At 44.0% G+C, this 502,062-nt stretch overlaps 1 protein-coding gene across 5 annotated transcripts; it reads right to left on the bottom strand.

Moving 5' to 3' along the window:
• Window positions 1–92,930: 92,930 nt before the first annotated feature.
• CHST11 (carbohydrate sulfotransferase 11) lies at window positions 92,931–382,206 on the bottom strand. 5 transcript variants are annotated; one of them, XM_077265663.1, is made up of 6 exons: window positions 381,730–382,206; window positions 239,056–239,141; window positions 95,736–98,215; window positions 94,619–94,835; window positions 94,005–94,158; window positions 92,931–93,960 (listed from the first exon to the last, which is right to left on the bottom strand). In XM_077265663.1, exons 1-3 carry the CDS (start codon window positions 381,935–381,937, stop codon window positions 97,361–97,363), a joined length of 1,149 nt encoding a protein of 382 aa, XP_077121778.1. In that variant the 5' UTR covers window positions 381,938–382,206; the 3' UTR covers window positions 92,931–93,960; window positions 94,005–94,158; window positions 94,619–94,835; window positions 95,736–97,360. The 5 variants fall into 5 exon arrangements, with proteins under 5 accessions (XP_077121778.1, XP_077121780.1, XP_077121776.1 ...); XM_077265665.1 differs by having other exon boundaries at window positions 381,745–382,193; XM_077265661.1 differs by having other exon boundaries at window positions 92,931–94,070; window positions 94,575–94,835.
• Window positions 382,207–502,062: the final 119,856 nt, after the last annotated feature.

Genomic DNA, 502,062 nt, shown 5'->3' with positions numbered 1-502,062 from the left:
GAGGGACAGAAGAAGTAAAGACGGTTTGAGATTGGATGGCTGAGAGTGCCTCAAGAGCCTTCGCTTTTGTTCCACTGGTTCCCCTCTTAGCCTCTTAACCCCCAAATGTGGTTTGCATGTTAATGATCAAGCCTATTTTTACAATTCTGACCACTGTCTCTTTATGAGGTAATAACTCTGGAACGCTTCAACAGATCTTGGCGATTCTGAGAATATGTTTTCGTGACATATTGTATTTCACATTAGTGGTAACATTCTTTGATATAACTTACATTTATTTGTGTAAAAAATTGAAATTTGGCAAAAATTTGAAAAATTTAGAAATGTTCAAACTTTGAATTTTTATGCCCTTAAAATAGAGAAATATGTCACACAAAATAGTTAATAAATAACATTTCCCACATGTCTACTTTACATCAGCACAATTTTGGAACCAAAATTTTTTTTCTTAGGAAGTTATAAGGGTTAAAAGTTTAACAGCAATTTCTCATTTTTACAACACGATTTTTTGGGGGAGACCACCTCACATTTGAAGTCACTTTGAGGGGTCCATATGATAGAAAATACCCAAAAGTGACACCATTCTATAAACTTCACCCCTCAAGGTGCTCAAAACCACATTCAAGATGTTTATTAACCCTTCAGGGGCTTCACAGGAATTTTTTGAATGTTTAAAAAAAATGAACATTTAACATTTTTTCACAAAAAATTTAAATCACACCAAATGTTTTTATTTTACCAGGAGAAACCGGAGAAATTGAACCCCAAATATTGTTGTGCAATTTGATACTCAATATGTTCAGGTAAACCACTGTTTGGGCGCATGGCAGAGCTTGGAAGGGAAGGAGCGCCGTCTGACTTTTCAATGCAAAATTGGCTGGAATTGAGATCGGATGCCATGTCGTGTTTGGAGAGACCCTGATGTGCCTAAACAGTGGAAACCCCCCACAAGTGACACCATTTAGGAAACTAGACCCCAAAAGGAACTTATCCAGATGTTTGGTGAGCACTTTGAACCCCAATTGCGTAAAAATAAAAAATCATAGTTTTTCCACAAAAGTGATCTTTTTTCCCCAAATTTTTTATTTTACCAAGGGTAATATGAGAAATTGGACACCAAAAGTTATTTTGCAATTTTTACTGAGTACACTGATACCCCATATGTAGGGGTAAACCACTGTTTGGGTGCATGGCAGAGCTCAGAAGGGAAGGAGCGCCAGGTTTTACTGTTATGGTTTGCAGGTGCCATGAGCCACTGAAAGAGCCCATTAGGTGCCAAAACAGAAGAACCCCCCATAAGTGACACCATTTTACGAACTACACCTCTAAATGAATTCATCTAGGATGCAGTCATCATATTGACACCATGGGTGTGTCACAGAATTTTATACCATTGCGCAGTGAAGACAAAATAACTGCATTTTTACCACCAAAATTTTGTTTTAGCCCAAGATTTTACATTTTCACACAAGAAGTGGGTGAAAATGGCACCAACATTTGTCCCACAATTTCTACTGAACGTGGCAATACCCCATATGTACTGCACTGTGTGAAGAGACTCGGGAGGAACGGAGCGCTATTTGCCTATTCAAGTGAAAGGGTCTGTGCACATGTCAGGGTGTTTCCACAGACCGTGTGTCAGTGGGCAAAACACGCTGACATGTCCAGTTTTTAATGTCAGCACGGGCCATAAAATGTCCCGCACATAACATAACACACATGGATGTCATCCTTGTGACATGCATCTGCACCGGGGAAGAAGCGCTACAGTGAGCGCTGTTCCCCGGCGCTGGGTGCTGAACAAGGCTCTCCTCGTTCTTCTCTGTTCTGCTAGCGATCAGCACGAGCAGGGGTGAATGATGAGAGTTACATATAAATAATAAAAGAGACAACAGGCGGCGGCAGATGAGTCCCATCAGCCTACCCCTGCTGCTGCTAATAACAGTGACAGCAGGAGTGGCGGATGGGAGTATTCTAACTATAGGATTAGTAATGGATAGGTGTCTTATAGATGCTTCTCCATTACTAAGCCATGGGCTTGATGTCACCAGTGACATCAACCCCACAGCTATTAACCCACTTGCCACTGCTACATGGCAAGTGGGAAAAGACAGGCAAAGCGCCAGAATTGGCGCATCTAATAGATGTGCCTTTTCTGGGCAGCTGCGGGCTGCTTTTTTTAGGCTGGGGGGTCAACATCCATGGCCCCTTACCAGCCTGAGAATACCAGCTATGAGCTTTAGCCAGGCTTGTTGTCAAAAATGGGGGGACCCCACGCCATTTTTTTAAATTATTTAAATAATTTAAAAATATGGCATGGGAACCCCTCTATTCTTGAAATCCAACCTTGCTGAAGCTGACAACTGAGGGTTGCAGCCCCCAGCTGTGAGTTTTGTCTGGCTGGTTATCAAAAATAGGGGGGAACCCATGCTATTTTTTTTTAATTACCGTATTTATTTACAGCGCAGGTGCGGCAGATGAATACTCCCATCTGCCGCTCTTGCGGTCACTGTTATTAGCAGTAGCAGGGGTAGGCTGATGGGTGTACTAGTCCCATCAGCCACCGCCTGCTGTCTCTTTTAATACTTAAATGTAACTCTCATCATTCTACCCTGCTCGCGCCAATCGCCGGCAGAGCAGGGGAGAATGATGTGAGCTGTGTTCAGCACCTGTCGCCAGGGAACAGTGCTTACTGTAATGCTTCTTCCCTGGCGCCCTTCCTTGCAGTACTGATGCGGCACATGCATGCCACACATGTGCCGCAAGTATTACACACGGACACTGAGATCTCTGGTGCCGGAAATATCACGACATGTGAAAGAGACCTTATAGCGGGTTTTTATGTTTGGCTGCTGTCACACACTAAAAGACGTTTTTTATTGCAAAAAATTGTTCTTGCATTGCCATATTTTGAGAGCTATCATTTTTTCATATTTCGGCTGACAGTCATGTGAGGTCTCGTTTTTTGCAGGACGAGTTGACGTTTTTATTGGTACCATTTTCGGGCACATGACATTTTTTGATCGCGTTCTATTCCAATTTTTGGGAGGCAGAATGAACAAAAAACAGCAATTCATGAATTTCTTTTTTGAGGGGGGGCGTTTATACCATTCCATGTGTGGTAAAATTGATAAGGCAGTTTTATTCTTCAGGTTAGTACGATTACAGCGATACCTCATTTATATCTTTTTTTATGTTTTGGCGCTTTTATACAATAAAAACTATTTTATATAAAAAATAATTATTTTTGCATCCCTTTATTCTAAGAGCTATAACTTTTTTATTTCTCCGCTGATGGAGCTGTATGGGGGCTTGTTTTTTGAGGGACAAGATGATGTTTTCAGCGGTACCATGTTTATTTATATGTCTTTTAAATCGCGTGTTATTCCACTTTTTGTTCTGCGGTATGATGATAAAGCATTTTGTTTTGCCTTGTTTTTTATGGTGTTCACTAAAAGAGTTAACTAGTGGTATAGTTTTATAGTGGTATAGTTTCCTAGCTCTGGTGACCCAGATATCGTCATGACAACATTGGGTTGCCATGGCAACATTGAGACCCCGCATCACGCCACAGGGTCTCTGATGCAAAGGCAGAGGGGCTCTCAGCCCTACCGCGGGCTTCCGGAATGCTGCGATCGTGTTCGATCGCAGAATTTCTGGGGTTAAAGTGCTGGGAGCCAGCTGTCAGAATCAACTGACACCCTGAGACGCACTATTCCATCCGTGGTCAAATTGGCCCAAGTCACATGGACGGAATAGTACGTCTGATGTCAGAAAGGGGTTAATCGTGGCCCCAGTTCCGACAAACAAGAAAATAGAAACGTAGTACAATTCATTATCCATACCTGGAGTATTCAGGCGTGGTTGCCTGATTTGAACAATAATTTTTTCTTAAAGGTGAACTCAGTTTGGGCCCAAGGGACCCTTAGGCAATGGCAATGGGGAGGAATCTCAAGACAAAGGGATTGGGATTGCCGGTAACAAGCCTTTCAGTGGACTGCCAGCTCGATCCAAGACCATACTAACAGCTTTTAATCAGGGCCTGGGTGATATTTGTATGCCGCTTCTGTGGTTGTACTGTGTCCCATTCTTTATTGTTGAAATTTTGAATAAGATTCTGTGGGGGTACTCTACCTCATGCTCAATGGGTAATATTTGTAAGCTGCTTCTGTGGGGATACTCTGCCCCATGCTCTGTGGGTGACATTTGTAAGCTGCTTCTGTGGGGGTACTATGCCCCATTCTCTGTGGGTGAGATTTTTAATACGATTCTATGGGGGTACTCTGCACCATGCTCTGTGGGTGAAATTTTTAACTGGACCGCCGGTAGCAAGCCTCGACGAGGATCGCCAGCTTGATCCAAAATCATTCTACCAGCTTTTCATCGGTAGCTGCTGTAATGTGCACTATTTGGAGCTCTAATTTTGGAGCCATGGAGGTACTCTGTCCAATGCTATGTGGGTGAAAATTTTAATAAGATTCTGAGGGGGTACTCTGCCTCATGCTCTGTGGGTGAAATTTGTAAGCTGCTTCTGTAGGGGGTACTGTGCACCACGCTTTGTGGTTGAACTTTTAATACGATTCTGTGGGGGTACTGTGCCCCATGCTCTGTGGGTTAAATTTTTAACTGGACTGGTAGTGGCAAGCTTCAGTCTCTCTGGGGCCACTGTTAAATTTTGTATGTTATTCATTTACTCCCTATTTTATCATGATTGCTATGGTGACAGAACTTGTTTAAGTGATATCTCTATCCACATTTGTTTGCAGGGCAATTGTCCTGCTCGTACCCACATTTGTTCCCTTTTACAGCACTGAAGTTCGGGTCCTCATTGACTTATATGAGGTTCAGGATCAAGTTTGGGTCTTTTTTTTTTTTAAATACGTCCGGCCGAACCTGTCAAAGTCGAACATCTACAGGTCGGCTCATCTCTACAGTATTACTATTTACTTATTTAATTACTACAGAGTATATTTTCATTTTGTTTGTTTTTTTCATGTTTATTGATCCTGTCATTTCCAAAATTCAACAACTTTTCCTTCTGCATGTTTCAGTTACAACGTCAATTTAAAAAAAGTTGAGATGCTGTGTAAAATGTAAAGAAAACAAGAATGCAATTATTGGGAAAGCTCTTATAGCCATATTTTATTCATGGAAAAATGTTTAACTTTCACCATCTAATATGTTATTTATTTCATTTGAAAAAAATAACTAATTTAGAAATGGATGGAAGCAACACATCTAAAAAAAGGTTGAGACGGCCATGTCTACCATTGTGTAGTATCCCCTCTTCTTCTTACAACCATCTATAAATATCTGGGATATGAGGAATGAGGAAACCAGTTGCTGGAGTTTTTGGAGAGGAATGTTGTCCTACTCTTGTCTGATGTAGGATTCTAGCAAAATAAAAAAAAAATAAGCAAGAGCATAATTTGGTATGCGAGCAATACGTAAGAGCACATTCACACTGTGGCCATTTCACAGACAAAAGCTAGTAAAAAAACAAAAGGAGCATATACCCTGTAGTAAGTAAATAGTAATAGTACATGTAAATAACATAGAGTACTTAGTAAATATATTGTGGTGGTACAGCTTTTATGGTTTTTTTATTAAAATAGTGTTAACCAAGTACCATATTTTATTTACACAGATGGCTATAAGAGTTTTTCCAATCATTGCATTCTTGCTTTCTTTATATCTTACACATCGTTCCAACTGTTTTTAAAATTGGGGTTGTAATTGCAACACTCAGAAAGAAAAATTGTGGAATTTTGGATATAACAAGAACAATAGACAATGCTGATGATTTGCTCATGATTTTAGAATGATAAAAATAGAGAAACCTTTTTTTCAGTATCAAGTAATCATCAACATTAACAGAAATAAACACTTGAAATAGATCACTCTGTTTGTAATGACTCTATATAAAATATATGAATTTCACTTTTTGTATTGAAGAACTGAAATAAATTAACTTTTTGATGATATTCTAATTTTGTGAGAAGCACCTGTATCTTTGTAGATATAAAGCGATTAGTACATAATATTACCTGTATTGACACTGAATCAGTTCCAAATGTTGGTGAATGCCTGAAACGCTTCTCTCCATCGCTTCTTTGAGGGACACCAAATATTTTATGGCCAGATGAGACCAACACTGAGATTTTTTACAGCAATGCTTTGTTTAAATTAAGCTCATACATTAAAACATGAAAAAGTCCAGTCGGAGGTGAATACTTTATTTTTATAGGCACTTTATTTGGCTTCACTGATATAATATAGACCTATAATGAAAAATCTAGCCATTGCAATATTAATCTAATATCCAAAAGTAGAGATAAAATTAAGGAGCACAATGGTGCCATTAATTATAAGTTTATTATGACAGGCATTATGTTATGGAAATTCTCACATCATGACCCACATGAGGTGTGCTTTAAAATACCTTCCCTGCTAGGTAGAGTTTTGTTCCTGCACACACAAAATACCAGGCAGATGATTAGCTTAGTAATTTAATACTGTTTGTCCTTCTGCAGCTTCAAAGACGTAGCAGACAGAGCGAGGGGTCCTGTCTAGTTACTCGCTGGAGTAAATCATTCGGCAGATGTTGGTGAATCACCGACCTGAACATCATATCTGAGTACGTCTGTGGGGCATAGTCGTCGCGGCCATGTAATGACTAATGTTTTGACAATGGAAGTATAGATAGCATGTGGGGAAAATCTGTAGATTATAAACCCCTTGAGGCTGTTATTGCTGTATTCACATTTTCCTACATTGTGACCTCACATGTTCATACTAGAGTTCCGCCAGAGATGAGCAAGTGCTTCATATTGCTGGAAAACCGCCAGGATAAAATGCTGACATAATAAAGGCATTCTGGCTGTGTCATCCCGTAAGAGCAGCTTAAAAAGTAAATTAAAACGGATTGACTCTTTATTCTAAAATAAATGTTATGGCTATTTCAGTCTGAAATAGACACATATTATAGGAAAAATATATGAAGTACTTCCATACAACCGAAAGACTGAAATTGTATGGTAATGGACCATTAACATAATTGCTTAAAGAGTTGCCCCCATCTCTGCTTTTCATGGCTGGGAAGGTAAGAACTGCTGTTGAGCATTGGCCACTAGATGCAGGGCTACTCTACACTGTTTGTATACCTCCCGATTGGGAGTCAAGGAAACCATGATGAAGCTGTGATGTTGGTGAAGCTCCTCAATTGTGGGAACATTGGCAGCTCGCTGTGCTACAGTGCTTCTGTAACCCCCATTCATATCAATGGGAGGTACACAAATAGCACAGCACAGCTATACTGGGTTGTTTCCACAGCCCGGTCTCTTGTGCCCGACACCTAAATGCAATTATTACCTTCTCGGCCATGAAAGCCAGAGATGGGAATAACCCTTTAAAATAAAACATTACAATCACAAAACAATTACCAATAAAATGATCATTAACGTGACTAATAACTTATGCAAACATAAAAATGTTTGTTTGAACAATGTAATATGCAAATATGAATCCTCTGATTGATAGATATTAGGCACTATTGAAAAGATCTTACAAACGTTGATGAATTTAGAACAATTTTTTAGATATTATGGGTAAATGCACCGTATATACTCGAGTATAAGCTGACCCGAGTATAAGTTGACCCCCCCTAATTTTGCCACAAAAAACTAGGAAAACTTAATGACTCGAGTATAAGCCTAGGGTGGGAAATGCAGCAGCTACCGGTAAATGTCAAAAATAAAAATAGATACCAATAAAAGTAAAATTAATTGAGACATCAGTAGTTTAAGTGTTTTTGAATATCCATATTGAATCAGGAGCCCCATATAATGCTCCATACAAAATACGCCCCATATAATGCTCCATACAGTGTATGATGGGCTCCATAAGATGCTCCATATTAAAATATGCCCCATATAATGCTGCACAAATGTTGATTATGGCCCCATAAGATGCTCCATGCAGACATTTGCCCCATACAGTGCTTTACAAATGCTGATTATGGCCCCATAAGATGCTCCATACAGACATTTGCCCCATACAGTGCTGCACAAATGCTGATTATGGCCCCATAAGATGCTCCATACAGACATTTGCCCCATACAGTGCTGCACAAATGCTGATTATGGCTCCATAAGATGCTCCATACAGACATTTGCCCCATACAATGCTGCATAAATGCGGATTATGGCCCCATAAGATGCTCCATACAGATATTTGCCCCATATAATGCTGCACATGGCCTCATACAGATATTTGCCCAATATAATGCTGCACATGGCCCCATAAGATGCTCCATACAGATATTTGCCCCATATAACCATATAATGCTACACATGGCACCATAAGATGCTCCATACAAAAATTTTCCCTATATAATGCTGCACATGGCCCCATAAGATGTTCCATACAGATATTTGCCCCATATAATGCTGCACATGGCCCCATAAGATGCTCCATACAGATTTTTGCCCCATATAATGCTGCACATGGCCCTATAAGATGCTCCATACAGACATTTGCCCCATATAATGCTGCACATGGCCCCATAAGATGCTCCATACAGACATTTGCCCCATATAATCCTGCACATGGACCCATAAGATGCTCCATACAGATATTTGCCCCATATGCTGTTGCTGCGATTAAAAAAATAAAAAAATCACATACCTCTCAGACCCCCGGCACTTGCTATACTCACCTTTCCCGTTCCACGGCCGACTGCTGCTGTGTCTTCCCCGTCCTCAGCACTGATGTTCAGGCAGAGGGCGGCGCACACTAATCACCTCATCGTGCCCTCTGACCTGAGCGTCAGTGCAGAGGACGCAGAAGACACAGCGACACCGATGGTGGAACGGGGAACAGGTGAATATAGCGCACTGCCCCGCCATACTCGCCTGCTTTTGGCGTGGTCCCTGCGCATCTATTCCCTGGCGCCGGCAGCTTCTTCCTGTAGTGAGCGGTCACACAGTACCGCTCATTACAGTAATGAATATGCGGCTCCACCCCATGTGACCGCTCACTACAGGAAGAAGCTGTCAGCGCTGGAGAACCAGGGACCGCACCAGGAGCAGGTGAGTATTATTATTAGACAGCTGCCGCTCCCCCTCCCCTACTGACCCCTGTGTATGACTTGAGTATAAGCTGAGAGGGGCAATTTCAGTCTAAAAAAAAATGGGCTGAAATTCTTGGCTTATACTCGAGTATATACGGTACATTTGTAATAGCCAATAGGTCTCTTGTAGTGTCCATAATGGAGATCGCTTACTCAAATATCTGCTTGTGTAAAGGTAATTTAGTACTTGTGCTCACCTTTAAAGGGGTTCTCTGGGAATAAGAAAAAAAATAGCTAGAGGAAATATTGTTATAAATGAATTCGTAAATAGTTTTAATTAACAAATCACACTGTTCTACATATTTTCAAAAGTTGTCAGGCTCAGATATGAAATAAGCAATTTCTTAATAACTTTAACCTCCTGCACTGAAATCAGACAATTACTTTTTTTTAGCTGGCTTTTGTTTCTATGATATCAAAGAGTTTTCCTTTTGCTGATATATATAATTAATGCATAAAAGTTTAGTACTTTGAAACATCAATATTTTTGCAAATATAAATATGCAGAATATTTTTTAGGCTAATTTTCTGTAATTTATTTAGAGGAAATTTAGCAACAATTCAAGTAACTAAAATACAGTATGTCCAAACACTATTGTGAATTACAAAGTTACAGAAACTGAACTACAAAATTTGGTTCTGATTCAGTGACAACTCTTTTTTTTGCTTGTCTCTTGTACCCCTGCACTGTATTATCTCTTACAACTGTTCAACGGTAATATGCAAGCATTGATGGATTCTATTTTCTTTATATCTTCTCTCCATAGTCAAAATATCTTGGTGAAATCTCACACCGTGCTCTTCGCTCACTGCTCCGCTGTTTGGTGGAAAGTCTAGATGCAAATGTAAGAAATCAGTCTTTAAGGACATGTTACTGTAAAGTGCTACAGAGCTATAGTCGCGACCGAGCTTCTGTCCGGTTGTGCTTTGGCACTTTATAGACAAGGGATGTTCCAGTTCCAGTGTGCTGTACGGTGTGGGGTGCATCACACTTACTTGTAGGCTGCAGGCCTCTGCTGGCTCCAGCCTTCCATCCTCAGGAGCCGCCACACAATGCATCGGACATCAGGTTCTTTGCAACAGTCAAACTTTTAGTAAGAGTCCAATTTCATCAAGTGGATATGGGTGGGACATGGCGCAGCAATTCGCAGTTCCTTCTTTCTTAGTACAACTCCTCTTCTGTTCTGCCACATGTTCATTCTGACTACCCCCAAGCTCGCCGACTCCATCACCCTCAGGGATTCACTGTCCACTCTGGCAGTGCACCTGGAACCATCCACCTGCCCCCCATGAAACTCCATGTCCACTGACCTCGTAATGTGAGAAGGCCAGGTTCACTCCATAGTACCTGGCTTGAGCCGTAGGCTCCAGACATTGTTGGAATGTTTTTCAGGGATCTCCATTTAGCTACACACTGCCCTGAGCATTTGGCCCATGCTGCCCCTAGTAACCCACCATAACACCTGAACCTAAATTCTCCTTCACACTTCACTGGCTGACACTGAACTCTCTCTAAGGGTACCGTCACACAGTGCCATTTTGATCGCTACGACGGCACGATCCGTGACGTCGCAGCGATCGCATGATTATCGCTCCAGCGTCGTAGACTGCGGTCACACGTTGCAATCACGGCGCTGGAGCGATGCCGAAGTCCCCGGGTAACCAGGGTAAACATCGGGTTACTAAGCGCAGGGCCGCGCTTAGTAACCCGATGTTTACCCTGGTTACCAGCGTAAACGTAAAAAAAAAAAACAACAGTACATACTTACATTCCGGTGTCTGTCCTCCGGCGTCTCAGCTTCTCTGCACTGTGTAAGCACAGCGGCCGGAAAGCACAGCGGTGACGTCAGACGTCACCGCTGTGCTCACTTTCTGGCTGGCCGGCGCTCACAGTGCAGAGAAGCTGAGACGCCGGAGGACAGACACCGGAATGTGAGTATGTACTGTTTGTTTTTTTTACGTTTACGCTGGTAACCACGGTAAACATCGGGTTACTAAGCGCGGCCCTGCGCTTAGTTACCCGATGTTTACCCTGGTTACAAGCGAACACATCGCTGGATCGCTGTCACACACAACGATCCAGCGATGTCAGCGGGTGATCAAGCGACGAAAGAAAGTTCCAAACGATCTGCTACGACGTACGATTCTCAGCAGGGTCCCTGATCGCTGCTGAGTGTCAGACACTGCGATATCGTATGGATATCGCTGGAACGTCACGAATCGTACCGTCGTAGCGATCAAAGTGTGACTGTGTGACGGTACCCTAACCAGGTAGTGCCTCCCTTCTTATACGCACTAGTGCCCTCCCACTGGGCTAACCCTAACCTTAGCCATTTCCTATCTACATTCTAACCTGTTCTATATTCTATGCTGTCCTAAGCTTGTGTTATCCTTATGCTTAGTTCGCATTATGCTCTAACACTTTATATACTGAACATCAGCATAATACATTACATTAGACACATGTTGCTTTCACATATAAAACCACACAACGGTATTCACATAGTGTGTCTGTTGTCGTCAGGGACAGAAACATTGTAAGACAGTCCACATCCCTACATTATAGCCATGAACCTCATATGTTTTGAGGAAATTTTCCACCATAGTTACCTGCTCTTGAGTTTCCCCAAAAATTAGTTACCACTAATGTGAATGCTGAATGTTGGTCATAGTTCAGGCTCCTCAACAGCTGTTTCATGTTGTCATAGGTTTCTTTCATATGGCTTACATAACCAACTGGAATTGACGTTAGTGCATTGCAATTATGCAGCAAAATGCTTTTATACTTGTTTTGAACGAGTCGATGAAGAGAGCATGCCACAAGATTTCCATCCATGAAGAAGTATTGGACAAGCTCTTTATCACGGTTGCAGAAATAAGAAATCCGAACATTGCTCACTAGGAGATTCCACTGTTGTGGCCTGGAACATAAGTGCTCACCCTTACTCTTGGGCATATCCAAACTTTGTGTTATAAGGTGTGGTACAGGTGAGATTGCTGACAGAAAGTCTAGATCTTGAAAGGAATATGCTTCATGACACTCAGTGCCCTCTTCTTCTTCACTTGACTCGACTGAAAATGTGTCTGGTGCTTTTGGCCGTTTTTCTGTATGTGGTACTGGACATATTGCACATGGAATGTTTGGATACTGTTAAGTCCACTTCTTCCTTGAAAAGCCGGTGAACTATTCTTGATTATGCCAAACAGACGATTCCTTTGTTCAGTAAAGGTACCGTCACATTAAGCGACGCTGCAGCGATATCGACAACGATACCGATCGCTGCAGCGTCACTGTGTGGTCGCTGGAGAGCTGTCACACAGACAGCTCTCCAGCGACCAACGATGCCGAAGTCCCCGGGTAACCAGGGTAAACATCAGGTTACTAAGCGCAGGGCCGCGCTTAGTAACCCGATGTTTACCCTGGTTACCAGTGTAAAGTAAAAAAAAAAAAACACTACATACTTACATTGCCGTGTCTGTCACGTCCCTCGCCTTCAGCTTCCCTGCACTGTGTAAGCGCCGGCCCTAAGCACAGCGGTAACGTTCAGTTCACATTCAGTGCAGGAAGCTCTGAGCAGCAGCGCGGACGCCGGGGGACGTGACAGACATCAGAGGGTGAGTATGTAGTGTTTTTTTTACTTTTACAATGGTAACCAGGGTAAATATCGGGTTACTAAGCGCAGCCCTGCGCTTAGTAACCCGATATTTACCCTGGTTACCATTGTAAAACATTGCTGGCATCGTTGCTTTTGCTGTCAAACACGACGATACACGCCGATCTGAAGACCAAATAAAGTTCTGGACTTTCAGCAACGACCAGCGATATCACAGCGGGATCCAGATCGCTGCTGCGTGTCAAACACAACGATATCGCTATCCAGGACGCTGCAACGTCACGGATCGTTGTCGTTCTCGTTGCAAAGTCGTTTAGTGTGAAGGTACCTTAAGTCAAGGGACATGAGCCATTGTTTCATGTGAGATTGTCTGGTGCCCATTTTTGTATGCTAACTTGTGGAATGCCTGCTGTTTACAGATGCATCAGCCCCATGCGGTGTACTAGTCTGCATCATTTGGAGAACAATTATGCAGTCTAATTGAACTAATGAACAATTAGGGATTATCTCCCCCAATCCTGTGGTATACAAAGCACTGAAATAGGAACTGGGGGATAAAAAAAGAGGCTGCTCCTGTCACCGATGTGATTCTATGGGACTTCAGCCTAGGGCCATAGTTTCAGCTGGTGGATTACAGAACTGCTCCACTGTCCAACACTGAGCCCACAAATTTGTTTCGATAAGCCAGGTTGGGACAATTCGGTCACCTGGCCACATACCTCGCTGTGCTTGGTCAGCTTCCTAAGCTTACCGCTACTTTCTCTCAGTGGGTGCCCAAAAAATCCAGGGTGCTTTTGGTTGTGGTAAATGGCCCTGTATGCCCCAAAGTCACGAAGGTGCACCAGCGGAAAAGTGAGACTCTAATTTGCACGATTTTGTGTCATTGCTGGGATTGTAATATATCCTGTAAACTATTGGTGACCCAATAAATTTTTACCGAAGTGTGGCACCCTCACCCTGTTTTGTCTGAGTAGTGTTCTGCCCACGGGGAAGAAATATGGGTACTCAGTAGGATGAGCCCCGCACCCCTGTGGTGTTTCAAAAGACAGGCAAGTCAGTGGACGAGAGCCCCTACTAACCCTTGTGTCTCCATAGGGGGTACCATGCAGAAATAGCAATTACTAGTGTAGTGTGATCGGTTAGCTCTCACCAGATCATTGGGACTGCTAAGGGCATAGTGTGGCACTTATTACTACTCATGGACAGACCATGAGGCAGAGCAGTCAGACATTCAGGGGTCAGTACCAAGAAAGCACATAGAAAACCAAGGGAAAAGACAAAGGCTTAAGTCAGGTCACGGTCCAAGGTCAACATACCAGGAGTTAGCAGATAAAGGCAAAAGCACAAGACAAAGGGAAAGTCAGAACACCGTCCAAGGGTCAGACAGAGGAATCAGGCAAACACTCACCAGGAAGCACATTGGGTAGGGACCAGAGGCAAACACCTGAGTTAAATAGCATGGGAAGTCTGCAGAACAGAAAACACCTGAAGAAGGTCCCACACCTCCCAGTCACTGATTGGATAGCTGAGCTGCCAATCAAAGCATTGTCCGCTCAGCACGCATATCACAAGATTCGACAGCGGAGCTGTTAATCAAAACACTGACAACTCAGCATGACCCAGTTTCCACAAGACAGCAAAATAATCACTCACTGAGCGGAGGAATTGTGACAATACCCCCTCTTCTGGGGGGCCACCAGACCCTCAGGTTTCCTAGGAAACCTGCAATGGAAAACCCTGACCAGATGATTGGCGTTTACAGCTCAAGCAGAGACACAGGATCTCTTCTCCGATCCATAACCTCTCCAATGAATGAGGTACTGGAGGAAATTGCGGACTTTACGAGAATCAACATTCTATTACACTTCAAACTCCGAACTGTCATTAACAGAAAGCGGCAGAGGTGGAGATGACATAGACAAAACCGAATGGAACATCTCATTTAACAGTGATTTATTAAGTATATCTGGAAAGCGAAAAGATGGTGAGAGTTTTAATCTAAAAGCCACCAGTTTAACTACCGCTAAAATCTCATATGGACCAATAAACTTAGGACCTAACTTCGCTGATGACACTTTCAATGTAACATTTTCATAAGATACCCAGACCTTATCACCAACCTTGAATATGGGTCCTTTGAATGTTTCCCATTCACCTTCTGCTTCTCGTGAGGCTGATCCACCCCAATATTCTTTTGAACCTCTCCAGACATCCCCAAGTTTCTGTATGGCAACCCCTACTCCAGGACAGCCTGAACTCATCCTCGAGAATTCACCAAAATGATTATGAAAAACCATAATTACAAAAAAAACAAGATGTTCCAGTAGACTGGTTAACCCAACTGTTAAAGCAGAACTCAGCAAGAGGTAAGAATGAGGACCAGTCTTCCTGCTGAGCCACATCAAAACGCTTTGGAATTTGTTCCAAAGAGTGATTTCTCCTCTCTGTCTGACTGTTGGTTTCAGAATGGTATTCAGAGGAAAATGACAATTCAATCCCCAATATCTTATAAAACGCTCTTCAGAATTTGGAGACAAACTGCACCCCCTATCAGATACAATGTTCAAAGGAATGCCATGCAACCTCACCACATGAGTGCTAAATATGTAAAGCTATGCCACTAGACAAAGGCAAGTCAGAAATGAAATCCATGCGCAAATGAGTCCACGATCTTTCTGAAATAGTCAGCAGAGCCAATTCTCCGGCCATTTATGACAAACTTTAGAGTGTGCACAAACCATACAAGTGGATACAAAAGCATAAATATCGTTAAGCATGGATGGCCAGCAAAAGAGTCTACATGTAACTGCAGCAGTGACCCCAGTTGACCACTCAAGATGGAGTCATGAAACTCTTGCATCAGTCGTAATCTTAGATACACGGGCACAAATAATTTAGACACAGTAGCGGAAGGAGCCAACAACTGGATTTTGCGAATCTCAGCCTCCAATTCTGAGGACACCTTAGAAATTACCCTACCCTGAAGAAGGATGTTCTGGAGGAGAAACTGAATCATGACTGCATGACAAAGTGTCAGCCCTAACATTCTTAGACCCCAAACTAAACGTGATGGAAAAATTTAAACTAGTAAAAAATAAAGACCACCTGGCATGCCTCAGGGTTAAACATTTAGCAGATTCAACATGAGCTACATTTTTATGATCCATCACAACCGTGACCTGATGAATAGCTCCCTCCAAAAAATGTCTGCATTCTTCCAAAGCTAACTTGACAGCTCGCAATTTCCAGCATCCTAATTTCTCTCAGCAGATGAAAAGTTTCTAGAAAAAATGCGCATGGCCTTAAGATAGTCAGTGTCTTGGGACTTTGAGACAAAGCAGCCCACACACCAACCTCTGAGGCATCTACCTCTACGATAAACAGTTTCTGAAGATCGGCTTGAATCAAAACAGGAACAGTACATGAAGCACTCTTTTACTTCATTAAAGGCTACAATAGCATCCAACAGCCAAACCTTAAGATCTGCCCATTTACATGTGAGATGGGTAAGAGGGTTAACGATCAGCGAAAAACCTCTAATAAATTTTGTATAGTAATTGGAGAATCCTAAAAAATGCTGTAGTGCTTTAAGGTTGCCAGGCTAAACCAAATCAATTATAGCCTGCACCTTACTGTGATCCATCTTAAACCCTTCAGCAGGTACAATGAACCCCTGAAACGATATATCTTGAACAGAGAATTTCCCTGAGTTTTTGTAAAACATAATAACTGTTCAAAGTGTGAAGTCAAGTCAGATGAAAAAAATTAGAATGTCATCAACGTATACCAAAATAAACCTTCCAATAATATCAGAAAAAATATAATTCATAAAGTTTTCAAAGACAGCAGGTTCATTGGTTAAACTAAAATGCATGACCAGATTCTCAAATGGACCCTCGAACATTAAAAAGCTGTCTTCCACTCCTCACCCACCCACATGCGTATCAGATTATAAGTAGAGTTTAGCGAATTTGCTCGAATCCCTGCTTATTCGGTAAGCTATAGCGCTTACTGAGTAAGCAGCAGAGGGAACCCGGTTTCCTGTACTCTCCACAGGCTCTCCATGCATGTGAGGTGACTGTCACACAGCCACGACACATGCAGCTGCGGAGCCGAACAGCTGATCAGCCTGAGCGATCCAGGAAGCTGGGTACCCTCTGCAGTTTATTCGGTAAGCGCTATAGCTTGCCGAATAAGCAAGGACCCGAGCAAATTCGCTCAACTCTAATTATAAGCCCCTCTAAGATCAAGTTTAGAAAACCATTTAACTAACCCCGACAAGGAGATTCCAGTGGTACTGGGTCTGTTTGAAAAGTTTGGGACTTTATCAAATTTTAAAATCAATTTAGACAAATCGGAAGCGTTGAGCATAAATGTAGATCAAAATATCATTCGGGGCATTAAATCCAAACTACCAATAAAATGGAACTCGAAGTTCATTAGATATTTAGGAATAAAATTAAGTCCTCATTGGCACTCACTGTTTTCACTTAATTATACCCCACTACTTAACAATACCTTAGAATTAATGAGGTCATGGAGTGCCCCTTATGTCTCGTGGATAGGCAGAAAAAATCTTTTGAAGGGCTTTATTCTTCCCAAATTTAGTTATATCTCTAGAATGTTGCCAATAAATGTCCCTGCGGCGTTTTTCTCGAGAATCCGTTCGATTTTCGGGAGATATATCTGGAGGGGTTCTAGACCCAGGCTCAATTATGCAACACTTTCACTTCCCAAATCTAGGGGTGGCATGGGGGCCCCGGACCCTCAAAAATATCACAACGCGGCAACATTATCCTTAATGGTGGATTGGGGAAGAAGAGATGCCCAGAAACTCTGGACACAAATTGCGGACACCACAATCCCAGTCCCTCTGCATGTTGTAATGCATGCTTCCAAAGAGTTTATCAATGGACTAAAAGTCCAAAATGCAATATCCAAAAATATTATCAGAACATGGTTAAGACACTCACAATCGCTAATGCCTCTGCCGTCCCCACTGATCAGAGTAACTGATCTACCAGAGCTCCACATGAAAGACTTACCAATTAGAAATTTAGACCCTCTACACAAGATTAGAGACAATTTGGAATGTATAATGGTGGATGGCACTGTACTCCCACTCCTGGAACTTCAAACAAAATTCCCCCAACTCCATTTAAATTTCCTTCATCACAAAAGGCTTAAAAATGCAATAAACTGTTACCTTAGAGTAGGACACCTTCATAGAGAACTAACAATGTTTGAGAAACTTTTAGTTCATAAGAACCCACCAAAGGGCGTCCTGACCAAAATATATCAGACCATTGTGATTAACAATATACCACTTAAACGAGCTTACATACATAGCTGGGAAAATGACCTTGATATTGAGTTTCAGGACTGGGAGGTAGATCAAATTTACAAAAATTCGCATGGCCCATCTAGTTGTATAAGAGTACAGGAAAATTCGTATAAAATAGTCACTAGATGGTACACTACCCCAACTCTATCTCATCTTTGGTATCCTAACTCCTCACCAACCTGTTGGAGATGTACTCAAGACGTTGGTACTTTTTTGCATATGTGGTGGTCTTGTGAAATACTACAAACTTTTTGGAAAGAAGTATTGAAACATATAACTAAAATATGCAAATTACTACAGCCACCCTCCCTGACACTCATCTTTTTAAACTGGAAGGGGGACAACTCGAAATATAAAAATAAATCCCTGTTGGCTTTCCTCCTATCAGCAGCTAAGCTTCTTATCCCAGTCCACTGGTTGACTAAAAACTGCCCGAGCATTTCAGATTGGGTTAACAAGGTGGACCAGTTATATTATATAAAAGAAATTTCTGCTTTCACTTTTTTCTCACAAGAGAAATTTTACATAACATGGGCCCCCTGGAAATCTTTCAGATCTAGTGATGAGTATTTGGCTCTCATTAATAATTAGAAATCTCTTTAGAGGTTTGGATCTCTACCTAATCCAGAAAGGAACGTGTCGATGTCCCCCCCCTCTAAATCCCTTGCACCTATTTTACGATAAGCCGAACCCTCCCCTTCTAGGGAAGCTATCCCTTACCCCCTTTCTCCTCTTTCTTCTTTCTTTCTATTTACAATATGTGTGTATTGGTTAAATGTCGCATTAATGTGGAGTTCTTTTCAGGTCCTGATCTAGCCTTCGGGAGGTCACAAGACTTCAAGTCTGCTCTCTTAATGATTGCATCTTACTGTAATCTTTTGTTTATCCACATGTTAATCACTACTGTTTCATGTTATTATTGAACTGGACTTCCCGAGGTTGGGTTTAATATCATACTGATATATATCAAATCCACATGTTACCTATTATCTATTAGTTATTTGTGTAAAACTAATAAAAAGAAATTTAAAACAAAACAAAGAAAACCATTTAGCCCCAGTCAGCTGATTGTATAGGTCAGTAATGAGTGGAAGTGGGTATTTTTAACAGTAATTTTGTTTAGTTCATGGAATTCAAGGCAAGGGCGGAGTCTCCCATCTTTTTTTCACAAACAAGAAACCAGCGGCTACAGTTGAGGAGGAAGTACAGATATGACCCTTCAGTAAACTTTCATTTACATATTCTTTCATAGTGGTCCATTCAGGTCCTGACAAATTGTACAGGCGAGTTTTAGGAAATTTTGTGTCAGGAATAAGATTAATAGCACAATCATAAGGATGATGGGGGGGAATATTTCTGCCTATTCCGAGAACATATCTCCAAAGTCTTTCAGCTACGCCTGCAGACCCTCCACACTAGCAGAGCACATTTGTACAGAACAAAGACATTTCTTATGGTAGTTAGAAGTCCACTTAACAATATCCTTCTGAAATCAATCAATAACAGGATTATGAATTTGCAACCATGGAAACCCCCGCACCAACCCAGCAAGTAAATTATCCAAAACATAACAGGAGATGACTCAGTTCTGGAATAACTGTATCTTGTCAAGGGCAATAATCTGAATGTTTTTTCCAGTCTAACTGTCCCTAATCCTAATTTAACCCCTTTCTGACATTGGGCATAATAGTATGCCTGCATAAGAATCCCTCCCTTTGATGTGGGCTCCGGCGCTGAGCCCACATCTTTCCCAGCACGTCAGCTGTTTTGAACAGCTGACATGTGCCTCTAACAGCCGCGGGTGGAATCGCGATCCACCTGCAGCTGTTAACCTGTCAAATGCCGCTGTCAATCTCTGACAGCGGCATTTAACAAACACTTACTGGTAGAGCACTGGAAATCCCACCCATCGGTTACCCCGTCACGTGATCGCGGGATAACCAGACGTCTCCATCAGAGCCGATCAGAGAACTGCAGCTTCTAGTCTCCCATTAAGGCATGCAAAAAGTAAAAAAAAGTTTCTACTATATGTATATATATATATATATATATATATATATATATATATATATATATATATATATATACTGCTCAAAAAAATAAAGGGAACACTTAAACAACAGAATGTATCTCCAAGTAAATCAAACTTCTGTGAAATCAAACTGTCCACTTAGGACGCAACACTGTTTGACAATTAATTTCACATGCTATTGTGAAAATGGAATAGACAACAGCTGGAAATTATTGGCAATTATCAAGGCACACTCAATAAAGGCGTGGTTTTGCAGGTGGGGACCACAGACCACATCTCAGTACCAATGCTTTCTGGCTGATGTTTTCATCACTTTTGAATGTTGGTTGTGCTTTCACACTCATGGTAGCATGAAATGGACTCTACAACCCACACAAGTGGCTCAGGTAGTGCAGCTCATCCAGGATTACACATCAAAGCGACCTGTGGCAAGAAGGTTTGATGTGTCTGTCAGCGTAGTGTCCAGAGGCTGGAGGCGCTATCAGGAGACAGGTCAGTACACCAGGAGACGTGGAGGGAGCCATAGGAGGGCAACAAACGAGCAGCAGGACCGCTTCCTCAGCCTTTGTGCAAGAAGGAACAGGAGGAGCACTGCCAGAGCCCTGATAAATGACCTCCAGCAGGCCACAAATGTGCATGTGTCTGCACAAATGGTTAGAAACCAACTCCATGAGGATGGTTTGATTGCACAACGTCCACAGATGGGGGTTGTGCTCACAGCCCAACATCGTGCAGGATGATTGGTATTTGCCACAGAACACCAGGATTGGCAAATTCACCACTGGTGCCCTGTGCTCTTCACAGATGAAAGCAGGTTCACACTGAGCACATGTGACAGACGTGACAGAGTCTGGAGATGCCGCGGAGAGCGATCTGCTGCCTGCAACATCCTTCAGCATGACCAGTTTGGCAGTGGATCAGAAAAGGTGTGGGGTGGCATTTCTTTGGAGGGTCGCACAGCCCTCCATGTGCTCGCCAGAGGTAGCCTGACTGCCATTAGGTACCGAGATGAGATCCTCAGACCCCTTGTGAGACCATATGCTGGTGCGGTTGGCCCTGTGTTCCTTCAAATGCAGGACAATGCCAGACCTCATGTGGCTGGAGTGTGTCAGCAGTTAGTGCAAGATGAAGGCATTGAAGCTATGGACTTGACCGCCCATTCCCCAGACCTGAATGCGATTGAACACATCTGGGACATCATGTCTTGCACCATCCACCAACGTCACATTGCACCACAGAGTGTCCAGGAGAGTTGGCGGATGCTTTAGTCCAGGTCTGGGAGGAGATCCCTCAGGAGACCATCCACTGCCTCAACAGGAGCATGCCGAGGCATTGTAGGGAGGTCATACAGGCACATGGAGGCAACACACACACAACTGAACATTATTTCCTTGTCTTGAGGCATTTCCACTGAAGTTGGATCAGCCTGTAATTTGATTTTCCACTTTGATTTTGAGTATCATTCCAAATCCAGACCTCCATGGGATATTCATTTTGATTTACATTGATCATTTTTATGTCTTATTGTTCTCAACATATTCAACTATGTAATGAATAAAGATTTGCAACTGAAATATTTCATTCAGTGATATCTAGGATGTGGTATTGTGTTCCCTTTATTTTTTTGAGCAGTGTGTGTGTGTATTGTTTTTAGGGGTGTTGATTTAGTGTAACAGGGCTGGGGGAGATTTACTGTGTATGGGGGTATTTACTGTGTATGGGGATATATACTGTGTGGGGGAGATTTAGTATAGGGTTGTGAAAGATATACTCTGGGAGTATTTACTGGTTATGGGGGTATTTACTGTGTTGAGGGAAATTTACTGTGTGTAGAAGATTTAGTGTAACGGGGAGATTTACTGTATGTGGGGGTATTTACTGTGTGGAGGTGAGATTTACTGCATGTGGGGGGTATTTACTATGTGTGGGGGTATTCACTCTGTGTAGGGTGTAATGCAGCGGGGTTGGTGCAGTGTGACAGACAGGCAGTGACCCAGGAAAGTTCAAACAGAAGTCTCTTTTAATAGTCCGTGTACTCACAAAAAAAGAAAGTAATTAGGATCCTCCTTATCACAGCCAGCAAACAACATAGTCCGTAAGTGGGACCAGTTACTGTGGGCGACTGCACTGCCGTGTACGCTGAGAGGTGCCAGGCTTTTTGGCTCCGCTTGGCTCTGTGTTGCCTCACACAGTTTGAGCTCTGCAGAGCCTCCTGCTTTGTATGCTTGCAAAACCAGAACTGACACACCCAACCCTCTGCTGCAGGGGTTGTTACAAGGAACCCGTGGCCGTAGGCCACATGGAAAGCCCGGCTGGGGAGGAAAATGAAAGCCCATGGCATGTTTTCTTAAATCTCCCTTGGATATAGCTTGCCCAAGACCAACACTTAATTTTATTTTGCATTGTAATCACAGCTATGCCTGTGACTGTGATGCACTCCCGTGGCCTCAATACACTTCTGTGCACATCCTGGGGGACACATAGCAACCCTTGCATATAACATCTGTCAATTCCTCACAAGTGGTATTTACTGTGGGGTAGATTTAATGTAATGGGGCTGGGGGAGATTTAGTGTGTTTAGAAGGGTAGGTTTACTGTGGTGGGGGAGATTTACTGTATGTGTGTGGGAGATTTACTATAACGGCGTGATGATTTGAGTAGCATGGAGCCGAGTGTCATTACTAGCATATCGCATCCTATGCCATACGCAGGTGTGATTCCAGCCTTAGTGTACAAATCACATATGTGCTTGAGGATGGGAGGAGGGGGCGCCAAACTGAATTATTGCCCCGTGTGCCAAAAAAACCTAGATACACCTCTTAACTACTAACAATGCAATAATAATGATTATGGAATAATAAAGATGCAATTTATCTATAAGCCTACAGAAAAGTTTTAATAAGTAAATACAACCTCCTCTGGAACTTTGAAACTGTGAAAAAATCACAGCATGCTCTGATTTCACTCTGATATCGGATGATTGCAAAAACAAAATCAGATGAAAAATCAGACCTTTTTTAAAAACACTCATGTGACCCTAGCCTTATAATGATATTTCCTTTACTTCTTTTTTTTCTGTTCTTGGAGAATGTCTTTTTAAAGGTGTAGTGCAGCGGTACCCACGCTGTGCAGTGATGAGGCAGTGACCCAGCAAAGTTCAAAACAAAAGTCTCTTTAATGCTCAACTCACAGCAATACACAGCACATGATATCCTCCAGATCAAAACCGGGAACCATATCCTCCTGTTTGCAGCCAATAAACATGCCAGTCCAACTCTGAGACCGGTTGCCATGGGTGACTGCACTGCCGTGTACACTGTGGGTGCCAGGACTCTCAGCTCCCTTGGTTGTTTGGCTCCATTTGCCTGTGTTGCCTCACACAGGTGGAGCTTTGCAGAACCTTCTGCTCTGCACTCTTGCAAACACCAGATTGACACTGACACTGACCCTGTCACACCCAAACCCTTTACTGCAGGGTTTTTAACTGGAATCTGAGGCCTCAATACACCTCCATGCGCATCCTGGTGGGGATGAACACACAGTGACCCTCATATGTAACACCATTCAAAGCCTCACAAAGGGTTTCAACACCTTTCTAATGATTTGCATTGCTCAGATAAACTAAAATTTGCTCATTCATTTTTATAGTCTAAATTTGGTTACAGACCTGAAACAAACTCTGTGTAATCTTAGCAAATAGATAAATGGCTGCACTCAATTTTACTGTGCTAAAGCAAGGAAATGTGCGATACATGAAATGTGAATAGCATAATGGCTTGTGAAATCTATGAAAAAACACATGAGATGCTTAGCACAAGATTTGGCCAAAAATTGTGAGCCCATCCACCAAACGTCAAGGTAATCTCAGATCGGATGGGTACCTGACCTGTCTGCCTAGTGTGAACACTTACCTATGGCTAATAACATGGTAAAGCCTGCATTTATAGGAAGGTCAGAACCAACTGTGTTTGGATGTAATTAAAATCACAGCATGGTGAAGGGCGGGGCGTTCAAGTCAGAAAAAACAGGACATAGTAAATAAAGGAAAACTGACTGAAGAGCAATCTAGTCTGAACTGGTGCATAACCAAAAAAGACATTAGCACAATAAAATTGAGTGCAGCCATTTATCTATTTGCTATATGTCTTTTTTGGTTATGCACCAGTTCAGACTAAATTGCTACCAGGTATCGCAAACCATACACCACACTTCACACTCCAGACCACCAGGGGGAGCCTTGCTCCTATCTACTAGGGCACTCCTCACAGAAGGGTAAAACTGGTGGGCTGGATAGAAAGTGAGTAAGAAGCTGGCTGGGCTTTGCCCAGGCAACACCTGTCAGGCAGACGGGGAAAGGAGGAACATCGGAGCTGCAGACAGAGGGTCCCTGACAGGGGTGGGATCCAGTCAGAGGCCTAGCTAGACAGAAAGACATGGAGCTGCGCCTGCCCCACGTGCGGCAGCATCCTAAGAAAGGACACGAAGAGAACTGTGTTGTAGAGGGTGAGAAACTAAGTCATAGACAAGGAGAAAACACCAGAAGGAGTTCTGCCCTGTAAAGGCTGCCTCCTTCTGAGGCGCGAAGCCAGTGGCCGGAACACCGAGGGAGCAACTGTCTCCAAGCCTTGCTCCAGAGACCGGCAGGACAGTCAATTCCAAGTTGGCTGCCCGACCTTAATACCTAGGAAGACACGGTGGCAACTTGTGGGGGTCGGGGCGTCTCTAGGTTCCATATAAACAAGCCTCAGGCCATCAGTCATACGGGTTTGTCCTATCCATACCATCTGGGGGACAGAGAGGAAGAAATAACATCTAGAACATCTACAACAGTTGTGAGGACCTTACCGAGAAGCTCAGCAGGGAGGTACTACAACACACAGGCGCTAGAGGAAGGCTACTGATTTCCACCTGGATAGGGGACTCTGGATTTGCCTTCAGACCGGCTGGACTCCTCCTACCTCCTACCCTGTGGTCCGTACCCTGGACTGTGGATGCTGAAGCCTCCAGTAAAGGTAAAGCGACTGCAACCTTGTGTCCTCGTTCTTCACTGCGCCTCACATCATCCACCATCACCACCTACACTTCTGGGAAGCCCTGAGGATACACTTCACCTGTGGGAAGGTATACCATCTAGCTGCCATAACATCACCCCAGTGGACCCCTCACCGCAGCGTCGGTCACCCTGACCGAATACCACAGGTGGCGTCACGAACTACCCCTTTAAAGACCTTTTCCAAAACCATAAAAATTATTCCTTTTGTTGGACGTCCCTCAAAGGGCCACGGACCGGGTCGGGCCACCGTGACATCCCCCGAATCGAAGGACCCGGTGCCGAGTACCCCATTGCCCTACTACGTGGGGGCGATCCACACACTCCACGCTACACACTGTATGTTACATTCAATCTCCATATTACACACACTGTAAGTTATGTATACATGCACACTCCATGCTACACACTGTATGTTGCATGCAATCTCCATATTACACACACTGTAAGTTATGTATATGCAGCGCCCCAGGGTCCTGGTTGTTGCAGTAATGTCATTTTCCTCTAGGGGAGAGTGATATTATGTTTGGAGGCAAAAGGAGGACAACTGCATCCAGGTATCACAAACATGCAACACATTTCACACTCCAGGCCACCAGGGGGAGCTCTGCTCCTATGTATTAGGTCACTCCTCACATTGGTTAAACTGGTGACCTGTAGGCAACGTTAGTTAGTTGCTGGCTGAGCTCTGCTCAGGTAGTTGGTCCCTGACAGGGGTGGGGTCCTTATAATAGATGAATGTGGATAAAATCCGCGCTGCTATGACAAATAATGGATCCAGATATAGTTGTAAGGTGTTCTGGTGGTTTATTCAACGCGTTTCGAAGCTCATGGCTTCTTCTTCAGGAAGTTTCCACACTTCCTGAAGAAGAAGCCATGAGCTTCGAAACGCGTTGAATAAACCACCCGAACACCTTACAACTATATCTGGATCCATTATTTGTCATAGCAGTGCGGATTTAATCCACATTCATCTATTATAATGTCTCTAAGAGGTCGCAGCGCCAACCTGTGGATCTGCAGCAGCTGACAAACTACACGCCTTTACTTTGTACCACCAGGTGAGCAGTTCTCTCATATTTGATTAGAAGCAATGCTGAGGATAAGACCCTATTTGCGCTTTTTTTGTCTCTTATTTTTCTATACTAGGGGTGGGATCCTGTCAGAGATCTAGGAAGAAGGACACGGAGCTGTGCCTGCCCTAAGTGCGGCAGCTTCTAGGAAGAGACACTGAAGGAGAACTGTATTGCAGAAAGTGTGAGAAGAAGTCATAGCAAAGGAGTGGATACCAGAAGGGGATCAGCCCTACACAGGCTGCCTCCTTCTGAGGCGCAGAATCCCGGTAGCCGGAACACCGAGGGAGCAATGAGCCTTTATGCCTTGCTCCAGAGACCAGCAGGACAGCTAATTTCATGTTTCCTGTCCGCCCTACACCCAGGAGGCAAGGTGGCACTTAGAGGCCACCGGTCATACGGGTTTGTCCTATCCTATCCGGGGGACAGAGAGATAGAGACATAACATCTACAACATCTGGGACCTTATGAGAAGCTTAGCAGTAAGGGACTACAACACCACGGCGCTAGAGGAAAGCTACTGATTTCCACCTGGACAAGGGGACTCTGGACTTGCCTCCAAACCGGCCGGACTCTGCCTACCCTGTGGTCTGGTGCTCTGGACTGTGGATGCTGAAGCCATCAGTAAAGGTAAAGAGACTGCAACCTTGTGTCCTCGTTCTTCACTGCGCCTTTCACCATCCACCATCTACACACCGGGAAGCCCTGGGGATACACTTCACCTGTGGGAAGGTATAACATCTAGCTGCCATAACATCACCCCAGCAGACCCCTTAAAGCAGCGTCGGTCACCCTGACCGAATACCACAGGTGGCGTCATGAACACTTCCCCTTTAAAGACCTTTCCCTTTTACACGGATATCCCTAGGGCCATGGACCGGGTCAGCCACCGTGACATCCCCCTGTGAACCGAAGGACCGGGTACCGAGTACCCCGCTGCCCTTGGTGGTGCTCCATATACATGCACACTCCATGATGCACACTGTATGTTACATACAATCTCCATATTACACACACTGTAAGTTATATATACATGCACACTCCCAGGGCCGTGTTTGCCACTAGGCACTTTAGGGCACGTGCCTAGGGCGGGACGATGCGGGGGGCGGCACCTGAGCAGGGGTTTTTTTTTTTTATAAAGTCCGTTCCGGGGTCACCTTAACCCGAACCCCCCACCCGCCCGCTTGCCTGCCTCCTTGCCCCCCTTGAAGACATCAGTATGAATCATACTCACCTACCCCAGCGATGTCTGGTCTGGTCTCAGCGACGGCAGCTCGTCCTGTGTGAGCAGTCATGTGGTACCGCTCATTAAGGTGATGAATATGGATGCATATTCATGACCTTTATGAGCGGTACCATGTGACCGCTCACACAGGACGAGGGTGCTGCACCAGGACAGAGGTGGAGGATTCCGTTCTGCGCGGTGAGTATGATGACAGCCAGGGAGGATGGAGGAGGATGAAGGAGGACCATGGATGGGGAGCCGAGCCATACAAGATGGAAGTGGCGGGGAGCCGATGAGCCATGCATGGAGGGGGCCTGGGGGGAGAGATGACGAGCCATGCAAGATGGGAGCCGATGAGCCATGCATACAGGGGGGTGGGAGATGAGCCAGAGCCACCCATGCATACAGGGAGGGATAGATGAGCCACGCATACAGGGGGATGGGAGATGAGCCAGAGCCACCCATGCATACAGGGAGGGGGAGATGAGCCACGCATACAGGGGGGGTGGGAGATGAGCCAGAGCCACCAATGTATACAGGGAGGGGTAGATGAGCCACGCATACAGGGGGGATGGGAGATGAGCCAGAGCCACCCATGCATACAGGAGGGGGGAGTTGGGAGAGATGAGCCATGCATGATGGGAGCGGGGAGCTGATGAGCCATGCATACAGGGAGGAGGGGGAGATGAGCCGTGCATACAGGATGGGAGGGGGGGTGGGCCATTATACAGTATGCATGGAGCATCATATATGGCCATTATACAGTATTAAGCATCATGTGTGGTCATTATACAGTATGGAGCATCATGTAGAGCCATTATACAGTATGGAGCATCATGTGTGGCCATTATACAGTATGGAGCATCATGTGTGGCCATTATACAGTATGGAGCACTGTGTGGCCATATTTTTTTGTTTATAATTATTGTGTGATCAGCAGTGCTAAACAGCTGTGGTTGGGACGTGGATATGGGTGTGACTAGTTGTGAAATGGGTGTGGTCAGAGGCGTGGCCTAAAATTTGCCACGGCGCACATAGCGCGCCACAAACTTTATCCCTCTTACACCTCCTTTAAAAGTTGGGAGGTATGTTACTGCATTTGCCGAATCACAGCAAGTGCCACGAATGTCCACAAATCCCATAGGGAATGAATGAGGCCAAAACGCAGTGTTGCTGTAAGTGATCCATTGCGCGGCAGATGCGGAAAAGCTGCCGGATCTGCTGCAAAAGGCGACTTTCACATCAGCGATTTTTGCCAAAAGTCACTGCCGATAGTGTCATACTCACCAAAGGGGGAGGCAGCACTAAAGTGCCTAGGGCAGCAGAAACTCTAAATACGGCCCTGCACACTCCATGCTACACACTGCATATTACACAGGAATGCACTGCATATTACACACAAACACTATGCTACCATACTGTATGTTACACATACACTCTCAATGCTATATACTGTTTGTTACACATTGCATGTTGCACACACAGTGTAAAAGACATACCAGCTCTCTCCTGATATCCAGTTTCTCAATTCTCTTGCATGGTCAAGGCTTTTGGCACATGACCATGATGCCACCAAAGATCCTTCTACATTTCTCACCTTGGAAATGGCACTGATAGTGCAGGACTAGCATCATCAGAGCAGCTTCTGTCTTGTAAAGGCAATGTATGAATGCAAGAAATGTATGAATAAATTGACAACTGCACACACTACTATTCCCCTTGTCAGAAGGATCTGTTTCTACACTAATGCTGTCAGTTGCGACTGTAAATTGTTATTTTGTATAGAGATAATCTCAACACAACCAAGTTACTAAACTATTTATAAGTTTCTTGTAACGATAACAGGGGACTAAGCCAATGTATATTAGAAAAAATGTTCCAGAATTGTTGTGTCATGGGAATGCAATTATTTACTAAAACAGGCATGTCTGAAAATGTGACAGATCCTCTCTTCTGTAGAAGTTAGATGTTAAAATAACTTGATATCTGGATTTGTAAAGATAACTAGATGGGTATTTCCTGAAGGAACTACAGATAGTGCTTTGGAATGGTGCCCGGGCTGCCCCTGCAAGACTTTCACACTTGGGTGCCCCTCAGGCGGTCCGATTTGGTGGGTTGGGTCAATCTGGGTCTGATTTTGTGGGCGGGGTAAATCTAGGTCCGATTCGGTGGGCGGGGTCACTTTTGGTCCGATTCTGTGGGCGCGGCCACTCTGGGTCCGATTCGGTGGGCGGAGCCACTCTGGGTCCGATTTGGTGGGCGGGGCACCTTAGGGACCAATTTGGTGGGTGGGGTCACTCGGTCCGATTTGGTGGGCTGGGCACCTCAGGGTCTGATTTGGTGGGCTGGGCACCTCAGGGTCCGATTTGGTGGGTGGGGTCACTCTGGGTCCGATTTGGTGGGCGGGGTCACTCTGGGCCCGATTTGGTGGAAGGGGTCACTCTGGGTCCGATTTGGTGGAAGGGGTCACTCTGGGTCCGATTTGGTGGAAGGGGTCACTCTGGGTCCGATTTGGTGGGCGGAGCCACTCTGGGTCCGATTTGGTGGGCGGGGTCACTCTGGGTCTGATTTAGGGGGCGGGGTCACTCTGGGTCCGATTTGGTGGGCCGGGCCCCTCGGGGTCCGATTTGGTGGGCCGGGCCTCTCGGGTTCCGAATTGGTGAGCGGGGTAATCTACTATCTAATTATCTAAGGGCACTTCCGTCTTTCTGTCTCACAACACCGCTACGTCATCATCTCGTGAGACCGCAATGCACTCTTGGGACCGGAGCGCGCAACAAGCATCGGGTACCGGCCACTCCAGGTGCAACAAGCATCGTGTACCGGCCGCTCTAGGAGGTGCAACAACCATCAGATACCGGCCGCTCCAGGAGGTGAGTATGTAACTTTTTTATTTTAATTCTTTTTTTTTTTTAACAGGGATATGCAGTATACTATGTGACTGGACAATATACTACGTGACTGGGCAGTATAACTACGTGGCTCTGCGCTGTATACTGCGTGGCTCTGTGCTGTATACTGCGTGGCTCTGCGCTGTATACTACGCGGCTCTGCGCTGTATACTACGCGGCTCTGCGCTGTATACTGCGTGGCTCTGCGCTGTGTACTGCGCGGCTCTGCGCTGTGTACTGCACGGCTCTGCGCTGTGTACTGCGCGGCTCTGCACTGTGTACTGCGCGTTCTGCGCTGTATACTGCGCGGCTCTGCGCTGTATACTGCGCAGCTCTGCGCTTTGTACTGCGCGGCTCTGCGCTATATACTGCGTGGCTCTTCGCTGTATACTACGCGGCTCTGCGCTGTGTACTGCGCGGCTCTGCGCTGTGTACTGCGCGTGTCCGTGCTGTGTACTGCGCGTGTCTGCGCTGTATACTGCGGGGCTCTGCGCTGTATACTACGCGGCTCAGCGCTGTATACTGCGCGGCTCTGCGCTGCATACTGCGTGGCTCTACGCTGCGTACTGCGCGGCTCTGCGCTGTGTACTGCGCGGCTCTGCGCTGTGTACTGCGCGTCTCTGCGCTGTGTACTGCGCGGCTCTGCGCTGTGTACTGCGCGGCTCTGCGCTTTATACTGTGCGGCTCTGCGCTCTGTACTGCGCGGCTCTGCGCTGTGTACTGCGCAGCTCTGCGCTGTATACTGCGTGGCTCTGCGCTGTGTACTGCGCGGCTCTGCGCTGTGTACTGCGCGGCTCTGCGCTGTGTACTGCGCGGCTCTGCGCTGTGTACTGCGCGGCTCTGCGCTGTGTACTGCGCGGCTCTGCGCTGTGTACTGCGCGGCTCTGCGCTGTGTACTGCACGGCTCTGCGCGGTATACTGCGCGGCTCTGCGCTTTATACTGTGCGGCTCTGCGCTCTGTACTGCACGGCTCTGCGCTGTCTACTGCGCGGCTCTGCGCTGTGTACTGCTCGGCTCTGCGCTGTGTACTGCGCGGCTCTCCGCTTTATACTGCGCGGCTCTGCGCTTTATACTGCGCGGCTTTGCGCTGTGTACTGCATGGCTCTGCGCTGTGTACTGCGCGGCTCTGCGCTGTGTACTGCACGGCTCTGCGCTGTGTACTGCACGGCTCTGCGCTTTATACTGCGCGGCTCTGCGCTGTGTACTGCACGGCTCTGCGCTGTGTACTGCGCGGCTCTGCGCTGTGTACTGCACGGCTCTGCGCTTTATACTGCGCGGCTCTGCGCTGTGTACTGCACGGCTCTGCGCTGTGTACTGCGCGGCTCTGCGCTGTGTACTGCGCGGCTCTGCGCTTTATACTGCGCGGCTCTGCGCTTTATACTGCGCGGCTCTGCGCTGTGTACTGCGCGGCTCTGCGCTGTGTACTGCGCGGCTCTGCGCTGTGTACTGCACGGCTCTGCGCTTTATACTGCGCGGCTCTGCGCTGTGTACTGCACGGCTCTGCGCTGTGTACTGCGCGGCTCTGCGCTGTGTACTGCACGGCTCTGCGCTTTAAACTGCGCGGCTCTGCGCTGTGTACTGCACGGCTCTGCGCTGTGTACTGCGCGGCTCTGCGCTGTGTACTGCGCGGCTCTGCGCTTTATACTGCGCGGCTCTGCGCTGTGTACTGCACGGCTCTGCGCTGTGTACTGCGCGGCTCTGCGCTGTGTACTGCACGGCTCTGCGCTTTATACTGCGCGGCTCTGCGCTGTGTACTGCACGGCTCTGCGCTGTGTACTGCGCGGCTCTGCGCTGTGTACTGCACGGCTCTGCGCTTTATACTGCGCGGCTCTGCGCTGTGTACTGCACGGCTCTGCGCTGTGTACTGCGCGGCTCTGCGCTGTGTACTGCGCGGCTCTGCGCTTTATACTGCGCGGCTCTGCGCTGTGTACTGCGCGGCTCTGCACTGTGTACTGCGCGGCTCTGCGCTGTGTACTGCACGGCTCTGCACTGTATACTGCGTGGCTGTGCAATATACTACGTGGACATGCATATTCTAGAATACCCGATGAGTTAGAATCGGGCCACAGTCTAATAATCATAAGACTACGGATAGTGGTTTGGAATTGTGCTGTACTGTCACTTTAAGAGCTGATATTATCTGACAAAACTTGTGACCTGGTGAGCTGATGTAGAGTTCATAGGCGTTGGCATAGTAACTGTGTCTGACTGCGCATATCAATGAGCTAATCAGCCAGGTGGCAGTTATTTTTAGAAATTGCCTCAGAAACCAGCCCATTATAAACGTATAGGAAAATTTCTCCATTGAAACGCATTGAAAGACTTTTTTCAAACACAAATTGCGCAAAAACTACAAATCCGATCGACACGAAAAATACTTAGCACACCTCTCAGGAACGCTGGCTTCGAAATGACACCTCACTGGAGTCTGTGAGTTTAGCGGTTCGGGCCGCATTACGTGCGGACTGAATAATAAGAATAAGAAGAAGTTTACCACGGTGGAATAACAGTATAGTGCTTTGTTCCAAAGCACTATAATAAAAATTAGTGATAAGCGAATATACTCATTACTCGAGATTTCCCGAGCATGCTCGGGTGTCCTCCAAGTATTTTTTAGTGCTCGGAGATTTAGTTTTCTTTGCCGCAGCTGAATGATTTAAAGCTACTAGCCTGCTTGATTACATGTGGGGGTTGCCTAGCAGCCAGGCAACCCCCACATGTACTTATGCTGGCTAACAGATGTAAATCATTCAGCTGAGATGATGAAAACTAAATGTCCGAGCACTAAAAAATACTCGGAGGACACCCGAGCGTGCCTGAGAAATCTCGAGTAACGAGTATATTCGCTCATCACTAATAAAAATGCATTATGGGAATGATTTTGCTGCTCTTTCTGATCAGTCTAAATCCCACAGAAACATAACTGAGAAAACAGAACTCCACTTTCGATATACCAAGCGTTTTGAGTAAATGCTACTCAGAGATGAGCAAATATATTTGTAGGACCCACTCCGCCAGCGACATGAATATTCCAACCGGACGGGAGCACTGGGAACTGTCTCCTACCTGCCAGCATCCCAGGCTCCTCTTTTGATTACTCAGTCTAGCATGATATTATCGTTGCGGCATGACACGACATTTCAGAAAATCGAACACGGATCTGGGGATGACGGCAAGGAAGAGATGGTACACTTGGCTCCCTTTCAGCGAAAACAGAATACTGACTAGGATGCTGGACTAGAATTATGCAAATTTATTCACTGAATAAAAACTGAAAAATCTAATAAAAGAAACCCAGGACCATACAATATTTAACAAAAAAAAACTATACAGAAATCAATGTGTAAATCATACATCCAAGTGCACATTTGCCCTTAATCCTTATAACTGTGGCCATGAATTATTTGTATATGCTTTGTCTTTTACGAAACCTTCAACCTAGTATACTTTTTCATTAATTTTTATTAATCAGAGAATACATACGTTTTATTGTTTACTCTATTAATGAAGCAGTCCAATCAAAATATTTATCATCTTAATGTATTTAAATTATCATATTATAAAGCACTGAGTACTTGCAATTGCTCATTTTGCCTATCTACCCAGCAAATTCTTCTCTTTTCTCAGCTCTATATAGAAACAGGGAGTCTCTTTTTCTTGCATTAATCATTCTTCTCTCCAATTCCTGACCCAGCTGACTATTACAATCTCATGACTCATGCAGGGAAAATTGACCTCCTGTTTCTACATAGAGATTAGAAGGATTCAGCTAGTGAGTTTTTAATCATATATCATAGACCAAATGGAAACAGAAGAATTCACCAAGAGGCTGGTTTTACACTTGCCATGTTTTTTTGGCCTCTTTTTGCGGCCTCGATGCATTTCTATGGGGCCGCAAAAATGGGCCTCAAAAATTCGTAGGAGTGCCATACGCCGTAAGGCCGTGAGGGCCGTATTTATGGCCGTGAAAAAATATCGAGCTTGCTCGATATATTTCACGGCTTACGGACACAGCCTCCATTGAAAATCAATGGGGCCGCAAAAACAACGGAAGCTTGTTTTTGCAGTGCACCGTGAATACCGTTTTTGCAGAATGCAATACTTTTTCCATAGTATTAGAAACCAGAAAAATGTCGATCCGCAAGTCTTTTGCGGCCCATTATTGTGGCAGACCGTGAAAATTGTGGCAATAAGGCCCACATAAAAGGGCAGCAAAAATCACGGCAAGTATAAAAGAAGCCTTAGGTTACAATAGCGCTATACATGATAATGCCACAATGTCCCAAAATTGTGACATGATATTTTTAGTACTTTGAAATTTGATAAAAAATATTCTACTCAGTATTGGCCTTGCACTTTGTAGCCAATCTTCTACTGTACACTTTCTGCAAAGGGACCTTTACTACTGCACAGACCATCTGAACTGAAGACAGCCAGTTATATGGCAAGAAAATCTAAGCAGATTGATAAACACCTTTTCTTAGAAAAGTTTTAGCTAAACTTGAAATATAATAATTAAAAATCAGGTTTGCTGTAAATGCAGTCCAGTGGCTAGTCCTAATTAGTGACTGACACATAGAAGTGAAACATTGTGCAATATGAGTACATGGGGCCCATTGCAGTCCAATAATTCATCTCACCTTTATATGTCTGTGACAGAAGCTGTTTGAAGCTCTGGAGGGGGGGGGGGGGGGGTTGGTCCCCTTATATCTTGTGACCATGTACATGTTGATTCAGACTATCTCAGTATGCCTTTTTACATATGAACGGCCATCAAATATTGAGTAGTACCACCCATTGGACTTTAAAGACCAAGATGATCAGGGATTTAATTTAATAATTTCAATCTCTTCTCACAAAGCTTATTATCAGTCAGCTCTACTCATCGGCCAGATAACATGCAGCACATAAATCCAACAGCATTTTCAATCTAACAGGTTCGCTTTGAAGAAAATACACTGGCACGTAACAAAAATAAGGCTATGTAGACATTTGAAGCCAATTCTCTTTATTGCACCTTTGCATTTAAACTACATCTATGGGTACCTATGAATACAGAACTCCAACAGGCCCTTTGTAGCCTGATGATTATTATTATTATTATTTATTATTACAAAGCCATTTATTTCATGGCGCTTTACATGTGAAAGGGGTATACATAATATCCTGATCATTCAATCATACGCCAATCTGTCACCTTATTTTTCTAACTTACACATAATGGTAATTACGAGGACATCTGCAATGCAGCCAAGATTTGAAGTATATATATAGATTTACACTTGGAGTGAATAGCTTTGTGGTTGCTGAGGCAGGAACCATGTCTGCACGTCATCAGACTATGACAAAACCTACTTGTGGCATGGTGGTTACCAAATGTTCATAGAGGAAGATTTCCTAATAAACAGATGTAGCTTTGCGTTTTAGGTCACAAGATGCTTGCAACTGTTGACATCTTTACCAATTAAGTCCAAGCACTGTTCTGGTGACCTTGAGGAATCTGAATGATGTTTTTTTCAGAACTGTGAGTCATGTCTTCTGAAAACATCAGAAGTTTCTTGGATTCCATCCCACATAATGCCTGAAATGTGTCATCCTTTATAATACAGACCCAAGCTGATGAAGGATATGTAATGAGTACTTTCAGGGCATATGCCCCTCGTCCAAACAATGTCCTTAATAAACAGATGGCCACAAGTCCGATAATTTGGTTATTTTACAAACCACTTCCAACATTTTTTCAGGTTGCTATATATTATGCCACTGCTTGTATTTGCTCACATATCAATGTTACACGCACAAGCTTTACATTGGGACAGTAATTATCAGTCTATAATATTTATTCATATGAAACCTACAAGAGAAAAAAAATTAGGAAAACCCTGCTGTAACTAAGTAAAAAGCAATAAGTGCATATAAAAAACAGAGTTTTTAGTAATACTGTTTTTGATCAAAAATAGCATAAAAGCCATCCCACCACGTCAAGGTAACTCGGATTGGGACAGTCCTACACTGTCTAATATTAAAAACCTTACCATGTGTCAATGTTGACCTCAGTGTGAATAAGGGCAGACAAAAAGGATCGGCACAACTCTCTGTTATTTATATGTACTTTTTGCTTTTTACTTAGTTACAGCAGGGTTTTTGCTCATTATTTTTCTCTTGTAGGTTTTATATGTTTCATGGCCAATGTGAACATGCGTTTATGTGCTGCATGTGTACGAACTTCAGTCAAGCTCAATTTTTGTGTTTTTTCTATAATATTTATTCAGCCAAATCAAGAAATAAAATATATATTACTAGCTATTGAACCCGTTCTACGCCTGGGTGGCGAGCATTTATATTGATATATGGTCTCCATCCTGGTATGTGCTGCTCCCATCTTGCTCCCCCATCCTGTCATATGCTGCTCCATCCTGCACCCCTATCCTGTCATGTGTGCGCCCCCATTCTGTCATGTGCTGCTCCCATCCTGCTCCCCCATTCTGTCATGTGCTGCTCCCATCCTGCGCCCCCATCCTGTCATGTGCTGCTCCATCCTGCGTCCCCATCCTGTCATGTACTCCCATCCTGCACCCCCATCTTGTCATGTGCTCCCATCCTGCACCCCCATCCTGTCATGTGTGCGCCCCCATTCTGTCATGTACTGCTCCCATCCTGCACCCCCATTCTTTCATGTGCTGTTCCCATCGTGCACAACCATTCTGTCATGTGCTGTTCCCATCCTGCGCCCCCATTCTGTCATGTGGTGCTCCCATCCTGCGCAACCATTCTGTCATGTGCTGCTCCCATCCTGTGCCCCCATTCTGTTGTAATGTGCTGCTCCCATTCTGCCTGTTCCTGTTTCCATTCTGCCATATGTTGCTCACATCTTTCTCTCTCCAGCTCTACTGCCCAAGTGCGGCTGTGCTGAGTGCGGGCGGCTGTGCTGAGTGCGGGCGGCTGTGCTGAGTGCGGGCGGCTGTGCTGAGTGCGGGCGGCTGTGCTGAGTGAGGGCGGCTGTGCTGAGTGTGGGCGGCTGTGCTGAGTGCGGGCGGCTGTGCTGAGTACGGGCGGCTGTGCTGAGTGCGGGCGGCTGTGCTGAGTGCGGGCGGCTGTGCTGAGTGCGGGCGGCTGTGCTGAGTGCGGGCGGCTGTGCTGAGTGCGGGCGGCTGTGCTGAGTGCGGGCAGCTGTGCGTGGCTGTGTTGAGTGCGGGCGGCTGTGCGTGGCTGTGGTGAGTGCGGGCGGCTGTGCGTGGCTGTGGTGAGTGCGGGCGGCTGTGCGTGGCTGTGCTGAGTGCGGGCGGCTGTGCGTGGCTGTGCTGAGTGCGGGCGGCTGTGCGTGGCTGTGCTGAGTGCGGGCGGCTGTGCGTGGCTGTGCTGAGTGCGGGCGGCTGTGCGTGGCTGTGCTGAGTGCGGCGGCTGTGCGTGGCTGTGCTGAGTGCGGCGGCTGTGCGTGTCTGTGCTGAGTGCGGCGGCTGTGCGTGGCTGTGCTGAGTGCGGCGGCTGTGCGTGGCTGTGCTGAGTGCGGCGGCTGTGCGTGGCTGTGCTGAGTGCGGGCAGCTGTGCTGAGTGCGGGTGGCTGTGCGTGGCTGTGCTGAGTGCGGGCGGCTGTGCGTGGCTGTGCTGAGTGCGGGCGGCTGTGCGTGGCTGTGCTGAGTGCGGGCGGCTGTGTGTGGCTGTGCTGAGTGCGGGCGGCTGTGCGTGGCTGTGCTGAGTGCGGGTGGCTGTGGGTGGCTGTGCTGAGTGCGGGCAGCTGTGCTGAGTGCGGGTGGCTGTGCGTGGCTGTGCTGAGTGTGGGCGGCTGTGCGTGGCTGTGCTGAGTGTGGCGGCTGTGCGTGGCTGTGCTGAGTGCGGCGGCTGTGCGTGGCTGTGCTGAGTGCGGGCAGCTGTGCTGAGTGCGGGTGGCTGTGCGTGGCTGTGCTGAGTGCGGGTGGCTGTGCGTGGCTGTGCTGAGTGCGGGCGGCTGTGCGTGGCTGTGCTGAGTGCGGGCGGCTGTGCGTGGCTGTGCTGAGTGCGGGCGGCTGTGCGTGGCTGTGCTGAGTGCGGGTGGCTGTGGGTGGCTGTGCTGAGTGCGGGCAGCTGTGCTGAGTGCGGGTGGCTGTGCGTAGCTGTGCTGAGTGCGGGCGGCTGTGCGTGGCTGTGCTGAGTGCGGGCGGCTGTGCGTGGCTGTGCTGAGTGTGGCGGCTGTGCGTGGCTGTGCTGAGTGCGGGTGGCTGTGCGTGGCTGTGCTGAGTGCGGGGGGCTGTGCGTGGCTGTGCTGAGTGCGGCGGCTGTGCGTGGCTGTGCTGAGTGCGGCGGCTGTGCGTGGCTGTGCTGAGTGCGGCGGCTGTGCGTGGCTGTGCTGAGTGTGGCGGCTGTGCGTGGCTGTGCTGAGTGCGGGTGGCTGTGCTGAGTGCGGGTGGCTGTGCGTGGCTGTGCTGAGTGCGGGTGGCTGTGCTGAGTGCGGGCGGCTGTGCGTGGCTGTGCTGAGTGTGGCGGCTGTGCGTGGCTGTGCTGAGTGCGGGTGGCTGTGCGTGGCTGTGCTGAGTGCGGGCGGCTGTGCGTGGCTGTGCTGAGTGCGGGTGGCTGTGCGTGGCTGTGCTGAGTGCGGGCGGCTGTGCGTGGCTGTGCTGAGTGCGGCGGCTGTGCGTGGCTGTGCTGAGTGCGGGCGGCTGTGCGTGGCTGTGCTGAGTGCGGGCGGCTGTGCGTGGCTGTGCTGAGTGCGGGTGGCTGTGCGTGGCTGTGCTGAGTGCGGGTGCCTGTGCTGAGTGCGGGTGCCTGTGCTGAGTGCGGGTGGCTATGCTGAGTGCGGGTGGCTGTGCTGAGTGCGGGTGCCTGTGCTGAGTGCAGGCGACTGTGCCGAGTGCGGGCGGCTGTGCGTGGCTGTGCTGAGTGCGAGCGGCTGTACTTACTGCTTGAGTGCGGCGCTGGCTATAATAGATGCAGCACCCCTACAGCCAGCACAGCGAAGGCTGACTCCGCCCACTCGTGTCACTGGTCACATGCTAGTGGTGACATCATCGAAGGTCCTGGAGCTCCGCTGGGCTCTACATCTACACTGACTGGAGCTGCAGAGCACGGAGCCCCCATGGCCGGTATATTAGGGGGGATACGCGGTTGTGTGGAGCCCCCATGGCCGCTATATTATGGGGGATACGCGGGTGTGTGGAGCCCCCATGGCCGGTATATTGGGGGGGGATAAGTAAGTTCGGCTGCGTCACTCTGGTCCAGACTGCGCAGGCGCGGTGCGTCGCGCTTGCGCAGTTTATAAAGGCTTCGGACAGAGTGACGCTCCCACCGTTATATTATAGATTAGTTTCATTTTGTTCCCTGGTAAAATTATCAGGGGAAATTTACTAAGAAAAATTAACCAAAATCCTCATTTAAATTGAGCCAAAAGCTGGTGTAAATATTGTGCGCCAAATTAATTCTGCTTTAACACTAGAAAAGTGGCTAAAAATGCTTTGAAAAGTCGCAACATTTTTGTGCAAGGTCTGGCTGCGCATAAACATAGCAATTTTTTGCATTTTCATGTCATTTTTACCAATTAAATGCGCTGAGCTGGGGTGGGATGAGGCGTGGCAACACCCCACTCAAACAATTTATGACACAAATTTTACCCCAGCAAAAGTAAGATTTGTGGTGAGCTGCACATGGAGACCCACGCCAGTTTGATCCTCACTTGATTAATTAACAGACATGCACATCTTATTGAATCAGACTCTTCACACACCACCCCCTCATCAAGATAGGCGTGAAAATTAAGTCTTGATGAATTGAGGCCTTTGTTCTTAGTTTGCAAAAGTAGTAAATTATATATACATATAAAAAAGCCTATATAAATTTGGTATCACTGTAATCATTTGACCACAAGAGTAAAGCTGTCTTAAAAATTTGACTGCGCAGGAAACTGTGTACAAAACAAAAATCCTAAAATGCTGTTTTCTGGTGATATAATCCTGATAGTGGTTCTAGTGCTGTATTCCTGTACTAGTGGCGGTTCTGGTGATATATTAATTTACTAATGGTAGTTCTGGTTATGTATGCATTTACTGATGGTTGCTCAGGTGATGTAGGCACATACTGATGGTGGTTTTGATGATGAATTCATGTATTGATGATGGGTCTGGTGATGTATTCCTGCACTGATGGTGCTTTTGGTGGTGTATTAATTTACTGATGGTAGTCCTGATTATGTATTCCTGTACTGATGGTGGTTCTAGTGCTGTATTACTGTACTGATGGTGGTTCTGGTGATATAATAGATAGTGATAGATAAATAGATGTAGATAGACAGACATGTAATTGCACAACCCCCAACCCCGACATATTGCACCCTAAGGCGTTCATTGGAAAGCTTTTTATGATTAAATAAATGGAAAAAAAACGACATAGGGTCCCCCCATTTTTTGTAACCAGAAAAGGTAAAGCAAAGATCTGTTATTATCAGGCTGGGATGATCCCTGTTATTGGGGCCTTCCCACCCTAAAATTACCAGTTCGTAGTTGCTGCAGAAGTGGAGCATCACACGAGATGCTCAAATTCTAGTGCTTTGTGTTGGCTCTTTCTAATTGCCCTGGTGCGGTGGCAATTGGGGTCATGGTGCTTGGGGTTAATGTCACTTGCAAATTGTCCCAAAACCCGCTGACATCAAGCCCTGGTGTTAGTAATGGAGAGGGGTCTATCAGACACCTCCATTGCTAACCCAGTAATGAAAAAAACACAGAAAAATACTTTATTGAAATAAATAAATAAACTGAGGAACCAGGAACGTCTGAAGAGAAGTGACCAACATTCAGATTTGCACTTACGGTGAGCGCTTATGACAGCTTCCGGGCTGGCGATGCCATGGAGACGCGTCTCTGCTGGCGCTGGCTCTGCTCTTCCATCCTGATGCATCAGATGGGGGCGTGGACTAGCGTCACATGATGCCGATTAGCAGTGACGTCACGCCGATTCGCCAGCGGAAGTGCCAGAATCCAGCCGCTGCCACCACTGATTAAACACTGGTATATAAGAACCACATGCTAGCACTCAGGACATACACTCCCCTAAGAAAAAGCTAAACGTGAAACGCGCTTCGGGGTTCCCTTGCCACCGCAAGGCTGTACACCAGGTCAGTTCACCTCAACTATACTTGTCTGTATTATTGCCTTTTTTCTGCACTTGTCTGCATTATAATCTCTCAGTTTGCAACCATATACCTGGTGCTACAACACATATCCCATATGTAAGGTGTTTCACCTACTATTTATATATACAGTGTGGGCCATTTATATGGATACACCTAAATAAAATGGGAATGGTTGGTGATATCAACTTCTTGTTTGTGGCACATTAGTATATGGGAGGGGAAAACTTTTCAAGATGGGTGGTGACCATGGCGGCCATTTTGAAGTTGGCCATTTTGGATCCAACTTTATTTTTTCAATGGGAAGAGGGTTATGTGACACATTAAGCTTATTGAGAATTTCACAAGAAAAACAATGGTGTGCTTGGTTTTAACGTAACTTTATTGTTTCATGAGTTATTTACAAGTTTATGACCACTTATAAAATGTGTTAAAAGTGCTGCCATTGTGTTGGATTGTCAATGCAACCCTCTTCTCCCACTCTTGACACACTCCTAGCAACACTGCAGAAGAAAATCTAGCACAGGCTTCCAGTATCCGTTGTTTCAGATGCTGCACATCTCATATCTTCACAGCATAGATAACTGCCTTCAGGTGACCCCAAAGATAAAAGTCTAAGGGGATCAGATCGGGAGACCTTGGTGCCCATTCAACTGGTCCACGACGACCAATCCACTTTCCAGGAAATTTTTCATGTAGGAATGCTTGGACCTGACACCCATAATGTGGTGGTGCACCATCTTGGGTGTCAGGTGCAATTGTGATTCAAAGATCTCTGATTCACCAAGTAATCGACTGTGCCATTGATCCAAACGCTACATATAATTATCTCCCTTTCTATAGAAGGCCAAATGATATCCGTGATTAACTGTGATTAACGCATTATTATTACTATTGGCCCCCCAACCTTAAAACAGTAGCTCGCAGCTGCCCAGAAAAGGCGCATCTATTAGATGCCCCAATTCTGGAGCTTTGCCCTGTTCTTCCCACTGCCCTGTGGCATTGGCACATGGGGTAATAAGGGGTTAATGTCACCTTGCTATTGTAAGGTGACATTAAGCCGGCTTACTAATGGAGAGGTGTCAATAAGACACCTATCCATTACTAATCCCACAAAACACACACATTAAGAATAAAGAATCTTAATGAAAGAAACACACAGGTTTCATTACCTTTATTTTACACTCAATCCAACCGAAGCCCTCGTTCTCCCGTAAAAAATTCCCCCCTCAAAAAAAGCAACAATATCCCATACCTGTCCACCATACAGTCAAGCCACACGCTGTAAATCCGTCTCAAGGGGTTAAATACATTTACAACCGGGAGCACTGCTAATGCGACCGCTCCCAACTGTAAACGACTGGGGAATGAATGAAATGCAGGGGGCGGAGCTTCGGTGACTAGCGGTGCCGTCACCGAAGCTGCGCCCCCTGGCGGCATGAATTCATATGAACTCTGTAGTATGGGAAAATATTCATAAACTTTCCCAGGCTGAAGAGTTAATTTGAACTCTTAAGCTCTTAAAAAGAGAGAGGGGTGCATGATGACCCTCTAAATATTTGGAGCGATGGCTGCATGATGACCATGTAAAAATTTGAGGCGAGAGCTGCATAATCACCCTCTAAAAATTTGGAGAAAAGACTGCATGACTGGCGCATTTTAAATTAAACATATAATATATGCCTTCAAACTTTCTGGTATTAATAGGGAAAAGAAAATATGTAGCCCTGAAAAGGACTGTTGTTTTTATCAATAAATAAACCAGGCAATAAACCCTGCCTATATTCCTCTAGTCCAAAACTATCCCTCCTCCACCAGCTATCCCTACACTGATTGCAGGTAACAGTGGTTTTACTGCAAAGGACAGTATGTAGCCCTGAAAAGGATGTTTGTTTTAATGGTGCAGCAGCAGTATAGAAGTACTCTAATGGCAATTAAACACTGCCTATATACCAGATCTAATCTAAGCTCTGCCTCCTATATAAGACTAGATGATGCAATGCGGTGGGCCAATCACATTAATGTCAGAAGCCAACATGGCTACGGCATTACCATGTATTGCAGGCAATCCCTGCATGTTTATTGGCTGTCTAAGGCTGCTTTCACACTAGCGTCGGTACGGGGCCGTCGCGCTGCATCGGCCCGACGTACCGACTCATACTGTGCAAAAAATGCCCGACGTGGGCAGCGGAAGCAGTCTTAGGATGCTTCCGCTCCCCCATTGCAAGGTCCGGGAAGGAGGGGGCGGAGTTTCGGCCGCGCATGCGCGGTCGAAAATGGGGGTCTCGACGCACAAAAAACGTTACATGTAACTTTTTTTGTGGCGGCGGTCCGCCATAACACGACGCAACGTCGCACGACGGTTGCGATGTGTGGCACTGCATCGCAATGTGTCGCTAATAAAAGTCTATGGAGAAAAAACGCATCCTGCAGACAACTTTGCAGGATGCATATTTTCTCCACAATGATGCATTGCGACGTGCAGTGCACGACGCTAGTGTGAAAGTAGCCTAACAGCTACGAGACATTCGGGGCTGAGACTTGAGCACCGGTGATACGCAGTGACAAGCACACTCACTCATCACTAAAATCAATTCAAATGAATTTACATGTGAGAACCATTTAAAAAGAGAAAATAAGATGTTTAGGATGCAAAAAAACACACACAGGGCACAATATAAAACTTTTGTTTTTGTTAAAATAAATAAAAAAATGTAAATAATAGATGGTAGTGTGATGCATAGAGTACATCGATATACCACACCATGTATATATAAAAACCATAGAAAGTAAACAGGGTGTGTGCAAATAATGCTCCAAGGAGTGACAGTATGGGAGTCTCACAAAGGGAGAACGAAGGCCAGTCTCACACGTCCAGATAATTCCGGTATCGGAAAAATCGGTACCTGAGTTATCCGTGTCCGTGTGTCCGTGTGCTCACGTGGCACATCAGTGTGGCACACATGCGGCAGCCGTGTGCCGCCAGTGTGCTGACTGGTTACCACACGGACCATGCAGGAGACAGCGGTAGAGATAAGCGCTGTCCCCTGCATCTGGTGCTGAAGCCGGAATTCATTCCTTCTTCCCAGCAGCGTTCGGTGGAGAGAAGGTATGAAAAATCATTGTTTTTTGTTTTTTTGTGTTTAAAATAAAGATCCTTGTCACCACCCCCCTCCCACCCCCTGTGCGCCCGCCCGCTGGAAATAAAATACTCACCCAGCTCCCTCGATGCTTCCTCTCAGTACCGCAGCTTCTTCCTTTATGAGCGGTCACGTGGTACCGCTCATTACAGTGATGAATATGCGGCTCCACCCCTATGGGAGATGGAGCCGCATATTCATCACTGTAATGAGCGGTACCACGTGACCGCTCATACAGGACAAGCTGCGGCGCTGAGAGGAAGCATCGAGGGAGCCGGGTGAGTATTTTATTTCCAGCGGGCGGGCGCACAGGGGGTGGGAGGTGGGTGGTGACAAGGATCTTTATTTTAAACACAAAAAAAACAAAAAAACAATGATTTTTCATTCCTTCTCTCCAGCAAACGCTGCTGGAGAGAAGAAATGAATGTCGGCTTCAGCACCACAAGCTGGGGGGATAGCACTTACTGTAGCGCTGTCTCCTGCACGGCACACGGACAGCACACGGACAGCATCCGTGTGCGGTACATGTTTTACACGGACCCATTGACTTTAATGGGTCCGTGTGATACGTGCGCTCCCACGAACACTGACATGTCTCTGTGTTTTTCAAACGGACACACGGTCCGTGAAAACACGCTGACGTGTGCAGAGACACATTGATTTTAATGTGTCTACGTAAGTCAATGTCTTCGGTACGTGAGAAAACTGTCACCACACGTACCAGAGCCACTGACGTGTGAAACAGGCCTAAGCCAGTGCAAACAAATGAGCCGACCAAGGTACAAAATCAAATAAGTACACCACATATCCATATTATGTTTAATACAAAAACAATGCAAGAGAATAGTTACCCATATGAATGTGCTCAGGGATGCCAAGAGAGCATTTCATTTTTCTCACATATTGACAATGAGGCCAAATAGATTATTTTTATCTACAGTGGGTTCGGAAAGTATTCATAGCCCTTTAAATTTTTAATTCTTTATTTCATTGCAGCCATTTGGTAAATTCAAAAAACTTAATTTTTTTTCTCATTAACCCCTTCACCCCCAAGGGTGGTTTGCACGTTAATGACCAGGCCAATTTTTACAATTCTGACCACTGTCCCTTTATGAGGTTATAACTCTGGAACTCTTCAACGGATCTTGGCGATTCTGACACTGTTTTCTCGTGACATATTGTACTTCATGATAGTGGTAAAATTTATTCGATATAACTTGCGTTTATTTGTGAAAAAAATTGAAATTTGGCGAAAATTTTGAAAATTTCGCAATTTTCCAACTTTGAATTTTTATGCCCTTAAGTCACAGAGATATGTCACGCAAAATACTTAATAAGTAACATTCCCCACATGTCTACTTTACATCAGCACAATTTTGGAAACAAATTTTTTTTTTGTTAGGGAGTTATAAGGGTTAAAAGTTGACCAGAAATTTCTCATTTTTACAACACCATTTTTTTTTTAGGGACCGCATCTCATTTGAAGTCATTTTGAGGGGTCAATATGATAGAAAATAACCAAGTGTGACACCATTCTAAAAACTGCACCCCTCAAGGTGCTCAAAACCACATTCAAGAAGTCTATTAACCCTTCAGGTGGTTCACAGGAATTTTTTGAATTTTTAAATAAAAATGAACATTTAACTTTTTTTCACACAAAATTTATTTCAGCTCCAATTTGTTTTATTTTACCAAGGGTAACAGGAGAAAATGGACCCCAAAAGTTGTTGTACAATTTGTCCTGAGTACGCTGATACCCAATATGTGGGAGTAAACCACTGTTTGGGCGCATGGCAGAGCTCGGAAGGAAAGGAGCGCCATTTTACTTTTCAATGCAAAATTGACTGGAATTGAGATGGGACGCCATGTTGCGTTTGGAGAGCCCCTGATGTGCCTAAACATTGAAACCCCCCATAAGTGACACCATTTTGGAAAGTAGACCCCCTAAGGAACTTATCTAGATGTGTGGTGAGCACTTTGACCCACCAAGTGCTTCACAGAAGTTTATAATGCAGAGCCGTAAAAATAAAAAATCATATTTTTCACAAAAGTGATCTTTTTGCCACCAATTTTTTATTTTCCCAAGGGTAAGAGAAGAAATTAGACCACAAAAGTTGTTGTGCAATTTGTCCTGAGTACGACGATACCCCATATGTGGGGGTAAACCACTGTTTGGGCGCACAGCAGAGCTCGGAAGGGAAGGAGTGCCATTTTACTTTTCAATGCAAAATTGACTGGAATTAAGATGGGACGCCATGTTGCGTTTGGAGAGCCCCTGATGTGCCTATACATTGAAACCCCCCACAAGTGACACCATTTTGGAAAGTAGACCCCCTAAGGAACTTATCTAGATGTGTTTTGAGAGCTTTGAACCCCCAAGTTACATAGTTACATAGTTATTAAGGTTGAAGGAAGACTGTAAGTCCATCTAGTTCAACCCATAGCCTAACCTAACATGCCCTAACATGTTGATCCAGGGGAAGGCAAAAAAAACCCATGTGGCAAAGAGTAACTCCACCATGGGGAAAAAAATTCCTTCCCGACTCCACATACGGCAATCAGACTAGTTCCCTGGATCAACGCCTTATCAAGGAATCTAGTGTATATACCCTGTAACATTATACTTTTCCAGAAAGGTATCCAGTCCCCTCTTAAATTTAATTAATGAATCACTCATTACAACATCATACGGCAGAGAGTTCCATAGTCTCACTGCTCTTACAGTAAAGAATCCGCGTCTGTTATTATGCTTAAACCTTCTTTCCTCCAGACGTAGAGGATGCCCCCTTGTCCCTGTCTCAGGTCTATGATTAAAAAGATCATCAGAAAGGTCTCTGTACTGTCCCCTCATATATTTATACATTAAAATAAGATCACCCCTTAGTCTTCGTTTTTCCAAACTAAATAGCCCCAAGTGTAATAACCTATCTTGGTATTGCAGACCCCCCAGTCCTCTAATAACCTTGGTCGCTCTTCTCTGCACCCGCTCCAGTTCAGCTATGTCTTTCTTATACACCGGAGAACTGTGCACAGTATTCTAAGTGTGGTCGAACTAGTGACTTGTATAGAGGTAAAATTATGTTCTCCTCATGAGCATCTATGCCTCTTTTAATACATCCCATTATTTTATTTGCCTTTGTAGCAGCTGCCTGACACTGGCCACTGAATATGAGTTTGTCATCCACCCATACACCCAGGTCTTTTTCATTGACGGTTTTGCCCAGAGTTTTAGAATTAAGCACATAGTTATACATCTTATTACTTCTACCCAAGTGCATGACCTTACAATTATCCCCATTAAAGCTCATTTGCCATTTATCAGCCCAAGCTTCTAGTTTACATAAATCATCCTGTAATATAAAATTGTCCTCCCCTGTATTGATTACCCTGCAGAGTTTAGTGTCATCTGCAAATATTGAAATTCTACTCTGAATGCCCCCTACAAGGTCATTAATAAATATGTTAAAAAGAAGAGGGCCCAATACTGACCCCTGTGGTACCCCACTGCTAACCGTGATCCAGTCCGAGTGTGCTCCATTAATAACCACCCTTTGTTTCCTATCCCTGAGCCAGCTCTCAACCCACTTACACATATTTTCCCCTATCCCCATTACTCTCATTTTATGTAACAACCTTTTGTGTGGCACCGTATCAAAAGCTTTGGAAAAGTCCATATATACTACGTCCACTGGGTTCCCTTGGTCCAGTCCGGAACTTACCTCTTCATAGAAGCTGATCAAATTAGTCTGACATGAACGGTCCCTAGTAAACCCGTGCTGATACTGGGTCATGAGGTTATTCCTCTTCAGACACTCCAGCATAGCATCCCTTAGAATGCCCTCCAGGATTTTACCCACAGTAGAGGTTAAGCTTACTGGCCTATAATTACCGAGTTCAGTTTTTGCCCCTTTTTTGAATATTGGCACCACATTTGCTATACGCCAGTCCTGTGGTACAGACCCTGTTATTATGGACTCTTTAAAGATTAAAAATAATGGTCTATCAATGACTGTACTTAGTTCCTGCAGTACTCGGGGGTGTATCCCATCCGGGCCCGGAGATTTGTCAATTTTAGTTATTTTTAGACGCCGCTGTACTTCCTGCTGGGTTAAGCAGGTGACATTTAATGGGGAATTTTTATCACTAGTCATTTTGTCTGCCATGGGATTTTCTTTTGTAAATACTGATGAAAAAAAGTCATTTAGCATATTGGCTTTTTCCTCATCCTCATCCACCATTTCACCCAGACTATTTTTAAGGGGGCCAACACTGTCATTTTTTAGTTTCTTACTATTTATATAGTTAAAGAATATTTTGGGATTATTTTTACTCTCTCTGGCAATGAGTCTCTCTGTCTCAATCTTTGCTGCCTTGATTTGCTTTTTACAGAATTTATTTAATTTTCTGTATTTATTTAATGCCTCCTCACTACCTACTTCCTTTAATTCTCTAAATGCTTTCTTTTTGTCACTTATTGCACCCCTTACAGCTTTATTTAGCCATATTGGTTTCCTCCTATTTCTAGTATGTTTATTCCCATACAGTATATACTGTGCACAGGTCCTATCCAGGATGCTAATAAATGTCTCCCATTTTCTTTGTGTATTTTTGTGTCTCAGGATATCGTCCCAGTTAATTGCACCAAGATCCTCTCTCATCCGTTGGAAATTTGCCCTCCTGAAGTTTAGTGTCCTTGTCACCCCCCTACTACCCATCTTATTAAAGGTTACATGAAAACTTATTATTTTGTGATCACTATTCCCCAAGTGACCCCCAACCCTTATATTTGATATGCGGTCTGGCCTGTTGGTTAATATTAGGTCTAGCAGTGCCCCCCTCCTTGTTGGGTCCTGAACCAGTTGTGAAAGGTAATTGTCTCTCATAGTTGTCAAAAACCGATTACCTTTGCTGGAACTGCAGGTTTCTGTTCCCTAATCTATTTCAGGGTAGTTGAAGTCCCCCATAATAATGACTTCTCCTTGAGTCGCAGCTTCATCTATCGCAGCTTCATCTATTTGCTTTACGAGGATATTCTCCATTGCTTCCATTAGTTTTGGAGATTTATAACAAACCCCTATCAGTAATTTATTATTTTTTCCCCCTCCCCTTATCACCACCCACAGGGACTCTACATTTTCATTAAATTCACCTCTATTATCACGCAGGATGGGTTTTAAGGAAGATTTTACATACAGACACACCCCACCCCCTCGCTTATCTGTACGGTCATTTCTGAACAGGCTATAGCCCTGCAAGTTAACAGCCCAGTCATGGCTCTCATCCAGCCACGTCTCAGATATCCCCACCATGTCATAATTATGCTCCAACAACATTAGTTCTAATTCATCCATTTTGTTGGCGAGGCTTCTGGCATTAGTATACATGCACTTGATGTTACTCTCTGTACCTCTATTCTTTCTTAAATTACTAACTGTTCTAACCCCACCCCCCATGCCACCGCCAACCCTAACTTCCTTATTTGTGCCCAGGTCTCTATCTCCACTATCTTCCCCTCCTATAAAATGAATACCCTCCCCCCCAATCCCTAGTTTAAACACTCCTCCAACCTTCTAACCATTTTCTCCCCCAGCACAGCTGCACCTTCCCCATTGAGGTGCAGCCCGTCCCTAGCGTAGAGCCTGTAGCCCACTGAGAAGTCGGCCCAGTTCTGCAGGAACCCAAACCCCTCCTTCCTACACCAATTCTTGAGCCACTTATTAACCTCCCTAATCTCCCGTTGCCTCTCTGGCGTGGCACGTGGTACAGGCAGTATTTCAGAAAATACCACGTTGGAGGTCCTTGCTTTCAGCTTGCAGCCTAATTCCCTGAAATCATCTTTAAGGACCTTCCACCTACCTCTAACTTTGTCATTTGTGCCAATGTGCACCATGACCGCTGGTTCCTCGCCAGCCCCTCCCAGTAATCTGTCCACCCGATCAGCGATGTGTCGGACTCGAGCGCCAGGTAGGCAGCACACCGTCCGACGATCCCTGTCTTTGTGACAGATTGCCCTATCTGTTCCCCTAATAATTGAGTCCCCCACTACCAGCACCTGTCTGGGCTGCCCTGCTCTCCTTTTTCCCTCCTTACTGGAGCAGTCACTCCTCCGGCTTTCAGAGGACATGCCTGGCTGCAGCAGTGCTACCCCTGTACTGGCACCCCCCTCATCTGCCAACTTAGCAAACTTATTGGGGTGTGCCAGATCAGGACTAGCCTCTTCCCTCTACCCCGCCTTCTATCTGTCACCCAGCTAACTGCCACACTGTCCTGCAGCTCCATCCTACCATCCCCCTCCTCATCTATCCCATTGAGCGTCTGCTCTGTGAGCAGAAGACTCCTCTCCATATTGTCTATGGATCTCAGTGTTGCCAGCTGCACATTTAGATCCAGTATCTGGGTTTCCAAATGCACAATGTGCTCACATCTCGCACAGCAGTATGCACCCTCGACTGGCTGATCAAGGACTGCATACATGTGGCAAGATGTACACTGGATGGCATTAACAATTGTGGAGCACATTTCCTAATGGGGATTGCACCACACAGAAACGTTAATTAAAAATAAATACAAAGTATTAATTAAACCAAAAAAAAAAAAAACAGAAGCAATTCCTCCCTTGGAAACTCCCTGATTCCAAAGTCACTGAATCACAAGTCACACACTTACCGCCGTTCACACTTACGCTCAAGTCACACTCGGCTCGTTCACACTCGCTGTGCTGAAGATTTATAGATTTTTTTTTTTCTCTCTCTATCTCCCCTCAACAGCAATCCACCTTGCTGTTCCGATGCACTTCCAAAAAGGACTTGAGCCCCAAACAGCTGCCCCTTATATCCCCTTAATTATGAGCCCCCACCCTAAATTAACTCCTTATGAATATAGCTACTCCCAATTCAGCAACTCACACCAATTCACACAGGTATTTGTTAAAGGCTTTCCAAATACCTCTTCACTGAATCACAAGTCACACACTTACCGCCGTTCACACTTACGCTCAGGTCACACTCAGCTCGTTCACACTCGCTGTGCTGAAGATTTATAGATTTTTTTTTTTTCTCTCTCTATCTCCCCCGTCAACAGCAATCCACCTTGCTGTTCCGATGCACTTCCAAAAAGTTTATAACGCAGAGCCGTGAAAATAAAAATTCTTTTTTTTTTTCAAAAAAATTATTTTTTAGCCCCCTGTTTTGTATTTTCACAAGGGTAACAGGATAAATTGGGCACGAAAAGTTGTTGTCCAATTTGTCCTGAGTACGCTGATACCCCATATGTGGGGGGGAACCACTGTTTGGGCGCCTGGCAGAGCTCGGAAGGGAAGGAGCGCCATTTGGAATGCAGACTTAGATGGATTGGTCTGCAGGCGTCACGTTGCATTTTCACAGCCCCTGATGTACCCAAACAGTACAAACCCCCCATAAGTGACCCCATATTGGAAACTAGACCTCCCAAGGAACTTATCTAGATGTGTTGTGAGAACTTTGAACCCCCAAGTGATTCACTACAGTTTATAACGCAGAGCCGTAAAAATAAATTTTTTTTTTTTTTCCACAAAAATGATTTTTAGCCCCCAGTTTTGTATTTTCACAAGGGTAACAGGATAAATTGGACACCAAAAGTTGTTGTCCAATTTATCCTCAGTACACTGATACCCCATATGTGAGGGGGAACCACTGTTTGGGCGCATGGCAGAGCTCGGAAGGGAAGGAGCGCCATTTGGAATGCAGACTTAGATGGATTGGTCTGCAGGCGTCACGTTGCATTTGCAGAGCCCCTGATGTACCCAAACAGTAGAAACCCCCCACAAGTGACCCCATATTGGAAACTAGACCTCCTACGGAACTTATCTAGATGTGTTGCGAGAACTTTGAACCCCCAAGTGTTTCACTACAGTTTACAACGCAGAGCCGTGAAAATAAAAAATCTTTTTTTTTTCCCACAAAAATTATTTTTAGGATAACAAGAGAACTTCGACCCCAAAAGTTGTTGTCCAATTTGTCCCGAGTACTCTGATACCCCATATGTTGGGGTAAACCCCTGTTTGGGCGCACGGGAGAGCTCGGAAGGGAAGGAGCACTGTTTTACTTTTTTAACGCAGAATTAGCTGGAATTGAGATCGGACGCCATGTCGCCTTTGGAGAGCCCCTGGTGTGCCTAAACAGTGGAAACCCCCCAATTCTACCTGAAACCCTAAACCAAACACACCCCTAACCCTAATCCCAACGGTAACCATAACCACACCCCTAACCCTGACACACCCCTAACTCTAATCCCAACCCTAATCCCAACCATAAATGTAATCCAAACCCTAACCCTAAATTTAGCCCCAACCCTAACCCTTACTTTAGCCCCAACCCTAACCCTAACTTTAGCCCCAACCCTAGCCCCAACCCTAGCCCTAACCCTAGCTCTAACCCTAACCCTAGCCCTAACCCTAGCCCTAACCCTAGCTCTAACCCTAACCCTAGCCCTAACCCTAACCCTAACCCTAGCCCTAATGGGAAAATGGAAATAAATACATTTTTTAAATTTTTTTATTTTTCACTAAAGGGGTGATGAAGGGGGGTTTGATTTACTTTTATAGCGGGTTTTATAGCGGATTTTTATGATTGGCAGCCGTCACACACTGAAAGACGCTTTTTATTGCAAAAAATATTTTTTGCGTTACCACATTTTGAGACCTATAATTTTTCCATATTTTGGTCCACAGAGTTATGTGAGGTCATGTTTTTTGCGGGACGAGTTAACGTTTTTATTGGTAACATTTTCGGACACGTGACAGTTTTTGATCACTTTTTATTTCGATTTTTGTGAGGCAGAATTACCAAAAACCAGCTATTCATGAATTTCTTTTGGGGGAGGCGTTTATACCGTTCCACGTTTGGTAAAATTGATAAAGGAGTTTTATTCTTCGGGTCAGTACGATTACAGCGATATCTCATTTATATCATTTTTTAATGTTTTGGCGCTTTTATACGATAAAAGCTATTTTATAGAAAAAATAATTATTTTGGCATCGCTTTATTCTGAGAACTATAACTTTTTTATTTTTTTGCTTATGATGCTGTATGGCGGCTCGTTTTTTGCAGGACAAGATGACGTTTTCAGCGGTACCATGCTTATTTATATCCGTATTTTTGATCGCATGTTATTCCACTTTTTGTTCGGCGGTATGATAATAAAGCGTTGTTTTTTGGTTCGTTTTTTTTTTTTTCTTACGGTGTTCACTGAAGGGGTTAACTAGTGGGACAGTTTTATAGGTTGGGTCATTATGGACGCGGCGATACTAAATATGTGTACTTTTATTGGTTTTTTTTGTTTTTTTTAGATAAAGAAATGTATTTATGGGAACAATATTTATTTTTTTTTTCTTTATTTAGGATTTTTTTTTTTTTTTTTACACTTGTGGAAATTTTTTTTTTTACTTTTTTACTTTGTCCCAGGGGGGGACATCACAGATCGCCCATCTGACAGTTTGCACAGCACTCTGTCAGATGGGCGATCTTACTTTCATCGGAGCAGGCTGCTCTGCAGCCGGCTCCGGACCCTGACCCGGAAGTACCTGCAGGACCCAGATGCAGTCCCGCGGCCATTTTGGATCCGGGGACTGCAGGGAGAAGACGCTCGGTACAAGGTGAGTACATCACCTTGTACCGATCGTCTCAGGGAAGCCCGCAGGGAGCCCTCTCCCTGCGCGATGCTTCCTTGTACCGCCGGTACACCGCGATCATGTTTGATCACGGTGTGCCGGGGGTTAATGTGCCGGGGGCGGTCCGTGACCGCTCCTGGCACATAGTGCCTGATGTCAGCTGCGATAGGCAGCTGACACCCGGCCGCGATCGGCCGCGCTCCCCCTGTGAGCGCGGCCGATCGCATATGACGTACTATCCCGTCGGTGGTCATACGGGCCCACCCCACCTCGACGGGATAGTACGTCAGATGTCAGAAAGGGGTTAATGTACACTCTGCAACCCATCTTGACTGAAAAAGAATCCCTGAAATGTAGAATTTTTTGTAAATTTATTAAAAAAGAAAAACTGAAATATCACATGGTCATAAGTATTCAGACCCTTTCCTCAGTATTGAGTAGAAGCACCTTTTGAGCTAGTACAGCCATGAGTCTTCTTGGGAATGATGCAACAAGTTTTTCACATTTGGGGATCCTCTGCCATTCTCCCTTGCACATCCTCTCCAGTACCGTCAGGTAGGATGGTGAACATTGGTGGACAGCCATTTTCAGGTCTCTCCAGAGATGCTCAATTGGGTTTAGGTCAGGGCTCTGGCTGGGCCAGTCAAGAATGGTCACATAGTTGTTCTGAAGCCACTCCTTTCTTATTTTAGCTGAGTGCTTAGTCATTGTCTTGTTGGAAGGTGAACTTTCCGTACCGACTGTATCTCTATAGTATTCACTGCTGTCTAAAAATTCGTGCAAAAAACGCAAGTGAAAAAGCAACAAAAATGCAGCAAATCCGCAATCATTTTTAGACCTGCGTTTTTATAGCATTATTGACTGACTTCATTGAAGTCAATGAATGATAAAAAGCTGCAAAAAATGCTGAAAGAATTGACTTGCTGTAAATTAATTTCTGCACCAAATCTGCAAGTCACAAATAAGCAGCGTGGCCATGAGACTATAGGATTCTCATTTTGCTGGAACTAGGAAACCCTTCAGGTTTTGTGGCAAAAATACATGTGCACACACCCTTAAATGTTGATGTACAAATACAAATGCCACATGGATGTCCACAGTCATAATATACAAACACAGAGATGGCACATTGAAGAAAATTGTTCTAGCATTGGACGATTTGTTATATGACGATAATCTCTGTAAAGCACTGTGGAACTAATGGCGCTATCCAAGTGAGTAAAATAAATGAAAATAAATATGCTCGTCTAACCCTGACCTAATAAATAATAGTCAAAATAAATATAAATTGAGTACGTTCGAAACATGTTGTAAAATCTAACTTTTATAAACTGACCTAGATGCAGATTGCTTTCCTATGATACCGTGGAATTTTACTTTGAATGCTGTTGATTTTCCTGATTAAATTACACCATTGAGCAATTGGATACATTTTCCAGCTTGTTATAAAAATTTTAATTTTATTTTCTTTTAAAATGAACTGGGATGTCTCTGATGTAATATAACATTTCCCTCAGCCTACTGTGGACTCCTTAGTCATCTATCTTGTTGATGGCATGCTTTGTGAAAATTGATAGAAGCTTCTGGGGGCCACCTCTGTGCTTTGTTTGACCTACATAATAGTCAGAACGCACGCTTCTTTAAATTGCTATTTAAACCTAGAATTCTTGGTCCCCTTTCAACCATCCAGTATTTTTTAGCATGTATGTCCCATCTTATTGAGCATGTTAAGTATCTCGTATAATGGAGATACAGTGGGGCAAAAAAGTATTTAGTCATTCAGCAATAGTGCAAGTTCCACCACTTAAAAAGATGAGAGGCGTCTGTAATTTACATCATAGGTAGACCTCAACTATGGGAGACAAACTGAGAAAAAAAAATCCAGAAAATCACATTGTCTGTTTTTTTATCATTTTATTTGCATATTATGGTGGAAAATAAGTATTTGGTCAGAAACAAAATTTCATCTCAGTACTTTGTAATGTATCCTTTGTTGGCAATGACAGAGGTCAAACGTTTTCTGTAAGTCTTCACAAGGTTGCCACACACTGTTGTTGGTATGTTGGCCCATTCCTCCATGCAGATCTCCTCTAGAGCAGTGATGTTTTTGGCTTTTCGCTTGGCAACACGGACTTTCAACTCCCTCCAAAGGTTTTCTATAGGGTTGAGATCTGGAGACTGGCTAGGCCACTCCAGGACCTTGAAATGCTTCTTACGAAGCCACTCCTTCGTTGCCCTGGCGGTGTGCTTTGGATCATTGTCATGTTGAAAGACCCAGCCACGTTTCATCTTCAATGCCCTTGCTGATGGAAGGAGGTTTGCACTCAAAATCTCACGATACATAGCCCCATTCATTCTTTCATGTACCCGGATCAGTCGTCCTGGCCCCTTTGCAGAGAAACAGCCCCAAAGCATGATGTTTCCACCACCATGCTTTACAGTAGGTATGGTGTTTGATGGATGCAACTCAGTATTCTTTTTCCTCCAAACACGACAAGTTGTGTTTCTACCAAACAGTTCCAGTTTGGTTTCATCAGACCATAGGACATTCTCCCAAAACTCCTCTGGATCATCCAAATGCTCTCTAGCAAACTTCAGACGGGCCCGGACATGTACTGGCTTAAGCAGTGGGACACGTCTGGCACTGCAGGATCTGAGTCCATGGTGGCGTAGTGTGTTACTTATGGTAGGCCTTGTTACATTGGTCCCAGCTCTCTGCAGTTCATTCACTAGGTCCCCCCGTGTGGTTCTGGGATTTTTGCTCACCGTTCTTGTGATCATTCTGACCCCACGGGGTGGGATTTTGCGTGGAGCCCCAGATCGAGGGAGATTATCAGTGGTCTTGAATGTCTTCCATTTTCTAATTATTGCTCCCACTGTTGATTTCTTCACTCCAAGCTGGTTGGCTATTGCAGATTCAGTCATCCCAGCCTGGTGCAGGGCTACAATTTTGTTTCTGGTGTCCTTTGACAGCTCTTTGGTCTTCACCATAGTGGAGTTTGGAGTCAGACTGTTTGAGAGTGTGCACAGGTGTCTTTTTATACTGATAACAAGTTTAAACAGGTGCCATTACTACAGGTAATGAGTGGAGGAAAGAGGAGACTCTTAAAGAAGAAGTTACAGGTCTGTGAGAGCCAGAAATCTTGATTGTTTGTTTCTGACCAAATACTTATTTTCCACCATAATATGCAAATAAAATGATAAAAAAACAGACAATGTGATTTTCTGGATTTTTTTTTCTCAGTTTGTCTCCCATAGTTGAGGTCTACCTATGATGTAAATTACAGACGCCTCTCATCTTTTTAAGTGGTGGAACTTGCACTATTGCTGAATGACTAAATACTTTTTTGCCCCACTGTAAATGGAGATTCCCTCACTATGTTGGTGCCTGACAGTGACAACTGGGAAATAATGTTTGACATCCAACTTGGAAGATTATTTTGACTGGTATTGAGCAAGGTAATGCTGTGCACAGTCCTTTACAAGTGGAGCTTAGCCCCCTGTGAGCAGCCGCAACAGGGATAATTGCATTACATGCTTGCTGTAATAAATCACATTTTGGAAGTACAGTTTATTTTATAATGTCCATTATTTAGTGGTTATTTTGTGAAACCCAAACAATTTCCTGCAGGCTACAATGGTAGTATTTTTTTTATTTTTTTACACCTTAGAATAGCTTATTTCAGACATTCGGCACCCTGATGACGACTACATTATAACATGGTCTACAGAGCTCTGGTGTCTCCAATACAGCACATATTAAAATACACTGTGTGCAGAGCAGAATTATTAGGCTAGTGAGTTTTTTGACCAGATTATCACTTTAGGCCGCTTTCACATGTCCGTTTATTTCCAGTACTGGAAAAACTAGTACCGGAGATATCCGTGTCCATGTGTGTAATACTTGCGGCACACATGTGGCAACCGTGTGCCGCTCGTGTGCCGCATCAGTACCACATGGACGGCCGCTGGGGAAGAAGCGCTACTGTAAGTGCTATTCCCCGGCGGCAGGTGCTGAAGACGGCTCTCATCATTCTCCCCTGAGCTTCCGGAGATCGGCACGGGCAGAGGAGAATGATGAGAGTTATATTAAAGTCTGAGCGATGACAGCAGGTGGGGGGCTTTTGGGACTCTTAGTCCCATCATCCGACACCTGCTGCTGCTAATAACAGTGACAGCAGGAGCAAATGGTCAGTGTATTCCTCAGCCGCCGCCTGCGATATAACGAAATAAATGAATGAAAAACCCAGCGTGGGTTCCCCCCTATTTTCTTGAGCCAACCAGGCAAAACTCACAGCTGGGGCTGCAACCCTCAGCTGTCCGCTTCAGCAAGGTTGGTTATCAAGAACAGAGGGGTCCCCAAGCTGTTTTTTTAAATTCAAGAATAAAAAACGTATATACACTGGCGCTTATTCACCTGGAAGGATGAGGTAGGAAGCCACGGAAGCTGCAGGTGGTTAAAACAGGTTCTGTGCAAAACTCTATTAAAAATTAAACCAGTTGATTAATAATACTATTAACCACCGCAAGTGTTGAGCGATACCGTCCGATACTTGAAAGTATCGGTATCGGAAAGTATCGGCCGATACCGGCAAAGTATCGGATCTAATCTGATACCGATACCCGATACCAATACAAGTCAATGGGACTCAAGTATCGGACGGTATCCCTGATGGTTCCCAGGGTCTGAAGGAGAGGAAACTCTCCTTCAGGCCCTGGGATCCATATTAATGTGTAAAAGAAAGAATTAAAATAAAAAATATTGCTATACTCACCTCTCCGACGCAGCCTGGACCTTACCGAGGGAACCGGCAGCGTTCTTTGCTTAAAATGCGCGCGTTTACTGCCTTCCGTGACGTCACGGCTTGTGATTGGTCGCGTGCTGCCCATGTGGCCGCGACGCGACCAATCACAGCAAGCCGTGACGTAATTTTCAGGTCCTGAATGCCTAATTCTAGGCATTCAGGATTTGAAAATTACGTTACGGCTTGTGATTGGTCGCGTCGCGGTCACATGGGCGACGCGACCAATCACAAGCCGTGACGTCACGGGAGGCAGGAAACGCACGCATTTTAATATGACGTCACGGCTTGTGATTGGTTGCGTGCCGCCCATGTGACCGCGACGCGACCAATCACAGCAAGCCGTGACGTAATTTCAGGTCCTGAATGCCTAATTCTGCATTCAGGACCTGAAAATTACGTCACGGCTTGCTGTGATTGGTCGCGTCGCGGCCACATGGGCGGCACGCGACCAATCACAAGCCGTGACGTCACGGAAGGCAGTAAACGCGCGCATTTTAAGCAAAGAACGCTGCCGGTTCCCTCGGTAAGGTCCAGGCTGCGTCGGAGAGGTGAGTATAGCAATATTTTTTATTTTAATTCTTTCTTTTACACATTAATGTTGTTTCGATACCGATACCCGATACCACAAAAGTATCGGATCTCGGTATCGGAATTCCGATACCCGCAAGTATCGGCCGATACCCGATACTTGCGGTATCGGAATGCTCAACACTAACCACCGCGCTAAACCGAAACTGGAATATCAATGTACTTACTTTTGATATGGCTATTACTATGTTGTCTGGGGTCCCTTGTGAGTGAAGGGTTACACCTGGTTACAGTGGTTTGCTGAAAGGTAAAGTGTACAGCAGAGTGATATATTATTTGATTTGGACCGTACAAATGAATTTATCAAAAGTGTTGGTTACATACACTTACTCTTTTTATGAGGCTGTATAGGTTGCACCTGTGGTGTTTAACCCCACATTGAAACACCACAGGTGCAACCTATACAGCCTCATAAAAAGAGTAAGTGTATGTAACCAACACTTTTGATAAATTCATTTGTACGGTCCAAATCAAATAATATATCACTCTGCTGTACACTTTACCTTTCAGCAAACCACTGTAACCAGGTGTAACCCTTCACTCACAAGGGACCCCAGACAACATAGTAATAGCCATATCAAAAGTAAGTACATTGATATTCCAGTTTCGGTTTAGCGCGGTGGTTAATAGTATTATTAATCAACTGTTTTTTTTAATTATTTAAATAAATAATTAAAAAAATGGCATGGGGTCTCTGCCATCTTTGACAACCAGCCTTGCTAAAGCTCACAGCTGGTGGATGGTATTCTAAGGCTGGTAAAGGGCCATTGATATAGGCCCCCAGCCTAAAAACAGCAGCCCACAGCTGCCCAGAAAAGGCACATCTATTAGATGCGCCAATTCTGGTGCTTTGCCCTGCTCTTCCACTTGCACTGTAGCAGTGGGGTTAATATTTGTGGGGTTAATGTCACCTTTGTATAGTCAGGTGATATCAAGCCCACGGCTTAGTAATGGAGAGATGTCTATAAGGCTAGGTTCACATTGCGTTAGGGCAATCCGTTAAGCGCATAGCGCTAGCGGATTGCGCTAACGAAATGTTTCTTTAGGGTTCGCGTTCATCGTTCCCGCTAGCGCAGATCCCCGATCTGCGCTAGCAAGGACCGGACCTCAGACGCACTTCGGATGCTGCAAGCAGCGTCCAAGGTCCGTCACAAGAGAACGGCACATCGCTAGCGTGTGCCGAAAATGGCATGCGCTAGCGATGCGCTACAGAGACAAATCACATTGCTGTCAATGGGTGCGCTAACGGACCCGTTGCACGGCGTTAATTGCGACAATTTCGCCGTGCAACGCAGTCCGTTAGCGTTAACCCATTAACGCAATGTGAACCTAGCCTAAGACACCTCTCCATTACTAATCCTATAGTTATATCTAATATATAAAGCTGAATGTGTGTATGTGTGTATGTGTGTATGTCCGGGATTGGCATCTGAACCGTCGCAGCTACAGCCACAAAATTTTGCTCAGTCACACGTCTGGACCCCGAGAGCGTCATAGGCTATGTTGTGAGGTGAAATTTTAACCCCGCGCTTTCCAATTCACCAAACAATTTTGCCCCTATCTACATAATGGGGAAAAAGTGAAAGGAAAAGTGTTGGAGGCGTCGCAGCTACAGGCACAAAATTTTGCACAGTCACACGTCTGGACCCCGAGAGCGTCAAAGCTATGTTGTGAGGTGAAATTTTAACCCCGCGCTTTCCAATTCACCAAACAATTTTGCCCCTATCTACATAATGGGGAAAAAATGAAAGGAAAAGTGTTGGAGGCAAATTAACAGCTGCCAGATGTGAACAAGGGGGACTTAAAGAATGACAGCGATGGCGCCAAAGAGTATATACTGTACAGTTGCTAAGGTGGGGCCCCAACATGGGATAATCACCACACCGCCACGGGGATATGAACACACACACAAAATGCGCCATACACTACCACGTGCTTGAACACATATACCACCCTCAGCACACATTTCACCACACATACACCAACCTCGCCACATAAAAGTCGAAACACAAAATTCGCCGCTCAAAACTCGCCATGCGCAAAACTCTCCACATGCAAAACTCGCCACACGTGCAAAACTCACCTCATGGAAAACTCGCCACACGCAAAACTTGCACACGCAGAAAAATTGTCACATGCACAAAAGTTGCAACACATGCAAAAGTTGCCTCACACAAAACTTGCACATACTCAAAAGGCACCACACAAAACTCGCCACGTGCAAAACTCGCCATGCGCAAAACTTGCTGCACACAACTTGCTACACTAACCTGTCACATGCAACTCGACACACAAAAAGTTGCTACACGCATGTCGCCACACAAAACTCATCTCACAAAAGTCGCTACATGCATGTCGCCACACGCAACTCAACACACACAACTTGACACACGAAACTCGCCCTAAAACACACACAAGTCTGGTATTATCCTCCAAAAATAAAAATCTGATTAATAAGCAGACAAACTACAAGAGCAACAAATGGACCATATAGGAATCCGGCAGCTGTCAGTCACATGACCAGTCTATTATGTGTATGTGTGAGCTAATATATACTGCCAGGGGGTGGGCTTACTGTTGGCTGGGGATTTATCAGGCTGCCAATTTAGCTTACAAATACTGAGGTAAAAATACTGATCAAATAACGTGTGAACGAGGTCTAATACAGGAGGAGATGACATACAGATATATACTATATACAGGAGGAGATGACACACAGGTATATACTATTTACAGGGGAGATGACACACAGGTATATACTATATACAGGAGGAGATGACACACAGGTATATACTATATACAGGAGAGATGACACACAGGTATATACTATATAGAGGAGGAGATGACATACAGGTACATACTACATACAGGAGGAGATGACATACAGGTATATACTATATACAGGAGGAGATGACACACAGGTACATACTATATACAGGAGCAGATTACCTACAGGTATATAGTATATACAGGAGGAGATGACATACAGGTATATTCTATGTATAGGAGGAGATGACATACAGGTATATACTATATACAGGAGGAGATGACACACAGATATATACTATATATAGGTGAGATGACACACAGGTATATACTATATACAGGAGATTACATACAGGTATATCTAATATATAAAGCTGAATGTGTGTATGTATGTATGTATGTCCGGGATTGGCATCTGCACCGTCGCAGCTACAGCCACAAAATTTTGCACAGTCACACGTCTGGACCCCGAGAGCGTCATAGGCTATGTTGTGAGGTGAAATTTTGACCCCGCGCGTTCCAATTCACCAAACAATTTTGCCCCTATCTACATAATGGGGAAAAAGTGAAGGGAAAAGTGTTGGAGGAAAATTGACAGCTGCCAGATGTGAACAATGGGGACTTAAAGAATGAGAGCGATGGCGCCAAAGAGTATATACCATACAGTTGCTAAGGTGGGGCCCCGACATGGGATACTCACCACACACGGGGATATGAACACAAACACAAAATGCGCCACACACTACCACGTGCTTGAACACATATACGACCCTCAGCACACATTTCACCACACACACACACCAACCTCGTCACATAAAAGTCGAAACACAAAAGTCACCACTCAAAACTCGCTACATGCAAAACTCGCCACACGTGCAAAACTCACCTTATGGAAAACTCACCTCATGCAAAACTTGCACACACAGAAAAATTGCCACATGTACAAAAGTTGCAACACATGCAAAAGTTGCCTCACACAAAACTTGCACATACTCAAAACGCACCACACATAAAACTCGCCACGCGCAAAACTCGCCATGCACAAATCTTGCTGCACACAACTTGCTACACTAACCTGTCACATGCAACTCGACACACAAATAGTTGCTACACGCATGTCGCCACACAAAACTCATCTCACAAAAGTCGCTACATGCATGTCGCCACACGCAACTCAACACACACAACTTGACACATGAAACTCGCCCTAAAACACACACAAGTCTGGTATTGTCCTTCAAAAATAAAAATCTGATTAATAAGCAGACAAACTACAAGAGCAACAAATGTACCATATAGGAATCCGGCAGCTGTCAGTCACATGACCTGTCTATTATGTGTATGTGTGAGCTAATACATACTGCCAGGGGGGAGGGCTTCCTGTTGGCTGGGGATTTATCAGGCTGCCAATAGCAGCCAATCACAGCTCAGCTTCTATTTTGCTACAGTTAATTAATCTGAGCTCTGATTGGTTAATATAGGCAACAAAGACATTCTCAGTATAACAAAGCTAATATATGTTGTGAAATTCTTCTATTAGCTTAGTTTTTGCCTTTTAATAATTACATTTCTATCTATTTGTTTTGTGGTTTTTGTGTGCAGAATAAATTTTTGTTAACACATTCTATTTTGCTAACAGCAGTCATTAACCCGAGCGAAGCCGGGTAGTACAGCTAGTATTAAATAAAGACACAGCCAGAATAAAATCCTTTAATTGAAAAAATGACACAGACTCCTTTAATAATCTCAATTAACCCCTTAATGACAGAGCCAATTTGCAGCTTAATGACCAGGCCAATTTTTACAACTCTGACCACTGTCACTTTGAGGTGATAACTCTGGAACGGTTTAATAGATCCTGCTGATTCTGAGACTGCTTTTGTGTCATACTGTACTTCTTGATAGTGTTAAAATTTCTTCGATATTACTTACGTTTATTTATAAAAAAAACGGAAAAATTTCGAAAAATTTTACAATTTTCGAATTTTTTATTTTTATGCCCTTAAATCAGAGAGATATGTCACACAAAATACTTAAGAAATAACATTTCCCCCTTGTCTACTTTACATCAGCACCATCTTGGAAACAACATTTTTTTGTTAGGAAGTTATAAGGGTTAAAAGTTGACCAGCGATTTCTCATTTTTACAACAAAATTTACAAAACCATGTTTTTTAGGGACCATCTCACATTTAAAGTCACTTTGAGGGGACAGGGACAGGAAATACCCAAAAGTGACACCATTCTAAAAACTTCACTTCTCAAGGTGCTCAAAACCACATTCAAGAAGTTTATTAACCCTATATGTGCTTCACAGGAACTGAAGCAATGTGGAAGGAAAACATTAACATTTAACTTTTTTTTTACAAACATTTTACTTCAGAACCAATTTTTTTTATTTTCACATGTGTAAAAAGAGAAAATGAACCACAAAATGTATTGTGCAATTTCTCCTTAATACGCCGATACCCCATAAGTGGGGGTAAACCACTGTTCTGGAGCACGGCAGAGCTTAGAAGGGAAGGAGCGCTATTTAACTTTTTCAATGCAGAATTTTCTGTAATTGAGATCGGACGCCATGTCGCTTGTGGAGAGCCCCTAAATAGTGGAAACCACCCACAAGTGATACCATTTTGGAAACTAGACCCCTAAAGGAACTTATCAAGATGTGTGGTGAGCACTTTGAACCCCCAAGTGCTTCACAAAAGTTTATAACGTAGAGCTGTGAAAATAAAAAAACATATTTTTTCCACAAAAATGATCTTTTTGCCCCTCAAATTTTTATTTTCACAAGGGTAACATTAGACCCTTAAAGTTGTTATGCAGTTTGTCCTGAATACACCAATACCCCGTATGTGGGGTAAACCACTGTTTGGCCGCACGGCAGAGCTCGGAAAGGAAGGAGCGCCATTTGACTTTTTCAATGCAGAATTCGCTGGAATTGAGATCGGTCGCCATGTCGCATTTGGAGAGCCCCTGATGTGCCTAAACATTCAAACCCCCCCCACAAGTGACAACATTTTGGAAACTAGACCCCTTAAAGAACTTATCTAGATGTGTGGTGAGCACTTTGACCCCCAACTGCTTCACAGAAGTTTATAACACAGAGCCGTGAAAATAAAAAAATAATTTTTTTCTTCAAAAATGATTTTTTAGCCCGCAATTTTTTATTTTCACAAGGGTAACAGGAGAAAATGGACCACAAAAGTTGTTGTGCAATTTGTCATTAGTACGCTGATACCCCATATGTGGGGGGACCACTGTTTTGGCAAATGGCAGAGATCAGAAGGGAAGGAGCACCGTTTTGGAATGCAGACTTTGCTAGAATGGTCTGCGGGCATCATGTTGCGTTTGCAGAGCCCTTGATGTGCTTAAACAGTAGAAACCCCCCACAAGTGACCCCATTTTGGAAACTAGACCCCCCAAGGAACGTAGCTAGCTGTGTTTTGCGAACTTTGAACCCCCAAGAATTTCACTAAAGTTTATAACGCAGAGCTGTGAAAATAAAAAATCTTTTTTTTCTACAAAAATGATTTTTTAGCCTAGAAATTTTTTATTTTCACAAGGGTAACAGGAGAGTTAGACCCTAAAAATTGTTGTTCAATTTGTCCTGAGTATGCTGGTACTCAATATGTGGGAGAAAACTACTGTTTGGGCACACATGCAACACATTCCGAATCCAGGCCAGAAGGGGGAGCTCTGAACCCGGATCCAGGGGAGCTTCCCTCAGATAGATATATCCTGGTCTGGAGGAGGAGTTAGTGAGTTGAAGTGAGTTGTTCACAGACAGTGGAAGAGAGAGGAGTGTGAACAAAGAGTGGGGCCATGCAGCCACGTGTGAGCTGCAGCTCCAGGAACAGAAGATAACCTGAAGGGTTGGCATGAAGTGAGCATCTGAGGAAAGAAGCAAAGGAGAAGGAAAAGGCTTAGAGGGGAACTGTGACCAGGCACCCTCTGAGCCGAAGCGCAGGAACCGGGCACCGGGAGCCCGAGGTTGTGTTGAACTCTAGGTCGCACAGCAGAACTGGATGGTAAAGGACTTTATGTAATTTGCCTGCACCCACACCTGAAGGTGCAGCTGTACACATAGAGCCCAGGTCATGATAGAGACCCTATAAAAAGGCTCCCACTGCCCACCATACAGTTAACTGTCCCAGGACAGGAGAGAGAGGACTTCATCGGGGAGCCAGAGGTAGCAAGGACCTTGCATACGAGTGCGAGCAGGAAGGCTTATGCACCTTACCTGGGAAAGGGATCCAACATTGCCTCCAGGCCGGCCGGAGCACATCACCACCTGTTGCTGGTACGCTGGACTGTGGCCTGATTCAACCAGTAAACCAGGTAAAGACGTTACAACTCTGTGTCCTCTATTTATTACCGGCACCACACCATCCCTGCCCAGCACAACGGGAGCCCTGGGGGACCCAGCTTCACCTGTGGGAAGCTATACTATCTTGCTGCCATACCACCACCCCAGAGGACCCCTTTAAGCACTGTCGGTCACCTCTGACAGAGAACCACAGGTGGCGTCACAAACTTTTATTGCTTTATAACTCCCTTTAAAAAACTATCCCTTTTACTTGGGCGCCCAGGGCCACAGACCTGGTCGCAGCCACCGTGACATCCCCTTTAAGTACCGGACCTGGTACCGAGTACCCCACAGCCCTGGCGGGCAACTCAACTTGGCGTCATGAACAGGATGGACCGACCCATTGAAATAGGTCATGTGCACCATGGATTTTATTGGACTGTGTAATGGCCGCCATTATTGCACCAAGAGGAGGATAATGAACAGTAGAAGATGTATGGCCATGGGTGGAGTACAAGAACCGGCGCAAAAGCTGGGCCCGCCCACTATAGATACTGTAATGCCAAAAGAACATGTCCGTCAGGAGGACGGAGCAGCCCCCCCCAGGAGATGGCCAGCATGAAAGTGGAGCAGAGACCACCCACGAAGTAAAAAAAAGGAGGAAGGCACGGGAAAGTGGAGAGCAGCCGGGACCTGCCGACACCAGAGAGGATGTCCCCGGTCAGCCACAAGAAACCCCGGACCTGATGACCACCTTGGATCCTGAGCTCCTTGATGCAGAGATTGAGGAGCTGGCCCGACAACTCCTGCGGACCCAGATGACAGTGGTGGCTGCATGGAAGGAGTCCCTGAACCAGAGGAAGACGACCGCTGTTGTGAATTCTGCTCTTGGGCTCCCTCCGGTGGTTGTTGGTGGTAGTGCAGTTGTCTTGGGGTTGTAATCTAGGGCAGGTGTTTCTGCTGATTGCAGCTCTACTAGGTATTTAGGTGTGCAGGATCCATGAGTCCTTGCCAGTTGTCCATTGTTCTTGGAGGGATTGCATCTCTCTCTGGTTCCTCATGCCCTGTTGCCAATTCAGCTAAGATAAGTGTCTAGTTTTTTGTCTCTGTGCACACATGCAGTGTGCTTTGCAATTCAGTGCAATTCATTGTGTTTTTGTCCAGCTTAGACTTTGTTTGGATTTTTCAGTCATGCTGGATTCTCAGGAGATGCAGATATACTTTCTATGTCTTTAGTTAGATGTAGAATATTTGTATTATCTGCTGTGGATATTTTTAGGATTTTAATACTGACCGCTTAGAATTCTGTCCTATCCTTTTCTATTTAGCTAGAAGTGCCTCTTTTGCTAAATCCTGTTTTTCTGCCTGCGTGTGTCTTTCCTCTTATACTCACAGTCAATATTTGTGGGGAGCTGCCTATCCTTTGGGGTTCTGCTCTGAGGCAAGATAGAATTCCCATTTCCATCTATAGGGGTATTTAGTCCTCCGGCTGTGTCGAGGTGTCTAGGACGTGTTAGGTATACCCACGGCTACTTCTAGTTGCGGTGTCAGTTTAGGGTTTGCGGTCAGTACAGGTACCACCTACTCCTGAAAAAGTCTCTCATGCGGCTCCAAGGTCACCGGATCATAACAGACCGCACAGCAACAAAACATACCACCAGTGCTTACAACCCCAGTGGAGCCAGAAAGAGCGGCACTGCTGAAAAAGATGGCGGTGCCGACGAAAGACTCGGAGCCCGCACCCTTGACCCCAGCGGAGCCGGAAAGTGAGACGCTGCTGGAGAAGACAACATTGCAGAAATCTACCCTGCGACCAGCGCTCCTGACCCCAGTGGGGGCAGAAAAGGACACCAGCACCAGAGACACAGGTATGCAAACCTCCCCAGTAGCTGAGGAAACCCAGGTGGGACTCCTAGCACCCCCGCCAACTTAACGCCTGGCCAGGTAGTTACCACTACAGTAACCTGGGACCGCATGACAGATCAATGGAATGCACTGACACGCTAGTACCTGAACCCTTGCCCCTGATAGCGTGCAGACAAAAAGAAACCAAACGCTGGAGGCACCCTAAAACTGACCTTATGGGATTCCCAGTAGAGGTTCAAGCAGCAGGCAATAGTGTAAAAATGATAGAAAAAGAGGAGTACTGTAGACAACAAATGCTAAAACTTGCCGCAGAAGAAAAGGAGCTTTGAGCTAAGTGGGAAGCAATGGAGGAAAGAAACATATTAGCTAAAGCCCAGACCCACAAAATTAAACCTGCAGATAGAGGACAAATACGATCAGGAACTGTGGTTTCATTTAACCTGGACAGAGGATGGGGATTCATAAAAGAACATGGTGAAACAGCTGAACTGTTTGTAAACCGCAGAGACGTGGAGTCACATCTCTTAAAGGGACACCCTGACCGTGACCTATACCCAGGAGACAAAGTGACCTTTACCCGGCACCATGGTGAAAGGGGATATTATGCCCTACATGTTAACGATGCCCAGGACAATGTACCAATACCCATGTAGCCACTGAAAGTGGAGTGCATAACCAGGCTACACAAACCCCTGTTGATGGACTGTTTTCAGCAGAGTCACCAGTTGTGACATATACCAAAGGACTTCCCCAGTCAGTAAGCAGTGGACACCAGGACCCGCCCTGGAAAATAAAATAATGAGACATTTACCTGCTTGAAAATATTGTTGATTATGTTTTGATTATGTTTTAATTGATGTGTCTTACAGTTTAAAAAGACAGTATGGTAATGAACTGTGCTTACCTGAGAACTTTCCCCTGTAAATAGTTGGCACCTCTTTAGGTGCCCCTTATTGGTTTTACCACGCGTCGGCAGCGTGTGTAGATCCCGTTTACCTTGTTTGCTTTTACAGACTGAAGAAAAAACGGCTGCCGCGGCTGAAGACCAGGTCTGCCTTGAGCCCGCCCAAGCCAACATTGGGGGTTTATGATGGGCCCCCCGCATTATTGTTGTTATTGGCGCACAAGGACACCCTTATATTATAATGTTTGCACTTGATTTGTAAAATGTGTGCACTTATGCAAATTTCTTGCTATGTAACGTTCAAGAACCGTACCTCCCATAAAGGGAAGCCTAAGTTTTGCCCGTTAAACTTGTTGACATGCATGTCTAAAATTGTTTACATCTTAACCTGTACTGTTTATGTTTTCTTTTCCGTGTCCAGGACTACTGGAGTTAACGGGGGGAGTGTAACACCCCAGGTAACCGGTTGTTACAGTGATGTCAACTTCCCTTCGGGGAGGGTGATGTCATGCTTGGAGGCAAGGAGGATTTAATTTACCAGGTAAGCACCTACATGCAACACATTCCGAATCCAGGCCAGAAGGGGGAGCTCTGAACCCAGATTCAGGGGAGCTTCCCTCAGATAGATATATCCTTGTCTGGAGGAGGAGTTAGTGAGTTGAAGTGAGTTGTTCAGAGACAGTGGAAGAGAGAGGAGTGTGAGCAGAGAGTGGGGCAGTGCAGCCACGTGTGAGCTTGTAAATAAGTTACAACTCTGTATCCTCTATTTATTGCTGGCACCACACCATCCCTACCCAGCACACTGAGAGCCCTGGGGGACCCAGCTTCACCTGTGGGAATCGATACCATCTTGCTGCCGTACCATCACCCCCACAAGACCCCTTTAAACAGCATCGGGCACCTCTGACCGAGAATCACAGGTGGCGTCACAAACTTTTATTGCCTTACAACTCCCTTTAAAAACTATCCCTTTTACTTGGCTGCCCAAGGCCATGGACCGGTTTGCAGCCACCGTGACATCCCCTTTAAGTTCTGGACCCAGTACCGAGTACCCCACAGCCCTGGCAGGCGACTCACCATGACTGCTCAATTTTGACAGAGAAAAAAGCAGATCTCTCTGATGTGAAAACAAGCAACTTTGTAATATTTCTTGTGTACTACTGATTTAGAAAAAAATTATTAAAACAATGGTTACTCTTTAAAGATGAAAGCATAATGACTTGGGCCACCTTCCTCACCTGAAATGTCAGAACTGTGATTTTGTGCTTTTTTAATTGGTTATTATTCGTTATTATTCTCACTTAAACAGATGAAAATAAACAGCTTAGATGGAGAATTTATGTTTTCCATTGAGTTGCATAATAATTTTGCTCACCAGTTGCCCAATAATTCTGCACGCCTAGATATTTTCCTAAGAAACACAAAACCTCACCTTTTCTTTCACAAATATTCAAGTTTATTAAACTTACGGACTGACTGACGGTCTGTAGTTGTTCATTAATAAAATAAATAATAAAAAATAAAAATTGTGTAATAACTATGCACACAGTGTACATGGACCTGTTTAGCGCAGGTTAAAGTTCACACTTATTGTAATGGTCCCAGCAAGAAGAGTCCCCTCTTTTGTTTTTTACAGCCAGCATTTTTTTAACTACTGGATCAACTATGAATCAGGCAGATGAATTATTTGCTTATTACAAAATGTAAAATGTACATGTATCCTGGGGGGTTAAAATACACACAAAAGAAAAGCTTATGGGCTGGAGAAGAATTTTGGACTTCAACAGTATCTAATAAATTGATGATGTATGGACATGTACAAAAGATCTTCATCAGAAATGTTGTGATTATTTTTAGACTTCATTTATATGGTTGTATGAATGGTCTTAGTAAATACTGTAGATTTTAAACCACTGGAAGGCAGAATGGAAAAGTTTGGAAAATAATTCCCTGCTTTTGATCTGATGGGGTTCTAATTTTGAAAACTTGTGACATCTACATGGGCAGTTTGTATGGACTTTTGTATTAACCCTAAGCATATATTTGGTCTTTAAAAAGTCCTATTACAACTATAATTAGTGTCCTTAGTGCAGATTCAGCACATGAACCTACAATGTTGTAGCAAACTAAACTTAGATTACAATAGATTTATATGAGGATATAAATTTGGTATAATAGAACATTGGAGGGTCCGAGTTTTGTGACTGTAATAAAAGAGTCTAATATGTGTGGATCTAAAGCATCTAAACTCCTAGGAGACCTCATGTCTTAAGGCAAACTATTAATCATCAATTTGCAGAGAAATAGTAATGTAAAACTGTTCACATCAGAGTGAGACTTCTATCTCACATGCAGTACTGTGCATAACTTATCAGCAGGTATGGAAAAATACTACGAACTAAGAATGCTTTAAAAAATAGAAGGGGTAGTAGTTTATTTATTAAAATAATGCAAAGTGATTAAACAAAAGAGAAATCTAAATGAAATCAATATTTGGGATGACCAATTTGTGCTTTAAAAACAACATCAATTATTGTATGCTTGTAAACCATTTTTGAAATGATTTGTTGCAAACACCTAGGAGAACTAACTCGGCATGGTGGTGGTTCCAAACACCTAGGAGATCTAAGGCTGGTTTCACACTAGCGTTTCTGTGCACAGCGTAGGCCTGCGTATTTCTTTCCTTAAGATATACATGCGTCCTGCGTACCTATATTTAACATTGTGTACGCAGGGACATGCATTGTATGCGGATGCGTCCACGTGCGTCGTTTTGATGTTGCGTTTGGCGGGCACGTGAAAACGATGCACGGGGACGCATTCACATACAACGCATGTCCCTGTGTACACAATGTTAAATATAGGTACGCAACATGCATACGGATCTATGTGGATCTTAAGGAAAGAAGTACGCAGGCCTACGCTGCGCACAGAAACGCTAGTGTGAAACCGATGCCAATCTTGGCGATGATGCCAATCTTGCCTTGCGCAGGCGTGTACTATGGAGGACAGAGAATGAACTTCAATCCAATATTGCAGCCAGTATGCAGCCAGCGGGTAAGGAAAGGGCGAATCAAACAGCCGAAAACCCCGCCTCTATGGCTGAAAATTGTTCCCTCCAAATTCAGGTGACAGAGTCCCTTTAAGATTAATAGGGGTGCCCAAACTTTTTCATATAACTGTATCAAAGTAATGGGAGTTAGGAGCTGTGTAACTATGTATCATAGTTTCCATTATATAAATCTAATACCAAATTTTTTTTTTATTTGTTCAACCTCGTGTGTGAGCATTTTGTACTATGAATTGTTCCACTAGGTTTCTATTCACACTGCCTATATGGGTTTCATTATGACAGGATTCATGACGACTGGCAGATGTGATTGTAGGATAATGGGTATAAGAAGCATTAAAAAATCAATGCAACTGAATACTGGCCCCTAATATGGTATCTTGTACAATACATGGCTCCCACTTTTTATTGTGGTACATGCTTTGAAAAATGAGCTCAGAATCATGTATAGAATAATAGAAGGTGATACCGTGTTTCCCCGAAAGTAAGACAGTGTCCTACATTCTTTTACCACTCAAAAGTCCCACTATGTCTTACTTTCGGGGTATGTCTTACATTGGGAAAAAAATGTTGTTTTTTGTTTTTACCATGAGGGCACTGAGGCTGCGTGTTTTTGTATCGTATGTTGCCCATGGTCCTGATGGACAACATTACTGCTGCTCCCGCGGCCTCCACATCCCTCCGCTCATTCCGCTCCAGATCCGTCTGCATCCTGCTCTAAAGGTACCGTCACATTTAGCGACGCTGCAGCGATCTAGACAACGATGCCGATCGCTGCAGCGTCGCTGTGTGGTCGCTGGAGAGCTGTCACACAGACAGCTCTCCAGCGACCAACTACGGTATGCGAAGTCCCCGGGTAACCAGGGTAAACATCGGGTCACTAAGCGCAGGGCCGCGCTTAGTAACCCGATGTTTACCCTGGTTACCAGTGTAAATGTAAAAAAAAAAAAAAAAACATACTCACATTCCGGTGCCTGTTGCGTCCCCCGGCGTCTGCTTCCCTGCACTCCTCCTGCATCCTGTGTAAGCTCCGGCCGTAAAGCAGAGCGGTGATGTCACCGCTCTGCTTTACGGCCGGCCGGCGCTGACACAGGATGCAGGAGGAGTGCAGGGAAGCAGACGCCGGGGGACGCAACAGGCACCGGAATGTGAGTGTTTTTTTTTTTTTTTTTAACATTTACACTGGTAACCAGGGTAAACATCGGGTTACTAAGCGCGGCCCTGCGCTTAGTAACCCGATGTTTACCCTGGTTACCAGTGAAGACATCGCTGAATCGTCCGCATCCCGCATCCGTCCGTATCCCGCAGTTAATGTAGCAAAAGGTACCGGTACTACCGGTATGGCTTATATTTTTCCAACGCACAGTTTACTATGTCTTACTTTCGGGGTGCGTCTTACATTAGCCGACCCTGCTAAAACCCCCACTACGTCTTACTATCGGGGGTGTCTTACTATCGGGGAAACACGGTATCAGTGATGGTGGCATTGTTGAGATATTACTGGGTGACAGCAGTGAGATATTTGGACAATTTTGCACCTAAGGCCTCATCTAAGATATCTATGAATCATGTATATGTTTTAGCCATGATTTCCTTGGATAGACCACATATCCATTATAGTCTACAGGCTATCCATGTTTTTGCTGCCCATGAGAGGAGCCCCAATAGGATAGGTCCCAGCAACGAGAATCGCCTTGTCGTGGCTGAAGGGTTCACATGAATTGGCCAATTTATGCGCTAATTATTCTCAATTTTTCTTATTTTCTAGAGCAGTAATAAAATTGAGATTTCAGATTTTTCATGTTTTCATGCTATAGTGCTACTTTATTTGTTGGTGATATATGGAGATGGCTACTCTTAATAAGCACCTTGACACACCTGATTTCTGTTTGGAACTGACTGTCAGTTTTCACACATCTTTTTTTGCAGGCTGAGTAGTCCACAAAAAATCACAGTGATGTCCGTTTTTTGATCCGAGTCATAAATCAAACTAGCTTACACAAATCTATGGGTCTGTGAAAATCACAGACGGCACATGGATGATATCAGCGCACAGTACGTGTGCTGTCCGTGACTAACATCGCAATGGATAGGAGAAGATTTGTTATTTATTTATGCACTTATGATAGTAAAATGGAGTCTGATGAGCAATAATGAAAATCAGATTTTAAATATTGATTAATAACAGTCAGTAATTTAATGTGTGATAAAAGTGACAGATTCTATACTTGATAACCAGCCTTGCTAAAGCTGACAGCTGAGGGTTGCAGCCCCAAGCTGTGAGTTTTGTCTGGCTGGTTATAGAAAATACAGGGGAAATCATGCTGTTTTTCTAATTTATTTATATATAGTGCAGGCAGCGGCTGATGAACACCCCAATCAGCCGCTCCTGCTGTCACTGTTATTAGCAGCAGCAGGGATAGCCGTTCAACACCCAGCACCAGGGCAGGGAACAGCACTTACTGTAACGCTTCTTACCTGGCGTTGATGCATGTCACATGGATGACATCCATGTGTGTTATGTGTATGCACATGTGCGGGATGTTTTGTGGCCTGTGCTGACATTAAAAAAGCACGTCAGATTGTTTTGCCCACGGACACACGGTCCGTGGAAACACACTGACGTGCACAAACCCATTCTTGAATAGGCAAATAGAGCTCCATTCCTCCCGAGTCTCTCCATATGGCTAAGTAGTACTGTACAGCCACATATGGGGTATTGCCATGTTAGAAATTGTGGGACAAATTTTGGTGCCATTTTTACCCACTTCTTGTGTGAAAATGTAAAATCTGGGGCTAAAACTAAATTTTGGTGTAAAAAATGTAATTATTTTGTCTTCACTGCGCAATGGTATAAAATTCTGTGACACACCCATAGTTGTCAAAATGATCAGCACCCTTAGATGAATTCATTGAGAGGTGAAGTTCGTAAAATGGGGTCACTTATGGGGGGTTCTGCTGGTTTGGCACCTCATGGGCTATCCCAGTGGGTCATGGCACCTGCAAACCATAACAGTAAAATCTGGCGCTTCTTGCCTTCTGAGCTTTGCACTGTGCCTGAAAATTTTTTTCTGATTACATGTAGGGTATTTGCACACTCAGGAAAAAATTGACCGGTTTGTGTTTTAAAAAATTCCTATTAGCCCTTAGAAAAATTAAAAACTTGGGGCTAAAACAATATTTTAGTGGTAAAAATGTAATTCATTCTTTCTTCACCGCTCAGTGGTATAAAATACTGAGAGGCGCATATGGTGTTAATATGATCACCACACCCCTAGATGAATTCATTGGGGAGTGTAGTTTGTAAAATAAGTTCATATATAGGGGATTTCTGTTGTTCTGGCACCTCAGGAGCTCTGCCACTGTGACATAGCACCCTCAAACCATTCCAGCAAAATCTGAACTCCCATATGGCGCCTCTTCCCTTCTGAGCTTTATACTGTGCCTCAAAAGCAGTATTCCCCTACATATGGGGTATCGAAGTACTCAAGAGAAATTGCACAACAACTTTTGGGGTCCAATTTCTCCTGTTACCATTGGGAAAATAAAAAATTGGGGAGGAAAAATTATTTTTGTGGAAAAAAATATGATTTTTATTTTTACGGCTCTAGGTTATAAACTTCTGTGAAGCACTTGGGGGTTGAAAGTACTCACCACACATCTAGATAAGTTCATTGGGGGTCTACTTTCCAAAATGGTGTCACTTGTGGAGGTTTCCACTGTTTAGGCACATCAGGGGCTCTGCAAACGCAACATGGCGTCCGATCTCAATTCCAGCCAATTTTGCATTGAAAAGTCAAATGGCGCTCCGTCCCTTCTGACCTCTGCCATGTGCCCAAACAGTGGTTTACCTGCACATATCGGGTATGAACGTACTCAGGATGAATCGCACAATTTTGGAGTCCAATTTTTCCTATTACCCTTGGTAAAATTAAAAAAAAAATGGATCTGAAGTAAATTTTTTGTGAAAAAAAGTTTAATGTACATTTTTTTTTAAACATTCCAAAAATTCATGTGAAGCACCTGAAGGGTTAATAAACTTGTTTAACCCCTTTACCCCCAAGGGTGGTTTGTATATTAATGACTGGGCTAATTTTTACAATTCTGACCACTGTCCCTTTATGAGGTTATAACTCTGGAACGATTCAACGGATCCCGGTAATTTTGACACTGTTATCTAGTGACGTATTGTACTTCATGATAGTGGTAAAATTTCTTTGATATTACCTTTATTTGTGAAAAAAACGGCGAAATTTTGAAAGTTTAGCAATTTTCCAATTTTGAATTTTCATGCCCTTAAATCACAGAGATATGTCACACAAAATACTTAATTAGTAACATTTCCCACTTGTCTACTTTACATCAGCACACTTTTGGAACCAACATTTTTTTTGTTAGGGAGTTATAAGGGTTAAAAGTTGACTAGCGATTTCTACTTTTTACAACACCATTGTTTTTTAGGGACCACATCACATTTGAAGTCACTTTGAGGGGTCTATGTGATAGAAAATACCAAAAAGTGACACCATTCTAAAAACTGCACCCCTCAAGGGGCTCAAAACAACATTAACCCCTTTCTGACATCTGACGTACTATCCCGTCGAGGTGACCCAGGCCCGTATGAGCATCGAGGGGATAGTACGTCATATGCGATCAGCCGCGCTCAGGGGGGGGAGCACGGCCGAGTGTCAGCTGATTATCACAGCTGACATCTAGCACTATGTGACTTTTAACCCTTATAACTTCCTAACAAAAAAAAAATTGGTTCAAAAAATTGTGCTGATGTAAAGTAGACATGTGGAAAATGTTACTTATTAAGTATTGTGTGTGACATACAGCTCTGGCAAAAATTTAGCGACCACTGCAAAATGTTCAGTTTGTCTGATTTTTCTCTTTAGGCCGGAGGCACACTAGTGTATGGCCTCCGATGCGAGAGCATCGGATGCGATATGCTAATGACCCTCAGCTAGTGGTCTGTTGCGAATGGGAGCCGAGTGTCTTGTGTCTGTGCTCTGAGCCTCTCACACAGAGAGAATTGCAGTACAGCTGCAGAGGAGGCAGAGAAATGTATTACTCCATCTCCTCCATTGCCGGGGTCAGCGTATATTGCACATCACTCGGATTGTCTCCCTCACACCTATAGACACTCGGCCAAGTGTCGGTGACAATCGCAGCATGCTGCGATTTCACTTGTACGTTGAAAACGGCCGAGAAAAAACAAAAAAAGCTGATGTGAGCTGCCCCATAGATGAATACTGGTCCGAGTGCTAAGTGATGTTTTATCGCATAACACTCGTCTGTATTTGAGTCACCCCCTGGGCAGTGGGGTACTCGGCACTGGGTCCGGTCTTAAAGGGGATGTCACGGTGGCTGCGACCCGGACTATGGCCTTGGGCGCCCAATTAAAGGGAAAGTCTTTTAGGGGTTTTATGAATAAAGTTCGTGATGCCACCTGTGGAATTCGGTCAGTAGGGACCGACGCTGCTTAAAGGGGTCCTCTGGGGTGATAGTATAACTTCCCACAGGTGAAGTAGGTCCCCAGGGCTCCCAGTGTATGGTGAAGATGGTGAGTGGTGCGATGAAGAATGAGGACACAGGTTTGCAATGTCTTTACCTGGTTTACTGTAGGCTTGAGGCAACCGCAGTCCAGGGCACCAGACAACAGGTATTGGCAGGGTTCGGCCAGCTTGGAAGCGAATCCAGAGTCTCCCTTACCAGGTGGAGATTAAAGCCTTCCTCCAAGTGCGATGGTGTTGTAGTCCCTTACTGCCTAAGGCTTCTAATAAGGTCTTCACAGTTCCTCTCTGTCCCCATAAAGGTTAGGACACACCCTGTATGACAGGTGAACTGGGCCTTTTTACAGGGTCTCTATCATGACCCGGGCCCTATAGATATCACTGTGTCTCCTGGGTATCAATGCGGACAGGTGATGTACAATCAGCTATGTCACTATAGACTTCAGCACGGCCACGGTCTTCCGGCTACCGGAATCTTCACTAGCCAGGGAGGTAGCCACTTCTCAGCTCTGCTCTTCTGGTGTTATTCTCTTGTGCCTTCTCTCTCCTGCACTCTTCCTACAAGCTGTTCGTTCTTTCTAGTTTTCTCAATCCTGGAGTTGCAGCACCTCAGGCTGCACAGCTCCAAACCTTTCTCTGCCTCAGACTGCTCCAGTCTGCTTTCAGGCACTCACTGCTCACTAACTTCCCCTCCAGTCAGAATATATATGAGCAGCTCCGCTTAATCCGGGTTCAGAGCTCCCCCTTCTGGCCTTGAGTATGAACGTGTTGTATGTAGTGTTTACCTGGTGAAAGATATTCTTCATCGCTTCCAAGCGCGACACCACTCTCCTCGTGAGGAAAGCAATGCCACTGTGACGGCCAGGACCCTGGGGTATCACATATTCATCGCTAGTGTGACCCCAGCATTATAGGTATATTTTTTAAGTAAAATGTAAATTGTTCATTTATTCAATAAACTTCTGACTTCTGACAACATGTCTCTGAATTTCCTAGCAATAGTTTTTGTATTTCTTTTCTGACAAAGAAAAATGGGTCAAAATTTAAAAAACCCCAGTGCTTTCAGACCTCAAATAATGCAAAGAAATCAAGTTCATAATCATTTAGAAACAACAATACTAATGTTTTAACTCAGGAAGAGTTCAGAAATCAATATTTTGTGGAATAACCATGATTTTTAATCACAGCTTTCATGCGTGCATGCTTTCCACCAGTCTTTCATACTGATTCTGGCGCAAAAATTTAAGCAGTTCTTCTTTGTTTGATGGCTTGTGACTATCCATCATCCTCTTGATTACATTCCAGAGGTTTTCAATGGGGTTCAGGTCTGGAGATTGGGCTGCCCATGACATGACTAGTATTGTTGCTATAGACTAGTATTGGGGTTATTAACTAGCATTATTGTCATTAACTAGTATTGGGGTTATCAGCTTTTACATTTTTACCTTTTCACCAGTATTTGCAAACAAGTAAATCTGGAAAAACATGAAAGGAGGAATTTGTTTATTGTCCATTGCCAGTCAAGCAGCGATATCTCCAGACCTGCTCCTCTTTCTTACTTTCACTTGTCCCAGTTTCTCATTTCTTGATTACTTCCTAGATTGTGGATGAAGAAGTTGTCATATTCTACATATTCTCGTATATGAATTATGATTAGTAGTTTGCAGTTTAAGGAATAAGTTGTACCTATTACCTAAATGAATAATGAAATACTGCACGCAAATGGTATATATAATAAGACAGTATAAAATGTCAAATTTTTCATCTTTGGGTGTATTTTAACCCTTTAACGACCAGGGGTATTTTTGATTTTGCATTTTTTGCTCCTCTTCTTCCCAGAGCCATAACTTTTTTATTTTTAGTCAAAATGGCTGTGTGAGGGCTTGTTTTTTGCAGGACGAGTTGTACTTTTGAACGATACCATTGGTTTTTCTATATCATGCACTTGAAAACTGGAAAAAAAATCCAAGTGATAAAAAATTGCAAAAAAGTGCAATCCCACAGTTTTTTTTAACCATGTTCACTAAATGCTAAAAGTAGCATGCCATAATGATTATCCAGGTCATTACGAGTTCATAGACACCAAATAATGTCTAGGTTATTTTTACTTAAGTAGTAAAAAAAAATTCCAAAGTTTGTAAAAAAAAAAAAATGCCATTTTCCGATACCCGAAGCGTCTTCATTTTTCATGATCTCGGGTTAGGTGAGGGCTTATTTTTGTGTGCTGAGCTGACATTTTTAATGATACCATTTTGGTGCAGATACGATCTTTTGATCGCCGTTATTGCATTCTAATGCAATGTTGCAGCGACAAAAAAAAATGTAATTCTGGGGGTTTTACTTTTTTTGGGCGATTCTGAACATGGTGATACTAAATATGTGTATGTTTGAGTTTATTTTTGTTTTATTTTGAATGGGGCGAAAGGGGGGTGATTTGAACTTTTAAATTTTTTAAATATTTTTTAAAACTTTTTTTTTACTTTTAGCATGCTTCAATGGTCTCCATGGGAGACTAGAAGCTGCCATAATCCGATTAGCTCTGCTACATATACAGGCCATGATCAGATCACCTGTATGTAGCAGAAATGCTCACTTGCTATGAGCGCTGACCACCTGGTGGCGCTCATAGCAATCCGGCGCTCATAGCAATCCGGCAGTGACAACCATAAAGGTCTGCTGGAGACCTCTGGTTGTTATGCCAACTCATCGGTGACCCGCGATCTCGTGATGGGGTCACCGATGGGCGGTATTTCCGACATGCTTGCTAGAAGCGCGAGTTAAATGCCGCCATCAGAGATAGACAGCGGCATTTAACTAGTAAACAGCCGCGAGTGGATCGCGATTCCACTCGCGGCTGTTAGAGGCACATGTCAGCTGTTCAAAACAGATGTGGGCTCAGCGCCGGAGCCCACATCAAAAGGAGGGAGTTGGAAAGGGGCTAAGTAGTAGAACTTTGCTCTTTACCCATTTAAAAAAAAACATATTGACATAATATAAAGGGAAATCACTTGACTGGACAAGATGCTTCTCTGTTCATTATCAGTTTCTCATAGAGGGTCTGTGGTGGGATCATAGACTGAATTCTCTTAATGGTGTCTAGGCTGCAGTCCGTATACTCCAGCACCATTTGATGACATGCACAGTGCTGACAAGACTGCAATATTAAAAGTGGGGGGACTAGGGAGAGAAGTCTGTTTTTCCACTGACTCGCCATGCGGTTCTCTCCCTACCTGCTACATTGTGGCCAGCCAGAGGCCGACTTGCACACGTTAGTACTGCTATCTACAGTTATATGAAAAAGTTTGGGCACCCCTATTAATCTTAAGCTTAATGTTTTATAAAAATTGTTTTTTGTAACAGCTATTTCAGTTTCATATATCTAATAACTGTTGGACACAGTAATGTTTCTGCCTTGAAATGAGGTTTATTGTACTAACAGAAAATGTGCAATCTGCTTTCAAACAAAATTTGACAGGTGCATAAGTATGGGCACCCTTATCATTTTCTTGTTTTAAATACTCCTACCTACTTTTTACTGACTTACTAAAGCACTTTTTTTCTTTTCTAACCTCATTGAGCTTTGAACTTCATAGCCAGGTGTATGCAATCATGAGAAAAGCTACTTAAAGTGGCCACTTGCAAGTTGTTCTCCTGTTTGAATCTCCTCTGAAGAGTGGCATCATGGGCTCCTCAAAACAACTGTCAAATGATCTGAAAACAAAGATTATTCAACATAGTTGTTCAGGGGAAGGATACAAAAAGCTGTCTCAGAGATTTAACCTGTCAATTTCCACTGTGAGGAACATAGTAAGGAAATGGAAGAACACAGGTACAGTTCTTGTTAAGGCCAGAAGTGGCAGGCCAAGAAAAACATCAGAAAGGCAGAGAAGAAGAATGGTGAGATCAGTCAAGGACAATCCTCAGACCACCTCCAGAGAGCTGCAGCATCAACTTGCTGCAGATGGTGTCACTGTGCATCGGTCAACTATACAACGCACTTTGCACAAGAAGAAGCTGTATGGGAGAGTGATGTGAAAGAAGCCGTTTCTGCAAGCACGCCACAAACAGAGTCGGCTGAGGTATGCAAAAGCACATTTGGAGAAGCCAATTTCTTTTTGGAAGAAGGTCCTGTGGACTGATGAAACCAAGATTGAGTTGTTTGGTCATACAAAAAGGCGTTATGCATGGCGGCCAAAAAACACAGCATTCCAAGAAAAACACTTGCTACCCACAGTAAAATTTGGTGGAGGTTCCTTCATGCTTTGGGGCTGTGTGGCCAATGCTGGCACCGGGAATCTTGTTAAAGTTGAGGGACGCATGGATTCCTCTCAGTATGAGCAGATTCTTGACAATAATGTTCATGAATCAGTGACAAAGTTGAAGTTACGCAGGGGATGGATCTTTCAGCAAGACAATGATTCAAAACACCGCTCCAAATCTACTCAGGCATTCATGCAGAGGAACAATTACACTGTTCTGGAATGGCCATCCCAGTCCCTAGACCTGAATATCATTGAACATCTGTGGGATCATTTGAAGAGGGCTGTCCATGCTCGGCGACCATCAAACTTAACTGAACTGGAATTGTTTTGTAAAGAGGAATGGTTAAAAATACCTTCATCCAGGAACTCATTAAAAGCTACAGGAAGCGACTAGAGGCTGTTATTTTTGCAAAAGGAGGATCTACTAAATATTAATGTCACTTTTCTGGTGAGGTGCCCATACTTATGCACCTGTCAAATTTTGTTTGAATGCAGATTGCACATTTTCTGTTAGTACAATAAACCTCATTTCAAGGCAGAAACATTACTGTGTCCAACAGTTATTAGATATATGAAACTGAAATAGCTGTTGCAAAAAAAACAATTTTTATACAACATTAAGCTTAAGATTAATAGGGGTGCCCAAACTTTTTTCATATAACTGTATTTGAGATCCATTTTATGGTCTGAGTTCATATTAATCTGACTTAAATATTAGGGTCTAAATGAATTAACTTTTCTTTTTTACAGGATTCTGAAATCTTTTATAATGATCACATTTTGGAGTCTTAAGGTACCTTCACACGAAGCGACGCTGCAGCGATAGCGACAACGATGCCGATCGCTGCAGCGTCGCTGTTTGATCGCTGGAGAGCTGTCACACAGACCGCTCTCCAGCGACCAACGATGCCGAGGTCCCCGGGTAACCAGGGTAAACATCGGGTTGCTAAGCGCAGGGCTGCGCTTAGTAACCCGATGTTTACCCTGGTTACCAGCGTAAAAGTAAAAAAAACAAACAGTACATGCTCACCTGCGCGTCCCCCAGCGTCTGCTTCCTGACACTGACTGAGCTCCGGCCCTAACAGCAGGGCGGTGACGTCACCGCTGTGCTTTCACTTTCACTTTAGGGCCGGCGCTCAGTAAGTGTCAGGAAGCAGACGCTGGGGGACGCGCAGGTGAGCATGTACTGTTTGTTTTTTTTACTTTTACGCTGGTAACCAGGGTAAACATCGGGTTACTAAGCGCGGCCCTGCGCTTGGTAACCCGATGTTTACCCTGGTTACCAGTGTAAAACATCGCTGGTATCGTTGCTTTTGCTTTCAAACACAACGATACACAGCGATCGGACGACCAAATAAAGTTCTGGACTTTATTCAGCGACCAGCGACATCACAGCAGGATCCTGATCGCTGCTGCGTGTCAAACGAAACGATATCGCTAGCCAGGACGCTGCAACGTCACGGATCGCTAGCGATGTCGTTTCGTGTGAAGGTACCTTAAGGAAGAGATCATGTGCACCACTCATATGTCGGTTATATGTCTGTAAACATTTAGAGCTATTTACAATTTTGAGACAGTGTTGGTTTAGGTCTTAAAGGTCACATGTCCAGTAATCATCTGATAGAACAGATCCAGCAGAAGTCCATTGACAAAAAAGTTGTGCAGTTAAACCAACTGAAAAAACGGTTTTCAAATGAATCCGTTTATTTTTTAAACAATGAAGTGTATGAAAACCAATCTGATAAGTGGTCATTTGTTTTTCTTCCATTTGAAAAGGATCCATTTTTTGCTTACTGGATCATTTTCAAATGAATGATTACTTGAAAGTTTACATGTAGTGTAGTATATTTATTCTATTTTTCCACCTCCAGTAAGCAAAAAATGGATCCTTTCAAATCTGAGAAAAACAGATGGCTATTTAACAGATCCGTTTTTCATTGAATTCAAAGTTAAAAAAATGGATCCAGTTGAAATCTGTTTTTTTTTTTCAGGTAGACAAAAAAGTGTCAGCACAATTGTTTTGTCAATGATTTGCTGCTGGATCCATTCTAACAGATGATTTCAGGACTTGTGAACATGGCATTAGGCTGCTTTTTAATTCAAAATTTCAGCTGTGTTTTACAGTACCAGCAAAGTCTATGGGATTTCAGAAATCTCACGCACACAGCTTGGTTATATTTTCCTAAACACTGGAACACTACTGCCTTTTTGAAAACTGCAGCATGTCACTTCTTTCAGCTTTTTTTCCACCCTTTGGAAACAATGGGTGAGTGCAAAAAACGCAGGTATCAGATTTTGCTGTGTTTTGGTGCAAAAACCTTAAGGGTACGTGCAAATGTTGAGGATCTGCTTCAGTTTTGACGCTGTGCACTTATGCAGCATCAAAAACGCAGTGGCCAGATGTTACAGCAAGTGGATGGGATTTCTAGAAATTCCATGTCCACTGTACGTCCAGCGGAACACCCACGGAAACTGACATGCAGCGCGTCTTTCTGATCCACAGAATGTCAATTTCTCTTGCGGGTAAAAAACACAATTTTTGTGCCAAAACCTAATGAAGTAGAATCAGATTTTTTTTTGCACCAAACTTTATTTGCATGCACAAGAAACAATTGTACCCTGACACAAATGCAGGAAAAACGCAGCAAAAACTAAGCAGAACCTGCTTTTTTTGCAGCCAGTTTCCTACTGCCAAGGGAGCAGATTTTGCTTGTGGGAAAAAAACGCAACATGTGAATATAGCCATTGGTGGTTTCGAGATCACAAGATTACAGAAGAACCATTATTAACTGTTCATCAACACACATTGCCCAGTGGAAAAGATGCCTGGATTCTGCACTTTTCCCGCAATTCTTCAGATCAGTGTAGTTTGCAGAGTTCGTTTTTAATTTGTGCTTAAAAACTGCAGCCATTACTCCATGTCATTTTTGTCTGGAATATCTAAAGTAATTAAATAGCAGAAAGCTTCATTTGCATTCATTTGGTAGCAGTTTCCACATTCAGCAGATAGAGAACTTTTGTACTTAATTTAGAGAAGCACCAGTCATCAATAATTCACATTTGTTTCATCAAACAGGAAACTCAGGGAAATAAATTAGCGGAGGATTCTTTCTGCTCCAATGCATTTCACCAACATCAAGAAGAAAACTGAGCATTTGTTCTGTTTGTTTGAGGTGGGAAACTAACTTTTCACTTTAAAGTAAAATCTTCTCTTCTTTAACTCTGAATATTCAATGCAAAGAAATAGAGTTAGAAAGTCCCATACAAGCCTGAATCGGCCGGCTTTGATAAAGATACACACGTCTCCCCCTTAAAAGCAGTTATGAGCGTTTGCCATTCTCCAGTTTTTGCCACTTTACACCATGTTACACTAAATGTGTTCCGATTCTTGGGGCATCAGACTTTTATGGAACTTTGATGACCTAGCCTAATGACAATCCATTAAAGCAATGAATAATCTGGGAGATGGGTGGAATTTAACCCCTGACATCCCAATCGATCGGCATGATTAAAGGAAATTGGTACTCACTCAAGGCTACTGCAGCTATGTCCATGGAAGAATGGCTAAGCCTCATGCTGCAGCATAAATTATACAGCTAAACAGGTCTGATGAGGACTGAGCTACAGGACTGATGAGGGCTGAACTACAGGACCGATGAGGGCTGAGCTACAGGACCGATGAGGGCTGAGCTACAGGACCGATGAGGGCTGAGCTACAGGACCGATGAGGGCTGAACTACAGGACCGATGAGGGCTGAGCTACATGACTGATGAGGGCTGAGCTACAGGACCGATGAGGGCTGAACTACAGGACCGATGAGGGCTGAGCTACAGGACCGATGAGGGCTGAGCTACAGGACCGATGAGGGCTGAGCTACAGGACCGATGAGAGGTGAACTACAGGACAGATGAGGGCTGAGCTACAGGACCGATGAGGGCTGAGCTACAGGACCGATGAGAGCTGAGCTACAGGACCGATGAGGGCTGAGCTACAGGACAGATGAGGGCTGAGCTACAGGACCGATGAGGACTGAGCTACAGGACTGATGAGGGCTGTGCTACAGGAACGATGAGGCTGAACTACAGGACCGATGAGAGCTGAACTATAGGACTGATGAGGGCTGAGCTACAGGACCAGGCACAACTTGTATGACATTACATTGCTATGGGATTAGAGTGAAAGGCTCGCCGCTACCTCTTCAGTCTGTTATTCCTGAAAGACAGACTGCCATGTATTATGTTAATGACCTAGTCCATCAATATAAAATCTTGGAAAAACCTGTATAAGCAAAAGAAGTATGAATATTATACTTGAAACAAGGTCAAAGTCTCAGTCATAGAAATGGTCAATGAGAAGCTAAGCTCGCCATGCATGACCGGTTCTAGACATATTGTCCCCGAGAGTGTACTTTAATCCATAGACTTTGACAAACCTCACTGTCCGTGTAACCCATCATTGCAATCATTTAGTCTTATTTCTTTTAAACTACCCCTGATCAGTTAATTCTCCTTTTTTTTTCTCTTATTCTTCCAAGAGGCATAACTTTTTAATTGTTTCATTTTTATAGAGGGTTTCTTTTTTGTGAGAGGAGTTACAGTTTTGAATGACTATTATTTTTACCATACAATGAGGTGAAAAAGTTTCAAACGCCAAAAAAAACACGTGATTGTTTCTGCATGTTCCAAGATCTGTAACATTTTCATTTTTGGGTTTTTTTTGTGCTCTAGGCTGATACCATTTTGAGGTAGATCTGACATTTTGATTGTTTCTTATTGCATTTTTTTGCAGTGATTAAACAACTACAATTCTGGCACTTACTAATCAGGTTAATTAACTTTTATTAACGAAATGATACCAAATATATGGATTTTGATTTCTTTATTTCTAATACAGTAAAACGTGTGGGATTACAGTGTATACACACATTTTTAAAAACTTTCTGTTACAAACTTTTAAAATAATTTTCCTGTGCGTCTTATTCTAGAAGCCATCTTCAAGTCCCAATGATGACCAGTTCTTCGTCTGATACAAAGAAATTAGCAAATGATACACTTTTTACTTAAAAGGAAATTGTAATGACTAGAAGCACGATCTGTAAATATAGGGTTAATCTGCCGGTTAATAACATTAAAATAAAATTATTATTATTATTGCCTTATTGGAGCAGCGGCTACAGGGAGAAAATCATCTGATATCCTCTCTGCAGCCCCTCACTTCCAATCATCGGGGCGGTGCAGGGAGCAGATAGAGTCACCGATTACTGATCAGTGAGCGTGGCTGTAATCACTCCCTCTTCAGCACTTTGATTGACAGCTCCTCTGCAGACAACTATGTGTTAAGTAATTAGTCACTGATCACTATACAGTGAGAGCGGCTATTATAACAGCCCCATGCATCGACCCTATGACTGGAAATGAGCTCCTACAGGGATGATACAAGTTTATTTTCTCCCTGTACCCACGGCTCCAGTAAGGTAGTATAGCATGATTTTAATTTGCATGCAGACTAACCCAATATCTGCAGGTAAATAGCGTTTCTGGACAAGGCAGATTCCCTTCAAATTCTTACCCAATAGGATGTCCTCAGTCATATTATGAGTGGTCTCATCTAAATGAAAACATTCAGAGTATGAGCAGTAAAGAAAACATACTATCAAGACGACAGAATATATTTTCCCAAAGTTAAGTAGGATTTTGTACAAAACAGGTTACTTTCATGTACTTGTTCTAAAACTAATCTGGGCTTGTCTCATTCAGAAATGCTATTACTTCAATGTTCCTTGAGGCTGAAATATCACTTTTTCTGGTATTGCATCATGCTAATGTTTATCTCGTTTATCTTCTTTATTGTGATTTGCAAATTGAATTGACACGTATTTGCTAGACAACTATACATAATAAATATCTTCTCGAATGATCAGAGTCAGTCAATGGTCTTCTATACAATATATTTCTATTTGGAATAGCTTTAGTGATATTCATTTGAAAGACCTCTATTGGTGTCCATTTTATACAAGCACCACATATTCAGCTCTACCTTGTGAATGTGATTACTTTTTTTCTGATGGTATCTCACCAGCTATGAGCCAACTATTTCTTATATGACAGATCTTTAAGTTCCACCCTGTCTTGCTTCTAGATTTTAATCAAATCAACAAATGTCCAATAATACCTAGTGTACTTCATCAAACTGTAACCATATATCCCACATCAATCCATGTATGGGACAAAGAAGAGATCCCAATCATATATAGAACAAATTCAAGTTTTTATTAATCAAGCCATAAAGACAATACACAACCATAAAAAAAAATTAAAAAAGCAAAATGCTGTCTAGGGGACGCCAAAGTATTCCCCACACACACAGGAATCAGCAAAAAATACAAACAATTCCTTATATCCACAAATAGATGGTATGTAATATTATTTAGAATTTAATACATAATTATGCATATAACAAACCTTGATGAAAATTGTAACCCTCCAAAATAAATCAGAAAAAATACAAACAATTCTCTGTATCCATAAATTGATAATATATGGGGTTCTTTAGGTTTAACACGTAATTAAGCCAATATTTATAGAAATTACAATCCTTCAGGTACCAAACAGAGATATACTGCCTGCCTACTCCAACCATATGATCAGGCTCAAAGTGCCAAAAGAAAATCTATTAGCAACCCTATATCCAAGTATCAATCTAAATAACCAGAGACGTGGGGGATGTATCTCTATGGATAATTACATAGTCCCCATGAAATGCACATGCCAATTGCTTTACCTCGTACTTAGTAATGATAATAATATAAAGGAATATGGCAGAATATGAAGGGTCAATAGTTATCAGTGGTGTGGATGGTCCTGGCGTCCCCTCACCCTGACGCGAGTTTCACCGCCTGCTTCTTCCAGGGGCGTGCTAAGGTGAGGGGCGGCCGTGTCTTGATATGAACGCCAGCCTATCAGCGGTGTCTGGCGCCGGTCAGCTGATACGGCACATTGCACATCTCCCCACCTCCTCTGTCAAACTTCCTAACAACGCCCCCGGAAGAAGCAGGTGGTGAAACGCGCGTCGGGGTGAGGGGATGCCAGGACCATCCACACCACTGGTAACTATTGACCCTTAATATAAAGGAATATGGCAGAATATGAAGGGTCAATAGTTATCAGTGGTGTGGATGGTCCTGGCGTCCCCTCACCCCGGCTGGCGTTCATATAAAGACACGCCGCCCCTCACCTTAGCACGCCCCTGGAAGAAGCAGGCGGTGAAACTCGCATCAGGGTGAGGGGACGCCAGGACCATCCACACCACTGATAACTATTGACCCTTCATATTCTGCCATATTCCTTTATATTATTATTATTACTAAGTACGAGGTAAAGCAATTGGCATGTGCATTCCATGGGGACTATGTAATTATCCATAGAGATACATCCCCCACATCTCTGGTTATTTAGATTGATACTTGGATATAGGGTTGCTAATAGATTTTCTTTTGGCACTTTGAGCCTGATCATATGGTTGGAGTAGGCAGGCAGTATATCTCTGTTTGGTACCTGAAGGATTGTAATTTCTATAAATATTGGTTTAATTACCTGTTAAACCTAAAGAACCCCATATACTATCAATTTATGGATACAGAGAATTGTTTGTATTTTTTCTGATTTATTTTGGAGGGTTACAATTTCCATCAAGGTCTGTTATATGCATAATTATGTATTAAATTCTAAATAATATTACATACCATCTACTTGTAGATATAAGGAATTGTTTGTATTTTTTGCTGATTCCTGTGGGTGTGGGGAATACTTTGGCGTCCCCTAGATGGCATTTTGCTTTTTTAATTGTTTTTCTTTTATGTTTGTGTATTGTCTTTATGGCTTGATTAATAAAAACTTGAATTTGTTCTATATATGATTGGGATCTCTTCTTTGTCCCATACATGGATTGATGTGAGATATGTGGTTCTAGATTTTAATGTTGGAAACATGCAAAGTAACTCATACCAGTCAAACGAGAGATGCATTTGTAGACTGCACCAATGTGGCTTTTTTGCCCATCAGTACAGCGCAAGGTAGCAAGGTTGGCTGAATGGCAGTTAGAAACAGATCAGGAAGGGGCTTTATCAGCTGTCATAAAAGTGACCAAACTATGTATGGATACTTATTTTCACTCTAATGCTTTATATGATAAATATAAAAAGTTACTTATATAAGCCAAACCAGAAATCCATCTGTAGACAGCACTGTTTCAAGGTTTTTTGCTCCTCATCATGATATGATTGGATTCAGCTCATGGGAAATATCAGGATTCATTGAAGAAACCCAACTATGTATGGAGACTTATTTCTTTTAGCCAACTAGTTCCCGATCTGTAATGATGGTTCGGCTGTTATGAGTTATACTACCGTTCAAAAGTTTAGGGTCACCCAGACAATTTTGTGTTTTCCATGAAAACTCATACTTTTATTAATCAAATGAGTTGCCAAATGAATTAAAAATCTAGTCCAGACATTGACAAGATTCGAAAAAAAGATTTTTATTTGAAATAATAATTTTCTCCTTCAAACTTTGCTTTAGACAAATAATGCTCCCTTTGCAGCAATTACAGCATTGCAGACCTTTGGCATTTAGCAGTTAATTTGCTGAGGCAATCTGAAGAAATTTCACACCATGCTCCCAGAAGCGCCTCCCACAGGTTGGTTTGGCTTGATGGGCACTTTTTGCGTACCATACGGTCAAGCTGCTCCTACAACAGCTCAATGGGGTTGAGATCTGGTGACTGCCCTGGCCACTCCATTATAGATAGAATACCAGCTGCCTGCTTCTTCCTTAAATATTTCTTGCATAATTTGGAGGTGCGCTTTGGGTTATTGTCCTGTTGTAGGATGAAATTGGCTCCAATCAAGCGCTGTCCACAGAGTATGGCATGGCATTGCAAAATGGAGTGATACCCTTTCTTATTCAAAATTCATTTTACCTTGTACAAATCTCCCACTTTACCAGCACCAAAGCAACCCCAGACCATCACATTACCTCCACCATGCTTGACAGATGGTGTCAGGCACTCTTCCAGCGTCTTTTCTGTTGTGCTGCATCTCACAAATGTTCTTCTGTGTGGTCCAAACACCTCAAACTTGGATTTGTCTGTCCATAACACTTTTTTCCAATCTTCCTCTGACCAATGTCTGTATTCTTTTGCCCATATTAATCTTTTCCTTTTATTAGCCAGTCTCAGATATGGCTTTTTCTTTGCCACTCTGCCCTGAAGGCCAGCATCCCAGAGTTGCCTCTTCACTGTAGATGTTGACACTGGCGTTTGCATGTACTATTTAATGAAGCTGCCAGTTGAGGACTTGGGAAGCATCGATTTTTCAAACTACAGACTCTAACGTACTTGTCTTGTTGGTCAGTTGGGCAGCGGGGCCTCCCACTTCTCCGTCTACTCTGGCGAGAGCCTGTTTGTGCTCTACTCTGAAGGGAGTAGTACACACCGTTGTAGGAAATCTTCAGTTTCTTGGCAATTTCTCACATGAAATAGCCTTCATTTCTAAGAACAAGAACAGACTGTCGAGTTTCACATGAAAGTTCTTTTTTTCTGGCCATTTTGAGAGTTTAATGGAATCAACAAATGTAATGCTCCAGATTTTCAACTAGCTCAAAGGAAGGTCAGGTTTATAGGTTCTCTAATCAGCCAAACTGTTTTCAGCTGTGCTAACATACTTGCACAAGGGTTTTCAAGGGTATTATAACCATGCATTAGCCTTCTTACACAGTTAGCAAACACAAAGTACCATAAGTACACTGGCGTGATAGCTGTTGGAAATGGGCCTCTATACACCTATGAAGATATTACATTACAAACCAGACGTTTGCAGCTAGAATAGTCATTTACCACATTAACAATGTATAGAGTGTATTCTGAATCATTTAATGTTAGCTTCAAAGGAAAACACTGTGCTTTTCTTTCAAAAATAAGGAAATTTCTAAGTGACCCTAAACTTTTGAACGGCAGTGTACATTGCATATATTTTCTCATAGAGGATAGCCTTGAAAATAAGTCTCCATAGTTGGGTGTCTTCAATGAGAACTACTCCAAGTAAGCATGTTTGCAACACAAATTAGGCATAATAGAGTGAGATAGTCAAAATGAACCTGAGCAATGTAAAATCCACAAAACCAATCGAAGACAGCGCTGATCAGAAAGTTTCATATGAACGTCCTTTATTCCTCCACAGCAACATTGTGACCTTTATGATCTTTTCAAAAAGTTGCTGTTGTCATTGCTATATGGAGGAAGAAAGGACTTTCATATGAAACCTCCTGATGTGCGTTGTCTTTGATTGGTTCAATGAACAACAGTCTCCCCTCTTGAAATGATAGAAACTAAAATTTGGAAGAAAAGTACATTATTCTTTATCTTATTTTGCTCCTTTCCCCATAATACAGCCTTAGAACAGAGGATTCATCTATTTGTTGCACTTACCAGCTTATTAATATGGTCTCTTGCTCATAGGATCGAATATAGAAGAATGTATGCAATTCCCGTTTTGTCTTCATTAAGGTCGTCCACCTTTCTGTGTGTTATTAATGACCACAGTTGCAGCTCACTGCATAAGTATTGAATTTATTTTGATCAATAATTTGTACAATTTAATACATCATTAATAAATTATCTTTTGGCCATTCCAGTAGATTACAGTTTTATTTTTTAACCATTTACAGCTTGAGGTGCATGCAAAACATCGCTCTGCAAAGTGATGCACGAACCTGAAGCAGGGACAAACTTTAAAGAACATTATGTACAAAAAGACAACAGCACATCCTCTCCGGAGAGGGAACACACAACAAATTCAATGTATTATTATCAACTCTATCACAACAATGGTTTTGGTAAAGACCTATAAATATGGAAACGCACAAGGGGTATGAATAAGCAAAAGAAATAAGTATTTACTGACCAGCAGGAAGACAAAAACGCAAAGCCTTAAGGGACAGAACGCAAAGCCTGAAGGGACAGAACGCAAATCCTGAAGGGTCAGAAAGCAAAGCCTAAAGAGACAGATCACAAAGCCTGAAGGGCAGAACGCAAAGCCTGAAGGGACAGAACTCAAAGCCTGAAGGGACAGACCTCAAAGCCTGAAGGGACAGAACGCAAATCCTGAAGGGTCAGAACGCAAAGCCTGAAGGGACAGAAAGCAAAGCCTAAAGAGACAGAACGCAAAGCCTGAAGGCAGAACGCAAAGCCTGAAGGGACAGAACTCAAAGCCTGAAGGGACAGAACGCAGAGCCTGAAGGGACAGAACGCAAAGCCTGAAGGGACAGAACGCAGAGCCTGAAGGGACAGAACGCAAAGCCTAAAGAGACAGAACGCAAAGCCTGAAGGCAGAACGCAAAGCCTGACGGGACAGAACGCAAAGCCTGAAGGGACAGAACGCAGAGCCTGAAGGGACAGAACGCAAAGCCTGAAGGGACAGAACGCAGAGCCTGAAGGGACAGAACGCAGAGCCTGAAGGGACAGAACGCAAAGCCTGAAGGGACAGAACGCAGAGCCTGAAGGGACAGAACGCAAAGCCTGAAGGGACAGAACGCAGAGCCTGAAGGGACAGAACGCAGAGCCTGAAGGGACAGAACGCAAAGCCTGAAGGGACAGAACGCAGAGCCTGAAGGGACAGAACGCAGAGCCTGAAGGGACAGAACGCAAAGCCTGAAGGGACAGAACGCAGAGCCTGAAGGGACAGAACGCAAAGCCTAAAGGGACAGATCGCAAAGCCTAAAGGGACAGAACGCAGAGCCTGAAGGGACAGAACGCAAAGCCTAAAGGGACAGATCGCAAAGCCTAAAGGGACAGATCGCAAAGCCTGAAGGGACAGAACGCAAAGCCTAAAGGGACAGAACGCAAAGCCTGAAGGGACAGAACGCAAAGCCTAAAGGGACAGATCGCAAAGCCTGAAGGGACAGAACGCAAAGCCTAAAGGGACAGATCGCAAAGCCTGAAGGGACAGAACGCAGAGCCTGAAGGGACAGAACGCAAAGCCTGAAGGGACAGAACGCAGAGCCTGAAGGGACAGAAAGCAAAGCCTAAAGAGACAGAACGCAAAGCCTGAAGGCAGAACGCAAAGCCTGACGGGACAGAACGCAAAGCCTGAAGGGACAGAACGCAGAGCCTGAAGGGACAGAACGCAAAGCCTGAAGGGACAGAACGCAGAGCCTGAAGGGACAGAACGCAAAGCCTGAAGGGACAGAAAGCAAAGCCTAAAGGGACAGAACGCAAAGCCTGAAGGGACAGAAAGCAAAGCCTAAAGGGGCAGAACGTAAAGCCTAAAGAGACAGAATGCAGGCTGTCTCTTTGTATGGACTGCCATAGATTATAGTGTTCTATAGCAAAAAAAACATGATGAGCTTTTTAAGGCTCATTCCATTGAGCTAGTGCTGTGCCTTTATTACATCCACTGTAGAATAAGTTGAATATTCTGGGTCAATACTATCACCAGCGTGCAACCAGTGCAATATACACTCACCGGCCACTTTATTAGGTACACCATGCTAGTAACGGGTTGGACCCCCTTTTGCCTTCAGAACTGCCTCAATTCTTCGTGGCATAGATTCAACAAGGTGCTGGAAGCATTCCTCAGAGATTTTGGTCCATATTGACATGATGGCATCACACAGTTGCCGCAGATTTGTCGGCTGCACATCCCAAAGATGCTCCATACAAGGCAGGATGGATCCATGCTTTCATGTTGTTTACGCCAAATTCTGACCCTACCATCCGAATGTCGCAGCAGAAATCGAGACTCATCAGACCAAGCAACGTTTTTCCAATCTTCTACTGTCCAATTTCGATGAGCTTGTACAAATTGTAGCCTCAGTTTCCTGTTCTTAGCTGAAAGGAGTGGTACCCGGTGTGGTCTTCTGCTGCTGTTGCCCATCTGCCTCAAAGTTCGACGCACTGTGCGTTCAGAGATGCTCTTAGGCCTACCTTGGTTGTAACGGGTGGCGATTTGAGTCACTGTTGCCTTTCTATCAGCTCGAACCAGTCTGCCCATTCTCCTCTGACCTCTGGCATCAACAAGGCATTTCCGCCCACAGAACTGCCGCTCACTGGATTTTTTTTCTTTTTCGGACCATTCTCTGTAAACCCTAGAGATGGTTGTGCGTGAAAATCCCAGTAGATCAGCAGTTTCTGAAATACTCAGACCAGCCCTTCTGGCACCAACAACCATGCCACGTTCAAAGGCACTCAAATCACCTTTCTTCCCCATACTGATGCTCGGTTTGAACTGCAGGAGATTGTCTTGACCATGTCTACATGCCTAAATGCACTGAGTTGCCGCCATGTGATTGGCTGATTAGAAATTAAGTGTTAACAAGAAGTTGGACAGGTGTACCTAATAAAGTGGCCGGTGAGTGTACATGAAAGTGAACTGTATTAGATTGGAGTTGGAATTTGGACAGTTTATATGGTGAGCTAATAAGTAAAGTAGAATATAAAACCATAAAGGCTTATTGTAATCCTACATTGTACGAATAACCGAATAGTCAAAAATGTTTTCTATGGTGGGAAACAACCATTTCTAATGCTGGTTAGCACTTTCCATAGTAACATAGACTAGATTCTATTGGTAAAGTCACCAGCCTGCCAAATTCCTCATTTGCTCACAAACTGACAAAGTCCAGGACACTTTAACAGAAGCTTAAAAATACAAGTAGAAAGAAAACTCATGTATTAACATGCTCCTCTCCAAACACAAATACAGTTTATTCAATGGAAAATCTACCACTATTTATACTCCATAACACATTGTACTAAAATAAGGGATGCAATTATTAACAACCAAAAAACAAAAATGTTCCTACGTTTCCAGGAAAAAAATAGGGAACTGCAGTAGAATCTACAGCTCAAGTAGAGGTTAAAAAAGAGATGATTTTACAAAGCAAATGAAGGCATTTAATATGGCGCACAACTGTACTTCCTTCATAAACTACAGATTCCAGATACCCAGGTTCCTTGGTTATAATCCGTTTTTCCTACAGGGGTTCAGCCTAAAGTGTTCCTGATGAATGAGAATATATTCTACTGTGAGGATACATTACTGCGCAATGAATAAAGCTATATAGTAGTATGCAGCACCTGACAAAAAAAGCCAAATTGCACTGAAAATGATCACATTTTGCATAATGTCTGAGGCAGATAGAACCAAAAGCCAATGCATATGTCTGAATGGACAACGAATGTGTTCACTTTAAATGGATGAGGTTACAGTACTATACAGGATGGTGGAAACACTGTTTATTCCGAGTCCAGAATTCTTCATAGCTACGTGCTGCATCTACCAAATAAGCAGAGGCGTTGGGGGTCTGGCGTAGATTAACAAGAAGGTGCCTATACACAACACTGAAATGACATTTTGTAGTATTCTTCACAGTATGTCTGAACTAATGCATTACCCCTCTTTTATTAAAATAAAAGACATCTATATATATTCTCAAGTAGAAAAATCCTAACAGCGATGGGTTTCGGCTTTTAAAAAAGGTCACATCATTTAGGTGACACTGGTAATTTATTTATTTACTAACAGAGGAGCAAGGGTTTCAACAATAAATGCTAGTTACTTAATATTTGGCTCTTAGAATATGTACATATATACATATATATGTATATACACACACACAAATATCTCTACATATAGATATTCTATAAAGAATAAAAAATATCTATATATAAAGACACACACAGTAGACTTAAACAGACCAAGAGACATTGTTTAAATAACTATAAATAATTTATAGACAATTTACATACAGAATGAAGGCGCCATGGATATTGAGAACAGCATAGGAGCTTGCGTGTCTTCAGGCTAGCTTAGATTCCGTTTACCATAAACAGCGAGTTGTCTTTCCTTATGAAGAAATTGAGTTATTATGCTGGTACTGCTCGCAGTACAAATGAGATACCCGGGGCCTCCCCAATCCCACTTCTGCCTTCCGATAATTTACAAAATGTCCCTCAACGCACGCAGTGACAAACAGACATCCTCTCATTCTAGTTTCAGGTAGGCAGGAGTGGAGTAGTTGAACATTAAGTAATCAAGTTTGTATACTTCATATAGTTGCGTTTGGTGCTCTGAGCTGATGTTTTGGAAAAATTCGGCTGTCATTTCATCAGTAGTTCTGGTAGACTTCGGAAAGGTGGGGAATTTTAAGTAGTTGCCCACCCCTGCCAGCTGTAAGACATAATTGGAGTCCTCCTCTAAGGTTTCATATTTTCCTATGAGATCATAATGAATATGGCAGGGGTGGCATAGAGAAAAAACGGTTTGCCAGTGTTCATTGAATGGCTCTTCTCTTTGGGTGTGTGGGTCAATAAGATACGAGACAAACTCCTCAAACTTTACATCGTTGCCATTACGCAGGGCTTCCTGGGTGGCATTTTTACGTTGCCGTCTTACTATTTTGGTTCCATAGCGCTTGTGGAACGAGGTGTTGTATTTTTGGGTAAATTTGTTTCTGTAGGCCGAAACCAGTCTCTCAAATGGTTCCCGGACAAACAGGAACTTCATGAAATTTTTTAAGCGATGGTTAATCTCTGTAATGCTGTATTGGTTGAGGGTCTTCAGATTGGATGAAACATGGGCTACATTGGCTGGAATTTCCATTGGGTCGCTATATTTACCTCTTCCTGTAAGGACCATCATCACTCTCTTCCAATTAGTACACGCCACTTTCGGGACATAGCAATAGATCATTTCATGGTATTCGTCTACCACTAAATGTTTCAAGTCATTGGGAGTCAACATTCGACGTTTCTTGCTTGATACATTATTTGCCCGACAAACGTCTGTAACCTGATCCCGTCTCATCTGGTGCAAAAGGACATTACTGGAAACATCCACCTGTAGGGGAACAGAAAAATACAGTCTTGGTTATACTTCACAAAGTAGTACAGCGTCACTGGAACGTTGAATCACTACAGAAATATTTGAAGCATAACACCTATGTCTACGACAGGAACTTATAGAGTGGTACATAACACTAGAGCACCAAAGAAAAAGTTACTGTGTCGTATTCTGCCTTACTAGCTCCCATACTAGCTGTAGCAGAGCACTGTATATTAAAAAGAACCCACAACCAAGGCAAAAGGGAACAGATTTTTCTAATTTTATGCCTGCTGCTCCTGAGTATTCCATATTTATTTTTTTTTTAATTTGACATATGGTTCCAGACATAAATTGCCTTTTTATGTTAGTTTTAAGATCTTTACCAAGGAGGCGTTGTTCACAGGGTACTTTAGCGCAGCCTAAAGACATGCCCCCAGAGAATGCTGTAAGTTCCGCCCCATTGGTAAATCTGTGCATGTAACGTAGGGTGACTGTATTATTATACTCCCCTACCACCGCTGTCTCCGGAATCCAGTGTCGTTCTGCCCCTCTCCTCAGTGACATCAGTGGAATCCCAGTTAGTCGTCGTCTTACTTTATGCTGTATGCATACGCCTGTTTTACAATATAAGCCTATGAATCCTCATTCTGATGCTCTTTACGTTCATACCGTTAATGCCACTTCTGGGTATTGCAGTGCAGCGTGACCCGGAGGGTCTGCCCAGCAGTGACGTCACTGAGGAGTGGAGCAGAACGGTGTTGGATCCCGGAGAAAGCGGCTTCAGGCGAGTATATTAATATAGAAACTCTACATTTAACACACATACACAGGTTTAATAAAAAATATATCTATGGGAATGTCTCCAACAAAGATTAACCACTGAAACAATAGATGGAAGCATGTGTAGTATGAGCAGGATTTATAAAAAAATTATATTATATATGTATACCCATACTAGAATACAACGTTTATTGTAGGGTACACAGGGTACAAATCCTTATACTGAGTGTGCTTCACTGTTAATATGAAAGACAAGTCCTCAGTGAAAACTTAACACTGGAGACCTGGTGGAATAAAGATATGATCTTGATCACAATATTTAATAAGCAAGGGATTTTACAACCTGTGGGTGGCCCATGATGCCATCCTGTGCGCCTCCCGCCATTTCTGACTCGTCTGTATTCACCGCTGATCTAATTTTTTTTCCCTGAAACGTGTTTCCAGTAATGGATTACGGTGTGTGCAGGCCAATCTTTATCTATTTTCTCAGTTATAGTTCACATATATTACACATTTACAAAGCAGGAGAATATAGATCATTAGCGGCCAGGAGCAGGATGGTACGCAGAACGCAGAACAGCCAGCGATTCTTGCGTTGTGCGTAGCATTTTCTAGTAGCCTTAGCTGCAGGGCTGCGCTCCTGCTCACTAGATGACAGGTTATCTTGCTAGAGCACATGTATATGATAAGCCACTCACTGAATACTGAATACGTTTAGATCCCCTGGGACAATAGCGGGCTATAGTCTGTGGTAATCTCCTTTTTGACCACCTTATTGCTATAGGATAAATTTAATGCATCCAACTCCTAATCCGGAATTAAGGACTCCCCTTGTGAAAACCTTGATAAAACATACTGAATCACAGACTTTGTAATTTGTCTTGCGAATGGTAACGCTGACTATACCGCCAGTATAACACACAGTGCATTCTCTATGAATATCATTCATTCAGCTCCTGGGTGGGATGCCCATGTGGATGACATTACAGACGGCCACCAGCTGAGAATGGGACTAATGACAGGACATTAACACCTTGGACCATGAAGGATTTCTACAGGATCACGCAGGTAATGATGCAGACTAAAGAAGCATTTACATTACAATGTAGTCGTGAATCGTTCTCGGCTATGCATCGTCCCGTGTAAACAGGACTTGTGCTGCCGAGAACTATGACAGCCTACGCCATTATAGGATCTAACATGGCCTCTGTGCTTCTCACAGTAGCTGATGTACAGTGCGGATCAAAAGTCTGAGACACTCCCTCACACTAATGACAGATGGCAATGAGGGGTATAGAAATGAATGTTATATAACTAAAATCAGAAAGGTAAAACTTGATGGATATGTGCTTTTCACCGTAAGTAACTATGTACGTGACTATGAATGGTTGTTTTTGGCTTTTATCCTAAGTCGTGTGACAAGGATTATTAAATGGTCGATACTGACTTCTGGAATTGCTACTTCCTATAGGGGGCACTAGAGTTCTAGTCCTCTTCCTCTCTGATATACTATGACATTGTGGTGTTAAAATTTAAAGCACCACTCCAGAGGTTTTCTTATTGAAACAACGGAGTGGTGTCATTAACGTAAGTTCCCTGCCCCTAGTGTTATACTTACCAACTGCTGCCTTCATTTGTTCTTGGTGGCACTCCGATCGTCCTCTGCAGTTTGTGACCTGCCGGATCACTCCGGTGTTTGCTGGGTGAGGCAGAAGTCACTTCTCAATGTAAGTTTATGAGAGCCAGAATCAAGCTTTGATAGACTTAGATTGAGATCTTGTGACCATGACCTCTGACTTCTGTCCAGTCGGAAGTTGTGATCACAAGATGGTGGCTAGGGATCGGAGCGCCGCCAGGAGCTGAAGACGGCAGCTGGTATACTACTAATGGCAGGAAACTTACATTTGTGCCATCATTCCAGCACTGAAATAAAACGCTGGAGTGGTGCTTTAAGGTGAACATTTCTTTTTCTTTTACCTACTGGCTGTCCATTTATTAAGGCTGATTACTCAACCAAGTAAATTTCAAGAAGTGCCTTTCTCTGGAGCTTTGTTAAGCAGAATCTAAATAATATGTAAGAACGAGATGCTGGGAAGTGCACGGTAAGGGACTTTTGACACAAAGGGCATATTACTGGGAAACATAAAGAAGAGGAAGCACTTACATCTTAAGATACAAACATTTCTGTCACCAATCTGTAGCTGACATTTTATGCTATTAAGTAGTGTACTGAGTGGAAACAATTTCCCACAACACTGCCAATTTACTTCTCTCCCCTGCTGAAACACACAATACGGTAGACGGGTGGAGTTCAGCGGTAGTTTTCAGTTTTACACATAAGTTGGAGATCCAGCTAAGACTGGCAGAAGTGTTATAAATATACTGAAATTGGTTTGAAATTGGTTCAGGATTGTTAACCGTAAGTTGCAACTGCAATTTCCTCTAGTAATCTTCTGCTATAAGCAGGTGGACTCACATATATATCCCCAAAAAGTCTTGTGTAGACGAACGTATTATCGGTCCAACAAAACACCTGATCACACCGGACCAATTTTATGCTTTGGAGCTGTCCGTGCACATGTCCCATTTTTTTCCTTTTACAGAGCAGGTCTGGGAGAAAAAAAATCAAAGCAGGCCAGAGTCTGATCTGATATTTCGATTGCACTTGGCCATGGCAAAGAGTCTGTGGAAAACATCAGACTGCACTTTGATGACATATGAGTGCAGTTTAGTTTCTATTTCTGACAGAATGGAGAACATGGTGAAATGTTATATCTCCATCTTCTCATCATCCAAGAGAATCGGATCACACAATGCTCACAGTCTGATCATAGTCTGAACAGAGTGTGATTTGAATAATCGATCAGATAAGAGAATTTTCACTCCTGCAGACAGAAATGAATTCGCTCATCAGAGAGAGTCGAGTCAATTATGCAAATCACAGGTTGATCAAACTCAGATCAGAGTGTGAGCATAGTGTGATCCAATTCTCTTGGATTAGGAGAAGATAGAGAAAACATTTTTCCATCTTCTCCATTCTGTGAGCTCATGCAAATCATAGTGCACACAGATGTCATCAGAGTGTTTCCATGGACTCACTCAATAATTGGATCAAACTTTGGCATGCAATGATTTTTTTCCTCTGACCGGTTTGGTCCGAGGAAAAAATATGACGTACACGGCCCCATTACATAACATTGGTCCGAGTACGATCTGATGTTTTCTCGGTTCGCTCTTGGACCGAAAATACACTCATAAGTCCGTGCTCAGACTTTGACACCAAAGTGGTCAAATTAGGACACTAATGTCACAGTCTCCTGTTGGCATTTCTAGGCCTTCAATGTGAATTTTAGACTAGAATTCAGTACTCTATGGAGAATCATCTTCCCCACTGTGTTGCTGTCAGTACGCTTCCATGTCAATGTCATTTATGGACTGTATTAGCTCCTTAAAGAAATTACAACAGATCCTTTTGAAGAAGAACAAGACAAAATCTGATTAAAGGAAAAGTGATTTAAAAAAGTGTATGGAAACATCTGTGAAAAATAGCAGAATTTACAGTTTTCCCAACCTAATATATGTGCTGGCCTGCAAAGGACTGAAAATGAGAAAAGAAAACTGGTCCGGGTGGTGAGGTGGCTTCAGGCAGTACACGTCAGCAGGGCGACGGGGTCACATTGTTAAACCCCTTGTCACTATAGGAGGTTGAGTTTTTGGAACTTCTCCTGCAATCTAATTGACAGCCATCAACCTCCAGCTTACAGTGCTATCAGGTGCCAAATCTGCTACCCACAGGTAAATCTCTATAATAAGCCTCAAGGCCTTTTCTTCTAGCTGTTTGAACACAGCATGGCCAAGTAATCATTGTAAACTTGTCAGCTTTTCTAACATGAAAAATGGACACATACAACTAAAAGGCCCAAACACCTTTCAATTATTTCTGCACCACCGGATTTTTTCAGAACATATGCATGGGGTCATTAGGCATTTGTGTAACCCTTCTTTTCCTCAGTAACAGAGTTATTAAAAAATCATGTGGTTTTGGGAGGGAGAAGTGATTAAAATGGTAATAAAATACCTGTGGTGTGGATTCCAAAAATAGAAAGCAATCTGTCTGTAATTATGAAGGTCAGGGTTAGAAGGGCCTTGTTGTCTTCTATGGCTGGAGATGTGGAGTGAGCAACCTTTATTCAGGGCTCTAATACCTAAGGAGCAATTTGAGAGGAACAAACCCGCAATTTGAAAAGAACAAACCCTCTACCTTCCAAATCAAGTAGTACCACTTCATATGTACCAACGACATGTTACATATTTGAAGCCGTAAAATTACTCAATTCTCTGATCCATATCATAAATACTATTACTACCAGGATTAGATTCTGTTAGAAAAGAATATGTACACTTTTGCAACCATTTTGATTGCTTCAACTCATTTAAAATAAAATAATAAAAAACATAATAAACTTTGATTATAGCCGTGACGGTCATGCCTGAAGAATTAAGCAACACACTGTGGTTTTATAGTCTGTAACGTAGACACACAGGCCTGCATAGGAGTTGTAAAGTCAAAATGATAGATGTTTCATCAACACTATTTGCAAAGTAAATCCATTTCTTATGCATTGGAGAAATAACAAAAGTGGCTGCAAAAGTGCACATAGCATGTAAAGGGTTATCATCATCATCTTATAAAGTGATGGCATGGCCTTAGGATATACTTATCGCTCTATGATCCGTGAGGTTTCAACATCAAGGACCTACTTTGATCCTGAAAATGAACAGGGCACATTGCTTATTCAGTACCCTAACAGTCTCTATCTCCAAAGCAATGCTTTGGGACACTCTGTGCAAAGGGTCTTGCAACAGGGAGTATGGGAAAGCCCCTTCATTCTTAGCCTTGCTTGGGGCTACAGAGGTTGGACCCCCAACAATCATGGAGTTTATATCCTAACAATATCCCATCACTTTATGGGATAAAAATACCTAGTTAACATAAACGTTCAGTCCCGGAATCCTGCATGTGACTTCTGCCAACAGAAGAGTAACCATCATTAAGCACCACAGTCTCCATCTTCTCTCAGCCACAGATTTCCTGCTCCTCTTTGCATGAGCATTTGTTTGTCAGGAAAACTGACACTCCCTCCTGATTGGCCATGTAGTCAAGACTTCACTTGATTTCTCTTGCTTTAGCCAATTTAGTGTAGTCTTGTTCTTACTCTGACCATGGCTTTCTTAAAAAATGTGTCATCCATCACCTCCTTTGGAATCAGTCACCTCATACCTTTCATCTTTAAGTTCAAATCTTTTGCCTGTTCTCTGACTATGTTCTACTTACATCCATTGGCTTATTGCATCTTGACCATTTCTAGGTGACAATTTTTGACTATGTTCCTAAATAAGCTACAATCTCTCCCTTCTGTTGCTGTAATGGAGTGACTATTTTGGGTAGATACCTCTTTGTGGAGGCTAAGGATGAAGAACTGGGATTCCTTAGAATCTGCTCCCAGTCTAGCTAGGGCCAAAATGATTGTGGCTAAGAGGATCCACTTCTTTAGGGCTCATTCCCACTTGCGATGAAATTGGACAAATGCAATCCGATCAAAAATCAGATTGCATTCGGACCAATGTTATTCCATTATTGTGTGTTTATCTGCATTTTTTTTCAGCTCGGATCAGATGACAATCGGACTGGGAAAAACTTGCAGCATGCTGCGATTGTAATCGGAAATCAGATCGCATCCCACAATAGAAGTCAATGGGTGTGAGAGAAAAATCACACAGCACTCAAACCATGCGAGTGCTGTCCGAATTTTACACATCGATCTCCATGGAAAAGCCGGCAATTCATGTGCCGCGTACAGTAAAATCACACTGACAGGTTAGAATAGAATACATATATACACATAGAATACATAGATATATAGATGTCAGTGACACACACATATATGTATACTGTATATATTACATAGATAGAAGAAAAGCCAGCAATTCAGAAGCTGCGTAGTGTAAGATCACATCAGGAGCCGACAGGATGAGATGGATTACATTACAGTAAATACATATAGAATAGATATATAGATGTCAGTGAAATATACAATTAGCGCAGTGTGTGTGCAGCTTACTGTACATGTATTTAATTATTAAAAGATTATTTTTCTGAAAAAAATGGTGTGGGCTCCAGCGTAATTTTCTTAACCAGCAGAGAGAAAACCGACGGCTGGGGGCAGATGTTTATAGCCTGGGAAGGGGTTAATTCCCATGGAGCTTCCCAGGCTATTAATATCAGCTCACAGCTGTATACTTAGCCTTTACTGGCTATTAAAATGGCGTACCCCCAAAAAAGTATATTGGTAAGTTTTATTAATTTACATTTGAAATCTACCAAAGGATGTTTCTGTTGTTGGACAACCCCAGTAATAACAGTACGTTGTAAGCATCAACGCTCAAAATTAAAGTCAGGAATGCACAATTCTGCTTGCTTTGTATGGAATAAGGGATCAAGCTGGAGATAATTTTTCTTACTTCTGAGTTTTCCATTTTAATACATTTTAAATGACTATATACATACACCCTCATATAAATATCATTTTAGGACTCTAACTCCCATTAATGAAATTGATGGCATATGCTGGAATCAATAGTCCTAGAATACGTTGAAGGTTTGAAAAATAAAAAATAAGGGACATTACTGTGATTATGACTTACATGTTGGCTCATTCTTTAAGCAGCGGCATAAATCAGCATTTTAATTAAGGGGTATGTCATAAAGAAAAATGGCAGACACAAATAAAGCTGTCTATCCTGCAAATATTGTCACCAAGATTCATAGAGGTCAAATCTAGCTCAAGTAATCTGTGCTGCTAAATCTGAAAGTCAGCCAGAGATTACGTGAAATTGTGCCAACCAGGAGACATGGAACAGGTGGAGGAAGATCTACAAAGGTGAAAGTGATTTAAACTTAGATTTTGTGAGTCACATGGAGTAAAATTGTATGGAAGCATTGCATCATATTCTTTATAACGTAGGTATATTTTTGATGCATACATTCATTACATTATGAAATTTATGGAGCCCCTGAGACAACAGGGCACGGAGTCAATACTACTTGTAGACCCTAGGATAAAAAAAAATGAGCAAATAACCTGCAGTAAGCAGATTGATAAATAGTAATAGTACATGTTAATAGCATAGGGGACTTAGTTGACACCATTTTGATCAAACAATTGTAAATGCCACCATACTGTGAGAAGGTGTACCCCAATAAGTATGGTCCCTAACTCTTGTAGTTCAACTCACTACTTGCCAGCAAGTCTCAAAATAGACTGGGAGTAGAGCAAGACCCAGACCTGACTGTTTAAACACCTACCCATGGAAAGCTATATATACACAATGCATAGTTCAAAAAGGAGGAGCCATGCCCCTATATATACAAAGTTCAAAAAACTAAAGCAATGCCAAAGACATGATGCAGAACACACTTTGGTTGAGTATTTTGTACATATAGGGGCATGAACAGCCATTTTTGGGCTGTGCATTTTGTTAATATAGCTTCCACTGGTGGGTGCTGAAACAGGTCTGGGTTCTCCTCTGTCCCTATCTATTTTGAGGCTTGCAGGCACATAGCGAGGTGAGCTACAAGAGTTAGGGCCATCTGGATTGGGTACACCTTGTCATGGTAGGATGGCTTTTACACTCTTTTGATCAAAATATAATGACATCCGTGATATTATCCATTTACTTGCTGAATGACTTTACACATGTATTACCAAGTCTGTAGGGAGAACATGTACTGAACATATATCAACAAGACCAGCCTAATAAACAGTCATATTTCCTATCGTCAGTTTAAATAAAATGTATAGAAAAGGGGAATTGGCTTATAGTGAGTAAAATTGATCCAAAATGTTGGTACAAAATATTGATCTAAACTAGTATACCCAAACAGAGGTCGTGTGAGGAAGAAAACACATTAGATATAAGCGAATCTTTTGAAATTAGAATTCGCCAGCTTTGCTAAATATATCCCCCCCCTAAAAAAAAGGATTTGCAGTGAATCGATTCACCATGATTTGCAGGCATTGCCCTGAAATGACATGAGGTCTCCTTCAGTGTTTTATGGCTTTCTCTCCAACTCAATTGCCGAGTTTGGACATCCTTACACTATCCAGATTCGCTATAAAATGGCTGCTATTTCTGTTCATTTTATAGGCTATGACAGTCCTTCATTGTCTCTGCTATACCAGGTAATATATTAGCAGTAAGGCTTTATGAGGAAGCTTTCTTGAATGCACCCAAAGTCATGTGAACTTTCTCTGGCTGATGTAATCTTCTGCAATGTGTAAAATGGCGAAAGCCATTTTGGGTGATTTGTGAGAAGTGAATATAGTTCAAATTGGCCACATTGTGCGAAATACCATTCAACACAATAACAATTATCTCATCTCTAAAATCATCCACTATGCCAAACAAGATGCACCAAATTTATCAGACAGACAGAACGATAAACCTTGCGCATCTTCTCCCTGCCCGGTCAAGTTTTACGCTGTCAGTAATAATAAATGTACCCAAATATGTTATAAATAAAAATCTAAAAATTGATGCAGCATAATCTGGACTTTGCGCCAATGTGTTCTAATTCATTTGGATGTTGTGCTTGCTACATTTGATTTATCAGCTACACTTCACCCAATGAAGTATAAGCTGCTTTCACAGGCTAGTCAGTCGAAGCAATTAATGATTCCTCGATGTAGAAAATTTACAACTATGACTTCCATCAATTTTGTTTCTGAGCCATAAATCCTTCAGAGCAGAGGAAAGTGATTAATATTTACAGTAAAAAATAACAGGACTTCCAATTTAAGACTATATCTAGTAGCAATTTTACAGCCTGTAAAGCTGCATTCACACATCCATGTGAATGCCGGTGTGCTGCCCAATTATTTATTGGACAGCACACAGACCCACTGAGTACATCCTACTCTAATCCTCAACATCAGATCAGAATAGGACATGCTCTGAGTTTCACCCATCTCATTCTTGGATCTATCATTTTACGGATGTGTGACTAGATCTGTGGGACTATATGAGCCGAGTGCTGTCTAATAAGATATCTGACAGCACTCAGACAGGTTACACGGATGTGTGAATGCACCCCAGTAGTCAAACATTTTTTTTTTTTTTAACTTCTCATCTCCTATTGATAAACAACAACAACAACAATCCCTAGATCTTGATCTAAATCCTGTAAAATGACGGATGGTTAACAGAATTCCACTGAAGAATTTATATTAATATTTTAATTTAAATGTAGATAGAGACCTGTCAATCAACTAGAGAGGTGTAGAGAGAAGCCGACCAGGGACAGCACCTAAAAAGTCTCATCTTTCCCTATTGATCTTTAAAGGGAATCTGTCACCCTTTTGAGTTTCTATGGGCACTGTCTTCAATTTTGATGTGCACAGATGCTGGAGAGTCACTGTAATTGTGTGTCCCAGTGATCTCCAGCGCACAGTAAAGTTGAACTCTCCACACTGCAAAGCAGAGACGGCAGGTAGAAAGCACAGGTGCGGGATTTCCGGCCGTGCACGTGACGTCAAAGGGACACTGAAGGGAAAGGGAGAAGAAATCTTGTATAATGAAGAGATGAGGCAATCTTATCTTCTGGGCAGCGTACGCCACACAGCCTGGAAGGTCAAAGCTATAAAAGATGATTTTTACTCAACACGGCTACGTTCACACATTGCATTTTTGCAGCTTTTTTTATTACATGTTTAACCCCTTCATGACACAGCCTATTTTGGCCTTAATGACCTGGCCGTTTTTTGCAATTCTGACCAGTGTCCCTTTATGAGGTAATAACTCAGAAACGCTTCAACAGATCCTAGCGATTCTGAGATTGTTTTTTCGTGACATATTGGGCTTCATGTTAGTGGTAAATTTAGGTCGATAATTTCTGAGTTTATTTGTGAAAAAAACTGAAATTTGGTGAAAATTTTGAAAATTTTGCAATTTTCACATTTTGAATTTTTATTCTGTTAAATGAGAGAGTTATGTGACACAAAATAGTTAATAAATAACATTTCCCACATGTCTACTTTACATCAGCACAATTTTGGAAACAAATTTTTTTTTTGCTAGGAAGTTATAAGGGTTAAAATTTGACCACTGATTTCTCATTTTTACAACAAAATTTACAAAACCATTTTTTTTAGGGACCACCTCACATTTGAAGTCATTTTGAGGATTCTATATGGCTGAAAATACCCAAAAGTGACACCGTTCTAAAAACTGCACCCCTCAAGGTGCTCAAAACCACATTCAAGAAATTTATTAACCCTTCAGGTGTTTCACAGCAGCAGAAGCAACATGGAAGTAAAAAATGAACATTTAACTTTTTAGTCACAAAAATGATCTTTTAGCAACAATTTTTTTATTTTCCCAAGGGTAAAAGGAGAAACTGGACCACGAACGTTGTTGTCCAATTTGTCCTGAGTACGCTGATACCTCATATGTGGGGGTAAACCACTGTTTGGGCGCACGGCAGGGCTCGGAAGGGAAGGAGCGCCATTTGACTTTTTCAATGAAAAATTGGCTCCAATCTTTAGCGGACACCATGTCACGTTTGGAGAGCCCCCGTGTGCCTAAACATTGGAGCTCCCCTACAAGTGACCCCATTTTGGAAACTAGACCCCCCAAGGAACTTATCGAGATGCATAGTGAGCACTTAAAACCCCCAGGTGCTTCACAGAAGTTTATAACGCAGAGCCGCGAAAATAAAAAATAATTTTTCTTTCCTCAAAAATGATTTTTAGTCCGGAACTTTTTATTTTCCCAAGGGTAATAGGAGAAATTGGACCCCAAATGTTGTTGTCCAGTTTGTCCTGAGTACGATGATACCCCATATGTGGGGGTAAACCACTGTTTGGGCGCACGGCAGGGCTCGGAAGGGAAGGCACATCATTTGGCTTTTTGAATGGAAAATTAGCTCCAATCATTAGCGGACACCATGTCGCGTTTGGAGAGCCCCTGTGTGCCTAAACATTGGAGCTCCCCCACAAGTGACACCATTTTGGAAACTAGACCTCACAAGGAACTAATCTAGATGTGTGGTGAGCACTTTGAACCCCCAAGTGCTTCACAGAAGTTTATAACGCAGAGCCATGAAAATAAAAAATAATTTTTCTTTTCTCAAAAATGATTTTTTAGCCCACAATTTTTTATTTTCCCAAGGGTAACAGGAGAAATTGGACCCCAAAAGTTGTTGTCCAGTTTCTCCTGAGTACGCTGATACCCCATATGTGGGGGTAAACCACTGTTTTGGCACACGTCGGGGTTCGGAAGGGAAGTAGTGACGTTTTGAAATGCAGACTTTGATGGAATGCTCTGCGGGCGTCAGGTTGCGTTTGCAGAGCCCCTGATGTGCCTAAACAGTAAGAACTCCCCACAAGTGACCCCATTTTGGAAACTAGACCCCCAAGGGAACTTATCTAGATGTGTGGTGAGCACTTTGAACCCCCAAGTGCTTCACAGAAGTTTATAACGCAGAGCCGTGAAAATAATAAATGTGTTTCCTTTCCTCAAAAATATTTTTTTAGCCCAGAATTTTTTTATTTTCTCAAGGGTAACAGGAGAAATTTGACCCCAAAAGTTGTTGTCCAGTTTCTCCTGAGTACGCTGATACCCCATATGTGGGGGTAAACCACTGTTTGGACGCACGTCAGGGCTCGGAAGGGAAGTAGTGACATTTGAAATGCAGACTTTGATGGAATGGTCTGCGGGCGTCACGTTGCATTTGCAGAGCTCCTGATGTGCCTAAACAGTAGAAACCCCCCACAAGTGACCCCATTTTGGAAACTAGACCCCCCAAGGAACTTATCTAGATGTGTGGTGAGCACGTTCAAGCCCCAAGTGCTTCACAGAAGTTTACAACGCAGAGCCGTGAAAATAAAAAATAATTTTTCTTTCCTCAAAAAAGATGTTTTCGTAAGCAATTTTTTATTTTCACAAGGGTAACAGGAGAAATTGGACCCCAATGTTTGTTGCCCAGTTTGTTGTGAGTATGCTGGTACCCCATATGTGGGGGTAAACCACTGTTTGGGCGCATGTCAGGGCTCGGAAGAGAAGTAGTGACATTTGAAATGCAGACTTTGATGGAATGGTCTGCGGGCGTCACTTGCATTTGCAGAGCCCCTGATGTGCCTAAACAGTAGAAACATCACACAAGTGACCTCATTTTGGAAACTACACCCCCCAAGGAACTTATCTAGATGTGTGGTGAGCACTTTCAACCCCCAAGTGCTTCACAGAAGTTTATAACGCAGAGCCGTGAAAATAAAAAATAATTGTTCTTTCCTCAAAAATTATGTTTTAGCAAGTAATTTTTTATTTTTGCAAGGGTAACAGGAGAAATCGGACCCCAACAGTTGTTGCCCAGTTTGTCCTGAGTACGCTGGTACCCCATATGTGGGGGTAAACCACTGTTTGGGCGCACGTCGGGGCTTGGAAGGGAGGGAGCACCATTTGACTTTTTGAACGCAAGATTGGCTGGAATCAATGGTGGCGCCATGTTGCGTTTGGAGACCCCTGATGTGCCTAAACAGTGGAAACCCCTCAATTCTAACTCACTAACCCCAACACACCCCTAACCCTAATCCCAACTGTAGCCATAACCCTAATCACAACCCTAACCCCAACACACCCCTAACCACAACCCTAACCCCAACAAACCCGTAACCCTAATCCCAACCCTAACCCTAATCCTAACCCTAATCCCAACCCTAACCCTAATCCCAACCCTAACCACAACTGTAACCCCAACACACCCCTAACCCTATCCGTAACCCTAACCACAAGCCTAATCTTAACCCTATTTCTAACCCTAGCCCTAATTCCAACCCTAACTCTAATTCCAACCCTAACCCTAAGGCTATGTGCCCACGTTGCGGATTCGTGTGAGATTTTTCCGCACGATTTTTGAAAAATCTGCAGGTAAAAGGCACTGCGTTTTACCTGCGGATTTACAGCGGATTTCCAGTGTTTTTTTGTGCGGATTTCACCTGCGGATTCCTATTGAGGAACAGGTGTAAAACGCTGCAGAATCCGCACAAAGAATTGACATGCTGCAGAAAATACAACGCAGCGTTTCCGCACGGAATTTTCTGCACCATGGGCACAGCGGATTTGGTTTTCCATAGGTGTACATGGTACTGTAAACCTGATGGAAAACTGCTACAAATTCGCAGCGGCCAATCCGCTGCGGATCCGCGGCCAATCCGCTGCGGATCCGCGGCCAATCCGCTGCGGATCCGCAGCCAAATCCGCACTGTGTGCACATGCCCTAACCCTACCCCTAACCCTACCCCTACCCCTAGTTCTAACCCTAGTTCTAACCCTAACCCTAGTGGAAAAAGAAAAAAAAATATTTTCTTTTTTTTATTATTGTCCCTACCTTTGGGGGTGATAAAGGGGGGGGGGGGTCATTTACTATTTTTTTTATTTTGATCACTGTGATCAAACTATACCTGGAACGAATCTTTTGGAAGATGGCGGCGCCCATGGAGAAGACGGATGGACACCGGGAGCCTCGGTAAGTATAAGGGGGTGGAGATCGGGGCACGGGGGGGGCGTCAGAGCACGGGGGGGTGGCATAGGAGCACGGGGGGAGCGGACAGGAGGACAGGGGAGCGGAGCACAAGACGAAGGGGAGCGGACCACAGATCGGTGGCTTGGGGGGGCGATCGGTGGGGTGGGGGGGGGGGTCACATGAGTGTTTCCAGCCATGGCCGATGATATTGCAGCATCGGCCATGGCTGGATTGTAATATTTCACCAGTTTTTTAGGTGAAATATTACAAATCGCTCTGATTGGCAGTTTCACTTTCAACAGCCAATCAGAGCGATCGTAGCTGAAATTGGAGTTAACCCTTTCACCCGATCTGCAGGGACGCGATCATTCCATGACGCCACATAGGCGTCATGGGTCGGATTGGCACAGGTTTTCATGACGCATACGTGGCGTCATGGGTCGGGAAGGGGTTAAACTGCTTACAAAAAGCAGGTTTTACTAAGTTTTTATTGCGCTTTCTATTCTTTTACTGCGGTTTTGTCAGGGTATGTTTGTCTCCTGTGCATGTTGATAAAGTTTAGTGCATAAAAAAAATAATCTGATTCAACTTCGTCAGGTTTAGGGATAAAAAACGCAGTTAAACCTGATACCTGCGTTTTTGCAACTTTTTTTGCACTACCCATTTGTAACAGCGTGTCCCTCCCCCGGCCTGTGTCCCTGGACTGCAATGTATTCAGGCCTGAGTCAACAACCAGTGGTGGAGTCTGTCTTTGTTCTCCTCAGCATAGAATTTATCCAATACAAGCGTGTAGCTTCTGGAAACTTCTGAAGTTAGCCACATTGTAAAAAGTAAGTGAGAGCCCTCCCCCATGGAGGGGTGGATCCCAGGACACAGAACAATAGACACATTGTTTGGCCCAAGCAGTTGGGTGTTGACGGGCCAGGGGCTAGGATCTTATGCTGAGGCGAGGGACTAGGATCTTATGCTGAGGTGAGATCCTGGTGCCCGTGTGTGGAGGGTTAACAGCTGCCACGTGGAATGGTGTTATGTCCCTCATCTGTTGGATCCATTGAACTCATCCCAGGATTATTTCTGCCTTTTCCCTGGCGTCGGATTACCGGATGGCACCCCCAAAACTGTTCCCCTCTTGGCGTGAACTCACTGTGGACTCTAAGAAATGCTACTGATATTTTATGTTCTATGCTCCCTGTCTCAATCCCGTTGGATTGATCATCATCCTGATGTCCCTTCATGCTCTGTCGCACACACCGTCACAAACTGGTTGGCAGTAAAAAAGAAGGAAAGACGCAAAGCATTCTAGCTTGGGATGTGCTGACTGAACGTGAAAATATTCCACTGACCGTAATCTAGAGGATAAACAGTCGCACTCAGAGTCACATATAATTTGCAAAAAAAGGATTTATTTCAATCACCAGATAAAGAAAATTGCGTCACCGCAGTAGAGAAATGCAAACTATTCCATAAGGTATGGAATAGTTTGCATTTGACTACTTCCACTATTTGGTCCACCTGCTGTATCAGCAGGTTTCTACACTCGTCCCTCTTTTCTCTGCTCAAATTATTTGGCTAAACTTTATATGTATGTAATTTTGTTTAATAAATGATTACTTGGTTTTTATGCTACCTCTTGGTGTTCATTGTACTTCATGGTGCTCTGTGTTTTCAGCGTGTGAACAGAGCCTAAGGCAACATCCAGGAGGCATGACTAATTTCAGCTGTATACAACCTATATGCCCAAATTAATAACTCAAAAACTCAAAAGGGTGACAGATTTCCTATAAACTACTGTATGTTTATTCTGAAATGCCAGATCTACCAGGCTGTGATTCCTGCTGCCCATGGTTTTGGCAGCATGAATCGATTTACAGCTTCTCTTAAAGGGAACCTGTCACCCCGTTTTTTCCATATGAGATAAAAATACTGTTAAATAGGGCCTGAGCTGTGCATTACAATAGTGTATTTTGTGGACCCCGATTCCCCACCTATGCTGCCGAAATACGTTACCAAAGTAGCCGTTTTCGCCTGTCAATCAGGCTGGTCTGGTCAGATGGGCGTGGTGTCTTCCCCCAGATCTTGCTTATTTTTCCGTTGGTGGCGTAGTGGTTTGCGCATGCCCAAGTCCAGAATCCACTGCACAGGGGAGGGAAAAGAGCGCGATCTGCGCTATTCCCCTGGTGATCGGTGGGGGCGGCCATCTTCCTGTGGCCGCGCGTGCGCAGATGGAGCGCTCTGCTGCCCGGGGCTTCAGGAAAATGGCCGCGGGATGCCGCGCGTGCGCAGATGGAGATCGCGGCGGCCATTTTCCTGAAGCAGAGTTCGCATCTCGGCTTCAATCAGATGCTGGTGCAGATTCTCTTATGAGATTTAAATGGCAGACATCCAGAAACACAGGTTTTTATATGCATAATCGCTTCCATACCGTATGTCTGCAATGCAGTGTATGATTATACATAAAGTCAGATTGAGCGCTGATTAAGATTTCTTGCTACAAACTTTCTTAATTGTGGCTTTTATAAACTATATGAAATCGATTGTGATATGATATGCTCGAACATCTCCACTGGAAAGAGGATGTTTTTCATAAAGTAATCAGGATAAAACAATTCTCCATGAAAACTTCCAGTTTTGAGAAACATACACAAAAAAGGGTTTCATATTATATGCAATGTACGTATTAAAGGATATCTTGGGGCTGTATGTAAAGAAGGGAGACATGAAACAATGGTGTCACAAACTCAGTATGTGCTCACGATGAACAATGTAGTGATCATGAGAGCATAAACTCCTATTATCTTATCCAACATTTCTGACAATGCTTAGACGATTGGCCACTGGGAACTGAGAATTATCTGATTGAAATTGTCGTAAGAGAGTTTTCTCATCTTTCATTTCAATCAACACGGACATGGTGGTGGAATATATGACAGTCAAATGATGACTTTAAAGACAATCACAGTAATAATGAACACATCAAAATGAGAACAAGAAGGCGATAGTAACAATATGTAACAAGACTGAAAAAAGGGATTTGCAGTATGTAGTATGTCTTTCCTGCAGCCCTGTTAAAAAAGGGAGCAGCAATGAGACGGCGCTGTTGTGGCAAGGGCTTTAAAAAGTGTAAAAAAAAAAAAGATCAATATAGATAAATGTAAGATTACGGACTTGGTTTGAGGAAATACAAAGTATAATTATGTACTAAACTAGATGGTGGCACGATTCGAACGCATCGGGTATTCTAGAATATGTATGTATGTACTTCGCGCTTAGCACAGCCCACGCAGTATATAACACAGCCCACGCAGTATATAACACAGCCCACGCAGTATATAACACAGCCCACGCAGTATATAACACAGTCCACGCAGTATATAACACAGGCCACGCAGTATATAACACAGCCCACATAGTATATAACAGCCCAAGCAGTATATAACACAACCCACGCAGTATATAACACTGCCCACATAGTATATAGCAGCCACGCAGTATATAACACAGCCCACACAGTATATAACACAGCCCATAGTATATAACACTGCCCACGTAGTATATAGCAGCCACGCAGTATATAACACAGCCCATGCAGTATATAACACAGCCCACATAGTGTATAACACAGCCCACATAGTGTATAACACAGCCCATGCTGTGTGTGTTATTGCTATTGAGCTCCATTCATTTCAAGGGCACCGAGCTTCAATACCGATCACAAGCGATGCACACGTCTGGCACTGTGTTTGAAAGAAAACATCCATGATTTTTTTATTCTGAACTACTCCGCTAACACCTACATCTAGAACACATGTACTTGGTCTTTATGGCTTTCAAGCTCCACGTCTAAACAAGAATGTTTCCATTCACTGACAGTAAGCAAAGAGGATCTCTCCCTTCTGGATCATGGGGGAGTCCTGAGTGTGGGACCATCTCGCTGTAAAGTCCTTACCTCTAATAGGAAATATGGATGGGATTTTCTAAGACAACCCTTTTTAAGCATATTTTATTTCAGTGGGAAATTAAAATAATTTCTGCATTTTTGTAACAGCTAATTTGGAAATGTAAGTTGCATGACATAGTAAGCATGCAATGAAATATCTACGTGCCATGTGTATTTTTTTACATCAATACCAGTGACATCTGCAGAACTATAATAAGACACTGTGATTGCCAAGTAGGAAAAGCACCAGGTTTCCCTGCCGTTTTCTGATGTGATGATACTTTGTGCCGCTCACAGCATTATGTACATGTGAATGTAAAATATCTATGGCTGGGGTAAAAGCAATCTGTCATCTGCAGCTCATTTACCCCCCGTGGTGGCTGCCCTCTGTTCCATGTTAAATCCTCTGGGCTGTCTCAATTGATTGCTCATAGATTCTCGTCCCAATGCTTCAATTAATAATGTAATACACTGCACATGACATGACCCCATGAGTCCTTTCTGCAATTGGAAGGTTACGCATATATTGTAGTTTCCATTTATTTTATATATAAATTGAGTTAAGCAATTAGCCTCTAGAGATTGATAATATAGTATGACAAAATATGTTTTATAAATCAGAAACATACATAGAATGAAGATTTTCGAATTAGAAACATTTTAATAAAAGAAATTTAAGGGTTTGTTTGTACCAAGCTTGTACGTTGTAGGACAAGAGATAACTTGATCGCTGGAGGTCTGACAGATTGGCACATGACTAATCCCCATCGGAATTGAGAAGAGGTAGAGGTGCGCGTACTCAACATTTACTCTTTTTGGACAAGGTTCTGCAGAACCCCGTCCTCTGGATCATTGGGGGGTCACAGTGGTGAGAAACCTAGAGACCAATAAATTGCCCTCCGTCTTTAAAGTCCTTTATGAGTTTTTTAATCTACTGTTAGTTTTGTTCTCAATTTTAACATGTGGTATGAACCAGTGGAAAGAGGGGGCAACTTGTCATGGGTTAAGAATACAGCAATATCTTGAGACATCTGAAAGTAGCAATGCTAAAAATTGGGCTATGAGGCCTCCCATCCTATATGTAAAAATACTGAATAATGTAGGTTGTGAAACACAAAAAAGCACAATATACCAAGTTGTCATATACTTTTCAAGAAGTTGTCTTTTGCGCTGTTCTGTAGTACCCGGTAGCAGCAACTACACATTGACGGGAGCTGTGCACTGCCGCCTGTTCGTAGTGTGTTTACATCTGGTTGGTAAAGATAGATGTCAGGGGTACAAATGTTCGGATACCAGCTATCAAATACAGGTGCTTTTCACAAAATTAGAATATCATCAAAAAGTTAATTTATTTCAGTTCTTCAATACAAAAAGTGAAACTCATATATTCTATAGAGTCATTTCAAACTGAGTGATCTATTTCAAGTGTTTATTTCTGTTAATGTTAATGATTATGGCTTACAGCCAATGAAAACCCAAAAGTCATTATCTCAGTAAATTAGAATACTGTATAACAACAGCTTGAAAATGATTTTAAGATCTGAAATGTTGGCCTACTGAAATGTATGTTCAGTAAATGCACTCAATACTAGGTCAGGGCTACTTTTGATTCAATTATTGCATCGATGCCGCTTGGTGTGGAGGCGATCAGCCTGTGGCACTGCTGAGGTGCTATGGAAGCCCAAGTTGCTTTGATAGCAGCCTTCAGCTCGTCTGCATTGTTGGGTCTGGTGTCTTTCATCTTCCTCTTGATAATAGATTCTCTATGGGGTTAAGGTCAGAGGAATTTGCTGGCCAATCAAGCACAGTGATACTGTTGTTTTTAAACCAGGTATTGGTACTTTTCGCAGTGTGGACAAGTGCCAAGTCCTGCTGGAGAATGAAATTTCCATCTTCAAAAAGCTTGTTGACAGAGGGTAGCATGAAGCACTCTAAAATTTCCTGGTAGACGGCTGCACTGACTTTGGTCTTGATAAAACACAGTGGACCTACACCAGCAAATGACATGGCTCCCTAAACCATCACTGATTGTGGAAATTTCACACTAAACCTCAAAATGCTAAATTTACCTTCATCTGAAAACAACACCATGGACCACTGAGCAAGCAGTTTTTTTTCTCTTGGTCCAGGTAAGACGCTTCTCGCGTTGTCTATTAGTCATGAGTGGTTTGATACAAGGAATGCAACACTTGTAGCCCATGTCGTGGATACGTCTGTGTGTGGTGGCTCATGAAGCAATGATTCCAGCAGCAGTCCACTCCTTGTGAATCTTCCCCAAATTTTTGAATATCCTTTTCTTAACAGTCCTCTCAAGGGTGCGGTTATCCCGGTTGCTTGTGCACCTTTTTCTACCACACTATTTCCTTCCACTCAACTTTCCAGTAATATGCTTGGATACAGAACCCTGTGAACAGCCAGCTTCTTTAGCAATGACCTTTTGTCGAGTGTGTCAATGACTGCCTTCTGGACATCTGTCAAGTCAGCAGCCTTCCCCATGATTGTGGAGTGAGTCTACTGAAACAGACTAAGGGACCTTTTTAAACCTTTAGGAAATATTCGGAGGTGTTTTTTACTAATTATTGTAATTTACTGAGATAATGACTTTTGGGTTTTCACTGGCTGCAACTATAATCATCAACATAAACAGAAATGAACACTTGAAATAGATCACGCTGTTTGTAATGGCTCTATATACCGTAACATATGAGTTTCACTTTTTGTATTGAAGAACTGAAATAAATACTTTTTAAGGATATTCTACTTTTATGAGAAGCACCTGTACATATGTAGGTAATGAAGAAACCGTGGTACTGAATACCAATGTGTCATAGAGAAAAATTTCAAAATCCATAATGACATCTCTGGAGAGGGGACAAATCACCCTCACATTGAACATATGGGATGTTATAACTGGGGAAGTGAGATAGAGCTGGCACTTCAACCTCCGTTGAAGTATGACCTTCTGCCGTGAACAGGTAATTACAACAGGGAATCTGCTGAGAGCCAGCCACAAAGTCTAGGATTCGTATACTCAGAGGCAGTGAAGTACACTTCCTGAGGTAAGAGCTACCTCTGTTGAAAGGAATTATCTCAGACACTCTGGAGCCAGTGGTCAGTGATGAATATTGGAATATGCATCGACCCAATATTTATATGAGATATATTTTTGGCATCTTGGCAAAGTGATGAATATAACGCATTCACTTATGTCACTGTAAGGAAGGCCAAACACCTCCAACTTAATATAGGTCAGATGGACGTTGCTATACATGCAATGTTTCATCTCTATAAAAAGATAAAATTGTGATAGGAAACATAAGAATATCTCCCACCTGGGACCTCCAGGGGAGAAGATATCCTGAAAGTTGGGGATCTTAATCTCCTGAAGGCATAGCACATCACATGACCAGCCCATATGAGCTCACCAAGGGGAGGTATGTGGGCTTAACCTTGATCTAATAAAAATCAGAGTTTGTGTTTTTGTCATTTGTCAGTTCTGAAAGACACAGTGCTCTGTGGTTCTGTATTGTTGCTCTAAAGAGTGCTTTACTCGGTAAGCTCTGAGCCATTTCCATAACAGGTTTAGTACTTTTTCTTTTGTTAACCCTTTTATTTGATGTGATTGTATATATCGTATATTGTATTGTTTTGCTCCCATTTTGCACCATCCTTTGTATATTGTTTTTAAAAACACTGCAACATTTTTCAGATTAAACATATAAAATTGAATAGCTTTGTTTCTCTTGCTCTGTAATCCACATCCCTGAAGCAATATGCTATCTCAACGGATGTCCAATCGGCCTGTATAAACAATTGGTGGTGGCCCGATTCTAACACAAAGGGTATTCTGGAATATGCATGTCCCCGTAGTATACCTTTATGACATCATCGTCGCCTTGGCAACCATTATGACATCTACGTCGATACTGTGCCCGTCGCTGATTGGTCAAGGCCTGGCGGCCTCGACCAATCAGAGACACGGGATTTCCAGGACAGACAGACAGAAAGACAGACAGACAGACAGACAGACGGAAAAACCCTTAGACAATTATATATATAGATTGGTGGTGGCAGCTTGTTCCTTTTGCTATTGTGGAGTTGGCAGTGACCATACCGGGGTGTATGTATATATATGTATATTCCATGCGTTGGAATCACAGTGAATGTATATTATATACACCTCTGAGTTCTCTAATAACTGGTGTAGGAGGGAAGACAGCCGTGTCCCCGTCCATCACTCATCAGTCAGGTGCGTAATTATCATGACGTTTGGAGGCGGCGGAGTTGCGTCCCCTGACACAACGTATTCCGTAGATCTTGCATGTTGTAGAAGGAAATTTGATCAGGTTCATTATTATCTGGAACATCCTCTATCTTTCTTGAATTTTAGAAAGAAAGACAGAACAGTTTTTTTTCTGCAATCTTTATTTAAAGGAAACCCCAGAATAGCGGACTGCCTAACATATAATTATTTGTCCCTTCTGTTTCCTACCCATGTCCTAAATATGTGCGGGCTGTTGCTCAGCAACACTTCCAGATCTACACACTTATTGGGATGTTGAAATATGACCCACATTCAGATTAAGCGTTAGTGGCAGACATTAATAGATGCTGCTAAGACTTCTGCTCAAGCGCAAGAATCAGAGTAAGTAACCTTAATTAGGTGTCTGTTTTTCACGTACGTTTTCAGTGTTTTTCATGGATAGAACTTGTATTCGTCATAGTCTATGATGCTGTTCACATGTCTGTTTTTTTCCTAAAGGAATAAAATAATAAGACGTTTCTGTTTTTGATCAAATTTTATCAAAATGAGCACACTGATTTAAATTGTTCTAATTTTTTCACATCCGCGAAAAAACAATGACGTCTGATATTCTATGGGGTTGAACAAGAAGTTGCTGACATGCTCTAAACTCCTAAATAAAGGAAAATCTGTTTTCTCCAAAGGTAAAAATCATTTTCATATGGCTCTATGCATGTAATTCATACCAATAGATGAGATCCCCAAGTTTGTACGGGTGTCCTCTGAATACTTCAGTTTCCTCCCACACTCCAAAGACATACTGATAGGGAATTTAGATTGCTAGCGCTAGTAGGTACAGTGATGATATTGTCTGTAAAACGCTGCAGAACATGATGATGCTATATGAGCGAGTTAAATAAATACATAAATTCAATAGGCACTGAGCTACAGGTCTGCATCAGTCACTGTAAGTCATCTGTAGAAGAGTAACGTGTCTGAACCCCACAGATCTGATATTTATGTCCTATTCTTAGGAATAGATCATCAATATCCTAAGGCTAGACAAACCTTTTCATGATAAGGGCAAATTGTACAGTCCCCTTTACTACGTCTAAAATGTCATGCACAAAGGAATGTCATATGCACAGACCTGTATGATAGCAAATTAAGACCTCTAGAAATGCTAAATGGACTCAGTAAATTCTATTTGTGCCCTATTAAAGATTAATTCCCAAAATCTATAGTCTGGCCTTATGAAAAAAAACAGTGTCAACTAACATTTCATCAATAAGAGAAGCCTCATCATGGCAGATTCACTGTGCTTGTGCATAAAGATAAATAATTTTTTTGTGTGATTTTATGCAAAATACAGAACAATAAATAATGATGAAAATGCTGAAAAGAAATATAGCCATATAGGATGAAGACAATACAAGGTTGGCAGGTTGAATGTTGCTCAGCTGGGGGTCCTAACTACTAGAGATGTGCGAACCCGAACAATAAAGCTCTGCATCCGTACCAAACACCTACTGCTTGGGCATGGACACCGAACATGGACTTCATTAGGAAGTCCGTGTAACTGTTCAGGTTTGGCTGTCAGAACACAGGGTGTTTGTCGCGCTGTCATGTGCATCTATAAGACACTTATTCGTTACTAATCCTATAGTTATATGGTAAATAAAGACACAGCCAGAATAAAGTATTTTATGAGAAATAAAACAAAACACATTTTTACTTTTTTATTTAAAAATAACAAACACAGTTTTACTCACCTAACGCCTAATTCCACTGAATCCCTTGTCACCTGTAATAAAACAAAAATAAAAACAACAATATCCCTCACTTCTCTGTTGTTCTGTCCCAAGCCATAATCCATGTCTGGGGGATAAACAGTTTTCAACCTGCACAGTGCCAAGATGTGACCGTCCAGGCTGAGAACCACTGGTGACTGAACTGCTACGAGCGAAGCCTCACTGACTAGCAGTGACGTCATCGAGGTTACTGCCGTCACTGAGGCTACGTTCCCAGATTTTCCCACCGATCAGAAGCGATGTTTGCTGCGCTGTTATGCACATGACAGCGTGGAAAAACTGGATGTTCGGCCCCCCATTCAAGTGAATGGAGTCCAGGTTCGGGTACTGTACTGGTACCCGAACCCAAATATTTTTTAACTGTTAGGCCAAATGCGTTGGACCCTAACAGCCAGGTGTCCACTCATCTCTACTAACTACCCAATAACCAGTAAGTGCACCTCCACTGAACACCTTTGGCAGCACTCATCTCAGGAGAAAAGTAACTCTGAGTATATTATATCATTCTTGACATAGCTACAGTATGTTGTTACAATAGCATGCAATTTTTTCCAGTAACATGACTAGAAAAAAAAAGCTTTTAACAAATCAGTTGAGTGCATTTATGTCTGGTTCGCTAGTACTCGAGGAGGATTGGGTCAATGAAGCTTCCAGTAACTCTCTTATAGCAGTCAGATTTACATTATATTAGTTGATGAAGCACTTGTAAAAATGAAGAGCAATTTCTGACCTATTCCTATGTGAAGGCTAATCCTGAAGCCAGTATTTAGTTTAGTTCAATGGGTTAACAATGAAAAAAAAAACCATTTAGCAGTTCCTGTAAATGGGAGCCACAACCTGATGGTCAATACCAGTGTCTTACTAGGAACAGCTTCAGAACCTTTGGACATCTGTAATATAGTGGTTTTCAACTCATTAAAAATATGAAAAAGTATATATTTTGGACTACACTTTAACATTTCTACTAAATAAAGGACAGTTTTTTGCGTAAGGCTGAAATATTCAGTAATTAATTCACAGTCTCATTTGTGCCCAACTTGTGTTGAGCACACTTCCACAGATAAGAGCTGTTTACTTCTAAGTCCATAGGTTTATCATCAACAGCAGATAGGTTTAGCCAACCATATCCTCCTTAATCCTACTAATCTTCCTGTCTGCTGTAAATACGGAGCTGTTAAGCACAATATGAATTATGTTTTGTTTAATCCAGAGGAAATGATAGATTAGCCTTTACCTAACAGAAAATGGGCAAACTTTAAAGAGACGTGCTTAAAGCAAAGCTCAGACTTGGAGTTACTCATGTTCCCACCACCCCATGTTTTTAGGAAAAGTTAAATTACTTTGCTTGAAAATGCATAGAAGAAAATGATAAAGAATCAGAATACCAAAAGCCTGCCTAGCTTTCATCTTCAGTTGCAAATAATTTTTTCAAATAACATTAAATGAAAGGCATGGATTGCCAAAAAATATGCATGACTGTTCTTTCACCTTAAGGTCAAATGATCAGGCTGAAGATATCATATTGAGGACATATTATGAAAAGACGTAAAGTGAACCTGACATCTGATACATGCTGCCTAAACCGTGTACAGCATGTATTAGACACTGGCTGTGCGATTTCAGCAAAGTATGTTTGACTCGTTTCATTGAAAAACATACTTTAATAGTTGCCTGGACCAAGCCGCGTTATAGACTAGTCTGACAGGTTGGTCCCCATCGACTTCTCTCTGCCCGCCCGCTGACAATGACTGATAGGTCTCTCTGTTGTGATTTTGCTTTTTGCTCCCTCTAGTGGTCATTAGTGATTTGACTCTGGAGCTTCTGTCTTTTCCTATATCCTCACCTGGGCCGTTAGTTCAGGGGTGTTGCTATATAAGCTCCCTGGACCTTCAGTTCAATGCCTGGCATCGTTGAAATCAGAGCTAATCTGTTGTGCTCTTGTCCTATGATCCGGGTTCCTGTATTTCAAGCTAAGTCTGCTTCCTTGCTTTTTGCTTTTGTTTTGTTTGGTATTTTTGTCCAGCTTGTTCCAATCTGTATCCTGACCTTTGCTGGAAGCTCTAGGGGGCTGGTGTTCTCCCCCCGGACCGTTAGACGGTTCGGGGGTTCTTGAATCTCCAGCGTGGATTTTTATAGGGTTTTTGTTGACCAGATAAGTTATCTTGCTATACTCTGCTATTAGTAAGCTGGCCTCTCTTTGCTGAACCTGGTTCATTTCTGTGTTTGTCATTTCCTCTTACCTCACCGTTATTATTTGTGGGGGACTTGTATCTTGCTTTGGGGTCCCTTTCTCTGGAGGCAAGAGAGGTCTTTGTTTTCTTCTCCTAGGGGTAGTTAGATTCTCCGGCTGGCGCGAGTCATCTAGCGATCACCGTAGGCATGATCCCCGGCTACTTCTAGTGTTGGCGTTAGGAGTAGCTATTTGGTCAACCCAGTTACCACAGCCCTATGAGCTGGATTTTTGAATCTCGCAGACTTACACGTTCCTCTGAGACCCTGTCCACTGGGGTCATAACAGTATGCCAGGACAGTATTAAATGTTTAATGCATTGCAGAAGTGGGATTATAAGAAAGAAAATTTTGAGTTTTTTTTTTCCCTCTCTCATTTTTTTTTTTTTTTCTTTTCCCCTTTACCTCAGAGTGGCTTAAGCTTGCTGCAGACATGAATGTCCAGACCTTGATTACAAGTGTGGACCAGCTTGCCGCTCGTGTGCAGGGTATACAAGATTATGTTACCAGAAATCCTAGGTCTGAACCCAAGATTCCGATTCCTGAACTGTTTTCAGGAGACCGATTTAAGTTTAGGAATTTCAGGAATAATTGTAAATTGTTTTTGTCCCTGAAACCTTGTTCGTCTGGAGACTCTGCTCAACAAGTAAAAATTGTTATTTCATTCTTACGGGGTGACCCTCAAGATTGGGCTTTTTCGTTGGCGCCAGGAGATCCGGCATTGGCTGATATTGATGCGTTTTTTCTGGCGCTCGGTTTACTTTATGAGGAACCCAATCTTGAGATTCAGGCAGAGAAAGCCTTGCTGGCTATGTCTCAGGGCCAGGACGAGGCTGAGGTGTATTGCCAAAAATTTCGGAAATGGTCCGTGCTGACACATTGGAACGAGTGTGCACTGGCCGCTAATTTTAGAAATGGCCTTTCTGAGGCCATTAAGAATGTTATGGTGGGTTTTCCCATTCCCACAGGTCTGAATGATACCATGTCCCTGGCTATTCAAATTGACCGGCGGTTGCGGGAGCGCAAAACCGCAAATTCCCTCATGTTGTTGTCTGAACAGACACCTGATGTGATGCAATGTGATAGAAAAACCGCAAATTCCCTCATGGTGTTGTCTGAACGGACACCTGATTTGATGCAATGTGATAGAATCCTGACTAGAAATGAGAGGAAAATTCATAGACGCCGGAATGGCTTGTGCTACTACTGTGGTGATTCTACACATGTTATCTCAGCATGCTCTAAACGTATATCTAAGGTTGTTAGTCCTGTCACCGTTGGTAATTTGCATCCTAAGTTTATTCTGTCTGTAACTTTGATTTGCTCACTGTCATCTTATCCTGTCATGGCGTTTGTAGATTCAGGTGCTGCCCTGAGTCTTATGGATCTCTCATTTGCTAAGCGCTGTGGTTTTATTCTGGAACCATTAGAAAATCCTATCCCTCTTAGGGGTATTGATGCTACGCCATTAGCAGAAAATAAACCGCAGTATTGGACACAGGTTATCATGTGCATGACTCCTGAACACCGCGAGGTGATACGTTTTCTCGTTCTACATAAAATGCATGATTTGGTTGTTTTGGGGCTGCCATGGTTACAGACCCATAATCCAGTCCTTGACTGGAAGGCTATGTCAGTGTCTAGTTGGGGCTGCCGTGGTATTCATGAGGATTCCCTGCCTGTGTCTATTGCTTCTTCTACGCCTTCGGAAGTTCCTGAGTATTTGTCTGATTATCAGGATGTCTTTAGCGAGTCCAGGTCCAGTGCATTGCCTCCTCATAGGGAATGTGACTGTGCAATAGATTTGATTCCAGGCAGTAAATTTCCTAAGGGAAGACTGTTTAATCTGTCGATACCTGAACATACCGCTATGCGTTCATATATCAAGGAGTCTCTGGAGAAAGGACACATCCGTCCGTCTTCTTCCCCTCTTGGTGCGGGATTCTTTTTTGTGGCTAAAAAGGACGGATCTTTGAGGCCTTGTATTGACTATCGGCTTTTAAATAAGATCACTGTCAAATTTCAGTATCCTTTGCCGCTGTTGTCTGACTTGTTTGCCCGGATTAAAGGTGCCAAGTGGTTTACCAAGATAGACCTTCGTGGTGCGTACAACCTTGTGCGCATTAAGCAAGGGGATGAATGGAAAACCGCATTCAATACGCCCGAAGGTCATTTTGAGTACTTGGTGATGCCTTTTGGGCTCTCTAATGCCCCTTCAGTTTTTCAGTCCTTTATGCATGACATTTTCCGGAACTATCTGGATAAATTTTTGATCGTTTATCTGGATGATATTCTGGTTTTTTCTGATAATTGGGACTCGCATGTGGAGCAGGTCAGGATGGTCTTTAAAATTTTGCGTGAAAATTCTTTGTTTGTCAAGGGCTCAAAGTGTCTTTTTGGTGTACAGAAGGTTCCCTTTTTGGGGTTCATTTTTTCCCCTTCTGCTGTGGAGATGGACCCAGTCAAGGTCCGAGCTATTCTTGATTGGACTCAGCCCTCGTCAGTTAAGAGTCTTCAGAAGTTCTTGGGTTTCGCTAACTTCTACCGTCGTTTTATCGCTAACTTTTCTAGCATTGTGAAACCTTTGACGGATATGACCAAGAAGGGCTCCGATGTGGTTAATTGGGCTCCTGCTGCCGTGGAGGCTTTCCAGGAGTTGAAACGTCGGTTTACTTCGGCGCCTGTTTTGTGCCAGCCTGATGTCTCGCTTCCCTTTCAGGTTGAGGTGGATGCTTCAGAGATTGGAGCAGGGGCCGTTTTGTCGCAGAGAGGCCCTGGTTGCTCTGTTATGAGACCTTGCGCCTTTTTCTCTAGGAAGTTTTCGCCTGCGGAGCGAAATTATGATGTGGGCAATCGGGAGTTGTTGGCCATGAAATGGGCATTTGAGGAGTGGCGTCATTGGCTCGAGGGTGCTAAGCATCGTGTGGTGGTCTTGACTGATCACAAAAATCTGATGTATCTCGAGTCTGCTAAACGCCTGAATCCTAGACAGGCCCGCTGGTCATTGTTTTTCTCCCGTTTTGACTTTGTTGTCTCGTATTTACCAGGTTCAAAAAATGTGAAGGCCGATGCTCTTTCCAGGAGCTTTGTGCCTGATGCTCCTGGAGTCGCTGAACCTGTTGGTATTCTTAAGGATAGTATTATCTTGTCAGCTATTTCTCCAGATCTGCGACGTGTGTTGCAGAGATTTCAGGCTGATAGGCCTGATTCTTGTCCACCTGACAGACTGTTTGTGCCTGATAAGTGGACCAGCAGAGTCATTTCCGAGGTTCATTCCTCGGTGTTGGCAGGTCACCCAGGAATTTTTGGCACCAGAGATCTGGTGGCCAGATCCTTTTGGTGGCCTTCCTTGTCTAGGGATGTGCGGTCATTTGTACAGTCCTGTGGGACTTGTGCTCGAGCTAAGCCTTGCTGTTCTCGTGCCAGCGGGTTGCTCTTGCCCTTGCCTGTCCCTAAGAGACCTTGGACACATATCTCCATGGATTTCATTTCTGATCTTCCGGTGTCTCAAGGCATGTCTGTTATCTGGGTGATATGTGATCGCTTCTCCAAGATGGTCCATTTGGTTCCTTTGCCTAAGCTGCCTTCCTCTTCCGATCTGGTTCCTGTGTTTTTCCAGAACGTGGTTCGTTTGCACGGCATCCCTGAGAATATTGTGTCAGACAGACGATCCCAGTTCGTTTCCAGATTCTGGCGATCCTTTTGTAGTAGGATGGGCATTGACTTGTCGTTTTCGTCTGCTTTCCATCCTCAGACTAATGGACAGACGGAGCGAACTAATCAGACTTTGGTGGCTTATTTGAGGTGTTTTGTCTCTGCTGATCAGGACGATTGGGTGACCTTCTTGCCGTTGGCTGAGTTTGCCCTTAATAATCGGGCTAGTTCCGCCACCTTGGTTTCGCCATTTTTCTGCAACTCTGGTTTCCACCCTCGTTTTTCTTCGGGTCATGTGGAACCTTCTGACTGTCCTGGGGTGGATTCTGTGGTGGATAGGTTGCAGCGGATCTGGAATCTTGTGGTGGACAACTTGAAGTTGTCACAGGAGAGGGCTCAGCGCTTTGCCAACCGCCGCCGCGGTGTGGGTCCCCGACTACGTGTTGGGGATTTGGTGTGGCTTTCTTCCCGCTTTGTTCCTATGAAGGTTTCCTCTCCCAAATTTAAACCTCGTTTTATTGGTCCTTACAAGATATTGGAAATCCTTAATCCTGTATCCTTTCGCCTGGATCTTCCTGTGTCGTTTGCTATCCACAACGTGTTTCATAGGTCCTTGTTGCGGCGGTACGTTGTGCCTGTGGTTCCTTCTGCTGAGCCTCCTGCTCCGGTGTTGGTTGAGGGCGAGTTGGAGTACGTGGTGGAGAAGATCTTGGATTCTCGTCTCTCCAGGCGGAGGCTTCAGTACCTGGTCAAGTGGAAGGGCTATGGTCAGGAAGATAATTCCTGGGTGGTCGCCTCTGATGTTCATGCGGCCGATTTAGTTCGTGCCTTTCACGCCGCTCGTCCTGATCGCCCTGGTGGTCGTGGTGAGGGTTCGGTGACCCCTCACTAAGGGGGGGGTACTGTTGTGATTTTGCTTTTTGCTCCCTCTAGTGGTCATTAGTGATTTGACTCTGGAGCTTCTGTCTTTTCCTATATCCTCACCTGGGCCGTTAGTTCAGGGGCGTTGCTATATAAGCTCCCTGGACCTTCAGTTCAATGCCTGGCATCGTTGAAATCAGAGCTAATCTGTTGTGCTCTTGTCCTATGATCCGGGTTCCTGTATTTCAAGCTAAGTCTGCTTCCTTGCTTTTTGCTTTTGTTTTGTTTGGTATTTTTGTCCAGCTTGTTCCAATCTGTATCCTGACCTTTGCTGGAAGCTCTGGGGGGCTGGTGTTCTCCCCCCGGACCGTTAGACGGTTCGGGGGTTCTTGAATCTCCAGCGTGGATTTTTATAGGGTTTTTGTTGACCAGATAAGTTATCTTGCTATATTCTGCTATTAGTAAGCTGGCCTCTCTTTGCTGAACCTGGTTCATTTCTGTGTTTGTCATTTCCTCTTACCTCACCGTTATTATTTGTGGGGGGCTTGTATCTTGCTTTGGGGTCCCTTTCTCTGGAGGCAAGAGAGGTCTTTGTTTTCTTCTCCTAGGGGTAGTTAGATTCTCCGGCTGGCGCGAGTCATCTAGCGATCACCGTAGGCATGATCCCTGGCTACTTCTAGTGTTGGCGTTAGGAGTAGCTATTTGGTCAACCCAGTTACCACAGCCCTATGAGCTGGATTTTTGAATCTCGCAGACTTACACGTTCCTCTGAGACCCTGTCCACTGGGGTCATAACATCTCTCCCTATACGTGCACGTAGGCAGACACCTGTCAATCCTGGGCAGTGAGCAGAGAGAAGCTTCCAGGTATCCATCTGTCCAACTAGCGTTGTCTCGGCTATTAAAGTATGTATTACTCAGAAACTTTGCAGTGTTTCAGAGTCAAACATATTTTGCTGAGATTGCATAGCCATTGTTTGATAGATGCAAATCAGCCAGCATGTATCAGCTGTCAGGTTCCATTTAGAGAGGATTAGGGTAATCAGGTGCAATATGATTGGATATTGTCAGAAAAATTAATGAGTCACCAATCAAATGGAAACTTTCACATTTCACAATTACTAACCAACTAGGATATCACTATTCCAGAAAAAAGAATAATATAAAGCATAAAGAAAACAATATTCTTGGAGTATAAAACTATAATGAAACCTATATGAGACAACCACTCAAAATTGCATTGAATAATAGTCTTCTTAAAAAAGTTGTCCAGTACACATGTATTATGATGGAGCTGAGGATATGTCAAAGAAGCTGTGGAGTAATTTTAGAGTATAGTGGTTCTTCTCAAAGAGATGGTCTTCTGGACACGTTCAGCTGCAATTTCTAGAAATAAACTTTTCTTAGCTATCAACAACAAGGGCATGTATGTCTACACTAATTCTGGTTTTATATAAACAAGAGAAGACAGACCAGGTCTATATAGACAGGGATCACCACACTAAATAATACAAAAAACACAGCTTTATTCAAAACAACAATACATGTAGCAAACCACAAATGCTTTTAAAAACATTTAAAAAGGCATAACATTGCCATGTATACAAGCCCACAATAAGGCAAGTAACCCGCACTGAATTCTCAATATATACACATATAGGGATATACAGAATTAAATATACACATGAAGAGGCTATTTCAATGTAATCATTCCCATATGGACAGCATAGTCATACATCATAACTAACCAATTTGCACAGACCTTGCTATATAACTTTCCAAAAAGGATCTATAAGAAGTAGAAAGAGAGTATACATAGATGGATCAACAGGGTCTGACCCCCTCATAAAGAGGGATAATATAGTTGCATGATACGATAAATAAAAAAATAGAAAAACCACCTATGCATATTATACACCAAAATGTGGTGCATGAATACTGGGAACTAAATACATCCAGAAACTCACAGAGAGCAAAGCCACTAGTTGATCCGTATCCTTAAAATGACCAATAGTATAGTAGCCTGGAATATTCACGTGCAATGTACCGTTAAGCAGAGTCCCAGTGCGGGCTACCTAAAAGACCCAACGCGTGTCGCCACCAAGCGGTGGCTTCGTCAGGGGTATTGTATGGGTGCAGGGTCTGCTACTTAAGTATAAGAGGATATAATCGCAGGTTACCTTGATCAGCTGTGTCGCTAGTGCACCGCACACATGGAGCTTACAGCCGCGGCCATTACAGTTAGCCCTTAGTTCCAGAGCGCATGCTCCGGCGTCTCATGGGCGTCAACACAGTGACGTCACATTGCTAGGGATACCAGACGCTGTGTGTTTGGATGCGATCCAAACTGAGGGAATCCCTGCTAGTGCTCTAAGGCACATGATCAAGGAGCTCTTAGGATATGTAGGTCTTCAATTACCAAGGTTACCCAATAGCTTACAATAATTGCGCGCAAACAGCACAATACAAAACCTAGTAATAATATACCCAGAAGAGGCGGAATAAGTATGATAGTGTTGGTTTATAAATAGTGCCGCAAAAAAAGGTATATTAGCATAACGTTACTGGTGACACCAAATGCTTTGTGAAAAGGCTGGTACGCCATAAGTAAAGCAGAAGTCCAAAATTTGGGCTCCCACACACATATTTACAACATCCCTAAAAAAGGATTTTACATGGGTTTACTATGTTCAAGGATGGACATGTGCGCAGTACATACCCAAAAACCAGGTCGTGTGATTGTGTAACCAGACCCCAGTGCATACCAATAGTGGCACACAATGGGAATAGTGGCACACACTAATGATAAGGCATGTATAAACCAAATTATGACTATGCATTATGGTATAAAAATCAGAAACAATATCGCAAGCGCAATGAGCACATTTTTCGGACCACTGACGCAAGATGTACACCAATATAGAAACAGCTAAGAGGAGGACACCTACGCAATCTGGACAGCAAAAATCATTGTCCAGGTTTTAAAGCGCATCGTACAAATTCCCCTCAGCTGTAAAGCATCATATTTCCAAGGGTTTAAAAAAATAAAAAATATAAATATATATGTGCGTACTGCGACGGGGACGTGTGTATAATACATAACCAAACTCCCTGATAGTAGGACAAATGTCCGGTCATAGGGTCACACTGATAGTAGAGCCGAGTTGTACTCCAAGTGTGCAGATGAAATAACGTCCACAAGTATAGTTATAAATATATATAGTCCAATACAGTATAGGATAAAGATGGTATCAAAATAGCACTGACGCACTAGGAGGCATGATAATAAGGACAGCCACATACTAGGTTTGTAAACGGTATGCATATTATTAATAAAGATATTACTGCTTTATCAACAATAAGTAGAGGGCTGCCAAAAGAGGTGCATCTAAATTGTAAATAATAAATCTATACTACATACAACTATTATGATTCAGGAACCCTATTTAACCCTACCAGGCAGATCCCAACGGTGACCCCTGCAGAAGGAATTTAGAGATACACCAAAACGTGAGTCAAAAAATCCTAAAACAGAATTCCATGTTGTAGCACATGACCAAAAGCGCTCAATTCACTAAGGAGTAATACCAAATTAGCACAAATCTGTCCAGAGGTGTAACAAAACAATGTTTTTGAAAATATTGAATATAGCAGATTTCAAAATTCAATATTAAAGAAGAATATGCTGTCAATATGGGAGAAGGAAACACAAATTTATTAACCCTTTAGGCCACAGACCCAGAGTGGGTTACATACAAAAATATATAGTTCAAGAGTATATATTATTAGTCCAAATGGGAAATACACAAGACCCTTTATCTATAAAACCCAGTAAACAAGAGGTCTTCGTTTAGGCCCTGGGGCGTTAAACAGTTCAATTCGAAAATCCATCTGGACTCCCGTCTCAACAGCTCCGAGGTGATGTCCCCACCTCTAATGCTCGATTGAACTCCTTCCAATCCCATTATCTTGGTGCCTGTCCACTGGGAGTTGTGAACCGCCAGGTAGTGTGAGGCAACAGATGAGATAGTCTTGCCCTTTGCTCTGTCTTTTGCAGCCGTGATGATATTCGAAAAATGCTGTTGGGTACGTCTCTTTAATTCCTGCGTAGTTTGACCGACATAGATTTTGAGGCAGGGGCATATCAAAGCATATATCAGATTGCGGGATTTGCAATTAAAGTAATCCTTGGTGGAAATCTGTAGGGATAAAGAAGACAAAACGGATACATCACCTAAAGTAAACGGACAAATATTGCAATTCCCACACGGGAAAGTGCCATTCAAAGTGACCCCCCTGTTTAATCTCTTGGTAGGGCGCTGAAAATGGCTGTGGCTCAGGCGATCCTTTAAATTCCTGGCCCTCCTAGCTACCAAACTTGGCTGGGTGGCGATATGGGGATGAAGCCTTGATTCGCTTTGTAAAATACCCCAATACCTGGACAAAATCTGTCTCACATCCTGCCACTGATTGTTGTAAGCTGTGATAATGCCAAGTGGTTTTTCAGGAGCTTTTGTCCTGGGCTGTAAGAGGCACTCCCTGCTACTATCTCTAGCTACCCCAAAGGCCCGTGAGATTACCTTTTGTGGGTAGCCTCTTTCCCGGAATCGCGAAGTGAGTTCCCGAGAATGTTCCAAGAAATCCTCCTGCTGACTACAATTTCTTCTCACCCTATAAAATTGGCCTTTTGGGATTCCTTTCTTCAGGTGGTAGGGGTGAAAACTGGTGAAGTGTAATAGGCTATTTGAAGCCGTAGGTTTCCTGTACAACGATGTCACAATCCTGTTTCCACTGATATGAAGTTTCAAGTCCAGAAATTCAATCTCCGTCTGTGAATATTGCGAAGTCAATCGAATGTTCCATGGATTGTCATTAAGAATCCCAATAAAGCTTTGACAATCCTCCAGGGTGCCTGTCCAGAGAAATACAACATCATCGATATAACGTTGCCATTTGATAACATGTTTCAAGTAACCCTCCAGACAGTACACCCTGGTGACCTCCCACCACCCTAAGAAAAGGTTGGCGTATGCGGGGGCACATCTGGCCCCCATGGCAGTACCCCTCACTTGCCTGTAAAAGACACGGTCAAAAATGAAGAAATTTTTCTCCAATATGAATAATAGTAAGTCCAACAGGAAGGAGTCGTGCCTTCTATCACCAGTGGAATTTTGGTCCAAAAAGAATGATACCGCTCGTATGCCCAGTTCATGACTTATACAGGTGTAGAGAGATTCTACGTCGAGGGTCACCAACCAAGTTCCGGGGGGAACCTCGAAATCCTGAAGTTGGGAAATGAGAAAGGTAGAGTCTCTCACATACGACTGTAAGGTTAGCACAAGTGGCTGGAGGAAAAAATCTACATATATACAAGGTCGCTCCAGCAGCCCCCCTATCCCCGACACAATGGGCCTACCTGGAGGAACCTGTAGTGACTTGTGCACCTTTGGGAGCATATAGAAAGTCGGAGTCCTCGGATGGCGATTTTTCAGAAATTCCCTCTCACGCTTAGTGATAATGTTATATGAGAATGCGGTATCCAAGAGTTGATTCAATTTCACTTGAAAAATACCTGTGGGATCAGAGGGGAGAATCTGGTAGCAATCTTTGTTATGTAATTGACGAATAGCCTCTTGTGTGTACAAATCAACCGGCCAAATAACCAGATTTCCCCCCTTATCCGCTTCACGGATGACAAACTCCCTATTAGACCCAAGTCTCGTTATAATGGAATGTTCTTCCTTGCTTAGGTTTCTACCCCTATTGGGATCAAGTTTTAGCTGGTGAATCTCTCTACATACGGCGTCAAAAAAACACTGTACTGCTGGGCAGAGCGTAAAAGGAGGAGTAGCTTGGGAGGGTAGTCTCCCTGTAAATTTCCGTCTTAGTTGACCATCCTCACCTTCTTCAAGTAGATCCAATAGATCCCTCAGTGTTGCTCTATCAGAAGGGGGGAGTCATCAATAGCAGATGGTCGATGAAAAAGTATTTTAAAGGTTAACTGCCTACAAAAAAGGTAAACATCTTTGATGAATGTAAATTTATCCAATCCGCTAGTTGGACAGAAGGACAAACCCTTCTCCAGAACCAAAATCTCACGATCAGAAAGAACATAATTTGACAAATTCAATATTTGTAACTTACCAGCAGTAGGAGAGTGCAAAGGCATGGTTTCCGGTATTATCGTCTCCTGTTCTGCCGTGTCTCTCGTTTGTAGCGTGGAGACCACGCCTTGTAGTTCCTTGTTCGCTTCTTTTGGATGCCATCTTCTCCTCCGACCCCTCCTGTGGCGCCTTCGGAGTCGCTCGGTTCCGTAGATAAAAAATCATCACTTGATAGTGCTTCAAAGGTTTTCTGGTTTTATGCACCCAGGGCTGTCACCAGGAATTTCAGGGTCCCATACAGGCAAAATTTTCGGGCCCCCTTGAGACTCTTCTGAGGCTCCAACCCCACCCTGCAAACCTTCCACAGTCTCACTGCCCCCTCCACTTTTGCACCACATCCTCAGCAATCACACGTTAACAGTTCCCACCGAACACTATATCACATACATAGCCATCAGCTTTGTTTTGGCCAAAATAATTTTTAAAGCCACCCCAACGACAAGGTAGACTCTTCTGGCAGGGCCTTACTCTACTCTACCCTATTAAACATTTGCTAAAATACCCAATACTCTTTTCAGGTATATTTTTATTTATATTTCTTTAGGGGAATGTGTCACATACATTTTTTTTTAAATGACCAATAATACCAAATACAAGAGACAAATTTTGTCACAGCATGGCTAGACCACATATTGCCACCACATAGTTACCGAATAATACTACATACAAGGGACAAATACCATCACGCCATGGCTGAACCCCATATTGCCACCACATAGTTACCGAATAATACCACATACAAGGAACAAATACTGTCACACCATGACCAGATCACATATTACCACCACATTGTGTTCGAATAATACCACATACAAGAAACAAATACCGTCACACCATGACCATACCACATATTACCATCACATAGTGACTGAATAGTAACACATACAAGGAACAAATAGCGTCATACCATGACCAGACCATATATTACCAACACATAGTGATTGAATAGTTCAATACTGATCATTAATTAAAAAACTCACGATAATAATATAGTATAGTGTCAGTGTACAGGTAATAGTGACTCACCAGTGACATTATACAAAGGAGCTCTGTATATACTATATAGCATATAGTATAAGTGTACAAGTAATACACTGACTTACCAGTGACATCTCTAGTTGAAGATACTAGTGACATCTCTATTTGAAGATACTCATCTTCTCTTTGCTTCTTCATCCAGTGCAGACAGCCACCAATTCTTCCAGCTAGAACTCACCTCTGCAGAAAAAAACAGTTATCTAGCGCTCATTCCCCAACATCTATACTACTCCAGATGAAGAAATAAAGCAACAGTATTGCACTACGCAGTAACAGGACCTCCCACTAAAAACATGAAAAAAGAAATACATCACAGCACTAATAATATCCCTTAATCAGCCCTTGCAGTAATAATGTCTGTTGTGAATTCCGTTCTCGGGCTCCCTCCTGTGGTCATGAGCGGTATTGTGTGAGTTTGTTCTGGGGCTCCCTCTGGTGGCCTTTAGCGAAATGGTTGGTCTTGGCTGGGCTCAGCATCTTCATTTCCTGCTATGCTGAGGCCTATTTAATTCACCTGGCCCTTCATTTGTTGCCTGCTGTCGGTGTATTCAGTCCTGTTTCTGAGAGCTCCTGAATATTCCTTGTGACCAGTCTCCTGCTGGAGAAGTTAAGTTTGTTTGTTCATTTTGCTCATTATTTCCTTGAAAACGTTTCTCTGTATATGATGAGTTCAGTCCAGCTTGCTTATATGTGATCTTGCACTTGCTGGTTAGTTCTGGGGTGCAGAGTGCGCCCCTCACATCGTGAGTCGGTGTGGGGGTTCTTGTATTCTCTGCGTGGTTTATTTTTGTTAGTTTTTGTACTGACCGCACAGACTCCTATCTATTTTCAGTCTATCTAGTGTTAGCGGGCCTCATTTGCTAAACCTGTTTCATTTCTACGTTTGTCTTTTCCCCTTAACTCACCGTTATTATTTGTGGGGGGCTGACTATAACTTTGGGGTTATTTCTCTGAGGCAAGTGAGGTCTTTGCTTTCTCTCAAGGGGTAGTCAGTTTCTCAGGCTGTGAACGTGGCGTCTAGGATTTTAGGAACGCTCCACGGCTGCCTTTAGTGTTTGTGGATAGGATCAGGATTGCGGTCAGTATAGCTTCCACCTCCCCAGAACTGGTCCTATATTCTGGTCACATGTGTCAGGTCAGTTTTGAGATCCTACCACCGGATCATAACAGTACAGCAGGCCCGAAAGTGTTAATGCAGCAGAAGAGGGAGAAGAGAAATCCTGAAGTCATTTTTTTTTTTCCTCTGCACTGTGTTTTGCCTCTCCCCTCCCCTTAATCTTTGGGTGGTTCTGAATTCAGTTGCAGATATGGACATTCAGAGTCTGTCTTCTAGTGTGGATTATCTCACTATCTCACTGCAAGGGTGCAGGGCATTCAGGATTATGTAGTCCGCAGTCCTATGTCAGAGCCTAAAATACCAATTCCTGAACTGTTCTCCGGAGATAGATCTAGGTTTTTGAACTTTAAGAATAATTGTAAGTTATTCCTTTCTCTGAGACCTCGCTTCTCAGGTGACTCTGTTCAGCAAGTTAAAATTATTATTTCTTTGTTACGTGGTGACCCTCAAGATTGGGCATTCTCTCTGGTGCCAGGAGATCCTGCATTGCTAAATGTGGATGCGTTTTTTCTGGCGCTAGGAGTGCTTTATGAGGAACCAAATCTGGTAGACCAAGCAGAGAAGGTTTTGCTGGCTCTCTCTCAGGGTCAAGATGAAGCAGAGGTTTACTGCCAGAAGTTTAGGAAGTGGTCTGTGCTCACTCAATGGAATGAGTGCTGTTGTGAATTTACCTTTTGGCTCCCTCTAGTGGCTACTAGTGATTTTACTCTGGGTATGTCTATCATCCCTTGTATGCTCACCTGGGTCGTTAGGTCAGGGGTGTTGCTATATAAGCTCCCTGGACCTTCAGTTCAATGCCTGGCAACGTTGATATCAGAGCTAATCTGTAGTGCTCTTGTCTACTGATCCTGGTTCCTGCTTGATTAAGCTATGTCTGCTTTCTTGCTTTTTGCTATTTGTTTTTGTTTGCATTTTTGTCCAGCTTGTACATAATCTGTATCCTATCCTTGCTGGAAGCTCTAGGGAGGCTGGAGTTCTCCCCCCGGGCCGTTAGACGGTTCGGGGGTTCTTGAATCTCCAGTGTGGATTTTTTAGGGTTTTTGTTGACCATATAAGTTATCTTACTACATTCTGCTATTAGTAAGTGGGCCTCTCTTTGCTAAACCTAGTTCATCTCTGTGTTTGTCATTTCCTCTTACCTCACCGTTATTATTTGTGGGGGGCTTGTATCCTGCTTTTGGGGTCTATTCTCTGGAGGCAAGAGAGGTCTTTGTTTTCCTCTTCTAGGGGTAGTTAGACCTCCGGCTGGCGCGAGACATCTAGCGACCAACGTAGGCATGTTCCCCGGCTACTTCTAGTGTTGGCGTTAGGAGTAGATATATGGTCAACCCAGTTACCACTGCCCTATGAGCTGGATTTTTGTACTTTGCAGACTTGCTGATATCTCTGAGACCCTCGCCATTGGGGTCATAACAGAGTGCGCCCTGGCGGCGATTTTCAGAAAGGGTCTTTCTGAAGCCCTTAAAGATGTTATGGTGGGGTTCCCCACGCCTGCGGGTCTGAATGAGTCAATTTCTTTGGCCATTCAGATTGATCGGCGTTTGCGGGAACGCAAACCTGTGCACAATCTGGCGGTATTTTCTGAGCAGAAACCTGAGCCTATGCAATGCGACAGGATTCTGACCAGAGTTGAATGGCAAAACCACAGACGTCAGAATGGGTTGTGCTTTTACTGTGGTGATTCAACTCATGTTATCTCAGCATGCTCTAAACGCACAAAAAGCTTCGCCAAGTCTGTCACCATTGGTACTGTACAACCTAAATTCATTTTGTCTGTTACTTTGATTTGCTCTCTGTCATCCTACTCAGTTATGGCTTTTGTGGATTCAGGTGCCGCCCTGAATTTGATGGATTTGTCATTTGCCAGGCGCTGTGGTTTTATCTTGGAGCCTTTACAATTCCCTATTCCACTAAGGGGAATTGATGCTACGCCATTGGCCAAGAATAAACCTTAGTATTGGACTCAAGTGACCATGTGCATGGCTCCTGCACATCAGGAGGTGATTCGCTTTCTTGTGCTACATAATTTGCATGATGTTGTCGTGTTGGGTCTGCCATGGCTGCAGGCTCATAATCCAGTCCTGGATTGGAAAGAAATGTCTGTGTCAAGTTGGGGTTGCCAGGGAATTCATGGCGATGCCCCTTTGGTGTCGATTGCTTCTTCTACTCCTTCTGGGGTCCCTGAATTTTTGTCGGACTACCAGGATGTATTTGATGAGCCCAAATCCAGTGCCCTACCTCCTCATAGGGATTGTGATTGTGCTATAAATTTGATTCCTGGTAGTAAGTTCCCTAAGGGACGACTTTTTAATTTATCTGTGCCAGAACATGCCGCTATGCGGAGTTATATAAAGGAGTCCTTGGAGAAGGGGCATATTCGCCCGTCCTCGTCCCCTTTGGGTGCGGGGTTCTTTTTTGTGGCCAAGAAGGATGGTTCTCTGAGACCCTGTATAGATTATCGCCTTCTGAATAACATCACGGTCAAATTTCAGTACCCCTTGCCACTGTTGTCCGATCTGTTTGCCCGGATTAGGGGGGCCAGTTGGTTCACCAAGATAGATCTTCGAGGAGCGTATAATCTTGTGCGCATAAAGCAGGGCGATGAATGGAAAACAGCATTTAATACTCCCGAAGGCCATTTTGAGTACTTGGTGATGCCTTTTGGGCTTTCTAATGCCCCCTCTGTGTTTCAGTCCTTCATGCACGACATCTTCCGAGAGTATCTGGATAGATATATGATTGTGTACCTGGATGATATTTTGGTCTTTTCTGATGATTGGGAGTCTCATGTGAAGCAGGTCAGGATGGTATTTCAGGTCCTGCGTGCCAATGCCTTGTTTGTGAAGGGCTCTAAATGTCTCTTCGGAGTCCAGAAAATTTCCTTTTTGGGCTTTATTTTTTCTCCTTCTACTATTGAGATGGATCCAGTCAAGGTCCAGGCTATTCATGACTGGACTCAACCTACATCTGTGAAGAGTCTTCAGAAGTTCTTGGGTTTTGCTAATTTTTACCGTCGCTTCATCACTAATTTTTCTGGCGTGGTTAAGCCTTTGACTGATTTGACCAAGAAGGGTTCTGATGTGACGAATTGGTCTCCTGCGGCCGTGGAGGCCTTTCAGGAGCTGAAACGTCGGTTTTCTTCGGCTCCTGTCTTGCGCCAGCCCGATGTCTCTCTTCCCTTTCAGGTCGAGGTTGATGCTTCTGAGATTGGAGCAGGGGCTGTCTTGTCGCAGAGAAGCTCTGATGGCTGTGTGATGAGACCATGTGCTTTCTTTTCAAGAAAGCTTTCGCCTGCCGAGCGGAATTATGATGTTGGTAATCGTGAGTTGTTGGCAATGAAGTGGGCATTTGAGGAGTGGCGACATTGGCTTGAGGGAGCCAAGCATCGTGTGGTGGTCTTGACTGATCACAAGAATTTGACTTATCTCGAGTCTGCCAAACGGTTGAATCCGAGACAGGCTCGTTGGTCGCTGTTTTTCTCTCGTTTCAATTTCGTGGTTTCATATCTTCCAGGTTCGAAAAACGTGAAGGCTGATGCCCTTTCTAGGAGTTTTGTACCTGACTCCCCGGAAGTTTCTGAGCCGACTGGTGTCCTCAAGGAGGGGGTGATTTTGTCTGCCATCTCTCCTGATCTGCGACGGGTGTTGCAGGAGTTTCAGGCCAATAGACCTGACCGTTGTCCACCGGAGAGACTGTTTGTCCCGGACAGATGGACCAGTAGAGTTATTTCCGAGGTTCATTCTTCAGTGTTGGCGGGTCATCCTGGGATTTTTGGTACCAGGGATTTGGTGGCGAGGTCCTTTTGGTGGCCTTCCTTGTCGCGGGATGTGCGTTCCTTTGTGCAGTCCTGTGGGATTTGTGCTCGGGCCAAGCCTTGCTGTTCTCGTGCCAGTGGATTGCTTTTGCCTTTGCCTGTCCCGAAGAGGCCTTGAACGCATATTTCCATGGATTTTATTTCGGATCTTCCTGTCTCTCAGAGGATCTCTGTCATCTGGGTGGTTTGTGATCGTTTTTCTAAAATGGTCCATTTGGTACCCTTGCCTAAGCTGCCTTCCTCCTCCGATTTGGTGCCACTGTTTTTTCAGAATGTGGTTCGTTTACATGGTATTCCGGAGAACATTGTGTCTGACAGAGGATCCCAGTTTGTGTCCAGATTTTGGCGATCCTTTTGTGCTAAGATGGGCATTGAATTGTCTTTTTCGTCGGCCTTCCATCCTCAGACGAATGGCCAAACCGAACGAACTAATCAGACCTTGGAAACTTATTTGAGATGTTTTGTTTCTGCTGATCAGGATGATTGGGTGACTTTTCTGCCATTGGCTGAGTTCGCCCTCAATAATCGGGCTAGTTCTGCTACTTTGGTTTCACCGTTCTTTTGCAATTCTGGTTTTCATCCTCGGTTTTCCTCGGGTCAGGTTGAGCCCTCTGACTGTCCTGGGGTGGATTCTGTGGTGGATATGTTGCAGCAGATTTGGAACCATGTGGTGGACAATTTGACGTTGTCCCAGGAGAAAGCTCAGCGCTTTGCTAACCGCCGTCGCTGTGTGGGTCCCCGACTTCGTGTGGGGGATTTGGTATGGTTGTCTTCTCGTTATGTCCCGATGAAGGTTTCCTCTCCTAAGTTCAAGCCTCGTTTCATCGGTCCTTATAAGATTTTGGAAATCCTCAACCCTGTGTCATTTCGTTTGGACCTCCCAACATCGTTTGCCATTCATAATGTATTCCATAGGTCTTTGTTGCGGAGATACGTGGTGCCTGTGGTCCCTTCTGTTGATCCTCCTGCTCCGGTCTTGGTCGAGGGAGAGTTGGAGTATGTGGTAGAGAAGATCTTGGATTCTCGTATTTCGAGACAGAAGCTTCAGTACTTAGTTAAATGGAAGGGCTATGGTCAGGAGGATAATTCCTGGGTTGTCGCCTCCGATGTCCATGCGGCCGATTTGGTTCGTGCCTTTCATTCGGCTCGTCCTGATCGGCCTGGGAGCTCTGGTGAGGGTTCGGTGACCCCTTCTCAAGGGGGGGGTACTGTTGTGAATTCCGTTCTCGGGCTCCCTCCTGTGGTCATGAGCTGTATTGTGTGAGTTTGTTCTGGAGCTCCCTCTGGTGGCCTTTAGCGATATGGTTGGTCTTGGCTGGGCTCAGCATCTTCATTTCCTGCTATGCTGAGGCCTATTTAATTCACCTGGCCCTTCATTTGTTGCCTGCTGTCGGTGTATTCAGTCCTGTTTCTGAGAGCTCCTGAATATTCCTTGTGACCAGTCTCCTGCTGGAGAAGTTAAGTTTGTTTGTTCATTTTGCTCATTATTTCCTTGAAAACGTTTCTCTGTATATGATGAGTTCAGTCCAGCTTGCTTATATGTGATCTTGCGCTTGCTGGTTAGTTCTGGGGTGCAGAGTGCGCCCCTCACATCGTGAGTCGGTGTGGGGGTTCTTGTATTCTCTGCGTGGTTTATAGACTCCTATCTATTTTCAGTCTATCTAGTGTTAGCGGGCCTCATTTGCTAAACCTGTTTCATTTCTACGTTTGTCTTTTCCCCTTAACTCACCGTTATTATTTGTGGGGGGCTGACTAAATCTTTGGGGTTATTTCTCTGAGGCAAGTGAGGTCTTTGCTTTCTCTCTAGGGGTAGTCAGTTTCTCAGGCTGTGAACGTGGCGTCTAGGATTTTAGGAACGCTCCACGGCTGCCTTTAGTGTTTGTGGATAGGATCAGGATTGCGGTCAGTATAGCTTCCACCTCCCCAGAACTGGTCCTATATTCTGGTCACATGTGTCAGGTCAGTTTTGAGATCCTACCACCGGATCATAACAAATGTCCTACATCTTGGCACCTTCCTGTAATAATATCCCCCATCCACGCCCTCATGTGTCTAATTTCTGGCCCCATGTGTCTCCATCCTGCTCCCACATGTCCTCTCATCATGGCCCCATGTGTCTCCTTCCTGTTCCCATATGTCTCCATCCTGTCCCCATATAGGTCCTTTCATTCTGGCCCCATATATCTTCATCCTGCCCTCCATATGTTCTCCCATCATGGCACCATATGTCTCCATCTTGCCCCCCCATTTGTCCTCTTATCCTGGCCCCATATGTCTCCAACCAACCCCCCATATGTCTCCATCCTGCTCCCCCCATATGTCTCCATCCTGCCCCCCCCCATATTGCAGATTTCAATGCAAAGAAAGTTTCTCCTTACCTCAGTCCAGCGGCACCCTCTTCCTTAACCATTTGAGGCGTGGATGCGCCGGTGCATAACAGTGACGTCATACGCTGGTGACATGAGCGCCAACATCAGCTACTGGCTTCTGATTGGCTGGCGGTTCCTATTGCAGTGTAGCGTGACGCACATTCAGTTACTGAGTGACTGGCCTAATCCTGCCTCTGGTCCAGGCCCCCCCGCTCTCCTCATCAAGCCTCTTACGCCAGTAAGGGTAGTAATACTCTGACGATGGCCCTGTATGTACCTGTTCTCTTTAACTCCCCAAACAGCAATAGCATTGTAACAAAAAGTCTTGCTATTCATGAAATTGCTTTCCTTTTAGGAAAACTTCAAGACTATGTATTTGAAACCTCCCACCGCTTCTAACAACTATAAAAGTCTGTAATAGACTTCTGCAGCACATACAGTATTGGAGAATACATCACATGTAAGTGCTTACACCCATTACAATAGATTACAGCCTTATTTCAGCAGATGAAATGGAACTGCCTTTACTGTATCACCCCAAACACAAGAGAAAAGCAGAAAAGGCACGCTAAATCATCCACGATTCAGGTAAACAAGTGATAGGAATACTTGTATAGAGTCCTTCTCTCATAATAACAGGATTTTGGATAAAGCCTCTACGCTATGGAGGTAACACTGGACTCTGGGTAGACACATTTGATAGCAAGAACAGTAAAGAAGACAATTCCGATGTGGAAAATGCAGTTTGATGTACATGTGTATATTGGAGACCTGCTTATACAATAATTCTCAACTACTATTCTTATCGTAAAAGGGGATCTAGAGGCACGAGCAGTTATCAAACAGTACTTGTCAAAGGAGCACCTACATAAGGTATTATACGTCTTTTACATAACAGAACAGGGCAGTGTAGAAGGACTCACAGTTCAACTGACTTCTATCACAAAGTCCCAAGTCCCTACATTAGACCACCCTTTTGAGTGCCATTAAGATGACAGTCACTGGCAGAAAAACGTAAATATGGGCCAACATTTCATCTTTTTATCTGCCTCATTTAAGTGAACAGTTACACACAGAAGCACATTTGAATACCTTTTTTTGTATATAAATGTAACCCATGATGTAACATTAGCATGAGCTCAATAGCATATTGATTGGAAAGCCCCTCATACACCGACCAAGGTCATTCGGACCCCCACTATACCATATCGATAGGCATGGACTAAAGTCTAATATGTATGTGAGCAATGGTCAAGTTATTATCGGGGACATATTGATCATGTCTGATTTCAGAGTGCTGATCATATTCTCTCCTTGAGACAGTGCTCTTACAGAGAACACGGGAGTGCTTGGCCAAATGTGCGCTCCTGTGTATGGGAGAGATGGCTCCAGGTCAAACAATTTAAAAGATGTCTAATGTACATAGTTCTCTTTTAAAGGGAATCTTTCAGCAGGTTTTTGCTATTTCCTCTGACAGGAGCATGATATAGGAAAGAGACCCTCAAAGAACATAGTCTATTGACAGTGAGCTGCTTATCAAAGGAGGGGGTGGAGTCTGACCAGTGCTCACATGGACAGCTAGTAACAGAAATGATAATGTGCTAGTGATAACACATTCACTTTAAGTAACCAGCACATAGCTGGATAATATATAAGTGACACTTTGCTGAATTCTCTTTTAACCTTTACTTCAGGCTGTCGTAAGAATATAATGCAAAAACCTGCTGACGGATTCCTTTTAAGCCATCATAATGTAAAATGTTGTGCCACATTTTGCAGATAAAGGTCTTCCAAACATATATTATAACCCTTTACTAAGACTGTATGTAATATAAGTTTCTAAAACAAATCAAAGTATTCTAGAAACTAGCAGTAATGAATATGTACATGAGTATGCATTTTATATGGCCACTAAGAGCACCTAATAAGTTGATTGAAAAGTTCCTATTTTTATAGCATTTCAATAATGCCTGTGTGCTGTATCCAATCGTCCAGCACCATAAATCACATAGACAGGCCACACACAGGGAGGGCAGGATAATATTCTAAGACCTTGACTATGGCAGTACTGACCTTGCTGCTCGATTGAACTGCTATAGTTGTCAATGGAAATTACAGATTGTGACGCCACCGGCTCCATAGCCGAAAGCATCAGAGACCACAATACAAATGGCTTCTTTTGTTTTGGCTCTGATATGCTGCTGTTTTTTCTGCTTCAACTGAGATCCATATACTACAATGATTAATCTGTCACATTTCCCAGGAAGGGTCGCTGCTGCGCTTATTCAATGACATATTACATGACTAATAAAGAAAGTATTTTCAAATAACGTTCTAGACTAATCTGGAAGTAAACATTTACGGTTGCATATAACGTAGCCTTCTTGGAATACTTACATATAGTATAAATATAAGTATTGGCTAGGCTACAAGTAGTCGGTTAGTTTTACTGCAGGGCAGCAGGTGGCACCAGTCTTCTGTACCATGTCCACATTTTTGCAATGTGTCATTTTCCCTGCAGCGTAGTGTGTGTCGGGATGGATACACAATCAAGTTATAGTAAAATAGATCAAAATAGCATCAGCAACACATTATCGGCATTTGCTGTCTTGGATTTCTCGGTCAAACCAAGGTTTTCCGTAAAGATTTTTGGGTGAATTCTTCAAAGCTGTGCTCCACTTTAATGGAAGCCATCATTACAAATTTTTAAAACCTTGCTATAAAATCTGATTTGTGAGCGATACATTAGTGCAAAGAACGTAGCACAACCCAATGTAAGCCTCCACTCCACACAAACCTATTTGTTACAACGCGCCTTCCGCTAAGTGATGTTTGTGTTTCTCTACTGTAGAAATCTGAATTTCCATTTGCTCAGCAATTCAGGCTATTCACCTTACATTACTCTGGTTTCTGAGATCACTATTATGGCTACAATCTGATTTTTGTATAAACAATTATTGAAGCAAATTCTAAAATTAGCAAAAGCTGAATTGACAAAGCCAGCCCTGATCTAGCAATAGTATCGCTGTGCTTTCCTATGTTTTTTGCTTAGTTTGTGTAAATCAATTTATATGGTGGTAGAAATGATGACATGAGAGTTCTGAGCTACGGCATAGCCTCAAACTATTAATGCAGTGTGCAGTTTATATGCTTTAAAGGTGTAGTAGAGCAAAACCCAGAAAGTAAATGAAAATTGAACAAACTTTTTTGGCCTGGAGATGGGTCTGACCTTTATGTTCCCATATATATTAGACTAACGTTGGCCAAATCCACCGATATCGACGAATTTAGCCTAAAGTCTCATGTGTATAGGAGCCCCCTCACAGATAATTATAAAGGAGGTAAGGACCCAGCATGTCTGATTTTGTACTGCTGATCCTGTAGTTCACCATAAGATAAGCCACCGCCAGAGACATCTGGCATTGACTCTTAGAAAACACAACAATGCTCGGCAGAGCAAGCGCTTCTGTATATGGGAGAGTTGGGCAAGATGGTTGCTGGTCAAAAGATCGGTCAAACCATTGTTCAGCTGACAACTATCTAAAGTGTACGGGGGCTTTAGAAGCGCAGAAAGAAATCACAAGGCTCCATGACAAAAGTTATGCAACTCTACAAATAGAGCTTTACCCGATTTGTATGCAATTGCTTGAATATGTTGCTCAACCGGAAAACAATATTTTTTCACTCCATTTGTAGCAGATGGTAGCCCTCAAATTCCCCTGTTAATTTGTGGGCATGATCCCATTTCATTTTAGAGTCATGTTTGTGTGCCCTTGAAGTGCCCCATACTTGTTTGTGCCTGTTTAGACCTCGTGTTGTAAAAGGCTGGCACACCATGCTAATATCACCGGGCATCTAACAGTTTCCTGGCCACCAGCTTACAGGAGGAGGGCATCTGATGGTAAGTGTTTTTACACATAGTGTCGTGACAGAACTCTAGTTGGCAGGGTGCAGGTCAGGTGTTAATCTCAGAAGTAGTGTATTCTGACAGCCACAAAAACCTGTATTTTACGCACGCAAAACAGGTATGAGCACAGCCACCAAGGTTCTGTATCACAACACCATGGTTCTGTAGGTAGAAGCAAAGAGACAGAGAACCTAAGTGGAGTAGTGTAGAATCATCTACTGGAGCAGAAATTCAGTTATTGAAAAGATTAGTCACATAGAGACAGAGACCAAGAGATCTACGTGTTGTCCCCATGAAATAAGCAGGTCAGTCTTGGTAGGGAGAGACAGACTTTGGGAGCCATTGCTGGATCAGTACGGGCTGTGCACTGGCAGACACAGACAGAAGAGGGTCCTTGTGCAAGAACAATATATGGGCCATTTGCAGTCCAATATCTCCTCATAATGAACAATTCTACCTGCTTTGGAGGTGGATGTGGTCCCTTTACCTCTTGGGCCCCTTTGTGGTGGTACACGTCGCACCAATGATATGTCCGCCCCTGGGGCAGGGCATAAGCCAATCAAGATGTAGAGAGTGAACAGTGAAATCCATGTTACTTTCAGGTCTGTGGTCTGCCTTTATCGTGATTGACTACTGTTAACCCTATCCTTTACAGTTTATGACATAATCAGCATCTGCATGGAGTCAGAGGAAACAATCTATTCCCATTAGTTTTCTTGTTTGCCGGTGTAAAGAATAGAATGAGAAAATCAATTTACCCGTTGTTCTCTTTAATTCACCAAAAGCAAATCTAAATCTTGGCTAATTGTTCTGCCAATTCATCCTCATGTCTGGCATATCAGCAACCCCAAATTGGACAAATATATTTGTGTATGTCTAGTCACCAGCCATCCTGTATTTCAATGATGAAATACTCTCACAATAGGAAATACAGAGCATAGAAGCAAATTATGGCCGGGCTATTCATTTTACTATTTTATGTCTATGATGGGGATTGTGAACAAAAAAAGTGAAAGGCAGAAAGATGCTAAAAAGCAAATACAGTATGTCATATTGTAGAGGTATAAATAAGCTCATCTTGGGGCGAGAATATATACATTTTCCTTTTTTGAAATGTTTTATACTGAACGTTATAAGTGCAAAGCTGTTTATCCACCATGCCACCTATGGGACCTGACATCTTTACCAAAAAGGACCACTTTGCAAACACTTTAAAGGGGTTGTCCAGGGCTTACATATTGATGACCTAGAGATAGATCCCAGAGAAGCTTTGCTCACTTGTATATTTAATAATGCATTTTTCCTGAGCTCACTGGAATTCACTACCACAATAATAATAATATGCAGTTAGACCAGAGTAATAGAGTAATATGATGATGCACATGTATTGGATTTCCTTCACAACTAAGAGCAGGGAGAAAAGGAAAACTTGGAATAAAATTAGGCTTTGCACCCCATCACAGATACACTTAGCCTATGGCCTCATGGTAAATAATGATTCGTTCTGAGAAATGCATTCTGCTCAGAATTTCTAATATTTGTCTCAAGAAATCAGCATGCTAATCCAGTGCTTGCTGACAGTTTTTATAAACCCAAGTTCCTCTATCTCCTAGTGCCTTGAAATGATTATGAATAAGAGCATTCTAATGCCAGCTTGTGCGGGTGCTACATGGCTAGTGAACATTTATCTTTATTCAATTATTTATAAACTAACAGCGGTGTGCCTATGTTTTAAACTTTATTGAAAACATCAATAAGAAAACAATAAATTTAGCAGAGTAGCACAATTGTGGACCACATAATAGAGAAGCATAATTCAATCACGTTATTAGTATTGAATCAGAAAACTGTCTAGGAAATAGTGTAAATTATAGAAGACACTAAAAACAAAGCCCAGATAGCTTAATGTGCATGCTGTATAGCGCAGCTTAATAGTACTAACTATATAGAAAAATTTGTGTACAAGAAGATGGCTAAAAGGTAACTTACATATCCTAAAGACTGGTGTGGTGTGTGGTTCTGGCACCCCGACGTATGTTTCACCTTTGCTTCATCAGGGGGCCTCACGCTTTGTTTCAATGTTAATAATGCCATTTAATTCAATTATGCTTATGTATTAGGTGGTCCACAGTTGCACTACTCTGTTAAATTGATATTGTTTTTACATTGATGTTTTCAACATTTTTAGAGACTACAGGGACCCAGATGTTCGTCTGTTGGTATTACAGTGTCTTGTAATCATGATTTGGATGATTTATGCTCTATGGGTTGGTACTCTGTATTCAACATACTGTAGCATTTGTCGGCTTTACCATAGATATATAGGGTAGTTTACAGAGGAAAAAAAAACACAGTCTGATATAAATGGAGGTTAACAGAGGCAAAAGCCACTGAGAGGTTGTCGCTTCTGGTGGTCCTGCAGGGCAATTCAACAGTCTGTGCCAGATGCAACCCACTTGTTCAGTTTCTTCTAAAGCAACCCTTTCTTAATTATTTTTTTCTTACATGTCCAGCAGAAAATGGAATTGAATCCAATAGGCAATCTATGAGAGCTCCTGGTCTCACTCTTAACAAGTCTGCCATGGGACTTGGCGTCACAATTTGCTGTAAAGAGGAGATATATACCGTATATATACAGTGGGGCAAAAAAGTATTTAGTCAGTCAGCAATAGTGCAAGTTCCACCACTTAAAAAGATGAGAGGCGTCTATAATTTACATCATAGGTAGACCTCAACTATGGGAGACAAACTGAGAAAAAAAAATCCAGAAAATCACATTGTCTGTTTTTTTATCATTTTATTTGCATATTATGGTGGAAAATAAGTATTTGGTCAGAAACAAACAATCAAGATTTCTGGCTCTCACAGACCTGTAACTTCTTCTTTAAGAGTCTCCTCTTTCCTCCACTCATTACCTGTAGTAATGGCACCTGTTTAAACTTGTTATCAGTATAAAAAGACACCTGTGCACACCCTCAAACAATCTGACTCCAAAATCCACTATGGTGAAGACCAAAGAGCTGTCAAAGGACACCAGAAACAAAATTGTAGCCCTGCACCAGGCTGGGAAGACTGAATCTGCAATAGCCAACCAGCTTGGAGTGAAGAAATCAACAGTGGGAGCAATAATTAGAAAATGGAAGACATTCAAGACCACTGATAATCTCCCTCGATCTGGGGCTCCACGCAAAATCCCACCCTGTGGGGTCAGAATGTTCACAAGAACGGTGAGCAAAAATCCCAGAACCACGCGGGGGGACCTAGTGAATGAACTGCAGAGAGCTGGGACCAATGTAACAAGGCCTACCATAAGTAACACACTACGCCACCATGGACTCAGATCCTGCAGTGCCAGACGTGTCCCACTGCTTAAGCCAGTACATGTCCGGGCCCGTCTGAAGTTTGATAGAGAGCATTTGGATGATCCAGAGGAGTTTTGGGAGAATGTCCTATGGTCTGATGAAACCAAACTGAAACTGTTTGGTAGAAACACAACTTGTAGTGTTTGGAGGAAAAAGAATACTGAGTTGCATCCATCAAACACCATACCTACTGTAAAGCATGGTGGTGGCAACATCATGCTTTGGGGCTGTTTCTCTGCAAAGGGGCTAGGACGACTGATCCGGGTACATGAAAGAATGAATGGGGCCATGTATCGTGAGATTTTGAGTGCAAACCTCCTTCCATCAGCAAGGGCATTGAAGATGAAACGTGGCTGGGTCTTTCAACATGACAATGATCCAAAGCACACCACCAGGGCAACGAAGGAGTGGCTTCGTAGGAAGCATTTCAAGGTCCTGGAGTGGCCTAGCCAGTCTCCAGATCTCAACCCTATAGAAAACCTTTGGAGGGAGTTGAAAGTCCGTGTTGCCAAGCGAAAAGCCAAAAACATCACTGCTCTAGAGGAGATCTGCATGGAGGAATGGGCCAACATACCAACAACAGTGTGTGGCAACCTTGTGAAGACTTACAGAAAACGTTTGACCTCTGTCATTGCCAACAAAGGATATATTACAAAGTACTGAGATGAAATTTTGTTTCTGACCAAATACTTATTTTCCACCATAATATGCAAATAAAATGATAAAAAAACAGACAATGTGATTTTCTGGATTTTTTTTTCTCAGTTTGTCTCCCATAGTTGAGGTCTACCTATGATGTAAATTACAGACGCCTCTCATCTTTTTAAGTGGTGGAACTTGCACTATTGCTGACTGACTAAATACTTTTTTGCCCCACTGTATATATATATATATATATATATATATATATATATATATATATATATATATATATATATATATACGGTATATTTATATATATATAATTCAGGATGTGGTCAGACCGGGTTACAAATTTTCGCTTTCGCTCTCACACCTCATAGCTTTTGAGAGGAATTTCTATTTTTAGAAGCCATATTATTGGACCTGAATGCCGTGCTTTCACAGAGATATACTATGCACATAATTGCACAATTTAAACGATCTAAATCACAAATGAGCATTGTATGTGAGGTGAAAGTTATAGAGCTATTTGGTTCTGTGTGGTTACAAGCCACTTTCACAGTAACCATGAAAAAAACACAACTAATGCCGTATCCTGTTCTACACATGCAGTTATTGGTCTGGTGCTGCCAGCAGAAAAGAGTTGTTGCAGTTCACTGAAAGTTTTCTCACCCATAAACTTTTGACAAGTATATCATAAAGTGAAATAAATTGTAAATAAATAAATATATATATATACACACACACACACACACACACACACACACACACACACACACACACACACACACACACACACGATGGACATACGTATACAATGTGCACACATGTACATTACATTGAAGAAGTGTTCATATCCTGTGAACCTTTCCACATTTTTTCACCCACAATCTTAAATGTATTTTCTTGGGGTTCTCTGTGATATACCAGCACAAAGTAGAAGGCATTTGTGAAGTGTAAAGGGAATGAATGATACATTTTTTCTAAGTCTTTTAAAAATATAAATCTGAAAATTGTGACGTGCATTTGCTGTCTGCCTCTAATAGGTGTATACATCCAAACATGATGCCCGACACGGTGACTCCGTCTGCACCATTATAGTCAATAGCCCCGTTGGCGCATACGCCCAAGTCCTTAGCGGGGGGTTCGGACGTCAGCCCCGATGGCGCCAATGAAGAAAGGAGGAAACGCTGTGTGAAAGGGCCTCAATTCTCACTTTTAATTAGGATAGTTTGCCTTCTTGCTATAACATTGAGCCTAGTTCCAGAACACCTTTATAACACAAAACAGTGTGCCCGTAATATGATGTGCTATACAGCCATATTGCACGCCGTAATGCAGAGATTACTGATATTAGTGCCTTTACAGCAAAACGCTACTCAATATATGGTATGGATCTAATTTTTTTATATGCAAGACTGCAGTAGAGCACTCCTTACCTTACCGTAAAAACCCCACAAAGTACAAAATCACACTATGTTCCCATATTACAGAAGTATTCTCCTCTTATGGATGAGATAGTTGGGTGCCATATGTCAGAAACTAAGTATTGTAGAGAAGCACACATTTCTTAGGACCACTCTACAGTATGTGTGGCAGTACAGTCTCCCAAACCCTGGGAATCATGAAAAAACATGAATTAAAGTAAAATTTATAGAAAAACTAGCTAGAAAATCAGAATATATTGATTTTACCCTTATCAACTGACGTGCCCCTTCACAGTCTGTCACTGTCTATTTAGTGCTGACATGCCAGTCCATGTAGGAACACCTCATATCGACGAGGGCAATGGTAACGAAGTCTTCTCAGGATAGAGGACAGACCCAATGACCATGTTATTTTTACATTTTAAAATGTGTACACAATATTCCTCAATGTAATGTTGATATATCATATGGGGATACCAAATTACTCTATGCTAGAAGATAAAAGGAGTTGCATACTTTACTGGGTCCTGAAATTGTGAGCTAGTCATTCATATACTCAGATTTTTGCTCACAGCTATATAAAAACAATCTAAAAGTGAAACATACTGTATATCATACCGAAATTGACTTATAGCAAAAGAAAAGCAGACACGCGAGGAGTAAAACAACATAAAACATCTAAAAACAGTAACGCATACTCTACTGTGTAATCTGCATAATTGTACAGTGGTCTGAGATAAAACATTACAAAATAGTCACTGTGCTCCCAACAATCGCATGCAATATTTCTACATAGCTTTATGCCTTTTCTTAATGTATTTATAAAATTAGTATTTTATTCAGAATTCAATTATTATGTATGTCATTGTGGCATTGACCTGCCTCAATCAGGGGAGACCGAGATATGTAAAGAAGGTAGTAAAGAACTATTTTAACCCCTTCACCACCTTGTGATTTTCCGTTTTTGTTTTTTGCTCCCCTTCTTCCCAGAGCCATAACTTTTTTACTTTTTCATCAATATGGCCATATGAGGGCTTTGTTTTTTGCAGGAGGAGTGGCACTTTTGAATAACACCATTGATTTTGCCATATAGTGTACAGGAAAACAGGGAAGAAAATCCAAGTGCGTTGAAATTGCCAAAAAAGTGTAATTCCACAATTGTTACCATGATTGCTGAATGCTCAAACTGACCTGCCATTATGATTCTCCAGCTCATTACGAGTTCACAGATACCAAACATGTAGAGGTTCTTTTTTATTTAAGAGGTAAAAAAAAATTACCAAATTTGGAAGAAAAAAAAAAATGGCACTGTTTTCCAAGACCTGTGGCATCTCAATTTTTCATGATCTGGGGCTGGGTGAGGGCTTATTTCTTGCGCACCAAGCTGACGTTTTTATTGATATCATTCAGGGGTAGATACCATGGTTTGATTGCCTGTTATTGCATTTAATTGCAATGTGGCGGTGACTAAAAACATAAATCTGGAGTTTTGATTCTTTTTTTTCTCTTTACGCCGTTTACTGAAAGGATTAATTTACTTTATATTTTGATAGATCGATACATCTGAATGCAGGAACACCAAATATGTGTAATTATTTGTTTTATTTTGAATGGAGCAAAAGGGTTGTGAGATGAACTTTTACATTTTAATTTTTTTAATATATATGTTTTACACTTTTTGCATGTTTCAATAGTCCTCTGTTAGCGGTTTCTAACATGGGAACTCGCCTAAACAGAGATTTTACAGTCCCGTAATTGTAACCCAATTTTGCTGACGTATTTCCTCCCTATATTCATTCGTACATTGACACTATTGGAGTGTCCGCCTGTACTTTTTGTTGCATCAATGTAGATATAGCAGCCAGATGAGGCTCAGGAACAAACAGGTACACTACTATATTATCATTATTATTATTATTATTATTATTATTATAAACGCTTTCGGCGAGGTCTGATTCCGAGGTCCTCACACACCGCATTGCCATTTCATGCAACCGCTGTAAGCACTGTAGCTGCCTAGTTGTTAATACATATCTGTTGTCTGTATCCAGGTTCTGTCACCATGGAAATATACCAGAAGAAGCAAGTTAACAAATTACCTCTGTTTCTGTGCTGCCTTCCCAATCCCTGCTCCTGAAGCTGAAGGAAGGAGGGGATAAAGACTGTCTTTATATTGCTCCAGGCTCTCCTTAAGCCAGAGCAGACACACTTTGCCTATTAATTTAAAGTTTCCACATATGGAATGGGTAAATGTAAGATTACATGTAAGATCTCAAGTGAGTCGCTGAAATAAAATGGACTATTGAGCACTTTAACAAGCGCAATTACAAGGCATTATCATAACACATATTATTTACTTCCCTATACTAATTTACAATTGTCCCAGTTATTCGTCTAGATTGCAGCAAGTCAACAAACTATATCTATATCTTTAAACTACAGCCCCTGTGTCTCATTACATATTGCATGTATACACTTTTGTCAAAATTGCTAATTTTTCTGCATATATTTGACCTAAAACTCCATTAGATTTTCACACAAGTCCTAAATGTAGAAAAGAAGATCCATGTCAAGCATAGGAATACAAAATATTCGACTTTCTTGTTTTTTCTAAATAAGAAAAATGATCCAATATGACATGCTTAGGAGTTGCAAAAATATGTGAACCTTTAGGTTGAGCACATAATTTGAAGATTAGGCCCCGATTCAACATGTTTACTCCAGATGATAAAATATGCCAGATTCATTAAAGGGTTATTCGACTGCAAGTAGGCAATTTGCATACATCTGTCAACATTCTGACTAGACGTGTTCGCTTGCATTGAGCGAGGCCACGCATGGCTAGTCGGCACGTGAATAAATGTATGCAAATTGCATACTTACGGACAGGAGTCCGCGGCCGGCATCGGAGAATCCTCACAGCCCGCAGTGCGTGCACTGTGAGAATTAACATGTCTGCACTCACATAGAGTAACTGCAGACTTGTAGCCCAAGGCTGGACAACCCTTAATGACTCACAAGCGTGACGACCCGTGACGTGGATTGTGAGCTTCTGTATTTTGGCCAGAATATCAACTAATACCTCACTATGTAACTATGAATACATATATTGCTATGTGTCTTTTGCACTTTATATCTTTTCAGGGTGCAGTTGGGCCCAGATGGCTCTGTATACCGTGGCCTCTGTTCACACAGGATAATATAATAATAATAATAATAATAAAAACAGGATGCATTTTAGTTAGCACTGGGCAGCCCACCTGTCATGGTTCTCAATGGCAAGAGAACATAGTAAAGCATACAAAAAGGACTAGCTCTTGGAAGATGGGAACTCGAGCTGACTGTGAGCTAAACCTACCGCACAACTAACAGTGGCCGGGTAGCGTGCCTACGTTTTATCCCTAGACGCCCAGCGCCAGCCGGAGAACTGACTGACCCTAGCAGAGGAAAATACAGACCTGGCTTACCTCTAGAGAAATTTTCCCCAAAAGGCAGACAGTAGCCCCCACATATATTGTCGGTGATTTCAGAGGAAATTGACATACGAAGTATGAAGATAGGTTTAGCAAATTGAGGTCCGCTTACTAGATAGTAGGAAGACAGAAAAGGGAACTTCACAGTCAGCTGAAAACCCTTTCAAAACACCATCCTGAAATTACTTTAAGACTCTAATATCAACTCATGACACCAGAGTGGCAATTTCAGCTCACAAGAGCTTCCAGCCTCAGAAATAATCAATCGCAGAGAACTGGAACAAAAATGCAAAACAAACTTAGGACTACAAGTCCAACTTAGCTGATAGTAGTCTAGGAGCAGGAACATGCAACAGAAAGGCTTCTGGTAACATTGTTGGCCGGCATAGAAATGACTGAGGAGCAAGGTTAAATAGAAAACTCCCACATCCTGATGGAAACAGGTGAACAGAGGAGATGAAGCACGCAAGTGCAGTACCACCAGAAACCACCGGGGGAGCCCAGAAACCAAATTCACAACAGTACCCCCCCCTCAAGGAGGGGGCACCGAACCCTCACCAGAACCACCAGGGCGATCAGGATGAGCCCTATGAAAGGCACGGACCAAATCGGAGGCATGAACATCAGAGGCTGTCACCCAAGAGTTATCCTTCTGACCGTAGCCCTTCCACTTGACCAGATACTGAAGTCTCCGTCTGGAAACACGGGAGTCCAAGATCTTCTCGACAACGTACTCCAACTCACCCTCAACCAACACCGGAGCAGGAGGCTCAACGGAAGGCACAACCGGTACCTCATACCTGCGCAACAATGACCGATGGAAGACATTATGAATAGAAAAAGATGCAGGGAGGTCCAAACGAAAGGACACAGGGTTAAGAATCTCCAATATCTTGTACGGGCCGATGAACCGAGGCTTAAACTTAGGAGAAGAAACCTTCATAGGGACAAAACGAGAAGATAACCACACCAAGTCCCCAACACAAAGACGAGGACCAACACGACGACGGCGGTTGGCAAAATGCTGAGTCTTCTCCTGGGACAACTTCAAATTGTCCACCACATGCCCCCAAATCTGATGCAACCTCTCCACCACAGCATCCACTCCAGGACAATCCGAAGACTCCACCTGACCGGAAGAGAAACGAGGATGAAACCCCGAATTACAGAAGAAAGGAGAAACCAAGGTGGCAGAACTAGCCCGATTATTGAGGGCAAACTCCGCCAAGGGCAAAAAGGCAACCCAATCATCCTGATCCGCAGACACAAAACACCTCAAATAAGTCTCCAAGGTCTGATTAGTTCTCTCGGTCTGGCCATTAGTCTGAGGGTGGAAAGCAGACGAAAAAGACAAATCAATGCCCATCCTAGCACAGAACGCTCGCCAAAATCTAGACACGAATTGGGTTCCCCTGTCAGAAACGATATTCTCCGGAATACCATGCAAGCGCACCACATTTTGAAAAAACAGAGGAACCAGCTCGGATGAAGAAGGCAATTTAGGCAAGGGAACCAAATGGACCATCTTAGAGAAACGGTCACACACCACCCAGATGACAGACATCTTCTGAGAAACAGGGAGATCAGAAATAAAATCCATGGAGATGTGAGTCCAAGGCCTCTTCGGAATAGGCAAGGATAACAACAATCCACTAGCCCGAGAACAACAAGGCTTGGCCCGAGCACAAACATCACAAGACTGCACAAAACCTCGCACATCTCGCGACAGGGAAGGCCACCAGAAGGACCTAGCCACCAAATCCCTGGTACCAAAGATTCCAGGATGACCTGCTAACGCAGAAGAATGGACCTCCGAGATGACTCTACTGGTCCAATCATCAGGAACAAACAATCTACCAGGCGGGCAACGATCAGGTCTATCCGCCTGAAACTCCTGCAAGACCCGTCGCAAATCTGGGGAAACAGCAGATAATATCACTCCATCCTTAAGGATACCTGTAGGTTCAGAATTACCAGGGGAATCAGGCTCAAAACTCCTAGAAAGGGCATCCGCCTTCACATTTTTAGAACCCGGTAGGTAAGAAACCACAAAATTAAACCGAGAGAAAAATAACGACCAGCGCGCCTGTCTAGGATTCAGGCGCCTGGCGGACTCAAGATAAATCAAATTCTTGTGGTCGGTCAATACCACCACCTGATGTCTAGCCCCCTCAAGCCAATGACGCCACTCCTCAAAAGCCCACTTCATAGCCAAGAGCTCCCGATTACCAATATCATAATTTCGCTCAGCGGGCGAAAACTTACGAGAAAAGAACGCACAAGGTCTCATCACGGAGCAGTCGGAACTTTTCTGCGACAAAACCGCCCCAGCTCCGATTTCTGAAGCGTCGACCTCAACCTGAAAAGGAAGAGTAACATCAGGCTGACGCAATACAGGGGCGGAAGAAAAGCGGCGATTAAGCTCCCGAAAGGCCTCCACAGCAGCAGGGGACCACTCAGCAACATCAGCACCCTTCTTAGTCAAATCAGTCAACGGTTTAGCGACATCAGAAAAACCAGTTATAAATCGACGATAAAAATTAGCAAAGCCCAAAAACTTCTGAAGGCTCTTAAGAGAAGAGGGTTGCGTCCAATCACAAATAGCCTGAACCTTGACAGGGTCCATCTCAATGGAAGAGGGGGAAAAAATGTACCCCAAAAACGAAATCTTTTGAACCCCAAAAACGCACTTAGAACCCTTTACACACAAGGAATTAGAGCGCAAAACCTGAAAAACCCTCCTGACCTGTTGGACATGAGAGTCCCAGTCCTCCGAAAAAATCAAAATATCATCCAGATACACAATCAAAAATTTATCCAAATATTCACGGAAAATGTCATGCATAAAGGACTGAAAGACTGAAGGGGCATTTGAAAGACCAAAAGGCATTACTAAATACTCAAAATGGCCCTCAGGCGTATTAAATGCGGTTTTCCACTCATCCCCCTGCTTAATTCGCACTAAATTATACGCCCCACGAAGATCAATCTTAGAGAACCACTTGGCCCCCTTTATTCGAGCAAACAAATCAGTAAGCAGTGGCAAAGGATACTGATATTTAACCGTGATTTTATTCAAAAGCCGATAATCAATACACGGCCTCAAAGAGCCATCCTTTTTAGATACAAAGAAAAAACCGGCTCCTAAGGGAGATGACGAAGGACGAATATGTCCCTTTTCCAAGGACTCCTTAATATATTCCCGCATAGCAGCATGTTCAGGCACAGATAGATTAAATAAACGACCCTTTGGAAACTTACTGCCCGGAATCAGATCTATAGTACAATCGCACTCTCTGTGCGGAGGTAGTGAACCAATTTTAGGCTCCTCAAAAACGTCTCGATAATCAGATAAAAATTCCGGAATCTCAGAGGGAATAGATGACGAAATGGAAACCAAAGGTACGTCCCCATGAGTCCCCTGACATCCCCAGCTTAACACAGACATTGCTTTCCAGTCGAGGACTGGGTTATGAGATTGCAGCCATGGCAATCCAAGCACCAACACATCATGTAGATTATACAACACAAGGAAGCGAATAATCTCCTGGTGATCCGGATTAATACGCATATTTACTTGTGTCCAGTATTGTGGTTTATTACTAGCCAATGGCGTGGAGTCAATACCCTTCAGAGGTATAGGAACTTCCAGAGGCTCTAAATCAAACCCACAGCGTTTGGCAAAGGACCAATCCATAAGACTCAAAGCGGCGCCAGAGTCGACATAGGCGTCCGCGGTAATAGACGATAAAGAGCAAATCAGGGTCACAGATAGAATAAACTTAGACTGTAAAGTGCCAATTGAAACAGACTTATCAACCTTCTTAGTACGTTTAGAGCATGCTGATATAACATGAGTTGAATCACCACAATAGAAGCATAACCCATTTTTTCGCCTAAAATTCTGTCGTTCGCTTCTGGACAGAATTCTATCACATTGCATAATCTCTGGCGCCTTCTCAGTAGACACCGCCAAATGGTGCACAGGTTTGCGCTCCCGCAAACGCCGATCAATCTGAATAGCCATTGTCATGGACTCATTCAGACCTGTAGGCACAGGGAACCCCACCATAACATCCTTAATGGCATCAGAGAGACCCTCTCTGAAATTCGCCGCCAGGGCGCACTCATTCCACTGAGTAAGCACAGACCACTTACGAAATTTTTGGCAGTATATTTCAGCCTCATCTTGCCCTTGAGACAGGGCCATTAAGGCTTTTTCAGCCTGAATCTCTAAATGAGGTTCCTCATAAAGCAACCCCAAAGCTGACCTGCTGTGCAGGATCTCCAGCGGAGCGAGATCTCAGAGACAAAAATAATTTACAATTATGTTTGAAATTCTGGAAGCGAGATCTATCCCCGGAGAAAAATTCAGGTAAAGGAATTCTAGGTTCAGATATAGGAGCATGAATAACAAAATCCTGTAAACTTTGAACCTTCACAGCGAGATTATCCAAACCTGTAGCTAAACTCTGAGGATCCATATTAATCAGGTGAAATCAGAACCATTCAAGGATTAGAAGGAGAGAGAGACGAAGGCTGCAGTAAGCAGAGATGCAAGTGAATCAACTAATGAGCAAACTCAGGAAAAAAAAAAAAAAAAATTCTCTGCAGAGTTCTTTTCTCTCCTTTCTTCTGCCAATTATTTTAACCCTTGGCCGGCCAAACTGTCATGGTTCTCAATGGCAAGAGAACATAGTAAAGCATACAAAAAGGACTAGCTCTTGGAAGATGGGAACTCGAGCTGACTGTGAGCTAAACCTACCGCACAACTAACAGTGGCCGGGTAGCGTGCCTACGTTTTATCCCTAGACTCCCAGCGCCAGCCGGAGAACTGACTGACCCTAGCAGAGGAAAATACAGACCTGGCTTACCTCTAGAGAAATTTTCCCCAAAAGGCAGACAGTAGCCCCCACATATATTGTCGGTGATTTCAGAGGAAATTGACATACGAAGTATGAAGATAGGTTTAGCAAATTGAGGTCCGCTTACTAGATAGTAGGAAGACAGAAAAGGGAACTTCACAGTCAGCTGAAAACCCTTTCAAAACACCATCCTGAAATTACTTTAAGACTCTAATATCAACTCATGACACCAGAGTGGCAATTTCAGCTCACAAGAGCTTCCAGCCTCAGAAATAATCAATCGCAGAGAACTGGAACAAAAATGCAAAACAAACTTAGGACTACAAGTCCAACTTAGCTGATAGTAGTCTAGGAGCAGGAACATGCAACAGAAAGGCTTCTGGTAACATTGTTGGCCGGCATAGAAATGACTGAGGAGCAAGGTTAAATAGAAAACTCCCACATCCTGATGGAAACAGGTGAACAGAGGAGATGAAGCACGCAAGTGCAGTACCACCAGAAACCACCGGGGGAGCCCAGAAACCAAATTCACAACACCCACCTGATCTAAGAGTGTGGGCATCATTAATAGACTGTGAGCCAGATGCTCTGCCTCTCCTGTGTGTGAACATTGCTGCATACAGATTGTATCTTTTGTGCACTGGTGTACCAAACGGCCAATCCCTGATTGTAGGCTGGCTGTCTCATCGGTATTACTGCACCTGTGTAGCCACCATCTTTAATTGGGTCCACTGTGCCCTGTTAGTGCATTTGTATTGAGGCCTGGGCAGGTAAGCGTCTCTGCCTTTTTCTTGGTGTTTTTTAATGATTATGGCATATCTTATTCCTGAACGACCCTCATTAGGACCAGTGAACGAAACGCCATTCTTAATGAATTAGTGTCTTCGAGTCTGCTGTTTTCAATCAGCGGGATGACAGGTTTATTTAAAGAACAGGGATCTGTCAAAGTCTGATCTTCACAACAAATTTGTGGAGTAGTATCATTAAACAAAGGATATTCCTGAATGCATCAGAAGAGTTTTTGGTGCTCATCAGACTGGTCACAAAAAAAAAAGTTACAAAACTATCTCTAAAGACTTTAGACTCTAACAATCATCAACTTGTGTACAAATAGAGGAAATTCCAGACCATTATTACACTCCTAAGGAGTGATCCACCAATAAAGATCACTCTAAGAGAAAGGCATCTAATAGGCCGAGGTCTCAAAGGAACCAAAGGTAACCTCTAATAATCCTATAGAAATGTTGTGGAAGGACCTGAAGCAAGCAGCTCATGTGAGAAAACTCACCAACAAAATATAGTTGATGCTGTTTTGTATGGCGGAATGGGAAAAAATTCCCCTTGTAATGATTCCACCCATCAATGTATATTAGGACTCAGTGATTGACAGCTCAGTTGTCCAGATTGGTGCAGTGGTGAGCTGAGCTGTATGTATTTTTAATGACAGCTCGGCTGTCCACCTGACACTGAGGTGCTGAGCTCTCACCAGGTGCTCCCGATCCATTGATTGCTCAGCTATTTAACTGAGCTGTCAGTCCCAGATAGCTGTCAACTGTAGCTTAAGCTCTGTGTGGTTTGTTTTCCCTGTATCTAATGCCTTGGTAATTAATCTAACTCTGCTTGACTGTAGACCTCATTCTGACCATCTATTTATCTAATCCTTTTACTCTGATCTGCTACCCTCTTGGTATTTTGACCTCGGACTGCTACCAGACAACGCCTTTGTCTCTTCCATCTGTTTATAATGTACCTTCCTGGCTATTGACCTCGGACTCCTCGACTATCCTGACTCACAGCTTGTGTGTGAGAAGTGACTCACTTCACACCTCCAAGCCGAAGTATAGGACTAATCAACAATGACCAGGAAAGTTGCAGTTATTGCATATGGGGATCTGATACTGAAAGAAAAGGTACACATAATTTTAGCACTCAAACATGTTATATTGGATAATTTTCTTTATTTAAAAATATAACAGTCTAATATTTGAACTCATGTGTTGAATTTGGTTCTATTTATCTATTTTAGGATTTGTGTGAAAAATCTAATGTCAGTTTTAGGTCAAATTTATATAGAAATATGGAAAATTCTGAAGAGTTCACAAACTTTTAAATAACACTATATTTGTATTTGTATTTATTTTTTTATTTAGTCTAGGGCTAAACAAGAAGCATCATGTCCTAAATTCCCTTCAATTACTAATTAGGAATTGTGATGGATAAAGCAGGCATAGATTGCCCTTGCCTGGAGTCACAATCATATGCAAGGTTGATCAACAGAGTGGAATGACTTTACCCATCAGATGACATTAAAAGAAAAGTCAGGAAAACTAAACAGAGATGCCACCAAGCAGACACGGTGCCAGAGTATTTGGGTGAAATCAGAGGGAGTTTCCCTAAATCTGATGCTCTCCAGTAGCGACAGAATGGGTGAAGCTAAGTCTAGGTCAACATACTACTTCAATGTGGCATAAGAATGAGAATGACTTAATGACAGCAGATGGAAAACTAAAACTTAATTTATTATTGGTTGACTGTGCATGCTACTACACCTTGCCCTAGCAGTGTAACAACTTTAATGGTGGAAAATGTGGCAAAGAAAACCCCAGAAAACTTGATTCCTTAAAGGGAACCTGCAGATGTTGAGTTAATCTGCACGTTACTAGGGTTCTGAACCTGGCAGGTGCCGTCATTTAGACCCCGCTGCTGGGAGGAAATTAACTTTACTCCTCTTGGTAGTGTTCGGGTTTCAGTCTTGGGGGCCACTGACTAACAGGTGCCCCTAATGTTGAGCTGATGTCAGTCTGTGCCAGGGACACGGTTACAGCCGACGCTCTGTGTACTCAGAGCAGTGACTAAACCCGTGCCGGCACCATCACAGTGTCTGAAATTAACCTACAGATTATCCTCATATCTGCAGGTTAATAGCGTTTTTTCACGCAACAGGTTCCTTTTGAGAAAAGTTGGTGCCATGAAATGATTTAAAAAAAAAAATAGTTTATCAAAAAGTATATTTTGACTCTATCTCAGGATTTTTAAGCAGCGCAACTCTAAGCTATGTTCCCGTAAGTATTTGGTGATTGTTTTGACATTCTAGATTTTCTGCAGAATTTCTGCATTTATTATGTAAAGCAGCTTACTTGCTTTTTTATATTGTGTTTTTGAATGCATTCTCTTCCATAAATACCAATATTAGCGTCCTAACGATGAAAAAATACAATGAATAAATAAAGCTAATCTAATAACACTGCAGTTCATTGTTCAAATAAAAATAGAATAATATAAACAGATACAGCTTGAATAACTGTGCTATACAATGGCTACAAATATAATGTAAATTCCAGTTGACTAAACCAAATAGCAGAAATATGTAGTAGTTGTGAATGGTTCTGAGGACAGATTCCAAGAAGATAAAGGGCATGTGCTCCTTGGTCTTCTATAATTTCATCCTAATACAATCGTATAATAGTGAGAAATATTTTACACTGATTATTATTCTGTATTTTCTATGAGGATTTTCCTTTTGTTTTTGGCATTTTAGACTGTATTGCCAAATAGTAGAGACATGTAGTAGTTGTGAATGGTTCTGAGGACATACTCTAAGAAGATAAAGGGCATGTGCTCCTCGGTCTTCTATAATTTCATCCTAATACAATTGTATAATAGTGAGAAATATTTTATACTGATTATTATTCTGTATTTTCTATGATGATTTTCCTTTTGTTTTGGACATTTTTAGACACTATTACTCTTTATTGAATGTTATTGACAGTCAAAGAATATACAATCATTAACCCATTATCTACCAATGTCCTTTTTTTGGCAACTAAGATTTTATAATTTTTATAATTAGGTCCAATTTTTTGTGTTGTGTTTGTAAAATGAATGTTTTCAAAATAGGAAATCATGTCATTGTCATTTTTAATTGAATATTAGGACGCCCTTTCCTGAAAAATCCGTACTTGAAAAATGTTTGCAAATTATGTTTCTGATTCATTAGGACTCAAATCATTAAAAATCTGTCATTAAAAAAAAAATAAAAAATGAAAATGGCTAATTTGGCAAGTAATGGGTTAACAGTTTAAGAGGCAATCATGGTTTTAATAATGTAAATAGTATATAAAAGTGACTGGGAAAGAAACAGAAAACAACCAGCATGTTAAACAAATGTCGGCTTTTATGGCTGGCTAATAAATAGCCTTGTCCCCCAAGTGTAACAAGTACTGAAGAAGCACCCTGTCTAGATTTCACCCAGAGTGAAATAACGGAGATATTCCATAATGCTGTTCATTGTTCGATCTCAGTGACTACTTCATCTTGGACATTCTGCTTATTTAAGGTCTCTTGGGCAAGTCCAATGTTTTTCTTATGAGCTGAATAAATGATCCCAACTGAACTAGTAGTGTGTAGCTCACAGGAAAACACTGCTACAGTTTCTAGAATAATAACACAAAAAAGGCTACTGATAATGCAAGCCTTGTTGTTCCTCGTCTTCCTCTTCCATTTCTCAAACTCTGTGGGCTAATTTGATAAATATGTAAAATTGCGAGTTGTGACCCAACCCAAATCACACATGTCAGTTGGGAATTTGTGACCTTTATGTTAAATGCTGGTTTCTTGGTATAAAACCAATGTTTGCATGCAGTCAGTTAGTGCACAAAATATTCCTGGTGTCTATTTCATCAACGGGAAAGGAAACAATCATATATTATTAGGATAGATGGATACTTTCACATAACCCAAATACCTAAATTAAAGCCTATTTAAAGTTATTCAGTCACATTTTTATTTATAGATGTAGTTTTTTTCTTATTTAGCACCTACATATGGGTTAGGGCATTAATGGGAGTCTATCCGCACAGTATGACTGTCCAACCTAAATACTGACGCTCGGTGCACCCTTGGTGTGGCCAAATATTTAAAGGGGTATTCTCAATGCAGTATAGTTCAGATTAGCTAGGTCACTTACCCAGTGTGCTCACTCATACAGCGACAGTTAGTTGTATTATTATTACAGCTACTACATATTGGAATAAGATCTTGGGAATAGGAGGCAGGAATACCCATTTATGTACACCTTCCCACCTACTTGTTTTCCTTCTATCTGCACCACCCATGTTCTTTGATTGACAGCCCTGGCTTCATAGAGCCAGTGAAGGGGCAAAAATAAATAGAAACCAAGTACTGTATTTTTTGTACTATAAGACACACTTTTTACCTCCAAATTGTTTTGGAAAGTATGGGGTGCATTGTATAGTACAGATGTACCTAGGGTGGGGGAGTGGCAGCAGCGGAGGAGCGGGTCACAGGAGACAGGAGCTGCTGCTGCGAATGACAGCTGTTCCCATTGTTAAAGAAAATGAATGTTCATTGCTCCCCACACCCATACCCCCTCCTACTTCTTCGCACTGAAGCTGGTGTTGAGAGGTTTGGGGGGGACTATGGGCATGTGGAACAGTGAATATTTTTTTTTTTTTTATAGCTGGCAGACTGTTAGCCACAACTGGCTCCGGCAGTGGCTGGGCGATCACGTGTGCCCTCAATTAAAGAGAATGAAAATTCATTGCTCTCCATGCCCATGGGAGTGAAGAGCAGTGAATATTCATTCTCTTTAATAGTGGGCACATGTGCAGGCGGCTGCAGCTGTGTGCCTGCTATTAAACAGAATGAATATTCACTGATCCACAGTGAGCACAGGAACTTCACAGGAGCAGTAAATATTCTGGCAACTGATCTCGGCATCTGAGAGTGCATGGCAGTGATTTCAGTGTGTAAGCAGAGCATGCAATCAGCTGCTGGCATCAGCACAGGCACCGCGCTGCTGGGAGAAGAGAGAAGGTAAGTTGAACAGTTCATTTTTTGTCTGCATGCAGGATGGGGATGAGGGCCATGTATACCAATATAGGGATGGGGGCCATGTATAACAGGATGGGGGCCATGAACACCAGGATGGGGATAGTGGCCATGTATACCAAGATGGGGGCTATGGATACCAGAATGGAGATGGGGGCCATTTATACCAGGATAGGGATAAGGGGGCATGTATACCAGGATGGGGGCCATGTACACCTGGATTGGAGCCATATATATACTTGGGTCTGTCTGTACATATATATCAGATCAGGGGGTTAATAGTACAGAATTGGGGGACATTACCCTATAACAATGTCAGAAGCAGATTCCCCCTCCTTTAATTTATTTAAGTGCATCATATGGTCTGGTGCATCTTAAAATTTGAAAAATATGGTAATTGGGAAGGTGGACTTAAATGTTGACCATGCCAAGGGTGCACCAAGCACCTATACTTTCTTTGAACAGCTATTCAGCACTGACAGACATTTAATGTCTGTATGCTATCCATATATAAAAAGAATAGCATATGGACATCACTTTGTTTAAAATGGTCATGTCAATTACCGTATTGATTTGGATTGGTCAAACAAACTGATGGACCACTTTTTTTTAGACAGAATTATGGTCTGCATGTAAAAAATTGAAGAATTCACTTCCTTTATTCTTATTTTGGATCTGTCTCATCCATTATAAGTCAATGGGTGAGCAGTAAACGGATCACATATGTCGTACAATGATTTTTTCATGGATCCATTGCTATTATTAATGTAGAAAACTATAATTGGTCTATTGTTATGTTTTAAATGATTGATGTATAAAACGGATGCCATATGCAAGCTAAAAACTCGCATATGGATGAAATATTGATAATATGGATAAAAAATTGTGTATTTTTTCTGGATGAAAAGCAAAAAACTTTACATACACTCGTCTGAATCCAGCCTTAGAAAAATTTGCCAACAGTCCAGATACTGTGTCTCAAAATTTCAAAAGGGAGCAGGACTAATGGACATTTTTGGAGGAGTCATGAGCAATTTTGATGCACTGCCTGGATATCTTGGGGATAGCATTTACATGTCTCAGTTTTCAGCTAAAAAATCATTGGTAAGTATAGTTAGGTGACCACAGTGGCAACCTTAATAGCTCCATATAGCTGAACTATACCCATAGCTGAACTATACCCAATTATAGTTGCCCCGTCTTGTCCCCACTTACAGGAAGAACAGCTCTGGAGTACAACTTGCTGTTCTAAAAGCTGAATACATTACACAGAACAGGACCATTCCCGTGCTCATACAGGTTGTATATAAATGTGCATTCAGTGCAGTACAATGAATAATATGAATGAGAATAGAACATTGACGAATTATGTGATTTGAAATGTATCACTTGTCATCATAACAGTCGCAATCCGACTTCCCCAGCTGACCTACAGCAAGTGTTTGAAGCTTTTGCCAAGTTTAAATTTTATTAACATAGGTTTGGCAGGACTGCTAAAGTAAGAGCAAATTGCTTATTTAAGTAAGGGGCATTTTACTCAGCAGGATATAAAATACAGAGAAGCAGCATCGGTAATGGTGTATTTAGACTTTCTTACGAAAATAGCATTTTAGAGCTGCTGCCATGTAACTAATTATTTCCCGGGTTAATATATTAATAAATGAGAACCTGCCTTTATTGACAGCGTTAGTTTCTTCTCTACAAAAGATATTCACATGTATATTGATGTATGCACACAGCAGGTATCTAAGGCTTTCCTCGGAAAATATATACACAAACCAGCAGCACGGTCATGAATATTTGCACATACAGAAGAAGCCAGAAATTCCTTAATATTCAATTCCAGCGAGCTAATATAAAGTGCCAAGTTATAATATGTAATAAAAAAGTAAGATTTGAGTTTCATCATATGGAAAAATTTGGCAGTCAAATTACATTTTAGATGGATACATTAAGGTCACACATCACGAGATGGATGTATGCCATTCCTATATCGCAACACAATGAAAGTAACTTGATAAATGGGGACTCCCAAATGTGTCACTACTGCAACAAACAAGTCACAAAAAGTTAGTATCATCTGGAATTTATGCAACTTAAAGGAAACATTTTGCATGAAAAACCTCCATTAACCAGCAGATTAATAGCATTCTGAACCTGCCCACCACCCGCACTTAGAGCTCCGCTGCTAGGAGGAAATTAACTATACCCCTGGCAGTGTTCGATGTTCAGTCATAGGGGAGGCACTGTCACTGTTTCAGTCACCGCTCTGTTTTTAGAAAGAAGCAGATGTAACTACTCCCCCGGCACTGACTGACAGCGCGCTCATCATTAGGGCCGGCTGTCAGTGTGGAGGGCACAGTTACAGCCGCTATTCACTATACACAGAGCGGAGACTGAACCCGTGCCGGTGCCATCCTTTTGATGGATTAAAAACCATTATTAACCTGCAGATATAGGGTTAATCTGCAGGTTTATAGTGTTCTGAACTTGCCCTTTGTAAGAGGGTGGTGCTGTTATGGACAGTAAGGAACACGCTGTCACTTTAAAAGGCTGTACCCCCTTGTCTGGCGTGATGGAATGTTCTGCTTCTCCCCTGCAATATTCGGTGTGATGAACTGGTCAGTGCAGAGTGCAGGTGTGGAGCTGGAGCAGCGTGTGTGAGCTAAGGCTGCTGCAGAGAGGACTTTTTGTGCTGATAGCTGAAAAAGAGAAGAACTGTGTCCTGATATAGCTGCAAGAGAGCCACGAAGATACAGAGAAAGGGATTAACAGTTTCCAGGAGCATCCCTAGGATCCAGAAGCAAGGAGAAGACAACGCTTCACAGAGCTGACAGAAAGCCGTGCGCACCACCATATTAGACTGCTGGGGGCCCCCCTGGAACTGGAGCTGAATCTCCAACATCACCGTGAGTTTGTTCCTGTTTGGTGCACCTGTTAGGGCCTAGTGTAGGCTTCAATAGTCAGTACACGGGAGCCGTGTGGCCTGCTTAATAAAGGCCAGGGAGGTTATACGTAGAATAGCATCATCACCTGTTTATTGTTTACATTTGCTGGTTATATTTTGATTCTGTAATAGTTGGAGCACCGTGCTATTTTGCGGGAAAGATAACGTTTGTAACTCTTGTAAATTGTCTTTTGCCATTGTATACCCCTGTTTGCATCTTCCTCATTCACTTCATCCCTTGCCCTCCAACAAATCTACCCTTTGTTGTTTTCACCTCATCTTGTGTACAGTAGTCTTCCTGCACTATGGTGGTCCCCCGGCCATCGCTTCAAGTGGCGCTGTGAGCAGGGTACTGTCACTAAGATGGAGGCAGCAGACAGCAATGGCGGGAATGCAAATGTTAATGGAGATGCTGTGGGCATTGGTGGAACCCCTGCAAGGACACTCCCTATGGGCATCATATTTAGTGTGCTACCAAAGTTTGATGGCAAGAATATGCCACTGTCCGACTGGGTGTCCCGGCTGCTAGGCACCCTGAAGATTTATAACATCAGCCCAGACCTCGAAGTGGACATTGCGTTAACTGCCCTAGAGGGAGAAGCCCGTATAAATGTCTGCCTACAACCAGAACTCACCCGCAGTACCCTGAAGGAGCTAGTGAAGTTCCTGGAAGAGATCTACGGCGAGACTGCTAGCGCCGGACACCTTCGCGCCAAATTTTTCTCTAGGCTGCAGCGGGAAGAGGAAGGAATTTCTCAGTATGCAACAGCACTGCAAGAAGTGTTAGCAGAGGTGCAGAGAAAGGAGGCGGATGGAATTGGCGGCATGGGCTCTAAAGACCGGATACTCCGGGAGCAATTCATTCTGGGACTGCACAGCACATCCTTGAGGCGAGCACTGTGACAACGGGTCCGGGCATATCCAGCTCTTACGTTTCGTCAAATCCTGGCGGAAACAGTGGCCCGAAGTAAAGAAGAGAGCTGTGCGTCTGGGGTGATGCGTGTCCAGGGCGCCAATACCAGAGGAGACCCAAACCATCAAGAGGTGCTGGTCCAGGTGGTGCAGGACTTGCAGCGGTCCCTTGTCAACGTGCAAGAGAAACTGACCCAGATGGAGCGAAGAGTGGGGGAACTACAACAGTCCGACCCACCGTACTCATGCAACCATTCTTCAGCCCGACCGATAAGGGATTAGTGGGAGCAAGCCCCCTCCCATCAGCCATCGGAGGCACGAGGACAGGCTCGAGGTACCCCCCGGCGAGGAGGAGGCATCCAATGCTAGGAATGTGGAGGACGGGGGCATCTTGCCAGAGACTGTCAGAACTATACTCAAGGCCAGCGGAAGCCGCCGTTAAACTACCAACCCCCGCAGTAGTGCGGCACTCTGCGGGGGAGGCGAGAAGAGAGGCCGCTCCATATCATAATGAACACTTGATTGCTGGGAGCCCCATCCTACGTGCTGAATTCGAAGCAGTTCTAGTGGATTGCCTGATACATACCGGGTCACAAGTGACAACGATGCCAGAAGCATATTTCAAGCAGCATTTCCAGGACCTGGCCAAGCCAGAAAAAGAGACATCGATCCGGTTGTTTGCTGCCAACCAACAACCGATCCCGGTCACAGGGGTCATGTGGATGAATATTCGAATCTGTGGGCAAGAAGTTGGGAGAGAAGGGATCCTGCTAGTCCCTGAGCCTATCAAGGAAGATGTGCCTGTAGTACTGGGAATGAATATCCTACATGAACTTGATCAGATTATGTTTACCAAACGGGGACCTGGATATTGGAAGAAGGCTACTACACATAAGCCTACTCAAGAATCCCTTCAACGACTGATCCGCGTCTGTGGGACGCAGAAGAGTGTGCCATCTTATCAGACGGTAGGGGTCATCAGGGCCCCTGGCAAAGAACCTGTAATCCTACCTCCCGAGCGAGAAACTATAGTATACCTTCTAGTGGGGACTCTCCGCAACCTTGACGGGTTGAAAGTGGTCTTTCAGCCTGTGGTAGGCGGAGGAGTGGACCAAGAAGTCATAATAGCTTGCACGATAGCTGTGGTCCAGCGAGGACATGTCCCCATAAGAGCTTTGAATGTGGGCCCCGGGGAGGTCACCTTGCCACGAGGGACACATCTGGCCCTGGTGTACCTACATAAGGGTGAAGTGGTGAGTCAGAAGGAGATGTCTTTATCACCGAAAGAAGGTGCGGGGTGGACCCTAGCAGTTGCTGCAGGGGACGAAGAGACGCCATCCCCGGAGTGGAGTGGACGGGTCATCCTTGATCAAATGGAAGTGGATGTGAAGGCTCTGGGCCCTGAATGTGTGAAAGCAATAGAAACTACGCTGTGGGAAAATCAGGCCGCATTCGCCCGTCACGACGAAGATTTCGGCTGTACTGAAGCCATCACGCATGAGATACCAACTGGGGAAGCTCGTCCAATTCGAGAACGATACCGGCAGATCCCGCCCAAGATGTATCAAGAGGTGAAAACATTACTGAGGCAGATGCTGGATTCAGGAGTGGTGCAGAGTAGTCAGAGCCCTTGGGCAGCCCCAGTGGTGCTTGTCAAGAAAAAGGATGGGACCATCCGGTTCTGTGTAGATTACAGGAAACTCAATGCCTGCACTGTTCGAGACTCGTATCCGTTGCCTTGCATCGAGGAATCCTTGACAGCGTTGGGGAAAGCCAAGTACTTCTCCACCCTGGACCTAGCAAGCGGATACTGGCATGTAGCCGTGGCAGAGAAAGACAAAGAGAAAACCGCCTTCTTCCTCCCTATGGGGCTGTTTGAGTTTAACCGGATGCCCTTCGGGCTCTCCAATGCTCCAGGCACATTTCAACGGCTGATGGAAAAGTGTTTGGGAGACTTAAATTTTGAGGCTACCCTGATCTATCTGGATGACATCATTGTGTTTTCGGCCTCATTCAAAAAACACCTTGCCGGCTTGGACAGGTACTTGGAAGACTGCGGGCTCATAACCTGAAGGTGAAGCCAAAGAAGTGCCACCTCTTCAAGAGAAAGATCGAGTACCTGGGCCACATAGTGTCACAAGATGGAGTTCTACCCTCGCCAGAAAAAGTGGCTGCTATCCAGAAGTGGCCAGTCCCTCGAACAGTGAGAGAACTCCAGGCCTTCCTGGAACTCGCTGGGTACTACCGCCGGTTTGTTAAAGACTTTGCAAAGGTGGCGGGTCCTCTTAATGAGTTGTTGAGGGGGACCGCTGGAGTGCCAAAGACCCAGCACATCCCCTGGGCACAGGGACAAGATGAGGCCTTCCAGGCTATAAAGAATGCCCTTACCTCAGCCCCGATTTTTGGCCTACGCAGACTTTGATCAACCATTCCTGTTGTACACAGATGGTAGCCTTCATGGACTCGGTGCAGTACTTTCTCAGATACAGGATGGACATGAGAGAGTCATCATGTATGCTAGCAGGTCCCTGCGAGACAGCGAAAGAAACCCTCACAATTACAGCTCCTTCCGGTTAGAGCTACTGGCCCTGGTGTGGGCCATGACAGAAAAGTTTGCAGGCTTCCTGACAGGTGCCAAGGTTCAAGTTCGAACAGACAATAATCTCCTGGCCCACCTTGAGAATGCTAAATTGGGGGCCTTGGAACAACGGCGGGTGGCTCGCCTAGCCAAGTTCGACTTTACCATCCGTTATCGCTCTGCTATCGAAAACGGAAATGCTGATGGGCTGTCAAGAGTGACTGTGGAGACTCCAGTGGGAGAACTTGATGAGCAACTCGAAGAGAAAGAAACCCCAGACTTTCATAAGTTTAAGCCCCCAATGGTTGCGGCCCAGTCAAGAAGGGAGGCCTGCGCATTACCCCGGTCCCTGGGGCGAACCAATGAGGAATGGGGACACGTTCAGGATGAAGACGAAGGGCTGAGACAGATGAAATGGTGGGTAACTCAAAAGCGGAAGCCTGGCAAACAAGAGAGAGATGATCTGGACTCTGAAATGAGGAGTGTGTTACACCAGTGGGATAGACTGGAAGTGCGAGAGTCAGTGCTATATCGTAAAAGGCAACAGCCAAAAGATATGGAAGTAAGGTGGCAAGTGGTCATCCCAGGAAGAATGGCTCAAGAAGTAGCTAAAGAAGCCCATGAATTTGGAGCACACTTCGGCCCCACAAAGACCTACCAATGGTTACAGCAGTATGTGTATTGCCCCCGGTTGGAGTTTGTGGTGGAAGAGGTTTGCTGGCAATGTCGAGTATGTGACCTCATTAAGAGTACTGAACAGAGGGCACCCATCCAAACCATACAAACTAAGGAACCGCTAGAAGTCTTGATGATCGACTATCTCCTCGTGGGACACTCGGCCTGGGGGCTGCAATACTGTTTGGTGATGACCGATCATTTCTCTAAGTTCGCAGTAGTCACTCCGACTAGAGATCAGACTGCGGAATCGGCAGCGAGAGCCATCTGTCAAGACTTCATCTGGGTGTATGGGTGCCCAAAGCGCATCCACTCCAACCAAGGCGCATGTTTCCAAGGCAAGGTGATGGAAGAATTGTATTGTATGTATTGCATCGAGCGGTCCCGGACCACCCCTTACCACCCTCAAGGCAACGGAGCTTGTGAACGCTTCAACCGAACCTTACTTCAAATGCTGAGAACGTTGGAGGAGGATAAGAAGGCGTGTTGGCCAGACTATCTGCCGGAATTGGTCTGGACCTACAACAATCGGGTCCACTCCACCACAAGTTATACCCCCTATCTACTGTTGTTTGGAAGAGCTGGACGAGAGATCATTGAGCTGAATTTGGAACAGCCAGATGAGCTGATGGAGAGAACTGTCACCTCATGGGTGAAAGAACATCGGCAACGATTGCAAACGATACGGCGGTTGGCGGGTCAGCAGCTGCAAGAAAAAGAACATATGGGCAGCAAACCGACTCAAGAGTTACCCCTCCAACCTGGAGACCGAGTATTAGTCAGAGAGAAACGCCCCAAGGGAAAACTAAGTGAGAGATGGGAAGTACAGCCGTACAAAGTTATCGAGCGAGTGTATGCTAACAGCCCTGTCTACAAGGTACAGACTGAGACTGGGGCATCCACCCCTAGAGTACTTCACAGAAATATGCTGCGGCCTTGCCGGTCTGAGGTCTGTTCTACACCATTGTCACCTGAAGGCGCTACTCCACTTCCTGAATCTGTCATGCCTGATGGTGAAATCGATGATGAGTGGTGGACCGTCCCACACAGAGACGGTAATCCCATGGATGTACCGGTACCGCCATGCGGGGACGAGACCAGACAAGAGCTCACAATGTCTCCTGCAACAAGTGTTCCTCTGGCAGATAGTCAAGCCTTGCCTGACAGCCAAGAGCTTCGGAGATCCCAGAGGTCTAATGCAGGGGTTCCACCAGTCCTTTATGTAGAACAGTGTGCTCTGTCTGTTTTTGCAACTTTATTGCCTCTATAGGTGCTGTTTCCACATTGAACGTTCCTCCATTACACTTTGACCTTGATGCTGTGATGTCCGAGGACGACCATCATTCAGAAGGCTGGCATGTAAGAGGGTGGTGCTGTTATGGACAGTAAGGAACACGCTGTCACTTTAAGAGGCTGTACCCCGTTGTCTGGCGTCTTGGAATGTTCTGCTTCTCCCCTGCAATAGTCAGTGTGATGAACTGGTCGGTGCAGAGTGCAGGTGTGGAGCTGGAGCAGCGTGTGTGAGCTGAGGCTGCTGCAGAGGGGACTTTTTGTGCTGATAGCTGAAAAAGAGAAGAACTGTGTCCTGATATAGCTGCAAGAGAGCCACGTAGATACAGAGAAAGGGATTAACAGTTTCCAGGAGCATCCCTAGGATCCAGAAGGAGAAGACCACGCTTCACAGAGCTGACAGAAAGCCGTGCGCACCACCATATTAGACTGCTGGGGGCCCCCTGGGACTGGAGCTGAATCTCCAACATCACTGTGAGTTTGTTCCTGTTTGGTGCACCTGTTAGGGCCTAGTGTAGGCTTCAATAGTCAGTACACGGGAGCCGTGTGGCCTGCTTAATAAAGGCCAGGGAGGTTATACGTAGAGTAGCATCATCACCTGTTTATTGTTTACATTTGCTGGTTAGACATATTTTGAGTCTGTAATAGTTGGAGCACCGTGCTATTTTACGGGAAAGATAACGTTTACAACTCTTGTAAATTGTCTTTTGCCATTGTATACCCGTTTGCATCTTCCTCATTCACTTCATCCCTTCCAATAAATCTACCCTTTGTTGTTTGCACCTCATCTTGTGTACAGTAGTCTTCCTGCACTGTGGTGGTCCCCCGACCATCGCTTCACCTTCATCCACATTTAGAGCCCTGCTGCCTGGAGAAAATGAACTTTAGTCCCCCTGGCAGTGGGGCTCTAAGTGCAGGCGCCAGGCAATTTCAGAACGCAATTAACCTGCAGATATACTGTATCTATAGGTAATAGCAATTTTACCTGACAGGTTACCTTTAACATTTAGTATCCATAGTATGTTGCTGGTCATGTGACTCCATTGACATGCATTCTATTCTGCAATTCAGATATGGCACACTTCGACAGGGTTGCCAAACGTCCAGAAATGCATGGACAGTCCATAAAAATAAGGCACTTTTTTCCCTACCCGTAACATTTTTTTTATGCGTCTGGGATTTTTTCAAGCTTCAGAAACTTGTACAGAATTTTAAGACCATATTTATCACCCTTTTACAGTTCACAGTGAATGCAGCTAATGTATTCGCATGAGATTTATGGTCTGTAGACATCTATCACTCATAGCCTTAATAATTTATTAGTCATCTAATGTGTCTGTAAAAAGTAGGCTGTCCATGATTTTTTGAAATGCTGTCCAGAAAAAATAAAGTTGGTAACCCTGTACAGTGATCTTTGGCAATATGACCTGTGTTGAGGCTAAACTTGCTGCATAGACCCAGCTGAAATTTTAGAGTACAGTGGTATTTGTAAGAAAACATGGTTAACAGAATGTATTACATTAAATTAAAAAAAATGTAAGATACTCTTTTAAAGCTAAACTTGAGGGAGTAGAAGATGTGGAGAGAGGAATTCCTATACAGTCAGTCATGGCCGAAAGTGTTGGCATCCTTGAAATTGTTCCAGAAAATGAAGTATTTCTCCTAGAAAATGATTGCAATGACACTTTTTGATATACACACATTTTTATTTCCTTTGTGTGTGTATTGGAGCAAAGGCAAATTGGACATAAATTCACACAAAACCCCCAAAATAGGCTGGAAAAAATTGTTGCCACTATCAACTTAATATGTACCGTATTTTCCGGCGTATAACACGACTTTTTAACCCCTAAAAATTGTCCCAAAAGTCGGGGGTCGTCTTATACGCCGGGTACGGCGTGTGCAGGGAGCGATCCTGGATGTTCCCAGGGTCTGAAGGAGAGGAGACTCTCCTTCAGGCCCTGGGATCCATATTCATGTTAAAAATAAAGAATAAAAATAAAAAATATGTATATACTCACCCCTCCGAGAAGCCTGGCTCTCACCGGTGTAAGCGTCTGCCTCCGTTCCTAAGAATTGCAGAGTGTGAAGGACCTTCGATGACGTCACGGTCAGGTGACTGGTCACATGAGCGGTCACGGACCAATCACAGGCCAGTCACCTGACCGTGACATCATCGAGGGTCCTTCATGCTGCAATTCTTAGGAACGGAGGCAGACGCTTACACCGGTGAGAGCCAGGCTTCTCGGAGGGGTGAGTATATACATATTTTTTATTTTTATTCTTTATTTTTAACATGAATATGGATCCCAGGGCCTGAAGGAGAGTCTCCTCTCCTTCAGACCCTGGGAACCACACGCCGTATAAGATGACTGGGCGTATAAGATGACCCCAGTCTTATACAGCGGGCATATCCCAAATTCCATATTTTATATGGAAAAGTTGGGGGTCGTCTTATACGCCCAGTCGTCTTATACACCAGAAAATACGGTAGTTGCACACCCTTTGGAATAAATAACTGCAATTAATCACTTCCTATAACTAACAAGCTTTTTACACCTCTCAACTGGAATTTTGGACCACTCTTCTCTTGAAAACTGCTCCATGTCTCTCATATACGAAGGGTGACTTCTCCCAACAGCAATTATAAGATCTCTCCACAGGTGTTCAATGGGACTTAGATCTAGACTCATTGCTGGCCACTTCAGAACTCTCCAGCACTTTGTTTCCATTCAATTTGGCGTGCTTCTTGAAGTATGCTTGGGGTCATTGTCCTGCTGGAAGAACTATCAAATCCAGATTTCTGACACTGGGCACTACATTGCAACCAAAAATCCTTTGGTAATCTTCAGATTTCATGATGCCTTGCACAGATAAGGCATCCAGTGCCAGAGGCAGAACAACCCCCCAAAAATCTTTCAACCTTCATCATATTTGACTGTAGTTACAGTGTTCTTTGTGTGCCTCATTCAATTTTTGGTAAACAGTAGAATGATGTGCTTTAACAAAAAGCTCTATATTGGTCTTATCTGTCACAAGACACTTTCTCTAAAAAATGTTGGCTCACCCACGTACATTTTGGGTAACTGCAGCCTAGCTTTTTTATGTCTGTGTCAGCAGTGGGGTCCTCCTGGGTCTCCTGCCATAGCATTTAATTTCATTGAAATGTCGATGGATAGTTTATACTGGCACTGATGCACCCAGAGCCTGCAGTACAGCTTGAATTTCCTTGGAACTTGATTGGGGCTGCTTATCCACCATCTGGAATATCCTCTGTTGCAACCTTTCATCAATTTTCATCTGCCATCCACATCTAGGGAGATTAACTACAGTGCCATGAGTTGTAAACTTCTGGAGATTGTTGACATTTTTCAAGACAATTCTCTTCTCCTTTTTTTCCATGATTAGTGTAGCACACACAGACACACAAAGCAAAGATTGAGTCAACTTCTCCCTTTTTTATCTGGTTTCAGGTGTCAATTTCATATTACCCACACCGGTTACTTGCCACAGGTAAGTTTGATCTAGCATCACATGTTTAAATCAAAGTGGTTTACCGACAGTTTTGGAAAAGTGTCAACAATTTTGTCTGGCTCATTTTTGGGATTTAGTGTGAAATTATGTCCAAAATGCCTTTTTGTTCCTCTGGGGGTTTTTTGTGTTGTTCCAATAAACATAAAATAGATGTGCAAGATAACCACCACATACAGTATGCCCTTTCCTTCCTCCCTGTTCTAACGAAGTGGTCTGGGTATAATAAGCATACATGTCAAACATTAAGAAATACAATGTATGTCTAGAAATCTAGAAGACCTATCACATATGAACTACAGATTTACGATAACTCCCAACATGTAAAATAGACTATAGTAGTAGTATACAAATACTTGGAAGACCTCACCAGAGGAGTTAAAAAGTAGGTGGACAAACCTAAAAGTAAAACAACAGGAGTGATGGCATAGCAAGAGAAACATGACCTCAGAATGGTGCTTACCCAACCAAATATGTTTCACCATTGCTTTTTCAGGGCTTGTGACATATTTATTTATGCTGTCTCTTGTGGCATTACTTGTTTATTCATCTTGTGAAATCTGCCTTATTCCACTAACAGTTTTTTTTGAATGTTAAGAGTTATTTTAAGTCTGTGGTGAACACTGTATAAGTCTTTTAGACTTCTGGACATACATTGTATTGCTTATTTTTTGACATGTTGCTTATTCCACCTGGCCCATGCTGTTACATCATTTGTGATGGTATCTTTATTCATAGAATTGTGTGCATATTTTATTTTAAACAATGTATGCATCTATTTTATTATCCACATTGTATATCAATAAAGTGAGCCATTTTTATAATGTATGTGGTTTGCTTACTTATTTGATGCTAAATATTTGACAAAATGTTTGTGCATTTTTTGAAGCACAAGCTGCGGATTATATATATTTACATATACACACATATTTATATATGCACACACATTAAAAATCTGGTGAACGGTCTGTACTACAACTAATTGAGGCAAGGTATGCCAGAATTTTATAGAGTATCATACTAAATCTCAGTATGTATTAAAAATATCCACTAATGTAAAAGGTAATAATTGATGCAGGGTGGTGGTAGAAAAAAATAATACATCCCACTTACTAATGCCGCTCCTCTGCACTATGTTCCCAGGCATCAACACCAAGTGGGGGTTTTACGTGACAGCTGCAGGCAATCAGTGGACGCTGCAGCCTTTACAGCCTGTACAAACTGGCAATTATAATGTTCTTTAAAGAGTACTTTTCAGCTTTTCTGACATGTCTCCTTTGATAAAAAAATTCAATTTTTTATGAAATAATACCACTTCACTGATAATAAGGATTCTGCTGTGCAATCCACTTGTTTTTCCTCCTAAAAATATATGGACATCACCAGTTGTGAGTGTCTGTAGGCCAGGGATGGGGAATCTTTTACCTGCTAAGGGCCATTTGGATATTTATACCATTCTTCGAGGGCCGTGCAAATTGTGCCCCAACTCCGCCCACAAAGTATGTCTTGACGCTGATACTGGTGTCAGGACATAACCTTTCATTCCATACGCCTCAGCATTCAGTAGTGAACATTACGTGCTCACAGAACAAGAAGAAGAAATACAGCTGACGAACCAAGAACTGCGGTTTCCAGGAATATGCCCAGGGGCCAGATAAAAAAGTCATTGAGAGCCGTAAACCGCCTGCAGTTCTCCACCCCTGATTTCGCCACTGTCCAATCATCACTGACAGTATTGGACACTGGAGTGACACACCCCTTTGACAAGGAGAATAGTGATGCCCAGTTGTCAACTTAAACATGAGTTACGTGGATTTTTTTGTAGTGCTACTGATTGATTTTAACTATTGAATGATGCAGTACACAAAATTACATACATCTAAATGTCTGCTGTATCTTAACAGTTATCAATCTGCTACCAAAAAAGTCAATATACCAAGGCTTATTCATAAACATCCAGTAGGAGTAAAAGGGGAACATACAGTGCCTTGCGAAAGTATTCGGCCCCTTGGAACTTTTCAACCTTTTCCCACATATCATGCTTCAAACATAAAGATACCAAATCTAAATTTTTGGTGAAGAATCAACAAGTGGAACACAATTGTGAAGTTGAACAAAATTTATTGGTTATTTTAAATTTTTGTGTAAATTCAAAAACTGAAAAGTGGAGCGTGCAATATTATTCAGCCCCTTTACTGTCAGTGGAGCATACTCACTCCAGAAGTTCATTGTGGATCTCTGAATGATCCAATGTTGTCCTAAATGCCTAATGATGATAAATATAATCCGCCTGTGTGTAATCAAGTCTCCGTATAAATGCACCTGCTCTGCGATAGTCTCAAGGTTCTGTTTGAAGCACAGAGAGCATCATGAAGACCAAGGAACACAACAGGCAGGTCCGTAATACTGTTGTGAAGACGTTTAAAGCCGAATTTGGATACAAAATGATTTCCAAAACTTTAAACATCCCAAGGAGCACTGTGCAAGCAATCATATTGAAATGGATGGAGCATCATACCACTGCAAATCTACCAAGACCCCGCCGTCCCTCTAAACTTTCATCTCAAACAAGAGAAGACTGATCAGAGATGCAGCCAAGAGGCCCATGATCACTCTGGATGAACTGCAGAGATCTACAGCTGAGGTGGGACAGTCTGTCCATAGGACAACAATCAGTCGTACACTGCACAAATATGGCCTTTATGCAAGAATGGCAAGAAGAAAGCCATTTCTCAAAGATATCCATAAAAAGTGTTGTTTAAAGTTTGCAACAAGAAACCTGGGAGACACACCAAACATGTAGAAGAAGGTGCTTTCTTCAGATGAAGCCAAAATCAAACTTTTTGGCAACAATGCCAAAGGATATGTTTGGCGTAAAGGCAACACAGCTCATCACCCTGAACACACCATCCGAACTGTCAAACATGATGGTGGCAGCAACATGGTTTGGGCCTGCTTTTCTTCAGCAGGGACAGGGAAGATGGTTAAAATTGATGGGAAGATGGATGGAGCCAAATACAGGACCATTCTTGAAGAAAACCTGTTGCAGCCTGCAAAAGACCTGAGACTGGGACGGAGATTTGTCTTCCAACAAGCCAATGATCCCAAACATAAAGCAAAATCTACAATGGAATGGTTCACAAATAAACATATCCAGGTGTTAGAACGGCCAAGTCAAAGTCCAGACCTCAATCCAATTGAGAATCTGTGGAAAGAGCTGAAAACTGCTGTTCACAAGCGATCTCCATCAAACCTCACTGAGCTCGAACTGTTTGCCAAGGAAGAATGGGCAAGAATTTCAGTCTCTCGGTGTACAAAACTGATAGAGACATACCCCAAGTGACTTGCAGCTGTAATCGCAGCAAAAGGTGGAGCAACAAAGTATTAAGTTAAAGGGGCCGAATAATATTGTACGCCCCACTTTTCAGTTTTTGAATTTCCACAAAAATTTAAAATAAGCAATAAATTTAGTTCAACTTCAAAATTGTGTTCCACTTGTTGATTCTTCACAAATAATTTACATTTGGTATCTTTATGTTTGAAGCATGACATGTGGGAAAAGGTTGAAAAGTTCCAGGGGGCCGAATACTTTCACAAGGCACTGTATCTCAGAGTTCTAAGAACTGATGTTGCCCTATTATTTTATAATGGGGAATACAAGTAGTGGTATTTAGTAAATCAGAACTGTCAGGAGAGCTGACACGTTCTCTTTGAGGATGTTCTACTGCACTAAATAGTACTAGTGACGCTAAAAGGCAGAATCACTCAGTTTTATGCAAAAAAATGAATTTTTTATTAAGGAGCTTGATGGAATGAAAACTAAATAATCTCACTTCTTATCATTTATATTAAATAACAAAATGTGAAACCAAATAAACAAAAAAAGATGTAAAACAATCTATTTTCTATTAGGCATAATGTGTTGCCCTAGGGGAAGACTGCACTAGCTATCTCCTTAAAGCAATAATTCTGTTCACATCATGTTTAGCTGACAATTCTACTTGTTCTTCACAATGCCTGGAGCTTTTTTCCTAATTGACTCTTAAATACAATGAATTGATTATTTAGCTTCTGAAATAGTTGCAAACAATAGGGAATATCTACAAGCTATAAATAGGAAACCAGAAAATTAAAAGCGGGCGCTGACAGATTTTACATTTGCCTTCTATGCTGTTGTGGTAGAATTGTAGCTTCTAAAAGGCGCACATTCTGTTCTGGTATAATAGCATATGTTCTACATTCAGATCATGTATTGCTATGGCTTTTATGTGCTTAGAAGAATATTATGTTTGTCAGTACTTGAACCAAGCAGCTCTTCCCTCTGAGCAATTCAGGTTGCTGGACAGTTCCATGCTAACTCAAATACCTGTATTGGTTCTGGTTGGCTCCACCCTGACTGAACACCCTATTTAAACCTGGCATTGCATTCCTTTCCTTGTGAGATTATTGAGCTACCAGACTCTAGTCAAGCTTCCTTTCACCTGCTCCTTCATTCTAAGATTATACTGCTGCTTCCGTGTACCGACTCCTTGGCTATCCCTGACTACTCTATGTGCTGCTCCTTTAAGATACATTGCTGCTCCTGTGTACCGACTCCTTGGCTATCCCTGACTACGTTACCTGCCGGCCGATGCTGACCCTAGTTGTTCCAGTACTACTACTCCTACCCAGGTCATGACAATGGGACAGAAATGTGGATAATATGTGGTTTCTCTGCTTTGCTGAAGAAGATCCAAAAATTCCAGTAGACATGATAAAACTTGATGCAGTTTTATTAATAATGCATTTCAGTCTTTCAACTTCTTCATCAGAAAGAAGACGGATGACTTCAAAATGCGTTGATAATAAAAGCATATCAAGTTTTATTGCGCATCCAGAATTTTCCTTTGAATCTTCAGTGGAGCGCCCCCAGACGCAGGGCCGCGGGGCACTCGGCACCGGGCTTCTCTGTCTCAGTTCTGGGGTTGTCACGGTGGCTAGACCCGGTCCGTGACCCTGCTAAGGGGCGTCCAAAGAAGGTTGTAAGTGGTGGTGCAGGTCGCGATGAATAACGAGGACACGGGGTTGCAGTCTCTTTACCTCTTTACTGAAGGCTTCAGGATCCTCAATCCAGAGCACTGTTAACCGGGCTAGCTTAGTCCGGCCGGTCCGAATGCACATCCAGAGTTCCCTTTGCAGGTGGAAATCGGTGCCTACCAACTAGCGCTTGTGTGTTGTAGTACTTCCCTGCTGAGCACCACGGGATAGTCCTCACAACTGTTGTGTCTGTTTCTGATGTTCCCTCACAACTGATTCTGATGTTCTTCTCCGTCCCCCAGATGATATGGATAGGACGCACCCGTATGACGGGAAGGCCTGGAGTTCTTCCGGGACCCTGGCGTCGCCCCTCTCCCACAGTTGCCCCCTATGTCTTCTTAGGTGATTTTGGTGAGACAGCCAACCTAAAATCAACTGTCCTGCCTCTGTTTGAAGTATTGCTTGGAGCCTAATACTTCCTCGGCATTCTGGCCACCGGCTACGGGCCTCAATAGGATGTTGCCTCAATCTTACAGCACGACTCCTACTGGTGTTATCTCCTTTTTGCTTTGATCTCGTTTCTCACTCTCCACAATAAACCTCGCTTCTTGTCCTTTCTTGAGATACCGCCGCGATGTAGTGCAGGCGCGGTTCCTTAACGTTCTTTCCTGTTTGCTAGGCCTCTGTCAGGATCCCACCCCTGACAGGGACCCCCCTGAATCTTCCCCTGCAACACCCTCTGCCACAGGATGTTGCCTGGTTCCAACCCAGTCAGCTTCTCTCTAACTTCCTATCCAACCCCCAGTTTTACCAGATTGTGAGGAGTGGCCTAATACATTGCGCCCTTAGCTCCCCCTGGAGGCCAGACTATGAAGTGTATTGGTGTCTGTGATACCTGGTCAGGTGAACTCCTTCAGTGCCATCAGACGTACCATCACTCCCCTTAGTGGCGGAGCGATGTTACTGCAACGACCAGATCTCTGGGGCGCTGCATTCAGCAGTACAGGGGAACCACATATTATCAACACTTCTGTCACTTTATGGCTTGTTTACCTGTGGATCTGCAGCAGCTGATTTATTCAAGCTTCATTATTGTTGTGTGAAACACAATGGCACCAGGTGAGCAATTACCTGCTATTACACCTCGTCTTTTATCGGATAAGACCCTATTGTGCTTCTCTGTGCCCCAGTTGTGTCCTGCATTAAAAGAATATTATGGACGAGTTCACCTTGTGTAGCAGAAAGTGAACCAAAATTCTGTCCATGATTTTAAATTGTGCACCTATTGACCAGCGCAGGTGGGCAACTGTCGACCAGCCCCAGTGTGTGATCTCACCATATCGGAAATAAGTATGTGCTCATTTCATCAATGCTGGTTAGGCTGTGAGGCATACACATGATTTCAATGTACTCAACCTGTCCAATCTGTGAGCAAAAAAGGCATCAGTTGGCAGTAACACCACACATGGTGCTTAAACAAACTAGGTGTACAGACACTTATTAAATATTTCCACAAATAAATGATGTTGACTATTTATGGTGATCACCAAACTACAACATGCTTACTTTGGATACATCATACGCAGACAGTAATCAATGGAGAAGGACATCATGGTTGGAAGAATAGGAGGAACAAGGTGTTGAGGAAGACCAGCAAGCTGATGGATTGATACTAGCAAGATAATGGCAGAGAAGACCTTGGTAGACCTATCTAGGCTTGCACAAGATTGATTTTCCTACAATCTTGTTTAGCTATCAAGCTGCCATGGCCCCAGATCGAGCCCAAGGCCGTTCAAAGAAGAAAAAGGGAATCTTTTGCCTAATTGTAGAAAGTGACTAAAGCGTGTGTAGCCTGCATGTTAGATGGACATCCTAGTAGTCAGGCCATGACTGCTAAACATTTTACTATTCGGCATGTCATACATTGGTAGCTGGTGTATGAAGACAAGAAAACATTTGACGGCACATTGCATGATCCTTGGGCTTTTAGCAGTTACCTTTGCCGCATCATTATAACTAAGGTGGTGTCGATTTCATTTACCCTCAGTCTGTAATACAGCTGCTAGAATATAATTGTAGCAGGTTAATGAGATTTCTATGTCTATTAATGTAATAAACCAAACATTTTTGGAACAGATGCTAATGTAAGTCTGAATACCAGATCCAGAAATGATGCCTAATTATACTAATTTGTTCCACCTGTCTGCAAATTTGCACTTGCTAATATCGAAATGAGATTTTCAGAGCCTCTTTTCACCTGGGTAATAACCAAATGCCCCTTGTAAATTGATTCCTTGAGTTAGATACATGAATCAGTTCCCAGGACCTACTTAGTCAATGTCCCATGTGTGTATATGCCTGATACAGCTACTTATCACAAGTACAGCTTTTCACAGAAGATCATCAGGTTAGTTTATATCAGTAAATCAAAGGTCATGATAAAATCTGACAGCCGACATGACTAATGTGTTTATAGATAATCTAAATTAAAGGGTTATTCTCATGATTGATTTTCAGAAGTGCACCACTCCCGTGCAGGATTGCTAATAATCCAGCAATTCCAAGACAGTCTTTAAAAATAAAGCACTTTTTTGCTTTGTCCATAACATTTTGAAGGCATCCGTAAGTTTTTTGGAGCTGACAGTAATTTATACAGATTATTTTGACTGTAATTATAATTTTAAAGTTTACAGTGAATGCAGCTAATCTCTACAGATCAGAATTACGTATGTTCATGATTTATTGATAAGCTGCCCATAAAAAAATTGAAAAGTCAAGTTAGCAACCCTGCTCCTCTGCCTCCCACCTCTTTGGTCATCAGGGGCAGTGCACTCCTGAAGATGGACAGTTCAGACAAACGGCAAAGTTGAGGATCTGGTATGAACTGCGCATACTCCAATACTGCTAACAGAGTAAGCTTTTGCCCCACAGCATCGGAGGGGCCCTAAAGCTGGTCAGATTCAGACAGCTTCAGAACAGCCCTCATAAGATATATCTAAAAGATTTTACAATTGTTGCGCTCTTTACCTAGCAAACTGACCACCTCATATAGACTGCAATGGTGACCAGTAAGCTTGGTGTTTAAACTCCCCTGTTGAGGTAGATCCTCTGAGCTTCAGGTGTGGGTGGGCTCACAGACCCTGGGTGTTGGTGTGACAAGCAGAAAGGCCCATAGGAAGCAAGGACTTGGCACACTCAGAATTCTTGGGATCAGCAGGACAGATTAAGTGGAACCCAGAAGGGATTCAAGCAAGTTAAAGCAAGGTGTGTACAGAAGGGGGACTACACCAAGCTAAAATCTTGGATCTCAGCCCTAAAACAGAGATGTGTGTTCTAATGGGCCTTAAATAGGATTAGGGGATTATGGAGATAACTTCATTGAGCCATGCGGGCAACTTGCAAACCCCGACGTGGAGCAGAACAAATGGCAGCATACCGAGGTGAAGGAAACAGAGCTTAAAAATTAGAGATTAAAAATGTCTATGTTTTTGAGAACAGAGAGGATTTTTCATAAGAGGTATATTGAAAACTTGCTTGCTTTAAAATTTGCATTTTTATCCATTTAGGATCATGAGAAAAGCCCTGTAAATCTGATTACAATGTGTTTCTAAAAATGATGGTGTTGCTTGTGACTTAATAGGGCCATCATATGAAATTACCGAATTATATCATCTCACTAAATTAGATCCATTTTACCTAGATAAACAATCTGAATTTGACTGAACTGTATCCTAACTTACATTAACAAGTGATGAACATGTTTGGTTTATTAAATTGATAAGATTCAAAAATTGTATTATTCTGATTTATAATACTTCTAGAACTCTGTTTGTCAACCATAAACACCACATATTTTTGGTCTCAGTGCTGTCTCTTTCCAGATGGCATAATAATGTTTCTGAGACATTGGAATGATAAGCAACCATTAAAATTAACAAACATGAGAAAAGCACTCTTAATATGTAACTGATGAGAAAATGGGCCAAAACAGATGTCAATAAAAATAGTGTTAAAAAAAGAAAAAAGTTACCGTAAGTTAAAGGCAAAAGAAAATTGAAAAATACTAAACTCATCCTTCCAAGCTATAGACATAGTTTCTTATGAAATAAATTAGTTATAGTATTATGTTTCTATGAAAAAGATTTGTATGTATTTCTATGCAGCCGCATGCTCCGGTCTCGAGTGACGGCGGCAGTGCCGGGTATTAATGCGAGAAACTCGTGCGAGTTTCTTGCATTGCACTGGCAAGTGTGACCTAAACCTAACAGAAACTTCTGGCTTATGCATAGAGCCGGCTAGCCTAAATAGCTGTGACATCACAGAAAAGAGGAGTGAGATGATGCTGAACACTGGAAAAGGTGGCGATAGCTGAGTGTATTAACACACACTACATACAAATATACACAGATTAAAAAAAAAATATGCGAGTGTTTCGTTAACTCAATGGGTGAATAAATGAAAAAATGTAAAATGGCTTGTTGATCCACCACCCCAACCCTTTCTACCTGGCAATGCTACAGTGGCAAACAAAAGTTTGGTCACCCTGGGTCAAAATTGCTGCTAATGTGAACAGTTAAGCAAGTTCAAGATTAAATGATTTCTGAGAGGCCCAACGTTAAGAAGACACATTTCGTTTGTGCTTTAGGCAAAAAAAAATTATATGTAGTTGAAACCAGAGGTTTACATATACTATATAAAAAGACACATATGCATGTTCTTCTCAATATCTGACATGAAATCAGACTAAACCTTTCCGTTTTTGGTCAATTAGAATTACCAGAGTTATTAATATTTGCCACATGCCAGAATAATGAGCGGGACAGAATGTTTTTATTACTTACTGCAAAGTCAAAAGTTTACATACATTTCATCAGTATTTGGTACCATTGCCCTTAAACTGAATGACTTGGGTCAGTGTTATCCTTCCACAAGCTTCTCACAATAGTTGGTTGGAATTTAGGCCCATTTCTCCTGACAAAACTGGTGTAACTGATCCAGGTTTGTAGGCCGCCTTGCTCACACCTGCCGTTTCAGATTTTCCCATACATTTTCAATAGGATTGAGATCAGGGTTTTGTGATGGCCACTCTAAAACTTTGTTATCCTTAAGCAACTTTGTTTCCATTTTGGCAGTATGCTTCTGGTCATTGTCCATTTGGAAGACCCATTTTCGCCCAAGCTTTAACCTCTAGGCTGATGATATCATCTATTTTGTGAATCCCATGAGTCCCTTCTGCTGCAGAACAACCCTACAACATGATGCTGCCACCCCCATGTTTCACAGTTGGGATGGTGTTCTTAGACTTCCAAGATTCTACCTTTTTCCGCCAAGAGTAACGATGGTCATTATGCCCAAAAAGTTACATTTTAGTTTAATCAGACCACAGGACATGTCTCCAAAAATTATCGTCTCTGTTCCTGTGTGCATTTGCCAACATTAATCTGGCTTATGTTTCTTTTGGAGTAATGGCTTCTTCCTGGCAGAGTGGCCTTTCAGCCCATGTTGATACAGTACTCATTTCACTGTGGATGTTGACAAAATCTTACCAGCTTCCGCCATCATCTTCATAAGGTGTTTTGCTTTTGTGGGGGGCTATGTCCATGGCCCCTTACCAGCCTGAGAATACCAGCCTCCCAGCTGTCTGCTTTAACTTGGCTTGTTGTCAAAAATAAGGGGGACCCCACACAATTTTTTTAAATAATTTAAATAATTTAAAAAAAAAACAGCATGGGGATCTATTTTTGATAACTAGCCTTGCTAAAGATGACAGCTGAGGCTTGCAGCCCCCAGCTGTGAGTTTTGCTTGGCTGGTTATTAAAGGTACAGGGGAACCCAAACTGTTTTTTTTTTTTAGTTATTTAGAGCGCAGTCGCCAGCTGATGAATACTCTCATTGGCTGATGCCTGCTCTCGGTTATTATCAGCAGCAGGCATAGGCTGATGGGAGCAGTAGTCCCATCAGCCGACGCCAGTGACCAAAGGTAAATATTTTACCTCCGATCACAGCTGTGGGCTCACGCTGTCATTTGACAGCGTGGGAAAAGCAGCTGTCAGACCAGCGGTAATGAAGCAGAAATTTCTGCGCTGTCATGCACTGGACGTTTGGGCCCCCATCCAAATGCACAGGGTTTGGGTTCGGATCCGGGTACTGTTTTAGTACATGGACCTGACCTTTGCTTAACTGTTCAGCTGAACCCGCTGGTCCCGAACATCCAGGGGTCCACCCATCTCTACTCCAGATGCCAGAAGGCTGTTACAAAGATGAATGAGCTTGTTATCCGTGACTTCTTGTTTGCTGATGACTGTGCACTCAATGCGTTTTCCCAAGCATGCAACAACTTCATTCTCGGTATCAATACTAGAAAGACCGAAGTTATCTACCAACCTGCTCCATGAAAACCATACCAGCAGCCACATATTATGGTGGAGGAGAACAACCTTAAAGAAGTTGACACTCTCCCGCTAGTCACCATAGATGCTGAGGTCAACAACAGAATTGCCAAAGCCAGCACCGCTTTTGAGAGACTGATTAAGAACATCTTACCACTAAGCTGAAGGTCTAAAGCGTGGTGGTCCTTACCACACTCCTCTATGCCAGTGATATCTGGACAGCCTACAGCCGGCATGCCAAACAGCTTAATCACTTTCACCTGAGCTGTCTCCGCAGACTTCTCTACATCAGGTGGCAAGACAATGTCCTTGACACGGCAATCCTGAAACAAGCTGGTCTCTGCAGCGTTTACACTCTCCTGTTGAAAGCACAAGCCATTTGGGCAATACATGTGGTCAGGATGCCAGATAGCCGATTGCCTAAACTGAACTGTTTCAGGGAAAGCGAGAAGTTGGATGGCAGAAGATACGGTAAAAACTGCTTTAAAGTGTCTCTTAAAAACTTCGGAGTTGACATCAACAAATCGGAGAATTTTGCCCTGGACCATTCAGTTTGTCGAGGCAGGATCAAATCAAGAGCATGTGCAGCTAAATATAAGAGAATATCTGAGACTAAAAGAAAGCGAGCTGTGCGCAAGGGGTATCTACTGTCTTGACCACATCTAGTTACTTATGTCATGTAGGTTGGTGAGCCTTCAGGGCCAAGATTGGCTTCATCAGTCACCTGTGCAGCTACAGCCACTGATCCTTCTCTAAAGCCCTGAAGTCATGGTCATCTTCGACTATGAAGGACGAACAATAATGATCTTGTATGATTTAGAAAAGTAGATTTAAGAAATGGATACTTACCGTACTTTTGCACAAGATAGTTTATAAAAGCTATAGAAAATAAAAGAAAGGCACACATAGCAAAGGCTATTTTTATTTCTTATTATGCAGTCAACGCAAAATCACTTCAGGTCTACTTCCATATATAATACATAATTTCTACATGTCTAGTAGGTCTGCAAGTGAGATAGTTTAATTAGAGGCTTGGCATAGCTGCAGTAGATGACAAGGTTTCATGTCTCAAAGCATTCTACAAAATGTACACTCCAACATATGCCACATCAATCACACAAATTGTGCTGTGGCATCTACTATTACTGCAAATAACTGAAACGCCCCAGACTGAAATCGAGGGAAAGTAGTAAAAAACACAGGTTTAAGTACCTCAACAATGCCTTTACTAGGTTTAATTTATTATTTTAGCTTTCTATTTAATTTTGACAACCAAAAATAATACAAATGTCAACATTTTTTCTAGCTGTAAAGAGTAATCGTCATTTTACATTTTTATATCACAAATCAATACTCATTAAAATAAGCAACTTTGTAATATATCTTATCAGAGATACCTCCTTGCTTCTCCTCCTGGACTGATCTTTCATTTTTCAAAATTCTCAATGGAAAGATAAAATGTGTATTCAGTGAAGACAGACTTTCCTATTACTGAGATAGGAGATGGGAGTTGGTACCAATAAGATGCTATATAGAGAGGAGGCGCTAGCGGCAGAGCTCCAGCCTCCCCTCTCATCTACATAGATTCATATCAGGCGTGACTTTCATCTATGTCAGTAATGTAAAAATCTGGCTTCACTGTATACAGATTTTACCTATGTATTGAAAATTTTTCGAATACCGTAACTTATCAGTCCAGGGGGTGAACGAAGCAGATTTCTGATATTACAAAGTTTTCTATGTTTACATGTATTACTGATTAATGAAATAAAAATTAAAATAATGATTACTCTTTAAAGGGATTGTCTTATAGACTGGTGGAGATCTGACTGCTCTGCCCACACCAATAGTAGAATTTTTAAACCCGCAGTGGAGTTTGCATGCCTGTCGCAATTCATTTTGCTGAGTGATGCCCCATAGGAAATGATTGGAAGCCGGATTCCAGTATACCACATATAAATGTGCCCCATTCTGTCGATCGGTGTGGGTCACACTGCTCAATAAGGAATTGCTTATCTTGTATATAGCTGATAACTTGTTTTCACTGGACAACTCCTTTAAAGAGAAACTGGTAAAAACAGAAGTATGTACGTATAATGGTAATCAATAGGCCCAGCTGGGAAATACCAGTAGCTGTCTTTGAAACCACAATCTCCCTGAAATCCTGTGTTATACATTTGAAATACTGCAGTATAATGATTTATATGAAATTCCTCTAATCTGATAATGCTTGACCTGAGTTATTGGAACAGACCGCTCATACTTGCAGCATTTCAGGTAAAGGATATGCTGCAATGTGGAATCTTGTTACAAAGGATTTATTGAAAGCACAGATTAAATAAATCCTGATGAGCCGAAAACAATCATTTTGATGAAACATTTACAGTGAAAACTGAGCAAGCAGAATAGTATAAGATACAGTTTCTCATTTTGCATTGCAGTAGCTTACGCATGCTATACTATAGTAAAGGGATGGACATACCACTGGTGCCAACTGTGCAGCCGCATGGGGTTCAAGAGGTAAGGGGGCCACTCCAAAGCAGGTGGAATTGTGTATTATGAGGAGCTATTAGACTACAGGGGGCCTATATGCTCTTCTTGCAAAGGGCCCTCTTCTGTCTGTGTCCGTGTTAGAATCTATTTCGTTTTGACCATCCGCCATCTTGTGGTTTTAGGCTGGTCTTTTTCCTTTGGTGCTGGGTTTGTCTTAGGTCAGGTGATTGCATCACCCTTTATTACCCAGCACCTGCCTCCCAGTCCTTGCTGGACAACAGTGTTAATCTGCTAGTGTACTGGCTTGGTGCCTTGCTAGTTTTCTGTGTTTGATATTGTGCAGTTCTGGGATCTCTAGTTCTGCCAGTTTTGTTTTTGATATTCCTTTCGTTTCTGTGGCTGCCTCTATTTTCCTACTAGGTTACCTGTTTTTGTTCCCAGTCCCTAGATCTTTCAGGGACCCCCTTCCCCCCTACCTGTAGGTCTTCGTTTGAGTGTCGCCTAGGAAACATCGGTGGGTCTATTCACAAGGAATAGGTCGCCCACTCCATCGTAGGGTTTCAGCCTCATCCTAGTATAGGGTCAGCTTTTCCCCCTTCTACCTTAGTGCTGAGATGCAGATCCATAACAGTCCGCTCCTGGTATAGTATAAGATATAGGAACAGTAGGTAAACTTAAGGTAAGCACCATAATTACAACAGCAGCATCTTTAAGACTTCGATCCCTCTACTTTGACCAGTATTCCGCATCACCATTATGTGTAAGCCAAAGCTGTTGGAAAGTTAAGCGTACGCTACAAAATTATCATTCTATGGAGCTTCTAAAATTTCATGCCACAGAGAAGAAAATGTTGTGGCCCCTCTTTCATTGTGTGACTGTGTCCTTCTTATCTCTATAGTTTTAAACATTGAGATTTATTGTTTTCCCCCTGTCGGCTTTGTCAAGTATGTGGCCGCATTGCAAACGCAATATTTTAAATGATTAATCAGAAAATGTAGCAAAGTACTAAAATGTCTAATCACTTAGTGGTAGATCTCCAGGGGTCTAAATCTTTTATCTACACTCTTCCCCTTGATAGAACAGTAATTGGCAGTTGTCTCACAGCAGTCTTTTTTTCCAACCGGCACGGAGATTCGCGGGACGCAACTGACATTCCCAAAGTTATCAGAGTAATGCCATGGAAGACAACAGTGCATGATTAAACTGGAAATCTTAGCCCTTAGAAGAAATAACTACTCTTTTGTCCATCTTCTCATTTATTGATAGTGATAGTATCACATTGTCATCTATATTTCTGCCGTACAACATCTACTTAAGCAGTTCAAAGCCAATGGGTGGAGGGCTAAAGTGAAACTTCAGATATTGAGGGGTGATTTCATGTTATGTTATACTACAGGGTGGGCCATTTATATGGATACACCTAAATAAAATGGGAATGGTTGGTGATATCAACTTCCTGCTTGTGGCATATTAGTATATGGGAGGGGGAAAACTCTTTATGATGGGTTGTGACCATGGTGGCCATTTTAAAGTTGGCCATTTTGGATCCAACTTTATTTTTTTTCAATGGGAAGAGGGTCATATGACACATCAACCTTATTGAGAATTTCACAAGAAAAACAATGGTGTGCTTGGTTTTAACGCAACTTTATTCCTTCGTGAGTTATTTACAAGTTTATTACCACTTTTAAAATGTGTTCAAAGTGCTGCCTATTGTGTTGGATTGTCAATGCAACCCTCTGCTCCCATTCTTGAGACACACTGATAGCAACACCGCAGAAGAAATGCTAGCACAGGCTTCCAGTATCCCTTGTTTCAGATGATGCACATCTTGTATCTTCACAGCGTAGACAACTGCCTTCAGATAACCCCAAAGAAAAAAGTCTAAGGGGGTCAGATCGGGAGACCTTGGTAGCCATTCAACTGGCCCACGGTGACCAATCCACTTTTCCAGGAAACACAAAAATTGGTATGGTGTGGTATATGAGGAACAAAGATAGTGGGGCCATTCTTCATCAATGGAAACCCCAATGCCAATGGATACCTGAAATTGCTACATGATGATGTGTTGCCTTCTTTATGCACTGAAGATGGCACGTTCCCTGAATTTTTCCAGCAAGATGGTGCACCACATTATGGGTGTCAGGTCTGAGCATTCCTACATAAACAGTTTCCTAGAAAGTGGATTGGTCGTCATGGGCCAGTTGAATGGCCACCAAGGTCTCCCGATCTGACCCCCTTAGACATTTATCTTTGGGATCATCTGAAGGCAATTGTCTATGCTGTGAAGATACGAGATGTGCAGCATCTGAAACAATGGATACTGGAAGCCTGTGCTAGCATTTCTTCTGGGGTGTTGCTATCAGTGTGTCAAGAGTGGGAGAAGAGGGTTACATTCACAATCCAACACAATGGGCAAAACTTTGAACACATTTTATAAGTGGTCATAAACTTGTAAATAACTTATGAAAGAATACAGTTACATTAAAACCAAGCACACCATTGTTTTTCTTGTGAAATTGTCAATAAGTTTGATGTGTCACATGACCCTCTTCCCATTGAAAAACTAAAGTTGGATCCAAAATGGCCGACTTTAAAATGGCCGCCATGGTCACCACCCATCTTGCCCCCTCCCATATACTAATGTGCCACAAACAGGAAGTTGATATCACTTTTTTAGGTGTATCCATATAAATGGCCCACCCTGTACAATGATATGCCATCACTTGTTGAGTAATAGGGAGAACCCCATCAAGGGTATTAAGGTATACTGTGGCATACCCATATGTTTCTACAAACAACAAGATGCTAAAAAGTCTCCTTTTGGTATATGCTTGCCATACAGCAGCTGTAAACAGTTTTTCAACTGTACAAAATGTGTAAACGTTAGTTGACTCCTCCTTTTAACAAAAATGTAAATCCCACAGAAATAAAAGTATTTGTTTTTCAAAAAGGACGTAAATGTCTTACCTATGTAGGAGACATATTTTTAATTCAATTTCATTATCATTGCTCTACATTGCCCTTCCCCCCCAAAAACATGGAATATGGTCCTTTAGAAAAGGTTCTCATGTCAGAGAAATCTGCATATAATAATTGTTCAACTGGCTATACATATTAAAATAATGCAGGCTGAATTCTTTAAATTTGTTTAGTTAGTACTGGCTAACCATCTATTGAGTAAGGGTCACCATCCCCTCTTCTCCATTTCTTTCCTGACAGGTAATGTTAGAAAAAAAAAGTAGAATTGAATAGGCATGTTGAATTTTAACACTTGACCCTTTTGCTATAAGAGGAGATGTGTCACTGTTCATCTGTATGGACAGGTCAGGAGGGATAATTGTCTGACCAACAGGCTTTCAGTTGACTGCTATTTGATGCGCAAGGCTGGACTTAATGCTTCCATACACATTACAGAAGTGGTACACCATCTTTTTCAGTGTATGGAACGTATTGTCATGTTTTCTACTTTAAGGGGCCACTGCTCACATATCAGACACACCACTCACATATCACACACATGCAGCACACACCACTCACATATCATACACACACAGTACACATAGACCGCTGACATATCAGACCCATGCAGCACCCACGACTCACATATCAGACACATACAGTACACATAGACCGCTGACATATCAGACCCATGCAGCACCCACCACTCACATATCAGTCACACACAGCACACATAGACCGCTGACATATCAGACACATGCAGCACCCACCACTCACATATCAGATAAACACAGTACACATAGACCGCTGACATATCAGACACATACAGCACCTGCCACTCACATATCAGTCACACACAGCACACATAGACTGCTGACATATCAGATACATGCAGCACCCACCACTCACATATCAGACACACACAGCACACACAGACCGCTGACATATCAGACCCATGCAGCACCCACCACTCACATATCAGACACACACAGTACACACAGACCGCTGACATATCAGACTCATGCAGCACCCACCACTCACATATCAAACACACACAGTACACATAGACGGCTGACATATCAGACCCATGCAGCACCCACCACTCACATATCAGACACACACAGTACACATAGACGGCTGACATATCAGACCCTTGCAGCACCCACCACTCACATATCAGACACACACAGCACACACAGACCGCTGACATATCAGACCCATGCAGCACCCACCCCTCACATATCAGACATACACAGCACACATAGACGGCTGACATATCAGACCCTTGCAGCACCCACCCCACTCACATATCAGACACACACAGCACACACAGACCGCCGACATATCAGACCCATGCAGCACCCACCCCACTCACATATCAGACACACAGCACACATAGGCTGCTGACATATCAGACACATGCAGCACCCGCCACTCACATATCAGACACACACAGTACACAGAGACCGCTGACATATCAGACCCATGCAGCACCCACCACTCACATATCAGACACACACAGCACACACAGACCGCTGACATATCAGACCCATGCAGCACCCACCACTCACATATCAGACCCACACAGCACACAGACCGCTGACATATCAGACCCATGCAGCACCCACCACTCACATATCAGACACACACAGCACACATAGACGGCTGACATATCAGACTCTTGCAGCACCCACCACTCACATATCAGACACACACAGCACACATAGACGGCTGACATATCAGACCCTTGCAGCATCCACCACTCACATATCAGACACACACAGCACACATAGACGGCTGACATATCAGACCCTTGCAGCATCCACCACTCACATATCAGACACACACAGCACACACAGACCGCTGACATATCAGACCCTTGCAGCACCCACCACTCACATATCAGACACACACAGCACACACAGACCGCTGACATATCAGACCCTTGCAGCACCCACCACTCACATATCAGACACACACAGTACACACAGACCGCTGACATATCAGACGCATGCAGCACCTACCACTCACTTATCAGACACACACAGCACACAGACCGCTGACATATCAGACCCTTGCAGCACCCACCACTCACATATCAGACACACACCGCACACACAGACCGCTGACATATCAGACCCATGCAGCACCCACCCCACTCACATCAGACACACACAGTACACATAGACGGCTGACATATCAGACCCTTGCAGCACCCACCACTCACTTATCAGACACACACAGCACACACAGACCGCTGACATATCAGACGCATGCAGCACCTACCACTCACTTATCAGACACACACAGCACATAGACCGCTGACATATCAGACCCATGCAGCATCCACCACTCACATATCAAACACACACAGCACACACAGACCGCTGACATATCAGACCCATGCAGCACCTGCCACTCACATATCAAACACACACAGCACACATATCAGAGACACACAGCACACACAGACCGCTGACATATCAGATACATGCAGCATCCACCACTCAAATATCAGACACACACAGCACACACAGACCGCTAACATATCAGATACATGCAACATCTACCACTCACACAGACACACACAGCACACATATCAGACACATACAGCACACATAGACCGCCGACATGTCAAACCTATGCAGCACACATTGCTCGCATGTCAGACACATGCAGGACACACACAACTTCCTAACATCACATTTGCCCTTTGTTCAGTGGATCTGTCAGGCTTAAATCTGAACCCCCACAAAACGGGATTGCGGCATGTGCGCTAATGAGTCATAGTGTGCTCTGTTGTGCTTCATTGTTGGCTGTATACGCCTAGTTGAGGCAGTAAGACGTAGATGACTTTATATACTTTTAGGTCATATGACTGTATGGAAGCCATAATCTACTTATTTTTGTCCTTTTAAAAATAGATGGAAATCAACATTTTTGAAATGAAATGTATACACTAATCCAATTAAATATCCCTACTGCACAATGTTCATACCATGGGTTCTCACATCCCTCGTTTTAAAAGCATTTTTGATATACTGCCAATCTTTATGTGACCTAAGGCAATGAATGAAGGGCTATCACCTACACATGACTGCCATTAAGCTATAAAGGAGGAGCTCTATTATTAACGCGGCTCTTGTAGAAAGCTGACAGAATAGACTGATGGCTTAACAGTTGCATAGATATTATCGGACAGGTGTAGGGTACCAAAGATTTTCTTTTGTCTGATTACTTTTGTGGAATTCAACCTGAAGCACCATTTCACCTGCTGTGTATCAAATTCTCGGAGGCTGAAACTCAAAGCAAGGTCTTTGTATACATTTCAGCTGAAAACTTCTGTTAGGCATCTGCTAATTAACTTGTGATAGAGATTACCATCACAGCAGATAGTCCAATGATGCTGGAAACAAACACAATTACTAAAAAGTCATTTTCTCAAAATTGACAGAAAAACGTCCTTTCTTGTTTACCGAGAAGATTAGACAATGTAGACAAGACGTGAATACTCTCTTATCGGCAACACATACAGAGTATACCAATGAATAGGTTTCAGCAAACAAATTAATGCATTGAAATGTACTTACCGTAACTTTTTTTAAACAATGTTATTTCAGTATGAATCCTGATTAATTAAAGCACTGGAAGTTAAAAAAAACGAGGACTTTAGCCAATGGCTTGCCTTAGGCAGCAGCAATGGCAATTTTGTTTTCTCATACGCCGTTAAACATGATGCGTAAGGTTTGTTAGTCGATTCAACTTCCAACATCTTGATTGAAGGACATAATATAAAATAAAATAGAATGAAGGAAAATGACAAATTTTAGCCACTACCTTGCCCTTAGGTATGAGCTGAAATGTAAATTTTCACCTTTTCTAAATTACTGTAGACCCTACCTGTTGGTGACACTCTAGAATACCAATAATCTCTTCATAAAAAAATATTTGAAAAAGTGTCTTATTTTGTAGTAATCATGGTTGACAAACCATGAAGCCCAATGGCAGGGGATTAACTATATTGGTGCAGCAGAGGTTTCAGTCACACCAATGTACTTTGGTTCATACTAGAAAACCAATTCTATGTAAAACATGTGATAATTGGGGGTCTGAATGGTTAGGCCATTTGAAAGTATTCTCACACTTTCTAAGGGCTCATGCAGACATCCATGCCACACGGTCCGAGCACGGACTGCAATTCATGGAATGGCCATAGGTCTCCTGAACTGAGCATAACAGCTTAATATATTTCTATGAGGAGGTCACACTTGGAGCAGAAGACCTGCGGGCCAGTCCGTATAGGTTTGTTTGTTGTCTTCTTGGATACAAATAGGAATCTGCAGCTCAAAAGAAGGTTTTTTTGTTATCAAGAAAATTTGCTTCATGTCTTATTTGATATCCATTGGAATAAGACAAAGTGCAAAAAGCCTTTAACCCCTTCACTCCCGGAGCTTTTTCCGTTTTATCATTTTCGTTTTTCACTCCCCTCCTTCCCAGAACCATAACTTTTTTATTTTTCTGTCAATATGGCCATGTGAGGGCTTATTTTTTGCGGGACGAGATGTACTTTTGAACGATACCATTGGTTTTACCATGCCATGTAACAGAAAACGGTAAAAAAATTCCAAGTGTGATGAAATTGCAAAAAAAGTGCAATCTCACACTTGTTTTTTGTTTGGCTTTTTTGCTAGGTTCACCAAATGCTAAAACTAACCAGCCATTATGATTCTCCAGGTCATTACGAGTTCATAGACACCTAACATGTCTAGGTTATTTTTTATCTAAGTGGTGGAAAAAAATTCCAAAATTTGCAAAAAAAAAATAAAAAATTGTGCGATTGTCCGATACCCGTAGCGTCTCCAATTTTCGTGATCTGGGGTCAGGTGAGGGCTTATTTTTTGCGTGCCAAGCTGGCGTTTTATATGATACCATTTTGGTGTAGATACGTTTCTTTGATCGCCCGTTATTGCGTTTTAATGCAATGTCGCGGCGACCAAAAAAACTTAATTTTGGCGTTTTGATTTTTTTTCTCGCTACGCCATTTAGCGGTCAGGTTAATCCTTTGTTTTTATTGATAGGTCGGGCGATTCTGAATGCGGCGATACAAAATATGTGTAGGTTTGATTTTTTTTAAATTGTTTTATTTTGATTGGGGCGAAAGGGGGGTGATTTAAACTTTTATATATTTTTTATTTTTTTAATATTTTTAAACACTTTTTTATTTTTTATTTTGGCATGCTTTAATAGCCTCCATAGGAGGCTAGAAGCATGCACTACACGATCGCCTCTGCTACATAGAGGTGAAGTACAGATCACCTCTATGTAGCAGAAATCCAGGTGTACTTTGAACGCCGACCACAGGGTGGCGCTCAAAGCAATCGGCCATCAACAACCATAGAGGTCTCCAGAAGATCTCTGGTTGTTATGGCAATGCACCGATGACCCCCGATCATGTGACGGGGGGTCAGCGGTGCGAGCACTTCCGGCCGCGCGCGCTAGTTAAATGCCGCTGTCAGCGCTTGACGGCAGCATTTAACTAGTTAATGGGTGCGGGCGGATCGCGATTCCACTCGCGCTCATTGCGCGCACATGTCAGCTGTACAAAACAGCTGACATGTCGCGGCTTTAAGGTGGGCTCACCGCCGGAGCCCACCTTAAAGCAGGGGATCTGCCAGCTGACGTACTATTCCGTCAGCTGGCAGAAAGGGGTTAAGATGGTAATAAATAAATTAGTAATTGCAAATAATGTTATCTCTTTGAGAAATGTTAAATGTCAAAATGAAATTATGTGTGTCCACAATTCTCAATAAGTGTGGATGGTTACTGAAGTGGACAGGAGTGTCTAAAAAAATTGTAGGGAGAGCCGTGTATAATACAAAACACATCAGGGGTGTCAGATACAAATAAAACATGTGAAGCCATTCATAAGGCTATAGGACAGGTGAGAAAAGCCAACAGTAAGAATATAAGACGTGTGTGAAAAGATGATAGTAAGAACATAAAACAGATGTAAAAATAGTAAGAAAAATAGGACAGGAGCGAAAAAACATTAGCCAGAACATGAGACAGGCGTGAAAAGACAATAGTAAGAACATAGCACAGGAAAGAAAAGAATAGTAAGAACATTGGACAGAAATGAAAAGACAATAGTAAAAACATTGCACAGGAGAGAAAAGACAACAGTAAGAACATAGGACAGGAGTGAACAGACAATATTAGAACATAGGACAGGAATGGACAATATTAGAACATAGAATAGGAGTGAAAATACAATAGTAAGAATACAGGACAGGAGCGAAAAGACAATAGTAAGAATACAGGACAGGAGCGAAAAGACAATAGTAAGAATACAGGACAGGAGCGAAAAGACAATAGTAAGAACAGCAAATCAGTGTGGTTGCTTTTGTTAACAATCTACTAATAACCAATAATTACATGAGGCTTTATGTTAAGACAGTGATTATTTATGGATATGAAATATAAAAGAGAAATCACTTGTGATATAGAGTTCATAAACTTTTGTAACTACTGTATTTTGTTAGGCATGGTCAATAAATAATATCCACTCAAATTTAATATCTAAAAATAGCTACTAAATGAACAGAAAATACATATGTTTAAGTGGTTAACGCTGATTGCCACTGATGGCATTGTACTTTTGTCCTTTTTATAGGTGCAAACTCTTGGAAAATGGTTTTGTTTATGTGACAATCATAAGCCTTTCCATATGCAACTACATACCATACATCATCCAGCAGGATCAATAGAAGATTATGGGGCCAGAAGATTACTGGAACATACATGGGCATTACATCAGTAAAAAGCATCATCAGCACAACTGAAAGTTGGGGTTGTCATTGGTTAAATGAAAAACCACCAGTCAAAAAAGAGTTTGTGAATAAAATAAACTTTATTGTCCTCATGGAAAGGAATATTTACATTAAGAGAGGTCAACATACAACATTTGAAAATGTGTGGGGTGGATGGATGGATTGTCCGGGTGTGGCATCTGTTGAGCTGTTGCAGAGTAGGTTGGGAGTCGGTTAATTATATCTGCAGAAATTGTACTTGTGCGGCTGAGCAAAGCGGTGCATAAATTTATCAACAGGAGATGTACCAGTTTGAAAATAAAGGACCCCGCTGCCTTCTCAACAATACCGAAGCTACCCCCTCACCAACACTGGAGCTCCTGCAACCCTCAACCTATTGTCAACTTCCCCACCATCCTGTAGAATGTAAGTCCGCAAGGGCAGGGTCCTCGCCCCTCTATCAGTCTGTTATTGTTACTCTGTTTACTGTAATTTCTATGTAATCCCTTCTCATGTACAGCACCATGGAATCAATGGTGCTATATACATAAATAAATAATAATAATAAAAAGGATATTGGGTGGGGTTTGGGGGGGAAGTGGGGAGGGAGAGGGGGGTGGGGTACTGGGTAAAGTTCATGTTAAATGAAAATGTATCAATCTGCTGTGTAATTTTGATATCTGTCTGAAGTTTGTGTCAGACGTTATTACATTTTTTATATATGCCTTAATAAAAAGTACTTGATTAAAAAAAAGAAAGTTGGGGTTGTGTTGCAGCTAATAGCACAGGTAACATTTCATGAGTAGAGGGAAAAATGGATTAAATTAAATTTCAACAAATTATTGATGCAAATATAACATCATCTGTAAAAAAGCTGAAGTTGAAAAGAGAATGGTTTCTACAAATAAATAATGATCCTAAACACATGTCAAAATCCACAATAGTCTACCTCACAAGGCACAAGCTGAAGGTTTTACAATGGCCCTCACAGTCACCAGATTTGAACATCATTGAAAATCTGTGGCTAGACCTCAAAATAACAGTGCATGCAAGATGACCCAGGATCCTCACAGAACAGGAACAATTTTCCAAGGAAGAATGGATGAAAATCCTTCAAAACAAGAATTGAAAGACTCTTTCCTGGCTATAAAAAGCTTTTACACACTGTGAAACTTGCAAAATGGGGTGCTACTAGGTACTAACCATGCAGGGTGACCAAACTTTTGCATTGGCACATTTTCCTTTTTGCAATTTTTAAATTTGAACAGATATATATATATATATATATATATATATATATATATATATATATATATATATATATATATATACACATACACTGCTCAAAAAAATAAAGGGAACACTTAAACAAAAGAAAATAACTCCAAGTAAATAAAACTTCTGTGAAATCAAACTGTCCACTTAGGAAGCAACACTGTTTGACAATCAATTTCACATGCTGTTGTGCAAATGGAAAAGACAACAGATGGAAACTAGATGGGTATTTCCTGAAGGAACTACAGATAGTGCTTTGGAATGGTGCCCGGGCTGCCCCTGCAAGACTTTCACACTTGGGTGCCCCTCAGGCGCTGGTTTGGTAGTTGTAGCCCCTCAGGGTTGAGGCCACTCTGGGTCTGATTTGGTGGGCCGGGTCACTCTGGGTCCGATTTGGTGGCCCGGGTCACTCTGGGTCCGATTTGGTGGCCCGGGTCACTCTGGGTCCGATTTGGTGGCCCGGGTCACTCTGGGTCCGATTTGGTGGGCCGGGTCACTCTGGGTCCGATTTGGTGGCCCGGGTCACTCTGGGTCCGATTTGGTGGCCCGGGTCACTCTGGGTCCGATTTGGTGGCCCGGGTCACTCTGGGTCCGATATGGTGGGCCGGGTCACTCTGGATCCGATTTGGTGGCCCGGGTCACTCTGGGTCCGATTTGGTGGCCCGGGTCACTCTGGGTCCGATTTGGTGCCCCGGGTCACTCTGGGTCCGATTTGGTGGCCCGGGTCACTCTGGGTCCGATTTGGTGGGCCGGGTCTCTCTGGGTCCGATTTGGTGGCCCGGGTCACTCTGGGTCCGATTTGGTGGCCCGGGTCACTCTGGGTCCGATTTGGTGGCCCGGGTCACTCTGGGTCCGATTTGGTGGCCCGGGTCACTCTGGGTCCGATTTGGTGGGCCGGGTCACTCTGGGTCCGATTTGGTGGGCCGGGTCACTCTGGGTCCGATTTGGTGGGCCGGGTCACTCTGGGTCCGATTTGGTGGCCCGGGTCACTCTGGGTCCGATTTGGTGGCCCGGGTCACTCTGGGTCCGATTTGGTGGGCCGGGTCACTCTGGGTTTGATTTGGTGGCCCGGGTCACTCTGGGTCCGATTTGGTGGCCCGGGTCACTCTGGGTCCGATTTGGTGGGCCGGGTCACTCTGGGTCCGATTTGGTGGGCCGGGTCACTCTGGCTCCGATTTGGTGGCCCGGGTCACTCTGGCTCCGATTTGGTGGCCCGGGTCACTCTGGCTCCGATTTGGTGGCCCGGGTCACTCTGGGTCCGATTTGGCGGGCGGCGCCACTCTGAGTCCGATTTGGCGGGCGGCGCCACTCTGGGTCCGATTTGGCGGGCGGCGCCACTCTGGGTCCGATTTGGCGGGCGGCGCCACTATGGGTCCGATTTGGGGGACGGCGCCACTCTAAGTCCGATTTGGCGGGCGGCGCCACTCTGGGTCCGATTTGTCGGGCGGCGCCACTCTGGGTCCGATTTGGCGGACGGCGCCACTCTGGGTCCGATTTGGCATGCGGCGCCACTCTGGGTCCGATTTGGCGGGCGGCGCCACTCTGGGTCCGATTTGGCGGGCGGCTTAACTCTGGGTCCGATTTGGCATGCGGCGCCACTCCGGGTCCGATTTGGCGGGCGGCGCCACTACGGGTCCGATTTGGCGGGTGGCGCCACTCCGGGTCCGATTTGGCGGGCGGCGCCACTCTGGGTCCGATTTGGCGGGCGGCGCCACTCTGGGTCCGATTTGGCGGGCGGCGCCACTCTGGGTCCGATTTGGCGGGCGGCGCCATTCTGGGTCCGATTTGGCGGGCGGCGCCACTCTGGCGGGCGGCGCCACTCTGGGTCCGATTTGGCGGGCGGCGCCACACTGGGTCCAATTTGGCGGGCGGCGCCACTCTGGGTCCAATTTGGCGGGCGGCGCCACTCTGGGTCCCATTTGGCGGGCGGCGCCACTCTGGGTCCCATTTGGCGGGTGGCGCCACTCTGGGTCCCATTTGGCGGGCGGCGCCACTCTGGGTCCCATTTGGCGGGCGGCGCCACTCTGGGTCCCATTTGGCGTTCGGCGCCACTCTGGGTCCGATTTGGCGGGCGGCGCCACTCTGGGTCCGATTTGGCGGGCGGCGCCATTCTGGGTCCGATTTGGCGGGCGGCGCCACTCTGGCGGGCGGCGCCACTCTGGGTCCGATTTGGCGGGCGGCGCCACACTGGGTCCAATTTGGCGGGCGGCGCCACTCTGGGTCCCATTTGGCGGGCGGCGCCACTCTGGGTCCCATTTGGCGGGCGGCGCCACTCTGGGTCCCATTTGGCGGGCGGCGCCACTCTGGGTCCCATTTGGCGGGCGGCGCCACTCTGGGTCCCATTTGGCGGGCGGCGCCACTCTGGGTCCCATTTGGCGTTCGGCGCCACTCTGGGTCCCATTTGGCGGGCGGCGCCACTCTGGGTCCGATTTGGCGGGCGGCGCCACTCTGGGTCCGATTTGGCGGGCGGCGCCACTCTGGGTCCGATTTGGCGGGCGGCGCCACTCTGGGTCCGATTTGGCGGGCGGCGCCACTCTGGGTCCGATTTGGCGGGCGGCGCCACTCTGGGTCCGATTTGGTGAGCGGGGCAATAATTATGATAAGACTACAGATAGTGCTTTGAAATTGTGCTGTGCTATCACTTTAAGAGCTGATATTATCTGGCAAAACTGTGACCTGGTGTGGTCATGTACAGTTCGCAGGCGTTGGCATAGTAACTGGGCCTGACTGCGCATATCAATGAGCTAATCAGCCAGGTGGCAGGTACATTTCAAATTGCCTCAGAAACCCGGCCATTATAACCTATGGGAAAATTTCCCTATTGAAATGCATTACAATGAGGGGAAAAAACATTTTCAAACGCAAATTGCGCCAAAACTACAAATCCGATCGACACGAAAAATACTTAGCACACCTCTTGGGGACGCTGGCTTCGAAATGACACCTCACTGGAGTCTGTGAGTGAAGCGGTTCGGGCCGCATTACGTGCGGACTGAATAATAATAAGAACTAGATGGGTATTTCCTGAAGGAACTACAGATAGTGCTTTGGAATGGTGCCTGGGTTGCCCCAGCAAGACTTTCACACTTGGGATCCCCTCAGGCGGTCCGATTTGGCGGGCGGCGCCACTCTGAGTCCGATTTGGCGGGCGGCGCCACTCTGGGTCCGATTTGGCGGGCGGCGCCACTCTGGGTCCGATTTGGCGGGCGGCGCCACTCTGGGTCCGATTTGGCGGGCGGCGCCACTCTGGGTCCGATTTGGCGGGCGGCGCCACTCTGGGTCCGATTTGGCGGGCGGCGCCACTCTGGGTCCGATTTGGCGGGCGGCGCCACTTTGGGTCCGATTTGGCGGGCGGCGCCACTCTGGGTCCGATTTGGCGGGCGGCGCCACTCTGGGTCCGATTTGGCGGGCGGCGCCACTCTGGGTCCGATTTGGCGGGCGGCGCCACTCTGGGTCCGATTTGGCGGGCGGCGCCACTCTGGGTCCGATTTGGCGGGCGGCGCCACTCTGGGTCCGATTTGGCGGGCGGCGCCACTCTGGGTCCGATTTGGCGGGCGGCGCCACTCTGGGTTCGATTTGGCGGGTGGCGCCACTCTGGGTCCGATTTGGCCGAACGGCGCCACTCTGGGTCCGATTTGGCGGGCGGTGCCACTGTGGGTCCGATTTGGCGGGCGGCGCCACTCTGGGTCCGATTTGGCGGGCGGCGCCACTCTGGGTCCGATTTGGCGGGCGGCGCCACTCTGGGTCCGATTTGGCGGGCTGGGTCCGATTTGGTGAGCGGGGCAATAATTATAATAAGACTATAGATAGTGCTTTGAAATTGTGCTGTGCTATCACTTTAAGAGCTGATATTATCTGCCAAAACTGTCCTGCTAGGGTCATGTACAGTTCGCAGGCGTTGGCATAGTAACTGGGCCTGACTGAGCATATCAATGAGCTAATCAGCCAGGTGGCAGGTACATTTCAAATTGCCTCAGAAACCCGGCCATTATAACCTATGTGAAAATTTCCCTATTGAAAAGCATTACAATGAGGGGAAAAAACATTTTCAAACGCAAATTGCGCCAAAACTACAAATCCGATCGACACGAAAAATACTTAGCACACCTCTTGGGGGCGCTGGCTTCGAAATGACACCTCACTGGAGTCTGTGAGTGAAGCGGTTCGGGCCGCATTACGTGCGGACTGAATAATAATAAGAACTAGATGGGTATTTCCTGAAGGAACTACAGATAGTGCTTTGGAATGGTGCCCGGGCTGCCCCTGCAAGACTTTCACACTTGGGTGCCCCTCAGGCGCTGGTTTGGTATTTGTAGCCCCTCAGGGTTGAGGCCACTCTGGGTCCGATTTGGTGGGCCGGGTCACTCTGGGTCCGATTTGGTGGGCCGGGTCACTCTGGGTCCGATTTGGTGGGCCGGGTCACTCTGGGTCCGATTTGGTGGGCCGGGTCACCCTGGGTCCGATTTGGTGGGCCGGGTCACTCTGGGTCCGATTTGGTGGGCCGGGTCACTCTGGGTCCGATTTGGTGGGCCGGGTCACTCTGTGTCCGATTCGGTGGGCGGGGTCACTCTGGGTCCGATTCGGTGGGTGGGGTCACTCTGGGTCCGATTTGGTGGGCGGGGTCACTCTGGGTCCGATTTGGTGGGTGGGGTCACTTGGGGTCCCATTTGGTGGGCGGGGTCACTCTGGGACCCATTTGGTGGGCGGGGTCACTCTGGGACCCATTTGGTGGGCGGGGTCACTCTGGGACCCATTTGGTGGGCGGGGTCACTCTGGGACCCATTTGGTGGGCGGGGTCACTCTGGGACCCATTTGGTGGGCCGGGTCACTCTTGGACCCATTTGGTGGGCGGGGTCATTCTGGGTCTGATTTGGTGGGCGGGGTCACTGGGTCCGATTTGGTGGGCGGGGTCACTCTGGGTCTGATTTGGTGGGCGGGGTCACTCTGGGACCCATTTGGTGGGCGGGGTCACTCTGGGACCTATTCGGTGGGTGGGGTCACTCTGGGACCCATTTGGGAGGCGGGGCCACTCGGTGTCAGATTTGGGGGGCGGGGCCACTCGGTGCACTTACTTTTCACACACGGGATGAGAGGGTGTCATAGTCGCTTTATTCTGATGTTTGACTTTGATAAATGATCATGTCCTAAAATGGACACCGTACATTTGCATAGCTGCCATCTTTGGAAGGTCAAGTTGGGGGTAATGGAAAGTTCGCCATTATTTCCTATGGGAATTTTTTTTTTTTAAATGCAATTTTTAAAAAAACTACAAATCGTATCGACACGAAAAATACTTAGCACACCTCTCGTGGACGCTGGCTTCGAAATGACGCATCACTGGAGTCTGTGCGTGCAGCGGTTCGGGCCGCATTAATTGCAGAAAAAAACTGAATAATAATAAGTTTACCACGTTCGGATTACAATAATAATACTAGATGGGTATTTCCTGAAGGAACTACAGATAGTGCTTTGGAATGGTGCCCGGGCTGCCCCTGCAAGACTTTCACACTTGGGTGCCCCTCAGATGCTGGTTTGGTATTTGTAGCTCCTTAGGGTTGAGGATTTGGTGGGCGGGGCCACTCTGGGTCCGATTTGGGGGGCGGAGCCACTCTGGGTCCGATTTGGTGGGCTGGGTCACTCTGGGTCCGATTTGGTGGGCCGGGCCACTCTGGGTCCGATTTGGTGGGCCGGGCCACTCTGGGTCCGATTTGGTGGGCCGGGCCACTCTGGGTCCGATTTGGTGGCCCGGGCCACTCTGGGTCCGATTTGGTGGCCCGGGTCACTCTGGGTCCGATTTGGTGGCCCGGGTCACTCTGGGTCCGATTTGGTGGCCCGGGTCACTCTGGGTCCGATTTGGTGGCCCGGGTCACTCTGGGTCCGATTTGGTGGCCCGGGTCACTCTGGGTCCGATTTGGTGGGCCGGGTCACTCTGGGTCTGATTTGGTGGCCCGCGTCACTCTGGGTCCGATTTGGTGGCTCGGGTCACTCTGGGTGACAGCAGGATAAGGGAATGGCTGATAACAGAGAATAGACTGACAGCAGGACAAGGGAATGGCTGATAACAGAGAGAAATAGACTGACAGCAGGACGGGGATTTGCTGATGACAGAGAGAAATAGACTGACAGCAGGACAGGGGAATGACTGATAACAGAGAGAATAGACTGACAGCAGGACGGGGAATGGCTGATAACAGAGAGAATAGACTGACAGTAGGACAGGGGAATGGCTGATAACAGAGAGAAATAGACTGACAGCAGTACGGGGAATGGCTGATAACAGAGAGAATAATTGCGGGAAAGAAGCCTAATAAGAATAAATAGACTGACAGCAGGACAGGGGAATGGCTGATAACAGAGAGGAGCTGATATTATCTGACTGACAAAACCTGTTTCCTAGTGGGCTCGTAGGCGTTGGCATAGTAACTGCGTCTGACTGCGCGTATCAATGAGCTAATCAGCCAGGTGGCAGTTTTGAAATTGCCTCAGAAACCAGGCCATTATACCATATGAGGAAATTTCCCTATTGAAATGCATTGAGCAATGCTTTCCAATGGGGGAAAACAATTTTCAAACGCAAATTGCGCCAAAACTACAAATCCGATCGACACGAAAAATACTTAGCACACCTCTCGTGGACGCTGGCTTCGAAATGACACCTCAGTGGAGTCTGTGCGTTTAGCAGTTCGGGCCGCATTAATTGCGGAAAAAAGCCTAATAATAATAACTAGATGGGTATTTCCTGAAGGAACTACAGATAGTGCTTTGGAATGGTGCCCGGGCTGCCCCTGCAAGACTTTCACACTTGGGTGCCCCTCAGGCGCCGGTTTGGTAGTTGTAGCCCCTCAGGGTTGAGGCCACTCCGGGTCAGATTTGGTGGGCGGGGTCACTCTGGGTCCGATTTGGTGGGCGGGGTCACTCTGGGTCCCATTTGGTGGGCCGGGTCACTCTGGGTCCGATTTGGTGGCCCGGGTCACTCTGGGTCCGATTTGGTGGGCCGGGTCACTCTGGGTCCGATTTGGTGGGCCGGGTCACTTTGGGTCCGATTTGGTGGGCGGGGTCACTCTGGGTCCGATTTGGTGGGCCGGGTCACTTTGGGTCCGATTTGGTGGGCGGGGTCACTCTGGGTCCGATTTGATGGGCCGGTCACTCTAGGTCCGATTTGGTTGGGCCGGGTCACTCTGGGTCCGATTTGGTGGGCCGGGTCACTCTGGGTCCGATTTGGTGGGCCGGGTCACTCTGGGTCCGATTTGGTGGCCCGGGTCACTCTGGGTCCGATTTGGTGGCCTGGGTCACTCTGGGTCCGATTTGGTGGGCCGGGTCACTCTGGGTCCGATTTGGTGGCCCGGGTCACTCTGGGTCCGATTTGGTGGGCCTGCTCACTCTGGGTCCGATTTGGTGGGCTGGGTCACTCTGGGTCCGATTTGGTGGGCCGGGTCACTCTGGGTCCGATTTGGTGGGCCGGGTCACTCTGGGTCCGATTTGATGGGCCGGTCACTCTAGGTCCGATTTGGTTGGGCCGGGTCACTCTGGGTCCGATTTGGTGGGCCGGGTCACTCTGGGTCCGATTTGGTGGCCCGGGTCACTCTGGGTCCGATTTGGTGGCCCGGGTCACTCTGGGTCCGATTTGGTGGCCCGGGTCACTCTGGGTCCGATTTGGTGGCCCGGGTCACTCTGGGTCCGATTTGGTGGGCCGGGTCACTCTGGGTCCGATTTGGTGGGCCGGGTCACTCTGGGTCCGATTTGGTGGGCCGGGTCACTCTGGGTCCGATTTGGTGGCCCGGGTCACTCTGGGTCCGATTTGGTGGCCCGGGTCACTCTGGGTCCGATTTGGTGGCCCGGGTCACTCTGGGTCCGATTTGGTGGCCCGGGTCACTCTGGGTCCGATTTGGTGGCCCGGGTCATTCTGGGTCCGATTTGGTGGGCCGGGTCACTCTGGGTCCGATTTGGTGGGCCGGGTCACTCTGGGTCCGATTTGGTGGCCCGGGTCACTCTGGGTCCGATTTGGTGGCCCGGGTCACTCTGGGTCCGATTTGGTGGCCTGGGTCACTCTGGGTCCGATTTGGTGGCTCGGATCACTCTGGGTCCGATTTGGTGGGCCGGGTCACTCTGGGTCCGATTTGGTGGCCCGGGTCACTCTGGGTCCGATTTGGTGCCCCGGGTCACTCTGGGTCCAATTTGGTGGGCCGGGTCACTCTGGGTCCGATTTGGTGGGCCGGGTCACTCTGGGTCCGATTTGGTGGCCCGGGTCACTCTGGGTCCGATTTGGTGGCCCGGGTCACTCTGGGTCCGATTTGGTGGCCCGGATCACTCTGGGTCCGATTTGGTGGCCCGGGCCACTCTGGGTCCGATTTGGTGGCCCGGGCCACTCTGGGTCCGATTTGGTGGCCCGGGCCTCTCTGGGTCCGATTTGGTGGCCCGGGCCACTCTGGGTCCGATTTGGTGGCCCGGGCCACTCTGGGTCCGATTTGGTGGCCCGGGCCACTCTGGGTCCGATTTGGTGGCCCGGGCCACTCTGGGTCCGATTTGGTGGCCCGGGTCACTCTGGGTCCGATTTGGTGGCCCGGGTCACTCTGGGTCCAATTTGGTGGGCCGGGTCACTCTGGGTCCGATTTGGTGGGCCGGGTCACTCTGGGTCCGATTTGGTGGCCCGGGTCACTCTGGGTCCGATTTGGTGGCCCGGGTCACTCTGGGTCCGATTTGGTGGCCCGGATCACTCTGGGTCCGATTTGGTGGCCCGGGCCACTCTGGGTCCGATTTGGTGGCCCGGGCCACTCTGGGTCCGATTTGGTGGCCCGGGCCACTCTGGGTCCGATTTGGTGGCCCGGGCCTCTCTGGGTCCGATTTGGTGGCCCGGGCCACTCTGGGTCCGATTTGGTGGCCCGGGCCACTCTGGGTCCGATTTGGTGGCCCGGGCCACTCTGGGTCCGATTTGGTGGCCCGGGTCACTCTGGGTCCGATTTGGTGGCCCGGGTCACTCTGGGTCCGATTTGGTGGCCCGGGTCACTCTGGGTCCGATTTGGTGGCCCGGGTCACTGTGGGTCCGATTTGATGGCCCGGGTCACTCTGGGTCCGATTTGGTGGCCCGGGTCACTCTGGGTCCGATTTGGTGGCCCGGGTCACTCTGGGTCCGATTTGGTGGGCCGGGTCACTCTGGGTCCGATTTGGTGGGCCGGGTCACTCTGGGTCCGATTTGGTGGCCCGGGTCACTCTGGGTCCGATTTGGTGGCCCGGGTCACTCTGGGTCCGATTTGGTGGGCCGGGTCACTCTGGGTCTGATTTGGTGGGCCGGGTCACTCTGGGTCCGATTTGGTGGGCCGGGTCACTCTGACTGACAGCAGGATAAGGGAATGGCTGATAACAGAGAATAGACTGACAGCAGGACAAGGGAATGGCTGATAACAGAGAGAATAGACTGACAGCAGGACAGGGGAATGGCTGATAACAGAGAGAAATAGACTGACAGCAGGACGGGGAATGGCTGATAACAGAGAGAAATAGACTGACAGCAGGACGCGGAATGGCTGATAACAGAGAGAAATAGACTGACAGCAGGACAGGGGAATGGCTGATAACAGAAAGAAATAGACTGACAGCAGGACAGGGGAATGGCTGATAACAGAGAGAAATAGACTGACAGCAGTACGGGGAATGGCTGATAACAGAGAGAAAAAGATGGGTATTTCCTGAAGGAACTACAGATAGTGCTTTGGAATGGTGCCCGGGTTGCCCCAGCAAGACTTTCACACTTGGGTGCCCCTCAGGCGCTGGTTTGGTAGTTGTAGCCACTCTGGGTCCGATTTGGTGGGCGCTGTATACTGCGCGGCTCTGCGCTGTATGCTGCGCGGCTCCGCGCTGTATGCTGCGGGGCTCCGCGCTGTATGCTGCGGGGCTCCGCGCTGTATGCTGCGCGGCTCCGCGCTGTATGCTGCGCGGCTCCGCGCTGTATGCTGCGCGGCTCCGCGCTGTATGCTGCGCGGCTCCGCGCTGTATAATGCGCGGCTCCGCGCTGTATAATGCGCGGCTCCGCGCTGTATAATGCGCGGCTCCGCGCTGTATGCTGCGGGGCTCCGCGCTGTATGCTGCGGGGCTCCGCGCTGTATGCTGCGCGGCTCCGCGCTGTATGCTGCGCGGCTCCGCGCTGTATGCTGCGCGGCTCCGCGCTGTATACTGCGCGGCTCCGCGCTGTATAATGCGGAGCTCTGCGCTTTATGCTGCGGGGCTCTGCGCTGTATAATGCGGAGCTCCGCGCTGTATACTGCGGGGCTCCGTGCTGTATGCTGCGCGGCTCCGCGCTGTATGCTGCGCGGCTCCGCGCTGTATGCTGCGCGGCTCCGCGCTGTATAATGCGGAGCTCTGCGCTGTATACTGCGGGCCTCTGCGCTATATGCTGCGCGGCTCTGCGCTGTATACTGCGGGGCTCTGCGCTGTATGCTGCGGGGCTCTGCGCTGTATACTGTAATAATAATAAGACTACAGATAGTCCTTTTGAATTGTGCTGTGCTGTCACTTTAAGAGCTGATATTATCTGACAAAACGGTGACCTGGTGGAGTTGGTTGGCGTTGGCATAGTAAGGCTACTTTCACACTAGCGTTAACTGCAATACGTCGCAAATGCGTCGTTTTTGCGAAACGCCGCATCCAGCAAAAGTTTTTGCTGGATACGTTGTTTCGTCATAGAGTAACATTAGCGACGCATTTGCGACGCATTTGCGACGCATTTCCAAACGGTGAATGCGTTTGGCGGCGTTTGGGCGTATGGTAGCGGTCCGTCGGGAAAACAAAACGCTACATGTAACGTTTTTTGCTCCCGACGGTCCGCTTTTTCCGACTGCGCATGCGCAGTCGGAACTCCGCCCCCACCTCCCCGCACATCCCCGCACCTCACAATGGGGCAGCGGATGCGTGGGAAATATGCATCCGCTGCCCCCGTTGTGCGGCGGAGACCACACTAGCGTCGGGAACGTCGGCCCGACGCGCAGCGACGGGTTGTTCCCGACGCTAGTGTGAAAGTAGCCTAAGGCTACTTTCACACTAGCGTTAACTGCAATACGTCGCAAATGCGTCGTTTTTGCGAAACGCCGCATCCAGCAAAAGTTTTTGCTGGATACGTTGTTTCGTCATAGAGTAACATTAGCGACGCATTTGCGACGCATTTGCGACGCATTTCCAAACGGTGAATGCGTTTGGCGGCGTTTGGGCGTATGGTAGCGGTCCGTCGGGAAAACAAAACGCTACATGTAACGTTTTTTGCTCCCGACGGTCCGCTTTTTCCGACTGCGCATGCGCAGTCGGAACTCCGCCCCCACCTCCCCGCACATCCCCGCACCTCACAATGGGGCAGCGGATGCGTGGAAAATATGCATCCGCTGCCCCCGTTGTGCGGCGGAGACCACACTAGCGTCGGGAACGTCGGCCCGACGCGCAGCGACGGGTTGTTCCCGACGCTAGTGTGAAAGTAGCCTTACTGTGTCTGACTGCGCATATCAATGAGCTAATCAGCCAGGTGGCATTTGGCAGTTAAGTTATTTTTAGAAATTGCCTCAGAAACCAGCCCATTTTAAACGTATAGCAAAATTTCCCTATTGAAATGCATTGAAACAATGCTTTCCAATGAGGGGGAAACAATTTTCAAATGCAAATTGCGCCAAAACTACAAATCCGCTCGACATGAAAATAACTTAGCACACCTCTCGTGGACGCTGGCTTCGAAATGACACCTCACTGGAGTCTGTGCGTTCAGCGGTTCGGGCCGCATTAACTGCGAAAAAAAGCCTAATAATAAGAAAAATAATAATAATAAGAAGTTTACCACGGTGGAATAACAGTATAGTGCTTTGTTCCAAAGCACTATAATAATAATAATAATAAAATATAAGAAATCGGATTACAATATGTTGCTTGAACCTAGGAGGTTCAAGCACCATAATAATAATAAAATATAAGAAATCGGATTACAATATGTTGCTTGAACCTAGGAGGTTCAAGCACCATAATAATAATAAAATATAAGAAATCGGATTACAATATGTTGCTTGAACCTAGGAGGTTCAAGCACCATAATAAAATATAAGAAATCGGATTACAATATGTTGCTTGAACCTAGGAGGGTTCAAGCACCATAATAATAACTAGATGGGCATTTCCTGAAGGAAATACATGGTGCTTGAACAGCGCTGCCAGCTTTACAGCAGCACTTTTCACACACGGGACCAGGGGGGCCACTTACTTTTCCACACCCGGGACCAGGGGAGCACTTACTTTTCCACACCCGGGACCGGGGCGCACTTACTTTTCTACACCCGGGACCGGGGCGCACTTACTTTTCCACACCCGGGACCGGGGCGCACTTACTTTTGCACACAGGGCCGGGGGCGCACTTACTTTTGCACACGGGGCCGGGGGCGCACTTACTTTTGCACACGGGTCCGGGGGCGCACTTACTTTTGCACACGGGGCCGGGGGCGCACTTACTTTTGCACACGGGGCCGGGGGCGCACTTACTTTTGCACACGGGGCCGGGGGCGCACTTACTTTTGCACACGGGGCCGGGGGCGCACTTACTTTTGCACACGGGGCCGGGGGCGCACTTACTTTTGCACACGGGGCCGGGGGCGCACTTACTTTTGCACACGGGGCCGGGGGCGCACTTACTTTTGCACACGGGGCCAGGGGCGCACTTACTTTTGCACACGGGGCCGGGGGCGCACTTTTGCACACGGGGCCGGGGGCGCACTTACTTTTGCACATGGGGCCGGGGGCGCACTTACTTTTGCACACGGGGCCGGGGGCGCACTTACTTTTGCACACGGGGCCGGGGGCGCACTTACTTTTGCACACGGGGCCGGGGGCGCACTTACTTTTGCACACGGGGCCGGGGGCGCGCTTACTTTTGCACACGGGGCCGGGGGCGCGCTTACTTTTGCACACGGGGCCGGGGGCGCACTTACTTTTGCACACGGGGCCGGGGGCGCACTTACTTTTGCACACGGGGCCGGGGGCGCACTTACTCTAGCACACGGGGCCGGGGGGGGCACTTACTTTTCACACACGGGGCCGGGGGGCACTTACTTTTGCACACGGGGCCGGGGGCGCACTTACTTTTGCACACGGGGCCGGGGGCGCACTTACTTTTGCACACGGGGCCGGCGGCGCACTTACTTTTGCACACGGGGCCGGGGGCGCACTTACTTTTGCACACGGGGCCGGGGGCGCACTTACTTTTGCACACGGGGCCGGGGGCGCACTTACTTTTGCACACGGGGCCGGGGGCGCACTTACTTTTGCACACGGGGCCGGGGGCGCACTTACTTTTGCACACGGGGCCGGGGGCGCACTTACTTTTGCACACGGGGCCGGGGGCGCACTTACTTTTGCACACGGGGCCGGGGGCGCACTTACTCTAGCACACGGGGCCGGGGGGGCACTTACTTTTCACACACGGGGCCGGGGGGCACTTACTTTTGCACACGGGGCCGGGGGCGCACTTACTTTTGCACACGGGGCCGGGGGCGCACTTACTTTTGCACACGGGGCCGGCGGCGCACTTACTTTTGCACACGGGGCCGGGGGCGCACTTACTTTTGCACACGGGGCCGGGGGCGCACTTACTTTTGCACACGGGGCCGGGGGCGCACTTACTTTTGCACACGGGGCCGGGGGCGCACTTACTTTTGCACACGGGGCCGGGGGCGCACTTACTTTTGCACACGGGGCCGGGGGCGCACTTACTTTTGCACACGGGGCCGGGGGCGCACTTACTTTTGAACACGGGGCCGGGGGCGCACTTACTTTTGAACACGGGGCCGGGGGCGCACTTACTTTTGAACACGGGGCCGGGGGCGCACTTACTTTTGAACACGGGGCCGGGGGGCGCACTTACTTTTGCACACGGGGCCGGGGGCGCACTTACTTTTGCACACGGGGCCGGGGGCGCACTTACTTTTGCACACGGGGCCGGGAGGGCACTTACTTTTCACACACGGGGCCGGGGGGGCACTTACTTTTGACACACGGGGCCGGGGGGGCACTTACTTTTCACACACGGGGCCGGGAGGCACTTACTTTTCACACACGGGGCCGGGGGGGCACTTACTTTTCACACACGGGACGAGAGGGTGTCATAGTCACTTTATTCTGATGTTTGACTTTGATAAATGATCATGTCCTAAAATGGACACCGTACATTTGCATAGCTGCCATCTTTGGAAGGTCAAGTTCGGGGTAATGGAAAGTTCGCCATTATTTCCTATGGGAAATTTTTTTTTTTAAATGGGATTTAAATAAAATCTACATATCGGATCGACTATAAAAGTCATAGCACACCTGTCCCCACCGAGGCCTTCGAAACGCCGCCTGAACGGGGTCTCTGCGCCGAGCGGTTCGGGCCGCATTAATTGCGGAAAACGCGGAGAAGAAGAAGAATAAAATACTAGATGGGTATTTCCTGAAGGAACTACAGATAGTGCTTTGGAATGGTGCCCGGGCTGCCCCTGCAAGACTTTCACACTTGGGTGCCCCTCAGATGCTGGTTTGGTAGTTGTAGCTCCTTAGGGTTGAGGATTTGGTGGGCGGGGCCACTCTGGGTCCGATTTGGTGGCCCGGGTCACTCTGGGTCCGATTTGGTGGCCCGGGTCACTCTGGGTCCGATTTGGTGGCCCGGGTCACTCTGGGTCCGATTTGGTGGGCTGGGTCACTCTGGGTCCGATTTGGTGGGCCGGGTCACTCTGGGTCCGATTTGGTGGCCCGGGTCACTCTGGGTCCGATTTGGTGGGCCGGGTCACTCTGGGTCCGATTTGGTGGGCCGGGTCACTCTGGGTCCGATTTGGTGGGCCGGGTCACTCTGGGTCCGATTTGGTGGGCCGGGTCACTCTGACTGACAGCAGGATAAGGGAATGGCTGATAACAGAGAATAGACTGACAGCAGGACAAGGGAATGGCTGATAACAGAGAGAATAGACTGACAGCAGGACAGGGGAATGGCTGATAACAGAGAGAAATAGACTGACAGCAGGACGGGGAATGGCTGATAACAGAGAGAAATAGACTGACAGCAGGACGCGGAATGGCTGATAACAGAGAGAAATAGACTGACAGCAGGACAGGGGAATGGCTGATAACAGAAAGAAATAGACTGACAGCAGGACAGGGGAATGGCTGATAACAGAGAGAAATAGACTGACAGCAGTACGGGGAATGGCTGATAACAGAGAGAAAAAGATGGGTATTTCCTGAAGGAACTACAGATAGTGCTTTGGAATGGTGCCCGGGTTGCCCCAGCAAGACTTTCACACTTGGGTGCCCCTCAGGCGCTGGTTTGGTAGTTGTAGCCACTCTGGGTCCGATTTGGTGGGCGCTGTATACTGCGCGGCTCTGCGCTGTATGCTGCGCGGCTCTGCGCTGTATGCTGCGCGGCTCTGCGCTGTATGCTGCGCGGCTCCGCGCTGTATGCTGCGTGGCTCCGCGCTGTATGCTGCGCGGCTCCGCGCTGTATGCTGCGCGGCTCCGCGCTGTATAATGCGCGGCTCCGCGCTGTATGCTGCGGGGCTCCGCGCTGTATGCTGCGGGGCTCCGCGCTGTATGCTGCGCGGCTCCGCGCTGTATGCTGCGCGGCTCCGCGCTGTATGCTGCGCGGCTCCGCGCTGTATAATGCGCGGCTCCGCGCTGTATAATGCGCGGCTCCGCGCTGTATAATGCGCGGCTCCGCGCTGTATGCTGCGGGGCTCCGCGCTGTATGCTGCGGGGCTCCGCGCTGTATGCTGCGCGGCTCCGCGCTGTTTGCTGCGCGGCTCCGCGCTGTTTGCTGCGCGGCTCCGCGCTGTATGCTGCGCGGCTCCGCGCTGTATACTGCGCGGCTCCGCGCTGTATAATGCGGAGCTCTGCGCTTTATGCTGCGGGGCTCTGCGCTGTATAATGCGGAGCTCCGCGCTGTATACTGCGGGGCTCCGTGCTGTATGCTGCGCGGCTCCGCGCTGTATGCTGCGCGGCTCCGCGCTGTATGCTGCGCGGCTCTGCGCTATATGCTGCGCGGCTCTGCGCTGTATGCTGCGGGGCTCTGCGCTTTATACTGTAATAATAATAAGACTACAGATAGTCCTTTTGAATTGTGCTGTGCTGTCACTTTAAGAGCTGATATTATCTGACAAAACGGTGACCTGGTGGAGTTGGTTGGCGTTGGCATAGTAACTGTGTCTGACTGCGCATATCAATGAGCTAATCAGCCAGGTGGCATTTGGCAGTTAAGTTATTTTTAGAAATTGCCTCAGAAACCAGCCCATTTTAAACGTATAGCAAAATTTCCCTATTGAAATGCATTGAAACAATGCTTTCCAATGAGGGGGAAACAATTTTCAAATGCAAATTGCGCCAAAACTACAAATCCGCTCGACATGAAAATAACTTAGCACACCTCTCGTGGACGCTGGCTTCGAAATGACACCTCACTGGAGTCTGTGCGTTCAGCGGTTCGGGCCGCATTAACTGCGAAAAAAAGCCTAATAATAAGAAAAATAATAATAAGAAGAAGTTTACCACGGTGGAATAACAGTATAGTGCTTTGTTCCAAAGCACTATAACTAGATGGGTATTTCCTGAAGGAACTACAGATAGTGCTTTGGAATGGTGCCCGGGCTGCCCCTGCAAGACTTTCACACTTGGGTGCCCCTCAGGCGGTCCGATTTGGTGGGTTGGGTCAATCTGGGTCTGATTTTGTGGGCGGGGTAAATCTAGGTCCGATTCGGTGGGCGGGGTCACTTTTGGTCCGATTCTGTGGGCGCGGCCACTCTGGGTCCGATTCGGTGGGCGGAGCCACTCTGGGTCCGATTTGGTGGGCGGGGCACCTTAGGGACCAATTTGGTGGGTGGGGTCACTCGGTCCGATTTGGTGGGCTGGGCACCTCAGGGTCTGATTTGGTGGGCTGGGCACCTCAGGGTCCGATTTGGTGGGTGGGGTCACTCTGGGTCCGATTTGGTGGGCGGGGTCACTCTGGGCCCGATTTGGTGGAAGGGGTCACTCTGGGTCCGATTTGGTGGAAGGGGTCACTCTGGGTCTGATTTGGTGGAAGGGGTCACTCTGGGTCCGATTTGGTGGGCGGAGCCACTCTGGGTCCGATTTGGTGGGCGGGGTCACTCTGGGTCTGATTTAGGGGGCGGGGTCACTCTGGGTCCGATTTGGTGGGCCGGGCCCCTCGGGGTCCGATTTGGTGGGCCGGGCCTCTCGGGTTCCGAATTGGTGAGCGGGGTAATCTACTATCTAATTATCTAAGGGCACTTCCGTCTTTCTGTCTCACAACACCGCTACGTCATCATCTCGTGAGACCGCAATGCACTCTTGGGACCGGAGCGCGCAACAAGCATCGGGTACCGGCCACTCCAGGTGCAACAAGCATCGTGTACCGGCCGCTCTAGGAGGTGCAACAACCATCAGATACCGGCCGCTCCAGGAGGTGAGTATGTAACTTTTTTATTTTAATTCTTTTTTTTTTTAACAGGGATATGCAGTATACTATGTGACTGGACAATATACTACGTGACTGGGCAGTATAACTACGTGGCTCTGCGCTGTATACTGCGTGGCTCTGTGCTGTATACTGCGTGGCTCTGCGCTGTATACTACGCGGCTCTGCGCTGTATACTACGCGGCTCTGCGCTGTATACTGCGTGGCTCTGCGCTGTGTACTGCGCGGCTCTGCGCTGTGTACTGCACGGCTCTGCGCTGTGTACTGCGCGGCTCTGCACTGTGTACTGCGCGGCTCTGCGCTGTGTACTGCGCGGCTCTGCGCTGTGTACTGCACGGCTCTGCGCTGTATACTGCGCAGCTCTGCGCTTTGTACTGCGCGGCTCTGCGCTATATACTGCGTGGCTCTTCGCTGTATACTACGCGGCTCTGCGCTGTGTACTGCGCGGCTCTGCGCTGTGTACTGCGCGTGTCCGTGCTGTGTACTGCGCGTGTCTGCGCTGTATACTGCGGGGCTCTGCACTGTATACTGCGGGGCTCTGCGCTGTATACTACGCGGCTCAGCGCTGTATACTGCGCGGCTCTGCGCTGCATACTGCGTGGCTCTACGCTGCGTACTGCGCGGCTCTGCGCTGTATACTGGGTGGCTCTGCGCTGTGTACTGCGCGGCTCTGTGCTGTGTACTGTGCGGCTCTGCACTGTGTACTGCGCGGCTCTGCGCTGTGTACTGCGCGGCTCTGCGCTGTGTACTGCGCGGCTCTGCGCTTTATACTGTGCGGCTCTGCGCTGTGTACTGCGCAGCTCTGCGCTGTATACTGCGCGGCTCTGCGCTGTGTACTGCGCGGCTCTGCGCTGTGTACTGCGCGGCTCTGCGCTGTGTACTGCGCGGCTCTGCGCTGTGTACTGCGCGGCTCTGCGCTGTGTACTGCGCGGCTCTGCGCTGTGTACTGCGCGGCTCTGCGCTGTGTACTGCACGGCTCTGCGCGGTATACTGCGCGGCTCTGCGCTTTATACTGTGCGGCTCTGCGCTCTGTACTGCACGGCTCTGCGCTGTCTACTGCGCGGCTCTGCGCTGTGTACTGCGCGGCTCTCCGCTTTATACTGCGCGGCTCTGCGCTTTATACTGCGCGGCTTTGCGCTGTGTACTGCATGGCTCTGCGCTGTGTACTGCGCGGCTCTGCGCTGTGTACTGCATGGCTCTGCGCTGTGTACTGCACGGCTCTGCGCTTTATACTGCGCGGCTCTGCGCTGTGTACTGCACGGCTCTGCGCTGTGTACTGCGCGGCTCTGCGCTGTGTACTGCACGGCTCTGCGCTTTATACTGCGCGGCTCTGCGCTGTGTACTGCACGGCTCTGCGCTGTGTACTGCGCGGCTCTGCGCTGTGTACTGCGCGGCTCTGCGCTTTATACTGCGCGGCTCTGCGCTTTATACTGCGCGGCTCTGCGCTGTGTACTGCGCGGCTCTGCGCTGTGTACTGCGCGGCTCTGCGCTGTGTACTGCACGGCTCTGCGCTTTATACTGCGCGGCTCTGCGCTGTGTACTGCGCGGCTCTGCGCTGTGTTCTGCGCGGCTCTGCGCTTTATACTGCGCGGCTCTGCGCTGTGTACTGCACGGCTCTGCGCTTTATACTGCGCGGCTCTGCGCTGTGTACTGCACGGCTCTGCGCTGTGTACTGCGCGGCTCTGCGCTGTGTACTGCACGGCTCTGCGCTTTATACTGCGCGGCTCTGCGCTGTGTACTGCACGGCTCTGCGCTGTGTACTGCGCGGCTCTGCGCTGTGTACTGCGCGGCTCTGCGCTTTATACTGCGCGGCTCTGCGCTGTGTACTGCGCAGCTCTGCGCTGTGTACTGCGCGGCTCTGCGCTGTGTACTGCACGGCTCTGCACTGTATACTGCGTGGCTGTGCAATATACTACGTGGACATGCATATTCTAGAATACCCGATGAGTTAGAATCGGGCCACAGTCTAATAATCATAAGACTACGGATAGTGGTTTGGAATTGTGCTGTACTGTCACTTTAAGAGCTGATATTATCTGACAAAACTTGTGACCTGGTGAGCTGATGTAGATTTCATAGGCGTTGGCATAGTAACTGTGTCTGACTGCGCATATCAATGAGCTAATCAGCCAGGTGGCAGTTATTTTTAGAAATTGCCTCAGAAACCAGCCCATTATAAACGTATAGGAAAATTTCTCCATTGAAACGCATTGAAAGACTTTTTTCAAACACAAATTGCGCAAAAACTACAAATCCGATCGACACGAAAAATACTTAGCACACCTCTCAGGAACGCTGGCTTCGAAATGACACCTCACTGGAGTCTGTGAGTTTAGCGGTTCGGGCCGCATTACGTGCGGACTGAATAATAAGAATAAGAAGAAGTTTACCACGGTGGAATAACAGTATAGTGCTTTGTTCCAAAGCACTATAACTAGATGGGTATTTCCTGAAGGAACTACAGATAGTGCTTTGGAATGGTGCCCGGGCTGCCCCTGCAAGACTTTCACACTTGGGTGCCCCTCAGGCGGTCCGATTTGGTGGGTTGGGTCAATCTGGGTCTGATTTTGTGGGCGGGGTAAATCGAGGTCCGATTCGGTGGGCGGGGTCACTTTTGGTCTGATTCTGTGGGCGCGGCCACTCTGGGTCCGATTCGGTGGGCGGAGCCACTCTGGGTCCGATTTGGTGGGCGGGGCACCTTAGGGACCAATTTGGTGGGTGGGGTCACTCGGTCCGATTTGGTGGGCTGGGCACCTCAGGGTCTGATTTGGTGGGCTGGGCACCTCAGGGTCCGATTTGGTGGGTGGGGTCACTCTGGGTCCGATTTGGTGGGCGGGGTCACTCTGGGCCCGATTTGGTGGAAGGGGTCACTCTGGGTCCGATTTGGTGGAAGGGGTCACTCTGGGTCTGATTTGGTGGAAGGGGTCACTCTGGGTCCGATTTGGTGGGCGGAGCCACTCTGGGTCCGATTTGGTGGGCGGGGTCACTCTGGGTCTGATTTAGGGGGCGGGGTCACTCTGGGTCCGATTTGGTGGGCCGGGCCCCTCGGGGTCCGATTTGGTGGGCCGGGCCTCTCGGGTTCCGAATTGGTGAGCGGGGTAATCTACTATCTAATTATCTAAGGGCACTTCCGTCTTTCTGTCTCACAACACCGCTACGTCATCATCTCGTGAGACCGCAATGCACTCTTGGGACCGGAGCGCGCAACAAGCATCGGGTACCGGCCACTCCAGGTGCAACAAGCATCGTGTACCGGCCGCTCTAGGAGGTGCAACAACCATCAGATACCGGCCGCTCCAGGAGGTGAGTATGTAACTTTTTTATTTTAATTCTTTTTTTTTTTAACAGGGATATGCAGTATACTATGTGACTGGACAATATACTACGTGACTGGGCAGTATAACTACGTGGCTCTGCGCTGTATACTGCGTGGCTCTGTGCTGTATACTGCGTGGCTCTGCGCTGTATACTACGCGGCTCTGCGCTGTATACTACGCGGCTCTGCGCTGTATACTGCGTGGCTCTGCGCTGTGTACTGCGCGGCTCTGCGCTGTGTACTGCGCGGCTCTGCGCTGTGTACTGCGCGGCTCTGCACTGTGTACTGCGCGGCTCTGCGCTGTGTACTGCGCGGCTCTGCGCTGTGTACTGCACGGCTCTGCGCTGTATACTGCGCAGCTCTGCGCTTTGTACTGCGCGGCTCTGCGCTATATACTGCGTGGCTCTTCGCTGTATACTACGCGGCTCTGCGCTGTGTACTGCGCGGCTCTGCGCTGTGTACTGCGCGTGTCCGTGCTGTGTACTGCGCGTGTCTGCGCTGTATACTGCGGGGCTCTGCACTGTATACTGCGGGGCTCTGCGCTGTATACTACGCGGCTCAGCGCTGTATACTGCGCGGCTCTGCGCTGCATACTGCGTGGCTCTACGCTGCGTACTGCGCGGCTCTGCGCTGTATACTGGGTGGCTCTGCGCTGTGTACTGCGCGGCTCTGTGCTGTGTACTGTGCGGCTCTGCACTGTATACTGCGCGGCTCTGCGCTGTGTACTGCGCGGCTCTGCGCTGTGTACTGCGCGGCTCTGCGCTTTATACTGTGCGGCTCTGCGCTGTGTACTGCGCAGCTCTGCGCTGTATACTGCGCGGCTCTGCGCTGTGTACTGCGCGGCTCTGCGCTGTGTACTGCGCGGCTCTGCGCTGTGTACTGCGCGGCTCTGCGCTGTGTACTGCGCGGCTCTGCGCTGTGTACTGCGCGGCTCTGCGCTGTGTACTGCGCGGCTCTGCGCTGTGTACTGCACGGCTCTGCGCGGTATACTGCGCGGCTCTGCGCTTTATACTGTGCGGCTCTGCGCTCTGTACTGCACGGCTCTGCGCTGTCTACTGCGCGGCTCTGCGCTGTGTACTGCGCGGCTCTCCGCTTTATACTGCGCGGCTCTGCGCTTTATACTGCGCGGCTTTGCGCTGTGTACTGCATGGCTCTGCGCTGTGTACTGCGCGGCTCTGCGCTGTGTACTGCATGGCTCTGCGCTGTGTACTGCACGGCTCTGCGCTTTATACTGCGCGGCTCTGCGCTGTGTACTGCACGGCTCTGCGCTGTGTACTGCGCGGCTCTGCGCTGTGTACTGCACGGCTCTGCGCTTTATACTGCGCGGCTCTGCGCTGTGTACTGCACGGCTCTGCGCTGTGTACTGCGCGGCTCTGCGCTGTGTACTGCGCGGCTCTGCGCTTTATACTGCGCGGCTCTGCGCTTTATACTGCGCGGCTCTGCGCTGTGTACTGCGCGGCTCTGCGCTGTGTACTGCGCGGCTCTGCGCTGTGTACTGCACGGCTCTGCGCTTTATACTGCGCGGCTCTGCGCTGTGTACTGCGCGGCTCTGCGCTGTGTTCTGCGCGGCTCTGCGCTTTATACTGCGCGGCTCTGCGCTGTGTACTGCGCGGCTCTGCGCTGTGTACTGCACGGCTCTGCGCTTTATACTGCGCGGCTCTGCGCTGTGTACTGCACGGCTCTGCGCTGTGTACTGCGCGGCTCTGCGCTGTGTACTGCACGGCTCTGCGCTTTATACTGCGCGGCTCTGCGCTGTGTACTGCACGGCTCTGCGCTGTGTACTGCGCGGCTCTGCGCTGTGTACTGCGCGGCTCTGCGCTTTATACTGCGCGGCTCTGCGCTGTGTACTGCGCAGCTCTGCGCTGTGTACTGCGCGGCTCTGCGCTGTGTACTGCACGGCTCTGCACTGTATACTGCGTGGCTGTGCAATATACTACGTGGACATGCATATTCTAGAATACCCGATGAGTTAGAATCGGGCCACAGTCTAATAATCATAAGACTACGGATAGTGGTTTGGAATTGTGCTGTACTGTCACTTTAAGAGCTGATATTATCTGACAAAACTTGTGACCTGGTGAGCTGATGTAGATTTCATAGGCGTTGGCATAGTAACTGTGTCTGACTGCGCATATCAATGAGCTAATCAGCCAGGTGGCAGTTATTTTTAGAAATTGCCTCAGAAACCAGCCCATTATAAACGTATAGGAAAATTTCTCCATTGAAACGCATTGAAAGACTTTTTTCAAACACAAATTGCGCAAAAACTACAAATCCGATCGACACGAAAAATACTTAGCACACCTCTCAGGAACGCTGGCTTCGAAATGACACCTCACTGGAGTCTGTGAGTTTAGCGGTTCGGGCCGCATTACGTGCGGACTGAATAATAAGAATAAGAAGAAGTTTACCACGGTGGAATAACAGTATAGTGCTTTGTTCCAAAGCACTATAACTAGATGGGTATTTCCTGAAGGAACTACAGATAGTGCTTTGGAATGGTGCCCGGGCTGCCCCTGCAAGACTTTCACACTTGGGTGCCCCTCAGGCGGTCCGATTTGGTGGGTTGGGTCAATCTGGGTCTGATTTTGTGGGCGGGGTAAATCGAGGTCCGATTCGGTGGGCGGGGTCACTTTTGGTCCGATTCTGTGGGCGCGGCCACTCTGGGTCCGATTCGGTGGGCGGAGCCACTCTGGGTCCGATTTGGTGGGCGGGGCACCTTAGGGACCAATTTGGTGGGTGGGGTCACTCGGTCCGATTTGGTGGGCTGGGCACCTCAGGGTCTGATTTGGTGGGCTGGGCACCTCAGGGTCCGATTTGGTGGGTGGGGTCACTCTGGGTCCGATTTGGTGGGCGGGGTCACTCTGGGCCCGATTTGGTGGAAGGGGTCACTCTGGGTCCGATTTGGTGGAAGGGGTCACTCTGGGTCTGATTTGGTGGAAGGGGTCACTCTGGGTCCGATTTGGTGGGCGGAGCCACTCTGGGTCCGATTTGGTGGGCGGGGTCACTCTGGGTCTGATTTAGGGGGCGGGGTCACTCTGGGTCCGATTTGGTGGGCCGGGCCCCTCGGGGTCCGATTTGGTGGGCCGGGCCTCTCGGGTTCCGAATTGGTGAGCGGGGTAATCTACTATCTAATTATCTAAGGGCACTTCCGTCTTTCTGTCTCACAACACCGCTACGTCATCATCTCGTGAGACCGCAATGCACTCTTGGGACCGGAGCGCGCAACAAGCATCGGGTACCGGCCACTCCAGGTGCAACAAGCATCGTGTACCGGCCGCTCTAGGAGGTGCAACAACCATCAGATACCGGCCGCTCCAGGAGGTGAGTATGTAACTTTTTTATTTTAATTCTTTTTTTTTTTAACAGGGATATGCAGTATACTATGTGACTGGACAATATACTACGTGACTGGGCAGTATAACTACGTGGCTCTGCGCTGTATACTGCGTGGCTCTGTGCTGTATACTGCGTGGCTCTGCGCTGTATACTGCGTGGCTCTGCGCTGTATACTACGCGGCTCTGCGCTGTATACTACGCGGCTCTGCGCTGTATACTGCGTGGCTCTGCGCTGTGTACTGCGCGGCTCTGCGCTGTGTATTGCACGGCTCTGCGCTGTGTACTGCGCGGCTCTGCACTGTGTACTGCGCGGCTCTGCGCTGTGTACTGCGCGGCTCTGCGCTGTGTACTGCACGGCTCTGCGCTGTATACTGCGCAGCTCTGCGCTTTGTACTGCGCGGCTCTGCGCTATATACTGCGTGGCTCTTCGCTGTATACTACGCGGCTCTGCGCTGTGTACTGCGCGGCTCTGCGCTGTGTACTGCGCGTGTCCGTGCTGTGTACTGCGCGTGTCTGCGCTGTATACTGCGGGGCTCTGCACTGTATACTGCGGGGCTCTGCGCTGTATACTACGCGGCTCAGCGCTGTATACTGCGCGGCTCTGCGCTGCATACTGCGTGGCTCTACGCTGCGTACTGCGCGGCTCTGCGCTGTATACTGGGTGGCTCTGCGCTGTGTACTGCGCGGCTCTGCGCTGTGTACTGTGCGGCTCTGCACTGTGTACTGCGCGGCTCTGCGCTGTGTACTGCGCGGCTCTGCGCTGTGTACTGCGCGGCTCTGCGCTTTATACTGTGCGGCTCTGCGCTCTGTACTGCGCGGCTCTGCGCTGTGTACTGCGCAGCTCTGCGCTGTATACTGCGCGGCTCTGCGCTGTGTACTGCGCGGCTCTGCGCTGTGTACTGCGCGGCTCTGCGCTGTGTACTGCGCGGCTCTGCGCTGTGTACTGCGCGGCTCTGCGCTGTGTACTGCGCGGCTCTGCGCTGTGTACTGCGCGGCTCTGCGCTGTGTACTGCGCGGCTCTGCGCTGTGTACTGCACGGCTCTGCGCGGTATACTGCGCGGCTCTGCGCTTTATACTGTGCGGCTCTGCGCTCTGTACTGCACGGCTCTGCGCTGTCTACTGCGCGGCTCTGCGCTGTGTACTGCTCGGCTCTGCGCTGTGTACTGCGCGGCTCTCCGCTTTATACTGCGCGGCTCTGCACTTTATACTGCGCGGCTTTGCGCTGTGTACTGCATGGCTCTGCGCTGTGTACTGCGCGGCTCTGCGCTGTGTACTGCATGGCTCTGCGCTGTGTACTGCACGGCTCTGCGCTTTATACTGCGCGGCTCTGCGCTGTGTACTGCACGGCTCTGCGCTGTGTACTGCGCGGCTCTGCGCTGTGTACTGCACGGCTCTGCGCTTTATACTGCGCGGCTCTGCGCTGTGTACTGCACGGCTCTGCGCTGTGTACTGCGCGGCTCTGCGCTGTGTACTGCGCGGCTCTGCGCTTTATACTGCGCGGCTCTGCGCTTTATACTGCGCGGCTCTGCGCTGTGTACTGCGCGGCTCTGCGCTGTGTACTGCGCGGCTCTGCGCTGTGTACTGCACGGCTCTGCGCTTTATACTGCGCGGCTCTGCGCTGTGTACTGCACGGCTCTGCGCTGTGTACTGCGCGGCTCTGCGCTGTGTACTGCACGGCTCTGCGCTTTAAACTGCGTGGCTCTGCGCTGTGTACTGCACGGCTCTGCGCTGTGTACTGCGCGGCTCTGCGCTGTGTACTGCGCGGCTCTGCGCTTTATACTGCGCGGCTCTGCGCTGTGTACTGCGCGGCTCTGCGCTGTGTACTGCACGGCTCTGCGCTTTATACTGCGCGGCTCTGCGCTGTGTACTGCACGGCTCTGCGCTGTGTACTGCGCGGCTCTGCGCTGTGTACTGCACGGCTCTGCGCTTTATACTGCGCGGCTCTGCGCTGTGTACTGCACGGCTCTGCGCTGTGTACTGCGCGGCTCTGCGCTGTGTACTGCACGGCTCTGCGCTTTATACTGCGCGGCTCTGCGCTGTGTACTGCGTGGCTCTACGCTGCGTACTGCGCGGCTCTGCGCTGTATACTGGGTGGCTCTGCGCTGTGTACTGCGCGGCTCTGTGCTGTGTACTGTGCGGCTCTGCACTGTGTACTGCGCGGCTCTGCGCTGTGTACTGCGTGGCTCTGCGCTGTGTACTGCGCGGCTCTGCGCTTTATACTGTGCGGCTCTGCGCTCTGTACTGCGCGGCTCTGCGCTGTGTACTGCGCAGCTCTGCGCTGTATACTGCGCGGCTCTGCGCTGTGTACTGCGCGGCTCTGCGCTGTGTACTGCGCGGCTCTGCGCTGTGTACTGCGCGGCTCTGCGCTGTGTACTGCGCGGCTCTGCGCTGTGTACTGCGCGGCTCTGCGCTGTGTACTGCGCGGCTCTGCGCTGTGTACTGCACGGCTCTGCGCGGTATACTGCGCGGCTCTGCGCTTTATACTGTGCGGCTCTGCGCTCTGTACTGCACGGCTCTGCGCTGTCTACTGCGCGGCTCTGCGCTGTGTACTGCTCGGCTCTGCGCTGTGTACTGCGCGGCTCTCCGCTTTATACTGCGCGGCTCTGCGCTTTATACTGCGCGGCTTTGCGCTGTGTACTGCATGGCTCTGCGCTGTGTACTGCGCGGCTCTGCGCTGTGTACTGCATGGCTCTGCGCTGTGTACTGCACGGCTCTGCGCTTTATACTGCGCGGCTCTGCGCTGTGTACTGCACGGCTCTGCGCTGTGTACTGCGCGGCTCTGCGCTGTGTACTGCACGGCTCTGCGCTTTATACTGCGCGGCTCTGCGCTGTGTACTGCACGGCTCTGCGCTGTGTACTGCGCGGCTCTGCGCTGTGTACTGCGCGGCTCTGCGCTTTATACTGCGCGGCTCTGCGCTTTATACTGCGCGGCTCTGCGCTGTGTACTGCGCGGCTCTGCGCTGTGTACTGCGCGGCTCTGCGCTGTGTACTGCACGGCTCTGCGCTTTATACTGCGCGGCTCTGCGCTGTGTACTGCACGGCTCTGCGCTGTGTACTGCGCGGCTCTGCGCTGTGTACTGCACGGCTCTGCGCTTTAAACTGCGCGGCTCTGCGCTGTGTACTGCACGGCTCTGCGCTGTGTACTGCGCGGCTCTGCGCTGTGTACTGCGCGGCTCTGCGCTTTATACTGCGCGGCTCTGCGCTGTGTACTGCGCGGCTCTGCGCTGTGTACTGCACGGCTCTGCGCTTTATACTGCGCGGCTCTGCACTGTGTACTGCACGGCTCTGCGCTGTGTACTGCGCGGCTCTGCGCTGTGTACTGCACGGCTCTGCGCTTTATACTGCGCGGCTCTGCGCTGTGTACTGCACGGCTCTGCGCTGTGTACTGCGCGGCTCTGCGCTGTGTACTGCACGGCTCTGCGCTTTATACTGCGCGGCTCTGCGCTGTGTACTGCACGGCTCTGCGCTGTGTACTGCGCGGCTCTGCGCTGTGTACTGCACGGCTCTGCGCTTTATACTGCGCGGCTCTGCGCTGTGTACTGCGCGGCTCTGCGCTGTGTACTGCGCGGCTCTGCGCTGTGTACTGCACGGCTCTGCACTGTATACTGCGTGGCTGTGCAATATACTACGTGGACATGCATATTCTAGAATACCCGATGAGTTAGAATCGGGCCACAGTCTAATAATCATAAGACTACGGATAGTGGTTTGGAATTGTGCTGTACTGTCACTTTAAGAGCTGATATTATCTGACAAAACTTGTGACCTGGTGAGCTGATGTAGATTTCATAGGCGTTGGCATAGTAACTGTGTCTGACTGCGCATATCAATGAGCTAATCAGCCAGGTGGCAGTTATTTTTAGAAATTGCCTCAGAAACCAGCCCATTATAAACGTATAGGAAAATTTCTCCATTGAAACGCATTGAAAGACTTTTTTCAAACACAAATTGCGCAAAAACTACAAATCCGATCGACACGAAAAATACTTAGCACACCTCTCAGGAACGCTGGCTTCGAAATGACACCTCACTGGAGTCTGTGAGTTTAGCGGTTCGGGCCGCATTACGTGCGGACTGAATAATAAGAATAAGAAGAAGTTTACCACGGTGGAATAACAGTATAGTGCTTTGTTCCAAAGCACTATAATAAGAATAAGAAGAAGAAGAAGTTATCCACGGTGGAATAACAGTATAGTGCTTTGTTCCAAAGCACTATAATAAGGAGAAGTTATCCACGATGGAATAACAGTATAGTGCTTTGTTCCAAAGCACTATAATTATTGGCAATTATCAAGATGCACTCAGTAAAGGAGTGGTTCTGCAGGTGAGGACCACAGATCACATCTCAGTACCAATGCTTTCTGGCTGATGTTTTGGTCACTTTTGAATGTTGGTGGTGCTTTCACACTTGTGGTAGCATGAGACGGACTTTACAACGAGCACAAGTGGCTCAGGTAGTGCAGCTCATCCAAGATGGCACATCAATCCGAGCTGTGGCAAGAAGGTTTGCTGTGTCTGTCAGTGTAGTGTCCACAGGCTGGAAGCGCTACCAGGAGACAGGCCAGTACAACAGAAGGCGTGGAGGGGTCTGTAGGAGGGCAACAACCCAGCAGCAAGACCGCTACCTTTATATATTTAGGATTTTTTTTTTCCACAACATTTTTTTTTTAACTTTTTTACTTTGCCCCGGGGGGGCATCACATTTTATTGACAGATTGCTGATCTGACACTTTGCTGTGCACTGTGTCAGATCAGCAATCACACAGGCACAGCAGGGAGGCTTACCAGCGCTTGCTCTGAGCAGGCGCTGGTAAGCCACCTCCCTGCAGGACCCGGATGCAGCCCCGCGGCCATTTTGGATCTGGGCCTGCAGGGAGGAGGAGGTAAGAGACCCTCCCAGCAACGCGATCACATCTGGACGTACTATTCAGTCCTTGGGAAGTAGGGCCCACCCCACATGGACGGAATAGTACGTTCAATGGTAGAAAGGGGTTAAGCTAGAAAATGTGCTTGTAATTTCAGCTCAAACTTGTGGTTGAATGTTAGTGTTGAAATGACATAGAGTTTAATTTAAACAATTAATTACTCTAACAAGCTTGTCATGCTGTGAGAGAAATTCTGCCTAGGATTGACTTTGCGTCAGGAGGCTAAAATACATAATTCACTGAATGAAATCTACATGCATTTCATTATGGTAGTCAATACAGACAGAAACAGACCAATCAGGTGCTTACCTGTCCCTGGACTCCAGTGATTAGAGCCATTCACACCATGTAAGCCATGGAGATGTCACTGAACACAATTAAAGGTAACAAAGGCCTTATTCAGACGTTCTTTTTGTTCTCATGCATGAAAGGCATTATTTTTTTTCCATTTATGGTCCATGTGTCAGTTTTTAACATTGGTGTTATTATATATATAGCATCTCCACCCTAAGTTTAACACCCAAAAATTATATACCAACAGAAAGGAGGGTGGTCGAGGCTTGATAAGCAGCCAAGCTACCATCACGGATAAACTAAGGAGTATCCAGGAATTAAATAGAACAAAAGAAAGTCCAGCTCACCACAATCGACATTCCTGGAAACTCGGAGCACGGAACCGCTGTGTCAGGGCGTGGACAAACAGGAAAAGGAAGGAGATCCAGCTCAACGATATAGTGAAAAAAATCCGTAACTTTATTCACTTCAAATCATATAGGATGAAGGACGTAACATCAGCAAGCAATAAGAATAAAAACAAGATCCAAGATCAACGCGTTTCTGGTGACAAAGCACCCTTAGTCATGACTAAGGGTGCTTTGTCACCAGAAACGCGTTGATCTTGGATCTTGTTTTTATTCTTATTGCTTGCTGATGTTACGTCCTTCATCCTATATGATTTGAAGTGAATAACGTTACGGATTTTTTTCACTATATCGTTGAGCTGGATCTCCTTCCTTTTCCTGAGTATCCAGGAATACATCAGAAAAATGGCACCAGAATATGAGATGCTGAGAGAAAGCCTAAAGCAGCAACAACAGATCTGGAAGGAAGAACAGGAACATGACGTGCCATGGCAAGACAAGCCGCTGCATAGGACGTACCATAGACAGATAATGGAGGTGACTGACATGAAGAAATCCTCCCAATGGCTGAAGAAAGCTGGACTCCGAGACAGCACAGAGGCACGAATCATAGCGGCACAAGAGCAAGCACTAAGTACCAGATCCATAGAAGCAGGAATCTACCCCACAAGAAAAGACCCAAAATTCAGACTACGCAAAGAAACCTCAGAGACCGTCCAACACATAGTGGCAGGATGCAAAATGCAAGAAGGAGCAGCGTATACCGAACGCCACAACCAAGTAGCGGGAATAGTATAAAGCAACATCTGCACAGCATATGGGCTAAGTACCCATAAGTCCAAGAGGGAGACCCTAGAAAAAGTGGTGGAGAATGAAAGGGCTAAAATCCTGTGGGACTTCAAGATCCAGACGGATAAGCAGGTGTTGGCTAACCAACCAGACATTGTCATAGTAGATAAGGATCAGAAGACAGCATTGATAATAGATGTGGCAGTGCCAAGTGACAGCAACATTAGAAAGAAGAATATGAGAAGCTGGAGAAATACCAGGGCCTCAAAGGAGAACTGAAGAAGATGTGGAAGGTGAAGGCAACAGTGATTCCAGTGGTGATAGGAGCACTTGGAACAGTGACCCCTAAGTGGAAGAATGGCTACAACAGATTCCAGGAGCAACATCGGAGCTCTCTGTCCTGAAAAGCGCAATGCTGGGAACAACTAAGATCCTGCGCAGAACCCTCAAACTCCCAGGCCTCTGGTAGAGGACCCGAGAATGAGAAAGAACAACAAATACCATCCTCTCTGGGGGGTGAGAAGGAAGTGTTTCTTTTTATAAACAAAACAAAGTTTCTTTAAAACCTATTTTTATCAACTGCTCAGTGAAAACCAGACAGCAGCCAGGTGACTCATGGATGATATCCTAATGCTATCCAAACAAATTGGAATTTTAGATTTTTTTTATTGTTTTTTAAACAATCACATACTTACTTTTACTCAAAAGAAATAAAAAATCTAAAATATATTTTATTCAGGAGTAAAAGGATGGCACCGTATTCTGAGACCCATAATTTTTTTTTGTTTATACAGCTGTATTCTAGCATACATATGTAGGATAAGTTGTGGTTTTCACTGGCGTCATTTTTGGGTACATAAGCCTTAACCCTCAACTGGTGAGATGGGGGTTTGCCACACCCCAGGGAATTTTTGTTCGGCTGCCATTCATTGAAAAATGCTGGTATGAGGATACGTGTCTCACTAGCTTCCATCCATTTCCATTTTTAAATTTTGAAAACTTCTTTATTTTTATCAAAGTATTACATTTTCCGATACTTGTGTGTGTCATTAATTTGTCATACTCATGTGTAATCAATCGTCAATAAGAAAACGATTAAAACAAACGTGACCTTTGCATTTTCTGTAAAAATTAGAGATTTCCAAACACTGGGGAATAGGAAGCCCCACATCACCAGTTGCGTGACAAAAACCCCACCACACCAGTTGAGGGTTAAAGTGGTTGTCCACTACCCAGACAACCCCTTCTCAGTCACTGTGTTTACCCCAAGTAAAATAATAACACCTATACTCACCTCTGGTGCCAGCACCATTCCAGTGGTGTCAGCGGTAGCTCTCCCAGGGCACATGCGGTATTGTTGTGTCATGTGATCCCTGTAGCCAATCATAAGCCATTTCATTGTACCCTCCTTTCGACAAATCAGATATCTGGAGAGAGAGCATACACAACTCTCACTTCCTTTGAATATTAGTTACATCCAAAGGAAGGGACAAATAAAGCTGCTGCTGATTGTCCGTAGAGATTGCGTGGCACAATAATGTCACATCAGACCCGCGACTGCCAGTGCTGACACCGCTAGAATGGTACAACCAGAGGCGAGTAGAGTTTTTATTATTATACTTAGGGACAACCTAGTGATTGAGAAGTAATTGTGTGAGTAGTGGACAACCCCTTTAATTATGACTTTTTATTGAATTTGTGAGTATGAATAAGCACAAACACCAATTCTGGTATCGTTTTTCCAAAAATGTTTCTTACGCTGGTCACTATACAGCACAAATAATGATATAATTTGAGATACATGCTATAAAACTATAAAACAACTTCATTTTTCTTTCTGCGTCATGTTCTGAGAGCCATAACTTTTTTTATTGTTTTCACTTACAGAGCTCTATGAGGGTTCTTTTGCACAATACGCTGTAGTTTTTATTGATACCATTGTCAACTTATTGATCACTTTTTATTTAATTTTGTGTGAGATGGGATGAAACAAACAGCAATTCTGGAATTCTGGTAGTGTTTTTTCTATTTTTTTGTGACATTCACTGTGTGGGTTAAATAATAATATAGTGTTAAGGTACGCATCATTACAGATGAGACTACCAAATATGCGGGGCTTTTTTGTTTTTTTTATGGGATGTTTATTTTTTCTAGAATAAACAATTTTCTTGATTGGGAAAACTGATTTTAGGGAAAGTGTTTTAAAAGGTTTTATACAATATCTATTGTATAAAGGCAATGAACCCATGCGAAGTATGTTATAAACCACATAACAACGCATTACCTGGCCTTTCAGTGCATGACACTGCCTCCGGTTGATTTGATTGGCTGCAGTGTATAGCAGATATGGAGACTACTATCATTACTTCATGAGTTACTCTTTCAAAACATAAATGTATCATGCACATGACAAAATCATGTGCACAGAGACTGCGAGCAAGCACTCGGTGTGCCTATGGCTTGGTAATATGACACTATAGTGACTCCATGTGCCCCTATCTGGTGGAACCATAGTCTTCCCTAGAAGAATTTATTTTCGCCAACACGCACATGATTATCACATTGCTCTGTCAGTGGTCGCCTGATAGCTCTAAAAATGGACAGCTATTGCATTTACCAGATCACAGGGGTTGACCCTGCCTTCACCCTTTAACACCTATACTAGGATCTGGACTTACACAGTGGCCCTTGGGCTGAGGCCACAGAGTCAACAGCTAGCAAATGGTACAGCAGTGGTCAGGTCGATGTTTCAGAACCAGGAGGAATAAAATGGATTTCCTCTTGGGTGCCGCACTTTCAGGGTACAATGAACCCTCCTAGAACTACTAACCTGCTTATTAACCCAACATCTGCAGGTTAATAGCAGATATTGGGTTAATAAGCAGGTTAATAGCATTTCCTTTCCATAATTTACTTTTAGATGTGTCACTTACTGAAATCATGAGATAAGAAGAAGACAGCAGGTGTGTGATATAAGCACCATACCATGGACAAAGTCATTAAAGGGAACCTGTCACCCCCAAAATGGCTGGTGAGGTAAGCTCACCGGCATCAGGGGCTTATCTACAGCATTCTGTAATGCTGTAGATAAGTCCCGGATGTTACCTGAAAGAGGAGAAAAAGACGTTAGATTATACTCACCCAGGGGCGGTCCCGGTGCGGTCAGGTCGGATGGGTGTCTCCGGTCCGCTCCGGCACCTCCCATCTTCATTCCATGACGTCCTCTTCGGGTCTTTACGCCGCGGCTCCAGCGCAGGCGTACTTTGTCTGCCCTGTTGAGGGCAGAGCAAAGTACTGCAGTGCGCAGGCGCCGGAAAGGTCAGAGAGGCCCAGCGCCTGCGCACTGCAGTACTTTGCTCTGCCCTCAACAGGGCAAAGTACGCCTGCGCCGGAGCCGCGGCGTAAAGACCCGAAGAGGACGTCATGGAATGAAGATGGGAGGCGCCGGAGCGGACCGGAGACACCCATCCGACCTGACCGCACCGGGACAGCCCCTGGGTGAGTATAATCTAACGTCTTTTTCTCCTCTTTCAGGTAACATCGGGGGCTTATCTACAGCATTACAGAATGCTGTAGATAAGCCCCTGATGCCGGTGAGCTTACCTCACCAGCCATTTTGGGGGTGAGAGGTTCCCTTTAACTGGATAATGACAATTCACTGTCAACACTTGGGTAGGATTGCAGAATCATAAAGCCTGGATAAGTATATTGCTAGAGGTGTCTGGCAAAATCATTATTTAGCTGGACCTTGGTCATAACAATAAAATGCCTTTTTGAGTAGAAACTGGTGCATCTCTACATTTTATAGCTGTGAGTAGAGATACATAAAAGCTTTTACTAGAGTGAGGCATTTAATTCTATCGCAGCCAGAATAAATGTTTTCCAAGCCAAAAGGGCAACAGAAGGTTATAATAAAACAAATATAATGTATCGTGGATCATTAGTGACTCATGACTGGTTATATCACTACGTAGAAGAACATAAAAATTGATTTTATAGTTCACCTGTAGCCATAAAAATAATACTGCTGGTTACTGCATAATGCTTTGATTATTATGTATTTGATGCATTCCCTGTCCTTGGGGCATACAATGAAATCTCCATTCCTGGTCATCCACAGGAAACTGTCTCTGATGCCACCATGAACATGTATGATCTGCTTGGCCGGGCGTGTGTGTTCATTTTAATAAGGCGAGGGGAATAAGTCACTGCCAGTCTCCTTGGGAGAACAAAGCATAAAGGGCAAGTTAATATAAATCTGAGGTTTATATTTATCAGGGGGCACAGCAAGAGACCACCAAACACATAGGACTGTCTTTCACTCTAAACAAATGCTGTTTTAATAGCTACATGCCAGTCTGACAAATCATATGATGGGCGTTTCATTACCAACCTGCGTTGGATTGTAGAGTTGCTGGAGTGGACTGCGTGAACCCTTCCGACAACAGATGTCCATCCCAAAAGGATTTCTATGCATAACTGGAGAGAGAAAAAAAACAAAAAAAAATTATTATAAAGCAGAGTCTATACACCACATTTCAGTCATACTACAGAAGATAACAAACCTATGAAAACTGATTTATTGTCATTTTTTGATATGCAAGTATGCACAGAAACCATAGCCAGCCATATAGTTCTCTTATTTGCTAAAGTTTGCCCTTTGTCTCACTCAGAAAAACACTGACGGTTTTCTGCATCAAAAATATTATGTAACGGTAATTTACAGATCATATGTAAGGAAACCGGCTGATCAGTTCACCAGCAACAATTACTTCAATCCTTATATGCATCTTGAATTTCCTTTTTTATCAACTTCTGCACCACTTCAAAAGCAGTGACAGCTTCTAGCGACAGTTACCAATCTGTCATACTTAGAATGCACCTTAAAGGGGTTTCCCCACAAACAAAGCACATTTTAATTAATCGATCTTGGAATAATAAAAAGTTCCACAATTGGATGTGTTTAAGGAAAATGTTCCTGTGCTGAGAAAATCTTATAAATGTGTCCCTGCTGTGTGCTGTGTAATGGCTGTGTCTGACCGTGCAGGGACATGGTCTGATCATAACAGCTCCTGCGCAGGGGAGGATGGAAAAGAGAGTATACAGACAGGACAGCACAGGATCACTGCTGATTCTTTCTGTAAGGCCACATTCAAATGTTCATTATTTGGTCAGCATTTTACATCAGTATTTGTAAGCCAAAACCAGGAGTGGGTGATAAATACAGAAGTGGTGACATGTTTCTAATATACTTTCCTCTGACTGTTCCACTCCTGATTTTTACTTATAAATACTGAGGCAAAACACTGACCAAATACTAAACATGTGACCATGGCCTAAGGAAAACATTTACTGGCCTGTTTGAACACATTTTACCTCAGAAAGAATCAGCTGTGATCCCCTGCTATCCTGTCTGTATACTCTTTTATCCCCACCCAACCTGGTCAGGAGCTGTGGTATGATCAGACCATGTCCCTGCACGGTCATTACACTGTACACAGCAGGGGCACATTTATAAGATTATGATTATCTCAGCACCAGAAAAAAAATGTAACACATCCAATTATGGAACTTATTTTTTTCTAAGTTTTACTAATTAAAATGTGCTTTGTTCATAGGACAGACCCTTTACGTCTAAATGCACAGATGGGGACTTTTGGCACAAATAGGAAACGTGGCCATGGTTTGTGATGCAGATATGAAACAGTTTTCACGTAAGGTTGAAATCTGAGGGTGTAATTATAGTGGGTACAGGGGTTGCAGTTGTACTTGGGCCCTGAAGCCTTGGAAGGCCAAAAGGTTCAAAGTCCAAAGGGTTCACATGAGAACACCCATACTATTAAGAATCCACTGATTTTCCCTAACATAAAGAACGTATGTTTTCTATAACTATGCCCACAATGCCCAGATCTGTTATGGTTCCAATAACAACCATAGGTTCCATTAGCAATCTGGGAACCATAGATTTCATTAGCATCCTAGGTGAGGAAGAGTGGAAATTTCAATAGCAATATAGGCACTATAATGTGACCACATTACAGCCGCCTGAGAGAAGTCTAATTAAATAACGTCAAAATGGAAGTGTGAATGTAAACGTAATGTCCAAAACGGCTCCATTGCATAACATAAGCCAAGGTCCTACAGTGATTATTACGGGTTCAATCTGGGTTCCTTTACATGTCCATTTTTAATACAGAAGTGTATCATGCAGAACTTTGATTACTTTTACATATTGGGGTCCCCGCTGCTTCCGTTTGCAGCAGTTATATTAAAAACGGACCTGTTTTTGACATAAATTCCGCTTTCCTGTTCTTCTAAAGAGAACAGACAGACGGAGTGCCCGAGTGAAAGAGTGAACATAGTCATACATGGCATTTTGCTTCATTCTCCTGGATTGTTTTTACATTTTATTAAAAAATAATATTTGTATTTAAGCGGTGGGATGGATACTTATGAATTAAAATTAATAGGGACTGGCCAATAGCGGTTTTATCCATACAGAGGAAAGCTGACTGATAGATGTTAAAAGATTATTTTAATTAAGAAATGGAATTATTTTATACTGTAAGGTAACCCCGGTTACATGCTGATGTCTATAGGAATGGATGAAGATCAAAATTATTGCACGGTTAGAAAGCACAATGGATTTTATTCTATGCTCAGATATTATCTCATATCCCATATCTTGCTTTTGAGGAAGCTTTCTGCTCTGGTAAGTCAGACCTGCCATTGCCCATCATCATGATGCTATTCTCAACTGTGGTGGCCCGTCATTTCAGGAAATGTTTGCTAGAAATGACAGCACCCCCAGGGGCAGGATAGAGAGTGACCCCTGGGTGGAGAACCTTTATATACAATCTTGCCAGTTACTTGTCCCCTCCCCCACTGTAAGATTTCATAGCACAGCTTGGAGCTCACACCTTTCTATGAAGCAGAAATTCCATTTTTAATATAACACTATGTGCAGCGTTGGTCTCAGGCAATACATGGACTTTGCTGTAATTATCATAGGATGTCAGAACGATTCCTCTGTCAGCTAATAAAACTGTACGTCCTACTGTGTTATCAATGATAGATGACCCCCGTATACAGTAATCGTATAGGAATATCAAGCCAATTAAGGGGTGTGATAGAAATTTCAGGTTCTGCATTGGTTAGAGACTGGCTGTAATTGAGACTTACCACTTAATTTCCAGATTAGTGCAAAAAATAACTTACATTTCAAATGTATAGTGGACATATATTTCTTTAGTATTTTGATTTAGAAATGATAAAATTCCCTACACAGAACAATATTGTAACATAAGGAAACTTCTCATGATTATCGTCGTATTAGAGCCCCCGTAAAAGCCATTATGGGGTACGTGAAAGTGGGCTTACATACAGCAGGCATCAATATCATTTATAAATATACATTAAAATTAGTAGGAAGCTGAAAACCTGCAACTCGCATACTTCCTGGCTCTAGAGAATACTGATACTGTGAGGATAGTCTGTAGTCCCAAATGTTCAGCATAATTTGCATATTAATTAAAAAGCTGATTTCTCAGTAGACGAGGAATGGACCGGCCATGTCAAGGTATTGCTGGACTTGTTTCGAAAGAGCTACATGTGCATATAAATAGTGTGGGCTGTGAAATCCTGCTGACAGATTCCCTTTAAGGCTACTACAGGCTAATATACATAAGATGCGGAATATAATAGTGCTATATAAGCAAAGCATAATAAATAAATAATAAATAAGCATCTATCACCCATAGTCTCTAATTGCATTAATTTAATTAATGTCATATAAGCTATTGAAGAGTCATTGATGTAGGCAATTAACAGATGCCTCTGATGGGTACTATACAATGGCAACTATCACCCATACAGTTTATAAAAAAACAAACATATTTAATTTTTTTTTTGTAATATACTGAAGTAAACCAGCAAAAGGGAAGGCCCTTCTGAGCAATGGAGCCCTATGGACACAATTAGCGCATATGTCAGGAGCGTGTGATGTCAACGGGCTTATCAGGAAACTGCACAAAGAATGTTATTTTGCTAGGAAAATATATCTCACGATAAAAATAAGATAAATCCTTATATATAATACATAGATCCTATCTGCTGCATGCTAGATGTTAGCTCGAGATAAGTAAAAACATATTTAATGAGCTATACACAGTGTCTGATTTGTGACATTTTTCGTTACACGTTTGGTATATTTTGGGGCCATTATTAGCATTCTTTTCAAAATGCAACTTTCTCTTGGCATGGCAGATTTTTTATGCATTTTCCTATGGGCTCTTGGCATTCTTTGCAAAATGTAACATGCTTTTGGTATGGCATTTTTGTATTTTTACATGCAGGCCAAATGGCACGCACATGAAAATGAATCACGCATAGAAAGGGCCATAAAGACCTTGCAGAAAATACAATTAAGGCTACAGTCCCCCATTTTCTGTGGCACTTCTGCACCTATTAGGTAATTTACGGTAGGTTAATTGTGTTCATTGTGTTTCTGAGAGTATTTTTATTACATGTGTTTTTATGGCTGCCTTTTTTTCCTCTGTTTTTGTGTGCCATGTTTTACATAAAGTTGCTTTGTTTTTGATACTTCCTGGTATTTGGTTTTTACACAACTTTACCTTCAGATTTTCCATATCTAATGCAATTATATGGGAAGACTCTAGCGTACATAGCGTACTTGCAAGAGATGTTGCGGATATGAAACACGCACCGCAGATCATTTTACGCAGCATGAGAAAAAGCACGGTGGGCAGGAGATTTCTATAAATCCCATCTCACTAAAAAACTCATTGTGGAAACTTAAACTAATTGGAAAAAAAATGCTGCAACATTAACTCTGTGCAAAGGAAGCCTAAATGTAACTGCAGTTTCCTTCTTACTTTCATCCTTGCTGGGTACCATTGCCCGGCAGAAGGCTGATTAGCCAGGAGCAAGCAATAAAATGGGCTGACAGCAATGAAGCTCTTACTGTGAGACTAAGAAAATGACATTTATGACAGGCAAGCTATGGCATACAACATTAATAGGAAGCACAGTATTATGTAGGTCAGATTTAGTCAAATAATAAAAATCCACACTGCAAACTGATTTCATATACAAAATGCATCTGTAGGAAGCGGCAGTGCCGGCCTTAGGGGGAGCGTTGGGCAATTGTCCAAGGACCCCACTCCGTTAGGGGCCCCCAGCATCTAAAGCTTGAGATACCTTGAAAATAGAATTATCAGTGTAACTTCCAATGTGGAAACTGCTTCAGGACCTTTGGTAATATCATAATCATGTGACCGTGATATCACAACAGGTCCTGCACTCTGCGGGAGTCAGAAGAACTGAAAAGAAGATAGACACACGCAAGAGATGATTTACCACCAGTCTATGTCACTATGTATGCATGTATGTGTATAAAGGTGCTCAGTGTACACTCATATGTCGATGTATGCGCTCTGTGTATACATGTGTGTAAATGCTCTGCGTATACATGCGTGTATGTAACTCTGTGTATACATATGTGGTCCATGTAACATACAATGCGAGTCACAGACAAGAGTTCATAGATGTAAAGAATGTCACCCAACGAACAAGCAAAATGCTGCTCAATCATCAGGTGACAATAGACTGTTTATACTGGAACAGAAATCCTTGTTCTCAGCAGCACATCGCCCGATGCAAACTGTAGACTGCTGCTGATAAGAAGATACTGTATGGGGACAGATTGATCTACAAGAGATTGTTCTGTGCCATCATGCTTCATCAGCCCGTGTAAAGAGACCGGGAAACAAGAGCCAAACCACTTCAATTGATCGATAGTGCTCATTTAAGTACTGAGTGCATTTACTGAAGATACATTTCAGTAGGCCAACATTTCGGGTTTTAAAATCATTTTTCAAGATGGTGTTATAAAGTATTCTAATTTACAGAGATAATGACTTTTGGGTTTTCATTGGCTGTATGTAATAATCATTAACATTAACAGAAATAAACACTTGAAGTACATCACTGTGTATAATGACTATCAAATAATATGAGTTTCACTTTTTGTATTGAAGAACTGAAATAAATTAACTTTTTGATGACATTCTAATTTTGTCAGAAGCACCTGTATTTCCCATATTAAGAGAAATGCATTATTATTACCAAGTACCATATTAGTCCTTCTATCCCTGCAGTATAATTGCCAATTCCATTATCCCAGATCATAAAACTGCATACCCAAAATAGAAAAGCCAAATGCTGCTTTTACTAGTGATACTGCACTCAGTTTTATTATTTTCCTGGGGAGGAAAGTGGAAATGTCATATCAAAGAAGCAGCAAAGGAGGTGGAATTACTAATTATAACATACAGCACATTCTTCTAACACATAAAATGGATTCTAAGAAGCCATTACCAATAAACACATGCACAAAAAAAGAGCAATACAAGTGCATTACAATACCCTGCTATGTCTGTTTCAACTAGATAACACACTAAAAGGGACATGCAAACCGCCTATAATAAGGAAACATATATGCCTGGAAAACCTCTGACAGATGAACATTATATATGTATGCCTGCTCAATGCCTGATTGGTCTGGCTAGTATAAATTATAACACCATACTAATGTTTTATGGCAGAAATGGAAACACTAAGGCTGCAGTCTGACCTTTATAAAAGTTAAATGGGCCTCAATCTTGTATAAAACAGAAGAGGTTTGATAAGCACCCATACTGATCTCCTATTCCAACAATCTGGTACCAGCTGGCGCCTTCTTTCTGGTCCTGTCTCGACCCCCCAGAAAAGTCCACTTACACAATCACTGGATGAGAAGCTACTCTTGCAGGTTATTGATTCTTTACTCATGTTAAATCACTCTGTACCATTTTAAATCACATTGGTGTCAGCTGGACAGCCCCTTTAATTTACAGTTATTTTCACATTATAGCACTTTCTGAACAGTCAGTCAGATATTAGTAGGTGGGATGCTATAGTCTCCACTATAATCCAGACAAACAGGTCCATGCACTGATAAAAATGGACATGTAACTACCCATTAGGTAAAATAGCTATCTAGTAAATTACTGTGTGACTGATAAGTCACAGGACACTAAGCAGGTAAATTCTTCAGCTGCATAAATCGTTTCTATGATGTGTTCACTTATCAGCACAATCTGACAGTTACTTTGAAAATTAGAACAGATCACCGTAAAGCTGACAGTCTGGTTAGAAGGATTACCTATACCTTACAATCTAGCTACTCTGCAATAACTAGAAGAGAAATGTGGTCGGATGATTGTCAAAAAAACAAGGAAATAATAACCGGTCAGCATCACATGGGCTTTTAGGCCATGGTCACACAAGAGTATATTTTCTCATGCGAGAGAATTGGATTGACCATGCAAATGACTCTTGGATCAAACTGTGATGTGTGTGTGATTCGAGTGTCAGCTTAGTGTGATCAGATGCCCTCAGTTGTGAAAATCGTAGCACAGGTGAGAAGGTGGAGGACAAAATTTCTTCACCTTCTCCATTATGTGAGTCCGTGTCATGTGAGTGCAGTCCAATGTTTTCCACGCACCCAAGGACTTGAATGGGTGAGTGTGATCCGATGTGTGCAGCAACTCGCAGCATCCTGCAACTTTTTTCAAATCGGCATAAGGAAAAAAATTGGACCGACAAAACATGAGATAGCACTTGTCCGAGTTATACAGTACACTCGTGTGAGCAGGCTTTCATGAAAAGCATTTTGCAATTCTCAGACCTTACTGTTGAGCGCATTAGTACCACAGTCACTCATGGTACTTACAAGTATACAATCTAAGCTTCCCCCCATAACCATATGGGCTTGTGCATACTACTCTTTTAATCGGACGAGTGTTATCCGTAGTTTTGAAGGATAGCACTTGTACCCATCTTATTCTATTCAGCATGCATGATTTGCCCTACAAGAATCGGATGGAACTCGCCCATTCTTGACTATGGGTCCATTAAAAAAAATAAAAAATAAAAAAATCGGACTGCACTCGGATAACATGATTTTTATGGACTGACATAATGGGGAAGGTGGAGAAACTTTTTTTTCTCTCCACCTCTGATAAAATTGGATCCCAACCTAATCACAGTGTGATTAGCATGATCGGACAGATTTTCTCAGATAGAGAGAAAATGGTGTTGTGACCCTATCCTATCAGTGAATCCTGAAGTCAAATCCTTCCATTTTGCATTCCCAATAGGATTGGTACAAATGATGAAGGCACGCCTATACTTGCATAGCCATTTACACAGCATCCAAAATACAGTGCCTTGCGAAAGTATTCGGCCCCCTGGAACTTTTCAACCTTTTCCCATATATCATGCTTCAAACATAAAGATACCAAATGTAAATTTTTGGTGAAGAATCAACAACAAGTGGAACACAATTGTGAAGTTGAACAAAATTTATTGGTTATTTTAAATTTTTGTGGAAATTCAAAAACTGAAAAGTGGGCCGTGCAATATTATTTACTTTCAGTGCAGCAAACTCACTCCAGAAGTTCATTGTGGATCTCTGAATGATCCAATGTGTCCTAAATGCCTAATGATGATAAATACAATCCGCTTGTGTGTAATCAAGTCTCCGTATAAATGAACCTGCTCTGTGATAGTCTCAGGGTTCTGTTTGAAGCACAAAGAGCATCATGAAGACCAAGGAACACAACAGGCAGGTCCGTGATACTGTTATGGAGAAGTTTAAAGCTGGATTTGGATACAAAATGGTTTTCAAAACTTTAAATATCCCAAAGGAGCATTGTGCAAGCGATCATATTGAAATGGAAGGAGTATCATACCACTGCAAATCTACAAAGACCCGGCCGTCCCTCTAAATTTTCATCTCAAACAAGGAGAATACTGATCAGAGATGCAACCAAGAGGCCCATGATCTGTCTGGATGAACTGCAGAGATCTACAGCTGAAGTGGGACAGTCTGTCCATAGGACAACAATCAGTTGTACACTGCACAAATCTGGCCTTTATGGAAGAGTGGCAAGAAGAAAGCCATTTCTCAAAGATATCCATAAAAAGTGTCATTTAAAGTTTGCAACAAGCCACCTGGGAGACACACCAAACATGTGGAAGAAGGTGCTCTGGTCAGATGAAACCAAAATCAAACTTTTTGGCAACAATCCCAAACGATATGTTTGGCGTAAAGGTAACACAGCTCATCACCCTGAACACACCATCTCCACTGTCAAACATGGTGGTGTGCAGCATCATGGTTTGGGCCTGCTTTTCTTCAGGAAGAGACAGGGAAGATGGTTAAAATTGATGGGAAGATGGATGGAGCCAAATACATGACCATTCTTAAAGAAAACCTGTTGGAGTCTGCAAAAGACCTGAGACTGGGACAGAGATTTGTCTTCCAACAAGACAATGATCCCAAACATAAAGCAAAATCTACAATAGAATGGTTCACAAATAAACGTATCCAGGTGTTAGAATGGCCAAGTCAAAGTCCAGACCTCAATCCAATCGAGAATCTGTGGAAAGAGCTGAAAACTGTTGTTCACAAACGATCTCCCTCAAACCTCACTGAGCTCGAGCTGTTTGACAAGGAAGAATGGACAAGAATTTCAGTCTCTCAATGTACAAAACTGATAGAGACATACCCCAAGTGACTTGCAGTTGTAATTGCAGCAAAAGGTGGCGCAACAAAGCGCCATATTGCACATCCCACTTTTCAGTGTATGAATTTCCACAAAAATTTAAAATAACCAATAAATTTCATTCAGCTTCACAATTGTGTTCCACTTGTTGTTGATTCTTTATTTACATTTGGTATCTCTATGTTTGAAACATGATATGTGGGAAAAGGTTGAAAAGTTCCAGGGGGCCGAATACTTTTGCAAGGCACTGTACATGCCCTCATAGCTACCAGTGCCGACTACAACGTTTTATGGGACTTTGTCAGTAGGATCAACCCACTTAAGCCGAAAACAGGGGCATGTGGGCCATAAAGAAGTTAAGTAAAATGATAACTTGATATCTGCAATCCGATGTCTTATTCCAAGAAAAATGAGCTCTGGCCACCGGCATCAGGGGCTTAGCTGCAGCATTCTGTAATGCTGTAGGTAAGCCCCCGATGTATCCTGAAAGATGAGAAAAAGAGGTTAGATTATACTCACCCAGGGGCGGTCCGGCTGCGGTCCGGGTCCGATGGATGTCGCGGTCCGGTCAGGGACCTCTCTTCTTACGATGACGTCCTCTTCTTGTCTTCACGCCGCAGCTCCGGCGCAGGTGTACTTTGTCTGCCCTGTTGAGGGCAGAGCAAAGTACTGCAGTGCGTAGGTGCCGGGAAAGGTCAGAGGCCCAGCGCCTGCGCACTGCAGTACTTTCCTCTGCCCTCAACAGGACAAAGTACGCCTGCGCCAAGCTGCGGCATGAAGGCAAGAAGAGGACATCATCGTAAGAAGATAGGAGGCCCCGGACCGGACTGCGACTCCCATCGGACCCAGACCGCAGCGGGACCGCCCCTGGGTGAGTGTAATCTAACCACTTTTTCTCATCTTTCAGGATACACCGGGGGTTTATCTACAGCATTACAGAATGCTGTAGATAAGCCCCTGATGCCGGTGGCCGCAGCTCATCTTCGATTTTTGGGGTGACAGGTTCCCTTTAAGATTTATGGTCCAAAAACAGATTTCCCAGAGAGTCTGTCTCCAGAGCTTAAGGGGCATTACCAATGTGAGACATGTAGATCAGGACAGCAGACTGCCAGAGATTGTATGACTCACACTGGTAATGCTCCCTTTCATTACAAGAAAGCTCTGGAGGCAGATTCTCAGGGAGATGTTTATCCGGGCCATAGCTCTTAGTAGATGAAAAATATGGATTTCTCTGGAATGAAACACTGAATGTCAGCTATTTTATTCAACTTCCTATGACCTACATGCCAATGAGAGCGTTGATCGCACTGACAAGATTCCTTTTAAAATTTTCTATAATTTTCATTACAGTGAGTAAAAAAACTTGCCTGTAAGAAGGCACGTATATAATATTAGAATATATATATATATTTTATTGGCCTTTGAGTAAAAAATGCAAATATGGAAAAAAATATCCCTTGTTCCTTGTCCTATTGAGAGTAGTTGGGGCCATGCAACCCATTGGAGCTATTTAGTAGCTAAATAATTAAGGCTGCATTTCAACGACTACCATTCGGCTACATATAATCCAATCGTTGGTCATTTAGTAGCCTGTTTAGTTAGGAGGTATGCAATCCTATGTGCATAGAATTGGAAGAGCCATGGCTAGTCCGTGCCTTGCAGTCTGAGATCAGTCAGAAATCCACAGAAGTCTGAATGAGCCCTTAAGCATAATTTTGATATAGGGTATGAAGACTATCACTTATCCAGTGGAGCTACAGTTTTAAATCTCTCTGCTATAAGATACTATTCTAAATATATATTTTTGTTTTGTTCCAAGCTGGTGCTGTATGCTAAATGGGAAAGAAAAAGTAAATTATACATAAGCACAGATAATCTCAGTTGCTATACTATATTACATTAATATTTCATTGTATACAGGAAAAGGCTGCCCAGTACAATATTTTTACTGGAATTCCAGACAATGAAAAAAGCCTTTTAAATGAGGCTACATTTCCTCTCTGAAGCAGATAGCTATTATAGTTGAAATGTGAAGAAGCCATACAGTGGGGGTTCTTAAGCGAAAAAATGCAGGCAATCCAGCAGAGCAGCATGTATGCCAATTAGAATGCTACTAAATAAAAAAGGCCTACAGCATAAAGAGAATACTTGTTCTGCAGCATCCTCCCTCCTCTGAACACAACCAAGGTATTAAAAACAACCCAAAAAATTGCTACAGTTCCGACCATTTAGCAGTGGGTATTGTAAGAGAAATGGAGGTGCTGGTAGTAAGTATAAAATGATTGATCATTTCTTGTTCGGAACAGTCAATGATATTAAATCTGAAAAGTGGTATGGATATACAGCCATGGCCAAAAGTGTTGGAATCCTTGAAATTGTTCCAGAAAATGAAGTATTTCTCCCAGAATAGTATTGAAATTACACGTGCTTTGTTCTACACATGATTATTTCCTTTGTGTTTATTGGAACAACACAAAAAAACTGAAATAAAGGCAAATTGGGCATCATTTCACACAAAATCCCACTAAAATGGGCTGAACAAAATTGTTGGCACCCTCAATAACTGTAATCAATTGCTTCCCATAATCATCAACAAGCTTCTTACACCTCTCACCTGGAATTTTGGACCACTCTTCTTTTGTTCTAAGTTTCTCGTATTTGAAGGGTGACTTATCCTAACAGCAATTTTAAGATCTCTCAACAGGTGTTGAATGGGATTTAGATCCAGACTCATTGCTGGACACTTCAGAACTCTCCAGCACTTTGTTTCCATCCATTTCTGGGTGCGTCTTGAAATATGTCTGGGGTCATTGTCCTGCTGAAAGACCCATGACCTATGACGCAAACCCAGCTTTCTGATACTGGGCACTACATTGCGACCCAAAATCCTTTGGTATTCTTCAAATTTCATGATGCTTTGCAACCAGGCAAGGCCCCACAGAGCCAGATGCCGCAAAACAACTCCAAAACATATTTGAACCGCCATCAATTTGACTGTAGGTACTGTGTTCTTTTCTTTGTGGACCTCATACTGTTTTCCGTAAACAGTAAAATGATGTGCTTTACCAAAAAGCTCTATCTTGGTCTCATCTGTCCACAGAACACTTTACCAGAAGGATTTTTGCTTACTCACGAAGATTTTGGCAAACTTTTATGTCTCAGTCAGCAGTGGGGTCCTCCTGGGTCTCCTGCCATAGCGTTCCATTTCATTCAAATGTTGACAGATAGTTTGTGCTGACACGGATGCACCCTGAGCCTGCAGGACACCTTGAATTTCTTTGGAACCTGATTGGGGCTGCTATCTGGACTATCCTGTGCCGCTACCTTTCATCAATTTTACTCTGCCATCCATATTCAGGGAGATTAGCTACAGTGCTGTGGGTTGTAAACTTCTTGAATCAACTTCTCCCCTTTTTCTCTAGTTTCAGGTGTGATTTTCATATTGCCTATACTTTTTACTTGTCACACGTGAGTTTGAATGAGCATAACATGCTTGAAACAAAATTGTTTACCCACAGTTTTGTAAAGGTGCCAACAATTTAGTCCAGTCCATTTTGGGGGTTTTGTGTAAAATTATGTCCAATTTGCCTTTTTTTCAGTTTTTTTGTTTGTATTTTTCCAATATACACAAAGAGAATAAACCTGTGTATTACAAAACATGTATGTGCAATACTTGGCTAAATAGAAACAAACTGAGGGCACTACAGCTACGTGTATATTTATGTATGGGATCACTAGCCACGCAATTGAAAAATCACAAATGCCTATGTTTACACACTTCTTGTTCTTCTTTCCATTTGTGCAATAGTTGGCTATACACACAAGACCAGGGGTCCCCAATCTGTGAATCTGGACCCACATGTGGCTCGCGGATCCATGATGTGTGGCTGGCAGCTGTCTGTCAGCTTGGTGCATTAGCACCAGATCTAGCAAACAGCTATGAAGACCAGGCCCCCAGTTGGTGACTTTTGAGAGTATCCTGGCACAGAAGAGCAAATACAGTTAGGTCCATATATATTTGGACAGAGACATTTTTCTAATTTCTGTTATAGACATTACCACAATGAATTTTAAACAAAACAATTCAGATGTAGTTGAAGTTCAGACTTTCACTTTCAGCTTTCATTTGAGGGTATCCACATTAAAATTGGATGAAGGGTTTAGAAGTTTCAGCTCCTTAACATGTGCCACCCTGTTTTTAAAGGGACCAAAAGTAATTGGACAATTGACTCGAAGGCTATTTCATGGATAGGTGTTGGCAATCCCTTCATTATGTCATTCTCAATTAAGCAGATAAAAGGCCTGGAGTTGATCTGAGGTGTGGTGCTTGCATTTGGAAGGTTTTGCTGTGAAGTAAACATGTGGTCAAAGGAGCTCTCCATGCAGGTGAAACAAGCCATCTTTAAGCTGCGAAAACAGAAAAAACCCATCCGAGAAATTGCTACAATATTAGGAGTGGCAAAACCTACAGTTTGGTACATCCTGAGAAAGAAAGAAAGCACTGGTGAACTCATCAATGCAAAAAAACCTGGGCGCCCACAGAAGACAACAGTGGGGGATGATCGCAGAATAATCTCCATGGTGAAGAGAAACCCCTTCACAACAGCCAACCAAGTGAACAACACTCTCCAGGAGGTAGGCATATCAATATCCAAATCTACCATAAAGAGAAGACTGCATGAAAGTAAATACAGAGGGTTCACTGCACGGTGCAAGCCACTCATAAGCATCAAGAATAAAAAGGCTAGACTGGACTTTGCTAAAAAAACATCTAAAAAAGCCAGCACAGTTCTGGAAGAACATTCTTTGGACAGATGAAACCAAGATCAACCTCTACCAGAATGATGGAAAGAGAAAAAGTATGGTGAAGGTGTGGTACAGCTCATGGTACAAAGCATACCACATCATCTGTAAAACACGACGGAGGCAGTGTGATGGCTTGGGCATGCATGGCTGCCAGTGGCACTGGGTCACTAGTGTTTATTGATGATGTGACACAGGACAGAAGCAGCCGAATGAATTCTGAGGTATTCAGAGCCATACTGTGTGCTCAGATCCAGCCAAATGCAGCCAAACTGATTGGTCGTCGTTTCATACTACAGATGGACAATGACCCAAAACATAAAGGCAAAGCAACCCAGGAGTTTATTAAAGCAAAGAAGTGGAATATTCTGGAATGGCCAAGTGAGTCACCGGATCTCAACCCAATTGAGCATGCATTTCACTTGTTAAAGACTAAACTTCAGACAGAAAGGCCCACAAACAAACAGCAACTGAAAACCACCACAGTGAAGGCATGGCAGAGCATCAAAAAGGAGGAAACACAGCGTCTGGTGATGTCCATGAGTTCAAGACTTCAGGCAGTCATGCCAACAAAGGGTTTTCAATCAAGTACTAAAAATGAACATTTTATTTAAAATTATTGAATCTGTCCAATTACTTTTGGTCCCTTTAAAAACAGGGTGGCACATGTTAAGGAGCTGAAACTCCTAAACCCTTCATCCAATTTTAATGTGGATACCCTCAAATGAAAGCTGAAAGTCTGAACTTCAACTGTATCTGAATTGTTTTGTTTAAAATTCATTGTGGTAATGTCTATAACCAAAATTAGAAAAATGTTGTCTCTGTCCAAATATATATGGACCTAACTGTAAAAATGCACAAATAATGGCTGAAGGGTTGGAGAGATAAATTAGGTAAAGTGAACTGGAGATGGGATGATACTGCCAGTTAAAGGGTTGCTTGAAATAATAGTGTGGTGGGAGTGTCCTATGTGAGATTATGAAATATGGGATAAAGTGGGGACCCCCGGATGTAAGGATACTGCCTCAGTGTGATTTCTATGGCCAGGTTTTGGCTGTCATTATATAAGTACTAGCTGTACTACCCGGCTTCGCCCGGGTTAATGACTGCTGTTAGCAAAATAGAATGTGTTAACAAAAATTTATTCTGCACACAAAAACCACAAAACAAATAGATAGAAATGTAATTATTAAAAGGCAAAAACTAAGCAAATAGAAGCATTTCACAACATATATTAGCTTTGTTATACTGAGAATGTCTTTGTTGCCTATATTAACCAATCAGAGCTCAGGTTAATTAACTGTAGCAAAATAGAAGCTGAGCTGTGATTGGTTGCTATTGGCAGCCTGATAAATCCCCAGCCAACAGGAAGCCCTCCCCCCTGGCAGTATATATTAGCTCACACATACACATAATAGACAGGTCATGTGACTGACAGCTGCCGTATTTCCTATATGGTACATTTGTTGCTCTTGTAGTTTGCTTATTAATCAGATTTTTATTTTTGAAGGATAATACCAGACTTGTGTGTGTTTTAGGGCGAGTTTCATGTGTCAAGTTGTGTGTGTTGAGTTGCGTGTGGCGACATGCATGTAGCGACTTTTGTGAGATGAGTTTTGTGTGGCGACATGCGTGTAGCAACATTTTGTGTGTTGAGTTGCATGTGACAGGTTAGTGTAGCAAGTTGTGTGCAGCAAGATTTGTGCATGGCGAGTTTTGCGCATGGCGAGTTTTATGTGTGGTGCATTTTGAGTATGTGCAAGTTTTGTGTGAGGCAACTTTTGCATGTGGTGCAACTTTTGTACATGTGGCAATTTTTCTGTGTGTGCAAGTTTTGCATGAGGTGAGTTTTCCATGAGGTGAGTTTTGCACGTGTGGCGAGTTTTGCGTGAGCCTAGTTTTGCATATGGCGAGTTTTGCATGTAGCGAGTTTTGAATGTAGCGAGTTTTGAGTGGTGACTTTTGTGTTTCGACTTTTATGTGGCGAGGTTGGTGTGTGTGTGTGGTGAAATGTGTGCTGAGGGTGGTATATGTGTTCAAGCACGTGGTAGTGTGTGGCGCATTTTGTGTTTGTGTTCATATCCCCGTGTGTGGTGAGTATCCCATGTCGGGGCCCCACCTTAGCAACTGTACGGTATATACTCTTTGTCGCCATCGCTCTCATTCTTTAAGTCCTCATTGTTCACATCTGGCAGCTGTCAATTTTCCTCCAACACTTTTCCCTTCACTTTTTCCCCATTATGTAGATAGGAGCAAAATTGTTTGGTGAATTGGAACGCGCGGGGTTAAAATTTCACCTCACAACATAGCCTATGACGCTCTCGGGGTCCAGACGTGTGACTGTGCAAAATTTTGTGGCTGTAGCTGCGACGGTACAGATGCCAATCCCGGACATACACACATACATACATACACACATTCAGCTTTATATATTAGATATACCTGTATGTAATCTCCTGTATATAGTATATACCTGTGTGTCATCTCACCTATATATAGTATATATCTGTGTGTCATCTCCTGTATATAGTATATACCTGTATGTCATCTCCTCCTATACATAGCATATACCTGTGTCATCTCCTCCTGTATATACTATATACCTGTAGGTAATCTGCTCCTGTATATAGTATATACCTGTGTGTCATCTCCTCCTGTATATAGTATATACCTGTATGTCATCTCCTCCTGTATGTAGTATGTACCTGTATGTCATCTCCTCCTCTATATAGTATATACCTGTGTGTCATCTCTCCTGTATATAGTATATATCTGTGTGTCATCTCCTCCTGTATATAGTATATACCTGTGTGTCATCTCCCCTGTAAATAGTATATACCTGTGTGTCATCTCCTGTATATAGTATATAGCTGTATGTCATCTCCTCCTGTATTAGCCCTCGTTCACACGTTATTTGGTCAGTATTTTTACCTCAGTATTTGTAAGCTAAAATGGCAGCCTGATAAATCCCCAGCCAACAGTAAGCCCACCCCCTGGCAGTATATATTAGCTCACACATACACATAATAGACTGGTCATGTGACTGACAGCTGCCGGATTCCTATATGGTACATTTGTTGCTCTTGTAGTTTGTCTGCTTATTAATCAGATTTTTATTTTTGAAGGATACCAGACTTGTGTGTGTTTTAGGGCGAGTTTCGTGTGTCAAGTTGTGTGTGTTGAGTTGCGTGTGGCGACATGCATGTAGGGACTTTTGTGAGATGAGTTTTGTGTGGCGACATGCGTGTAGCAACTTTTTGTGTGTCGAGTTGCATGTGACAGGTTAGTGTAGCAAGTTGTGTGCAGCAAGTTTTGCGCATGGCGAGTTTTGCGCGTGGCGAGTTTTATGTGTGGTGCCTTTTGAGTATGTGCAAGTTTTGTGTGAGGCAACTTTTGCATGTGTTGCAACTTTTGTGCATGTGGCAATTTTTCTGCGTGTGGCAATTTTTCTGCGTGTGCAAGTTTTGCGTGTGGCGAGTTTTGCACGTGTGGCGAGTTTTGCATGTGGAGAGTTTTGCGCGTGGCGAGTTTTGAGCGGCGACTTTTGTGTTTCTACTTTTATGTGGCGAGGTTGGTGTATGTGTGGTGAAATGTGCACTGAGGGTGGTATATGTGTTCGAGCACGTGGTAGTGTGTGGCGCATTTTGTGTGTGTGTTCATATCCCCGTGGTGGTGTGATTATCCCATGTTGGGGCCCCACCTTAGCAACTGTACAGTATATACTCTTTGGTGCCATCGCTGTCATTCTTTAAGTCCCCCTTGTTCACATCTGGCAGCTGTTAATTTGCCTCCAACACTTTTCCTTTCATTTTTTCCCCATTATGTAGATAGGGGCAAAATTGTTTGGTGAATTGGAAAGCGCGGGGTTAAAATTTCACCTCACAATATAGCTTTGACGCTCTCAGGGTCCAGACGTGTGACTGTGCAAAATTTTGTGCCTGTAGCTGCGACGCCTCCAACACTTTTCCTTTCACTTTTTCCCCATTATGTAGATAGGGGCAAAATTGTTTGGTGAATTGGAAAGCGCGGGGTTAAAATTTCACCTCACAACATAGCCTATGACGCTCTCGGGGTCCAGACGTGTGACTGTGCAAAATTTTGTGGCTGTAGCTGCTACGGTTCAGATGCCAATCCCGGACATACATACATACATACATACATACACACACACACACATTCAGCTTTATATATTAGATTGTGGGCTCTGGATATCACTACTGTGGGTGTTTGGGGGGAGCAGTATCTGGATGTCACAACTTGGAGGGGCTGTGAATGTGGCTCACAACCCTCTCTCAGAGCTGAATGTGGCTCTCACGGTAAGAAAGGTTAGAGACCACTGCATAATTTTGTTGCTGATCCTGATAATTGGATTGAGCAGCAAAGTACTCAAAATTTGTGAAAGTCTTCCGATTCTCATCTGAAGGCAAGTACAAGGTAACGATAACAGGCATACATGTTCCTTCCTTCTTCTGCAAGATAAGCCACTGTTAGAGGTGCAAGACAAATGTGCATGTCTATGATGGAGTTAGGTGTAGTAGGTGTCAGTATAGAAGTAGTCGCCTGACCTCTTAAAAGGAGCATTAAACCCAGAAATAAATGTGATAACTAAAAAAAGTGAGCTTTACATACTAAGAGGTAAACTGTTAGATTATAGTGTAATGGCTCCTTTAGACTGCTCAATCTAGACCACTAAGGCTGCTTTCACACTAGCGTCGGTACGGGGCCGTCGCGCTGCGTCGGCCCGACGTACCGACGCATACTGTGAAAAAAATGCCCAACGTGGGCAGCGGAAGCAGTCTTACGATGCTTCTGCTGCCCCATTGTAAGGTCCGGGGAGGAGGGGCGGAGTTTCGGCTGCGCATGCGCGGTCGAAAATGGCGGACACAACGTGCAAAAAACCGTTACATGTAACTTTTTTTGTGCCGACGGTCCGCCATAACACGACGCAACCGTCGCACGACGGTTGCAACGTGTGGCACTGCGTCGCAATGCGTCGCTAATAAAAGTCTATGGAGAAAAAACGCATCCTGCGGGCAACTTTGCAGGATGCGTTTTTTCTCCACAACAACGCATTGCGACGTGCAGTGCCCGACGCTAGTGTGAAAGCAGCCTAAGGCTGCTTTCACACATCAGTTTTTTGCCGTCAGGCACAATCCATCTGTTTTTTCGACGGATCTGACTAACTGATCCAGCTAATTTGATCCAAAAAAAATTGGAGCATGCTCAGTTAAAAAAAGCGAAATCCGTCGTCGGATTCCATCATTTGACGGATCCAGTGCCATAGGGTTCCACTATAGCAAACGATGGTCGGTGACGGATCCGTCGCTGTCCATTTTTTTCGACGGACACAAAAAACATTACTATGTCTGTTTTTTCCAGCCGACGGAAAACCAATTTTCGACGGATCCGGCAAAAACGGCTGAAACGTGAGACCATCCTTCGCAATCCATCGCTAATACAAGTCTATGAGAAAAAAATGGATCCAGTGGCAACTTTTGCTGGATCCGTTTTTTTCAGAATTCGCCGGATTGTGACTGATGGCAAAAAACTGATGTGTGAAAGTAGCCTAAGAGAACACCAGTCAGCAATATACAAGACAAAGGGAGGTCGTTGAATGGCCTGTTTAGACAAGCTGACACAGTCATAGTTCTCGGCAGCACATCACCTGTTTTCACTGGACTATATGCTATCAATAATGATGAACTTAATGGCAACATAATCACTGCACCCGACAAATGAGCATTTTGCTAATTCATCAGTGATTGCCAGCCTATCTAGAAGGAATGAGATTTCCAATAATCACTCATGTGTCAATTATTGGTTCATCTAATCTAAAGGGGCCATAATAGAGATCATTGTGCTGACAGTTCATTTACACAAGTACCCATGTAAAATGGAGGAAACATCAAGAAAAGAAAGCTACAAAATTGACATTTTTGCAAAATTACTAACTACTTTAAAATGAGGAATGTACCAGTATTTTTTTAAAAAAAAATAAAACATTTCTACTCATTCCTATCAACTGATTGATACTAAAGAAACATTTTCTCTTAAAACAGAAAAAAAAGAAAAAAATCCAAACTCTTGGAAACATGTCCTATTCCTTTATCCTGGAGGTTTTTTTTTAATATTATATCTTGGAATCTTATACAAGGAACAGATATCACAGTACTGTAGATGGGCGAATAATTCAGGATCTATGGAAAACTGACAGAAGCCATAGAAAAGGTGATTGTGCAGCCAAAAAGCAAAACCACACCATCTCTGCTACCTAATAAAATGCCCCTTCACTAAATGTGTTCATACTCATTACCTGTATGAAGGAAGAGTGATATGGCCCATCATCTTCCTAGTTTCCTCACCTTATGGGACTTTCAAAGACAGTGAAGCTTATGTAGGATGAAACTGTCTATAAGGGAAGGTAACAAGGCTCACTTGATTAGAGTTCTCCAGATCTTGGGGCCAGGTTTGGACTGGCCCTATGGAGAACAGGTTAATCCTCCGGTGGGCCCCTGTAAAAGAGACGGCCACCACCCTTTTATAGGAGCAGTACTTGGCACAATATTTTGAATCACTATGTACAAAGGCAGCATCTTATTCATATAACAATCTACCCAGTTCATCGTTACTGTAAATACATTTGTGATTGAGGATAATGTCACATTTGCAGGTAGCTAAAAAGTGGGGCCCTGGAGTTAGTTACTGGTGGGCCCTTGGCTTCCCAGACCGACACTGTGGACCCATAGAGTATATGACCAACTTCTGTATAGGCACCCATGAAATGTGCCATCTTTCCAGCTATGGTTTACACCTTATAGTACCAAGTGTTCTGGTAACTGTGAAGAAAGTCAGTGTAACACCATTCTATATCCGGCTTTTGGAAGTAATTTGACTATTTAGGTTTTCACATCACGACTACACCATAGAGACAAGCGGGCGTCTGTAAGGAAGGTCAATATGTGTAATTGGTGTAGAGATTATTATGCATTTACCTCTCACTGGGAGGAGGAGATGGGACAAGGGAAAGCTGGTTATGAGGAGCCTTCCTTGTGATGGGTGACAGCAGGATGAACATGTAGCAACCTCTCTCCAGTGTCAGGCTCCTTAGTCAGGCGCATCGCAGGAAATGTGAACTAATTAGCCATCACTTTGCTGCATTTCCATCAAGGACACCATATAATGTACACCAGGGTGAGCTCACCGGGGACCAAACAAAGTCTCAGGGAAAAAGTGACCAACATGACACGCGTCCACTATCGAATGAAGCAGTACATCATTAACCATGTACCACTGTTCAGAATATTGAACAGAGGCTTCTCATGAATCAGTCAATAGATGTGAGAACACTGGTAAAGAGAAGGAAGAACGAATAAAAATATGTACTAAATTTATTGTCCGGTAAAAAAACAACTTGTATCTATGTAATTTTCTCCATGTAGGGTATGCATTAAAAACATCACCAGCTAAAGCAGATCACAGCCCGATGTGTGAGAGAAGCAACCTGTCAGTGACAGATACCGCTCGTCCCCCCGCTGTGCGGTCAATAGTGCTTACATATAATAAGCCCCCTAAGATCTCTCAGCTCTTCGGTTATATCCACGGTATCGAACATTACTGATGAAATAATGATTGTGGAGCATCTTTTCATGGGATGATTTCTCCGGTATTCCTCTTGGAAATTTAGTATATGAATTGTTCCTAAAAAATGTATCAATTTCTAAGTTATTCCTCTGGAAAATATATGCATAATCTGGGTCTTGTCAAACGTTCTTGTGTCTGTACAGGATAAGATCACTGACTGCTACCAGCAGCCTGTCTAACCATTGCTGGGAACACCCGGATGTCAATTTAGTCATAAATTTGTAGGAGTAACGGAACAGCACAAAGCAGACTGTTAAGAAGTGTTAGATTATGGCAATTAGGGGTATTACAAAGGGTATGTCATGAGTGGTAACGTGTCCTCTATAAAGGGGGGTAATATCTGTATAATGCTTGTAAAACAAAGCAACTTTATAATTCATCTCTTATTATAAATCCATTCCATTCTCAAAACTGGAGAGATTTGTACATCTATAGTTTATAGTTTGTTGACTAGATTGTTGGCCACCTCTGCAGTCAGTGGAGGCCGGTCTCCCAGGCAATGAACGCGTGTTTGCAAGCTCTTTCTGCAAGAGCTGCTCTGCAGCTAGTGAGACCACTGGATTCATTTATCGTCAGTGTAAGTGTTCTCCTTCGATGCTGCCGAGGCATCTCTGCTTGCCGTGCAGTCATGCCACTAGGCTAAACTGGCAATCAAGAGCACACCACCCACCAGCAAGGAGGACCAAACATATCATTGGTGCACAGTGGTGAGTAAGGGGGCCCATTTCCACATCTAAAACGGTGCAATATTGGACTGCAAAGAGCCCCCTTACTGATCTTGCACAGGGGCCCTCTTCTGTCTGGGTCCGCCAATGGGTGGTGAGCAGTAAAGCAATACATCTTGCATTGAAGGAAGCCTTGAGGAGTTACTAACCAGGATTTTATTTAATGTTACCCTTGTGACTAATACAGACCCTGTGATTAATATAATATGGTACTGATGATGCGTGTTTGAGACATCTCCTTGATCTGAAGCATTTTTTTCTGCAGTGCCATTTACACTTGTACGAACGTGCTCTGAAATGCACAAGAAGCAGTCAAGTTCGCCCTTATAACAATCTATAACCTATTAGGGTAAGGGCCGGGGGCATGGCTTAACTATACAAGGGGGCGTGTCGGTCCTGCTGTCTGCGCCGCGGGATTAGAGCGTCCCATGCGGGAGTGCGGGGCAGAGGCTGAAAACCGGGACAATCCCGCACAATGAGGGACGGTTGGGAGCTATGTATTCCTCTGATATTTAATTGCGCACACTTGACTATTGTCCTTTATTTCCACTCTTCTTTTATGGGCTGTAGAGATTTTTGTCACTGGAAAGGTCCCTGAATTTTGGCATTACACTGCTTATTGAAGAAAAGCATCATCTACTGTTATTCCAGGGGTGGCTCTATAAAATAACGTTTTATGAAGATGCGATGGGGCTGTGCTGAGAAGTCGAGCAACATTATTCTGAAATAATTGCTTTGTATCAGCTCAGAAAGAAAAGTCAGTAACTTAAGACTTTCACTTCCCCTTACACTATATTATATGTAAGAGAGGAGTAGATACAATCTGGGCATCTTACTGACATCTTCTCATTTTAGCACCCACTGGAGAACTATGACCGGTGGGTGCCAAAACTGTTTAGGTATAATTTACCTTCACAACTAGAGGAATTTGGCACCCACTGGTATGGGGATCTGCCGCTCTTGTGTTCTCGTAGATTTCATATAACACTGGGCGCTATATTCCTTAAATAATGAATATATGACATGATATGTGTCCGGAGATTCACAGAGTGTGTTTTTACTCGTGTTCCATTATCGACACCACCTTTGGAGATATTGAAACTGGTTTAAAGCAATGTTTTCACGCAGCATTTTTGTAATTGACATGATGCAGATTTAATAAATGCTGCAGTTCTCAAATACATTCAGGGAAGAAAAAAAAACAATACTGTGCATGAGATTTCTGAAAGATTTTAGCTTTTGCTAGAACTGTAAAAAGTAGCATTTACAGCAGCTTGCAAAAGTATTCACCCCTTGGCTTTTTACCTATTTTATTACATTGCAACCTGTTTTTAAATAGTCTAAGTTGGTGAAGTGAAGTGAGAAAAATATAGGCATAAATTAAATTTATGGGATCAAATAACTAAAAATTGGTATGTGCAGATGTATTCATCCCTTTTATTTTGAACCCCTAAAAAATTCTGGTACAAGCAATTATCTTCATAAGTTTCATGCTTAGAGAAATTACATCCACCTGTGTGCAGTCTAAGTGTCACATTGGCTGTCAGTAGGGTTGAGCGAAACGGATCGTTCATTTTCATAAGTCGCCGACTTTTGGTAAAGTCGGCGTCTCATGAAACCCGACCCGATCCCTGTGTGGGGTCGGCCATGCGGTACGCGATCTTGGCGCCAAAGTCGCGTTTCGTATGACGTGTTTAGCGCCATTTTTACAGCCAATGAAGGAGCGTGGGCAGAGTGATGACATACGGGTTAGGGCGTGCACGGCTATCATCATTTTATCGCTTGTGCGCAGTAGCGATTTGGAATGTGTAAAACGAAATTTTCTGTGCTGGGACGGAGGGGGAGAGAGAGAGAGAGAGAGAGAGAGAGAAAAAAAAAATCCCCATTGACGTGCATAGGGTTTCGTGTTCCTCGACTTTGCGCAGTAATCGGCCGATTTCGCCCGACTCGACTTTTCCAACAGTCGGGTTTCGTGAAACATGACTCGACCCTAAAAAAGTCAAGGTCGCTCAACCCTAGCTGTCAGTATATACACACTTTTTCTGAAAGGCCACAGAGGCTGCAACATCAGTAAGCAAGAGGCACCGCTAACAAAACAACACCATGAAGGACAAAGAGATTTCAAAACAAGTCAGGGACAGAGCTGTTGAGAAGTACAAGTCAGGGTTAGGCGATTAAAAAAAAAAATATTCAGAGGGGCAGCATCGAGACTAAAAGTAATCCTGAAGGAGCTGCGAGTTCCCAAGCAGAGACTGGAGTATCTGTTCTTACGACCACAATAAGTCATACACCCCACAGAGTTGTCCTTTATGGAAAAGTGGGCAGAAAATAGCCTTCACTTACAAAAATTGTAAAGCTTGTTTTGAGTTTTCCAAAGACATGTAGGTGACTCCCTAAATGTATAGAGGAAGGTGCTGTGGTCAGAGAAGACCAAAATTTAACTTTTTGGCTACCAAAGTAAATGTTATGTCTGGTGCCAAACTAACACAGATCATCATCCAAAGTACACCATCCCCACAGTGAAACATGGTGGTGGCAGCATCATGTTGGTATGGTTTTCTTCAGCAGGGACAGGGAAAATGGTCTGAGTCAAGGGGAAGATGGATGGTGCGAAATACAGGAATATTCTTGAGCAAAACCGGTTTGTCAGTCAATGATTTGAGACTGGGATGGAGGTTCACCTTCCAACAAGACAATGACCTAAAGCATACTGCTAAACCATCACTCAAGTGGTTTAAGGGGAAACATATAAATGTTTTGGAGTGTCCTAGTCAAAGTCCACACCTTAATCCAATGGAGAATCTGCAGTCAGACTTAAGGATTGCTGTTCACCAGAGGAAACCATCTAACTTGAAGAAGCTAGAGCAGTTTTGCATTGAGGAATGGGTAAAAATGCCAGTGGCAAGATGTGGAAAGCTCATAGAAAATTATCCAAAGCAACTTGCAGCTGTAATTGCCATATCAGGTGGCTTTACAAAGTACTGACTTTAGTGGGGGTGAATGATTATGCACACTGAAGTTTTCAGTTATTTTGTCCTTTTTGTTGCTTGCTTCACAAAAAAAGAAAAACAAATGTTCACAGTTGAAGGTATGTTATTTACATGAACTGATGCAAACAATCAAAAGAACTGACAGTGAAATTCCAGGTTGTGAGGTACAAAAACGCAAAAATGCTAAGGAAGGTGAACACTTTTGCAAGCCACTAATTTGCATAAAAAAGAGTAGGAAAAAATGCTGATGTGAACATAGAATAAGAAATCTTCATTGTGGTTATTTGTTTAGGTGAGGGTAACTTGCAGCAATATTTGTTTCACTAATGCCACATCCAAATTTTTTTTTTGCATTTAGGTATTCTCATGAATTTGTCACTCAGGGCTTTCAGAAAGCTGGATACCAACCAATGTAAAAGTCATGATGTTAGCCATAGTCATTTACATTTTACTGGCAGAGAAGAATGTTTACCAGCCTGGCAGAAGACGACAATCATCATCTCTGTTATCTTATGGTTTTATGGTTTTTATTCATTTGTCTCTTGCATTTTAGGGTGAAATATTCACACATTATTCTTTCTGAGGGTCTTGTATAGCTCAAATCTGCACATGTGTATGATTAAGTGAATTATGGGGCCCATCAGCCCTCCAAATTCTTTGGTTTCCTGTAAATGTAAAGAACTCAAATAGAAAATAATAAAAAGTTGATGTCACACAATGTGATGTAAAGGCTGAGTGAGGCAAACCCTTCATGGAGTGAATGGCCTCATGAAAGTCCTATATGACTATTTTGACATAGGAGTTCTGTAGTATGTGGCCACAGTAAAACTATTTCTATCTAGTATTCAACGCATGTCATGTGAATTCAGCTAACACTAGTGTGTTATCTGCCGTAGCTGGCGTTAGTTTTATTCTTAAATTAATAGTGAAATACAAGTCACATTTACAAGTAGAATTTTACAAATTCTACATTTGGTTCTCTGTTTTCTATAAATTCACACAACATATGCTGCACACAAAGCCATATAGTGTTAGGGTATGTTAACATCTCAGCCAGAAAAGTTGAAAGAGTGTCACGGGATTTTTTTGTCACCTAGCATCCATATGACATGCGTTTTCAACATCATCTTTTACATACATTTATTCTCTGTCATTTCAAGAATGTTTTCTAACTAATAAAACAATCTTCTATACAGTTCTAGATAGATAAATACAAATAAATATGTCAGTGACATATATATAATCAGTGCTTTGCGTGTGTAGTTTTCTGTACTGGTATTTAGCTAATAAACAAAAATTAAAAAAATGGCTTGGGGTCCCCCTTATTTTTATTAACCAGCTGAGGGAAAGCAGACAGCTGAGAGCTGATTTTAATAGTCTGGGAAGGGGGCAATAAACATGGAACTTCCCAGGCTATTAATATCAGCTCACAGCTGTCTACTTAGTATTTGCTGATTATTAAAAAGGGGGCACCCCCCAAAAAAAGTGATGTGGGGTCCCCCATGGGAAGGAAACACTTTCTCAGGCAGCGAGGAATGACGACAGTGAAGTGACTGGAATTCATCTGGTATGAACTCAAGTCAACTTACTAAAGTCAGCACTCAGCACAGAAGCTGCGTTCTTCACGCAGAGCTCAGTGTGTCCTGGGAAGCTCCATGTATATTGCCCCCTTCCCAGATTATTAAGACCAACTCTCAGCTGTCGGTTTTCCTTCAACTGGTTAATAAAAATACAGTAAATCCCACGCCATTATTTTATTTGACTTATTTAATTGTTAGCTAAATAAATGTACAGTAAGCCACACAATCACTGCACTCATTATATATCTCAATGACTATTTATACACCTATTCTGTTCTGACTGTTAATGCTGTGAATTTAAGGTACTCTGCTGATGAAATGTTGGGTTTCCTATGAGATGGGTGTGTAAAAATCGCACGGCACATAACTGGTCCATGTGCCATGCGATTATTTTTCTCGTACCCATTGACTTGCATTGGTGAGTCTCGGCCGTTTTATGCAGTGTGCTGCAATTTTTTCCTCAACCCAATTCCAAGTGAGGAAAAACTCGCAAATGAGCACTGCTTAATTGAACAACATTGTTGCGAATGCATCACAATTGTTTCTTACAATGCACTTGCCAATTTTATACGCATATATGAGTGAACCTTTAAAGAGATTGTCTAGGTTCAAAGATGTTAAAGCGTTTTTTCGGGAATATTTTAAGGTTTTCTTATTGGGCTAAGAACTTACAGGCCCAGCGCCGTCTTAGAGAGGTCAAAGATTGCCCCCGCTGGTGATTCTGCTGCTTCACATCAACAACACAGCTCTTCCTCTTCCAGGCTTCTTTGTGGACAGGGCATAACTGCTGACGTCATGCTGAATGACAGATCATCAATAACAGCCAGCTGGAGTCCGACACCTACCACCACTACTACTAGCTGCCATCTGCTTAGGACTGTAAGGAACTGGAACCAGTATGGATGGGATCATTGCTTAGTGGTCGTCCAGGGAATTGCATCCACAATTATCTACAATCCCAGTAGAATAGGAGTTGATCTGATGTATCCGGTAGCTGCCACAAAAAGGTCTGGAGCTGCACTGTTCCACCTCCACACATTGCCTACATGCGGCTTGTGCTGGTCAGTAGAGGTGCCAGGCTTCAGACCGAAACAACCACTTTATCACAAGTTTGTATAGAAGTCACTGAATAAAAACTTGGCACTAAAGCTATGCTGTCACATACTAAACATATAGATTGCCTTTGATTGGCATGAGCCCAAGCCCTATAAACTATATGGTCTTTGTTTGCATTACTTTTACAAGAAAAGCCGCAAAACAGTGACAGCCTCGGCATGTCATGAATGCTAATGATAAGGAGAAAAGTGATTTACTACAATAACATTGGACACGAGATCGGAGATAGATTCCATCCAAGTCACAAACAAACAATTTTTCTCAACCTTACAATACGCAATTATCTTTGAATTAATAGAAAGAAACAGGATTTCGTTTTTTCTACACAAGAAGTACACTGATATGTCTACAAACCTTCTACAAGCGCTTCACCAGTAAAGGGTTTCTAATAAAAGTGGTTGGAGATACAAAGAAAACTTTCCCTGCCCACAATAACAAACAGATATAACATGTATAGCAAACATCTCCAGCCCCATGTAAATTGAGAATTCTCTTATTAGACATCCTGTGTCCAGACCATGGATGGTGCAGCTCTTGTTTTCCTACATCCTAGCATTATTATAGTATATCCAAAGAATATGAGCTAAATGGCATGTGGACTCTGGAGCCAGGATTCTCCTTTATCACCTCCCACGTTATACAAGCGTTGGCAGTGGTTGGCAGATGGCATGCACGTCTGCGGTGGCACGTTATATGGATTAGTGGGAAATGGAAACATTAGTTATAAAAATAAAGGTTTACGTTAGAAAAAGTGAGCATTGTCCTACAGCGACACTTAGGCGTTGTTCGCATTTTTAGCTGTTCCACCAGCATTCTTTGGGATATAATAGAACATGTCAGTGTAAACATCCATTTATGACCCTTAGAGTATAAAATATTGAGGTGCTACCAAATTTTTTGATAAATAATTAATATTAAAAAAGATAATCGACAGATTTACCAAATATATTCTTCATCATTGCACAAACATCAGTAGAGACGAAACATTTCACATCAATCCCTAAACTCCGATATTTCACATTACACACTATTCCCCCCAGCCAGACATAAAACCTACTTCATTGAGACGTCAGGCGCATTGTTCCAATGTTTGTGTACGGACTTGGCCGGCTGTATCCCCAGCAATAAAGTATGAGTAACATTTTCCACTTTGTGCCCAGCTTTAGCTGTAATGTTTGGCCGTGGTCACAGTCTGTTATATAGGGTTAGTATTAGCCTGATGTTTCACCAGGTAATCCCTGTTCACACTACGTTTGCCAAACACATCACGTGTATACTGTATTCTAAGCTAATGTATGCAGAAAAGTAAAAGGCTTCCTATGGCAAACATGCCAAAACTGTTTCCTTAGCATAAGCATGAGAGGCTTTCATTAGGCAGAGGCTGCTGCTGTTGTGAATTCTGCTTTTGGGCTCCCTCCGGTGGTTGTAGGTGGTAATGCAGTTGCCCCTGAGTTGCAGTCCTGGTCAGGTGTATCTGCTGATTGCAGTTCTGACTGGGGTATTTAGGCGTGCAGGATTCATTAGTCCTTGCCAGTTGTCCATGGTTGTTGGGAGGTTTTGGTCCTGGTTTGGTTCCTTCTGCCTTCGGCCAAATCAGCAAAGATAAGTGTCTGGTTTTGTTTCTGTGGCACACATGCTGTGTGCTTAATAATTCTGTGCTATTCAGTGTTTTTTGTCCAGCTTAGATTGTGTCAGTATTTTCTCAGTCTTGTTGGATTCTCTGGAGTGGCAGATATACATTCCATGTCTTTAGTTAGCTTGTGGAACTTTTTGTATTATCTGCTGTGGATATTTTTGGAAGGGTTTTAATACTGACCGCTTAGTATTCTGTCCTATCTTTCCCTATTTAGCTAGAGTGGCCTCTTTTGCTGAATTGCTGAATCCTGTTTTCTGCCTGCATGTGTCTTTCCTCTCCTACTCACAGTCAATATTCGTGGTGGGCTGCCTATCCTTTGGGGTTCTGCTCTGAGGCAAGATAGCATTCCTATTTCTATCTATAGGGGTATTTAGTCCTCCGGCTGTGTCGAGGTGTCTAGGGTTTGTTAGGCACACCCCACGGCTACTTCTAGTTGCGGTGTTAGTTCAGGTTTTGCGGTCAGTACAGTTTCCACCTACTCCAGAGAAAGTTCATGCGGCTCCAAAGTCACCGGATCATAACAGGCTGCCAATATACTCTTTACAGCAATAAATATACATTTTAGTCTGTTTCTTTGCATTAAAAGTTCCATTTCCACCAATGAACACAATCATGGAGAGGTACCTCTCAAGGGAAGGGATATTTTCGGCAACAAAATGCACAGTCAGTTGTAGAAGTTGATGACCGATTCATCACATTCACACTTATCTTGATGAGGGGCATGCTGGAGTTAGACTATGTGACTCATTAAGAGGAGCATGCTTCTTAATCATTTGGGTGTGTCTGAAAAGTGACATACGCCTCACCACAAATCTGACTCCAGTCGGGGACTGGAGTAAGATTTCTGGCATAAAGGATTTAGACGAGATCTGTGGCGACACGGCCCCTATCATGTCCCCATTACGCCTATTTGGCAGTGAAAAAATCAAAAGTTGTAAAAGTGTTGCATAACTTTTTGCAGCTTTTTGCGCAAGAATTCTGGAGTAATCACTTTGCTGAACCAGGGTCTACGGATCGAAAGCAGGAAAAATGGCCAAGCATAAGGATCTGATTAACCATGACAAGGGACAAACTGTGAGGGGTAGATGATTGGAGAAGAGCATGGCTAACAAGTCTAGAGAGCAGTGAAGGCTGACAAGTCTAGAGAGCAGTGAAGGCTGGCTAGTCTAGAGAGCAGTGAAGGCTGGCTAGTCTAGAGAGCAGTGAAGGCTGACAAGTCTAGAGAGCAGTGAAGGCTGGCAAGTCTAGAGAGCAGTGAAGGCTGCCTAGTCTAGAAACCAGTGAAGGCTGGCTAGTCTAGAGAGCAGTGAAGGCTGACAAGTCTAGACAGCAGTGAAGGCTGGCAAGTCTAGAGAGCAGTGAAGGCTGGCTAGTCTAGAGAGCAGTGAAGGCTGGCAAGTCTAGAGAGCAGTGAAGGCTGACAAGTCTAGAAAGCAGTGAAGGCTGGCAAGTCTAGAGAGCAGTGAAGGCTGGCAAGTCTAGAGAGCAGTGAAGGCTGGCTAGTCTAGAGAGCAGTGAAGGCTGGCTAGTCTAGAGAGCAGTGAAGGCTGGCTAGTCTAGAGAGCAATGAAGACTGGTAAGTCTAGAGAGCAGTGAAGGCTGGCAATTCTAGAGAGCAGTGAAGGCTGACAAGTCTAAAGAGCAGTGAAGGCTGGCTAGTCTAGAGAGCAGTGAAGTCTGACAAGTCTAGAGAGCAGTGAAGTCTGACAAGTCTAGAGAGCAGTGAAGGCTGGTAAGTCTAGAGAGAAGTGAAGGCTGGCAAGTCTAGAGAGCAGTGAAGGCTGACAAGTCTAGAGAGCAGGGAAGGCTGGCTAGTCTAGAGAGCAGTGAAGGCAGGCTAGTCTAGAGAGCAGTGAAGTCTGATAAGTCTAGAGAGCAGTGAAGACTGGCAAGTCTAGAGAGCAATGAAGGCTGGCTAGTCTAGAGAGCAGTGAAGGCTGACAAGTCTAGAGAGCAGTGAAGGCTGACAATTCTAGACAGCAGTGAAGGCTGACAAGACTAGTTTGATGCCTGAGAAGAGATACTGTAAAACAAATTCTAAAAACACTTCAAGGGAATCTGTCACCAGGTTTTAGCTACCTCGTCTGAGTGCAGCATAATGTAGAACAAGAGACCCTGATTCCAGTGATGTATCACTAATTTTACTGAGTCAGCAAATGTGACGCAGTGTTCGATGGTGCACATAGCAGAGCTCACAGAGCTAAGGCCAGCCTCACACTAGCGGGTTTTACGGACGTATGAGCGCATAAACTACGTCCGTAAAATACGCATTACACACGGCCCAATGATTCTCTATGGCCCAGCTCCTATCTGCTGTATATTACGCATCCGTAATATACGGTCTTGTACGGCCGTAGAAAATCGCAGCATGCTGCGTTTGTCACCATATTGCGCAAAAAAAATCGCCAATGAAAGTCTATGGGGGCGAGAAAAATACAGATTCCACACGGACCAGCAGTGTGACTTGCGAGAAATACGCAGCGGTGTTAGTGAAAAGCCGGTAATTCAATTGCGGGCTTTTCATTTCTCCTTCCCAAACCCGACAGGATATGAGACATGGTTTACATACAGTAAACCATCTCATATCCCTTTTTTTTTTGCATATTCCACACTACTAATGTTAGTAGTGTGTATGTGCAAAATCTGGGTGCTGTAGCTGCTAAAATAAAGGGTTAAATGGTGGAAAAAATTGGCGTGGGCTCCCGCCAAGGAGCCCGACAAGGAAAAGTGTTGGAGGCAAATTAACAGCTGCCAGATGTGAACAAGGGGGACTTAAAGAATGAGAGCGATGGCGCCAAAGAGTATATACTGTACAGTTGCTAAGGTGGGGCCCCGACATGGGATAATCACCACACCACCACGGGGATATGAACACACACACAAAATGCGCCACACACTACCACGTGCTCGAACACATATATCACCCTCAGCACACATTTCACCACACATGCACCAACCTCGCCACATAAAAGTCGAAACACAAAAGTCGCCGCTCAAAACTCGCCACGCGCAAAACTCTCCACATGCAAAACTCGCCACACGTGCAAAACTCACCTCATGGAAAACTCGCCACACGCAAAACTTGCACACGCAGAAAAATTGCCACATGCACAAAAGTTGCAACACATGCAAAAGTTGCCTCACACAAAACTTGCACATACTCAAAAGGCACCACACATAAAACTCGCCACGCGCAAAACTCGCCATGCGCAAAACTTGCTGCACACAACTTGCTACACTAACCTGTCACATGCAACTCGACACACAAAAAGTTGCTACACGCATGTCGCCAGGGCCGTATTTGCCACTAGGCACTCGAGGGCACGTGCCTAGGGCGGGGACGATGCGGGGGGCGGCACCTGAGCAAGCGAGCAAGGTGGTTTTTTTTTTTTTTTTTGGTTTTGGTTTTTTTTTTCCCCACCTCCCGACCGCCCCCCCCCCCCCAGGGAACAGCCAAAACCGACCGCCGCCCCCCGTCTCCCCCCGCCCTCCTTGAAGACAATACTCACCTTGCTCCAGCGATGCCTGGTCTCAGCTTCTGTAGCGCGTCCTGAGTGAGCGGTCACGTGGTACCGCTCATTAAGGCTCATGAATATGCGCATATTCATGAGCCTTAATGAGAGCGGTATCACGTGACCGCTCACGCAGGAAGAAGGAGCTGCGAGCCTGCGCCTGTGCGCCGGGAGTCGGGACAGAGAGCCGGAGGGATGTCGCCGGCAGCGCACCCGCTTGGTGTGAGACAGCTGACAGGTGAGTATGAGGGACAGAGGACAGGGGGGATTGAAGGAGGACGGTAAGCCGCCCGTGCCATGGGAGGAGCGGGGAGCGGAGGGGGTGGTGGAGTGATGAGCCATGCATGGGGGGAGGGGGGAGTGATGAGCCATGCATGAGGGGGGAGTGATGAGCCATGCATACGGGGGGGGTTTGGGGGGGAGAGATGAGCCATGCATAGGGGGAATATGAGTCATGCATACAAGAGGTGGGGGGGTTATGAGCCATGCATACAGCCAGGGGGGCGGATATGAGCCATGCATACAGGGGGGGGGAATTATGAGCCATGCATACAGGGGGGGGAATTATGAGCCATGCATACAGGGGGGCGGATATGAGCCATGCATACAGGGGGGGGAATTATGAGCCATGCATAGGGGGATATGAGGCATGCATACGGGAGGGGGGGGTGGATATCAGCTATGCATACAGGGGGGAATTATGAGCCATGCATACAGGAGGTGGGGGGGGAATTATGAGCCATGCATAGGGGGATATGAGCCATGCATACAGGGGAGGGGGGGTGGAGAGATGAGCCATGCATAGGGGGGAATATGAGTCATGCACATTAGGCCGGGGACACACTTAACGTATAAAAAAACGGTCCGTTTTTCACGGCCGAGAATCGCACAAATGTTTCAAAAACAGTGATCCGTGTGCAGTGCGAGGATGCGATTTCCTCGCATCAAATGATCCGTGTGACATCCGTGTGACATCCATATGGCATCCGTATGCCGAGATTTTCTCGCAGGCTTGCAAAACCGACATCTAATGGATTTATGTGCTCAAATGTTCGGGAAAACATATATACAGTATATATATATATATATATATATATATATATATATATATATATATATATATATATATCATTGAGACACATATATATATATTCTGTATTTATATTTCATTCAGCGCGATATCTGTGAAAAGTCGGTAATTCAATTGCCGGCTTTGCATTTCTCCTGCACAAACCCGACAGGATATGAGACATGGTTTACATACAGTAAACCATCTCATATCCCCCTTTTTTTTGCATATTCCACACTACTAATGTTAGTAGTGTGTATGTGCAAAATTTCAGCACTGTAGCTGCTGAAATAAAGGGTTAAATTGCGGAAAAAATTGGCGTGGGCTCCCGCGCAATTTTCTCCGCCAGAATGGTAAAGCCAGTGACTGAGGGCAGATATTAATAGCCAGGAGAGGGTCCATGGTTATTGGCCCCCCTGTGGCTAAAAACATCTGCCCCCAGCCACCCCAGAAAAGGCACATCTGGAAGATGCGCCTATTCTGGCACTTGGCCACTCTCTTCCCACTCCCTGTAGCGGTGGGATATGGGGTAATGAAGGGTTAATGCCACCTTGCTATTGTAAGGTGACATTAAGCCAGATTAATAATGGAGAGGCGTCAATTATGTCACCTATCCATTATTAATCCAATTGTTTGAAAGGGTTAAAACACACACACACACATGATTAAAAAGTATTTTAATGAAATAAACACAGCTGTTGTTTTAATAATTTATTGCTCTCTCATTCCATTTTCAGACCCTCGCTTGGCAAAACAATAAACACACAAGATACATACCCTCTCTGATGAACTGTCACGTCCCACGAAGTAATCCATCTGAAGGGGTTAACTAATATTACAGGCACCAGCTGCGATAAACCACTCGCTCGTGCCTGTAATCCCCGGGTGCTGAAAGGAAAGCAGTGATCTATACTTACATTCAGTCGCGGTGATGCGCCCCTGCTGGATGTTCTCATGAACTGCAGCCTGGGAACTTTTTCCCACGCTCCAGGTCATATGAGGACATCCACCAGGGGGCGCATCACCGCGACTGAATGTAAGTATAGATCACTGCTTTCCTTTCAGCACCCGGGGATTACAGGCACGAGCGAGTGGTTTATCGCAGCTGGTGCCTGTAATATTAGTTAACCCCTTCAGATGGATTACTTCGTGGGACGTGACAGTTCATCAGAGAGGGTATGTATCTTGTGTGTTTATTGTTTTGCCAAGCGAGGGTCTGAAAATGGAATGAGAGAGCAATAAAATATTAAAACAACCGCTGTGTTTATTTCATTAAAATACTTTTTAATCATGTGTGTGTGTGTTTTTTAACCCTTTCAAACAATTGGATTAATAATGGATAGGTGACATAATTGACGCCTCTCCATTATTAATCTGGCTTAATGTCACCTTACAATAGCAAGGTGGCATTAACCCTTCATTACCCCATATCCCACCGCTACAGGGAGTGGGAAGAGAGTGGCCAAGTGCCAGAATAGGCGCATCTTCCAGATGTGCCTTTTCTGGGGTGGCTGGGGGCAGATGTTTGTAGCCACGGGGGGGCCAATAACCATGGACCCTCTCCTGGCTATTAATATCTGCCCTCAGTCACTGGCTTTACCATTCTGGCGGAGAAAATTGCGCGGGAGCCCACGCCAATTTTTTCCGCCATTTAACCCTTTATTTTAGCAGCTACAGTGCTGAAATTTTGCACATACACACTACTAACATTAGTAGTGTGGAATATGCAAAAAAAATGGGGATATGAGATGGTTTACTGTATGTAAACCATGTCTCATATCCTGTCGGGTTTGTGAAGGAGAAATGCAAAGCCGGCAATTGAATTACCGGCTTTTCTATAGAACACCGCTGCGTATTTCTCGCAATGCACACGCATGGTCCGTGTGTAATCCGATTTTTTCTCGCACCCATAGACTTGCATTGGCGAGTCTCGGCCGAGATACGCTGACAATCGCAGCCTGCTGCGAGTTCCCTCGGATCCGAAATACGGTGGAGAAAATATCGGATGATGGGAGCTGCACCATAGATTAACATTGGGCCGAGTGCTATGCGATTTTTTATCGCATAGCACTCGTCCGTATTACGGTCTAGTGTGACCCCGGCCTAAGAGGTGGGGGGGATATGAGCCATGCATACAGGGGGCGGGGGGGGGGGTGGTGGATATGAGCCATGCATACAGGGGGGGAATTATGAGCCATGCATACAGGAGGTGGGGGGGAATTATGAGCCATGCATATGGGGATATGAGCCATGCATATGGGGGGGGGGAATTATGAGCCATGCATACGCGGGGGGATATGAGCCATGCATATGGGATGGGAGGAAGATGAGCCATGCATACAAGATGGGAGGGGGGCATTATACACTATTGAGCATCATATGGGGTCATTATACAGTATGGAGCATCATGTGGGGTCATTATACAGTATGGAGCATCATGTGGGGTCATTATACAGTATGGAGCATCATTTGTGGCCAATATACAGTATGGAGCATCATGTGCGGCCAATATACAGTATGGAGCATCATGTGCGGTCATTATACAGTATGGAGCATCATGTGTGGTCATTATACAGTATGGAGCATCATGTGCGGTCATTATACAGTACTAAACATCATTTGTGGCCATTATACTCTATGGAGCATCATGTGCAGTCATTATACAGTATGGAGCATCATGTGCGGTCATTATACAGTATGGAGCATCATGTGCGGTCATTATACAGTATGGAGCATCATGTGCGGTCATTATACAGTATGGAGCATCATGTGCGGTCATTATACAGTATGGAGCACTGTGTGGCCATTATACAGTATGGAGCATCATGTGTGGCCATATTTTTTTGTTTATACTTATTGTATATGAAACAGTTGTGATCAGCAGTGCTAAATGGGTGTGGTTGGGACTTGGATATGGGTGTGACTAGTTGTGAAATGGGTGTGGTCAGAGGCGTGGCCTAAAATTTGCCGCGGCGCACTACGTGCGCCACAACCTTTATGCCTCTTTCCCTTCAAGAGTTGGGAGGTATGGTACCGCATTTGCCAGATCACAGCAAGTGCCACAAATCCCATAGGGAATGAATGAAGCCAAACGCAGTGTTGCCGTAAGTGATCCGTTGTAAGTGATCCGTTACGCGGCAGATGCGAAAAAACTGCCCGATCTGCTGCAAAAGGCTATTTTCACAACAGCGATTCTTGCCAAAGTCACTGCCGATAGTGTCATACTCACCAATGGGGGAGGCAGCACTAAAAGTGCCTAGGGCAGCAGAAACTCTAAATACGGCCCTGCATGTCGCCACACAAAACTCATCTCACAAAAGTCGCTACATGCATGTCGCCACACGCAACTCAACACACACAACTTGACACACGAAACTCGCCCTAAAACACACACAAGTCTGGTATTATCCTTCAAAAATAAAAATCTGATTAATAAGCAGACAAACTACAAGAGCAACAAATGCACCATATAGGAATCTGGCAGCTGTCAGTCACATGACCAGTCTATTATGTGTATGTGTGAGCTAATATATACTGCCAGGGGGTGGGCTTACTGTTGGCTGGGGATTTATCAGGCTGCCAATTTAGCTTACAAATACTGTGGTAAAAATACTGACCAAATAACGAACGAGGGCTAATACAGGAGGAGATGACATACAGATATATACTATATACAGGAGGAGATGACACACAGGTATATACTATTTACAGGGGAGATGACACACAGGTATATACTATATACAGGAGGAGATGACACACAGATATATACTATATACAGGAGAGATGACACACAGGTATATACTATATAAAGGAGGAGATGACATACAGGTACATACTACATACAGGAGGAGATGACATACAGGTATATACTATATACAGGAGCAGATTACCTACAGGTATATAGTATATACAGGAGGAGATGACATACAGGTATATGCTATGTATAGGAGGAGATGACATACAGGTATATACTATATACAGGAGGAGATGACACACAGATATATACTATATATAGGTGAGATGACACACAGGTATATACTATATACAGGAGATTACATACAGGTATATCTAATATATAAAGCTGAATGTGTGTATGTATGTATGTGTGTATGTCCGGGATTGGCATCTGCACCGTCGCAGCTACAGCCACAAAATTTTGCACAGTCACACGTCTGGACCCCGAGAGCGTCATAGGCTATGTTGTGAGGTGAAATTTTAACCCCGCGCGTTCCAATTCACCAAACAATTTTGCCCCTATCTACATAATGGGGAAAAAGTGAAGGGAAAAGTGTTGGAGGAAAATTGACAGCTGCCAGATGTGAACAATGGGGACTTAAAGAATGAGAGCGATGGCGCCAAAGAGTATATACCGTACAGTTGCTAAGGTGGGGCCCCGACATGGGATACTCACCACACACGGGGATATGAACACAAACACAAAATGCGCCACACACTACCACGTGCTTGAACACATATACCACCCTCAGCACACATTTCACCACACACACACCAACCTCGCCACATAAAAGTCGAAACACAAAAGTCACCACTCAAAACTCGCCATGCGCAAAACTCGCTACATGCAAAACTCGCCATATGCAAAACTAGGCTCACGCAAAACTCGCCACACGTGCAAAACTCACCTCATGGAAAACTCACCTCATGCAAAACTTGCACACACAGAAAAATTGCCACATGTACAAAAGTTGCAACACATGCTAAAGTTGCCTCACACAAAACTTGCACATACTCAAAACGCACCACTCATAAAACTCGCCATGCACAAATCTTGCTGCACACAACTTGCTACACTAACCTGTCACATGCAACTCGACACACAAAATGTTGCTACACGCATGTCACCACACAACTCATCTCACAAAAGTCGCTACATGCATGTCGCCACACGCAACTCAACACACACAACTTGACACATGAAACTCGCCCTAAAACACACACAAGTCTGGTATTATCCTTCAAAAATAAAAATCTGATTTAATAAGCTGACAAACTACAAGAGCAACAAATGTACCATATAGGAAATATGGCAGCTGTCAGTCACATGACCTGTCTATTATGTGTATGTGTGAGCTAATATATACTGCCAGGGGGAGGGCTTCCTGTTGGCTGGGGATTTATCAGGCTGCCAATAGCAACCAATCACAGCTCAGCTTCTATTTTGCTACAGTTAATTAATCTGAGCTCTGATTGGTTAATATAGGCAACAAAGACATTCTCAGTATTAGTAACAAAGCTAATATATGTTGTGAAATGCTTCTATTAGCTTAGTTTTTGCCTTTTAATAATTACATTTCTATCTATTTGTTTTGTGGTTTTTGCGTGCAGAATAAATTTTTGTTAACACATTCTATTTTGCTAACAGCAGTCATTAACCCGGGCGAAGCCGGGTAGTACAGCTAGTATATATATATATATATATATATATATATATATATATATATATATATATATATATACTGTATATATGTTTTAACGAACATTTGAGCACATAAATCCATTAGATGTCGGTTTTGCAAGCCTGCGAGAAAATATAGCAGTATGGATGCCATACGGATTACATACGGAGGATGCCATGCGCAAAAGACGCTGACACACCCTGCCTACGGATGACATACGGACCACTATTTTGGGGACTTTTCTGCATATTACGGCTGTAAAAAAAACGGACCGTATTTACATACGCTGAGTGTGAGGCCGGCCTTACCCCGCCAACACTACAGCTTTGTGTAAGTGTTGTCGGACCAAGGCTCGCGTGCACTGTAGTCCAGGCAGTGTTAATCTCCTGGTGATAAAACCTTCACTGTACGGAAACAACAGAACACAGCCTAATAAGTGACACATCCCTGAATTATGTGTCTCAGCCCCTACCTCATGCTGTCCTCATATTACATAGCAACAAGTTGCAGACAGATTCCCTTTATTGCTGGATATAATAGAAAGGTGCCAGAACAAACAATATGGGACTGCATACTACTCAAAATTAGGTGGCAGTGACTATGTTACTGCTGACTGATGCACATTCAGCTGCATAGCAGATGTTGTGTTTGGTGGGATTTGAACCCAGGACTCCAGCTCTGCGATGCTAACCACTGATCCACCGTGCTGCCATGGTTGGACTCTATAAATGCCCTTTATCTCATAACTTGATATAGGAAATCCCAGCGATTGACAATATAACATATATGACACTTTCCTGATAGAATACCATTACTGTAATGATACATTGGATGCATATTTGTAGAATTCTGCAGGAGATTAGATGTTGTACAGTAACAACTGGAAAGAAATCTCATCCTCCAGAAGTGTAGGAATACTATATACAGATACCACTGATGCATATCAGATATCAGAACGGGAAACACCCTATACTGGACATCTATAATATAACGCTGGGAGCGTCACTCTGTCCGAAGCCTCTATAGACTGCGCAAGCGCAAGCGCCGGCGCAGTCTGGACCGCACAGAGCGACGCTCCCAGGAGATCGCGGTATGCGTAAGCGCTGAACGCACACCGCGATCTCCACCGGACAAGCAGGGACGAGCCAGGAGGCGGAGGGTGAGTATACTTACCTGACCCGTTCCACCGACGCGCTTCCGGGCCGTGACTGTCCCCCTGCTCCCGGAATCGGCGCCTGCGCAGTCCGCGCTTTCCGGCGCCATTTTCTTGAAGACACATTGCAGTGTCTTCAAGAAAATGGCGCCGGAAAGCGCGGACTGCGCAGGCGCCGACTCCGGGAGCAGGACCAAGAAAATGGCCGCACCCAGCGCAGCCGCCGCGCTCAGCACAGCCGCCGCACCCAGCACAGCCGCCGCACCCAGCACAGCCGCCGCACCCAGCACAGCCGCCGCACCCAGCACAGCCACGCACAGCCGCCACAGCCATGCACAGCCTCCGCACCCAGCACAGCCACGCACAGCCGCCTACAGCCACGGACAGCCGCCGCACCCAGCACAGCCACCGCACCCAGCACAGCCGCCGCACCCAGCACAGCCGCCCACAGCCACGCACAGCCGCCGCACCCAGCACAGCCTCCCACAGCCACGCACAGCCGCCTACAGCCACGCACAGCCGCTGCACCCAGCACAGCCGCTGCACCCAGCACAGCCACCGCACCCAGCACAGCCGTCCACAGCTGCCGCACCCAGCACAGCCGCCCGCACCCAGCACAGCCACGTCACATACAGCCGCCCGCACTCAGCACAGCCACATACAGCCGCCCGCACTCAGCACAGCCGCCCGCACTCAGCACAGCCGCCCGCACTGATGGGGGCGCAGGATGGAGCAGCACGTGATAGGATGGGGGCGCAGGATGGGAGCACATGACAGGATGGGGATGAGGATGGAGCAGCACATGACACGGTGGAGCAGCACATGACAGGATGGGGGCGCAGGATGGAGCAGCACATGACACGGTGGAGCAGCACATGACAGGATGGGGATGCAGGATGGAGCAGCACATGACACGGTGGAGCAGCACATGACAGGATGGGGGCGCAGGATGGAGCAGCACATGACACGGTGGAGCAGCACATGACAGGATGGGGGCGCAGGATGGAGCAGCATATGACAGGATAGGAGCAGCACATACCAGGATGGAGACCATATTCCAATATAAATGCTCGCCACCCGGGCGTAGAACGGGTTCAATAGCTAGTATGATATAACAGGGCAAACTCCACTAGATATATAAATCCTACAAAAAGAGCTACGGAGTATAAACACCCATCAGATTATAAAACCATAATGAATTTTATTAGAGAACATATAGACATCAGTAACAACAAGTATAAAAATAGACAAGGTACACGTATGAACACATATATGGCGGCACAACCACACTGAGAAGGTAGCACCTCGGGTTCAGAAGTAACACGTGCAGACAACTACAAGGAACATAATGGTCACTCAATAACTAATGTATATAGCTGTAAAGTGCATAGTGCTACATATGAGAGGCCATTATGCCCAGCAGTGAACTTCATCTATGAATCCTACATCAGAAGGTATAGTACAAATGTCAAGTTAATTCTGCCATTCTTACCCGCAATATCCTATGGTGCCAGTGTGTGTCCGATGGCCCCGACGCGCGTTTCGCGTGGGCTTCCCCCCGAGGAAGCCCACGCGAAACGCGCGTCGGGGCCATCGGACACACACTGGCACCATAGGATATTGCGGGTAAGAATGGCAGAATTAACTTGACATTTGTACTATACCTTCTGATGTAGGATTCATAGATGAAGTTCACTGCTGGGCATAATGGCCTCTCATATGTAGCACTATGCACTTTACAGCTATATACATTAGTTATTGAGTGACCATTATGTTCCTTGTAGTTGTCTGCACGTGTTACTTCTGAACCCGAGGTGCTACCTTCTCAGTGTGGTTGTGCCGCCATATATGTGTTCATACGTGTACCTTGTCTATTTTTATACTTGTTGTTACTGATGTCTATATGTTCTCTAATAAAATTCATTATGGTTTTATAATCTGATGGGTGTTTATACTCCGTAGCTCTTTTTGTAGGATTTATATTTTTTTATGTGTAGGAATACTATGAAGTAAACGCTTTCTAATAACGTGGCTAAATGGGACACGTTTGATTTACTGTGCTCGTTAAATCTGAAGATAATTGTTATGCTAATTGGCAAACAATTAATGTAGATTACACTCTTGTCCCACAGGTCGCTATAAGGGGAAGCTTTTTCATACATTATAAATGTCAACCAGTCTATCACACATTACAAAATAAGATTTCTTACACTATAACAAAGGCAGATCCCTGATATACTCTTATAATAAATGCTCTTTATTGCTCTGCATTACATTACTTTCAATATACATTTGGCAGAGTTGTCAACAATATCAAATCTCTGGACAGTCCATAAAAAATAGGGCATTTTTTCACCATATGTAAAAAAAATTTTTTTATATATTCAGAATTTTCTGGAAACTAGAGACGTTTGCTTAGATTTTTTATGACTGCGATTATTTTACAATTCACAGTGAATGCAGCTATCAGAATGTTGGGCTGTAGACAGGGATCACTTCTAATCTTAATGATTCACTATTGTTCACCAATGCCTCTGTAAAAATGTTGGCTGAATGTGATTTTTTTTGACAAGCTGTCCAGAAAACATAAGAAAATCAAGTCTTTCGCTCCAGCAGTGGAAATGATGGCTCTTCTCTCCGCTCCAAAATAAGACAGGGCTCTTCCTACGTGCGTATAGAAACAGCGAGGAGCAGAAGAGCCGCCAAGGATCTGTCTGACTGGTGATCTCTGTCACATCGTGCTCAGACAGGTTTTAAAAATATGTCCGAAACTCCACGTTAAAAAGTAAAACATACATGTTTGTTAAAACGGAGCCATTCTCTGATTCACACTGCCTGCGGTATGGGAAGAATGAATTAGCTATAAGGAATATGAATAGTAGCAGTTTTTCATGGATGATGAGCTCAGGAGGCAGTGGGAGAAGGGGCTCATAAGTGGAGAAAGAGGCATATTTCTATAAGATATATTACAAAGTTTATTACATTTGCTTGTAGGATTGATTTTATGTTCAAACAAAAGTGACCAATTAAGTGGGACACTGCTGATTCCTGAGCAGTTTTTTCTCTTGCTCTTCCCATTTCCCCACAGTTGGCAATCTATTGGGATATGATGTCAATTCGGAATGAACCTGAGCCATTTTTGCATTGACAAATTAGGGCAGTTACTGATAAGCTCCAGCAATATGATTATATGGGACGTACCCCATGTCATAGGCCGTGCCATGTTCTAACAGCAGACTGGATTGAGTAGCAGGGCAACAAGGGGGCATCGATATTCAGATGCTGCCGTGACTAGTCCTCTGCCCTGTGTCCAGATAAGTATTGCAAACCACTGCTTCCCCCTTTCCTCCCCACCGTTCATATTGCTTTGTTGTTGTTTTTGATTAATTGACATATACAAATGCTATGATGGCCTTGAACTAATCTGTAACTATGTCAATATCTTAAGTCACTGTTTACTTTTCCTGTTTAGAAAAAGAAAATGGGAAAAAAGTGGTTTTGTTTAATAAAAATGATCTGATAAAAAAGGTTGCCCAGGATTACAGAAATAGATCTGCCATTTTCCAGAAACAACACAAGTTGCCTATGGGATCCGCCTCATATTGCTGTTTCCCTCAATCAAATGTATGGACCTTGCTGCATTGCCAGGCAAAGGACATGGGCAACAGAGGCAATGTCCTTCCAAGCATTTGTATTATACTAGTCATCTCCAGAGTATGAAAATGTGTTACTGAAAGCCAGATAACATAATAACGTAAGTAAAGGAATAAATCCTACAGCATGGAAAACGCTTCTCCATTCCACAGAGATATCACACCATATGTACCCAGCAAAGCTCACCTGACTTTTTATAATATTCTAACAATTGTGATTTCCCTGTACAGGCCCTTCAGCAATCATCCAATATAGTCTCTGCTACACACGATGGCCCAGCTTTAGCATAATATGGAATGAAAGTGGCCAACGTCCCACTAAAAGCGATCCTTCTTCTCCAGCGTCATAGACCATGTCTAGTGTGCAGAGACAGCAGGGACCTGTGAAGAAGTGAGGAGCTGTGAGGCCGGACATGCTGCTCCATGTAGCCCCGCAAGCAGAAGGGAGATATGTCTCAGAATAGAGAAAGGTAAAGTGAATTGTTCAGAACAAAGGCCTGGAATCACTGACAGATTCTGACTGTCTACAGAGCCAATGCAACCACAACTAACGTCCTCATCCTGGAAAGTCCAAAATCCAATTGACAATCTCTGGATTATAATTCAGAGATTGTCAATTACAATTTTTTAGCATTTTATGGATCTATATTGAAAAGTAAAAATATATATACGGTAGTTGAAATGAACTCACCACTCTGCATATATATTTAATGGATACTGAATATTTTTCGATTTTATCAGTGGTCATACCTGCTATTTCCTACACCTCTTTTTCCTCATGTTTTGATGACCAGCAGAGCAAGCAGATCCCTATTTCACCGGGTAAAAAATTAAGTGAGAGGTCCTCTAAGATTTTCTGTATATTCTCAAATAAAACACATCCAAACATTGGACCGGAATGTGCAATAAACATTTTGTGTCAAAAATATTTCCAGCACCTGTAAACGTTGAAGTCATTAAAAGCCGGGAAATGCAGTCATTTTGGCATATGAGCGAGCACAAGGTCATACTTTCTGTAAGCTGTAACTATACTGCTGACTTATTACAGACGCACTAGGACAGCGAAACGTCAGTCATACATGAAAAATAGGTCAGTAGAGCTGAAAGGGGGGCAACTCCACAACAAGTTCATAGTAATTTATCCCCAAAATTACTAACTACTGTTTTGAAGTACTTTACACTGCTTACTTAAGAAAAAATCCATGTCTTCCTATGTTCTCTTCATCACCACTAAGGTATGCTTTTGTGGGCAAAATGATGGGCAGTGCCACATGACCCATTTCTCTATTTTCTACTTACAATTCCTAAACCCTCTCCTTGCACCCTTGCTTCTAATCACCATCTATAAGTTTCCATTTCTCTTCAGTAGCTGTAAATATAGTACCCAGTAAGCTTCCAAATCAGTCTGCTTCCCCCTCTGGCAGCCAAACACAGTCCAGTAAGTTTTCTTGCAGATAGAGAGATAAAAGTATTAAAGTGAACCTGTCAGGTCCCCTGTGCCCCCAGAACCACCAGTTGTATCTACCTATACCTTGCCTAGCAGTCCCATTATTGCATTACCTTTTCTAAAGATCTGTTCATGTGTGTATTTCTAAAGTCTGTTTATGATATGTAAGTGAGGCCTCTGACTAGTCAATGGGGCGTTAGTGTCCCCAGGCTAGTAGGCCCACTTAGCATGTTATCACTGTATTAAGCCTCTGAAGCCGGCTTCCGAGAGGTGCACTGCGCATGATTGGAAGTCTTCTGCATTTCCAACGCTGATCTGCACTACCCCATAATATAACATTGGGCCAAGTGCTATGTCTGATAAAACATCGGATACCCCTTGTCTGATGAATACGAACGTGTGAACGAGCCCCAACACAGAGTCTGGGCATTAAAAAAATAGTACTGGCCAGCTGACAATTCAATACAGTTCTCAGCTTCGCTGTGTATAGGTTGTCCTACGACATCAGTGTAGAAGCAATTTCAGTGCCCTCCGCCTCTCACATGACGACATCCGCAGATCTTATTTTGATTAGTCTGGTCCTGTGAATCGATTCGCACCATCTCTAGCCATAGTGTATAAGTTAATGCTATAACTCTTTCATAGTCTTGTTTTTAAGAATGCAAATTGAAAAAAAAAACAATTTTCTCTATCTGTACAAATTATAATAATAATAATTATATGTTTTGCCATATGTATTGGCGACACAACCCCTTTAATAAATCAGTTTTATAAGCTATGAAATCCTCTCCCCACTGCACACAGACCACACTTTACTTTTACTATATGTTCATATCATTATTCATTGCATGCTCAAACACCTCCACGGTTTTATTCTATTTAATATGCAGATTTATGTAGTAAAAGTAATTTGTTTATATTAATCAATACTATTTTAGATGAGGTCGCATGTGACTTTTATTAGCATTACATGACAATATAACGCATAATGTCTCGGAGTTATTGCACCTTTATGGAATGCCAAAGTCCAAGCTGACAATTTATGTACTTGCCATTGTACACTAATTGGCCGTAAATGTAAATTAACACAACCATTTGTGCACAGGATGATCTTCAACTATAAATGATATGCCGATCAACTATATCTTCTCATGATGGAAAGTCTCACAAAATATGCACACACTGCTACAGACCTACAATAATGACCTTTTCATCCCATTTTCCTGAATTAAATACTTGAAAATCATTCCTCATTAATGCCACTTTAACGGGTCTGCAGTCTGCTATTTTCCTTTTTTACAAGGCATATGAGTATTGAGAAACCCTACTGCAGACTGCCTGCCTCCATGAGCTTCTTATCACACAGTCCCGCTATTACTCACACTCAATTATTCAGTTTATATAGAGTATACAGGATATTTATGCACAGGGTCAGCTCCAGTTTTATGTGGTCTCTTGCTTCGATTAGGACGTACTGGAGTGGCCACATTATGTCACAGCTTTTCCCAACTGCTTAGTAAACCATACAACAATAATGTTCCTCTGGGCACTCAGGGTATGTTTACATATGTCACAGCTTTTACCAACCATTCAGTATACCATATATCAATAGTGTCCATAGGAGCACTGAGGGCAGGTTCTCATGTGTCCCACTTTCTTCCAACCATTAAGTATACCATACAACAATAATGTTCCTAGGTGCACTCAGGGTATGTTCACATGTGTCACAACTTCTTCCAACCATTAAGTATACTAAACAACAACAGTGTCCCTAGGGGATCTCAGGGTATGTTCACCGGTGTCACAGCTTCTCACAACCATTCAGTATGCCATACAACAATAGTGTCCATAGGAGCACTCAGGGCAGGTTCACATGTGTCATAGCTTTTACCAACCATTCAGTATACCATATATCAATAGTGTCCATAGGAGCACTGAGGGCAGGTTCTCATGTGTCCCACTTTCTTCCAACCATTAAGTATACCATACAACAATAGTGTCCCTAGGAGCACTCAGGGCAGGTTCACATGTGTCACAGCTTCCACCAACCATTCAGTATACCATACAACAATAGTGTCCCTAGGAGCACTCAGGGCAGGTTCACATGTGTCATAGCTTGTTCCAACCATTCAGTATACCATACAGCAATAGTGTCCCTAGGAGCACTCAGGGCAGGTTCACATGTGTCACAGCTTCCACCAACCATTCAGTATACCATACAACAATAGTGTCCCTAGGAGCACTCAGGGCAGGTTCACATGTGTCATAGCTTGTTCCAACCATTCAGTATACCATACAACAATAGTGTCCCTAGGAGCACTCAGGGCAGGTTCACATGTGTCACAGCTTCCACCAACCATTCAGTATACCATACAACAATAGTGTCCCTAGGAGCACTCAGGGCAGGTTCACATGTGTCATAGCTTGTTCCAACCATTCAGTATACCATACAACAATAGTGTCCCTAGGAGCACTCAGGGCAGGTTCACATGTGTCATAGCTTCCACCAACCATTCAGTATACCATACAACAATAGTGTCCCTAGAAGCACTCAGGGCAGGTTCACATGTGTCATAGCTTGTTCCAACCATTCAGTATACCATACAACAATAGTGTCCCTAGGAGCACTCAGGGCAGGTTCACATGTGTCATAGCTTGTTCCAACCATTCAGTATACCATACAGCAATAGTGTCCCTAGGAGCACTCAGGGCAGGTTCACATGTGTCATAGCTTCCACCAACCATTCAGTATACCATACAGCAATAGTGTCCCTAGGAGCACTCAGGGCAGGTTCACATGTGTCATAGCTTGTTCCAACCATTCAGTATACCATACAACAATAGTGTCCATAGGAGCACTCAGGGCAGGTTCACATGTGTCATAGCTTGTTCCAACCATTCAGTATACCATACAACAATAGTGTCCATAGGAGCACTCAGGGCAGGTTCACATGTGTCATAGCTTGTTCCAACCATTCAGTATACCATACAACAATAGTGTCCGTAGGAGCACTCAGGGCAGGTTCACATGTGTCATAGCTTGTTCCAACCATTCAGTATACCATACAACAATAGTGTCCCTAGGAGCACTCAGGGCAGGTTCACATGTGTCATAGCTTGTTCCAACCATTCAGTATACCATACAGCAATAGTGTCCCTAGGAGCACTCAGGGCAGGTTCACATGTGTCATAGCTTGTTCCAACCATTCAGTATACCATACAACAATAGTGTCCGTAGGAGCACTCAGGGCAGGTTCACATGTGTCATAGCTTGTTCCAACCATTCAGTATACCATACAGCAATAGTGTCCCTAGGAGCACTCAGGGCAGGTTCTCATGTGTCATAGCTTGTTCCAACCATTCAGTATACCATACAGCAATAGTGTCCCTAGGAGCACTCAGGGCAGGTTCACATGTGTCATAGCTTCCACCAACCATTCAGTATACCATACAACAATAGTGTCCCTAGGAGCACTCAGGGCAGGTTCACATGTGTCATAGCTTGTTCCAACCATTCAGTATACCATACAACAATAGTGTCCATAGGAGCACTCAGGGCAGGTTCACATGTGTCATAGCTTGTTCCAACCATTCAGTATACCATACAGCAATGGTGTCCATAGGAGCACTCAGGGCAGGTTCACATGTGTCATAGCTTGTTCCAACCATTCAGTATACCATACAACAATAGTGTCCATAGGAGCACTCAGGGCAGGTTCACATGTGTCATAGCTTGTTCCAACCATTCAGTATACCATACAACAATAGTGTCCATAGGAGCACTCAGGGCAGGTTCACATGTGTCATAGCTTGTTCCAACCATTCAGTATACCATACAACAATAGTGTCCATAGGAGCACTCAGGGCAGGTTCACATGTGTCATAGCTTGTTCCAACCATTCAGTATACCATACAACAATAGTGTCCCTAGGAGCACTCAGGGCAGGTTCACATGTGTCATAGCTTGTTCCAACCATTCAGTATACCATACAACAATAGTGTCCGTAGGAGCACTCAGGGCAGGTTCACATGTGTCATAGCTTATTCCAACCATTCAGTATACCATACAACAATGGTGTCCATAGGAGCACTCAGGGCAGGTTCAGTTCACATTGTATCACAGCTTCTTCCAACAATTCAGTATACCATACAACAATAATGTTCCTAGGAGTACTCAGAAAAACTGATACTCATTCACTAGAATGTGATATTTTGCCATAATTTTCTTCATGTTTCCTGATGAGCTCCAGATATTGAGATAGCAGGGTGGAAATGCGTCGAGAGGAAGAGATGCATACTGGAGTCTTGACTGGTGGAAGGACCAAGGCTATGGTAATGATGGGGATATCATTCTCCATATCTACGCAGGGGGACCCTTGATGCATGAGAAAAGTACAATATTTTCAGTTTGCATTTAAGCTTTTTGTTGTTTGCCTTTCTTTAGGACAGGGACTCCTTATAAGAGCTTTGTTAAGTGTTAGCCATCATTGAGTGGGGGCGCCATATCGTGCCAAACTCCATGGCAAGGCAGGACTTTAACAGGGCTAGTAGGCATTTGGTTCCTTCCTATCCTATTTTCCATTTGTCCTTATTTCTACTGGGAATAGATCAACTTAGAACATCTACTTCTTGACCATATATCTTATACATTACACCCCCTCTTTATTGTAATATTTTGCTTTGTGGGCATTTAAACTGGGTGTCTTGAGATATTTTTAAAGTTTAATTAATAAAATTATTGTTTTTTTAATAGGGTAATATTCTATCAATACAAACTATAGGTTCACATGTGTCCCACCTCCTTCTAACCATTCAGTATCTCATACAACAGTAATGTCCCTTGGGGCACTTAGGGCAGGTTCATATGTTTTTTCTTCCTGTTTATTTATTTTTTTAATGACATTAGTAAGCTTATTAAAAATACACCCAAAACGTGCAATGGAAATATTGCGCTATATGTAAACCTATACAAGGAAAAGAATAGCATGACACACAGTTTCCAAATTAACCATTTCCATGTGTGGGGATTTCGGGTGCCGTTTTTGTTCAGCTGGATTTTTCTTTGATTTTTGCCTTTCCACATTGTAATGGACATATATTACTTTTATACCAGACCTATCTGAGGTCTTTTTTTGTGTGTGCCTAGATACCTTTGAGTGAAATTTTGGCACACATTTTAAGGGGTTCATCACTTTAAAACAAATATTAATGAATGTATCTAAAGATTCAAGTTAGGATTATATCTTTTATTAAAGTTCTTAGCCATTTTCTTTACTTTAATTATGTCTTTATTGTCTGTACAAGTACCCTCCGTAATGGAAAGTGCTGTGGAATATGTTGGCAGTATAAAAATAAAAATTATTAAAAGTATTCAAGGAGTGATATTTTTACCTTCTACAATACTTTTATCCATTTTGTGCATAAAAGCATTTACATCACTTTTTTTGGTTAACACAGAGCCACGATATATTGTTTTTATTGTACAGCCATGTTCATTAGAATTTACACAATATAACAAATTATTTCTAATATAGTTCATCTTTTATGTAACTATAACAATAAAACATGAGCAACACCTAGCGGAAACATAACACAAATCTAAATAAACCAGATACCGAATTCCAACTCGATGAATGTGCTTCACAAAAACAACTTCCATCCTGCTACATGTAATGCTCAGCTGCTTGGAACCTATTCACAAAGCTCGACAGAAATCTTATAGCTACAAAAGGCACAGACATCAAAAGGAAAAGTAATAAGAGCGACCTATGTCAGCAATGACAATGATGCAAAGCAAGCTGTGGATGGCACCATATCAGTCAGGTGACTCAGGCTATTTTGATCTGATGACCACATGGTAAAGAAACCCCTGTTGGAGTTGTGCACAACACAAGCTGATTGACGCTATACAGATATACATCTTATTTTATTAGTCATTGGACCAAGGTTACTTAACCTTGAAAATTATTCATATGTTTACATGTTATTCATATTAGCACTATTAATGGTTACTCTTTTCATTAAAGTGGTTTTATCTCTTTGTATCTTCAGCCTCCAAGCTTCCTGGTAGCCCGGAGGAGGCGCGCTCCTGAATAATAGTAGTTCAGACCAGCAGCATTGTTGTCCATGGTCTGAATTGTGTGCTCTCCCAGGATACTAGCAGAGACGGCTTAGCTCTGCAACATGGGAGATTGGCAGGGACATTGAAGTTGGTCAACCCCAGTGATCCAGGCATCTACAGAGAGGAGTGAGAATGTTCTAAAACATAGACCCTGCTAGTGGCTTGCACTCATTACAATGGTATGAGGCCCTTTTTAACATAGCCAACAAGCTTTAAACTATAAAATTAAAGCAATAGACGGCAATGACAGCAATAGAGCCATATTTGAAATAACATCAGTAGAGCCTATTTGAGATGACAGCAATAGAGCCATATTTGAGACGACAGCAATAGAGCCATATCTGAGATGACATCAGTAGAGCCATATTTGAGATGACATCAGTAGAGCCATATTTGAGATGACATCAGTAGAGCCATATTTGAGATGACAGCAATAGAGCCATATTTGAGATGACAGCAATAGAGGCATATTTGAGATGACATCAGTAGAGCCATATTTGAGATGACAGCAATAGAGGCATATTTGAGATGACATCAGTAGAGCCATATTTGAGATGACATTAGTAGAGCCATATTTGAGATGACATCAGTAGAGCCATATTTGAGATGACATCAGTAGAGCCATATTTGAGATGACAGCAATAGAGCCATATTTGAGACGACAGCAATAGAGCCATATTTGAGATGACATCAGTAGAGCCATATTTGAGATGACATCAGTAGAGCCATATTTGAGATGACAGCAATAGAGCCATATTTGAGATGATAGCAATAGAGACATATTTGAGACGACATCAGTAGAGCCATATTTGAGATGACAGCAATACAGCCATATTTGAGATGACATCAGTAGAACCATATTTGAGATGACATCAGTAGAGCCATATTTGAGATGACATCAGTAGAGCCATATTTGAGATGACATCAGTAAAGCCATATTTGAGACATCAGTAGAGCCATATTTGAGACGATATCAGTAGAGCCATATTTGAGATGACATCAGTAGAGCCATATTTGAGATGACATCAGCAGACCCATATTTGAGATGACAGCAATAGAGCCATATTTGAGATGACAGCAATAGAGCCATATTTGAGTTTGCTTTCAATGGGTGAAATATGGTGACAAAATGCTGAACGAAGTGACATGTTCCATTCTGAAAAAGCCAAGGTTTTGCACAAAAAATTTCTGAAATCTCAGTCATTGCTGGTACTCTAAAACGCCGGTGAAAATTTGCATTAAAAAACAGGCATAAAAAAGTGAAAAACTCAATGTGTGAACATAGCTTTACTGATCCAGGAAAGATCTTCCACTATTTTTTAATCCCCAGATAAAAGTACGTTGATATTCGGTATACCCACTGAAAAAGTTGAAGTGTACGTTTAGAAAAATGGTCTACAAGCTGAGTTTTTCCTTTTTTTCCACTTCTTTACAACATAAGATTGATTCATCCAGCTGGACAACATGTGAAGGCTAAAGCTGAATAATAGCCACCGACTGGCTGCAGCGGTCACCTGACATTCCCTGCAAAGGGAAAAAGCAATGAGATTTGGAAGGGACTTTCACAGCGGTGCAGTGGAATGGCAGAGGTCCAGTAGAAGTGTGTAGATTATTTTTTTCTTTTACAAGCCCTAAGGCCCAATTTATTATTTAAAAAAATAAAAATAAAGTAGGGGAAAAACCCTTCAACTTTTATACACCAGAAGAAATAGAGAAAAATGTGACATTCTTAATTACATTTTTCCTTCTGCAAAAGTGAATGTTCTGTATGTGTGCTGATTTAAGCCACACTGCTGGTGCATCCCTAGTGATGACCTGACATATGACCTCATCATCCAATAGCAGTGATCTCATCACCCACAGTGACATATCTATTAGTCTTTAGATGATGCAGTCACCTACTCCAGACTAGTCAGCATATGGAACTTATAATGACTAACGCTGAAAGGCAGCATAGAACAGAATTCCAATGGTAAGTACATTACGTTTTTTTTAATTTTTTACAGTTTCTGGCAAAGGTTAGAAAAATAACTCCATAGAACAGTAAGCTATCACCTTGTAAGGACTGACTAATCATTTTAACCAATTCTACAGATTTTGTTTTATTAGCCGGTACCCTGACAAGAACAGGCCAAAGGATATGAACTGCCTTTTTTGCAAAATGTAACATTAGAAATTATGAGTCTTATATTTGTGAGATAGAACGCAAGGTGCTGAGCCAGGGATTTAATATGGTAATATACAATTGGAGATGGGGAAGAATTTTCCCCTTATTATAGGGTACTTGATATTCATCTCTTTGCCTTCCTCTGGATAAGTACGATAAGATTATAGGAATCAGGATGGATCTTTTTTTATTTTTCAATCATATCAACTACAGGTCCTTCTCAAAAAATTAGCATATAGTGTTAAATTTCATTATTTACCATAATGTAATGATTACAATTAAACTTTCATATATTATAGATTCATTATCCCCCAACTGAAATTTGTCAGGTCTTTTATTGTTTTAATACTGATGATTTTGGCATACAACTCCTGATAACCCAAAAAACCTGTCTCAATAAATTAGCATATCAAGAAAAGGTTCTCTAAACGACCTATTACCCTAATCTTATGAATCAACTAATTAACTCTAAACACATGCAAAAGATACCTGAGGCTTTTAAAAACTCCCTGCCTGGTTCATTACTCAAAACCCCCATCATGGGTCAGACTAGCGACCTGACAGATGTCAAGAAGGCCATCATTGACACCCTCAAGCAAGAGGGTAAGACCCAGAAAGAAATTTCTCAACAAATAGGCTGTTCCCAGAGTGCTGTATCAAGGCACCTCAATGGTAAGTCTGTTGGAAGGAAACAATGTGGCAGAAAACGCTGTACAACGAGAAGAGGTGACCGGACCCTGAGGAAGATTGTGGAGAAGGACCGATTCCAGACCTTGGGGAACCTGAGGAAGCAGTGGACTGAGTCTGGTGTGGAAACATCCAGAGCCACCGTGCACAGGCGTGTGCAGGAAATGGGCTACAGGTGCCGCATTCCCCAGGTAAAGCCACTTTTGAACCATAAACAGCGGCAGAAGCGCCTGACCTGGGCTACAGAGAAGCAGCACTGGACTGTTGCTAAGTGGTCCCAAGTACTTTTTTCTGATGAAAGCAAATTTTGCATGTCATTCGGAAATCAAGGTGCCAGAGTCTGGAGGAAGACTGGGGAGAAGGAAATGCCAAAATGCCTGAAGTCCAGTGTCAAGTACCCACAGTCAGTGATGGTGTGGGGTGCCATGTCAGCTGCTGGTGTTGGTCCACTGTGTTTCATCAAGGGCAGGGTCAATGCAGCTAGCTATCAGGAGATTTTGGAGCACTTCATGCTTCCATCGGCTGAAATGCTTTATGGAGATGAAGATTTCATTTTTCAGCACGGCCTGGCACCTGCTCACAGTGCCAAAACCACTGGTAAATGGTTTACTGACCATGGTATTACTGTGCTCAATTGGCCTGCCAACTCTCCTGACCTGAACCCCATAGAGAATCTGTGGGATATTGTGAAGAGAAAGTTGAGAGACGCAAGACCCAACACTCTGGATGAGCTTAAGGCCGCTATTGAAGCATCCTGGACCTCCATAACATCTCAGCAGTGTCACAGGCTGATTGCCTCCATGCCACGCCGCATTGAAGCAGTCATTTCTGCCAAAGGATTCCCGACCAAGTATTGAGTGCATAACTGAACATTATTATTTGATGGGTTTTTTGTTTGTTATTAAAAAACACTTTTATTTGATTGGCCGGGTGAAATATGCTAATTTATTGAGACAGGTTTTTTGGGTTATCAGAAGTTGTATGCCAAAATCATCAGTATTAAAACAATAAAAGACCTGACAAATTTCAGTTGGTGGATAATGAATCTATAATATATGAAAGTTTAATTGTAATCATTACATTATGGTAAATAATGAAATTTAACACTATATGCTAATTTTTTGAGAAGGACCTGTATATAAGATTCTCACCAGAAGAGTATCTGCAGCCTGACAAACCATGGTGCACATTTCTCTTCTACAGAATATATTAATTACAAATAGAAAACAAAAGACATCCTTTCAAAAGTCATAAACCCTAATAAAACTGTCCACAGACAAATCTTTATACATATTTTCACACTAGATGTGAGAATTCCACAAAAGGAAGCCTTGTTGATCAATATGCTGTATCTACTATATAATTGTCTAAGGGTTACTTCCGTCTGTCTGTCTGTCCTTCTGTCTGTCACGGATATTCATTGGTCGCGGCCTCTGTCTGTCATGGAATCCAAGTCGCTGATTGGTCTCGGCAGCTGCCTGTCATGGCTGCCGCGACCAATCAGAGATGGCCACAGTCCGATTAGTCCCTCCCTACTCCCCTGCAGTCACTGCCCGGCACCCGCTCCATACTCCCCTCCAGTCACGGCTCACACAGGGTTAATACTGGCATTAACGGACCGCGTTATGCCGCGGGTAACTCACACCGTTACCGCCGCTATTAACCCTGTGTGACCAAGTTTTTACTATTGATGCTGCCTATACAGTGTCAATTGTAAAAACATCTAATGGTAAAAAATTATAAAAAAAAAATAAAAAATCATTATATACTCACCTTTCCCGCTCCTCGCGATGCTCCAGGCAGGTTCCGGTGGAAGGATGGTCTGCGAAAAGGACCTGCCATGACGTCACGGTCATGTGACCGCGACGTCATCGCAGGTCTTGCGCGCCTGCGCCAGAAGGACCTGCCGTGACGTCACGGTCATGTGACCGCGACACAGTCATGTGACCGCGACGTCATCACAGGTCCTGCGTGAGAAGGACCTGCCGTGATGTCACGGTCATGTGACTGCGACACGGTCATGTGACCGCGACGTCATCACAGGTCCTGCGCGCCTGCGTGAGAAGCAGGCAACAGAACTACAAGGGTACCATCAGAAGGTGAGTATATGTTTATTTTTTAACCTGTCACATACGTGGCTGGGCAATATACTACGTAGTTGGGCAATATACTACGTGACTGGCCAATATACTACATGGCTGGGCAATATACTACGTGGCTCTGTGCTGTATACTACGTCGCTGGGCAATATACTACGTCACTGGGCAATATACTACGTCACTGGGCAATATACTACGTCGCTGGGCAATATACTACGTGGCTGGGCAATACTACGTGGCTCTGTGCTGTATACTACGTCACTGGGCAATATACTACGTCACTGGGCAATATACTACGTCACTGGGCAATATACTACGTGGCTGGGCAATATACTACGTGGGCTGTGCAATATACTACGTGGCTGGGCAATATACTATGTAACTGGGCAATATACTACGTGGCTGGGCAATATACTACGTGGCTGGGCAATATACTACGTGGCTGGGCAATATACTACGTGGCTGGGCAATATACTACGTGGCTGGGCAATATACTACGTAACTGGGCAATATACTACGTAACTGGGCAATATACTACGTAACTGGGCAATATACTACGTGGGCTGGGCAATATACTACGTGGACATGCATATTCTAGAATACCCGATACGTTAGAATCGGGCCACCATCTAGTAATGTATAAGAAAGCAGTTTCATCTTCTCTTGGCATCAAATAAAGTAGCTGATCCTTGCATTCCTGGTAGCCATAGGATCTGACAAGTCTATTAACACATACAGCTTCAGTAACTGCTTGTGGCAATAATATTCTCATAAATGTAAAGGTAAAATGGAACCAATCTATAAAGCCATCTCTTGAAAAGGAACCCATCACCCTTACACTGAGAACGGAAGCATGTCTTCATCATAAATTGAAGGGGAAAAGGGATAACACTTAATTCCAACCCTTTGTGTTACAACCTCCTGCTGTGAACAGGTAATTGAAGCAGGTTATCTGATGGAGAGCAGATGCAAAGTCCTGGCACAATATGTACAACAGGATGTGAGGTGACACTTTTAGTGCTAGTGGAGAAAACTCTTCCAGTCTTCAGAAGGATATAGATGCTCTGGTACCAAAGTTCAGTTATGAATATTGGGTTTTTTTTGTGAAAGGCGTAATCCCTATAGTTATGCAAGACATATTTTCAGAGTCACTGTGCGGTCAGCTCATCAGCCTCAAATTAACATCGTCCATTTGGACAAAGTTAGATAAGCCATGTCTGCCATCTAGAGAAAGCCAAAATCATGATGGGAAATATCGCCTTAACATCTTCTGCCTGGGACCTCCAGGAGGGCAGATATCCTTAAGATTGTGTATCCCGTAATTTTTTTGTGTATCTGAGAGGCATCCTACTGACAAGCCACATCCGAGGGGAGGTATTTGGGAGCAACTCTTGTCAGATAAATGCATATTTGGAATTATTGTCATTGGTCAGTGCTGGGAGATATAGCTTGAGGCAGATCTGTACTGTTTCCAAAAGGACTGGTCCCCTTTGCACAGACCGGTGCTATTTCCGTGACATTAGGCTTAGTACTTTTCTTTTGTTATCCCTTTTTATTTAATGTGATTGTTTATACTGTATTGTTTTGTCCCCTTTTGTAACATGCTTTGTATATTTTTATAAGCACTACCTATTTTGCTGATTAAATATATAAAATGTAACAATTTTGTTCCTCTTGTTCTATAAACCGCATCACCAACAGCTTTGTGAGGCCATATATTACTAGAAACGGGTGTCCAATCGGCTTATGTAAATGACTGATGGTGGGAGTTAGTTTTATGGCGGTTATTGCGGAGCTTGACAGTGACCTACCAAAGTACATCCGAATAGGAATCGGCTATATACACTGCTCAAAAAAATAAAGGGAACACTAAAATACCACATCTTAGATATCTCTGAATAAAATATTTCAGTTGCAAATCTTTATTCGTTACATAGTGGAATGTGTTGAGAACAATAAAACATAAAAATGATCAATGTAAATCAAAATGAATATCCCATGGAGGTCTGGATTTGGAATGATACTCAAAATCAAAGTGGAAAATCAAATTACAGGCTGATCCAACTTCAGTGGAAATGCCTAAAGACAATGAAATGATGTTCAGTTGTGTGTGTGTTGCCTACATGTGCCTGTATGACCTCCATACAACTCCTGGGCATGCTCCTGATGAGGCGGTGGATGGTCTCCTGAGGGATCTCCTCCCAGACCTGGACTAAAGCATCTGCCAACTCCTGGACAGTCTGTGGTGCAATATGACGGTTGATGGTGCAAGACATGATGCCCCAGATGTGTACAATCGGATTCAGGTCTGGGGAACGGGAGGGCCAGTCCATAGCTTCAATGACTTCATCTTGCAGCAACTGCTGACACACTCCAGCCACATGAGGTCTGGCATTGTCCTGCATTAAGAGGAACCCAGGGCTAACCGCACCAGCATATGGTCTCACAAGGGGTCTGGGGATCTCATCTTGATACCTAATGGCAGTCAGGCTACCTCTGGCGAACATATGGAGAGCTGTGCGGCCTTCCAAAGAAATGCCACTCCACACCATTACTGACCCACTGCCAAACCGGTCATGCTGAAGGATGTTGCAAGCAGCAGATCACTCTCCATGGCATCTCCAGACTCTGTCATGTCTGTCACATGTGCTCAGTGTGAACCTGCTTTCATCTGTGAAGAGCACAGGGCGCCAGTGGCGAATCTGCCAATCCTGGTGTTCTGTGGCAAATGCACAGTGTTGGGCTGTGAGCACAACCCCCATCCTCATCGAGTCGGTTTCCAACCGTTTGTGCAGACACATGCACATTTGTGGCCTGCTAAAGGTCATTTTGCAGGGCTCTGGCAGAGCTCCTCCTTGCATAAAGACTGAGGTAGCGGTTCTGCTGCTAGGTTGTTTGCCTATGACCCCCTCCACGTCTCCTGGTGTACTGGCCTGTCTCGTGGTAGCACCACCAGCCTCTAGACACTACTCTGAAAGACTCAGCAAACCTTCCTGCCACAGCTGGCATTGATGTGCCATCCTGGATGAGCTGCACTACCTGAGCCATTTCTGTGGGTTGAAGAGTCCATCTCATGCTACGAGTGTGAAAGCACAACCAACATTCAAAAGTGACCAAAACATCAGCCAGAAAGCATTGGTACTGAGATGTGGTCTGTGGTCCTCACCTGCAGAACCACTCCTTTATTGTGTCTTGATAATTGGCAATAATTTCCATCTGTAGTGTATTCCATTTGCACAACAGCATGTAAAATTGATTGTCAAACAGTGTTGCTTCCTAAGTGGACAGTTTGATTTCACAGAAGTTTGATTTACTTTGAGTTATATTCTGTTGTTTAAGTGTTCCCTTTATTTTTTGAGCAGTGTATATACTTATACATTCACTGGAAAGCGCACAATAACCTGACTTGTAGTGAAAGCAGTAGTGGCCTTGCCCATCAATTGTCAATCAATTGTGTGATTGTTCTGACAATTGGAGGCTGCAGAGTCCTGGTTCCTGACAAATTGATGACAGCAGTGGGATATCTGCAAGATCCCACGGCTGTTCATTGACAAATGTTTTAAGACTGGATTTTCCAGCATCTTTTCACTGTCCGGATAATGATGTATTAATCTTTGTAGATATAATTATATTTATTGTAGTCCTAGAAACACCTTATTCCTAGACTGTACAGTCCATTGATTTTACAATCAAATGCAGCCTGCCTGGCAGTAGAAAAGCTCATAGGATCATTCCAACTTTTTTTTTCAAAGCAAGAAATGTTACTGTAGCTTGTTTGTACAATGGTTTCCATGTGTGACGGAGCAAAGCGTTAGGTCATCAGTTACTGAACTGTGAAATGTGGCGCAGCCCTATATAGGGCTGCATTCTTGAGGAAGAAAGGCAGAATTTAGAATATCGGTTATGTATAGTATATACGTGTATATTTGGGACATAATTCACTTTGTAACCGATTTAAGATACCCAAAAAAATTACACAAATAAAATTGCTTTCCTATCTTACACATTTAAGACACATCCTGAAATACAATGATCCAACTCTGTCTCCATAATTCCAGACATCTTTTCATTAATTGTTGCAAGTCCTCCAACCACATCTCCTCTGGTGTGTACAGAAAAAGAGAATGGGAATGTGGCAGGATTGTGACAAGTTTGCTGTGCTACATTGTTTCATAACTCCCATAGAATTAAAGGGGAGTTCATGAAACAGTAAAGATTACAGTAACTCTTCTATTTTTGTAACTTTGTAAGTTACCTAGAAAAAGGTGTGGGATCTTGTACTTACCCGATATGTATGACACATCTTGTAGATATGCCAGAAATGGTTACCACTTTAAGAATAAAAAACCATGCTCAATAACCTAAGCTTTCAGCTTTTTGACATTAAGAACTGTGTGCCTTAGTGTTCGTATTGTGAATACTAGAACATGGGTGCAGCACAAAAAGAAACCCTGGAGCTACGCAAGGGAAAAGGTGAATAAAATGTACTAGATCAGTTGCGAAGCATACTGTATGAATTCACTAGAAACAAGAATCATTTGAAAGGGTTTAAAAAAAACACCTTTCCATGAGACTCCCAATATCCCATGGCAAACAAGTGTCCAGGAATCTTGGGATTATTCCAAGAACCAAAAAATGACTCGTCTGCCCTAATAAAGGAAAGCAATAACATGTTGAGTAGTCTGCCTGTCCTAATTCTCCGGTGGAGATCGCTGATGTTTCTACCATAGTAGAAAGCATTTTAGGGTCCTAGAAATGAGTCCACTATAAGACCATTGTGCACGTGTTGACACCTTGTGCGGTCAATGTTTCATGACTGGCATACTTTTTGGATAGTTCTGTGTGGTGGGCACAGATATATAGGACATTCCAAATGGACAATTCCGCATTCATGGTACTACTGTTTGGCTTCTGCTACTTCAAGAGACTGTCAGCACAGAATGGCCTCTAACCAAGTACAGGCGCTCGGTGCACCCTTGGCGTGGCAAATATTTAAACGCACCATCCTACCTACTTGTTTTACATCTATTGCTGCTCTTCAGTGGCTCTATAAATCCATAGCTTTCAGAGAAGTAGGGGGGTATAGGGAGGGAAAAAACAAGTACGTGGGAAGGTACATTAAAAGGGGTTGTCCAGTCTAAAGTCTGCAGTCATTTTACATGCACTGTGAGGACTGTGCATACTACCAGCCACATTCCGACTAGATGGGCGCAGCCTCGCTTAGTGCATCTATAGTGAGGCTGGAAACAGTCTAGTTGGAATGTTGCCGTAAGTATGCATGTCACATACTTATGGTCACATGACTGCCCCATCCTGGCAGCAGAAAATCCTCACAGTGCACAGTGAGGATTCACAAGTCTGCAGTCACATAGAGTGACTTCAGATTTGTTGCCTAAGACCAGACAATCCCTTTAAATATTTGGTGACTCCAAGGGTGCAACAAGCGCCAGTATTTGTTTTAACAGTCATTCTGTGCTGAGGGACTCACTTTATAAGTAGTGTGGGGAAAATTAGCTGTGAACATTACAATCCAGGGCTGTAAATGGCATCACTAGGAGTGGGCACTCAGAGAACTCTGGCTTGTAAGGGTTGAGAATTGGGACTTTTACACCTAAACTTCATTCTGTGTGGTTTTCTGCCATGTTTCTTTTATGGAGAATTCTGAATGGACGCTGACCATTATTATAGCCCCCAAAGGGCTCCCCTGTTTTAGACCGAGTAGCATAGGCTACTATTGATGAAGACAAATATTTCACTTGTTCTTGATGTTACTCATAACGAACTTTACATTACCTGAGATGACATGAGTAATTGGTTTTGTATTAGCTGCATATACCTCTGTCCTACATATACAGTATAGGAGATGACAGGTCTATAGAGTCTAGAATGATGAGTGCATTTTACTGCTTTGTCTTGGAAATACTATGAAAATGACTGGGGAAATAATAGATTCATCAAACCACAGACATGTAATTAAGCTCATCTTCACAACCACACGACACAAAGTAGAAATGTGATGATGATGCCCATTTAGGATTGTGGGGATTTGTCCTGTGTTATAAGACGGCACCAGTGCATGAAGTGTGAGATGCCTACATTTTATCCTATCACAGGGGTCATCAAATTACAACTCAAAATAATGTGCAAGGGCATCACATACAATAAGTCAAGAAAGCTGAAAATGTCATAGATATCTACATATACTGTAATGTTTGGACTGATGCAAAAACAGCCACATAACACAACACATAATATAAATAAAGGGTGAACTCAGAATAAAAAAAAATAAAACCTTTTTAAAAAAAAATAAAAAACAGTGACTAGACATAGGGTGTCAGGAAATAATTCTATGGACTTGTGGCATTAGAACTGTTTGAATAAAAGGGAACCTGTCACCAGGTTTGGCAGATACGAGTTACGGCCACGGCCTTTCAGGGCTTATATACAGCATTCTATAATGCTGTATATCTGCCTCCATCCGACCTACAAGTGAAGAAGAATAACTTTGATTATACTCACCTGGAGGTGGTCCAGTCCAACGGGCGTTGCAGGTCCTGCGCCTCCCATCTTCTTGCGATGCCGTCCTCCTGCTTGCTTTAGGTGGCTGACGCGTCCATGAGTCATCCACACAGGCTGCCCGGCATCGCACTCCTGCGCAGGCATACTTATCTGTCCTGTTGAGGGCAGAGCAAAGTACTGCAGTGCGCAGGCGTCGGGAAAGGTCAGAGAGTCCCAGCACCTGCACACTACAGGAATTTCCTCTGCCCTCAACTGGGCAGATAAGTACACCTGCGCAGGAGTGCGATGCCGGGGAGCCTGTGATGCAAGCAGGAGTGCAGCATTGCAAGAGGATGGGACCAAGACCAGCAACACCCATCGGACCGGACCGCCCCCAGGTGATTATAATAAAAGTCATTTTTCTTCTCTTACAGGTCGGGTTGGGGGCAGATATACTGTACAGCATTATAGAATGCTGTATATGAGCCCTGAAAGGCGGTGGCCGTATCTGGTATCGGCCAAACGTGGTGACAGGTTCCCTTTAAAAGAGTTGTTCAGTTCATTTCTTTTTACTTTTTTGTCTTTCTGCACTTAAAAACAACAAATATTGATTTATTCACCACTGCCATTCCCACATAAGCTCACTGCTGTAGCCTCTAATCTTTATTGATATGGCTGTAGAGGTGATGTCAAGTGGCTACTGCAGCCAATCACTGGGCTTAGTGGCCATACTGATGTAAGGTGAATGAGACTGCTGAGCCTAGTGATGGGTTGCAGCGGTCATATGATGTCAAAGCAATGAAAATGCTGCAGCCATATCAACAAAAAACAGGTGAATACAACTGTCTTACTTTTAAGTATAGGAGGCCAACAAAATAAAATAAAAAAATCAATACAGCTGGACAATCCATTTTTTTAGAGTTATTTTCATCTCATACCTTCACGGCATATCTACAGTAAATGCCATATATGCTGATAAATGCAGGTTTCATCTCTGGGTCTCCATCTCAAAATTCTCATGAACGTGACCAGATAAAGCGACGCATGCTTAGTCACCTTTTCATTCAGTTTGCTTATTTCACTTGCTTACACGGCACCATTTATTTCCATAGCTTTTCACAGGCATTATCATCACTGTCCCCATTGGTGCTCACAATCTAAATTTACTATCAGTATAACTTTGCAGTGTAAGAGGAAACCGGATTATCCAGAAGAGAACAAAGTCCTCGCAGATGTTGTCCCTGGAGGGATTTGATGCCAGTTGACCCAGTAAGCCAGCCTGCAGAGCAAACCACAGAGCAATCGTGCTGCACAGTTGTCACAAAATGTGAGTCTATTTCTAGGAAAGGTGGGTGACAAACAGTATAGCAGCCATAACCGTTTCCACAAGACATCAAGATATTTCACAGCAACCAGTGCCTAACTAAAGTCTGTGCAAGCTGTACACAGGGTTGCCATCAGGGCCCGCACGGCAATAGTTAAAAGCCACCAGCCAATCGGATGCTGGCAGCTGACATCAGCACGCATGTCGCCGGCATATGACGTCATTGCCATTCGCCGGAGAGTACGTGCTTGAAATGCCTGTAGGGAACATCGCCACTGGACCGCGGCCAGGTAAGCAGAAAGTTTTAAAAAAATATTAATTAAAAGCGATAAGCCGCAATATGTTTCGACGTCACATGGACTGTGTGTCTCCATCCTGCCCCATTTGTCTCCTTCCTTCCCCATGATCCTGCACTATGTCATCATGAGGCAGGATGGAGACAGATGGGCACAATGGAGACACATGGTGCAGGATGGAGACATGGGGCAGGATGGCAACAAATGGGGCAGGATGGAAACACATGGGGCAGGATGGAAACATATGGGGCAGGATGGAGACATTGGGCAGGATGGAGACATGAGGCAGGATGGAGACATAGGGTAGGATGGAGACACATGGTGCAGGGTAGAGACAGATGGGGCACAATGGAGACACATGGTGCAGGATGGAGACACATGGTGCAGGATGGAGACATGGGGCAGGATGGAAACACATGGGGCAAGATGGAAACACATGGGGCAAGATGGAAACACATGGGACAGGATGGAAACACATGGGGCAAGATGGAAACACATGGGGCAAGATGGAAACACATGGGACAGGATGGAAACACATGGGGCAAGATGGAAACACATGGGACAGGATGGAAACACATGGGGCAGGATGGAGACATGGGGCAGGAAGGAGACACATGGGGCAGAATGGAGACATGGGGCAGGATGGATGTTAAACCCGGTCCGATCCCTGTACGTTCGCGGTGTCCCCGTCGGGACTCCCGCTCTGTGCCGGCTCCATGCTGTCCTGACAGGGCCTCTGCTTCCCCGCCCTCCTCTGCTTCCTGGCATGCAGTCAGCAGGTCCTCGGGCTGTGTGCATAGGTTGCGCGCGCTCGCTCCCGGTCTCTTAAAGGGACAGTGCGCATTTTCCAAAAGGTGCTTCTGACCAGTGGCATGTTAATGATTACTATTTCTAGCCCCTCCACCATAGGGAGGGTGCCGGAGCAACAAGTATCCTCAGTTGCTAACTTCTGGTTCCTGCTAGCATGTGCTTCTGTTTCTGAGGTTCTCTGTCAGTGCTCCGCTTACACTGTTTGTCTCCACAGACTATCTGCTACCCGTTACTTGGCTTTCCTGGACTATCTCCAATCAGCTTACTCCAGTTCCGTCTCGTCCCGCCATTCAGTCACCTGAACCTCAGAACGTCAGTACTGCTGGAACCAGCTTCTACCCGTACCCCCAGTATCCACCGGTTACCTCTACGTCACCCGCTAACCCTGCTTGTCCATCTGTCCCACTGGATTAGCGACCACGAGTGCAGGGTCTAACTGGAGGTACCACCCGTGTCCCCCAGGTATCCCATTCTGACCCTGTTCGAGGGGTCTTACCATGGGTGTCTGGGGCTCACGTAGTCACGCCCCTTTCGAAGCTCCCGTACCGTGGTCCAGAGGTTACACGTTTAATTACAATAAAAGAATGTGAACTTCACCATCTGTGCCTCCGTTTTTGCATTCGTTACAATGGAGACACATGCTGCAGGATTATGGGGAAGGATGGAGACATATGGGGAAGAATGGAGAAAGATGGGGCAGGATGGAGACACGGTGCAGGATTGAGATAGATGGTGCAGCATAATGGGGCAGGATGGAGACATGGAGACAGATGGGGCAGAAACATGGGGCAGGATGGAGACAGATGGGGAAGAATGGAGAAAGATGGGGCAGGATGGAGACACGGTGCAGGATGGAGAGAGATGGTGCAGCATAATGGGGCAAGATTTAGACTTGGAGACAGATGGGGCAGAAACATGGGGCAGGATGGAGACAGATGGGGCAGGATCATGGGGCAGGATGGAGACAGATGGGGCATGATGGAGACAGATGGTGCAGGATCATGGGGCAGGATGGAGACAGATGGGGCAGGATCACGGGGCAGGATGTATAATGTTACCAGTGATCACTATATTATCTGTACACTGACACACAGAGATCCTGTGTATAATGTCACCGATAATCACTGTATTACCTGTATACTATACACTATATACAGAGCTCCTGTGTATAATGTCACTGGTAATCACTGTATTACCTGTACCAGGAAACTGCATACTAAGTACAGATCTCCTGTGCATAATGGCACTTATTTTGATATTAGTATTGTGGGTTGTTTTTTTAATTAATGATCAGTATTGCAGTATTTGGTCACTGTGGTGGTAATATGTGGTCCAGCCATGGTGTGACACTATTTGTTTCTTGTATGTGGTCTTATAGGTCATTATGTAGTGGAAATATTTGGGTCGGCCATGGTGTGGAGGTATTTGTTCCTTGTATGTGGTCTTATAGGTCACTATGTGATGGTAATATGTCGTCTGGTAATGGTGCAGTGGTATTTGTCCCTTGTATGTGATATTATTGGTCATTTTAAACATTGAAAAATAATTAAAAATATACATAAATTGTATTGGATATTTTACCAAATGTTTAATAGGTTAGAGTAGAGTAGAGCTCGGCCAAAAGAGTCTACCTTGTCGTGGTGGCAGATTAAAAATTATTTTGGCAAAACAAAAACTGCTGGCTATATGTGTGATCTGGTGATGGGAACTTTTAATGTGTGATTGGTGAGAAGTGGGCTTTTCCAAGACAGAGTGGTGGGGCTGTGGACAGTTCGAGGGGTGGAGCCTGGGCAGAGTCTCAAGGGAGCCCCCAAAATTTTGACAGCATGGGGCCCCGAAACTCCTAGTGGCAGGCCTGGCTGTACGGACAGCTGTAAAGAAGCTTTTCCAAAAACAGACATAACTAACAAACAGCTGGTTTTACTAACAAGCCAAGGAGAATAACTGGTTACAGTCGCATATTTCTATATATCTCTTATTTAGTGACTGTAATGAATGTATCCTGTATACATATTACCATTCAGCACTATATACAACCTACATACAATCATGACAGCACATATGAAGGAGTGCTATACGTAAAACCCTTTACAAGTTCCAGTGTTCACATGTTTAACAGCAAGCTTAGACTTCACAGTCCATTAAGAGGGAGTTCGCACTATGGTGTTGTAACTGGCATTTGGTACTATTATTACGTGGCAGGCTTTAATGTGTCCCGCTTTACAGACTTTCCTGTGGGGGCAATCACATACTTGGTTAGCTTTTAAAGTGTCGGTGTGTTTATAATGTATAAACAGAAGGTTTTCAGTCCTGTTTGTAGCCTGTTCAAGAAAAAACTGACATTAAAATCTAGAGTCAGCTTGGGCAGATCACCTCTCTGCTCCATTCGCTTTTATGGTGTGTCAGATCAGATACAATTTCCTTCCAGATTCCAGTCCTTGGCCAAACTGCTGGCACATCATTATAATCTATCAAATAGAAACCATTACAACTAGTAAATGTGCATCAGGAACCTATCCAGGGGCCTAGAATATGAATTAAGCACTTGGTGCAGTTGATTCCCATTAAATACGGCGAGAGGTGCATAAAACAATCTGGGGAGGAGTCCTTCACACAGTATTACTTGCTTTTGTTTTAAACCATTTTTTTCATAAATAGGTGGCACTAGATTTTCTGTTCTTTTCCGCTCTGATGATATTTGCAAATTTAAAATGCCCAGAAGACCCTTATGCAGACTACAATTCTCCCTACACCGGTTTGGCACACTCCTTAAGGCCGGGGTCACACTACCACAGAATACGGACGAGTGCTATGTGAGAAAACATTGCATAGTACTCGGACCAGTGTTAATCTATGGGGCAACTCACATCATCGTTTATTTTCTCAGCCGTATTCAGCGTGCGTGTAAAATCGCAGCAATCTGCGATTGGCACCGAGATTCGACCAAGGCTCGCCAATGCAAGCCTATGGGTGCGAGAATTCTTTTTTTTTTTTTAAGGGTACCCCGTTTTAATAGCCAGTAAAGGCTAATTATACAGCTGTGAGCTGATATTAATAGCCTGAGAAGCTCCAAGGGTATTACCCCCTTCCCAGGCTATAAACATCGGCCCCCAGCCATTATTTTTCCCTCTGCTGGTTATGGAAATTGAGCGGGAGCCCATGCCATTTTTTATTAGAAAAATTATCCTTTCTGCACTAATTGTATAGGTCACTGTTATCTGTATATCTATTCTGTATGTATTTACTGTATGTAATCCATCTCTTCTATCCTGTCGGCTCCTGCAGTGATTTTACACTACGCAGCTTCTGAATTGCCAGTTTTTCATCTATCTATGTAACATATATATATATATGTGTGTGTGTGTCACTGACATCTATATATCTGTGTATTCTATGTGTATATATCTATTCTATTCTAACCTGTCACTTTGATTTTACTGTACGTGGCAGATGAATTGCGTCTTTCCTTCCATCTATCTATATACAGGGTGGAGCGCGGTAATTTGCTGATTTGGGAATGAAATAAAAAAATTATGATCATTAGAAAAATTTATTTTATATTTTAAATATACTGAACAGTAATGGAATTTTTAAATTACATGGTTTTAAATAGTGTATCTGGCAAATGTCGACCTTCGCTATCCACACACTGCTGCATACGTTTTCTGAAGTTTTCATGAACTCTAACAAGCATGTCCACTGGTATTCTGCCAATTTCAGCTTCAATATTGTTTCTTAGGTCTTCCAAGGTGTTGGGACGGTTGATATACACCTTAGACTTCAGGTAACCCCAAAGGAAAAAATCGCATGGGTCTAAATCTGGTGAGCGTGCTGGCCAGTTCACATCTCCCCTCAAAGAGATAAGCCGTCCAGGAAACATTTGCCTCAAACAATTCATGGTAACCCTTGCTGTGTGTGCAGTGGCACCATCCCGTTGGAACCATGTATCCTCTAGTTCCATTGCCTCAAGAGCCGGTTGAAAATAATCCTGTATCATAGACAAGTAGCGTTCGGAGTTCACAGTTATGGCACGACCGTTATCCTGAAAAAAGTAAAGACCAATGATGCCTACTCGTGATATGGCGCACCACACAGTGACGCGGTCCGAATGCAGAGGTCTCTCGTGAACTTCTCTGGGGTTTGTTTCACTCCAGTAACGCATATTTTGTTTGTTTACACACCCACTGAGGTGAAAATGTGCCTCATCAGAAAAAAACACAATTGCGTCACGGGGTATCGTTGCTAACATGTCTTCACAAGAGGTCCGCCGTGTCAAATAGTCCCGTGCTGACAATTGTTGGACCACGCACATTTTATACGGGTGAAAATTCAGTTCATCATGAAGAATCCGGTGGAGAGAACGTCTTGAAATGCCAAGAGCAAATGATTGCTTCCGAGCAGAGCGTTTCGGAGATTGCAGTACTGTTGCTCTAACTCTCTCGATGTTTTGTGGTGTTGTAATCCTTCTCTCAGGTCCCCTTCGTACACATGACACATTCCCTGCTGTTCTGAATGCATTCACCCAATTTACAATTGATTGTCGTCCAGGAACACGTCCGCGTGGAGGAACAGCGAATTGTAAACGAAAAGCACGATCGAGTGGGCATTTGAAAAATACGCTTCAACACAAAATGACCTCTCCTCACGTGTTCACTGCATGATGGCAACTGAAAGGCGGAGGAATACAAATCTCCCATCAGCCACTGTAAGCCACACCCACTCTCCCCTCTCTTCGACCGACAGTGCCGCCACAGCATGCAGTGCAAAAAAGCAAATTACCGCGCTCCACCCTGTATATACAGTATACTGTACATATACAGCTCTGGCAAAAATTAAGAGACCACCACATCAAAACCCTGTCATGGGCAGCCCAATCACAAGACCTGAACCCCATTGAAAACCTCTGAAATTTTATCAAGAGGATGATGGATAGTCACAGGCCATCAAACTAAGAACTGCTGAAACTTTTGCACCAGGAGCAGTGTGAAAGACTGGTGGCAAGCATGCCAAGACGCATGAAAGCTGTGATTAAAAATCATGGTTATTCCACAAAATATTGGCTTCTGAACTCTTCCTGATTTACAACATTAGTATTGTTGTTTCTAAATGATTATGAACTTGTTTTCTTTACATTATTTGAGGTCTGAAAGCACTGTTTTGTGTTGTTTTTAATTTTGACCATTTCTCCTTTTCAGAAAAAAATACAAAATGTATTGCTTGGAAATTCGGAGACATGTTGTCAGAAGTTTATAGAATAAATGAACAATTTAGATTTTACTCAAAAATATACCTATAAAGAGAAAAATCAGACAAACTGAACATTTTGCAGTGGTCTCTTAATTTTTGCCAGAGCTGTATAGGCCATCTATGTGTTAGTCCAAAAAAATCCCTTAAAGGACTGGCTAGTAGTGACCCAGTAGCTATTGCCACCAGTATAAAAGAAGAAACGGAACAACTCACAGACTTGTGTTCCAGGTTTCTTTCCCTTTGCTCTTCTGTCATGCTAGTTCTCAGCCTTCCAGTGAAGTGTTAAGCATTTTCCTGATAATGCATATGTTCCACTTTGATGAAGAGGAAGTGAATTTTTTTTTCAAATTTCTTGAAACGAAAGCTTGACCACGAGAATCAACGCTTTAATCTGTGTTCCAATCTGCACATTCATGTTCACAGATGTGTTTTTGTTAACATTACAACCCAGCACATGGGCATGCAAATACAATACCGCAGATGTCTGGGCAGAAATTAACACATAAGACAGCGAATTAGCAAATGCCACAAAGCTGTACAACCCCCAAGAGGATTTAAAAAACGAAAAAAAAAAAAAAATTCTTAGATTCTCCATTAGACTGCATGTACACAGAGGAGATTAGAGAACATGAAAATTAAATGGCAGATTAGATCCAATGATATATACACACAAAGTAGCACTATACTATAAAGACCGTAAGCTTTGGTCTTCGCTATATCAGCCTCTTGGATGAGTATTCATCTTTGGGAGGCATGTAAACTGGAGCTAACAAATAAATTCCTGCTGGTTAAGAGAGGTTATTCTCTGCTGCCTAAGCTTGTGCAATTACATAAGATTTAGCCATCAATCTGACAGGGAAAGTACAGTCAGATAAACCAAAGCGGATGTATAAATCTTTATTAAGAAATTATATATATCAAATGATATCTGCCTGTTATGCCCATGTGTACCGTATTTTAAAATCAGTTCTTCCACTGGATAAATTAAGTAAAAAATATTTTATCATGCCACAGAGGTTATTTTTCTATTATGTAGGATGTACCCCCTCAAATTCTTCCTGGTACCATGACCTATGTATTATCACCGCACCAATAGTTCTGATGGGTCGCCTTACAATTCCATTAATTTTGACAGTTCACTATGTGATTCTTAGCAACTAAAAACCATTGGAAATACAACAGAACCAAAAAGAAATGCCAGTGTGAACAATGCCTTAGAACAAAATTTTTTCCTAATCTTCCCTGTAAAAGGTAGATACATTGTTACATTTTTTTAAAATTAAGCAACTTTGCACATAACACTTATTAAGCAAGAATGCTAACATTTTCCATCTATAGCAACTTGCCAACCCATGGGCAACAAACCGGCTCAGTAGTTAGCACTGTTGCTTTGCGGAACTGATGTTCTGGGTTTAAATACTACCAAGTATGTTCTACCCGTGTTTCCGTAGATTTCCTCCAGGTACTTAGATTTGTCACACACTCTAAAGACACTGTGATAGGGAATTTAGATTGCGATCCCCAACAGGAACAGTGATGATGATATCTATAAAGTGCAGTGGAATATAACGGCGCTATATAAGTCAGTAAAATAAATACTATTTAGTTCAATTGTAATAGTCTACACACTGCGCACAATAGGTAAGTTAGAATCAAGTGAAGATAGAACTGCATATGACTGTATGATCTGACTACACAAAGTTTGTAGTCTGTTACTATGGAGACACAATGTAGATAAATACTTGGTCACACTAAAGTACGCCATCGCAGGTAAAAGTATTTTTCTTATTTCATTAACCTTACTGGATGGCCATTGGAAATGACTGAATGTGTAAATCTATGCATCAGTTTAAAATGAAAAAATCAGATAAAATTTTTTTTCAAGAATTGCAGCACTCCAGTAGTATTCCAGTATAAAGGTCCTCCAGATACATACATATAAATGTACAATGTTTCAGGGCATATCTTTGTAAAATCAGAGGTGCTTTGTTACTGAAAGAGCCAGTGGCAGCAGATGAAACAACTACAGTGAACCTAATCTTACATTTACTGATTTATTATAGAAAAAAACACAAGGAAAGTCAAGCGATCACAGTCCCCATATCAGCTTTTGGTTAAGACTATGATGAATCACGACGTGGTATTTCTGCACTGTTGACATTCTGACCCTCTTATAAGATTAAACTGTTAGACCTGCATTAGATTTTTTATTTTTACCATCCTTTCTTTGCAGTGTGTGACCTCCGTTTTCTTCTTTTTAGTGTGATGCAGCCTACATGGATCAAAATGCCATCTTTTGTTACTGTCCTCCAATGCCCTTGCCCTCACTCATTAAAAAATTATATGAAAGACCTCTGGTCCAGCAGGACATTATTTGGTTGCTAGACACCTGCCGAGAAGGCATTATAAATGAGTAAAGTGATAACTGCTGTGTTATAACTCAGCATGAAGCCATCTTTGGCTTCTGTCCTGAACAAGAGAAATTGCCCAGAATTAATTTGCTGGAAGATTCTAGTTTCTGGAGCCCATAATCCCCATTTTGGCTTTGTACTAAATGGCCAAGTAAAGAAAACATTAGCAAAAACACAGACATATGTATTCAAGTAGCACCCAGTTGCTCATTTAAATAGTGAATTAATTATGTACCTTGCCAAAAATAATAATCAATCTGTTATCATAAAACACAGCCTACTAAAAATATCCAAATTCAACTTATTCAGAAAAAAGGAACCATTGGGAGCACCACAATGTTTATCTTGTACTTACCGATTTGCTTTATTTAATTTATTTTTTTTCAATTTGCTTCTATAGCGCCATTAATTGCACTGCGCTTTACAGACATCATCATTATTCCCATAGGGACTCACAATCTAAATTTTGTATCAATATGTCTTTGGAGTGTGGGAAAGATGGAGAACCCGGAGGAAACCCACACAAACACGGTGAGAACATACAAACTCCTTGCAGATGTTGTCCTTGGTGGAACTTGAACCCAGGACCCCAGCGCTGCAAAGCTACAGTGCTAACCAAAACTACCACCAAAACTATCTGATAGTTCCATCCAGGGCTTCACCATAAACGTTAACATCACACAATAGTAAAAGTAAATGATACCGGTCATGTCTAGAAACACTTTTCACCTGCAGCTATTGGGTAGTCTACACGTAAACAGAGATCAAATCCTGCCTGTATTACTGGAGCAGCAACTACAGGGAGAAAATGAATCTACTATATAATTGTCTAAGGGTCACTTCCGTCTTTCTGTCTGTCCTTCTGTCTGTCTGTCACGGAAATCCCAAGTTGCTGATTGGTCGCGGCAAAACAGCCACGACTAATCAGCGACGGGCACAGTCCGGCGGCAAAATGGCCGCTCCTTACTCCCTGCAGTCAGTGCCCGCTCCATACTCCCCTCCAGTCAGCGCTCACACAGGGTTAATGGCAGCGCTAACGGACCGCGTTATGCCGCAGTGTAACACACTCCGTTAACGCTGCTATTAACCCTGTGTGATCAACTTTTTACTATTGATGCTGCCTATGCAGCATCAATAGTAAAAAGATCTAATGTTAAAAATAATAAAAAAAATAAAAAATAGTTATATACTCACTGTCCGTCGGCCCCTCGGATCCAGAATAGGCCTTTCCCGCTCCTCGCGATGCTCCGGTGACCGCTCCATGCATTGTGATCTCACGAGATGATGCGTTGCTAGCCTGCTACATCATTATCTCGAGAGACCGCAATGCACTCTTGGGACCGGAGCGCGCAAGGAGCATCAATAAACGCTTCACCTGGATCCGGGGGCCGACGGAAGGTGAGTATATAAGTATTTTTTATTTTAATTCTTTTTTTTTAACAGGGTTATGATGCCCACATTGCTATAAACTACGTGGGCTGTGCAATATACTACGTGGGCTGTGCAATATACTACGTGGCTGTGCAATATACTACATGGCTGTGCAATATACTACGTGGCTCTGCAATATACTACGTGGGCTGTGCAATATACTACGTGGGCTGTTCAATATACTACGTGGCTGTGCAATATACTACGTGGCTGTGCAATATACTATGTGGCTGTGCAATATACTACGTGGCTGAGCTATATACTACGTGGCTGTGATATATATTACGTGGGCTGTGCTATATACTACAAGGGCTGTGCTATATACTACGTGGGCTGTTATACACTACGTGGGCTGTGTTATACACTACGTGGGCTGTGTTACATACTGTGTGCGTGGGCTGTTATATACTACGTGAGCTGTGTTATATGCTATGTGGGCTGTTATTAACTACGTGGCTGTTATATGCCATGTGGGCTGTTATACACTCCGTGGGCTGTGCTATATACTCTGTGGGCTGTGTTATATACTCCGTGGGCTGTGCTACTCCGTGGGCTGTGCTATATACTCCGTGGGCTGTGCTATATACTACGTGGCTATGCTATATACGTGGCTGTGCAATATACTACGTGGCTGTGCTATGTACTACGTGGCCGTGCTATTTACTACGTGGGCTGTTATATACTATGTGGTTGTGCTATATACTACGAGGCCGGCCGCGAACAATCAGCGACAGGTGCAGTCCGGCCGCAAATTGGCACGGGATTTGAACCACGCTTCGCTAATTGGTCGCGGTTGGCCGAATCCTGTGTATTCAATGTATTATTCTAAAATCTTCATAAATTAACTACATACATATTCTAGAATACCCGATGCGTTAGAATCGGGCTACCATCTAGTTTATTATATTCTCCCTGTAGCCGCTCGCTTCCAGCCATAAGAGCGATCAAGGAAGCAGACAGTGAGCTCCGCTGTAATCAATGCCCAGCACTTTGATTGACAGGCTAGCTCTGCGTATACACTGACGCTGTCTGCTGTGGGAGAATATAACTTCTTTTTCTCCCTGTAGCTGCTGCTCCAGGAAGGGAACCAAAGGTATATATAAGGATGTTGAGTTTGGATCAAAAGGCCTGTAGCCAGTCAGTACATCACGCTTGGCAATGCCAAAAATTATTTTTATACTTTTTGCACTTTTATTCATTTTTTTCCATCAATGTGGATGAATGTGGCCATGTTTTTAGCAACTTTTGAGGTGCACATAACAGATTGGCAAAGTGATTCCTAGGTAGTGCTATAATTTTGTCCTCTGATGAATGCAGTACCTAACACAGCTAAGACAAAAACGTTGATCACAGACATAAATCCACTGGCTAATTTCACCCCATATAGCACTGTTAATGACATACAGAGAGTGATAATGATTAACTCTAGGGCAACTAATTAAGTTTGTGATGGCTGCCTAGCAACAGGCTCAACTGCTAAAGGTGACCATGGCGGTTCTCCACATACACCTTTTACTAAAGATGTGCAAATATTGCTACCAAGAGTAAAAGTGTATTCTTGTCAGCTGGATAACGAAATACATGGAACATACTTCTAAATAGGATGTGCAGCCCCTTTATATAATCTGCCAAAGACGTTAGGAGGTTGCTTTGTAGATTCACAGTGTACGTAGTCAAAAAGTAACGATAATTAGCATGTAAAACATTCCATGTATATACAAGTGTTTGAAAAAGTTTATGAACCCTATATTTTCCACTTTTCTGCATATATTTGTCTTAAAACTACATCAGATTTTTCACACAAATCCTAAAAGTAGATAAAGAAAATCAAACCAAACATTAAGTAAAAAATAGTAAACTCATTTTTTATTGAGAAAAATTATCCAATATTACGTGTCTATGAGTGGCAAAAATTGTATGTGAATTTTTAAGATTAGCAAATCATTTGAAGGTGACTAGAAACTAGTGTTTTCAATCAATGGGATGACAATCAGGTGTGAGTGGGTGACCTGTTTTATTTAAAAAACAGGGAACTAATAAAGTATTAACTTCACAACACAACACACAGACAGATTACACTATGTAACACAATTTTTGTTCCTGGATTCCAAGTGTAATATTTCAACTGCTTATGTTTAAAGACTATGGAAAAACGACTTTATTCAGCACAAACTTTGATTTTATGACCACAGGGCAGAAAAATTTCGTATTTATTGTGTCAAAAAAAAGGAAATTACAATATAACAAATTTTTATTTATTTTTTGTTTCTGGGTCCATACTGTGTTTTCCTAAAACAAATAGAAAATAGTTGTTGTCCCACAAAAACTTTGCTTCTGTGATCAGTACAACGAAATTTTGAAATTTGTCTGTTTTCGGGAATATTCTCCATCCGTATTCAATACTGAGTAGTCTTCATTGTCTTGATCACAGAAGCAAAGTTTTTGTGGAACAACTATTTTCTATTTGTTTTAGGCAATAACGGGTTAGGAAAACACACTTTGGACCCAGGAGCAAAAAATAAATAAAAATTTGTTACATAGTGTTATGTACAAATGGAAATTCAAGACCATTGTTACCCTCCTCAGGAGAGGTCAACCAACAAACGTAACTCCAAGATCAATGCGTATAATAGTCTGCTAAGGTCACAAAGGACCACAAAGAAAATTTTAAGCAACAAAAGGCCTATCTCACGTTCGCTAATGTTAATGTTCATGAGTTCACCATCAGGAGGACACTAAACAGCAATTGTGTTTATTGCAGGATTACAAGGAGAAAGCCATTGCTCTCTGAATGGACATTGCTGCCTGTATGTAATTTGCTAAGGGTCACCTTGACAAGCCACAAAGCTATTAGAACAATGTTTTGTGAATGGATGAAACCAAAATAGAACTTTTTCATATAAAATGAGAAGCGCTATGTTTGGAGAAACAAAACTACTACATTACAGCATGAAAACCCTCAAAATATCAGTGAAACACAGTGGTAATAGTATCTTGGTTTGCATCTGTTTTGTTGCATATTTGCCAGGATGGCTTGCCGTCATTGAAGGAACAATGAATTCTGAATTTTATAAGCAAATTCTAAATAAAAACAGCAGGACATCTGTCCATTAGCTGAATCTCAAAATAACGTGGGTCAAGCAGCAAGACAAAGACCCAAAGCACGCAGGTCATTTAATAAAAGAATGGTTAAAAAAATAAAGTTCAAGTTTTGTAATGGCCAAATGAAAGTCCTGACCTAATTCCTATGGAAATATTGTTGAAGGACCTGATGCCAGCAGTTCCAGGGAAAAAACCCACCAAGAGAGTGGCAGCTGTTTTGTAGGCAGGAATAGGCTAAAATTCCTACAACCTGATGTGTATGGCTAAAAAATTACTGAAAACATTTAGATGGAGTTCTTGCTGCACAAGGGGGTCACACCAGATAATGAACTCAAAGGTTCACATACTTTTGCCACTCAAAGACACGTGATATTGGATAGTTTTTCTAAATTATCGTGGCTGCGGCTGCGGCTGCTCTCTCACTTCCTCTACTTGTTCAATTCATACGAAGGCGGATACAGTGTCGTCAGCGCTGACTGGGGCCCAGTTTCATGTGTCATAACAACCGCACGAGAGCACCGGGAATGCGAGTGCTGACACAGCGGAAAGTGAATATAGGATTTTTTATTTTGTTGGGGCCAAGCGTGGAGTATGAGAAGGGGTTGTCCAAGTAGTGGACAACTTCTGTAACCTGTAGATATGGGGTTAATCTGCAGGCTATAGTGTTAATAACATACAGTCAGGGCCGGGCACGCGGTTATAGCCACTGCTCAGTGCGGTGACTGAACCAGAACTGGCGCTGCCACAATGGCTGAAGCCGAATGCCATCGGGAGAATAGAGTTCATTTTCTCCCTGGAGCATTCGGCTACGTGCAGGCACCTGGCAGGTTAGTAACGCTTAACCTGTGGATTAACCCCATATCTGCAGGTTAATAGCGGTTTTGCTCGTAACAGGTTCCCTTTAAGCTCACTCACAACAGCATAAATATTATTTTGTTAATTGCATTGTAATTATAAAAATTCATGGTGGAAATTTACAGCATTACAACAACAGATCGTGGATGCCCATCATCCACAAGGGACTTGCTCATGAATGGGGTTAATTACATTGTGTACTGTACTTTTTTTGCTGATTTTCTTCCTCTTGGCTAGAATAGAAATCCTAATCACAGCCAATGATGCTTGTTGAGACGCTATGGCATCATTCATCAGTCCATTTTTGTTTTACATGACTTATGGGCATGTTCACGTTTTTCTTTTGCGGAGCAATTGACAAAAAAAAGATATGTAAATTTTTATCTCTGATTTGTGTATCAAAATCACTTATTCATGGACTGAGTCAGTAAAAAAAAGACAGGACGGATATGCTCTATCATTCTACTACTGCCTGTTTTAAACTACCTATTTAATGTATAAGATAAGTTTGTATTTTTTTTTTCATACGAGAAAAATGGCCTCAATGACGGTAAAAATAGACACGCAGACGAATAGTAAATGCAAATCTTATCCAGCACACTGATAACGAAAAGTACATTTTATCCTGCACAAAAAAACATAGATGTCAGAATAAGGGTTAGTGATGAGCGAGTATTCTCGTTGCTCAGGTTTTCCCTAGCACGCTCGGGTGATCTCCGAGTATTTGTGAGTGCTCAGAGATTTCGTTTTCCTTGCTGCAGCTGCATGATTTGCGGCTACTAGACAGTTTGATTACATGTGGGGATTCCCTAGCAACCAGGCAACCCCCACATGTACTCAGCCTGGCTAGTAGCTGTAAATCATGCAGCTGCATCAACAAAAATTAAATCTCCGAGCAGTCACAAATACTCGGAGACCACCCGAGCGTGCTCGGGAAAACCCAGGCAACAAGTATACTCGCTCATTACTAATAAGGGTGCTTTCATATTGCGATTAAGCACCCGTTCAGTGACTCCGTCGGGGCTTACATCCAAATCCCCCACAAAACGAGGTTCTGACATATGCGCCGACGGGGCAATAGACTACAATGGTGCCCACAGAGCGAACATGGGCTCTACCATGCATCATTTTCGGGCGTTTACGCCTACTGGAGGCAGACACTCAGACGTAGTAGACTGTGTCTGGGTGTCCGCCTCCAGTAGGCGTATACACCCAAATATTATGCATGGTAGAGTGCATGTTCGCTCTCTCAGCACCATTTTAGTGTAGTCTATGGCCCAGTTGGTGAATACATCCAAATCCCGGTTTGTGGGTAGGTATGGACGTAAGTCCGACAGGGCAACTAAACGGGTGCCTAAAAGCAATGTGAAAGCACCCTAAACCTATTGGGTAAGTCATCAGTGACAAGTCCTCTAAAGCTACCCTGAATCTATTAAAATGTTAGGTCATGCCCTCATCATCTCCCGCCTCAACTATTGCAATAACCTCCTCTGTGGCTTCCATGCTAAAATACTCGCACGTCTCCAGTCTGTCTGTAACTCTGCTGCACAACTAATCCATCTCTCATCTCACTTCATTGGCTCACTATTCCCCAACGTATCCAGTTCAAACTATTACCATTGAAAGGATAGGGACAGTAATAAACCCCAAGAAAAAATAGGTCATAGCAACTTCGGAAATTAACTTTTAATAGGCTCTTTTAAAGTATAACATAAAACATATATAACCAAGTGTAAAGTGCACATGTGCCGACAAAATAACGTGACAATAGGAATGACAATAGTTAAGTAGCAGATTGTTGTGACTGTGCCTTATCCATAAAGGCCTTTTTTGCACAGACTGTGACTTTGGTCATTATAATGAATGACACTGTCAATCTGCTACTTAACTATTGATCTTTCTATTGTCACGTTATTTCGTTGGCAAATGTGTACTTTAAATTTGGTCAAACTATTAACATCGACCTACAAAGCCGTCCTTAATCTGTCTCCTTCATATATCTCTGGTTACCTTCCAGTGCATAATCTCCGGTCCTCTCAAGACCTTCTTCTCTTCTCTCCTCCACACTTAAATGTTCCTCACCAAATCGCCTCCAAGACTTCCCCTGAGCATCCCTTATACTCTGGAATTCTGTGCCCCAACAGGTCTGATTATTTGCCAGTTTCTGAACTTTTAGACAGAACTTGAAAATGCATCTCTTCAAGCAAGTTTACCACCTGCAGTAACCCTGCTGCCACCTCAACACCACTGGCACTGCCTCACCAACACCAGAGCTACTGCAACCCCAGACCTACTGTCTCCTTCCCCACCATCCGGTAGAATGTAAGCCCGCAAGGGCAGGGTCCTCGCCCCTCTGTATCAGTCTGTCATGGTTAGTTTGGTTACTGTAAGTGATATCAGTAATTTGTATGTAACCCCTTCTCATGTACAGGACCATGGAATCAATGGTGATATAAATAAATAATAAATCGAAGAATCTTCTGTAAATTCTGCACAAGGGACGCAGAAATTAAATAAAGATTTTTTTTAATGTAATGATTTGTATAGTTTTAAAACTACAACCAGAAAGTACTTGATCCAGGTACTTTCGGATTTCAGATCAGATGGAACTTCCTCAAAACACTTCCATCCATATACCTCCAAACAGTGCACCATTCATTTACAAATGAGAAACAGACGCTGCTCTATGCCTACCAGTGCCATGACCAGCCTTTTTCACCTCCAGTTTGTAATTCAGCAAAAAGACAGCAGCCGGGTCAAGGTGGTAACAATACTATTGTTGTTATTATTAACCTTTGGGGCCCAAAAAATCAGCTGGAGACAGATTTAGGCGAGAGTAGGTGCTAGACATAGCAGTCAATGTCCCTGGGAATGACGGCAGAAATGTCCTCTACCCTTGCCGACCTTCAGCTTTACTTCAAATAATCTGCTTCCATACACAGCACAGATCACAGCTGAGAAAAAGGGAGATCTCTGCAGTTTCCACACTGATAATAGAATAAATATATTTTACTTACGGTTAGTGTTTTAGATTTGATTACGCCCAATGTAAATACAGAAATTAAATGTAATACATGTAAGTGAAGCACCAGATTTATCATAAAATTTGATAGACCGAAAATATCAAACCTAGCATCTTTAGTACCGTAATAATTTGTCATCTAACAATGTGGGGGAAAATTAACTATTTTGTCTGTAAACAAAAAGGAAGCAGGATGGGTCCTATCCAAGTAATGATTATGCATTGTTGATAGGTACTATTTTAATCTCAACATCACAAAATAAAGAAAATATACTCTTTAACGCAAGATCCTACAAGATGCCAGTGCAAATTACTATTATTGTACTAAAAAAAGGATCTGTCTATCTATATTCTGTTCTTCAGACAGATAAAACAGTCTTTATCAGTTTTGTGCCCCATTGCTGTGTTGAATGGTAAATTTGAAAAACAAAAAAACAAACTAGTAGCTTTTAAGAAGATGCCAAAATATGTTGTGAAGGTGACCAGTCAGCGAGGAAATACTGTGCAATCTAAGGGCAGCATGTTATAAAGCAGATGAGGAACAGATTGATAAATACAGTAGGTTTGTGAGAAAAGTGTTAGAGTCACCGAAATTCCTGCTCATTTTGGTCAAGGAGGTGGTCCTAATCAGTAACTGACAGCCTGCCATGTTTTTATACAAAGACATATTGGAGAACTAGAACTCCACCTCAGCACAAGTTAAGGGGCTTTCTAGATAATTAAACTTATTCTCTGAAATGAGCTCAAACTAGCTAGTTTAAAAAAAAAGAAGGAAATTATGCTTACACACTGTGCCGGACAACTTTTGGTTCATCACCTATCTCGTCCCGCCACACCCCCCCCTCGCTGATCCTCGTTCCCGGTCCTACTCTTGGCATACTGGCATTGACCGTAAATGCCTGCTCAGTCTATCACACACTGAGGCGAATCACTGATGCAACTAATGATTGGCAAAGATGGCATTTCTAGCCGTCTCCTGTGTGTCGAGGATGGGACCACTGACAAGCGATGATCCGGTAAGTGCAGGAAACCGGACCCCGGGGTATTGAGGTGGGTAACATTTCTTTTATGTTTTAGCTTCATAATCACTGAGAGATGACCACCCACTGGACTCGTATATAGAAATACCGGGGATGTCAATGGATAAAATTCAAGTTAGAAAGAAACTAGTGCATCCTTTTATCACACGCAGATTCAATCAGTGAAGAAAAAAAACACTCATCTGCACTCATTGAATAACATTGGTACGAGTGCAGTCCGGTTTTTCCCCGGACACTACACAGACCGAAAATATAGTCATGTGAACAAGCCCTTATACTGAAACTTTTCTATCAAACCTATACATCATTCTGCTCAGCATCACTTTTTCTATACAATGCCATCTACAGATCACACTGTTTGTACAGGTTCCACTTAAAGAGGACCTGTCACCGGGTCAAAAGTGGACAGTTTTTGTCTTAATTTATTCCATTTGCTCCCTTGGGTTTTCCTGTTTTTTTTTGTTAAACAAACAAACATATGATTTCACAGATATTGGACTCTTTATTTTATTTATTACCCTCAAATAATGTAAGCAGCGGACCAGAAAAATTAGCACAAAGTAAAAAGGCCTATATCTCAAAAACAATATGGCGGATTAAAAAGACAAAAAACAAAATACTTAGTGGAACAGTAGGAATTAAATTCTATATTTTTCAGACTATAAAATGCATTTTTTTCCTCCAAAAATGGGGGCACGTCTTATAGTCCAATTGTAGCTTACTGGAGCTGCTGGGGTAAAATGGTGAGCAGGGTTACAGCTGCAGGAGGGGGGCGATACTGTGGGCCCTGGGCTTGAAGGAGGGGCGTGTCATGGCGGTGCGAGGCAGGAGCCACTGATCCACACGCGGTGGACTTCAGGAAAATTGTTGTCGGTGTATGCGCTGATTGAGATCTTGACTCAATGACAAGCCATGATCTCAATCTGAACATGAGCCACCTCTGGCAGCCATTTTCCTAAAGCCCACTGCTGGAAGATCAGAGCAGAGCAGAGCAGAGACTCAGCTCCTGCTTTCGACCGCCTCCATTTTCTTACAGCCCACAATCAAGAGATCAATAGCTCCTGACTCGCACCACCAGGACACCCACTCCTCCCAGCCCAGGGCCTAACGCTTCACCTCATCCCTGCCGCCGGCTTCCTGCATCCTGTGATCCTGCTCCACTGCCGCACCCTGGAAAGACAAATTTAGACTTCTGTATAAGACGGATCCTCATTTTCACATTATTATTTTTTTCTTATTTTCCTTCTCTAATTTTGGGCTGCGTCTTATAGTCCGAAAAATAAGTACAACAACTGGCCACTTGTGACCTGGTGATAGGTCCTATTGAAGAAACTGTATGGGCAAAAAGAAAAAGAATGAACTGGAATGACCATCAAGTATATAACATCATTATTATTATATTATTATTATTATTATATCATCATCATTAGGAAAAACAGAAATCAGAACATTTAACTTTAACATCATATAGTCACAAATGGAAATATGAGCCAGTCCAGGCATAATCAGGAACTATGGATATTCTATCTTATAATAATGTGGATGGTTCAACTTCAACCAGTATGACCATCACCTCTTGCATTGCTCATATGGGTTTGCTGGGATGCAGTGCTCCACATAGGACTTGCATACACAGAAATGAGTTGATTGTGGTGCATAATATTTGAACATGAGTGAATCGTAGCTATCTGCTCCAGAGAGAATCATCATCTGCGGTCTAGCAGTATATGCATACAGCTATTTTTAGCCATACTGTGGATGTGAAACAGATCAAGGGTTATTGAGGAAATTTACAGGTGATCGTGGGAGTAGAAAGATTTTTATCTATATGGAAATTTCATCCAGTACTCTTCAGACGACATTCAATACATTTCCATAGACTGGTAAGCCTGACGCCCTGTGCAGGCTCTGACTACAAGGCCAAAAGAAATACGAGTGCAAAGTTGTACTAAAAATGATCATGCAAAATATCTTCCCATAAAAAATAATAATGTCACGTCTCCCATTCTCTGTAGCAATGACCCCTAAATTCATCATCTGGTGTTCAATCACTACTGTGAAGTTGGTTTTGTACATCCATGGTTCTAAGCATGCAAAAGCATTTAAAAAAAAATCTATAAATGCTTCCCAGAGACCATATATTTGTTTTAAAATCCATAAAGATATTTATTTAATCCATGTGTAAAACAGTCGGGAAGTAAACAGCGATAATAGTTAGGAGGTTACTCCCGAATGACTGTTTTACACGTGGATTAAATAAATATCTACATGGATTTGAATACAATGAGGTGATTGGTGCATATTTATTTTCTATGGAATTAATTTTGTACATGTGTTTTTCTTGGTATTTTTCAAGTCTTATAGAAAAGTCTAAATAAAAAAGACACAAAAAGCAAATATCACAAGACCCAAAACATACTGCGCCTTAGAAAAATTCAAATCATATAAGAGAATTGGTGCAAGTTACGATCATACCAAGAGATAATTAAAAATTATATACATTTTATTAGAATAATCATTAATAATCAATGTTCAAGGGATAAAAAACACAGGTTGAATCAAAAAAATGCATCCTAAGAGTATATTTACACAAGTAATTCTCATGGTTTGCTGTTCTTTTTTAACAACATTCAAAACACTGTTCAAAACAGACCTAACAAATAATTCAGATGGCTGGTTTTTTGGCCATATTTTAGCATCTGTTTACAGACACAATTCCCGACCTAAACAAAGGTCTCATGACCTAAACTCATAGCATCATAAGCCATAAGACCAGTGGATGGGTCCAAGACCTGTTGTTGTAAAGCCACATCCGCACTTTCAGTTTTTGATCAGTATTTACCATCCTGTCCGTTCGTGCATCACCTAAGTGCATCGTATAAGTATACTATAATGAATTAGACCAGAATTGAACTGGAAGGGAACCAAAGGTAACTGGATACATAGTAGAAACAGAAACATTGTCTAGTTGGTAATCCTCCAGTTCCTGCTAATCCCTCTAATCCCTACACCTAGTAATGAACTGGTTATCTCTCCCTTCATCCTCCTCATTCATCTCATTGCCTCCATAGATCTGTTCCTTAACCCCTTAACGACCGCCGATACGCCTTTTAACGGCGGCCGCTAAGGGTACTTAAACCACAGCGCCGTTAATTAACGGCGCTGTGGAAAAAGTGAATAGCGCCCCCCAGAGTCGGATTTTCTCTGGGGTCTCGGTTGCCGAGGGTAGCCGAGACCCCAGAGAACATGATTCGGGGGGTTTTTACCGACCCCCGAGTTGCGATCGCCGGTAATTAACCGTTTACCGGCGGTCGCAACAAAAAAAAAAAAAACGCGATTTGCCGTTTAATTTCTCTGTCCTCCGATGTGATCGCACATCGGAGGACAGAGAAATGTGGTCCCCGATGGCCCCCAATAGCCCCCCAATACTTACCTACCTCCCCCGGTGCTCCTCGTGTCTCCCCATGGGCGCCGCCATCTTTTTTCCGGGAAAAAATGGCGGGCGCACGCGCAGTGCGCCCGCCGCCCGGCACCCGGATGTTCTTTGGGGTCTCGGCTGCCGGGGGTAGCCGAGACCCCAAAGAACATGATCGGGGTCGGTTTGCACCGACCCCTGCTTTGCGATCGCCGGTAATTAACAGTTTACCGGCGACCGCAAAAAAAAAAAAAAAAAAAAGCGATCAGTTATTTCTCTGTCCTCTGATGTGATCGCACATCAGAGGACAGAGAAATAGGGGGATTCGGGGACCCTAACATACTCACCCGGTGTCCCTGGGTCCTCTTCTGTCTTCTCCTGCCAGCCGGCTTTTTCATCATGGCGGGCGCATGCGCAGTGCGCCCGCCATCTGCTGCCATCTGCCGGCCGGCAGGAGAAGACAAGTTGGGGCTAAAATTAGGGTTAGGGTTAGGGTTAGGGTTAGGGTTAGAGTTAGGGTTAGGGTTAGAGTTAGGGTTAGGGTTGGGGCTAAATTTAGGGTTAGGGTTAGGGCTAGGGTTAGGGTTAGGCTACTTTCACACTAGCGTTTTTTGGCTTCCGTCGCAATGCGTCGTTGGAGAAAAAACGCATCCTGCAAAAGTGCTTGCAGGATGCGTTTTTTCTCCATTGGCTTGCATTAGCGACGCATTGCGACGGATTGCCACATGTCGCATCCGTCGTGCGACGGATGCGTCGTGCTTCGGCGGACCGTCGACACAAAAAAAACTACATGTAACTTTTTTGTGCGACGTGTCCCACATATTTCAGTGCCACGTGCCACGTATTTAAGTGACACGTGCCACGTATCAAAGTGCCACGTGCCACATATTTCAGTGCCACGTATCAAAGTGCCACGTGCCACGTATCAAAGTGCCACGTGCCACGTATCAAAGTGCCACGTGCCACGTATCAAAGTGCCACGTGCCACATATTTCAGTGCCACGTATCAAAGTGCCACGTGCCACGTATCAAAGTGCCACGTATCAAAGTGCCACGTGCCACGTATCAAAGTGCCACGTGCCACATATTTCAGTGCCACGTGCCACGTATCAAAGTGCCACGTGCCACGTATCAAAGTGCCACGTGCCACGTATCAGAGTGCCACGTGCCACGTATCAAAGTGCCACGTGCCACGTATCAAAGTGCCACGTGCCACATATTTCAGTGCCACGTATCAAAGTGCCACGTGCCACGTATCAAAGTGCCACGTGCCACATCTTTCAGTGCCACGTGCCACGTATTTAAGAGACACGTGCCACGTATCAAAGTGCCACGTGCCACATATTTCAGTGCCACGTGCCACGTATTTAAGTGACACGTGCCACGTATCAAAGTGCCACGTATCACGTATTTCAGTGCCACGTATTTAAGTGACACGTATCACGTATAAGTGCCACGTGTCACGTATTTAATTGCCACATATTTAAGTGCCACGTATCAAGATTTTCCATGGAGAACAGACACATCCAGAGATATGTCTGCTCTCCACGGCTGCAGCAACACACTGACAGGAGCCATAGTTCCTGTCGGTGTGTCACTGCGCATGCGCGAGCGAGTTTACCGGCGGTCATTGACCCCGGCACTCTCGCTTAACGGCAGTGCTGCGTGGGAAAGTTCAACGCAGCTGTACTGCTGTTAACCGAGACGCCGGAGTCATTGAACTCCGGAACAGTACGCGATACACTGCTAGGAGCTTCGCTCCTGGCAGTGTATCGCCGGAGAGCAGCCGATCGGCGTGGGACACTCGTTTTATGGATTCTGCGGACAGGGAGTATGAATTTGGTTTATTATTTTTGGATTTTTTCCTGGAGGATCGAGGGCTTCGCCTACAAGTGTGCTGTTGGTGAGTATATACTCTGTGTTATATGTTGTATGTACTGTGTGTCATGTATGTGTATTGTGTGTAGGTGTTTTGTGTAACTTTACAATTGTGCTAAGTCGCCGGACACAGGGACAACTCTCCCATCCTAATACCGGATGGGAGTAGTAGTCCCATACGGCGACTTAGCACAATGGTGGCACTAGCGTCGCATGGGGACACACACACGCACACACACGCACACACACGCACACACACACACACAGAAGGACTCCATGCTGCTTCACTGGGGGGCGGGGGCTTCCCTCTTCCTGTCCGACGTCACGTCCGGTCCTGGGTGTCAACCCCTCCGTACAAAGACGCCGACACCCAGGACAAAGGCGCTGTGTGTGGAATGGTACTCCCTCCCTTCTGAGCTCTGCCGTGCGCCCAAACAGTGGTTTACCCCCACATATGGGGCATCAGCGTACTCGGGATAAATTGGACAACAACTTTTGGGGTCCAATTTCTCCTGTTACACTTGTGAAAATAAAAACTTGGGGGCTAAAAATCTTTTTTGTTGGAAAAAAATATATTTTTTTATTTTCACTACTCTGCATTATAAATTTCTGTGAAGCACTTGAGCTTTCAAAGTTCTCACCACATATCTAGATAAGTTCCTTAGGGGGTCTAGTTTCCAAAATTTGGTCACTTGTGGGGGTTTCTACTGTTTAGGTACATTAGGGGTCTGCAAACGCAACATAACGCCCGCAGACAATTCTATCAAAGTCTGCATTGCAAAATGGCGCTCCTTCCCTTCCGAGCTCTGCCGTGCGCCCAAACAGTGGTTTACCCCCACATATGGGGTACCAGCATACTCAGGACAAATTGGACAACAACTTTTGGGGTCCAATTTCTCTTGTTACCCTTGTGAAAATAAAAATTTGGGGGCTAAAAAAATCTTTTTTGTGGGAAAAAAAATATTTTTTATTTTCACTACTCTGCATTATAAACTTCTGTGAAGCACTTGGGCATTCAAAGTTCTCACCACATATCTAGATAAGTTCCTTGGGGGGTCTATTTTCCAAAATGGGGTCACTTGTTGGGGGTTTCTACTGTTTAGGTACATTAGGGGTCTGCAAAGGCAACATAACGCCCGCAGACAATTCTATCAAAGTCTGCATTCCAAAATGGCACTCCTTCCCTTCCGAGCTCTGCCATGCGCCCAAACAGTGGTTTACCCCCACATATGGGGTACCAGCATACTCAGGACAAATTGGACAACAACTTTTGGGGTCCAATTTCTCTTGTTACCCTTGTGAAAATAAAAACTTGGGGGCTAAAAAATCTTTATTGTTAAAAAATATATATTTTTTATTTTCACGACTCTGCATTATAAACTTCTGTGATGCACTTGGGCATTCAAAGTTCTCACTACACATCTAGATAAGTTCCATGGGGGGTCTAGTTTCCAAAATGGGGTCACTTTTGGGGGGTTTCTGCTGTTTAGGCACATCAGGGGCTCTCCAAACGCGACATGGCGTCCGATCTCAATTCCAGTCAATTTTGCATTGAAAAGTCAAATGGCGCTCCTTTGCTTCCGAGCTCAGCCATGCGCCCAAACAGTGGTTTACCCCCACATATGGGGTGTCGGCGTACTCAAGACAAATTGTACAACAGCTTCTGGGGTCCATTTTCTCCTGTTACCCTTGGTAAAATAAAAATTTGGAGGCAAAAAGATCATTTTTGTAGAAAAAATGCGATTTTTTTATTTTCACGGCTCTACGTTATAAACTTCTGTGAAGCACCTGGGGGTTTAAAGTGCTCACCACACATCTAGATAAGTTCCTTAAGGGGTCTAGTTTCCAAAATGGTGTCATATGTGGGGGGTCTCTACTGTTTAGGCACATCAGCGGCTCTCCAAACGTGACATGGCGTCCGATCTCAATTCCAGCCAATTCTACATTGAAAAAGTAAAACGACACTCCTTCTCTTCCAAGCTCTGCGGTGCGCCCAAACAGTGGTTTACCCCCATATATGGGGTATCGACGTACTCAGGAGAAATTGCACAACAACTTTTGTGGTCTAATTTCTCCTGTTACCCTTGTGAAAATAAAAATTTGGGGGCAAAAAGATCATTTTTGTAGAAAAAATGAGATTTTTTATTTTCACGGCTCTACGTTATAAACTTCTGTGAAGCACTTGGGGGTTCAAAGTGCTCACCACACATCTAGATAAGTTCCTTGGGGGGTCTAGTTTCCAAAATGGTATCACTTGTGGGGGGTTTCCACTGTTTAGGCACATCAGGGACTCTCCAAACGCGACATGGCATCCGATCTCAATTCCAGCCAATTCTGCATTGAAAAAGTCAAACGGTGCTCCTTCACTTCCAAGCTCTGCGGTGCGCCCAAACAGTGGTTTACCTCCACATATGGGGTATCGACGTACTCAGGAGAAATTGCACAACAACTTTTGTGGTCTAATTTCTCCTGTTACCCTTGTGAAAATAAAAATTTGGGGGCAAAAAGATCATTTTTGTAGAAAAAATGAGATTTTTTATTTTCACGGCTCTACGTTATAAACTTCTGTGAAGCACTTGGGGGTTCAAAGTGCTCACCACACATCTAGATAAGTTCCTTGGGGGGTCTAGTTTCCAAAATGGTATCACTTGTGGGGGGTTTCCACTGTTTAGGCACATCAGGGACTCTCCAAACGCGACATGGCATCCGATCTCAATTCCAGCCAATTCTGCATTGAAAAAGTCAAACGGTGCTCCTTCACTTCCAAGCTCTGCGGTGCGCCCAAACAGTGGTTTACCTCCACATATGGGGTATCGACGTACTCAGGAGAAATTGCACAACAACTTTTGTGGTCTAATTTCTCCTGTTACCCTTGTGAAAATAAGAATTTGTGGGCGAAAAAATCATTTTTGTGAAAACAAATGCGATTTTTTATTTTCACGGCTCTACGTTATAAACTTCTGTGAAGCACTTGGGGGTTCAAAGTGCTCACCACACATCTAGATAAGTTCCTTGGGGGGTCTAGTTTCCAAAATGGTGTCACTTGTGGGGGGTTTCCACTGTTTAGGCACATTAGGGGCTCTCCAAACGCGACATGGCGTCCGATCTCAATTCCAGCCAATTCTGCATTGAAACAGTCAAACGGTGCTCCTTCACTTCCAAGCTCTGCGGTGCGCCCAAACAGTGGTTTACCTCCACATATGGGGTATCGGTTTACTCAGGAAAAATTGCACAACAAAATTTGTGGTTAAATTTCTGTTTTTACACTTGTGAAAATTAAAAAAAATGGTTCTGAAGTAAAATGTTTGCAAAAAAAAGTAAAATGTTAATTTTTTTCTTCCACATTGTTTTAGTTCCTGTGAAGTACGTAAAGGGTTAATAAACTTCTTGAATGTGGTTTTGAGCAGCTTGAGGGGTGCAGTTTTTAGAATGGTGTCACACTTGGTTATTTTCTATCATATAGACCCCTCAAAATCACTTCAAAGGTGATGTGGTCCCTAAAAAAAACATGGTGTTGTAAAAATGAGAAATTGCTGGTCAACTTTTAACCCTTATAACTCCCTAACAAAAAAAAAAATTGTTTCCAAAATTGTGCTGATGTAAAGTAGACATGTGAGAAATGTTATTTATTAACTATTTTTTGTGACATATCTCTCTGATTTAAGGGCATAAAAATACAAAGTTTGAAAATTGCAAAATTTTAAAAATTTTCGCCATATTTCCATTTTTTTCATAAATAATCGCAAGTAATATCGAAGAAATGTTACCACTAACTTGAAGTACAACATGTCACGAAAAAACAATCTCAGAATCAGCGGGATCCGATAAAGCGTTCCAGAGTTATAACCTCATAAAGTGACACTGGTCAGAATTGTAAAAATTGGCTCGGTCATTAAGTACCAAATTGGCTCTGTCACTAAGGGGTTAACATAAAATCATTTGTCACAGACAGCCACATCATGCCCTATCCTGTTCTACCAACTAACACTCTCTCTGCTCCTCTTCACTGCCGCTGATATCTCCGTCCAAATTTTGGCTCTATTCACCACATTCCCACAGTTATTTCTACCACAAATCCACGATCTATCATGAATTTCCGCAACCTTTCCAACATTATACCCATTCACTCAGCCGCCGCTTCCACAATCCCTATAACAAAAGCTCTATGGAATGTTTGCTTTTTCTGCAACAAAACTTTTCATACAGAGGTTTACACACACTATATAAAAAGACACATATGCATGTTTTTCTCGAAATCTGACTTGAAATCAGAAAAATTTTAGGTCAATTAGGATTACCATAATTATTAATATTTGCCAAATGCCAGAATGAGAGAGACCGAAAGAGATAATGTTTTAAGGCATTTTATTTTACTAGCTGCAAAGTCAAAGGTTTACATACACTAAGATAACTGTGCCTTTAAACAATTCTGGACATCTGAGTTAGAGACACACCTGTGGAAGGATTTTAATGCACACCTGAAACACACTGCTTCTTTGTGTAGCATAATGGGAAAGTCTAAAGAAATCAGCCAAAATATCAGAAAGAGAATTGTGAACTTGCGCAAGTCTGGCTCATCCTTGGGTACAATTTCAAGTTACCTGAAGGAGCCTCGTTCATCTGTACAAACAACTATACACAAGTACAAACAAGATGGGAAGGTCCAGCCATCATACCGCTCAGAAAGGAGACGAGTTCTGTGTCCCAGAGATGAACCAGCTTTGGTCAGACATGTTCATATCAACCCAAGGACAAAAGTAAAAGACCTTGTGAAGATGATGGCAGAAGCTGGTAAGATTGTGTCAGTATCCAGTGAAACGAGTACTGTATCAACATGGGCTGAAAGGCCACTCTGCCAGGAAGACATTACTCCAAAGGAAAGAGAAAAAGGTCAGATTAATGTTTGCAAATGCACACATGAACAAAGACATTAATTTTTGGAAACATGTCCTGTGGTCTCATGAAACAGAATTCCTCATCTTTCCCCCATCTTACTTATCTCCCCATAACAGACCTATGCATAAAGGTTAATGACTGCTCACTCTCCACAGTCCGCTGCATCAGGGTAACCCTTGACTATTCTCTCTCCTTCAAATCACATATCCAAGCCCTTTCCACCTCCTACCTTTTCAAATTCAAGAATATTTTCCGGATCTGCACATTCCTCAACCAAGAAGCTGCAAAAACACTAGTGCATTCCCTCATCATCTCCCCCCTTGTCTAATGCAATTTCCTGTTCTGTGGCTTCCCTTCTAACACTTTCACACCACTCCAACCTATCCTTAACTCTGCTGCTCAAATAATCCACCTGTTCCCCTGCTATTCCCAAGCCTCTCCTCTCTGTCAATCATTCACTGGCTCCCCATAGCCCAGAGACTCTAGTTCCAAATCCTAACCATGACATACAAAGCCATCCACAACCTGTCTCCTCCATACATCTGTGACCTACTCTCCTGGTACTTGCATGCAACCTCCGATCCTCAAAAGTTCTCCTTCTCTACTCTCCTCTTATCTCCTCTTCAAAGAATCACATGCAAGATTTCTCCCGTGAATCCTCCCTACTCTGGAACTCTATCCCAACATATCAGACTCTCACCTACCATGGAAACCTTCATAAGGAACGAGGAGATCTTCCTCCTCCAACAAGCCTTCAAACTGCAGTAACCCTTGTTCCACTATACTGCTGCATGACCACCTCTACGCTCACCCTGTATCCTCACCCTTCCCTTGTAGACTGTGATCCATCACGGGCAGGGTCCTCTCTCATGTACCAGTCTGTTATGACCCCAATGGCAGAGGGTCTCAGAAATAAATACCAAGTCTGCAAACACAAAAAACCAGCTCATAGGGCAGTGGTAACTGGGCTGACCGTATATCTAATCCTAGCACCACAAATAGCAGCAGCCGGGGAACGTGCCTACGTTGGTTCTAGACGTCTCGCGCCAGCCGGAGAACTAACTAACCCTAGAAGGGAAAAGATAGACCTTTCTTGCCTCCAGAGAAAAGACCCCAAAAGTTGGATACAAGCCCCCAACAAATAATAACGGTGAGGTAAGAAGAAAAGACAAACGTAAGAATGAACTAGTTATTTAGCAAAGAGAGGCCCACTGACTAATAGCAGAATATAGTAAGATGACTTATACGGTCAGCAAAAACCCTATCAAAATTTCCACGCTGGATATTCAAGAACCCCCGAACCGTCTAATGGCCCGGGGGGAGAATACCAGCCCCCTAGAGCTTCCAGCAAAATCAGGAATCACATTTAGTACAAGCTGGACAAAAAAATAAGAGCAATGCAAATAACCAAAAAACAAGGAAGCAAGACTTAGCTTAATTTTGCAAGAACCAGGACCAGCAGACAGGAGCAAACAGAAAGGACTGATTACAACGATGCCAGGCACCAGACTGAGAATTCAGGAAGTTCATATAGCAACACCACTGGACTAACGACCCAGGTGGGTGCCAAACTGAGGAAAGACAATCCCAGAGTCATATCACTAGTGACCACAAGAGGGAGCCAAAAAAGTCTAATTCACAACAGTACCCCCCCTTTAAGGAGGGGTCACCGAACCCTCACCAAGACCACCAGGGCGATCAGGATGAGCAGCGTGAAAGGCACGAACTAAATCGGCTGCATGCACATCAGAGGCAACCACCCAGGAATTATCCTCCTGACCATAGCCCTTCCACTTGACCAGATACTGAAGCCTCCGCCTGGAGAGACGAGAATCCAAGATCTTCTCCACCACGTACTCCAACTCGCCCTCAACCAACACCGGAGCAGGAGGCTCAACAGAAGGAACCACAGGTACAACGTACCGCCGCAACAAAGACCTATGGAACACGTTGTGAATGGCAAACGACACCGGAAGATCCAAGCGAAAGGACACAGGATTAAGGATTTCCAATATCTTGTAAGGACCGATGAAGCGAGGCTTAAATTTAGGAGAGGAGACCTTCATAGGAACAAATCGAGAAGACAGCCATACCAAATCCCCAACACGAAGTCGGGGACCCACACCGCGGCGGCGGTTGGCAAAACGATGAGCCTTCTCCTGTGACAACTTTAAGTTGTCCACCACATGATTCCAAATCTGCTGCAACCTATCCACCACAGAATCTACCCCAGGACAGTCAGAAGGCTCCACATGTCCCGAGGAAAAACGAGGATGGAAACCAGAGTTGCAGAAAAATGGCGAAACCAAAGTAGCGGAACTAGCCCGATTATTAAGGGCAAACTCAGCCAACGGCAAGAAGGTCACCCAATCATCCTGATCTGCAGAAACAAAACACCTCAAATAAGCCTCCAGAGTCTGATTAGTTCGTTCCGTTTGTCCATTAGTCTGAGGATGAAAGGCAGACGAAAACGACAAATCAATGCCCATCTTAGCACAAAAGGATCGCCAGAACCTGGAAACAAACTGGGATCCTCTGTCAGACACGATATTCTCAGGAATGCCGTGTAAACGAACCACATTCTGAAAGAACAAAGGAACCAGATCGGAAGAGGAAGGCAGCTTAGGCAAAGATACCAAATGGACCATCTTGGAAAAGCGATCACATACCACCCAGATGACAGACATGCCCTGAGACACCGGAAGATCTGAAATGAAATCCATGGAAATGTGTGTCCAAGGCCTCTTCGGGACAGGCAAGGGCAAGAGCAACCCGCTGGCACGAGAACAGCAAGGCTTAGCTCGAGCACAAGTCCCACAGGACTGCACAAATGACCGCACATCCCGTGACAAGGAAGGCCACCAAAAGGACCTAGCCACCAAATCTCTGGTGCCAAAAATTCCCGGATGCCCTGCCAACACCGAGGAATGAACCTCGGAAATGACTCTGCTGGTCCACTTATCAGGAACAAACAGTCTGTCAGGTGGACAAGAGTCAGGTCTACCAGCCTGAAATCTCTGCAACACACGTCGCAAATCCGGAGAAATGGCTGACAAGATTACTCCCTCTTTAAGAATACTAACTGGTTCTGCGACTCCAGGAGAGTCAGGCACAAAGCTCCTTGAAAGAGCATCAGCCTTCACATTCTTTGAACCTGGTAAATATGAGACCACAAAGTCAAAACGGGAGAAAAACAATGACCAACGGGCCTGTCTAGGATTCAGGCGTTTAGCAGACTCGAGATACATCAGATTTTTGTGATCAGTCAAGACCACCACACGATGCTTAGCACCCTCGAGCCAATGACGCCACTCCTCAAATGCCCACTTCATGGCCAGCAACTCCCGATTGCCAACATCATAATTCCGCTCAGCAGGCGAAAACTTCCTAGAGAAAAAAGCACATGGTCTCATTACAGAGCAACCAGGGCCTCTCTGCGACAAAACGGCCCCTGCCCCAATCTCAGAAGCATCCACTTCAACCTGAAAGGGAAGTGAGACATCAGGCTGGCACAAAACAGGCGCTGAAGTAAACCGGCGCTTCAACTCTTGGAAAGCTTCCACGGCTGCAGGAGCCCAGTTAGCAACATCAGAACCTTTCTTGGTCATATCCGTCAAAGGTTTAACAACGCTAGAAATATTAGCGATAAAACGACGGTAGAAGTTAGCAAAACCCAAGAACTTCTGAAGACTCTTAACTGACGTGGGTTGAGTCCAATCATGAATAGCTCGAACCTTGACTGGGTCCATCTCCACCGCAGAAGGGGAAAAAATAAAACCCAAAAAGGGAACCTTCTGTACTCCAAAGAGACACTTTGAGCCCTTAACAAACAAAGCATTCTCACGCAAGACCTGAAACACCATCCTGACCTGCTCTACATGCGAGTCCCAATCATCAGAAAAAAACAGAATATCATCCAGATAAACAATCATAAATTTATCCAGATACGTCCGGAAAATATCATGCATAAAGGACTGAAATACTGAAGGAGCATTAGAGAGCCCAAAAGGCATCACCAAGTACTCAAAATGACCTTCGGGCGTATTAAATGCAGTTTTCCATTCATCTCCCTGCTTAATGCGCACAAGGTTGTACGCACCACGAAGATCTATCTTGGTGAACCACTTGGCACCTTTAATCCGGGCAAACAAGTCCGACAACAGAGGCAAAGGATACTGAAATTTAACAGTGATTTTATTCAGAAGCCGATAGTCAATACAAGGTCTCAAAGATCCGTCCTTCTTGGCCACAAAAAAGAATCCCGCACCAAGAGGGGAAGAGGATGGACGGATATGCCCCTTCTCCAGAGATTCCTTGATATACGAACGCATTGCGGTATGCTCAGGTACAGACAGATTAAATAGTCTTCCCTTAGGAAATTTACTACCTGGAATCAAATCTATAGCGCAGTCACAGTCCCTATGAGGAGGCAGAGCACTGGACCTGGACTCGCTGAATACATCCTGAAAATCAGACAAATACTCAGGAACTTCCGAAGGAGTAGAGGAAGCAATAGACACCGGCGGGGAATCACCATGAATTCCCTGACAGCCCCAACTTGACACAGACATTGCCTTCCAATCCAAGACTGGATTATGGGTCTGTAACCATGGTAGACCCAAAACGACCAAATCATGCATTTTATGCAGAACAAGAAAACGAATCACCTCCCGATGTTCAGGAGTCATACACATGGTTACCTGTGTCCAAAACTGCGGTTTATTTTCCGCCAATGGCGTAGCATCAATACCTCTAAGAGGGATAGGATTTACCAATGGCTCAAGAACAAAACCACAGCGCCTGGCAAATGACAGATCCATAAGACTCAGGGCAGCACCTGAATCCACAAACGCCATAACAGGGTAGGAAGACAATGAGCAAATTAAAGTCACAGACAAAATAAATTTAGGTTGCAAATTACCAATGGCGACAGGGCTAACAACCCTTGTTAGGCGTTTAGAGCATGCTGATATAACATGTGTAGAATCACCACAGTAAAAACACAACCCATTCTGACGTCTATGATTTTTCCGTTCATTTCTAGTCTGAATTCTATCACATTGCATTAAATCAGGTGTTTGTTCAGACAACACCACCAGAGGATTAGCGGTTTTGCGCTCCCGCAAACGCCGGTCAATTTGAATAGCCAGCGCCATGGAATCATTCAGACTTGTAGGAATGGAGAAACCCACCATCACATTCTTAATGGCTTCAGAAAGGCCATTTCTGAAATTTGCGGCCAGAGCACACTCATTTCACTGAGTAAGCACGGACCATTTCCGAAATTTTTGGCAATACACTTCAGCTTCATCCTGGCCCTGAGAAATAGCCAGCAAGGCTTTTTCTGCCTGAATTTCAAGATTGGGTTCCTCGTAAAGCAATCCGAGCGCCAGAAAAAACGCATCAATATTTGCCAATGCCGGATCTCCTGGCGCTAGCGAGAAAGCCCAATCCTGAGGGTCGCCCCGCAAGAAAGAGATAACAATTTTAACTTGCTGAGCTGAGTCTCCAGACGAACGGGGTCTCAGAGATAGAAACAATTTACAATTATTCCTGAAATTCCTAAACTTAAATTGGTCTCCAGAGAACAATTCAGGAATAGGTATTTTAGGTTCAGACATTGGACTACTGGTAACAAAATCTTGTATGCTCTGCACACGAGCAGCAAGCTGATCCACACTTGTAATCAAAGTCTGGACATTCATGTCTGCAGCAAGCATAAGCCACTCAGAGGTAAAGGGGAGGAAGAAAGAGAGTAAAAAAAAAAAAAAAAAAACTCAGAATTTCCTTTCTTATTATTCCACTTCTGCAATGCATTAAACATTCAATGTTGGCCTGGCATACTGTTATGACCCCAATGGCAGAGAGTCTCAGAAATAAATACCAAGTCTGCAAACACAAAAAACCAGCTCATAGGGCAGTGGTAACTGGGCTGACCATATATCTAATCCTAGCACCACAAATAGCAGCAGCCGGGGAACGTGCCTACGTTGGTTCTAGACGTCTCGCGCCAGCCGGAGAACTAACTAACCCTAGAAGGGAAAAGATAGACCTTTCTTGTCTCCAGAGAAAAGACCCCAAAAGTTGGATACAAGCCCCCAACAAATAATAACGGTGAGGTAAGAAGAAAAGACAAACGTAAGAATGAACTAGGTATTTAGCAAAGAGAGGCCCACTGACTAATAGCAGAATATAGTAAGATGACTTATACGGTCAGCAAAAACCCTATCAAAAATTCCACGCTGGATATTCAAGAACCCCCGAACCGTCTAACGGCCCGGGGGGAGAATACCAGCCCCCTAGAGCTTCCAGCAAAATCAGGAATCACATTTAGTACAAGCTGGACAAAAAAATAAGAGCAATGCAAATAACCAAAAAACAAGGAAGCAAGACTTAGCTTAATTTTGCCAGAACCAGGACCAGCAGACAGGAGCAAACAGAAAGGACTGATTACAACGATTCCAGGCACCAGACTGAGAATTCAGGAAGTTCATACAGCAACACCCCTGGACTAACGACCCAGGTGGGTGCCAAACTGAGGAAAGACAATCCCAGAGTCATATCACTAGTGACCACAAGAGGGAGCCAAAAAAGTCTAATTCACAACACCAGTCGGTGACTTGTATTGTTCATGATCATTGTACTTGTTTTATATTGCGCATACCCTTTTCACATGTAAATGGCACTATAATAATAATAAATGGTAATAATAATATTTAACATCAGTATCTGTAAGCCAAAACCAGGATTGCGTGAAAAATGCAGAAGTGGTGACGTGTTTCTATTATACTTTTACTCCAATTGTTTTGACTTACAAATACTGAAGTAAGATACAGACTAAATACTGAACGTGTGAACGTGGCCTAGTATGGATGCTAAAATGTGACCACATTACGATTATCTGTTTTTTATCACTTTTTTGTGATAGGAAGATATAAAATAAGGAAATGTAGTTAAACAAATGCATGCATGAAATTGTATTTTTGAATTGCTGACATTTTAATGAACAACATCACACACAAATAGACTCGCCTTTATCACATGTATGTAGTATAGTCTTAACCGCAATACCGGTCTCATAAATATACTGTACAAAGCAGCAAACAAGATAAGAGAAAAACAAATCTGTGTAATATCCATATTTAGATATACAAGCAGTTCCTTAATGTATTATGTGAACTTCTCCCTTTACAAGCAACATTGATGGCAATAATAACCTGCCAGGAATATTAAATTGTCCACTTGCTCCCCTGACGTCCTTGCTTACAACAGCCTGTTTTCAAAACAATAGTGACAAGAACCACTGCAACGTCGTTCATTACCACAGTCTCTCTGAGCGCCATATTATCTCCTTTGGCATAAAATTAGTTATAGGATTTCCTAATGTCTTCAATAAAGGTGGAACTTCACATTTAATATACGCTCTGAATAGGATTTTTGCTATGTTAGAGTAATAGCAAATGAACTTGATCAGCACAGAGAACAGAATATCTTTTCAAGATTGAAATTACGGATATAACTAAATGATGCATTCACTAAGCACCAATAATACCTGGGAATCGAGCAGTCAGCTAACAGACGGCCTAGTGTATTACTGTGCCTCTTGGAGCCAGTGGAGCAGGGCGCAGGCTGTGTATAACCGGACCAGTGATGCAGGCAGAAGCTTAGGCAGCACAGTTCAGTATTAAAAACAACCTTACCTGTGTTTCCTAGAATTTTGAGCCTTGGGTGCCCATGGCTCTGTTCATCAGTTTTCTCAGTTCTCCTTCCTTAGAACACTTATTCCATGTACCGTATTAATCATTGCATACCAGGAAAACTCCACAAGTCCTGACGTTTTGTAGTTGCTCTGACCCACTTATTGAGCCTTCACAATTTTGTCCATATCAAAGCTGATCAGATCCTTAGGCTCACTATATCCAAAGCTCATGGCCTTCAAGAGATTGCCCTTTCTTTGTGTTGGCGTTGATGGCTGCTGATGAGATGCTGTCCAATGACTCACAAAAAGCAAGACCTTTACGGAATATATGACAAGAATATACTAGAATTCAGGAACATAGCTCAAATGTGCTCACGCCTTCTACTGAATAGATATTCCACAGCAATGGACAGAAATGCAGTTGCAAACAGTTGAATATCTTTTATTCTGCTTATTTGTAGACCTTTGGTCTACAATCAGATGTATTCAATAAAATAAATTATTTATCCCAGGTGGGCTCACTGGAAATGAATTAAGTCAGTGTGAATATACAGTAGGGCAGAGTTCTTGCCCCAGGACAATGACTGCATTCTATATAAATAAATATCGTTGGCCCCAAAAATTGCTTAGTGGAGTTAGGAATAATAGCTGTAATGCAAAAGTATCAGCCATTTCACATACACAAAATATAGAGGGCAAACCAACGTGGATGTCCTTTTGCTGAATGAAGCAGGATCTGCTGGGCAGAGTAGCCACTGATTCAAGAGGCCTTGACCTCCCACAGCCCCTTGTTTGGGGTGCAGGAAGCGGTTGGACTAGAGCTGCTATGCAGGACTCCCTTGTGCTTCCTTGCGCCCACAACAGACTGTACATTCCTGAATGCAGCAGAAACTAGAGTGCACAAAAGCAGGTAAGCAAAATTTAGCCAAGATACAGGGATGAAGTTGCAAAAATTGAATAATTTCATGTTGAGCAGGTGCATTTAACCACACAAGAGACTTCATATTATGCTAACATAAGGGCTCACTCACACAAGAGTGCTGATGTTTTATCAGTTTGCACTCGACACAATGTTATATTATGGGGCAGTGCTGATCAGCATTGTTTTTCTCATGCTGATTTTGCATGAGAGAAAAATCAAGTCTATGGGTGTGTGGAAATCAGCAGACTGCACTTCTACAGACAAAAACAATGGAGAAGATGGACAAATTAAGTTCTCCATCTTCTCAACTGTGCTACAATTCTCTCATCCAAGAGAACTGGATCACAGAAAACTGACACTCTGATCAGAGTTGTAGCCATGTGTCATTTACATAGTCGATTCCATTTTCTCACACAAGAGAAACTACCCTCATATACTCAGATATTTATCAAATCTGACAGGTATAGAACAGAACATTTTGGCATTTTATTGGTTCCGTACTGCTGCTTTTAAATGAAAACAAATTACCCAACACTCACATCATCAATGACAATAATGTCATCCTGGCTACCCTAGAAAATGATTAACATAATATACCGGTAAGTGGTGATTACATTCATCTTTATGTAGTCATCCAAATTGGATATACTGGGACTTACCATGAAAGTAAATACAAGCTAGCCTATGAGAATTCATAAAGTCACACAGCATCTTACAGAAATGTAAAAAGTTGCAACCTTATCAGCATAAGGATGTACAATATGGGATTCATGGGAAACGAGTCTCATTCATAGATCAATGTTACAAATACTTGTTGTGTTTTTTTTCACTAGGGTATTTAAAGATCAAGTGTCCACAAAGTAAGAAAAAAAGAAGCATGTCTGTCTTTGATCCATCCCAGTCATGGATCAAGCTACCCCTTTTAAGTGTTTGGGTCCGTAAAAAACTCGGACCACATCTAGCCGCATCAAAATGCTGTCAGATTTTCACAGACTGACTGGTAAGAGAAGCTTCAGAAATCTCCATCAGTTTTTTAAAACGTATTAAACTCTGATGGTAGAAACTGAAATACTGATGAAACTTGTCCTGTCTGTTTCACATACAAGAAAAAACACTGACATCTGAATGAGACCCCTAAAGGCCCCGTCTCACTTAGCGAGATCGCTAGCGAGATCGCTGCTGAGTCACAAGTTTTGTGACGCAACAGCGACCTCAGTAGCGATCTCGCTATGTGTGACACGTAGCAGCGACCAGGCCCCTGCTGCGAGATCGCTGGTCGTGTCGGAATGGCCTGGGTCGTTTTTTGATCGTTGAGGTCCCGCTGACATCGCTGAATCGGTGTGTGTGACACCGATCCAGCGATGTCTTCACTGGTAACCAGGGTAAACATCGGGTTACTAAGCGCAGGGCCGCGCTTAGTAACCCGATGTTTACCCTGGTTACCATCGTAAATGTAAAAAAAAAACAAACAGTACATACTCACCATCTGATGTTCGTCAGGTCCCTTGCCGTCTGCTTCCTGCTCTGACTGAGCGCCGCAAAGTGAAAGTGAAAGTACAGCACAGCGGTGACGTCACCACTGTGCTGTGCTCTCACTGTACGGCGGCACTCAGTCAGAGCAGGAAGCAGACGGCAAGGGACCTGACGGACATCAGATGGTGAGTATGTACTGTTTGTTTTTTTTTACATTTACGCTGGTAACCAGGGTAAACATCGGGTTACTAAGCGCGGCCCTGCGCTTAGTAACCCGATGTTTACCCTGGTTACCCGGGTGCTGCAGGGGGACTTCGGCATCGTTGAAGACAGTTTCAACGATGCCGAAGTCGTTCCCCTGATCGTTGGTCGCTGGAGAGACCTGTCTGTGTGACAGCTCCCCAGCGACCACACAACGACTTACCAACGATCACGGCCAGGTCGTATCGCTGGTCGTGATCGTTGGTAAATCGCTATGTGTGACGGGGCCTTTACAGTGGAAACATTGCATAGCCAGGCATATTTATGGTTTGAAAAGATCAGTATAATAGCTGGGGAACCTTCATTAGTTTGTTTTAGCTTTTTACATATGAAAAACAAATTAATCTCACATGCCAAATTCAGAAGTGCGTCTTTCACGGCCCATCTATGGAACTAAATGCACCGATTGATCAAGGGTCTCCTAACCTAATTTTGACAGCCTCAGACATATACAAGACTGTCAAGTTCAGATTAGCAGACCTGTAACTAGTCCACACATTGTGGTCAGCATACTTGGACCATGATACACCGACGTCTAAATTTGGCCCCATTGTAAAATGTCACACACTGAGTAAACTGAAGAAAATGTGATCCAACACATTGATGAAAAACAGTTAGTTGTTAATATATGCAAAAAAAAAACAAAAAAAACATCAAATAAAGCAGATGTATGAATAAGACCCTAAAGGGAAGCAATGAAGCACCCATAGAAAATGAGTTATGCAAGTAACACACAAGCCAGATCCTGCAGAGGAAGGCCCACTTTTGCAGAGACTAACCACTCTGACTAATGGAGGTTAGTAGCCTACACACAGTGTCAGGTCGGTGCGGTGCTGTTATACTGATTACAATGATACCTGGGTTGATGAAATCTGTCTTGTGGTTGTTGTTTAATCTTTATTTTTAGTTTTGAGTTTATGATACGCTCGTGCCCTGGGCGGTCTGTGTAGGGGATCTGCATGTGGTGCTGTTTTGGGCGATCATTATGATTTAAAAAGAGAAAACACAGTAGTTTGACAATAAATGGCTTCACCCAACCACTAACCATGAGTGCAGAAACAGTTTTTGTGTTATCATTCATATTCTCTGAAAAAAGGCCAAGAAATCAAAAATTCTGCCGGGGTATGTAAACTTTTGAGCACAACTGTAACTCTACATAGAAATGGTTTACAAGAGGCAAAAAGATCTGTGTCTTCCAAATTACTTACTTACTGCTATCAGGGATTAAATAATAATAATGTACAGTACTCTATTCAATCATTTACATAATGTAGGTAGTCCAAAGAATCCCTTTAATCATGGCATACCATCCTCAAAATCATCCTATTAAAAATCTGAAACAGAAACTCAGAGGAAAGGATGAGTTTGTGCTGTTTACACTGTTTAGACATCCTGGGTGCAACATCCATGCGTCTATGGCAGGCAGGCTGCAGTGAATATCCGATATCTGGCTCAAGTTGCATTTCCTGACTCCTGAGCATGTGAAACGCTCCAGAGCGATTCAGACAGCAGACAACAAACACTCATGCGGTGCACAACTAGGACGAGATGCCGGATGAAAACTGAAGGGCACACTGCATGGTAAATCGGGACAAAACACAAGATTACTAACATTTGAGAAACATCCTGTAAAATGCACAATTGTATATCAATTTACAATAACTTTAAATCATAGAGTACCAAAATGGAATCTATTTTTTTAGCTTTACGTTTGTTTGGTTTTTTAACTTCATCTCCCTCCAAGGGCAGAAAGTTATGACTCTGGGAATAAGGGGAGCAAAGCCAGAAACTTAAAAACGGAAAAACCCAAGATGGTGAAGGGGTTAAAGGGGTGGTTTGAAGGAAATAAGGAAAAAAATGCTAAAAGCAGTTAGACAGTCTAGTTAGGGAACGGTAGGGGATTCTTTTTAGAATTATGGGACTAAATAGATAGGGAGTTAGGAGAAAAATGCTTTGCCTTCGGTGTTATTTGTGAATGGGGAGTAGGGAGAAATAGCGGTTGGATGAGTGAATGTGTATGAGGGTCCTTAGAGTAGTTCTGAAAATATATTGTGCGCAAATTTAACAAACAGGATGGTGAGCAATGGAAATTAAATATGTAATTTATCAATTAAATAAGGTCATTCTGAGGTATCTTAATATGCATAATAACCCATATTAAAATGACAATAAAACCTTAGGTTGACATTTGCAGCATTTTATGGGTATATCAATCAAGCATGTACGGTAGTTCATGAGTTTTATTAGTGTCTTCCTATTACCATGATTACACTAATGACTTAATTCTCAACCAGAAAACCACCACTGTTCCTGCACTGTGTAGGCCATACAATAAATGTAATAATAATAATTTAAAAAAAAAAGAGGGTCGCGGGTGTATAAAAAGGGTAACATTTCTCCTTGCGGAGACATGCCAAGGCGAGGAGACTTTTAAGCTCCTCTGGAAAATATGCCAATTGTCTCTTCAGAGAAGATATTAGCACTGGGTGAATAAAACAAATCGTGAAAGTACAAAAGTTAAGCTAATAGCTATCTATTTGTATCTCAGGTAAATACTATACTCTTAACACTAAATGTAATACTTGAGACACAGGATGCTTATCAAGCTCACTAAATGACTGAATATATCAATATAAAAAAGATACAAGGATACACTTACAAGCATAAAATACTTGCAACCTGAAATTGTATCCTTTCACACCGTATAATTTCACATCTATTCACAAATAAAAGGCAGTTGAACCAATAAGATAGATTGAAAATAAATCATATCTCTATTGAGTGCGGAAAAGAGAAAAAAATGGGAATCATATTGCTAAAAAATGAAAGAAAAGACAATAAATTTTTCTAAAATGCAATTTGTGAGGTGAAAACATGGAGAGCTGAAGAATTTTTAGCGTTACTAGGCTTACAGAGGCGGGTCACCTTCTTCACGTCTTCTAGATCAAATGTATCTAGCCATATCCAGAAGGTAGGGTGCACATCCAAATGTAGACGTACTGAACTTTATATATCTTGTATGCTTATGCACTAGTCCATCTGTACAGATATAGCCTAATCATGAAACTGGACAATGGCAACTTAGGTTTGCATATGTGGATGACCTTATCCGAGAACGCCAAGCATTTTCCAAAAAAAAACTTTAAAAAAGTTTGCTCTAAAAGCCAGAAAAAAAACCCTTAAGAGAATAGATTTCTTTACTTCAGTAGGCAACCTTTGTTTTAGGATCTGATAGGATGCAGAATGACAGGATGATAAGTTATTCCTAAACTGACACTTATCTGGGGACCATTGGCAGATCCAGTTACATTTGGAAAAATCTGTATGAATCTAATACATGTGGTGATATTACAAAAACAAATGTGGCCATACACTTTCAGTAGCTCTCGGCTGAACACGTTAGGCCATTCTTCATGCTGAAATAAGTATGTTAACAGTTGAAGTCATACTGAAGGTCATTAAAAGGAAATGAATCATCATAGTTATGGTTTTAGCTATAAAGTAAAAAGCTTTAGATACTTAAAACAAAAAGCACTTTTCACTTTCCTGGAATTAAAGTTATATTTGCTGGACCATTCATGGTTGATCACAGCGAATTAAGACTGCACATATTAGATTTTTTGGAGTGGGCTCTACTTATTTCAATGTAAAGTCTAGATGTCTTCCATCACGGAAATGTATGATCCTAGTGCAGTGCAGAGGTGTCTCGCTTGTGCCCATCTTTTCCAGACCATCCTTAAGTTGCCATCTTTGAATCAAGGATATAGAAATTGTTGGATGAGTGACTAATATGAGCTACAATGGCTGTTTTACATCCCAAATAGTTTCATGACTCATACCTGCCCAGATGAGAGAGACTGAAAGATATTAGTGCCAATAGTAGACAAATTATGTTCCAACAAGAAACAAGAGGAAAAAATGACTTTCTGCTTCTCATTTTTAATATTGATCATTTGACTCATGCCAGACATGCAAATCCTGCAACTCTGTTAAAAGTATGCGGCTGTTCTTAAAAGAGACTATGTCGACTCTCCTGACTTCTGTTTCAGTAAATATCTGCAATACCTGTGAAAAAACTGTTCTGCAGAATCTTTTCTCCTGACTGCTTTGTGTCATTCTTCTGCTATTGCTCGTAGAAAATTATGAAGTAACAACTAGATGTCACCAACCCTCTTGTAAATTAGGATGTGTCCTGCACAGCCTAATACCAGCAGCTCTGATTGGACAGTATCAGAGCGTGTAGGGACATGCCCCCAACTTGTAACACCCAGTTGTCAATCTCTTTATATATTTCTAGTAGATGCTCCAGAATTGTTATGTTCTGTGGCAGTGGTCCTCATTCTTTTTTAACTTTGTGAGCCACATTCATCTCTGATAGATGGTCGCGAGCCACATTCAGCACTGATAGATGGTCGCGAGCCACATTCAGCACTGATAGATGGACGTGAGCCACATTCAGCACTGATAGATGAACGCGAGCCACATTCAGCACTGATAGATGGTCGCGAGCCACATTCAGCACTGATAGATGGCTGCAAGCCACATTCAGCACTGATAGATGGTCACGAGCCACATTCAGCACTGACAGATGGTCGCAAGCCACATTCAGCACTGACAGATGGTCGCGAGCCACATTCAGCACTGATAGATGGTCGCGAGCCACATTCAGCACTGATAGATGGACGCAAGCCACATTCAACTCTGATAGATGGTTACGAGCCACATTCAGCTCTGACAGATGGTCGCGAGCCACATTCAGCACTGATAGATGGTCGTGAGCCACATTCAGCTGATAGATGGTCGCGAGCCACATTCAGCTCTGACAGATGGTTGTGAGCCACATTCAGCTCTGATAGATGGTTGTGAGCCACATTCAGCTCTGATAGATGGTCAAGAGCCACATTCAGCTCTGACAGATGGTCGCGAGCCACATTCAGCTCTGACAGATGGTCGCAAGCCACAGTCAGCTCTAATAGATGGTCGCGATACCAGGCAGGACCCCTCCCACTTACAATATAGTGATACCAAGAGCCCTACAGTCACAATTTACTGTCAACCAAAGTTTCCCACAGAAAGCACACAGATATTGTTATTCTTGCATCAAGCACACTCACAATACTATTGTATATAGTTTCAACATATCATCCTATTTTCAATATATTTATCCTCCCCTCTCCACCAGAATATGCACATCGAGATCTACTCACAAAAGTCACCATCTGGAGACCTTCTCTTCATAGTTGTTTCCTAGACCTGCTGCTAACGCACTAAGCTGACAGACAAGTCCCACAATATAGGCCCACGAGCCCTGACTGGGGACTAATACAGATAAATCAGGAAACCAGAGGGGTCCAATTTTAACCAGCCCCTGTTTTTTCTATGAAGTAGCAGACACAGACTAAAAGCCAATGTGTGCTGAAGGGCTGAACAAAAGCCACAGGGAATTTGATGTCAGCACTGCTTCCTTGCTCTATTACTAGATCAGTTCACAAAGCCATTCTGCTAACAGAAGTATAATGTTGTGAAGGTAATTTTCTGATGTTTTACTGTTAGATCACCAATCTGTGTAGCACATAATACATTTCCTTGACTATTTCAACACTAAACAAGCTTACAATTAGAAAAATCTCACTTTGCCCATCAAATATTTGATATACAACAGTGCTAACACACCCATAACCGAGCAGCAAGCAATCAGACTTGTTAATTGCATACTCCCCAGAAGTCAAAGTGTCAGTAGGACTCACTCATAATTCTAAAAACTGACATTTATTTGGTTGATTAGATTTTGTGGGAAATTACTATTTTTTCTATCAGCAAATGCTGTGTACATTAATTTACCTGCTGTCATTATTGAAATGTGAACAAATATTTCTTAGGTACAGTTAAGGAAAGCAAAGTCCAAGCTCCATTGCCGACTGCCAGACTTAATTAATGTTAATACTAAAACAGCATACGGCATTCCAGCATAAGGAACAGCTGAAGCAGTTGAGCGCTCCGACTGGGACATGACATGCCCATGACTTCCAGCAGGAAACGGCACTTTATACTGTACATAATAATTATTGTTATGTGGCTTGCAGCCTTGAAGTGCTGAAGATACGCAGCACAAGATGTTTGTTTCCTGGAAGACTGGACCTGAGAGTTAAGAACACTACGGAATGGTCTAAGATATACAATGAAATCTCACACTGCCCCGTTACCACACTAGATAGGACATTCTTGGGATTTCTCAACTCCATTGACTTAAAAGCAGCAAGTCTTCCAGACACCGGCTCTCTTTAGCTATCCTGGCCTAGGCACACTGACCCTGTGTATATTTTTATTCCTGTTGGTGCACGAATCTTAATGCTATCCAAACATGCCGAAATTCTTGACCTCCTCACTGGAATATTTCAGGGAAGTCTTGTGGATCTTGCGATTAAAAAGTAACTCTAACCTTGCATGAAATAGGGCGATGTTCAGCTACATAATGACACCTTTGACAGGGAGATACAGTTCAAATATTCATGGGCTGCGTCTTGTATTTAGAGTTGAAGGACGTTTCCTCCTAAAATCTTCATGACTTGATTTTTTAATGTACCCTATTTATGTTTTATAATGTAATGGATCCAATTTCTTTCAGTGGCATAGTAAGGATGCTAACTTGTCATAACTGTCCTATTATTTTCCAAGTGTCGTATTATTTCTAGAAAACATTAAAAAAACAATAGTAATAAAAAAAAAATGTTGCATCAAAATATTTGTTATCACTGACATTAATTAATAAAAAGAGCAGCTTCTACAGGGAAAAAGTGTGCAGGCGGGTATCATCTAGGCTTAGTAGGATGGCTATATGGCCATTAATTGGATACATTTTTCTCAGGGACAGAATTCTACTTCATAATTTAACTACCTAAAAATGAGCTCTATGACAAGTATGTAACTTTGGCTGTCTAGCAAGGAAGAAATGATTATTTCCTAACTCCGGGAGCAAATGGAAACTGTCACTTCTTATTGCATATATGCAAAAGCGGATGAGAAAAAGTAACGTCTGCTGTGAATAGTTTTTGGAAAGTAATTAAGCACTTGAGAAGATATTAAGAAATTTATCCTATTAGCCGCAAATCCGAATATTCTGCTGAAAAAATTAAAAAAAGGTGTGAAGGAGTAAAATCAGCCTACTTTACAGTTTAATGCACACCCACATGTTGAGAGCAAACATGAATAGGTCTTCCTCTTGGATACACCCTGTTTATCCCAACCAAAGCAGATCTATGGAAAAAGACACAGAAGAATTTTGCCATCTGCAGAAAGGAGAAGTTGTTCCCATCACTGGAAGATATTTGTCAGCTACTTGCTCACAAGTCAGTACTGTCCTCAAACAGGTTACCACAAGGAAGACTTTATAAAACATTCACTGCCTACAAAACAGGTTCTTAATATATACAGTAAGCCTAAGTTACCTAAAAAAGCCTGAAATGTTATACCGCCAATTACAAATGTTATTTTCCAATGTAGATGCATAATTATTTAGTTACACTTACCGGCTTGGTTTTTAAAAATACCTAAGAGTCCATTGATTTGTAACGGCTCTATAAGGTTTCCATCATGTTTTCGTCATTTTTTCTGCACAATGCTATTGCACCCATTAAGGCCAACAGATAGTACTCATTAGCATTGTGTACTATAAAATGAGTGAATAATGTAGTTTCTTAATAATTTAGCCAAATTTCTCCAAAATTGAAAGTACACTTGAAAGACCTTAACCCCTTCCCGACATGCACCGTACATGTACTGCTCTGCGGGAGCTGCGTTCCAGCAAAGAGCAGTACACGAACGGCGGCATGATCGCGCAGCCTCACTCTGAGTACTACAGCCGTCGTGTGCGGGTGTCAGCTCTGTGTGAGAGCAGATACCCCATAGCAATGCCACGATCAGTGCTAGCACCGATCGCGGACATTTATCCCCTCTGATGCCACTGTCAGTAGTGACAGCGGCATAGAGGAGCATCGTGCAAGATATGAGTTCCCTGCGTGCTTCTGTAAGGGGGTTGACTAAAGTCATGAAATATGTTATGTATATTTAATGTTTATTTATGACCATTGCATGATTTTCTGTATGGTTTGAAGTACTGTAATGTATGGTTTCTAATATTTATAGGGAGAGCGTAGTACCCTAGTTGGCCCACTAGAAGGGGTGGAGTGGTACTCAGCTTGTAAATAGTTAAGTGGGAAGAGCTAACAGCCGTTAACCTGGGAAACATCTGGAATTTGAATCAGTTGGGCGGGAGCGCCCTGACAGGGCAGTTAGCTCCGTAACGTTGAAGATAAGAGCCCAGTCATAGAGTATTCTGGGACAGGGCCTCATCAGGGAGTAACACCAAGAGAATTGCTCACAGTGCAGAATAAGTGGGTCTGCAGTTGCCAGAAGAAGACTAAGCAGTACGGGCAGGTCACTCAGAATGTGGCAGCTTGTTACGTGGGTGGATGTACTCGAGACCAGGGCAAAATGGTTTAGAGGTACCCCTACTGAAGCAGGACTGAGCAGAGATGACGCTGAGAGACCAGAGATGCCGGTCCGTCCCAGAAGCATGCTTAGTGACAAAGAAGGAAAGACAGGGACAGAGGAGAAATTGCCTAATGTCCACCCTGATGATGATGGAAAGAATATGTATGTGCTATGTATCAGAAGCAGTAATGTTAATAGTTCAAGCGCTGAACTGGATTGTGACTGTTCAGGCTAGTTTCACACTAGCGTCGGGAACAACCCGTCGCTGCGCGTCGGGCCGACGTTCCCGACGCTAGTGTGTTCTCCGCCGCACAACGGGGGCAGCGGATGCATATTTCCCACGCATCCGCTGCCCCATTGTGATGTGCGGGGAAGTGCGGGGAGGTGGGGGCGGAGTTCCGACTGCGCATGCGCGGTCGGAAAAAGCGGACCGTCGGGAGCAAAAAACGTTACATGTAACGTTTTTTTCTCCCGACGGACCGCTACCATACGCCCAAACGCCGCCAAACGCATTCACCGTTTGGAAATGCGTCGCAAATGCGTCGCAAATGCGTCGCTAATGTTACTCTATGACGAAACAACGTATCCAGCAAAAACTTTTGCTGGATGCGGCGTTTCGCAAAAACGACGCATTTGCGACGTATTGCAGTTAACGCTAGTGTGAAACTAGCCTTATTCTTCATCGTCTCAGGAGTATGTGCAGTGCAGAAAGTCCTGAGAGGGAGCTGGAGAATGTGACAGGTAACAGAATGGACACCTGTGATTTGTATGTGATGGGAGGTCAGGGTGTGCAAGAGACTTTTACTTCAGCCATGACTATCGCCCTATCGCTCCCTCACACTTCCATCAGGGGTGGAAAATAGCAGAAAAAAGATTTTTAAAAGATGGGGGGTCCACCTTATTGATCGAATTTAAGGTATCTTACCTGAGAGCCGGCGGTGGTAAAGCGGGGTCAGAAAAGGCATGGTCCCTTCCTCAGGCAGCCGGCGGTGGCAGAAGTGGGGCAATGCTGCATTCCCGGGGTGCGATGCTGCAAGTCCAGTGTCAGCGGTGGGGCAGAGCTGGAGCAGGGTACCATCCTCAGGATGCAGGCGGCAGCAGAGGTGTGGCGGTGCCGAGTGCACCTGAACAGGTTCCCTTCTTCAGGATGCCGGCAGCAGAAATGTGACAACGCTGTGGCCCGGTGTCCACGCTGAGCAGAGTGCATCACCGATTTCCCGGCGGCCATCTTCCTTAAGTCATGGGCCGCCGGAGGCTTTAGGAAAATGGGCGCCGGAAGACACGTGTGCGCAGATTGAAATATCGGCGGCCATTTTCCTGAAGCAGATTGCTGCCGAGATTTCAATCTGCGCACGCGCAGCCTCCGGCGACCAGTTTCCTGAAGTCTGCGGCGGCCCACGGCTTCAGGAAGATGGCCACAGGGAAACCTGTGATGCACTCTGCTTACCGTGGACACAGGGCCGCGACGCCGCCACATTTCTGCCGCTGGCATCCTGAAGAAAGGACCCTGCTCAGGTACACTCCGCATTACCCACCGCCGTAGCATCACCACACCTCTGCTGCAACCCTTCCCGGTAAGCCTACGCACCCTCCATTTTCCTTCCAAATTTTGGGGAGGAAAGTGCCTCTTATAGTCCGAAAAATACGGATTTTAAATTGTCCATATGTTTTTTCCAATTTAATATTTTTTACTTTTCCAAAAGTCTTTGCACAAAGGTACTCTAGTACCATTGTGGATTACAAAATCCATCTAATGGCTTGTGTGCATGACCGTATTTTTTGTCTGAGTGCAGTCTGACAAAAAATTGGACTCGGATTAATGTTGTTCTCTGGTGCCGTGCACATATGCAATTCCTTCCAGGGACAGAGCTGGTCCAGGGAAAAAAAACATTGTAGCATGTAATTTGCATCAGTTATTTGGATCGCAGTCAGCCATGCAAGTCAATGAGTACATGGGAAAAAAAAGGCATTGCACTCAGATAACATCAAAGCGCGGACTGATTTTCAAGGACTGAAAATGGAGAAGATGTAAAAATTTGTTTTCCATCTGCTCCTCATAAGAGAAAATCACAGCACACTGATGATACTCTGATCAGAGTCTGATTAGAGTGTGACTTACCATACTTTTTTATTTTTTGGGAGGCCTAGTTGAAGACTAAGGCCACGTTCACACATTCAGTATTTGGTCAGTATCTTACATCAGTATTTGTAAGCTAAAACCAGGAGTGGATCAATCAAGGAAAAGAATAACAGAAACAAGTCACCACTTCTGCATTTTTCGCCCACGCCTGGTGTTGGTTTACAAATACTGATGAGAAATACTGAGTAAAAACTGAACATGTGAACTTGCAACAACAACCTTCTTAAAAGGATTGTGTAAGATTTTTAATTCTAGAAAGGCAAAAAAATCTACCTTTTCAATTTGCACCAAGTTCATCAATCATTGTGCACTATATTAATGAATTTGGCATAAAGTCCAAGAAAAAAAGACAAAAAAGTGCTATACTTATAAGACAGTTTTTATTGTGTATTCTATTAAACATTTTTGGTATCCGAATAAGAGTAGATTCTAAGCAGAATAGATTTTGAAACTAGAAAATCTTAGAAAATTCTATCGTTACAATAACATATGCTGTTAGGAAATCAAAGTTATTTGCATGCTCCACAGGCACATGCAGATCAATATAGACCTCCCTATGTCTAAAGTTCGCTGGTTTGTGGTCAACTCAGCACGCCTGAAAAGCTTATGGAAAATTGAGACTTTACTTCTTTGTATAGGCTTTATAGTTAAATAAAGGCATCCCGCAGAATAGCCTGGCAAAGGGCTTTTGATATGAAGATTGGTTAAGGGCAGCTTGTTCAACCCAAGAAAATAACTGCATGCCTCAACGTAGAACTCAAAGGTGAAGCCATGCAGAACTGGATTAGGAGACAAACTAAAGGAATCTCACTGCAATGAGATGGTAAACGGCATTTTTAGCATTGTGTTTTTAGGCTATTGTAGACACCAGTGTTTTATCACAGTAAAACTCCCATAAAGTGTGAACCACAAAAATAGGCAAATCTCATGGTATTGTACACTCACCGGCTACTTTATTAGGTACACCATGCTAGTAACGGGTTGGACCCCCTTTTGCCTTCAGAACTGCCTCAATTCTTCGTGGCATAGATTCAACAAGGTGCTGGAAGCATTCCTCAGAGATTTTGGTCCATATTGACATGATGGCATCACACAGTTGCCGCAGATTTGTCGGCTGCACATCCCAAAGATGCTCCATACAAGGCAGGATGGATCCATGCTTTCATGTTGTTTACGCCAAATTCTGACCCTACCATCCGAATGTCGCAGCAGAAATCGAGACTCATCAGACCAAGCAACGTTTTTCCAATCTTCTACTGTCCAATTTCGATGAGCTTGTACAAATTGTAGCCTCAGTTTCCTGTTCTTAGCTGAAAGGAGTGGTACCCGGTGTGGTCTCCTGCTGCTGTAGCCCATCTGCCTCAAAGTTCGACGCACTGTGCGTTCAGAGATGCTCTTAGGCCTACCTTGGTTGTAACGGGTGGCGATTTGAGTCACTGTTGCCTTTCTATCAGCTCGAACCAGTCTGCCCATTCTCCTCTGACCTCTGGCATCAACAAGGCATTTCCGCCCACAGAACTGCCGCTCACTGGATTTTTTTTCTTTTTCGGACCATTCTCTGTAAACCCTAGAGATGGTTGTGCGTGAAAATCCCAGTAGATCAGCAGTTTCTGAAATACTCAGACCAGCCCTTCTGGCACCAACAACCATGCCACGTTCAAAGGCACTCAAATCACCTTTCTTCCCCATACTGATGCTCGGTTTGAACTGCAGGAGATTGTCTTGACCATGTCTACATGCCTAAATGCACTGAGTTGCCGCCATGTGATTGGCTGATTAGAAATTAAGTGTTAACAAGAAGTTGGACAGGTGTACCTAATAAAGTGGCCAGTGAGTGTATATTAGACCAGCTGTATCCTAGATTATCATCTGCTTGGTAGACTATTGCACAACTTTAAATAGTAAAAGTCTTGTCTACGTCACACTACCCATTCATAAAACAGGTCTTGAACTAAAATGCCAAGTCAGAAGTTCATATGATTTAAGATGAATTATTCCTTAGTGCTTTGCAGGGATAAAAGGTTGCGATAAGAACACTGCATGATAGACAGGAGACCATTAAATGATGGACAAAATAACTCCTAGAGAAGTCTAGCTGGCCTCCTAAGTCAACAGTAGTTTGCCCACCCCTGCTACGGTACTGCATAACTCATCATAGAATAAAGAGAAAATAAAATGGTTTTTACTGACTTTCAAAGTCTCCATTTCTGTCACACTAGTTAGTTATGTGATATTATGTTACATTTCCCCAGTCTCTCATTACAGAAAAACTACTACTGTTTGTTTTATTGCTTTACACTATTATATAACTAACATACCAAACATGAAATTAAGCACAAAAAAGGGCCTTTCTAACACAACACATCAAATCAGTTTGGTACTTTAAGCAGTATGCTTGGCTTTTTCCAGCAGTCTCATAGGCAATAAATGGTGTGGAGGTGGAGCATGTGACCATACACTTCATTAAAGGGAACCGGTCACCAGGTTTTCCCCATATACAGTATGGCCATCAGCATTAGGGCCTTTTTTATAGTCCCCAGTAGGGTTGAGCGACCTTTAGTTTTTTAGGGTCGAGTCGGGTTTTGTGAAACCCGACTGTCTTAAAAGTCGAGTCGAGTGAAATCGGCCGACCACCGTGAAAAGTCGGGTTTCGGCCGAAACACGAAACCCAATGAAGGATTTTTATTTTTTTTTTGTTCTCTCTCTCTCTCTCTCTCTCTCTCTCCCCCTCCGTCCCAGCACAGAAAATTTCGTTTTGCACATTCCAAATCCCTACTGCGCACAAGCGATAACATGACGATAGGCGTTCACTCCCCTAAGACCTATGTCATCACTCTGCCCACGCTCATTCATTGGCTGTAAAAATGGCGCTAAACGCGTCATACGAAACGCGACTTTGGCGCCAAGATCGCGTACCGCATGGCCGACCCCCACAGGGATCGGGTCGGGTTTCATGAGACGCCGACTTTGCCAAAAGTCGGCGACTTATGAAAATGAACGACCCGTTTCGCTCAACCCTAGTCCCCAGACCAGTGTACGGATCCGGCAAAGGTCAAAGAGTGCCGATGATCCAGAAGTAAAGCTGGTGCATGCGCACTACAGTACTTTTCTCTGCCCTCGACAAGGCAGACAGAAGGATCTCTTATACCAGGAAATTGTTAAGGATATACAATAGGTCAGCCACTGGAATTTCTAATTAGTCTTTAAGCTATAGACTAATTACTAAATGTGCCCAATCTGCTGTTAAAAGGGTTGTCCTGTTTTCTGGTAAATATCTACAGTCCCTATGTGCATGCCACACACTGTCAGAATTCCGTATTGCTGGCAAAAGCGATAGGTCTCGAAAATAGAAAAAAAAATGATGACAGTATTAATGCACATAATTTGAAATAACACACCCAGATGAAGGAAAACAGTGTTTTTTTCTGAAATGCGTTGGACTTTTGTAGTACTTTATGCTACTGTACATTTTAGTGAGTGATATCACACGCCATCAACTGCAATCTCCAAACATAGTTACCTGGAAGATATTGGCCGGAGTGCTGCGGTTCATCATACAAAAACATACCAATTGCCTAAGGCAAATTACAAGGACCTCAAAGTAAAACTTAACTTTTAATTTTAACTTATGAAGAGACTAGTATGTTTTTGTACAATAACCCTATGCTGACCTAGAACAGTGTGGCTGACTGCGGTTCATCATACCACTCATGTACGGGACTATTCAACTGTCTCCCTCAGAACGTCAGTGACCACAGCCTCTGCCCCCTGATGACTCTTCGTTTGAGCTCCCAACATGCATGATTCTCAAACGAAGCGTCATCAAAAAGGACAGAGGGGAAAAAAATAGAATAGCAGTTAGATAGTGCAGTGAGGAAACAGTAGGGGATTTTTAATGCAAGTATATTAGAAAATAGTTTAGATTATGGAACTAAACAGATAGGTATTTGGAATTAAAAGTACTTTGGCCTTTGGACCACCATTTCAAGATATTCACAGAATTTGCCGTTGTTAATTTCTAACAAATACGTCAAGAGGTTTAATAATTTATTTTTCTTCTTTCCTATCCTCAGACATTAAGGCTTGGAATACTATGGGCCTGACAAGTTTTAATAGTCATGTTTCCATTTGAGATATTGTACTGCAATGGGTTAAAAATAAACTGCATGAATATTCAAAGCAGTCAACCTTTAATAAAACGGGTGGGGAAATTGTGTACTGGCTTATTGTGTAGGTTGGGTGAGATGGTTTGTCAGCAGATTTGTCTTGTTTACCCCTGCGGCATCACTTTTCCATTCACACAGAGAGCGGCTTCTGCTGAACGCTGTGGCTATTATCGACTCCATCTTTCTATTGATTTTAATAGATTTGGTCCGTCAATGGCTAACCAAAGACAATGGCATTAGATAAGAGAAGCATACAGAGTCTAAGCATTAATGAGTCCAATATACATTGCTTGTGTAGATAATATTTCAGCATGATTACACAGGTCAACAAAAAAAAAAAAAATTTCTGGTGTCCAAAATATTTTAATGAATTTGGGGTATTTTTGGGGTGCTGATTCTGAATATGCTATCAGTTTTGCCAGATTGACTCAAGTTTTTGACATTTTTGGTATCTTATTTATAGCACTTGTTGGTAAATGCGACGCATCATCTCATTAATTTCTTTGGATTAGTACTTGAACTGAGCAGTTCTCAATATAGTTTTGTGTTAGTGTTCTAAAAGTTTGTTCATAGTTTGATTTTTGCACTAACTTTATGTTGTTGTCTGTTTTCCAGTGAAAAGCATGAACTCATCAAGAAGAAGTTGTCTTAACGATCCAGACTCATTCTGTTACATTTGTGGTGAATACACACTGCCAAAACATAGAAGAAACATAACAGACTTCGTAAAAAAAGTGTATTTTGCCTATTTTGGGGTTATGCTTGGGGACCAAGACAAGTTTTGGGCACCACACATAGTGTGCAAAGCATGTATCGAATTATTACGAAAATGGAGCAAAGGACAAAGAAAAACCTTCAAATTTGGTGTTCCAATGGTGTGGAGAGAGCCAAAAAATCATCATGATGACTGTTATTTATGGTAAACACAGGTACAGGCACATCTTCACAATGAGGGACAGGCCTTCTTGCAGATTCCATGTTACTCCCATTTTCGTTTCTTATGCTTATTGAATCCTTGCACTTGCACTGCACAGAAATAACAGTCATCATGATGATTTTTTGGCTCTCTCCACACCATTGGAACACCAAATTTGAAGCTTTTTCTTTGTCCTTTGCTCCATTTTCGTAATAATTCGATACATGCTTTGCACACTATGTGTGGTGCCCATAACTTGTCTTGGTCCCCAAGCATAACCCCAAAATAGGCAAAATACACTTTTTTTACGAAGTCTGTTATGTTTCTTCTATGTTTTGGCAGTGTGTATTCACCACAAATGTAACAGAATGAGTCTGGATCGTTAAGACAACTTCTTCTTGATGAGTTCATGCTTTTCACTGGAAAACAGACAACAACATAAAGTTAGTGCAAAAATCAAGCTATGAACAAACTTTTAGAACACTAATTAACACAAAACTATATTGAGAACTGCTCAGTTCAAGTACTAATCCAAAGAAATTAAGGAGATGATGCGTCGCATTTACCAACAAGTGCTATAAATAAGATACCAAAAATCTCAAAAACTTGAGCCAATCTGGCAAAACTGATGACATATTCAGAATCAGCACCCCAAAAATACCCTAAATTCGATGAAATATCTTTGGCACCAAAAATGCTGTTGACCAGTGTTATTAAATATCAATTGTACTGCAAGGCACCTTCGTCCTGCTGCCTTCTCGTACAACACAGTCACCAGAGCTACAAAACAAGCCACAGACTCTGCACGCCATTCCAAAGCGCCTGAGTAGAGATGTGCAAATTGCCTCTTCTATGAAAAAAAGTACTTAAACTCTATAGCGCCACCTGTTGGAAGTAGCGATCCTACAAGTCACAATCAACCCTTTAACGAGTCGTGCAATATGACTTAGGATAAAAGCCAAATCAGTATCTCAATTCGCAGACACGGTGTTTCGGGCTGTTGGCCCTCGTCAGTGCGAAGCATGAGAACTGATTTGGCTAGATAAGAGGCTCTGGACTGGGGTCTAAGGGGTATCATTTCTCCTTATGGAGAGTGACATACCAGCTGGCTTGTCAAGGTAAGGAGGCTTATTCACCGTGCATTGAGCAGAGATGGAAACCCATTCTAAAAGCAGCACTCCATTCTACAAGACCAAATTCACATTTACAGGTTCTCATTTTTACAATTTGTTTGCTTATTTGAATACCGTACACAAAATAAAGGATTGCTTATCACCTACTGCCGAGTCTACGCTACTGGGACAAATTAATGGTATTGTCAACGCATGTTCTAAAATCTACAATGTTATCACTATATATGGATATATAGCTAACACGGCTTTTGAACAAGCAGAAAGCTTGGGACAGAGAGTGATTAGGAGAATTACTGTGTAAAATGTGAATGCTGGGGGCCAAGCTTGCAGCTTGTGATTTTGGAGGACTGTTGATAGCAGCTTCTTATAAGGGGAAGAAAGTGTGGGGGAAGTAGGAGAGTAACACAACATGTGTCTCTTTTAAAGGGGTTGTCCATTTCCTGGACAAACAATTTATAAGTGAAGTATTTTCCCTTGTAAAATAAAAGTAAAAGATTCACCTCCAGCACTCGTACCATTCTAGAGATGTCAGTGTAGGGGCTCACATGACATTTGTTTTGTTATGTGAGCCCTGCAGCGAATCAGCTGCCGAATGGCAAGCAAAGGCCAGCCATTGATTGACTGCAGAGCTCAAGTGGCATTACAATGTCACACAAACCTCAGGAAACCCAGGGCTTACATTGCAGGTATTGCACCAGTACGAGAGGGAAGTAACTGTTATTTTTATTTAACAAGAAGGACTACATCATTTAAAAAGGGGTTGTCCACATAGTGCACAATCCAATAAGGCACTACAGAACATCAGAGTACGATGAGGCAGTAAAAAAATTCCCACAATCAATATATTGCAATAAAGAGAATAAATAGACTTTCCTGGTGTGGCATCACAAAAAATAGGTGGAAACACGGACAAAGTAACTCACATCGGGCAGTTGTGCGCTGGGCACAACACCAAATATATGGCTAGTATCCACAAGGAAGCTCTGCTGCCTGATCCTTGGACCTGATCTTCCACCAAGGGAGAAAATGTGAAAATAGTAAATGTGATTCCAGGAGGAGGAACTACTGAGGCTCTCAAACACTGCTGGGTGGCGCAAATGAGAACACATAAGGCCCAATGAAAGGAATGTGAATTAATATACGAACTATATTTGCCAATAAGCAGTTGTTTCAACCTTGGGTCTATAAGATGCCCAGGGTGGTAACTGTGGGCGAGCTGCTGCTCCATCACACCATGGCATCCAACAAACAAACAGCGTTCCAGTTTTCAAAAAACTGCAAGTAAAAAAGGCCATGTCAAGAATCAATGTATTCTCAAGCTGTAATAGGGATTCTATAGAGGTATATGGGTCTTCTACTGTACTCCTCTGTAAAAGTCTACAATGTCACTGTCTTGCCGTGGGCTTTGATCCAGCAGTACTGTGCTCTTCTGTCTGCATTTCTGTTCGCTGAGCCTCAGCAGGTTGTATTGCTGTCCCGGTTCTGATTACCTTTTGCCTTTGTCCATTCTTTTCGCACAGCAGGTGTTTGCTATTTAGCTTGTCCTATCACTCTGCAGGTGTTACTATTTAAGCTTACCCCATGTTGGTCTTCACTGCTGGTGATAATCTTGGTGGATTCAACTTGGAGTTCTAGTCCTACTTCTGAGTATCTAGACCAGTCAGATAAGGGTACGGCTGGGATTTATTTCTTACGCCACACTCTCCCACGGCTTCTTAGGAGGTACATGATATACTCATCAGCCTTTTAGGGAGCCAGGTCCGAGTTGTCTTCTCTAGCTTTTACCTTCAGGGTTTATCTACCGTAGGTCACGCTGAAGCCGCTAGGGCCTGTGTTACTGGATACTATAGTCTCTGCAGGAACCGTGTGGGGTTTGTGCAGTTTTTCATAGTTAGATCTTTTATCCCCGTGTTTACTACCACGTGCGCATAACAGCCATATTAAGACACTCAGTTTTTACTGTCCATGTATCTAGAAGAGGCTACACATACATGGAGTCTGATGGAACCTGAGCTTAAACACGAGACAGAACAGCAAGGCAGTACATGCAACACATGGGTATTAATTGGCCAATTCCCTCTAACCTAATTAGATGGATATCCTTATTGATTTAAGCCTTCAGGTAGGTATATTCTGCTAAGATGAAAATAAAATATAAATATCCATTTTGTCCTACATAATTACGTTATCCTTTTTCCCATTTAAGGATACAGTTTGGATTAATGTGGGATATTTAGTATCCACTTTTAGAAAACTAGAGCAAATTACAATATTGCTATAATCGGATATACAAAAAATTGTTATTTGCCATTGAGCCCACTTGTCCCCAACTCCTTGCTCTCCATCTATCGTACATCTTAGCATTCCCTAGAAGAGGCACACAGCCGATGTAGAAAAAGCCATCTCTCTAGATAAGGCTCTGGTACAAGGTTTCTTAGTTATAACAGTAATTTCCCAGTGGAGCTAGTACAGAATAATGATAAAGAAAATCTTTCCTCATTGTGCATAATATAACATGATTTCTCGTATACTCGCAAACTGCATAATTATCCTAAATTCCTCCATCCTGCTAGATCTCACTCTACATGGACTCTGATGTCTCAGATGGCCCGACACTATGGCTATCAATCTGTGCATCGCCAAATTCACACCTGACCAGTTTCATTACTGTGCTTTTCGGATTTATTAAATTTGCCGTACCAGATTGCCTGTAATAAGAAGAATCAGGCCACAGTTATTAAACGTGACAACATCACAGTAAATTTCATTATGCAAACATAATTATGTTTAGTGACAACAAAGCTAATTATTAATTCACTTGGCCTCCTAGCAGTCTGTGCAGTTTGGAAGTGCCCTGTAGTCATTACAGGAAGCGATGCACAGTGCAGATGTCTAGCCATCATCACGCAGCAAGCAGAACTGATTAAGAGCAATACAATTTATTTTTAGGAAAGTAAGACAGATGCCATTGAGCCAATAAAGCTATTTATTGCCCTGAACACCTACAATAGCTCTATGATCATGTTAATAAACTCGAAGAAAAACTGTAGAGACATTAATATCTTGTCTGTCATTTCTGATAAATAAGGTTGCTTTATTAAAGTGCGGAAAAATGCTGAAATGACACTTGTTGGCACTTAATAGCACTGCAAACAGAATATGTATAGTGAACAAGCGAGATCAAAACACAAAGAAACTGCCCAACATGATATTTTATCTATTTATGCCATGTTACTCTTTACATAGAAAAAGGAAGACCTGGACCTCTGCCTAATTAGATAGAGGGAGCTAATGTTGGAGAATTTAGGGTATTTTACTCTCCCTACATCATATGATGTAATCTCCAATTTTTACAAGAAGCCATCATATGGTCAAACAAACCACTGTGAAGACTATTTTGTCAGGAAGGCTTGTGTTAGGAAGCAATATGACCGGTCCTAAAAGGTGGCCATACACATTAGATAATGGGTTTACACTCTCAGATTTGCAGTGTTATTAAACGACAGCTGGCTACCTTTTTGCCAACTGCCAGTCACATAATAACCTGTTTAGACTGGGCAATCACATTTCATTGTGCACGGCAATTAATACCATCATTCAGTGTACATAGAACATCACAGTTCTTCAGCTGGTTTACACAGGATGATGTGCAGCCAAGAACGATAATTTTTAGGCAAGCTTAATTATCAATTCACCCAACAAATGAGAGTTTTGCATGTTTGTTGGGTGATCGGCAGCCCATCTGTACTGGACAATTACCAGGAAACAAGCATTCTCATTCACAATATTAGATCAGTGCAAATGCACCCATAGGATAATCTATCACGCTATGAGCAATCGAACCATCAACAAGTCAGTCTGAGCTGGCAGATCAGGGTCATGTATTCATAGAAAATGTAGTAAACGTCAAATATGACTAGGATTGAGCGAACCTGAACGGTAAAGTTCGAGGTTCGTACCGACACCGAGTGTCCGGTGTCAAACCCCGAACATGGATTTATTACTGTACGTCAGTGTTACTGTTTGGGTTTGGCAGCATAACAAATCTTGTTGAAAGGCTGTAGCCCAGCCAATCAACAAGTCTTAAGGCTGTGAGCACTTCCGGACCCATCACAGCCATTCCCAGCACCATGTGCCACCCCCCACCACCACCCGACAGTGTAAAATAATTAATGATGTGTGGTCCCCCTTATTTTTAAGAATCGGCCAAGGCAAAGCAGACAGCTGTGAGCTGGTCTTATTATGCTGGGAAGGGGACAATATCCTTGGATCTTCCCAACCTACTAATATCAGAATTTTTTGTAAATCACAAAGGTGTTTGTTTTTACAAACACTTTTAATATACAAATTGCCTCTTCAGAGAAAAAGAGGACTTGAACTCTATAGGATAAAAGCCAAATCAGTATCTCAATTCGCAGACACGGTGTTTCAGGCTGTTGGCCCTCGTTAGTGCGAAGCATGAGAACTGATTAGGCTGCTTCACACTGACGAGGGCCAACAGACCGAAATACCGTGTCTGCGAATTGAGATACTGATTTGGCTCTTATCCTAAGTCATATTGCACGACTCGTTAAAGGGTTGATTGTGACTTGTAGGATCGCTACTTCCAATAGGTGGCACTATAGAGTTCAAGTCCTCTTTTTCTCTGGAGAGGCAATTTGCATAATACATTTTCCAGAGGAGCATTGCACGGCACAGAAGCCTAATTACATTGACAAGCCAGGGCTGGTATGTCCCTCTCCACAAGGAGAAACATTACCCCTACAAACACTTTTGTAATTTTACCCTTGAAAATGATGCAACCCATTGAATGTTTTTTTACTGCATTTTTTTTGTTAAAGTGAAATAAATTAGAAAATAATTAGGAATCGCTACACTCACCGCTGGGAAAAACAAACAAAGTATTTTATTAGTTGTGGTGATAATCCTTGAACAGAGCCATTAAATACGATACACTACAATTAAATTAAATGTCCAAAGTCTATTTTATAGGTCACTAAGGCAACGTCCCCACGATCAGGACGAAGCAGCGTTTTGGACGCAGCGTATTTTCGCTGCATCCAAAACACTGTGTTCAATCACGCAAGTAAATCTGCATGTGTTCACTGAACCTCTCTTGGACCTTGTAGGTAATTCACACTCAGCTCTGGCCTCTGGTTCTTTAGAAGGAACATGAAGCAACTGGTTGGCCTTTTAGGCAGTTTAGGCCAGAGTTGCCATCTCCTAGTTTGTGTATAGTTCTATCTCAGCACCCGCAGGTACCACTAGAGACTGCAGAGTCAGGATATCTAGTATATGCAAGAACCAACAGGGTCATTTGCAGTTTTTAGTGTATAACCTACTGTATATACTCGTGTATAAGCCGAGATTTTCAGCACATTTTTTTGTGCTAAAAACGACCCCCTCAGCTTATACACGAGTCATTGTCCAGAAAGCCAGCGGGGGAGGGAAGCCATGGAGCAGTGGCAGGAGCCGGCATCTGTGACATCATACTGACCCCTTCTCGCGCCGTCTCCGAACGTCCCTGCATCTCCGTTGTCCAGTTGCGGCAGCTCTTCCTGTGCTGAGCGGTCACTTGGTACCGCTCATTAAGGTAATGAATATGCAAGCTTCTCTACTCCCATAGGCGTGGAGCGCATATTTATTACCTTAAGGATCGGTACCACATGACCGCTCAGCACAAGAAGAGCTGCCGCATCGGGACAACGGAGAAGCAGGGACGTGCACCGACGGCGCAAGGAGTGTGAGTATGACTGGGGCGGACGAGGGGATGCCGAGCCAAGCCATGCATACAAGGATGGGAGGGGGAAGCCCAGCCTTGCATACAACGATGGGATGGGAGAGCCCAGCCATGCATACAACGATGGGATGGGAGAGCCCAGCCATGCATACAACGATGGGCAGGAGGGAGCCGAGCCATGCATACAAGATGGAATGGGGGGAGCCATGCATACAATGAGTGGACCTGGGGAGCCATGCATACAACAGGGGGAGCCACACAGAGCATGACAGGATGGGGGGAGCCACACATCGCAGGACAGGATGGGGGGAGCCACACATGGCAAGACAGGGATGAGAGGACAATGCATACCGCGCTTATACTCGAGTCAATAAGCTTACCCAGTTTTCCATAGCAAAATTAGGTGACTTGGCTTATACTCGGGTCGGCTTATACTCGAGTATATACGGTACTTCCCCAGGTGAGTTGCTACACAGGCATAACTATACCATAAATAAGAAGGAAAAATCAGCACCGTTGTAGTGCACTTACCCCACGGTGTGGAAATTTATCCTTTTCTTTGAGACTCCTTTAACTCACAAAACCTGGGACCTGTAGAAGCGCAGTCTGCGCGAAACAGCTGTAGTCCTGTTCTTTCCGCACGTTTTCTCCCGCCTGTCTGTCAGTGTATAGATGTCCCAATAAAGCAAGTATTTTAACAGACCCAGGAGTGCGCACCATTTTCTTCTTTGGTTCAACAGGCATAACTATACTTTGGAGCTGTTAGGAGCATTCAGCATAAGCCGCCTTCAAGGTTGGGGTGCCATTGCCTTATCTTAGGGTGCCAATTTCGGCGGTCAGGTAGGGACAGACCAGAGTCAAGATAGGGCTTTTACCAGTCTGAACATGAATCTGTTAGATTCATGTTTTTGACCCCCTGGTTTGTTCGCTACCCGTGTGCATGTGATTGTGCAGTTATAACTGACAGATTCCCTTTAAAAAGTTAAGTTGGGCGAATGTTCAAACATTCCAACGATGATTAGATGGTCAGAAATTTACGAATACTCATCATAAATCAAATATATGTAAACCTTTAGCTACATAGAACTAAATCATAAATGTAAACATTTACCGTAGCTGTATTCGGCAATAAAATAATTATTGTACATACAGATAGTGTTTCTAACCGCAGACCTAGGTCCTTTTTTTATATATGATGCCTAATGACTCTATTTTGTAGAGGACCCCCTTGCAGAAGACCATTTTGAAATGCAATTTGGTGGTCGTATTAAAGACATTTTACTGTATATTGCTTTATATTATGTAATGGAAGAATAGAATTAAATTCCAATACAATTGCTGGCAAACCAATCTAATGTACCGTAACTATTTTTAACTCTAATTACATTCCGAAACCGTTCTTTTCAGTGAAGGCAGTGATGGTTTTGCTGCATAAAATAATTTATTAAGTTTTTCATTTGATTTTTTGCTACTTTATCATGGTTACATCTTTAGTGAAGAGGTTTATGTAAAATCCAACCTTGACATCTCTTCACTCCACTTTCCCTTGAATTATCATACATTCATACTGATTTACATCGGATAATCAGCACCTTTTAGTTCACCCTCTACTATTTTCTATATATTCATCATCTCGATAACAGACTGGCCTTCTTTTTATGCAGAAAATACATTAAGGCTACCTCGGCTCTTATTGAGAGACATGGTGGGTGGTGATTAATCTGCCCCTGCCAGAAAGAAGGGGTTGTATAACATTAACCCTTGTCAAAGAGGCAGCTGTACAGTCCTCCATTATAACCGCCTACTGCCACACATCCAATGAGGAAAGCTGTACTTTGTGAATTTAACAATTTAGTTGCTTGATGTGGGGGTTGGAAATAGTGAGATTTGCTGAAGGGCTCTAAACCTTGTCTCATTTTAGAAGGATTGTGACACAAAATGTAATATTAGCTATATATTAGTACATGAGAATACGGTTTGGTTGGGTTTTATTCATTTTCATAGAGACTGATATATTTCTATTCAGTTGTAACGGTCATTTTTACAATTTCAATCACAGTAAGTGCGGCCATACGAGTTGCCTAATTTATATTATCTGCTGAGAAACAGTTTCTTGTATAAAAACTAGAGTTAGGCCGCTTTCACACATCAGTTTTTTGCTGTCAGTGACAATCCGTTGGCTTGACGGATCGACGGATCCGTCGCAGATTGTGAAAAACTGATGCAACGGATCTGTTTTTTGGATGGATCCGACTAGCAGATCTGGCTAATTGGATCGGAGCATGCTCAGTTAAAAAAAAACGGAATCCGTCGCCATTCCATTGCTAGACGACGGATTCTGTTTTTTTAATTGAGCATGCTCTGATCCAATTAGCCGGATCCGTCGCTGTCTGTTTTTTCGACGTACACAAAAAATGTTACTTTGTCCGTTGTCTCCGGCCGCCGGACAACTTTCGACAGATCCGGAGAACGACGGATGAAACGTGAGGCCATCCGTCGCAATCCATCACTAATACAAGTCTATAAGAAAAAAACGGATCCGGCGGAATCAGTCGCAGGATCCGTTTTTTAAAAATTCGACAGATTGCGACTGATAGCAAAAAACGGATGTGTGAAAGGGGCCTTATTGTGAATCGATTTGCAGGACCAGGTCCATTGGCTATGTCAGTAATCTGTGGCCTCCGGACGAAAGCTGAGAGAACTGCCTACCTGACAACATCCAGCCTGATGTTGCGCCAGGCCTTGCTAATCAAAAGACAAGCCATAGATGTAGTCAGGTAAGAGGCGCCTCTCGCAACTCCCTTTCAACAGCCAGAGATTACGGCTATGCTTGATGGACTGGGTGGTGCCAATCTATCCACACAAACGCTAATAATTACTTTATGAATTATATAACAAATCAAAACAATCTGGCAATATGGAGACCAAGTTTTCAGCTTGGAGCAGGAATGTCCATATGGTACAAATGTGATAGGTTGGTATCAATTGGAGTAGCGACCTTAAAGCACTACTCCAGCAATTTTTTTATTTTACTGTTGGAGTGGTGCTTCTAATATAAGGACCCTGACCCTACACATACTCATCTGCCACCATCTTCACCGTATATCACCGCCGTCTTTAGCAGTTTGTGACCTGCCAGATCACTCCTCATGCTTACTCTCACACTTGCATTGATAGCTTGTGACGTAACTCCTGACTTCTAGCCAGTTAGAAGCTGCACTCACAAGATGGCGCCACAAGACCGGAATGGCGCTGAAAAAAAATTAATATAAGACTGGGTGCGTGGACCTTACATTAGAAGCACCACTCTTAAATTCACCTCATGCTGAAAAATACCCAAACTGTTGGAGTGGTGCTCTAAGGCTACTTTCACACTAGCGTCGGTACGGGTCCATCGCTATACGTCGGGCCGACGTACCGACGCACGTTGTGAAAATGTGACACGATGTGGGCAGCGGATGCAGTTTTTCAACTTTTTAGTTTTTGCCCAGTCTAAAGTCCGGGGAGGAGGGGGCGGAGTTTCAGCCGCGCATGCACGGTAGAAAAATGGCGGACGCGACGTACGAAAAAACATCCACTTGAACGTTTTTTCGCTACGACAGTCCGCCAAATACCGATGGATCCAGTGCACGACGGACGCGACGTGTGGCCATACGTCGCAATCCGTCGGCAATACAAGTCTATGGGAAAAAAACGCATTCTGCAGGATCCGTTTTTTTCCCCAAAATGACGGATTGCGTCGTACGTCACACGACGCAAGTGTGAAAGAGGCCTAAAAATGCTAGAAGCTCGGAAATCCTACTCATATTTGAGGTGCATTTCTTTTACCTTATGTGAGCCTTGTGTATCAGATTTGGATAGTATACAGGATAGTATTGATCAATTTTTTAAATTGGGTATTGTGTCCACTTTGACATGAAGATTTCAGAATAAAGTATGGGGATGTACGTACATAATCTCATGCACTTTACCCCGGTCTTTAGGAAACATTTGTTTGAATTGTATGCTTCAGCAAACAGCAATGAAGTGAGGCCGAGTGGTATTCATCACTCGAGAATACAATTTTGTAAGAAATTCCATGTCTGTCTTATTCTTTATGCCTAGTGCAGATCACTGAAATCAGGCAGTCATGTGTGAATTATCCATATTATTCATCACTCGGTATATATAGAGTGCCAACATATTCTGCAGAGCTGTACAGAGAATGCCATGAAATAGAAACACTGGAACTGGATTTGTTTCAATTAGATTAGGGTATGTGTTCAACACCCTCTAAATGATAGGAGTGATGTTCCCATTAAATACTCCCAGGGCTGCCTAAAAATATTTTTGTACCTTAGTCTTTTCTTATAAGGTATGTACACACTAAGGCTTTGCGTTTTTTTCTGCATTTTTTATGCTTTAATGTAAATTTTCAGCTGTTTTACAGTACCAGCAAAGTCTGAGATTTCAGAAATCTCACACACACACATTGTTTTTTGCGTTCCTATGTATTTTATGCAATACCTTGGTTTCTGCCAAATGCAGAATGTCACTTCTTTCAGCATTTTTCACTCATTGAAATGCTGGAAAAAAAATGCTGTAAAAACGCAGGAATCAGGTTTTGCTGTATTTTGGTGCCAAAACCTGATGAAGTTGAATCAGATTTTTTTTCATGCACTAAAATTTATCAGCACGCACAAGAAACAAACGTACCCTAACAAAAACTTAGCATTAAACGCAACAAAACCACAGCAAAAACTAAGCAAAATCTGCTTTTTTGATGCAAGTATCTTACTGCCAAGAGAGCAGATTTTGCCTTAGGAAAAAATGCATCAAAAACGCAACGTAGGAACATAGCCTAAGGCTTTCTCCTGAGTTTTTGGAATGGAAACAGAGTTTCTGCTTCAAAAACTCAAGAAAACTCTGGTGAATGTGAAAGTGTAACTATAACCTTGAAGTGTTTTTTCAAAATTGAATACATAAAAAAGTATCGCTTAATCAAATGACACAGCCACCATGTCCAGGCAGAAAAAGTCCAGGCAGAAGTGGCCCACATGTATATTACTTTCTCCTTGCTCAAATCTGTGTTTAAACACATACATGAATAAAATGGAACTGGTTTAATCTGTGTTTTGTATTAGTTTTTACCATCAGTGTGCCATTCGTGTATGGTCCGTGTGTCAGCTTTTACCATCAGTGTGCCATTCGTGTATGGTCCGTGTGTCAGCTTTTACCATCAGTGTGCCATTCGTGTATGGTCCGTGTGTCAGCTTCTACCGTCAGTGTGTCATTCGTGTATGGTCCGTGAGTCAGCTTTTACCATCAGTGTGCCATTCGTGTATGGTCCGTGTGTCAGCTTTTACCATCAGTGTGCCATTCGTGTATGGTCCGTGTGTCAGCTTCTACCGTCAGTGTGTCATTCGTGTATGGTCCGTGAGTCAGCTTTTACCATCAGTGTGCCATTCGTGTATGGTCCGTGTGTCAGCTTTTACCGTCAGTGTGTCATTCGTGTATGGTCCGTGTGTCAGCTTTTACCGTCAGTGTGTCATTCGTGTATGGTCCGTGAGTCAGCTTTTACCGTCAGTGTGTCATTCGTGTATGGTCCGTGAGTCAGCTTTTACCATCAGTGTGTCATTCGTGTATGGTCCGTGTGTCAGCTTTTACCATCAGTGTGTCATTCGTGTATGGTCCGTGTGTCAGCTTTTACCGTCAGTGTGTCATTCGTGTATGGTCCGTGTGTCAGCTTTTACCATCAGTGTGTCATTTGTGTATGGTCTGTGTGTCAGTTTTTACCATCAATGTGTCATTCGTGTATGGTCCGTGAGTCAGCTTTTACCGTCAGTGTGTCATTCGTGTATGGTCCGTGAGTCAGCTTTTACCGTCAGTGTGTCATTCGTGTATGGTCCGTGTGTCAGCTTTTACCATCAGTGTGTCATTCGTGTATGGTCCGTGTGTCAGCTTTTACCGTCAGTGTGTCATTCGTGTATGGTCCGTGTGTCAGCTTTTACCGTCAGTGTGTCATTCGTGTATGGTCCGTGTGTCAGTTTTTACCATCAATGTGTCATTTGTGTATGGTCCGTGAGTCAGCTTTTACCATCAATGTGTCATTCGTGTATGGTCCGTGTGTCAGCTTTTACCATCAGTGTGCCATTCGTGTATGGTCCGTGAGTCAGCTTTTACCGTCAGTGTGTCATTCGTGTATGGTCCGTGTGTCAGTTTTTACCATCAATGTGTCATTTGTGTATGGTCCGTGAGTCAGCTTTTACCATCAATGTGTCATTCGTGTATGGTCCGTGTGTCAGCTTTTACCATCAGTGTGCCATTCGTGTATGGTCCGTGAGTCAGCTTTTACCGTCAGTGTGTCATTCGTGTATGGTCCGTGTGTCAGCTTTTACCGTCAGTGTGTCATTGGTGTATGGTCCGTGTGTCAGCTTCTACCGTCAGTGTGTCATTGGTGTATGGTCCGTGTGTCAGCTTTTACCGTCAGTGTGTCATTCGTGTATGGTCCGTGTGTCAGCTTTTACCGTCAGTGTGTCATTCGTGTATGGTCCGTGTGTCAGCTTTTACCGTCAGTGTGTCATTCGTGTATGGTCCGTGAGTCAGCTTTTACCGTCAGTGTGCCATTAGTGTATGGTCCGTGTGTCAGCTTTTACCGTCAGCGTGTCATTCGTGTATGGTCCGTGAGTCAGCTTTTACCGTCAGTGTGTCATTCGTGTATGGTCCATGTGTCAGTTTTTACCATCAATGTGTCATTTGTGTATGGTCCGTGAGTCAGCTTTTACCGTCAGTGTGCCATTCGTGTATGGTCCGTGAGTCAGCTTTTACCGTCAGTGTGTCATTCGTGTATGGTCCGTGTGTCAGCTTTTACCATCAGTGTGTCATTCGTGTATGGTCCGTGTGTCAGCTTTTACCGTCAGTGTGTCATTCGTGTATGGTCCGTGTGTCAGCTTCTACCGTCAGTGTGTCATTCGTGTATGGTCCGTGAGTCAGCTTTTACCATCAGTGTGCCATTCGTGTATGGTCCGTGTGTCAGCTTTTACCGTCAGTGTGTCATTCGTGTATGGTCCGTGTGTCAGCTTTTACCGTCAGTGTGTCATTCGTGTATGGTCCGTGAGTCAGCTTTTACCGTCAGTGTGTCATTCGTGTATGGTCCGTGAGTCAGCTTTTACCATCAGTGTGTCATTCGTGTATGGTCCGTGTGTCAGCTTTTACCATCAGTGTGTCATTCGTGTATGGTGCGTGTGTCAGCTTTTACCGTCAGTGTGTCATTCGTGTATGGTCCGTGTGTCAGCTTTTACCATCAGTGTGTCATTCGTGTATGGTCCGTGTGTCAGTTTTTACCATCAATGTGTCATTCGTGTATGGTCCGTGAGTCAGCTTTTACCGTCAGTGTGTCATTCGTGTATGGTCCGTGAGTCAGCTTTTACCGTCAGTGTGTCATTCGTGTATGGTCCGAGTGTCAGCTTTTACCATCAGTGTGTCATTCGTGTATGGTCCGTGTGTCAGCTTTTACCGTCAGTGTGTCATTCGTGTATGGTCCGTGTGTCAGCTTTTACCGTCAGTGTGTCATTCGTGTATGGTCCGTGTGTCAGTTTTTACCATCAATGTGTCATTTGTGTATGGTCCGTGAGTCAGCTTTTACCATCAATGTGTCATTCGTGTATGGTCCGTGTGTCAGCTTTTACCATCAGTGTGCCATTCGTGTATGGTCCGTGAGTCAGCTTTTACCGTCAGTGTGTCATTCGTGTATGGTCCGTGTGTCAGTTTTTACCATCAATGTGTCATTTGTGTATGGTCCGTGAGTCAGCTTTTACCATCAATGTGTCATTCGTGTATGGTCCGTGTGTCAGCTTTTACCATCAGTGTGCCATTCGTGTATGGTCCGTGAGTCAGCTTTTACCGTCAGTGTGTCATTCGTGTATGGTCCGTGTGTCAGCTTTTACCGTCAGTGTGTCATTGGTGTATGGTCCGTGTGTCAGCTTCTACCGTCAGTGTGTCATTGGTGTATGGTCCGTGTGTCAGCTTTTACCGTCAGTGTGTCATTCGTGAATGGTCCGTGTGTCAGCTTTTACCGTCAGTGTGTCATTCGTGTATGGTCCGTGTGTCAGCTTTTACCGTCAGTGTGTCATTCGTGTATGGTCCGTGAGTCAGCTTTTACCGTCAGTGTGCCATTCGTGTATGGTCCGTGTGTCAGCTTTTACCGTCAGCGTGTCATTCGTGTATGGTCCGTGAGTCAGCTTTTACCGTCAGTGTGTCATTCGTGTATGGTCCATGTGTCAGTTTTTACCATCAATGTGTCATTTGTGTATGGTCCGTGAGTCAGCTTTTACCGTCAGTGTGCCATTCGTGTATGGTCCGTGAGTCAGCTTTTACCGTCAGTGTGTCATTCGTGTATGGTCCGTGTGTCAGCTTTTACCATCAGTGTGTCATTCGTGTATGGTCCGTGTGTCAGCTTTTACCGTCAGTGTGTCATTCGTGTATGGTCCGTGTGTCAGCTTTTACCGTCAGTGTGTCATTCGTGTATGGTCCGTGAGTCAGCTTTTACCATCAGTGTGTCATTCGTGTATGGTCCGTGAGTCAGCTTTTACCATCAGTGTGTCATTCGTGTATGGTCCGTGTGTCAGCTTTTACCATCAGTGTGTCATTCGTGTATGGTCCGTGTGTCAGCTTTTACCGTCAGTGTGTCATTCGTGTATGGTCCGTGTGTCAGCTTTTACCATCAGTGTGTCATTCGTGTATGGTCCGTGACTCAGCTTTTACCATCAGTGTGCCATTCGTGTATGGTCCGTGTGTCAGCTTTTACCATCAGTGTGCCATTCGTGTATGGTCCGTGTGTCAGCTTCTACCGTCAGTGTGTCATTCGTGTATGGTCCGTGAGTCAGCTTTTACCATCAGTGTGCCATTCGTGTATGGTCCGTGTGTCAGCTTTTACCGTCAGTGTGTCATTCGTGTATGGTCCGTGTGTCAGCTTTTACCGTCAGTGTGTCATTCGTGTATGGTCCGTGAGTCAGCTTTTACCGTCAGTGTGTCATTCGTGTATGGTCCGTGAGTCAGCTTTTACCATCAGTGTGTCATTCGTGTATGGTCCGTGTGTCAGCTTTTACCATCAGTGTGTCATTCGTGTATGGTCCGTGTGTCAGCTTTTACCGTCAGTGTGTCATTCGTGTATGGTCCGTGTGTCAGCTTTTACCATCAGTGTGTCATTCGTGTATGGTCTGTGTGTCAGTTTTTACCATCAATGTGTCATTCGTGTATGGTCCGTGAGTCAGCTTTTACCGTCAGTGTGTCATTCGTGTATGGTCCGTGAGTCAGCTTTTACCGTCAGTGTGTCATTCGTGTATGGTCCGTGTGTCAGCTTTTACCATCAGTGTGTCATTCGTGTATGGTCCGTGTGTCAGCTTTTACCGTCAGTGTGTCATTCGTGTATGGTCCGTGTGTCAGCTTTTACCGTCAGTGTGTCATTCGTGTATGGTCCGTGTGTCAGTTTTTACCATCAATGTGTCATTTGTGTATGGTCCGTGAGTCAGCTTTTACCATCAATGTGTCATTCGTGTATGGTCCGTGTGTCAGCTTTTACCATCAGTGTGCCATTCGTGTATGGTCCGTGAGTCAGCTTTTACCGTCAGTGTGTCATTCGTGTATGGTCCGTGTGTCAGTTTTTACCATCAATGTGTCATTTGTGTATGGTCCGTGAGTCAGCTTTTACCATCAATGTGTCATTCGTGTATGGTCCGTGTGTCAGCTTTTACCATCAGTGTGCCATTCGTGTATGGTCCGTGAGTCAGCTTTTACCGTCAGTGTGTCATTCGTGTATGGTCCGTGTGTCAGCTTTTACCGTCAGTGTGTCATTGGTGTATGGTCCGTGTGTCAGCTTCTACCGTCAGTGTGTCATTGGTGTATGGTCCGTGTGTCAGCTTTTACCGTCAGTGTGTCATTCGTGTATGGTCCGTGTGTCAGCTTTTACCGTCAGTGTGTCATTCGTGTATGGTCCGTGTGTCAGCTTTTACCGTCAGTGTGTCATTCGTGTATGGTCCGTGAGTCAGCTTTTACCGTCAGTGTGCCATTCGTGTATGGTCCGTGTGTCAGCTTTTACCGTCAGCGTGTCATTCGTGTATGGTCCGTGAGTCAGCTTTTACCGTCAGTGTGTCATTCGTGTATGGTCCATGTGTCAGTTTTTACCATCAATGTGTCATTTGTGTATGGTCCGTGAGTCAGCTTTTACCGTCAGTGTGCCATTCGTGTATGGTCCGTGAGTCAGCTTTTACCGTCAGTGTGTCATTCGTGTATGGTCCGTGTGTCAGCTTTTACCATCAGTGTGTCATTCGTGTATGGTCCGTGTGTCAGCTTTTACCGTCAGTGTGTCATTCGTGTATGGTCCGTGTGTCAGCTTTTACCGTCAGTGTGTCATTCGTGTATGGTCCGTGAGTCAGCTTTTACCATCAGTGTGTCATTCGTGTATGGTCCGTGTGTCAGCTTTTACCGTCAGTGTGTCATTCGTGTATGGTCCGTGAGTCAGCTTTTACCATCAGTGTGTCATTCGTGTATGGTCCGTGAGTCAGCTTTTACCATCAGTGTGTCATTCGTGTATGGTCCGTGTGTCAGCTTTTACCATCAGTGTGTCATTCGTGTATGGTCCGTGTGTCAGCTTTTACCGTCAGTGTGTCATTCGTGTATGGTCCGTGTGTCAGCTTTTACCATCAGTGTGTCATTCGTGTATGGTCTGTGTGTCAGTTTTTACCATCAATGAGTCATTTGTGTATGGTCCGTGAGTCAGCTTTTACCGTCAGTGTGTCATTCGTGTATGGTCCGTGTGTCAGCTTTTACCATCAGTGTGTCATTCGTGTATGGTCCGTGTGTCAGCTTTTACCGTCAGTGTGTCATTCGTGTATGGTCCGTGTGTCAGCTTTTACCGTCAGTGTGTCATTCGTGTATGGTCCCTGTGTCAGTTTTTACCATCAATGTGTCATTTGTGTATGGTCCGTGAGTCAGCTTTTACCATCAATGTGTCATTCGTGTATGGTCCGTGTGTCAGCTTTTACCATCAGTGTGCCATTCGTGTATGGTCCGTGAGTCAGCTTTTACCGTCAGTGTCATTCGTGTATGGTCCGTGTGTCAGCTTTTACCGTCAGTGTGTCATTGGTGTATGGTCCGTGTGTCAGCTTCTACCGTCAGTGTGTCATTGGTGTATGGTCCGTGTGTCAGCTTTTACCGTCAGTGTGTCATTCGTGTGTGGTCCGTGTGTCAGTTTTTACCGACAGTGTGTCATTCGTGTATGGTCCGTGTGTCAGTTTTTACCATCAATGTGTCATTTGTGTATGGTCCGTGAGTCAGCTTTTACCGTCAGTGTGTCATTCGTGTATGGTCCGTGTGTCAGCTTTTACCGTCAGTGTGTCATTCGTGTATGGTCCGTGTGTCAGCTTCTACCGTCAGTGTGTCATTCGTGTATGGTCCGTGAGTCAGCTTCTACCGTCAGTGTGTCATTCGTGTATGGTCCGTGAGTCAGCCTTTACCGTCAGTGTGTGATTCGTGTATGGTCCGTGTGTCAGTTTTTACCGTCAGTGTGTCATTCGTGTATGGTCCGTGAGTCAGCTTCTACCGTCAGTGTGTCATTCGTGTATGGTCCGTGTGTCAGTTTTTACCATCAGTGTGTCATTCGTGTATGGTCCGTGTGTCAGTTTTTACCATCAGTGTGTCATTCGTGTATGGTCCTTGTGTCAGTTTTTACCGTCAGTGTGTCATTTGTGTATGGCCCGTGTGTCAGTTTTTACCATCAATGTGTCATTCGTGTGTGGTCCGTGTGTGAGCTTTTACCATCAGTGTGTCATTCGTGTATGGTCCGTGTGTCAGCTTTTACCATCAGTGTGTCATTCGTGTATGGTCCGTGTGTCAGCTTTTACCGTCAGTGTGTCATTCGTGTATGGTCCGTGTATCAGCTTCTACCATCAGTGTGTCATTCGTGTATGGTCCGTGTGTCAGCTTTTACCGTCAGTGTGTCATTCGTGTATGGTCCGTGTGTCAGCTTTTACCATCAATGTGTCATTCGTGTATGGTCCGTGTGTCAGTTTTTACCATCAATGTGTCATTCGTGTATGGTCCATATGTCAGCTTATACCGTCAGTGTGTCATTCGTGTATGGTCCGTGTGTCAGCTTTTACCGTCAGTGTGTCATTCGTGTATGGTCCGTGTGTCAGCTTTTACCATCAATGTGTCATTCGTGTATGGTCCATATGTCAGCTTATACCGTCGGTGTGTCATTCGTGTATGGTCCGTGAGTCAGCTTTTACCATCAGTGTGTCATTCGTGTATGGTCCGTGAGTCAGCTTTTACCATCAGTGTGTCATTCGTGTATGGTCCGTGTGTCAGCTTTTACCATCAGTGTGTCATTCGTGTATGGTCCGTGTGTCAGCTTTTACCGTCAGTGTGTCATTCGTGTATGGTCCGTGTGTCAGCTTTTACCATCAGTGTGTCATTCGTGTATGGTCTGTGTGTCAGTTTTTACCATCAATGAGTCATTTGTGTATGGTCCGTGAGTCAGCTTTTACCGTCAGTGTGTCATTCGTGTATGGTTCGTGTGTCAGCTTTTACCATCAGTGTGTCATTCGTGTATGGTCCGTGTGTCAGCTTTTACCGTCAGTGTGTCATTCGTGTATGGTCCGTGTGTCAGCTTTTACCGTCAGTGTGTCATTCGTGTATGGTCCCTGTGTCAGTTTTTACCATCAATGTGTCATTTGTGTATGGTCCGTGAGTCAGCTTTTACCATCAATGTGTCATTCGTGTATGGTCCGTGTGTCAGCTTTTACCATCAGTGTGCCATTCGTGTATGGTCCGTGAGTCAGCTTTTACCGTCAGTGTCATTCGTGTATGGTCCGTGTGTCAGCTTTTACCGTCAGTGTGTCATTGGTGTATGGTCCGTGTGTCAGCTTCTACCGTCAGTGTGTCATTGGTGTATGGTCCGTGTGTCAGCTTTTACCGTCAGTGTGTCATTCGTGTGTGGTCCGTGTGTCAGTTTTTACCGACAGTGTGTCATTCGTGTATGGTCCGTGTGTCAGTTTTTACCATCAATGTGTCATTTGTGTATGGTCCGTGAGTCAGCTTTTACCGTCAGTGTGTCATTCGTGTATGGTCCGTGTGTCAGCTTTTACCGTCAGTGTGTCATTCGTGTATGGTCCGTGTGTCAGTTTTTACCATCAATGTGTCATTCGTGTATGTTCCGTGTGTCAGCTTCTACCGTCAGTGTGTCATTCGTGTATGGTCCGTGTGTCAGCTTTTACCATCAGTGTTTTTCACAGAAGGATAAATAAATTACCAAGCTTCTCTTATTCTTTGCAGGACAGCACACGGATGCCATGTGTGTAGCTGTACGTGTTTTTCACGGATCTATACACTTTTATTGGAAATTTTCTTCTGTGCTCCCGGAAAAAAGTACATTCACACGTTAAGTATTTGGTGAGCTTTTTACCTCATATTTGTAAGGCAAAACCAGGAGTGGGTGATAAAGACAGAAGTGGTGCATATGTTTCTATTATACTTTTCCTCTGATTCTCTGATTGTTCCCCTCCTGGTTTGGTCTTACACATACTGATGTTAAATAACGACTAAATCCTGAACCTGTGAACAAGGGCTTACACAGACACACAGTCTGTAGAAACATGGACATGTATACAGCACCATAGATTATAATGGGTACATGTTCTATCCGTGAAAGAATTGAACAGAACACAAACGTGAAACTTGGGCGTCTGAATGAGATCTTAGACTTCATTCACACGCCAGTTTTTGTGTACAAGTGCTATTCGGGGTTCTCATGGATAGCACTCATACCTGTCAAAGTCTATGGAGCCATTCACATATCTGCAGTCTTTGGTGGATTGGATATTGAAAATCATAGTGACATGTCTGTGGGTCAGATCAGCAGACTGCACTCTGATGTCATTCACGGACTGTCCGGAAGGAGAAGGTTGAGAACATTTTTTTTCCTCCACTCACATACAAGAAAAAGTGATGACACTTAAACTTATCAGTTCACTTTTCTTGTAAAATCAAAACGTTTGGATGAGCCCATAGATGGACCGCTATGCCAATATTTAGAATTTCCTTTTAAATCTTAATACAAACCATATTTCCAAGTATATTTTCAAGTAGAAAAAAAAGTGTCCATTCATTGAACACTGCAGGTCAAACTGTTCCATTAAGTCCATGCCAAGTCACAAGGTGTTTATTGTCGAGTCCCTTTGTACAATTATACAATATAACTGGTGTATGATATATTGGGACTGCTTGTGAACCGCTACTTCGAGGATGATGCCAGTCTTAAAGAGTGGCACTGTAAGTTACATGGCAAATTTATGACTTTTGGCCAAATAACATTGGTCATCAGCTGCTCTACATAGAACTAGATGGAATCCACTAGCTAGCAATGCGTCCCTTTCATGTGTGCTCATGTGTCACAGCGGTACACGAGAACTCACACAAAGGTTAGCATGCCCATTACAGGCGGCTGAGACTAATCCCGATTGGAACAAATGGCTCTACCACTTACCGCACCTTTTCCTCGCTCCGAGCATTTTCTTGTCCAATCTGCTATAGACTACTGTCAAGAAGCAATAATGGCGTGATGTGCAAATCACTCAGCACCAACAAGAAGTGTGATCTCAGATTACTGTGCTAGGCACTTGCTCGTATTCCCGAGAGCAAAGCAACAGTCAGTGGTGCTCAGTATACGAAGAAGACTGCAAGCCCGACACATATAAATGAATAGATCAGTAATGGCGGATTCAATACCTACTGAAAAGTGATTACATCAATTAATAACAGTTTCCCGAAATTTTTAACTATAACATATACCTGGTATTAGTGTAAGGTTCACATTCTGATGTCAGAACCTACATACACAAATGAGTGATACGTGGACATTACTTATCTCTTCTTGTAACTTGTAGAAACATTCTCCAACCACTGACTTACATATAGGGCTTGCTTTCTCATTAGAAAGAAGTTCTTCATTATCTGAAGTGTGTTTTATACAATGCTGTGCCCCGGCAACTCCAAAACAACATTATACACACCTTTTGGGCAGAAACCCCAGATTGAGCCCCCATTAGAAATAAAGGGTTCAATTGGGTGCTACTGGCGTCCATAGTGAGACGCATCAGCACTGCCATTACAGTCCTGTATAGAGCCATTGAATAAACTTTTTATAAAACAAATTGAAAGGAAAACACTGACTTGTAACATTAATTGATAACAACCAAGTGTATGTATATATGTGTGTATGTATTATGTAGGTGTGTATGCGTGTGTATATATTTATATGTATATATATATATGCATGTGTGTATGTGTGCGTATATATTTATATTTATTTATATATATATATATATATTTATTTATTCTTATTTTTTTTCTATACATGGGCATAATCAATAGATTTAATCAGTCAGTGTATTCTTTCCAAATTGTTTATTCAATGGCTCTAGATAATAGATAGGGACTTGAAAATCTAGAATTTCAGCAAACTTTATCACAAAATGGTAAAAAATGTGAACTTCAGCATTACCCAAAACCAATGTTGTAATGTCACTCGCGCTCAATGAATCAATTTCCAGGGATGAGCTATCAGAAGGACTTGGATAACCCAGAATGATGCAGATTTAAAGGGGGTGCACATTAAACAGTGTTACATATCCAGACATTATCAAACAATTATAATGAAAGGAGCGGCACATAGCCTCCATAATTAGCTGACACAAGGCAATCAGATGCTCTATGGACACAATTAGCTTCTTAAGAAAGGAAGCTTGGAAGATCCCACTACATATCCGGCACTGACCTTCCAATCCAGCACACTGCCGTATACATGTACCACTGATCCCAGACAACCCATACAGAACGCACCAGCCGCTACCGGAATATACCGTTCCATCAGAACATCGAATATTAGGCCATTATCAGCCCCCAGAATTTATTACACAAGTGACAATACCAATCCTGTTATTCTTTACCTGCACATGCCAATGACATGCCAGCCATGTGGTATAGGAGGGTCTCTCAGTTAAGGGAGAAATTTTGCAGTTGACCAATTGGGGTTTTTTTGTTGTGAACTTTCCTATAACTCACAGTGTTACGAAATCTTTTACGCCTGTGTGTCACAGTCAGAAATATGGCAACAAAAAGTTTCTGGCCCCGGGAAACAAAGCATTTCTTCTATTGTACAAATGTGAGAAGTGCAGAAGTCAAAGACTGAAGTGGGATATTGAGAAAATGAGAAAATGTTGGTATTTGAGCCGCAAGCTGTACGATATCTGCTGCTATACCAAATATCTGATGTTATCATGGAAATGAAATAGTGTATAATAATAATAATAATAATATTAATAATAATAATAATGGGACAATCCAGGCCATGTAGGGAGAGTCATACAGCGGTGCCCATATACACTAAGCGGTGCCCATTACCAGCCTGGCGCCTCTTACCTGGGTGCAACATACTTTGGAAATAGAAGATGACCAGGACGAAGGATCCCAAGCAGGTGACCAGCACCATCCTGCAGATGCGGCTCATCCTCAGCACCTCCATCAGCGCCTGCTTCATGTCCGCCCGTCTGCGCCTTCTCTGCTGCTGCAGGGTGTGCAGGGTGTGGATGTCGCACTGGGGCTGCTGGACGGGCACTTGGATGGGCATTCACCTAGGGAAGGATGCGGGCGCTGACTGCTCCAGGCTGCCCACAGCACACACTATAGGGAGATGCTCCAGCATCACCAGCCTACGGACTGCTGTGCGGCGGCGGCGGCGGCGGCCGGCTCCCGGGTCTGGCGCTCCGCTCCGGTGATGTCTGCATGAATGTGATGGGAGCAGCTGCCAGGCGGTCTGTGCACCGGCCGGAGCTACTAGTCTGACAGCGACGACTGGCTGAGGCGAGCCTGACGCCGGGCACCACCGCTGGCTCCTCCTTCTTTTGTTTGCAGCTGCTGAAATGGAGCTTCTGCACTGCCGCCTGCTGTCCGGTACGTGTAACTGCACGTTCTCCCTGGAAGCACCGCGCGCTCTATATATCGGGGACAGGGCGCTATGTCGGGACTGCTTGCTGCACTTGCCTCTGAGGTAACTGAATAATGGTGTCAGAAATGTGAGCAGTTTGGAGAAATGACCTGATGGGGAAGGCATCACCCACTAAACTGCACTGATGATTTTCTGGCTTTACTAAGAAGCATCAGGGAAATTCTGGAAGGGAAAGGAAAGCCACGTTCCCACCATGAGCTTTAGGTGCGTTTTTGATGTTGCAGAATTTCTGCACCTATTAGGATATGTGCACAAGTAGGTGGGATCTCTGCGGATTTTTCCGCACCTGTTTTTGTAAATCCGCAGGTAAACCACACTGCGGAATTACCACGGATTTACCGCGCTTTTTGTGCGGATTCCTATTATGGAGCAGGTGTAAACCACTGCGGAATCCGCACAAAGAATTGACATGCTGCGGAATTAACAACGCAGCGTTCCCGTGCATTTTTTTCCGCAGCATGTGCACTGCGGATTTTGTTTTCCATAGGTTTACATGGTACTGTAAACTCATGGAAAACCGCTGCGGATCCGCAGTAAAATCCGCAGCGTGTGCACATAGCCTTAGGCTAGTTTCACACTAGCGTTAACTGCAATACGTCGCAAATGCGTCGTTTTTGCGAAACGCCGCATCCAGCAAAAGTTTTTGCTGGATACGTTGTTTCGTCATAGAGTAACATTAGCGACGCATTTGCGACGCATTTGCGACGCATTTCCAAACGGTGAATGCGTTTGGCGGCGTTTGGGCGTATGGTAGCGGTCCGTCGGGAGAAAAAAACGTTACATGTAACGTTTTTTGCTCCCGACGGTCCGCTTTTTCCGACCGCGCATGCGCAGTCGGAACTCCGCCCCCACCTCCCCGCACTTCCCCGCACATCACAATGGGGCAGCGGATGCGTGGGAAATATGCATCCGCTGCCCCCGTTGTGCGGCGGAGACCACACTAGCGTCGGGAACGTCGGCCCGACGCGCAGCGACGGGTTGTTCCCGACGCTAGTGTGAAAGTAGCCTTAGGGTATGTTTCCACGTGCCGGAATGGCTTTGGAAGCAGCGGATACCCCGCTCCGCCCAAAGGCCTTTCCCTTTTGTACGCACGGTGACTCCGGATTTGTTCATTTGAGTCGCCCGCCTGGGCAGTGGGGTACTCGCAATTAAAGGGGTGGTCACCATGGCAGCAACCCAGTCCGTGCCTTGGGCACTCAAGTAAAGGGGAACGGTTTTTAAGGACATTTTGGAATATAGTTTATTTGTGATGCCACCTGTGGTTCTCAAACAGAGGGGACCGACGCTACTTAAAGGGGTCCTCTGGGGTGATGTTGTTGCAGCAAGATGGTGAAGCGGGGTCACTAGGGCTCCCAAGGTATATGGCAAGGATGGTGTATGCCGGCAAATAAGTGGAGGACACAAAGTTGTAAAGTCTTTACCTGGTTTACTGACAGTAGCAGTCCACAGTCCAGGGTACCAGGAACAGGTGATGGTATGGCCCGGCCGACCTGGAGGCAATAGTGAATCCCTCTCCCAGGTGAGGTTCATAAGCCTTCCTACTCGTGCTAGTGTGCGAGGTCCCTGCTGCCTGTAGCTTACTGGCAAATTTCTCTCTCTCCTGTCCAGGGACAGTTACCCGTAAGGTGGGCAGTGTGAGCCTTTTTATAAGGTCTCTATCACAACCCGGGCTCTACGTATACTGCTGCACCTTCAGGTGTGGGTGCGGGCAAATTACATAAAGTCCTATGCCCTCCAGTTCTGCCGTGCGACCTGGAGTACAACACAGCCTCGGGCTCCCGGTTCATGCGCTTCGGCTCTGAGGGTGCCCAGTCACAGTTCCTCTCTGAGCCCCTTTCCTTCTCCTGTGCTTATTTCCTCTGATGCTTCACTACATTCCAACCCCTTGTGTTCACTTCCTTTTCTGGAGCTGCAGCTCAGTCCTGGCTGCACGGCTCCGCTGTCTGCTCTCCACTCCTCTCTCCTCCACTGACTGCTCCAGACTGATCTATCTGGTTCAACTGTCTGCTTCCAACTAACTCACTCCTCCTCCAGACCAGGACACTTAAAGCTGGGGAAGCTCCCCTGAATCCGGGTCCTGAGCTCCCCCTTCTGGCCTGGATTTGGAATGTCTTGAATGTGGGTGCGTTACCTGGTAAAGAGAATCGTTCTTGCCTTCATGCATGATATTGCCCTCCCCTAAAGGAAGTCAACATCACTGTAACAACCGGTTACCTGGGGTGTTACATCACCGCATCGTATGCATTGACTGTGTTATTTATCTTGCGTAGACTGAGCGTCTCCGCAAGATAAATAGACATGCTGTGGTCTAGAAAGACGCACCGCATGTCCGGATACGCAGGGAAGCCGGAGGCGTCCATGCGCACATAGTGGAGACGGGATTTCATAAAATGCCATCCACTATGCTGTAACATCTGGACGCTGCGGGTTGGACCGTCCAATCTGCAGCAAATCCTGAAGTAATCCGGCACATGGAAACATAACCTAAGGGTAAGCTCACACTGGGCATTTTTGCTGCGTTTTTTATGCTAATTTTCAGCTGCTTTTTACAATACCAGCAAAGCTTATGAGATTTCAGAAATTTCATGCACCCACATTGGGTTTTTGTGTCCTCAGGATTTTGTGCTTTGCTGCTTTTTTTTGGACATAGAGCATGTCACTTCTTTCAGCGTTTTTCACCCATTGGCTTGAATGGGTGTTGAAAAAACGCTGCACAAAAGCAGCAAATACGCAGCAAAAACACAGGCATCATTATTTTAAAATAAAACTCCGTCCGTAACACTATGTTGCTCACAATAAGCAGTGTAACAGAAATAGCACACAATGCTCACATAATACAAAACTCTTATTAAACCAATAAAACAATACATATGCAATAGTAACAATCTTTCCCTAAGTACCTCAGACGTAAGGGACCCCAAGGCTACTAGTTTTGCCTCACATAGTATAAACGCAATGAATACGGTCACAATCAGTGTATAGTTTAGCTTTGTAATAATAGCCTGATAATAGCCCACAATAAATGTAGAAGACCGGATACGGCGTCTATTGCACTGGCCACTTTACAATTTATCTCACAATTACCACAGCACTAGATAACAACTATAATCATATAGCCCTCATATTCTATCTGGGATAGACTTGTTCCTCAATGCCGGGTAAGGAGATACATGAATAGCACTGCAATACTTACTATGCGTGATAAGAGTGCCCGGTCCCTCTGCCCCGACGCGCGTTTCGTCCACTTCTTCAGGGGGCGTGTCAGGGAGAGGGAAATCCGGTCTCTTATAGTGCCCTGTATCCAATGCGTAGCCTGTCTTAAGGGTCATGTGATCGCCGGCTGCTATGGATACCCGGCGCGTCTCTCTGTTCCTCCTCCACTCTGAAATGACTCATCTCCCTCGGCTGACGAGTAGCCGATCGAGACCGGAGTGTTAAGGACTCACATACCCGTCGGCTATCTCTAATGTCCGAGAGAATCAGTCTGTGGACGGAAGGAGCTAAAAGACGCGCACAGCCAAACCACCATTGATCACAAGCCCGCCGCTTCACTAAGAAACTGATATAATAATATGAACAAAGCCAAATGTGTCCCCCTTTATATTAAATAAATAGATTGACATTTTGAACTAACTTATATTAGCTAATAACAGTGATGCTTATGAAATATATTCATATATAGATTAAAGTGAACTGTGCCATTATATTTAAAGTGCTGAGAATAGTGACAAGAAGTCAACTATACTAAATTATATTATTATAACAAACATTATTAAAAGTGTCCTAATATTGTAGTGATACAGTGAATACTCATTTATAAAAACATGATTGCATTACAATTGCTATACAAAATCTCCATATCAAAATTAATTATAATTTATGCTTTCAACACTAAAAAAATATATATAACTAAACAATCCAAGATTCAATATAACTCATTAATTTTACATGTTCATAATAAATAGTAGTTTATATTTCATAAGGAATAACAAAAGCTCAGTTCATAAATTTTATATATAACTCTTTGATTATATTCAAGCGATTTCCCGTTGATAGCAGCTTCATATTATACAGGATACCGCTCATGGAAGAAAACAGAGCAAAACGAAAATGTCCTATAAGAGACTAAAGAATATAAAAATTAGTATTAAAATTATTAAAATAACCCTCTACCCCTAAAATCATATTAAGAACTCAAATCGATAATAGGACAGTATATATTATATTAGTTACAGGAAAGCACCAAAGCCGAAACTTTCATTTAATCCCCCCGGGGCCACTGTTCCCAACCTATAAATCCATTTACATTCTAGTTTTGCCAGAGTTTTAGCCAAATCTCCCCCTCTCGAGCCCATTTGAACTACATCAATACATTTGACCTTTAATAGGTTGGAATTACTGTTGTGATATTGAAAGAAGTGCCTTGGTATCGTTTTGAGCAAAGCTGAATCTTCACACGTCTGTGCCTTATCAATATCTCTGACGTGCTCTCGCACACGTATGCGTAATTCTCGGGTTGTTAGCCCAATGTATAGTTTTCCACATGGGCATTGTGCACTATATATGACCCCCTTTGTGGAACAAGTAATGAAGTGTCTAATTGTATATCAACGATTGCCACTTGCATTTGAAAATTCCTTACTCTTCACGATGTTTGTACATCCTTTACAGTGTCCACAAGGGAAACAACCTGTCGTTTCTAGCCAGGTATTGCTCTTCTTTCTAGATGGTTCATAGTGGCTATGTACCAACAGGTCTCTGAGATTTTTGGATCTTCTAGCTGTGATAAGCGGGATAGGTGGTAAGCATTTCCTAAGAGTAGCATCAGATAGCAAAATGGGCCAGTGTTTTTTAATTATTTCTCTGAAATTCGCCCACTGGCTATTGAAAGTTGTGATAAGTCGAACTTGACCTCCATCTTCATCTCTTTTTATCTTGTTTTTATAGAGTAATTCATTTCTAGGAGTATGTCTAGCCCGATGATAGCTATCCCTTATCATTTTCTTGTTATATCCCCTCTCACTGAATCTCTGTTTCATTAATTTGGCATGTTCCTCAAAGGAATAATCATCCGAGCAGATTCTTTTTAGCCTTAAAAATTGGCCTGTTGGTATACCCCTTATAGTTGAATTCGGGGGAGATGACGTGGCATGTAGCAATGTATTGGTTGATGTTGGCTTTCTAAACACTTCCGTGGTCAGATTTCCACTTGGTGCTGTTTTAATTTGAATATCCAAAAATTCTAATTCTCTTCCGACTTTGTAAGTCAATTTGATGTTCTGATTGTTGTTATTCAACCGGGTCATAAGGGAATCCAAATCCTGTCCTGGGCCTTCCCAGATGAACCACACATCATCAATATATCTCATCCAATGATGTATGTTCTCTGTGCCCAGGACAGGATTACTGGAGAAAATTTCCCTTTCCCAAGCACCTAGAAACAAATTAGCATATGAGGGCGCACAGGACGCCCCCATAGCGGTCCCTTGCTTCTGCACAAAGATTTTTTTGTCAAAGATGAAGCTATTATGAGTCAGAATGAATTCTAATAGAATGATTAGCAGGTCCACCAACCGTGCATCCAAGTTACTCATCCTGAGAAACCAAGTGGCTGCTGCTATCCCATCTTTATGCCTAATTGACGTATATAGGGACTCGACGTCTGCCGTAACCATTACCATGTTCTCCGTTAGATGCATAGTGTCCAATCTCTGGAGAGCAGACGTGGTGTCCCTGATATATGATGGTAGGCTAGTGACCAATGGTTTCAGGAAAAAGTCAAGAGTGTCACAGATGATTTCACACAAACCATCATTGCCCGCCACTATTGGTCTTCCCGGGGGATCGATCGGATCTTTGTGAATCTTTGGGATAATGTAAAAAGTGGGCAATTTAGGCTCCAATTTATTTACTGTCTCCAATACTTGTTTTGGGATCGTACCCTCATATACCGCCTCTTCAAGAATGGCCACAAGTTCTGCTTTGTAAGTGGAAAGCGGATTGGATGGCAACCTTCGATAACACTTTATATCATTTAACAATTTATATGCCTGAGCCTCATATTGCTCATTTGGCCATATCACAAGGTTACCACCCTTATCCGCTGCCTTAAATACAACATCATCCCATCCCCGTATTTCCTGTAAAGCTTTCTGTTGGTTATAGGTCAAATTGAATTTTTTATGTCTATTCAAAGACAGTTTCTCAATATCTCTTGATACCATTTTTGTTAAAAAAAATCTACCACCGGGCAGGTATTTAGTGGAGGGAATTTTTTAGGTTTTTTAAATAAATCACATGGAAAATTGCTCACCTCTGGGGGATTCTCATTTTGTTCTACCAAGGAAATTAAGGCCTCCAAAGCCTCTTGCTCTTCCTTTGTATCAATGCCGTCCAATAATACATCTTTGTTGTGGAATTTTTTTAGTAGTATTTTGCGTGCAAACAGATGGACATCTTTTATCGCTAGAAAAGGGTCAAGAGAATAAGATGGAGAAAAGGTCAAACCCTTCTCCAAAACTTCAATTTGCGGTTCAGTAAGTATATGGGAAGAAAGATTAATTACCTTATTGCCTTCTCTATCTCCTTCTCTCTCCCTTCTATGGTGTTTGGGAGTATGAAATGTTTTTTTCCGATTTGAAAATCTAGTAGTAGGTCCAGGTCGAAAGGGCATCTCCCTGTCACTTTCAGATCCCTGTGCTCCCATTGATGAAGCAAGGGAGCTTGTAGATTCACTCCTCATAGGAGGCAGGCGTTTTGAATTTCGATCTTGATTCTGCCAACGAAATATTTTCTTTGACTCAAAATCCGCCATATCTCTGGCGAATTTTTTCTTTTTACCTTCACTAATATTTTGTTCACATTTTTCTAATTCTTTTTCGATGTCTTTAAGACAACTACTCAGAGCATCCCCTTGAATTTCCTTCTGAATAGTAATTAATAAAGAATCAATTTCTTCATCAAGTTTTTTCAAACTAAGTGTATTATGTTCAATGATAATTTGCATGAAAGCTGCCGAACATGTATTAGCAGCCTCAATCCATCTTTTCAAAAGATCATCATTATTCAGATCGAAAGTTGGGAACAACTGAACACGCAATCCTCTTGGTACTATTTTCAATTCCACATAATTGTCCAAAGATGTCCTTGTCCACCATACTTTTGTCTTACGGACCAGCAAATTTTTATACTGTCTTATTAATTCTTTATGAGAAAAAACAATATCATTAAAAACACCTGAGGTACCGGTTTTGAAAATATCTGTTGCTTTAGTACGCCAGAGAGTTTCTCTGGCTTTCATATCCATCTTTGTAATTTTTAGGATCGTCTGTCATAAACAGAAAAAACAAGTATATTAAATCAACCTATTGATCCAATCATAATTTATGTGCTGTCAATAGCATAAAACTCCGTCCGTAACACTATATTGCTCACAATAAGCAGTGTAACAGAAATAGCACACAATGCTCACATAATACAAAACTTCACCCATTGGCTTGAATGGGTGTTGAAAAAACGATGCACAAAAGCAGCAAATACGCAGCAAAAACACAGGCATCATTATTTGCAGCGTTTTTTCTGCAGAAAAGTCATAGACATTAGCACTGATAAAGAGAAACAAAAACGCACACAAAAAACGCACCTAAGGGTAAGTTCACAGTGCGTTTTTGCTGCTTTTTTTCTGCAGCAAAACCTGATTTCTTGGCAGGAAAAGCTGGGGCAAAAACGCAGGTTTAGGTCAATTTTTCACCGCGATTTGTGCATTTTTTTTCATGCTTTTTTTGTCTCTTTGTGCATGCTAATAAAATTGAGTGCCCCAGAGAAAAAAAAATACTTCCTGTAGAAAGATAGAATGAATAGATAGATAGATATATAGATAGATAGATAGATACATAGCTAGATTGGCTTGCTTGAGAAAGGTCTGCATCCAGGACCGAAACATCGCCACATGGGCCAATAAAGAGCACCTTATTACTGCCATATGGAGTGCTGTTTCAGAATTTTTGACTCTATTTACAAGGTTTAGTATATGCCTATGAGACTCTGCACCCAGAATTTTGCTGTGCTGTGCTTAATCCTTTTTTTTCTAGATAGATAGATACAGTAGATAGATAGATAGATAGATAGATAGATAGATAGATAGATAGATAGATAGATACAGTAGATAGATAGAATAGAATAAAAAGGATAGATTACCTGTGGTAACCTCTTCACTGGCATTTTCCCACAGTCCAGAGGTTACCTCAGGTCAGGCTGTGAGGGAGTGCAGGCTCAGTGACATCACCCCCGGTCACTGAATCGGCGCCGGCAGCATCTCCTCATTCATCAGTGGTTTACAGCCTGGACGGTCACATTAGCAGCGCTCCCGGTTGTAAACTTTATCTCCCCCAGATATAGATTACTGTGTGGGACACTAGTTATTTAGTACTACGTCAGAATAGGGAGTATTAGTTTTGGTTTATTATTTTATTGTTTAATACAGGAGATCGAGATCTTCGCATGGATTAGCTGAATAATAAAATGGTAAAACTGTGTTTTGTATTTTATTTCATTAAAGGACTTTATGATGGCTGTGTCTTTATTTAACATGTAACAACTATAGGATTAGTAATGTATAGGTGTCTTATGTCCATTACTAAGCCATGGGCTTAATGTCACCGGTGACATTAACCCCACAAATATTACCCCACTTGCCACCACTACAGTCATTATACAGTATGGAGCATCATGTGCAGCCAATATACAGTATGGAGCATCATGTGCAGTCATTATACAGTATGGAGCATCATGTGTGGCCATTATACAGTATGGAGCACTGTGTGGCCATATTTTTTTGTTTAGAATTAGTGTGATCAGCAGTGCTAAATGGGTGTGGTTGGGACGTGGATATGGGTGTGACTAATTATGAATGGGTGTGGTCAGAGGCGTGGCCTAAAATTTGCCGCGGCGCACGTTGCGCGCCACAAACTTTGGCCCTCTTTGCCATCTTCAAAAGTTGGGAGGTATGTATGTGCACGGTGAGCTATGTGATTTATGTGCCTGCCCAGTGATGCCTGTCCGCTCCCAGTGATGTATATCCCCCCCTCCCCCAGAATCCTTTCCAAACCTGGAAAAGCAGCTGTGAGAACCAACATGATCAGTATCACCTAACATCACAGCTGCACCAAAGAGAAGCGGCTCCAACCGTCACATTAAAGGTGAGTTACCGTAATTAATTGTTTGACGAAATATACTGGGGTAATTTTCAAGGTGATCATTTTTGTGTGGCCCCAAATGATGGTAGAAATTTCCAAATGACCCCCAACTGGAAAAAGGTCTCCGACACCTGGACTAGACAATGGCAGCTTGGACTTATGCTGCCTGAAAGGACGTTGAGCGCTTCACGTTCCTCCTAAAGAACCGGAGGGTAGAGTGTAAATTACCTACAGAAGGGAATGTGTTGTGAATTCTGTTGTGGGTTCTGCTCTTGGGCTCCCTCCGGTGGTTATGAGTGGTAGTGCTGCTGTTTGTCCTTCACAACAGTCATCAGCTGCTTCCACTTTGGACGGGGCTATTTAGTCTGGCTCCTGCCTTTAGTGAGTGCCAGTTGTCCATTGTTTTCTAGGGATCCACATCTCTGCTTGGTTTCTCCTTCTGGATTGTCCAAATCATCAAAGATAAGTCCTGGCTCTGTTTTTGCAGTCCACATGCGGTGGACTTAATAGTTCTGTGAATTGCTATGTTTTTTCTTGTCCAGCTTTGTCTGTGTTAAGATTTATTCAGCCAAGTTGGAAGCTCTGGAGTCACAGAGTTACCCTCCATGCCTTTAGTTAGGTGTGGAGATTTTTGTATTCTCTGTGATGGATTTTGTAGTATTTTTTATACTGACCGCACAGTACTCTTTCCTGTCTTTTCTTTCTAGGTAGCGTGGCCTCCTTTGCTAAATTCTGTTTTCAGTCTGCGTTTGTAATTTCCCTCTCCTCTCACAGTCAATATTATTGGGGGGCTGCCTTTCCTTTGGGAATTTTCTCTGAGGCAAGATAGTATTCCTGTTTCTTTCTTTAGGTGTAATTAGTCCTCCGGCCGTGACGAGGTGTCTAGGGAGTGACAGGAACATCCCACGGCTACTTCTAGTTGATGTGTTAAGTTCAGGGTCTGCGGTCAGTATAGAGGCCACCTACTCCAGAGCTCGTCCATGCTGCTCCTAGGCCACCAGTTCATAACAGTACAACTGGCCAACAATGAGTTAACCGCATCTCAAAAGAAGGGAAAGAAAGTGCTGAGCTATTTTTTTTTCTGTACTCTGTTGTGTTTTTTTTTCCCTCTTCACTTCTGGGTGGCTCAGGAGATAGGCGTTGACATGGATGTTCAGGGACTTGCTTCTCGGGTGGATCAACTTGCTGCTAGAGTACAGGGTATTTCTGATTATATCGTGCAGACTCCTGTTTTAGAGCCTAGAATTCCTACCCCCGATCTATTCTTCGGGGACAGGTCCAAATTTTTGAGCTTTAAAAATAACTGTAAACTGTTTTTTGCTCTTAAACCCCGTTCCTCTGGTGATCCCATCCAGCAGGTAAAAATTGTCATTTCTCTGTTGCATGGTGACCCGCAAGATTGGGCATTTTCCCTGGAATCTGGGAATCCAGCCTTGCTTAATGTAGACACCTTTTTTCAGGCGCTTGGGTTATTGTATGATGAACCTAACTCTGTAGAGCATGCTGAGAAAACACTTTTGGCCCTGTGTCAGGGTCAAGAAGCGGCAGAGTCATATTGCCAGAGATTCAGAAAATGGTCTGTGCTTACTAAGTGGAATGAGGATGCTTTGGCGACAATTTTCAGAAAGGGTCTTTCTGAATCTGTTAAAGATGTTATGGTGGGGTTCCCCACGCCTGCAGGTCTGAGTGATTCTATGTCTCTGGCCATTCAAATTGATCGGCGCTTGCATGAGCGCAGAGTTGTGCACACTATGGCGTTGTCTTCCGAGCGGAGTCCTGAGCCTATGCAGTGTGATAGGATTGTGTCTAGAGCGGAACGCCAAGGATTCAGACATCAGAATAGGTTGTGCTTTTACTGCGGCGATTCTGCTCATGTTATTTCTGATTGCCCTAAGCGTGCCAAGAGAATCGCTAATTCCGTTACTATCAGTACTGTACAACCTAAATTTCTGTTATCTGTGACCCTGATCTGCTCATTATCGTCATTCTCTGTCATGGCATTTGTGGATTCAGGCGCCGCTTTAAATTTAATGGACTTAGAATTTGCCAGACGTTGTGGTTTTTCCGTACAGCATTTGCGGAGTCCTATCCCTTTGAGGGGGATTGATGCTACACCATTGGCTAAAAATAAACCTCAGTTTTGGACACAGTTAACCATGTGCATGACGCCAGCCCATCAAAAAGATTGTCGCTTCCTGGTGTTACATAATTTGCATGATGCTGTTGTGCTGGGGTTTCCATGGTTACAGGTACATAATCCGGTGTTGGATTGGAAATCTATGTCTGTGACTAGTTGGGGTTGTCAGGGGGTTCACGATGACGTTCCTCTGATGTCAATTTCCTCCTCCCCCTCTTCTGAAATTCCTGAGTTTCTGTCAGATTTCCAGGATGTTTTCGATGAGCCCAAGTCCAGTTCCCTTCCACCGCATAGGGACTGTGATTGTGCTATTGATTTGATTCCAGGCTGTAAGTTTCCTAAGGGCCGACTTTTCAACCTGTTTGTGCCTGAACATGCCGCCATGCGGATCTATGTAAAGGAGTCGTTGGAGAAGGGGCATGTTCGGCCATCTTCTTCTCCATTAGGAGCAGGTTTTTTTTTTGTTGCCAAGAAGGATGGCTCCTTGAGACCCTGTATTGATTATCGCCTCTTGAATAAGATCACGGTCAAATTCCAATACCCTTTGCCTTTGCTTTCTGATTTGTTTGCCAGAATTAAGGGGGCTAGTTGGTTTACTAAGATTGACCTTCGAGGGGCATATAATCTGGTTCGTATTAAGCAGGGTGACGAATGGAAAACTGCATTTAATACGCCCGAGGGCCATTTTGAGTATCTTGTGATGCCATTCGGACTCTCTAATGCCCCATCTGTGTTCCAGTCCTTCATGCATGATATTTTTCGGAATTATCTTGATAAATTCATGATTGTATATTTGGATGATATTTTGATTTTTTCCGATGATTGGGAGTCTCATGTGAAACAAGTCAGGATGGTATTTCAGGTCCTTTGTGATAATGCCTTGTTTGTGAAGGGGTCTAAGTGCCTCTTTGGAGTACAGAAGGTTTCTTTTTTGGGCTTCATTTTTTCTCCATCATCTATAGAAATGGATCCGGCTAAGGTTCAGGCCATTCATGATTGGATCCAGCCCACATCCGTGAAGAGCCTTCAGAAATTTTTTGGCTTTGCTAATTTTTATTGCCGTTTCATTGCCAACTTCTCCAATGTGGTTAAACCCCTGACCGATTTGATGAGGAAGGGCGCTGATGTAGCTAATTGGTCCTCTGAGGCCGTTTCTGCCTTTCAGGAGCTTAAGCGCCGATTTACTTCTGCCCCTGTGTTGCGTCAGCCGGATGTTTCTCTTCCTTTTCAGGTTGAGGTTGACGCTTCTGAGATTGGGGCAGGGGCCGTTTTGTCTCAGAGGAATTCTGATGGTTCCTTGATGAAACCGTGTGCCTTCTTTTCTCGAAAGTTTTCGCCTGCGGAACGCAATTATGATGTCGGCAATCGTGAGTTGTTGGCTATGAAGTGGGCATTTGAGGAGTGGCGACATTGGCTTGAGGGGGCCAAGCACCGTATTGTGGTCTTGACCGATCATAAGAATCTGATTTACCTCAAGTCTGCCAAACGGCTGAATCCTAGACAGGCCCGATGGTCCCTGTTTTTCTCCCGTTTTGATTTTGTTGTCTCGTATCTTCCAGGTTCTAAGAATGTTAAGGCTGATGCCCTCTCTAGGAGTTTCTTGCCTGATTCCCCTGGGATTCTTGAGCCGGTTGGTATTCTTAAGGAGGGGGTGATTCTTTCTGCCATCTCCCCTGATTTGCGACGGGCTCTTCAGGAGTTTCAGGTTGATAAACCTGATCGCTGTCCAGCGGGGAAACTGTTTGTTCCTGACAGATGGACTAGTAAAGTGATTTCTGAGGTTCACTGTTCTGTGTTGGCTGGCCATCCTGGGATTTTTGGTACCAGAGATTTGGTTAGTAGGTCCTTTTGGTGGCCTTCTTTGTCACGGGATGTGCGTTCTTTTGTGCAGTCCTGTGGGACTTATGCGCGGGCCAAACCTTGCTGCTCCCACGCCAGTGGGTTGCTTTTGCCTTTGCCGGTCCCTGAGAGGCCTTGGACGCATATTTCTATGGATTTTATTTCGGATCTTCCTGTTTCCCAGAGGATGTCTGTTATCTGGGTGGTCTGTGACCGGTTTTCTAAGATGGTTCATTTGGTACCTTTGCCTAAGTTGCCCTCCTCTTCTGAGTTGGTTCCGTTGTTTTTTCAGCATGTGGTTCGTTTGCATGGCATTCCGGAGAATATTGTGTCTGATAGAGGTTCCCAGTTTGTTTCTAGGTTTTGGCGGTCCTTTTGTGCTAAGCTGGGCATTGATTTGTCTTTTTCTTCCGCATTTCATCCTCAGACAAACGGCCAAACCGAGCGAACTAACCAGACTTTGGAAACTTATTTGAGATGCTTTGTGTCTGCCGATCAGGATGATTGGGTGGCTTTCTTGCCATTGGCCGAGTTTGCCCTTAATAATCGGGCTAGTTCTGCTACCTTGGTGTCACCATTCTTTTGTAATTCTGGGTTTCATCCTCGTTTTTCTTCAGGGCAGGTTGAGTCTTCTGATTGTCCTGGGGTGGACTCTGTGGTTGACAGGTTGCAGCAGATTTGGGCTCATGTTGTGGACAATTTGGTGTTGTCTCAGGAGGAGGCTCAGCGTTTTGCCAACCGTCGTCGGCGTGTGGGTTCCCGGCTTCGGGTTGGGGATTTGGTCTGGTTGTCTTCTCGTCATGTTCCTATGAAGGTTTCTTCCCCGAAGTTCAAGCCTCAGTTTATTGGTCCTTATAGGATTTCTGAGATTATCAATCCAGTGTCTTTTCGTTTGGCCCTTCCAGCCTCTTTTTCCATCCATAATGTATTTCATAGATCTTTGTTGCGGAAATATGTGGTGCCCGTGGTTCCCTCTGTTGATCCTCCTGCCCCGGTGTTGATTGATGGGGAGTTGGAGTATGTTGTGGAGAAGATCTTGGATTCTCATTTTTCTAGACGGAGGCTTCAGTATCTTGTCAAGTGGAAGGGTTATGGCCAGGAGGATAATTCTTGGGTTGTTGCCTCCGATGTTCATGCTGACGATTTGGTTCGTGCCTTCCATTTGGCTCGTCCGGATCGGCCTGGGGGCTCTGGTGAGGGTTCGGTGACCCCTCCTCAAGGGGGGGTACTGTTGTGAATTCTGTTGTGGGTTCTGCTCTTGGGCTCCCTCCGGTGGTTATGAGTGGTAGTGCTGCTGTTTGTCCTTCACAACAGTCATCAGCTGCTTCCACTTTGGACGGGGCTATTTAGTCTGGCTCCTGCCTTTAGTGAGTGCCAGTTGTCCATTGTTTTCTAGGGATCCACATCTCTGCTTGGTTTCTACTTCTGGATTGTCCAAATCATCAAAGATAAGTCCTGGCTCTGTTTTTGCAGTCCACATGCGGTAGACTTAATAGTTCTGTGAATTGCTATGTTTTTTCTTGTCCAGCTTTGTCTGTGTTAAGATTTATTCAGCCAAGTTGGAAGCTCTGGAGTCACAGAGTTACCCTCCATGCCTTTAGTTAGGTGTGGAGATTTTTGTATTCTCTGTGGTGGATTTTGTAGTATTTTTTATACTGACCGCACAGTACTCTTTCCTGTCTTTTCTTTCTAGGTAGCGTGGCCTCCTTTGCTAAATTCTGTTTTCAGTCTGCGTTTGTAATTTCCCTCTCCTCTCACAGTCAATATTATTGGGGGGCTGCCTTTCCTTTGGGAATTTTCTCTGAGGCAAGATAGTATTCCTGTTTCTTTCTTTAGGTGTAATTAGTCCTCCGGCCGTGACGAGGTGTCTAGGGAGTGACAGGAACATCCCACGGCTACTTCTAGTTGATGTGTTAAGTTCAGGGTCTGCGGTCAGTATAGAGGCCACCTACTCCAGAGCTCGTCCATGCTGCTCCTAGGCCACCAGTTCATAACAGGAAAGTGTGCTGAAATAGAAAGAGATCCCAGAGTGAGTAAAACCAACCACAAAACACAAAATAAATGAATAAATGCATACTGGTAGAAAATATGCTGCCTACTTCCTAAAAAGGAACAGAAGATAAGTGCAGGGTAAAGAACATATGTAACGCTCACGCCCAGACTGGATGGCGCAAACAAGGATTGTGGCCCCACTGTGCCACAAACCAGACTACCCTGGAGGGGTGTGACTAAGCAGCTACCTTGTTCTTCACTAGAGCCTCTAGTGGTGAGGTGCGGCAGGTAGCTGCCAGGTACCACTCCAGGGCTGTGTCTGGCAGTAGCAGCTGATCCCACAGGGGAACAGAAAAATAATGACAGGTGCGGGCATGTACTGACGGGAACGACTGGTACTCTGGCGGGCATGTCTGGCACTCTGGCAGGCAGGCGGCCACGGCTGGTGAGTCGCCCGCCAGGGTCGTGGGGTACCCAGTACCGGGTCTGGTGTTCACAGGGGGATGTCACGGTGGCGACCCGGTTCGTGGCCCTGGGCGCCCATGTATAAGGAGAAATTGAATAAAGTTTATGTTCGAGACGCCAAATGTGGTATTCGGTCAGTGGGGACCGACGCTGCTTTAAGGGGTCCACTGGGGTGATGTTATGGCAGCTAGATGGTATAACTTCCCAAAGGTGAAGTTTATCCCCAGGGCTCCCGGTGTGTAGATGGAAGATGGTGAATGGTGCAGTAAAGAACAAGGACACAGGTTTGCAGTCTCTTTACCTGGTTTACTGAAGACTTCAGGAAGCCACAGTCCAGGGCACCAGATCACAGGGCAGGCAGGGTCCGGCCAGCTTGGAAGCGAATCCAGAGTCCCCTTTACCAGGTGGAGTTAAAAGCCTTCCTCTAGCACGGTGGTGTTGTAGTCCCTTACTGCCTATGGCTTCAGATAAGGTCCTCATGTAGCGCCCCCACCGCCGCAGGGCCGAGGGGTACCCGGTACCGGGCCTCTGAGTCTCTGCTCTGGGGTTGTCACGGCGGCTAGGCCCCGGTCCGTGACCCTGCCGTGGGGCGCACAGTGAATAATAGGTGTCGGATGTTGGTAGATGGGGGTGAGGCTGTAGTGGTGCGGTGCAGTAAATAACGAGGACACCAGGTTGCAGTCTCTTTACCTCTTTACTGAAGATCTCTGGGTCCTCAGTCCGGAATACGGTTCACCAGGCTGCGCAAGTCCGGCCGGTCCAATGGCACCTCCGGAGTTCTCCTCACAGGTGGAAATCGGTGCCTTCCTTCTAGCGCTATGTGTTGTGGTCCTTCCCTGCTGTGCTTACGGAAAGTCCCCACAACCGTTGTGTCTGTTTCTTAAGTTCCCTCACAACTCGATTAAATGATGTTCTTCTAATCCTCCGTCCCTCCCTGTTGTTCTGGTTGGGACGGCACCCGTTTGACGGGTAGGCTCGGAGCTCTTCCGGGACCCTAGAGTCGCCCCTCTCCACAAGTTGCCCCCCAAGACTGCATAGGTGATTTAAGTTAGACAGCCCGCCTTAGACTGACTGTCCTGCCGCTGTTTAGAGTATTGCTTGAAGCTGAATGTTATGATACTCCCTCGGCGTTCCGGCCACCGGTAGTGCGCCTCAGTAGGGTGTTGCTCCGGTCTTACAGCACGACCCCTACTGGTATTTCTCCTTTTGCTTGATCTCGTTTCTCACTCAGCACAATCTATCTCGCTTCTAGTCCTTCCTTGGGCACCGCCGCTACCCGGAGCAGGCGCGGTCCCGTTACGTTCGTTCAAGTTGCCAAGCCTCTGTCAGGATCCCACCCCTGACAGAGACCCTACTGTATCTTCCCCCACAACACCCTCTGCCACAAGGTGTTGCCTGGTTCCAACCCAGTCAGCTTTCTTTTTTTTTTTTTTCAATAATGTTTTTATTAAACTTTTTTAACAATACACATATAAAATGTAGACAAAAAAAAAGGGGGGGGGGGTCAAGGAAAAACTGAAACAAGATATAATTTGCACATTGTCGTATCAATCAGTCAATGTTACGTCACATCTCGAGCAATACGATGTGAGTAAATAAAATAATTTGCATAAACATGACAAATAAGCAAAATGACTAATTTTGAAAGGTCTGTTCTTGGGGGGGGAGGAGAACACCTGGGGGAAATGGGAGTAGGGGGAGGGGGGGAGGGGGAAGGGGGAGAGCACACGGCTTCCACCTCTACATCCTCAGATTTGCATGCCCCAATCCGCGAATCATCCTCACAGAGGCGGACGACCTGCTATTGTCTGTTCCAAGAACCAAGTAGTCATCTTAAAACAATCTCTGATTCCTTGCTTAGCGTGAGTCGGAAGAATCGCTATAAATGGTTCCCATGTGTTAAAGAATGTCTGAGTCCGTCTCTCTTTCTGAAGAGAAGCATCTATCCAGTCCATTCTAAACAGAAAAGCAAGTTTCTCTAGGAAAAGTCGCAATGTGGGCACTTTAGGCGCCAACCAGTTTTGTAGAATTGTTTTACGAGCTGCAGCTGAGATAATAAAAAGGAATTTTTTACCATGGTATGGAATATGGACGTCGTTATCTGTAACATGACCAAAGAGAGCCCAGGCCGGAGTAAGTGTGATGTTATATAAGGTGTGCGTCAACACAAAGGTATGTATACGCTGCCTGAACAATTTAATTTGTGGACAAGCCCAGAAGCAGTGAAAGTGGTCCGCCTCAGGTTCCCCACATCTAGAGCAGGCCGGGCTCGCCAGATTCCCCATCAGATAACTACGTTTTGGTGAAACATAGGTCTTGTGTAGGATCTGTAATGCCATTTCCCAATAAGAGATAGAAGGTATATATTTAAGTGCTTTCTGTAATGCCCGCAAGATAAGAGATGGCGCAAAGGAGACATCATCCACCTGCCATTTTGTAATTCCCACCCCTACGGTATCATACTGTAGCAAAGGACGAAGGAATGTATAGTACTCCGAGACCAGGCCCCTATTCTGAGTGCATGTATTCAATTTGTTCAGTAATTTGTCCTGCCAGTCATTGTCATTGAAAGTGTGTATGACACTATGTGCGTAGCTTTGCAGCTGCATGTAGTGGAAAGGGTGTGCGCGTATATAATCAAACAAAGTGCATGCCTGAGCAAATGAAATGACGGTCCTTGTCTGTATGTCAACTATGTCTCCAATGGACCGTAAACCCTCTCTCTGCCATCTAGAGAAGATGGGGTGTGCCTTTCCATCATGGAAACTAGAATTATTGGAAAATGATTGTGCAAGTGAAACACCACTGGATAAATGCAGCCTCCTACGCACCACCACCCACGTCCTCCACATTGACATGAATAAGGGGTTATTTTTGTGGTCTGATATTAACGAGGGATAAGGGGAATGCAACAAGCTTACCAGGGACCCACTACCTATCAGAGGTGATTCTACGGCATTGGATGAATAAGTGGATGTACCGTTCAGCCAGTCTTTAAGGATCCGCATATTGGCTGCCAGATTATATAATTTAACATCTGGGAAATTGATTCCCCTCTTAGGCTGTTGGAGGATGTACAGTCCAATTCTAGGTCTCCTTCCCTGCCATATGAAATTGCGGAATAGTCGATTGATGTTGCGTTCATCTACGGGTCTTAGATAGAACGGTAAGACATTAAACAGGTATAGCAGCCGCGGGAAGGAGATCATTTTTATTAGGTTTGCCCGACCTATAAAAGAGAGGGTGAATTTGCTCCACGCATTTAAGTCGTCCTGTAATGATTTGATAAATGCCTGCAGGTTAGTCCGCTGCAGTTCTGTTGGAGATCTAGTAATTTGAACACCCAAGTATGTAATAGATTGGGTTTTCCACTGGATAGGGTAACCTTGAGTCCACGTAGGTTTTGCAGGTCCCGTGAGCATCAGAGCTTCAGATTTTGTCACATTTATTGAGAAACCTATTATTGCTCCCTTTTGCTCTACTATTGAAAGCAAAGGGCCCAAATTGACCCGAGGTCTTGACATAAAGATTAAAAGGTCATCTGCGAAAGCCATCGTTTTAATTTCAGTATTCCCAAATTGTAATCCCTGAAGACCTGGCCACTTCTGCAAGTACCTTAATAGTGGGTCCAGTGCCAGATTAAAAAGTATCGGTGAGATTGGGCATCCCTGTCTTGCTCCCCTTTCCAAAGTGATTGGAGGAGATAGTAAATTATTTATGGATAGTTTAGTGGTTGCGTTATGTTGTATGATGTGGAGAAATCTAAGAAAAATATCGCCAAAGCCTCTGTACCTTAAAACCGTGCTCAGAAAGCTCCATGATATTGAGTCAAATGCCTTCTCAGCATCAAGGCTGAGTAGCAGTGAGGGAGGACAGTTTTGTTGTTTAGCAAGAACTGTTGCGGCCACAGCCGTCCTAACTCCCAGGGCAGAGTGGCGGCCTCTTGTAAAACCCAGTTGTGAGGGTATGAGTAAACCTGGTAAAAACTCTTGCAAGCGATCCGCCAGGATTTTAGTGAGTATTTTGTAGTCTACATTTAGTAGGGATATCGGGCGATATGAGCCTACCTCAAGAGGGTCTTTATTTGGTTTGGGTATTAGAATTGTATGGGCTTCATGAAAGCCAGCCAGCTTTCTAATCTAACTTCCTGCCTGACCCCCAGTTTACCCACTATGGTGGGGAGTGGCCTAATGAATAGAACCCTTAGCTCCCCCCGGAGGCCCAGCTGTGAAATGTATTGGTGTCTGTGATACCTGGTCAGATGAACTCCTTCAGTGCCATCAGACGCACCATAGCTCCCCATAGTGGCGGAGCCACAGTACTGCAACGACCAGGACTCTGGGGCGCTGCACTCCCCCCTGGTTAAACACAGTACTCCGGGACTGGGAAGAAAACAACAATACAAGTTAGCAAAAAGACATACAGTTTTGTTGAGTGCAATAACAATAAGTATACTTGAACAGGCTTCCCTTTATGGGAGGTAAGGACACTTGAACATTACAAACATGGTTAACATTATAAATTGCAGGCTATAAATAACTCCTGTTACCCAACCGGGTATTCTACTAAGTGCAAAATTGTTGGACAATAATTTAACATCGCCTTTAAGGACATACACTCTTTATCCACTAAAGACCTTCCTATAATCACATTATAAGGTAATTTAACTTTTTCATTCTCCTTCTTTAGATCTGCAGGACCGCCTGTCCTATCGGCACCAGACCTACTGCCTCTCCTTCCGGTTACAGGACCGCCCCGTTCAGCCAGGGCCTACTGCCTTTTCACTACTATACACAGTATAGAACATAACATTACTTTCAGTTTAAGAGCACTGAGCCATCTCTACATGACTCCTATGAGGACTCAGGGTTTACCTTCTATCCTAACTATCTATTATCATTATCAAAACATTTTCTTTTGAACATTAAGCCTTCTCATTATCTTTCTTTCTATCATGCATGCTGGACACTACATCTATCCCTACGGGCCCACTGCATCCTTCTTCTATCTTTCACCTCTTTCTTCTCAGAGAACATCATCACTATTTCTTCACAATTAACTAGTTAAATACATATAACTTTCTCATGTAAACATTATCATCACTTTCTTTGGTCAAGACATTATTGCTTCCAATCTTAAAGCAATACCACGGTTTAAGCGCAACAAATGAACATCCCCTTTAAGAGGGGACCAAGTCTTTATGAGGTAGCACGCCTTCTCAAGCTACCAGTCCATACTCAGCAAAGGTTCCAGTGTGGTATCTTCACAAAGAGTCCTTCTTTAAGTAAAACCAGTAGGGAGCGCCTTTAATAAGGTGCAAACTATGTACAAGAAGTTCGGATCATGCACTGTTCATGATTTCAGCAGTTCTAGAAACTTGTGCAAATAAAACTTTAGAAAAATCAAACAAAAGCAAAACAATAGGGATCCCAGGTCCACAGAAGGATCCCCTTAAGAGTTAACCCTGGACGGGTTCAGTAGCAAAAATCAGAAAACAACGAACCAACAGTTAAAAACTATGTACATCTTTAAAGCACTATGCTTACTCGCCTTACTGGAACCACGCAGGCGGCAGCACCGGTGGAGGCAACCCCGCAGGATATTGCGCTCCACCTGGTACTACATAAGGGGGAGTGTTGTCCCATCTGGGGGTCTGTGTACCCACCGTCTTCTGTTCTGGCACAGCAGGAACACTGGTCACCTGGGAAGGCGCCTCCTTAGCCACCACAGCGGTGGTGGTAGTAATACTGCAGGTCGTGGTCTTCACAAGTGTACCAGCCGGAGTGACCATGGTGGTCTGGGCTGTGGTCGTGGGCCAACCACAAGGCAGCACCTTGGCCACAGGGGACGGTTCTGCTGGCACCTTGGTCGGGGATTCTGTCGGCTTCCTCTTATAAACGTTTAACGCAAACCACCCCTTCTCACCAAGGTGCCTGGTGTAGGTAACGCTGTCCCCCGGGTAGAGGTCCCGGTCAGGGTGGCCCTCTCTAAGATGAGACTCGACATCCCGGCGGTTGACAAAGATTTCTGCGTATAATCCCGGCTCTTTAATGAAGCCCCAGCCTCCACGGAGCTTAAAATCTACTACAATGCCCTGCCTGCGCGGGGCCTGGTGAGTGGTGGGGTCCTTGCGGGCCCGGTCCTTGACCGCCAAGTCTTTTTGATGGTGGGCCTCCCGCCCGGCCTGGTGTGTTTTCTCCTCTTTCCACTGTTGTTCTAGCTGGACCCGATATTCCTCCCAGCTTAGGGCCTGTACCATCTCCCCCTCTTGGGTCTCCACCCCGGGGAACCCCATAAGATTGGGTCCAGGGTTCACCCAGCGGCACACTGTGTGCTCCGCGTGGACCTCACACAGCAATGGAGTAGGGGTGATTGGGGCTCGCATTCGGTGTTCCATGCCCGTGGCTTCCTCCCATGGTAGCAAGCGCTGGAGTCTATGGGTTCCCGGGAGAGGTGGTGCTGCTACGGGACCCACCAGCAAACCCTCGGCCAGCGGGACGGGGTCGGCGGACTCACCAGCCGATGCAGGTTCCTCCTCCGCGGCGGGTTCTTCCGGCGGTGTCGGCGAGGATCCCAGCGGTTGCTCCGGTAACGGTGCAGGATCCGACGCCTGAGGACCTTCTTCCGGCGCTGCCTGGTGCGGAGCCTGGGCCTTCCTGTTCAGTTGGAGGAGTTGGTCGATCAGGCTCTCCATCTCGACCCGCAGAAGTTCAGTGCTGTCCCCGGAGAACGGGCTGCTGGGCTCATCCGGGTAGTTGGGGGAGACTTCTACTTCAACCCCACTGTCGGGTTCGGAGCTGCTGGCCATAGCGTCCTCCACGTGGGTCACTTCCTGGTCTTTTTCCCGCTCTCTCCTTCGTGGGCGGTGTCGTTTTCTCGGTCTCCGCCCTCCATTGAGGATTAGGAGGCGGATCTCTGCTGCTGACGGACACGTCCTCACGGTGCAGAAATACTTAGACTGGGCGGCCATTACTGTTCGCGCTCTCTAGCTTGCCTACGCCTACTCCACGCCCCTCTTCTCTCCCTGCGCTCTCCTCAGCGCTGTAATGGCGGCGGATTTTGGCGGCAAATGGCACAACACACAGTCTCTCAATAAAGTACAGTCCAAGCACGTCAAGTCACAGTTCCAAGGCACACATGACCTGATTCTTCAGGCTTAAGTGGATCCTGTTCGTGACGCCAAGTTGTAGCGCCCCCACCGCCGCAGGGCCGAGGGGTACCCGGTACCGGGCCTCTGAGTCTCTGCTCTGGGGTTGTCACGGCGGCTAGGCCCCGGTCCGTGACCCTGCCGTGGGGCGCACAGTGAATAATAGGTGTCGGATGTTGGTAGATGGGGGTGAGGCTGTAGTGGTGCGGTTTATACATAACCAAAAATCCAATCGTGGACTAGCCACCTCAGAAACCAATTGTAAATACACAAACACCACACCAATTGCAGGTGAAAAAGAGGCATAGGCAAATGTATAAAAATTGCATATATACTTTATTTAAACATACATAAAAAACAAAACGGGGTTACTAATGGTTACTCGGAGCAGGATTCATACTTATGTAAGTAAACAGGATATTTGGCTGCAATTGTTTTTTCTGTTACCACTATTGAAATTTATATATATGACACCAATACGAGTATTGCCCTATCTATTGCCTGCATTAAAATACTATATGTGCGGCAAGATATCATTGAGGCGTAGTTTGTATTTGAATATGGTGAAAAAGTTTCTGCCCAGCAATATGTTCTGCCTTTATAGACCCTTGTATGAGTCATATTGCAGATTTTGAATATGTATTGCAATTAGCAGTAATGTGGGACAGTGTTTTGCAGCAGTGCTAATGAATATGTCTTGCTCTGTATGCCATTGGTATTTTATGAGTCTCCTAGTTTTGTTTTTTATGTATGTTTAAATAAAGTATATATGCAATTTTTATACATTTGCCTATGCCTCTTTTTCACCTGCAATTGGTGTGGTGTTTGTGTATTTACAATTGGTTTCTGAGGTGGCTAGTCCACGATTGGATTTTTGGTTATGTATAAAACGTTTTCTCTGTTGTCTAACAGATTATCCACAACGGCTGTGATGGACCTGAGAGCCAGGGAGACCACCTGGCGGTCCAAGGTTTCAGACCTTTTTAAGCAAGGAGCCTCATGTGTATCGCAGGATTTTACGGTAGAAAATAGAGACCTTTCTTTACGTTATAAAAATGCAGTACATAGAAAAACAAAGATTTGGTGGAATAAGGCCACCTTAGAGAATTATTTAGTACAGAATATTGTCCCTAGAGGCCTAAGGGTACAAGTATATCCTTCTTTCGAATTAGAAGATCCAGAGTTAATCCAGAGGTGGAAAAAAGCAGCCATCACGTGTTCATTAGAATTTATTAAAATCATAATAGATAAAAATACCATCAGCATCAATGCTTTAGATGCGGATATTGATGAATTACATAAGAACATCAAAAAACAGCTGCCTGTGGATAAGATGGAGAGTTTTATTAAGAACATCGAAAAGGATATTGATAAGTGGGAGAATGAAATAAGTGAATTAAAGGTAAAAAAAATTTTAAGAGATACAGCGGACTTTGAGGCCGATAAAATATTTAGATGGCAACTTCCCAAAAAGAAAACCGATGTGGGTGGAGTCAAGCATAATGGTTCAGGACGAGATCAAGCCTCTTTTGCTGACAGCAGTACCTCGTGTAGCGAAGCGGAAGGTTCCAATGACTACTATATGCGTACAAGGACTGCCTCTCGGGAGAGACGAGAAGGGAAAAAAATATCCTGATATTTTCAACAACAGGAAGACGAATAAACGGCAATTTGATAAGTCTAAGGTAATTAATTTATCTAGTCACATCTTGAGTCAGCCACAATTGAACTTGTTAGAAAAAGGTTTGACTTTTTCTCCCTCCTCACATATAGACAAATTCCAGGTAGTCAAGGATGTGCATTTGTTCGCGCGCAAAATCATACTACAAAGATTACACCATAGAAGTGATTTGGGCAATGGTGATGACAATGATTTGGAACTGGAGACTCTGAAAAATCTGGAAGAACTTTTGGAAGAGAATGAAAATTATGAAGAGGGTAAGTTCCCAACTCATTTAATGGGAAAATCAAAAACATTCCCGAGTCTAAGTACCTGTTCGGTAGTGGAAATTTTCACACGGTTAGTGGTAGAGGAGGTGGAAAAGCTGCCACTGATTCCTAACTGGGTTTCGAATATGAGTATGGATGACAGAAAAGCTCTTAGAGAACTGCAGGCAATGGAGGACATTGTAATTAAAAAGGCTGATAAGGGTGGAAACACAGTAATATGGCCGAAGGTGCTGTATGAAAAGCAAGTTAGCAAGATTTTGAGCAACAAGGAGTGCTACAAAAAACTAGGCTTTAACCCCTTGACACAATATCAGCAAGATTTGGTCAATATTTTAGAAACTGCATACGAGGATGGTATCATTCCCAAAAGATTTGTTGACGTTATAAAGAAGTTACAACCTAAATTGGCCACGTTCTATATTTTGCCAAAAGTACATAAAGATGCGGTAGACCCACCTGGGAGACCAATTGTGTCGGGGATAGGTGGGTTATGTGAAACGGTGTGTGCAGTTATAGATCATTATTTGCAACCTTTTGTTTTGGCCTTACCTTCATATATAAAGGATACCACTATGATGCTACAGAGGTTAGACTCATTGCAGTTGGAAGAAGGAGCTGTTTTTGTTACGGCAGACGTGGAGGCTTTGTACTCCTCAATAAGACATGAAGATGGCTTGAACGCAGTCTCTCATTTCCTGTATGAAAGTAATCTAGACCCACCTTTGATTGAGTTGATTTTGACATTACTAAGATTTGTGCTTGAGCATAATGTCTTTATATTTAATAGGGACATTTATGTACAAATGCGAGGTACGGCCATGGGGGCCAAGTGTGCCCCAGCATATGCAAACCTCTTTATGGGGTTTTGGGAACGAGAGATCTTTCAAGGTGATGGAATTTTGGGTAATGAGGCTATTCATGGGTGGAGTCGCTATATAGATGATGTGTTATTTATCTGGGAGGACTCTATTGAGAATCTATATAGGCTAATGGAGAGACTGAATCATAATACCTTGAACATTAAGCTGACATTTAATTATGGTAAAAAGGTTGATTTTTTGGATTTGAAGATAGAGGCACTTTCCAATGGAAGAGTGGTTACAAATGTATTTAGGAAACCAACTGCTACGAACACTATTTTATGTGCTTCCTCTGCTCACCATAGGTCTACGTTAAATGGGATCCCCACAGGACAGTTTATGAGGATAAAAAGAATTTGTACTACTGAGGAGGATTTTAATTATCAAGCTGAAGACCTTGCCCGAAGACTGCATGACCGGGGATATAGCAACAGACAAATCAAGAGAGGTCTTAAAAAAGCGTCTAGACTCTCTAGAGACAATTTATTGTACAATCAAAGGAGAAAAAATGAGGCAGAAGCAGCTCACCAGGTGAGGTTCATTACTGAATATAATAAACAATGGCCTGAGCTTGTCTGTATTATGCAGAAATATTGGGGGATATTAAAATCAGACCCCATTCTGAGGAGCATTTTACCAAGTCATCCATTAATGACACCAAAAAGGTCAAGAAATCTGAATGACCTTTTAGTGCATAGTCACTACTCAAGTTCTTTAACATCAAGAGAAAGAGTAGAAGAAAAAGGTTTTTTCCCTTGTAACTCCTGCAAAGCCTGTAGTAATCACTTTAAAAGTACCTCCTTTACAAATCATGATGGCACTAGAGTTTATAGGATTTTGAAGAACCTTACATGTACGTCAAAAGGAGTAATCTACCATGCTCGCTGTGCCTGCAATAAGATCTATATAGGTCTCACTACTCGTGAATTGAGAGTGAGAACAAGGGAGCACATAAGAGACATTGAAAAATCAGCTACGGCTGAAGATATCAATTCACTTAAAACTCTACCAAAACACTTCAGACTGTACCATAAGGGTGACCCTACAGGCTTGAAGGTTCAAGCTATTGATCAAGTATGTCTAGGCCCTAGAGGAGGCAATCTTGGAAAGATCCTAGCTCAAAAAGAGAGCAGGTGGATTTATTTACTTGGGACTATGGCCCCTCAAGGCCTTAATGAAAGTTTAGGGTTTAATGCATTTTTGTAAAAAAGGTCTCTATCATTACTACTTTCTCCGGTTTCCTGTTTTTAATTATGTTGTTGTGTATGTTGCTTGTTGTTCTTAACGTATTATAATAATAATTTTTCTAGTTTTTAGGAGGATTCGTTTATGGGTGGTGTCTCTTCGTCTTGTTCCCTGGAAGGTTTATACTGGGAGAAAATGGAAACCAAAGAGCTCTTGGGAGCAAGATTTTTGTTAACTTATTATAATAATAGTGACATGAGTATTGTACGCCTCTGGCCCCCCTTTTCCCCCCCTTTTTTCCCCCTCTTTTTCCCTTCCCCTTTCCCATCCCTCTTCCTTTCCCTTTCTTCCCTCCCTTCTTTCCCCTTCTCTTACATTTTTCTCCACTTGTCGTGTAATATTTTTTGTAGGCAGTGGAGAATTACATTGTTAGGAGGGTGGTAACTTTTATATAGGTGTAATTTTGGAACACTGATTGTCACCTGTGTGTTATTTATTATGGTGATATATTTTATATTTGTATTAATAAGAGTATATTGTATTGTTTTTTCACTATTTGTGTATGTAAATTATAGGTTTATATGATGATTTGTATATGAAATATCTGTATTTATATTTGTATATTGCACTATTTATATATGTAAATTATAGTTATATATGATGATTTGTATATTTAATATTTGTATAACGATATGTATTGTACACGTAGTTATGTACGTATTATTGGGGTTATATTACCAGGAATTATTTTTATGGGTGTATTCAGGGGTCTTTTGGCGTTTATTATCTAATTTATATGTTTGTTTAGATTTCACTTATTTATATAGGTAAATTATAGTTGTAATTTAAGATGGGGATATCGCTATTTAATATCAGCATAACAGTACTTGTTATGCAAATGGCTATATATATATCTTATTGGGGTAATAATTATTGGTAGTTATATGGGTGTTTTGAGGGGTCCTTTGGTGTTTACTGTATAAGTGATATGCTGGTTATTTATTCCATTTTTTACGTTGAGATACTTCCCATATTTAGTTTCATATTCTGAATCTGGTATTTGGTTTGCTAATTGCGTGTTTATGCTTCTTATATATTTTAAAATGTCCTCTGTCCGGTGGGTTTTATTATCCTGCGGTTTGATCTCGGCACCTGGTTGACGCATGCGCATACCGGAACGGCCTTGTGCTTCCTTACTCCGCTCACAGATGGTGACGCCATAGCGTTTCACGCTTGCGTTCCATGCGCGGAGAATAGGAAGTCACCTTTTCAATGAAGGAAGTTCGTCAGTTAGCGCATGCGCAGTAACGACCCAGGAACGCCGACATCAATTCCAGCTGTGGGAGCGGGTATAAATATATGAAATAATGCAGCGTACATACATGCCCCTATCTGAGGAAGCCACTATGGCGAAACGGCGCTGTCGGGGTTACTAATGGTTACTCGGAGCAGGATTCATACTTATGTAAGTAAACAGGATATTTGGCTGCAATTGTTTTTTCTGTTACCACTATTGAAATTTATATATATGACACCAATACGAGTATTGCCCTATCTATTGCCTGCATTAAAATACTATATGTGCGGCAAGATATCATTGAGGCGTAGTTTGTATTTGAATATGGTGAAAAAGTTTCTGCCCAGCAATATGTTCTGCCTTTATAGACCCTTGTATGAGTCATATTGCAGATTTTGAATATGTATTGCAATTAGCAGTAATGTGGGACAGTGTTTTGCAGCAGTGCTAATGAATATGTCTTGCTCTGTATGCCATTGGTATTTTATGAGTCTCCTAGTTTTGTTTTTTATGTATGTTTAAATAAAGTATATATGCAATTTTTATACATTTGCCTATGCCTCTTTTTCACCTGCAATTGGTGTGGTGTTTGTGTATTTACATTGTAGTGGTGCGGTGCAGTAAATAACGAGGACACCAGGTTGCAGTCTCTTTACCTCTTTACTGAAGATCTCTGGGTCCTCAGTCCGGAATACGGTTCACCAGGCTGCGCAAGTCCGGCCGGTCCAATGGCACCTCCAGAGTTCTCCTCACAGGTGGAAATCGGTGCCTTCCTTCTAGCGCTATGTGTTGTGGTCCTTCCCTGCTGTGCTTACGGAAAGTCCCCACAACCGTTGTGTCTGTTTCTTAAGTTCCCTCACAACTCGATTAAATGATGTTCTTCTAATCCTCCGTCCCTCCCTGTTGTTCTGGTTGGGACGGCACCCGTTTGACGGGTAGGCTCGGAGCTCTTCCGGGACCCTAGAGTCGCCCCTCTCCACAAGTTGCCCCCCAAGACTGCATAGGTGATTTAAGTTAGACAGCCCGCCTTAGACTGACTGTCCTGCCGCTGTTTAGAGTATTGCTTGAAGCTGAATGTTATGATACTCCCTCGGTGTTCCGGCCACCGGTAGTGCGCCTCAGTAGGGTGTTGCTCCGGTCTTACAGCACGACCCCTACTGGTATTTCTCCTTTTGCTTGATCTCGTTTCTCACTCAGCACAATCTATCTCGCTTCTAGTCCTTCCTTGGGCACCGCCGCTACCCGGAGCAGGCGCGGTCCCGTTACGTTCGTTCAAGTTGCCAAGCCTCTGTCAGGATCCCACCCCTGACAGAGACCCTACTGTATCTTCCCCCACAACACCCTCTGCCACAAGGTGTTGCCTGGTTCCAACCCAGTCAGCTTTCTAATCTAACTTCCTGCCTGACCCCCAGTTTACCCACTATGGTGGGGAGTGGCCTAATGAATAGAACCCTTAGCTCCCCCCGGAGGCCCAGCTGTGAAATGTATTGGTGTCTGTGATACCTGGTCAGATGAACTCCTTCAGTGCCATCAGACGCACCATAGCTCCCCATAGTGGCGGAGCCACAGTACTGCAACGACCAGGACTCTGGGGCGCTGCACTCACACTTCTCACTGAATGATGTCCTTTCCTTCTGTATCTCTATCTAGGAGCTACAGCACTTCCTCGTGGCTACACGGCCCTTCATACATTCTTCCTGCCTCAGACTGCTCCAGTCTGCTTCCTGGCACATTCTGATTAACTTTCCCTCCAAACCACAATATATATGGGGAGTCACCTAGGAATAGGATCAAAAGCTCCCCCTTGTGGCCTGGAGTGTGAACATGTGTGCATTGTGATTACCTGATGAGAGTTATCCTTCATCGCCTCCAAGCGTAACATCACTCTCCCCGTGAGGAAAGCAATGCTACTGTGACGACCAGGACCCTGGGGTGCCACTCTGGCAGGCAGGCGGGTGTCATGGTTCCCAATGGCAAGGGAACGTCAGAGAACATAAATAACAGAACAGCTCTTGGGTGATGGAATCTCGAGCTGACCGTGAGCTAAACCTACCACACAACTAACAGTGGCCGGGTGGCGTACCTACGTTTTATCCCTAGACGCCTAGCGCCAGCCGGAGGACTAACCCTAATAGAGGAAAAGACAGACCTGGCTTACCTCTAGGGAAATTCCCCCAAAAAGGAGACAGAAGCCCCCCACATATATTGACGGTGAGTTCAGAGGAAAAGACATACGCAGTATGAAGGTAGGTTCAGCAAAGCGAGGTCCGCTTACTAGATAGCAAGAAGATACAATAGGGAACTTCACGGTCAGCTGAAAACCCTATTAAAGTACCATCCCGAAATTACTTTAAGACTCATGTGTCAACTCATGACACCGGAGTGGCAATTTCGGCCCACAAGAGCTTCCAGCTACAGAAAAATAACATAACTGTGAACTGGAACAAAAATGCAAAACAAACTTAGGACTAAGAGTCCAACTTAGCTGATAGTAGTCTAGAAGCAGGAACATGCAACAGAAAGGCTCTGGTTACATTGATGGCCGGCACTAGAATAACAGAGCAGCAAGGCTAAATAGGATACTCCCACATCCTGATGGAAACAGGTGAACAGAGAAAGTGAAGCACACAAGTCCAGTACCACCAGCGACCACCGGGGGAGCCCAAAAACCAAATTCACAACAGTACCCCCCCCTCAAGGAGGGGGCACCGAACCCTCACAAGAACCACCAGGGCGATCAGGATGAGCCCTATGAAAGGCACGGACCAAATCAGAGGCATGAACATCAGAGGCTGTCACCCAAGAATTATCCTCCTGACCGTAGCCCTTCCACTTGACCAGATACTGAAGTTTCCGTCTGGAAACACGGGAGTCCAAGATCTTCTCCACAACGTACTCCAATTCACCCTCAACCAACACCGGAGCGGGAGGCTCAACGGAAGGCACAACCGGTACCTCATACCTGCGCAATAATGACCGATGGAAGACATTATGGATAGAAAAAGATGCCGGGAGGTCCAATCGAAAGGACACAGGGTTAAGAATCTCCAAAATCTTATACGGGCCGATGAACCGAGGCTTAAACTTAGGAGAAGAAACCCTCATAGGGACAAAACGAGAAGACAACCACACCAAGTCCCCAACACGAAGACGAGGACCAACACGACGACGGCGGTTAGCAAAATGCCGAGTCTTCTCCTGGGACAACTCCAAATTGTCCACCACCTGTCCCCAAATCCGATGCAACCTATCCACCACAGTATCCACTCCAGGACAATCCGAAGACTCCACCTGACCAGAAGAAAAGCGAGGATGAAACCCCGAATTGCAAAAAAAAGGAGAAACCAAAGTGGCAGAACTAGCCCGATTATTGAGGGCAAACTCCGCCAACGGCAAAAAGGCAACCCAGTCATCCTGATCCGCAGACACAAAACACCTCAAATAAGTCTCCAAGGTCTGATTAGTTCGCTCAGTCTGGCCATTAGTCTGAGGATGGAACGCAGATGAAAAAGACAAATCAATGCCCATCCTAGCACAGAACGCCCGCCAAAATCTAGACACGAACTGGGTCCCCCTGTCAGAAACGATATTCTCCGGAATACCATGCAAGCGAACCACATTTTGAAAAAACAGAGGAACCAACTCGGAAGAGGACGGCAACTTAGGCAAGGGCACCAAATGAACCATCTTTGAAAAACGGTCACACACCACCCAGATGACAGACATTTTCTGAGAAACAGGGAGATCAGAAATAAAATCCATAGAGATGTGAGTCCAAGGCCTCTTTGGAATAGGCAAAGATAACAACAATCCGCTAGCCCGAGAACAACAAGGTTTGGCCCGAGCACAAACATCACAAGACTGCACAAAAACTCGTACATCTCGAGACAGAGAAGGCCACCAGAAGGACCTAGCCACCAAATCCCTGGTACCAAAGATCCCGGGATGACCTGCCAACACAGAAGAATGAACCTCCGAGATGACTCTACTGGTCCAATCATCAGGAACAAACAGTCTACCAGGCGGGCAACGATCAGGTCTATCCGCCTGAAACTCCTGCAAAGCCCGTCTCAGGTCTGGGGAAACAGCAGATAATATCACCCCATCCTTAAGGATACCTGTAGGTTCAGAATCACCAGGGGAATCAGGCTCAAAACTCCTAGAAAGGGCATCCGCCTTCACATTTTTAGAACCTGGTAAGTATGAGACCACAAAATTAAACCGAGAGAAAAACAACGACCAGCGCGCCTGTCTAGGATTCAGGCGCCTGGCAGACTCAAGATAAATCAAATTCTTGTGATCGGTCAATACCACCACCTGATGTCTAGCCCCCTCAAGCCAATGACGCCACTCCTCAAAAGCCCACTTCATAGCCAAAAGCTCCCGATTACCAATATCATAATTTCGCTCGGCGGGTGAAAATTTTCGAGAAAAGAACGCACAAGGTCTCATCACGGAGCAGTCAGAACTTTTCTGCGACAAGACCGCCCCAGCTCCGATCTCGGAAGCATCGACCTCAACCTGAAAAGGAAGAGTAACATCAGGCTGACGCAACACAGGGGCGGAAGAAAAGCGGCGCTTAAGCTCCCGAAAGGCCTCCACAGCAGCAGGGGACCAATCAGCAACATCAGCACCCTTTTTGGTCAAATCAGTCAAAGGTTTAGCAACATCAGAAAAACCAGTTATAAATCGACGATAAAAATTAGCAAAGCCCAAAAATTTCTGAAGGCTCTTAAGAGAAGAAGGTTGCGTCCAATCACAAATAGCCCGAACCTTGACTGGATCCATCTCAATGGAAGAGGGGGAAAAAATGTACCCCAAAAAAGAAATCTTTTGAACCCCAAAAATACACTTAGAACCCTTCACACACAAGGAATTAGCCCGCAAAACCTGAAAAACCCTCCTGACCTGTTGGACATGAGAATCCCAGTCATCCGAAAAAATCAAAATATCATCCAGATACACGATCATAAATTTATCCAAATATTCACGGAAAATGTCATGCATAAAGGACTGAAAGACTGAAGGGGCATTTGAAAGACCAAAAGGCATTACTAAATACTCAAAATGGCCCTCGGGCGTATTAAATGCGGTTTTCCACTCATCCCCCTGCTTAATTCGCACCAAATTATACGCCCCACGGAGATCAATCTTAGAGAACCACTTAGCCCCTTTTATTCGAGCAAACAAATCAGTCAGCAGTGGCAGAGGATACTGATATTTGACTGTAATTTTATTCAAGAGTCGATAATCAATACACGGCCTCAAAGAGCCATCTTTTTTAGATACAAAGAAAAAACCGGCTCCTAAGGGAGATGAAGAAGGACGAATATGTCCCTTTTCCAGGGACTCCTTAATATATTCTCGCATAGCAGCATGTTCAGGTACAGATAGATTAAATAAACGACCCTTTGGAAATTTACTGCCCGGAATCAGATCTATGGTACAATCGCAATCTCTGTGAGGAGGTAGTGAACCAAGCTTAGGCTCCTCAAAAACATCACGATAATCAGATAAAAATTCCGGAATCTCAGAGGGAATAGATGACGAAATGGAAACCAAAGGTACGTCCCCATGAGCCCCCTGACATCCCCAGCTTAACACAGACATTGCTTTCCAGTCAAGGACTGGGTTATGAGATTGTAACCATGGTAATCCGAGCACCAAAACGTCATGTAGATTGTACAACACAAGGAAGCGAATCATCTCCTGATGGTCTGGATTCATACGCATAGTCACTTGTGTCCAGTATTGTGGTTTATTACTAGCCAATGGTGTAGAGTCAATACCCTTCAGAGGTATAGGAACTTCCAGAGGCTCTAGATCAAACCCACAGCGCCTGGCAAAGGACCAATCCATTAGACTCAAAGCGGCGCCAGAGTCGACATAGGCATCCACGGTAATTGACGATAATGAACAAATCAAGGTCACAGACAGAATAAACTTAGACTGTAAAGTGCCAATTGAAATAGACTTATCAACCTTTTTTGTACGTTTAGAGCATGCTGATATAACATGAGTTGAATCACCACAATAGAAGCACAACCCATTTTTTCGCCTAAAATTCTGCCGTTCGCTTCTGGACAGAATTCTATCACATTGCATATTTTCTGGAGCCTTCTCAGAAGACACCGCCAAATGGTGCACAGGTTTGCACTCCCGCAAACGCCGATCAATCTGAATAGCCATTGTCATGGACTCATTCAGACCTGTAGGTGCAGGGAACCCCACCATAACATCTTTAATGGCATCAGAGAGACCCTCTCTGAAATTCGCCGCCAGGGCGCACTCATTCCACTGAGTAAGCACAGACCATTTACGAAATTTTTGGCAGTATATTTCAGCTTCATCTTGCCCTTGAGATAGGGCCATCAAGGCTTTTTCAGCCTGAATCTCTAAGTTAGGTTCCTCATAAAGCAACCCCAAAGCCAGAAAAAACGCATCCACATTGAGCAACGCAGGATCCCCGGGTGCCAATGCAAATGCCCAGTCTTGAGGGTCACCCCGCAGCAAGGAAATTACTATCCTAACCTGCTGTGCGGGATCTCCAGCGGAGCAAGATCTCAGGGAAAGAAATAATTTACAATTATTTTTGAAATTCAGGAAACGAGATCTATCCCCGGAGAAAAATTCTGGTATAGGAATTCTAGGTTCAGATATAGGAGCATGAATAACAAAATCCTGTAAATTTTGAACCTTCATAGCAAGATTATTCAAACCTGTAGCCGAACTCTGAGGATCCATTTTACTCAGGTGAGATCAGAGCCATTCAAGGATTAGAAGGAGAGAGAGAGACAAAGGCTGCAATTAGAGCAGAAATGCAACTAAGTCAACTATAGAGCAAGCTCAGAGGAAAAAAAAAAAAAAATCTGCAGACTTCTTTTTCTCTCCTTTCTTCTGCCAACGGTTTTAACACCTGGCCGGCCATACTGTCATGGTTCCCAATGGCAAGGGAACGTCAGAGAACATAAATAACAGAACAGCTCTTGGGTGATGGAATCTCGAGCTGACCGTGAGCTAAACCTACCACACAACTAACAGTGGCCGGGTGGCGTACCTACGTTTTATCCCTAGACGCCTAGCGCCAGCCGGAGGACTAACTAACCCTAATAGAGGAAAAGACAGACCTGGCTTACCTCTAGGGAAATTCCCCCAAAAAGGAGACAGAAGCCCCCCACATATATTGACGGTGAGTTCAGAGGAAAAGACATACGCAGTATGAAGGTAGGTTCAGCAAAGCGAGGTCCGCTTACTAGATAGCAAGAAGATACAATAGGGAACTTCACGGTCAGCTGAAAACCCTATTAAAGTACCATCCCGAAATTACTTTAAGACTCATGTGTCAACTCATGACACCGGAGTGGTAATTTCGGCCCACAAGAGCTTCCAGCTACAGAAAAATAACATAACTGTGAACTGGAACAAAAATGCAAAACAAACTTAGGACTGAGTCCAACTTAGCTGATAGTAGTCTAGAAGCAGGAACATGCAACAGAAAGGCTCTGGTTACATTGATGGCCGGCACTACAATAACAGAGCAGCAAGGCTAAATAGGATACTCCCACATCCTGATGGAAACAGGTGAACAGAGAAAGTGAAGCACACAAGTCCAGTACCACCAGCGACCACCGGGGGAGCCCAAAAACCAAATTCACAACAGGCGGGCATGTCTGGCACTGAGGCAGGCAGGCATGCATGGCTGGCACTCTGGCAGGCACAGCTCAGACTGTAGGAACCAGAACTGTTTCGGGTAGGACAGGAACACTGGCAGGTACGAGTGAGATATTTGAACGGGTAGGAACCAGTTCAGACTAGAGGAATATAGGAAAGAGTTAGGAAACAGTTCAGACTAGAGGGACAAAGACCCACAGAGTGCGGAATGGAAGCAGAGCCACAGAGTGCGGAACGGAAGCAGAGCAGAGCTACAGGATGTGGAACAGGAGCAGAGCAGAGCCGCAGGATGCAGGATGGGAGCAGAGCAGATCCGCAGAGGCAAAGAGGGAGCAGATACATGGATAGACACAGCAGGGTAAGGAAGGCTTCTGACAAGGATACAAACAGGTTCAGGCAAGGACTTAGTTCAGACAAGGACAGACATGGGAACAAGTTCAGGACAAGGGGATTCAGGCCTGGGTATACAGCCCCCAGGGTGGCGGAACAGGGCACACAGAGTACAGGTATGGGCCTTGGTATACAGCCCCCTAGGGTGGCAGAAACAAGACAGGACCTGGGAAATAAGTAGCAGAAAGCAGACAGTTTGATGCTCAGGCATCTCCCTATTGGTGGAGATGCCTTAAGTACCCGATACCTCTTGTCAATAGGCTGGGGACACATTAGGAATGTGCACACTGTCTCTACATGACTCAGGAAGAGCAGGCTCCGCCACCCTAAGCACACAGCCAGGAAGTACGCACACAGCAGGCAGAGGACATGAGGTTCACAGCATGGAGCAGGCAGATGGTAAGTTGGTGTATAAGCCAGATGGGAGATGGAAATCCATGCAGTGATGCCGGCAGTTATATATGTGGGGTTATACAGAGCTCAGCATTTAGTGAACTGCTAGATCTACAGCAGAAGAATCCCAGGATGTCATCAAAATGACAGCATGCAGCCCAGTAAGTGATATATCCCCGGAAACAGGATCTCAGGTCCTTTATATTGTGTTCAGAAGGGGTAGAAAAAACCTGGTGACAGATTGCCTTTAAATTATATTCCATAGTATGATAATAAATATAGAATATCAATGACATTATTATTAGTTATTAATATTTTTGAATAAAATCCACAGGATGGATTCTAAATGTTAGATCAGTGGGAAAATGACCCAAAGTGGATAAGTGAAAAATTGTTGAGGTTTGAATACCCCTTTAAACATAAGAAATGCATTGTAAACTTAAAGTTAGGTTTCCTATGAAATACATCTCATTCAGAACAGTAGCCTTACTTTATCTGTTTGATGTACTATTAGTCAGGCCTTATGAGGTTACTTTGTAAATTACCTGTACCTACAGAGAATGGGGAAGTGTCGAGGATACTCTCTAAAGAGAGGGTAATGATAACAGAACACTGTAAATGACTTTTAGCAATAGAGAAAGGCTCCTAAACTTAAATGAATAAACTCTAGTGACAGTAGGAGGACTATGAGAGTACGTTGTACATGATGTCTAGTACCAGGGAAGGGGTCCTGATCTGTCAGAATGCCTTAGGCCAAATTCCCATGTCCATGAAACACAGAGTGAGCTTGGAACAAAAAAAATTTGGAACAAAAAATTGTGTACCGTACAAATTTTTAACATTTCATTACCTTTGTGGATAAATCACAGTTGTACCACTATTTAGTTCCACCTACAGGCACATTCATTCATTCTTTGAGCTACAGTGACGTGTAAAAGTTTGGGCACCACTAGTCAAAAAATGACTTATTGTGAACCTGTCACCTGAATATTGCCTTGCGCAGGCGTGTACTCCGGAGGACAGAGAATGAACTTCAATCCAATATTGCGGCCAGCATGCAGCCAGCGGGTAAGGAAAGGGTGAATCAAACACCCGAAAACCCGGCCCATATGACCCAAAACTGGTCCCACCAAATTCAGGTGACAGGTTCCCTTTAAGCAAGTTGAAGATTAAGTGATTTCTAAAAGGCCTAAAGTTAAATATGACACATTTCCTTTATATTTTAGTCAAAACAAAAAAATATATATATTTTCAACTTTTACATTTTAAAAATTGCAAAAAGGAAAATGGGAGGATGCAAAAGTTTGGGCACCCTTGAAGATTTGTGTTCTCAGAATTTTGAACAAGGTTTTCTTAATTAGCCTGTTAGGGTTATGGCTCGCTCACTATCATCGTTAGGAAAGGCCAGGTGATGCAAATTTCCCAGCGTTATAAAAATCCAGTCTCTTCTAACCTTGTGCCCATAACAGCAGCCATGGGTTCTTCTAAGTAGCTGCCTAGCACTCTAAAAATGAAAATGGTGGAGGCCACAAAGAAGGAGAAGGTTATCAGAAGACAGCAAAGCGTTTTCAAATTGCCCTTTCCACAGCTTGAAATGCAATTACAAAATGGCAGTTATCCCCTTTTTGGCCTTGGACAGGATAGTACATCCGAGGTCTGCTTTGATTCGGGCTCCAGCGGTGTTTTGAACAGCTGACATGTGCCCGCAATAGTGGCAGGTGGAATCGCAATTCACCTGCTGCTATTAACTAGTTAAATGCCGCTGTCAAACGCTGACATCGGCATTTAACTACCGCTTCCGGCCATCGGGAAGGAAATGAGCGCATTGCTGACCCCTGACACATGATCAGGGGTCAGCGAAGCGTCGGCATAACAACCAGAGGTCTCCTTGAGACCTCTATGGTTGTTGATGCCGGATTGCTATGACCGCCAACCTGTGGTCGGCGCTCATAGCAATGCAGGAATTCAGCTACATAGGAGCAATCTGAGCATCGCTCCTATGTAGCTGAGCGGATCGAGTTGTGCTAGCTTCTAGTCTCCCATGGAGGCTATTGAAGCATGGCAAAGGTAAAAAAAAGTTTTAAAAAATATTAAAAAAATAAAAAGTTTAAATCACACCCCTTTCGCCCCATTCAAAATAAAACAATTTAAAAAATCAAGTATACACATATTTGGTATAGCCACATTCAGAATCACCCAATCAATATTAAAAAAAGGATTACCCTTATTGCTAAACGGCGTAGGGAGAAAAAAAATTGAAATGCCAGAATTACGTTTTTGTGGTTGCCGTGACAGTGCACTAAAATGCAAAGAACTTATCTGCACCAAAATGATATAATTAAAAACGTCAGCTCAGTGCGCAAAAAGTAAGCTCTGACCCGACCCCAGATCATGAAAAATGGAAACTCTACGGGTATTTTTTTTTTTAAGCAAAGTTTGGAATTTTTTTTCACCACTTAGATAAAAAAAAGAATCTAGACATTGTCTATGAATTTGTAATGACCTGGAGAATCAAAATGGCACTTTTTTTGCAATTTCACCGCACTTGGAATTTTTTTTCCCGTTTTCTAGTACATGACATGCTAAAACCAATGATGTTGTTCAGAAGTACAGCTTTCCCGCAAAAAATAAGCTCTCACATGGCCATATTGAGGGAAAACTAAAAAAGTTATGGCTCTGGGAAAGAGGGGAGAGAAAAATGAAAATGAAAAAGCGAAAATACCTTGGGTCATGAAGGGGTGAAAAGAAACAGTGGAGATAAATATAATGTCTGGAAGACCAAGCAAAGTTTCAGTGAGAGCTGCTCATAGTATTGATAGAGAGGCAAATCAGCACCCATGCTTGACTGCACGAGACCTTCAGAAAGATTTAGCAGACACTGGAGTTGTGATACATTTTTCTACTGTTCAGAAACACCTGCACAAATATTGCCTTCATGGAAGAGTCATCAGAATAAACCTCTCCTGCGTCCTCTCCATTAAATTCACTCTCAGAAGTATGCAAAAGAACATCTAAACAAGCATGATGCATTTTGGAAACAGGTCCTGTGGATTGATGAGGTTAAAATAGAACTCTTTGGCCACAATGATCAAAGGTATGTGTGGAGTAAAAAGGGCACAGAATTTCAGGAAAAGAACATCTTGCCAACCATTAAGCACGGGGGTGGATCAATCATGCTTTGAGGGTTGTGTTGCAACCAATGGTATGGGGAAAATTTCATAGGTAGATGGAAGAATGGATTCAATCAAAATTCAGCAAATTCTTGATGCAAACAAAACACCATCTGTAAAGAAGCTAAAGCTGACAAGAGGATGGCTTCTACAAATGGATAATGATCCTAAGCACAGGACAAAATGCACAATAGACTACCTCACAAGGCACAAACTGTGGCCCTCAAATTCCCCTGATCTGAACATCATTGAACATCTGTGGCTAGACCTTAAAATAGCAGTGCATGCAAGACGACACAGAACTGGAAGAATTTTCCAAGGAAGAATGGATGAAAATCCATCAAACAAGAATTGAAAGACTCTTGGCTGGTTGCAAAAAAGTGTTTTGGCTGTGATACTTTCAAAAGTGAGTGCTACTGGTGCCCAAACTTTTGCATCTGTCCATTTTCCTTTTTGTAATTTTTAAAATGTAAAAGATGGAAATATGTATATTTTTCCCTAAAATACAAAGGAAATGTGTCATCTTTAACTTTAGGCCTTTTAGAGATCATTTCATCTTCAACTTGCTTATCTGTTAACAATAACAGTAACTTTTACCTGGGGTGCCCAAACTTTTACATGCCACTGTATCAGCCTACTTTCCAGTGTACAATTCACACTGGACAAAGTAAAAAAGTAAAAAAAAATATTTTAAAATAATTGTAAAAATATTTAAAATAAAATAAATAATAATAATAAATAATAATCAAAAGATATTGTATCCATAAATAAAAATATTTGTATTAAAAAAATATATAAAAGTACACACATTTCATATTGCCGCATCCAGAAAGACTCGAACAACAAAACTGTCCCACTAGTTAACTCCTTAAGGGTATGTGTCCACGTTCAGGATTGCATCAGGATTTGGTCAGGATTTTTCATCAGTATTTGTAAGCCAAAACCAGGAGTGGGTGATAAATGCAGAAGTGGTGCATATGTTTGTACAAGTAGAGGTAGAATGTCACCAGGTGTTTTCTCCACAGATTAAATGTCACGTGGAGCTTGCCTCAATCTCAGATTCCAAGCGTTGAAATGCGGACAAAAAAAGACTCAATTTAGAACCACTACGGCATGCATTTAAGCAATAGCGCTGGGGCGGTGCTCAACATCAGCAGCAATGTGAATCCAAAATATGAAGAAAAAGAAGTGGCACTCACCCGATGATGCTGTACAAAAAATGTCCTTTATTCAGAGCATACACTCGCAGACATATAATGGAGAGGCGGCTGGTGAGGAGAAGAGTGCAAGGGGAGGCAAGAGGACGACGGCCGTTTCGCGCCTGCGCGCTTCCACGGGTCCAGTGGACCCGTGGAAGCGCGCAGGCGCGAAACGGCCGTCGTCCTCTTGCCTCCCCTTGCACTCCTCTCCTCACCAGCCGCCTCTCCATTATATGTCTGCGAGTGTATGCTCTGAATAAAGGACATTTTTTGTACAGCATCATCGGGTGAGTGCCACTTCTTTTTCTTCATATTTTGGGTGCATATTTTTCTATTATACTTTTCCTCTAATTGTTCCACTCCTGGTTTTGGCTTACAAATACTGATGAAAAATCCTGACAAAATCCTGATGCAATCCTGAACGTGGACACATACCCTTAGTGAACACAATAAAAAAAACAGGCAAAAAACAATACTTTATCATTTATCATTGTACTGCTGAACAAAAAGTGGAATAAAACACGATGAAAAAGATGGATATAAATAAACATGGTCCCGCAAAAAAAGAATCTGCCAAACAGCTCCATCAGCAGAAAAGTAAAAAAGTTATGGCTCTCAGAATAAAGCGATACAAAATAATTATTTTTTCTATAAAATAGTTTTTATTGTGTAAAAGCGCCAAAATATAAAACATGATGCAAAAACTATTAAAAAGTATCTTTTAGTGTGTGACAGCAGCCAAGCATGAAAACCCCATATAAATCTGGTATCGCTGTAATCGCACCGACCCAAAGAATAAAGTCGCCTAATCACTTATACCGCACAAGGAATGACGTATTAAATAAATAAAAACAATTCTTCACCTGCTATAGATTTTTTTTCATTCTGCCTCCCAAAGATCGCAGTAAGGCTCGGCGCACATTTATCCTGTGCTCTGCGCTGAGCGCTTACATTGGGGTGTCCGTGTAAATCTCTGAAATACGTGATTCAGATGGAACCTCCATCGGAATATTGCCTATAAAAAGGCAGAAGGAGAAACTGTGGACGCCATGGGACCTATTATCTGGCGGTGTTCGTTTTTTTACGATTGCATGAATGCCATTGGCCACAGTTTTGTGCACTTCAGAAAATATAATATGGAGAAAAGAATGAAAAAGAATATGGAGTCCGCAAACTGTTACAGGAAAATCTGCGCTCCAGGAGGCAAATAGCTCGCCATCCCGAGTCTCTCCATAAGTAGTACTGTACAGCCACATATGATGTATTGCCACATTCAGTAGAAATTATGGGACAAGTTATGGTGCCATTTTTACCCACTTCTTGTGTGTGAAAATGTAAAATCTGGTCTCAAACAAAATTTAGGTTGTAAAAACGTAGTTATTTTTTCTTCACTGCCCAATGGTATAAAATAGTGTGACATGCCTGTGGTGTCAATATGATCACTGCATGCTTAGATCAATTAACTGAGAGGTGTAGTTTGTAAATTGCGGTCACTTATGGGGGGTTCTGCTGTTCTGGCACCTCATGGGCTCTCCTAGTGGGTCATGGCACCTGCAAACCATAATAGTCAAATCTGGCTTCCTTGCCTTGTGAGCTTTTCACTGTGCCTGAAAAATGTTTCCCGATTACATGTAGGATATTGGTGCACTCAGGAAAAAATGGACCTCAGTTTGTTGTAAAAACATGTCCTACTAACTGTCAGAAAAATTAAAAGCCTTGAGGCTAAAACAACATTTTAGTGGTAAAATTGTAATTTATTCTTTCTTCATTACTCAATGGTGTAAAATTCGGTGAGGCACATCTGGTGTCAATATGATAATTTCATCACTAGATGACTTCATTGGGGAGTGTAGTTTGTAAAATGAGTTCACATATGGGGGAGTTCTGCAATTCTGGCACCTCAGAGGCTCTGCCAATGTGACTTGTCTCCCTCAAACCATTCCAGCAAAATCTGAACTCCAATATGGCGCTTCTTCCCTTCTGAGCTTTGCACTGTGTCTCAAGTGTAGTATTCCCCCACATATGGGGTATTGGCGTATTCAGGAGAAATTGCACAACACATTGTATGGTGCAATTTATCCTGTTAATATTATGAAAATGTAAAAATTATGGCTAAAATAACATTTTTGTGCGGAAAATGTGATTTAATTATTTTCAATGCTCAATGTTATAAACTTCTGTGAAGCACCTGGTGGTTCAAGGTGCTTACCACATGTCTAAATACATTCCTTGAGGGGTCTAGCTTCCAAAATGGGGTCACTTGTGGGAGGGTTTCCACTGTTTAGGCACATCAGGGGCTCTCCACATGGGACATGACATCTGCCAATGATTCCAGGAAATATATTCAAAAAGTCAAACGATGCTCCTTCTCTTCCAAGCCCTGCCATGCGCCAAAACAGTAGCTTTCTCCCTCATATGAGGTATCGGTGTACTCAGGAGAAATTGTACAACAAATTATATAGAGCAATTTCTCCTGATACCCTTATGAAAATGCAACATCTGGGGCTAACAACATTTTTGTCGGGAAAATGTGATATTTTATTTTTATTTTCACAGCTCACCGTTATAAACTTCTCTGAAGCACCTGTGGGTTCAAGGTGCTCACCATACATCTAGATCAGTTCCCTGAGGGGTCTAGTTTCCAAAATATTGTCACTTTTTCATTGTTTAGGCACACCAGAGGCTCTTCAAACACGACAAGGCGTCCACCAATTGTTCAAGCAAACTTTGCATTCAAAAAGTCACATGGCGCTCCTTCCCTTCCAAGCAGTGGTTTTCTCCCTCATATGTGATATCGGCATGCTCAGGAGAAATTATACAACAAATTTTGGGGTCCATTTTTTCCTGTTACCCTTGTTAAAATAAAAAAAATTGGATCTGAAGTAATTTTGTTTGTGAAAAAAAGTTAAATGTTCATTTTTTTCCACATTTTAAAAATTCCTGTGAAGCACCTGAACTTCTTGAATGTGGTTTTGAACATCTTGAGGGGTGCAGATGTTAGAATGGTGTAATTTTTAGGTATTTTCTATCATATAGACCCCACAAAGTGACTTCAAAAGTGAGGTGGTCCCTAAAAAAATGGTTTTGTAAATTTTGTTGTAAAAATGAAAAATCGCTGGTCAATTTTTAACCCTTATAACATCCTAGCAAAAAAAAAATGTTTAAAAAATTGTGCTGATGTAAAGAAGACATGTGGGAAATGTTATTTAGTAAGTATTTTGTGTGACATATCTCTGTGATTTAAGGGCATAAAAATTCTAAGTTTGAAAATTGCAACATTTTCAAAATTTTCGCCAAATTTACGTTTTTTACACAAATAAACTCAAGTCATATTGAAGAAACTTTATCACTAACATTAAGTACAATATGTCACGAAAAATCATTCTCAGAATCACCGGGATCTGTTGAAGTGTTCTACAGTTATTACCTTATAAAGGGACAGTGGTCAGAATTGTAAAAATAGGCCTTATCATTAACATGCAAACCACCTTTGGGGGTAAAGGGGTTAATCTGCAGATTAACCCTATATCTGCAATTTAATAGCGTGTTTATACATGACAGTTTCCCTTTAATATAATAAGCATGTGCACTAAGATTTCCTATGAGAAGGGTATGCGTGCAGTGAGACAGAAGTTATATAGGATCCAGAACTTAGTGTTATGTCCAGCAATATAATTGCTGTCTAAAAAGGTTAGTAATTTTTTGTGTCTCAGTTATCACAGACATTGTATTTTCTGTTTATATTAATCCTTCCTATATTTTTATATTCAATACAAAACTCACAAAAATTAATACATATGCGTGGCCGAGAGACAAGGATTGTTATATCTCTCCCAATATTTCTGTCCGAAACAATAGGACAGTCTAGGAAACTCCCCAATAAATACAAAACAACAGAACGGAGTATACAAGTCCCAATACGCATTTTATTTAAAAATTGTATAATTTTATTTATATTATCAAAATATATAATTCAAACTGAGTAATCAAATATAAATACAATACATATAAATAACAGGATTAGTGGAGGAGGAAACACTATAATAGTGGCGGAGCGGATGACAACACCTATCACATCATATCACAAGGACTGCTATTGTGGGAGCCATAGTATGAGAAAAAAAAAAAAAAAAAAAAAGTTGCAACAGTGCAGGTTATATCACTAGCTAAAGTGCCATAGTGCCTACAGGACTCATCACCTCATATCATATAAAGCAGCTTACCCATTAGGTCTGAGATGTCTCACCACGCTCCACACACCACCCCCTTGACGCACGTTTCGCGGTCGCTTTCTCAAAAAGGGGTTTTCCTTTTTGAGAAAGCGACCGCGAAACGTGCGTCAAGGGGGTGGTGTGTGGAGCGTGGTGAGACATCTCAGACCTAATGGGTAAGCTGCTTTATATGATATGAGGTGATGAGTCCTGTAGGCACTATGGCACTTTAGCTAGTGATATAACCTGCACTGTTGCAACTTTTTTTTTTTTTTTTTTTTTTTTCTCATACTATGGCTCCCACAATAGCAGTCCTTGTGATATGATGTGATAGGTGTTGTCATCCGCTCCGCCACTATTATAGTGTTTCCTCCTCCACTAATCCTGTTATTTATATGTATTGTATTTATATTTGATTACTCAGTTTGAATTATATATTTTGATAATATAAATAAAATTATACAATTTTTAAATAAAATGCGTATTGGGACTTGTATACTCCGTTCTATATTTTTATATTTTATCTCGCGAGACATAGGCACTATCTTCAATGGAGCACGGTGACCCGCTCCACTGCGCAGGCGCCAGATTCCCAGCCCCGCAGTGTGAATTATTATTATTATTATTATTATTTCTTGTTATAGCGCCATTTATTCCATGGCGCTTTACATGTGAGGAGGGGTATACATAATAAAACAAGTACAATAATCTTAAACAATACAAGTCATAACTGGTACAGGAGGAGTGAGGACCCTGCCCGCGAAGGCTCACAATCTACAAGGGGTGGGTGAGAATACAGTAGGTGAGGATAGAGCTGGTCATGCAGCGGTTTGGTTGATCGGTGGTTACTGCAGGTTGTAGGCTTGTCGGAAGAGGTGGGTCTTCAGGTTCTTTTTGAAGATTTCGATGGTAGGCGAGAGTCTGATGTGTTGTGGTAGAGGGTTCCAGAGTAGGGGTCATACGCGAGAGAAATCTTGTATACGATTGTGGGAAGAGGAGATAAGAGGGGAGTAGAGAAGGAGATCTTGTGAGGATCGGAGGTTGCGTGTAGGTAAGTACCGGGAGACGAGGTCACAGATGTATGGAGGAGACAGGTTGTGGATGACTTTGTACGTCATGGTTAGGGTTTTGTACTGGAGTCTCTGGGCAATGGGGAGCCAGTGGAGGGATTGACAGAGGGGAGAGGCAGGGGAATAGCGGGGGGACAGGTGAATTAGTCAGGCAGCAGAGTTTAGAATAGATTGGAGGGGTGCGAGAGTGTTCGAGGGGAGGCCACAGAGCAGGAGGTTGCAGTAGTCAAGGCGAGAGATGATGAGGGCATGGACTAGGGTTTTTGCAGATTCTTGGTTGAGGAATGAACGGATTCGTGAAATATTTTTGAGTTGAAGTCGGCAGGAAGTGGAAAGGGCTTGGATATGTGGTTTGAAGGAGAGATCAGCGTCAAGGATTACCCCGAGGCAGCGAGCTTGTGGGACTGGGGAGAGTGGGCAGCCATTTACTGTAATGGTTAGGTTCGTTGGGGGGGTCGCGTGAGATGGGGGAAAGATGATGAATTCTGTTTTGTCCATGTTAAGTTTCAGAAATCTAGCGGAGAAGAACGATGAAATAGTGGACAGACATTGAGGGATTCTGGTTAGTAGGGAGGTGATATCTGGTCCAGAGATGTAGATCTGTGTGTCATCAGCATAGAGGTGATACTGAAAGCCATGAGATTCTATGAGCTGTCCTTGGCCAAAAGTGTAAATGGAGAAGAGCAGGGGCCCAAGGACTGAACCTTGTGGGACTCCGACAGATAGGGGGTGAGGTGAGGAGGTGGTGTGTGAGTGGGAGACGCTGAATGTCCGGTCTGTTAGGTATGATGAGATCCAGGATAGGGCCAAGTCTGTGATGCCAAGGGATGAGAGGGTCTGTAATAATAAGGAATGGTCCACTATGTCAAAGGCAGCCGACAGGTCGAGGAGGAGGAGAACAGAGTAGTGTCGCTTGCTCTTGGCGGTTAATAGGTCGTTGGTGACCTTAGTTAGGGCAGTTTCAGTGGAGTGGTGTGACCGGAAGCCAGATTGTAAGCCGTCAAAGAGGGAGCAAGAAGAGAGATGGGAGGACAGTTCAAGGTAGACGTGTTGTTCCAGTAGTTTTGAGGCATAGGGGAGAAGTGATATAGGGTGATAGCTAGATACAGAGGATGGGTCAAGAGAGGGCTTTTTGAGGATAGGTGTGATAGAGGCATGTTTAAAGCTTGAGGGGAAAACACCAGTTGTTAGTGATAGGTTGAAGATGGGTTAGGGTTGGGATGAAGACTGTGGTGAGGTTTGGGATGAGGTGGGATGGGAGCGGGTCAAGCGCACAGGTGGTGAGATGCGATCTTGAGAGTAGAGTGGAGAGTTGATCTTCTGTAATGGTGGAGAAGTTGGTTTTGGAGGTGGAGGGCTGGGAAGTTGGGAGGAAGGGCTCTGGGGCTTGTTGACCAAAACTGTCTCTGATGCTATCAATCTTCTGCTTGAAAAATGAGGCAAAGTCTTCAGCAGAGATAAGTGGGGAGGGAGGAGGTGCTGGGGGATGGAGGAGAGAGTTGAAGGTGTTGAATAACTGTTTAGGGTTGTGAGACAGGGAAGATATGAGAGATGAGAAGTAGGTTTGTTTAGCTGTGGTGAGTGTGGTCTTGAAAGTGGTGAGGGACTGTTTGAATGCGATGAAGTGGTCGTTGGAGTGGGATCTTTTCCATCTGCGCTCAGCAGCCCTGGAAGCTCGCCTCAGTTCTTTGGTCAGGCTGGTGTGCCAGGGCTGTCTGTTGATTTTGCGAGCTTTGGTATGTGTAAGTGGGGCAGCAGATTCCAAAGCTACAGCTATTGTGGTGTTATATAGAGCGGCAGCGTCATCCGCATTGTGTATGGAACTTATGTCTGTGAGAGGGAGGAGGGATTCAGGGAAGGAATGTAGGTCAAGGTGTTTAAGATTTCTGCGAGGGTGTGAAAGTTTGTGGGGTGGGCATTGTAGACATGGAGTGGAGAGAGATGAGAATGTGAGTAGATTGTGGTCAGAGAGAGGAAGAGGTGAGTTAGAGAGGTTAGATAGGGAGCAGAGGCGGGTGAAGATGAGGTCCAGTGTGTGACCATCTTTGTGAGTGGCTGCAGAAGACCATTGAGTGAGGCCGAAGGAGGAAGTGAGAGATAGAAGTTTAGTGGCAGCTGAGAGGGAAGTGTCAATGGGGATGTTGAAATCGCCCATGATGATAGTGGGGATGTCCGCAGAAAGGAAATGAAGTAGCCAGGTGGTGAAATAGTCAAAGAAGGTGGTGGCTGGCCCTGTGGGGCGGTAAATGGCAGCCAGTTGGAGGTTGGAGGGGGAGTAGATGTGCACAGAGTGCACCTCAAAGGAAGGGAGGGTAACAGAGGGTGGCAGTGGGATTGGGGTGAAGGAGCAGTTATCTGACAGGAGAAAACCAACTCCTCCGCCATGCTTGCTGCTGGGGCGGGGTGTGTGAGAAAGGTGGAAGCCACCGTAAGAGAGTGCAGCAGGGGAGGCTGTGTCAGAAGGGGTGAGCCAGGTTTCGGTGATGGCGAGGAAGGAAAGTTTGGTAGTAACAAAAAGATCATGGATGTAGGAAAGCTTGTTACAGACAGAGCGAGCGTTCCACAGAGCTCCTGTTAGTGGGACTGGGGAAGCGGGGGCTGGGCGAATGGGTATAAGGTTAGAGAGGTTACGGAAGTTTGTGATGGAGCGTGGATGGGAGGTAGAAACGACTGTGGGAATATGGTGAGGAGGACCAGGATTTGGAGAGATATCACCAGCAGTGAGAAGGAGCAGAGATAGTGTTAGCAGGTGGGAACAGGAGAGGGCATGAGGGGGCTGCCTGTGCTTTGAGACAGAGGATTGTAGGTTAAGGAACAGTTCTGAGTAGGAGGTGAGATGGATGGGGAGGATTGAAGCAGAGATAAACAGTTCCTTACTTGGTGTGGGGATTGGGGGAGGTAGCAGAAAGTGAAAGATTATAGGGGTGAAAGTGAAAACAAACTGAAACATTGTTTGCAGTGACTGGCCAGTTACCTTCAGTTCCCTTCAGGTTCAATTCAGGTTTTAATTCTAATGTAATCCACACTTTTAGAACACACTTCTAGGGATCACACTGCAGACTAAAGTCATGCAGACTTGTGCTATGCAATATATGGAAAACTAAATGCATTCAGGTGTGAAGCAGAGAGGAGTGGTCTCTGCTCATCTTGGTCAGAGAATTAAGGGTGAACCAGATGCATACAATCAAGCCTAAGTAAACAAGGTCATAAATATCACAGGGTAAGTTGGGGTTAGCTGAAAGGCATACCAAGTGAAAGCAAGGAGCAGGGGGAAGTCTGTGTGCAAAGCTGGGTGATGTACTATGTGCACTTCATAGACAGATAGCAGGAGAGCTGGGTGGATGAACATACCTGTTGGAAGAATAGAGATGCTTGTTAGAGTGTGATGGTGATAGGTAGCAGGGCACAGTCTGTATGCATCTTTCAGGTTTTAATTCTAATGTAATGCATCATAACACTGCGGGGCGGGATCTGGGGCCTCCGCTACACACAGGTGCGATAGCCTGATGTCAGTTCCCGGGCAGCGCGTTCTGCGCATGCCCAAGAACTGTTGGTACAGCGCAGGCGCCAGGCATGTAACAGCAACACAGGAGGAGGCGCACAGACGCAAGAGGGAATGATGGACGGCTGAAACAGGGGGAGACACCATACCTCTAGGACTCAATACAGGTACGGGGCGCAATTTATAAAAGTCAATATTTCAGTGTTACTAGGGATCAGAAACATAAGAGCCACCTTCACAGAATGCAGCCTTAGTGCTGCTGAAGGTGGCTCTTTTACTTAAAAATGCCTTGGGGGGTGACAAATTCCCTTTAATTTTATTTTGCACTGCAACCACAGCTATGCCTGTGACTGTAATACACTCTAGCGGCCTCAATACGCTTCTATGCGCATCCTGGGAGATACATATCGACCCTCGCATATGATCCCTCTCACTGCCTCACAATACACATAGAAAAGATAGTTATACAGATGTCAGTGACCTATACAATTAGTACAGTGTGTGTGCGCAGCTTACTGTACATGTATTTAACCCCTTAATGACCGCCAATACGTCTTTTAACTGGTAAAAATGAACTGAAATACCAGAAACTGTATACTGGTATAGCATCTGAATAAATGTCCCTTGGCGAAGAGATCGCCTTGCTAGGTGCCAGTGGCTAGGAGGAAAAGGAGTACATACACGTTTGCCTATCTCCAGTGATGAATCCTTGAAGCGCTGGAGGGCTGTAATAGCGCTGCCATATTTCCAAGAAAAGTCCGAACGAGTCGGAAGAAGTCCAAGCAAGTGGCTGCTCCGGCCGGTAGCAGCCCCCTTGAAACTAACCTCCGGGTGGGGGCAAGATCCTGTGGGTCTGGACGCCGCATGTAGTGAAAACGGTAAGTCCGGATAGTATGCAGGACCTTCCTGACGTCACACAGCACGTGACCGCTTGCCCGAGCCCGAGAGTGAAAGTGAAAGTGAACGTGAGTACGGGTTGCAGTGAGGATCAGTCTCAACGCGTTTCGGAGACGACTGTCTCCTTCCTCAGGGATGATCCCTGCTCCGTACTCTTATTCCTTATATAGTTTATCTCTCCTAGTAGAAATTATTGGAAGCCAAAAAGTTCCGTGCCCATGTTCAAGCGTCTTGGCACAATGGTGTCCAAAATAAAAATCCATTTTGTCTCAATTCTAGACATGGCTTTAATGTAATCTCTGCCCCTCCAGTGTCTATATACTGTGGCTATGCCAGAGACTTTCATTTGTTGTGCCAGTCCCTTATGGTGTTCTGTGAAATGCTGGGAGAGAGGGTGACCCATAAATTGATTCTTAATGTTTCTAATATGTTCACCGATTCTTGTTTTTAACGGTCGTTTCGTCCTCCCCACATATAATTTCCCACAGGGGCATTCTATGGTGTAAATTACCCCTGTAGTAGAACATGTTATAAAGTCCTTAATTTGGATCGTCATATCTCCTTTTTTAATGTCAGTACATTTTCGTGTGATAGTCTGTTTGCACATATTGCATTTATGGCACGGAAAAAATCCTTTTAGCTTAGTGTGAGAGATGGAAGACTGTATCAAAGAAGGTTTTTTCTGTACCGTGGGGGCAATCAAATTTCCCAAATTTTGGGATTTTTTATATACAAAGCGGGGCTTATCCGTGATCTTATCCCCCAGAATTTTGTCATTTTTTAGGATATGCCAATGTTTGCTGACTATCTTGCGCAAAATATTTGAGTTAGTGTTATATTTAGTTATGATAGGGATAAAGTCCAAATTTTCTGTAGGTCTGAGTGCTGGATTAATTAGCTCCTTTCTAGATTTGGTTAGGGCCGCTTCTTTCGATTTTTCTAACATTTTCTTATCATAGCCTTTTTCTAGAAATTTTTCTGTTAGGCTAGTTTCACACTAGCGTCGGGAACAACCCGTCGCTGTGCGTCGGGCCGACGTTCCCGACGCTAGGGTGGTCTCCGCCGCACAACGGGGGCAGCGGATGCATTTTTCCCACGCATCCGCTGCCCCATTGTGAGGTGCGGGGAAGTGCGGGGAGGTGGGGGCGGCAGTATTTTATTATCTACCGAAAATACATAAGGATGCTAATAATCCGCCCGGTAGACCGATTGTTTCAGGTATCCAATGTTTGACAGCTAATATGTCTAAACTTGTGGATTCACATTTACAGCTTATTGTACCATCACTGCCATCACATTTGAAAGATAGCTCACATATCCTCCAACTTCTACAAAAAGTAAAATGGCAGAAGGAATACATTATGGGTACTTTGGATATAACTTCATTATACACGGTTATTGACCATAAGAAAGGTTTTGAGGCTGCCAAATATTTTTTAAATAAATTGTCTGAAGTTTCTCCAGAACAAACAGAATTTTTAGGTGAACTTATGCAGTTCATTTTAACTCATAATTATTTTTTATATAAGGAGGACTACTACTCCCAGCAATGGGGTACCGCTATGGGGACCAGGTTCGCGCCCAGTTATGCTAACCTCTATGTGGGTAGGTGGGAAGAACATCATATATACCCGGGGGGTCACCTGCGCGTGAACCTGGTCCTCTGGAGGCGTTTTATCGATGATATTATTTTTATCTGGTCTGGTGGTTGGGATACCCTCAATCAGTTTTTAACGGATATAAATAAAAATCAGTATTTTTTAAAGTTCACTTCCACCACCAGTACCACTGAGATTAACTTTTTAGATTTGAAAATTTTTATTGATGATTTTAAAATTCAAACACGTACTTTCACTAAACCCACTGACATGAACAGCTATATCCCTCTAGATAGCTGTCATCTCCCTAGCTGGCTGCTCAACATCCCGAAAAGCCAGTTCACCAGAATTCACCGTAATTGCTCTAGGCCCCAGGATTTTGAATTGGAAGCATTAACACTAACAGAAAAATTTCTAGAAAAAGACTATGATAAGAAAATGTTAGAAAAATCGAAAGAAGCGGCCCTTACCAAATCTAGAAAGGAGCTAATTAATCTAGCCCTCAGACCTACAGAAAATTTGGACTTTATCCCTATCATAACTAAATATAACACTGAGGCTACTTTCAGACATAGCGCATTTTTGAGCGCTATTTTGCGGGCGCTTTTCAAAAATGCGCAATGTCATTTTCGTCTGCCGGCAAAGTGAATGAGAAATTCACTTTGCCGTTCAGACACACCGCAAAAAAACGCGGCGCTTTTGTCTGCAAACACGCCGGCGTAAAAAGAATTGTCATGTCAATTCTTTACGCAGCGGCGTGTCTGCGTATCCCCATAGGGCCCCATATTACCGTCCACACACAGCGCCTTTGTCCTGGGTGTCGGCGTCTTTGTACGGAGGGGTTGACACCCAGGACCGGACGTGACGTCGGACAGGAAGAGGGAAGCCCCCGCCCCCCAGTGAAGCAGCATGGAGTCCTTCAACAGAATGAGCATAAACGTGGGGCTGCTGATCGATTTGGTATGTGTGTGTGTGTGTGTGTGTGTGTGTGTGTGTGTGTGCGTGTCCCCATGCGACGCTAGTGCCACCATTGTGCTAAGTCGCCGTATGGGACTACTACTCCCATCCGGTATTAGGATGGGAGAGTTGTCCCTGTGTCCGGCGACTTAGCACAATTGTAAAGTTACACAAAACACCTACACACAGTACACATACATGACACACAGTACAGTACATACAACACATAACATAGAGTATATACTCACCAACAGCACACTTGTAGGCGAAGCCCTCGATCCTCCAGGAAAAAATCCAAAAATAATAAACCAAATCCATACTCCCTGTCCGCAGAATCCATAAAACGAGTGTCCCACGCCGATCCCCTGCTCTCCGGCGATACACTGCCAGGAGCGAAGCTCCTAGCAGTGTATCGCGTACTGTTCCGGAGTTCAATGGCTCCGGCGTCTCGGTTAACAGCAGTACAGCTGCGTTGAACTTTCCCACGCAGCACTGCCGTTAAGCGAGAGTGCCGGGGTCAATGACCGCCGGTAAACTCGCTCGCGCATGCGCAGTGACACACCGACAGGAACTATGGCTCCTGTCAGTGTGTTGCTGCAGCCGTGGAGAGCAGACATATCTCTGGATGTGTCTGTTCTCCATGGAAAATCTTGATACGTGGCAATTAAATACGTGACACGTGGCACTTATACGTGATACGTGTCACTTAAATACGTGGCACTGAAATACGTGATACGTGGCACTTTGATACGTGGCACGTGTCACTTAAACACGTGGCACGTGGCACTGAAATATGTGGCACGTGGCACTGAAATACGTGATACGTGGCACTTAAATACGTGGCACGTGGCACTGAAATACGTGGCACTGAAATACGTGGCACGTGGCCCTGAAATACGTGGCCCTGAAATGCGTGGCACGTGGCACTGAAATATGTGGCACGTGGCACTTTGATACGTGGCACGTGGCACTGAAATACGTGGCACGTGGCACTGAAATACGTGATACGTGGCACTTAAATACGTGGCACGTGGCACTGAAATACGTGGCACTGAAATACGTGATACGTGGCAAAGAAATACGTGGCACTTAAATACGTGGCACTTAGGCTATGTTCACATTTGCGTTGTGCGCCGCATGCGTCCTTTTTTTGATTGATTTTGGACGCAGCAAAAATGCAACTTGCTGCGTCCTCTGCGGCCGGATGCGTGCGCTGCAGTGACGCATGCGGCGCAAAACGCAAGTGCGACGCATGTCCATGCGCCCCCATGTTAAATATAGGGGCGCATGCGACGCCCGACGCTGCGGCGCAGACCGCAAATGTGAACGTAGACTTAAATAGCTGGATAGAGCTGGATCCGCGGGCTGTGATCTGGCCTACGCTCAGCACTCTGCGGAGCGCTGTCATTCAAAACACGTCCACTCATTTTGGTGTTTAGTCCCAAAATGGAGGATGGAAGAAGAAAAGGGTTGGACAAGGAAATGACATCATTTCTTTTTTTTTTTTTCCCCCCACTGCAGTTAAAGCTTTATTTGTGTCAAACACAGACAATCTGCAGAGAAAACTGCATAAAAAACCGCACTAAAAACCGCATCAAAAACGCACCAAAAACGCACCTGCGTTTTCTGCCAAGAGCTGCGGTTTTTGTCCTGAAAAAAAAGGATTGAAATCAGGATCGTGTGAACATACCCTTACCGTACAGGGTTACGAGGGGGGGCGTCTGACTGACGCCTGCCCTAGTAACCTGGGGTTAGTGACAGTGGGGTTAGTAAACCCCAGCTGATGTCTGTTCCGCTTGCTGAGGCGTCTTTGGCTCAAGGCCATTGCAGCTGGCAGAATCGACATGATGTTAACTCCAGTGTGTATTGTAAAGACAGGAAATGACCTCAATGACTCTTTTTTTTTTCCCCTTTTTTTTTTTTTCAAACAAACTTTATTTTCAGTACACAATGCTGAAAAAAACGCAGCTGCAAAAAACGCAGCAAAAAACGCTGTGTGTGAAAGCAGCTGCGTTTTTTGCCTGCGTAAAAAAACGCAGGTAAAGCAGCAGCAAAATACACGCGCGTAAAAATACGCAGCAAATACGCTGTGTGTGAAAGTAGCCTAACTCAAATATTTTGCGCAAGATAGTCAGCAAACATTGGCATATTCTAAAAAAATGTCAAAATTCTGGGGGATAAGATCACGGATAAGCCCCGCTTTGTATATAAAAAATCCCAAAATTTGGGAAATTTTATTGCCCCCACGGTACAGAAAAAATCTTCTTTGATACAGTCTTCCATCTCTCACACTAAGCTAAAAGGATTTTTTCCGTGCCATAAATGCAATATGTGCAAACAGACTATCACACGAAAATGTACTGACATTAAAAAAGGAGATATGACGATCCAAATTAAGGACTTTATAACATGTTCTACTACAGGGGTAATTTACACCATAGAATGCCCCTGTGGGAAATTATATGTGGGGAGGACGAAACGACCGTTAAAAACAAGAATCGGTGAACATATTAGAAACATTAAGAATCAATTTATGGGTCACCCTCTCTCCCAGCATTTCACAGAACACCATAAGGGACTGGCACAACAAATGAAAGTCTCTGGCATAGCCACAGTATATAGACACTGGAGGGGCAGAGATTACATTAAAGCCATGTCTAGAATTGAGACAAAATGGATTTTTATTTTGGACACCATTGTGCCAAGAGGCTTGAACATGGGCACAGAACTTTTTGGCTTCCAATAATTTCTACTAGGAGAGATAAACTATATAAGGAATAAGAGAACGGAGCAGGGATCATCCCTGAGGAAGGAGACAGTCGTCTCCGAAACGCGTCGAAACTGATCCTCACTGCACTCCGTACTCACGTTCACTTTCACTCTCGGGCTCGGGCAAGCGGTCATGTGCTGTGTGACGTCAGGAAGGTCCTGCATACTATCCGGAGTTACCGCTTTCACTACACACGGCGTCCAGACCCACAGGATCTTGCCCCCACCCGGAGGTTAGTTTCAAGGGGGCTGCTACCGGCAGGAGCAGCCACTTGCTTGGACTTCTTCCGACTCGTTCTGACTTTTCTTGGAAATACGGCAGCACTATTACAGCCCTCCAGCGCTTCAAGGATTCATCACTGGAGGTAGGCAAACGTGTATGTACTCCTTTTCCTCCTAGCCACTGGCACCTAGCAAGGCGATCTCTTCACAAAGTGACATTTATTCAGATACTATACCAGTATACAGTTTCTGGTATTTCAGTTCATTTTTACCATATAGGATACTTAAAAGTACTAGCATTTTTTCTTCATCTGCTACTGTTCAGCGCGTACCTGTATGCATCTAGGTGTATACTATTTCTTATAGTTTTTTAATACTTTATACAAACCGTTTGTGGAGGTTTGTTGGTGTCGCTGCAAGGACTTTAGCACATTGATACTTAGCGCCACCAAATACAGGTCTTTATACGTCTTTTAACTGACCTGAGATATTATTATTATTATTATTATTATTTATTGTTATAGCGCCATTTATTCCATTTATTCTTCTGACAGTTTCTGGTACAATATATTTGGTCAAACTCAGGAATAAAGCCATAGACTATGGCCCCGATTCATCATTTGTGGGGGTTTTAACCTTTCTTGTCTTATGGTGTTAGTTATTATTATTATTTATTGTTATAGCGCCATTTATTCCATGGCGCTTTACATGTGAGGAGGGGTATACATAATAAAAACAAGTACAATATTCTTAAACAATACAAGTCATAACTGGTACAGTAGGAGAGAGGACCCTGCCCGCGAAGGCTCACAATCTACAAGGGATGGGTGAGAATACAGTAGGTGAGGGTAGAGCTGGTCATGCAGCGGTTTGGTCGATCGGTGGTTACTGCAGGTTGTAGGCTTGTCGGAAGAGGTGGGTCTTCAGATTCTTTTTGAAGGTTTCGATGGTGGGCGAGAGTCTGATGTGTTGTGGTAGAGGGTTCCAGAGTAGGGGTGATACGTGAGAGAAATCTTGTATACGATTGTGGGAAGAGGAGATAAGAGGGGAGTAGAGAAGGAGATCTTGTGAGGATCAGAGGTTGCGTGTAGGAAAGTACCGGGAGATGAGGTCACAGATGTATGGAGGAGACAGGTTGTGGATGGCTTTGTACGTCATGGTTAGGGTTTTGTACTGTAGTCTCTGGGCAATGGGGAGCCAGTGCAGGGATTGACAGAGGGGAGAGGCCGGAGAATAGCGGGGGGACAGGTGGATTAGTCGGGCAGCAGAGTTTAGAATAGATTGGAGGGGTGCGAGAGTGTTTGAGGGGAGGCCACAGAGCAGGAGGTTGCAGTAGTCAAGGCGAGAGATGATGAGGGCATGGACTATGGTTTTTGCAGATTCTTGGTTGAGGAATGAACGGATTCGTGCAATATTTTTGAGTTGAAGTCGGCAGGAAGTGGAAAGGGCTTGGATATGTGGTTTGAAGGAGAGATCAGCGTCAAGGATAACCCCGAGGCAGCGAGCTTGTGGGACTGGGGAGAGTGGGCAGCCATTTACTGTAATGGATAGGTTCGTTGGGGGGGTCACGTGAGATGGGGGAAAGATGATGAATTCTGTTTTGTCCATGTTAAGTTTCAGAAATCTAGCGGAGAAGAAGGATGAAATAGTGGACAGACATTGAGGGATTCTGGTTAGTAGGGAGGTGATATCTGGTCCAGAGATGTAGATCTGTGTGTCATCAGCATAGAGGTGATACTGAAAGCCATGAGATTCTATGAGCTGTCCCAGGCCAAAGGTGTAAATGGAGAAGAGCAGGGGCCCAAGGACTGAACCTTGTGGTTATATGTGATATAAGAGAACATCCTCCCCATACAGGTGACAATCCAGCAGCTGACAGCTGGACACTATAGCTGACAAGCTGTTTCAGCCACGATCAGTGTTTGCACCGTCCAAATCTGTTTAACCCTTTAGATGCTGCTGTCAATAGTGACTACATCATTATAAATGGTTAATAGAGTGTGGGCGCTTCCCCTTTATCCCAATTGGTGTCCTCAGATCATGATTTTGTGGTCCAGATTTTTGCCATGGCAATTCACGACCAAATAGTGGCCTTAGAGTCTGTCGGCTGTAGTAATCTGTTTAGAAGTTAGAGCAGGGGTCCCCAACCTGTAGCTCAGGAGCCACATGTGTCTCGCGGACCCATGAATTGTGGCTCGCGGCTGTCTGTCAGCTTGGTGCATTAGCTCCAGTTCTAGCAAATAGGTATGAAGAGCACATCTGAATTTTGTGAGCAGCCCTGCACAGAAGAGCAGATCTGGATGCACATATATGGTCTTAGGGTTTTGAGATGATTTAACCCCTTAACGACCGCCGATACACCTTTTAACGGCGGCCGCTAAGGGTACTTAATCCACAGCGCCGTTAATTAACGGCGCTGTGGAAGAAGTGAATAGCGCCCCCCAGAGTCGGATTTTCTCTGGGGTCTCGGTTGCCGAGGGTAGCCGAGACCCCAGAGAACATGATTCGGGGGTTTTTTACCGACCCCCGAGTTGCGATCGCCGGTAATTAACCGTTTACCGGCGGTCGCAACAACAAAAAAAAAAAAACGCGATGTGCCGTTTAATTTCTCTGTCCTCCGATGTGATCGCACATCGGAGGACAGAGAAATAGGGTCCCCGATGGCCCCCAATAGCCCCCCGATACTTACCTACCTCCCCCGGTGCTCCTCGTGGGTCCCCATGGGCGCCGCCATCTTGTTTCCGGGAAAAAATGGCGGGCGCACGCGCAGTACGCCCGCCGCCCAGCACCCGGCAAGAAAAAAAAAAAGCGATCTGTATTTCTCTGTCCTCTGATGTGATCACACATCAGAGGACAGAGAAATAGGGGGATTCGGGGACCCTAACATACTCACCCGGGGTCCCTGGGTCCTCTTCTGTCTTCTCCTGCCAGCCGGCTTTTTCCTTATGGTGGGCGCATGCGCAGTGCGCCCGCCATCTGCTGCCATCTGCTGGCCGGCAGGAGAAGACGAGTTGGGGCTAAAATTAGGGTTAGGGTTAGGGTTAGGGTTAGAGTTAGGGTTAGAGTTAGGGTTAGGGTTAGAGTTAGGGTTAGAGTTAGGGTTAGAGTTAGGGTTAGGGTTAGAGTTAGGGTTAGGGTTAGAGTTAGGGTTAGGGTTAGGGTTAGAGTTAGGGCTAGAGTTAGGGTTAGGGTTAGGGCTAGAGTTAGGGTTAGGGTTAGAGTTAGGGTTAGGGTTAGGGCTAGAGTTAGGGTTAGGGTTAGGGTTAGGGCTAGAGTTAGGGTTAGGGCTAGGGTTAGGGTTGGGGCTAAATTTAGGGTTAGGGTTAGGGCTAGGGTTAGGGTTAGGCTACTTTCACACTAGCGTTTTTTGGCTTCCATCGCAATGCGTCGGAGAAAAAACGCATCCTGCAAAAGTGCTTGCAGGATGCGTTTTTTCTCCATTGGCTTGCATTAGCGACGCATTGCGACGGATTGCCACATGTCGCATCCGTCGTGCGACGGATGCGTCGTGCTTTGGCAGACCGTCGGCACAAAAAAAGCTACATGTAACTTTTTTGTGCGACGTGTCCGCCATTTCCGACCGCGCATGCGCGGCCGGAACTCCGCCCCCGCCTCCCCTCACAATGGGGCAGCGGATGCGTTGAAAAAACAGCATCCGCTGCACCCGTTGTGCGGCGCTTACAACGCTAGCGTCGGTACGTCGGCCCAGCACACTGCGATGGGCCGAGTACGACGCTAGTGTGAAAGTAGCCTTAGGCTTCTATCACACTTGCGTCGGTACGGGGCGGTCGCAATGCGTCGGCCCGACGTACCGACGCACGTTGTGAAAATTGTGCACAACGCGCGCAGCGGATGCAGTTTTTCAACGCATCCGCTGCCCAGTCTATGTCCTGGGGAGGAGGGGGCAGAGTTACGGCCACGCATGCGCGGAAATGGCGGACGCGACGTACAAAAAAAAGGTTACATTGAACTTTTTTTGTGACGACGGGGCTAAAGTTATGGTTAGGGTTGGGGCTAAAGTTAGGGTTAGAGTTGGGATTAGGGTTTGGATTAGGGTTGGGATTAGGGTTACGTTTGGGATTAGGGTTAGGGGTGTGTTGGATTTAGGGTTTTGATTAGGGTTATGGTTAGGGTTGAGATTAGGGCTGTTTTGGGGTTAGGGTTGTGATTATCATTAGGGTTGTGATTAGGATTATGGATCGGGTTAAGATTAGGGTTAGGGGTGTGTTGGAGTTAGGGTTGGAGTTATAATTTGGGGGTTTCCACTGTTTAGGTACATCAGGGGGGTCTCCAAACACGACAGCCAATTTTGCGCTAAAAAAGTCAAATGGTGCTCCCTCCCTTCTGAGCTCTGCCGTGCGCCCAAACAGTGGTTTACCCCCACATATGGGGCATCAGCGTACTCGGGATAAATTGGACAACAACTTTTGGGGTCCAATTTCTCCTGTTACCCTTGTGAAAATAAAAACTTGGGGGCTAAAAATCTTTTTTGTGGGAAAAAAAAATATTTTTTTATTTTCACTACTCTGCATTATAAACTTCTGTGAAGCACTTGAGCATTCAAAGTTCTCACCACATATCTAGATAAGTTCCTTAGGGGGTCTAGTTTCCAAAATTTGGTCACTTTTGGGGGGTTTCTACTGTTTAGGTACATCAGGGGCTCTGCAAACGCAACATAACACCCACAGACAATTCTATCAAAGTCTGAATTCCAAAATGGCGCTCCTTCTCTTCCGAGCTCTGCCGTGCGCCCAAACAGTGGTTTACCCCCACATATTGGGTACCAGCATACTCAGGACAAATTGCACAACAACTTTTGGGGTCCAATTTCTCTTGTTACCCTTGTGAAAATAAAAATTTGGGGACTAAAAAAATCTTTTTTGTGGGGAAAAAAAATATTTTTTATTTTCACTACTATGCATTATAAACTTCTGTGAAGCACTTGGGCATTCAAAGTTCTCACCACATATTTAGATAAGTTCCTTAGGGGGCCTAGTTTCCAAAATTTGGTCACTTGTGGGGGGTTTCTACTGTTTAGGTACATCAGGGGCTCTGCAAACGCAACATAACACCCACAGACAATTCTATCAAAGTCTGCATTCCAAAATGGCGCTCCTTCCCTTCCGAGCTCTGCCGTGCGCCCAAGCAGTGGTTTACCCCCACATATGGGGTACCAGCATACTCAGGACAAATTGGACAACAACTTTTGGGGTCCAATTTCTCTTGTTACCCTTGTGAAAATAAAAATTTGGGGGCTAAAAAAATCTTTTTTGTGGGAAAAAATTTTTTTTTTTATTTTCACTACTATGCATTATAAACTTCTGTGAAGCACTTGGGCATTCAAAGTTCTCACCACATATCTAGATAAGTTCCTTGGGGGGTCTATTTTCCAAAATGGGGTCACTTGTTGGGAGTTTCTACTGTTTAGGTACATTAGGGGTCTGCAAACGCAACATAACGCCCGCAGACAATTCTATCAAAGTCTGCATTCCAAAATGGCGCTCCTTCCCTTCCGAGCTCTGCCGTGCGCCCAAGCAGTGGTTTACCCCCACATATGGGGTACCAGCATACTCAGGACAAATTGGACAACAACTTTTGGGGTCCAATTTCTCTTGTTACCCTTGTGAAAATAAAAACTTGGGGGCTAAAAATCTTTATTGTTAAAAAAAAAAAAAAAAATTATTTTCACGACTCTGCATTATAAACTTCTGTGATGCACTTGGGCATTCAAAGTTCTCACTACATATCTAGATAAGTTCCATGGGGGGTCTAGTTTCCAAAATGGGGTCACTTTTGGGGGGTTTCTACTGTTTAGGCACATCAGGGGCTCTCCAAACGCGACATGGCGTCCGATCTCAATTCCAGTCAATTTTGCATTGAAAAGTCAAATGGCGCTCCTTTGCTTCCGAGCTCAGCCATGCACCCAAACAGTGGTTTACCCCCACATACGGGGTGTCGGCATACTCAAGACAAATTGTACAACAACTTCTGGTGTCCATTTTCTCCTGTTACCCTTGGTAAAATAAAAATTTGGAGGCAAAAAGATCATTTTTGTAGAAAAAATGTGATTTTTTTATTTTCACGGCTCTACGTTATAAACTTCTGTGAAGCACCTGGGGGTTTAAAGTGCTCACCACACATCTAGATAAGTTCCTTAAGGGGTCTAGTTTCCAAAATGGTGTCATTTGTGGGGGGTCTCCACTGTTTAGGCACATCAGCGGCTCTCCAAACGTGACATGGCGTCCGATCTCAATTCCAGCCAATTCTACATTGAAAAAGTAAAACGACACTCCTTCTCTTCCAAGCTCTGCGGTGCGCCCAAACAGTGGTTTACCCCCACATATGGGGTATTGACGTACTCAGGAGAAATTGCACAACAACTTTTGTGGTCTAATTTCTCCTGTTACCCTTGTGAAAATAAAAATTTGGGGGCAAAAAGATCATTTTTGTAGAAAAAATGCGATTTTTTTTTTTTCACGGCTTTACGTTATAAACTTCTGTGAAGCACTTGGGGGTTCAAAGTGCTCACCGAATATCTAGATAAGTTCCTTAAGGGGTCTAGTTTCCAAAATGGTATCACTTGTGGGGGGTTTCCACTGTTTAGGCACATCAGGGGCTCTCCAAACGCGACATGGCATCCGATCTCAATTCCAGCCAATTCTGCATTGAAAAAGTCAAACGGTGCTCCTTCACTTCCAAGCTCTGCGGTGCGCCCAAACAGTGGTTTACCCCCACATATGGGGTATTGACGTACTCAGGAGAAATTGCACAACAACATTTGTGGTCTAATTTCTCCTGTTACCCTTGTGAAAATAAGAATTTGTGGGCGAAAAAATCATTTTTGTGAAAACAAATGCGATTTTTTATTTTCACGGCTCTACGTTATAAACTTCTGTGAAGCACTTGGGGGTTCAAAGTGCTCACCACACATCTAGATAAGTTCCTTAAGGGGTCTAGTTTCCAAAATGGTATCACTTGTGGGGGGTTTCCACTGTTTAGGCACATTAGGGGCTCCCGAAACGCGACATGGCGTCCGATCTCAATTCCAGCCAATTCTGCATTGAAACAGTCAAACGGCGCTCCTTCACTTCCAAGCTCTGCGGTGCGCCCAAACAGTGGTTTACCTGCACATATGGGGTATCGGCGTACTCAGGAGAAATTGTACAACAAAATTTGTAGTTAAATTTCTGTTTTTACACTTGTGAAAATTAAAAAAAATGGTTCTGAAGTAAAATGTTTGCAAAAAAAGTTAAATGTTCATTTTTTTCTTCCACATTGTTTCAGTTCCTGTGAAGTACGTAAAGGGTTAATAAACTTCTTGAATGTGGTTTTGAGCAGCTTGAGGGGTGCAGTTTTTAGAATGGTGTCACACTTGGTTATTTTCTATCATATAGACCCCTCAAAATGACTTCAAATGAGATGTGGTCCCTGTTAAGTCCTTCTCAGTCCCTGGCTTACTGGAGGTAAGCTTCCAGGTAAATGACACGCAAACAAAGTATTGTGTGATCATGTACAGGGGAAGCTCAGGAGCGCGTCTGACTCTCTGGGCTTTACCCCTCCTTTATAAAAAGAGTTAGACATTTTACAGACATGCGTACAAGCGCTCATTATTTCACATTCTCTTACAAAGCTTATCTATACTGTGAAATTTACAACCTCTAGTATGTAGGTAAAAGGCTATAATAACAGAAGGAATGCGTGCATAAAAAGGAAATGTCAACTTGCTCAAGTTTCTTGCTGATAAGCCAGACGTCTCAAGAGAAAGATACAATGGATTCTTTCAGTCTAATCTCTACAATTCCCCCCTTTGACATATTCCTTTTATTTATTACCATAGGGCCAAAGACAAAGCCTTTATTTTTGGTATTACACATGTACATGCTTATATTATTAATAAGAGAATCAAATCTAGTATTAATTCTTCTATTGCAAATTATTTTCTTCTTTAGCAGTATACTAAAATATAAAAACAAAAATTAGTACAGTAATATTAATTAGAATCACTAGAGGATAACATAAGAAGGAAGAAAAAAAAACAAAAAAAAAAACTTTATACTCTTGCATCTATTACACAAAGTTTATCTGTGCATACTGAGATACCCTTGAGCACAATCTGGAATAGTACGTATATGACTACAATAATCATAACTATATGTATTATGCTCTGCATGATCCCAGCAACCCACCCACCAATCCCTCTGAACCAGTTGGCTGGGTTGAGAAAAGAGAAAGTATCTGACCACCAGTTATCCTTATTCTGGTCATTGTCTTTATCATACTGATCTCTGAGTCGTTGTACGTCCTTTAATTTAAATGTCATACTCATAGTACTATTCGGGTCTATATAATGACAGCAGGTGGGTCCGATGATTTGACACATACCCCCTTGTGAGGCAGTTAGATAATCCAATACCAGGGTATGTTGGTTGACGACTATTATAAGCTGATTCTGTACAGCTATACTAGTATTTAATATGTCCAATATATCCCAAATCTGATCATCTAGATAATCCGTGGCTCTAACTAATTTATCCCACATCTGTGTTAACATTATTAACATCAATATCATGAGTTTTGTACTGCTTTTTTGCAGTGGCTTGCATGTATCCATGATGCCTTTCCTTCAAGCTTGACTGATGTAGGTGTTGTCAACAGGACTTGGAAGGGTCCGTCAAATCTTGGTTCAAGAGCCTTTCTGGTGTGTCTTTTTACATAGACTTGATCACCTGGTTCCAACTTGTGACTTCCTTCAATGTTGTCAGGATCTGGAAGGGAAGCAAAAACTTGTGCATGCACCTTAGTTAATTGTTTCTGGAGGTTTTGCACATAAGAAGTCAATGACTCAATATTTAACACAAGTTGCTGTGGAAAATAACATCCTAAATTGGCAGTCCTGCCAAACAAAATTTCATATGGAGACAGTTTAGTCTTACCCCTTGGGGTATTGCGTATTGAGTAAAGGGCCAGTGGAAGGCATTCTGTCCAAGGCTTTCCTGTTTCAGCCATGGCTTTCTGTATTTTTAATTTTAAAGTTCCATTCATGCGTTCCACCTTACCAGAACTTTGAGGATGATACGGAGTGTGTAACTGACTTTCAACACCCAACATTTTCAGTACATTTTGAAATATTTCTCCAGTGAAATGAGTACCCCTATCTGACTCGATCACTTCAGGGAGACCGTAACGGGGTATCAGTTCGGCAACTAGCTTTACAGCAGTGTTTTTAGCTGAAGCCTTCCGAACTGGATAGGCCTCTGGCCACCCTGAGAACATGTCCACACACACCAACACATACTCATACCCATTACTTTTTGGCAGCTGGATAAAGTCTATTTGTAATCGCTGAAACGGATAGAGAGGTCGGACGTGGTGCTTCATAGGGGTCTTTGTTGTCTGTCCGGGATTATGTGCCAGGCATATAACGCATGCAGCACAATAGTCTCTTGCGTAGTTGCCAAAACCTGGAGCCAACCAGACTTGCTTTGCCAGTAGTGTCATTGCATTTGCAGACACATGAGTAGGGTGGTGCAGTCCACCAACTACAATCGGGTACCAGGCTCTAGGTAGACATATTAGTCCATCTTTCTTCCAAATTCCTGCTTGTTCTTCTGCCCCTTCCTTTTTCCACCTGTCCCTCTCCTCTTCTGCATCTTCCTGTGCTTGTCTCAGTCTATCTTCAGTATTTTCTGTGAGGTTTACAGTATGAACCTGTCGTAAGGGTTTGACTGCCGCTGCTTTGGCTGCTTTGTCAGCCCTATCATTTCCCCTAGATTCCCTAGTGTCGAGTCTCACATGTGCAGCTACCTTAATTACTGCTACTTCTTTTGTTTCTTGTGCAGCCTCTAAGATCTGTTTGATCAGAGAAGCATGTTTTACAGGTTGGCCTGACGCTGTCATGTAACCTCTAGCTCTCCAGATTACTCCAAAGTCAAACACAATACCATGTGCATACCTAGAATCAGTGTATATATTAGCTGTCTGATTCTCAGCTATTTTTAGCGCTTCAATCAATGCTGTTAGTTCTGCTTCTTGTGCAGACTGTTTTGGTGGAAGTGGTTCTGCTTTGAGAGTTTCAGATTCTGACACAACTGCATACCCTGTATGAAAGTTACCTGTGTCATCTGCAAACCTACTACCGTCTATAAACAGCTCTAAATCTGGATTTTGAAGTGGTGTTTCGGATACATTGGGTAAGCCTACCGTTTCTTGTAAAATGAGCTCTGTACAATCATGTGTGTCTGTAGGGAAAAAATTTGCGTGTGGATCAGTGTCCTTATTCCCCCCTTCAGACTCGAGAGGTAGCAGTGTAGCTAAATTGAGAGTCTGAAGCCTTGCAAATGTGATAGTAGAGGGGAGCAGCAAAGAACACTGTAGCCGCAAATGTCTGGCCATGGAAATGTGTTTTGGTTGGACCTGGTTTAATATCCCATAAACATCATGTGTAGTTTGAACTGTGAGTGGATGCTCTAGGACAATTTCTGATGCTTTGTCCAACAATAGTGAGACAGCAACAACTACACGTACACAGGTTGGCGCTGCCCTAGCGACTGGATCTAACCTTGCTGAAAGATATGCAATTGGTCTTTGTTTCCCTGCATGCTTCTGGGTAAGAACTCCTGTAGCATGAGAATCAACTTCTGCAGCCATAAGCTGATATGATTTTGTGTAGTCTGGTAGCCCTAACGCTGGAGCTGAAACAAGGGCATCTTTTAATTGTTGGAACGAACTCTGTCCTTCTCTTGTCAACAAATAAGGTTCACTTTTTACACAGTCATACAGTGGTTGCATTAGTTGACTGGCATGTATAATCCATTGTCTACAATGAGACACTATTCCTAAAAATGCTCGTAGCTGTTTATGATTTCTAGGCTCATTCATCTGTCTTATTGCTTCAGTTCTTTGAGGTGTAAGATGCTTTTTACCTTGAGAAATGCAATGACCTAGAAAAACCACTTTGATCTGACAAACTTGTAGCTTTTGTCTATTCACTTTACACCCTTCTTTTTCTAGAAAACATAGTAAACTTACAGTGGACCTTTCTGCGGTTTCTAGATCTGGGCAGCAAAGTAGTAGGTCATCCACATACTGCAAAATTACTACCTGTGATTCAGGTTCAAACCTTTGAAGAACTGTTTGTAGGGCATTTGAATAAAGAGTAGGGGAGTGTATCATTCCCTGTGGAAGGCGTGTCCACGCCAACTGTTTGCCCTTAAATGTAAATGCAAACAAATGCCAACTATCTTGGTGTAAAGGAACCGAGAAAAATGCATTTGAAAGATCTATTACAGTAAACACTTGAGAACTGGCTGGTATCTGTGATAGTAACGTATGAGGATTGGGTACAACTGGGGTGATTGGATCTAGAACTTTGTTTATTTCTCTTAGATCATGTACCATACGATATTTGGGCATAGAACTCTTATCAAGAGTTCTCTTCTTGACTGGATACAGAGGAGTGTTAGCAGGTGATTGTATCTCTACCAAAACTCCTTTCTCTCTATATCCCTCTATCTGTTTTGTAATTGCTAATTCCTGCTGGGCACTCACAGGGTATTGTCTGAGCTGTGGGAGAACGGTTCCTGGTTGCACAGATAATTTTACAGGAGAAATATGCAATAATCCCACATCAGTGTCACCCTGTGCCCACAGTGTTTCTGGGATCATTGAGAGGTCTAGATCTGTGTTGTACTCTTTTTCTTCAGTATAATCCTCAAAAGCCTGAATTCTGACATATTGTTCTAATGATTCTGCATCATCAGGGATAGTCAGCATAACTGTGCCATCGTCCCTAAATTTGATGTTAGCTTCTAATTTCTTTAATACATCAGTTCCTAACAGACATGTTGGGGCACCTCTGGCATACAAAAATCTGGATGCAAAACATTTAGGTCCTAATGAGACCTCTATCATACAGTGTATGATTTCTTCCCACCCATTGTCTTTGATAATTCCACCTCGTTCTTTACTCAGTCTTTCCCATTCTGTACTAAACATAAGTGCTTCTGAAATTCCCAATTTTTCTCTTACCCTTCTAATCTGCCTTCTGACTGTCTTTCCACATCTTTCCTGTATGATATCTGCTGCTTCCACTTGTCCTAAGACAGTTTTGGTCTGTTTATTTCCCATTTTTCTTTTCAATATTAGCTATGACTACCCTAGGTGACGTTTGGACAATCACTTACTCTATGGTGATGTCTCGTTGCCTTCTCTCCTAGGGAGCTAAAATATTGAAGGGCTTGTCTGCTCCGTTTCTTCTAATATGCAGGACGTACTTAAGTGCTATTATGCACACAGACAGACCCAGCAACACCATACAGATCACAAAACTTTCTGTGTCAGTTAGCATACTTGTCCCAGGCTCATGAAAACCCGCGTCCTGGGCTCATTCTATCAAACCTTATCCAGAAATGAAGGAGGTTTAAGCACTTAATAAGAGTCAAGCATGGGCGGAGGTCTCCCAGAAGGACGCAACCACATGACCCAGTTAGGCTGACTTCCGTGTATAAGGCTTATACCCCAACTATTTCAGCTTATTTTTCTATGCACTTTTGCTCTTCTTTCACAACATACCACAACCTTCACACTGTTCACACACTGCCAGGGACAGGACTCATAAGTCTATACAATATGGTAACCCGAGTTTTATAGGTATCTACTCACTACTAGACTAACCCAGCGTGACACGGCTCATAGAGATCTTTCGGATAATACAGGGCAGATAAAAGAGAACTAATAATGTCTCTTACCTGGCCAGGTTTTTCAGTTCATTTGCCGTCCATTATCCCAGATCTCCGTTGTCCGTATCCGCAGGTAAATCTCGAGCAAATACTCTTATCTCAGGTCCCTGTTCGGTGCGCCAGAGAAATGTTAAGTCCTTCTCAGTCCCTGGCTTACTGGAGGTAAGCTTCCAGGTAAATGACACGCAAACAAAGTATTGTGTGATCATGTACAGGGGAAGCTCAGGAGCGCGTCTGACTCTCTGGGCTTTACCCCTCCTTTATAAAAAGAGTTAGACATTTTACAGACATGCGTACAAGCGCTCATTATTTCACATTCTCTTACAAAGCTTATCTATACTGTGAAATTTACAACCTCTAGTATGTAGGTAAAAGGCTATAATAACAGAAGGAATGCGTGCATAAAAAGGAAATGTCAACTTGCTCAAGTTTCTTGCTGATAAGCCAGACGTCTCAAGAGAAAGATACAATGGATTCTTTCAGTCTAATCTCTACAGTCCCTAAAAAAAAAATGGTGTTGTAAAAATGAGAAATTGCTGGTCAACTTTTAACCCTTATAACTCCCTAACAAAAAAAAAAATTGTTTCCAAAATTGTGCTAATGTAAAGTAGACATGTGGGAAATGTTATTTATTAACTATTTTTCGTGACATATCTCTCTGATTTAAGGGCATAAAAATACAAAGTTTGAAAATTGCAAAATTTTAAAAATTTTCGCCATATTTCCATTTTTTTCATAAATAATCGCAAGTAATATCGAAGAAATGTTACCACTAACTTGAAGTACAATATGTCACGAAAAAACAATCTCAGAATCAGTGGGATCCGATAAAGCGTTCCAGAGTTATAACCTCTTAAAGTGACAGTGGTCAGAATTGTAAAAATTGGCTCGGTCATTAAGTACCAAATTGGCTCTGTCACTAAGGGGTTAAGTATGGTATGCTGGAGACAAGATGACACCACCTGTCAGAGGAAGTGTTTGAAGCTGGATATGACAGTGTCTTGTGAGTGCTTTATAGGAGAATACTGAATGGGGGAATTGTAGGAACCCTTGGATCTTTGTATATTACTTTGCGATGATTGATTTCTGTGGAAAAGCTTTGGTTACCATTATGCCTGTAATGGGGGCTTTGGTTGCCACTATTTTGAGGGGGGCAGGAGCTGAATGTGGCTCACGAAACTCTCAAGGCTGGATGTGGCTCGTGACTTTCCCTCAGAGCTGACTGTGGCTCTCAAGGCCAGAAACGTTGGGGACCTCTGAGTTAGAAGCATTTAGGTGGTAAAAATACACTTTTTCATTTCTGTCATGCCACTTTGCATTAAAGAAGTTGTCCACTACTATAACCTTTTTTTTTTTGTTTTCATAAATCTTGCTATTATGGGCCACTGAAAACATCTACTGTGTTTATTTTAGCAATATTACCTTTTATCATGCTGTAGCAGCACATTTTAGTGCTGGATCCAGCTCTCATGGGGTTAATCGACAACTTCCTTTCTCCTGAGTCATTGTGCTCTAATATTACAAGTTCCATGATGCATTGCACTGCTACTAAGCCTGAACCTAGCACAACCACTCCAAAACACACCCCAACCCCTCCCTCCTCTCCCTCCTCTAGCTTCAAAAAGATTTGTGATGTCATTTCTGTCCGACCTCCTCTTTTACATTTGTCCAACCCACACTCCATTACACACAGATAGAGGGATAGATAGATAGATAGATAGATAGATAGATAGATAGATAGATAGATACATACATACATACAGATATATCTATGTCTATTTCCATAGATATGTCCATATCCATGTTTCTAAACCCCTTCACCCCCTGGAGCTTTTTTGTTTTCGTTTATCGCTCCCCTTCTATCCGGAGCCATAATTTTTCCGTCAGTATGGCCATGTGAGGGCTTATCTTTTGCAGAACAAGTTCTACTTTTGAACGCCATCATTGGTTTTAGCATGTCGTGTAGCAGAAAATGCAGAAAGTGCAATGAAATGGCAAAAAAAGTGCAATCCCACGCTTGTTTTTTGCTTGGCTTTTTGGCTAGGTTCACTAAATGCTAAGGCTGTGTGCACCCGTTGCGGATCTGATTGCAGATCCGCAGCGTTTTTTGCTGCACTGAATTGCATCAAATCCGCAGTGTAGTGTACAACCAATGTAAGTCTATGGGAGCCGCAGACTTGTGCACATGCTGCGGAAAAAGCCGCACCGAAACCGCACCAAGAACTGCATCAAAACCGCACCAAAAACTGTATCAAAACCGCACCAAAACTGCGAAACTGCACCAGGTTTTGATGCAGTTTTTGGTGCAGTTTTGATGCAGTTTTTGGTGCAGTTTTTATGCTTTTTTGGGTGCGGTTTCTGCGCGGTTTTAATGCCGTTTTTGGAATTAAGTAAATAAACGGAAAATGTGCATGATTTGAATGGAAACATGCATGAAAAAACGGATTCCAAGGCCGGATTCATCATTTCACAGCTCAGTTTCATACTTTTTTTGCCGTATCCGTCGCTGTGCGTTTTTTCGCCGGACAGAAAAAACGTTCGTCTGTATGTGTTTTCCATCCGGCGGAAACAGCTTTTTTGACGGATCCGGCAAAAAACGGATGAAACTCTATGAGAAAAAGACGGATCCGTCGGAAAAAAATGGATCCGTTTTTTTCAAAACTCGCCGGATTGTGCCTCACGGCAAAAACCTGATGTGTGAAAGCAGCCAAATATATGGATAGATACATCTATGTATCTATAGATATATCTATAGATAAATATATCTATAGATAGATATATCCATAGATATATAATAGAAAGGCCGATGTTTCTATAAGGCTACTTTCACACTTGCGTTTTTCGCAATCCGTCTTTTTGGGAAAAAAACGGATCCTGCAAATGTGCTCGCAGGATGCGTTTTTTACCCATAGACGTGTATTAGTGAAGGATCGTGACGGATGGCCACACGTCGCGTCCATCGTGCAACGGATGCGTCGTGTTTTGGCGGACCGTTGGCACATCCGTCACGTCTGCCATTTTCTACCGCGCATGCGCGGCCAAAACTCCGCCCCCTCCTCCCCGGACTTCAGAATGGGCAGCGGATGCGTTGAAAAACTGCATCCGCTGCCCACGACGTGCACAAATTTCACAACGTGCGTCGGTACGTCGGCCCAACGCATAGCGATGGACCCGTGCCGACGCAAGTGTGAAACAGGGCTTAATGAGCGTTTAATTTAATAAAAAACTGAAAAAAACGGCGTGGGCTCCCGCGCAATTTTCTGCGCCAGAGGGGGAAAGCCGACGGCCGAGGCCAATATTTGTAGCCTGCTATGAATATCAGCCCGCAGCTGTCTGCGTAGCCTTTACTGGCTATTAAAATAGAGGGACCCCCCAAAAAAAATGACGTGGGGTCCCCCTATATTTTATAGCCAGAAAGGCTACGCAGACAGCTGCGGGCTGATATTAATAGCCTAGAGAGGGGCCATGGATATTGGTCCCCCCCCAGCTACAAATACCAGTCCGCAGCCACCCCAGAAATGGCGCATCTGTAAGTCTACGTTCACATTAGCGTTCGGCGCCGCAGCGTCGCTGCATGCGTCATGCGCCCCTATATTTAACATGGGGGCGCATGGACATGCATTGTGCTGCGTTTTGCGACGCATGGGTTTTTTTGGCCGCAAGCGTTGGGCGCAGAGGACGCAGCAAGTTGCATTTTTTTTGCGTCCAACTCTCGGCCAAAAAGGACGCATGCGTCGCAAAACGCAGCGTTATAGCGTGCGTTTTGTTGCGTTTTTGTTTGCGTTGTGCGTTGCGTCTCCGACGCTGCGGCGCACAACGCAAATGTGAACGTAGCCTTAGATGCGCCAATTCCGGCACTGAGGCTGGTTTCACACTTGCGTTTTTGGACGCTGCATTTTAGCGCTAAAAAACGCATGCGTTTTTTTCCTATACTTAACATTAAAAACGCATGCGTTTTTTCGCATGCGTTTTGACGCGTTTTCGGCAACGCATGCGTTTTTGAACACGCGCGTTTGCGTTAAAAACGCATGTGTTTTTATAGAAAAAAACCAGAAAAAACACTGAAAAACCACCCACCACCATCAGGGTGATAAAGGGATCCAAACCCTAACCCTACCCCTAACCTCACCCCTAACCGTTTAATGAACATTTTATGACATAGTGCCACGATATTTCAGTGCCACGTATATAAGTGCAACGTATGTAAGTGCCACGTATGTAAGTGCCACGTGCCACGTATATAAGTGCAACGTATGTAAGTGCCACGTATGTAAGTGCCACGTGCCACGTATGTAAGTGCCACGTATGTAAGTGTCATGTATGTAAGTGCCACGTATATAAGTGCCACGTATGTAAGTGCCACGTGCCACGTATTTAAGTGCCACGTATGTAAGTGCCACATTTGTAAGTGCCACGTATGTAAGTGCCACGTATGTAAGTGCCACGTGCCACGTATATAAGTGCCACGTATGTAAGTGCCACGTGCCACGTATGTAAGTGCCACGTATGTAAGTGTCACGTATGTAAGTGCCACGTATGTAAGTGCCACGTGCCACATATTTAAGTGCCACGTATGTAAGTGCCACATATGTAAGTGCCACGTATGTAAGTGCCACGTATGTAAGTGCCACGTGCCACGTATATAAGTGCCACGTATGTAAGTGCCACGTGCCACGTATGTAAGTGCCACGTATGTAAGTGTCACGTATGTAAGTGCCACGTATATAAGTGCCACGTATGCAAGTGCCACATATGTAAGTGCCACATAAGTGCCATGTATGTAAGTGCCATGTATGTAAGTGCCACGTATTTAAGTGCCACGTGACACGTATTTCAGTGCCACGGATTTAAGTGCCACGTATTTCAGTGCCACGTGTCATGTATTTCAGTGCCACGGATTTAAGTGCCACCTATGTAAGTGCCACGTATTTCAGTGCCACGTATTTAAGTGCCACGTATGTAAGTGCCATGTGCCACGTATTTCAGTGCCACGTATTTCAGTGCCATGTATTTCTGTCACGTTTAGGGTTAGGCCCTAACCCTACCCCTAGCTATTTCTATTTATAGTGGGTTTTCTTGTGGATTTTGATGATTGGCAGCTGTCACACTTCTCAGCATGCGTTTTAAAAACGCAAACACATGAAAAAACGCATGTAAACGCGGCAAAACGCCGCGTTTTTTTTCTACATGCAAAAACGCATGCGTCTAACAAACGCAGCGTTTTAACGCGTTTACATGCGTTTTTTCACACATGCGGTTTTTAAAAAAAACGCATGCAGATAAAAACGCAAGTGTGAAACCAGCCTAAGCCCCTCTCTTCCCACTCCCGTGTAGCGGTGGGATATGGGGTAATAAGGGGTTAATGTCACCTTGCTATTGTAAGGTGACATTAAGCCGGGTTAATAACGGAGAGGCGTCAATAAGACGCCTATCCATTATTAATCCAATATTAATAAAGGGTTAATAAAACACACACACATTAGGAAAAAGTATTTTAATATTCTTCATTTCACCATACTTACCATACTTCAGCCCCTGCAAAAAATGTAAAATAATAAACCGTATACTACCTGTCCGCCGTAGTCCAAATAATAACGAGTGTCCCACGACGATCTCCCCTATAGAACAGTGACATCGGGTGATGTCACTGCTCTATAGGACCCTCAGTGACACACTGACAGGAGACAATGGCTCCTGCAGTGCATCACTGAGGTTACTATAGTTCACTGGTCTCACTTTATGGCAAAAAGCTGCGTGGGAACTTTCTCATACAGCATACCATAAAGTGAGACTAGGGACTATTTTCTCACAGGGGCGTAGGAATACATTGTGGGGAATACATTGTGGAAGGATACCTTCCTCCCCTCATTGTCTTCCTGGAGCCCCTGGAGAGTGGTTGCATCAGCAGATGCTCCTGTTCTCCACGGGAGATCGTCGTGGGACACTCGTTTTAATTGGATTTCTGCGGATCAGGGAGTATAGTGTTTGTTTATTATTTTAATATTTTTTATGACACTGGCTTCGGGGAACAAAGTGACAAGTGATGGTGAGTATGTAATCTATGTTATATGTACTGTATGTATGTACTGTATGTCTGTATGTATGTATGTACTGTATGCACATGTCGTCGCATGCCGCATGTCATCGCATGGCGCATGTCGTCGCATGGCGCATGCCGTCGCATGCCGTCGCATGCCGTCGCATGGCGCATGCAGTCGCATGGCGCATGTCGTCGCATGGCGCATGCCGTCGCGTGGCTCATGCCGTCGCGTGGCGCATGTCATCGCGTGGCGCATGTCGTCGCATGGCGCATGTCGTCGCATGGCGCATGTCGTCGCGTGGCGCATGCTGTCGCGTGGCGCATGTCGTCGCGTGGCGCATGTCGTCGCATGGCGCATGTCGTCGCATGGCGCATGTTCTGTATGTGTGTATGTACTGTATATGTGTGGGTTTTTTTTGTTTTGTTTTTTTTTACATTCAACACATTAGCCGGATGATGGGACTACTACTGTCCCATCATTGGCTAATGTGTCACTGACTGTCACTGTAGCAGGCAGAGGACGATGGGACTTGTAGTCCCATCGGACAATGCCTGCACACAGAGACACACACACACACACACACAAACACCAAAGACCACCCCACCCCCCGCAGTAGACCCAGCACATACCGGCAGCAGGGCCCCGGCGCCGGCCCCCACCCCCACCCCCACATGCCGGCGCAGAGCCCCGGCGCCGTACCCACATTCTGGCGCTGGCACGCAGAGCACCGGCGCCGGCCCCCACCCCCACATGCCGGCGCAGAGCCCCGGCGCCGTACCTACATACCGGCGCTGGCACGCAGAGCACCGGCGCCGGCACGTACATACAGACCTCAGCGCCCGCACCTTCATCATCACTGCCTAGCCCCGCCCGCCCCCAGCACAGCCCCGCAGGCAGCCACCATCCCCGCCCACAGCCCAGTCACTCTTGATGAGTGACTGCTCTGACTGTGCGGCTGGGACACACCTGCTGCTGACGTCACGTCAATTTCCAGAGCCTGGAAATTGACGTGACGTCGGCGGAAATAAGCGGCGGCTGCAGCCTGGGGGTCACGTGACCCGGACTCAGCCACCGCTACAGCGCCGCTCACAGGCAAAAACGGCAACAAAAGGTATTTGCACAATTCATCAGGGGCCCCGGGGGGATACATTGGGGGGTTAATTGAAAGTAGTGGACAACCCCTTTAATTCCTGAAAAACACCTGAAGGGTTAATAAACTACCTGACAGCCGTTTTCAATATGTCAGGGGGTGCTGTTTTTAAAATGGTATAACTTTGGGGGGTTTCCCAATATATGGGACCCCTAAAGGCACTTCAAATATGGATAAGTCCTAAAAAAATTAATTCAGTAAATTTCCTTGAAAAAAAATGAAAAATTACTGCTACATTTTTAAACCTCCTAAAATGCTAACAAAATAAAATAACATTTTACAAATGGTTCTGGTGTAAAGCAGACATGAGGGAAATGTTATTTATTAATATTTTGCTGTGGTATGACTATTTGGATTAAAGGAATAATCATTCAAAGTTTGAAAAGTGCTATTTTTTTAATTTTTTCTCAAATTTCTGATATTTTTTATAAACACAAAACATATCGACCTAAATTTACCATTATCATAAAGTATAATCTGTCCTTAAAAAACAAATCTCAAAATCGCTGGGATTTGTTGAAGCATTCCAGAGTTATTACTACATAAAGTGACACTGGTCAGATTTCAAAAATTTGGCTCCGTCACCCCTTCCCGACCTGTGACGCCACGTAGGCGTCATGAAAGTCGGTGCCAATCTGACCTGTGACGCCTATGTGGCGTCATGGAGGGATCGCGTCCCTGCAGATCGGGTGAAAGAGTTAACTCCAATTTCACATAATCTGCAGGGACAGGGGGAGTGGTACTTCAGCCCTGGGGGAGTGGCTTTGCCCCCACGTGGCTACGATCGCTCTGATTGGCTGTTGAAAGTGAAACAGCCAATCAGAGCAATTTGTAATATTTCACCTATGAAAATTGGTGAAATATTACAATCCAGCCATGGCCAATGCTGTAATATCATTGACCATGGCTGGAAACCATGATCTGTCCCCTCCACTGACTGACAGCGGTGATCTGCCACAGCAGTCAGTCTTTCCTCCCCTCCATTCTGTGCTCCGCTGCCTTCCTTTCCCCTCCATCCTGTCCGGCGCCCCCCCCCCCCCCCGCTGTCCGATCCCACCCCCCATACCTCTGTACTCACGGGGACTCTCCCGGTGTCTGTCCGGCATCTAACATGGGCGCCGCTATCTTCCAAAATGGCGGGCGCATGCGCAGTGCGCCCGCCGAATCAGTCGGATGGCGGATTCGTTACAGGTACATTTTGATCACTGTGATAGGTTATATCATAGTGATCAAAATAAAAAAATAGTAAAGCCCCCCCTTATCACACCCATAGGTAGGGAAAATAATGAAATAAAATATATTTCTTTTTATTTTTCCACTAGGGTTAGGATTAGAACTAGGGTTAGAACTAGGGTTAGGGTTAGGGCTAGGGTTAGGGCTAGGGTTAGGGTTGCAATTAGGGTTAGAATTAGGCTATGTGCACACAGTGCAGATTTGGCTGTGGATCCGCAGCGGATTGGCCGCTGCGGATTCGTGGCAGTTTTCCATCACGTTTAGCGTACCATGTAAACCTATGGAAAACCAAAACCGCTGTGCCCATGGTACAGACCCGCAGTAAGCACTAAAGGCCACCAGAGGGAGCCCAAGAACAGAACTCACACAATACCACTCATGACCACAGGAGGGAGCCCGAGAACGGAATTCACAACAGTACCCCCCCCTTGAGGAAGGGTCACCGAACCCTCACCAGAGCCCCCAGGCCGATCCGGACGAGCCAGATGAAAGGCACGAACCAAATCAGCCGCATGGACATCAGAGGCGACAACCCAGGAATTATCCTCCTGACCATAGCCCTTCCACTTAACCAAGTACTGAAGCTTCCGTCTCGAAATACGAGAATCCAAGATCTTCTCCACCACATACTCCAATTCTCCCTCAACCAACACCGGAGCAGGAGGATCAACAGAAGGAACCACAGGCACCACATACCTCCGCAATAATGACCTATGGAACACATTATAAATGGCAAACGATGCTGGGAGGTCCAAACGAAATGACACAGGGTTAAGGATTTCTAAAATCTTATAAGGACCAATGAAACGAGGCTTGAACTTAGGAGAGGAAACCTTCATAGGAACGAAACGAGAAGACAGCCATACCAAATCCCCCACACGAAGTCGGGGACCTACACAGCGACGGCGGTTAGCAAAGCGCTGAGCCTTCTCTTGTGACAACGTCAAATTGTCCACTACGCTGTTCCAAATCTGTTGCAACCTATCCACCACAGAATCCACCCCAGGACAGTCCGAAGGCTCAACCTGACCTGAGGAAAAACAAGGATGAAAACCAGAATTGCAAAAAAAAGGTGAAATCAAAGTAGCAGAACTAGCCCGATTATTGAGGGCGAACTCAGCCAATGGCAAAAAGGACACCCAATCATCCTGATCAGCCGAAACAAAACATCTCAGATAAGTTTCCAAGGTCTGATTAGTTCGTTCAGTTTGGCCATTCGTCTGAGGATGGAAGGCCGACGAAAACGACAAATCAATGCCCATCCTAGCACAAAAGGACCGCCAAAATCTGGACACAAACTGGGATCCTCTGTCAGACACAATGTTCTCCGGAATCCCATGCAAACGAACCACATTCTGAAAAAACAGCGGCACCAAATCGGAGGAGGAAGGCAGCTTAGGCAAGGGCACCAAATGGACCATTTTAGAAAAACGATCACAAACCACCCAGATGACAGACATCCTCTGAGAGACTGGAAGATCCGAAATAAAATCCATGGAAATATGCGTCCAAGGCCTCTTTGGGACAGGCAAAGGCAAAAGCAAACCACTGGCACGAGAACAGCAAGGCTTGGCCCGAGCACAAATCCCACAGGACTGCACAAAGGAACGCACATCCCGCGACAAGGACGGCCACCAAAAGGACCTAGCCACCAAATCCCTGGTACCAAAAATTCCAGGGTGACCCGCCAACACCGAAGAATGAACCTCGGAAATAACTCTACTGGTCCATCTATCCGGGACAAACAGTCTCTCCGGTGGACAACGGTCAGGTTTATTGGCCTGAAATTCCTGCAGCACCCGCCGCAAATCAGGGGAGATGGCAGACAGAATCACCCCCTCTCTGAGGATACCAGCCGGTTCAGAAACTCCCGGAGAGTCAGGCACAAAACTCCTAGAAAGGGCATCAGCCTTCACGTTCTTTGAACCCGGAAGGTATGAAACCACGAAATTGAAACGGGAGAAAAACAGCGACCATCGAGCCTGTCTAGGATTCAACCGCTTGGCAGACTCGAGATAAGTCAAATTCTTGTGATCCGTCAAAACCACCACACGATGTTTGGCTCCCTCAAGCCAATGTCGCCACTCCTCAAATGCCCACTTCATTGCCAACAACTCCCGATTACCAACATCATAATTCCGCTCGGCAGGCGAAAACTTTCTTGAAAAGAAAGCACATGGCCTCATCATAGAGCCATCAGAGTTTTTCTGCGACAAGACAGCCCCTGCTCCTATCTCAGAGGCATCAACCTCGACCTGGAAAGGGAGAGAGACATCCGGCTGACGCAAGACAGAAGCCGAAGAAAACCGACGTTTCAGCTCCTGAAAGGCCTCCACGGCCGCAGGAGACCAATTGGTCACATCAGAACCCTTCTTGGTCAAATCCGTCAAAGGCTTAACCACACTAGAGAAATTAGTGATGAAGCGACGGTAAAAATTAGCAAAGCCCAAGAACTTCTGAAGACTCTTCACTGATGTAGGTTGAGTCCAGTCATAAATAGCCTGGACCTTAACTGGATCCATCTCAATAGTGGAAGGAGAAAAAATAAAGCCCAAAAAGGAAACCTTCTGGACTCCGAAGAGACATTTAGAGCTCTTCACAAATAAGGCATTGGCACGCATGACCTGAAATACCATCCTGACCTGCTTCACATGGGATTCCCAATCGTCAGAAAATACCAAAATATCATCCAGGTACACAATCATAAATCTATCCAGATACTCTCGGAAGATGTCGTGCATGAAGGACTGAAACACGGAAGGTGCATTAGAGAGCCCAAAAGGCATCACCAAGTACTCAAAATGGCCTTCGGGCGTATTAAATGCCATTTTCCATTCATCGCCTTGTTTTATACGCACAAGATTATACGCTCCTCGAAGATCTATCTTGGTGAACCAACTAGCCCCCTTAATCCGAGCAAACAGATCAGACAGCAATGGCAAAGGATACTGAAATTTGACCGTGATGTTATTTAGAAGGCGATAATCTATACAAGGTCTCAGAGAACCATCCTTCTTGGCCACAAAAATGAACCCCGCACCCAAAGGGGACGAGGACGGGCGAATATGCCCCTTCTCCAGAGACTCCTTTATATAACTTCGCATAGCGGTATGCTCTGGTACAGATAAATTGAAAAGTCGTCCCTTAGGGAACTTACTACCAGGAATCAAATTTATAGCACAATCACAATCCCTATGAGGAGGTAGGGCACTGGATTTGGGCTCATCAAATACATCCTGGTAGTCCGACAGAAATTCAGGGACTTCAGAAGGAGTAGAAGCAGCAATTGACACCAAAGGAGCATCGCCATGAATCCCCTGGCAACCCCAACTTGACACAGATATTGCTTTCCAATCCAGGACTGGATTATGAGCCTGCAGCCATGGCAGACCCAACACGACAACGTCATGCAAATTATATAACACAAGAAAACGAATCACCTCCTGATGTGCAGGAGTCATGCACATAGTCACTTGAGTCCAGTACTGAGGCTTATTCTTGGCCAATGGCGTAGCATCAATTCCCTTTAGTGGAATAGGAAATTGCAAAGGCTCCAAGATAAAACCACAGCGCCTGGCAAATGACAAATCCATCAAGTTCAGGGCAGCACCTGAATCCACAAAAGCCATAACTGAGTAGGATGACAGGGAGCAAATCAAAGTAACAGACAAAATGAATTTAGGTTGTACAGTACCAATGGTGACAGACTTGGCGAAGCTTTTTGTGCGTTTAGAGCATGCTGAGATAACATGAGTTGAATCACCACAGTAAAAGCACAACCCATTCTGACGTCTGTGATTCTGCCGTTCAATTCTGGTCAGAATCCTGTCACATTGCATAGACTCAGGCTTCTGCTCAGAAAATACCGCCAGATGGTGCACAGGTTTGCGCTCCCGCAAACGCCGATCAATCTGAATGGCCAACGACATAGACTCATTCAGACCCGCAGGCGTGGGGAACCCCACCATAACATCCTTAACGGCTTCAGAAAGACCTTTTCTGAAAATTGCTGCCAGAGCACACTCATTCCACTGAGTGAGCACAGACCATTTCCTAAACTTCTGACAGTAAACCTCTGCTTCATCCAGACCCTGAGAGAGAGCCAGCAAAACCTTCTCTGCCTGGTCTATTAGATTAGGTTCCTCATAAAGCAATCCAAGCGCCAGAAAAAACGCATCCACATTTAGTAATGCAGGATCTCCTGGCGGCACAGAGAATGCCCAATCTTGAGGGTCACCACGTAACAAAGAAATAATAATTTTAACTTGCTGAACAGGGTCACCAGAGGAACGAGGTCTCAGAGAAAGGAATAATTTACAATTATTTTTGAAATTCAAAAACCTAGATCTATCTCCAGAGAATAACTCAGGAATTGGTATTTTAGGCTCTGACATAGGACTGTGAACTACATAATCCTGGATACCTTGTACCCTTGCAGTGAGATGATCCAGACTAGAGGACAGACTCTGAATGTCCATGTCTGCAGCTGAATTCTGAACCACCCAGAGATTAAGGGGAGGAGAGAAGCTAGCCACACTGCAGAGGAAAAAAAAAATGAACTCAGGATCTCTCTTATCCCTCTTTTGCGATGCATTAACTCTTTTATGGCCTGCTGTACTGTTATGATCCTGGTGGCAAGGATCGCAAACTGACCTGCTAAGTAACAGAAATCCTTAGGACAAGCTCTGGGGATGTGGGAGCTATACTGACCGCAACCCTGATTCTATCAATACACACTATAGGCAGCCGTGGAGCGTTACCTAAAATCCTAGACGCCTCGTCACAGCCTGAGAAACTAGCTACCCCTAGAGAGAAAGCAAGCCTCACTTGCCTCAGAGAAATCACCCCAAAGTTTTAGACAGCCCCCCACAAATAATAACTGTGAGTTAAGGGGAAAACACAAACGTAGAAATGAAAACAGGTTTTTTAGCAAATGAGGCCCGCTAACACTAAATAGACAGAAGACAGCAAGGGATCTGTGCGGTCAGTATAAAATGCTATCAAAAATAATCCACGCAGAGATTACCAGAACCCCCACACCGACTCACGATGTGAGGGGCGCAACTCTGCACCCCAGAACTTCCAGCAAGCGAAAATATTACATATAAGCAAGCTGGACAGAACTCATCATATACAGAGAAACATTTTCAAGGAAATAATGAGCAAACAAGAACTAGCAAGACTTAGCTTCTCAGGAGGAGACAGGTCACAAGGAAAGTCTAGAGAGATCAGAACCAGTACTGAATACAACGACAGCAGGCAAAAAGTGAAGGTCCAGGTGGAGTTAAATAGAGGCCAGACTAGCAGAAAATGAGGCAGCTGGATTCCAGCTACAGACCCGCAGTAAGCACTAAAGGCCACCAGAGGGAGCCCAAGAACAGAACTCACACAATACCACTCATGACCACAGGAGGGAGCCCGAGAACGGAATTCACAACATAGGGGTGTGTTGGGATTAGTGTTGGAGTTAGAATTGAGGGGTTTCCACTGTTTAGGCACATCAGGGGGTCTCCAATCACGACATGGCATCACCATTGATTCCAGCCAATCTTGCATTCAAAAAGTCAAATGGTGCTCCCTCCCTTCCGAGCCCCGGCGTGTGCCCAAACAGTGGTTTACCCAAACATATGGGATATAAGTGTACTCAGGAAAAATTGCACAACAATTTTGGGGGTCTAATTTCTCCTGTTACCCTTGGAAAAATAAAAAAATGGGGGCTAAAAAATTAATTTTGTGGGGAAAAAAAAGATTTTTTATTTTTACGGCTCTGCGTTATAAAATTCTGTGAAGCACTTGGGGGTTCAAAGTGCTCACCACAAATCTAGATAAGTTCCTTGGGGGGGTCTAGTTTCCAAAATGGGGTCACTTGTCAGGGGTTTCTACTGCTTAGGTACATCAGGGGCTCTGCAAACGCAACGTGACGCCCGCTGACCATTCCATCAAAGTCTGCATTTCAAAACATCACTACTTCCTTTCCGAGCCCCGACGTGTGCCCAAACATTGGTTTACCCCCACATATTGGGCATCAGCGTACTCAGGACAAACTGGACAACAACTATTGGGGTTCAGTTTCTCGTGTTACCCTTGTGAAAATAAAAAATTGTGGGCTAAAAAATCATTTTGAGGAAAAAAAATGATTTTTTATTTTCACGGTTCTGCGTTATAAACTTTTGTGAAGCACTTGGGGGTTCAAAGTGCTCACCACCATCTAGAAAGGTTCCATGGGGGGTCTAGTTTCCAAAATGGGGTCACTTGTGGGGGGTTTCTACTGTTTAGGTACATCAGGGGCTCTGCAAATGCAACGTGATGCCCGCAGACCATTCCATCAAAGTCTGCATTTCAAAACATCACTACTTCCTTTCCAAGCTCTGCCATGCGCCCAAATAGTGAATTATCCCCACATATAGGGTATGAGCGTACTCAGGACAAACTGGACAACAACTTTTGGGGTCCAATTTCTCCTGTTACCCTTGTGAAAATAACAAATTGTGGGCTAAAAAAATAATTTTTGAGGAAAGAAAAATGATTTTTTATTTTTATGGCTCTGCATTATAAACTTCTGTGAAGCACTCATCACACATCTAGATGAGTTCCTTGGGGGGTCTAGTTTCCAAAATGGTGTCACTTGTGGGGGAGTTCAAATGTTTAGGCACACAGGGGCTCTCCAAACGCGACATGGTGACCGCTAACGATTGGAGCTAATTTTTCATTCAAAAAGTCAAATGGCGCTCCTTCCTTTCCGAGCCTTGCCATGTGCCCAAACAGTGGTTTACCCCTACATGTGAGGTACCGGTGTACTCAGGAGAAATTGCCCAACACATTCTAAGATCCATTTTATCCTGTACCCATGAGAAAATGAAATAAAATTAAGGCTAAAGGAATTTGTAAAAAAAAAAGTACTTTTTCATTTTTACGGATCAATTTGTGAAGCACCTGGGGGTTGAAAGTGCTCATTATGCATCTAGATAAGTTCCTTGGGGGGTCTAGTTTCCAAAATGGGGTCACTTGTGCGGGAGCTCCAATGTTTAGGCACACAGGGGCTCTCCAAACTCGACATGGTGTTCGCTTATGATTGGAGCTAATTTTTCATTCAAAAAGTCAAATGGCACTCCTTCCCTTCCGAGCCTTGCCTTGTGCCCAAACAGTGGTTTACCCCCACATATGGGGTATTGGCGTACTCAGGACAAATTTTCCAACAACTTTCGGGGTCCAGTTTATCCTTTTACCCTTGGGAAAATAAAAAAATTGTTGCTAATTTTTGTGACTAAAAAGTTAAATGTTAATTTTTTCCTTCCATGTTGCTTCTGCTGCTGTGAAGCACCTGAAGGGTTAATAAACTTCTTGAATGTGGTTTTGAGCACCTTGAGGGGTGCAGTTTTTAGAATGGTGTCACTTTTGGGTATTTTCAGCCATATAGACCCCCTCAAAGTGACTTCAAATGTGAGGTGGTCCCTAAAAAAATGGTTTTGTAAATTTTGTTGTAAAAATGAGAAATCGCTGGTCAAATTTTAACCCTTATAACTTCCTAGCAAAAAAAAATTTTGTTTCCAAAATTATGCTGATGTAAAGTAGACATGTGGGAAATGTTATTTATTAACTATTTTGTGTCACATAACTCTGGTTTAACAGAATAAAAATTCAAAATTTGAAAATTGCAAAATTTTCAAAATTTTCACCAAATTTCCGTTTTTTTCACAAATAAACGCAAAAATTATCGACCTAAATTTACCACTAACATGAAGCTCAATATGTCACGAAAAAACAAACTCAGAATCGCTAGGATCCGTTGAAGTGTTCTTGAGTTATTACCTCATAAAGGGACACTGGTCAGAATTGCAAAAAATGGCCAGATCATTAAGGTCAAAATAGGCTGGGTCATGAAGGGGTTAAGAAAATATTATTTTCTGGAAAAAAGTGTGTGCTCCTGGGTAATTTCTTTAAGGGCAGTCTCACACGTCCAGATAATTCCGGTACCGGAAAAAATCGGTACCGGAGTTATCCGTGTCCGTGTGCCCGTGAGCTTACGTAGGCCATACGTGCCCGTGTGCCGAGTGGGAGGTGGAGCCGCATATTCATGACTGTAATCGGCGGCCCCACGTGACCGCATACAGTAGAAGGTGCGGTCAGGACAGGAAGCAGCGACAGCCAACGAGGGAAGTGGGTGAGTATTTTCAGAACAGCGGGGGGGTGCACAGGGGGTGGGAGGGCGGCGGACAGATAGATCTTTCTTTTAAACACTATTATTCATATCTTCTATGCAGCAAACGCTGCTGCACAGAAGATATGAATCGCGGCTTCAGCACCATGTGGGGGGGACAGCGCTTACTGTAGCGCTGTCTCCTGCACGCCACATGGAGAACGTCCGTGTGAGGTACGTGTTTTACACGGACCCATTGACTTTAATGGGTCCGTGTAATACGTGCGCTCCCACGAACACTGACATGTCTCCGTGTTTGGCACACGGAGACACGGTCCGCAAAAAATCAATGACATCTGCACAGATGCATTGATTTTAATGTGTCTACGTGTGTCAGTGGCTCCGGTACGTGAGGAAACTGTCACCTCACGTACCGGAGCCACTGACGTGTGAAATCGGCCTAACCAGCAGAGGGAAAGCCGATGGCTGGAGGCTGATGTTTATAGCCCAGGAAAGGGTTAATACACGTAGAGCTTCCCAGGCTATTAATATCAGCTCACAGCTGTATACTTAGCCTCTACTGGCTATTAAAATGACACAGAAGAAAAAACCCCATTGTATATTTAATATGCCAAAAGTGGGGATACTAAGTAGTATCAACCCACATTCACAATATTTTATTGACTCCGTAATGTAACTATATAAATAGGAGAAAAACTGGAGTAACCAATAAATAAGTAAGAAAGTACAAAATTTATTTCAAAAAATCAAAGAAAAACACATATAATAAAATTGTCAATCAGGACAAGGGCACGGAAGTACATACAGTAGTGAGGTGCACATGGGAGTTCAGAGGTAGTACATCTATCTGATTTACATTTGAATGCTTGTCCATGTGCTAGGTATGTAGAGCCAAAAATAAGGCACAATAAATAAAGCTCAAGTATTGTATAACAATGGGGTCACCCGCCATCATTTGGGGCTCATTACCACCTGAGTAGTGTTGTGCACTGGGCTTGGTAAGTTTTGCCCTCAATTTATGATACAGTCCCTTTACTCTGCGGATCTCCAGCTGGGCTTGATCTATGTTGATTTACTCTGACTTTTTTTTTGTTTGCCTTACTTTTGGCTTTAAACCTTGCTATAGAGCTCCCGCTGCTTCTGTGGATCCCCGCATTGTTATACAATACTTGAGCTTTATTTATTGTGCCTTATTTTTGGCTCTACTTACCTAGCACATGGACAAGCATTCAAATGTAAATCAGATAGATGTACTACCTCTGAACTCCCATGTGCACCTCACTACTGTATGTTCTTCCGTGTCCTTGTCCTGATTGACAATTTTATTATATGTGTTTTTCTTTGATTTTTTGAAATAAATTTTGTACTTTCTTACTTATTTATTGGTTACTCCAGTTTTTCTCCTATTTATATGGCTATTAAAATGGTGGACCCCCCAAAAAATTGATGTAGGGGTCCCCCTATAATTAATAACCAGAAAAGGCTATGCAGACAGCTGCGGGCTGATATTAATAGCCTAGGAAGGGGCCATGGATACTGGTCACCCCCCAGGCCAAAAACATCAGCTCTCATCTGCCCCAGAAAAAGGCTCATCTTTAATATATGCCAATTCTGGCACTTAGCTTTGCTCTTCCCACTTGCCCTGTATTAGTGCCAAGTGGGGTGATAGTTGGGGGGGTTAATGTCACCTTTGTATTGTCAGGTGACATCAAGCCCCAAGGCTAGTAATAGAGATGCATCAATAACACGACACCCTTACTAACCCCATAGTCATATTGTATAAAAGCACAGACACCCAGAATAAAATATAGAATAATTATAGGGGGATGCAAAGGTGATCAGAATGAGGGTATAGCACTTAGGGCTTGTGCAGAAGACTGTATGATTGAACAAGTAAAAAGAAATTATTATTGGACATTTATGAGGTTTTTTAGCTTGTCATTGTGGGCATCCTGCTTAATCATTCTAAGGGTTTGTGCAGACAACCATAATTGGACGGGTGCTCATTCTCATTTTGACGGATCGCACTTGTCACCTGGTTATGGACCCATGCACGTGTCCAAATTTTTCCTCAAACAGAGCTGGTCCAAGGAAAAAAAATGCAGTATGCCCAAGTTTAATCCAATATTTGGTTCGCACACGGCCATGCAAATCTATGAGTGTCAATGACTGCACTAGAAAGACATCTGAGCGCAGCCCGATTTCCATGGACTGACAGAGTGGAGGAGATGGAGACATATTTTTTCTCCAGCTTCTCATGCGAGAGAGTCGGATCACACTATGACCACAATCTGATCAAACGCTGATCACAATGCAATTTGCATAATTGTCCTGATTTTCTCAGCTGAGGAAACATACAGTGCCAAGTGGAGATGTGTTTTCTCATCCGAGAACATCGTGACAATTATGCAAATCATACTCTGATCAGAGTTTGATCAGAGTGTGATCACAGTGTGATCCGATTCTCATGGATGAAGAAAAAAATGTAGAAAACAAATTCTCCATCTTCTCCATTTTGTCAGTGTGTGGAACTTAGACTACACTTAGATGTCATCTGAGTGCAGGCCAGTGTTTTCCACTCATTGACTTGCATGACCTAGTGCCATCCAAATATCAGATCAAACTCAGGCATACTGTAATTTTTTCCTAGGCCAGCTCTGCCTGAGGAAAAAAAAAATCAGACATGTGCACAGCTCCATAGAACAGCATGGGGATAAGTGCTGTCAAAACGAGAGATGGCACCCATTCGATTATTATAGTTGCCTGTACAAACCATTAGAATGCTCAAAAATTTAACTCCTCCAAACATTTTTTTTTATGTTTACCTTGGAGTCAATGGGGCATCAAATAAAACTGGCATAAAACACTTTGAATAGTTAAAAAAAATGCAATTTGAGTGTTTTCAAGCCAGTTTCAAGCAGTTTCTCCAAAATGGGTGGATCTGGGGTGGGGCTACGGCCACTTGTCAAATTCATGGACAGTGGTGGCATTTCTTACCCCAGAAATGTTACTCCATTGCCTGACTGGAGTAAAATTTCTAACGGGCACATGGAGATGCACATTGGTAAGATGTACCAAATTCATTAAAGTGCATGCATCTTATTCTTGCACATCCTCCCATTAAGATTTGTGTACCAGGAGATGTTAGCTGTTTATATTGGCCCCTTTGAATGCTGGTGATGGTAGTAAGACCCATACCTAATGAAACGTAACAGCAGCATTCACACACACGCACGCACGCACGTACACACACACACACACACACACACACACACACACACACACACACACACACACACACACACACACACACACACACACACACTTGTTCTACCTCTGACCTGTGTCTCCTGCATGGATGTATAAAGGATTGATACTGTGAGGGTATGTGCACACGTAAGAATTTCTTGTAGAAAATTCCTGAAGAAAACCGGACATTTTCTGCAAGAAAACCGCATGCTTTTTTTCTGCGTTTTTACCGCGTTTTTTGCTCGTTTTTTTGTTCCGGAGCTTTCCCAATGCATTATATAGCGGGAAAAAATGTGAAAAAAACACAAAATTAATGAACATGCTGCAATTTTACCGCGATGCGTTTTTTCACGGAAAAAAGCGCATCATGCGCACAAAAATTGCAGAATGCATTCTAAATGATAGGATGCATATGTACGCGTTTTTTATGCGTTTTTATCGCGTTTTTATAGCGAAAACAACGCAACGTGTGCACACAGCCTTACAGTGGAAGCAGGTTGCAGGATGCAGCTGAACGCTCAGGTCTCTAGTGCCGGCAGCAGTGCCTGGTATTGAGGCGAGAAACTCGTCCGAGTTTCTTGCAAGTGTTTCCCCGGCCCAACATTGACGATTAACTCCTCTTAGTACTATGTGTACTAGAACATTACTCCAGGTTTATATTTCAGAGGACATACACCTCTGTGATACATATCTCCCATTCACTATGTGTCCAGCAGTCACCTAACAATACATAATATCCAGACATCCAGTATAGTCCTTCATGCTGTGTATTTGTGAATTTGTTGAATTCAAAGGTTTCACAAGTGTCACTCAGTAACCTGCAAAAAAGCAAAAAATCTTTAATGTTCACAAAATAATTTATTTCCAGCAATTTATAATATGACTCAGAAAATTTTGGATAGGTAACCCTCTGAATGGTCAGTGTAATGTAGGTAATTTTAGGCTGCTTATGATGAAGCTAAAGACGCTCTCATCTGAGAATCACTTCAACCACTGCTGCCAAATATAGCAAAGAAAACAAGTTGTTTCTTTTCTGTAAGTGCCAATTACATTCACATAAAGACTGAGCTGGCAGTCCAGATTTTGGAGAATCATAAGATTTAGAACTTGTGGGTATGGAATGTGAATGTTATTCTAAAATTAAACCCATAATTGGAACAGTTTTACATTATATGTCCTTTATATTTAATTACAAGCAGCATAACAAATATAGATCCCAGGGAGTAAATTGTTACCATTTAACTCTTTGTAGAGCAAGCCAACAAACAGAGGTATAGGTACATTCATAAAAAAGTTCCATTGAAACTCAAGTTCAATAGAGTCGCTGCAAACATCACATAACCTGTGAAATCTATTAACAGGCAGCGCAGCCTCCAACAGTATGCTTTTGAAGGCATGGCAATAAAAAGGCCCATGGCTGCACAATTTAAGGCGGCCATTGGCCTTTAAGTCAGCAGTTTAGGTGGCCAGGGGCTGCTGGAAGCCTCTAGTCCTGGGCAGCTCTTGACATTATAAACCTTTAATTTGGTACTAAACAATTACAAGGGGACCATCTCAGGAGGCACATGCACCCTGTATGCTATCCTGGCCTGCCTTTGCATACTATAAAAATATAGTATCACAGCTAAGCATACTATATACACATATGCTCGGTTCTGGTATTACATATGGTACCAGTACCAGGCTTACAACAAAGATACAGTGAAACCTAAAAATGTTTTTTCCCAGATTAAGCTGTGGCTTCTAAAACATCAATAGATGTACAAGTATTTAAACCTATAGTAATACAGTCAAAAATCACGATATACTTAATAATAATCACGTACTTGTATGTATTAGACTATATAGCTCATAAGAAGCGACAAAGATAAGAAAATAGATATATGTATCAAAAATATCAAACTTTATTAAATTTTCCATACAATAAACAATATCATATATCAAAAATACTCGAGACACGGGGGACAATCAAAGACAAAAATCGTAGTTACTTACCGATAACGGTATTTCTCTGATCCCATGATGGCACCACGGAGAGAGAGGGATCCGCCATCAGGGACAGGAAACCTACAGGTGAAAAAGGCGGTACCTCTCTCCAACATCAGTTGATTTACAGAGCCTTAACAGAACTTCAGCTGTAACTTTCACGGTTAAACCAAACAAAATATTTTAATTTAAACTTAGTAGAGGCACCACGTGAATAAACATTAATAACTAATCCTAGTGTGCACACCCACACGTGAAAGGACGGAATGTACGGGTGCCATCATGGGATCAGAGAAATACCGTTATCGGTAAGTAACTAGGATTTTCTCTGTCCCCCATGAAGGCACCACGGAGAGAATTTCATAGACTGTACATTAGGGGGGGACCACTGCCTCCAGAACCCTTCTGCCAAAGGTGAGGTCTGAAGAAGAGGTTAGATCTAGTTGGTAATGATTAAAGAATGTAGAGGGAGAAGACCAAGTAGCTGCTCTACATATCTGCTCAATTGAGGCTTCGACTCTCTCTGCCCATGAGGTCACCACCGATCTGGTCGAATGAGCTCTGACCCCCTCTGGAATGGCTTCATTACAAGAGGAATACGAAAGGATGATAGCGTCTCTTATCCATCTCGCCAGTGTGGCCTTTGATGCTTTATGTCCTTTCTTTGGACCCTGAAAGCACACAAAAAGAGACCTATCTCTCCTACAGTCCCTCGTGGCTGACAGATATTGGACCAGGCACCTCTTAACATCTAATGTGTATAGGAGTTCTTCCTTTTTATTTTTGGGGTTGGGGCAGAAAGATGGCTGAGAGATTTCCTGTGATCTATGGAATCGTGATGCCACTTTGGGCAGATAGGATGGGTCGGTCTTAAGGCCCCGTCACACATAGCGAGATCGCTAGCGAGATCGCTGCTGAGTCACAAGTTTTGTGACGCAACAGCGACCTCAGTAGCGATCTCGCTATGTGTGACACGTACCAGCGACCCGGCCCCTGCTGCGAGATCGCTGGTCGTGTCGGAATGGCGTGGACCTTTTTTTGGTCGTTGAGGTCCCGCTGACATCGCTGAATCGGTGTGTGTGACACCGATCCAGCGATGTCTTCACTGGTAACCAGGGTAAACATCGGGTTACTAAGCACAGGGCCGCGCTTAGTAACCCGATGTTTACCCTGGTTACCAAAAAAAACAAACAGTACATACTCACCATCTGATGTCCGTCAGGTCCCTTGCCGTCTGCTTCCCGCACTGACTGAGCGCCGCAAAGTGAAAGTGAAAGTACAGCACAGCGGTGACGTCACCGCTGCGCTCTGCTCTCACTGTACGGCGGCACTCAGTCAGAGCAGGAAGCAGACGGCAAGGGACCTGACGGACATCAGATGGTGAGTATGTACTGTTTGTTTTTTTTGGTAACCAGGGTAAACATCGGGTTACTAAGCGCGGCCCTGCGCTTAGTAACCCGATGTTTACCCTGGTTACCCGGGTGCTGCAGGGGGACTTCGGCATCGTTGAAGACAGTTTCAACGATGCCGAAGTCGTTCCCCTGATCGTTGGTCGCTGGAGAGAGCTGTCTGTGTGACAGCTCCCCAGCGACCACACAGCGACTTACCAACGATCACGGCCAGGTCGTATCGCTGGTCGTGATCGTTGGTAAATCGCTATGTGTGACGGGGCCTTTAAGGACCACGCTATCATCTAGTATCTGAGTTAAAGGCGGATACGCTGATAAAACCTGTATATCACTAATCCTGCGAGCTGATGTTAGTGCTACTAGCAAAGAGATTTTAAGGGATAAGATTTTTAAAGAGGCTTGTGACAAAGGCTCAAAAAGTGCTTTGGTTAATGCAGAGAGTACTAAGTTTAGATCCCAGGGGGGCGTAGTGTGGTGGAAAACGGGTCTAGATCTACTTGAGGCCTTAATAAATCTCGTTACCCAGTGATTTCCCACTAGGTCGCAGTTGTAAAGGGCCCCTAGTGCTGCCACCTGAACTTTAAGTGTGCTTGTTATTAAGCCCTTTTCCAGTCCCATCTGAAGGAACTCTAGGATTTTTTTTATTGAGATTTCCCCGGCTAAACTGGCACCCGAGACTGACAAAAATCTCCTCCAAACCTTCCCGTACGCCCTAGTAGTCACAGGTTTCCTACTTAGAAGCAGAGTGGAAACTAGGTTTGAAGAAAATCCCCTTTTAATCAGAAGCTCCCTTTCAAATTCCAGGCAGTCATATGCAAGTTTTTTATTTCCGGATAATTAACCGGTCTCTGAGACAGAAGGTTCGGAATGTCTGGAAGAACCCAAGGGTCTGTTATGGACATTATACTTAGCCACGAAAACTATGCTCTTTTTGGTCAAAAGGGGGCTATCATAATCACCGTTGCTCTGTCCTCCAGAATCTTCCTCAATACTAAGGGAATTAACGCTATTGGGGGAAAGACGTAGGCTAGATGAAAATCCCAGGGAACTGAAAAGGCATCTAGGGTCACTGGGCTCCCCATGGGTCGATTGAACAGAAGGCGCGAGTCTTCTGGTTTAGACTGTTTGCGAACAAGTCTATCCCCGGGAGACCCCACAGCTGTACTATATGGTTGAATGCCCCCTGGTTCAATTCCCACTCCCCTTGCCTCAGCTGTGTTCGACTTAGAAAATCTGCAACCCGATTTTCCGTGCCTTTGATATGGAGCGCCGATAATGAAGCTAGATTGGTCTCTGCTGACATCAGGATGGATCTTGTTACCTCCATCAATGCTCGAGACCTGGTGCCCCCTTGGTGATTCAAATATGCTACCACCACCATGTTGTCTGAGAACACCCTCACATGATGGGATTGGAGGGAGTCTAGAAAGTGGCTGATAGCATATTTCACCGCCAAGAGTTCTTTCATGTTTGAAGAACCGAATTTTTGCTCTTCTGACCAAGGACCTTTAGCAATCTGATTGTTTAGATGAGCCCCTCAGCCCCAGGGGCTTGCATCTGTGGTCAGTGTTATAGATATTGGCCATAAGCATGGAACACCCCTGGCTAGGTTGTCTGGATCCACCTACCAAGCTAGGGAACGTATTGTTTTTGAGGAGATTTTTAAGTGCTTTTCTTAATCTCCCTTTAAGTGAGATTCTGCCTCTAGTATCTCCAACTAAAGGTCCCTGGTATGACTTTGGGCTCATTGGACCACTGGAATACAGGCTGTCATTGATCCTAGTATGGACATTGTTTTGCGCAAGGTGATGAAAGGAAGCAGACCTTGCCACTAGCCTAACTGAGTCTATAGAGGTGTCCGCTAGGAACACAGCTTGTTGTGAATCCGCTTTTTGGGCTCCCCTGGTGGTTGCTGGTGGTACTGGTGACTTGTGTGTGCTTTGCTGTCTCAGTTCACCTGCTCCCATCAGTGTTTGGGAGTTTCCTATTTAGCCTTGCTCTCCAGTCATTTCCTTGCCGGTCATCATTGTAACCAGAGCTTTCGGTTGCATGTTCCTGCTACTAGTCTGCTGATCAGCTAAGTGGACTTTGTCCTTTTGTTTTGTATCTTTTGTCCAGTTTGCAGTTTTTGTTATTCTCTGTAGCTGGAAGCTCTTGCGGGCTGAAATTGCCACTCCTGTGTCATGAGTTGACACAGGAGTCTTAAAGTAATTTCAGGATGGTTTTTTGAAAGGGTTTTCAGTTGACCGTGAAGTCCTCTTTTGTATCCTTCTGCTATCTAGTAAGTGGACCTCTCTTTGCTAAATCTACTTTCATACTGTGTATGTCTTTTCCTCTTAACTCACCGTTATTACATGTGGGGGGCTGCTATCATGTTTGGGGTACTTCCCTAGAGGTAAGCCAGGTCTGTTCCTTCCTCTACCAGGCGTAGTTAGTCCTCCGGCTGGCGCGTGGCATCTAGGAAGTCGTAGGTATGCTCCCTGGCTACTATTAGTTGTGTGGTAGATTTAGCTCACGGTCAGCTCGAGATTCCATCACCCAGAGCTCGTCCGTTATTTTTGTGTTCTGATGTTTCCCTGCCATTGGGAATCATGACAGTATGACCGGCCCAATGTTAAAGTTATTGGCAGAAGAAAGGAGAGAAAAAAGAAGTCTGTAGATTTTTTTTTTTTTCCCCCTATGCTTGCTCCATAGTTGGATCAGTTGTATTTCAGCTCTAATTACAGCCTTTGCCTTTCTCTCCTTCTAATCCTTGAATGGCTCTGATCTCACCTGTTTAAAGATGGACCCTCAGAGTTTGGCTGTAGGTTTAAATAATCTTGCTACCAAGGTTCAAAATTTACAAGATTTTGTTATACATACTCCAATGTCTGAACCTAAAATTCCTACACCAGAGGTGTTTTCCGGAGATAGATCTCGGTTCCTGAATTTCAAATATAATTGTAAATTGTTCCTTTCTCTCAGACCTCACTCCTCAGGAGATCCTGTCCAGCAGGTTAAGATTGTAATCTCTTTGCTGCGAGGTGACCCTCAAAATTGGGCATTTTCATTGACACCAGGGGATCCTGCGTTGCTCAATGTGGATGCGTTTTTTCTGGCTTTAGGGTTGCTTTATGAGGAACCTAATTTGGAGATTCAAGCTGAAAAAGCTTTGATAGCCCTATCTCAAGGGCAAGATGAAGCTGAGATATACTGCCAAAAATTTCGTAGATGGTCTGTGCTTACTCAGTGGAATGAGTGCGCCCTAGCGGCAAATTTCAGAGAGGGCCTTTCTGATGCCGTTAAAGATGTTATGGTCGGGTTCCCTGCGCCCACAGGTCTGAATGAGTCCATGACAATGGCTGTTCAGATTGATCGGCGTTTGCGGGAGCGCAAACCCGTGCACCATTTGGCGGTATCTTCTGAAGATACGCCAGAGAAAATGCAATGTGACAGAATTCTGTCCAGAAGCGAGCGGCAGAATTATAGGCGTAAAAATGGGTTATGCTTCTATTGTGGTGATTCTGCTCATGTTATATCAGCATGCTCTAAACGTACAAGGAAGGTTGACAAGTCTATTTCAATTGGCACTTTACAGTCTAAATTTATTCTGTCTTGAACCTTGATTTGTTCATTATCAGTTATTACCGTGGATGCCTATGTGGACTCTGGCGCCGCTCTGAGTCTTATGGATTGGTCCTTTGCCAGGCGCTGTGGGTTTGATTTAGAGCCTCTGGAAGTCCCTATACCTCTGAAGGGTATTGATTCTACGCCTTTGGCTTGTAATAAACCACAATTCTGTACGCAAGTGACTATGCGTATGACTCCAGACCATCAGGAGGTGATTCACTTCCTTGTGTTGTACAATTTGCATGATGTTTTGGTGCTTGGATTACCATGGTTACAATCTCATAACCCAGTCCTTGACTGGAAAGCAATGTCTGTGTTAAGCTGGGGATGTCGGGGGGCTCATGGGGACATACCTTTGGTTTCCATTTCGTCATCTATTCCCTCTGAGATTCCGGCATTTTTGTCTGATTATCGTGATATTTTTGAGGAGCCTAAAATTGGTTCACTCCCTCCCCACAGAGATTGTGATTGCGCCATAGATCTGATTCCTGGCAGTAAATTTCCAAAGGGTCGTTTGTTTAATTTATCTGTGCCTGAACATGCTGCTATGCGAGAGTATATTAAGGAGTCCCTGGAAAAGGGACATATTCGTCCTTCTTCATCTCCTTTAGGAGCTGGTTTTTTCTTTGTGTCTAAGAAGGATGGCTCTCTGAGGCCTTGTATTGATTATCGACTCCTGAATAAAATTACAGTCAAATATCAGTATCTGTTGCCTTTGCTGACTGATTTGTTTGCTCGCATAAGGGGGGCTAAGTGGTTCTCTAAGATTGATCTTCGTGGGGCGTATAATTTGGTGCGAATTAAGCAGGGGGATGAGTGGAAAACCGCATTTAATACGCCTGAGGGCCATTTTGAGTATTTAGTAATGCCTTTCGGCCTTTCTAATGCACCTTCAGTCTTTCAGTCCTTAATGCATGATATTTTCCGTGAATATTTGGATAAATTTATGATTGTGTATTTGGATGATATTTTGATTTTTTCTGATGACTGGGAGTCTCATGTTCAACAGGTCAGGAGGGTTTTTCAGGTTTTGCGGGAGAATTCTTTGTGTGTAAAGGGTTCAAAGTGTGTTTTTGGGGTTCAAAAGATTTCCTTTTTGGGGTACATTTTTTCCCCTTCTTCTATTGAGATGGACCCTGTCAAGGTTTGGGCTATTTGTGACTGGACGCAGCCTACTTCTCTTAAGAGTCTTCAGAAATTCTTGGGCTTTGCTAATTTTTATCGTCGATTTATAACTGGTTTTTCTGGCGTTGCTAAACCTCTGACGGATTTGACCAAAAAGGGTGCTGATGTTGCCAATTGGTCCCCTGCTGCTGTGGAGGCCTTTCGGGAGCTCAAGCGCCGCTTTTTGTCTGCCCCTGTGTTGCGCCAGCCTGATGTTTCTCTTCCCTTTCAGGTTGAGGTCGATGCTTCCGAGATCGGAGCAGGGGCGGTTTTGTCGCAGAAAAGTTCCGACTGCTCAGTGATGAGACCTTGTGCGTTCTTTTCTCGAAAATTTTCGGCCGCCGAGCGAAACTATGATGTTGGTAATCGGGAGCTTTTGGCCATGAAGTGGGCATTTGAGGAGTGGCGTCATTGGCTTGAGGGTGCCAGACATCAGGTGGTAGTTTTGACTGATCACAAGAATCTGATTTATCTAGAGTCTGCCAGGCGCCTGAATCCTAGACAGGCACGATGGTCGTTGTTTTTTTTCCCGGTTTAATTTTGTGGTTTCATACTTACCGGGTTCTAAAAATGTTAAGGCAGATGCTCTTTCTAGGAGTTTTGAGCCTGACTCTCCTGGGGATTCTGGACCTGCTGGTGTCCTTAGGGATGGGGTGGTTTTGTCTGCTGTCTCCCCAGATCTGCGACGTGCTTTGCAGGAGTTTCAGGCGGATAGACCTGATCGTTGTCTGCCTGGTAGACTGTTTGTTCCTGATGATTGGACCAGTAGAGTCATCTCGGAAGTTCATTCTTCTTCGCTGGCAGGTCATCCTGGAATTTTTGGTACCAGAGATTTGGTGGCTAGATCCTTCTGGTGGCCTTCCCTGTCTCGGGATGTGCGTGTTTTTGTGCAGTCTTGTGATGTGTGTGCTCGGGCCAAGCCTTGTTGTTCTAGGGCTAGTGGGTTGTTGTTGCCCTTGCCTGTTCCGAAGAGGCCTTGGACGCACATCTCTATGGACTTTATTTCTGATCTCCCTGTTTCTCAGAAGATGTCTGTCATCTGGGTGGTGTGTGACCGTTTTTCTAAAATGGTTCATTTGGTACCATTGCCTAAGTTGCCTTCCTCATCTGAGTTGGTCCCTCTGTTTTTTCAAAATGTGGTTCGCTTGCATGGTATTCCGGAAAACATCGTTTCTGACAGGGGAACCCAGTTCGTGTCTAGATTTTGGCGGGCATTCTGTGCCAGGTTGGGCATTGATTTGTCTTTTTCGTCTGCATTCCATCCTCAGACTAATGGCCAGACGGAGCGAACTAATCAAACTTTGGAGACTTATTTGAGGTGTTTTGTGTCTGCGGATCAGGATGACTGGGTTGCCTTTTTGCCGTTGGCAGAATTTGCTCTTAATAATCGGGCTAGTTCTGCCACTTTGGTTTCTCCTTTCTTTTGCAATTCAGGGTTTCATCCTCGTTTTTCATCTGGTCAGGTGGAATCTTCGGATTGTCCTGGAGTGGATGCGGTGGTGGATCGGTTGCATCAGATTTGGGGACAAGTGGTGGACAATTTGAAGTTGTCCCAGGAGAGGACTCAGCAGTTTGCTAACCGCCGTCGTCGTGTTGGTCCTCGCCTTCGTGTTGGGGACTTGGTGTGGTTGTCTTCCCGTTTTGTCCCTATGAGGGTTTCTTCTCCTAAGTTTAAGCCTCGGTTCATCGGTCCTTATAGGATTTTGGAGATACTTAACCCTGTGTCCTTTCGTTTGGACCTCCCGGCATCTTTCGCTATCCATAATGTATTCCATCGGTCATTGTTGCGGAGATATGAGGTACCGGTGGTTCCTTCTACTGAACCTCCTGCTCCTGTGCTGGTGGAGGGTGAATTGGAGTACGTTGTGGAGAAGATCTTGGATTCCCGTATTTCCAGACGGAGACTTCAATATCTGGTTAAATGGAAGGGCTATGGTCAGGAAGATAATTCTTGGGTAACTGCCTCTGATGTTCATGCCTCGGATTTGGTTCGTGCCTTTCATAGGGCTCATCCAGATCGCCCTGGCGGTTCTCGTGAGGGTTCGGTGCCCCCTCCTTAAGGTGGGGGTACTGTTGTGAATCAGCTTTTTGGGCTCCCCTGGTGGTTGCTGGTGGTACTGGTGACTTGTGTGTGCTTTGCTGTCTCAGTTCACCTGCTCCCATCAGTGTTTGGGAGTTTCCTATTTAGCCTTGCTCTCCAGTCATTTCCTTGCCGGTCATCATTGTAACCAGAGCTTTCGGTTGCATGTTCCTGCTACTAGTCTGCTGATCAGCTAAGTGGACTTTGTCCTTTTGTTTTGTATCTTTTGTCCAGTTTGCAGTTTTTGTTATTCTCTGTAGCTGGAAGCTCTTGCGGGCTGAAATTGCCACTCCTGTGTCATGAGTTGACACAGGAGTCTTAAAGTAATTTCAGGATGGTTTTTTGAAAGGGTTTTCAGTTGACCGTGAAGTCCTCTTTTGTATCCTTCTGCTATCTAGTAAGTGGACCTCTCTTTGCTAAATCTACTTTCATACTGTGTATGTCTTTTCCTCTTAACTCACCGTTATTACATGTGGGGGGCTGCTATCATCTTTTGGGGTACTTCCCTAGAGGTAAGCCAGGTCTGTTCCTTCCTCTACCAGGCGTAGTTAGTCCTCCGGCTGGCGCGTGGCATCTAGGAAGTCGTAGGTATGCTCCCTGGCTACTATTAGTTGTGTGGTAGATTTAGCTCACGGTCAGCTCGAGATTCCATCACCCAGAGCTCGTCCGTTATTTTTGTGTTCTGATGTTTCCCTGCCATTGGGAATCATGACAACAGCTGCTCCTTTCATTATTGAGACTGAGTCCAAAATTGATTCTCTCGGGGATTTATCTTTTAGTTGTGACTCTAGGTGGTCTAACCACACCATTAGGGCTCTGGCAGTGCATGTTGCGGCTATGGCTGGTTTTAATCCTCCCCGGCAGCCTCCCAGGACCCTTTCAAGAATATTTCAGCCTTTTTCAGGAGACTGTGCCTGAGGGAATATCCCAATGATACAGAAGATTCAGAACCCACCTGGACTGAAGTAAAAGGGATCCTAACAACAAAGAAGAGGTCAGACTACACACCTCCACCTGGACGCAACCCTCATTTGGATAAATATATAGACTCCTTCAGACATTTGATAAAATCCACCATCATAGATACTAACAGGAGACAGGCATCCAACATCAGTGCCCAGGAGAGAAAGGCCATACAGTCTCTGAAAACCAACAAAGAAATGATCATCAAACCTGCTGACAAGGGAGGTGCAATAGTCAGGATGAACACATCAGACTATATGAAGGAAGCAAACAGACAACTTATGGACACACGATACTACAAAAAATTGGAGTCGGATCCTACAAAGGACTATTACAAGGAACTAAACACGTTAGTATCTTGTCTGCCCGACGTATCCATAAGAGTCCATGACCTGATATCAGAAAGTCTAAGAACGGGGATATTCTACATGCTTCCCAAAATCCACAAACCTGGAAATCCAGGAAGACCAATTATTTCATGTGTGGGCACCCTTACTGAGCAGGTATCTGGATGGGTAGAGGGTATTCTTAAACCACTGGTAAAGGATACGCCTAGCTTCATTCAGGACACAACTGACCTATTGAATAAACTATCAGCAATAGGTCCTATACCAGAAGGAACCATCCTGGCCACCATGGATGTGGAATCTTTGTACTCCAATATCCCACACCAGGATGGATTAAATGCCTTCAAATTCTTCCTGGAAAACACAGGGACTGATGCAAATTCTATGGTGAAACTTATAAAATTCATCCTCACCCACAATTACTTTGAATGTGACAAGAAGATCTATCTACAGGAGACTGGCACAGCAATGGGAAGTAAAATGGCCCCACAGCATGCAAATCTTTTCATGGCCAAGCTTGAAAGTGACTTTTTGTCCTCATGTCCCATCAGGCCTCTGGCCTACTACCGCTACATTGATGACATTTTAACCCCTTTCTGACCTCGGACGGGATAGTACGTCCGAGGTTAGATATCTCGCTTTGATGCAGGGCTCCGGCGGTGAACCCGCATCAAAGCTAGGACATGTCAGCTGTTTTGAACAGCTGACATGTGCCCGCAATAGCGGCGGGTGAAATCGCGATTCACCCGCCGCTATTAACTAGTTAAATGTCGCTGTCAAACGCAGACAGCGGCATTTAACCGACGCTTCCGGCCTGGCGGCCGGAAATGAGCGCATCGCCGACGCCCTGTGGTCGGCGCTCATAGCATACCTGCATTTCTGCTGCATAGCAACGATCTGATGATCGCTGCTATGTAGCAGAGGCGATCAAGTTGTGCCAGCTTCTAGCCTCCTATGGAGGCTATTGAAGCATGGTAAAAGTAAAAAAAAAAAGTAAAATAAATGTGAAAAAAATAAAAAAAATATAAAAGTTTAAATCACCCCCCTTTCGCCCCATTCAAAATAAATCAATAAAAAAAAAATCAAACCTACACATATTTGGTATCGCCGCTTTCAGAATCGCCCGATCTATAAAAAAAAAAGCATTAACCTGATTGCTAAATGGCGTAGCGAGAAAAAAATTAGAAACGCCAGAATTACGTTTTTTTGGTCGCCGCGACATTGCATTAAAATGCAATAACGGGCAATCAAAAGAATGTGTCTGCACCAAAATGGTATAATTAAAAACGCCAGCATGGCACACAAAAAATAAGCCCTCAACCGACCCCAGATCATGAAAAATGGAGACGCTACGAGTATTGGAAAGTGGCGCAATTTTTTTTTTTTTTTTTTTTAGCAAAGTTTGGAATTTTTTTTCACCACTTAGATAAAAAATAACCTAGTCAATAACCTTGTCATGTTCGGTGTCTATGAACTCGTACTGACCTGGAGAATCATAATGGCAGGTCAGTTTTAGCATTTAGTGAACCTAGCAAAAAAGCCAAACAAGAAACAAGTGTGGGACTGAACTTTTTTTGCAATTTCACCGCACTTGGAATTTTTTTCCCGTTTTCTAGTACACGACATGCTAAAACCAATGATGTCGTTCTAAAGTACAACTTGTTTTGCAAAAAATAAGCTCTCACATGGCCATATTGACGGAAAAATAAAAAAGTTATGGCTCTGGGAAGGAGGGGAGCGAAAAACGAACACGGAAAAATGGAAAATCCCAAGGTCATGAAGGGGTTAATCATCTGGACGGCGTCTGAGCCACAGCTAAAGATGTTCCATGAACAGTTTAATCAATTTCATCCAACCATCAACTTGACACTCAACTACTCCTGTACTGAAATTAAGTTTTTGGACACCATCATTAAGCTGCAGAACAATAAAATAGAGACATCCCTGTATCAGAAGCCAATCAACCATCCAACATACCTTAAATGGGACAGTTTCCATCCAAAACACATAAAAAACTCCATTGTCTACAGCCAAGCCATCAGATACAATCGCATATGTTCCAACCCAATGGATAGGGATGAACACCTTGGTCGCCTCAGAAAGACCTTTTTGAATCAGGGCTACCATCCAAGAACAATTGAAAACCAGATTACAAGAGCCACCAGAATATCAAGGAATCACCTGCTACATTACAAAGCTAAAGAAGAAAATAACCGGGTACCTCTAGTAGTCACCTACAATCCAAATCTGGAGGTGCTAGGGGGAGCTGCACGGAAATTACAACCTTTACTACAAAAAGATGCCCGATTACAATCCATTTTTCCAAAACCACCACTACTGTGTTTTAGGCAGCCCCCAAATCTAAGAAGCATCATTGTCAAGAGCTCCCTGTCCTCTCCAACAGCTGCAGGTACCTTTCCTTGCAATCAGAAAAAATGTAAAACCTGTCCATTTATAATGACCACGGACAAGATAAAGATCCTCAATTCACATCAGGACTACAAGATACCAGGTACTTTCAGCTGCGACACATCAAATGTGGTGTACTTAATTATTTGTACTAAATGTCCAACTGGGGGTCTGTATGTGGGGGAGACAGGGCAAAAGCTTAGAACAAGAATGAATTCTCACCGCCACACAATAAGAGAAAAAAGAATGGATCTACCTGTGGCAATACATTTTTGTCTCCCAAATCATAACATTATGGACATGAAATTACTTGTGTTAAAAGGTAGCTTCAAATCTAAGAGAGACAGAAGAGTCTGGGAATATAAACTGATGATGACCTTTCCCAGTCTCACTGCAGGAATGAATGTGTTGCATGGATTTATGTCTTTTTACATCAACTAAGGAACTTGCCCCTCAGACCATGTGGGGTCATCACAACAGAACCAACCCCAATCAGAGGACAATAAAACATTCCTTATCTAAGAACTGGCCCAATATTTATGGATATAACTGTTTATCACTCATGGTAATTCTGCTTCATGTCACCTATCTTATCCATGGTTTTTTCCTTTTTTTTTTTCTGTGCTATGTTGTGCATAAATATGTGATTCTTCAGAATTTATTTTAGTCTTTGCCTGATGAAGAGACCTGTGTAGTCTCGAAAGCTTGCAATTTGTTACCATCTTTTCAGTTAGCCATTAAAAGGTATCAACCACTGAGGACTCTCAATTCTAAATATTTTTCAGATATCTATAGAAAGGCATACACATGACCATTAATCAAATAAGATTTGATCAGTACTGGGGGCAAAATGAACTACCATGTAGTGTCTAATAAATTATAAAATAACACTAGAGAAAAGTATACTAGCATATAAGCAAATATACAGGTTTATATCACTTATCTGAAAACACAATATCAGTAACTGGTTTCAATAACCAAATGGTTCATATAATACCTGTGGCCATGGTTCCTAGATAGGGGCAGATATTCTCTGCTGCTGTGCTGCCAAGCACCGTGACGCACGTTTCGCCCGATAGCCTTCACCCTCCTGATGAAGCCTATGTGCCGAGGAAGAGCGGCACCGTACACAACAAGCAGGTCAGTTGCTTAAGGACGGTTTTTATTTTTCCATAAAGTCCCAGATATACCCTTTAATGTGTGGGATTGCGCAAACTACACTTGGCTGAATACATATCTACACAGAAAACCAGCATACAATTTGCATGCTGACAACACGTCTACAGAGCCGAGGCTTCTTCTCTTCTCCGCTCTGTCGACATCATTCTGATTTACAACTGGATCCCCACTACCTAACTGAGGGAGCTGCCTTCTTCTCTGGTTCTTCTCTACTCTGCAGAGTAAAACATTGTCTAAAAACAGGCAGTGAAATGTTTTACCTCACCGCAGGGCCGGTTTTAGATAAATTGGGCAAAATTCAAAGTGGGGTCCCAATCCTGAAATATTCCACCAACAACAGTGTTAGGCCTCCTTCACTTGTCCAAATAAAACACATACATATTACACCGATATCGGTGTGTCACAAGTGTTTTCAATTAGTGTGCCATCCGTGTTTTTCCGGTATGGATACTGGAAATGAAATTACAAAGCTTCTCACAGATGGCACGTGGACAGCACACGGATGGCATGTTTACACAAACCCATAGACTTGTATTGGCTCTTGTCATCTGTGCTGCTGGGAAAACATGGACATGAGTGCAGCACCGTAGATTAAATAGGTCACACGTGGCATCTGTGAAAAACATGATAGGTGGGGTAAAGGGGGCTGTACAGTCACATAACAGAAAACATTAGCAGAATTGTCGTCTTTTTATACACCCTACCTCACAAACAGCAGAATAAAAAGCGATAAAAAAAGAAAAAAAAAAAAGGTCCTACGTGTCCCGCAAACTACTCTACTAAATCCCCTCTGGCTCCGTGGCCGATGGTTCAGGGTCCCTGATGGTTATTATTCACTTTGTAGGTATACTACAAATTGCAGCCACAAGACCACTGCAGCCCAGTGCTAAGACTGGCGGAGACCCCCGGAGCCACAGGACCACTGCAGCCCAGTGCTAAGACTGGCAGAGACCCCGCAGCATCAGTGCTGGAGCCGCAGGGGATTTATAATTTCATTTTAACCCCTTTACCCTTAACCCCTTCACCCCCAAGGGTGGTTTGCACGTTAATGACCGGGCCAATTTTTACAATTCTGACCACTGTCCCTTTATGAGGTTATAACTCTGGAACGCTTCAACGGATCCCAGTGATTCTGACATATTGTACTTCATGATAGTGGTAAAAATTCTGTGATAGTACCTGCGTTTATTTGTGAAAAAAACGGAAATTTGGCGAAAATTTTGAAAATTTCGCAATTTTCCAACTTTGAATTTTTATGCAATTAAATAACAGAGATATGTCACACAAAATACTTAATAAGTAACATTTCCCACATGTCTACTTTACATCAGCACAATTTTGGAACCAAAATTTTTTTTTGTTAGGGAGTTATAAGAGTTAAAAGTTGACCAGCAATTTCTCATTTTTACAACACCATTTTTTTTTTAGGAACCACATCTCATTTGAAGTCATTTTGAGGGGTCTATATGATAGAAAATACCCAAGTGTGACACCATTCTAAAAACTGCACCCCTCAAGGTGCTCAAAACCATATTCAAGAAGTTTATTAACCCTTCTGGTGCTTCACAGGAATTTTTGGAATGTTTAAATAAAAATGAACATTTAACTTTTTTTCACAAAAAATTTACTTCAGCTCCAATTTGTTTTATTTTACCAAGGGTAACAGGAGAAAATGGACCCCAAAAGTTGTTGTACAATTTGTCCTGAGTACGCCGATTCCCCATATGTGGGGGTAAACCACTGTTTGGGCACATGACAGAGCTCGGAAGCGAAGGAGCGCCATTTGACTTTTCAATGCAAAATTGACTGGAATTGAGATGGGACGCCATGTTGCGTTTGGGGAGCCCCTGATGTGCCTAAACATTGAAACCCCCCACAAGTGACACCATTTTGGAAAGTAGACCCCCTAAGGAACTTATCTAGAGGTGTGGTGAGCACTTTGACCCACCAAGTGCTTCACAGAAGTTTATAATGCAGAACCGTAAAAATAAAAAATCATATTTTTTCACAAAAATTATCTTTTCACCCCCAATTTTTTATTTTCCCAAGGGTAAGAGAAGAAATTGGACCCCAAAAGTTGTTGTACAATTTGTCCTGAGTACGCTGATACCCCATATGTGGGGGTAAACCACTGTTTGGGCGCATGGGAGACCTCGGAAGGGAAGGAGCGCCGTTTGACTTTTCAATGCAAAATTGACAGGAATTGAGATGGGACGCCATGTTGCGTTTGGAGAGCCATTGATGTGCCTAAACATTGAAACCCCCCACAAGTGACAGCATTTTGGAAAGTAGACCCCCTAAGGAACTTATCTAGATGTGTTTTGAGCGCTTTGACCCACCAAGGGCTTCACAGAAGTTTATAATGCAGAGCCGTAAAAATAAAACAAAAATTTTTTCTCACAAAAATTATTTTTTTAGCCCCCAGTTTTGTATTTTCCTGAGGGTAGCAGGAGAAATTGGACCCCAAAATTTGTTGTCCAAGTTGTCCTGAGTGCGATGATACACCATATGTGGGGAGAACCACTGTTTGGGCGCATGGGAGGGCTCGGAAAGGAAGGAGCGTCATTTGGAATGCAGACTTAGATGGAATGGTCTGCAGGTGTCACATTGCGTTTGCAGAGCCCCTAATGTACCTAAACAGTAGAAACCCCCCACAAGTGACACCATTTTGGAAAGTAGACCCCCTAAGGAACTTATCTAGAGGTGTGGTGAGCACTTTGACCCACCAAGTGCTTCACAGAAGTTTATAATGCAGAACCGTAAAAATAAAAAATCATATTTTTTCACAAAAATTATCTTTTCACCCCCAATTTTTTATTTTCCCAAGGGTAAGAGAAGAAATTGGACCCCAAAAGTTGTTGTACAATTTGTCCTGAGTACGCTGATACCCCATATGTGGGGGTAAACCACTGTTTGGGCGCATGGGAGACCTCGGAAGGGAAGGAGCGCCGTTTGACTTTTCAATGCAAAATTGACAGGAATTGAGATGGGACGCCATGTTGCGTTTGGAGAGCCATTGATGTGCCTAAACATTGAAACCCCCCACAAGTGACAGCATTTTGGAAAGTAGACCCCCTAAGGAACTTATCTAGATGTGTTTTGAGCGCTTTGACCCACCAAGGGCTTCACAGAAGTTTATAATGCAGAGCCGTAAAAATAAAACAAAAATTTTTTCTCACAAAAATTATTTTTTTAGCCCCCAGTTTTGTATTTTCCCGAGGGTAACAGGAGAAATTGGACCCCAAAAGTTGTTGTCCAATTTGTCCTGAGTGCGCTGATACCCCATATGTGGGGGGGAACCACCGTTTGGACGCATGGAAGGGCTCGGAAGGGAAGGAGCGCCATTTGGAATGCAGACTTAGATGGAATGGTCTGCAGGCGTCACATTGCGTTTGCAGAGCCCCTAATGTACCTAAACAGTAGAAGCCCCGCACAAGTGACCCCATTTTGAAAACTAGACCCCCCAAGGAACTTATCTAGATGTGTTGTAAGAACTTTGAACCCCCAAGTGTTTCACTACAGTTTATAACGCAGAGCCGTGAAAATAAAAAAACTTTTTTTTTTCCCACAAAAATTATTTTTTAGCCCCCAGTTTTGTATTTTCCCAGGGGTAACAGGAGAAATTGGACCCCAAAGGTTGTTGTCCTATTTGTCCTGAGTACGCTGATACCCCATATGTTGGGGTAAACCCAGGGCCGGCGTCAGCGGACGGCAGGCCCCCCGGCCCCCAGGATCCGACGGCAATTTTTTTTTATTTTTTTTTTCTTACTTGGGACTGGCCGCCGACTCGCCGATCCAGAGACAGAGGGGACGGAGGAGACGGAGTCCCCGCTGAAAGCCCCGCCCAGCCATATGTTGCCCGGCCCCTCCACGCGGAACGTCCTTCAGCCGTTGCTTGCTGGACCCGGAAGCGAGCCACTGCTGCACCCCGGCGGAATTCCGGACGCAGAACCCGCCGGCTCGCAGGACACAGGTGGCTCTGTCTGTGTCACAGTCACAGAGCCACCGGCTCCAGACCACGGCCGTCGGCCGTCCACTTGCCCATCTCGATCTCCCCATCTCCCCTCGTATCGGCAGGTTCACCGCCGCTGTATATACGCTGCACACCACTGTCACCACACCTGCCCGCCAGAACCAGCAGACAGCAGCCAGTAAGTACTCAATTAACGTCCACTATGTATATACATATGTGTTACTGTGTATATATCATATGTATTTGTATATATGTGTGAGTGTGTGAGTGAGTGTGTGCGTGAGTGTGTGTGTGTGTGAGTGCGTGTGCGTGCGTGCGTGTGTGTGCGTGGCAGCGTGAGTGAGAATGAGTGTGTGCGCACACAGCCAATATAATGAATAAACATTACTTTCCTTGACTGAACTACATGTGGAAGTGCTGCGTTATACACTATATATGGGGGAAGGGGGGGCCCAGGACCATTCTTTGAACATGGGCCCTTTGGCCTCTGTGTCCGCCACTGGTCCTATGTGACATAGGAGCGCAGACACAGGGAGCCGTCCGGTCCGCTGGAGCCACGGCGCATGGCAGCGCAAACTGAGCCGCTGAAGCCGCTGTGGAACATCAGCGCACACTCAACGCCGGGGATGCGAGCATCCTGTCCGCTGAAGCCACTGCCGCTCACCGCCTGACAGCATTTTTGTAAGTACACTGCATGGTATATATACAGTGGGGCAAAAAAGTATTTAGTCAGTCAGCAATAGTGCAAGTTCCACCACTTAAAAAGATGAGAGGCGTCTGTAATTTACATCATAGGTAGACCTCAACTATGGGAGACAAACTGAGAAAAAAAAATCCAGAAAATCACATTGTCTGTTTTTTTGTCATTTTATTTGCATATTATGGTGGAAAATAAGTATTTGGTCAGAAACAAAATTTCATCTCAATACTTTGTAATATATCCTTTGTTGGCAATGACAGAGGTCAAACGTTTTCTGTAAGTCTTCACAAGGTTGCCACACACTGTTGTTGGTATGTTGGCCCATTCCTCCATGCAGATCTCCTCTAGAGCAGTGATGTTTTTGGCTTTTCACTTGGCAACACGGACTTTCAACTCCCTCCAAAGGTTTTCTATAGGGTTGAGATCTGGAGACTGGCTAGGCCACTACAGGACCTTGAAATGCTTCTTACGAAGCCACTCCTTCGTTGCCCTGGTGGTGTGCTTTGGATCATTGTCATGTTGAAAGACCCAGCCACGTTTCATCTTCAATGCCCTTGCTGATGGAAGGAGGTTTGCACTCAAAATCTCACGATACATGGCCCCATTCATTCTTTCATGTACCCGGATCAGTCGTCCTGGCCCCTTTGCAGAGAAACAGCCCCAAAGCATGATGTTTCCACCACCATGCTTTACAGTAGGTATGGTGTTTGATGGATGCAACTCAGTATTCTTTTTCCTCCAAACACGACAAGTTGTGTTTCTACCAAACAGTTCCAGTTTGGTTTCATCAGACCATAGGACATTCTCCCAAAACTCCTCTGGATCATCCAAATGCTCTCTAGCAAACTTCAGACGGGCCCAGACATGTACTGGCTTAAGCAGTGGGACACGTCTGGCACTGCAGGATCTGAGTCCATGGTCGCGTAGTGTGTTACTTATTGTAGGCCTTGTTACATTGGTCCCAGCTCTCTGCAGTTCATTCACTAGGTCCCCCCGCGTGGTTCCGGGATTTTTGTTCACCGTTCTTGTGATCATTCTGACCCAACGGGGTGGGATTTTACGTGGAGCCCCAGATCGAGGGAGATTATCAGTGGTCTTGTATGTCTTCCATTTTCTAATTATTGCTCCCACTGTTGATTTCTTCACTCCAAGCTGGTTGGCTATTGCAGATTCAGTCTTCCCAGCCTGGTGCAGGGCTACAATTTTGTTTCTGGTGTCCTTTGACAGCTCTTTGGTCTTCACCATAGTGGAGTTTGGAGTCAGACTGTTTGAGGGTGTGCACAGGTGTCTTTTTATACTGATAACAAGTTTAAACAGGTGCCATTACTACAGGTAATGAGTGGATGAAAGAGGAGACTCTTAAAGAAGAAGTTACAGGTCTGTGAGAGCCAGAAATCTTGATTGTTTGTTTCTGACCAAATACTTATTTTCCACCATAATATGCAAATAAAATGACAAAAAAACAGACAATGTGATTTTCTGGATTTTTTTTTCTCAGTTTGTCTCCCATAGTTGAGGTCTACCTATGATGTAAATTACAGACGCCTCTCATCTTTTTAAGTGGTGGAACTTGCACTATTGCTGACTGACTAAATACTTTTTTGCCCCACTGTATATATATATGACCATGCTAGTAACGGTTGGACCCCCTTTTGCCTTCAGAACTGCCTCAATTCTTCGTGGCAGAGATTCAACAAGGTGCTGGAAGCATTCCTCAGAGATTTTGGTCCATATTGACATGATGGCATCACACAGTTGCCGCAGATTTGTCGGCTGCACATCCCTGATGCGAATCTCCCGTTCCACCACATCCCAAAGATGCTCTATTGGATTGAGATCTGGTGACTGAGGAGGCCATTTGAGTACAGTGAACTCATTGTCATGTTCAAGAAACCAATCTGAGATGATTCTAGCTTTATGACATGCACATGGCGCATTATCCTGCTGAAAGTAGCCATCAGATGTTGGGTACATTGTGGTCATAAAGGGATGGACATGGTCATCAACAATACTCAGGTAGGCTGTGGCGTTGCAACGATGCTCAATTGGTACTAAGGGGCCCAAAGAGTGCCAAGAAAATATTCCCCACACCATGACACCATGATGGATCCATGCTTTCATGTTGTTTACGCCAAATTCTGACCCTACCATCCGAATATCGCAGCAGAAATTGAGACTCATCAGACCAGGCAACGTTTTTCCAATCTTCTACTGTCCAATTTCGATGAGCTTGTGCAAATTGTAGCCTCAGTTTCCTGTTCTTAGCTGAAAGGAGTGGTACCCGGTGTGGTCTTATAATGGCGGTGATGCAGAGAATAATGAAAGTGATGTAGAGATGATGATGATGGGGACATGATGGTGCTGATGCAGAGAATAATGGCGGTGATGCAGAGATGATCGAGACATGATGGCGGTGATAGGAAAAATAATGACGGTGATGCGGAGATGATGGCGGCGATCCCTTTTTATTTTTTTTAGGCTAAAATGGATAGCACGGATCAAGGCCAAGAACTGGCAAGTCAACATGGACCTCCTACAAAGAAGTACAAGTCTGGAAGTCAGAAAAGAAAAGATAAACAGTTATTGGAGGACAAAATCAAGAAGCTACCTTCTATTGATCGTTTCTTCAGGAAGAGTGCATCTAAAGAGAATGAAGAATCTGTGATTTCTACCATGTCTGATGTGCAGCCAAATGTTAGTGGCTCATTAGAAGCGTGTTCCAACATTGAGGAAATAGGTGACATGCCTTTGGATTCTCCAGACCAGCCAGTCCTGCCCTGTCATCCTGGACCTGTGCCAGAACTCAGTGATGATCCAGCAAAATGGCCTGATGTAATCACCAACCTTCAGAGATGCCAAACTATCAAAAGGGGACCTAAACAAGTAAATCTTCACGATTTTCCACTCACAGATTTTCCGGATGGTAGTAAGAGACGATTTTCTTCTGTTCATTATTACAGGGTGATAGGTACTGGAGAAAAGGTTCCACGTGATTGGCTAATATACTCAATGCTTGGTGACTCCATATATTGTTTTTGTTGTCGGTTATTTGACAATCAAAGTAGATCAATATTCTCCAGCCCAGGTGGATTTAAAGACTGGAAGCATGTCGGTGGTAAGGGATCTTTGCACCTCCATGAAGTATCTAGCAGCCACATGTCTAATTATGTCAAGTGGAAAGAGCTAGAGGCAAGCATCAGTTCAGAGAGAACTATTGATAAAGATTTGCGCCAACAACTCCGTTTAGAAGAACAGCGGTGGCGTGAAGTATTGTTGAGATTGTTAAAAGTTATTCGATGGATGGCAAAAAATAATCTGCCATTTAGAGGATCGTCAGATACAGTGTTTACAGAACAAAATGGAATTTTTCTGCAGTTACTGGAGTTAATCTCCGATTTTGATCTGGTTCTGAAGGAACACTTGCAGCGTGCTAAAGAAGGAACCAATGTCCACTACCTAAGTAAGGATATGCAAAACAAGTTCTTGCAACTGATCGCAGAAGCAGTGATTGAAATAATAATTCAAAAGGTAAAACAAGCTAAATTTTTCAGTATAATAGTGGACTGTACACCAGACATCTCCAAAAAAGAGCAGTTGTCACTTGTGCTGCGATATGTGGAGATTGATAAAATAACAAAAACAGTGGAGGTAAAGGAAAGTTTTCTGCAATTCGTTCATGTCACAGAAACAACTGGAAGAAGTCTTGCAGGAGTTGTTTTGGAAAGACTGAGCGAACATGGATTATGTGTATCTGACATTCGAGGTCAATGCTACGACAATGGTGCCAATATGAGGGGGCAATACAAAGGAGTGCAGGCCATAATTTTAGAAAAAAATCCCTATGCCTTTTTTGTACCCTGCTCGCCACATAATTGGAACCTTGTCATTGTACACGCTGCTGAAAGTTCGAGCCAAGCCAAACGTTTTTATGACGTCCTAAATCGCCTTTATACATTTTTCTCTGGAGCGACAAAAAGGTGGGAAGTGGCCAAAGAGCATTTGTCACAGTTGACACTTAAGGCTTTGTCTCAGACACGGTGGTGTGCTCGTCTTCAATCATTGAAAGCTGTTTTATTACAGTTTCCCCAGCTTGTCGAAGCCCTAGAAGTATTTGTACATGGTACTACTACTACATATTCAAGTGACACATACAGCGAGGCAAAGTTTTTATTAGACTGCATATGCTCATACCCTTTTGTTGTCTCATTATGTGTTTGGTATGATGTCCTTCTGCAGGTTAATCAAATTAGCCTGGCTGTCCAGACAAAGACCATTAATCTCGCTGATGTCCTTCCACTTGTCGAATCTGTGACTGCTTCTTTTAAAGAATATTTGTCATCAGGATTCAAAACAGCAGAAAGTAAAGCTGCTGGTATTTGTGAAAAGCTCGATATCCCGATTGTGTACCCAACTCACAGAATGAGAAAAAAAACTCGACAATGCAGTGATAAAGATTGTCAAGAGCCAGCATGCCAGCAAGCAAGTAGTGGATCGTCATTTTTAGACACAAGGACTGAATTTGAAGAAACTTACTTCAAGCCTCTGCTTAACACCGTCTTTGAGGAAATAGATACAAGATTTAATTTTTTGAAACAATTCACTACCAAATTTGGATTTCTAACGGACCTCAAGAAATCAGCCTCTGATGGATCGGTGCTGGAGCAACACTGTTTAAACTTTTCTGATCCAGCAGTTGATGGGGAGGATATGCTGGAAGAATGTAAAACACTGGCTAGGATGTTGCCAGATGATCATCTAAGCCCACAAGAGACTTTGCAGTATATAGTGTCTCACTCACTGTACTTGACATTTCCTAATCTTGTTTTAGCATTGCAATTGCTGTTAACTGTTCCTGTCTCAGTGGCATCAGCTGAAAGGAGCTTCAGCAAACTGAAGCTGATTAAGAACTACCTCAGGTCCCAGATGTCTCAGGACAGGTTAAATGCTTTGGCCGTTCTTTCCATTGAGGCAGAAGAAGCTGAGTGTGTAGATTTTAATGACGTTATACACCGTTTTGCTTCAGAGAAATCAAGAAGAAAGGTTTAAAGGAGCACCTAAGAAAAGTAACTACTGTTAAAGATCTAGCAAAAGGCATAAATTGTTTAAATTTGTTTAGAAGTTTACAACTTACAGAGAAGCTAATTTATCAAAAGTTTCCCTGATATATTGCACTTTCTCTATTTTGCACTAGTGTTTTTATAAAGTTTACATAGTTTTTTTCTAAATAAAATATTTGGGTCTCTGTGGTCCCTGCTGTTTTACTGTCGCCACATGATTTGCTCCACAAGGGGGCCCACTGAGGTTCTGTCGCCCAAGGGCCCATGAAAACCTGGAGCCGGCCCTGGGTAAACCCCTGTTTGGGCACACGGGAGAGCTCGGAAGGGAAGGAGCATTGTTTTACTTTTTCAACGCAGAATTGGCTGGAATTGAGATCGGACGCCATGTCGCGTTTGGAGAGCCCTTGATGTGCCGAAACAGTGGAAAACCCCCAATTATAACTTAAACCCTAATCCAAACACACCCCTAACCCTAATCCCAACAGTAACCCTAACCACACCTCTAACCCTGACACACCCCTAACCCTAATCCCAACCCTATTCCCAACCGTAAATGTAATCTAAACCCTAACCCTAACTTTAGCCCCAACCCTAACCCTAACTTTAGCCCCAACCCTAACTGTAGCCTTAACCCTAGCCCCAACCCTTGCCCTAACCCTAGCCCTAACCCTAGCCCTAACCCTAGCCCCAACCCTAGCCCTAACCCTAGCCCTAACCCTAGACCTAGCCCTAACCTTAGCCCTAACCCTAGCCCTAACCCTAGACCTAACCCTAACCCTAACCCTAGCCCTAACCCTAGCCCCAACCCTAACCCTAACCCTAGCCCTAATGGGAAAATGGAAATAAATACATTTTTTTTTATTTTTCCCTAACTAAGGGGGTGATGAAGGGGGGGTTTGATTTACTTTTATAGCGAGTTTTTTTAGCGGATTTTTATGATTGGCAGCCGTCACACACTGAAAGACGCTTTTTATTGCAAAAAATATTTTTTGCGTTACCACATTTTGAGAGCTATAAATTTTCCATATTTTGGTCCACAGAGTCATGTGAGGTTTTGTTTTTTGCGGGACGAGTTGACGTTTTTATTGGTAACATTTTTGGGCACGTCACATTTTTTGATCGCTTTTTATTCCGATTTTTGTGAGGCAGAATGACCAAAAACCAGCTATTCAAGAATTTCTTTTGGGGGAGGCGTTTATACCGTTCCGCGTTTGGTAAAATTGATAAAGCAATTTTATTCTTCGGGTCAGTACGATTACAGCGATACCTCATTTATATAATTTTTTTATGTTTTGGCGCTTTTATACGATAAAAACTATTTTATGGAAAAAATAATTATTTTTGCATTGCTTTATTCTCAGGACTATAACTTTTTTATTTTTTTGCTGATCATGCTGTATGGCAGCTCGTTATTTGCGGGACAAGATGACGCTTTCAGCGGTACCATGGATATTTATATCTGTCTTTTTGATCGCGTGTTATTCCACTTTTTGTTCGGCGGTATGATAATAAAGCGTTGTTTTTTGCCTCGTTTTTTTTTCTTTTTTCTTACGGTGTTTACTGAAGGGGTTAACTAGTGGGCCAGTTTTATAGGTCGGGTCGTTACGGACGCGGCGATACTAAATATGTGTACTTTTATTGTTTTTTTTTTTATTATTTAGATAAAGAAATGTATTTATGGGAATAATATATTTTTTTTTTCATTATTTTGGAATATTTTTTTTTATTTTTTTTTACACATTTGGAAAATTTTTTTTTTACTTTTTTACTTTGCCCCAGGGGGGGACAATACAGATCGGTGATCTGCCAGTTTGCATAGCACTCTGACAGATCACCGATCTGAGAGAAGTGCAGGCTGCTTCACAGTGCCTGCTCTGAGCAGGCTTCTGTGAAGCCACCTCCCTCCCTGCAGGACCCGGATCCGCGGCCATCTTGGATCCGGGTCTGGAGCAGGCATGGAGGGAGGTAAGACCCTCGCAGCAACGCGATCACATCGCGTTGCTGCGGGGGGCTCAGGGAAGCCCGCAGGGAGCCCCCTCCCTGCGCGATGCTTCCCTGCACCGCCGGCACATCGCGATCATGTTTGATCGCGGTGTGCCGGGGGTTAATGTGCCGGGAGCGGTCCGTGACCGCTCCTGGCACATAGTGCCGGATGTCAGCTGCGATAGGCAGCTGACACCCGGCCGCGATCGGCCGCGCTCCCCCCGTGAGCGCCGCCGATCGCGCTGGACGTACTATCCCGTCCGTGGTCATGGGGGCCCACCCCACCTCGACGGGATAGTACGTCCAATGTCAGAAAAAGGTTAAGGGTGGTTTGCACGTTAATGACCGGGCCAATTTTTACAATTCTGACCACTGTCCCTTTATGAGGTTATAACTGTGGAACGCTTCAACGGATCCCAGTGATTCTGACATTGTTTTGTCATGACATATTGTACTTCATGATAGTGATAAAATTTATTTGATATTACCTGCGTTTATTTGTGAAAAAAATGGAATTTTGGCAAATTTTTTTATAATTTCACAATTTTCCAACTTTGAAAATTTATGCAATAAAATCACAGAGATATGTCACACCATATACTTAATAAGTAACATTTCCCACATGTCTACTTTACATCAGCACAATTTTGGAACCAAAATTTTTTTTTGTTAAGGAGTTATAAGGGTTAAAAGTTGACCAGCAATTTCTCATTTTTACAACACCATTTTTTTTTAGGGACCACATCTCATTTGAAGTCATTTTGAGGGGTCTGTATGATAGAAAATAACTTAATACTTCAGCTCCAATTTGTTTTATTTTACCAAGGGTAACAGGAGAAAATGGACCCCAAAAGTTGTTGTACAATTTGTCCTGAGTATGCCGATACCCCATATGTGGGGGTAAACCACTGTTTGGGCGCATGGTAGAGCTCGGAAACGAAGGAGCGCCATTTGACTTTTCAATGCAAAATTGACTGGAATTGAGATGGGACGCCATGTTGCGTTTGGAGAGCTGTTATGATCCGGTGACCTTGGAGCTGCATGAGACTTTCTCAGGAGTAGGTGGAACCTGTACTGACCACAAACCCTAAACTGTCACCACAACTAGAAGTAGCCGTGGGGTGTACCTAACACATCCTAGACACCTCGACACAGCCGGAGGACTAAATACCCCTAGAGATGGAAATGGGAATTCTATCTTGCCTCAGAGCAGAACCACAAAGGATAGGCAGCCCCCCACAAATATTGACTGTGAGTATTAGAGGAAAGACACACGCAGGCAGAAATCAGGATTTAGCAAAAGAGGCCACACTAGCTAAATAGGAAAGGATAGGACAGAATACTAAGCGGTCAGTATTAAAACCCTAAAAATATCCACAGCAGATAATACAAAAATTCCACCATCTAACTAAAGGCAAGGAATGTATATCTGCATCTCCTGAGAATCCAACTTGACTGAAATAACCAAACACAGTCTAAGCTGGACAAGAAAAAACATTGAATAGTACTGAATTGTAAAGCACACAGCATGTGTGCTGTAGAAACAAAACCAGACACTTATCTTTGCTGATTTGGAAGCAAGGCAGGAGGAACCAGACAGAGATGCAAAACCTCCAAGAACAATGGACAACTGGCAAGGGCTAATGAATCCTGCACACCTAAATATCCCAGTCAGAGCTGCAATCAGCAGGAACACCTGCCCAGGATTGCAACCCAGGGACAACTGCATTACTACCAACAACCACCGGAGGGAACCCAAGAGCAGAATTCACAACAGTACCCCCCCCTTGAAGAGGGGTCACTGAACCCTCACCAGAGCCCCCAGGCTGATCAGGATGAGCCAGATGAAAGGCACGGACCAAATCAGCAGCATGGACATCAGAGGCAAAAATCCAAGAATTATCCTCCTGGCCTCCTGGTACTGAAGCCTCCGCCTCGAAAAGCGAGAATCCAAAATCTTCTCAACCACATACTCCAACTCCCCATCAACCAACACAGGGGCCGGAGGATCAACAGAGGGAACAACGGGCACCACATATTTCCGCAACAAAGATCTATGAAAGACATTATGGATAGCAAAAGAAGCCGGAAGGGCCAATCGAAAAGACACCGGATTAATAATCTCAGAAATCCTATAAGGACCAATAAAGCGAGGCTTAAACTTAGGGGAAGAAACCTTCATAGGAACATGACGGGAAGATAACCAGACCAGATCCCCAACCCGAAGCCGGGAACCAACACACCGACGACGGTTAGCAAAACGTTGAGCCTCCTCCTGAGACAATACCAAATTGTCCACCACATGAGCCCAAATCTGCTGCAACCTGTCAACCACAGAATCCATACCAGGACAGAGAAGGCTCAACCTGCCCCGAAGAAAAACGAGGATGAAAACCAAAATTACAAAAGAAGGGCGAAACCAAGGTAGCCGGACTAGCCCGATTATTAAGGGCAAACTCGGCCAATGGCAAGAAAGCCACCCAATCATCCTGATCAGCAGACACAAAGCATCTCAGATAAGTTTCTAAAGTCTGATTAGTTTGCTCGGTCTGGCCATTTGTCTGAGGATGAAATGCGGAAGAAAAAGACAAATCAATGCCCAGCTTAGCACAAAAGGACCGCCAAAACTGAGAAACAAACTGGGACCCTCTGTCGGACACAATATTCTCCGGAATACCATGCAAATGAACCACATGCTGAAAAAACAACGGAACCAAATCAGAAGAGGAAGGCAATTTAGGCAAAGGCACCAAATGGACCATCTTAGAGAACCGGTCACAAACAACCCAGATGACAGACATCTTCTGGGAAACCGGAAGATCGGAAATAAAATCCATAGAAATATGGGTCCAAGGCCTCTCAGGGACTGGCAAAGGCAAAAGCAACCCACTAGCACGGGAACAACAAGGCTTGGCCCGTGCACAAGTCCTACAGGACTGCACAAAAGAATGCACATCACGCGACAAAGAAGGCCACCAAAAGGACCTACCAACCAAACCCAAAAACAAGGACCATCGAGCCTGTCTAGGATTCAGCCGCCTGGCAGACTCGAGGTAAATCAGATTTTTATGATCGGTCAAGACCATAATACGGTGCTTAGCTCCCTCGAGCCAATGTCGCCACTCCTCAAACGCCCACTTCATAGCCAACAACTCCCGATTGCCGACATCATAATTGCGTTCAGCGGGCGAAAACTTACGGGAAAAGAAGGCACACGGTTTCATCAGGGAACCAACAGGATCCCTCTGAGACAAAACGGCCCCTGCCCCAATCTCAGAAGCGTCAACCTCAACCTGAAATGGAAGAGAAACATCTGGTTGACGCAACACTGGGGCAGAAGTAAATCGGCGTTTAAGCTCCTGAAAGGCAGAGACAGCCGCAGAGGACCAATTCGTCACATCAGCGCCTTTCTTCGTCAAATCGGTCAAGGGTTTAACCACACTGGAGAAGTTAGCAATGAAAAATGATAAAAATTAGCAAAGCCCAAACATTTCTGAAGGCTCTTCACAGATGTGGGTTGAATCCAATCATGAATGGCCTGAACCTTAACCAGATCCATCTCTATAGATGAGGGAGAAAAAATAAAGCCCAAAAAAGAAACCTTCTGCACTCCAAAGAGACACTTAGACCCCTTCACAAACAAAGCATTATCACGAAGGATCTGAAATATGTTGTGGATTCTGTTTGTGGGCTCCCTCTGGTGGTTACTGCTGGTACTGGGTGACTTTGGTGGGTTGCGGCCTTTGGTTTCCACCTGTCCATCAGAGGCTGGGTGTTTCCTATTTTACCTGGCCTTTCTGTCATTCCCTTGCCGGCTATCAATGTATTCAGATGTGCTCTGTTTGGTTCCTGCCTACCTGCTCCCAGATCTTTCAGGATAAGCTAAGTGCTGATTTTCAGTTGTTTGGTTTTTTTTGTCCAGCTTGCTTATTATGTCTCTATGCTAGCTGGTAGCTCTAGTGGACTGAGGTTCTCCCCATGTGCCATGAGTTGGCACATGGGTTCTTGTAATCTCAGGATTTTTTTTTTGTTTAGGGTTTTTTGCTGACCGCTCAGTCCCCTTTTGTATCGTTCTGCTTTCTAGTTTACAGCGGGCCTCAATTTGCTAAATCTATATATATCATCTCTATGTGTGTGCCTTCCTCTCATTTCACCGTCAATACATGTGAGGGGGCAACTATATCTTTTGGGGTTCATTCCTCTGG

The sequence above is a fragment of the Ranitomeya variabilis genome, chromosome 5, assembly GCF_051348905.1.
Source record: "Ranitomeya variabilis isolate aRanVar5 chromosome 5, aRanVar5.hap1, whole genome shotgun sequence".
In the NCBI taxonomy this organism is placed as follows: Eukaryota; Metazoa; Chordata; class Amphibia; order Anura; family Dendrobatidae; genus Ranitomeya; species Ranitomeya variabilis.
This window is presented reverse-complemented; position numbering and strand designations above follow the sequence as displayed.

What these genes read in the sequence shown, in the direction of transcription:
- CHST11 (XM_077265661.1), bottom strand. Translation starts at nt 381,937, where the DNA reads ATGCCCATCCAAGTGCCCGTCCAGCAGCCCCAGTGCGACATCCACACC. An exon ending in CCAAAGTATGTTGCACCCAG is followed by an intron (nt 239,142 to 381,729) that starts GTAAGAGGCGCC and finishes TTCTCTCTCCAG; the next exon opens with TTATGCATAGAAATCCTTTT. An exon ending in AACTCTACAATCCAACGCAG is followed by an intron (nt 98,216 to 239,055) that starts GTTGGTAATGAA and finishes GTTCCCCTACAG; the next exon opens with GTGGATGTTTCCAGTAATGT.